Below are 564,782 nucleotides of genomic sequence, written 5' to 3' on the forward strand. Positions count from 1 at the left end.
TATGGCCAGGGGAGCAAGAAAGGGAATTAGCATTTAGCATTTAGTGCGTCAGACCCTGCTGGACACAAAACATGATTTGGTTGAAGATTGTGAATTTCAAATGAACATGGTAGATTCAGCCGAGCTCTGTGAAGTCTATGATAAAATTTGTGTAGAAGCCATTTTCTTCCTATTGGAAGACTTTCATCCAGAATACAGAGAATTCCAAACATTCCAACTGCCCAAGGCCATAGAGCACGCCGAGAGGGGGCCCTCAGTCCAGAGACTTCAGTTAGGGATGATGATGGGGGCTGTGGGAAGAACAGGGAACAGGAGTGCCCCTCTCTGCCTCTCAGCTTCTCTCAGCAGCACAAGGTTGATCCTTGGGAGCCCAGAGCCTCCAAAGTGGCCCAACCGGAACGGGAGGAAACACACCCTGAAGCCCTGGTGTGGGTGAGTCTCCCCTCCCCACCCCATGGGAGGGCTGGCCAGACCGTGGGAACTTGCCAGTGTCTGCAGGAGGCTCCCCGGAGAGGCCCTGGCCTGACGAGGGTCTAGCCCTTTGAGCCCCACCTCGTGAACCCGGAATCCCCTCTGGCCGAGTCAGCAGAGGAGGGATCCCAGGACTGTCGAGGGAGAGGAGATGGGGAGGAGGAAGAGGTGTTTAGTTGCCAGGGGTCTCCCCAGGACTCAGACCCAGCTCCCCAGGGACAGAAGCCCGGAGATGAGGGCTCTGCCACGGTGGGAGCTGATCTGCGAGGGCAGCCCCCGCAGGGGGGGGTGGAGCAGACCCCGGGGCACCGAGATCCCACGCAGGAGGCCAGTCCAGCAGAGGAGGAGGGGCCGCTCGTCCCAGGGAAGTGAGCAGGGCAGGAAAACGGGGGCGGCCGGGTTCATCGCCCCGTGTGCGCTCCCTTAACCCTCACATACTCGTCTGCTGTGCGATCTCTTCCTGCATCACCAGGCCGGCCAGATTCTTCTCCTGCCCAGTCCAAAGCTCCATCCTCAGCCGGCGGGAGCCACAGAGACCCGAGGCCACTTCCCCTCCCCGTAAACAAATTACTTGTGGAGCTTCTAGCACGTGGCTGGTGCCAGGGCTGGAGAAAACGGCTTACAGTCTGGTGGAGAGGTTTGGGCAGGGGAGGAGGGCAGGAACGGCAGTTCAAAAAGACAAAGCCAGAGTTACAAGGCAGTGACACAGTAGTAGCGACATGTGGGAATACACAAAATAAGTAAGGGAGGGAGGCCATAAAGGCTGCAGCTTCTTTTGAGACCTCAGGTTTTGTGGGTTTTCACAGGAGACACCTGACACCAAATATTCCAGGGCCCCGAAAGTGGTGGAAGAGGGGCTGGCATTGACCTGGGGAGAGGAGGGGGTGCGGTGGACTGTGAAGAGGCTGAGGGAAGGTCTGCGCCCTGGAAAACCGCGGGAAAGGAGAACGCGAGAGGAGGACCGACGGGGCTGGTGTTGGAAGCACGTAGCGCGAGGAAGGCGCACAGACCAGAGGTCAGGGCGGGAGGGAGACGCCCCGCCGACACCGGGCGCCCTCCGGAAAATCGGTCAGGGACAGCGGGCGCGGCGGAGGGGGTGGGGAGCGGTCCCAACACGTGCGCTACGTGCTGCGCGAGCCGCCGCCCCCTCCTCGGCCTGCCCCTCATCCCGCAGCCCAGTTCTGGGGCAGGGCTCGGGGTCCGGGGCGGGGGCTTGGGAAAGGAGGGAGTCACTCTTCCAGTTGGGACCCCAGAGCGGGGTCTTCCCAGGGCGGCGACTGAAAGAGACGCGCGGAGCGCCTCATCACCAGGCGGGCCGATCTAGGGGCGCAGGCCCAGGGTGGGATCTGGCAGGCCATGGCGTGAGGGCTGGGGGCTGAGTGGGCCGGATGAGGACGGAGACCCCCGGGAGTGTCCAGAGAATCTGCGGCGGCACAAACGGGGGTGGTTTGGCTGACGGAGGCCCGGGTGGGGCGGAGTGTTGTCCGACAGTAAGGAGGGGGTTCCTGGAGACGTGGCACTCGGAGCGGGCTTGGTTCCGCCCCGGCCACCTGGGCTCCAGACCCGCACTCTCCCGGGAGCCCGGCCGGCCCCGCCCAGACCTAGCTCCTAGCCGTCCGGGTCCCGGGTCGCCCAGGTCCGGCCTCTGGGGCGTCCAGCCGGCCCCGGACAAGACAATGCGGCCCAGGCCCCGCCCCCGGGTGGGGGCTGATGCGCCCCGCGCCGCAGCCAATCACCGCCTGTGGCTAGGCTCTTTAAAAAAAGAAGAGCCGGCCGCGGTGTGGCTGTCAGCTGGCAAGGGATCCCTCCGCGCATGTAAACACACATCATAAAGGGCAAGGGAAGCGTCTCCTGCCGGGTGGGGGGAGCGGCGCCAGCCGGGGACCCCTCTCGGTCCCTAGGTCCCCCTCCCTCCCCTGGCAACCGCCCCCTCCCTCAACGTCACAGCGGGTCCTTGGGGAGCCAAACCGCTGCTGCCGGATTTGGAAGCAACGAAATCTCACCGCCGAGGGTCACTGCCGGAAATGGAGGAAGCGAGACTGGGAGGGTTCGGGAGTCGGGAGCGCCAAGGAGACCTAGTACACAGCTGAGAACTGGAGAAGATTCTCTTAGGCTTGTTCTTCCAGTGCGCCTCCGTTCAGTGGTAGTCATAATTCAGATATGCTTAGAATTTTTCTCAAAGTTACACCTACCTGCCTTAAAGAATGAGAATATGTCTTGACGCTCTCTCAGGAAAAAGCACATGACAGGAAATCAACCCCAGCAAGACCCCCCAAAAGCACGCACCCCCATGGCCAAAAGCAAGAGATGCTTTTCCTCCCCAACATTACGAAAAAATTTCAAATAGCAAAGTTAAAATAATTTTGCATTAAATTCCTCTATACCCACCACCTAACCTCTATCAGTATTAACATTATAATTTGCCACAGCTCCTATTTATCTTACACTGATGTCTTTTTCTCTAATAGGAAGTTAGCTGCCCTTAAGCTTGTTTCCTTGCAGGGGTGAGCAGAAGGCGGCTTACCTAGGTCCCAAAACCCTACAGAGCTAAGAAAAGGACGGCCTTCCCCAAGGAGCTTTCCGAATCCTACTGGAGGCAAGTACCTCTGGGAAGAGTTTACTAAAGAGGAGGCTTTGCCCCTCACCCCTTTTAAATCGAAGAGTCCTTAAGGATAATCTGAAGGTGAATCTGAATGCAAGGCTAGGACTATGTAGAGGGCCCTTTTTCTGGATAAAAGAGGTCTTTTTAGTGTTGAGGTCCTATGCTTTGAGTTTCCTCTCTCCCCTTCTCTGGGGCAGGTCATTAGGCTTCCCTCTCATTCACCAAAAAAGTAAGAAGAGTTTATATCTCTTAAATAAACTTAACTTCTCTGTGCCTCCTTTGCCTCTCTGCAAAATAGGGATAACAGTAGTTTATACCCAACAGGATGGTTGGGAAGATTCAGTGAGCTAATATACTAATATATGCAAAACAGTTTCAACAATGCCTTACACCCAGTAAGCATTAGATACATAATAACTATCATTCATATACTGATAACTCCCAGATGTTCATCTCCAGTTCTGACCCCTCCCCTTCAGATTTATACTACTCAGCCTGTTGGACATTTCCAACTGCATCAAAGACCCCTCAAACTCAGCCAAGTCCAGAAGTGCACACATTATCTCCTTCCACAGACTGACTTCTTGTTTATGTGAACAAGGTGAATGTTCCTGTAACACCAACGGGCCAGCAGTCCCTCAGGTGTATATATATATACCCTAGACACCGGAATCAACCTGGACTTCTCACTGTCCCTCCCTCGTTTATCACTGTGTCCTTATTTTCACCTCCTACATTTGCATCACTCCCTCCTAATGAATAGCGCCACTGCCTTATTTAGGCTCGGCCATTTCTCATTTGGATTATTTCAAGTCTTGCACCTCTCACATAGAGCCTCGCTGTCTTCCTGCTCCTGGCCCACTGTTTTCCCTGCAACACCCCCGCCTTCCAATACTTAGACTCCCCTCACTTATCAGTCATATGAATTTGGGCAAATCGCTTAATCAACACGTGCCTTGCGGTCCTTATTTGTGAAATGGAAATTAAAGTACCTGCCTTTTTGGGATCGTTGTGTAAATGATTTATCATACGAAGCACTTAGAACAGTGCCTAACATAATCAAAGGCTCAAAAGTGTTAGCTTATTATCACAACTATTGTTTTCTTATCTCCATGCTGTCCTTATGTTAAAGCTGTTCCCTCTACTGAGAAATCCTTCTCAATACTTTCTGCTCCTCCCTGGGTTCGTCTAAGTGTATACTATCATGGCACCTACCACGGTGCACTGACAATTCTGAAATAGCCCATTCATGTGTCTGATCCTCTCCACCAGACTGTAACCTCTTGAGGGAAGGGACTCGGGCACCAAGTAAATGGTCAATAAAGGTTGGCTCCACTGGACGGTGAGGATAAACTCCATCGCCGGGCGGAAGGCCCGGCCCCGCCCCGTTCGGGGGCGGAGCGTGGAGCGCGGCGGGGGGCGGGGTGGGGGTGGGACTCTTTTTCCTCGCCGTGGCGGCGGAGGCGCACGGCGTGGGGTGGCGGCAAGACGTCGTCGGAGGAAAGCTGAAAAAGCCGGAGGTGCCGTCGTTGCTGCCGTTGCCAGTACGAGGCGGACTCGCTGTCCTCGCGTGCGCAGAGGTCTTGGAGCCCGCGGAGTCCGCCGCGTTGTCGCCTGCGCCGGACCCGCGGTGATGGAGCCGGCCGCCGCGCTGCCCCCGGCACCTCGCCCGGCGCTGCCCCTGGGCGGCCCGGGCCCGCTGGGCGAGTTCCTGCCGCCCCCTGAGTGTCCGGTCTTCGAGCCCAGCTGGGAGGAGTTCGTGGACCCCTTCGCCTTCATCCACAAGATCCGGCCCATAGCCGAGCAGACTGGGATCTGTAAGGTGCGGCCGCCGCCGGTGAGTCACGGCGCACCGCGGACCCTGCCCGCGGCTGGAGCCAGCGAGGACGCGCGGCCCGGAGGCCCGAGGCCCGGGGGTCGGGGAGCAGGTGGCCCCGGAGGCCGCGTCAAGTTGGAGCTGCCCCGAGGGTCGGCGTTGAGCTGGGGGGCCCCCGGGGGGCTTCTCCGCGGTGGGGAGCGGAGCGGGGGGCGACGAGCGCTTCGGCAGTGCCTCCCGGAGGCCGGGTCGCCGCGCGGCTCCGGCGGGCTCGGTTCGGTTCCGGACGGAGTGGTGGCCGGACACCGGGCGGCCGCGGGCGTGTTTCCTGTGGAGCCCGGCGGCGGCGCGGGCGGGCAGGGCAGGCGCCGGGCTCGGCGAGGCTCCGCGGGCCAGTCCCCGCCGCCCCCGGGGTGTGGGGGCGTGTGACGGGGTGGGGGTGGGGGGCTTGCGAGTTGTCGTGTGAGGAGGAAAGTTTTCAATATGGCGGCGGGAGCCCCTGGTCCTTTGTGTGGTGGCGGCGCCGGCCCGGAGCGGCCCTCACCTGGGCGCCCCACCCTCCAGACCGGGGCGGCCCCCGGCCCTCGGCCCCCGGCTCCCCGGGCCTCCTGGCGCGCCCCTGGCCGGGGCGGAGGAAGCGGCGCCCGGCGCTGCCGGGGGGCGGGCAGGAGCGCGGGCCCGGCCCCGGCGCGGCGGCGTTGCGGGGGCCGTAAGTGTCCGGGGGCCCTTTGCGGGCGGCGGAGGGCCCCGCGCGCTCACGCTGCCTAGGCCTTGATGGCGGCCTGGCTGTTGGTGCGGTGGGGTGGCGGCCAGGCCGCGGGGTGGGGGGGGATGTCAGCGGGGAGACCTTGGGGGTCCAACGCCCCTTCCGCGGCCCCCCAGCCCGGGAGCCGGGGTGCAGCCCCGCTCGGGCCCCCCGTGTCCCGTGTGAAGCGCGCGGGCCCGGGGCCTGTGGGAGGGGTGCGGTGCTTCCGACATGGTGCCCAACGGCCCCAACGTTCGCGGTGGGGACCCGGCCAGCCCCCGCCCTGCCCCCACCGCCCCCACCGGCCCGAGCGCGCTGCGCTCCGCCACCCGTTTGGCCCACCTTCCGGGTGGTCGGAGTCCGAGTTGGCCCACGCGACGGCTGGCCGGGCCGGGACCGTTGGGAAAGATGTTTAACTGTCTCTCCTACTGGAGAAGAATACACTCCCCTCCCCTCTCCCCTCCCCCCAGCCCCCTCCCCCCACCACCCCAAAGGGGAGGACCGTCCCCCTCCGGTCCCTTTCTTAAGCTAAGCTTGTTCTTTGTAATGACGTTTTGAGTTGCAGGATTCTGTAATCACTCTGGGAACGCTGTTCTGAGGAGATCACTCAATACGTCTTCTCACCCAACTCCCTTTTCCTCCCTACCAAAATTAAAACACGACACCATACTTCAGTTTTTCTTGGACAAGTTTGAAAATGGAGATGAAATATGTGCCTCAGAAAATAACTAGGTGGCTACTACGGGGGAAATGTTTGAAAACAGGTCCATTTCCCTCCAGAAGTGGACAGGGTTCATTGTGGTTGCTTAGGGAAGTGCGTTGCTTTTAGAGTACAGAGAGGCCTGCAGAAGTTAAAACCCAGGGCTGTTTAGTACCAAGGTTTTAATTCTTGAAGAATAGGCCTTGTTTCAAACAGTTAGCAACTTAGCTTTATGTCGTATGTTGGGAAGGGTGAATATAAATATTGCACATTTTCATTAATGGGATTTTATTCAGAAATTAGGCAACTTGGGTAAGTTCTGGGTAACTAAAATGCGGAGTCAGGTTCCTGGGAGTGAGTTGTCCTCCATGTTGGTATTGTGGTATCCTAAGGCTGGGGTAAGTCCTTTATCTTACTTTATTATGTGCTTTATATAGGGCTCTTTTCCGAAAAAGACAGTGTTGCTCTGGTGAGGTTTGGCTACCCACTTCCTCCTCTTGGCTAGGATATTGATGGCAAGCTTTGCACAACGTGTGAGCGAGCGTGTTGCGTTTTCCCATTGAGTGTCAGACAGACATGATGGCCACCATTTTGTACAGAGAGTAGTACATCCTACAGGCCGAGGAAGGGTGTGAAAGAGGCACAAATAACCCACAAACATAACCAGTGCTCTCTTCTGGAGACTTCCTTTGTGTGGAGGGGGCTTGCTTCCTCCTTTGTTTAAGAAACTCGAATGCCAATTGGAAAGAGTGTCGGAGTATTTGTTGTAGATATGACCACAAAAAGGGAAATCTTTCCAGAAGTTGGAGCTCTTGAAGGAAGGGTCTTAGTTAGAACAAAGGCTTAAGAGATGTAAACAGTCTTTGTTTTAGAAACTGTTTTATTTTAGAAAGCTAACTGTGAACAAGTGGTTCATATAATTGAAGTACAGCGACAAAAAACCCAAGAGGTGTGTGTTTTCCATGGTTAACTATGTGATATTGTGTTTCTAAATGATTTTTGTTCACTAAGTTTTTGGAATACAAGTGGCTGTATTAAAATAGGAATTGGGTCTGTTGGTACTTGTTAAGAGGTAAGGGGAAGAATTATAAAGCATTTCTATTTCCTTTTGTTGTTACCTTTGTATCTGTACAATGGTACGTATATAGCTTCAATTTATAGCTGCTTTCTCAGTGAGGGCCCTAAACTGCTTTGCTTCTGAAAACTTGGGGGTATACAGAAATTCGTGAAAATACAGTAAGATGAATGTGATAGAATGTGATAAATCAGGGAGACTGTTTAAGTTTACTATTAATCAGTGCAGTTTTTAATTTCCTCCTTGATGTATGTACTTAGATGCCTTTTTAAGGACAAATTTTATTTTCCATGTCACTTTGTGGTATTTGAAGATGATTAATTTTAGGGGTGTAACATGAGGCAGAAAAAACAGTTGGCTGCTCAGTAAATACTTTTTTGACTCTCCCAAGTTTGATTGGAATATACTTGATGGCTTTAATAACTTTGTTGAATTCAAACATGTAACATTTGGCCATAGATAGGCAGATTCCACAGATCTCTTCTTTGGAAGTATCTAAAAGCCAGGGGATTTAAATCAAACCCCAGATGACACAGTAGACACATTTTTTCAGCTTTAACTTTCCATTGGTCATTCGTTTGTGATCCCTTTGACCTTATAGCCAAAATGTAAAACTTTTCAAGTGTTTTAATACAGTCAGCATCTTTGAGTGAGCCCATTGGTTCCACCCTTTTGAGTTGTGAGGAAATCAAATACACATTTCTTTGTATGGTGGAGGAGGAACTCATTTACTCTCATTTCAGCCCATCATCCACCCTAATTTTAGGTTTAATTGACTTTGGCCTAATCTCTCTGTTGTTTTCGCAGTTTCTTTTGGTGTCATGAAATTGTTCTCTAGTTGGTTTTTTGGCCACCTTAAACCTTTAACATTCGGAGAAAGGGCTTGTTAATAGACCTTGAATGAAGGAAGAACTTAACTACTCTTTAAAAATAATAGGAGTTATAATTCATATACCATCAAATTCAGCAATTTAACATGTGCACTTCTTTAGTATTTTCTCAGAGCTGTATAGCCACTACCACAGTCAGTGTTAGGACATTTTTGTCATCCCCCAAAGCCTGTACCCACTTGTAACTACTTTTTAAGACAAATTTATAACTATTTTGCTCGGAAGAAAACTTTCTCCTTTACTAGTTATGAGGATGGATTAATTCCTACAGTTCTAGTTCTAAAGGGTCTGTCTGAAACAAAACCCATGTACATTTGTTATGGTCTTTGGGTGTTTAGCTAAGTTTGACTTTACCAATGGAAAATTGATCATAGTAGGAGCCACAAACATCCTTCTAGTTGTAGCTCTTAGTGAACTAATCAACAAAGTTAATAGACCTTTAGAACAGAATGTGAGTGATGGGCACTACAAATACATGAGGCGGCTAAGGAGTCACTCCTCTACTCCACTGAAAAAATTTCCCTTCCCGTGATTATAGGATTTGTTTTTAAACATGCAGTCTAAACTTCCTAAAAGAACAAAGTTAATACAGAATTGTCTTTGAAAAATAAGTGTCTTGTGTTAAAGGTGGGATTTGAATTCTTTCATTATTTAGAGACACTGATACGAAAAATAAAAAACTATTAGACCTCAATATCATTCTTCATGATGTGTTGGCTTGGGTTTAGAGTATTTCTGGTTGATAGATTAGTAATAAATTTGTTTCATTTAGGAGACAGTGACAAAATCCAGGATGTTTAGGAAGACAAATTTGCCAGTGAGGGAATTTTCTTTCAGAAAGGGAAATTGTAACTATTTGATGAAAAAAATGGAATCTAGCTTATGTGCTGTATAAATGGGATCTTTCTGTAACCTTGTAACGTCTCATTGTTGTCTTAATTAGACCACACTGGAGTGGCTGTGGAAGAGGATGAAGGGAGCTCCTGCCCCCAGAGTGAAAGTGCTAATTAGGGTTCTGGCCTAGGTTCCCAGGGGTCCAGCCTGCTTGTATACCTCATTGCAAAAAAATCAGGAACCTAGATCTGGCATATTCTCAGCTTGGTTTGTATTGAGCTGGTGGTACTTTTTTCCTTTCTAAAAGGATTAGATAATTTCTGGAGATTGTTTATATACTTGTTTTAAGTGCAGAAAACCATTGCCAACTTCAAAAATAAGTTTTAATTAGATGGAATAAACTTAGGAACTGAAGGGCTGGTTATACTTTCTGAAATTTCTGTTAAGTTTGGGCCACTTAAAGAAGTGTACCGCTAAGTCCCCTTTGGGGTGAGTGATACTTTGCAGGAGGTTTCACTGGATGGGTCAGTTTTACTGGCATATGCTCATTACTTTTAGATTACTTAAAGTTTGAGAAACTAATGACTGGGTTTTAAAGTCTGAGCTGAGAGAAACAGAAGTGTATGCAGCCTAACAAGACTTTCTTAAGCATTTATTAACTGCTGTGTCCTAGCATGGGATTGAAGAGAAAAATGAGATGTTACCTTTGTATACCTCCAGAAATTCTTCCAAAATGCTCCCTTTTCTGTTATTAACTGTTAGGTGACTTCTGTCGTGAATTTGCTTCTTACAACCCCAACTTTAAGAACCAGACTAATGAGGAAAAGCTGCCTCTAGGGCAGTGAGATGTTTGTTTCATAACTACCATGTAAGTCTTTATTTTAAAAAAACATTAAAATCTTTTAATTGCAGACCATTCCTCTTAAAGCATCATTGGACTATACCTTTAGACATGGTCTAGAGTCATCCCATCCATTTGGCAATTAAAAAAAAAATCACTTAAACCTTCCTTTCTGGGATGTAAAAGACTGTTACTTTGCTTTTTCAGAGACATCACTTTCAGAGGTGAGAAATATTTTTTTTATTATGAAAATACTCAAGCATACACAAAAGCATAGAGAAGAATATTAGTCCCATTAGCTATTTTCGTGGATGTGAGAACAGAAAGAGTAGCAGCATTGGGGTGACAGCAAACTGGTGACCTCAGTTGTAAAGAAAAACTTGGCTTAGCTTTTGTCTTATTCAGGGAATGAGTGAGATTTGGGCAGTTAGGAATGAAGTTTTTCTAGCCTTTGGTGAGTGATGGTTACTTTGCCCAATTAGGGTGGGGATTGTATCCAATTTTAGCTCATGGCTTTGTTGCTTTGTTACACGGTTGTTGGCACCTGGGCAGAAACTTGACCATCTTCAGGCCAACTCTTGGCATACACAGGTGGTGATGGTGGGAGTGGGTGGTGGATGGAGCAGTCTCTACCCACTTTGTTCCATTCTTTGCTGTTTGTCCATTTTCCAGGCTGCCAGACTTCACCGCAACAGAACAGAGCTGGGAGTTGGGAGTAACCAAGAAATAGAATGGGGTCTCTTTCTGGAAAAGGAGTTTCAAGGAAAGGAGGATCAAAAGGGTCTAATGAGTGGTTGGTTGAGTCTGCAGGCCCACTTCTCTGGGATGAAAAGTGGTAGTTGGCCCTTCCACCTTGCTGGCACAGTTTTTGTTTGAGCAGCGTTGCTTGTCGACATTTATGTGGTATCAGATGTTCAAAATGAGCAGTTTAGAAGTCAGATCGTTGAACAGTATTTTCATTACAGCAACACATTAAAATCTAAGGACTCCCCTAAATAACTTCATTTCTCAGATGGAAGACTAAACACCACCAGGTAGACAATCATACAATGAATGGCTTTTTAGAACTTGTTGATTCTGTTTTACCTGGCAATCTGTTATTTTATGACAGATATAAAATTTGAGGAATATTTTACTGAGGTAGAAATAGGCTTTGTTAAGGGGGAGTTTATGTGGATTTTTATTAGTTTTAAAAAGTCAATTCCTCTTGTATGTAAAGGAAGGAGTCCGGTGTTTCTAAATTTTTTAAAAAAGTGGGTGGAGTCTTGAGCCTGATTCTATCATGACCTTGTACAAAGTCATTTTTCTCCAGTATATGCCTTCTCATCTGCTGTAAGGGGATCTGACCCTGACCTAGGGCAGCTGTCCAGATTAATTGATGGATTGCAAGGAGCTTAAATACCAAAGCTTTATTTGCTCACTGCTAAGGAGAGTTTGGGGACAGATTTAGTGAGAAATGGGTTAGTACCAAATACATATCCCTCATTTTCCCTTAAAATGAAGAGATTTTTTTTAAAAGTGAAATTTGCAAAGCCAAAAGCCTGGAATATACTGAATGTCATTCTTCCATTGGTTTAGATGAAGTTTTTCTGTACCTGGATATTTAGAAAAATTAATGGGATTAAAATTTTTGCAAGTAGAGCTGTTGTAAATTATTTCAGAAAACTTGCAAGTGCATGTATGTTAATGTGTCCTATGTAGTGTCCTGTGGGACAGGAATTTGTATTTGGTGAGCTTTATGTTAAGGAGTTTTAAAAATTATTTTAATTTCCCCTAGTATGGGATGGCTTTGGAGGGCATTGTATTTTCTTTAACAATTTAAATAATCCAATTCTTGTCTGATAAGAGGGTTGGTAGATTGAGTCTTTAATATTCCACAATTATCTTACTTGTAAAGTGGAGAGAAAAGTAAGAGGTAGCAGGGAAAATGTTTACTTTGATCCTCTGGACAGAGCCAGGTTATATTTTATTCTTTACTAACAATTAGGCAAAAAAAAAAAACAAACCAAAGCTAATTAGAACTCATAATCACACAAACCTGGATTCCCCAAATCTTTGTTCAAGTGTGTCGTCTGTTGATGGACCTCACAGCATTACATCTTAGGTAGACCCATATATATACTGTTTTTCCACCAATGTGGCTTTTTAGTTTTTGTCTTTAATCAAGCAGTTTACTCAAAACTGCTTTCTAGATGTATTAGAGATCTCCAGTGGTGTATATAACAAGTTAAAAAGAAATTTTTTTTTTTTTTTTAGTATTTTGGTTGTAAGCATGCAGCTAGGCTGATTTCTCTTACCATCTGTGCTCCTTGTGTGACCCTAGGAAGGTTTTTATGCACTCCTGCATTGATTCGTGCCATCTCATTGACTTGACCAAAATTGTAACGTTCAGACAGCTGAAGTTTAAAACTTAGTGTGTTGTGAGCACTTGGCTAGAGTTTTTATTAAGCATATGTTCCTATGACATACATTCTCCAGACTATAGATACTGAAATGGTACCATTTTACTCTAATTTCAAAACTCCAGAAACAAAGAACAAATCCCTATCAAACCACAGTTACATGGTCTTTAAGGCAAGATCCTCCCAATTTTTTGTGTGGTTGTACCAGCTCATCATTTGGTGATATTTAAACCAGATGGTCACGTCTCATCCTTGCCAAGCTTTAACTTGGAAGGAAGAGGTGGGGAGAGCAGGATTTCTCAGGATTTGTATTCTGGTAACTTTTTATTTTGGGACAGTGGGTGAGGGGGTAGAGATGAGAGGTCTAGGTCTATAAAGAGAATTTTTGGAGTATAACCTCCATTTGTAAAATTTCAGGTATACCAAGCTTTGTCTTCTCTTAGAGAGGCACTTATCCAATATTATGAAGCATTTTGGGCCAACTGAGAGCCCCCAGATTTTCTAGTGGGAGGTGGGAGGTTGGCCTCGTATTTGTGTAGGGTAGAGGTTTGGGTTTTTAAAAATTGTGCTTGATGGCAGTCCATTCTTCTGGGTTCCTCTCTATAACTACTTTTTTTCATTGATGATCTTGTGGCTTTTCCCATCTTCCATTTGTAAAATATATCTTTGACTTATGTAATAGATAATTGCTCATCAAGATTTTTTGAGGAGAACAGTTTACAATTTAATTTAGGTTCCAAAATAATTTGTTTTTGGAGGTTGGTATTAGCCACCTAGGAAATGAAAATTTGAAGAAAATAGAGATTTCAGGGAAGAATACCAGAGAAGGAATCAAAACATTTGGCTTCTGGTGGGTGTTTCATTACTTATGTGGTATCCTTGAGCTGCTAGCCTAAGAGAGCCATGACTATTTTCAGAGTTTTCTTCCTAAACCTGCCTGTAAAATGGGAATAATAATGGCCCTGCTGTAAGTAGTGAGGCTTAAAAGGTAGGCAAACTTGCTCAGGGTCACCTGACTGTTCAGTGGTGGAGCCAGAATTTAAATCGAGACAATACAGAATAAGTGCTTTATGTTGCCTTACGTATCCATAGCAATGATACTGTCGTGATTACAAGAGATGGTTGATGGGAGATCACTAATCTTGTTATTCTTTTTGCTGATATACTTTCTGTCCTTGGCAGGCTACCCTTTATTTCTGATACATGCAGCAAAAAACACTTGTTACTTAGTCCTTGCTGCTAAGGTGGGACACTTTTATAGATAAGGAAACTGTTTAGTGAGGTTGAGGGACTTGTCTAAACTATTAAAGGACATTTTGGGGAATTTCAAACTGTAGCTTTTTACTTACAAGTTCAGTGCTGTTCTTATTATACACAGGGCTCCCTTCATAGATACCAGAAATTAGCTGGTTCTTCTCTTCTCCCTTTACAGGCTTTTTGGGAAGGAGAGTGGGGCTTTTGCTTGCTACCTTCTGACCTTCCAAACATAACTTCAGGGAAATCAATAAAAGCAATAAGCTGCACATACATGATATTGAGGTACCATTTCATTTTGTCGATGATATTTGTCTATACAATTATATACCTTCTTTTACTTTATTAATATTTATGAGCTTAGCCATTTCATGTGCTGTTGGTTCATTTGTATGGAAACTCCTGGGTCATCCATTTCAGTGACCACTCAGGTTCAACTAGAAGAGTATTTTATTTAGGCCCAGAGACTCCCTCACTGTACCCCTGCCTCCCATCAGAGTCATTCTGGGTTCCACCCAGAAGAACTAAGCTAGAATCTCATGTGGGGCCCAAGTGCTTCCATTTTAAGAAGGTCATCTGGTTGGTCATTCTTAAGCTCAGTCAGGTTTAAAAACTTGGTCTAGGTAATTTCCTAACGAGGTTTAGGCAGCTGTTAATTTAAGGAATTCTCTTGCCAGTTGACTTGGTAATATAAATTCTCAACTTTACTGCAGGAAACTAGAGAATACTTTTTTTGTCAGCTCCAGTGAATGAAGAAATGAATTGGGGCCTTGGGGTTGGTTGTGGGTTCATTCATTGCATTGATATGTCAGCTTCAGGCATTGTGTTAAGGTTCTAGGGTCTTAGAAATTAAGCAGCTTTGACTTAAAGGACCTGATAGTCCGCTGGTGAGAAAGATCTGCAACCAGATTACATAGTGTGATGTGTGCAACTAATGGGAATTGTATATAGACTGGTTGAAGATATTGGAGGTGGGTGGAGTATGGGGAGGGGGCCACCTGGGATGTCTGAGAAGGCTTGGGGTTGGAGCAGGGTGGGGGAGAAAACGTGTAGAATGAGAATGTGGATCATGATAGACCCCAGAAACACCGACATTTAAGAAAGGAAGATAATCGAGTTGTAGGCCGCAGGAAGTGTGCTGGGAAACCAAGGCGATAAAAACAGGTTTGTTAAGAATCAGTATTTCAGCCTTATATGACTTCTCTGTGATGATTTTCTAAAGTCTCAACTCTAGACAAAGCTGCAAAATCCTCTTTTTAAAACCTGGAAAAGTAGATAACAAAGAAAGGAGTTTTTATAGTGCATGTCCCATTGATAACCCAATGATATCTCATTGATATCTCATTCATATCTCATTCAAATGAGGACCAGTTTTATCAGGCTTCAGCTTCTTCATATTTTAGGTTTAAGTGGGCTATTTTTTAAATCAAACTGATTATTAAGTATGGTGATAAACATGAAAGAAATAAGGCAGTTGGTAGTGTTGTCTCTACAACAGAACCGCACAGCATGGTCTGAAATATATCACAGGATAAATTTATTTTAAGATTTTTAGAGACAAGACCTGTTTGTCTACTGTCCTTTCTTTTTCAAACAGGAGATCTAGCCTTGAAGCATGATCAAAATTACACTATATTGAATAGACTGGCAGGTTGCCCGTGTGTAAATATTAAAGGATCTGCCAGTGGAATAAATGTAGCAGTTTCCTAGCAGTTCCAGCTTGGGTTCAGGCATAGTCGTTTACTTCAAATATGGGTATCAGGGATCATACATATTCTAAGTTTATTTCCACTTTTATTTGATGGTAGACCTATAGTTAATGTATCTTAATTGCAGTGGGGATGTTACGTACTTGAATCTAGTGAAATGTATGGCTTACTATTTACTTTTTTTTTTTTTAAGTGTAATTGCAAATATGTCTCTAGATGGAACATCGAGAAAAACAAAGATTTTGCAGTCTTTTCTTATCTTTTCTAATGTTCAGGCTCTCTTTTTAATGTCACTGTGGTCCTTTCCTGATCTTGATTTTGAATCTTTGGGAGTGACCAGTTTGTAAAGTATTAAAGTGACCAGTTTGTAAAGTATTAAAGGTAGAGCCTGTGTTTACAGATATAATGAGGCCTTACGTTAGGGTGTGGGATGTTTAACTTTCCCTGCCCTTGATGTCTGGTAAGTTTGGGTGTTGCTGAGGGAAGGTTAAGGGGACAGAGTCCGATCTCTTTCCTAAACCTCTTCTCTGACAAACTGTTTTTGGAACCTTTCTGAAGTATGCAATATTTTCTTAACCATGGCAGCCTCAGTTTTCTGCCAGAAATTATCTTACTGGGATCCCTGGGTATGAAAGAAAAGAATAAAAACTACTTGTTAAATAATTTCCTTGGGGGTCACCACAGCAGTATAGCTACTTGATTGTAACAACATGACTTGGTGTAGGCATATTGAAGTAATATTTGCACCAGGTATTATTGCTGTAAGGGAGAAGGATTTGGAATTTGTTCTTGCCCCATTCAGTAACTTCTGTGCCATAAGGTGTCTGTGAATGACTCGAAAGAAATAATGTTTTCCTGTTAATGTTTCATGACTGACCGATCATGATGTCAGCCAGTTTTAGTGAAAGATGATTTGGTTTAAGGATTTAGCTTTCCTAGAAGCCTTCTTAGTGAATTTTAAAAGGATTCTTTCATTTTAGGCCTTATACTTGGCAAAAATCTGTATGAATCACTCCAGTAGGTAACTTTGGTAGACCCCTATTAGGGACATTTTGGAAGAGCTAGAAGGTCTCCATGTGATCTAGTTATTGCCTTATTCTTACTATGTTTATAAACAAGGTGGTACTTCGCTTGTTCCTGTAAAGTAGACTGAAAGGAAACTTATATATTTGAGGATTGGGAAGCAGTATCAATGAGGGGACCATTTAATATTTTTGTATGGTTTTGACAGTAGTATAAGTCATTTGGGTATGAAAGAAAAAAATCAAAACTACTTGTTAAATAGTTTCCTTTGGGAGACACCACAGCAGTATAGCTACTTGATCATAACAAGGCTTTGTGTAGGCACATTGAAGTTACAATGCTCTGCCTTCCTGAAATTAAAACATTCTTTTAAACTAGAAGTTCTGTAAAACTGAAAACTGACGGCTTTTGCAAGACCGGACCCATGGGAGTTATAATTTTAACAAAAGTTTTATCCCTTAGTACTTAGTATTTTAATGTGACTGTTGAAAGTCCATGTATGCTTGCAAATGACTGTTCTTGGTATTTTCAGGATCTTTTTTGGCACTAGGACTTTAGGGAAGACTGTTGACAGAAGTATACCTTTTCTAAAAGTGTTGGCATTACATAGATAGGTCAAGAAATCATTGATAGTGAATGGAGAAAACACTCAAAGAGGCTGCTTTTAAAATCTAGGTGGGACAGAGATCTTTGGAGGGATGAATCGATGGGGAGCTCTGCAGGGAACCCAGCAGGGCGGTTGCTTCCAGGGTCGGCAAGGACTCTTGGAGGCTCTCAAGGTCCTTCAGCAGGTCCACGGGAAGAAACCTCCTCTCAATTCAATATCTGTCACCAGATTTTTTCATATGCTTTCACCAGAACAAGGTACTGCAACTGATTGCCTGCAGAAGATATGAAAATCCAGCTTATTTCTGTTAAGCCAGATATTAAAGAGATTTACAGAAAACAATACCACTCTAATCACTATTTTTGCTTATTATTAAATAAATTTATTTTTGAAAGTATCTTTTAATTCATAGTGCTATAAAAACGAGTAGATACAAACCCTTATGAACTGAATTCCTTTGAGGTCCTCCATTTTCAGAGACCTTAAAGGGGTCCTAAGGCCAAACATTTTAGAGTTGCAGTGGTGAAAAGGAAGCCCGACTTCTGCAGAGGCGTGACTTGGGAGGAATGAGTCCAGGATCTGTACGGTTATCTGCGTGCTTGTCCTTTGAAGAGACCATGACAAAACTGGTAGTGGGTTTGGTAAAACTTAAGTTATTCACCTATCTGTCACTCTCACAAAGTGAAGATTTAAAAGTGTTTTCTAAAGAGCAAACATTAAGTTTTCTTAATATTTGTCAATTGCAACTGAAATGTTGAAATGGGCCTTTTTGGTCTCATTTTGTCATTTAAGTTTTTAAAAAATTACAATAAACAGATATGGTTGTATTTTGCTTCTTGAAGAGTTCTCTTCATTGGGGTCAGAAGAGTTTGGAACATAAAATATAAAAATTAAAATTATTTTTTAAATTGACTTTATTTATTTATTTTTTACCTGTTTTAGATTTGCAGAGAAATTGAGAAGATAAAGAGTTTCCACATGCTCCTTCACCTAAGGTCTTACATTAGTGTGATACATATTTTATAATTAATTAACCATTATAGTTACTAAAGCTCATACTTGATTCAGTCTTTGTTAGTTTTACCTAATGTCGGTCGTCTGTTCAGGATCTCATCCAGGTTATCACATTATATTTACTTGTTACGGCACTTTAGGCCCTTAGCTATGGCAGTTTCTCAGACTTACCTTTCTTTGATGACCTTGATAGTTTTGAGGAGTACTGATGGGGTATTTTGTAGGCTGTCCCACTATTGGAATTTATTTAATGTTTTTGTCACAGTAATAAGACTGGATATATAGGCAGCTGATTTTTTTTTTTTTAATGGGGCTTTCTATTCCTTCAGTCTTTCCTGTTGTCTACAGAAGGATTTGAACATTAAAGCTGTGGGAGTTTTTGTGTCCCCTTCACTAAAATAAACCCTGTGCTGCAATATAAACCTGGCTTGATACAGTTGCACATCTTTCTGAGTAAGGAACCTGATGCGCTTTTACTTAACTATTGTTCTTCTTGTTTACAGTGGTTTTACCAAACGATTGCTCACTGTGTCATGTCACGGAGTTTTCTTCATTGGCAAATTTTGAGCAGTCAGAGCCTTTGTCTTTATACTTTTGATTTTTAGCTTTATAGAGATGTTTAAAATTAACTTTCCTAATTTTACTTGTTCAGTAACATTTATTGAACATCCATAGCACTGTTCTATGAAGGTAGTTTTAATTTAAATTCCTCCTTTTTTATACATTTATGTAACTGTCTAATAGAGCCAGAATAAGCCATTGTCTTTAACAGAGAGTCTCAGGCTACTGTGATCACTGTGATCAAGTTGAGTTCTTTATTCCTGTAAGTGCAGTATATAGAAAATGACTATTGAATGAGGCTGAGACAGGCTTCTAGAACTTAATGGATATTTAGTTTATAATGAATAACACTGGAAAGTCAAGGAAATAACCTGAATGTCTAATAAAAAAATTTTTTTAAATCAGTACAGTGAAATACATTAAGATATAGTTGTAAGTAAAAGTCTAGTTAGTAAAAGTCAACATACTTTTTTGATTTAAAACTATGAAGACGAGTAGTTTAGAAAAATCCTGGAAGGGTGTGTACCAAAATGTAGCAAGTTTTCTCTGCGATTACCGCTAATTTTCCTTCTTTATATGTATTTTCTGTTATTTCAGTAATAAGCATTTTTTTTTATTAGGAAAAAATTTTAACCTATTGCTTAGCTTTTGTCCCAAAGAGAATATGCAATCAGGAAGTTTTAGATAGTGGATATATAGGAAATGGCTCGGTTAATATAAAATACTGGCATCGTGGAACCGTAGCAGTGTTGTTTTTTACAGCCCAGAAGTTGAATTCCTTTGCTACCCTAGCAGCCCCAGTCTCAACAGATCCATTGTTAACTGCTTCCACCCTTGAATTATATGCCTAATTCTTTAAGCATGGAAATCTGCCAGTATAGTCTGCTTTAAAGAGCAAGGTTGCATATATCACAAAGTTGGGGGAAACTACAGTATAAAATAGATTAGTGGGGCCTGAATATTACATACTAACTTATGAATTCCATTTTATACAATTTTATAATGAAGATTAGAAAATTGAAATCATTGTGTTTAACAAAAGCAAAAAAACAACAGAAAAACCACCCCAAAACCGAAAATCAGGGTTGCAGTAGGCTTCTGGGAAACTAAAGCTTTGCAATATGACCATTTCCTAATAACTGATATATTTGGACCATTTACTTTGTAAATGCCAGGCAACTGCCCAAAGGCTTAATCTGTATTTTACTTAAGTCTCATAGTTTCCCCTTTTTTACATGTACCTAAAAGGCACTGGGAGATTTTGAACCTAGGCAGTGTGACTCCAGAGCCTATCCTTTTTAACATCTGTTTTACTCTACATTTACTGTATAAATGATGTCAGTATGCTTGAAAAATAACATTGGAGAAATAAGAGTGAGGAAAGGAGGCTGGAACGAGTCCTTCAAGATAAAAGTTTAGCCGCCAGATGCTCCTTGAAAGTCAAGGTTGTAGTGACTTTTTGCTAAAGGGAATTCAGAACTTAGTGTAATATAATACTTGTTATTTTTGCTTTATAACAAAACTTTTGTATTTGTAGTTTTAATTCTTAATCATAGTCCTGAAGGTAGCTGTTGTTTGTACTTTTCAAATAGAAAAGTTGACGATCCGTTGTGTTAGAAAGAACCAGAATGTAGATCGGGTCTTCTGATGTAAGTGCATTGCTTTTTCTGCCCTGTATGTGTAGCCTCTGACGTTCTGAGGAGCAGATGGTATCTTTATCCATTATCATGCCTTGGTTAAGTACAAGGAGAAGAGATTGAACAAAAGTAGGTTTGGATAGTGAGATAAGAACTTGAAGGTGCAACAATTTTTTATGCAAGCTAGACATATTTCCATGTGTTTCCTTTTTTTTTTTTTTTTTACCAGAAAAATGGATTCATTTAGGTATGCAATTCGGGACATGCAAGCAGTTCCACATGTTTTTTTAAAGATGACAGGCCCCTTTGAGACTTGGTGAAAGCTGTGGACCTTCCCAGAAAAATATACATACATTCAAATTCTTTATGCAAATTAAGAGCCTCTGATTTAAGGTATAAAAGTATGATTCCATAATCTAAAGAGAAAATCCTCAAAATAAAATGTTTTTCACTACTGGCTAACTAAGGATGGGAGACTGAACAAATGGGTGGCTATTAAAGTTGCTTAGTGCCAAAGCTTACCCTGAGGGAGGTAAGAAAGAGGGGGCAGAAGGAGCAGCATTATCTAACTCATTTTATTTCTGCTTGAAATACATTAATTAAATGAAGTCCTTTGTATTACAAAGCTTTCCTGATGTACACCCATCAGTCAGTGCCCATTGGACTCCATTGAGGGGCTAGTAACTCTGCCTCACTTATAATTTATAAGTGGGGATTTTAAATGATTTATGATGTTCCCAGTTCCACCTCTTGCATTTGCACAAGTGTCTTAAGGACAACATACTGACCATAAAACCATTAAGTTGATGAGAAAGTAGTCTTCTAATTGTATTTCATAGATGTGTTACTCAAATCTCTATTAAGGTTTGATAAATCTTGTCATGTTCCTCTGAAAGATTTTTTTCTACCTTGCCTTAAAATATACTGTTAAGACAAATTCTTTGGATCTTTAAAAAAGTTTTTTTTAGTTTTTTATTAAGGTATTATTGATATACACTCTTATGAAGGTTTCACATGAAAAAAAAAGTGTGGTTACTACATTTACCCATATTATCAAGTCCCCACCCATACCCCAATACAGTCACTGCCCATCAGTGTAGTAAGTTGCCACAGATTCACTATTTACCTTCTCTGTGCTACACTGTTTTCCCCGTGTGGATCTTTAAAATTTTGCACTACAGTTTTGTGTTAATGCTGATAACCTAAGAACTATAAGAAACCTGGATTTAAAAAACTGAGTTTAACTGTGCTGGCATTAGGTTAAAGTCCTGTGAGTACGCATTCATTCTTTGATGACCAGGTTTCAGGAACATATGCGTTTAGAAAAATACTTTTGTCCTTAGTTTATGCTATTCTTTGTGGACTAACCAGAATGTTGTTTGACACTGATTTTTTAAAACTTGGAGTCACAGAACCAACTTCTGTGGGATCCTCTGTATACTTTATTTTGCTTTGCTTATTATCAGATCTCAGTGATGATGATGTCTCTATTATAAAAAAATTTAAAACAGTCAAGTATGTTAAGTATGGGGATGCTAATGTGGATGATTAACAGAATTTTCATGGAGTTTTAAAAAAAATCAGACTAAAAGTTATGCTCACATTGATCAATTTTATCAAACATTTCTCTCCATTCAGTGTATAAATTGTTGCTAAATTAGTGCTGAAACTAAGGATGTTTACTTGGTATTTCTCAGGCCTCTGAGGATTTTGAAGCTTCAGCTTCCTATTTAATTGCTTTCCCAAGGAACATATTTTTTAGTGCTCAGAAAAATAATGGAGCCTTTAAATAACACAGTTTTACTTTTATTTTGAAAGTTAAAAATCATTTTAAAGTTTTAAAAGTAAATTTAAAAAGTGAATCTCAGCGGGGAATTTATATGGGACTGCTCCATCTATGAACTCTTAAAATACCTAGTGTTACGGAAATACTGTTTTTATATTAGAAATAAGTGATTTTTGTGCCATTTTATTGGTAGAGGCTGAGTTTGATTAGATTACATCAATCCATTTTAGATCATTAAGTGTCAAACCGAAAATTATCGCACTGTTTCTGAGTGGAGGTTTTCGTAGTTTTATTTGGCTATTTAATTTGAAGATTATTTTCATGTTTCAAAATTTTTGCTTCTTAGAGGCTTTATAATGGCCTCTTCCTTTTAATGGTTTTTTTCCCCATGTAAAAGGCATGACCAGTGAGACTAGACTTTGCCAAGGATATCTTAGTTCTAATATAACAGTGAGTGTTGCAAATAATATATAATTCCTTTTTTGGACTAGAGCTTTGCAGCCAACAGTGGAAGTCTCAGAATGGAATGACACCCCGTTTTCTTCCTCTCATTCTTTGTAACCAGAAAAGGAGAACAAGTTTGTGGTGATCTATGTTTAATGAAGGAACAATCTTTTGAATCGGTTTCTTTAGTTTTAAACATATCATATGCACTGTGAACTTCCTTAGTGATAGATATGTACCATTTTTGGTGCTTCATTTTTAGGGTTCATTTCTTTGAAAAGGCTTCAGGTTAAAATGAGTATCAATTACATAACACAGGCAGGCATACATAATACAAAGATACAGCTTACCTTAATTTATAAAACCTTAAAATACAGACTTGATAAAATAAATCTCTGTATATCTTTGTTTTGGGGATTAGAAGATATTTGATTAATCAAGAATATCATACATTACCTGTAAGTCTTAGTTTATAAAATTTTCAGGTCTCTTGGGCAGTATTTTATAAATCTCATAAATTATTTACCTGCATATTCTGACATATTATCTTTTATGTGTTTTTGGTCTAACCTTCAACCCAGGCCGTTTCATTTTAGAAAGCTTAACAGCTTTTAGCTTTTATAAAGTATTGGGAGAGCAAAACTGAGCAATATAAAGTCTACTAGCCTGTCACAGAATATTAACAAGGAGTGTGATTTACTTCTACCTTGTGTTATCTGCAATTAAACACTTGCTTTATCCTTACTTATCGAGCAAAACAAAAATAAGTCAATTTCATCTTTTTGATCCAGGATAGAGTAGGTAGTGTATTTTTCTTATTTTAGTTTCAATTATATAACACAGTGAGTAGTTCAACAGTTATACCTGTATTATTAAATCCTCACCCCCACTAGTGTAGTTACTATCTGTCAATATAGGAAGATGTCACACACAGAATCATTGGCTACGTTCTCCATGCTGTATTACTGTGCCTGTGGCCAACCTACATTATGATTGAGAATTTTTGTGCCCCTTTATTCCCCTCACCCTCTTCACCCACACACCCCAACTCCTCCCCAGTGATGACCACCAGTCCCTTCTTAGTGTCTACTGCTGTTTTGTTCATTCTGTTTTTGCTTTGTTTTTATATTCCACAAAAAAGTGAAATCATCCGGTATCTGTCTTTCTCCTTATTTCACTGAGCATAATACCCTGTAGATCCATCCATGTTGTTGTAAATGGCAGGATTTCTTTTCTTTTTATGGCTGAATAATATATATCCCATTGTGTATATGTACTACATCTTCTTTATCCATTCATGTGTTGATGGACACTTAGGTTGCTTCTGTACATTGGCTATTGTAAATAATGCAGCAGTAAACACATGGGTACATTTCTCTTTTTGGATCAGCAATTTTGTTTTCTTCAGATAAATTCCTAGGAGTGGAATTGCTAGATTGAATGGCATTTATATTTTTAGTTTTTTAAGAATCCGCATACTGCTTTTCACAGTGGCTGCACCAATTGACATTCCCACCAACAGTGTAGGAAATTTTTCTCCACATCCTCACCAACACTTGGTATTTCTTATCTTTTGGATAGTGGCTATTCGAGCTGGTGTGAATTGTTATCTCACTGTGGTTTTGAGTTGGATTTCCCTAATGATTAGCGATGTGGAGCATCTTTTCATGTGCCTGTTGGCCATCTGTATTTCTTTGGAGAAATGTCTGTTCAAGTCCTCTGCCCATATTTTAATTGGGTTATTTGGTTTTTTTGGTGTTGAGGTGTATGAACTCTTTACATATTTTGGATGTTAACTCTTTATCAGATAAATCATTTATGAATATATTCTCCATACTGTAGGTTGCTTTTTTGTTCTGATGGTGTCCTTTGCTGTACAGAAGCTTTTCAGTTAGATGTAGTCCCACCTGTTCATTTTTTATTTTGTTTCCCTTGCAGTAGGTAATATTTCTAAGTTTATTAACAAAGTATAGCATAGTGTGTCTTTAATTGACATTTAAACATTAACCATAGTCTTCAGTGAAGAGGCAGGCTGACAGCATTAAACACCTGGAGGCCTTGTCTGTAATTGCCTTTTTAAAAAGCCAGTGCTGCAATTTTTTTATTCTTTCTTTTTTTCTTCCTTTTGGTAAGGTAGTAAATAGCTTTGTACCAATTTATAATTTCCTTTTTTTTGTTTTTTTTTAAGCGTGCTGACATTTAATCTACTTAAGATAATTTTTTATCAGGCATTGCTAGTGGGTATTTTTTAATGTAAATCTTTCTATCACTTAAAAAACCTTGTTTTGCTTTTGTTTTTTGTTTTACTTTTAAACTAAAACCCATGATAAATTCTACCAATAAAGATTTGAAATAAAAATAACCTCTTTCCCCTTCCTGTTTTGATGGTTTTTTAAATTTCCATATGCATAAACACTGTTGAAATGATTTTATGTTTTAATTTTTTACTCATCCAGTCTTGGCTATCTTTCCATATTTAGAACATCTACACTTTTTTTTTTTTTCCATTACAGCTGCAGAGTATTTTATTGTTATTTACAGATGTACCAACATTTATTTAGCTTACTCTCTACTGACAGATAATAAGGTTTTAAGTTAAAACTATTTTGCGGCAAATGTCCTTATGCCTGTATCTTGTGTTGCAAGTGGTAATAAGTATTTGTAAAGCAAATTCCTACCGGAGGAATTGCTGGGTCAGTGGGCTTTAAAAACGTGCTTTCTGATTGCCTTCATCAGGGCAATGGTGTACTCATCATCAGGGCACACATTTCCTCACATACTGCTAACACTGGTGGTATGTATATTTTACTTAAAAAATTTTTATTGAAGTATAGTTGATATACAACATTGGTTTCAGGTACACAACAGTGATTTGATAATTCTGCACATTATGAAATGCTCACCATGATAAATGTAGTTACCATCTGTTACCATGCAAAGATAGTACAGTATTATTGACTATATTCCCTAGTTGTACTTTTCATCCCTGTGAGTAATTTATTTTCTAACTGAAAGTTTGTACCTCCCAATCCCCTTCACCAACTACCGCGCTCCTCCCCATCACCTTCAGCAACCACCTGCTTGTTTTCTATATTTATGTGTGTTTCTGTTTCATTTGTTCACTTTTTAGTTCTTTTAGATTTTACGTATAAGTGAATTATGGTATTTGCCTTTGTTTTATTTCACTTAGCATAACATCCTCTAGGTCCATCCATGTTGTCACAAATGGCAAGATTTCTTTTTTTATGGCTGAGTAATATTCCATTGTGTATATGTACCACATCTTCTTTATTCATTCATCTATTGATGGTCACTTTAGTTGCTTCCATATCTTGGCTATTGTAAGTAATGTGGCAGTAAGCACAGGAGTGCATGTATTTTGTCAAATCAGGGATTTTGTTTTCTTTGGGTAAATTCCTAGAAAAGTGGAATTACTGGGTCATATGATATTTTTCTTTAGTTTTTTCAGGAAACTTCATAGTGCTTCCCACAGTGACTGCATCAATTGACATTACCACCAACAGTGTAGGAGGGTTCCCATTTCTCCACATCCTTACTTAAAACTTGTTATTTCTTGTCTTTTGAATAGTGGCCACTCTGATTGGTGTGAGGAGGTATCTCATTGTGGTTTTGACTTGCATTTCCCTGATGATTAGTGATGTAGAGCATCTTTTCATGTGCCTAACAGTGTAATTTCTGTATTTTTACTATTTCTTTATTGTAGACGTAGAAATTGTTTCCCTTTTTCTTCTTTGTAGGAAACCGTACCTACTTTCCTTCTTGTTCTATTGTTTCCTCATGGTAGCAGCTCTTCCAAGAACTTAAATTAGTAGATATATTGAGGATAATTCTGAAGTTTGGTTTGGATTTCAGTTTTCTTCTTTCCCCTCTGCAGAAGAATTTATCCTCAATTTTATAATAAAAGTTAATGTAGCTAAAAGGTTACATATGTATAAAAAACAATTTGTAGATAATCTGACATTATTATGGTTATTTCCTAAAAAGAGAGATACTTCTGTGGAATAGAGGAGTCAAAGTCTCTCTCACCCGAGTCAGTGATTTACAGCCGAGGCTGAGGCTCAGTGACATTACTTGGTTGGAAGGGTGTGAGGAGCGGTGTGCAGGATGTGTTAGTTATGTGGGGAAGGTGGTCAGACAATCTCTGCTTGTTCTGATGAAAGAAGGTTGAGAAACTACTACCCTCTGTTCTCTTGTGACTGGTTAGGATAACAGGTGTTTCACTGAACTGGGGTTTTGATTTTAAAACAATTTTTAAAATGTCAGAATTATGAATTCTAATAAAAGCCTTTGCTTCTCCCCTAGGATTGGCAGCCACCATTTGCATGTGATGTTGACAAACTTCATTTTACCCCACGTATCCAGAGGCTGAATGAATTGGAGGTAATGTCTTAATCACTATTCCAGTTGTCTGTATTCCAGAGGGGCCTTCTTTGAAAAGATTGTGTCACAAATCTAGTAGTTTTAGTGAAGCTTAAATATGGCAGTAGTTGATAATCATGGTAAAACAAATGGTAATAATGCTTTTGCAACAAACCAAATTTTATTTAAAAAAACTGATTTTTGTTAGTCATTGTTGACCTATTAATTTAAATAAATTATGCTGCTCCCTATGCTACTGAAATCCCAAAGGGCAGGATGAATAATACTTGAGTATTGATAACTTTAGAGGTAGGTTGTTTATATTAATATTCTGCTAATCTAATTTTTGTATGAAACCATACTTTTTTTTATATCATTAATATACAATTACTTGAACAACATTATGGTTACTAGACTCCCCCCATTATCAAGTCCCCCCCACATACCCCATTACAGTCACTGTCCATCAGCGTACATACTTTGTTTTTTTATATTAAGACAAACATTCTTAATTTAAATGGAACATGTTATATACTGGAATTTTGTGCACGTTGGTGGTGGTATCTGGTATGTATTTTCAACCTGAGCTTAGAAGACAGTACTAGGGATCTCCATTTTGGTCTTGTGCAAGAGAAATCTCCTAAGACTATCTGGCTTATGTTTGACAAGAGGGGAAAAAAAGATGACAAAAATTTATAATGACTTATGGATGACATTGATCTATTAAAGAAATAACTTTTAAGAAAAGATTTCCCTGGTTTTCTGTTAAGTTATCAGAATTTAGTAATACTAACTGATATAGAATCATTATTGAAATCTAGTTTTAGATTTGTGTTTGAGCAGATCTGATCTGTACTTACTAGAACAGTCCTTTAAAATACTCAAATTGTAAAAAGACCAAGGGAGAGCAAATGCTTGCTTGTCATAAAATTTGCACCAGTAACAAAATTGTGCTATAGTGTTATTTAAATGGGGTATTTGCTGTGTGCCTGTGTACATTGTGGGAGCACTTACTGGGTGCTGACTCCTTGCCTGGGACATGGGAGGGTCTGAATTAAATTTCTGTTGAGTTCATGTATAATTATTCAACCAGCTTTATTTTGTATACTTCTGGCAGTTTTTCTGTTGAATTCAGAGCGGGAATTGTACTTAAGTATTCTAAGAATGAAAATACCACATGCACAGGTAAGAGGCAGGATCTTTAAAATAAGCTAGGTAAGATTAAAACTCAATTTTTTTGTCATTTAGGCTCAAACTCGTGTAAAATTGAATTTCTTGGACCAGATTGCAAAATACTGGGAGTTACAGGGAAGTACTCTGAAAATTCCACATGTGGAGAGGAAGATCTTGGATTTGTTTCAGCTTAATAAGGTAAAAGACTGATGACCATCTCTCTCATTTAATAATCTTTCTGACAGCAAAAGTTTGACCTTCTCTGCCTTAAAAAGAGCAAAGATCTTGTTTGAAAAATGTGAAATGAAATTCTCTGTTTAGTTTAGTGATTGATTGGACCCTGCTTGTCAGGTCTGAAAGCCTTATCTTGTGAAATATTTTGCTGTAACATGTTTTTTTGTAAAGAGCTTAAAGGGGCTGAGTCATAACTCAGTACCTCACCTTCAGGCTCGCTCACTTAGTCTAAAGCCTGCATTCTTTCCACCAAACATGCTGTCATCCCTCCTACTCCTTGGCTTGTGGAGATTGTAAGGGTCACTGAGTTCAACCAAGTACTAGGACCCTTTCTCTATTAGAGATTAAATTGTTAATCTAGTTCTTCCCAGAAAGTCTTAGCTGCTTTGGGGAACTGAGAAGTAGCTTTTAGAGGGTACAAAGTGTTTAGGAACTATGCTGTCAAAAGGGATATTTTAATTTTCTAGTTAAAATTAATAGCTTGCATATGTATTTTCTTTTGAGTTGGAAATTGTATTTTTAAAAGGTCACCATAGGCAAGAACACTTTGTTCTTGGAGTCATACCTAGGTATGAGGGAACTAGAAGTGATTTCGTATAGGTATTTCTAATTTATTTTGCTGTTTTATTTAACAGTTAGTTGCAGAAGAAGGTGGATTTGCAGTTGTTTGCAAAGATAGAAAATGGACCAAAATTGCCACTAAGATGGGGTTTGCTCCTGGTAAAGCTGTGGGCTCCCATATCAGAGGGCATTATGAGCGTATCCTCAACCCCTACAACTTATTCCTGTCTGGAGACAGTTTGCGAGTGAGTATTGGGGCAAGCCTTAACCTGTTTTATTTCACTGCTTATTGGTACATTGTCTTAGGGGAAATGAAAAGGACCTGATTATTTGTGGAAGACATTGTTCAGAAGGTTTTCTTTTGTGATTTTTTTTTTCTCCTGTGTTTTTGAGAGCACCCACACTTGAAAGTTTGTTTTGGTGATGAATATGACTGTAGAGAAAAGACCCCTTTGCTGTCAAAAGCTGAACTCTGTATTAACTTCACTACAGATGCTTCTTCCTTACAACAAGGAGTTATTAACTACCTGTTCTGGCTTATGCTTTTGGATTCACTTGCTGCTTACAATGTGTTCCTGGTTGTCACATGGAAGTACATGTGAAGTAACTTGCCTACCTGTCCTCTTTTTGCCAGCTGAGAGCTCCAAGATTTTTAGATGGAATGTTGATACTGATAGTTGTAAAGGGCAGGGGACTTAATGCTGGATCACTAATGGATTCCTCTTCGAATAGTTCCTATGTGCCCTGTTTGTTTCCTTACAATGATGATTTTTGTCAAAATATCCAGATAAAACCTTTTGTGTTAATTAAAGTAAAACAATAATATAAAAAACTTCCCACTATTTCAAAGCCTTGGTAGATAGAAGAACATCATTATCCATTTCCACCCTTTGAATTATTCTAAGATTAGAACAGTGAATCTTGAAACTTTAAGAATTGTTATTGTGCTATAGAGAAGTAGGGAGATAACATGGTTTCAGAGGGTAAACTACTAATCAGAACTGTCTTGATATTATAGACATACCATCTCTAATGCTTAAATCCTATGGATTTTCATAACATTGTGTTTTTTTTTTTTTATAATAATTATTTTTTATTGAAGGGTAGTTGACACACAGTATTACATTACATGAGTTTCAAGTGTACAACACAGTGGTAGAACATTTATATACATAATTCTAGGTTCCAGCTATCACCCTACCAGGCTGTTACAATATCTTGACTATATTCCTTATGCTATACATTACATCCCGGTTACTAATTTATTTTACCATTGGAAGTCTGTCCTTTTTTTTTTTTTTTTTTGTGAGGGCATCTCTCATATTCATCGATCAAATGGTTGTCAACGACAACAAAATTCTGTATAGGGGAGTCAATGCTCAATGCACAATCATTATTCCACCCCAAGCCTAATTTTTGTCAGTCTCCAATCTTCTGAGGCATAACAAACAAGTTTTTACATGTAGAACAAATTCTTACATAATGAACAAGTTACATAGTGAACAGTACAAGGGCAGTCATCACAGAAACCTTCGGTTTTGCTCATGCATTAACATTGTGTTTTTATTTCCTTCTCTCCCTTGATTCCAGGTGAGCTTTCTTTCCAGCCTAGAAAAACTGTGATGAGTATAATATGCAGAAAGTTGTTAGTTTTTTTCTTTTCTTTTTTAGTGTACATTGTGTGGATGTTTAGTGAACCCATGGATGAAATTGTTTAGAACATTGTATGCAGCACCTTTATACTTCTGTCTCATAGCCAGATCTAGATACAGTTGCCTACAATAGGTTTTCTCCTTTTTAACCTTCCTATGACAGTGTTGAGGTTTCAGTGAGTATGGGGAAAGATGGAGCCAACCTACCTGGGCATGGCTGGAACATTTTAGTTACATCTTATCTATACTATATACTTAGAAACAGAGCCTACCTACCTGTATTAGGAGTTGCAGCATTTTAGTTAACATCTTATCTATACTATATGCTTAGTACAGTTTCCTAGTTGAAAAAAACACAAGCACTTGCCCAGAGTTTGAAAGGATAGGTGTTTAAGCTAGCCTCCATAAACATCCCATCTCCAACACAGATAAATAATCCGTGGAGGGGCCTACTAGGTGTCAAGTATCTTCTAGGCACTGACTGATACATACTCATTGTCAAAAGTTTAAAAACAATGGAAAGTTGATGAAACTAAAATTACTCCTAATCCTCTTGCCTGTTTTTTCTTTCAAGGCTATTTTTATGTATGTGCACAGATTGGAAGAGTATTCTTCATAATATTGTATTCTGCTTTTTTCCTATTTAACATACCACGAGGGTTTGCCATATCATTGAATATTTTTGAAGGTACAGGTTTTAATTCTGGCATCCCATTTTTTATTTTATAGCCAAGACCTTTATTTGATTTCTCTTATCATTGATTGTTTAGGTTGGGTCCAATTTTTTTTTATAACTATAATACTGTGGTAGACATTCTTTGTACATATATTTTTATGCTTATTTCTGATTTTTGAAAATAATTCTTAGAGGAAAGGAGAATTGGAATAATACATTAAAAAAAAAAAAGAATGGAAAACAATGGGATGCCACTACATAACTGTTAGAATGGCTGCAACCCAGAACACTGAAACACAAATACTGGGGAGGATGTGGAGCAACAGGAACTTTCTTTCATTGCTGGTGGGTGTGCAAAATGGTACAGCCACTTTGGAAGACAGTTTGGGGGTTTCTTAGAAAACTAAACATACTCTCATGCAACTCAGCAATCATATTTTGGTATTTATGCAAAGGGAGTAAAAAAACTTTTATTGACACATAATCTGCACATGGCTGTTTATGTTTATAGCAGCTTCATTACTCATAATTGCCAAAGCTTGAAAGCAACCATAATGTCCTTCAGTAGGTGAATGGATAAGGTTTGGTATATCCAGACCATGCAATGTAAGCAGTGAACAGAAATGAGCCATCAAGCCATGGAAGAGGAGAACCTTAAACGCACATTTCTAAGTGAAACAGGTCAACACGAAAAAGCTACATAATATATGGTTTCAACCTGTACGTTACTCTGGAAAAGGCAAAACTATGGAGACAGATCAGTGAGGGCAGGAGGGATGGATGAATAGGCAGCTCACAGAAGACTTTTCAGGGCAGTGATGGTACCCTACATGTCAAATCCAGAGAAAGGTGAAATCGTCCAGAGTGCTAGAATGTATAACACCAAGAGTGAACCCTAGTGTGAACTTTGGATGATAATGACATGTCAGGGGTACCAAATATACCACTCCGGGGATGTGATGGTGTCAGGGGGCTGTGCCTATGTGGGGTCAGGGAGCATATGGGAAACCTGTACCTTCCTCTCAACTATGCTGCGAACCTAAAACTGACTATTAAGAGGAATAAAAAGTGATTAACAATGAAAGAATTGTTTCAAGCGGGTGAACTAAAGCTAAAGCCTACAACATGTTCAGGAACTTGAGAAAACTTGAGCAGTGATGTATTACTATAATGGAACAGAGGCCTGGATCTCGCATCCCTATGTTTTCTAAATATCTTCATGGACTCCTCTGTCCCTGTAGCATGGTGTCATTATGGTGTGATGCTGTTAATCACCTCTGAATCCCAGTTTCTCAAATAAAGGGTAAAATTGAAGAGTCTGCATATGATAGCATTATGAAACAAACATAACAGGTTGTGTTTGAGTTGCAGTTTAGGACAAAATAGTAAAACTCTGTATATCTTCTAAAAAGCTGAGCTTGATTTTCTTAGTTCTCTAAAGTTCTTATAGAGCATAGAGCAAGCAGACCATAGATTAAGAAACCATTAGACTATGAGAAATGGGGAGCACATACATATAATAGCTGAATTTCTGACCATTCACTTAATAAAATTTCTGTGATTCAGCTCATTTGTAGCTCCTCAGTCACATACTTTTAGGTCTCAAGTAGAAAGTTTATGTAATACATAAAAGGTTGATAATGGACCGGTTTTATTCCCATCTGCATGCTTACATTAAACATTCTCCGAAGCTCGATAGAGGGCTTAGCAATGGAGGGCGGTATTCGGTACTCCATACCAATTTAGTTAGCATTTCCAGATCAGATCAATGTATAGGTTTCATGAGAATGAGCAGACTGTTTAATGTTTATAAATTTGTACCAGTGGTAGATTAAGTACTTGTTTAGTCTCTCTCTGCACTGGTATTTTTGTGTAGTACGTCATATTTCTTAAATGTTAGAAGTAGGTTTTGTTAGATGGTTGCTGTATGTTTTCTTTTGTCCTTCCCCCATTCTCTGAATTCTTTCTACAAATACTATGAGGAAGGAGCCAGTCTTGTTAATGACGCTGTGTGGTTGTAACGGTACCCATGTAGCCAAGGGTTCTAGAAGGCTATTACTTCAGTGTATCTTACTTCAGGTGAATACATCATTAACCCTAAGTGGTTACATTTTGGAACCTGCTTTTAAAAATGCTTCTTGAGATGTTTGTGGATCCTCTTACAAAGGAGTAATACTTACCTGGAATTTATATTAGATTCAGTTTTTTGTTTTCACTGTGTTTCTTTGTGTTGGCATTAAATAACCTCTTCCAGCAAGCTTAGAATCAAACTAAAAAGAAAAATCAAACCAAGAATTAACTCCTGTTTGGTAAGAACCAAAGTTACAGCTCTGGGCTACCTGTAATCTTGTGAATAGACTTTGTTAGGAGTATGTTGAGGTAAATGGTGGCCTAATAAGGAAGAATACTTTTTCAGATGACCTGTTTTCTCAGATCAGATGGTGTCTTTTGACCACTTTGCCAGTTATGTTTAAAACATACAAACAGTAAAATTTAGAAGACCTGTTGGATTCCATATTTTATTCTAAACACTTAAGAAAAAATAAGATTCTCAGTATGGAAAGTTATTTTGGGAACTTTTAAGAGGCCTTTCTAACAATTTGAGCCTTCAGTTAATGGACAATTGCAAGTGGGGATACTTGCAGCTGGCTTACTTGGAGTACCTTGAGCCTGCTGTGGCCTGTTGTAGCCTGATGACAGCAATACTTACATGAATCAAAGCAACCTCATTCACCTGCTAAAAAATTTTTAAATCTGTTATGTCCATATGTGTGTGTATAATTGGTAACAGCTTGTCTTTTTGTTCATTTAGACTTTAAGATGGCAGACCTCTTACGTATCTACAAAAATAATTATAAAACATACCTTGCAAAAATCCAGTGAAATTCTCAAAAGAGTCAAAAAGAAGGAAATTCATCAGTACAATTCTTTTTTATTTCTAGTGTCTACAGAAGCCAAACTTGACCACAGACACAAAGGACAAGGAATACAAACCCCATGATATTCCCCAGAGGCAGTCTGTGCAGCCCTTGGAAACGTGCCCCCCAGCCCGTCGAGCAAAACGCATGAGAGCAGAGGTGAGAGCCTCATGAGGTGGCCCAGATAGAATTCTTGAGCCCCAGCATTAATATCTGTCTGACGCTGGGTTTCTCTCATGTATGTTCTTCAGAGTTTGACCTTTGTTAACCTCACAGAGGGATGCTGTGTATATTCCAGCTTTTATACTTGTGGGATTTGTTCTGTCAGAGGAGTAAGGAATTGAACTCTTTCTAGGTTTATGCTGTCTGGACAGACAGCTGCTAAATAGTTAGGTCAGAGACTTAGGAAGACTAGGCTGCCACTCTGATGGTATTTTTGCCTCTGACCCTTAGGCAGTGTTAATTGGGGACTGAGGCTAGGAGATTTGAAGCTGGGGAGATCTTTGCAGAAAAGAACTATTTTTTAACAGAAATTAAGAGTGTAGTGAAAGCTCTTTCTCTCAGACTTCCTGAAAAAGAGTATAGAATCTATGGCAAACGTTTATGCTAAGACAGAAAATAATTAGGTAGCATGGTTGTGGGAATGTTGAATATAGATGATGAAATGAAAGAAAGTGAAATACATGGGAAGATGAGGAGGAATGAAAGACTTGGGAGAAAGACAGTTTGCTTTAAGATTTTCCTGCTCTGAGAGGTTTCCCCTGGGGAAGGGAATAGACTGTTTGCTCAGTTACCTTGTTTCCCACACAGAGGTGTGAAGGTTTGGGGTTCTTGCCTCACTTGATGGGCATGTTGAGTGTTAGGAATCTGTGATTAATACATTAGGAACAGTTGAGAGCTGAGAACCCTCATTGGATCAATCAGGTTTCTAAGTCAGTCTCTGGTTATTTAGTAATTATTGGTGAGGATTTAAAAAAATCAACCATTTTCTGAGGAAATGGGTTAAATAAGTATCGTTTTTCACTTAGATGTTGGAGATGAAAAAAATTAGTGATTCTGTTTTTCTGTATTAAGACTACCTTAGGATTTTTGAAGCCCATAAGCATGCTTAGAGTTCATTATTCTAAAAATCAATTCTTGTTTGAAGACATCTTGATCTTTAGATCTTTAAGACATGCCCTGGTGCTATGGATGCCTAGGTTCACTTGATAACATATAATAGTGATGATATTGCTTAGGAAGAAATTCTGTTAGCATTGGACATCCTGAGTATTAATGAATGAACACAGGCAGAGTGATCAAGTACAGTTACATAAGTGCTTCAGTGTTACATGCTGACCATAAAAAAGTGTTTTGTTTATCAGTAAGAATTAGCACTTCAAAAAACAATAGAAACTGAGACTGGCTATATACCCTCAATGATAAGGGAATTCATAATAATTTAGTGATGTTAGAAGAGTTTGTTATAACAGTTTATTTAAAAAATTAATAGAAAATTATTATTGTGGAAGTTGAGTTTTCCATAAATACTGGCAGACTTTGGAAGAAGCCAGCATATTATGCGCTGATAAAATTACGACATTTATGTAACCATTTAGGTTTGGCTTAGTGATGACCGAATAAAGCTAAGGTGAGGAGATAAGAATTGAGAAGCTTCTAGGAGAAAAACAAGCCACATTCCCAATTTGGGTAGTCACATTTCTCATAATTTGTTTTTGATCTTCAACTTCGCCCTATCTTTTGACCTGTCAAAGTGGAGAATATTGTTTTAACTTTTCTGAGATTCTTCATCCATTCCTTAAATAATTTAAGGGTAAGTCTCTCCTTTAAGGGGAGAGAAAAGTATGTTTTGAATGTCTTATTAACAGAGACAATTTATAAGATTATAATCACCTTGAGATTCCAGTTGGAAATTAGATTTTTGTTTTTAAAGGAGTTATTCATGTATATTTTTTTAAGGCCATGAATATTAAAATAGAACCAGAAGATACAACAGAAGCTAGAACTCATAACCTGAGACGTCGAATGGGTTGTCCAACTCCAAAATGTGAAAATGGTAAGAAAGTTTATGCCTGAATAGGAAAGAAGAGGAAGTAAACATAGTTACTCATTTACTAATTAAGCAAAAACATTGGAGCAACTATTACATACTAGTCATTGGGTTGGGCTTTGAGAAATAAAATCTTAATATGTTAATGTCCTTGTTTTCATCGTTAAGTGACCAGTAGGGGTGATAAACAGATGAATATATACATATGAGAAATGTGATGAGTTTCAACTGTGAGTCACTAGTTGCTACTTTGAAATTTGGTTGAAAGCATTCATTGAAAAGAAGTGATTTGTGAAAAGCATAGGTGCCTTTGAATTTCAGATGGGTCTATTTCAGATGTGTTCTAAATCTGAATTTTAGTTGATAAGCAGCAATGCTTGATGTTAGACTTTGAGAGGGAGGTTTGGAGCTCTTAAGAAATCCTATTAGGATATAGGCACATACAAATGAAGAAGTTATTAAAATTGGTCCTCTTAGTGACTGTTAAGTTAGTGAAAAGGTAACACAATGAAGTGGAAAGTGTATGCATTTAAAAAAAATACAGATTTGAATCTGTGTCTTGGCTCAATTATTGACTAAGTTGTATGACCTTAGAGCTATTTCTTGACTTCTTTTAATTGAGTTTTCTTATCTTTGAAATGAATTTGTTGCAAAGGGTTAAATAACTTACAAAAAGCATTTATCACAATGCCTACTACAGGATAGTTTGTTAATTTATAGCCAGTATTTCAGCTAAAATTCTCAGTCTTTAGAAGCAGGAAGCTGGAGAGGTCAGTAATCTTAGATCATGGAGGGATAAGCTATGATGTGGAGTAGGTACCTTTGGCCAATTGTCAGTCTTTCACAGCCAAGTTCAGAAGGAACTTGCTTTCATCAGTGTATGTTTTTATGTGATGTCTTGGTCTTAAGAAGACTCTATCTTCAGCTCCTTTTCTAAAAGCATACAGCTTGAGCAACCTCTCTGAAAGCACCCATTTAAATGGTGTTAGAGCTTGCATTTTATTATAAAGTAAGCAGCACTGAGTCCTTGAACATAGTGACACTGGGTGCTTTTGCTGCTAAAGTGAAAAGAAATTTGTTTATGCCCATTGTGTGCTCTGGGAGGGAGGTGATAAGGGAGGAAGCTGAGAAAAAGATAGTACAGAAAGAGCTAATTTATACTGCCTCTTACAGAGAAAGAAATGAAAAACATCAAGCAAGAACCCATTGAGAAGAAAGAGTATATTGTAGAAAATGAGAAGGAGAAACCCAAGAGTCGATCTAAAAAAACCACCGATGCTGTGAGTTGACATCTTCTAAGCACTTTTACACACACACCCCTAGTTTATACTTCTTTGTCTTGCTTCGGACTGATAGATTAGGGTCTGACAATGTCAAGAAGACTTTTTCAAGCCCCGTTACAGTATCTGTTTGTAAATGAGGAAATATGAGTGCATCATGAGCATACTAGTGACATCTGGGGGCGCTGGCAGCCATTTTTCTGGAGCATATTCAGTTTATCACTGAATAATGGTGAGCTAGACCCTATATAGAATTGTTCATAAATCACTAGCCCACCTCTGCATGAACTGAAAGCTAGATCAGAAATCACGCTGATGTTTTCCAACTTTCCAGTAAGGAAGGAACAGGAAGGAAGAGTGAGGAGGGAAGGAAGGAGAGGGTGGAAAGGAAAGGAGTTGTGAGTGAGGGAGAAGTAGGTGAGGACCTGGCTGGACCATGTGGAGCTGGAGGACAGGGGGCTCCTTACTCAGTTGGAGGCTTACAAGTAATGCTTGAGGGCACTAGAGAGGGTCTGCTTGCTTCTCCTCTGTCCCCTTCTGAGCTTGACAGCAGTACCTGTTATCTTGGAATTTGAAATTATTAAATGTTCTCTTCATAGAAAATAAATATCCCCATTGCCAAAATGCAGTCAGAAAACTGGCAGAACCCAGGTTTTTATTTGCTACAAAAAAAAACTGAACAAGTGAGATTCTCTGTCTAGTTGAATTCTTAGCTTCCTGTTATTGGGTAATACAGTAGATTGCTAGGGCCATAACCTAGTACTACAGACTGAATGGCTTCAACAACAAAAATTTAAGTTCTGGCAGTTAGAAGTCTGAGATCACAGTGTCCTTGGAGTTGGTTTTTTTCCTGAGGCCTCTCTGCTTGGTTTGTAGGTAGCCAGATTCTCTTTGTGTTTTTGTATATGGCTTTCCTCTGTACATGTCTGTGTCCTAACCTCCTCCTCTTAGAAGAACACCGGTCTTACTGGATTTGGGCTCACCTATATGACCTCATTTTACTTTAATTACCTCTTTAAAGACCTGTCTCCAAAACCACTCACATTATTAGGTACAGGGAGTTAGGACTTTAGGAAATAAAACTGGGGGGACACAATTCAGCCCATAACAAGTAGTAACGATGTATTTTTATCACTACGTATTTGGCAAACTTTGATTAAGATATAAAGTGGTAGTTCAATGTGGTTAATTAAACAGTTTTCTTTCCTTTTAGACATTGCAAAATTGAATTTTTCCTTTAAAAGTTCTGTTTTTGGTTAGGCTGATAATTTATTACTTAATGTTATTTTTCTAGAAGACCATCTTTCTCTAAACAATGAAAGCTGTATATATATTTTTATGTGTCAACTAACTTTATTATGGTAATGATTTTGCAACATGTAGATGTATCACGTCATCATTTTGCACATCTTCCAACATACACAGTGTTGTCAGTTACATCTCAAGGAAGCTAGGAGAGAAAAGTTGTATGGTATCTTTTTTTTGAGTTCTTTAAATAATCCAAATTGGTATAATTAACACAACTACCATGCTATATATATAGATATACATAAATATGCTCATACACACACACACACACACACACACACACACACACACACAGCCATATTGAAAAATAAATACATATGCTTATTTATTGTATGATTGGTGACTAATTGTTATAAGCCAGGCATTAAATTAGATACTGACTGAAGGAATGATTCAACACACAGGCAAAATGTGATTCTGACCTGAGCTACTCATTTTTTTTTTTCTTGGAAGTTTTTAAAGTAAACCAATAATTATGATATTAGGTAATTAGTGTATAATAATCCAATACAAAAGAAGAATCTACATACGTAAAAGCAGGGTTATACAGAAAAACAAATGATTTGTTCATATAACAATATAATAAAATTATCCTTTATAACTTATTTTTGTCAGATGGTTGAACTAAGGCTGTCTTTACACTTAATGTGTTCTTTCGTTGAAAGCTGTATATTTAAGTAACTAACTTTAATTAAAACACAAACTTGAGAAAGCTTGGAGATTACATTAGAGCTGGGAATGGATAAGGTATGAAATATGTCATAGAAGGTGGAAATTTTTATTTAAAAATATCTCTTGTGGAGGGTGAGACATTTTCATTTGAAGCAGAGATTAGATTATGCTTCAGGTCCATTCATTCTTAGAATTTCATAAAATCAGAAAGTTGCTCATGTCCCTTTGCTCTGTGCCCATTCTCACACAGGTGGACCTGTATGTCTGCCTCTTATGTGGCAGCGGTAACGATGAAGACCGGCTTCTCTTGTGTGATGGGTGTGATGACAGTTACCATACTTTTTGCTTGATCCCACCTCTCCATGATGTTCCCAAGGGAGACTGGCGATGTCCTAAGTGTTTGGCTCAGGTAACTAACAGCTGAGGGTAGCATTAGAAAATTTCCTTCAGGATATTTTTTTTTTGCCTTTGGGTTTTAGACTTGGCAATTGATTATAATGAGTCATGTGAAAAAAAATGAGCTGGACCTGAAAAGGAAAGGAGGGGGTCTTGGAAGTCCGAGTCACACAGCTGTGCAGGGAGCTGACAGGCAGGGAAAATGTCAGTAACTCTACTTTCAAACAAATTCACTTAAAAGATCATTGTGTGCTCTTTGCAGAAATTCTTACACACTGAACAACTTAAAAGACTAGAGGTATGATGTCACAATCCATAGATAATCAAATAGTATTTTGATGTATATTCATCCAGAATTTTTTCTATTTTAAACAAATGAAATTATGCTAAGTAATTTTAGTAATTTGGTTTTTTTGTATATATCTAAATGAAATATAAGTGAATATATGTATTTATGAATAAAATTGCTTTCTTTCTTTCTTTTCTTCTTATCTTTCTTTCTTTCTTTCTTTCTTTTTTGGCAGGAGTGTAGTAAGCCACAAGAAGCATTTGGCTTTGAACAAGCAGCCAGGGACTATACCCTCCGTACTTTTGGGGAAATGGCAGATGCATTCAAATCTGATTACTTCAACATGCCAGTCCATGTATGTACATACTACTTTGATTTAGGATTTTAATAACTATTGGAGAAAAGTAGCTGAAGACAAATTTGAATTGGTGCTTATCTTTGATAGTTATTAGGCACAGTGAAACCTTTAATTTACTTAGTGGTATTAAAATCCTACAGTACTTAAAATACATTCTAATTTTTCATTTGATTATCTAAAATAGGCTTTCTACACAAGTTGCACAGCAACCGTTAACAGAATACCAGTAAAGGAAATCACCAATAATCTTTTCAACTCAACAAATGTAATTTAAAGAAAACTTGACAAAATTTATTGAATGACTCCTATCTGCCAGTCAGTGTGTCATGCACTGGGGACACATTTTTATATATTAGCATAAGTTAATGCTGTAAACTTAAAGATGAGTCCATTGTAAATTATCCTTTATTCACTTAGAAGCATAAGTGTGTTTCATTCAGCATTTAAGATCCCATCAGATGAGCACACCAAAATTAAATGGTTTTCTGCCATAATTCTGGATACTCAGGCTGTGATTTTTTCTCACTACTAACAAAGTGCTACAGCAAACACTTTATGCATGTAGGTCTGTTTAGTTGGATTATTTTTGGGGTGTGATTACTGAGGGCAGATGAATGTATTTATCCTTTTTTCCCACCCTAATTGCTCTATCGTTTATGGGAGCGCAGCAGTGTATGAGTGGACATGTTTTTCGCTTACATCACGAACACTAGCTGTTAAGTTACTTAAAAGGTTTGCTTATTTATTGGGCTTATAAATTCAAATCACACTCCATTGGAATTTTAAGTTCTCTGACCCCTCGTGCATGTGTGTTTCCCTGTATGTCTGCTTAGCCAGTCACGGTGACTTGTAGTTGACTCTTCTGTCTGTGGCTGGCTTTTTTTTTTACTTAAAAAATGAGGGCTTTGAGGGATAGGCATTTAAGTTCCCTGCCTCTGGACTCTAATCAGATTAACACCAGCTCCTAGACACTCGGTCCAGTGTCTCTTTCCACTGGTGTGTGGTGCTGTGAAGGACTTGCTCTGTGAAGGTGTTGACACTGCGCCTGCCTTTTTCTTCGTGGTGGATTGCATTGCTCTCAGCCAAGTCTAGTGAAAAGAAGGAAGGAATGGACTCAGGTGATGTGTTTGAATGCATTTCAAAGGGGAAAAGCATCCTTAAAACACAGCCAGCTATTGTTACTATACAAGCATTAACATTAACCAAGTGTGTATTGTATTTCTCAAAACAGAAAAAAGTTCTTAAATGTGGGCATTCCGCTTTCTTGACTCCCTTTTACAATAGTGCCAGGTTGGTGATAGAGGAACATGAATTCTTAATCAATTCTTACTCTTCAGGTACAAAATTCCTTTTAGAAAACAATGTTCATGTTTGAACTGTCTGGGGTCAATTATAGGACATTATGGGTACAGTTTTTCTTCAGAGTGCTATCCTGTGATTTCTGCCACTTAGCTTATTAGTCAGATACCCGTGGGCAGTTTGTGAGTATCTGAAAAAATTTTTTCTCTTTCTCCTTGTTTTATGTCCAGATGGTTCCCACAGAACTGGTTGAGAAAGAGTTTTGGCGGCTGGTAAGCACGATTGAAGAGGATGTGACAGTGGAATATGGAGCTGATATCGCCTCAAAGGAGTTTGGCAGTGGCTTCCCTGTTCGAGATGGGAAAGTCAGACTTTCCCCTGAGGAAGAGGTAGGCTCCAGCTTGAGTCACTTACATCTTGAGGGTGAGATAGTTCCACGTATCCTTGACCTAACAGACAATAATGGATTAATAGCAGCTTTAATGCAAGAAATATGTGTAGCTTGGAACTTTGAACTTAATTAAAACTGGTTGGTTGACTTGGAGTAATTTGTATGATTACTTTCAGCAAATCCTTAATTACCAGATTTTTAATGATTTCAAGAAAAGTTGAAAGAACTCACAGAAGAATTCTAGTCCCAACTCTATCACTACATTGTGGTGAAAAGGGAAAATTACTTATCTTCCTTTTTATTCCCTCAGATTCTATTAACTTTGATTTCTCCTTCTGAAGAAAAACTAGGGATTAGGACCATACCTATTTATCTTTAAACTTTAATGTTTATGAGTCTATTATAGTTTTCCACACTAGGAACTCCTAGGAAGTTTTCTATTCTTATCCTAGTAGGAAGTTAAGAGTTTTTTTTTTAGTAAACTTCTTTGAAATCTTATATCACAGAAAAGTACATAATCATATGTCTACAGCTTAATAAATAAAAAAAAACTAAGGACACCCATGTAACAAGCACCAGAGTAAGAAATAGGACACACCTATATGTAAGAGAATGAAACTGGATTACTGTCTAACTCCATACATAAAAGTAAACTTGAAATGGATCAAAGACCCGAATGAATGTAAGTCATGAATGAAACCTCTTAGAAAAAAACATAGGCAAAACTCTCTTGAATATAAACATGAGCAACTTTTTCATGAACATACTTCCTCAGGCAAGGGAAACAAAAGCAAAAATGAACAGATGGGACTACATCAAACTAAAAAGCTTCTGTACAGCAAAGGACACCATCAGTAGGAAAAAAAGGCATCCTACAGTATGGGAGAATATATTCATAAATGACATACCCAATAAGGGGTTAGCATCCAGAATATATAAAGAGCTCACATGCCTCAACACTCCAAAAGCAAATAATCCGATTAAAAAATGGGAGGAGGATATGAACAGACATTTCTCCAAAAAAGAAATTCAGATGGTGAACAGGCACATGAAAAGAAGCTCCACAGCATCACTAATCACCAGGGAAATGCAAATTAAAACCACAGTGAGATATCACCTCACACCGGATAGGATGGCCAACATCCAAAAGACAAATAACAAATGCTGGCGAGGATGTGGAGAAAGGGATTCCCTCCTACACTGTTGTTGGGCATGTAAATTAGTTCAACCATTGTGAAAGCAATATGGAGGTTCCTCAAAAAAACTAAAAAAAGAAATACCATTTGACTCGGGAATTACACTCCTAGGAATTTACCCTAAGAAAACAAGATCCCAGATTTGAAAAGACATATGCACCCTATGTTTATCACAGCACTATTTATAATAGCCAAGACATGGAAGCAACCTAAGTGTCCATCAGTAGATGAATGGATAAAGAAGATGTGGCACCTGTACACAATGGAATATTATTCAGCCATAGGAAGAAAACAAATCCTACCATTTGCAACAACATGGATGGAGCTAGAAGGTATTATGCTCAGTGAAATAAGCCAGGCGGAGAAAGACCAAGTACCAAACGATTTCACTCATTTGTGAATTATAACAACAAAGCAAAAACTAAAGGTATAAAACAGCAGCAGACTCACAGAACCCAAGAATGGACTAGTGGTTACCAAAGGGAAAGGGGTTGGGGAGGGTGGGTGGGAAGGGAGGGATAAAAGGGTTAAGGGGTATTATGATTAGCACACATAATATGGGGGGCACAGGGAAGGCAGTATAGCACAGAGAAGACAAGTAGTGACTCTATAGCGTCTTACTATGCTGATGGACAGTGACTGTAATGGGCTATGTGGTGGGGACTTAATAGGGGGGAATGTAGTAACCACAATGTTGCTCATATGAAACCTGAGTATAAGATTCTAAATCAATGATACCTTTAAAAAAAACTCAAAAAAGAAATAGGACATTACCAGTAACCAGTACTCATTTTGTTCACATTCTTTCACTACCTTCCCCGTCTCAGGACAACTACTACCCATACTCTTGTACCCTATGAAGATAACCATTATCCTGACTTGTAACACCATAGATGAGTCTGTCTGTTTCTGAAGCTGATATAACAGACTCAGACTGTGTATGCTCTATAGCCCTCCACCCCACCCTGCACACAAAAGGGGGAAGATACAAAGGTACATGCTGTATGAGTCCATTTATATAAGACTCAAAACTGGGCAAAAGTATCTATTGGCACCAAAGAAGTCAACATACTGGCCTCTCTTCCCTCTTTCTCCCTCCCCAAACTTTATATTTTGAAAGGGAAATTATTTTAAGTCTTCTGGGAAACATTTAGAGTTCTAAAATGTCAGCATAATATAGCTGAACCTTTATACTTGATCTCCTTATTTTTAGGAATATCTTGATAGTGGCTGGAATTTGAACAATATGCCAGTGATGGAACAGTCTGTCCTTGCTCACATTACTGCGGACATATGTGGCATGAAACTTCCTTGGTTGTATGTGGGAATGTGCTTTTCTTCATTCTGTTGGCATATTGAAGATCACTGGAGCTATTCAATTAACTACCTGCACTGGTAAGAAATCCCAGATAACTGTGAATAGTATGCAGGCTGAGCTGGAAGGCTTTCCCTTCATTTCAGATATGTCTCAACTCTTAACTGTGGCACATCTCTTAACTGTCTGAAGAATAATGTGCTATTTTTTTTTCCTTAAGACTCTTCACTACTTTTGGAACAGACATCCTAACAAGACAGTGGGTCTTAAGGAAGTCTGTGACTTCTGAAATCACATATACACAATTTTTCAAGTAAAGCGTGTTCCTGGGGATAGGGTGGGCAGCTTTTATCCAATTGCTGAAGAAGTCTTCCCTTATGGAAAGATTAACAAGCCCTGGGCATTGCTTTTATACTGGGAAATCCCACTCAGCAGAGTGGTGGCCCAGATGTTCCTAGAGGAGCAGAGTTAGGTACCATGGTGTCCCCAGTCCCTTGGCACTGCCAGCTTTGGAGTTGTGCTGAAATCCAGCATCATTACACACAGACTGGGCGTCAGCTTTTTGTGGGGGTGGGGGAGGGCAGATACTTAGATTTTTTAACATTTTTAACTCTTCAACTAAAGCCATTTCTCTTTCACATCTGTTCCCCCCACTCTCTTGCTTTTCTAATTACAAAAATATTTGAAGATCCTGTAACTCTCTTAAATCACTACACAAGGAATTTGTGGAGGTACCGCAAGTAAGGAGGGAGTTGGCATATACATGTAGAGCATCAGTTCTGCTTCCCAGGCAGTTGTTCCCAACTAAGATGAAGACGATAGTTAGCATACCTCATAGGGATGTTGCATATTAATTGGTTGACAGTTTAAAGTGCTTTTAAGAGTAAGAAACAGCTACTAATGGCCTTAGAAGTGCTAATGGCTTCAACAGTGTTTGATTTAATTTTGTCTTTGAGAATGGACGGGACAAGGAAGATGGAGAGTTGTCATCCCTCATCATTTGCTATAGGAAATTATGGAAACCACATGACCTGTAGCCAACATACTTTATGTTCTTAGAAATTCTAGATGTCTACGTTTTCTAAAGGACCAGTGGGAGGGAGGAGAGGTACCTCAGAAGGAAAGTCTCATGTTTATACTTGATGGGGGGAATGTATCACGTGTGTTCAGATCACATTTCTAACTATACTTCTTCAGTTTGCATATTCCTTTTGTAGCCTAGTCTTACAAAGCAGGGTCTGAGAAATGTGAACTGGGTAACCATTCTGTTTGTGTTGGTGTGGCACATTATGGGGAGGGGGATGTTTTGTTTTGTTTGATTTGTTTTTCTGATTGAAGAAACTACTGAAATGTCATGTTTATGTATTTTTGCAGTGGATTTATTTTTACAATCTGTTTCCAGGGGTGAACCCAAAACCTGGTACGGAGTCCCTGGGTATGCCGCTGAGCAGCTAGAAAATGTCATGAAGAAGCTGGCGCCAGAGCTCTTTGTGTCCCAGCCAGATCTTCTCCATCAGCTGGTCACCATCATGAACCCCAATACTCTGATGGCTCATGAAGTGCCCGTATGTTGGGGATCTTGCCACTCTTGCCACCCAGCTTAATTCACCACTTTTTACCTGTTACTCAGTTTTTTATAAAGTTGATTTGGCTATGTTTTCCATAGCATAACTTGATTGTAGAAACAGCTGTTTGGTGTAATTTGTTAACTGTATTGCATTAAACCAGTGGGACTGGATCCTCAGACACCATAAAGCTAATTTGCTGCAGCTCATAACTAGATTGCTAAGCAACCTGATTTTCAAATAATAAGGGCAATGCTTGCTTGCTTTTTCAGTGTCCATCAGTTGTTTTTAGTGTATATACAGTTTAAGCAACCATCACCACTAATGCTTTCTAAACTATAATTTTATTTATAACTTTAGTTCTTCAATGCAACATAACAGAAGCCCTAAAAAAGAAGTATGTTATTTGTCAGTATAAATTACTTTACTGTGAAAATGGCTAGGTGTAATTAGATTGACATTTTAGTGTCAGAGTCTTTCATACCGTGTCCCCACTTTAAAAAATAATTTACTGAATCTAGATGGTCTAAATTTTGAATGATAAACTAAAATGACAGTCTTGGTAGATCTTAATTACATTACACACCCAACCCCCTAGTTATTAAGCTTATTTTAAGGGAAAATTTTTTCAAGATCTTGAGCTTGGATTTCAGGTTTCCCACTCTAGCCTGAAAAGTGGTATTTGCTCTGACATTGCTGTGCAAAATGACACTTATTTGTGTACTGGCTTTCCTTTGGAGAATACTCAGAAGATTTTTTAAAAATTAAAGTGTCATTAATACACAGACTTATGGGGATTTCACATAAACAGCACAGTGGTTTCAGCATTCACCCATATTATCAAGTCCTCACCCCTCTGTTGCGTTCACTGTCTGTCAGCCTAGTAGGATGTTACAGTCATTAATTTTCTCTCAGAAAGTAACTGGGGAGGCCAGATCAAGATGTACCAAGTGGAAGAGTCCGTCTGGTTAGCTAAACCCAGCGTAAATGATAGGTTTACGGTGTTAGAATAAATTCTTGATCTTACTCTGACCTACAGGTTATGCTTTTGGATTCATAGGTTAGTTAAGTGGAGCAGATGGAAAGGACTTTCTGTTGAGGATATCATACATTTAAGTTATTCATGGAGCATAAATTCGAAAATAATGACCAATAACTACCTGAATACCACTATCTCCATATTGTTGGTATTTTCCACAGTGATTTTTTACTTTCCCCTCGTATTGATTGATCCTTCCAGTTTGTTAGGAGTAGCTTGTCCTAAACGAGACCCTCTGGCCTTTAATGACTGAGTAAATTTATAATTTAATTAACAAATTGAGTAAACCATGTGGGGCTAGTTTCTGGAACTACACAGGTAGGTGAACTCATGCATTCAGGGGCTCACATTTATCTGTCTTTAAGGGATAGTTGTTTGTACAGATAATAGAAGGGCGATGTGGTTTGACAGTAGTGTTAAGTAGGAAGCTGACCCATTAACTCTGGAGAGTCAGGAAGGTCTAATGACATTTGAAGCAGGCTTTGGAGCTCTGATAAGGAATGTGTTTGGCAAAAAGTTATGGGAAGGGGGTAGTCCCACTAGAAAAGATTGTGCTCATGTGGTAGGTAGTGGTCTTCACACTTGGCCTGTATCAGAACTCTAAAGGGCGTGTTACAGTACACATGGCTGAGCCTCACCCCCAGATTTCTTGTTCTGTTGGTCTGGTTGGTGCTTGACTTTGGATTTCCAAGAAGTTCCCAGTTGGAGTTGATGCTTATGGTGTGGGTACTATATTTTGGAGAACCACCAATGGAAAGATGTATATTGAAAAGACATCTATTAGTATTATTATATAACAGTAAATTCAGTATGAGGATTTGTACACCTAAAGCAGTTAAAGGTGTTTTTTTGGGTGAGAATGGTGGGAAAGGGGAGTTGTTGATGGGAGCTTAAGTGAGGCCCAAATCAAGAAGAGCTCTCTATGGGATGGGATCCTTGAAATAGAGTGGAATTTCTTTAGTTGGTGGTAGGAGATCCTATTTTGATGTAATAATATTGGGTATTCTTAATTGTAGCTTTATCTAGAAAGATATGTCCTGATCCTGGATGTAGCCACATTTTTGTGGTGCACGCAGTCCATGTTTTGTGCTCTGGTTCTAATCCACTCTGGTAGTCTGGGGCGCCCCTCCACCTTGTGGCGGGAATGAACATCTCTAGGTGGCATCTGCTACAGTTGGTGGTTTTGTTGTTTTGTTTTGTTTTTATTTTCCTGGCTCACTTAATTGGGGGAAAGCTACCCTTTTTGGAGAATAATCTGATAGTCGGTGTCCAGATTTTCCAGATTTTCTTTTGTGAAAATGTCACTAAAAACCCCCAAATTCTGTCTCCTTAGGTTTACCGAACTAATCAGTGTGCTGGGGAGTTTGTGATCACATTCCCAAGAGCCTACCACAGTGGTTTCAATCAAGGCTTTAATTTTGCTGAGGCTGTTAACTTCTGCACTGTTGATTGGGTATGTAATTATGACTTGCCCTTTTCAAATGTATTTTTTTTCCTGAAGAAATGGATATATAATGCTTTAAAACTGTAATGTGTATGGTTGCTTAAACCTATTGCTGCTGAAATGGCTGGTTGCAAATTGTTTACCATCTACAGGAAGGGAAGACACTTGGACCACATCGTGAATCACACCTTTACTAACCAACCACACCCCTTGGTTCAGCTGCCATTTTTTTCTATTGTAGCAAGACTTGATGAAGAAACGAGTCTGTTGATTTAAATCTTGGCTGAAGCTTAGTTTCTCATTGCAAACTTAAACAGTTCCAGTCTTAAGAGTATACTTTAGAATAACACTAGTTGAAATTATCCACAACACAAAAATAATGACATGTTTTGTTTCAGTTAGTTATGAAGTGGATTTTTTATATTAGTATTAATACTTTCCATTTACCTAAAAAGCCTAATGCAGGTGTGTGAGAGATGTTAAATCTGACGAATGATGACCTTGTTTCAGTGCTTTTCTGAGTAATAGCGGCACCTGTATCCATAATTATTTTCTGTTAAGAGGTTTTGGAGCATTACTCTTCTCTGGTGTAGGTTAACCATACCAGTTCACTACAGTTTTTCAGCAAATGGATACATTTATATTTCCAGTTAGATCTACATTGTGGTGGATATTGATACATTCTTAATACACTGGGCTTTTCAAATAACTTTTTAATTATGGTATTTAATATACCAGCTCTTTGAGATACAATGATTAGAAAAAAGGCCCAAGACCTCTTAGAGTCTGGCTTTAGTGTTGGTATGTGCTATGACCCAGAACATGATAATTGTTAAAATCATAGTAAAGGTTAGAAGTCTTTAGAAATAGGACGAGAATGAATGTCACGTGCTGTCCTCTGTCTTTGCCCCAGCTGCCACTAGGCCGACAGTGTGTGGAGCATTACCGCCTGCTTCACCGCTACTGTGTATTTTCCCATGATGAGATGATTTGCAAGATGGCTTCCAAGGCTGATGTACTGGATGTTGTAGTGGCTTCAACTGTTCAGAAAGACATGGCCATTATGATTGAGGATGAGAAGGTGTTACGAGAAACTGTCCGCAAACTGGTAAGGTTTCTGGAATACCATTGCATTTCATTCGGTATTACTACTTTGTAAAGTTCTTAGGTATTTTAATACCATTTTTTAAATGTTTTTTTTTTAGTCTGATTTCCTTTAAGACCATTGTAGTAGATGTATGTTAATATCTGATTGTGGCCTTTAATTTAAAAAAATGTTTTTATTAAGGCATTACTGATAATACACCCTTATGAAGGTTTCACATGAAAAAACAATGTGGTTACTACGTTTATCCATATTATCAAGTCCCCACCCATACCCCAGTGCAGTCACTGTCCATCAGTGTAGTAAGATGTGTGGCCTTTAATTTTCATTTCTCTAATGGCTTAATGATACACTGAACATCTTAGCATGTGTGTACCTGGTGGTAACTGTATATATTACCTCTTTGGTGAAGTGTTCATTCAGATGTTTTGCTCCACCCTCTTTTTTGTTGGATTGTTATAAGAATTCTTGTTATTCTACATACTAGTCCTTTATCTAAGTGTTGTGCAAGTATATTCTTCCAGTTGGTGGCTTTTCATTCTCTTAGCAGTATCTTTTCAAATAGCAGTTTTTCATTTTGATGAAATCCAGTTTATCAGTTTTTTCTTTCATGTATCTTTTTGTATGTGTCCTTCTTAAGAAATGTTTGCCTAATCCAAAGTTGCAAAGATTTTCTCCTACGTAGTAAATTCTCTTCTATAATTTCTAGTTTTAGGTTTTACAAGTGAGTCTTTAATCCATCTCAGTAATTTTTGTTTACGGTGCAAGTTGTGGGTTGAAATTACTATTTTTGCATATGAATAGCTAATTGTTGTAGCACCATTTCTTGAAAAGAGTTAGCTTTTTTCCAATACTTGCTCTGGCGCCTTTTTTGAAAATCAATTCACTATAATGTATATATGTACGGGTCTACTGGGCTATGTTCTCTTCTGTTAAACAATGCATTTATCTTCTGGCTAATAATACTAGATAGTCTTGACTACTATAACTTTCTAGTAAGTCTTTAAATGAGGTAGTGTGAGTCTCTCAAATTTATTCTTTTTAAAAACTTTTTTGCCTATATTCCTTTGCCTTTCCATATAAATTTTAGAGTTAGCTTATTGATTTCTCTTAAAAACTATTGAGATTTTGATTGGAACTATTTTAAATCTATGGATAGTTTAGAGGAGAACTGATAGTGTAACACTATTGAGTCTTCCAATCAATGGACAGTAGTATATGCCCTATTTATTTAGTTCTTTCTGATTTCTCTCATTCAGCATTTTGAAGATTGTAGCATATAGCTCTTACACATATTTCCTTGGGTTTGTAATTATGTACTTTGTATTTTTTTGGTACAATTATAAATGATATTTTTTAAAATTTCAGTTTTCAATTATTTATTGCTAGTATTTACAAACGCACCTTTGTATATTGACTCTATATCCTGTAACCATGCTAAACTCAATAGTTCTGTTAGCTTTTTTGTAGTTCCTTTTGGGACAATCATATCCATAAATAGAGTCACGTTGATTTTTTTTTTTTTTTATGTGCCTCTTTAGACAAGAGTCCTAGAATGTTGGTTCCCTGGAGCCTGTTATGGGTCAGCATCAACAGTTTACTCACCTTCCCCTGATACTTAATACTTGGGGAAAGCAATGCCCATAGGGTTTAAGAGCCTTACCAATGTCTTACATCAGTAATGGTAGGTCATTTTTGGAACTTTCAGAACTTACAATTTATTCCCAGTTGTGGAAAATTACAGATAAAAATTAAGTGAACATTATGATTCATTCTCAACTAAAATCCAGAGTTGCTCCTTAATCTCATTTTAAACAAAAATTTCAACCATCTCCATGGCAAAGTCCTTTTCTTTTTTAGAATAATAAAAACATGGGCTACTTTCCTTTATTTGGGGAGTATCTACTGATCTCACTGAAGAATGACTCTAGAGCTGAATGTTTAACACGGAGTTTTGGTGGGGGGTTTCCTTGCATGTAGTTACATTGCTCTGACCACAGATATCCTGCCTTGCTTTTTTTTGAGGGGCAAAGTCCTTTTTAATGTTCAATTCCAGATTAAAACAAAATTCATTCATTAGTGTTTTTCTCACTCTATTCTGTCTTTGTCCATATAATTATCAGGAAGTGAAATGGCCAAAAGGTTAAAACACAGAATAAAATGTAAAGCAAAGGTTCATAATCTAACTTAATCAGGCTCTGGCATTCTTAAGGTTAGACTTGGAATCCATTTCCAGATAAGGAGAAGGGGGTAAAAGTTTGATCTTTCAAGACAAAAGGTATACCCTGGAAGGGCTCTCTAAATGTCAGCTGTTACAAACTACAGTTGAAATTTACTGGTTCAAGACCTCCTTTTTCTTGACATAGTGAGGAAGCATTTTATTTTGACTTTAGTCTCTATTGCACACATTGTCTTTTTCAGAGAACAGTGTCCCTTCAGATAACTTCTCAGGTAAAAGGCTACTAGACCACTCAGCATCTTCCCATCCTCAACAATTCCTACATGATAGTCTTTTCCACTTGCCCCATCTTCTTTCCTTGTATTTATTTTTGTTCTTTTTGTGGATTATCCAGAAGTAGTAGTCTGAAGCCCTATTTATTTAGTATCAGTTTTGATACTCAGATCACAGTGGCCAAATATAGAAACTGCCTTGTTCAAAAAGGGGTTCAACCCATGCATTTTAAATTATGCAGTCCTTTTATAGTAAGGCTTTCTTTTTTTTTTTTTAATTTTTATTTAACTCAACTACCTGTGTGTGTGTGTTTGGAGGCTGGTGGATTGTGTCATCCTTTGGAGGCCTCTAACATACACTTTCTTTTAGGGGGTAAATGATTCAGAAAGAATGGATTTTGAGCTGCTGCCAGATGATGAGCGTCAGTGTATAAAATGCAAAACCACATGCTTCATGTCTGCCATCTCCTGTTCTTGTAAACCTGGCCTGCTTGTTTGCCTGCATCATGTAAAAGAATTGTGCTCCTGTTCCCCTTATAAATATAAACTGCGGTGAGTAGAAAGGATGATGTTTTTCTGTGGAAAACACCAAATTCTTACTAAAAAGCTCTGTGACATCACTGTCTCAGGGCTGAAATACTGAGTATAAAATGTCTGATTTTCTCCAAACCCACACACCTCAAAGCTGAGCCTGCTGTTCTGTCCCCAGGTACAGATATACTCTGGATGACCTCTACCCCATGATGAACTCATTGAAGCTTCGAGCAGAATCTTACAACGAATGGGCCTTGAATGTGAACGAAGCATTGGAGGCAAAGATTAACAAGAAGAAAAGTATGTGTTGTAGAAAGTGTGATTTGGTGATTGGCAAATTGGGAGTGGTGATAATATAGCCATTATCAAGAAATGGGTTACTTGAAACAAGCTGACTTACCTTGACAAGTTCCTCTGTCCATCCAGGTTCACTGAGCATTAATGGAGAAGGTTTTAAAGCCGAGAGTGGATAAGGCAGATGCTCTTACTTCAAGTGAAGTCTTGATATATGAATTGTGTGCAAGTCATGTATTTAACAAAGACCATGTTGTTAGGAAACAGTAACTTTTCACCTCTTTTTCTCAGAAACAGAAGTATTTTTTTACATTTTATGTGGAACCTTAGAAACCTTTTTTTTAAAAAAACAAGAAACTGTATCTCATAACAATGCCAATATGTTACTAAATTAGGAGTGTTTGAATTGCTGGTCCTACATACTCCTTAGTTCTAATCAAACTCTCAGTGTCTTACTATTACCTTTTAAAGTCACTGCTGCTCTTTCCATCTCTTTGAATGTGCTTTGTTGCTTCCCTACCTATAGCCCAGCAGATAAACTGGCTTCTTTGTCTAGGGAAAGGGTTCGGTACCACTGTCTCCCAGCCCACTAGTTTCCTGCCAACTGCAGAACAAAACGCAGGAGGAAGTGGTTCAAACCACACTGAGAATCTGCATTTGCTTTGTTTTGAAAAATCAGTTGTTTTTTCATGCTTTAAACATTTACATTTTAGGTCTAAACATTTCCATATTGAAGAGCAGCTCTAGGCACTTGTTTAAAACATTCTGTCCTTAGCCAAAAAAAAAAAAAATCCAATTAAACATTGCAAGTATTTACATATACGACCTGATAAAAGCAAATGTCTGTATTTCGTGCCACTAGTACTACACATAATGATCATGGCAAAGATGGCCTTTTCTTTATTCCTAGGCCTTGTCAGCTTCAAAGCTTTAATTGAAGAATCTGAAATGAAGAAATTCCCAGACAATGATCTTTTGCGTCACCTTCGCTTAGTCACACAGGATGCCGAGAAGTGTGCCTCTGTTGCACAGCAGTTGCTTAATGGCAAAAGGCAAACTAGGTATGTACTGCTCGAGTTTGGACTCTGGTGGCTAAACTTGGAAACCTACTGTGACTGGTTTTCCTTCTGTCCTCAACTTTGTGGCATTGGAATCTTGGAATCTGGGAATGGTGACTATGTATGTTCTCATAGGGCTTTCTTGGCCTTTGTCTTTATAGATATCGATCTGGTGGAGGAAAAACCCAAAATCAGTTGACAGTGAATGAGCTCCGACAGTTTGTGACACAACTGTATGCTCTTCCATGTGTCCTCAGTCAGACACCCCTGCTAAAGGTAACTATAGGGGGTGTGTGGGGGCGAGTACTTGGTAATCCTATATTTTATAAATAAATGTAGCTGATGGTATTAAGTTGGGTTTTTTTTGGAGGGGGTTGTTAATTTGTATATTTGTTTGCAAATGTTTTTTAGTAACCCACTGAGTAATGTGTGTGTATGAAGAGATTATGACAAACCTAAAAGGAAGGATAAACTTAGAAAAGTTTACCTTGGAAGTGACCACCATCTACTCCTCGCAGCAGTCACTTGTTTTAGTTGTCAGTTGGCTTTTGTATTCTCATTTATGTGTATTATTGCTAAAATTAAGCTAGATGGAAGCAGGTCACATTGGCATGCATTGAAGATTCTAAGTATGAAGGAAGCAGTTACTGAAATCACTGTGTTTTAGGATCTCTTGAATCGTGTAGAAGATTTCCAGCAGCACAGCCAGGAGTTGCTCTCTGAGGAAATGCCCGGTGCTGCTGAGCTACAGGACCTGCTAGATGTCAGCTTTGAATTTGATGTGGAACTTCCACAGCTTGCTGAGATGCGTGTCCGTCTGGAGCAGGCCCGTTGGCTCGAAGAGGTGCAGCAAGCGTGCCTAGACCCCAGCTCCCTCACATTAGATGATATGAGACGCCTCATAGACCTGGGAGTGGGGCTGGCGCCCTACGCGGCAGTGGAGAAAGCTATGGCCCGGCTTCAGGAACTGCTCACAGTGTCGGAGCACTGGGATGACAAAGCCAAGAGTCTTCTTAGGGCCAGGTAAGAAAGCAGGGTCTCCTCTCAATGCTGGGGAAAGCTGGGGAGTGCGCCTGTCCCAGCGCTGAGGGCCGAGGGGCTGGCATGTGAGGAGAGTCCCCAGGCGGCACCTGTGCCTGGGGCTGCTTTGGAACTTGGGCAAAAGAATGTTAATTTTTTTCTCATTCAACTGATTATGAAATGAGTGATTCAAAAGGACATGCCTTTTTAAAGTCAGCTTAATGAAATTTCCCTGGACCTTGATGATACCATCTTTGAGAGAAGAAACATTTTTTACAAATAAATGGAACTGTTAAAACCCACAGTTAATAAAAAAGATCCCAAGGAGTCTTAGAGAAATGTCTGAAAGTTAATATGCACTGATCTGTAAAGTGAAGATAGTGCCAGTAGTTTTCAGCAGGAACAGGAGCTACATTTGTGCTGTTGCTCAGTAATTCAGAACACCTTACCTATGTCGGAGAGGTTTGATTGGACTTGGGCTTAACCATCTGAGGGGGAGGATCAGCCCGTCTTTGATATTGCTTTCTATCTTGCCAGGTCTGTATTGGCCTGATTGGCAACATAAACTACAAAAAGTGTCTAGATTATAGGCGATCTTCTGTAATCCTAAAATAGTGGTTGTGGAAACAGCATACACAATTTTAGTATTGTGCTTTGGACATGGAGATATTCTAGAGAATTTAAATTTTCTTAGTGACTCTTAAGAGTCTTGATAGTGTATCTAATTTAACACAGTGAATTATCCTAAGTTACCTTTTGCAAATAGAAGTTGTACTTATACCAGTGTAAAATCAGGAATAAGAACTTAAATGCTTCACTGAGTCATTTGCTGTATCTTAGATGCTCTTAAAGTCATACAGCCGTTTGAAACTAGTCAATTTGATATCTATAAGTTTTTGCCAGTTGGAAAAATTTATTTTTGGCACTAAATTTCCTTTGAAATGATTTTCCTAGTTCCTCTGGTAAACCATGAGAAAAATAAGCCATCACATAAAATGCTAAGTAGCTTTTATGTTTTATATTGTAGACCTCGGCATTCATTGAATAGCCTTGCTACGGCTGTTAAGGAGATTGAGGAGATCCCGGCATATCTGCCCAATGGTGCAGTTCTCAAAGACTCAGTGCAGAGAGCCAGAGACTGGCTTCAGGACGTAGAGGCCCTACAGGTTGGTTTAAAAAAATGTCCAGAGTGTATAAGTGCATCCATAAAGAGCAATAATTATCTCACTGCATGGATTTAGCATTTTAGGTTGGCTAGATTGCTAATTTTATTTCAGTCTTATTTAGATGTACTCACCCACCTGTTGTCCTGATCAGTTGACTCAAATGTTTAAAGCTTGGATAATTCAACTGTCTTTTTCTGGGAGCTTGGGAACCTCCCATACAAACTTGAGTACTTGGTTGGGAATCAAAGAAAAAGTTAAAAATGAAGTTGTGAGAGAAATATATTTCCTAGTCTTTGTGTGGTTGTCTCTTCTTGGCTTGTTAACAGCTGCAGTTCAGATCGGGAGAATCTAGTTGTATGGCCAAACTAGGTCCCAAGGCCCAGAACTTTCACTACACAGTAACTTAAACAAAAATGCCTCATAATCCCCACAAAAGAAAGGAAACTTACCATCTTCCAAAGTAACAAGCATCAAGTATTTGTGACCCTTTGCTAGATGTTATACTTACATGCTAGAAGTTAAAAAGAGAATTAAGTTCAGGTAGCATTATTAAGGTATAGACGCAGTGTACTCTCTGGCTCACCTAGTTTTTAGCTGGGTAACTTCATTTGAAAAGTAGTTGGTGAGGGTGTCTTCCTTTATCTTCCTAATCATCATAACCATCATATATCATTATGAACCTATTAAGGAAAAGGATCTTTGAATTATTTGATGGACTAGGTTTTGAAATTTTTAATTTATATTCTTGAGTCTCAAGGTCTGTTTTGTTGTAGCCATCAGATTCTAGGAATAAGATATTATCTGGTTTTCTGAATATTTGTGTAATTTTAAGTGGTGTTAATTTGACCAATTTCTAATAAATGCCAAACAGAACAATTTTAGCCAGATGTTTGCCACACAACATCCGGGCATCTATTCTAGTTAATAGGGAAGAGAAGATAATATTACTTGATAAATAATACATATTAAGGTATGACCCCAGCTGGCCAAAGATGCAGCCAGGGACAGTGTTGATTGTGTATGTAAATGTCCTTAACGGGAGTTTTAGATGAGGTTCTTGTCAGTGACTGTTAGAGCTGTTTTGGTCATGGTCCTCCCTTTCATTTGTGATTGGTAGCAGCTGGAAAGGTGAAGCCGTTGCAGTAAGGAGAAGTGAGCAGGTGAGATCAGGGAGGACGTGTGTCTGGATAGGTTCACTCCCTTCACATTTTCTAATATGTATAGTGCTGAGTACCATGTTTGTAGCAGTGCCTATAAGGGCAAAAAAAAAGTTTGTTCTGTTCCTGAAATAGCCTGGCCTTTACCTGCATCATAATATTTAAAGACTAACAGATGTGACTAACAATAAGGAACCACTTCCTATTTAGTTGGCTATTTATTTTTAAATGTTATCCATTATTATACTTTATACATAGGAAGTACTCCATATTTCTAAGTTGAGTGCCATAGGAATAGTATATAATTTGTGAGTTACCTTTTTAAAAGTGTCCACGGAACATGGACATTTATGCCCTTACAGTTTCAATTCTATAAGCATAAATAACAAAAGCAGTGAAACATTGATCTACCCAGTCTATATTCACTTTCTCCCAACTTCCCCCAAAATATCCTTTATGGTTGTTTATCCAGTCTGGGACCACACATTGCATCTAACTGATAAAGCTCTTTAAGATCCTTTTAATCTTCTCGAGTTCGCCTGTCCTACCCTACTCTTTTCATGTCACAGAAAGTTCACAGAATAGTTATCTGTGGTATGTTCTATCTTCTGTATTTCCTATAAATTGGAAGGTAGTTTCAAAGCTTGAATGGATTCAAGTTAAACATTTTTGACTTATATCAAAATACCAGGTGATGTGTGCTTTATATATCACATCAGGAGACACATCTGGATGATGTACCTTGAGATGCTAAGACTTACCATTGTGTTAGAGCAATACCAGTGCTCCCCCACCAACCAACCACTTAATACTTTTATTCTTTGTCCAGTTTGAGTATCTCTCACTCAGAAAGTGGTCCCAGAAGCAGCAGCTCTTGGAAACTTGTTAGAAATTCAAATTCACGGGCCCTTCCCTGGTGTCCTGAATCACAGTATTTGGGGATGGGTCGCAGGAAGGTGTTTAATAAGCAAGCTTTCCAAGTGATTTGCAGTGAATACCAAATTTTTAGAACCAGTGGGCTTTCTCAGCTCATTTTAGTTTCCTGAATAATTTATATGAGTTACTTTAATTCATCATTGCTTAGTGGATTGGAGTAAAATACTGTTTTGTTGCTTTTATTGATGGAAGTCAGTGTAAAAGTCCTTTTGAGTTATCACAATTACATTTCTGTTGAGTTTTTTTCAAACTATCCACAGGGACCAAGGTGACAAGCAACTTTAGAAGGGCACAGAGCAAAGGAGCACAGTGTGTGTCGTGTTCTCAGCTGTGTCCTTGGGACCCTAGCACAAACTAGGTTCTTTCAGTGTTCGTTAAGTGAAAGAGCATGTCAGCCCCACTTCCACCACCATTGGGCAGCTGGCAGGTTTTACGTATTTCCATTTGTGAATTTAATGTGTCTAAATATGGAGTAGGCCCAATCTGAATTACGCTTTTCCCACTTTACAAAGAAGTATTCTTTTTTCTAAATTGCTATAATTTTTCTTGATTTATTAGGTTGGAGGACGTGTGCCAGTGTTAGACACACTTGTAGAACTTGTAACACGAGGTCGATCGATCCCAGTACATCTGAATTCCTTACCAAGACTGGAATCACTAGTAGCTGAAGTTCAGGCTTGGAAAGAATGTGCTGATAATACATTCTTGATGAAGAATTCCCCATATTCTCTCTTAGAGGTAAGTTTGCAACTGGTCTGTGTACAAGACCTTAGATCTCCTAGGTTCGTAAAAACATGCCATCCCTCACACAGAAAGGTGGCCTCACCAGTTGATTTTTTTTTTTTTTTCCCAGAAAAGCCAGGGAGATACTCCTAAACTTCTTTAGTGAAATAACCTTTAAATGTTTTCTGAATACATTTGGATACATTCAGTGCCCAAGGAAGAACATTGTTTTCATTGAAGTTTCTCAGTCTGTTGAAATTGGGCTTTATAACCTTGGCCATTCACCAACACTTGTGTTTAATAAGCCTGATAAATGATCTTATTCGCCTCCCATAAAGTGCCTTAGTTGTGTTTTTTCCATTTTTTATAAGCTGATAACAATTATACATTATGACTAGAATCAGTATATTACTGCATTTTTACTTATTTGAATCTGGAATCAAGTCAGTCTTGTGAGATTTCCTACTTTTCTCTTTCTCCCTCCTTTCCTTCCTTCCTTTCTACAGGAGGGTCCTCTGGCTTCAGGGCAGCATGTTACAAAGAAAAGTTAGATACTAAGAAAATAACATCCTTCCCACTCTTGGGACTTTTAAATTGGGACTTTCTAATGCTTTACCTGAAATCTGTTTAACCAGTGGTTGTTCTTTGTCCCACATTAGGTGCTGTGTCCTCGATGCGATGTTGGCCTTTTGGGATTGAAGAGGAAGCAGAGAAAGTTAAAGGAGCCCTTGCCAAGTGGAAAAAAGAAAAGCACCAAGTTAGAGAGTCTGAGTGACCTGGAAAGAGCTTTAACTGAAAGTAAAGAGACTGCCTCAGCTGTACGTAGTAGGGTTTTTTCTTTTCCTTTCTCTGTTGCTTGGGCAAGACAATTTTTACCACTTCGTTTATATTGGGAAAGGAAATAAAAGACTGACGTTAAAAGTACTCAGTTTTACCAAAAGACTTTCTGGAAACTCAAAATGTAAATGTTTTGAGTGAAACGTGAATAGACTGCAAAAGATTTAGGAAAAACTCCCAGTCTGAGTCTTGCAAACCCAAAAGTAGTCTTGTCAGTAGTGCATGGGTTGAACCAGGAATGCTGACTAAGGATATTAAAGATATAATGGGTGAGACTGCAATACCAAATTAATAATTTACAGTAAGAAATACACTCAAAAGTGACTAGATACTTGAGTCTGACCAGCATTTAGAAAACACTGCTGATTCAAAGATGATAACATCTTCAAGAAGTTGAGGGCAACATCTACGTAATGTTAAGTGAGCACATTATCAGGACAAAGGGAGATAGCTGTGTGATTTGAATGCTTTCTTTTAAAATCTAAATTTAATTAATATAAATTTCTTTATTCTATAATTGACACATACATTATATTACTTTCAGGTGTGTAACATAATGATTTGATATATGTATGTATATATTGGAAATTATCACCACAATAAGTCTAGTTAACATCTGTCAGCATATAGAGTTACAAACTTTCTTATGATGACAGCTTTTAAGATCTACTCTTAGCAACTTTTAAATACACAGCACAATATTATTGACTATAGTCATCATGGTGTACCTTACATGCCCCAGGACCTCTCTGTATAACTGGAAGTTTATACCTTTTGACCACCTTCACCCATGCCCATTCCCCACTCCTTGCCTCTGGCAGCCACCCATCTGTTTCCTGTATTTGTGGGTTATTTTTAATTTTTGTTTTGTTTATATATTCCACATGTAAGTGAGATCATACAGTTTTTTTGTTTTTGTTTTTATTTTGGTGTCATTAATCTACAATTACATGAACATTATGGTTACTAGACTCCCCCCATCACCAAGTCCCCCCCACATACCCCCTTATAGTCACTGTCCATCAGCGTAGTAAGATGCTGTAGAATCACTACTTGTCTTCTCTGTGTTGCACAGCCCTCCCTGTGCCCCCCCGCCCCCACTTTGAGATCATACAGTGTTTACTTGTCTTTCTCTGAGTTATTTTACTTAGTATAATGCTCTCAAAGTCCATCCATGTTGTCACAAATGTCATGATTTCCTTCTTTCTTATAGCTGAATAATACTCTTATCACACTCACACACACATGCGTGTGTGCGTTTTCTTTATCCATTCATCCATCGATCAGTGGACACTTAGGTACTTTCATATCTTGGCTGTTGTAAATAATGCTGCAACAAACATGGTACAGGTATTGTTTTAGTTAGTGTTTTTGTTTTCTTTGGACAAATACCCACAAATGGAATTTCTTGATCTTCGGGGTAGTTCTATTTTTAGTTTTTTGAAGAACCCTCACACTTTTCCACAATGGCTGCACCAGTTTACATTCCTGCCAGCATTGCATGCGGGGCCCCCTTTTCTCCACATCTTCACCAACACGTTATTTCTTGTCTTTTGTTTAGTGGCCATTCTAACTGGTGAGAGATGGTATCTCATTGTGGTTTTGGTTTGCATTTCCCTATGGTTAGTGACGTTGAGCATCTTTTTGTGTACCTGTTGGCCATCTGTATGTTTTTGGAAAAATATCTCTTCGGAGCCTCTGCCCATTTTTTAATTGGATTTTTGTTGTTGTTGTTGTTTGCTATTGAGTCATAGTTCTCTATTTTTGATATTACAGATACATGATTTGCCAGTATTTTCTCCTATTCAGTAGGTTGCCTTTTTTGTTGTTGATGGTTTCCTTTCCTGTGCAGAAGCTGGTTAGTTGTGTATTGTCCCATTTGGATGCTTTTCAGTGGCACAAAGCATTGCCCATTCTAGAATAGGAATATACATGCTGCTAGGATTGGACCAACTATTTATCCTTGGGTCAGGGCACCTTTTCCCAGTCCATTCTGTAGCTGTCTGACCTTTCCTGTAACTGACATGAGATTACCTTAATTTATGTATTTTGACAACAGATCTAGGACTTATTTGTATATTCAGCCAGGTTCTAATTACAGTTCTCCTGCTTGAGTATCATTTTGGTGTTTTTAAGGGACAGCTCTCCACTGTTACATGTGTGGTTTGTTTTATAAGGACATCATATTGAGCTTTGCATTCTGTCTCTTTCAGAGTCCAGTCTATGCCCACCTAGTCAATGGACCCCTGGCTTAAGAATTCTATACATTACCTGTGATCTCTTCTAGAACTCTGAAAGATTAGTCATTTGCTCCTCATTTCTGAACTATAGGAAGGCACCTTGTTACCACATAACCCATATGTACTCCCTGTATGATGTTTTCATTTACAGAAATAAGTGGATTTTTTTTAATACACAGAGGTTACCCATTTTACTCCTAGAAGTTTTTCTTTCTTCCCTAATCCCTCATTAAAGTATTTTCTTCTCTAATGTGAAAAGGCCAAAAGAAAGAGATCATGGAGAGTTCATTTGGGCCTTAAAACTCACACATGTGGTGAATCATAATGGATCTGATGGTGGGTGGATGTGATAGTTGGGGATGGTTTTAACTGTGACGAATTAACATTTTAAGGAGTTGGGAATAGAATTGGAGAAAGCAATATTTCCTGCCCCTTATGGCTTTTGCTCTAGACTGGAAAGCTGAGTTTTAAAATTCTGTGCTTTTCCCCTATTTATCTAGAAGTACTAGAGGAGGACTTTGGCCCAGCTTTTTGTTGGGGAAACTGGACACTAAGCTTGAGGTGGCAGTGGCTAACTCTGACATAGCTGGTGATTTGAATTTGTCACCTTTTCCTCCATGTGCATAATGAACGAATCTGTGATGCCTGGACTTGGTTGTATGTTGGATGCCTTGTATGTAGTGGGTGCTTAGTTTGTTCATGAACAAGTTCCACTTATGGACATCTTGTAAATACCATTCAGAAATATGTTCAGTATCACTTCAGCTTTTTACTATGAAGTTGATTGTGTTTATGTGTGTTTTCAAGTCATTCATACAGGTTTAACTGAGCTCAGCGCTTTCCTGGGACCTGGCTCTCATTTTAATAGGTCTTATTTTACAGTGTGTGTGTGTGAGGAAAGTCTCGTCAAGATTCCATTTAATCTTCCCCATGAGGGATCCAGTTTCGTTACCTACAGCTGCTGTGTCCAGCAGACAGGAAGAGACATAGGCCACTGCTGAGTAGCGGCTGCTCCAGAAGGTTATTCCATTAAAGTACCTTCTAGAAGAACACAAAAGCTAACAGAATAAAATTGAATGCAGAACCTCAGAAATCAGTACACACAGAAAGTGAAAAGCCCATATATTTCAAGAGAAGTAAATATTCTAGGAGATAAATTTGCAAGGAGAGTAATTGCACACATTGTTCTCCGTGCCCAGCAGTGTGGTCTGTCCTGCTTCTCCCATTTCGTCATCGTCATTGCAGCCTGGGGAGGTGGGCCCTGTTAGCAACTCCATTCTATATGTGCAGACACTTATCCATAGGAGAACATGTTGCCCAAGGTCGCTCACATAGCTTTAGTGGGGCAGAGCCAGGATTTGAAAGCAGGCAGTCTAGTCTGGAGCCCACCAGGATCCCAGCGATTCAGGAGAAAGGCGAGTGTTCCATGGCACTCCCTGACTGTCTGTCTGCTCCTTTGCAGATGGCTGCGCTCGGCGAAGCTCGTCTAAGGGAGATGGAAGCCTTGCAGTCCCTCAGACTGGCCAATGAGGGGAAACTGCTGTCATCTGGCCAGGATGTGGAGCTGAAGGTTTGCGTGTGTCAGAGGGCCCCGGCCGCCCCTATGATCCAGTGTGAGCTCTGCAGGGATGCCTTCCACACTGGCTGCGTGGCTGCACCCAGTATTGCGCAAGGTCCCCGGATCTGGCTTTGTCCCCATTGTCGGAGGTCAGAGAAACCTCCGCTAGAGAAAATTCTTCCCCTGCTGGCCTCCCTGCAGCGTATCCGAGTTCGCCTCCCCGAGGGAGATGCACTTCGGTATATGATTGAAAGAACCGTGAACTGGCAACACAGAGCCCAGCGGCTGCTTTCGTCAGGGAACCTGGAACCTGCACAAGACCGAGGGGGCTCAGGACTGTTCCGCAGCAGGTGGCAGGCCTCAGCAGGGCAGGTGGCAGAGACAGACAAGGTGAGTCTGCACCTCCCCGGCTGGTTATGGGCATCTGCTTGGCTCTGCGCTCTTCCCTGAGCATGCAGCTCTGGCCCTGCTGGTGGTCGCCATGCTGTTAGCACACTGCATGTGGCTTCCCACCTGAGGGTCATGTGGACCTGCTAGTTTCTCCTGAGAGTCAGGAGTTGTCTCCCCGGCACTGTTTCTCTAGTGCAGATTTCACCTTTTCATGTGAACACATAAGTTTTTCCATTATGTGTATGGATCCAGATACATGTCTTTTTTTTTAATAAAGGTATTACTGGTATATACTCTTATGAAGGTTTCACATGAAAAAATAATGTGGTTACTACATTTACCCATATTATCAAGTCCCCACCCATACCCCAATACAGTCACTGTCCATCAGGGTAGTAAGATGCCACAGATTCACTATGTGCCTTCTCTGTGCTACACTGTTTTCCCCGTGACCCCTCACACCATGTGTACTAAACATAATACCCCTCCATCCCCTTCTCCATCCCTCCCGACCTGCCCTCCCACACCCCTCCCCTTTGGTAACCACTAGTCCCTTCTTGGAGTCTGTGAGTCTGCTGCTATTTTGTTCCTTCAGTTTTGCTTCGTTGTTATACTCCACAAATGAGGGAAATCATTTGGTACTTGTCTTTCTCCGCCTGGCTTATTTCACTGAGCATAATATCCTCCAGCTCCATCCATGTTGTTGCAAATGGTAGGATTTGTTTTCTTCTTATGGCTGAGTAGTATTCCATTGTGTATATGTACCACATCTTCTTTATCGATTCATCTACTGATGGACACTTAGGTTGCTTCCATATCTTGGCTATGGTAAATAGTGCTGCGATAAACATAGTGGTGCATATGTCTTTTTGAGTCTGAGAAGTTGTATTCTTTGTGTAAATTTCCAAAGAGTAGGATTCCCTGGTCAAATGGTATTTCTATTTTCAGTTTTTTTGAGGAACCTCTGTATTGCTTTCCACAGTGGTTGAACTAGCTTACATTCCCACCAGCAGATATATGTGTATGTGTGTCTGTGTATGTATGTATGTATGTATTTAACACACTTTTTCCCCTGCTTCCTCTCATGTAACTTAGTAGAAAGGAAAAGTGCCTCCTGCCTTCTGTCTCCTAATGCCTTTGAGGAAGAGTAGGTTTTGAAATGTCTGAGAACTATGTTGCTTCAGATGAAGGCAGTGGGTTTCGTACCATCTGTGATCTTTGTGCCAGAAGCCAGATTGTTCTGACCACTGCTGGGATGGGTGGAGTTTTCTGTTCCCTTCCATAGAGGAAGGGTGTGAAGACGTCAGAGAAGTACAGTGGGAACACAGTGGCCACACTTCTTACTGGCAGACCTGGTCTCATTGCACTTCACTTGATTGCGCTTTGCAGATACTGTGTTTTATAAATGGAAGGCGTTTGGCAGCCCTGTGTTCAGCAAGTCTGTTGGCACCATCACTTTGCGTCTCTCTTGCATTTTGGTCGTTCTACAGTATTTCAGGCTTTCTCATTGTTCTTACATATGGTGTCTGTGACTAATGATTACGACTTGCTGAAAACTCAGATGGTGGTTAGCACTTTTAAGCAATAAAATATTTTTTAAGTTAAGGTATGTATTTTTTTTTTTAGACAGCATACTGTTGTACACTAATGAGCTACAGTATAGTGTAAACCTAACTTTCATTTGCACTGGGAAACCAAGAACTGACGCGCTTTGTTGCGGTGGTCGAACTGAACCTGCGTTATCTTTGAGGCCTGCCTGGATAAGGTCAGCCCGATGACTCCCAGTCTAGCACAGATTTCTCTAGCAGAGGTAACAACTCCCTTGTGTGATATGAACATGGACATTTGAATTATATGAGTTAAATGTTCAGTAGATCAGAGCTAAGGACAAAAATTGTTAATGTGTTATATTTGTTTCCTTGTTTTTGAATTTATCTGCAAGCTTCTGAAATATAGCACCTGTCACTTAGCAGACATGCCTAGTTACATTTTTGTTGCACAGGTGAACTGTGGCTGTTGGGGCTCTCACTTCTGCAGTAAAGAGGCAGGACACAGCTGTTACTTACATGCTCACTTGTGCTCAGAGGAGCACTTCTCCCAGCTCCTTTAGGAAACCCTGGGGAAGCCGTAGGGAGATGATACGAGTGAGAGCCGGTTGTTGCCCGGTCGGTGTGTTCAGAGGGGTACATGTCTGTGCTCATTTTGTTTTAATCTTCATAAGGAGAGTCACATAGATGCTAAAAGGTTGTATGATGGTTGTGTGGAGAAAATGACTTGTTCCCAGCTGGTGCTCTTCACCTCTTTGAAGTCAGTCCAGGTAAACTTAAAGCCAGGGAGACTGCAGGCGTGGTGGGTATGTGCTGGTTTGGTCAGACCTAAGATGCCAGGAGACTTCTTTCAGTTTGGGAAAATGAAGTTTTTCTCTTTCCTGGTTGTCTGCCTGGTAACCCAAGCTACTCTCATTGGACTGGTAGAAGTAGTTTTAATACTGAAAAGGCCTTACTATCAAATATTCTGCTTCCATTAGGCATCTCAGCCTCCTGGCACACCACCCTTCTCCCTGCCTGATGATTGGGACAGCAGAACCTCGTATTTATACTCTCCCTTCTCTACTGGACGGAGTTGTATCCCCCTCCATGGTTTGTATTTTATTATTATTTTGAAGGCTGGGAAGTGACAATACATAGATGATCAGGTATTATAAAAAAGGACTTTATCCTCAATTGTAGGATATGGGTTACTGTGTATTTACAAGGTAGGAGAAGGGTCATATTTGAAGCTTTATAAATGCAAAGGAAACCAAGAAAGGGTTTATATCCATTGGTTTCAGTGATGGAAAGGTTAATCCCACGCCCAGTGGTGATTAAATACCAGTCATTTCGATCAGATGCTAAGCTGTGGCTCCCTTGTTACTTGGTTACTAGGAGCCTTGTGGATCTTAGAGATGCTCTACACCTGAAACCTGCTGCTTTTTTCCTATACTGACCTACAAATGACTGCCCCGTGAGTCTAAAGCTGCATCCAAAGTTGTGATCCTTAGTCACCATCACAGTGTGTCTAGTAATGGAGTCAGAGCTGCCTGATCCACTTGGGTTGCACATGCCCTGGGCTAGTCTGTGCTTTCTATTAAAGCTGTCAGGGCAGAGGTACTGTGTCATCTGCATTAGCAGTAAGTGAGGAGGGGATTCAGTGCAGAATCAATACTCTCCAGTAATGAGAAGACTTAGGTCTAGTTTGGGTTCTGCTCCATCGTGGCTTTCAGCACATTGAGTGACTCTACCTTCAGCAGGCTCCCAGTTACAAAGGAGCGGTGGCAAGGGTCTGAGGGGTGGTCCTTCATGTGCTTGTCTCCCAGACCTGCGTGTCATTGTTGTGATTGGTCTGCTCTTTAACAGGTGTTAGTTGGGAAGTGAGTGAGCTGTTGATGGAAGCCCAGTTGCTCCAGGTATCCCTTCCTGAAATTCAGGAACTTTACCAGACTTTACTTGCAAAGCCAAGCCCTGCTCAGCAAGCTGACCGAAGCTCACCAGTTCGGCCCAGCAATGAGGTGAGCCTGTAGCTGCTGGGGGCCAGAGTGTGGGGCGGGGACTGTGTTCCAGTGTCACTCCATCTAAAGAGCTCAGTGAATGAAAAGGATGCCGATTGTCTACTTTATAGCCCTATTCTTCTGCTGCTGGTGAGCAGATAGGAGCTCACAGCCTGGAGTTTGGTTTTATTTCTTAAGTCACAGTGTAAAATTTTTCCCCTTTATTTTTAGCAAAGTGCTTCTCATCATTTCCATGTGGTGATAGCTAGAAGCAGGGTTATTTTCCTTCTGTAAGGGAATTACATAGGTGAAGATATAACTGGGAAGGCCTTTGGGGATAAAGCCTTCAAAAGTCAGAGATGTTCTTAATGTTAACGTTTAACAAATGCCGTAATTCCTCTAAACCTAACAAAACAGCTGGTGTGAGCACTGGGTGATCAGGCTGAGGATGCCCATACCAAGGCAGATGCCATTAAGCGTCCTGTGTCCTGTTCCTGAGAGTGTGATTGGAGACGCTGCCACTTCCTCCTGTTGGTGAACTAGCTGGCCTGTCCATGTACGGCCCCTGACATGTGGTCAGCATAGGGAAGACTCACTGAAGACACCATACTGTGTACCAATCAGTATCCAATATTCCCACCTGTGGGGTGGGCTTCTGTATGCCCACCTCGCTCCTGGAAGGGGTGGGGCTGTATGTCCTTGAGGAAGGAATTAGCATGTCCCCTCGATAGAAACTACACGTCAGTCAGTCATGTGCTCATGGGTTTGGCGAGAAGAAGGATGTAGGCACCTTCTGTCTCCTGGTGCTCGCTGGCTGGTTGGAAAAACAAAGACGTCTTTAATGTTTCCCTTCTTCAGTATTCCATGGAGAGCACCAGCAGTTGTTAGCTGAACAGGTCATCCTGTGTAGGATGGGAAGGGAGGTGGTGGTGGCTAGGAGGCGGTATTTTCTGGTGTTGATTGGGGATCATCTGGTTTCTTGTACAGCTGACACTTCACTAGTTTTAGTAATAGGCAAACTGTAGGCTAAACTTGAGTTTGCCTGTCTTCCACCCAGAATGATTGTTGCCGTGGCAAGCGAGATGGAATCAACAGCCTTGAGAGAAAACCGAAGAGACGCCTGGAAAGAGAAGGCCTCTCCAGTGAGCGGTGGGATCGAGTCAAAAAAATGCGGACCCCTGGAAAGAAGAAAATTAGACTGAGCCGCCCCAAGGACACGGACAGTTTCAAGTCAGAGAGAGCGCGTAGCTGTGAATTAGTCCGTTCTGCCGGAACTCATTCCCTGCCCTCAGACACGTCCTATTCCGAACAGGAGGACTCTGAGGATGAAGATGCCATCTGCCCAGCTGTGAGCTGTCTGCAGCCAGAAGGAGATGAGGTCAGTGAGGTTTGGGCCATAGAGGACATGCTTTCCCTTAACTCAGAAACCCTGTAAGCTAGACCTCATCTCGCTGGGTCTTTCTCTTCTGCTTACCTGCTTTGAGCTGATCTGAATGGATTGCTCAGCCTCCCCCCACTGATCTCTCTGCTCTTACATCGTCCTGGGGCTTCTTCCTTTTCTTGAAGAAACTCTCATTCTCCCCTTTTTCCTTATCCTGCTCCTGCAGCTGTCAGCGACCCGGCGCCAAGAAGGTGGGAGGGTGCCGATGTAATGCCCTTTTGCTTACTTACCACAGGGCGACGTGTCTTAGCCCCAAAGCAGTCACGACTTGAAGAATGGCTTTGACTCGGTTGCTTTGGCGTTTGGCTTAGCTGTTGTGCCAGAGGCCCCGGCTGTGGCACGGGGCCATTAGTGGCAAATGGCCTGAATATCTTGAGGCTGGCCTGCTCAGTTTTGAATCACGTTTTTTCCTCTGAAAACCCCGTCTCCCTACTCTTTGTAACCAGGTGGACTGGGTCCAGTGTGATGGCAGCTGCAATCGGTGGTTCCATCAGGTCTGTGTTGGTGTTTCTCCAGAGATGGCAGAGAAAGAAGACTACGTCTGTGTGCGCTGTTCTGTGAAGGACGCACCAAGCCGAAAATAAACACACACAGACCTCTCCCCCAACTTAATGTAATTCAGGACTCCAACCAAGAAGATTTCTTCAATTTCTCAGCAAAGCTACAGGACTGGTATTCAAACCAGCCTGTAAACGGTGCTATTTCTATTCCTTATGGGATCATTTTTCCAGAACTCTTTGAAAAAAAGAAAAAAACAACTAAAAAAATTTTGACACTTTTTTGTATTTTTTTCCTTAAGAGCTGTTTGTGGTCATTGAGGTTCGAAATGCTGACTGTTTTTTGCAGGGGTTCCCACCGGTTTGGAAGGCATTGGAGCCTGCACCTTTTCATGTACAGCATTAAAATCTCACTTCTGTCTGGGATTTACCGGCTTCAGAGTCCAACTCAATTTCAGTGTCCAGAAGGACACCAGAAATTCCAGTAAATCCTCATTTGAGGAATTTCTCCTGTTTACTCTGTTACCATGTTGGGGTACTTAAGTTTTTCACTTTTGGGGTTTTTGTTTGTTTCTTTATCCACTTTTTTTTTTTTTTCTGGTAGACTAGGTTTATTTATCTAAGCAATAACTTCTGTGTTGGTTTCAGTGGCTGGAATTAAAACAAAACAAAACAAACTTCCAAACTGTGTTGATGCTTTAGCGTTTGGCTGATGTACAGAAAGCAGATGTCTAGTTTCTGGGGTCACTGAGGAATAGTGGTGTGGAAGAGAGACTGCTCTGTAAGCAATTACCACAGCTGTGTCTTGGCTTTCTCCCTGCCCCTTCCTTCCTCTCCTATTTTTTTGGTAGCTTGTATCAAATGTTGCAGTTTATATTGTGGAATAAATCCTTGGTCCTAATATGACACTACATGCTGGTTATTTAGAGCCATTAGAATACAGCTTCTCTGGCCCCTCTAACCAGGGGCTTTGAAGAGCCAGAGAGGGCGGCGTGCTTTTGCCTCCGCCTAGTCAGGCTGTACAGTAGCAGGGGTGGCCATATGCCTTCAGGCCCCCCTAATAAAGAACCTCACCCAATTTCAAGGGGACGAACCTGTCCTTAAAGCCATGCTGTTTTTCTTAATAAGCTTTCTCAGAATGTTGACAAATCATTCCAATTCTCAAGTTAGTCCTTCTTGTGGAAATGATGACTTTATTATGTTTGAACTGACAGGGAAGCTAGGTTCAGGGTTCAGGTGTCAGAAGGAAATCTAAGGCAGGTTCATCCTTTCAGAGGGCTAGGAAGGTATGGGCTGAGGGGAAACTTGGGAACGCCCAGGCTCTGCCTGTCTGATTTCTTCACTGTCCTTAGTGGCTGTGAGAGCCTAGAGCCTTTTCTAAAACCTCCTTTTCCTTTTAAAGGAAGGACTCTGTTCTGCAGTGGAGAAGGCATTCTGGTTAACAGAGCCATCTCTTGTGTGCTCTTCCCTATTCTGTTGCTAGTATTTGTTTCCCCCAAGTTCTATATCCATAAACCTAAAGATGGGTAGAACTAGTAGGTCTTTAATAAAATAAAACAACAGCAGCAACGTCAGTTTGTGATGTAGCAGAGATTTAAATGTACTGTCCCCCCTTATGCAATTCAAATAATTAAATCTCTTTAAGAATGACTCCTACTTGTCTGCAGTTCTCCCACAGTTCATTGTGATGTTTCTCCTTGCCCTATGGGGGTTTTGGGGCCAACAGAGAAGAAGAATCTCCAGAATATATAAAAGTGCTTTGGCCTTTTTAAGTATCTAAATTCATAGAACCCCCCAACATTTGGGACAGTATACCAGCTGCCCCAGTTTCATGGAGGAGACAGCCTAAAAGGGGGCACTGCTGCTGGAGTGTAGCCTTGGCCTTGGCCTTTGCAGAGCATTCACCCATGTGTTGTGCCCTTTCACTGCTGCCACTAGCGTTCCTTCACCTGTAGATGGTACCTAATAATCTCTGACACCAGCATCTTCGATGAGGTAGATCCTCTGCCTCTCTGAATAGGGGAAAGGCAGGTGTGTGTGTGTTTAAACCCCACTCTCTCTAGGTGAGACCCACCAGTTTTTACAATATGATGATACTGAGGTTTAAGAGGGTCAGTTGCCCAAATTACCCTGCTGGTAAATGCCAGTTGTCCTATTGTGTTTCTCCTGCCTGGTACTCCGATGCTACCGGTGAGCAGAGGTGCCCTTACCCTCCTGCTGATGCTTTCTGACTACGGGGCACCGCTGTTACCTGAGAAGCACGTTCACTGTGTGTCCTGCATCCTGGAGAAACTTTTGAACTTGGGGAAAGAAGATAACATACATAATAGAAGCCGACACTTTCCCACCTCAGTAGTCCTGCAGCTACAGAGAGTGAGAAGGAAAAGGCCGGGTTGGACTGGAGTCTGAGCCAGGGGGGCCGGTGGCTACAGAGCAGATCCAGTGACGCCAGCCCAGAGGGCAGATGCAGGTCCCACCTCACCTCAGTGATGATGGTGGTGGGTCTTTGTTTTTCCTGCCAAATTAAGGATTTCTGATTTATATTAAAAGGCTGGATTGTATGGAGCCTGGAGCAAGACCGTATAATTGAACTAGTTGTAAAGGAGGTTGACTTCTTCACAACTTCATGTCAACATCCTGGGAGATGGGACTCATGTTCATATCTCAAGATTAATCCTGAAGCCATCTCTGGTAGTGGAGGTTGGTTAAAAAAAAAAGTTTCTATGCTTCATTCTACCATGAGGAGCTTTAAGAAGTGAGATGTAAAGATCTCGAGATTTCCCATCTTATATTTTGGCAGAAGAGTCTGAGATGCATTTAATTTGCTATTCCCCATAAAAAGCAATAAGACCCCTTGGGCATTTGAGCAGGACAAGGTGCCTACTGGAAGGGGGAACTTGGGTTCTCTCTCTACTTTTTGTTGCTCTCTGAAGGCCCTTTTGTAATGGGTTTCTGCCTCCCCCCCCCCCCCCCCCACTTAACAGTTGTGTGGGTCTTTGACCTTCCATTAGGACCTGCTTCTGGCTTTGGTCAGGCAGTGATTGGTATTAGAGCCCAGGGCTGTTTTTCTGGGCTCAGTCCTGCCCAGGTTTCCTGCCATATAACATGGACTGGAATGGATTTTAGATGTTATGTACCTATAAACAGGACATACAGAATTGGATCAAGCATTGTCCACTGCCATTCAGTAAGAGACTGCTATTCTCTGCTAGCCATCAGCCTGTAGTAAAATTAGTAAAATTGCCTTTCCATGCAGAAAACACAATCCCCTTCAGATGAAACTTAACCTGTTGGGAGGAAGAACCAGGGAAAACAGTGACGGTGCAGTGCCTTCCTGAACCTCCAGCTGAGCCCCCGAGTGGTGGCCTCACACCTTTTGCCCCCTTGGTCCCTTAAATGGGCTCCTTTTGGCCTCAACTTTCTCTGAGAGGTTGCATGTGCAGTTGGTAATAGAAATGTCATTGGAAACCTGCCTAAACAAAACATTGTGTAAAGTAGGAACTTGTATGAAGTAATACTGTTGTAAATCCACCTTTGGAGAAGAATCTATTATAAAGTGTATATTTCACTCTTTCCAAATCTATGTAAACAGATTTTTATGTTCCAAGAAACCTTACATGGGACTACATCTTTACATTTTTATCAGTATAAATGGAACATTTAAAGCCAGCCAGTCACAGAACAGGTCATCCAGCTCCTTAATCTGGTTTTGGTTGAAGGGGAGGCTATTGTGAGTTTGGGTGTATCTTTCATTTGCAGGATAACCTGCTGTGTGGCCATAGAGGAATGGAATTACGAGGTCATTGATCTGTTCCAGGTGAGTGAAGGCCACGGGACTATTCTTAGTTTCCCCTGTGGATGGGAAAATCAAAGTTACCTTACTGAGAAAACAAAAATTATGTGCTTTATTAAAATAAATGCCGAAAGACACCCTTTCCCTACAAGAAAGTCTAGTTACTGGCAAGCTAACCCAGTGAGACCCTGGAGAGGACTGCTGTTCGGGCACTGACTCCCATGCCTGCTCTTTGCTGACCGTGGTTCTAGTAAGAACATATACAAAGAAAGCCCCTTTTACATCTGATTGGGACAGATAATTTAACCATTAGTCAAAAAGTCAAGGGGCAAAGAGGATGTATTTAACCCAAATCATACATATATTAAATGGATGAAAATTATAACTTGGAGTCAAGGACCTTCATCCAGAATATTCATAGTGCATTATCTAAGATTTTCAGCTTGGGCTTGCTTTAAAATAGATAAAGAGAGACATTGTGAAAGAATTTGACTTTAAAATTAGATTTTATTCATTTGCTCTTGTGTCATGCATACCTAACTTCATAGCAAATATAAGCAACTTAGTGGTTTTTAAAAATATTCTTCATGCATGCTTCGTTGGTTCATGTAATAATTGTAACAGTTCAGTATACAGTTGGCAGCAAGTACGACTCAACAGGTGAGAGCAGAAGAGGTCAGACCACAAGTGTGCTGCAGTCTGAGACCAGTACGTGTTACAGAACGGGTGTAGACTTTGTTATTTAAGTCAGTTAAGTGCCTGCTGTGTTTGAAGTCTCTTTAAGACTCTAAGCTCTGTAACCTCTGGAGCTGCGCAGTGTGATAGCACACTAGGAACTCTGTTCTAACAGTGCTCAGGGACTCCCTGTCATTGTTCTTAAGATGACCCTTCAAGGTGTAGGTAGCAAGTGTACCTATTTCAAGGTGTGAAAACTGAAGAGATGGCTGGTCCTAGAAGGATGTGGACTTGGGAATCAGATGAGACTGATCTAGGCTTACCCTTGTTCTGAGGAAGAGCCAATTGGTTTGCTTTGCTGGTTCCTTATTAGAGCTCCACGGGTCTCGAAGAACTGAGCAGATTGGCCCTGGGGCTGGGGAGCCTGCTTCATTCCTCTGTCTCTGTTTCCACCATCCTCTTGTTCCCAGACAGCAGAGGAATAGACTGGGCAAGTGTGACCTAGGGTCACAATCACCAGCAGGTCATCAGTGCTTCTGTAGCCCTGACTGAGGGGCTTTTATTTTCTGGAGTTGCTTTGAAACGGCCACCCCCATGTGGGCAAATGCCTCAGTGAGTTTTCCCTTTGGGCACCGAGAACGCATGGTTAGTGTATTTCATGGCAGGGCTGGCCTTGCCAGATAACTCTGTGTCCTCAGGCAGTTTTACAAGAGGAGGCAAACTATGGTGGGCCCAGGCCTCAATCTCGTTAAGCTTTGGAAGATTACCTAGTGGAGGTCATGGTGGGTGTGCGTGCCCAGCTTGTTTTATGCTCTTGAGTTCTACCCCACTGCATTCCCCCAAGCAGAAACATTCTCCAGGGAGCAAGAGCGAACAGCTTGGAGTGGGGCTGCTTACTGACCCAGGGGAAGGGGGGTCCAGAAAGCAAAGCAGAGTTGAAGTAGTTAAGGCAGTGGCGCCTGGAAACAAGCAATTGGTTGGTCTCCCTTCTCACTGGTCCATGTCCCCTGAGCCCAGTGCTAAAGGAAACTTGCAGGCACGCCAGACTTGGCCACCAGAGGGCACCATCTGCTTTCTGTAAGAGCCATGGGTCTTGCTGCCACGTTGATGTAGGTTTGTCCTGCTTAGATTGGCCAGAAGGGAAATGAGTAAGTTCAGGCAGTCTTGGATACTATTGGGAGTTAAAGGCTGCAGCCCTTTCTTGCATACCAACTTTCCCAACTCTGGCCTTTGTATAGATTTATTAATAAACCCAAGGACAAATGGGAAGGGTAGAGATTAGGGGTGAAGGCAGGGGTTAAAGTTTAGGGGACCATCACAGAAAGGCTGGTCAGGACAGGTGTGCTGACTGGAAACCTCACTGTCCCCAGAGCCACCACCATCAGAGAAGGAACCAGCACATACCCAGGGCTTTCTAACAGTCTGTAATGGCAGGGCCCTCAGGGCAGCAGCCACAGGAACTGATCATTATCTTTGCTAGATAGTTCTAGACTCAACACAGGAAGCAGTCAAAGGGCATGTGGGCCTGGAATATGAATAGAAGTTGTATAACGCTTGAAGCCAGTTGCTTACCCATACCTCAATCCCATGTCCTGTTAAGGCATGCTTTTTCCACTGTATCATGACATCTGCCATATCATTGAGGTCTTTTTTTAAAAATGCATTTGTAGCACTACCTCAGATGTTATTCTTAGGGCTTTACATGTATTCCTTAATTCTCCTAACATTTATGAGGTTTGTGCGTGTGTGGCTGGAATTTTGATGCAAAATTGTGCCCTTCATAATTTTAGGATTTAAAGTGAGCATGTCAGTGTTTCTCTTGAATTACATCTTGACAGATCCTTTGAGGGAGGGACATCAGTGCTCCTAAAGGGAAGGCTATGGCTTTTCTGCCCAGGAAAATAGTGGTCTCTTCCAAGCCTGAACGAACGGAATCATAGTTGACTTTATTGCTTCTACTATTCATCCCCTAATATGTTGAGGCCATGGGGTGGGTGGGATGGGATGTTGGAGGAAGGAGTGGATGTTTTTCAGGTCTCAGAACAAGCCAGCAGGAACTTCTAATAAGCAACTCAAGAGGGCAGCAGAGGACCTGACCTGGGCTGCTCTCCCGGGCTCCCCGAGCAGGGACTGGGGGGCCTGGAGGGGAAGCAGTGGTGGTCTTAGACATCCAGCATCACCATTCCTTTGCCTCTCTATAGCCAGTCCGCTGGCGCCAGACATCTGCAGTGGGAAACACTCTACAGATTTTAGTTTAACTTGCTGCTTAGGAGGAGATTGAGTTGTAGACTGAAGATTGAGGACCAGGCTTTATATAGGCCATTCTGCCTGAGGCAGAGCAGATTCCTAAGCTGCTAGCAACCCCAACTGCGTGCTTGGCATATTGAGTGCCCCAGTATTCTCAGCCCACACTCGGTTTTACAGATGCAGGGATGTACTGAGCATGGACATTGTACCCAAGGAGCTTGAAGTTGAGAAGGGATCTGTATAAGCAAAGTTTGTTGCTCCAGGGGATGTGCACAACTGTGATGGAGGCAGAAAGGAACAAAGCTTCAGAAAGGTGATAATCTGAGTTGACACTTGACCTATGTCACTGCCAAACTGGCCATATGGCCATGTTGAGGATGAAGGCCTGACATGTTTAACACAAAACTGGTTTTTAAGATGCCCAGGGTCACTCATCTCCCTTCCCCCCTTCCTGAAAGTTTTGTTTGATGGCAGCTCCTTAAAGCACCACTGGGGTGGCTCAGACGGTGACTGCGAAGTGTTGCAGTGAAGGTGTCCTTTGGGTAGGGGCAGGGCGTATCTCAGAGTGGGCCCCCTGGAATCAAACTCTGCTCGTGTCAGTGGAGAAGAACCAGAGAGATGGTGCTGGTTGTCTGTGCCCAGCACCTTCAAGGACCCTCTCTGGCCACAGCAAGATTTTTGTCTAGGGCAAGCTGAGCAAGATGGTATTTCAGTCAGGAACTGGCATGTATGAGAAAAGTATGTGCCAGGCACTCTTCTGAATGCTTTGCATATATTAACTCATTTCGTCTTCACAACATCCCACTGAGGTTGGCACGATCGCACTCATTTTACAGATGAGAAACTGGAATTCAGAGAGGTTAAGAGTGAAAGCTATCCTACTGGTACATCGAGGAGCCAGGATTCAAACCTTGACAGTCTGCTTCCAAAGTCTGGACCCATAGAAACAAAGATGCAAGGCATCTGAGTACCCTTGAGCCTAACCTTTAGGAAATGGGGCTCCCCAAAGCAATAAGCCACTCCTAAAAATGCCCTAACAAAGCTTATGATGCCCTTAAAGGCTATAGATTTTCTCCTTCCCCTCACCAGTAGGGCGAAGCTTATAGAAGTCTTATTTTTAGAGAACTGAGTGAACATTCTTTTTGTCTTAAACTGGTTTGGGTAATTCTAGTTGAAAATTCATTTCATCTGTCTCATTAAGGTCCCAGTATTGCTTCCTCAGGGCATGGGCACACAGTCCTGTGTGCTAGGACCTGCCCTCAGGGACTTCCTCGGGGTGGGCAGCAGTTCACCCTTGGTGCTCAGCTCTCACCCACACCCCTGCAAATGCCATACCTCCCATTAGCAAAGTCACTCTGCTGGGACTGGGGCCAGGCACATTCACTGTTCCTGCAACAAGGGCAAGTCAGGCCAAGAAAACCAAGACCTTTTAGTGATGGAAATTGCATAAGCATAGGTGTGGAAAATCTCAAGGTGACTGGACCCATAGGGAAAAGGGAAACCACAGCTTCAGGCAGCCTGGCCCAAGGTGAGCTGCTCTTGTGGGAGCAGAATCCTGGGCAGAAGCTCCCAGTCAAATGCTCCATGACCCAGATAGGAGACCCAGCAAGCCTGCATCGTGTGCAGGGCTTTGCTGCACACAGCAAGCTTCTGTCCATGCAGGAGGCCATACATGATGCCATTCCCCACAGGGTAGGGGTGAGAGCAGGATCTGGCTCAGGGTATTCAGTCCTTTTTGCGCCTCTCCCTGGCAAGGCAATAGGCTGAGCAGGAGGAGGCTGGCAGCTATCTCAGGCTTCTAGACCCACTGGGTTTCCTTGGGAAGGTCACTCAACCTCTCTGGGTCATGAGAATCACTGTTAAACTTGTGGGCCTCCCAGAGCCAGAAACAATGCTTACTGTAATCCCCAGCTCTCAGAGAACTTCATAGTCAGGCATGTGCTGGGTGCTGAGTTACCTGAGATGATTTTTACCACGTCCCCATGAAGTGAACTAAGTTGCCTGAATACCCAGGGCTTATGAGAGATGAGCTGAGATTTGAGCCCAGGCATTAGGCTCCAGAACTGAATTGGTCACAAACACTATGATTTGGCCTCCTTGGAGAAGCAGCAGGGGAGAGGCCTTACAGGACCTCTAACCAAGTCCCAATGTGAATGGTTTTTCGAAAACAAAAATTGATCAAATTCCTCTTGTGCTTAGACTTTATCAGTGGTTTCCATTGCCTTCTGAAGATGGTCCACACAGTCTGAGTCTGGTCTGCAGAACACATCAGGATTTTGTGCTTGCCTCTTTGACTCTTCATTACTCCCCAGACCCACCTACCTGGAGTTCCTGTTGAGCTGTTCTCATTTTCCTAAGCATAATAATAGTAGCTACCTCTTGCTAAGGCCCTGCTCAGTGTTTACAGACATTACATTATTAATCACACAACCCTTCAGGGTAGGTGGTGAAGTCTCCATTCAGCAGATAAGGAATTGAGGCTTTAGAGGGGTTAAGAAACACCCGAGGTCATCCAGCTTTCTGACTCAAGCCCTGAAGACCTTTGGCGAGGGCACTGTCCGCTTTAACCTGCTACTGTTGCCAGCCTGGGGTGCCTTTCTCTTCATTGGCCACCTGGAGAGCTAGTCCTTCCTCTGGAGGCTTCATCAGGGAAGCCTGCCATTATTTCCTGCCCTCCTACTAGGTTGAATTACTGGCTCTCAGGTCCCTATAGCACCTTACACTCTTCTCTTGTGCATGTGTCCCACTCCCTGTATTGTGACTGCTTGTTGCCAGATCTGTTGTCCCTAACTAGGCTGTGAACTTGAGGTAAGTGTTTATCCATGTCGCCAGCCCCTGGCAGGGTGCCTGGCAGACAGTATCCTTGGTGGTGATAGATTTTGTTGACTGGATAGGTGACAGGTACTTGAATGAGTCTGAAGTTTAAGATATTTTGCTCCAGATTTGCACTAAGGCCCAGAGAAGGGTAGCCAATGGTCCTGGAACACCCAAATGAGGAGTATCAGCCCTAAAGATTCTTCCCTGGACGTTCTCTGTTCTGGCCTCTGGTGCTCACCCCCAACAGCTAGGGCACATCCCAAGGGCAGTTCAGTGATAGGACCTCAATTCATGGGAAACTTTGATGGACACAGGGATACTAAAGGGCCAGGGATACGTATTCAGAAAGTGTTTCAACTGATTTGCTTTTCATCCCCTCAGTGAGGGGTAACTTAAAAACCCATAGTCGCCCTCTGGAAAGAAAAGACATCCCATCCTTGTATGATTACTAGTCCTGAGCCACTTGTCCTTCACATACCAGAAAGCAAACATCTTCCTACATAGAGCATCTGCTGATTTGGGGATTCACTGAAAGAGAGTAAAGGGAAGGGGCTGGGGAAGGGGTCAGTTTTGACATTGGACAGAATAGTTCAGAAGAGCCCTCTCTTCTATTAGAGGAGTGAAACTAGCTCAGAATAACTTACCTGGGACATAAAACTGTGTGTGACTGGTGCTTTGTTGAGGAAGGAGGAGTAGTGTGTTTGGTGGTTAAAATTATTATTCCCTTTGAATCAGAGAAGGAAAAAATATCCTTTTCACTTTCAGACAAATCAGAGGATAGAAGAAGGCAAAAACATGAAGTTCCCATGATATTCACAAGTTCCTGGGATCTGATAAAATTCTAAGATTGTTATTTGCAACTTAGTGAATTTCTTCTGTACTCCAGATGTGGTCCTCAAAACTTTAAAATGCCTTCCCTTTAACAGTGTAAAATTATAGACCAATCCTCCTCCACCCTCCCCATTCTGTTGTATTTAAGAGTTTTATTTATCTCAGTTTTATTTACTGTTTTCACTGTTTTGCTCATTGCATGGTAAATAAATAATTATGACCCACTTTATCAACGTCCTGGACGAGTTGGCCTTCATTGGCTGTTTGGAGACCATGGTTTTTTATTTTTATAAAACCTGTTATGTAAATTACATGGTATTTAACTTTATCCATGTTTCATCTTTTGCCCCATCTAATGATTTATGTTTTCTGTATTTAAAAGCATCTTATGTGATATCTAAAAGTTAAGTGGACTTTATCATGAACTATAATAATTTAAGTAAAATTTAAAAGTACATTTAAATTAAACTTGGTATGTCTACAAAGTCAGATTAGAAGGAAACAGGAATTACATGTAAGTTTTAAAACCGTTTGCTCAGTTACATTCAGTAAAGCAGGTGTGCTTCAGAGGAGAGTTTAATCATTGTTTGCTTAATTATCAGGAAAAACACAAAATGCTCCAGAAGAGTTATATGGACGTGTGTAGGGGAGGGAGGGGGTGTGTGGAGAGAAGGCAGGAAACGGGAGCTGTCCAGGGCCTGTGGTGCTGAGACGGGCTCTCCTGTCTGGCTCCTTTTTTATTTGCTCTACTGACAACAGCAGAGCTTTGAAAAAGCTTTTTGAGGACAAAGACCTCACCAAAACAGAAGCGGCTGGGAGAACAATCCAGCTGTTAGTGCAAGTGCTAGTAGACCTATGAGACAAGATGGCCAAAAATGGGGTTATTTAAGCAGAAAATTGGGGGCTGGTGGGGGAGGATTCAGGGACGTTGGCCCCCCCTGGGAGAGCTGAGGAGTGAGATGCTGCAGTTCCCAGCTCTGTCCTCTGTTCCACTGAGGAAACCCCGGAGAGTGAAACCACCAGAGAGCACTGTTCAGTAGAAGTAGGTGAAGCTGTGTAATCGGGGGTTATAGACGCCTTCCCCCTGAAAACTCTGAGAATCAGGTAGGCACCCTCCCCCACCTTCATGAGTTCAAAATGACATTGTGTGGAGGCACAATTGCCTCTAGATAAGCAGGCAGTGCAGGGATGGTCTAACTACGGAGGGCTCATCCTTTGAGAAAGACAAACAGTGGAAAAGCAAAGTGTCTAATAATCGGCTGGGTATGGAGGGGGCGTGGGTGCCTTTTCCATCCTTCCCTTTTCCCTCTTCCCTCGCCAAAGGTCTGGCGGGGAATAAGCACGAGGGATGCTGAGCTCCTGATTAGGTTTATAACCCAGACACTACTGGTCCTGATGAATTAAAAGAACATTAAGGCTGTAGCCAGGGACACCACATTTTTCATTTAACCAAATTGCTTGCAGCACTGACTCTCTAAATAGTCTGGGAAAGCAGGCTGGCTTCCTCTGCCACCAGGTTCCCAGGAAGGCTTGGGAGAAGTTGGGGCAGCAGATGGACACGGCTTTGACTGGCGTGGTGGGCAGAGGGTAGGGCTGGTTAGCTCTCCTGGGTTCCGTGCTTCCTGCAGATTCGCTGTCAGCATGGGCAGCAGCAAGGAGCCAACCGAGCCCACCCGACCACACGTCGGGCTGAGTGTCCTCTCTGCGCAGGCAGCACGATGACCCTCACTCTAGTCTCATCCCTCAGACTCAGACTGGACTCCCCGCCTCTCCCTCTGCGCCCTGCTGTGGCTGCTGTGCAGGTGGGTGGGAGTGATCTCCACGCCTCAGGCACAACTTCCACCTCCTTGTAGGGCTCCTCGGAGGTCCCATCACCTCTGCCCAGTTGCTTTGAGGCCAGCTGCCTGGGGATGATCCCCGTGTTCTTCCTGGTGTTATTTGTAAAGTGACCTTCACTGCCTCCTCTCTGAAATCCCACTTTCTCTTTGGATTTCCTCATTTTTCATTCATTCCGTATCTCGCTCTTTCTCTCTGTAAATATGAATTGACAGATGTCAGGCTGGCTCCTGATGGGATCCTCTCCCAGCATCCATGGGGGAGAGGCGGGGTGCTGCAATCCTGTTATAAAAGTTGACTCCAAAAGAATCGAAGTAGATACTCAAGTTGTGTGTAAGGAATTCCTGATCCCGGTCCCTTCCCCCTACGTCCCCTGCAGCTCCCAGATGAGGAGGGGCTGTCGAAACCCTCCTTTCCTCCCCAGGCCCTTCTTCAATGCCACCACTTACTGTCCATCGCTCCTTGGCCGAAGTTCGCTCGTTGCCAACTGCCTGTAATACCCATTATAGGGATGCCTTAAGCATTAAGAAACTAGCCTGTGGGAGACATCCTGTCATTTAACAAATGGCGGATCCCCCTTCTCTTCTCCACCTCCTCGCAGATCCTCCTCCGCCTCCCCGTCCTGGCTCGCCCGTCACGCACCCTGTCCTCCTCGGCCCCAGGCGCCCCTGGCTTCTCCCAAGCCGCCTCCTCTTCCTCACCGACCCTTGGTTAGGCTCAGAAGCGCTCCAGGTGACAATTACAGGCAGAGGTGGCCTCACTCGGCGGGGAAGGAGAGGTGCACGGAGGCCCCAAGTGGCTGTGGGGGCCCCGAGGCCGGTAACGCCGCCGGAGCTGCGGCGGGCGCGGGGCGGGGCGGCAGCCGTGACCTTGCGCCGGGGGCGGGGCGCGGAGAGCCCCGAGGGGCCGCGCAGAGGGGCGCCCGCGGTGGGCCCGCCCCGCCCCGCCGCCCGGGGCCTCCTGGTCCGGGGCCCGCCCCCGGCCGCGCGGTCTCCTCCCCGCACTGCAGCGCCCCGCCCGCCGCCTCGGCGCAGACCGCTCGGCTCCGCAAGTCCTGCGGCAGAGGCACCTCGGGGCGGAGTTGGGGCCGGGCCAGCGCGGGCGCTCGGGCCCCGGGGGACGGCCGCCCCGAGAAACCGTCGCCGGCGTCGCGTCCCTGCGCCTGCCGCCCCCGCTCGGGGACCCGGGGTCTGCCGCCTGGTCGCTCCCGGGTAAGTCCGTACCCCGCGCGCGGCGAGCACCGGCGCCCCCTCCAAAGTTTCTCCGCCCGGGGCGGCCCTTCTGCCGCTGAGCCGAGGGGCCGGGTCGGGGAAGTTACGGGCCGCCGGCGCCGGGCGCCCGCACCGTCCTTCGGGGGAGTTTGGACGCGTCGAGGTGCAGGGCTCGTTGTGCGGAACCGGACCGCGGACCGAGCAGCCGGCTGCTCTGCGGGCTTGGGGCGCGAGGAGGGGGCGGCTTTTCTGCCCAGGGATGAGCCGCGGAGCGGAGCGCGGCCGACGCCCCCCAGTCCTGCGGTGTCCGACGCCCCCAGGCGCGCGTCTCGCCCCCCCCGCTGCCCCCCTTAGCGGACCCCAACGGAGGTTCTTGTACCCCCGCCTCCAGCTTCGGGGACCCGAACCCCGCCGTCTCGGGAGGGGAGGGGAGAGCCTGCCCATTCCCGGTGGCGGAAACCGTGGGTGCGGGAGAGGTGGGAGACAGGCTGCAGGGGCCGCCTGGAAGGGGGGCCGAGAGGAACTGGGACAGGGACGCGAGAGGGGTGGAGGCGCCCCCCACCCCCGCTCTCTCCAAATCTCGTGACTCAGCACGACCTAGGCCGCCGCCCCCGCCTCAGCCCTGCTCCCCAGGGCCGGGCCCCCAGACCCAGAAGTGCAGGCAGCCCCACCCGACTCTCTGGACCCCTTCCTTTACCTTTCCCATCTGGGGTCCCCTCCCCTGCCTCTCCTCCCTTCCCCGCCTCTCAGGGCACCAGCTTTTTGTTTTCTAACTAAAAAGATAGATGCGTGATGCTTCTTCCATCCCATAAACCCAGCTCCCTCTCTTTTCCCCCTTTTCACTCCCGCATTCCACAGGTGCCTCCAGGACACCCCCAGCCCCTGGTGTGGGGGGGGCCTGAAGCCCCATCTCTGCAAGTGCGGCATCCTCGCCGCTAGGCTGTTAAGGTAGAGAAAGAAGTCTGCTCTCCGCCGCGTCCCCCCTGGCAGCAGAGCAGGGGAGTGCAGGGACAGGAGGCCGGGGTCCAGGAGGCCACTGCCCTGGGAGGGAGGCGGGCAGGGCAGGCCGGGCGTGGGGACGAGGACATCCTCAGGATCTGTGGGTGCCCAGAGAGGCAGGAAAGTGGGCGGGGTCTGACCTGGAGAGCGGGAAGGCGCCCCTCCCCTGTCCTCCCGCTCTCCCTGCCGGGCATCTCCCCCGTGTAGTAGGTGGGCTGTCCTCATGCAGCTCTTGGTAACCTGGGCACTTCATCGGAGATGCAAACATAAGAAGCAGGGCAGCCCTTAATTCCTCCAAGTCACCTTGCCGTGCTTAGGTCCAAGTCCAGCCGTTGGGCTGCTAGAAACATCTCTGTGACCATCAGGGGGGCCAAAAGGAGAGCCACAGCCCATGCCCCTGAGGCCCAGCCAAAGGTGAGTCAGTGTCAGGGGTCCACACCAGGCACGCTGCAGCCTGACCCAGGGAGTCCAGCCCAGCCTCTGCCTCCCCAGGCCCCTGGGGAATGGCCAGTGCCCCAGAACCTCATTCTTGGGCTGCCCTCCTCCATGCAGCCTGCCTCTGCCCTGCCTGGCTCTCAAACAGATCCCTGGCCTCATTCTCTAGGATGCCCATGGGGGCCCTGGCTTTTTCTGGGCACCTCTTGGGCTTGATCCTGGCCCCTTCCTCCCTGTCTTGCCCAAGGAGGAGCTGGGAGCTTTTGGAAAGCTGTGGCAGAGGAGGCAGAGATAAGTGTTTCTGCTTTTAGCCCCATGTAGACCAGGCCCTCCATCCCCAGGAGGAAGATCAGACCAGTCAGCTGTGTTCAGCAGTCCAGTTTTTTCCAGGCAAACTTTATATTTTTTTCGAGGGGAGTAGATCATGCAAAACCAATTCTCACTTTTTCAGCTTTGGGGCCTGATCCCCACAAAACAGGACCAAGGGAAAAGAAAGGTGCTGGTGTTTATAAACATCACCCTTTCCGTACAGAAAAGCTTACACCTGGCTTCATCTCATGATGGTATTGGTTTTATCCCTGGGCGAAGCATGCCCCTCCCTGGCTGAGGACCCAGTGGGGCAGGAAGACTTGCCTGGTTCCGGGCCTGGGCCTCCTGACCTCACACTGTGGCCACAGCGTCCTTCCACCCTCCCACAGTGCCAGGCAGGTGCACCAGGGCTGCCTCTGGCCCTGCAGAGGCCTGGGGTGGGTGGGTTTTGGAGGTGGCTGGAGAAAGCACTTCCTGCCCTCCCCAGGGCAATATCCCCCAGCCCCCGGCAAGCCTGACCTCGTGTGGCCTTTCTGCCCCTACCTGGACTTGTCCCTCAGATGGGTCTTCTCTCTTTCCCGCCAAGCCTGTGCAGTCCTCTCTGGAGAGTCACTGGGGGCAGCAGGTGGGCTGGGAGCCAGGACAGTGAGGACGGAGGAGGAGGAGGTTGGGGCTTGGTGGGCTGGAAGAATGGCCTGTCGTCGCTTCCCTGGACAGAAGTGTCCTCGCGGACTGTTGAAGACTGTGGCTGAGTAGAAATGCTACTTCACTTGGCTTTGGGATTTGGAATTTGGGATTTGGACTTTCCTGAGGCGGGGTTTCCTTTGTTTTTGAGCCAGACAACACGGAAGTTCCAGGGTGATGGAGATACTCCTTAAGACCTGGAACGGCAAGCCAGAGGGAATAATACCAGGTGTTTACTCAGTACAGGGTAGTGGTTGTAACAGGAAGCAACAGAGCATAGTGGCTGGGAGCCCCACAGGCCTGGGTTCAAATCTCAGAGACACTAATTACAAAAGTGTATGACTTAACTCATTCATGCAACAAGAACTTGTCAGTGAACACCTACTATGTGCCAGCCACTGTTCTACTTACTGTGGGTACAGCAGTGAACACAACAGACAAAACTCCCTACCCTGGTGGCTCTTGCATTCCAGGGAGCCTAGGCAAGCTTAGCCACTCTGTGCAACTATTAGCTTTTGAGAGCCTACTGTGTGCCAGGAGCTATGCTAGGCAGTGGAGATTCAGTTGGGAGCAAAACAGACCTGGTTCCTGCCTTCATGGCATTTGCGGTCTCATAATAACACAGAATTAAACAGGTAGTCACCTAAATAATTCATCACAACTGTGACAAATGTTAGGCAGACATACAGGATGCTTGGAGAGCATATAATGGGGTGATCCAAGCAGGTCCAGAGAATTTCATCTGTAAAATAGAGGTAATCATACTTACCCCACAGGGTACTAAGCACTGGATGAATGATAACTGTTTGTACGGCCCAATGGTCCCATATGTCTAAATTCCCTTGGTGGATAATCATTACACAGGTAACAAGATGATTATTTATCCTCCACTTGGTCAGAGAAGCCAGGACAGAGAAGCTGAGATTTGTCTTGGATTCTCATGGGGACAGAAAGCCTGTGATGGATAACATGGTTTCCCTGGAGAAATGTCAGGTCATCACTGCTGTCTCTAAGAGGAATAGTGACTCTGGCCAGATGGCCTGGGGTCCTGCTCATTCTGCTGCTACGCTCTGATTTGGGGCAGGTTAATCAGACTCTGTTTCTCAATCTTGCCATCTGTAGAATGGACGGTATAAAATTCTTGTCTTGGTGAGGATTGTTATTTAAATGAATTAATTCCTGCAAAGAGTTTAGAACAGCACCTTGCACATGGTGAGAGCCATGTGAGTGTTTTCTATCATTATCGTGTTGCCTGCCCCCCTGCTCCCCAGCAGACCCTTTCTTGGGTTCCCCAGGTGGGGGGAGTACTTTCCATCTCTGTTATTCTTAAAAACTCAGGGAAGGGAGCCGCTCCAACTTCCCTGATGGCCATTCCAGTATTCAATCCCTCTGACTTTGAGGAAGTTCTTTTATGTCTAACGGGCCATATCTTGCCAGAGCTGGATTTCCGGGAAGGATTTCTCCCAGCAGTCCTTCGTTTTTATCCTGGAACAGAGCGATGAGTGAACATGGCTCCAGGCTGAGAGGGACTTGACTGGCCCCTGGGAGTCTGGACCACACGGAGCCCTCACAGCCAGCCTCTCCCCTAGAGAGGTCTGAGCTTCAGCCAGGGGTCCAAAATCAACCCTCAGGAAGGACGCCTCAACACTTGCTATGCAAGAGATGTTGTAAAAGCTTCTCCCTGGATAATTTCCAGGCTAGGACAGAATTCCCCACTCGTCTAGTCAGGAGACCATCTGACTGCATGCCAGGGATGGGGAGGTTGGATTCCCGAGGCACTTTCCAGACTTGGCCACTTAGAAGAGCAGGATGTGGTTGCTGGGTCTGCTATAACGGCCGGAGCCTCGGAGGGTTTGGGGCTACCAGCAGCCTCCGGTTGGTGACCAGAGGCAAGGAAAGAAGAGAAGTTATCTGCTGTTATATAGTCAGGAGAGGTACTTCTCTGGCTACTTTGGGGCTCAGGGTTTCAGCTTCTGCTGTAGACAACACTCACCATCGGGTGTGAGAACAGCATGGCCAGAACGGGCCGTGCAAGGCGAGGAGAATGCAGAGCCAGGGCCACCAGTACCGCTGCCCACCGAGCCTGCTCCTTGGCAACCGCTTCCTCCGCCCTTAGCTTCCCTGTGCCATGACACAGCCTTTGCATCTCTCCTGACTGCAGTCCCAGGACCACCAGGAGGGCCCAGAGCGGCCATCACATCCCATTTCACAAGGGAGAGGCAAAGGCCCAGAGAAGTAATGTGCCTTGTTCGAAATCTCACACCGCCAAGGGAAAAGAGTAAGGTTTCACCCCCAGCCTGTAGGCACTTTGGGGGTGCATTCCAGGCCACTGGAGCTGATTAGTCAGGACTTTACCTGTGCATCTAGCCGTCCTTCCCCAGCTCCTTCTCACCTACTCTCCTTACAGTGTGGATGGAGCCAGCCAACAAGGCCAGGGACCTCAGGGAGAGGTCACTGACTGATGCTTTGAATACAAGCAGAGACTGCTGATGAAATCAGGAAGCAGACTTCTACAAAATTAGGCAGTGATCCCTTGGAGAAATTGAGTCAGCTCTGTCTCTCTGGTGGTGAGTTTCTTTGGGACTTGCCACAGGGCTTTGGCGTTCAGGAGCAGCTGCCCTGGAGAGGGTAGGGAGGAGTGTGGCGGGCGGATCAGAGCAAGTGGACCTGGAGAACCGGCCTCCGGCCTCCCAGCCTTGTATGAAGGGGATGCTGACGTCATCGGTGCCTGAAGCCTCTGCGGGTCCCCAGCTTGGTAATTAAAGGCTTCCCCTGAAGCCCAGCAGCAGGACGGAGGTCTGCACATACGTGTGCATGTGCTTTAGGGGCAGGATAGAGAGGGTCTCCTTGAAAAGCCCGGGGGAAATGGGATCTAGTTGGTGTCTGACTGCCTCGCTTCTCCGGAGTCCGGGCTTGAGAAGTCACGATCCCCATGGGAGGCACAGCCCAGCTCCCCACCTCGTATGCAGGGGCAGCTGGGGTGCAGGCCGGAGTCCCAGCACCATCTGGGCCGAACCGCCTGGCCTGGCTTCCCCCTCTCCTTCCTTGCCTTCCACCTCCCACTCGGGTGGACTGAGTGCCTGTCCTGTAAAAAGCACCAGGGATGGAAAGGGAGCTCAAAAGAACCCCTCTCCTGTCATCCGGGGGGCTCCTGAAAGGCATGGGGGTCTCCTCCTCCCCTGGGTTATGGCCAAGGCAGAGCCCCGCAGCCAGGAGCCCTTGTGACCCAGCTCCTGGGCCCCCCAGTCCCAGGACAGCTGCCTGCTGAGACCAGAGTTCCCGCCGTCTGTGGGGCTCTCTCCACTGCCTCGCTGGCCTCTGCAGGGATACTGGGAAGTCCGAGGGTCTCATGTCTGGGCGGTCTGGGGCTGCAGTAGGACAGTGGCTGTGCAGGGGGTCAGGGAGGCTCCCCCGAGGCATCTGGGGGGACCAGGGCATCCTCAGCCGTGGAGAACCCCGGCAGGGCTCCCCATAATTCGGTCGATGTGGTGGCTCTGGAATGTAGCGATTAGAGAATATTGCGATCAGAGGCGGAGCTCACCCATTGCTGCTCCATCTTCATATGGCGCGTGAGTGGTTGTGAGTGTGAGTGTGTGCGAGGGAGATGGCGAACCGAAAAGAGTGGAGGCCGGAGGGACTGGGGCTGGGCGGGCGGCAGCTTAACCCTCTCTGTGCCCAAGTCGACTGAGGGAACGACCTGGAGGGGAGGGGCTGGCTGGAGGCCCAGTGACCCATGGCAGAGGCAAGAGGTGACGGAGGCAAAGGCACGGATGCCCACCCTGGCTCTTCTGCACGCTTCCTTAGTTCAGGGGAGGACCCGAGGCGGGTCGCCTGGCAGAGGCTGGTGGGTAATGAGGCCAGAGGAGAGGCTGCAGGGCTCTTTGCCCGGCTTCCTGCTCAGCTGTGGAGAAATGGGGAGTCGCAACCCACTGCAGTGTTGAGTGCATCTGTGTGTGCATGTGTGCATGTGGGCACATGTGTGTGCATGTGTGTGTGTGCGTGTGAGAGAGGAGAGAATACTAGTACCTTCACCTCTCACCCCCTTTTTTTCCTTTTCTCTCCCCTCTTCTTACTCCCCTTCTGCACTCCCACTCCTCGATTCAGTTTCTTCTGAAGTCAAATGAAGCAGGCTGTGCAATTAGTATAGCAGACACAAATGTGAGTGGCCTGGGGCCCCGGGGACGGCACCTCTTTGTCCCCTCCCGGAGCAGGAATGACTTGTCTGAGGTCAGCCAGTGCTCTGGGCTCCGAGGACCCTCCCCAGAGAGCCCCTCCCCTCCTAGGCTGGGGGAGAGAAGTATCCTTTCCTCACCACTGATTCTGGTCTGGGCTAATTGTCCTGATGTGTTGAGCATGTCCGTCCTGCTTTGAAAAGTGAGTGGGGAAGCAGGTTCATGCTATTTACAGGAAGGAATCCCTTTCTGATGTGGAGCCTTACCTTTTATGCTACACGGCAGCTTCACGTTCCCTGACTCTTTCCCGGAGGGGAGAGCTTGACCAGCAGCAAAGGCGTCCCAGAGAGGGCACTTGGGCTAAGGGCGGCAGAGGTCTCGGAGGAGCCCCTTGTCTCTCACCTGTATTGTCCTTTCTCTCTGTCTAATGTGGGGCTGCTTGACTCCAAATTTTCATTGTCAACCATAGATCCCTTATTGTGCCAGCTCCCCTGGCCCAGAGTCACAGGCCCAGTGATAGGGGTCTGAGGTTAGAGGCCAGACCCTTGTTTCTACCTGGAGGGAGGGATGGAGACCTGCAAGCAGGAAGGGAAGAGGAATCGTCCATTCCCTGAGGAGTGTATGGTGGATGAACAAGACCCTAGTGGTCAAGTGCTCTGGGATCCTGAGGGGAAGCAGACCCAGGCCCTGAAATCCAGCCTCACTGCTGGGAACCAAGGACACTTGCTGGTAAATCCCAGGAAATGCAGGCGGCGTGTGTCTGGGATCTGTGTTAGCAGGAAACATGGAGTTAATTGAGAGGAGGGCAGTTGGATTCTCCCGAGGAGGAAAAGGCATCGCTTTAATAAGGCTGCCCTGGTTCCAGATCAATCCTGGCATTGTAGGAGGTGAAGGGGGGGGCACAGCCGAGAAACCGGATTAGCTCTTTGATGCTGGGAACTGCGCCGGCTGCTGCAGGAGGCAAGGAAGACGCGCGGGCTGGGCCTGCAATGGGCAGCCCGGCTCCGGAGGCAAGGCCCCCACCCCTGGCATGTCTCCTGCTGGGGGAGCAGCATCAGGGGCCTTCTCAGGGGTACGACACAGTAACAGAAGGCAGGTCCTCACCACGGCACAGGGAGGGTCTAGATGGTGAGCCCCAAAGGCCGGGGGAGGGGAGGTGATGGGGAAGGCGGACAGGAGATGCCCGGCATCTCCGATGTCCGTGCCCCACAGTTGCTGTTTCTACAGGGCCAGTCCCAGCAATGTGTGGCTGGGAGTCGAACACCCTAGGTTTAAACCGAGACTGCCGCTTCCAGCCTGTGTGACCCTGGGCAGCTCACACCATCTGAGCCTCAGAGTTCTGGTCTGAAAATGGAGGTAGTAACACACAAGGGGTGTGGCCCGTATGAGGATCACGTGAGGTGTCCTAGGACAGCAGTTCTCAAAGTGTGACACCTAGGAGTCCCCAGTAGTTTTTCAGGGGGAGTCATAAGGTCATAAGTATTTTCAGAACAATGCTAAGATTATTTTGCATTTTACCATGTTGGCAGTGACAGTCTGAAGCAATGGTGGGTTGAACTATTAGTACCTTAGCCTGGATGGGGACAGGGCATCAGACCACTCTGGTCACTGTGTCCTTCCCTGCCACATGCCTGCTGAGTAAATAAATACACAAATACATACGTGCCAGTTTCACTTAAAAATTTTGAGGAAGTAGCAAAATTGTAAATTTTGTTAAATCCTAAGTATTAAGTGCACATCTTTTTAATATTCTCTGTGATGAAATGAGAAGTACACATAAAAGACTTCTAGTTTTAAAGCATGTGATACTTTACCCCATTTGCCGATGAAAAAAGTGTCAAAAGACAAAGTGAATGTCCCCAATCACATACTAGTGGGTGGCAGGGTGCACATGCAGGTCAGGTTTGTCAGCCTCCAACGCCACACTCCGTGCCTCGCCTGGGACTGTGACAAGTGCCACCCTGGGGTGGTACTCGCAGGGCTCTATCTAGAACTGGTCATGTGGTGGCGTTTGGGCACCGGTCCTGTCCACACTGCTCTGGAGTGCAGAGAACACCCAGACCTGGCCCTTTCAGCGAGGAAATCTAAGAAATGGGGGGCCAGCAGTGCTTCCCTTTGTCCACCTTTTCTAGGGAACCTGAAACCCCTTATGGAGCAGGCTCTCCGAGGGCCACCTGCTGGGAGGTGAAGTCAGTCCCTAAAGCTCGTAATCATCCCTAGCAGTGCGGGAAGTCTCGGTGTCCAGCCACATTCCTCCTGCTGTCCCAAGCACCCATTTGCTCCTGGGATACACCCTTCCCTGCCTCCTGCCCTGGGAGTCTGGAGTTGAGACAGTCTGGTGGCCACAGAGGAAATGGAGGGCTGGAGGCCGAGTTATTTAGGGGCCATGTCTGGCTGGACAGCTGTCTGCTGTGGCTAAGAGTTCGCAGCCTGCCCACCGACTGCTCATCCCACAGGAAGACTAGGCAGGCTTCACATCTCTCCTGACCCTGAGGGCAGGTGCGCACTCCCTCCTGACGGGACCAAGTGCACAAGAGGGCGGGCGCTCGGGAGGACATCAGAGAGCCACCTGCCACCAGGTCAGGCGTCTTCACACACGTCGGCCCCACAGGGAGCGCATGTCTCCTGGCTCCTCGGTGGCCACATGGCTGGGTAATTGATGGCCCTGGCACATGGCTCCTGCCCTGGCTCTGCCATCCTGAACTGCCCATTGTGGACTAAGAATGGGGAGAGACCAAGATATAGTAAAGATGAGTGCCCCTTGCGTGAGAGGGCTCACCTGGGTAGCCTGTCCTTTCCTTGGAAGGAGGGTTGGCCTTGAGGCCCTGGGCACCGTGGGGGTCACCTGGGTGCAGCAGGAGCTGGGTCTCTGGCCCTCCGCTCTCCCTGCACCCACCCCTAATGTGTTTTCTCTCCTCTCCTTCTCTCCACACCCAGGAGATGTATTGAAGACAGACCATAGGCTTGGCAGCTAATGGGTAGGAGGCAACTAGTGAGTCTGAGAGTGCACAGAGGCAGGGTGGGCAGCATGCCCAGGGCAGGTCGGTGCCCCCGGGACTGGCAGTTCTGAGGCACCAGGCTTTGGCCCTTAATAAACCAGACAGATTCCCAAAACAGGCTCTCTTGGGGTCCATCCCATTGCCCTACTTTCAGAGAGTATTTCCTTCTTGTTTGGGGTTTGTGACACGTCAGGGCACTTGGCTCCGAGTAGAGAAGATTCACAGCTTCACATAGACACGCAGATGCCGCCCTCGCCCCCTGCACAGCTCCTGGGGGCTTGCCTGTGGGCAGTGCCTGGAAACCGAGAATGAAGTTGGACCTGAGGCCTGAACTCCACGTTGGAGGAGACTGTTCCTCTGGGCACATGTGGTCTCCTTCCCCCGTCCACGTGCCACGTGCCAGCTTGGCTCAGCCCTGCTCTGAGCAGGGTGCTCGGCTGGGGTCTGGCCGGGCCATGGGCTGCCTGCAGACCCTGGACCTGTGGTTCCTCCGAAAACCATCACTGCCTTCCCAGGCTCCATGGCAGGGGCCGTCCGCCGTTAGCCGCTCATGTAGGCTAAGCCTGCTCGGCTGCAGCTGGTAGCATGGCACGTTCAGGAGGTGGCGCTGATCAGGGCTGGGGTGCTCAGCAGGCGGCCGGGTGGGAAGGTGAATGCAACAGTGTGTCTGGGGCCTGGGCGCGGCGCAGCAATGCTGCCACAGCGGCGGAGGTGCTGGGGCAGAGGAGGAGGAGTGGGCAGAAAAGCTTGCAGGGAGGCACACAGCCTCGTTAAATCCTTTCACCAACATGAGGGCTCGCCTGAAGCAGGCTTCAGATACACCCCGAGCAGCCAGATTCCTTTCTGTGCCCAAGATCTTGAGAGAAGAAGGCATGACATTGCCCGTTCCCTCTCCTCAGTGCTGGAGGCAGGAGGAATAGCTGGGCCCCTGGCCTTGGCGCCCCTCCCGTGTGCCATCCTGGCCGGCCCCGCGTGCCCAGCGCCAGCCCTCCACAGCCCCCCGTTGTCCACCGTTGGTTCAGAGCACTCACAAGGCGGCACTCTGTGCTGGGTTCAATGGCGAGGAAGACAGAGGAGACACAGTCCCTGCCCCACGACCCTTACAGTCTAAGGGAAGCAAGACATTCAGCAAAAGAGCCGTGCAATTGATTATTTAATTACAACTATGATAATTGGTGTGAAATAAAAAGTACTCAATGCCCTGAGAGCTTATAATGGGGGCGCTAGTGGGGTGGAAGGTTGGGCACGCAGGCACCATGATTCCTGGGCTGTGTGGGGACCACAGGCGCTCCTGGGCCTTCTCGTGGGATGTCAGGCCACTCCCGGGCACCACCAGGGCTGGGTGTGTAGGGGCACCGATGCAGCCCACACCTGGCAGGGCGGGGCTGCGGGACAAGCAGAACCTGGGTTGTAAAAGGGAGTGGCTGCCTCTGCCTCTAATTCCCCTGCTGACCTTGAGCTGTCGCTTTCCCTCTTTGTATCTGCCCCTTTCTCTGGGAAATGGAAGGTTTGACTAGGAAGTCCCTGCAGTCCCTTCTCAGAGTCCCAGAAAAGCTTTAGAGATTTTCAAAGGCCGCACTACAGTTCTTCCCCTGGAGGCCAAGAAAGGGATCCTGGAGCGGAGCTGGGGAGGCTCCTTGGCGCTCCCTCCAAAGACCAGGGTGGAGACGGGAACAAGCCCAGCACAGGCCCTTCCGTGCCACAGATGGAGGTGTGGGCCCGGCAGGTGTGTCTCGTGTCTGCAGAGTGGCTGGACTCAGGGATGGTGACATTAGAAGAGAAGGCTGCTGTCATTGTCCTGAGGGCAGGACTAGGGCAAGAGTAGGAAACTGAAATAGGGTTTAGGTTAGATATTAGGCAGCACTTTCGTGATTATTGCACCGAGGTATCTGGCGGGTGATCAAGATGGTGAAAAGAGAGTGTCAGATAGATGTTCCAGAAAAGTCGAGAGAGAGCTTTTCAGAGGGTGTGTCTGTGGAGGCAGGGCGGGTGGGTGACCTTACACGGGGTCTCCCTCAGACAAGTCCATGGATCTCCTCCCCTGTTGCCACTGACGTCAGCGCTGCCTGGGTGTCTGTGAGAAGATGTCAGGTCCTCTTGGAAAGGAGTATTTGAGCATAAACTATCCCCAATTCACATCTCTTGGTGACACATGTGACTAACTGTGCAGTTGTCACACTCAGTCAAATCGAGCCCAATTACACCTTTGCTCTCTTGTCCTGCTGTGATATAAATATGGCTTCTAAGAAGTGTATCAGTTGCTGGCAATGTGATTTCTGGGGAGCATAGGTTTGGGGGCTAAGGGAGGCCAGAGTGTTTCGTGTTTCAGACCCAGAAACAAGGGCTGGAGGTGTGCTCCTGAGCGCATGGGATTGAGCAGCCCCTGAGGCCTTCTCAGGGCACCCTGAGGCACTCTTGTCTCTAGAAATGGGGGTTGGACCAGAGGTCCTCCCAAGGGCCCTTCGTGTCCTTGAACTTCTGTGTTGTTACAAGGTCACAGGCTCTCCATGTATATGTGGGTGGGAGGGGTATCGCATGCATGCATGTGTCGCCTGCAGATCAGGAAAGGTCCATGAGACCTCGCTCCCCACTTCCACTGAGGAAAATGATCCACATCTTTAAAAATGGCTCATAGTGTCAGAAAGGCGATAGGATTAACTTATAGCATGAAGGATTTCAGATAGATTCAAAGAGGAATTTCTGAACAGTAAATGTGGTTAGACATTGTGGTAGAAAACCAAACAGGTGGTGAGACCTGCAGAGAGAAGGACGGTCTGGGGCAGGGCAGCTTTTGGGAAAGGACAGACTGATTTGTATGAGTGCAGGTGTAGATGTGCTGGAGAGAGCTGATTGTGTGCACAGTTGTCTTCAGGGAGCGTGTCACAGTGTGGGGGGAGGAGGGGAGGAGCTGGAGGAAGATGGGGGTGGGGAGGAAGGGGAAGGGGACTAATGCTGGGCACAAGAGGATTTAGCAGGTGAAAGCCCATCCCGGACTGGTGCTATATCGTCCCTGGGGTAAGGGATGGTGTGTGTGTGTGTGTGTGTGTGTGTGTGTGTGTGTGTGTGTGTGTGTGCGCTCAGCATCCGGGGATTTCAGTTCTGAGAGTCAAACCTGCAGCAGGACAACAGGACATACAGTGTCCCCCAGCAAATGGGCTGCCCGCTCACACTCAGGAGGCTGTGCGTCTCCTGCCAAAACAGCTCCGCTGTATGTGGCCTGTCCACACGCACTGTACGTTAGCCCTGCCAGCAAGCGACAGTCTTCCAGCCTCAATATCAAGGTGGAAGTAAAGAGCCAGGGACCTTGTGAAGAATACGACTTCTAGATTCTTTCAACAGGGACTCCAGTCTGGGGCTCAGGATAGACTCGGTTCCTTCTTTTCAACACAATTCTGATGTCATTCCAAATGTTTCCAGAGGTCCTTCAGGGTTCATACTAGAAAGTGCATGAAACTCCTCTAAGAAAGCAACAGAGGAGGAATGGACAATACATTTAGTTTTTTACTCCCTCCCCCGCCCACACACACACGTGACTCCGAGAACCCACAGAGGGTCACAGTCATATTCTGAACTTTGGAGGTGTGATCTTGAAAGATCCTAATGCCCAACCTCCAGCCACTTAGCAGGACCTTTCAGAATCACCCCCATCCTCTGAGATTCTCCTGTTACCCACAGAGCTTCCAGGTTTCTCTTGGTCTTCCCTTCTACTGACTTCCTTCTCAGAAAGTTCTCCCTTGGAAACTTTGGGGCTAACAGTATCAGCCAGTATTGTTGTCTCACTGTTAGCTTCTCTGAAAGGACCTGTGCCTCGGCACCTTAGAATCAGGTTCAAGGTGATGAAATTGAGGGTTTGAGATGGTACACTGTCCCCTTCTGCACGCTCTTGGACATCTTCCTGTTTATCCCCTGGGAACGAGTCTCTAGTTTCTGCCTCCTTCATGCAAGGTCTGCTATGCTATCCTGCACAGCATCCTGACGGTGCTGGAAGCCCCAGCAGTATTTAGAAATGCAAACAATGGGTGTTTGGGAGTAGGGGGTTCAGCACCATGGACAGAGCCTTGCACTGCTCTACCCTCTCGCCTACAAGTTCATAAGCTGAGTCTCAGCTTGCCAATTTTAGAGGTAGAGGCAGGGATGGGGAGAAGCTGGCGGTGTAGGAAATTGTTTCTGCCCTTTACTGACTGTGTAGACCTTGGCCACGCCACTTCCTCCTGCTTGGTCCCATTTTTTACTCTATAAAATGAATGGGATGAACTCCAAGCTCAACTATGCTCTGTTCCTGAGCGTCTATGATTGTCTTTCCCAGGTCTTTAGAAGTAGTTTTGACATGTATGGCCTGGGTTAGGGGAGGGCCAGTTTCGCTTGGAGGTGATTGGAATACATGACCTCAGGTCCTGGAATCTGGCTGTGGTCTCCCAACTGACTTGCATCTCTCTCCAGCTTATGGAAATGTTGAGAGCAGAGGCTGGTTCTCTGTAATATTTATTACTCTAAATGCCTTCTTGTTCACTCCACTCTTATGTAAAACCTAGCAGGGTTGGTGGGAGGGGCAGGTTTTGGTGGTAGAGTGTGGTCGTATGAAACTTACTGGGGGTAGAGTATTGGAATGAGGCAGAAACTGAGTAGGCACCCCTGGAGAGGAGGGGGCTACCACGGGATTGGCGTGTTGGCAGGTCAGCAGGGCTGTCAGAGCAGAGCCCCTCCCTCACTTGCTGGAGGGCAAGGCTGCAGTGGGAATGCCTGCAGCGGCGGGGGAGGTAGGAGGCATGGCTGGGTAGAATGGCATGGGGCCAGGTGTAGGGGGAGGCTGGGCAGAAGCTCTCCAAAGCGCTGAGGGCTCTTGGTGGGGAGCCTGTGAGGTGGCAGAGAAGGTAACGGGCAGACCGAGGCTGTGGCCCTGTGTGCCTGCACAGCGCTGCCTTTTCAGCCTCTTGATTCATGTGAGCGGGGGCATCCCCCTGCTCCCAAGCCCTGGGAAGTCCTGCAGGGTTGAGAAGGCTCTCCTGTGTGTCCTCTGGTACGTTCTCTTCTCATTGTCACTCCGTCTACATCTCTTCCTTCACTGTCATATATCTCATTAAAATGACAATCCAAGCCCTCCTTGTCTCCCTATCCAGGGTGCTTAGCTTGGGGGCAGAAGGTGTGAGTGTCACCTCCTGGATCCCAGAAGCAGCAGCCCTGGCTACGTACTGGATGGGGTCACTGGGAACCCTCCAAAATCTGCCTAACTCAAAAGGGAAATCCCAGGCACTGTTTGGATTGCCTCCCCCTTTGGGTGATTGTCTCCCCAGAAGCTCTCCTCAGAGGTGCCAAGTTGCCTACCTGCTGTCCTGTGCCACTCGGTCCTCCCCCAGGTCTGCTCACCTCATCTCCCTTTCCCCAGCCCTGAGAACAGTCCAGAATGTCTTAGTCTGATGCCCTAGGCACAGGTTGAAGCTACCCCTTGGGTGAACACGGCACTCCTTCCAATAAAGAGGCCTCTGCATGTTGAACAGGCAGTGATGCCTACCCAGAGAAGGCTGGGAAATAATGGTGGGTTTGAGGGTATGGTGGAGGCTGCTGGGGAACATATTTTAGGCACCGCCTCACTGTGCCATTTATAATGCCAGGTGGTTCTCTGCCTACCTCAGCAGTGGGCAGCATCAGTTCCTGGGAATGGAGCGGGGACAGGGAGAGGTGGGGGCAGGCAGACTCCTGCTTGGCAGAGAAAACTGCTGGGTGCACGTGTGGGTTCAGTATTATTAGGGGGGGAGGGAGAACTGGTTAGGCTAAGCCTCTAGCACCAGCAGTACCCGTTGCTCAGGTGCCATCCTGAAAACCATTGCCCAAACAGGGAGGTGGTTCTGGGGCACAAGACGCCTGGGCGAGCAAGCTGGGTCCCACAGTCTTACTGCAGTAAGCCCAAAGCCTTGGTCTTAAAGAGAATTGAGTCTACATCTCATCTCATTCTAGGCCCAAGCAGCACCAGGTGCATGGGGACTAATTTTAAGTCACTCTTAGGAGGACAGTTCTAATAGAGCAACAACTTGGTCTGTTTGGCTGTAGACCTAGTGTCTACACTTGGAAGATGCTCGCTAAATATTTATCAGGTGAATGTCGAAGGGTTTGAATTGCCCAGATACCCAATGGCCTTCCTCAGGAGAACGAGCCCCTGTTCGTGGGTGTATTTCAGTGGAGGCCAGGTGACCACTTAGGTGTCGCATTGTCAGAGGGGCTCCTGTGGCGCCCGTGGCTTGGTCCGAATGGCTTTCCCTATTTGACTCTAAGAATCCATGATTCTGTGACCTCCTCTGGAGAAAGGAGACCTTCAGAATGGGGCTGGAGCTGGGCTGGCAGTGGGCGTCTTTCCCAGGGACACATAGCCCAGTACCTCTTGCCCAGCCACCTCTGCTACATCAACCTGCTGCCAGATATGCTTGTCAGACTTGATAAAGAGCATGTCTGTTTCTCGCTTCCTGGAAATCCTTATTGTGAGGTCCCTGTGTCCCAGTCGCAGCTTGGCCTGTGACTTGCCGGCCATCTGTTCAGTGGAGTGATATCCCTCCGACCATTGCATACACATCTCAGAGGGGGACGCACAGCGGGCCCTGGGTGGGCGTGGGGATGGGGAGATTGTCGGTCGCCTTCATGGGGGAGTGGAGGTCGAGTGGGTGTGGGTCCCTGCTCCAGCCGCTCCCATGTTTCTTCCTGCCTCTGGCCGCAATGGGGATGAATTATAGATGGTGGCTAATGGATCATTGCTCCTGTATGAAATATTCAGCAGGGACCGTGCCAGGTTTGTGTAATCAGATGTTTCATGCTGCCCTCCCAGTACATGTGGGATCCCTGGCTTTCCCTGACTCTCAGAGCCGCAGGGGTGGGGTGAGGGGGGCACATCCCCAGAGAGGAGTCGGTTTTGTGCAAGGGTGCCCCTGGGGCAGTTTCTCAGGGTGTACCTCACAGGGAAGAGGGCAGGGGCTCGTAGTTCTTAGTTCTGGAGGCTGGACTTGCATGCCTTGTGGGGTGACTGCTCTGCGCAGCAACCAGAATGTCGGTGAATTACCAGGAGGCATTGCTAGGGGTGAATAAAGGTGCCACACGCAGCCCAGGGCATCTGAGAAGAGTGAGTGGGATGCTGATGGTGAACAGAGGACCAGGGATCCTTCGTCTCCCACAGTGCTCCCTGCCCCCCCCCCCCCCCCCGTACTGAAACAGCCCTGCAGAATAGCCTCCCTGTCCAGATGAGGGAGGGTGCTCACAGGGGTTACCCGATTTGCCCAAGGTCCCACAGCTAGTGGCCTATAGAGCTGGGCTCCTCCCACAGTGCCACACCTCTTCTCCCCACCCCTCCCTGACCTGTGCCCTCTTCCCCTTCCCCACCGACCCTGTGGGAATGATGTCACTGGGATCCCAGGATAGAATTACAGCCACAAGCAGCCTGTGCTGAGAAGGCTGGCTGGTCCCCAGTGGGGGATGGGATGATGGGAGAGAGAGAGTGTGTGTGTGTGTGTGTGTGTAGGGAGTGTCTGCTGGTTTGTCCTTGTGCATGTGGAGGGGCATGCTCTACACATGTGCTTAGGGCTCTGCACTAGTCTCCTATCTTCCTAGGGAGCAGCAGCTCACCTGCCCTGCTCTCCCAGATCAGCTCAGCGGGTAGGACTGTTCAGCCCCGAGCACATCAGAGCCAGGAATTCAGACAGGAGCCTGGCTGCGGATTTGCACCGGGGCCTGGCTGGCAGGAGGTGGGGTTGGGAGTGCCTTTCCCGGCTGAGCCCCAGCCGACGCTGTAGGTGTGGGGTTGGCCCTCTTGGACGGCTCCTGCGGGCAGTGGACCTTCCGTGGCGTTCCAGACCACGACTAGAACCTGCCTATCCTGACTCCCAGTTGGTCTTCCCATCACCACCAGAGGTTGGGTGAGGAGGCCATTGAGGGCCCTACTTTAGGCATAAACAGCCTAAGTCGGCCACTCTCATCAGTTTTGAAAGACCCAGGGACAGCGAGGGGGCCAGTGCCTTGGACCATCCGTTTCCAAGTCTCACAAGTTCCTTCCAGCATCGGGAAGTCCTTCCTGCTGTCTGGTCCCATGCCCTCCTGCTGCAACCAAGTACATCCTCCTGCCCCTTGGCTGGGCAGCTCTGTCCCTCAAGGTCTCATGTAATGTGGGTGTGGGAGATGGATGAGTAATGCTTGCCCAACAGAGTGGAAAATGCAGTTCAGGATTTGGGGCTTAGAGCCAGACCGTCTGTCGCTATCGCTCATCTCCAACTTGACACATTTCTCCGCTCGATACCTGGGTGCTGCCCGGGAGACCAAGTCAGAATATCTTGCAGGACTGCCCCCTGCCTCATGCAGACCCTTGACCGCCCTCCCACTGGGCTAGGCCAGAGTGTCAGGACGGGGTCATCCTTGCTAAGGGACAAGTGGAGGTCTTAGTGGACTTTCACCACATCCTCTCATGTCACCCTTCTGATGGTAGCGGTAGAGGACAAGGGCTGAGCTACCTACGGTGGATTGATTGCTTTAGCCCATTTTACAGATGGGAAAACTGAGACCCAGAGAGTAAAGTGACAAGCCGAAGTCCGCGCTGCAGGTGGGAGGGTGAAAGCATGTTGGTGTTCTGCTCTGAAACCCAGTCCCTGGGTGTGGGGAGTGATGAGACACACAGTCAGGCTCTTGCCCACTATTGGCGTCTCTGTCCCCTCAGCCTCTGCTGCAGGAGGGGCCCTGACCGACCAGGCCCCACTGCCCCCTGGGACACTGTCCCCATTCCCCTGATGTGCCCTCAGGGTCCTGGCGGCTAAGACTGTTGTTTGCTTATCTGAGCTTCGGTTCAGTGCTGGGTGCAGAGGACGTGGCAAATGGGAAGGCGGAGGGGGAGACAAGACAAGCTCTTCTGTCTCAGCTTTCCAAAGGGAAAAAGTAATGGTGTAGAAAAGAATCTATTCTTTAAGAAAGCAAACAAGGCTGTGTCCCCCAGAGCAGCCCTCTTCCTTGCTGGAGCCACACATGCTTCTGGTGTCCCCCTCCTTGAGGCTGTTTCTTCACAGCATCCGGGCTAGGGGAGACCCCCTCTCACAGAACTCCCTTCTCTACCCGCCTGCCAGTCATTATCAAGCTCAGTGGAAGGTCTGCAACACACCCAGCCCAGGAACGGGTTTCAGGGGAGTTGTCCTGGGCCTCTTGGGGAACCTGTGAGTGGGGGACCCTGCCCCAGACCCTGCCTTTTCTTTCTCAGGCCAGTGGACCCCACCTTCAAGAAGGAGAGAGGGTTGTGACCTCACTGTTTTCCTTGAGACCCTGTCTGTCTAAGGCAGGGGTGACCAGGAGACAGGCTGGGCAGGAAGGCTGACAGTGCCAGCAGCCCCTTGGCTTGAGCCTGTCTTGGGGGATGTGCCTGGCGCTGCCCCAGGGGCTCACTGGCACTCATCCCCAGGAGTGAGGGGGGAAGACGACTATGCACCTGCGCCCCCCATGCCGGGGACCCTTTGAGACTCTTTCCCGATGATCTCATTTCCTCACCTTGCTTGCAGGGAACATGCCTTCTAGCAAAGTGAGCCTGTTTCCCTAGTGAACGGAGCTGGGGACACATGCATTCATTGGCCCCCTGAGCTGCGGCAGGCAATGGGACAGTTGCCCTGAAATATGCTTCAGTATGGATTGAAATAAAATACTCGGTGTATTTTGCAACAGAGCATTAAAAATGAATAATGCAGGCATCTCCCCCAGACACCAGATTCCTGGTGCATGTCCCCCAGACTTACCTGTCTCCTCATCTAAGCACCCGTTCTTGTGGGTGAGGTGGGTGGTGGGGTGAAATATAACGTGGTCAGGGAGCAGTGGATGGCTGATGAAGGGCTGACCCGAGAGTGCCAGAGGTACTGGGAGATCTGAATCTGTACTTCCAGGCTGCTCCTGACTTTAGAAATATGGGAGGAAGGATGTGCATGTTGAAGCCCCTGGGCGACTGGACCTGAATAACCAACCCGCTGGTTCTCTGCAGTGCCCGTGGGGTTGCTGGTGTGTGAGCAGTGGTGCTGTTAGGGTGGGCGCCCGGGATGGAGGGTGGGTGGGCCTGGTGCAGCTCTGATTTCCCTCAGCATGCCCCCCTTCTATTCCTCATAACCTGTAAGCACACTGGACCCAGAGAATGAGTAATGCCAGCCAGGTGAGTGGGGAATGGCTCTATTTTTCTCTTACTTTACTCCTTAGAAGGTGAAAATACTATTTGCTCGGGCGGTTCTTCCTCAGCACGTCGGTTTGCCAGGGGAGGGCCGAATTCCCAGAGCCCGATTCTGCCGAGGGCCCCGTCCCCTTCCCTGGCACGGCAGGACCCCCAGGAGCCCGCTTCCGAGGGGCAGTCCCCAGGTCTGATGCTTCCCCGTGCCAGCTTCCCGCCTTGTCTTCAGTTTGGTTGGTGACCTGGCACGGCCAGGCTCCTGGTCCCTCCGCCGCCCCACCCACAGCCCACCGCTGCACTAATATTCCTAGAATACCTTTTGAGCATGTCATCCCCACCCCTGTTCGAATGCCGCTTCCCACGGGGACAGGTTGGACGGAATGCCAGGAGCCGACAAGTGGGTCGGAGGCAGATTGGCCAGGATGGGGGATTTGCCAGAGCGTCATGGCTGGGGGACAGAGGGTTGGTCGTGCAACATGTCAAGAAACATGTTAAGTTCAGGAGAGGCCAGAGGAAGGAATTCACCACCAACCGAGACCCAGGACTTCAGGGGTAAGGGGCAAGGTGGAGTGGGGACACCCAGAGACAGAGTCCTGTAGACAAGGTCCTGCTCTTTGTTAAAACTTTTGACTGAAGTGTAAGAGGAACACAGAAACATTAACAAATCCTGAGTGTACAATGGGGTGAATGAATAGTCATAAATGGAACACACCTGTGTAACTTGCAGCCAGACCAAGGGATAGAACATCACCAGCTCCGCAGAAGGAGGACATGATACCAAGATAATGGAAATGCCTCAGTTTCCCCAACCAACACACACGTGCACTACAGAATAATTTTTGAGCTGGACTAATACAGTTCAAAGTGCACTCGTGTGTGACTGTCTTTCACCTTGTTGCCTGCAGTCCTAGTTTATTCTTGTTGCCGTGCCCTATTCCATTATGACAATATACCTCAATTTATTCATCCATTCGACGGTTAATGTTCATGACATTTAGGCAGTTTCCAGTCTGGGGCCATTGCACATCGAGCCGTTGTGAACTTTCTTCTGTATGCCTTTTGGTGAGCACATTTCTTCCGCTTACCAAAGGTCGTGGGGTATATGGACGTTTTGTTTTGTCGCTGGGGGCTGTGCACTTCCCAGAATGCTCTTGCCGCTTTATGCTCCCACCAGCCGTGATGGCAGATCCCTGCTGCTCCATATTCTTGTCGACACTTGGTATTTTCTGTCTTTATTTTAGCCATTCTGGTGGGTGTTTACGGTATCTGTCTCTGATTTCAACGTGCGTTTCCCGATGACAGAAAGTTATTCCATTACTTCTTGGCCTTTTGGGTACCCTTTTTGGAGTTACCATTCAAGTCTTCTGCTCATTTTTCTGTTGGGTTTTCTGTCTCTTTCTTCTTGATTTGTGGGCAGCATGCCTCCCTCTCTTGAAGGCCTAGATTCTAGTCCTTCACTTGTGCTTTTCTTCCAAAAGCATAAAAGCTGGGGTAGTTTTGGAAACCAGGATCTGGCTGGTTAATATTCCCTGGTTCCCATCGTCACCCACGTGTTTGATCACGTTTGTGGCCTGTCGCCCGCAGGCTGATGCACACTTAGCCCCATGTTAGCTCTGTGCCTTTCTTGCTGTCTCCTCTGCACCCTCAGAAACGCCGGCGGGGTCAGACTGGGCCATGCCCTGACCTTAAACCTGCCGTGCTTCCCGCCTCTGTGCCTTTGCTCAGGCGGGCTCTTCACCTGGAAGGCTTCCAGGAGCCTTCGGGTCTTCAGTCTCCATGCTCCCCTCCCCCTCCCAGGTTCAGAGAGAAGCCCACCTCTTCCTTGAAGCCTTGCCCAGCTCCAAGAGCTCACGTGGTCCCTTGCTCCTTGGCTCTTCTTGTCTGTTGCCTCCTTTGGCAACCGATGGCGTCTGTCTGTGTCGCCTCTTCTACTGCTGTCTCATCGGTTAGGTCTGGGTGTCCTGTCCAGCCTCCCTGAGCTGGTGCCTCTGCTTCCCCAGCGCCTGGCGCACGTGGGTGCTTCTCTGAGCCAGGATGGGGAGAGGCCCAGGAGCTGACCCAGGGCAGCCTCGCCACGCGCCCTTTGCCCTCTCTGCTGTAACACGTCGGGTCGTTCAGTCCACGCCTTCCCAGCCCCCGCCAGGTGCCCGCCCTGTGCCAGGTGGGGTTCGGCAATGAGTTGTGCCTCTTCCCCGTGAGTTCAGTCTCATGCGCAGACAGGCCAGGGACCCAGGTTGCCAGAGGTGGTGTTAGGGCGAGTGCGGCTGGGGCAGCTCTGGGTGGAGTGGTCTGGGAGACCTGACTGAGAAGCCTGAGGAACCCCAGCAGGCTGCGGCCCCGCCTCCTCAACAGGAGCTATACCCAGAAGCCATGGTGGCTGGTGGGAGGTGGCTGATGAGGCCACTGCCTCAGGTCTGAGCCCGACCAAGGCCCAGCACACTCACCTCTGCTGTGCACTGCCCCTCCCACCTGATGGGGGAGGCCAGGCCAGGAAACGGGGACCCTTTGCTCCTGGCCGCTCAGCTTGCTTATTAGTGCTGTCGTTCTGGGGGCCCGGAAGGGACAGGGGATAGCTCAGTGCCCCACATGGCCCACTGCTGGAGACCATCATCAGCGCAGCCTTCTGCGGCCCTGCCGAGCCTGCCTCCCCTTACCGAGGGCAGCCCCTGCCGCCCTGCCTGGAGGGCAGCGCCCCGGCCTCCGCTCTCAGGGCCCAAGGCCCCGCCTGTTGTCTGCAGGCTGAAGGGCTTTCAGTGGGGCCTTTAAAGACCTCACTTAACATTTCCTGAGCGCTCCTGTCTGCCGCCCTGCCTGGAGAAGTTAAGGACCCTGCTCTGGGGATTCCTCCTGTTAAATAAGACGAGACACCAGTCGGGAGGCGGAAGAGCTCCGCTGCCAGCTCGCACTTCTCACTCCCTGGGCTCCTTCCCAGGGACTCTGCCCTCTGACGCTCCCTGTCACCCCTGGGGCCACCAGGCCTGAGCGAGGGTCCCCACGGTGGCCTGGGAGATAGGCCAGTGGGTGGAGTGGGCCTCGAGGGGGCTCGGAGGGTTAGGGGCAGCAAGGGAAGGTGGGCTTCCGATGCCTGGCCGGGCCTGGGGTTGCGGGGGGTGCTTGTGACCGGAGTTGGGGGGCCAGAAGCCCTGTGTGGAAGAATCCAGCACCTCCCCAGGCACTGGCTAGACGGTGTGCGCCCTGCTGGTGCCCCCGGCGTTTGAGTGGGCGGCTTGCACAGAGCCCACGCCGGAGGCATGGCAGTGGGCTTCAGGCATCAGGAGCAGCGTGGAAACGGCTGTCTTGCCAAGCGCTCTCGTCTTCCTCCTCACGTCACGGGAGGGCCCGGCGGGATTTGCCCAGGCCCACAACGGGCAGCGCAGCCTCCAGAAATCCGTGTGCAAGCTTGGGGTGCGGGGACCACCCCTCCTCCCCGTCCATGCACCTCTTGGCTGGTTTATTTCCAGGAATCGGCTTGGTGGACACTAAGTGTGTTTGCTCGGAATGTTTTTATGTGGAGAAAGGCAGGGAGGGGTGAGGAAGCAGCCGAGACTCTGTGGGAATCATGCAAATTCTGTGCTTGAATAGGGCTTTGGGTGACCCCCCCCTTTCTCCTCCCGGGCGCCCTCCCCTCCCCACCTTCTTGCTCCATCAGTTATAACATCAGTGATGCATTTCATCACCAGCTGGGTCCAAATATGAGAGGAAGACTCATTCTCGAAGATTCCGTAGGTGAGTCCTACTTGCTTTATCCCCTCGAGGCGGAAGCCGGTTCTGGTTTCCTACTTCAGCAATGATTACATAATGGCCCGTGGTGGTCAGAATCTCCTGAACTTCCATGTTTGATTTTAGGAAGCTCTATATTAAGCCAAAATGTATGGAACCCCAACAAAGCACTGGGCTGGGTTCTGGGGTACAGAGATGAATAGCCACAGCCCCTGCTTTCAGAGAGCACATATCCTGGGGGCCCACAGGCTGACGCCCAGAACATTATTACATCCATAGTGAGGTGAGGTTCAGAAGGATGGGGATCCTGGTCATGCTAAAGAGGGCCGGTGGACGTGGAGAGGGGTGACCTCTAATAGGTGCTCGGAAGGAGGAGTAGAGGCCACTTACTAACAGAGGGCATCCCGGGGAGGGAACATTGATAACAATAGAAGGGCGGGACTGCACCGAGGGCTGTCGGGGTGCACCCTGTGGGGGTGGCTGGGGGAGCCGAGGCCCACGTGTGGAAGGCCTTGAATGCCAGGCTTCCCTTGAAGGATGTTCAGCAGGGGTGTCATGTGGGCAGATGTGCATTTTATAAAGTTCTCTCTGCACATATATGATTCCTGGTTTGAAGGGGAGCGACGCACGAGGCAGGGAGAGCGGTGAGGGGGAGACAAGGGTGGAATGTAGGTGAGAAGCGATGAGGGCCTGGGCCCCTGGGAGACAGTCTGAGTGGGAGAGCTAATTAGGAAGAACAATGCACCGAAGCTGACAACCAATCAGGTGGGGAAGGCGGCCGAGGAGGATCCCTGAGCCTCTGAGCCCAGCGACGGATGACTGGGTGGTGCAGGAGCTGAGAAGGGACATGGAGGAGGGGGGGCCGGGGTTAATTTGATGGATGAAGATGGGTTTAGTTTGGGGTATACTAAGGCGTGCCTAGGACCCCTGCGTGGAGACTACCGACAGACACCATGTGCAGTCTAGTGCTCAGGAGAGGCCCTGGGCCGGAGGAGGGGACCCCGGGGTCTGCACCACTGGGGGAGTTGTTGGGTGGACAGAGGAGGCAGCGGGACCTCCTCACCCATGGCACAGGCGGGTGGTGTGGGGCGGGGGGGCAAGGGGCACTATCAGCAGAGCAGGAGATGGGTGCTACCCCGAAGCGAGGGCCGGGGGCTGTGGGGGTGCTGCCATCAGACGCCAGGAGGTCCAGCGAGGCAGGGCCGGGAGTGTCCCTGAGAACTGGCACTTCAGAGGCCACTGGGGGCTGCCGCCAGAGCCACACTGGGTCAGACCGCACTGCTGAGGGCTCGGCGGTGGGAGGACGGGAGGCCGAGCTGCCCAGGTAGCAGCAGCTTGTCTGTGTCGGCAAGAGGAGGTGTGGGGAGCTGGCGGTTGTGTGTGTGTTTTCATTTATAAATTAAATAAAGAAATACACTCGAGCTTATCTGCAGATGGAAGAGGAAAGGCAAGTGGAAGGAAAGAGAGATGCGGGGCCCTTCCCACCTCCCCTAGGAAGTGGGGCATGAGGGGTGCAGGGGACGCTGGGCTCGCACAGGCGTGAGGACAGCCCCTTCCCCTGGGGGGTGGGCGTGTGGGCCGAGAGGAAGGCCTGGGGGAGGCGGCGGAACTGAGATCCCAGAGGTGGTAAGGAAGGGGGCCCCGAGGCCTTGGGTCCTGGAGGAGGCAGGAGGTCGGGGGGAGCCTCAGAATGAAGAGAAGAGAACAGAGAAGAGGTGGACACACTGGGAGAAACAGTCTCCATCTCCAAATCTGGATCCGTGGATCATAGAATCAGTCTTACAGGCTGCCATGTTTAAAAAACTCTTTTGTCTATATATTTGAAAACAACACAGATAATGTGTGCACCCACTCTCCTTTATAAGTGAATAGGTATGGATGGGAGACCTCACGGACAAAGCTCAGATCCTCTCTGGGATCACCTCCGGTCTTGCTCCCTGCCCACTTCTTTGAAGGCAGCCGGCATAGTTTTGCTGTGCATCCTTTGTAAACCAGACAGTTTTGGGTTCCACATGTCGTATTATTACCCGGTACAACAAACTACCTGATAGTACCTGGTAAGACACCTGGTAGCAAGCTGCCCCAAATCAGTGGCTTAAAAGAACAACGGTCGTCTGCTTTGCTAAGACATCTGTAATGTATCACAAGCAGGGCTCAGCAGGGACGGTTCACAAGGGGTCAGCGTGGCTGGGACCCGGGGGGTCCACTTCAAGGTGGCTGGATCAGATGGCTAGCAAGTTGGTGCTCACTGTCAGCTGGGAGCTCAGTGAGGCTGTGGGCTGGGGATCTCTGTTCCTCTCCATCTGAATCCCTCTGTGGGTTGCTGAGCTGCCTCATGGCCTAGTGGCTGGGTTCTGAAAATAAATGTCCAGAGAGAACAAGGTGGACATGCATTGCATTTTGCTTGCCTGGTCTTGGTCACATACATCACTTCTGCCGTAGTTTTGCAGTCAAAGCAGTCACAAAATCCACCCAGTTTCAAGGGGAGGGGACGTAGACTTCTCTCCATGTCAAGGTCACATTGTAAGAAGAACATGTTGGATGGGGAAGAACAGTCTGCCATACGTATGTTTTAAAGTTTTACCTAAACAGAATCAGATAGTCTGTGTTCTTCCTTCTCTTGCTTTTCTCACTCAGCAACATGTTGTGAAATGTAGACCTGAGCTTAGCTTTTCATACGTGTCATGGCTGATGGTCAGGTTCAGGCAGTGGAGGGGGGCTGTTAGCAATACTGTGAGTTTGGTTCCAGCAGAGGCTTCTGGTATGATGGCGAAATGCTACCTGGTGAAAAGCTTCTGTTTTACTGAGAGCTGTTATATCCAAAAAGCCGAGCCTCGTTGTCTGCTGTGAGATGCAAGATTCTTGCCACTTGTTTAAGCATTAGTCTCAGCAAAAACAAGAAGGCAGAGAGAAGTGTCATCAGCCCATATGAATTGAGTGAGGGTCTGTGTGCCAGGAGTTTAAAGGCAGGAAAGAAATATAAGGCAGGGGTTTTGCCTTGCGGAGCCAGTAATCCACTGGAGGAGACCAACTCCCAGTCTGTAAGCTGGGATGGACCCTGGTTCTGCCACTTCCTCGTGGGGTGGCGGGGCAAGTTATTGAGTTGCTCTCTCTGTAAAGCAGCAGGTGGACGTGTGCCCAAACTGGCTGTGCGGACACGGTGAGAGTGTGCAGAGCACTTAGCACAGAGCAGTGCGTCTAACATGGCAGAAGTGCAAAAGCGGTGGGCAGTGATGCTGGGCAGGCGAGGGCCGGGGGACGGGTGGCTGGAACCTCAGTGGAGGAGCTTTCATTTCATCGCGTTGTTTCAGGTTTACTGGGCTGGCCGGCTGGACTGAGGAGAGGGTGGGGGAAGTTGGAGGGAGACCGGCCGGGAGGCCGCGAGAGAAGTCCATTTGGGCATCCGCGAACGAGTGTGTGTCCCCTGGAAGATGTGAAGTTGCTCCTGTTCAGTGTTCAGGACCTCTAGCAGCGGCCATCGGTACACGTGTGGGCCTGAAAGTGCCAATCTCAGCCGTACCCATGCCTCCTCCGCCCTCAGCCGTGACTGCAGCCCCTCGGCACTGCCTTTGTTGAGTCCCCCCTCAACCGTGTGCGCTGGTCCAGGATTCTCATAGTTCTCTATGCTTTGCACTCATGGTCATGGCATTCATGTTCCTGATTTAGTGTGTGTCTCCTCCACCAGTCTAAGCTCAATGAGAGCAGGGCCTACCAGCGTGTCCCTAGGGCCTGTGAGGGTGTCTGGTAGGTGCTCATTAAATGTTTGTTGAAGGAGTGACTGTACACCAAAAATATGGTAAGAGACTCATGCTGACTCATGGGCCCAACATGCACAGATATTCACCACATCTTACTTTTCTTTAATATATATCTTATGGTTTTACATACAAAGTCCTTCATTTCATAGATACTGAGCTGCTGCTAGGTGCCAAGCACTGTTCTGGGGGGGAACAGGAAAGTCATGGTCCTCTCTGCACAGCCTACGTTCTTGTGGGACACAGACAGATAGTAAACCAGGTACGAGCAGTGTCGCCTCAGATGGTACCAGGGCCCTGAAGAGCCCCAAACAGGGCAATCACACGAGGAGACCTTTGAGCCGAGTCTGGTGCTACAGACTGAGTGCTGTGTCCCCTCCAGATTCTTATGTTGAAACCTAAGCCCTAGTATGATGGTGTCAGGAGGTGGGGCTCTGGGAGGTGATTAGGTCATGAGTGAGGGCGGAGCCCTTATGAGTTGGGTTAGTGCCCTTGTACCAGAGACCTAGAGAGCTGCCTCCCGCTGCCACCAGGACCAGCCAAAGCTGCCCTGAGCCAGGAAGTGGGCTCTCACCAGACACTAAATCTGCTGGGGCTCTGGTCTTGGACCTCCAGCCTCCAGAGGTGTGGGAAAGGCATTACTGCTGTCTGTGAGCCCCCCGGTCCACGGTGTTCTGTTGCAGCAGCCCGAGCAGACTAACACAGTGTGGCTGGTGAAAGGAGCAGTGGGGGACTGGGCGGGGCCCGCCAGGTGGAGGGTGGTGTGGGGGGAGAGCTGCGAGGGATGCCAGGGTGCCCGGAGCAGTGCGAGAGGGGCAGCAGCAAGGAGCTGAGGTCAGTGTGTGCATGTGGGGGGGGGGGGCGGGGGCAGGGCCAGATCATGCATGGCATTCGAGGCCAGATTAAGGGGTTGAGATTTCACACTGAGCTCTCGGAGAGTTTTAAGCTGAGGAGAGATCATTTGGTTTACTGTTTAGAAAGAACCCCCTGGTTGATAATAGATCGTGCTCCCATCAGCTATATAGATATGGATGAGTGACTGACCATGCAAAATCATGGCATGCACAAGCTGTCATTTATTGAACTTATGTTCTTATATTAGAGAAATCACATTACACAGACTTTCACATCCTTCCACACAGATGTGTTCACATGTCCCAATACATCGTACTGACCCTAGGCATGTGCATAATTAAATATACCTGTGCCCTCACACAGGAGACTCACAGACCGACCTGCCCACACAGGACTTCACACGATACCCAGAAACACCACGTCCATATAAATGTATGCACACACATTCAAGCCTACCCACAGCTGCCCGTCATCCAAGCAATCTCATCCAGGCTTCTAATGGCAAATGAGATCAGAACTCTATGAGGAATTGTCCTCTCTGTTGAGCATTGAATGTGCTAAATAAATCTCCCTGACTTGAATAAATCTTGTACAGATGTAGAAAATGCATTAAAGGCTGAACAACTAGAGGTGGCTGGAGACGGTGGTGGGAGCAGAGTAGTAAATCTCCTGCAAGGGGCGTGCCAGTGGCTGGGGCTCTCCACTTGCCCACGAGCAGGGCGGAGCTGGAAGTGTGGGTGAGTCGGCCTCCTGGAGGTCACCCCAAGGTAAGGTGGCTTCCTTCCCTGCATAATGCGTTCTGTCTTTTTGAACTGTCTGGACCTCCCCCATGGATATGGACAAGTGTAGGTCTTCATGACATAGAAACATCCAGATAATTTGACCCATTTGGGGAGGAAAAGTACTAGTTGAGTCAAAACTCACTCCAAACTCTTTTTGGAGGATGTAGATAAAATATCAATGTATTTTTTATTTGTTTGGGCCTAATTTAGACACAGATTCTTTCCTGGAATGTAACTGAGTTTCCATTCCATGATTTTATATATTGTTTGGGTCATTAACATGTTTCACCACTGAGGCTGGCCTGCCATACAGTCATGTGTGATTATTCTGCTGTTTATGCTATTAGACTTCTCATTTTTATTTCAAACCAAGACTTAGTCATTACCTATAGTTCAGACATTTCCCCCTTTCCAGTTACTCACCAAAATGTTCAGTAAATCCAGGCCCACCAGCTGTATACTTGGTGGAATCTCATTCATCATTTCCTAGTGTTTCCCACTCCCTAGATTTTCTTTTAACTCTGTCCAGGTCTCTGGGTGAGGAGTGAAAAATGCCTTCACTCAACTTCCATCCTAGCGAACACACGGAGAGTACGAGACAACTGCACCTGCTCTCCTCCCTCTTGGTTTGGCTGTGTTGGCTCTCTCTCTATATATATAAATATTTTTTATTGCCATTATTTTATTTTCATAAGACATGTGGTTAGAAATCACCCTAGTTGACAAAATAATGAGATAATGTATTTGAAAGCATTCAACAAAACATTTTCCCATAGTGTTCACATTTGTATTAGATATTCATATTAATTTCAATATTAGTGAATTTTTTATTGAAGTATCATTGATTTACAATCCTGTATTTGTTTCAAATACACAACACAGTGGTTCAACAGTTACCCAAGCCTCACCCCCACCAGTGCAGCCACCATCCGTCAACCCACAAAGATGCCGCAGAATCACTGACTCCATTCTCCAAGCCGCACTACTGTCCCCGTGACCAGCCTATTTTGAGAGTTTTTGTGCCCCTTTACATCCCTCAGCCTCCCGATCCACCCACCCCAGCACCTCCCACATGGTAACAACTAGTCTTGGCTCTGTATTTTTAAGACTGTTTTCTGCAGTTCCTCTATGATATTTCTAGATGTGAATTTCCTTTTATTTTTTTTCTGCCTGGGATTTGCCGAGATTCTTGAATCTGTAGAGTTATATCTCTTATCAGCTCTGAATTTCAGTCCTGGAAATATTTTTCAATCTTTATCTCATCAAATATCACCTTTGCCCATTTGTCTCCTTTTTTCTTACTATAATTCCAATTAAATATATGTTTTCTTCCCACTGTGTCCTCTAGTCATTTACACTTTCTTCTGCATGTGCCAAGTTTTTGCCTCTGTGCTCTGGATCATTTCTTTTGATCTGTCTTCCACTTCATTAATTTCCTCTCTAGCTGTGTTAAACCTGCAGTTAAATCTGTCCATCAGATTCTTATTTTCAGTGATTGTATTTATTAGCTATAAGCTTTATATTTCTTTCTGTCAAAAATACTATATGGCACTTTCTATAATTGGGTCCCTGATGAAATGTTTAAGGTTGGCTTTTTATTTGCTTGAACATAGAAAACATAGTTGTTTTATGATCAGCATCAGCTCATTCTAATACCTGGAGTCCTTTTCTATTATCTGTTTCTCCTGCCAATTCTCACTCAATGTGTCTTGTTCCCTTGTGTGCCTGATGTTCTTCAATTATGTGCTAAGCACTGTGCTTGACCAATTGTCGTCCATCTTCCCCCAGAGAGGATTTTGTTTGCTTCTGCAGGGTGCCTGGGGGCACTCCCAGTGCAGGGCACCTTAATTAAAGTTCATGGCTTATGTTTTCATAACCAGAGAATGAAAAGTCAGACCAGACCAGAAATCTAACTGGTCCCATTCTGAAATGCATGAAGCCCTGGTTTAAAACAATAGGTAGTTTATCAATGTCCCCACCTTAGTGGGTCCTGGGCATTGATTTTATTTCCCCAACCCAGGGAGGCTGCCGAAGCTACAGAGGTGCTGCAGCTCCATCTCCCAGCGTCTCCTGATGGACAGATGCCCTCAGGACAGAAGTGGCTTTGCTTCTGGACATAGGTCCCCAGGCTCTCCTTGTCGTTAGATTTTGGCCCAGTGTTTCCTCATTATCTTTCCTCATTAGGGCTTTGATGCTTTGAAGATGATTTTTGTGTTTCATCAAGCTTTCCTTAGTTGTCCGCAGAGGGAGGGTTGATCTGAACGACGTAATTCCCTTTATTAAAAGTGGGGGGCTCTCGGTCTGTTTTGGCCCGTGTGCACATGGCCACCCACAGCCCGAGGCCATGACCAGGACTGGCGCCCCCGACCCCGGCGAGCAGCGGCAACGCTTCTCCCAGCAGCAGCTCTAAGCCCACAGGTCTGCCTCTGGTCCTCATTCTTCCCAAAACCTCCTTCAGTTTTTTCTCAAGAATCAGAGAGGGTGGTCGTACCTTCGTTTCCTGGAAGAAGGGGTCCCCCTTGTCCGTTGCACGCACACACACTGGTTGAGGACTAGTAACGGGCATTGGGGCACCGTGGGGGATGAGTAAGATGTCTTTGGGTTTTGCTGATCTGACGGCTTCATTCAACCAGCTGACGTCCCATGGAAACGATGGGTTGCTAAACTCGACTGACTGGTTATTCAACTAGACCCTCCCCGAGACCAGCACTGCCCGTGTGAACAGACGCAGGTTCAGGTGGCCCGCAAGCCACTGGGAGGTCTCGCAGGGCAGATGTTTAGGATCCAGGAGGGAAGGAGGGGAAGAAACTCGTTTAACCTCAGCCTCCCATCCACAGGCATGGAATACACTGCTCCTTTGCTTCAGCGATATACCTGTGGCCGTGTGCCGTTTGTTCAGAGCCTGTATTGATCAAAACAGATGACAGAGCAGGGACAGCGGATGAATTTTAACTCAGAACAGTGACCCAGGCTGGCCAGGGCAACTTCCTTTCACTCTGTTCCCTTTACAGCTTCCTTCATGCATTAGGTGCCAGAGGCTTAAGTCACCCATCACGTGCCACCCAAGCTGTTCAAAACCAGACTTGGCCATTATGAACGGCCGTGCCCACATCATGGTCCCTTTTCCAGGAGTGCAGTAATGAAGCCTGGCGGGAACTTCATTCATCTTGATTTAGTGCCCAGTGTAGTTGCAGCCCCCTCCCCCTTCCCCTTCATTTTTCTACACATTTCATGACGCAGGGGAGAAAGTCAGCTCCTGCGATGGCTAGCTGGGGTGCGGGATTCTGTGGTTCCTGAGCTACTTGGAGCCTCAGGGGCCAAACCCCAGTTTTCAGCTAGTGGCTTGCTGGGGGCCAAAGGCAACCTGGCCATGTTGAGGTTCAAAAGATAAGTGCCCGATTCTCCCACTTTTCTGTTACCTGCGACCCTGTTCTCTCAGTCTCACGCCTGAGCCTCAGAAGTGTGTCCTCACCTCAGCACCTTCCCCATCTGCTGCCAGAGCTTTGGTGACGTGGGGTCACTCAGGGGACCTTACATACTGCAGGGGGGCTGAATTCTTACATTCTAGCATCACCCTAAACACTGAAGCCCCTCACTCACGGCATGAGTGGTGTTCTCTGGGTCTGTCCCCCTCTTGGGGTGCCTTGGGCCCTTACTCCTGGCCCTGCTGGATGCATCAGTGAGTAAGTGTGTGCCCACGGATGCTTGGATAGAGCGAGACCGTCCTGCAGTGGGTCTGAACCAGCAAGCTTTGTATTCATGAGCCCTTCTCCTTTCCCATCAACCAGGAGAAGCTGTCAGCAGGCAGATGGCAGCGCCTCCGTTGTGCCCTGATCTGAAAGAGCTGGGGTTCACGGGTGAGTGGGCTGAGGGAGAGGGGTCACAGTCATGTCTTTCCACTCAATCATGGTTTAAAATCTATTAAAGATAAGAATTAACCATTAGTATTTCTAAATGGTGTCTTAGTGCACTTACAGAGATCCAAAGACTTCGGGTAGTCACGTGACTCACCACATCTAATCCTGTATCCGTAGCTGATATTCTTTACAGCTTGTGTGGAATCAACGCGCTCCGAACTTATTAATGGAGCTCCAGACTTTCAGAAACATCAGCAGCTTCCGAAATTCCTGAAACCTGGACAAAAAAATGAGATTCGGCCAGACAGCTGGTCCCCACCCGTCCCCCATGTTCACATCCTTTCTACCTGATTTAACGAGCCTCTTCTTGGCTTCTGAGTCAAGAGATACCTGTGGCTTCAAAATGAAGGACATCCGCTTGCCTGGGTGCCTTCCGGGAATGCCTCGGCTCCCCTCTTTGAGGAGGCACCTTCTGTGGTGGCAGGTGGGACTCAGACAGACCCCAACCCAGACCCTGGCTCTGCTCTTGGCAGCCACGTCCCTTCACCTCTTTTCCTCTGGAAAACGGGGAGAGCAACGCCCACCTCCCAGAAATTCTCCGAGGGGTAAATCGGATGATGCACATGAAACACCTACTCCTGGCACGTGTAAGCGTGTGATGAATGGGGGTTGTCTTTATGATCTCCCCAAATAGAGGGCTCCTCTCTATTTATTCCAGAGTTTTTAAACCTTGTAAACCGTATTATAATCCCTCCTCTCACCATCACCAGCAGCCTTCAATCACAACAGACTAAATGCAGCATCAAGTTACAGTCCAGTTTCTATTTTTGCACTTGTTTGTATAAAATGTTCTATAGACTTTATAAATCACTCTCACGTGTACTACTCTATTTACTACCCACATTACACTGGAGAGTTTTAGGCCACACATAAAAAAATATTTAAAGCAGATATAGCCACAGTTTATGTGTGTGTGTCTGAGTACACAAATAGGTGTGTGTGAGTGTAAGGAGATGTGTGAGTGGGTGTTTATTCACGTGCATCTGTGACTCTGAGGGGCCGTCGGGGGAGCCCTGTGATGCTTTCTGTACCTTTACACCTGAGCGCCCTCCAGGGCTCTGGCATCTCTTCTGTTTGCCCCAGGATGTCACCGCGACCCATTTGTATGTTGTCAAGTTACTGTATGGGCTTTGATGGTGCTGGGAGGAAGAATTGCCTGAAAATATCGGAGAAGCCTGCTGTGGGCTCCGTTAATGACTCCCATGGAGCTTATTTAGAATGGCCAACACAAGCTACGATATCAGTACCTCTTTCTGGCAATACCCACTCAGACAGACAGACAGACAGACAGACAGACACACACACCACACACACACCACACACAACACACACACACACACACTGTGCTGGTTCACACACACACACACACACACACACACACACCACACTGTGCTGGTTCACACACCACACACACACACACACACACACACACACACCACACACTGTGCTGGTTCACACACACACACACACACACACACACACCACACACTGTGCTGGTTCACACACACACACACACACACACACACACCACACACACACCACACACACTGTGCTGGTTCACACACACACACACACACACCACACACTGCTGGTTCACACACACACACACACACACACACACCACACACACACACACACACACACACCACACACTGTGCTGGTTCACACACACACACACACACACACACACCACACACACCACACACACACACACTGTGCTGGTTCTCACACACACACACACCACACCACACACACACACACACACACACCACACCACACACACACACACACACACCACACACACACCACACACACACACACACACACAGAACACTGTGCTGGTTCTCACACACACACACACACACACCACACCACACACACACACACACACCACACCACACACACACACACACACACACACACCACACCACACACACACACACACACACACACCACACCACACACACACACACACACACACACCACACCACACACACACACACACACACACCACACATACACACACCACACACACCACACACACACACACACACACACACACACACTGTGCTGGTTCCTGGCCTGCCCTCAGTTCCACCCCACACTTCCTCCGCTCTGATGGCAGGGAACTACGTTTCCCAAGCTCCTTTGCCATCTGGAATCCGGGCAGGGTCAGCCAAATGTTGAACTGGCCAGACTGGAGGCCGGAGGTGGCATTTCTGCGCTGCCTCGGGAAGTCCTTGTGGTGCAGTCGGGGCTCCCCTGCGGCCCCGGTTCCTGACAGATGGCCCCGGATTCTGGGTCCTGTTCATGCCGCCGCCTGCTTTCCCTCTGCCAGCTCTAGGAGCCGTGTGGCTTCCTGCTATGGCTTTTCTTGGGGTCGAGTCTTTCCCCCTGTTTGGCTTCTGCCCTTCAAACTCTCCTTTCTCTTTATATTATGTGTAAAATATAAAGAAGAAGCAGAATCCTACGGGATCCTAAGCCCAGGATTGCTCTGCGGGGCACCAGTCTGTCCCAATTTCTTGGATGGGAGGTTTCTCTGGGTGAAGAGAATTTTACCATTTCAACAAGCAAATTGGATCTAGATTCTGTTGAAACAGCAGTCAACCTGTCAGATCACTGGGGAAATTTAACTTAAATTAGTTGTTTGGCATCATGAGGACCAGGAACCAGGTAAATCTTCTTTTTCTTTTTTTCTATTGAGAGCTGCTGATAAAACCAACTTATTTAAGCTAGCTCTTTAAATAAATTAATTTGGGCCCCATTTATCTACTTCTTAAATTAGGAATTGTGAGCACAGAAGTTTATCAAGTAAGCACAGCAAATAATAAAAATATAATTTTGGACTGATTATTAATAATGTGGAAAGATAGACAAAGAACAAGGGATGTAGCCATAGGAGTAAGAGACGGATGGGGAGAGCAAAGGGGAACAGGGGGAAAAACGTGCTCAGAGGCCCTAATGCACAGAAAAGGGTGGAAGCGTAGAGAAGGCCATGTAATTCATGGAGTGATGCCCCCTGTCCTGTCCTGTGGCCTTTCAGGACATCACAGCTAAAGACTTCTTAAGGAATGGGTCTATCTGAAGACCGATGATGTGGGTCCTCAAACAAACTTGTGTCTTGGTAGCCTTAGTGTAGTGTAGAAACATACATCATCACAAGTCCATCTGCCTGTCTCCCTTCAGTCAGGGATCTTGTCATATGTCCTCAGCCCAGGATGCTTGTATTTTTTTGATGAATGTCCCAGAAAGGGAATCACAGAGCTGAGAAGCAGTGTAAGAAGTTACCTGGTTCAGCCTCTCTCCAGACAAGGCTTAACCTGACTACCTTCTGAACGACCTCCGGACTCCATGCCGTGTGTGCAGGTTGTTAGCAAAGACCCTCCTTTTTCCTTTTCCTGCCGCCTCCTCTTTCCCTTCACCATGCTCCCCGCAGGGACAAGCGTGTTGCTGTCCTAGAAGGCTGTGCAGTTTCTTAGAACAGGAGACTATGTGGAAGATAAGGACAGAAGATACCTAAATAACTTTAAATTATTTTAAATTGAAAAAGGCTCTCCTATTTCATAGAATGGCATACTATGTTCAGCAACAAAAAGTGAATGAATGGATATTTCCTGAAACAACATGGATAAATATAAAAATAAATATGCTGAGCCAAAGAAGCCAGCCCAGGAGAGTGGGTACTGTACGATTCCATTTGCATGAACTTTCAGGCAGGTGAACCTAATTGCTCGTGGGGAAAACACCGGGGCTGGGGATGGTGAGGGCTTGAAATCAAAGAGGTACCAGGCATCTTTGGGAATGTTCTGCATTGTCACTAAGGTGGTGGTGAAATGGGTATATATGTAATAAAATTCATCAAACTATGTACTTAAAAGGGGCATATTTTTTGTATGTATGTGGTGACACCTCAGTAAAGTTGATTAGGAAACATAACAATAGGAGCAGTGAAGGAAACTGGGGCTTGTTGCTGCAGTGTGCACTCAGGAAACCCAAGGTGGGTATAATTGAGTCGCTTTCATCCTGGTGAGGTGAACCAGGATGAGGGGCTTCATAAGCTTCTCTTGGACTATGTCAGAAACAGGAGCCTGAGCTCTCTTTCCTCCTCCCAGATGGAAAGGTCTTCTGTACAGCCCCTCCTCAACAGTCATGCCCTCTGTTTGGGGAAGCCCAGGTTCCAGTGATGGGCTAGCCTGCCTCACCACCTGCATGCACAAAGGTGAAACAATTACTTGAAGATAGTGACAAGAAGAGCACAGGGCACGGTAGTGACACCCCCCAAATTCTGCCTCCTTGCACAACTCAGGGAGTATCACTCTTGTGGTACCCTGGAGTCTGTAACTTGGCTGGCTCTGCATCCAGGAGAGGAATTTTTGGATCCTAGGAACACTGGAGAATTAGTGCAATGTAGGGAAAAAGGGATCCATTTGCCTACGAGTCCAGTTCATAGAGCCACCCAGGTGCCAAAGACAGCTGGTCAACACGGTGCTCAGGCATGGGGACTGCGTTCCATGCTGCCCAGTGGGTCTTCTGGTCCTGCATCCACAGCTGCTCCCTTAGCCAGCCTGGAAGTGCCTTTTCCAGTTCACTGGAGGCATGGAGAGGGGGGTTAGGTGTATGATTGAATTTTCACTCCCACCCCCTGCAGAAGCAGGCTGTCATTGTTTCTTGGGTTTCTGCTGCTGCTGTGTGTTGATAGGTCACCCAGCGCCCAACCTGAGAATGTTTCTTCAACCCCATCGCCACCCTATAACCCTGTAGGTCCAATGCCATTGCTGGGTTAGCTACATCTATTCTGTAAAGAGTGATTAAATGTTCTTACATGCCAGGCATGGTGGTAGGCCATGGGGATAGGAAGAGGACTGAAAGTTAGTCCTGCCACTCAAGATCTCCCAGTCTGGTTGGGGAAAGCATGCAGATAAATGGGTAAATGGGAAGCATGGAGAGGTCAGCTGTAATGGGGTCAGAGGAGATGCACCAACCCCAACAGAGGTGCTCTGGGGGAGGCAGGCCTGGACTGAATCCTGAACAGTTAAATCCAACTTAGCTGAATCTGAGGGAAGCAGAAGGAAGAGTGTTCCAGGCAAAAGAAACAGCAGGTGCAAAGGCCCAGAAGTGAGAGAAAGAACCTACATTTGGAGATATACTGGTAGTTGAGTAAGGCTGCACTGTAGAGTGTGCACGTGTTGGGCTACATGGTGCTGAATGCGAGAGACGGAGGAGGAGGAGACCAGTGGGTTACGGTGAAACCTGAACTTAATTTGGTCTCTGATTTAGCCTCTAGATCCAGCCATCAGTTTACAAGAAATATGGTAAATAGAGGAAGATGCTAAGTGACACCAGGAGGAAGAAACCAGACAATCCAGAATGCAGGCCATTGAGCAGGGCAAGTGGTGTAGTTTGTCCATCAAATCAATGAAATAAAAAAGAGGAGAGGGGTCTACTAAAGAATGAAGGAGAATTACTGGATAGAACAACCAAATGCAATGTGTGGACTCAAACCAACTTTAAAAAGGAAACTATATTATAAAGCTGTAGTAATCAAAACAGTATGGTACTAGCATAAAAACAGACATGTAGATCAATGGAACAGAACAGAGAACTTAGAAATAAACCCACACATATATGGTCATTAGTTTATGACAAAGGAGACATGAATATGCAATAGGGAAATAACAGTCTCTTCAATAAATGGTGTTGGACAAACTGGACCATTATCTTTTACACCATAGTATATTATATATATATATATATGTATGTGTATATATATACATATATATGTGTGTGTGTATATATGTATGTATATGTGTATATATGATATGTATATATATATCCATACACCAAAGTCAACTCCAAATGGATCAGTCTTGAACATAAGACCTGAAATCATAAAATTTCCAGAAGGAAACACAGGGGGTAAAAAAAAAAGGAGGCATTTCTGAGACAGGAAGTTTGAATAAGGATTGGGTGTTACACACTATTAAAGAGTGTTACTGTGTCAGGTGTAATAATGCAGTGGCAGTTATAAAGAGATATATATTTTTGAAACGCCTTTTAATTAGAGACCTATCCTGAAATATTTTTGGGAAAAAATAACATGATGTCTGGATTCACTTTAAAATGCTCCAGGAGCTGCAGTTGTAGCTGCACTCATCCCACCGGTTTCTGGACTTGCCATGGGAATGAAGAAGGAGATATCTAAGCTGGCCTGTGCATACAGTAAAACAACAAATTTGACTGGATCTATACTGTCGGAACTCAACCAAGAATTAGGAGAAGTGCAAGTTGCAGCGCTTCAAAATCGTGCGACTATAGACTATCTACTGTTAAAAGAACACATGGGATGTGAACAGTTCCCAGGAATGTGTTGTTTTAATTTGTCTGATTTTTCTCAAACTATTCAAATTTGGTTAGACAATATCCATCATATCATTGAAGTTTTCACAAATACCTAGGATACCTAACTGGTTTTCCTGGTTTCACTGGATATGGCTGGTAATTGTAGGTCTGCTTTTGTTATGTAGCTGTATTCCTATTATGTTAATGTATGTGTGCAATTTAATTAGTAGTTTAAAACCTATACATGCTTATGTTACTCTACAAGAAGATATGTCAAAGAAATAATCAATCTTCCCATGTTTTCTTCCGTCTGCTACTTCTATTAGCTTTTCTTCTTCCTTCCTAATTACAACCCTTTAGAAGAATTAGTGCCTCATATAGAAAATTACCAAGTATCACAATTCTTCCAAGTGGTAAAGATACCTCAAGACAAATGCTGGGCATAGAAGCCACGGGGCATAAATATGCAAAGAAGTAAAAAGCTAACCTTTTCAAACAATAAGGCTTCTCTCTCACTTACCAACTCTACATTTCCCTGTATGGCCCCGGAAGATGACTGGTTAGCCAGAGACGGGTAAGATTCCTCAAGGGAGGAACAACCTAAGGCAGGCACAGTCGCAGGGGGGCCATCAGGTGAGAAATTGGGGATCAACAGAGGTGAGGCTTAGAACCTCACCCCCCCTGTTTTGAGAGAAATCTTCTGCATCTGTGGATGTTTTGTTGCCCTTGTCTAGCTTGGATTAATACTTAGTCTACAGGCACACACCTGATCATCTACATTTGCCCTCTTACAGCACTAAATTATGTTTTCTACCTTTATCTTGCATCTACCTACCACTTCAGCATTTTATTAAAAAATAATAATAATAGTAATAGTAAGGGAGAAATGTGGAACTCACATATAAATCAAGTATAAAAATCAAACGAATAATCATATCTGACTTGATTGTTTATAGTTCATGATGCGTGATCAAAACCGAAAGTTTCTGTGATATGACTGCCCTTGCACTGTTCACCATGTAAGAACTTATTCACTATGTAAGAACTTGTTCTCCATGTAAGAACTTGTTCGTTATGCTTCAGAAGATTGGAGACTGTTGAGAACGAGGCTTGGGGTCGATTAATGATTGTGCATTGAGTCCCCTATACAGAATTTTATTGTTGTTAACAACCATTTGATATTTGATCAATAAATATGAGAGATGCCCTCTCAAAAAAAAAAAAAGAAGGTATTGAAAGAAATTATGGAGGTCAGTATAGCCACTAGATTAACATATAATAGAAGTTTATTTGGATTTAGGCCTGACCTAGTTAATAAAGTTTTGAAGGTTTTTATACCTTCACTCCTAAAGAGCGCAGTAATTGAAAAATATATGACCACATGAAATAATTTTTTTCTTTGGTTTTTAGTATGTTATGATTTGCTACAGAATAAATGTTTTCATATGTTCAAAAAAAAAAATGCTCCAGGAAAAAAGAAAGTGTGAGGGATACGAGGTAAAGCAAGATTGTAAAACATTCATAGGTGTTGAAGTTGGGGACAAGCACATGAAGCATACGGTACTCTTCTCTCTACTTTTTTTTTTTTTTTACATTTAAAAAAATTTTGGTACCATTAATGTACAATTACATGAGCAACTTTATGGTTACTAGACTCCCCCATCACCAAGTCCCCACCACAAACCCCATTACAGTCACTGTCCATCAGTGTAGTAAGATGCTATAGAATCACTACTTGTCTTCTCTGTGTTGTACTGCCTTCCCCCTGGCCCCCCCTACATTATGTGTGCTAATCATAATGTCCCCCTTTCCCCCCTTGTCCCTCCCTTCCCACCCATCCTCCCCAGTCCCTTTCCGTTTGGTAACTGTTAGTCCATTCTTGGGTTCTGTGATTCTGCTGCTGTTTTGTTCCTTCAGTTTTTCTTTATTCTTATACTCCACAGATGAGTGAAATCATTTGGCACTTGTCTTTCTCTGCCTGGTTTATTTCACTGAGCATAATACCCTCTAGCTCCATCCATGTTGTTGCAAATGGTAGGATCTGTTTTTTTCTTATGGCTGAATAATATTCCATTGTGTATATGTACCACCTCTTCTTTATCCATTCATCTACTGATGGACACTTAGGTTGCTTCCATTTCTTGGCTATTGTAAATAGTGCTGCGATAAACATAGGGGTGCATCTGTCTTTTTCAAACTGGGATGCTGTATTCTTAGGGTAAATTCCTAGGAGTGGAATTCCTGGGTCAAATGGTATTTCTGTTTTGAGTTTTTTGAAGAACCTCCATACTGCTTTCCACAATGGTTGAACTAATTTACATTCCCACCAGCAGGGTAGGAGGGTTCCCCTTTCTACACAGCCTCGCCAACATCTGTTGTTGTTTGTCTTTTGGATGGTGGCAATCCTTACTGGTGTGAGGTGATATCTCATTGTGGTTTTAGTTTGCATTTTCCTGATGATTAGCAATGTGGAGCATCTTTTCATGTGCCTGTTGGGCATCTGAATTTCTTCTTTGGAGAAGAGTCTGTTCAGATCCTCTGCCCATTTTTCTTCTCTCTACTTTCTTGTAAGTTTGAAAATGTCCATAATAAAAAGTCCTTTAAAAAAGGTGCCTCCAGGTCTTTGAAATGGAATGGACAGAAGCACAGGGTGCCATGGACAGACACTGGGGGTTCGGGATGGGGAGCCCGTTTGGAGGTGGAGATGAGGAGTTTGCTCGGGGCGTGTTGCAGGTGGGACTCGAGGCTGATGCCTCGCAAACAGCTGGCAAGGCAAGGCCAGGGCCTGGGGGCAAGGCTGGCAGCTGGCGGGGGGACCCAAGGGCCGTGACTCCTGTTGGAACAGCATCCCAGGTGCTTGCTTTTTGCTGAGGGTAACGGCCCCATACCCCCTCAGCTGTCTCTTAGAGACAATGAAGTGACTGTCCCTGTAGCAGAACGGTGGCTCGAGCCCTGTTTCTTGATGCCCATGAATGGGTCCTCCACAGAGTCGGGCTGGTACCATGGGCCTGCCTCTTACCCCCATACCCATCGTCTCAGGCCAATAAAGGAAGACTTTCTAGGAAGATACCAAGAGGGTAGAGCAGGAGCCTAGCTCTGTAGAAGGAAGGAAAAAACATTTACTGCACTCTGAGTACGTGCAGTCACCTCCCATGTATAGAATGATTTAATTTTCATAATAACCTGTGAAGTATTACTAATTCCATGACAGGATAAAGCAAAAATAATGACCAGTGAAGCCTAGAGGGTTAAGTAACTTGTGCAAGTGCTTCCACAGTTAACCCTGGGCAGCGGGAAGTGTACCCGGGCACTCGGTGCCCTGCCCTGCTCCTGCTTCTCTCCTCCCAGCCCGTCATATCCCTATAGTCGTCACGTACAACTGGCTGACTCCGTGCCAGGCGCACATGGTAACCGTTTGATACACATTATGTATTCCTCAGCAGTATTATTAGGTGGATGTTATTAATCCTCTTTCATAGATGACAATCTGAGGCTCAGAGCGGTTCCCTGACTTGCCCAAGGCTACTTAGATAGTAAATGGCTAAGCTCAGACCAAAGCCTGTTTGTAGTCACTGTACCCGGTGTCTCCAATGAGTCTGGCACATGTGCAGAGAAGGTGGGGCACCCAGGGTCTCTCCAGCCCAGCAGCTCCACCCCACCCCCACTGGTTAACGGCGCCGCGCTGCCCAGCTGTCCTGTCTCTGCCCAGGTGAGAAAGCGGCACGTGGCCCTGCTAGAACCCCCGCTCTCCCTGCCTGTGGGGAAGCCTTCGGCCCCACCCACTGTTAACGGTTGGCACGCTCCCTTGTAGAGGCCGCCGGGAACACCGCCGCTGCTTGGAGGGTTGACCTCCTGGCCCAGTTCCACACGGGGGATCAGGAAATGGGATCCCTGCATCCCCAGGAGCAGTGAGGCTGCAGAGGCAGGGGGAAAGCTCTGGAACCTGAAGGTCCGGGCCTGGCCCCCGTCCTGCCCGCAGCCTCGCATACACCAAGCCTCTTGCCGCTTGCCGGTCTTCGCTCATGAAGTGCGCCCCGGCCGTCCTCACTGCACCATGCGTCTGGGTGATTCCTATTCTCCCCCTAAACCCGCACAGAAGCCCCCGGCTCCTCTCTGTCTCCACCGCACAGAGAAGTGTACTTACTGTTGTATCGCGGTGACACGTGTGTCTGCTCATCGGAGTGTGAGCCTCTTGAGGTCGGGGACTGCATCTTGGACATTTTCTCGTACGTCCAGTGACTAGTACAGCCTTGGTACCTAAGAGACTGTCAAGGTGTTTGACAAATGAATTAATGAATATGCACATGAATGAATGAAGTAAATATATTACCTTGTGACTGACCCTGAGCAAGTTTGAGCCCCTCAGTTACCCCATCTGCACAATAAGAGGACTGAGTCCAGTGCCTTCTGGAGGCCCTCGGTGCTTGGGACGGGCCGGCTCCCGCAGAGGCTCAACACCTGCCCCCTCTCAACACCTGCCCCCTCGGGGCAAAGACTGGAGCTGGCAGCCTGGTGATGGATGCAGGACTGGCATGAGAAATTGAGGCCATGGGCTGAGCTCCCCCTGCCAGGCGGCTCAAGGGCTGCCGAGTGACTGAGCACCCTGCGAGGGGATGTTATTGATGGCCTGACACTGTTTGGGGGAATTAGCCTGTCCTCACAGGTAATTATGAGGCACAGGATTATGTAAAGGGACAGGGCTGGATGGGAGAGAAAAGAAATGCTTTGTACCCAGCAGTGACGCTGAGTGAGCAGGAGAGGAAGGCCAGACCATCCGTCTCTCCCGGATGGCTTCTCCTGCCGAGCAATCCCTCCGTGAGGGTGGTGGAGCCGGCAGGTGGTCCCCTGTGCTTGCCTCTTTGGCAGGGAAGCAGGCAGCCAGGCCGACACTGCCCTCTGCCTTGGCGTTTGGAGCTGAGGGTCCCCAGAGACGTGCCATCCCTAAAGGCCATCTCTTCCTTGGCCGTTTCCGACAAGGAGGGCTTTGCATGCATCAACCTTAGTACCTAGCAGAGTGCCTGGCAGAGCAGACGCTCAGCATTTATTGAATGAATGAATGAGTCAGTGAATGTCTGAACTGTATAGTCTATGAGGGCATGGATTTTTGTTCTGCTGGTTGCCCTATTCCCATAGCACCTGGAAAGTGGAATTAAGCAGGTGCTCAGTAAGTACTTGCTGAATGATGAACTGACTTGAGGAATGTGGATGCACAAGTATTAGACTGTGGCAAGAAAAACAAAACACCAGGGAGTCCCTGTGTCCAGAGAAAAGGAAGTCTGGGCCTGGGGGCGGGGGCGGGGCTGGGTTTAGTACGTCGGGAGCACGTGGGCCAGCACCCACGCTATCCTTGGTCATGAGCTTGGAACCATCTCTCCTGTCCTCTGAGGTCTTGCTCCTCAAAATGTGGTCCGTGGACCACCCATGTCATAGTCGCCCAGGATGCCTGAACTGAATCTTTGGATCAGAATCTTTGGGGCTGGGCCTGGGAGTCTGCACTTTATGGAAGCTTCCAGGATTTGTAAAGCATGTTAAAATCTAGGAGCCATTTGGTTAAGGCTGCTGGGGTGGAGACTTCCTGCCCTTCTTACCTGCCATCCTGGGGTAGCAGAGGTAAAACAAACAGTAGCCTTCACTCACCAAAGACATATACGCATTGTGCAGGCAGTCCTCCCGGGAGCCCTACGAGGGGCAGAGGTACGGCGATCACTGTCCCTAGTACAGATGAGGAAACCGGAGCTCCGAGGAGTTCGTGAACTTTCCCTGGGACACACGCTAGAAGGCAGTGGAGTTGGGACCGGAGTCTGGGCCTGTACACATCTTACTGCCTCAGAGGATCCCCTTTGCTTTTCTGGTGAGATGTTGCCCCTGGTGGCTAACCCCGACCCCGCTTACCGCCCTCGGAGCCCAGCCCCTGTCCGGACCTCGGGGAGAAGCCACAGCCTCCTATTGCCCCCGCTTGTACTTCAGTGGGAACCCACCATGTGGAGAGGGCGGCATCTGGCAGGTAGAGGGTTGGTTTGCTTTCAGTTAAGGCCTACATGCCACTCGGGGCCTGAGGCACCTCCTGTCCGGGGCCCAGGGATCTGGTGGCAGCCGGCAGTGTCCCGCAGGCATCAGCCCCAGCCCTGCTAGCACTGAGCTCCCTGCCCTAGCTCCTTCCTGACTTACGTGTCAGTGGCTGTCACCTGCTCGGCAGATGGCAGACTGGCAGCATCTCTCCCTGGGCTGTACCCAGATTGGCTCAGCTGTGTCCTGGCTGCCCCTGAGCTACAGCCATCTGTGCCCGAGAGAGACCCAACATCAGAGAGGGGCAGACGGGGCCTGCACAGCCCCTCCAGGTTGCGGGGAGGGAGCTTAGAAACCTGAGAGGCCCGCATGCAGCTTTACCCACCCCAGCAGAGGGGGCTTTCAAAGTCCTCTCCGAGCTGAAAGGCCTCCCACCCAGCCGGACACCGCAAGCCGGACATGTGTCTTCAGCTAAGCCACCTCCTTCTGCTGCTTTGACAGCAGAGTCCCCCATCCCCATCCTCCCCCTCACCCCTGTGTCTCTCTGTGGCTGCTGGAGTCTGAGGGAAGCCCAGAGGGGGGAACCCTGTTCCATGAGGCCCCTTATCTGGGTTATTTCTTAGCTGATTGAACTCATTACCTTTTTACTTGGAGAAGCAGAGCTGGTTTGAAAAGTTCCCTTAAAATGAAACCCGAGACAGAGGAACACAGAGGTGGAGTGCGTGCAAAATCAGTGTGCTGTGCGGTGGGCAGGGGAGGGGCGCCTTCTGACCCTTCTCCTGAAAGAGGCAGGTGGTTCAAGTTCACGGCCCTCTTGAGAACCCTGCCACAGATTTGCTATTTGATACTCCAGAGGGGGGCATTGTTGTCCCACTCCCCCGACCCCCAAAGAAAAGCTCATTCAGAGAGAGAGAGAGAGAGAGAGAGAGACTGATTCTCCCTGAATTGGAACACATCTCTGCCTCTGTGATGGAGCCTCAGGCCAGAGTCCCTGGGGACCAGGAACCTGAGAAGTGTTCCAGTTCAACAAACATTTAAGTTTAATCGGCCTGTGTCCCAGGCCTTGGGGAGGGAAGATCAGCCACCTCATGCTGCTGTCTGGACATTGCAGCTCCATCAGGAGTGGAGGGCAGGGGGCTGCCCAGGGGTGGGGCTGAGAAGTAGATGCCATACTCTGAGTCGGAAGGCCTGGCACGTCCCCAGGCAGCCTGGCTGCCCCTTTCTGGAAGTGTTTGGTCACACATTTCCCTGGCAAATGAGGACTTTTAGGAAAAAAACTAACAACAAAAAAAGCCTGCCACTGCATTGCAGTGCCTCTGAGGCTGGTGCAGGCAGCTCAGCTGCTGCCTAAGGCTCACAGCCGCCCGTGGTCTCACCCAGCCTGCACCGAGGCCCAGGCCTCCTCGCCCCCTCTGGCGGCTGCTGCCACAGCCCTGGAAGCCAGGCGCAGGGGATGTGGGTTGCCAGCTATCCTGCCTCCCAGTTCCTGAGTGGGTGTCGAGAGAGGCAAAGGTGGAGGTTTCAGAGCTGGGGGAGGAGAGGAGCAGGGACACGGTGGCCGGCCTGGGAGGCTGGTGGCCCCTGGCCTCTGCTGCTCTGCCACTCTTGGCACACGCTCTGGTTGCCTCCACCTTCGGGAGCACGTTAGCTGAGACCCACATGTTCCCCTTCATGAGGCCGTCCAGTGTGAGATGTCCTCATCAGTGTCTCCAAAAGAGGGGCCAGGCAGCCTCCGCCATCCACCCACTCCCAGTCTACCAGCCACAGACTTACAGGACCAGCCCCCTGGGGGATCGCCCAGTCCATTCCTGTTATTAACAAGGAATCTGTGGCCCAGAGAGGTGAAGTGACCTGCCCAAGGCCATTCAGTGAGCAGGGAGCAGAGCTAGTCCTATGGTGACCACCCTGCGGGGTGCAGGCGGCGGCCCAGAGGTGCCCAGGGAACCGAGTGAGAAGGCCCCCAGGAGGGGTGACCTCCTGCTAACTGGTTGATGAATTCAGGGATTCGCTGCTCCAGGCGCCAAGGACAAGCGCGGCGCTGACACCGATGGCGGGTGCAGGATCAGCACCCTCCTCCCTGGTCTCGGGGCTGCGCCCCACGGGAACCCTCTGTCCTCACCCTCCACAAGCCTCCCCTGACTGCCGGCTCCTGCCCATCTCCCAGAGCTTGTCAAGGACAGTAATGGTGATCCCAGGGCTCTGGTCTGTGCTGGGGACACTGGGTTTCTGGACTTGGATGCTGACATCAGAGCAAAGGGAGGTTGAGCAGGGAGCATCTCACACTCACCACTTCCGGAAGCCCAGACACCCAAAGCCAGTGCCCAGCACTCCTGTGAGAGACGACGGGAAATATGGGGAGCTGCCACATGTCTCGCAATGGCTCCCTCCCTGACTTCTCCCTGGGGCCATGTGGTGACCACCCCATCTTCCCTTGTGAGCTGCCACCCTAAGCCAGGAGCACCTCAGTCCAGGGTCCTGACCCCCCTCCCAGGGCAGTAGCTCAGTCAGCCTGGGAGGGGAGGGAATCAGGAGAGGGGAAGGGGCCCTCTGAGTCCTGGGCATCTCCTCTGAGGCCCGCCTTTGAGACTCCTCTTGGGGGTTGCCCGAGGACCAGGGTGAGTGCGCCTCTTGCACGGGTGTGTCTGGACCAGCTCTGCTACGGGCTGGGCCTCAGGAAAGGCTCCTGTGCCGCTGAGCACGAAGAGACCGGCCCTGCCTCGGTCTGAGCCCTGGACTTCGGACTGCTTGGTTCACGTTCAGGGTGCGTTGTACCTCTCTAGACTTCCATTTCCAGGAGGACACAGGCAGACTGGGTCTTGTCCAGAAGAACTTGGCCAGGATCATGGAGACAATGGAAAACACTAGAACAAGAGTTGAAAACCCTCAGACAAAGACAGCCCAGGAGGCGGTGGAGGCTGTTTTCAGAGAGCTGGAGAGCTGTCCTGTCTTCAGCACAGCTGGACCTTCTCCAGCCTGGAAGATCTTAGTTCAAGATAAGGAAGTCTGCTCTTACTCTTAAAGATACTGAACAGCAGGAAGGGCTGGGCCCCAAGTAGTGAGTGTTCTCCTCCTGGCATGTGCCTGCAGGGGCTGGTCCCTCAGGGATGCAAGTCAGGGGGGATGCAAGTCAGGGAATTCCTGTGTGGCACAGGAGGTTGGGTGGCAGGCAGCCAGGCAGAAAAGCAAAGGCAACTTACATTTGTGGCTAGGACACTGTGTCTGACATGTAACATGCTGTATAGCTATCAAAGCGTCACACCATCCTTGCTAAAAAAAAGGATTATTTCCTGCTTTTATAGATGGCAGATGAGCTTCAGGTAGGTCAAAGACACTTACCAAGATTGCCCATTTAGAAAGTAGCCATCAGGACCTGAACCCAGGCCTGCTGGCCTCCGGATCCCTTGGCTGTGAGTGTCAGGCTCTCAGAGCGTGGGGAAGCATGCGGGGTCCCAGTGCCTGGACAGAGGATTGCACTGCTCCTGCTCTGGGTCTAGAATAAAGGGCAGCAAAATCAAGGAGACAGGGGAACCGAAGCCCTTAGGAGTTGAAGATCTGCAGGTCCAGACAGGTTTCTATTTGCCTTGGGGTCATACGGCAATGATCAGCTCAGCCTCCAGGTCGTCCCTGATCAAGCTGCGCTCCACGACTGACTGTCTGTGTGTGTGCACACCTGCATGTGTGTGGGTGTGCATGCATGTGTGAATATGGGGTGTGTGGTCATGTACATTCGTGCTCCAAAGTCTGCCTCTCCCATCAGTGCCTCACAGTCTCTCCTCCCGGCATTGCTGATGGCAGCTGGCTGGGAGCTGCAGGGCCACCTGCTGGGGAACACCTGCTCCCCTGCCTTTTGGGGGGTGCAGCAGGAGGGCTTCCCAGCCTCTCTCCTGCCAAGCTCCCTTCTAGGCTCCATAGCCCCAGTAAGACTGGGCACTACCCCTAGGCTTGTACAGCCAGCCAAGCTCCCAGGTGCACATGGCGGGGGGGTGCAGGCCGTGGGCAGAGCCCCCTTCACCCTTGGGTTTGGAGGCCCTCTGTACAATCCCATACTAGCCTGCCCCTTCCCCCTCACTTGCACCTGCTCCTCCCGCCCTGCTAACCCCTTCTCACAAGGCATAGCCTCCTCCCTGCCCACAAGCCACACTCTCTGGTCCTGATTCCTGGCCCTGGACCTCACAGCTGCTCTGACCAGGAAGTCACTGCCCCATCCTCTCCCCTGTCTGGTCCCATACTTCCTGCCCCCTGGAGGCCCCTGTGCCCTCGAGACCTACATCACTGTGCAGCCCTGGACCAGTGGGAGGAAATCAGACCCTGAATCTTCTGGCCCTTGCACTTCTGGGGTCTCTCCCACCCCCTGCTGCTGAGCACAGACTCAGTTCTCTTGGAGACACAGCCCTCCGAAGCAAGAACACGTAAACAGGCCTGATCCTGGGAACACGCTGACCTTCTCTGGGCCCCTGTGTCCTGTTCTGGCCCCACAGGGGCTGACTGAAGAATGTAAAGACACAGCGCCGTGCACAGCAGGCAGCGCTGTGCCCTTGTGCCTGAACCAGGGGCAGTGCTGGCTCATCGCTGGGACTCCTGGGCACTCCATCAGCTGTCGGTTTAGCAGTGGATTAAGGAAACAGAAGGGAATGGATGACCCTGTGACAGAAAAAGACAAGGTGACGCTGTGAAAACGGGGTGTGTGTGTGCATCTAGCAGGGCCTGTGGCCCTGGTTGAATCTTTCCTGCCTTCCCCAAGGCTTGTCCCAGTCCTCTTCTTTTTTTTTAAATTTATTTAAATTTATTTATTATTTTATTTGAACTTTATTTTATTATTTCCAAAAAATTTTTATTAAGGTATTATTGATATACACTCTTATGAAGGTTTCACATGAAAAAACAATGCGGTTACTACATTTACCCCTATTATCAAGTCCCCACCCACACCCCAATGCAGTCACTGTCCATCAGTGCAGCAGGACGCCACAGATCCACTGTTGCCTTCTCTGTGCTACACTGTTCTCCCCGTGACCCCCCACACCACGTGTGCTAAACATAATGCCCCTCAGTCCCCGTCTCCCTCCCGCCCCACCCGCCCTCCCCCACCCCTCCCCTTTGGTACCCGCTGGTCCCTTCTTGGAGGCTGTGAGTCGGCTGCTGTTTTGCTCCTTCAGTTTTGCTTCGTTGTCACACTCCACAGATGAGGGAAATCACTTGGCACTTGCCCAGCCTCTTCTTACAGGAAACAACCGCACCCTCAGCTTCAGGCCCAGCTCTTAGCAGATGACTCAGAAACGTGTCTCGGGCCCAGACCTCTCCTCTGAGACCCGTTCGTTCACCCCCAGCACATTCAGCAGCTCCCCTTTGATGCCTCAAAGGTACCTCGACACCCAGCCCACTCCCTTCCCCAGCTGCCCACACCCGCTCTGACTCCACGGGTTCCTGTCCCAGTGAGTGACACCCTCATCCGCCCAGCATCAGGCTGGGGGCTTAGGAGCTACTATCAGCGCCTCCCCCTCTGTACCCCTTCCTGCCTAATGCAGCACCGGTGCCAGCACTGTCTTCTCTCTTGGAAGCCCTGCTCCTCTCCGGCTCCAGCACCCTGGCCCAGCCGTCATCATCTTTCACCTGGAGTGTGCAGTTGTCCACTTTGCCTGGAAGGCACTTCCCTCCCCTGTGCCTGGTGAATTTCTGCCTAGCCTTCAAGCTCTAGTTCAAATGCCTCTTCCTCCAGGAAGCCACCCTTGATCTCCTGTCAAGTCCCTCTATCACAGCCCATAGCAGCCTCCCACAGGTCTTTCATGGGAGGAGACTGAGACTCAAGGCCAAGGGCTCTGGAGGCCAGCAGGCCTGCGTTCAGGTCTTGAGTGTATGTAGCGTGTATCTGAGGTGGGGGTGTTTGCGGTCGTGTGATCAGTGTCATCTCCCTGATTAGACTTTACACCCCACGAGCACAAGGCCTCTTCTGCTTTTGCTCAGTGTTGACTCCCCAGTGCTGAGAACAGTGTTTGACACGTGAAGTAGGCAACTAACAGAAGGTTCTTGAGTGGATGAATGAATCGGCAGAGGGCTCCGGCGTGAGGTTTTGGAATAGGCAGAAGCTGGAGGAAGGTGTTTGGTTTCCTTGAAGGCACAGGGGCAGCACAGGGAGGGGGCAGCTATCATAGGCCCAGCAGGAACCTGGGCCGGCGGGGAGTGTAGGCAGCCGAGTGGCCTTCTTGGGAAAATGTGCCTTCTAGGGTCACGTGACTGAAAATATTGGTCCTCAGAGCAATTAGTTAAGTTAATTAGCTCATCCATTTGAGCAACGGCTAAAGCAACAGGGCCGGAAGACTTGTTTTAGGAAAGACACTCAATTATTTGCACCAATGTCACCCTAATTTCCCCAGTAAGCTTGTCTGTGGCTGGGCAAGGGAAGAGACTTGAACGCTCAATTAATTTCCCCCATTTGGGGCTGGAGTGGCAGGGAGAGAGCAGCCCTGGGGCGAGAGCAGGCTGAAAGTAGGCTGTCAGGGACACCAGAAGCCTGTGGCCACCTGAAGACACGGTTATTACCTCACGGACGCTCTGATAAGGGGTGTTCAGGGCGCTGAGCCGTCACCCCAGGTCACACAGCAAGTTAGTTCCAGGGACAGACCCAGAACCCAGGTTCCTGGCCTTCCAGACCAGGGCCTCCTCCTCAGGAAGAGAAGAGAAGCTGGGTAAGTCCCTGTGCACAGGCGGCCCGGGACACGTGGTGGCAGGCCGCACGTGGCTCACCTAGGGCAGCAGCCAGTCCCGGGGAGCCCTGCCCCCACCTGTGGCTCCAGCATCCGGGCTCCTTTTCCCCTTCCGGAAACTGAAGCTAGTGTTTGTCTGAAGTGGGCTTGGAGATTCCCTGCGCCCCGTTCCCAATGTCTGGGGACAGATCTTGCACTGGCTCTGGTCCCTTTCTGCCCCTGTATGAGGTTAACAGTCATGCCTGATGACGTGCCTACCCTGTGCCCGGACCTGCGTGAGCTGCAAACTGCTAGGACGCAACATGTCCTCTGAGCACACAGTCAGAAGGGGCCGTGGGGGCTCCGCGAAGCAACCTCACTGCGGCACAGGCGGTCAGGGGGGAGCTGTGAGGGAAGAGGTGGCGTTTAGGGGCTCTGAGGAAGAATGGAAAGTGTTCCAGGTAATGGTGCGAATCAAGGTGGGGAAGTGGGCATGTGAGGGTGCACATGGCTGGAAGGTCCGGGAGAGTCAGGGATGCAGGGCACAGCGTGGGAGGTGGAGTGAGCAGGTGGCGCCAGTTTGGGAACAGCCCTGATGGCCAGAGAGCAGCACGTGGGCCAGTGCCGCTGGAAAAGGGCGACACCCAAGGTTTTCAGTTGGAGTAATGCTTTGGGATGTCAAGCCACCTATGCAGAGAGACAGGGAAAACTGTGCCGCTGGGGAGGGGCGCGTCTTCCATGGGTTGTTGAGTTGGGGGACCTACTTGCAAGGCTAGGTTAGGAGGAGATCCCAGACTCTAAGGGTGTCGGGAGGTGGCGGGAGAATGGTGGGATTATATGCCTGGAAGGTTGGCTCAAGCTCTAGGCACTTTTCCTTCAGAAAAGAAAACGAACTCATTGACTTTAAGCAATCCATCCAAGCCACACCATTAACATAAGGCAGAGCCGAGATTCCAGGTCTGACTGGGAAGCCTCTGCCTTTCCATGGAAGCAGTGGTTCCCAGCCTTGGCTACATGGAGGTGACTGGCCCTGGGCCCCTCCCAGGCTAACTGCATCAGCCTCTGCGGGAGGGGGTGGCTGCCCGTCTTTCTTCTAAGCAGCTCAGGTGATGCTGACTGACAGAGAAGTCGAGGGCTCCTGCTGCAGCGAGCTGCCTCCTGCTTTGGCCCCAAGGCTCCAGCCACCCTGTCACAGGGGGACTGACTCCTGTAACCGTGCACTTAATCCATTGTTGTCAAGGACACAGAAAGCAGGGAAGACAAATTGATGCATCAGTGATCTGGGTCAGGTCTTCTGCAGAATGGCAGGTGCCAGCAGCTGAGAAGTGACATGACAAGCTCAGGGGCGTGCGTGCTGCGTCCTGGGAGAACTGTGAAGAGGGAGCCTGAACCCCCTCACATTCCCCACTATGGCTATGGCGCCAGGAATTCCTCTTTGGCTATAATAACAGCCCGTGCAACATGGCTGCTTTGCCCAGCATGCCAGACCTCTGACAACCCCTATGAGCTAAGATGTCACTTGCTCCAGGCAAAGGGGCAGGGGATGCTCTCTCCCAGGTGCCCCCCATGCCCTGGCATCACTGCCACCAAGACTGCTGAGGGAACAGTTCTCCCAGCAATAGTTCCAGGGAATGGTTGGCGGTGATGGACAGTTCAGATGCTATAGTCAATGTGTTGTGAGGCCTATTTAAAAATATACCTCAGCTTTCCAATTCTGTAAAATGAGTAGAATACTACCTGAATAGAAACTTAGACCTGGAAGCTTTAGGAAAAAGAAAAGAGATTGTTTAGGAGCATTTCATCGCTTTTTAGATTTCAGGTGATAAGGACTATTGTAGCTAGGAATGTGCTGGATAGAAAGAGTCCCCAGCATTAGAGCCGTCCAGTCCGGGATCAAATCCAGTCACTGCCACTTAAGGTGATTTATGAGTCAGTGACTTCCAAAGGTGTGTCTTCTATCCAAAGCTCCTGCCTGAGCCCCAGGCCCACGTTTCTAAGTGCCTCCTGGGCATCTTCCCCTGAATGGGGCACGGGTTCCCCAGCAGCTCACAGCTCACCACCCGCTCTCTTAATGAGTGACCCCACCATCCTTCCGGTCACACCAGCTGGAGCCCAGAGCCACCTGAGACTCCTCTGCCCCCCACGCCCGCCCATCCGGGCACTAGCGTGGGGAGTCTTCCTCCACCGCTTCCTCTTCATTCCCACTGCTCCTCTAGTCCAGGCCCAGGTCACCCCCCAGGTCATCTGGGGCGGTGGCCGCCCCTTCCCGGCCTAGCTAGCTCCCTCACTGCCTGCTGACAGGCACCCCCTGCCTGTGTGGGTCAAAGCAGGCGCCTTGACCTGGCCTCTGAGGCCCTGTGCCCCCAGCCAGGCCACGGCTGCTCCTCCCTGCTCCGCCTCCATCCCTGCTCCATCATTACCTGCTTGTGGTCCTGCATCCCCACACAGACCTCCAAATCTTGTGGGCAGGGGTTATGCCCCTGAGCTCTTTGTATCCCAGGGCCTAGCAGAGTGGGTGGCACATAATATATACTCAGTAAATGCTTGTCAAATGGGTGCTTGATAAGAGGACCCCTACTGGTTCTCTTTTCTCCCCCCAAAGACCCAGCCACACCCGGCGTATGCACACATGGGGGCCCTTTATAGATGCTCTTGACCAGTAGATGGCGACAGAAATGTCACCGTGGGCAAACACACGGCCCTTACCGGTGGTTTATCTTAGGCAGGCTGGAAACCCCATCTCACAGGTGGGCAGGCTTACCTGGAAGCAAGAGGCTTACACAGGTAAACAGAGTTCCTCCGAAGGCAGTTTACACACCCACAATTAGGGAGTTGATTACTTTGGCTACTTGAATTCTCTGGGAAGATCCTCTAAGTCCAGACCCAGCTCCCTTTTCCTCATCAGGGGCCCTCTGCTAAATTTCTTACATGGCCTAAGACTAGATGTCTGGCCTGAAACTAGAGAGAACTTGGATGGGCTCCCCATGTCCAGGACAAGCCCGCCCGGGGGAGATGGAGATGATCTGTTCTTTTGTACAAGGAAGACGGGAACTGAGTCTGGAGCAGCCGAGTAGAGGCGGGCGTCAGCCCTCTGATGGCACCAGGAGGTGGGTGAGCTTCAGAGCCCCACAGGCCAGGATGTGAATCCTGGCCCTGGCCCTTCCCAGCTACGGGAACTGGGGCAAATCGTTTGTATTTCATGAGCCTCAGTTTTCTCGGCTGTGAAATGGGGACAAACTGATTTCATAAAGTAGTTGCAAAGATCAATTATCCACAACCCTTGGAGAGTGGCCTCAGGAGCAGAATATCGGAGTTCGAATCCCGCATCTTCCACAAGTTATTTTACCTCTCTCTACCTCGGTTCTCCTGTCTGTAAAATGGGAATTTTCCTAGGGTTGTTGTAAGTATTAAGTAGATGAATTCATATTATATTAAACACTTAAAATAGTGCCTGGCACATACTAAGCACTCAGCATTTGTTTCCCATCATCACCGTCTCATCATTATCATCATCTCAGTACCCGAACCTTGTTAGCTCCAAGCGCCCACCTGCTCCTACAGGAAACCCAGCCCCCCTCAAACCCGCTTCCATCCCGCACGTGCTCTGGGAGTCTCCTGAGGCCGACCGGCGGGCATGTCCTCACGGGTCTGGGCTGCCACCTGCTGCCGGGCCCCCCCATATCTCGGTCCCCTGTGCCAGCCTCCGACCCACACTGCTCGGGGTGGCCTCTCCTGCCTGCCTGCTCGTTTACCCGCCCACCCCGGCTTCCCGTCCCCCTCAGCCTCAGCAGCGCAGCAGTCTGTTCCACAGCACCGATGAGAGCAGTGCCCACCTCGGCGAGATGCTCGTGTGAGGGGCAGGGTCTCACAGCAGCAACGGGGCTGGGGCCGGAAGTGTGCAAGCAGGAGCCCTCCGGGGGTTCACGCACAGTCCTTCTCCTTCCCAGGTCACTGGGTCGGACAGGGTCACGTGCCGCTCCTCTACCCCACTTGGAGGCCCTGCCCCCTGACCCTCAAGCCCTGTGGTGGGGTCTGGCTCATTTTGTCTGTATCCTTTCTTTGTGATGATTTCTGTATCATGAACCTCTATTTGAAGACTGCCAGATATGTCTGTATGTCTGGAGCCCAGTTGTAGCACAGGTCAAGTTTTTGTTGGGTTGCCGCTCTTTAACCCTCAGGTAAGTCCGTAGATGCAAGTAAACACTCCAGAAGAAGGGTGTCAGCACACTCCTCGGGTTCAATGTGTGCATGTGAGTCTCAGCTGCAACCCACCCAGGGTAACTTGACCCCCACAATATATTTAAACTGCCTACTACACAGTAGGCATGAAATGAACACTAGCATTTTAATCAGTTTCCTCATCTGCACAATAGAGATAATATAAAATCAATAGCTAATATTTACTGAGCTCTTAGTACATCCCAGACATCGTTCTAAGCCCTCTGTGTGTGTGAACACACGCAACATTCACAATGACTGTATGAGGCAGACACCATTTTTGCCCCCATCTAACAGATGAGGCCCAGAGAAGCTAAGTGGCAAAGCCAGGATTCACACCCAACAGTCTGGCTTTGGAGTCTGTTTTTAGCCCCACAGTTTCCTCCCTGTCACCCAGGGCTGCTGCGAGGCTCCATTGATTTAAGGTGTTACGGCCACAGACAGGCTCTAGGGGCTGCTGCTCTGCTCAGTGAAGCTGAGGGGCAGGCAGGGAAGAGAGGCAGAGGGGAAGGGAGGAGGGAAGGGAGGGCGAGGGAGGGGGTGGTGGGGGAGGTTCTCTCTTAGCATTAGTGACGGGACTGGTGGTCGCTGCAGGATTTAGAGGCTCTTTGCAGAAATCCAGCTGCTGCATTCTGGGTGGGAAGAACTGAGAGTCGCTGTGCGCCCTGAGCGGTCCGGAGTGGGGAGGGAACTGCTGCAGCTTCCCGGGCGCCCTCTTTGCCTCCCCCTCCCCTCTCTCTCCTTTCACTCAGCAGGGGCTGGGGTGGGGCAGGGGTTTCCAGCAAGTCTGCTTTTAGCCACTCCTCCAGGGTACCTGCTGTAGGGGGCTCACCGAGGGGCTGGGGTGGGGGACGGGGACGTTCACGAAGCGAGGACATCTGAACAGCAGCAGGAGGCCGGCCCAGGTTGGCTGTGAAGCCCTCCTCAGGGCACCTCTTCCTAACAGACCCTTCATCCAAGGGCCCTGGAAACATCCGGGCTGCAGGAGCCTGACCCTGCGGGGGTGGGTCAGAGCCCAGAGCTCCGGGGCAGCTCCAGAATTTCTGTGTGGGAGGGGCTCAAGCCATTTCATTGGAAGAGAGGTGAGGGCACTTTTTCAGTCTGTGAAGTTATCTGGAGGTGACTCTCAGGGAGATGCTGATGTAGATTAGGAAGGAGGCTACCTTGTGCCTCTCCCACCCCGTGCTGGCCCTGCCAAGGCCTGCTACCTCGGCTCTGAGCTGAGCTTGGGTTTCCTGGCACCTGAGGCCCACCCAGGGGCAGAGCAGAGAATCCCGAGTTGGGCTGGGGACCTGAGAGGCAAGCCCTGGGTGGCCGCAGGGGCTGCCCACTGTATCCCGAAGCCTGTGGGGGAAGGAGGCAGGGTTTCAGGAGCCACTAAGAGAGGTGGGGTGGAGGAGGAGAAAGAACTGGAGGGTAACGGGGGAGAAGAGAGATTTAGTGCCCTGGGGAGAAGGCTGAGAGTAGAGGAATCTGTCCATTCCTTTAATCTTTCAACCTTCAAACCTTATTTTTTACCAGTGTAGCTCAGCCAGGGATGGTGCCGTGCTGTCTCTGTACATTCATCATCCCTTTCATCTTTACAATAACCCTATTTTATAATTAAAATCCCCATGTTGCAAGTGACAAAGCTGAGGCTTGGAGAGGTTATGTAATTCACCCAAGGTCACACAGCGGACAAGTAGCAGTGCCAGAATTTAAGGACATCGAGCCCCAGAACCACTAAGATTTGAGTGCCTACTCTGTGTCAGTGGGCTGGATGCGCAGGGTTCTTTCCCCCCTGGAGCTTACAGTCTAGTGGGAGGAGAGATATGAACAAGACAGGATAGGGGACAGTGCTACAAAGGAGAAGCACAGGGCCGTAAGAGAGAGGCATCAGGGAACTGAGACTGGCAGGATGAAGAGGAGTTGGCATGGTGACATGGGGTGAAGAGGACTGTGTCCTTCACTAAGAGGACAGCATGTGCAAAGGCCCTGTGGCAGGAAAGAGCACAGCCCTTTCAGGAACTGCAAGGTGATCAGTGCAGCTGGAGCATAGAGGGAGAGGGAATGGGCAGTGCCAGGCAAAGCTAGGGAGTGGGCAGGGGCCACATCTAAAGATACTGGCACAGGAGGCTGATAAGGATAACACAGGGTAGGAGGGACAGCTGGGGTGTGAGGAGTCCCTGGGCAAGGAGGGCACAACTATAGCAACGCATCCAGCCCAGGTAGACCTGGGGAGGGTCAGCATCTGGGGGTCACAAGACCCAGTTCCATGCCTTGTCCCTTCCTGCCCTTGCTGCCTCTGGGATTGTCTAAAAGGAGCAAGTGAAATCAAGGCTGTGCCACTGTTACCACCTTTGTGTGTGTGTGTGTGTGTACTGGGGGTGGGGGGCTCTGGGGCCTGAGGGGCTCTGAACAAGCTGCAGCTCCTCTCAGGGGAACCCAATGCTCCCACCTCCCTGTGCTTGTGCAAATGTCAGCTGACCCTTCTCCCCCATCAAAATCCCAGTCCAGGAGCTGAGTGGGCACATGGAGGAAGCTTATACAGTAAACACGGGTCTCTTCATAAGGAGCGGACACAGTCCTCCATACATGCTTTATTTTCTGTAATCAGACCCTATTTTACCGGAGACAGCTTTGACTAGGGCTCAGCTATCTTTTGATCCATTTTACCAGAAGGAGCTATGGGGGTCATTTCATCCATCCTCCTGCATCCAAGCAGTACCACACTCCAGTCATTGAGGCATAAGCTTTCCCCATCAAGCAGCCATCAGGATGGTGTTCCAGACTCGCACCAGGAAATCCTGAAGTCTCGCAGGAATCCAGCTGCTGAACTCCCCTCCCTCCTCCTGGCAAATGAAGCTTTTGGTGGATTTCAAAAGAGAAGCATTTCTTCCCCCACGGAGAAAAAGAAGGAGCGCAGCCAGGTGACGGTCACCCCTTCGGTGTGGGAGACCAGTAGCCCTGTGGTATGGGGGTGTGCAGGCGTGGGGAGAGACCCCTGGTGCCCTCCTGCTGAGCATCTGACCTTATGCCCTTGACTCTCAGGTCCTCTTGGCTATCTAAAGAATGAGGAGGGGTCAGCAGAGCTGATTAGAGAGTCTTGGGGGTTAGCGCTGTCCCCAGCGGCCACCCCTCACACACACCCTCCCCAACACCCAGGTGCAGTCAGTCCCCACTGGGTATACGGTGGCACACACTCCCTCCCAATGCTTCCAGCCCGGAAATCCCTGAGTCAGCTATTTCTGCAGCCCAGGGGCTGTGACTAGCGAGCTGCTGTTCTAAAGAGAGGCTCCAGCCCAGCCGGGAGCAGCGGGAGCCCAGCACTGCAGTGGCCTGGCTGTGAGCGATGTCGCCGCCGCGGTGGGGCTGGGAATGCAGGGAGGAGGGAAGAGAGGAGGGGACCTGCTGCAGGTGCTGGGAATTCCCAGGGTGCCTTAGACCTGTCCGGGTGAGAAGCCCTAGAAAGTCCCGAGTGAGGCCCTCCCCAACATGCATATAAGGGATTTTTTTTGAGGCGGAGGGGATTTCACTTCCTGGGTTGAACTCCGAACTTGATTCATGATTCTGGGTATGCAGAACAGGAGCAAAGAGCCAGAAGCTGAGGGTGAAGGGGAGGAAGAGGGGATAAGGGCAGGGATGGGGGGTGCTAGGAAGGGCAGGGGAACAGGTGGTGGCCTGATACCAGCAGAAATTTCCCCCAGGCTGAGCTGGGGTGCTGAGGTCCAGGTGGGTGAGTGTTGGAAATTGAGGATTCAATTCCCAGGAGCCCGCTGGGGCTCACAGTCCTGCCTGCCCCTCCTGCCCCGGGAATCTGGGAAATGCTTGGCCTTCCCTGCGCTCAGGCAGAGACAGCTGAGGTCTTGTCCTCCCCAAGACAGAGACGCAGACCTGTGGCGGGCGGGCAGGAGCTGGGTCCCTGTGGCAGAGCCCTTTGGGTGGGCTGCTATCTGGGAACCAGGCCCGGGGTCCGGAGCCAGCACACACTTCCCCCTCGGCCCCTGGCCCTCCACCCCGCGCTCTCGCGCCCCCAGCAGGGCGTGGGCGACCCGCCCCCAAGTCCGGGCTGCACCTTCGCGCCCTGACCCCCGGCCGCGGGCTGTCGGCGCCCTGGGCCCAACACCGCCCGACTCCCCTTCCTCTCCGGAAGCTGCCTTTTGTCTCCATCACTCGGCTTCTCCCTCCCTCTTTTTTCTTTCTCGACTCAGGAAAACCTTCATCCGTGTCCCCTGAAGCACATCGGCTCCCTCCTACTCGCTGGCCGGTTCCCGACCGCGGGGAGTCCGCCTGCCCCCGCCAGTCCCGCCCCGGGAGGCTCAGGAGGCTCGGGGTGGCGGGGGCGCGCGGGGACTGCCGCAGGGTGCGCGGGGCAACATGGACCCCCTCCGCACTGCCGGGGAGCCCCGCGGGGCTCCAGGAGGCGGGGCCGGCCGGCCCACCCCAAACTTCTCCGGGGGCGCGCGGGTTGAGCCCCGGTCCCCGCCCGCGTCTCTCTAGCGCACGCCCCCGCCCCCGTCGCCCCTCCCGCCCGCCCGCCGGCCGTGCGGACCCGCCGGGGGACGCGGGGCGGCCTCCCGGGGCAGGGCGGCCTGCGGGGGCGCTGCGTCGCGGCTTGCGGGGATCGCCCTCGGAGGGGCCGGCGCTCGGGGTGCAGGCGTATGTGAGGAGCATCCCGATTGGCGGGCGGGGACAGCGCGATCGGGTCGCTACTACCGCAGAGAGCGCGCGGGAGCCAGCGGCCCGAGCCGGCGGCGGGCGGGAGGAGAGCCGCAGCGGCCCGCGCGGCCGCGAAGTGGGCAGAGGGGCCCTCGGCCCGGAGACCCCGCCGCCCCGGCCCTCCGTCCTGCACACGAGCTCCGGCCGACCTGCGCCCGGAGCGCCCCCGGGTAAGAGGAGCCCGGGCGGGGGCACCTGCGAGGGCAGCCCTTACTCCCGAGCGAAGCCGCGCCGGGAGCAGCGGGGCCGCCGAGGGACGCGCGGGCGGATGCGGGGTCGCCAGACTGGGACACTCCGACTTTCTGGGCGCGGCGCTCACGGCCGGAAAACTAAGTGCCGGACGGAGCCCGTGGTGGGGGACCGGGCCCGGGGAACCCGCTTGTGTCGGAATTACCGCATTTGTCCAGGAGGAGGTGCCCTGAATTATCCGGGAGCCCATCGCCCTCGGCCGGTCCCTCCTCTCGGGGAACCCGGGACGTGCGCGGGGAGCAGGCGGGAGAGGCCGCGGTGCTTCTGCGCTGGCCCCGGGGCCCCCGGGAAGCTGGAGCGCCAGCCGCCGAGGACCGTGGGCAGGGGTGCGGAGGAGGGCGGAGGCCGTGGGTGCGCAGCGGGAAGTGGGTGCGGGGCGCGTGGGGCCCCGCCCGACCCGCCGCAGTGAGGATGAGCCGAAGGGCCGTCGCGCGGAGCTCGGGAGCCCCCTGGCGCGGAGCGGGCAGCGTCGGAGCGGTGCGCGGAGCTCGCTTCCTTTCCGCCGCGCCCCGTGCCCTGCAGCCGCCGTCCGGGGCTGGGATGGGCGCCGGCATCTTCTGCCCCTTCCTCTCCTCGAAACTTTTTCATACTCCAACAAGAGCCCCGTCTTGGTGCACTGGAGGGAGCAGGGTCCCAGGGATCCTGGCAGGCGGGAGATCAGGGTGGGGGGTGGGGAAGGGGCAGCAGAGCGGTAGGGGAGCATGCTATGTGACCTTGGACAAGATGCTGTACATCTCTGAACCTCAGGAAGATGGTGGTGCCCCGGTCTGGAATGGGGATGAACAAGCCCAAGGCCTCCTGCTTAGGAATTCCCTGCCTTTGACGAGCAGCCTTTCTGCTGGGAGCTCAACCCCCACTTCCTGGGGAGGAAGGTGGCACTTTGGAGCTGCGTACCCAGCTTTCCAGGGGGAGTCAGGAAGTTTCTGTTCTGACCCGGCCTATGACCTTGGACATTTCACTTGCCCATGTGAGCCTCAGCGTCTTCATCTGGGGAATGAGGGTTTGGAATTTAAGGTGTCTGTAGTCTCCTCAGTCGTAACACCTGCTGGCCCCAGCATGCAGGCGAGACCAGCTAAGGGGCTGGCTGGGCACAAGCTCAGCAGCAGCGTTCCTGCTGCGACCAAGCCCCTGGGGACGCTGTAGCTTCCCACTCCCCCAAAAGGCAGCAGGGCCGTGAGCCCCTCAGCTGGCCCACCCGTCATCCATTCCCACCTGCAGAAGCTCCAGCCAGGTAGGGAGAAGGTCCGGCGTTGCCACACTGCACATCCTCCTTACAGGGGGCAGAGCCTTCCCTGGGGCAAGATTCCCAGTGACAGACGGCAGTCCCAGGGGCTAAAGGGGGGTGTCAGGGAACCTCGCAAAGACATGCTGTCTGGTTCCTGGCTCTAGGCAGGGCTGGCTGGCTCCACGCTTGACAAGGATGATCTGGAGAAATCATGTTCAGAAAGATCTCCGCTATGGAAGCCCTGGGCACACATGGGCGACCTCACGGCCTTGCCACAGGGAAGTCTAATCTAGCTCCTTCTTGGGGTGAACTCTGGTCATGTCTGTGGTCGAGATGAAACAGTGGCTTCTCACTGGGCCTCAGAGTGTTGTAGGAAGGGTCCCAGTTTAAGATGAGGCCTGAGTTTAATTCCGGGCTCTGCCTCCAATTCATGTGACCTTGTGTGACCTTGGGCAAGCCCCTTTCGGGCTTTCCTCACCTGTACATTGAGAGAGTTGAACTAGAAACCTCCGAGGGCCTTTCTAACCCTGTAATTCTGTGGCTCAAGTTCTGGGCTGGTGTCTGAGTGTCAGGAAGGGTGATGGGAGCAGACGGTCTCTAGAAATTGCCCCCACACTGCCGTACACACTTCTGTCTTCAGAGTGGAGACGGCTTGAGGCAAAATGCTCAGTATGAATGGGGCCGCTTCCCAGGCCCTGCAGAGCCCTGGAGCAGATGCCCTGGAGACCCTGGCCCCTTGGTTACTGGCTGCGTGACCCTGAGCAAGCCATCTTGCCTCCTCGTGCTTCTGTTACTCGGTTGTCAAAATGAAAGGATAATAGTAGTGACGTTTGAGGGCTGCTGAAGGGTTAAATGAGAAACAGGGGTACTTAGTCCAGTGCTGAGCCTTCCGGCCCTCCGGCCCTCCGTGAGTGCTAGCTACTGTTCATAGTGCGAACAAAGGCCTGCAGCGAGCAGAGAGTGCTCTGTGGCCTTGCGCTCTGACCGCTCCTAGGTTTCTGGAGCTTCCCTGCAGAGTGGGGCCTCCCTGTGATCTCGCCGCCGCTTTCTCTGCCTGGGTCCCCTTCCTGCGCTCAGGACTCTTGAGTCATTCTGCAGCAGAGACGTCAGGGGCATAAACTGCTTGCCTTCCCATAATCTCACATCAGTTCTCCTCCACTCTCTGCACCTGCTGCCCCACCTCGGGTCCCTCTGTGGGTATGACAAGTGGGCCTTCTACTCTGCTCCCTGAACCTTCCAGGAGTGGGCCACCTGAGGCCAAGAGGGGTGAGGCGGGATCCCTTGGGGAGCGTCTGCACCCAGGGCTGGGGTGGGAGGGGCAGAAGGGCATTGCCTCGGGGGCTCCGGGGACCCCAGGATGGCCCAGATGAGGTGCACTGGGCTGGGCACAGACGGGCAGGGCCAGGGCTTGGGGTAGCCCAGATGCACTGTGTGACGTCAGGCAAGTCGCACACCCCCCCCACCCCGACCAGGCCTCACTTTCCTCCTGTACAAGGTGAAAGGTTGGTTTTGGTGATTCAGAGTCCTGCGAAGCCTCTTGATTCAGGGCCCTGTTGGCTTCGCTGAGTCTGGGTGGGGTGAGGGGGAAGGCTTTGGAGTCACTGGTGGGCTGTGTGGGCAGTGGCGCTCACTGGCCCTCGGTCGCAGTCCTGTCAAGACCAGATAGCCAACAGTGGAGCCTCCGTGTGTGAGCAGACCCAGGCTCTCCTCTTGGCTATCTTCTCAACAGACTGTGTGAATGTGGGCAAGTTATTTAACCTCTCTGAGCTTCAGTTATCTCATCTGTGAAATGGGAATAAGATTACCTACCTCTTAGGGTTCTATGAAGATTACATGCACAAAACGTACACACAATGCCTGGAATGGAGCATTCTTAATGTGGGTTGGGTGCTGCTCATATAATGGGCTTTCTGGGAAGGGTGGGGACGGCCCACAGTCCCGCGGTTGTCACCACGCACAGGCTTCTGAGAAAGTGCCCCAGCTTCCTGCGTCCTCTCTCTGCAGTGCACTGGCTGTGGGCTTCAGGAGCCCGCCTGCACTGGTCCTCGTCACAGGGCCCGTGGTGGGGAGAGCTCACCCGCAGGGGCTGCTCGTGGAGCCTGAGAGTCAGGGAGAGGCGTGGAGGCTGACAGAGGGCTCCAGGTGGTGAGGTGACACAGCCAGAGGCTACTTAGGAGGACAGGGCTGTAAAATGAGGTTTTGGAGAAAGGGCATCATTGTCCACAGGTGGGAGGGGAGGGGAACCACGGCATGGGGTGCTGAAAGGGGCCTTAAGATTCATGTTATCCAGTCTCTGATTTTGATTATGGGGAAACCAAGGCTCAGAGAGGGGGAGCACCTTGCCCAGTATCACACAGCATGTTATCACCAGAGATAGGCTGTGGCCCCTCAGTCCAGAGCTTTTCCCACTCTCCCCATTAAGCACCAAGCAGGTATTTTCCATCTCTTCTAAAATCAGAGCTTGAGGTAAAATGTCTTGATTGCTGCAGGAAGGACATGAGTCACTGATAGGAAGGGACGTCCTGACCTAGATACCGAGATCGAGTCTTACATTCCCATTTTGCAGACGAGAATACTGAGGCCCAAGAAAATGGAAGGACTAGCATAAGGTTGCCCAGTGCCAGAGGTGAATTCCCAGGCCAGAGCTCTTCCAGTTAGAGCAGCTACTGCAGCCTGCTTCTCGTGGGCCAGACAGGCTCCGTGGCACCAGGACAGCCAGAAGGTGAAAACACAAGCCCCAGGGCTTGGGAAGGGCTAGAGGACAGAAAGACAGAAATACTACTTCCAAGACCATGATTTTGCCTCTTGGCTTCCTTTCTTGCCGTGTCTCTGTTGGCCCCTGCCAGGAGCTGTCCGGCTGTCAGGCTGCCTTGCCCTCTGGGAGGAAGGAGACAATAGCCAGCCCCGTCAGCCTCAGTTCCACTGGCAACGCTGAGCGAAAGAAAGTCAATATTTACCCAGTGGCAAAGGACAGAAAATAAGTCTGACTTGGGATGAGGGTTGGGGGGAGTGATTCTGCAAAGGAAGGTTGCCGCGTGTATGGCCTCTGGTGTGAGCAGCTGATTTCTAAAGGAGCCTTTGGATTTACTGCATTAAATAACCCTTTGTATCTCGGTCAGCATCCAGCCCCATTCGCCTGCACCATCCCGCCCGCAGCCTTGATCCCTAATAAATTCCCCTTATTGTTTGGCCCTGATGCCTCCCCGGCTTCCAGCTCCCTGGAGAAATGGGACTTTTGAAGCTTTTGCAGAAAGACCTTGGAGCAGATGGCCCATTGAGCGGAGCTCAGGCACAGCCGCGCAGAAGCGGCGAGAAAGCCTCGCCTCCTTATCTGGGCCCCTGAGCCCAGGCAAAGATGTGGAGAAAGTCCTTGGCAGGTCAAGAGAGTCTGTGAATGATTTTCTCCCCTATCTTTGTTTTGTTATCTTTCCATTTTTCTTCTCTGCATCCTGCTCCCTTGTTCTCTGGGTCCTGACGTGGGGGAGGGCCTGAGGGGAGGAGGTCCCGAAGCCCACAGCCTTTCCTCAACTGAAATGAAATTCTTGAACCCGTGGCAGCTGCCGGCTGCCTTAATGGCTTTTGTGATTGTCACATGGCTCGTGGAATCGCGTCTTAGCAGTTTAACAAAGGGTACATTTGGAAGCAGAAGCGTTTCTAGAATGAGGTAATGAGGCCGCGCTGCGGCAGGAAGGGCTCCCGTGAGGTGCAAGGAAGGACTTCCTACAGTGGGAGTCACTGTGTGTTGGTGAGCCCCCGAGGTGGGAAACTGGGAGTGGATGCCTGGAGCTCGCTTGCCCTCTGGGGAACGAGCTAGCTTTGTCACCTGCCCCTGCAGAGGTCACAGTGACATTCCTAGAGGTCAGGCTGCCACCCAAGACTCAACTGGGCCGTATGGCTCCCAAACTGATCAGCAGGGCCGGCAGTCCCCAGAGACCAGATAGCCAGAGTGACCTCCACCGTGGGCTTGGGGCAGCGGGGCTGAGTGGCTGAGGGAGGGCTGGAGGGCAAGAGGGGAAGGAAAGCCCTGGGCCTGGCGCCCGCCCAGCCAGCGCTGCGGCCACGAGAGGTGCTGCCGCATTCTGAGCTGCTCCAGCAGGAGCGTCTCGGAGCTGGTGCTGGCAGCGGGGCTGGGCAAGGCTGCCAGCTCCTCGTCTGCATTCAGCCCGCTCCCTGCTGCTCGGCCAGGGCTCGGACTTGAGGGCGGCCGGCTGCTCAGGAACAGATTGCAGCCTGTCCCAAAGGCCCCCCAGCACATGGCCCCTGGGCAAGAGCCCAGCCCAACCACCCTGCCGTGGACTTCCTGCATCTTGACCAGACTCCCTGAGCCTGCCTTGGGACCCCGGCCCACCTTTTGGTGGGATTGGTATATGTAGGGCCTAGCACCTCGGAGGGGCTTGGCAGTGTCACGCAGTGGTTGAGGGCTCAGATGCCTAGGCCAGGTGGCCAAGTTCAAATCCCAACTCCTGTGGGACTTAGGCTACCTTGGTGTCCTCATCTTTAAAATGAAAATAAATTAGTTTGTCTGCCACAGGGTTGACATGAGGATTGAATGTATTAATGTGTATGTAAAGCTCTAAGACTAGTAAGTACCTGGCTCATGTTGCTATAAAGATTTAGCTGTTGCTATGGCTTTCTTAAAACTGAGAGGGACATTTTGTAGATAAAGAAACAGCACTGGAGCTGGGAGTGGAGTGAGGCAGGGTGTGACTGATTGGAAAGATCTGGAATGTCAGTGATTTCCCTGTTAAGCTACCGCACACGGCTCCAGGCAGGCTGCTTCCTTCCATCTCCGGATCTCAGTTTGTCCCCATCTGAAAATGTGGAGGAAGATGCCCATCTCCCACACCTCTTCCAAGATGTCCTGGGGATCAAATGACTTGGATGACAGTCTGAAAACGCAAGGAGGCCCAGCAGATGCGCACACGGTCTCCTCCTGTCTTAGCTCTGGGACTCCCAAGGCTTCCTGGCTGTGGCTCTGGTCTGCTGAGCTTTCTACAAATGGCACCCAACCCAGTGGGCCGCTCTCCCAGCGAGGCCACTAGGACTGGCTCTGGGCTGGATGAAAGGCAAGGCAGTTTGGGACGCTCTGTGGTGGCAGGGAGGCAGGAATGTTTCTGGACGTGATCCAGTTGCACAGCAGAGAGCAGGAAGGTAGGAGAGCCTCTCCTTCCAGCTGGGACGCTGGCCGGAAGCCGCAGATAGACTGAGGTGGCCATTCCTTGGGGTGGCACAGTGGGGGCGCCTTTCCTCCTGCCTCCTGGGCCAGGCTCTCTGTGGTGCAGTTGTGGCAGGGCGTGCTGCCCAGAAGCAGGGCGTTCGCTCACTGCCACACGCAGTACCTTGCCTGCAGTTAAGTCAAGGACCCCGGAGGGCAGTGCTTGTTTCCCCTCCTCCACCTGCTCCTTCCGGGGTGGGAGGCGCGCTGACCTCACCTGCTGATAGTATGGGGTTGATGATTCCAAGAGTCTCCGAAGTCCCCCCCGAGGACCGCAGTGGCAACCAGGCTGTAATCCCCCAGCCAGCAACAGCGATGCCTGCTGCCCCACCGCCCTCCCGGCTGGCCCTCCAGGGAGAGTGGCTGGGATACACAGGGGAGGCCACTTTATTTCAGAGTCACTCAAGGCCCTGGAAGTGTCCCCTCTGGTGCCCTCCTTACAGCCTCTTCCCAGCATCATTTACCAAGGGATCCATAGGTGAGTTTTTTGCCAAGATTACCTCCAAAGTCAGCCGTGAGCTCATGCCCTGAGTCCCCCGTACGTCCTCTGCTTCATTCTGAGGCTTCCTGAGGAAGGCACTGGGCCCAGGCTCCAAGTGTAGGGTCCTGTGACCTTGGCCTTGACCTCAAATTCTCCTGAATATCCTCCCTCTCAGGAAGTTGGAAAGACTTCGATAAGACAGCAAAGGGCCTCTCCCTCCCAAGTGGCCTCACCGGGGGTGAGGATAGAGGGTCCCAGAAGAAATCTGGGAGTCCAGACGGGATTAGGTCCTAGGAGAAGCTTTACGAAAGAGCCAGGGACTTGGAGTTCGTTAACATAAAGTCCACAATCAGATCCAGCAGCCTACCAGCCATATCTGGGCAATTGCGGGATCTCTCAGAACCTCCTCACCCTCCTGTCTAAATTGTGATTGATACTCCTTACTTTACGGGGATATGTAGGTTTTTTACTTTTAAAAAATGCTTTATTTATACATAATTCCAATGCCGCACAATTCCCTTATTTAAGGCACACAGTTCGGCGGTTTTCAGTATAGTCACGGAGCTGTGCAGCCGTTACCATGATCCAAATTCAGAACATTTTTTTTCACCCCATAAGGAAAAACCATACATGTTAGAGTCCCTCCCTATTCATCCTTTCCCTAAGCTCCACCCACCGAGTAATCTACGGTCTCCATAAATTTGTCTCCTCAGGATATTTCATATACAATATGCAATATGTATTCTTTTGCAGCTGGCTTCTTTCACTTACATAATGTTTTCAAGGTTGTAGCGTGGGGCAGCCCTTCATTTCTTTTTATTGCCGAATAACACTCCATTACGGGGGTGCACCACAGGTTTATTTATTCATCCATTGGTTGATGGACATCTGGGCTGGATTTGGGTGATCGTGAATAATGCTGCTCTGAGCATTCGTGTAAGGGTTTTTGAGAGGACATACATTCTCAGTTCTCTTGGGTATGTACCTAGGAGTAGAATTATTGGGTCAAATGGTGTACTTCTTTTTAAAGCTAGCTTTTATTAGACCCGTGTTTTACATGGATTAGCTCCTTTAATTATAGCAATATGAGGTAGGTACTACTGTTATTCCCATTTTGCAAAATGTGGAAACTGAGGCTGAGAGACATCAAATAACTTGTCCAAGGTTACTCACCCAGCAGAGCCAGGACTTGAGCCCTGACAGTCTGGTCTGTAGCTCTTACACCACCTTGCTTCCATATGTGATGTTTGAATGAGCCAAGGTATGAGGTGTGCCCTCCCCTGCCTGGCCCACAGCAGGTGCTCTCAGGTGTTTGTTGCATCCTGGGAAAGATGACCAGACAACCTGCATTTCTCTGTCTGGCCTGCCATGTGGCCTTGTATCCCCTTTGGGCCTCCCAGCTCCCCCCAGTATTTAAAGCTTCCAGTGTGGCACTTAAGAGGCTGAGGACCTGCAGCTCAGGGCTGGGGTGTGGAAAGCGCAGTGTTTCTGGACCCTAGCTCTGACCTTCTTCCTGACCAGGAAAGTAATTTTCCTTCTCTGGGCCGCCCTTTCCCATTGTTCAGCAAGAGCTGGAATAATTGACCCTAAGTTCCTTCCAGCTCCTGCCTCCTCTGAGTTCTGCGGTGTTTTCCCAGCAGCCTGAGCCACCAGGAGCTAAGCCTGGGGGGACGCCCAGGGCCAGATCACCCCGCTCAGCACTGCTTCTCCCCTCTTGGTGTTAACAGGCCAGGCTGGGGCTCAGTGGGGTGGGGTGGGGTTGGGGGAACACGCACCAGGGTCCTCCCTTCACCTGGGAGCGCTCCCACGGGCTGGGGACCCTCTCCTGTGACCCAAGCAGGGGACGAGCCATCTCACCTTGCACCCTGCTCTTTGTTGGCTTCCCTTCTCTTGAACCCCAGAGTCACTGCAGCTCCCACACCGATCAGCTACCCAGCTGGCTTCCGGTGCTTGGCCCCACCTGCTGGTTCGGGATCACCCACGGCCAAGTGCTGAGCACGCAGTAGGGATGTTTAGTTGACAGAATCTGGTTCAGCATTTGAGCCAGCATTTTCTGTACTTCTCGCCGTCCTTTTTCAGTGAGAACATTCACCGCGCTCTCCAGACCCAATCTGGCGACTTCCAGCCAGGTGGCCACAGCCCTGTGCCTCTTCATCCAGAGCGTCCGTGCCCTGTGACCTTTCCCTGGGCTCTCCCTTTATGCCCTGCTGCCCGGAGCCTGCCAGTCAGAGCTCCTGCCGCATGCCAGCTACCGTGCTGCTAAGCACGTCACATGAGGAAGGTTCATTTAGCCCCGTGTGGTAGGGATCAGTGGCGTCTCCAGGTCATGGAAGAGGAAAGACGTTCAGCACAGGGAAGTGCCTCCTCCCTGGTCCCCAAGCTGGTGGGTAGGACGGGAGGGTTTGAGTGGAGGCTGTCTGGCCCCAAAGCCTGCACACTAGACTGGTAAGAAAGGTGGAGTAAAGGCCTTTGGAGGGCTGTGTGGGCCCAGGGAGACCCTGCGGAAAGTCTCTGAGCATGCAGGCTCTGAATTCCTCCAGGGCAGGGGCAGGTCACGAGTCCTGCCGCTTCTTACCCTCGCACCAAGCCCCACGATGCCTGCGAACACCCTCCTCTGGGCCTCGCTCTTCTCACAGATGGAACAGGGTGTGTTCCAGCGACACATGCTCCAGGCTGGCCCTGCAAGATCGGCGGTGGCTGTGCAGCCTTCCCCCCAGGGTGGTGGATTCGGGCTCCCCGGGTTCACTGTTCCTGCCTCTGGTATGACAACCTGGAGTGTCAGTCCCCATCTCCCCCCACCCAGTGCCTCTGTGTCTCACTATTTTTGAACTCCGTGGGCTTAATGAGCTGCCTGCCATGACACGTCTTCCACATTCACCTTTTTCTCTAATAAACCTCAGAGAGCTAAGCTGGGCTCTCTTTTTACTTGATAGCCCCCCCAATGTACCCCCATTTGGAGGCCAGAGCTGCGCTGCCCCCCATCTGGTCCAGACTCAGATCATTGAGACCGGTCCTGCAGTGTGCCCCCAAAGCGCCTGGTGGTGCCCACCCTGTGGATTCCAGGCCTTTGGGAACTGGCCATTCTCTCTCTGGGCCACCCTTTTTCTAATTTCCCCCATCCTACCCTGACTGCTGCCAAAAATCCAGAAACAGCAAAATTAAAACCACCAAATCAATAAATAGTATTTAGTAACAGTTTATTGTGCATGTAAGAACAGGTCGCAAACTGGGAGCTTCCAAATCCCAAGGCTGACAGGCAACTCGGGCATGGTGCTGTGGGGTGGCCGATGACGTCTAGAGTGGGGCGCCGCCTACCCTTTACATGATTGCTTATCACAATGGAGGCTGTGGGGGATTGCTTAGAAGTAATTATCTTGCTTTTTGAGGAAGGTGACTTATTTCTGTTGTGATTATCAAAGGTGTTTACCTTAACTTAAGAAAGAACTTAAGTTTTGCTTATGTTCATAAAATAATCTAGATGTAGTTTTGTTTATGTGGCTTGATGGTTTTGTCTGCTCAGGGAATTCTCAAGTCCTGTCTCTATCTGGCATTAATTTCAATGCTTCTTTCTGCAAACCATCCCTGCAAGAGTCATGATACTGGGAGGGAACCGCTGGGTTTTCTGTGTAATTGGGTGGCGGCTTCTTGAGGACACGCTGCCTGGGGACCTGGCAGGACCTGGGTGACAGCAAGGGGTGAGGTAGAGATGGCAGAGATTTAGGGATGCACAGGATTTGGGTAGGGACCTTGCAGTTCACCTAGGCCAACACCGAGTCCCCGCCTTGAGTTCTGTCTCTGACTTCCTTCCAGTGGTGTCTGGCCTCAAGTACCCCTGACAGCAGGCACACATGCTCTCCCGACCACTGTCAGGGATTTTGAAAGTGCTGAGTGTGCAAAAATCAGCCCTCATTTTGAGCCTGAATCTGTTCTGCACTGTGACGACCGATTCATCTTCAGCTTGCAGCTCTCGCTGCTGTGGAGTTGGATGGGGAAGCAGGGGAGCTCTGCACAGTGTCTGGGGCAGGGCAGGGGCACCACGGAGCTGCAGGAACAAGGTGGCACCCTGCGCTCTGGGGGGATTGCTCTGGGCAGTGGGGCCACTGGAAGAGCCATGATGGCTGCTAGGAAAAGCTGAGGTTGGATGCCTGAAACCCGCCCCGCTTCCAGTGTGTGAGGAGCATTAGGAATACTGAAACAGACCAGCTCTGTGTACAGGAGGCTGGACGCTGCCTCCTAGTCACCAGCTCCCGGGACTCAGGGCTGTGGGGGTTGCTCAGGATGGAGGGAACACCAGGGGCTCCAGTTACGGTTACTGCTTCAACCAGGGCCATCCTGCAGGCTGACCCTCATGCTCCCATCAGGCCTGCTTGGAAGAACACCGTGTCAGGAGCCAGGCTCTGCCCCCTGGCTCTGTGACCTCAAAGACTCGCTTCCTTGGCCTGGCCCTCAGTTTCCCCACAGTGGCAATACTTGTGGGCGTGCGGGATTCACCCCGGCCCCCGTTCTGCAGGCCTGTATCATCAGCTGCATGAAGGGGAGGCTCCTCTGCCCTCTGCCTATTGCTGCCTCCTCCAGCCCAGGGCGGGGAGGCTGGAGCCCTGCGCATTTTGCTCCCGGCCAGGGCAGGCCCATCTCAAATGTGCTCGGCAGTGGGGGGTGTGGAGCCACGCTCGGGCTCCTGGAAGAGGAAACCCAGAGGCCTGGCATCCTGGCCTGGGGAGGCCCTCCTGCCCTAGGTCAGGTTCCGAGGAGCATGTCCAAGAGGTGGGGTCTCTCGAGCCAGGGCACTGTCCTGCCGTATCACTCACCCTCCCAAGTCAGCGGTCATCCCTGCATCTTCCAGGGCCATGGCTGTGAGCTGTCCCATTTTATTTATAGTTGTCAGACACCCTGGCCATCCCCACCGGATCTGTCTCTTGCCTGGAACTGGCCAGTGCCTGCCAAGTCCACCTCTAGGCTGACTCCCCTAACGCCTCAGCTCAGTGCTCCTCTTCCAGGAAGCCTGCCTGGGGTGGTGCTCCCGGGCTCTCTGTGCCTTTGCCCGGTGGTGTCTCAGCAGGAGCATTTGCCCTTCACTGGAGAAAGCAGGTCGGCAACCTGGTTCGCTGTGTCCGGGGCGGCCCGTACCGGCTCCCACTGCGGTCTCCTTGGGGTCTCCTCGGGCTAAGCTCTTGCACCAAGAGAGGAATGCGTGGGTGAGGGCCTGGTCAGCTCACTGCTGTCTCCTCTGCACTTTCTTTCCTCTTTTTGATTGAGATACGACTTAAGTTCAACAAACGGCTTAGCTTATGGGCATACGTTCCCGTACAGACACTGAGCAAACTCCCGGAAGGCCTCCTGTCCCCCCCATGCTGCTCCTGTGCTGGCACCGCCCGCCGCCCCTTCGTTTTCTCCTCTCCCCGGCCACCCCTCGCCCTTCCTGCATGGCCCCATTGTCTGTGAGTCTTCTAAGTGTTGATGCTCCCTGAAGCCCATGTTTGGGTCCCTTCCTCGCCGTCATGCTTTCCCCGGGGAGCTGTGTGTCCTCCCAGGCCCCTTGCCACGCGTGCTGGTGATGCCCAGAGCCACAGCCCAGCAGACCCCGCCTCCTGAGCTACAAGAGCAGACGCCCGGCTGCCCCGCCACTTGGATCACCGCGTACATCGGGGCGGCCTTGCCTCCTGGCCTCCCCGCCCTGTCACCTGCAGAATGGAGGGTGGCTGAGGAGGAGGGGCCAGACTCTGCCGGCTTCTGGGGGGAGGATGGGGCCCACCCCCTGCCCAGAAGGGCCTGAGCACGCGACCAGATAAACCGGAGCCCCGGCAGCTCCAGCCTGAGCGGCGGGCAGCGTGGGTGCTGGGGAGAGCGGACTGGAGTGGGGGAGGCCAGGCAGTGTCTGGACACGGGCGGGGAAGAGCCAGGACAGTGCAGTGACTCTGAGATGGGACGTGGGCCACAGCTGGGCCTCAGAACGGTGGCTGGGCAGGCGTCGAAGGTGTGGGTAGGTGGGAGGCAGTTCGTTGGAAGAGGACTGGCCGCCGTGGAGAGGCCTGTGATCCTCCAGGGCGGCGGGGAAGAGTGCTGAGCCGAGCCGGGCCACGCTACGGCGGCTGGGGGAGGCCCGCCCCACGCCCCGCTGGGCCCCCGTGTGCCCTTGTGGCCCGTTCCAGGCCCCCTCGGGAGCAGGATATGGGCACAGTACCATGCCTTACGTACACTGGCCCTGAGCCTCGCGGCCCTGGGAGGCCGGCGCTGGTCTCATTCTCTTTCTGCAGTCGAGCAGCAAGGCCCGGAGAGGCTCGGCAGCCTGCCCGAGCTCACGGGGCTGTCGGCGGCAGAGCCTGGGCCCCGCGCGCCTCTGCCGGTGCCCCGCCGGCTCCTTTTCCTCGGCTGCGCTGCTGCCTAAGTTTGGGTCCACAGAGGATTCCAAGTTGGGACTTTCCGATTTGGAATTTTCCCGCATCTCTTCCTCGTCCAGCCTGTTGGCATTTTGAGGACATGGTTTGCCCCTTGGGGCCCCTATTTCCATGCCTGTTCTGGCCCCCAGGACAGGCAGGAGAATGCTGGTTTCTTTGGAGAATATAATTGTGCCCTGGGACTTGCACGACCCACTTTCGTCTCTGGAGACCACGGGCTGTCAGGTGCTGGCAGTGATGGGCACTGCTGATTAAAGAGGGAACGGCACATCTTTTTCTCTAGGGCCTGCACGGCATCTGGGAGGAAGCAGACACTCATGGAAATGGGGGGAACAGGCCGCCTCCTCCTCAGCCGACCCCCGCCCTCCCCAGGTGCTGGCTCCCATCTACCACTGGGACATGCTGCCCTGTCCAGACTTCTGAGCGCTCCCAGTGCCTGGCGTGGCCCCGGGTGAAACAGTTTGCCATCGGAGGGCACAGCTCTTTCCATCTTATGTGGAAAAGGAATTGCACACAGAGCAAGCAGCCTCTTTTTACCCAGCCTAGCCTCAGTTTCTTCATTTGCAAAATGGGACTAATAGTACCTACCTCACAGGGCCTGGCATTACAGGAAATCTAGTGTTGGCGTTTGGTAGGACTCTGTGAAGCCCCCTCCCCTCCCCACACTCTGGGCTGGCGTCTTCAGGATGCCCCCAGTTAGATCTGCCGGGCTGGGGCTGCTGGTTGGGAAGGAGGGACCCTGGCTGAGCTCCAGGGAGTCACAGCGCAGTTCACAGGGCGGCCTCGGCCCGGAGCCCCTCCGCGTCGGCGGCCTCCTGTCAGTGCAGACTCCACCGCCGTGAAGGCCTGCGTTTGCCCAGCTCCGCTGTGAGCTGAGGATGGGCTGAGTTTTACACATTTGTATTCCCAGCACTTAGCCGGGGGCCTGGCACAGGACTTGGGGGAGTAAATGAAAGTGAGAATTGGATGAAAGAGTGGATTTTTAAACCACTGAATGTGGCAGAGGTTTTCAAGGTTGCATAAGGTGGGAGCGTCTCCCCACCCCTCCTTCATTAGGGAATAGTCTTCCCATCCCTTCTCAGCCCAGCCGGATCTGAGCCACGTAGACCCCCTTTCCCAGGGGAAGTGCCCGCCCATAGGCCGCCCATTCATCTCCCTCTTGTTGAGCAGGCTGAGACAGCAGGCCTGCCCACCCCAGACCGATGGCCGCCCAGGCCCTAGACTGGGAGGGTGTTGCCTGGACAGGCGTGCCTCCAGCTTTGGGCCCTCCCCTCCCCTCCCCTCCCCTCCCCTCCCCTCCCCTCTGAGGCAGGAGCTTGACGGATGGTGGCTGCCAGAGGGGAGGGCGCCGCAACTGGGGAGCCCCCGCCTCCTCGGTGACTGGCTGCCAAGCCCAGCAGCCAGGCTGCTCCTGGGGACTTGCCTGGTGGGGCCTGGCAGGAGACGCAGAGGCAGAGAGGCACCTTGCAGCCCTTATGGCCCTGCAGCAGCTGAGCCAATCGCAGTCACTGGTTTCCGCAGCAGTGATGTGTCTGTGAGAGGGTCACAGGGCCATGAGGAGACCCTGCGCCCGCCCAGCATGTGCCCTCCACCACTCCCCTCACCTCCGGGACAGCCGGGCTGGCACTGTACCTTCCAACAACCCTGGCTTGGCTGGTGCGTCAGCCATCATGCTGGGCACATGCGGCCTGACCTGGGTGTGGGGTCAGTGTGGGAGCAGCCCGCCCCGCTGTCAGGCCGCCTGAGGAAAGGAAACACATGTGTATTTAGGGTCCACTCTGCCCTGGAACGTGTGGCTTATTTAACGGCCACAACACCCCGAGCGACAGGCACCTCGCCCCACTGGTGACTGAGGAAGTGGTATCTCCCGGTGCCTAGCTGGTAAGTGTCAGATTCGAACCCAGACTGTGTTCCGAGTCCACGCCCTGGTTGCTGCCCCACCACCCTGCGTGTGCTCCTGCTCGGGGGTTCAAGTCTCCAGGCGTCTCAGAAGGTCATGTCTAAAACCTGGGGGATGTAAAGACGCTTTGCAAAGGGAGGAAAGACACAAATCAGTGGGATGGCTGCTCCGCCACATGTGAACGCACTGTTCCTTCCAACACAGTCAGGAAAGAAAGGAGAGACGCCAGGCCTCCTGATGCCTCCTTCAGGCGCCGGACCGCATGTCACCTTTGAAAGCACAGGGTCGCCTCACCTGAGGGACAGCGAGAGACGACAGTGATGCCCCAGGGGAGCTGGACCCTCCCAACTCAGGGCCTGTGGCTCTGTGAGGTGATCCACGCTGAGTCCCCCCCCTCACATCCAAGTCCGGGGACCTTAGATGTCACCCCTGCCTCCTGGACACATTCACACATGGTCACTCACAAGCACGAGTGCGCACACGTGCAGAGCCTGTATGGGGTGCCCGGTCAAGGTCCTTCAGTGGCCGTGCCCGTCTCACTGGGCCCCCCTTCCCAGGGCCGCCGGCTGCGAACCCCGCTGCAGCTGCTCTGCGCCATCACCCAGCGAATGGAGCCTCCCCGTGCCGGCAGCCTGCCGCTGGCTGCCCTTCTCCTCCTATCCAGGTTGTGAGCGTTGTCGCGGGGCCGCAGAGGCAGTCAGCCTGGGCTGGGCTCCTGGCTCTGAGGGGGCCTCTCTGCGGCGGTGGATGGGGGCCTGCGGCAGGCTGCAGGCTCCCGGGGGGACAGCAGGGGGGCGCCCTAAGCCAGGTCCCAGGGAGGAGGTGGGAACTGGGAGGAGGCTTTTCCTTAGAGAGATCAAGGGCACCTGTCAGCCGTCCAGCTCCCTGCCCCTGCCTGCTTCTCCCCTCCCCAGCCCGCCAGCAACGCACAGGCCATGCTCTCACCCACACCTGCACACTCACACCTGCACACTCACATGCCCGCACACTCATACTCACATGCACACACACTCTCACACACATGCAACTCACCTGCACATTCACACTCAGCTGCACACGCGCACACCTGCATGCTCACACACACTCAGGCATACCCCCCCTGCACACTCACGCCTGCAGTCACTCACACCGCACACTTACACCCCCACATGCACACACCCTCACATGTGCGACTCATCTGCACACGCGCACAGCACTCACATACTGGCACACCCAAACACATGCACACTCACACCTGCACACTCACATGCCCGCACACTCATACTCACATGCACACACACTCTCACACACATGCAACTCACCTGCACATTCACACTCAGCTGCACATGCGCACGCACTCACATACTGGCACACCCAAACACATGCACACTCACACCTGCACACGCACCTGCACAGTCACACACACCCCCCGGCACACGCACACACATTTTCTCTCTCTCTCACACATTAAAAGGCATTTGCTTTCAGCCCAAACCTCTAACCTCTGGTCCCTTGTGGTGTGGTTCTTAGCAGAGCTCGTGTGTTCAAAGCTTGTAACGTTTAGTCAGGAAGAAGATGCATCAATTTTTAATGGTTTTTAGCTCAAAATGAAGATGTGCATCTGGCATGAAGGATAACAGCAGACTGTGTTGGGAGGTACAGTGCGTCTCACATGTGGCAGAGCAGCGATCCTACCGATTTGTGTCGGATGATCACCGCCAGGCCACCAGGCTTCCTCCCAGGAAACGCTTCTGCCGACGCCGCTGAAAGCCCGCTCTGGAGCCTGAGCAGGGGAGACGCTCCCCGCTCACAGCACTCGCCAACTCGGGTCCCCCAAGGCCCCACGACACGCCGGGGGGCAGGCCCCTGGGCCCAGCTGGTGCTCCCACCACACTGCCCTAACCTGCTTCAGGCAGCCTGGGGCCTGCCGGCCCCCCGGGGCTTCCTGTTTCTCCCCTCAGTCACCCAGCCAGGGTCCCCCACCGCTCCCAGCCTGCTCTTGAGCGTCCTGACACCCAGCCATGCGGGATGCTTCCCCACCCAGATGCCTGTGCGTGTGGAAGACATTTAGGGTGCTGGGCAGTGGGGGGCTTTGGGCGGAGGCTCAGGACTCAGTCCTGGGAGGCAGTGGGGTTGCAGAGAATCAGGGGTGGTGGTGGTGGAGGGAACCCCCGGGCTGGCGGCAGCTGGAGCCCATGCAGGCTGCTCTGGGTGGGCGCGGTGACTCAGCAGTGTCGCCCTCCGCTGAGCGTGCTGCGCGGGGCTCCCTCTCCCTCCAGGAAGGCTGGGCCCCGTGCCTCTCCCCACCAGGCGGGGGGCTCCTCTTCCCACCGTGGGGGGGGGGACTGCTCTGTCTTGGTTCAAGTTTGCTCCTGGCTGGGGTGGCAGGGGGTGCCCAGGGGTCCAGCCTGACTAGGGGTCCCTGTTCCCTCACCACGGACTCCCTTGCACATTGTAAGTTATCCAGGCTGGAAATGGGGCCATGGGGCTTGCTGGGGGCTAGGGGGGCAACCTGAGCAAGGAGTGGAGGACTTGACAGCTCGTGCATCTCTGCCACCATTTGGCCATGGGATTTGTGTGATGTGAGATAACTCGTGTCCCTTTGGGGCTTCAGTTTCTTTACTTTTCAGACAAAGGCTTTGGACTGTGGTGTCTGTGAGGTTCCCTCAGTTCTCACAATCCAGAGATTTATTTGTCTGTGATTTAAGGATATCCGTGCCTGCTGTCTAGGTTCAGAGAGAACTGCTCTGTGCAGATGTGAGGGGCCAACACAGGCACCTTCGCCTTTGATCATCACATGCCAGCAGAGCAGGAATGGTTAACCCTCACTTACGGATGTGGGATGTGCGAGCAGAAGCTCAGGGACGCCAAGGTCATACACAGCCATTGATTGGTGGAGTGACTCCCTCCCTGGCCATCACGTTCCGAGCTCCAGGGCCTTGGCCTCCGCCCTGGGCCTCTCCGCAGGCGGCCGGGGACTTGCAGTTCTCAGCCTAGATGCAAGAGAAGGGACATGAGCGCCATTGCAGCAAGAGGGATTGAAGTTAGACACAGGGAAGGACTTTCCAACTCTCAGGAGCTCCGGAGTGGGTGGCTTCCCCAGAGCTGGTTAAGAACAGGCTCTGCTTCTGTATACGAGCAGCAGCGGTGCCCTTGCTCTGAGGTGCAGGTGCAGGTGGAAGGCTGCACGGCCTTGAGCCCACGGAGGCACATCAGGCCTTGGCGCACAAGGAACTCACAGAAATGGGTAACTTGTTTTCAAAATGAAGTAGAATATTAATTCATTAAAACCTTATCCTGTGCCTCCCAGACCAAATGTCGGACCGGAGTACTGGTACAAAAAACAAAGATATAAATGTATCCTTAAGTATGGATCATTTTTAGCCTGCCAGCTTCAGTTAGAGGCATCTTGCTGGTTAACCTATTTTTGTCTCATTATTTTGGCTCTGCAAATGCCACCCTGGGAAAGATGGAATGAGTCGTGTCAGTCAGCTCTCCATTATCCGCGGTGATGGAGGCGGGGCCTGAGCGCAAAGTCCACAGGAGCCCCTGGGCCTCAGATCATATCTGGTTGGTTTGGGGTGACATTTGATGGGGAGTGTGTGGAGAGTGTGTGTGCACATGTGCTTTTGGTGGGGGGTGGGATGGGAACTGCTGGTCTTTGATGTGGGGTCAGGATCCCATTTTGGGGGGAGTCTCATCTGGGGGGATACGAGGGGGCCCAGAAGCCAGCTGGAGGGCCAAGTGGGCCTTCAGAGCTCCTGACCCACTTGAGGGCAGAGGAGAAGCAGGTGAGGGCCCAGGGTGGTCTCTGCGGCGTGTCTCCCAGCACTGGGCAGGCTGGGGGAGCCCTGGGGAGCTGCACAACACCCTTGTCTGTTCTCTCTGTTGCAAGGCTGGGAATCCAGCTCCTGGTTTGGTTCCCTGCAGCGGGAGGGGACAGCCAGAAACAGCCGCGTGATTCCAAATCCAAACGATACAGAAGGGTGCACAGTGAGATATTTGCCAGCCCCTCCTTTCTAACTCCCTCCCCAGAAACAGTAACTACTGTCACCAACTCCTTAGGCATCCTTCCAGAGCCAGTCCATGAATATATAAGCATATATATACACATACATACACACATAAATACTTACATACATGTACATGCACACACACACCTATACATATACACACATAACACATATATGCACATATACATGCATATGCATATATGCACACGTATACATATATAAACACATACACATATACAGGTATATACATATTCACATATATATGCACTCACACATATCTGCACAGATATAAACACATATTCACATCTTTCCCCTTCCCCGCAGATGTTATGCTTACTCCTGTGCACACCGAATTTTTGGTTGGCACTCTCTCCAGATCATTCCATACCTACATCCAAAGAGCCGAGCTCTGGACATTGTTGCTCAGCTTTCCTTGATGTTCCCACATGCACTGACCAGGAGCAGAGCAAGGCCTTAAAATCAGGGCACCCTAGAACCTCTGGGGACGGGCGTGCGCACAGGACCGTGTCACGCCGCCTCCCACCTGTGGTCTAAGTCCCTTCCATCCTCTCAGCGGCTGTGGGCGATGGACGCTCCCTTTGTTCTAGACGCAAGCACTGCAGCCGGGCCCTGAGCACCTCTGGGTGCTTGCAGTCAAGGGAAGACAGAACCCACAGAGAGATGCATCTGCCTGTTGTGGGGGCTGAGGAAGGGGCGGCCGCTCCGTCCTGGGCACCCACACCTACTTAACCCGCACAGCCCTCTTAATACCCTCCCCACAGCCCTGCTTTGTTTTGGTCCTGCGTGACAGAAAAACAGGGAAGACAAGAAAAAGGGTAAGTCAGCCAGGTCACTGGCTCCCTGACATCCCACCCACATCCCACCCGCCCCAGGCTGAACGGCCGCTGCCCCTGGCAGAGGGGGCCAGAGGCAGCTCACCAGTGCTTGAGAGACGCCCATGGGAGCCTCGGGGGGCAGCGCCTCGCAGACCACGCCCGGCACCTTGCGGGCCCAGCCACCCAAACCCCCGTCACCCGAGGTATCCAGGCTTGATGAAAGGCCGCTTCCCTGCTTCTCACAGGTTGGCTGCAGGCTTGGGAGGGAGGTGAGCCGGGGGTGCGGCGAGGGCGTGTGCAGGTGGGCCCGCCAGTGGCGGCTGCACCCCAGGGTGGGGCTGACTTCCCTGGAGGAGACAGGCAGAGCCCGGGGCTGTGGGGCAGGGATGGTCACAGCCGCCAAGCGGCCATCCTGGACAGACAGACAGATGGACGGGGGGTTGGGGGGTAGGCAACACTTGGGTGGGTTCTCCTTCCCCTTGGCTACCCGGCCGGCCCCTGGCACTCTCAGCCGCCCCCCTGAGCTGCCCCAGAGGCCCTGGGAGCGTGGGCAGAGCAGCAGGCGCGGACGCAGGCAGATTGAGGCTGGAGCCTTTATGCGGGCGCGGAGAGCAGGTCACCTGGCCGCGGGGAGCTGCCTGATCCCGGGGTGGGCTGGCGTGGGCCCCCCGCCCCCGGCGGCCTGCAGGAGGCGCTCTGAGCCTGCGATGCATGCGGCTTCCTCGGCCGCCTCGGGCGGAAGCGAGGGCGGGGCGGCACCCAGGCCCGCACAGCCTCCGGCAGTTCATGTTCCCAACGGCCTTTACTTCCCCTCCTCTGGCAAGTCTTTCCGGATTACGTGGAACCCCGTTTTCCAAAGCGTGCCCAGTGACCGTCGCACGAGGGAACTCGGGTGCTTGCTCAACGCAGGTTCCTGGGCTGCGCTCCCAACAACCGAAACAGGTTCCGAGGCCCTGCGTCCTAACCAGCTCCCCGGAGCTCCCCAGGGATGAGACCCTTCCCCTGCTCCCTGGTGGCCACCTAGGCCCCTGCCCCTTCCCACCGTGACCCCCAGCCCTGCAGGCCAGGAGCGGGCACCCCCGTGCAGCCCGCAGCCTGCCATGCGCAGCCCCCCCAGGGCCTGCCGGCCGGCTCTGCCTAATCGCGCTATTTCATGCTTCCCATGACAGGAGTTCACGCCGTCCTGGGGGCCCCTGGCGCCCCAGTTCGTTAGTCATTCTCAGCCCTTCCAGCCGGCTGCCTTCCCCAGGACTGCCGCCGGAGCTGTGAGCAAGGCCCGGCAGCTGTGAACCCCTGGGGACGGGGCTTTTCCCTCTTGCTGTCCCCACTCGGACCCAGAAACCCTGCTTCCAGGAGAGGGGCGGTCCGCCGGCCGAGGCGCCAGCTGCGCTGCGGGGACGGGGCAGTGCCCTGGGCTCCAGAGCCTGGGGTTCTGCGCCCGGCCTGCCGCCCGCCGTGCGTGTGGGGAGGCGGGGCCGCGCACGGTCGCGTCCCCGCCCTCCTCCTTCCCTGCGGGAGTCTTGAGCTCGGGGGCCGGGTCTCCAGGATCTTTGTGTCCTCAGCTTCTGGTAGAGTGAGCAGGGATGCCAACACCCACCCTTCAGGCGTATCCGAAGGGAAAACGTTGTTTTATAAACGCATGCATGCTGCCGAAACGGTTGCTGACATCACGCGTGTCGCTGCGCAGAGCCTAAGAGGCAGACGTGTAGTTAGAAGAGGCCTCCGACCCATGCGTTCCTCACCATGTATTTATCAAGCACCCACTTTGTGCCCAGGCCCCCTGCATTCACGGGACTCTGACTAGTGAGGGGAGACCAGTAACCTCGATAAAATATAGAGGGTGTCAATCGGTGGTAAGTGCTTGGAGAAAAATAAACGGCGGGGGAAGAGATGCCAGTGGGTGGTAGGGGGGCTGCGATTTAGAAATACAGTCATCAAGCCGAAGATGTGAGCCATGTGGAATCCGTGGGGAAGAGCAACTCAGGCGAGGGAACAGCAGGTGCTGAGGCTCTGGGCTAAGAAGGAGCCGGGTGTATGAGGAGATCTGCAGGGAGGCCAGCAGGGTGGCTGGGGTGAAAGGGGGGGACCTCAGGAGAGGGGGAGGGCCTGGGCCAGGCAGGCAGGGCCTAGAGGCTGGGTAAGGACTCTGCTTCGAGGGGTGTGAGGAGCCACTGGGGGGTTTTTGTTTTAATAATAGGATGTCGGGCTGAAAATCAACTGGGAGGGACAAGAGAGAAATAGGAGCCTGGCTGGGAACCTCCCATTTTCCTTGTCTGGACAGGAAGCCTCCATGAAGGGCAGGCCCCAGAGGGGCCCCGAGGCAGTTTTGAGGAGCTCAGAGACCTGGAGCCCCACAGAGGGGACCTTGGGTCAGCAATAAGAGGAAGTGGCCTGCTTTCTCTCTTTTCATATATGTATATTTTTTACTTTCTTTTTAAAAAATTTTATCAAGTGTACATCACAGTGGTTCAACAGCCTCCCCCCCTTGGTAACCACTAGTCACTTCTCAGTGTCTATGAGTCTAATGCTGTTTTGTTCCTTCTGATTTTATATTCCCCAAAAAGTGAAATCATATAGTATTTGTCTTTCTCCACCTGGTTTATTTCACTGAGCATAATACCCTCTAGATCCATCCATGTTATTGCAAATGGAAGGATTTATTTCCTTTTCATGGCTGAATAATATTCCATTGTGTATATGTACTGCATCTTCTTTATCCATTCATCTACTGACAGACACTCAGGTTGCTTCCATATCTTGGCTGTTGCAAACAGGGTGGTGATAAACACAGGGGTGCACATATCTTTTCTAATCAGGGTTTTTTTTTCCTTTGGGTAAATTCCTAGGAGTGGAATTACTGGGTGAAATAGTATTCCTATTTTTAGTTTTTTGAGTAACTTCCATACTGCTTTCCACAGTCTCTTTTTATATTTTTTAACTCCTTCAACTCTAGAAAAGATACATCTAGGTGACAAAGGGTTCTTGAGTCCCATCAGAGGAAGTGTGCTGGAGGGAAATGGAAATGCAACTCCCAGTGCAGCCTGGGAAAGTAAGGAACACTGCTCAGTGCTCCTGGCAGGTTCTGCACCATCTCTTCTAATCCCAGCCACACGTAGGGCAGCAGGAGTCGGACCCCATTGGACAGGTGAGAAGTCTAATGCTCAGAGAGGCGGAGGAGACCACCCAACGTGACAGGGCTCCTAAGGGAGCAAGACTGCCTCTCCATAGCCCGAGGCTGCACGAGGATTGGGAGGGTGGGCAGTGCTCAGCAGGGGACAGCGCCCCTCTTCCCTGGGCTGGCTTTGGAGTCTCATCAAACACATGCTCACGTGCACGCATGCACACGCTCAGCAGGCCTCGGTGCCTGTGTCTATCCTTGGGTGGGAGCCCCCAGACCCGGCCTGGTGGCCACTGCAGCAGTGGTGCTGAGACTCAGAATGCCTCGTGGAAATAGCCCTGGTCTTGGAGTCAGACGCTGATGCACTGGTGACCCTGGAAGGATGGGCTTCTGTGTCATCTGTGAAATGATGTAATGTGATCTGAGAATCTGTGTCCTGCTCATGCATTTTTTCACTCATGTACTGTGTGTCTATTGAACGCCTGTCATATGCCAGATAGTATGATTCGTGCGAGGGCAGGGTGGGTGAAGTTTTCCTCTATGGGACCAGATGGTAAATATTTTAGGCTTTGCAGGCCATCCAGTCTCTGTCGCAGCTATTCGACTCAGCTGTTGTTGCACAAAGGCAGCCCAAGAGAATATGCAGGCGGTTGAGTGTGGGGCGTCTGCTTAGTCACAAGCTGTTAGTGCTGTGGGGTTGAGGACAGAGCATGGCGAGAGCATCGGCCGGGTTCTTGACCTGGGACCTGGGGTGGGAGATGTGGTGGGTCCAGGAAGCCTTCCTTGAGGTGGTGTTTGAGTTTAGCCAAGAAAGCTATGCAGGCATCGACTCAGTGAATGTGTGGCGGGGGCAGAGCACACCCTGACATGTGTGTGTGTGTGTGTGTCAGGGAGGGCATACCATTCTCTATCAGAAGGGAGAAAAGAAAGCAAGGGTCGTGTCAGAGACTCAGGGGAGGGAAAGATGAAGTGGTGCTGGGCACAGAGCACAGGGGCCTGGCGGGCCACGGCCGGGGCTGCCCCCTGAACCCCTGCATGGCCTTTAACAGCAGTGGCACCATCAGGTTTGCAGTTTAGAAGGTTGCTTAGGTGCGTGTGCAGAACTGCCTGGCGGCCAGCGAGGGTGAATGCAGGGGTGGGCGGATACGCCAGGGGCCCCTGGGCCTCTGTGCTGGGACTCAGGGGCCAGGGGCTGTGACAGTCGTCGGAGGGGGGGGTCCTGCTGAGACCAGGCTGTGGAGGAGACCCCCGGGCAGGGCTCCTTGAGGGGAGGCTCAAGGGCAAACCTTGAGGCAACTGCAGCCTTCATCAGAATTGTGATGACTGTCCAGGAGTGACCTTCAAGGGGAGGAGGGAGCGGTCAGGGTGAAGGCGGCTGAGGGAGGTCAAGGGCCACCGCTGTGAGAGGCCCAGTGGGTTCAGTGACCTCGTGGACACCCCGGACCTTATAAGGAGCCATCTCAGTGGGGTGAAGGGGCTGACTCTGCAGTGGAGGGAGGAGGGAGGGCACGGAGGCCGGGTGGGGGGTACGGCCCCGGGGAGGGGGGACTGAGCGGGAGGGGAGGGGAAGGGGAGAGGGGCGGGGGGTCTTCACGGCTTGGCCCACGGTGTTTGAAAATGGGAACAGTTCAGCAGAGCGAAGGGGAAAGGTGGGCATGAGAAAGAGCCCAGGGGCCGGGGAGGCTTCCTGACGAGGTTGGGGGGGTCCCTCCAGGCAGGGGGACTGGCCTCAGCAGGAGGAAGGCCCTGGGCCGGGCAGAGGGCAGGAGGAGAGACTGGGTCCTGTGCACGCAGGTCTGTGGTTTGGCCTGGCAGGGGCGCCTTTTCAGAGATAGCCTAGTAATAGGCTAGCGGGTGGGACAGGCGCGGGGAAGCCAGGGGTCTGGGGAAATGGGAGGTTCAGGGCATCCACTGGGAAGGGAGCAGGGTGAGGTGCTGGGGGCGTATGTGAGGGGTCCTGTGCAGCGTTAGGGGGCCGGATGACGGCGGCTCTATCGGGTTTCCAGCTGCCCTTCCGGGTGCCCAGCCGTGTGCAGCGGTCTCGGGGTGGCCCTGGAGAGGACAAAGCTGGTAGTGGGTGTCCTAGTCAGCTCGGGCTGCTCTGACAAAACCCCATAAACCGGCAGCCTGTCAGTGACAGAAGCGTGCCCCTCACGGTTCTGAAGGCTGCGATCAGGTGCCAGCGCGGTCAGGTTCTCGGGGGACCCTCTTCCCGCCCGCAGGTGGCGCTGCTCCTCGGGTCCTCCCCTGCTCAGGCCTTCTTATGGGGCACTAACCCATCAGGAGGGCTCCCCTCTCAAGACTCTGTTGCCCCCCAAGGCCCCCCGGGCCCAACACCACCACACGGAGCACTAGACCTCAACATACGAATTTGGGGGGACACACACTCAGGCCGTATCAGGGGTGGGGCTCCTCCAGGGGTGGTTTTCGGCCAGTGAGTGTCACGAAAAGACCCAGGTGCAAGGGGATGTAAGGAATCCAGGGAAAAGTTACCGGGCTGGTGAGCCTCGGGGGGACATGAAGCCGAGAAGGGCCGGTGGTGCCCCCGGGCGGCCAAGATTTCTGCAGGCAGAGCTTTCCAGGCTGAGCGAAAGTGGGTGCAGAGGTGAGGTCGGACTCTGTTTGGTGAGTTGGTGAGCCGACCAAGCCGGGAATGGAGCAGCTGGGAGCAGAAGTGACAGGAATGCATCTGGGGAGCTAGTGGGGGGCCAGGCCAAGCGGGGATTTTATTCTATGTGTGAGAAGCCTTTGGAGAAATTTAAATAAATCGGTCTGGCTGCATTGCAGAGATTAGCCTGAGCGGAGGAGGGCGGAAGCTTCCGGATAGGTGGCTCCTGTGGGGCTCCAGGTGGAGGTGGGGGGTGGCTGAGTCAGTGGGTACAGGTGAGGAGTCTGCAGATGCCCTGGATGTGGAGGGTGAGGGCGGGACAGGGGCTGAGGATGACCCTTTCGGTTCCAGCCTCCGGTGCCACTTGCTGGAAGTGTAACTGGGCAGGTGAGCCCCAACCTACCCATCCATCTCCGGATCAGCCCCACGGCCCCGCACCTGCCCTTTATCATGAGCCACCTTCTCAGGCACCTCCATTATCCCCTTGCAGCTTGGTCCTCGTGTTTTCCTGATGATGCATTTAAAAGGGCGCTCCAGGCCCCGGGCCCTGGGAACCACTGATCCGAGGCCACTCTTTACTGCAGCCCCATGCCCGTAGCCGTCACCCCCAGCAGCCGCGTATCATGCCCCTGCTAATCCTCCAGGAACGCTGTCTTATGTGACGTAAGAAGCTGGGTTGACAGGACACTCATCACGGGCTGTTTTCAACTCCTTTCCCACTTCCCTCTGAAATCATGCTCTATTCCACCCTTTTTTACTCACTATAGCAGAATTGAAATTTTCAAAACATGAATTCGTACACATTACCTGCATGCTTAAAATCTTCCAACAGCTTCCTATTACTCTTTGGGTAAAGACAAAACTCCTTGCAGTGACCTGCAGAATCATGTGTGCAGTCCAGCCTGGCCCTTCCTGCCAGCTTCCCCTTGATCCATGTTCCCCCAACTCCCTCCTCTCTGGGCTTCTTCCAGGCTCTGTGCTCACCGCGCTGCTTCCTGCCACTGGGCCTTTGCACATGCTGTTGTGTCTGCTGAAGCTGTTTTCTCCTCCCCTCTCTGCCTGAGTACTTCCTACTCACCCTTCAGGCCTCAGTTCAGTCACCAGTTCCTCAGGAAAGCCTTTTGCTCTCCCAGGTTAGGGCAAATATGCCCCAATATAAACTCATACCACAAAGTATCTCTCCTTTGTGGCATTTCTCACAATTCTGATTTTACATTCATTTACATGCAATTACTTAATATTCACTTTATGGCAGGTTCTGCCGGGGAAGCATGCTGTGAGTTGGGTGCATGTTTGTTGAAGGGAGGGAGGGAGGACGGAGTCTCTCTCACATCTGTCCTCTCCACCCCTCCCTACATTCCTTCCCCGGTCTGGGTCCCTCCCTCCCTAGCTGGTTTGGTAGACTGGCCCCTGCCAGCGCTGCCCAGCCTCACCTCCTCCGCTCCCTGTGGAACCAGCCCCCCAAAGCCCCACCTGGAACACTGAGGCCACTCCTCTGCCCAGAAACCTTCAGCGGTTTGTGCTGGGTTCAGAAATAAGTCCAGTCCCTTTTTCTTGGACTCGCAGACGTCCTAAGAAGCAGCCTTCCCATTTTATACCTTGGTCTGAAGGGCCCCTGAACCTCTGGAATGTGAAGCTCCTTCATTCTTGGTTGGTTTATTTTATCCCATGATTTATTTTTTTATTTTTGTTTAAAATATTGAAGTATAATTGACGAATAATATTGTGTTAGTTTCAGGTGTCCACTGTAGGGATTTCGTCCTTTTTTCCCATGATTTATCTCGCTTGTCCCATGGCTCTTGGACTGTCAGCTCTTTGAGGTGGGGGTGTACATCCAGTGTGGCTCTTGGGTCCCCCTGTGGTGCCCAGGCCACTTCCAGGCACCCTATCAGGGGCTCAGTAAACACTTCTCAGATTCAGACCCAACCCATAGTTGCTGAACGTCATCTATGTGCCAGACATAATCAAATTTATTCTTTAAGTTTTCACAGCAGTTTTGAAAAGTAGGTGTTATTTTCTGCAATTTTTGTATGAGGAAATTGAGTTTCAGAAGAGGTTTGTTTCAAGTCTTCTGGCAAGTGCCGGACATTCCTGGGGTTCACAGTCAACCCCTCCTCCAGCCCGTGCTGCCTCCCGCCCACCACAGCAAGTACGAACGCGAATGTGCAGCCACGCAGAGCCCAGCGTCAGGGGCTGCGGGCCTCCCTGGAGCCCAGCGGGGGAAAGGGCTACAGATCGAGATTTAGGTGCCATCTTCCTAGAGGAAAGACTGAAACAAGCCCTGAATGGTGCCTCTGGGAGGGCTGGAGGGGGGATGACGGGAGCAGGGGTGTATGGGGACGGGCCGAGAATCCAGGCAAAGAATGTCGTAGGTCAAGAGGAGAGAGGCTCAGGGGCTCCACCTCAGTAAGGTAAAGCCTCGCCGCCACCCTCGGGTCCTGTGGTTGGATTTAAATGAGAACATGAAGGGATTGGGTTTATAGGCTTCGGAGTTAAGCCAGATGGTTCAAACATCAGTTTCAGAATTTACTAGCTAAGTGACCTTAGGAAAACTGCCTAGCTGCTCTGAACCTGTTTCTGCACCTGTTAAATGGGAGTAATAATAATCAAACATGAGGCTGTTGTTTGGATTGAATGAGATCATACATGGAAAGTCCCTAGCACAATGCCTGACGCATATATGTACTAACTTAATGTTCTTTACCACACTTGTTGATATTATGGTAAATATCTTTGAATTATAAAGAGATTATTCTTAATAATGTTTAACTTTTTAAAGAGCTTCTCCCGTCATCCGGGCAGAGCTTTCTGCACTTGGGCCTCAGGGGTGTTCATCCTGCGCCCTCCCCCTCTCATCCTCAGCCGTCCTTTCTGCCACCATGAGGAACATCTTCAAGAGGAACCAGGAGCCCATTGTGGCTCCTGCGGCCACCACCGCCACGATGGCAGCTGGGCTTGCAGACAACTCCACCGAGAGTGGGGGCACCGGGCAGGGCGGCAGGGACATGTTCACCAGTATGAAGGACAAGTTCTTCAATGAGCTCAACAGTCTCCCCCGTGAGTGTCCCGGTGGCTGGAGGGAGGGGCAAGGCTGCAGGCAGGAAGGGCCCTCGGGCAGGGCGCCTGAGGGAGGTGGGGGACACCTCTGCCATGTAACTGGCTGGGTTCTTTCTTAATGCCCAGATTCCAGCCTGGATTATTTGGCAGCCCCTTCAGGAGTGGTGAGGGAGTGTGGTCCTGCACTAATGAAGGGAACAAAAATCATTATTCAAGTTTTCCAGGCACATTTTGGAACTACTTTATTTTGGAAGATAGAAAATAAAAGCCCCTATTTCTGAATTCCTGGAAAAGGCTGTATAGGAGACACCAGAGGTACAGATTACAGGGAGCAGCCACACTGGGGGGCGGGGGCGGGGGCGGGGAAAGCGGCACTTCAGAACCACGGAGAGCGCCCAGGCCCCACCTTGCCCAAATGGTTGACTTACACAAAGGCCAGCCTTCTAGGTCCTTAAGGAGCTTGGCCTTTTGACTCTGAGTCAGCCCTCTCAAGACTAGGCACAAGAGATGGGGCCAAGGGGCTTCCTACACCTGGGTCTGCTAAGGACCATCCTACCCTCTCCAGTATGAGCTGGTTCTTCACAGATGAAACTATGTCAAAACTCTGTAGAGCCAAACTTCAGTTCCTCCTTGTATACATCCGCTTACTAGCACTCAGTTACAGCTTTACCCACAGAGCAGTAGGCTAAGGGAAGAGCAAAGTGTTGATGCAAAGGTGTGCAAAGCATGCAACATGCATGCAAATCACTCAGGGCCCTGCGGTTTAAAAATGGAGTGTGGACATTGGAGGTTCACAGTCTCCACCCATTTTGGCCCATGTTAGGGGCTGGGGGCTGCATGACGGAGCACTGCTGACCCCCAGGGTCTTCTCTCTGTGCGCAGTACCCTCCTGGGCGCTGATTGCCATTGCTGTGGTCGTCGGCCTCCTGCTCCTCACCTGCTGCTTCTGCATCTGCAAGAAGTGCTTCTGCAAGAAGAAGAAGAACAAGAAGGAGAAAGGCAAAGGCATGAAGAACACCATGAACATGAAGGACATGAAAGGTGGCCAGGTGGGCGAGGGGCCGGCGCCGGGGAGGGGCCCGCCTGGGCCTTCCTGAGCTGCCAGTGAAACAAAGGCTTCTGGGTGCTGCAGCTGAACTGGCTCCCTCCTTAAAAATCTGCACGGCCCTCCTGTTGGCCATACCTCTAGTATAATGTTGCCCACCCATCAGCTAGTGGGAAGGGGGCACTTGTTCTTGTGTCAGCATGGATTCATCCTTGAAAAGACAGAGGAGAACAGTGCACTGACCCCAAAAGAGGCAACTGGGACCATGTTGGAATGAGAGACCCCCGCCCAGCAGGAAGACATCACTGGACTGGCCCTGCCAGGGAACTAAAGGACAATATCTCTCTGGAGGCGTCTAGCTGGCGGTGGGGTGGGCGCTGAGATGGAATAATGGTCCTAAGGCACCAAGACAAGGACATGTGGGGTCCATTTCATGTCACATAATGATTTGGTTTATTTATCCCTCTCTTTTGGGGTTGGTCAGTCTGGAAAGGTCCCTTGATATACCCAAGTCTCTCTTTTTGAGTTTACAGAGGGCCGTGGGTGTCTCACTTCCCCCCAGGTTTGCTCTGGGGGTGACTGGGAGAAATCTTCTGCTCAAGGAGTCAATATAGAGGATGGAAGGAAGGGCCTGATCTCAAGAAGTCAGCCAGGGATCAGAATGGCCTCTGAGTGCTTGTGTGTGCATGTGAGCACATGCATGTATGTGCGTGCATGTGTATGTGGGCCCCAAGGGAGCCTGCAGTGTGTGGGGTGGGGGATGCTCAAGAGTGACCTGGGTGTAGCCCAGCCTGGTCTCACCAAGTGGTTGTGACTTCAGGGTCTGAGCTCAGGATTTTCTCTTACATGACTTTTTTCCTTCCCTTCCCGCCTCTGCGGACTCACCCTGCCTCTGAATGGACTGCACTCCTGGTATGTCTAGTGGTCGGTGGCAGGCCTGGGCTAAGCTGAGGGAGATACTGGGAAGGGGGCTACCAAGGGAAGCACCCCTACCCCAGCTACCTCAGGAAGCTGCAGAGAGTTGGCGCAGTTCCCAGCCTCACGGCACTGTGCCTTGCAGGGAGAGAGGCACACAAGACCAGAGCCTGGGGCTCCAAGGGGCTGCCTGGGGGCTCCGAGGGGCTGCCTGGGGGCTCCGAGGGGCTGCCTGGGGCTCTGAGGGGCTGCCTGGGGGCTCCGAGGGGCTGTGGGAAGGCAAGTCCCCAGGACAGCACCGCATCCCCTCCTGTTGCCCCACACTCAGCTCTGAGGCAGGGTCTGCACAGAGGGGCCGGCTTCCTGTCGTCCCTGCACCAAGCCAGGCTGCTGTGCTCTCTCCCTTTGACTCGTGTCCCCTCCCGCAGCCCCTGCAGGATGACGAGGATGCAGAGACGGGCCTGACCGAGGGAGAAGGTGAAGGAGAGGAGGAGAAGGAGCCGGAGAACCTGGGCAAACTGCAGTTTTCCCTAGACTATGATTTCCAGGCCAACCAGGTGCAGGGCTGGGGTGGGAGGGCGAAGCGGGGAACAGGGCCGAGGGCGGGGGGTGGGGTGGGGGGAGCTGGAAACAGCCCCCCCGAGGTTGTGGGCACCGCTCCTTTCTGGGGAGCGGGCGGGCTGGAAGCGGCAGGACACCGCGGGCCCCTGGACCTCCACTGGGCCTTGGCCACCAGCCTGCTCTGAGGAGGGCTTCCGGGTCCGGGTGGGCCCTGCTACCAGCCTTGGGCAAACTAATAGCCCCCTCAGCTCTCCCTTCCCCCTGTCATTCCAAACTCCTGGGGCTGGAGATGGAGACGATTCCTCTGGGACTCCAGCCCCCCGCCTCGGGCAGGCATCCACGGGCCCGGGGTAGGTGCTGCGCCCCGGCCGACCTGTTGGAGCAGCCCCGGGACTCAGCGCCTGCCTTGCTCTCCCCACAGCTGACGGTCGGTGTTCTTCAGGCAGCCGAACTGCCGGCCCTGGACATGGGAGGCACCTCGGACCCTTATGTCAAAGTCTTCCTTCTTCCAGACAAGAAGAAGAAATACGAGACCAAAGTTCACCGGAAGACACTGAACCCTGCCTTCAACGAGACCTTCACCTTCAAGGTGATGAGGCTGGAAGGACGCCAGCTCCCTCTCCGATCCCATTTCCACCTGGGTTCAGCAGACCTTTCCTGGGTCCTTCAGCTGTGGCTAAGGTCCTGGAACCAGCTCCGTCTGGAGCAACGGTAGGCTGGGCTGTGGACCGACATGCAAGGTCACTGCTCGGCCTCCTGCAGGACCGGGACCCCCCACTCCCACCTTGCACTCTGCTCCCCCAGAGCCCCAGGTCTTCTCTCCGTCTCTACAGACTCACCAAGGGTCCTGTGGGCCAGAGGACCAGAGCCTGCGCCCAGGGACCTGCCTGTGGCAGCCCCTGGATGTGCACGGGCTCTCCTGGCTCCTCTCTGATCCCGCCTGTGCCCTGCAGGTGCCGTACCAGGAGCTGGGGGGCAAAACCCTGGTGATGGCCATCTACGACTTCGACCGCTTCTCCAAGCACGACATCATCGGGGAGGTGAAGGTGCCCATGAACACCGTGGACCTCGGCCAGCCCCTCGAGGAGTGGAGAGACCTGCAAGGCGGGGAAAAGGAGGAGGTGAGGGCGCAGCCGGCCAGGCCGGTGGGGCGGGTGTGGCTGCTCGCCTGGGCTGCCGTCTCCTGGCATGACAGGGAGAGGCCGGCTTCAGAGACGCCCAGGCTGGGCTCTGAGCACCACACCGCCCAGCAGTGAGCCCCAGGCGTGTCGCTTAATCTCTTTAGACCTGGTTCTCTTCTTAGTGTCTGTGTGCAGATGAGGACTGACTGTCTATGTAGAACACCTGGCATCTGGTAGGTGCTCAAGGAAACACTATTAATATGCTGTCACTTTGGCCCAGTAAGTCATGACTGTGCCTCGGTTTACCCACAAGGGAAACCCATGTTTGTTCTAAAGGATTCTCAGCTTGGGTGCTTGCACCCCCAGCATCCACTCACTCACCAAAGGGTTATTGAGCACCTACTATGTACCAGACATTTCATTTCAGCCACCTCCCCTTCCAAGCACCAGTCATTTGTCTCGGCCAAGCCCATACCATGTGCTCAGCACAGTACCAGGTGGTGGTGGAGGGCAGAGGAGAGTTGCTTAAGACAGCCTTCCTGCCCTGGGCTCACGTTGTGTGGGAGGGGAGGCCAGCCCACCCATCTGAGCCAGGACAGGGCCAGGTGGTCAGCACTGGCCCGAGGGGCCTGACTCGGAGAAGCGTGGCTCTGCAGGGTGGTGTTGGCTGAGGCCTTAGGAACTGGGAGCTGAGGGTCCTCATCCTGCCACCAGTGCCGAATTGTGGGACTTTGAGAAAATCATCCCCCTTTCTGAGCCTTAGTCCCTCTCATTGTTCGCAAACGGTCCTTGCCCTGGAGAGATGAAAGACTTGTAATGACAATAACATAAGAAAACATAAGAAAAGGGATGCAAGGTGCTTTGAAAGCCACAAATCACTCTGCCAGTGGCAAGGCTGACAGGCTCTCAGTGGTGGGAGGCTTCTGATGCTCGGTGCCCGCGGACATGAGCCCCTAGGTGCACGCCCTCCCTCCCCGCCGGCACCTGGGGTAGGGGCCTGTCCAGATCCACTCTGGGCTCCACACACCTGCAAGGCGAGGGCCTCTGGGACACCAACCTGTCCCTCTCCGCGGCTTTGAACTGCAGCAGGAGGCGCCAAGGGCAGACCTGAAGAGCACTCTCAGCCATCACAGACAGGGGGACCGGGGGCCGGGGGAGCCGGGACACCACTGCTGTGCTTGTCGTGGCAGGATGCGGGTCAGCCATGCCAGAGGCAATGGGCTGGCGGAGGTGACCCTGGGTCTCACTTTTCCCCCTGGGTAGCCAGAGAAGCTGGGCGACATCTGCACCTCCCTGCGCTACGTGCCCACGGCCGGGAAGCTCACCGTTTGCATCCTGGAGGCCAAGAACCTGAAGAAGATGGACGTGGGCGGCCTTTCAGGTACCTGCAGAGCGTCTGGCTGCCATTGGGTGGCACCAGCGAGCCGGTCAGGGCCCAGAGCCCTAGGGGTGCTGCACACCTTAGAGGAGCGCTCTCCCGCCCCGGGACCCACAGGCCCTCCGAGCAGGTGTGGCTCCTGAGGGCAGACCGTCTGGCTCCACGGCCCCTCCCCCTCTCCACGGGTGCCCTGTGCTCTCCGTGCTGCCCTCCCTGTGCTCTCCTGGGCATTTGGGCCATGGAGGAAAAGATCAGAGAAATTTTGTTCCCCAGGTGTGTGAGTGACAGGATTTTACTTCTCCCGGGGAACTGTAGGAAGTGGACAGAGCTCAGCCCAAAACGTGCCTCTCCGTCACAGTCTGGGACACCTCTGCAGGAGGGCCCTGCTGGCTTTACCCTGGAAAGGGCCTGGGGGAGCACAGGGTCTGTGGGGTGGCGGAACGCGCCGCCTCTGCTGTCCCTTCCCGAGAATCAGCCCTGTGCATGGGCTCCGACCAGCAGGCCGTGCTGCCAGCCCTGCACTCACACACCTGCTGTGTGACCTTGAGCAGATCGTTTCCCTTCCTGGGCCCTAGTTTCTCCTAGGCAACGTCAGGCGGACTGGATTGGATCGGGGATGGCAGGCATCACCAGGCGGCCCTGCACTCTTTCCTTAGTCTCAGGACTGTCCTCAGCGTAACGCTGCAGGCAGCCACGACCAGTAGCCCAGCCATGGTCCTGGAGGCGAGCCTCCTGGCTCCAGAACTGGACGCTCACCCCGCTGTCCTCAGGGCTTGCTGAGGGCCTGGCCTTGGCCAGGGGGGGCTCGCTGGGGCTGGGGGCTGAGGGGCCTCTCTGGGGCTGGGCTGTTCCCCGCGCAGACCCCTACGTGAAGATCCACCTGATGCAGAACGGCAAGCGCCTCAAGAAGAAGAAGACGACGGTGAAGAAGAAGACCCTCAACCCGTACTTCAACGAGTCCTTCAGCTTCGAGATCCCCTTCGAGCAGATTCAGGTGCCCGGGGTCCGGGCCGCGGGGCGGACACGGTGGGCTCGAGGAGAGAGACTCCCAGAGGCCGAGACGCGCCCTGGGCTGGGGGTGCTGTCCTGGGCCTCTTTCCAGGGGCTCTGCCAGAGCTTCCCCTTTTCTGAGGAGAAGAACACGAACTGTTCAACATAATTTTATGGTCATCCCTAAAGTTTAGGACTTTGAGGTGCATGCTTGTGTGGGGGGCTGGGGAGGATGGGGCTGCCGGGGAGCTGGGGTGGCCTCCTCATCCCGCTCCAGCCGCCTCCTGCCTCAGCCCCCTTCCCCACTTCTGCTGCCCTGACCACCCTTGGATGCCCTTCCTTTCTCCTCTCTTCCCTCACCCTCCCCTTAGTTACCCAGCTCCCTCCCCGCCCCCAGCCCCCCCAGGGAGTCCGTAGGGCTGGGGGTGGGGTCCATTTTGACGCTTCTGGGCAGGAGTGGGATCTGAGCAGGCAAGCCCAGACCGTCTGGGCTGGGGGTCAGGGGCTCACCAGGTGGTGGGCTCTCCGGGAGCCTGGTCTCTCCCTCCTGGTAGGCAGCTGCTGCCTCCTCGCCTTCCCTCCCAGGAGGGCTGGGGGGCAAGGGGGCGAGGGTCCCCGCAGAGATGGTGCTGTCCTCGGTGGAGAGTCCTTCCCGGGAGCAAACGGCAGCTCGGTGATCACGTTAGACCAAGAGAAGTCCTCACTGGGGAGACCTTTAGACAGACACAGAGTGGACTGGCGGAGGCGTTTCCAGTTTGACGTGCCTGAGACCAGCGTCCCAGTCTCCTCCCTACCCCGTCCCAGCCAAACCTGCTTTGTCTGAGTTCTGTGTTTTCAATGAGCGGCCCCACCGTCTGGCCAGCTGCCCAAGTCAGAAAGCTGGGCATCATCTCAGACCCCTGCCTTCTGTCCTTTCTCATTCATCCAACGAAGCATTTTCTAAGGGCCAGGCACTGGCAGGGTGCAGGAGACACAGACGTGTAGAAGACAGCCTTGCTGTTAAGGGACTCACAGTCAGGAGAGGGGACAGGAAACTGGCCACTGAAGCACAGGCAGATGAGGACTTCGGTGTGTGAGCGCAGGGGAGTGGGAGCACCTCAGGTGAGGTTCCCGAGCAAGCCGGTCCCGAAGGGTGAGCCTGGGGTCAGGAGGGAGAAAGGCACTGATCGCCCCCGTAGCCAGTCCAACTGGCCACCGAGTCCTCTTTATATATATATATGTGCACGTGAACACTTCTTATGAGAAAATAAATTCCAACTAATTACAAAATTTAAAGTTGACAATGACCACATACAACCCCAAACTTTAAAAGCACAAATAGTATTTTTATTAGTTTTCTGTGTGACTCAGCCTTAGAAAAATTTTTTCCTATAGTCTTTTTCTTTTTTTATTATTAAAGTATCATTGATAAACAATCTTATGCAGATTTCACACGGACAGCATTGTGGTCACTACATTCAAGTCCCACCCCCCCCACCGCCTGGCAGTCACTGTCCATCCACGTAGTAGGATGCTATAGAGTCACTACTTGTCTTCTCCGTGCTGTACGGTCTTCCCCATGACCCCCCTACATTCTGTGTGCCAATCATAATGCCCCTCAGTCCCCTCTCCCTCCCTCCCTCCCCGCCCACCTCCCCACCCCTTTTCCCTTTGGTAACTGCTAGTCCCTTCTTGGGTGCTGTGATTCTGCTGCTGTTGTGCTCCTTCAGTTTTGCTTTGTTCTCATGCTCCACAGATGAGTGAAATCATTTGGTACTTGTCTTCCTCCTCCTGGCTTATTTCACGAGCATAAGACCCTCCAGCTCCATCCACGTTGCTGCAAATGGCACCAAGTGCTCCTGATTCTCTCCCGGAGCACCTCTCCAGTCCACCCCCTGCTTCCGTTCCCACTGCAGAGCCTTGGTTCAGGTGTTCAATAGGCACCCCCAGATCCCTGCAGCCCCCCAGCCGGTCTCCCTGCCGCCAACCCCATCCATCCCTCCAGCGAGCCTTCAACCTCAGCACCAGGGTTCTCTAAGATACCCACACTGCTCCTCTCCACAGCCTTCAGGGGCCCCCTACGCTTGCCTGCAGGATAAAGTGCATGCTCAGAGCTGGCCCACCCTGCCCACCTCACTCCCTGCCTCGTTGCTTCTCACCCTCTACAACTCTGAACTTGGCTGTTTCCCAGACGCCAAGTGCATTCTGTTGTCTCAACGCCTCTTCCAGGCTAATCTTCCTTCCCGGGATCCTCTTCCCTCTCTTGTCCGTCTGGAGAAACCTTCAGCCTTCACTTCCCAGTTCATATGTTCGTATATCACCTCCTCTGTGAAGCCCTTCCTGATTGACCTGAGCAGGACGGCCATCTCTCCTGAGTTCCCATAGTCCCTTGCGCTTACCTCGTTAGTATAACCTTTACCACTTTGCGTTGTCAGTTTTCAAGTTGGTGTCTGCTGCTTTCGGTTGAGGTGAAATGCATCCCTGCACGTTTCCTCACCTCCTTCCATTTCCATCTGCCCCACACAGGGTAGCACAGGGCACGCTCGGTAAACGTGCACCGGTAGAGACGAGGATGGCTTCCAAAAGGCGTGGCTGCTGCCTCCATGGAAGTTCAGTTTTAGCTGGAGCCAGAGATAGAAGCAAGGAGCCCGGGAGGCCCTTCCTTCCCAGTCATTGGGAGTAGAGGCTGATGGAGGGGAGAAGTCCGGTCACGGGGTCCCCGTCTTCACCTGCCATTGCCCTGTCTCCTTGGCTTCCCTGCAGAAAGTCCAGGTGGTGGTCACTGTGCTGGACTATGACAAGCTGGGCAAGAACGAAGCCATCGGCAAGATCTTTGTGGGCAGCAACGCCACGGGCACAGAGCTGCGGCACTGGTCTGACATGCTGGCCAACCCCCGGAGGCCCATCGCCCAGTGGCACTCGCTCAAGCCCGAGGAGGAGGTGGACGCGCTTCTGGGCAAGAACAAGTAGGCAGGGCGGCCGGGCTGCCCGCCCCGGACACTGGCGAGATCCAGAGCTATCAATACCTCAGTTACGCAACCTTAGAGGTTTTCTTTCTCATTGGTTTGTGGTTGTGTCCTCGTTTTTCTGTCCTTTTTCTCTTTGTAAAGACCAGCCTCCCTCGAATAGCTGTGTGAGGAGAGTCCCCTCAGAGGCGAGAGAAGACTGGCTCTTGTCAGTGTCCCACGAGCTGTCCCCGCTGCATGCCCTGTCACCTGCCCTTCATGCATTCAGAGCTTCATGTACACCTCACCCTGAGAAAGTCGCAGCATTTCCTGTTTGTTGCGTGTTCTGGACCAACAGTATGACAAGCCAGCCCTGCTTCCCAACGGGAAGGCCACACAGCGGCCCGTGGGTGCACGCGTGTGCGTGTGCGTGTGCGTGTGCAAGCATCTCTCTGCATTCCTGGAATGAGCCACAGACAGGGGAGCTGTGCGGGGAGAGAAGGCGCCCCAAGGACCCCGAAATGCAGAGGGGTCCGAGGCTACGTGGCAGACCTCCCGGCAGCCTGCGGAGAGGGCTCGGTGTCCCGGTCACACGCCAGTGGCTCCCAGACTCTTGTGCATGACTATTTGGGAGGCAAGAGGTGGAGGCTGGGTTTGTCCAGAACCAGGATCAAACGCCCCGGTGCAGTCACCGGCGTCCGCCTGCCGGCGTGGTCTCTGGGACACCGTGGGCCTGAGCTCCGGGCCGGATCGGTCAGGCCGCCAGGCGCCGTCGGCCACGGGCCCTCACTCTGTGGGCAGTTACTATCAAACTGCGGAGAAGCAGAAGATGCCGAACCCAGGAGGGCAGGAACGGAGTTCTGGGTCTGGGCCCCTCCCGGAGGGACACGCAGACGCCGCCCCCTGCCCGACGCGGCGGGCTGTTCTCAGTCGAGCTTCGCTGTGTCCCCTCCCGGGCCGAGTGGGGCAGAGCTGACTGAAGACGCGCTATCTGCACAGAGCCAGAGAACTTGAAAAGGAAGGTTTAAATGTTCCTAGTTCCCCTGAGGTCCAGGCAAAAAGGCGGGGACGGTGGGCAGAGACCTGTCAGATGAGACGGACGGGAGCACTGACACCCCTCAGCTCCCACTCCTCTGCCCACCTTGCCAGAGGCACGTGAGTAGCTGGTGTGGCCCAGGGTGGCCTGTGGGAGGTCCCATCCTCCATCCCTTAGGGAGGCTTTTCTCTGTGATGCCAAGGAGTGGGGCATCCATTTCAAATGGGCGGTAGATGACACCTGCTGGGGCTCCTACCCCACACTGTCTCGTCCCCTTACCTGTTCTTTTGTCCCCAGCATTGATAAAAAGCCATATATATGTCAGTCAAGTTTGCACTGAGTCCCCTTCCAAACCTTTAGCCTGGGCACGAGCGTCAGCCCCCACGTGGCCAGAGGCCAGGACCACCTCCTTCAGCCCCTGCCTCCTATCCTCGCCTCCCTGCCTTCAGCCTCTCCTTCCACCCGTGAAGCCCTCAGGCCCTTGTCATCTCTAGGGTGGGGATCCCTCTCCCACCAGAATGTCAGCACTTTCTGTCCTGCCCCACCTGGGCCACCTGAGCTTCCTGTAGGCACCAGAGGCAGATGGAACTGTGGGACACAATCAGGCTTGGAGGAGCCGGCAGGAAGATGCAGTGTCTCTTATTTTACTGGAAGAAAGGAGAAGGGTTTTTTGTTTTTGCTTTGCTGGGTGTTTCGGTTGGAGTAGGGGGTGAGGGAACAGCTCCATCACAGCCTGGGAGGCAGGGCTTAGAAGCCCTTCTCCTTCTTGCTGGGGCCCTTGGTACATGGGCAGTTAGTTCTTCCCGGCCCCGGCGTGAGTGTGTGTGTGCGCGCTGACGATGAGCAGGAAGGGCTGGCGAGCACCGTGAGCTCTGGCCCTCGGACCAGAGATGTGGTCACGGCAGAGCTGCAGACGATCGGGTGCCTTCAGAATCCGCGTGCCTGCAGCTCGGATCTCCCGGCCCAGGCACTCCCCATCCCCAGCTGTGGGGTTTTGGTGCTTCCTCAGGGTCTCTCTCCCTGCGCCCATTCTCCCCACCCTACCCCACACACGATTCCTAGAGCCTTCCTGTCCACCTCATCCCCTCTACCTAGATTCTTGTGCCCTTTCCCAGTTCACCTTCTACCCCTGGGATTCTTCTCTGCCATGAACTCCAGTCAGTCCTTCCAGAGCCCAAGATTTGCCATTCTCCTGACAGAAAGGAAAGGACTACGTAGGCACCTCTGATGGTCTGGCGTCAATGTGCCTGGAGGCAGCGTCTGGGTCTGTTTCTCTGGGCCCACGGCTAGTGAGCAGCCTTGCGGGATGGGCGCAGGTTGCTGAGTGTTGGAAGCAGCACAGAGCCAGGGAGGGACCCGAGTGTGGGAGCCACTCCCGCCCCAGGTACTGGCTGGTCCCTGGATAGGCACTTGGCCCAGACGAGCCATCCTAGCAGAAGGCATCGTTCTGGGTCCGCAGACTCGGCAGGGAGCATACGTAATGCTTGTAAATATTCTACACCTGAGGGTTGATGGTACCCAAACCGCAGAGCGTCATTCTGGACCCTCACTGCCATGCAGGTTTATGCCTGGGGATGTTAAGGTGCTGGGCGTAGGCCCTAAGTAGGATAGAATTAGGGTCTGGCTAGTGAGGGGTTCGGGAGGCTTTGGGGGCTGTGAGTTCTCAGTCCCAAAGTCTATTCCAGAGAAAGAACAGTATGGAGGAGATGTTTTCTACAAAGGGATTGAGACCATGAAACCCAAACCCACTCCCACCCAAAGAGTGGGGATGAGGCCAGAAAGCTGTTTTCTCCTTTCTGCTTGAATAATCATTCCAGAAGGGGAACTAGTATTGCCAGAGCTGTAGGCAGGTATTTGGACTTGGGCAGTGGAAGCTGAGGCCTGAGGGAAAGAATGTGGGCAGCCCGGGGTGAGAGCAGGTGCTTGGGGTGAAAGAGAAGTGGCTTTCCAGGGTCCCTCGGCGGGACAAGCGGACGGCAGGGATCAGAACCCAGTCTCAGATCCTGATCGTTCTTCCCAGGAAACCACACGGCTGCGTTTCTGCAGATTCAGTTCGGGAGGATTTGCTGGCCCAGGGCTTCCGCGAGAGGAGACGGGCTGCTGCGGTCCTGTGGCTAAAACCAGCCCCCCGTAAACCTGCCTCCGTGCAGCGGGGGGTGGTGGGTGAGCAGAGAGTTTGGGAGGCCGCCCCGGGTCAGGGAGGGAGTCCATGTCCCTCTAGGGTCCTAGGTTCATTCTTGGTCTCCCCCGACTCTTGCACTCAGGCTGTCCCCCGGCGTCCCTCCCCGCCGAGGCAGGAAGAGACTGAGCCAGGAGCTGCCCCCTGACCCTCCACTCTGCCCCTCCTCCCCTCCCGTTGGCACCTCAGGCTGGCGGGGGGCCCTTTCTCAGAGCCCTGGGTGGTGGCAGACAGGCAGAGTCCCCAGGCCTGATCTCGGGGGCCCGGAGCCCCATCACGTGGCTGCCAGATTTGGCAAATAATACAGGACGCCCAGTTAGATTTGAATTTCTAGTAAGCAACAAATAATTTCAAATAAGTGTGTCCTAGGCAATATTTGGGACATGCTATCCTAAAAGTGATTTGCTGTTTATTTGAAATTCAAACTGGCCTGGCCATCTGCATTCTGTCTGGTGACTCTATCCTGTGACCACTTCCTCCTCCCCCGTCGGTCCCAGGGGGCCAAGGACCCGTCACCAAGGATTTTACTTACCCTGTTTTTCGAGCTGCAATATTGGGAAGGGGACACTGTGACTTGAAGAAACATGAATATACTTTATTTTTTAAGCAACAAAATAAGAACCTTCTGAAGCCATTTGAGCCTCATCCAACTCCTCCATGTGCGTTTGTTTAGTTATATATAAAAGGTAGTTATCTGTACATATATGAACTGAATCTTGTTAAATCAAGATGCATGTCTCTAACTTTCTGTAAATAGCCGCATGGCAATGCCGAGAGTCCCCTGACCGCCCCCCAACCCCAAGCCCATTTTACACAACTTGTTGAGGCTGCTCCTTCAGATTTATGTGTGTAAATCTTTACCCCCAGCCCCACCCGACCTGCCCCATTGGGAATCCCCCCCATTGGCTGAAGGAGTCAGTTTCCCGCTCTGGTACCAGCCCTGCCTTGGGGGACACTGGAGGACCACTGGTGCCCCAAAGGCCCCTCCCTGCTGCCCGCCGCACATCTGCCTGCAGAGCCGACCTGTGGTGCACCGTGCGCTGTCTAACTTGGTGTCCCGGTAGCTTCTGTGTCCTGTGTATGTGTGTGGTGTGTCCCTGTCCTCCCGCTGTTTGAATTAACTGAAAAGCCATAAAGGGGGCCTCCTGCTGGGGACTGCCCGTGGTTCCTCCCAGGAGCCCCCTGCGTCCCCCTGACCGGCTCCCCACAGAACACCTGTGAAGGGCTCCCCTGCCGTCGCACCTCCTGCTCTTCCAGCCCCGCGCCATGAGGCTGGGCGGCATGCAGGGCTTCTGGTGGGGCCTCAGGAGACAGCCCCGGGGGCGCTGCCCGATCTGGCTCCCTCCCCCTGGGGTGACAGTCCAGCCCCATCTCCCCCCGCGTGGACAGGGCATTGGTGGGGGCTTCAGAGTTGTGGGAACATTTTCTGGACACCCTGTGGAGGCACCCAGGATTTCCAGGAGCAGCCAGCTAACAGCCCAGTCTGGGGGCAGGCTCCCACCCCACCTGGGGTGACTGAACCAGTCCTGTTCACTCAATGCTGTGCGGTCAGGGTCCGAGGACGGTGGCGTGGGAGGGACTCCTGGGTGCAGAGTGGAGAGTGCGGTGGGTCGGCTCTTCCCACAGGCCTCAACCTGCAGCCGGGCAGAGACCCCCCACAGGCGGTGCCAGGGGTCCCCTGAGTGGTGGGCATGTCTGGTTATGAGGATTGGATCAGGAGAGAGACTCAGAAGACCCAGAGGTCCCCAGAGCAGCCCCGGCCAGACAGGGGGTGAGGGCAGAGGGGTGGAGGCTCCCCAGGTCCCAGGGCGGCTTGTTGAACCGAGTAGGCTGCGGCCCCGGCCCCACTGACCTCGGCAGCCAACGAGGGCCAGCAACTCCTGCGCGGCCGTGGTGAGAGACCTGAGACGTAGGCAGGGTGTGGCAGACGAGGCCACAGGGACTCATGGGCACACAGGGGTCCCAGGATCTGTGCTGGGGACACGAGGAGGTGGGGACAGCAGAGGGGACCATGTTCAAGCAGGCTGGGTCAGGTGCTCAGAGGAGTGGGGAAAGAGGTCCTGCCTCCCTGCAGCTCCCTCTGGGGTCCTCCGCCCCACCCCCTCCCCAGGCAGCAGTGCAGGCAGGGGATGAAGGCGAGTCCCACCTGGCGAGGTGGCAGAGTGGGGGGCAGGGCGGGCAGTTTCTCCACCCCGCCTTCCTCCATGGCCAGGACCCCAGGAGGACCCTTTTTAAAGAAGCCTGACTGTTCTGTCCTGATTCTCCCCCCTCTACGGACTTCACTTGCTGCTTTCCGAAACCCCTGGGATCTGAAACTTTCAAGCCAGGGCGGGGCAGCCCCTAAGCTGCCCCAGGTGGCCCCTGGAATGCATCGGGCCCACCAGGAAGCCTGTCTGTCCTCCCAGGAAGGACATGTGAGCAGCCCCGGCCTCCCCCACTCTCTCTGCTTGGTGACGCTCCCCACACCCCCCTATGTGGACTCTGTTGTTCTTGTCTGATCTCTTGTCAAATTGTTATTTTGTAATGAGCTGCGTCTCCTTATTAAAGAAATGAGCTCAAAGAGACCTGGGGGTGGGGGGTGTCTCTGGTTGTTTCTGCTGGACCTGGGGGAGGGGCAGGCAGAAGCCATCCCATGAGGGTCAGCAGGGTGGGTGAGGATGGGGAGGGGGCTCCCAGGCTCCGGCCGGCATCTCCCTTAAGGGAAACAGCAGAAGGGGCCCAGCGCCCATTCTCTTCTTGGGGATGGGGAAGACCAGACTGGCAGTCTATGGTGGGTGCGGGTGGTGGCCCTGTGGAACGTCCTCTGGGAGGCTCGGGGTGGACCAGACCCTTGCGTCCCTTCCAGGAGGGCTGGACTTGGGGAAGAGGCGGTCTGAGCACAATGACAGGGAGGCTGGCCCTGGGGAATGAGTGCCTGAAAGGTGAGAATTTCTACAGTCCTCCACTGCCCCATTGCAAAGAAGGTCAAATATCTTTGACTTCTGAGGCAAAGGACAGGACTTCAGGATTTTTCAGGAAAGAGAAAGTGGGCAGCAACGCCCCTGCTGACGGAGGAAAGAGGCAGAGCTGAGCAAGAGCCCTCGTGTGGGGGGCTTGGCATGGCAACTCCAGGCACAGAGACCGTGGTAGCGACTCAAATCATGTTCCCTTGAGGAGTAAATGCCAGGGATTTTTATTAGCAAATTCTGAAAGTATTAGGAAACATACAAGTTGTTTAAAAAAATTACCATTAGAAAATACGTTTTATGATTAGTATTTTGAGTGCACTGTAGCAGTTCCTAGGAAATATCTACCCCAGTGTCTGGTTTTTATCCAGAATGTGGACACAGCCGTCCTGAGGTCAGTCGTGGGCCTTCGCCCAGCTCAATAGTTCTGCTCAGCTCATTTTTAAAAACAGGACGAATGCCCTGATGGAGTCTCTCATGTTCAGAGGTTTTACACAGGTTCACACCCCCGAGACCTGGAGAGGGTGGAACTCCTTCCTTGCTTCCCACTCCAAGCCGTGGGCCTGTCCCCGGGCCTTGAGGTCAGGCAAGGCGCCGCTGCGCTGTGCGCTCAGCGCAGGCTGAGACTCTAGCTCCGTCTACAGGCAGCGCTCCTCTGGAGGGGGTGGGAGGTGGGCCTTGGCTCAGGCGTGCGCTTGCCTGTCAGGTCCCAACGGAACAGGAGGGGCGGTGAGGGCCAGGCAGACCCCCCCCCAGGCAGGGCAGGCTGGTGGCCGGGGAGAGGGGAGGGGCCGGAGCCTGCTCAGTGCGAGGGCTGCCGATTGAGCGGCAGAGGGTGTCCTGGCTGAGAGCGTGAGCTCTGCTGGGGGCTCTTCCCCTTTGCACAGGGCTGGACCACACGGCCGCCAGCGGGTACCTGGCCTCTGCAGACCTCAGCAGGTCCAGGAGGGGAGACAGAACAAGACAGTTGCTGTCTAGAAGCCCCTTGCATCCATCAGGCACACTTTTTTACCTCTGCTCTGGGCCCCACGACAGGTCTGAACTCTTCAACCATGACATCATGTGTGTTTGTTCTGCTGCTGGGGCTACAAGCAGCAGGGTGACAGCAGGGGAAAAGAATCTCCCCTCCCTGCCCTCCCTGTGCTCCTGCCAAGTCAGTGACCAGGGATTTCCACTTGGCGGAGAACACAGGGCTGAGCAGGGCCAGGGGCGGGGCTTGCTGGGTGGGGAAACTAGACCAGAACTTGGCTGGGCGAGGTCACACCTGGCCACCCACCTGCAAAACCCCCTCCCTGTCCCCGGCCCCTGTCAGTTTGGTTTAACCTCTGCCAGCCCGCAGGCCTGCTGCCTTTGTGGTCTGGGGCTGCAGGGTGAGTTTGGCCCTCCTGAATCGGACAATGGCCTCGGAAGGCCCGCTGTGTATGAGCAGAGGGCCAAGGGTGAGTGCCCGGAGACCTTGAGGAGCCTGAGGTGAGCCCCACCACTAGGCCTCTGCCGCCCACACACTACAGGGCATTCGTGCTTGCCTGGATGTGGGCGACACCCCGTCACTGAGCTCTGCTCTCCGTCTTCAGAGAGAGAACCATACTCCTTAACCACACTGAACCTGGAAACCTTGATTTCTTATAGTTCTTTTGAATCTCCAATCCAGGCTTTCCTCGGCCTGACTCCAGAGACCTTGCTCTCAGTGATGGTGACTTACTTGTGGCTGTCCTTGGGGCTGGGAGAGGCCCCCAACGGTATGACATAAAATTGGAATAGGCTGCCCCTGATGTGAGATTCTGTAAATGCCATTTCCTGAAATGCAGACACAGTCACAAAGTTAAAACACTGTTTTATTTACTTGTTTATAAATACGGTTGTGTTTACAAGCATCATATAGATGTGAATATTATTACTCCCAAACTTTCAAGCACAGTATACTTAATAATACTATATAACAGCAACCAGTAAACCAAAATCATTCATCTCAGGGTTGAAAGGCCACTCAAAACTGCATAAAAATACATTCAGTTCACAAAGCGAATCTGGCTCCCCTCCCTAAGCACCCCCACCCCACCCCAGGTGTATGTACAGTGGATTGAAGTTAATCCATACAACTCAGCTAAAAACCAGTGCTTTACCGGTGGTGGAAGTGAGGTCGAGAGTGAAGGGTGGGGTGGACAAAAGATCAAATGCTGCCCCACAAACGGCAGAGGTGGGCAGACACCAGTGGTTCTTACAAGCTCTCCTCACCCATCCGATCAAGGTCAAAGCAGAAGAACGGAGGGAGGAAAACTATAAGGCCAAAGCCTGAGCCTGAGCCACCTGAGTGAGAAGAGGCGGCACTCTCCCCAAGAGGGCCGATGCCAGAGTAGGATCAGTTCCTCCCCTCGGGGGAGACGCTGGCACTGGGGTGCCGGCCGGGTGGCAGGCCCAACCTTCCAAGGGCTCAAAGGATGCTGGCGAGAGGCGGAGCATTAGGACTGCCGCCCCCCCCAGCCTACCCCCTGGGGCTCTGAGCCTGGGCACCTCGTGTCCTCCCTCCAACCTGTCATCAGCTGGACTCTTGACCAGATGCCCCGCTGGGCTGCGTCCCGGGCTTCAGTAGTGTGGGAGAGAAGAGGCAAGTCGGAGAGGCTGGGTGAGAGTGCGGGCCGCGCCTGTCCCGTGGGCAGGGTCTGCACTCACCCTCGGGTCTGGCTTTGTGAGACAGGCTTGACGAGGCTCCCGCAGTCAGTCCGCCTCTCCTGCATCTTCTCCTGCAAGGCAGCAATGGCCTGAGCTGCTCCCCAGATGCGCTGACACGCTGGTCGGGTTTTTTGGAGAAGACACACTCTCGTCTCTAGCTGGGAACAGTCAAACCTCTCAGGACACAGACTGAATAAACTAGCCACGGCCCCCACGGTCCCCCTGGCCAGGCTCCAGAGAAGCCGTGCAGGCCCACCATTCAGACCTCGCCTCCGAGGGGCCCTGAGCACAGCCAGGGAGCTGTGGAGCGGAGGACACGGTGTGACAGTCGCTGCTACGTGGAACTTCTCCAGGATGTCTGCTGACTGATGGAAAACCTCCTCTCCAAAGCGCCACCAGCTCCAGGTGAGAAAAGCAAGGAATAAAGAACATGGAGGGAGATGAGAGAGAGAGGACGGGCGAGCGGTGTGGGAGGACGTGAGAACGTCCTGGTGCTACCTTAAGGGGCCACCCAATAAGAAGTTTATTGGAATTATTAGGGAAAAATTTGGAGGAGAAATAACAGAAAATACCACTCTGGCAGATTCACAGTCCAAAATGATAAGCAGGTGGACTGGGGCGAACGGCCCGAGGGATGTACTCTGGGGGACTGGAAGGGGAGAGGGAAAAGCAGAAGATAATGAATTAATAAAAAAATTACACTTGAGTAAAGTTCACTAATCAAGAATATGCCAGACCTCATTCTGTAAGCTTCATGCTAATAACCGTGCGCGCATATGCACACAGGCTAGAAGCAAGAGTGACCCCCAAACTGCTCACCCTTTTTAGGTACCATCAGCACATCCACCAGGATACTGGGTTGCAAGCCAAGCCTTGGTTCAGTTGTGACCACAGCTCTCAAAGTAGTGGAGGCGTCTTCTTGTACCACGCAGTTGGTGGCTGGCTGGTCAAGAGCCTCTGTTTTTTCTCAGCCCCCAGAGACCACCTCATTCCCTAGTAGCTGTGACAATGACAGTTCCTGGGCTGCAATGAAGTTGATCTATTTTCCAAACTAATCAGAACACAAGCGATCGATAGCTGTCCTTGATATGGTCTACTGCTCTTGAGCAGTGTCAATACCCATTAGGGAAACTGATGAAAATCGCTGCCTGGCTGGAGGCTGAGGGATGCAGGCACAGCAGATGGCACTCGTTTTCCTGAGGAAGCTCTGCTTCTGCCGTCTTCTGCCAGTGCCTGCAGCCTCATGCTGCTCTACGTTCAAAGCCCTGACCAGCTGCCTTCTTCCCCAGCCCAGCACACAGGTGCCTCCACTTGCAGGGTCTCTGCCTTACGTTCACTCACGCCTGGTCCTGCACGACTGACTCCTTGAGAGCCGAGTGCTGACCTACGCCAGCTGCTGTGAGGCCTGAGGGTCTGCGAGCTGTTCCTGCACGGCAGTCTCCCCTGCAGACCTGCTTAAAGGAAGGACCATCTTGAACAGCACCAGAACCTCCCACTCCTGAGAGTCCAGAATCTGAAAGAGGGGCTCAATGAAACTAAAAGGGAACATTTTTATCATGGAAGATCTCTTTCTGCTATGAGACAGAGTTCAAGACTACGAGCCAACCGGTGCTAAGCAGAAATGCAGGGTCTGCCGTTTGGATGTTAAGAAGCCATGCAGACCACACTTGAGAAAGCCAAGGGAAGGCAGTGGAGGAAATCTATGAAGCAGCAGCTCTATTTCCTATTAAAACAATTTGTCCAAAGGCTGCCTGCAACAAATTGCTTTCTACCCATTTCCCCATGAGCTCCAATTTCCACCTCTGCAGGTTTTAATATTCTTACCAAGCCATTAGGAGGAAAAGCAATTCCAACACCATTCAATTACCCTCAGTATTAAATTCACTTTCCAACAAGGATGAGAAGCCAACCTTGACATGTTGATGTTAAATAGTCTGCATCCAGAAGAAAACAAGAGCTTTTGAGGTTAGAAAGAACTAAAATTCTGAGTTAAAGAAATGTTCTATTTTCCTAGGAATAAATAAACCAAAGCATTTTAAGCCTTGAAGGGATCTTAAGGATTATCGAGACGAGCTTCATTTCAGTCAGGGAAGGTGACTTCCCCAAGGTCACATGGCTAATAAGAAGAGTTGGCCTAGAACCCAGATGCTCTGACTCCCAGGGTCTTATCCTTTTATGCTGCAGTATTCTGCCTTCAAAGCTGCTTTGCAATGGGGTCAGAGAACTCATCCTTTAGGGGTCAAAACCTGCCTTCAAAGTCAGTATGGGGACCAAGATCTGTAGTTACAGTCGGGCCTGCATTTGGTCAGGCAGACTGGAATTGGTAACTGCCCTGCTGGCATAAACAATGGCCCCGAGGATGCCTCAGTGGGAAGGCGCCTAGGGCCCATGTAGGGTAACCTCATCATTAGGCTCCAATGGAGCCAGTGGCTCACGCAGTGGGGTGGGACTAGTAGTTCCCCTTCCTTTAGGGCTTCCCCTTTGAGGGGCAAAGCTGCCTGGAAGCTGAGTAACTGGCAACACTTTAAATAGTAGTACTCTTATCTCCATGCTTCTGCTCACCTCATGCCCACCTCAGAGCGACTGCCAGCAGGGTCAGGACCTTCTCCTGAGCCAGTGGCCTGGACCACAACACTGGCCCTTCTCTGAGAGGAGAGTGTCTGTGTGGCCGAGAGTCTGTCCACACCAGGGCCAGAAATACAGAGATGTGACCCAAGTGCACAGCTTTCAGAGCTTCTTCTCTCATCTGTGGCTTAGTTAAAAGCCCCTGGTAGAGAAACAGTAGCTCACACATATTTGTGTGGGATTTACGGGCTAAAAAGTGGAGTTTCAGCCTCCTTCCTTCCTCAGTAGCCCTGTCAGATAAGCACTTTCTGTTTAGGGAAGGGGAGATGGGTGAAAGGATCCAAATAGGGGATCTGAAGCCTCCCTCTCCAGTGGCTTCAGAGAGCTATAAATGCATCTTGGTCTCAAACATGGAGTGGGAGATGGGACAGAAGTCAGGGAAAGCCCAGAACACATTGTGCAGCTGGATAGAAAAAGATAGGGGGATTCCGGAAATATCAGACGAGCCTGCCCGGGGAGGATTTGGTGCACCAAACAGGCCCAAGGCATGTCTGCTGTTTAGTTTCTTTGGGGTCAACACCCTGAGCTGCACTAGTGACCAGGCCTGGGGCTTGGGGTCAGTATGCCCGTGAGCAGACTGGGAAAGGCCAAGCAGCCCCTGAAAGACAAACAGGCCCGGCAGCCAACTTCAGCTGGAGACTCTCTGAGACAGCCCAGTCACCCCACCAAAGCTGTGGCTTGGTTTTGAAAAATATAAAATTAAAGAGAATAGGATATAAAGCTGTCCTGAGAGCTTTCTAATCCCTATTCTGATATTTCATGGAAAGATGCTAAAGTGATCAGGCTGAGCCCCACATTCCTGGCCAGACCTGAGCCTTGTGTGCAGCCTGAGCTACATGGGGTGCTCCTGGATATCAAAACCAGCAGGTGAGGACTGGAGGCCGTGGCCACTGCGGGCCCACAGCGCGGGGAGTCCTGCCAGTGCCGGCACTCAGAGCACACTGCTGGCCTCCAGGCCTACAACCACCACCTCATGCGGCTGCCAGGCAATGCAGCTGTGAAGAAAGGGTATTTTATGCTCTGAAAGAGACCCAAATTCAGAGTCTACCTGTCTAAGAAAATTGATTGCACAAGAGAATGCCTGAAATTACCTAGGATGGTTTACACATTTATGAGTTCCTGGCCATAGAATCTAGTATTCCTGAGACTCAACAGCTTGTAAGACTTTCATCACAAGGAAAGCTTTGTCAAGAAAAGGCATCTTTAATATAGAAGGGCTGTGTGCAGCAGCAGCTGTACACCACCAACCCACGAGTTCTGAGAACCTGTCCCACACCTGCGAAAGGCACAGACAGATCTGAGGGGCCTCTCTGTAACCCTTTTACCTGGTCTGTCTAATGGAAGAGGGTCAAGATCTTTTCCTAATAATCCAGTTTCCTTTTCCTGAGAAAGGGGTAGCATCCACCTGCCTTTCCCAACATCCAGGACGTGTCGGGAGAATGGGCCGGTCGGCACCTGGTGATTTCCTCTCGCCCTAGGATGAAGGACATGCTCGTGGTGGTACGACAGGCCTCACTCTACCTTAGCACTCTCTGAGAAATGGGCTTACACGTACCCACGATGATACAGAATCCTTATCAGAAGTAGCTTCTCTTGGAAAATGGTAGGAAATGGAAGAGAAAATTTTGTATACTCTAAAAGTGGGGTTTTGCCAGAATAGGAGACATATTTCCTATTCTGGAATTGGGATTTTTGAATTATAGCTTCTGGTTTAAAGATCATGGGGTATTTCAGAGAGCCATGGAGAATTACATTATCATTTCCTGGAAGGAAAGAAAAAAATGGACAGGGGTAGTATATGTCAGATAATGGATCACTCTAAGCACTGAGTATCACCAGCAACCCTAAAATGAGAATTTAAATGACCTGCACACTCAAAATAAGCCAACCAACGGATAAAAATGCCTATAAAAGGCAAATACTTTAAGCATCAATGCTGGGTCATCACAGAAACAAACGGTTTAATTTAGGTCTGATATGAAAATATCTGGTATTTTGAAAGGCTGTTTTTGCCCAGAGGAGGATGGCCAAGAGTGACAGGATGAGGGACTAAAGGACCAGGTGCCATCAGCTGGGCGACTAGGGGCGATCGCCGACAGCCTGTGCCTGAAGGGTGTCACATGGGAGGGGGCAGCGGGCAATGGGGGGACCCACAGACCCCAGCTCACAGGAGCAGACTTCCTGGTCATTAGAGCCACTCATTCGGAATAATGAAGGCACAGCCACCAGAGGCTCCCTGACCGCGGGCAGGAGCTGTGGCAGCAGAGAGGGGCAGGGGGTGAGAACCCTGTGACAGAATAACGGAAAGCTGGAGCCAGTGACTCTGGGTCTGCCACTAGGGTCCTGTGACTCTCATCGATGGGTTCAAAGTGTCTTGTCCCTTTAACCTCTATTAAGAAGTTATTTCTCCTGTTGGCTTCTAAGAAAACAAATGTCTGTCCCCTCAATCTAGCTACCAGAAACAATCAAATTCACCACCATTCCACAGCACGACGGGCTGTCATTTTCTTCTATCTTCTTTGTCACAAGGCTGCAGGTGTCCTCAGATACTCTATTTACAGCACATGCGTCTTTCAGCCCGCATCCGACCCCTAGGCGGCCTCCTATCCATCCGCCTCCCCCCCCCTCCCCCGCTGCACTGCAGGGGCTCCTCCCCAGGAGCAGGGGCCAGGGAAAGAGGAAACAAGGTCATGGGGAGGTGAGGCGGGACGGGGCGCTGGGAGCCCAGGCGAGGAGGAGAACAAGCAGATGAGAATAGGGGGTGACACCCCGGTGACGGTCTGCACCCCCGGGAGAATGCTGGTGCTGTCCCTGGAGAAGTGAGTCTGTGACAGCCCGACAGCTGGGCTCAGGTGCCCTCTTCTACCTTTCACACCACAGGGTAAGTGGGTGGGGGGGAGGGAGAAAGGAAAATAAAAGAATAGAAAAGAAAGGAACAAATGAAGCCAGGGTCACCTGAGCCCTGGGGAGACAGCTGGGCATGAGGGAGGTGGAGGGGTGAAGGCTCGCCAGGGACATCGGCAACCCCAGTGAAGAGTCGGAGGAGTCAGTTCCCGAGGGGAAGATGCAGAGACCCTCAGCGCAGTTACTGTCACCGTGGAATCGAACGGAAATACAGCTCCGCAGGCTGTCTGCTGCCTATGCCAACATCCTGCTGTTTCTCTTGGCATCCCAGGCAGGATCCTGGAGTGGCTACTGGAAGACTCACCTCTACCAGAGGGCAGTGGGTCCGTGTACAGGGCTGTGGGACACTGGTGTGGGCAGAGTTCGTACATGTTCAGACCGAATCCAATGTGGACAACTAGCTGAGCAGCAGGAAGGTGGGTCCACAGCCCAGTTCCGTGTTCTCCCCAAGGCCTTCTCCAGACGGCCCGACTGGCAGGAGTGATCACAATCGTGCTTCGATTAAACCAGTCCTAAGACCCGGGGGTGGGGGCGCAGGAAGGGCAGGGCACTGGGAGTGCAGAGAACATGTACAGCGCAGAGGACGTGACTGGAGGAGGGTCAGAGAGGCGTGTCCTTCCGCCAAAACAGTCACTGCTTTTGGCTGGACGGCAATGACTGGAAAAGAGGGCTCGGGGCAGCAAATGCTGCCTTCCCCCCCAAGTCTGGAGCCTAGTCTATTTGGACAGTTTGCTGATGACTCTGATGAGGGCACCATTTTCATCCTTCAGCCTCTGGTTGTCGGACTTCAGTTCTGTTAACACCTGCGGGGTGACAGAGGGAAAGGCGTGTGAGCGCCCGGCATGACCACCAGCTCCACCCGCCCCGCCCAGGCCGGGCCAGCCCAGGGAGCTGCGCCCACGGAGGCAGCGTCTGTAGTGAACTGACAGCACCCCTTCTCCGGGGATGAAACTTCCTCAAGTCTTCCTGTTTTTGAGTTGGTAATATTGATCTTGAGGGAGACCATAATTCCTCCGTCTTTTGAACTAGCATATTTAGCCATTTTATCCTATTTCTTGGTGTGCAGGCTTCATGTTCTATACTGTGTCTTTTTATCTACTGAATCAGTAACTATTTTCAGTTGTTCCTGCCCTTGAAGGTGCCTCTAGTCTAGGAAAATTGGGCAGAGTGCCAAAGCGAGCAGGTGACAATACAGGGAAGAAATTTCGGATGGAGTATTGGGGGGTCAACTAAAGAGCTGAAGGAAGACACTGCTTCACACTCAGGAGAACAGGAACGAGGGGAGGGCAGAACTCGGCTTCCCTGTCACACCCACAGGGGATCCAAGGGTCCCCCGGTCCTTCTGTGATAGGGTCTGCCGACACCTGCTGGCCATACTGCCCTGGGTCCACTTCCACCCACTACGCCCAGGGAGCTGGCAGAGCCGGTTGGCAGAGCTGCGAGATACAGTGAGCACCACACACGTATTTCATCATCCCCCAAAGTTACCAAGGGATTCCAGGAGGTCATACCAGCAGTTTTAGGGGATGGTGTTATAATTCCAGGAAATGGGTGCTTTGTGGGGTGCGGCAGTAGAGATTTCAATTCTATCAGTTCAGCCATTGTTCAGGCTACTAGAACAACTGATAGCCATGTTCTGTCAGTTAGAACATTACACATAGTGCTGTTCGACTTGACAAATAAAGGAGAGACAGCAGCCCCGAGCCCCAGCTTGGATATCCAAATCTTCAGGTGATCAGGCATTTGACAGGTACGGGGTGCATCTGAAAGGTACAGTTTACATGTGGGCCACTGACAGCAAGAGAACTCAGGCTAGAGGGTCAGTGCGCCTTCACTTGAAGGCTACAGAAATCTACACCCGCATCTGTTCAGTGCAGATTCCTTTGATCCAGCAGTCATTCCAACCCAAAGGACCCCTGCAGCAGGTGAGGTCCCCAGTAAAGGGTGGCCTGGGCTCAGGTGTCACGAGGCCTGCTTAGTTCTAGTTCTGGCTCTGCTGTTAACTACTTAGGGGATCTAACTATACCTCAAGGAACAGAATTTTTGTTGCCTCAATCTCTTATGGAAGATGTAGGTTAAAGTACACAAGTATGTACGTATAGGCATGCATATATGCATCACAGAGGCATAAAGAATTTATATTAAGGGAGCAAAAGGAAAACGTTATCGAACATCCGTGTTGTGGAATGCACTGTGCTCATCAGCACCTCGAGTCTGTGACACACGCGCTATCCTTATGTCTACAAATGAAGAAATTAAGAATTTCGTAACTAGCCCAAGCCACCCAGCTATTCAGGGGCAAAGCTGACACTGAACCATCTGTGCCTGTCTGCAAAGGCCATCCTTTCATCACAGAGGCTGTGGGAGTGGGAAACACCAGAAGTCCAGAACTGGAAACCCCGTCGAGGTCATTGCCGTTAGTGGCCTGTATTACTTCAGGCAAACCGCTTGACTTCTCTGGGTTTCTATTTTTGTACCTAAAGAAGAACAATCATCCTTGCTCTAGTCCCTCATAACACAGGGACTCTGTGAGGCCCCCAGGAGGTAACCGATGCGCAAGCGTGCTGAGCAAAGTGTGCTGGGCCACACACACTAAGCATTCCGCTACCCCTGTGAGTTCTCCCACGCACGTGGGAGGGCAGGCACGCAGTCTACAGATTTACTTAGAGGACTTCAATCCAGAAAATATCAAAATAAAGTTTCAGTCCTTTGACCCCGCCTCTCCCGCCTCCAGTCAAGGCCGTTCTGGCTTCTCTCTCCTGGGCCTCTATCCCTGCAGCCTTGACTTCCAGAACTGAAAGCACAGAAATCCATTCCAGGGTTTTTAGCAGAAGTCAGCCCACGATGGCCTCACAGCATTTTGCTTTCCCACCTGCTCTCCAGTGCTCCATCCTGGGTCCCACAGCCTAGTATCAGTGAGACTCTCTGCAAGTCCTGTTTCCTTAACAGGATTCCATAGGCCGGGATGAAGCCCTACGTGGCACTGGATTGCATTTCACTGCCAGCAGCTCATCAACTCAGAACTGAGCTGTACTCCACCCCCCACTCCTGTCTTAAAAAAGTACAAACAACTTGATGAGCCTTGGTGATTTATTTCCACATTAAGAATGCAATTCTTTGAAAATAAAAATTGGACAAGGAAATTTCCCAGCTGCAACATGCTACAACTGACACCCTAAGGGGGAGCCGAGAAGTCCAAGAAGTGGAATGCAGAGTCAAAGGGGGAAAGCCTTAAGGACTTGACTCTGGAGAGAGAGGAGGAAATGAGCAGGGCTATCTGATACCATGATTCAATAAGAACATATGTGACAGCACTACGTGAGTATGAGGTTTACAAAGCTTTATCATTGCAAATGTCTGGATGTCGGCTCTCTTCATTTCCAAATCGCCAGTTTACCACAGTTTGATATTAAGGTATCCTGGAGAAATAAAATTACATGTTTTCTCAAATATTGCTTCGCATAGACTTTGATGAGGAATGTATTAAAGGGGAGGACACAGGGTCCTGAAGCTGCAGAGACCCAGGCCGAGATTAGCTGTAGGGTGATAGGGACTCAGAATGAGTCTTGCCTAAGCTGCCTTGCTTCCAAGGACTTAGGAAGTGGGAAGGGGGTGGCCTGCTCTACACCCGGACATAAGATGATTTCTCCAGGGGATTACTAAAACAAAACAAACCCCCAAATACAAAAAAGGCAGGGCAAATTCTCTTGACCCCACTGTCAATCTGGCTTCGTTATCTCACCTTTCCTTCTGATAGCGGTCGGCAAGCCTTTTCTGTAAAAGGCCAAATAGTAAACATCTTAGGGTTTGCACGCCATGGGGTGTCTGCTGCAGCCGGTCTCCGCTCTGCCGCTGCAGCACCACAGCACCCATGGACAGGATGGCACGGAAACAAGAAAGCACGGCTAAGTTCCAGTAAGACTTCATTTTGGACATGCAACTGATTCCATATAATCTTCATGTATCAGGAAATATTATTTTTTTATATTTTTTCCACTGGTTCGTATGATTCACAGGCCATACTGATGGGGGACAGTTTGCTGACCCATTACAGGGGGTCGTGCCAGGCGACGGTTTCCTTATAGTGGCAAAACCCCTGGGGAGGTAAATGGCTCTTTGGAAGCTACACTACAGCAGGGAAGTCAGAGGTGGACAGCGTGAGCTGCTGCCCCTCATCCCTCAGCTGCAGTGCCAGGGCGCCCTGCTGTTGAACAAATCCTTCCTTCATTTTAGGCCACATACGTGACACGTGGCTACAACTCGGCCAACTCAACAGAGAGCCCACCGCAGCGGTTCAGGGCCTGGGCTCTGCAGCCTGACACGGTCGCTGTGACTTCTGGCTCTACCACTTACTCTCTGAGTGACCTTGAGCAAGTTACTTAATCTGCACCTCAAGTCTTTTTCGTATGTCAAATGATGTTCTGGGGAATAGATGAGAACAAGCATATAAAGCACTCAGCAGAGACCCTAAATAAATGACAACTGTTGACACGGTTATTAACCTCTGCAAGCGTGAGACCTACTCTGCCCTACCTGCCTGCTGTCTTGCACAAAGAGGGACACCTTTTGGCAGTCCCTAGTTCATCCCAAGTCAACTTCTCTAGGAATCCTGACGAGGCTTATTGTACAGTGTGGAGTTTGGACCTAACACGGCGTTCAATGAGAAGGGTGGCTAGGCTTCTTGTGGCCAGGCCGTGGGGCGGCAGCACTTCCCTGTCAGTCTCCTGTCTGTGGGTGGCGGCATCTACGGCATGTTAGCCCGGCCTTGATGGTAATTGGGGAGCTGCAGATCGAGTGGGTGTCAGCTGCCAGCTACTGACCCTGAAGGCACAGCAAATAGGCAGAGAAAAGAACAGGCTTTGGTTAGGACTAATTAGATTGCTGCTGGAAATTAAAAACTAATTTCAGAGAGTGAAATTGCTCAGCAGTGGCGACCACATCACACCATCTTGGGATGTGAACACAAGTTATCCATGAGCTTGTCTTTCAGACCCACATCCAGGGAAGGCTCGTTTGTCAAACACACTGAGTTCTCCATTGACAATAAATCCCTGCTCTCTGCTTCACTGCCTATCATCTTTGCAAAGCTGCCCTAGGGGGGAGGGCGTGGCTGTGTGAGGGTCTCGGTTACACAGGCTGCATTCTGTCTCACAGCCCACACACTGGGGGTTGTGGAGATGGGAGACACCACCCTAGGGCCCAGATATTTGTGACAGGCGTGAGAGCAATGCCTCCCGAGGAGGGAGAAGAAAGCAGACAATGAGGACAGGAGGCTAACACTGCCACTCAAATGTGGGATGGAGAACGTGCTGTGGGGGGAGCTGGTGGAATGTTGTCGCAGAATGGGGAGTTCATTCTGCCTGGTTTCCAAAGGGCTGTGGTTCTCAACCCTGGTTTCACAAAAGAATCAACAGGGGAGTTTTGAAAAAATATTGATGCCTGGGCCTCAACTCAGATTGCAGGTTTCTGGGGGTGGGCCCAGGAGCTATGTGCTTAAAGCTCCCAGGTGTTTCAAGGTGTAATTGGGTGGGGAGCCCCTGTCCTTGGTCACTCTGGGCCAACCCCAACTGCTCCAGGAACCAGGGTGCACTTGGGTTGCTATTGGCCAGGAAGTCCTGACTCAGTTTGGCAAGCACCCCACGGAGCAAACGTGTGTCTGAGTGTACCCCTATGTGTAGCCAAGTGGGCAGATCCACGTTCAGTCTCTAGGGAAAGAGAAGGTAAAGTGGTGGTCTTACCAAACAGACTGCCAGCCCCAACAAGGTCTCCCCCACCACCCCCCTTGACCCCGGCTGCTAGGTCGCGCCCTGCGGTCTCAGTCCTGGCTCCTTTCATCTCCAGATGACCAGCCTGTGCAGGACCCTGCGGAGGAGGCCCTGATGGAGGGGATAGGCACAGAGCTCCCGGGACCCACAAGACGAGTGGACCTGCCTGGAGTGGTGGAGAAGGGAAGTGCAGTGGAGAAGAGGGGCAAGAACTAGAGCTCCTGGGTTTCCGAGGACTCGATGGACTCCGAGAGTCTGGCCACAACTCGAGTCAGGGCCCTGTTTTCAGCCTGCAGTTGCTCGTTCATCTGCTTCAAGGTTTGAATCTGTTTTAGCTGGTGGAGGTTCTGTAGAGAGTGAAACGTGGAGGGGACAGACAGACAAGACAGAGAGACACAAGACAGACCAGAGGAGATAAAAGTAGGACAAAGAAATCACATGACTTTTTGTTTTTGTTTTTAGTTTGCATGCAAGAAAGGAAATGAGAAAGGCAGGAGTAATGGTGGGGGTGGGGAGGAGGGCAGGGCATGGCTAATGGAGAAATCCCAGCAGAGGGGAGCTGTGGTTCTTGGCTGCGGTCTGACTATGCTGAAGGTCAGCCATGAGGCTCTCAGGAAGCACACTGGGCGGCTCTTGGTAACGACAGCCCACCGTGGGGCTCGGGGCCTTCTGCACTGAGTGACCGCCTGGGCTGCGGCCTTGGGGACCTTCACGGTCGCCATCACCGTGCTGGAGTTGAGGGTTCAGCGTGCTGCTAAAGCTGGCTGCTGTCCCCCTCTCTCCCCTCTCCTCCTCCTCCCCACAGACTTGGCCCCCTATTCCCACTTCTTTTCCTTCTGGGTCCTCTTCTTACCTCAATAATTTTTTTATTTTTAAAAATAAAACAAGGAAAATAAAAAAGAGGCCTGTTGTTTTAAGTACTTTCTGTACATGGCATGGACTGTTTAGAAGGCTGAAGTGACACATACCAAAATAAGAAACTGGCAGCTGCCTGGACGGCCCTCTAGTCTTTGTGGGAACCTCATGAGCCCCAAGAGCGCTCCTCTGCAGTCCACACGCTTGTTCCTGGCCCCAAGAACTGCTGACCCGCCCTGACCTACCACATGATGATCTGCATGCAGAACTCACGGCCCGCCGGCTCGCTCTGCCCTGGCTCACGAAGGCGGGTCACTCAAGGTGCCCACTTACAGACTCACACTCTGGGAAGTATGGCTGAACATAAAAGTTGGAGGAAAATGTCCAACAATACTGGAATCGATTGGACTGACATACTAGTCCAGACCTTACTATCTGTTAGTGTTGCAAATGGAACAGAATAACAGAATGCTGGACATTCTTCCCCAAACCTCATATTCCTTAAAGGCCCTAAACATTCCAATAGATGGCACTGTGTCTCAGGTCTAATTACCGCTACTTGTCCCTCCTCAGTGGTCATCTGCACTGACCCTGACACTGAACCCATCAGCTCTTTGGGAAGAGGCAAATATTTATTATGTGAATGTGCTTCACAGATGAAGACAGACAATCCCGTGGGTTAGAATGACTAGAGAAAGGTCTACAGGTACCAGAGAAAAGTCTCTCCTACCCATACAGGTGAGAAAGATGGAAATGGAAGATTGGTGGGGTTACAGGCCTTCGGGAGTGAAGAAGCAAGAAAACGAAAGGTAGCATGAGGGCGGGGGACAGCGAAAAGGAAAAACGAGCAGAGACAAACTGCTGAAGATCTTTCCCTAAAGAAGGAGAGTGACCACCTTAGAAAAACAGCACAGCAGCTGAACATGTCCACGTAGCCAGCAAAGGGTAGGGGCCAGGCAATCCCCCTTACCCACTGCGAGCATGCTGGTGGCAGAGAGGACCCGGATCACAGGAGATGGTGGTGCGGCACAGGGACGAGCTAGGGAGACGGGCAGGCGGCAAACACAAGAGCTGACAGGAGGGCCCGGCTCTCCCCCTCCTCTGGTACTGACATTGGACCAAGGCTTTCAACACAGTGACTGTCATTATGTGAAGTGGACCTTGCCTCCTAAGGGAGCCTCCTAGGGAACAATACTGAAGTCATGAACTGTGCAAGTGCCTCGGTCTAACATGTGAGTACAAGCAGACGGAGGCGGAAGAATGTGGAAGTTACCAGCATGAGGGAGAGGCAGGAGACAACCAGGTGGGCTGTTCACAGGCAGCAGTACCGAAAACAGGCATGACGAGGAGACGGAGAGGGGAAGGCTTAGGGGCAGGAGCTGATAGCGGTATTTCCAGAGTGAGTAAAATAAAAATTCCAAGACCAATCTAAAGGAGGATTGCTCCTGGGCCTCTCTTATTCAAGGACCTGGGAAAGGAAGAGGAGGAGGTCTGAACAGGAGGCTGATGCTGAATGGAGGATGCAGTAGAAAAGTAGCCAGGCCTCATGTGGGCACGTCCCAGGACCAAGTGCAGACCTACGCTGACATGCACACCTGTCAGAGGCTGGCCTACAGTCCTACTCCAATCCAGGATCCAGGTGGAGTTTCTCCAGGGAGGAATTCATAAATACCTTTCCAAGTAAAGGCCAGAATGGCACAACTCACGTCACAACCGTGGAGCCCCACAAACATCTGAGGGAGCCCATCTCATGGGTTCCCGTCTTACGTGGCTTTTATGCTTCCTTTGCCAGAGTCAGAAAAATAGGTACCAGAGTCACTTTCTGTCCTTGAGCACCTACTATACTTCAGGATTCACAGGAGGTCAACCCTCAACCTGCTCCCTACAGATTGCTCCAGGGTTGAGCATCTGTATAAAATGATATACAAGCAGCACAGGGTCCAACTGGTCCTTAGCATTACTGGGTCCCCACTGGACAGGACAGTTACCTGTAGTGTTGGCTGGCTACCTGGAAAGGATACACAGATTTTGGCCACTGAGCACAGAGATGCTGGTCCCTGTAAAATATAGTCTGGAGTCATGAAGGGCATGACAGCTAATCAAGCACTTTCTTAGACTCCTTTAGGGCCAGGCACACCAACTTTATGATGTTTATATGGACATATCTGAAGGTTTTGCCTCTAAAGAAGGTACAGACACAAACATAAAACTGGTGTTGATGGGGGACACTCCCCCTTAGTCCTCCAGGGGAAGGTGGTTGATTTGTAAACCTGGTATTAGGCTTTGGTTTGAGCAAAGGCTGTTTAGGGGCTTTAGAACTTATAGGTACTTCTTCTCCACTTGGCTCTGTTGTTGGTAATGGAGGACAGTGGCGTGGGTGTCAGTTTCACCTCAGCATACCTACTGGTTTGGGTCCTAAACAGTCATGACTTAGGGCTGAGGGAGCAAACGCCTTTATGCATTATAACCTCTGTTGAGGAAAGAAAAGAACTCATGACCTAGTTTAGGAAGCCACAGCTCAGGATTAGAAGACAGACAGAAACATGTAAGCATGTCTCAAGCAACTAGTACCACTGAAGGGGCTCCCATATTTGCTGATTAAGAATTGGAATAGAAATACAGAAGGATCTCAATGGCTCTGCTTTTGAACGTTCTGGGTCTTTGTGTGGGGGCCTGAGTGGATGTCACAGACAGTTCTGTGACTAGTGGGTATGGGTCGGCTTTGGGTTTCTGGGTACTCATTAGAAGGCACCAGCTTTGGCCTCATTTATATGCTGCTGATCAGTACTTAGGCGATTTCTTAATGAGCATAACCAACAGCTGCCTAACAGCAGAGAATAGGTGGCATAACTCAAGGGGCTTCAACCATGGAGGTGCCCCCAGTGCAAGCCAGAGCTAGGGGTGCAGTTCAGCCCCACTGACATCCTGCTCCAAAGGGGAAAGAACGCATCTGTATGGTAGGTGAGGTGGGTTTGGAAAACCACAGGATGGAGAAGCTAGAGGCATTAGGTCATACTGTTTTTACCATCTCGGGAGAATCAACCTTTTATTATTTCTACTTGCTGTTTAAATCAACTTGAAAGATCACTGTTTGAGATACAAGTAGGTCCTGACTGAAATTCTTTGAGAATGTGAGCAGTTCAGCCTCGGGGTGGTGAACACAGAGTGCACAGGCAGGACTTGTGAGTCCTAAAAAATCTTCTCAGTAAATCTTTTTAGGCCACTGGAACAATGAATGTCTCTCCCAAAGTGCTCCTGTCACCTGTTAGGGCTGCTTGCTCACAGAGGGACATCTGAGGACCTGCCTCACTGCACCCCAGGGCTTCTGGTTCCCAGAGGAACACTTTGTATCTATATCCATTAAAGTAAGATCCTGAAGAAAGAAAAAAGGCTGGGCAAGTGCTAAGCAACTGTGGGCATGTGGCATCATGTACCGCAGGGCTCAGATGCCCTAGGACCACACCCAGGTGGCTATCCTGAGCGGCTCTATATCCCCTTTCCACAGCAAGGAGCAGATTCCTTTGGGTAGGATGCCAGTTCCTGACTCTCAAACCTGCCCAGGATGGCAACTGGTCATTAAATTGGCTAACGGAGGTGATGGTCACTGCAGGTCATGGTGAGGGGAGAGGAAAACAGCGAGCCATGAGCGTAACTGGTGGCACGAGCTTATTCTAGGTAGAGGTGCTAAATACCACTATTTCAGGAGAAATGGACTGGGGCAGGAACTCAATATGTGAATCAGTCTTCTGCTGCAGAACGACTCAAACTGTGTTCTTTCTAGCAAAGGACTGAGATGGGGACGAACGAGGGAGGCAGCATCTGGCTGTGCTCAGAATTCCTAGACACCTAACCTGAGGCCTAGAGAGGCTGCTTGGCATTCTCGTCTAGCCCCTTGAGAGTGAAGCCATTGCTTGGGAAACCTTGAGAGAACAACTGGGTTTGTCTCCAGCCTGCTAGAGGCCCCCCCTGAAACCGAAGGCATTATCTGCTCCCAGAAAGGCTCTGAGGGGCCTCCAGGGCACGTCGTGTGGACTCAGCCTGTGCAGTGGCTGAGGACACGTGCTTGCCTCCCCTTCACCCATCATCTCTTCTTGAGGGAGTTGAGTGTGTGGTGAAATTTGGAGGGGCAGGCCTAGGCTCATCCGCCCAGTCCTGGCGGTCGTTCGGGGAACAGGCACACAAAGGGCGGAAGGAAATCTCTCCATACCTTCATCTCTTCCTCCATCTCCGACATCTTCCGCTCCAAGGCTCGCCTCTCCTGTTTAGAAACAATGAGACCACTGAACATCTACCAGGTTTAGAAAGCAGTCGAAATGCTGCCTTCCCAGCTGCCACGAGATCAGCATCTCCACGACTCAGGGAAACCTTATGCAGGAGATGCCAGCACTATGTGATGCTGCCACTGGTGGGATGGAACTACGTCACCGACAACAGTCACATCATCCAAATCTTTCGGACAATTAGAAGATAATGGGGAAGCAACTGGTTAATATGCAAACAGAACAAGACCAAGGCACTCTGAGCAATTCGGGGGATTGAAGATTTCCTAGAATTTTAAATGACTGCAAGTGATCAGGACCCTTGCTCTCTAATAACAAGAAGGCATCGTAACCTTCAGCAATGCCCCCCACCCCAATTCCTAGGGACTGCTTTTCTCATGCTGGGGAGCAGATGGTCAGAAGGCAAACAGCATTGTCTGTGGGGAAACAGCCCTGCCCCAATCCCATTTCTCTCTCCCAGAAACTGACTGCTGATTCAGCCTGAACCCAGTGAAGATTCCTTGGTTAGACGAGATAGCAAGGAGGTTCTGTTAGAGGCCAAGGGAATAAAATATAAAACTTAGCTGCTTTCCAAATTAAACAGGAGAGATGGGAAAATATTATACTCCTAGGGTCAAATCAAAGGTAGGGGACAGCAATAAATATGAGTTTTCCTAATCCAAGAATATTCAGAATGCAGTAGGAAGGAGGTCAGCAATTAAACCAGAAATCCTCCCCCCAGTCAGAGTGAATGAATGACTCTGCTGGCTCCTAAATCAATGGCAGAGGGTCCTGCTCAAAGCTTTCTTTCTGTTCAAGGTGAAGGGAAGGGTAAAGAAGCCTTGGTCGTGTGTGTGTGTGTGTGTGTGTGTGTGTGTGTGTGTGTGTGTGTGTGTGTGTGTGTGTGTGTGTGTGTGTGTGTGTGTGTGTGTGTGTGTGTGTGTGTGTGTGTGTGTGTGTGTGTGTGTGTGTGTGTGTGTGTGTGTGTGTGTGTGTGTGTGTGTGTGTGCGCGCGCACGCGCGTGCACGCAGTTCTGTTCTGAGGCAGAACCAATGTACGAAATGATCTTCCAAGGACCTTCCCACCCTAAGCCTGGAATATGTGAACAGCACTGACCCTCTGAGGAAGCCAAAGGGACTGGCGATCAAACTGCCGTCCAGAGTCGGCCAAAAAGAATTTATTATCAAGCTGGGAATGGAACGTGGCAGAACGCCCTCCTTCTTAAGACGAACTTTTTCTGTTGGCATGAACAACAAAGTTATAGAAACTCAGGAAGAGATGAAACAGAGGAGAAAGAGACACACACATACCCGTTTCTCCATCTCCAGCACAGACGACCGGTCAGAGGTCTTCTCCTGTTTCTGCTAGAGCAAACGGAAGGGAGATGGCGTTACTTCAGATGTCCCAGGGCCAGAAGAAGGCTGGTCTAGTTGAGCTTCACCATCAGACACCCAGAAATAGACACCACCATAGCAGGGGCCCCTAAAAAACAGATTCTGGTAGATCTCTAAGCCTAACATTATTGCCTCTGAAGTTTGCAGGATTCCCACTGGGGAGGGGAAGGCAGTAGTAACACTCTGACATCTACAACAGTCAGAAACACAAAGACATCACCACAACACACACACACACAGGAACACCTGCTAGAGGTCTTCAGTGTCAACTACCTTCCCATTACCTCACCACTCCCACCCTCTTCTTTCATGTGAGTAACTCACAACCCAGAGGAAAGGACAGTGGCTTTTCTTCTTTAAGAGGCTGGGACTGTGAGCTGGAGTGTCTGAGCCCTATGCACTCGCCTGAGCTCTCCCGTGCACTCGGTTCTGCTTGGGGAACCGAGGCCATCTCTCTTTGAGATCAGTGGCCTCACAGTTCCACTCTATCTGTTTTATATACTGGGCTTCCAGGTAACGTAAGTTTTTGTTTGAGTAAAAGATTAGAACTTTACTTCAGGTCATCTTTTGATTTTCAATATAAATTTTGCAGAGGGGCTAAAACGATTTAGCTCCCACAGCTAATAAGTAGAGTGACTTCAGGTAATGACTCTTACACAGGGTAAGGAAATGAATCCTTAAGTTCCCTCTGGCCTCAGCACCAGAGAATTAGACAGAATTTCTTACATTCCATATAATTTAATAAGTACAAGGTGATTATTTTTATTTTGCCTATTACCATGCACAGGCCATTTAATAAATGCAGACATTATGCTGGTCTTCTCACAGAGGTTTCTTTTTAAAGAAAATTAAGGAAAAGTTAAAACTAACAGTATAACTTGGATTTCTGGCTTTTGTCCTGGGCTTTCACTTCTGTTCTGAAGATCATGGCTGTCTGCCTTTACGCTGAATTTACTACAAGGCAGAAGTTAAAGAAAAAAGGCAGAAATAGATCCTGTAGCATGTTTATGTCCTCACAAGTCTCTCTTCCCTAAGCCTGAGAAGCACAGAAGCTGTGATGATTTCACTGTTTTCACTTAGTTCACTTATACAAAGTAAACTTAACTTAGTTCACTTCTACAAAGAATTGGTTTGTTTTTTTAATCTTTACCCCCATAGAGTTCGGGTGAACCTTTTATGTAAAAACATTACGTGTGTCCATGTGGTAACTGTCTCCCTACAAATGTGTGAGGCTAACGGGCCCTCCTCCAACCATTGTCCTGCCAAATGACTCCATTTTTGGTAAATAGCAGAGACTTAGTTTGTAGCATCACTACTTCTGAATTTCAACAACTTGTAGTTGGCAAAACTAAGTATATTCGACACCCCAGCAGAGTAGTTGGTTAGCAAGTGGATGCTTTCCCCAGCGACTGGAAAGGCTGATTTTATTTTCAATGTCCTCTGTGCAAGCTGATGTCAGCAGCCTGTCAGACTGCTTGCTGCTCTGAAGCACTGGCGTGTGGAAAAGCCAGGAACCCGTAAAGGGCAGGAAATGTGCTGTCCGAGCCTCTGCTGGGGAAAGAGTGGCAAGCAGGTGGGTCCCCTTGTGGCTCCTCACATGACTCTGCCCTGATTCTCTGTAAAACAGCCCATAATACCTGATGAGAACCAGCACGTGATCTGTATTTGTTAACCACGGCCAATTTGTGACACTGGTCAGAATAAAAATTGGCTGCAGACACCTTCTGAGGGTCTACCGTGAAAGGCACATTTTGCCTGGCTCAGAAATGGTGGGGTCAAAGAGCCTGTAAGGTCCACAGCCTTGTGGCAGGTTATACGTTAAGTGTGCATATATTTTTTGTTTTCATATTGAGACTTATATTCCTTGTTCCACTAAATCGCTTTAAGCCCAGTTGTCACCTGCGCTGCAGTAGGTCTTAGAAACTCCCAGCACTAGAGCCACACCCAGCTACTATATCCAGGCAAAGTGGGGTGCCTCTTCCAGACTGGCAGGCAGCTCACAGGATGGGTCACCCATTTTGTGTCCTTCTCCAGAAAATGTGGGTGTCCTGGCTGTCCTGCTGGGATCCCTGCAGTTCTGGGGTCCTGTCTTGCAAGTGTTGGCACCCCCTTGCTCATCCCATTCCAGAAGGGTTGTGACAAGATGTTCAGAGGATACTCCACCCCTCTCCCGGCCAAACCCCACGCAGCAGCCCTAGCATTTCAGTCTTTCCTTTGGGTGATATCATACAGCCAGAACAACCAGCCATCTCTGGTTTTCATTTATGCTTTCCTCGTAAAAGGTCATTTTTACCTTAGTTTAGCTTTCAAAATTCTTAGTCCCCAGGCATTCCAGGAGGGCAATAACTCAACAGGTTTCCTGTTCACTCAGCAATAACCTCAGACAGCACTGGCTTCAGCTTGCAGCTGGCAGGGTTTGTTTCACTGGGAAAGAGGCTATTACCTCAAAGCATTGCCTAATTAAATCAGGCCTGGCGGTAAAAGGAAATGACTTATCTGGTCTTTCTGCCACTAATGTTCCTAATTCCTAGGCCTAAAGACAGTGGTCTTGGGGAGGTAACATACGCCACAGGACAGAATCTCTGACCTGGGACTCGATCCTGTGTTGTAATGAAACCCTGCCCTTGATTGTTACATGACCTAAGCAAACCGCTTCTTTCGCTAGGCCTGCTTTGTTGCCTCTCTGCACTAGGTTTAATAGTGTCTTGCTCAGCCCTCTCTAGGTGATGTGTAGATAAACTGAACTGAAATATGATAACTAACACAGGAGACTTTATCTAGGACTAACCCTGTTAACATGGGTTGATACTTTTCTCCTGAGAAAAAAGCAGATAATCCATGATATTAATCAGCAGCATTCAGGCCAGCAGGAATTGTTCACTGAACTATCAACTTTCCACTTTAAGTGCTGATTGAACCCTAAATTCAAATTAGCATCTGTGAGGCTTCCAGCTCCCCGCCGCGGAGGAGGGCCAGGCGTGACTCTGCCTTACCTCCCACCGCGAGGTCAGCGCGGCTCAGCCGCTTCACCAGCTTCTTGCTCTTGCCCCTTACCTGGGCCGCCTTCTCAAGCTTGGACTTTACATCTGCCAGCTCCAGCTGGGCCTCCTGAAGTCTCGTTTTCAGCTTTTGGTTTTCGGTCAGGGCACTCTCATAGAGCTGGGGTGAGGAGGAAAGGGAACCAGGTCAGCTAATCGGCCGGGCTCCAGGATTAGGACCCACACGGTCGCATCACATGAGGCGGCCCAGGGCTCTCTGCCCCAAACCACCATTGGGGGCAGATGGGGAAGCCGGGAGGAAGTCTAGGAAACAATACACTCCGCCATCTGGTCTTGTGCTTCTTAACATCAGTGCAGTCCCAGGGGCTGAACACAGAGAATACTGCTCCAATTTCAAAACTGTTCATCTCGGGGGTTCGGGGGCAGGTGGTGAGCAGGGGATAGTCAATCCATTTTCTCCTACAGGGCATTTGCATTGCTTAAAAATGTCGTTTGCATACAAAAGAGAATATTTTCTTAGAGCCAGCCCAGTGTATTATCAAGTTCTGCTTAACAAAATAAACATTTTCTTAACAAAAACGTTTTTTCCTTGGCATCTCAAGCACTTGAAAGAGAAGGTGTTCAAGGCCCCTGGAGCTGGGTGCTCTGCTGCAAGAGGCCAAGGAAATGAGCTGCGCAACGACTGAAACCCCTGCCCCCCAGATCATCACTGCAGCCTCCTTTCAGCGAGGAGTATTCGGTCAGTATCCACAGGACCTTGTTCAACTATCTGGTATCCGGGCCTCTGACGCAGGGTCCGTCAGATAGTTTTCCGGGGCTCCCACAAACAGCATTACTTTTATATCCCCTTTCTATAATTCTTCATTCTTTTCCTACACCTCTAAACGTCTGACTCAAGGCACTAAAAACAATATATGGGTCTTATTTAGCTGGCAGAGAGGTAGAGCAAACCAAGAAAACTGGGAGGAACTGTTACTATTTATCATTTACGCACCCTTCATTCTGCTTCATCGGAAATACACTCACTTTCTTCACACTGGGGAAAAGGTTGAGAAGCTTATGTGTTATAATCCAAGAACAGGAAATTGAAAAAAGACCCTACTTTTTTATAATCCTTGTTGCTGTCCTCTTCCACACGGCTGGTCAGGGTGGCCAGGCGGGCCTCCCGGGCCTCCCGGCGGGCTCTTGCTGAAGCCCGGTCACCATAAGAATCACTGGTTGTAGGGTTACTACCTCCCGATTCCAACCTGCAGGAGACACATAAGAACAAAGAGGTAGGGGGAAGGCAATTCAAGCATGTAAGCGTGGTTTTCTAGGAAGCACTTGAGAGTTCTGGCCAGGCGACGCACAGCATTCCTTCCTTGAATCCCTCTCCGCTGGCATTCCCGGACCTCACGGCTGAGCCGCGCCAGCTTGGAGAAGGAGGCTGCTGTATGCCACGAACGGAGCTTACTTGAAAAACTGGTGGTTTGGACCCATGAGCTGACTTAAATCTTAGAGCTTTTCAAATTACTTCAGGGCTAAACAGCTTCCTTCTAGAGTGTGCTTTTAAAAGCAGAAGTTTCTTAGATCCCAGTGGCTCATGGAAAATATTCCAATGGCCTCTCAATGAATCAGAAACACATGGACTTGGTGTTCTGAGCTGGAGGTGAGTGAGGGACGGATGGCAGCCAGACCATGGTACTTATGCTTGCCAGGCGCACTGCAGGGCCATGGGCACCTGACGTTTCAGGGACACCACAACAGTGCCGAACAGCTGGTTTTCTACCCCGCTGTCCATGTTTCACATCCAGACTGTTACGCCTGTGACTAGGAGTTCTGCATCTTCTAGCAAGCAGGCTCTCAGTTGATGGTGGTTTTATTTCCAATACTGGTTAAGTTACCTCCGTGGAAGGGTCTCTCAGCTGATCACCTGTTGGAGTGTACAACTTCAGTCACCCTGATCCTTAACACTGGTTTCTACTGTTCTCGGACTCTGCTCTTTGCAAACTAAAATGTGGCGTGTAAAATCGCTGCGTACAAACCAGCCCTGTGGACCCTACGTGCCTGAACTGGGGGGGCTTGAAGAGCCACAGCTGTGAGACTTCCACCTGACATCTGTCCTGTGCAGCTCCTGCTGAAGCTGGGGGCAGGGGGCCGGGATAAGCGTTAGGAGGGGTAGAAGGGTGAGAGGGATGACACGGGGGGGCGGTGGCGGCAAAGCGCCCGCTGACGCTGACGGCCCCGTTTTTCTTACAGAGACGCCAAGTCCTATAACATTCTTCACAACAGTTTTTATCTTCTTACACTCTAAAAAAAATTTTGTACATAGAGATCTCTATATGGACTTCCCTGATTACCAAAGCAATACTGGCATGTAGAAAAATTTTAGTACCAAAGTGCTCCAAAATAGAAAATAAGTCATCCCATAATCCTGCCCAAGAAATAACCATTATTAACAATTTACAATTTAGTTCATATCCTTGCAGGATGTTAAACACATAAATATGCTAAAAAATGTATTTCTATAAATACAATCAGATAATACATTCTGCTTTCTAACTCTTCCTGCTCCCCTCTACACCTGTCACTATGACTGTAGGCATCTCATCATGTAAGGAAAAGCAGATTTGCCTCTTTTTTTTAAATGACAGTATAGTCTTCCATTGTATGGCTGTATGATAATTTATCTTCTATTGATACGTACTTACATTGTTTTGAATATTTTAGTTACTATAAATAATGCTACAATGAGAAGTCAGGTATAAATCTTAGTGCATTTGTCCAATTATTTTCAAAGGACAAGATCTTAGGAGTGGCACTGTTCAGTTAGGGGCATATGTATTTTAAATGTTGATATACATAGATGGCCCTCCAGAGAGGTTTAATCCTTTCCATTCCAACAGGAGAAATATCTCGTTAATTTTAATATTTTTAAATCGTTAAGGAGGTTCAATATCTTCGGTTAATTATCTTTGTTTCTGAATTGCTCATTCATAGCCTTTGTTCATCTTTTTCTTGTTATATTGTGGGAGTGTCCTATACAGTCAGGCTTTCAAAACTAACATAGGTTGCAAATATTTTTTCCCACTTTAATTTTATCTCTGTTTATGGTCTCTTTTCGTAGCAGAGATTTAAAACTTTATTTCATTAAATTTGATAATTTTTACCTTTAAGATATCATGCTTGGGAAGGTCTTTTCCATAAAAAGATTATAGAATATTCTCTTCCACTACTTTTGCAGTAATCTGGGGGTGGTTTTGCTTTTTTGTTTTGTGTTGTTTTCGGGTATGGCTCGAGGAGAAGGATCTATTTGCCAGCTGTCCCAAATAGAGGGCCAGCTGTCCCAATGATCAGTTATTAAATAATTCTTTCCCCACTGAGTTGAAAAGTCATCTTATTAAATATATGACTTTTGGGGGCTATCTATTGTGTTCCATCAATATCTTTGTTTATTCTTGAACTAGTAACTCATTGCTTTAATCATTACAGTCTTATAGCATATTTTGAAACTTGTAGTAAAAGTTTCTTTTCATAAATGGCCATTATAATGTAACAGAGTTCACAAAAAATTAACTATAGCAAAATACCACTTGCCACCAGTTTTATAAAACTAATTTTCTGCTAGGTTACATGTAAATTATTTATCCTCTGCTGGTGCTGGGTGAGAGGGTATGTAGAGGGAGACCACATGTTAACTTGTACATGTTAAAATATATGGATAAGGTACAACCAGGTCAATTATCAAACAAATTATGAGCCTCATCTGCCCAACGCTATTCCGTGACTACATCTTCCCTCAATCTCTTCTTAATTTCTCCATCAGAGGAAGAGTGAGAAAAGGAGAGATTCAAACTTCTGGCTCCACAGTCTCTATTATTTTTAGTTTTATTTCTCAGGAAGATCAGTTTTGTACCTTAGATCCTAGGTGAAAAATTACAGAGGATCATTCCCCAAACTGATATGCTTCCTTGATTTTTTAGCAATTGTGAAACGTCTTTATTTTACTCAATGAATTATTACCGAACACCATCTAGGTACAAGGAGTTGTGCTGGACCCACTATTAAATGACAGTATTTAAACTCACTCTCAATTTAGGCATCTATTGTCCAGTGAAGTCTTCCCCGGACCACCAGCCTGGGTTACCTGCCTCTTCTCTCTGCCCACAGCTCCTGCACCCTTGTACCACGACAGTCCCCACGACGGTATCTTACTCATGTTGTTTCCCTAGCACAGTGCCTTGTACACTGGTGCCCTAAGCAAATTAATGTGGTAAAAGTATATAAAATGAACTGGAAGGAGAATCTGGAGGCAGGAAGGGTGAGTTGAAAAGCTGTGGTGTCACTTTTCACGGGAGATAATAAAAGTCTGAATTGTGGTGGTTGTGGAAGTGAGAGGGAAGGACAGGATGCGAGAAGTACTACTATACTACATAAAGTTAGGTTTGACTAGACATGCATTGACTCACAAGTATTAAGCATGCATAAAAACAGAGAAAGTTCTTACCTAGAAAGTCTTTCATGCTAGAGAAAGGAAGAGACAAAACAAAACAAAACCAGCATTAGCAAGAGACTAATAATTATTATTTCCACTTAAAAATGTACTTTCCAATCAGATATCTCAACTTCACAGTTGGAGATAGGGTACAACTTAAGAAAAGCAACTCAACGACTGCACACAAGGTTACTTAGGTCTAGTTCACACTTCTCTGCATTCCATGATTCACTAGATTTCAGACGTCTTTTTAAACTGGAAGTCAGCAAAATGTAAAATGATCAAAAACTGCCCCCTCCACCGTGCAACTAACCATCCCTGGGTTCTAGGAGTGACTGCCTCTTTGCGATGTTTAGCCTCTCTGGATCTCAATATCCATTCTATGAATTTCCTTCAGTTCACAAACGCTCAACCCTACCCTGAGTGAATACTGCAATTTACAAATATTAGAACTCAGGACAGCGCCAGATCTCTAGGGAAAGCAGAAGAGTGAGGGTAGGGGGGAGAGGGGAAGTCCCATCCTGGTCCCTTGGATGTTGTTAAACATTTTTAAAGAATAAGAAAGAACTCTGAGGTCTCAGAAGAAAGGAGTTTTATGGATGCAAACTGCAAGCTTGGTTACCTATGGTCCTTGTAAACCAACAACAAAAAATAATTATATACGTGTTTTACATTTGTTTTTTTAATCATAGATGCCTTACCCTCTTCACTTTTTTTAAAAAGACCTCAGGCAAGTAAAAACTCCAGTTGATTGAATATATTTACTTATTTCCTCTTTTGAACAACAAAATCCTCAGACAGACAAAAGCAGGAAAAAGAGAAACAAGGGCCTAATGCCCTGCACACTGAACGCTGAATCCTTGAAATACCAGGAGTCACTCAATGACACTGCTTTGCTGAAGCACTGAACTGTCCCTGGGAGCCAGCGGTTTGTCAGCAAGCACAGTGGGACAGCCCAGTACACGACACCCTAAAGCTGTCCACAGGAAGTATGGTGTGACAGCACAGCTGACTGAAGAGGGACTGAGCAGGTGATGTTGGTAAAAGGTGGCTCTTCTCCATGGAATTCTCTCTAAATCAGGGTTTATATTCATCAGAATTCTCATGTGCTTTTTCAAAATGCATTCATACATTCTAAGCTCAATCCTGGAGATCCTCCTTCAAAGGGCCTAGCGTAGGGCCTTCTCACTGTGAGAAGTGCCCCAGGAGGTTCTGTTGTATAGCCCCACTAAGCACCACTGCATCAAACAAGGCCTTTTAATGTGAGTGTTACAGGGGGTGGTTAGCCAGACACGAGCAGAGCGGGGGTTGGGGACTTTGGCCGGTGTTTACATTCAGTTAGATGCTTGTATGTATTCTAAACACTCCGTGTAAACTGTTCTCAGGGGATGTGGGGAGGGAGGGTATAGACGCCAGACCTGCCAGAACTGACTGCTTCCAACATGGAGGAGCAGTGGCCCTGACTTCATCACAAAGTCCTTATCTGCTCATCAGCAAACTAAAAACCACACCCCTTGGCACCAGGGCAGTTCTGAGAGTGACCCTCAAAAGACAAAAAGAGGGTGTTTCCCAGAAATCCCCTCCCACTCCAAGAAAACCCCACTGAACCTGATGAGTGTTCCACCTCTGCTTCAACTCCAGCTATCAGACCACTGAGCCTGAGCCCCACGAGCTGCTCACCTCTGGGGCATCTCTGCACTCCCTCCTGGAGTGTGTACTTTGCCTTCGTAAACTGCTCTTTGCTTGTACTTGCACGACCGGCTTGGGAATTCCTTCCCCATCAGTCAAGAACCCTCCCACGAGTTGAGGCCTTACCTAGCAGGTAAGGGGACCTCCCCAGACTGGATTGCCCACACCATGAGGACACGCCCCATTTGAGATGGGGGAGTCAGTAGGAAAAGTATATGGTGCATCTTTAATGTTCTCACACACTTAGAGTTGAGTATTCTAAAATTTGTGAATCTGGAATTTAGGAATTTGCCTGTCTCACTTTTTTAACTGATCTTCAGTGAGAGTCATATGCATATCCCACACTATCAATTACTACTTTATCAATATTAAGGGTTTTTTGCCTCTTGAAGGAGCTCTTATTCAAAAAGCCCTAAATTTTAATCACCTCTCAATAATTACTTAATACATAAAAACACTTCAAGTGTATTCAAGTAAAACTGAAATGTTAGAATGTTGGTGATATCCATTCACCAGCCTTGTGATAAGATCTAGTCTTTATGGCATCTGAGCGAATTAAAATTCACAACCCAGGAAAACTAAATTATGACATGCCAAAGAGTCTGGGAAGGGATGTGATGGCTGGACTGAGCTCTAACTTTGGCTCTGACATCTTCCAGCTATGGGACCTTACCACGGGCAAGAATTAAACGAAAATTACAAGGAGGTGCTCTCTTAAAATGTCAGGTTCCTCTCCTGCCCTATTCCTTTTCTCCTCCTTTCACTTTTTTTTTTTGTTGTAAAAATACTAAATTGGCTGTTGATTCCCATTAAAGTAGCAAGGTTATCTAGGACTCTGGATACAGGGAATCAAGCTCAGATGCAACCGAATGAAACAGTAATTTAGGAGACCATTTACTTTCTCTCGCTGCTTCTTTTCAAACTATGATCCATGTGGGAGAACCATACTTTATAGTCTCTCCAAAGATGGGCATTCTACAACCTCCCTCAGGTATGGAAAACGACTCTTATAATCAAACTGGCCTGCCTTGTGCCTTCTTTTTCATCCTTCTATTGAAATAAAAGCCCACTTCCGCCTGGTGTACACAGGATGAGACTGGATTAACTTAACTGACAAATCATGTCTGTTCATTGACTTTGTTATTCCTAACATATCAGACCTCACTTGAAAATGTTTGTTTCCTCTTTGTAAATATCTAATGTTGGGTAAGATTTTAGCTATATCGTCAGCTTTAAATTCTGCTGTGTAAGCCCTGGCAGTTGTCTCTATAGTGAAGAAAGAGCTTTTTTTTTTTTCACTACGACAGAGAAATTAGGATTTTACCAGGTATTAGTCGGGTAAGACTGATAATACATGCATGTGAGCTCAATTCCCTGCATCCAAAGCCCTTTGATATATATATATATATATATATATATATATATATCAAAGCATGCAAACCATTTCTGTTGATTATTCCCATACAAATGACATGCAATTAATCTTTTCATTTCAAATGGTCTGGAAGTACTATAAAGCTATTTATGCCCTGCCATCACAACCAAGGAAGTTCTATTATGTGACGGTACAGTGTGGCCATGTGCAGTATGGCCTCCAGGGAGGAGGCTGATATAAAATACAAACATTTAAGAACTTAAAAACACAAAAAAATAGGTTAGCACCACCAAGCAGCAATCAGAAAAAATCCACAGATTCCTGGATATGAAAAGGCAGGTTCCACACGGTTTTCAAGGGGCCTAAATTAATTTTTCCACAGATGACAGCATGTGGGGGAAGGTGCTCAAACTTGGGATTGCCACACCAGTTCCTGCCCCTACAGGCACACTGCAGATGTTTCCTAAAGACAGCCACCTAAGCTGATGAATGACACTCTTATTTCTGCTTGCCAGGAGTAACTAAAAGCAAATCTCACAGTTTGTTGTTTAGCATTTTTTAAAAGCATGTTAATTTGTTTCAATTTTTTATAAAAATGTATAAGTGATGAGTGATCCAGTAGACAAGACAGTAGACAATGCACCTAGACCCAGATACCAGAGAAAATAGGACTTGCAAGTCAATCCTTTATTTTTCCTCACTGCTTCTAACATTCCCCCAGCTTTTACCTGACAGTTGGAGCTCTCTGCGAGCCTTGGCATTTTATTGTTGCCTTCAAGGGCTGGGCTAGCTCTGTCCTGGGAAGGTCAACCCAACCAATTAGAGGACAGCATATAAACCTCATAAAACAAGATTCAGATGCAGGAGAGGCAACAAAGTGACTATAATGTAAACAATATTATTTCAAAGAAAAGAAGACACCTGGGATTTCTAAAGGAGATGGTGTTCTCACTGTAACAGAAATTAGTCTTAAGAAGAGTATTTTTATAGGCTAGTATAGGATTTAGGGCTCAATTACCCAGCTTCTGATAAAACAGCTTCTGATAAAACAGCTTAGGTTGCTACGTCATACTTTCTGATTTTCACTGGGGGAATACCTCTAGAAAGCAGCCTTTTGTTTGGTGTCTTGACATCCTAGATAATCTAGGGTTTGATGAAAAAACGCTGGTTAGATTTGGGGAGAGAAAAGTTTGGGCTTCTTGGGTAAAAGGAGCTGAGTTGCTGAATTGGTGGAGACTTAACTTCAATTTTTCCTCTTCATCCTGCTGTCACTCAAACTGAGCACAGTTCACTGTTACCCTGACACTGCTTCTCATTCTAATGAGCTAACTGCCATGCCTTCAGGGAGATACTGCGTGAATCTGGAGAGTGGGAAAGGCAGAGTGGGAGTCCGCCTAAGTGGTCTCAGGGGAACAGTAAGCCAGGAAGGGACGTTTTAAGAGAAGCAGTACACAGGCTGGGGAAACGGACACCGAAGGTTCTCCCAGAGAAGCTTCTAAGAGGTCAGCCTAGTGGGCAGCAAATAAGGGGAAGTCCTAGAACACAGGCTTAGGGACCCCAGCCAAATCTGTGATCTTTTGCAAGCTAGGAATGTGGGTTCCTTTTACTTGCGTTCCGGGAATGTCCCCATCTTTCTCTGCAAGCTCTCTCTTGAGAGAGCTCAGTCACTCTTACTCTGCTCTTTAAGTAGCGTTTGAATAGCTTATATGGACATGATGACATCATATATTTTAGAAAAGGCCTGAGTCTTCTATCCAATTTGCAGGTTAACATACAAATGTATTACATCGTATGCTCTAGTCAGGAATTCTTAGAAGGAACTTCTATAAGTGTTTCAAGACTGTTGCTTTAACTTCTACTGAAGACAAATGAATGATGGGCATTAAGATGAGCCTCTCTGGTGTGTCTGAAGTAGATAAGACTGCTAAAAAAGGAATTACTTTCACAGCTTTTTATGGCCCAACTGGGGGCCATAGATATTGTGAATAGCACCCTGAAGCAGAAGAGACTAAAAGCTGCTCAGAAACCAATATGAATACAGAAAACAGAAATAAAAAGAATGATTAGCTAGATAGACCATAGTTTTTAAAATGCTCCAAAACCAGGAAGCAGGCTCTTTCATACCTCTTGAAATTCTCCCATAATAACCTCATTGGTTGGGACCTGTTTCTAATAAAAGAACAGAGTGAAGATGACCATTAATTCAGACGGCAATCCTGGAAAGGGACAGGAGCCAGGCTGGATTTAATTGGTGAAATGTGCAGGTCTCTCAAAACACCAGAGACTGGCTTAGAAAAATCTCCACAAAAGCTTTTAACTTGAAAGTTATTGGGAGTTCAGAAAGGCACATAATTAAAACCAAACTCCTCTGACCAAGTTTAAAATAAAATTGTGGCTCTGAAAAGCTGGGCCCAAGGGAAAGGAATGAGACCAAATCACATGTCTATTGCCAAGACCGAAACGGGTTTGACTTATGTTCCTTTGGCGTTAGGACCTGACCCCACAAGTGATGGGAAAAAAAGTATCTTATTTACATTTACCCCGAAGAGGGACTAAGGAGAAAGAACATTTTCTATCACGTTCTTGTGCACTAGCAGAGCTAGGGGCAACAATCTGAGCTATTTTGGGATGGCCTGCAGAGAACCAGCCTTTCCCTTTGGTTCACAGATGAATGACCGATGATGAACAAGCCAATCCTGTGAGTTTGACTGCAGTAGGACCTTTCAGATTCCTAGGGCTACTGCAAACCTACTTGTTGTCTGACTTAATTGAAAAGGAATATAATTTTATAACCTTTTGAGTTTAAGACTTATTCCTTCTTATACATGTCTAAGAAAGACAAAGGTTTTCTAGCCTTCTACCTTCAGGGAAGTCTACCTTCATAACTCAACCAGATGGGGTTCTTGGGAAACTTAAGTCTACAAGTCTCTAGCTTTGAAATGGATCTTTTTGAGTTTGTAGGAATCCTACACAATTTGGAAATACATGTGGGGGGTGAAATAAAAACTTTAAAGATTTATGAAAAGTAAAGGACAGTGAGGATGAGGCCTATGTCAGGTGTTTTTTGTTTTTTTTTAACCACATCTACAAAATTCATTTTTCCTTAATATCATGAAATTTTCAGTTGTATCAGTTTTATATTCCTGCCGTAACAAATTACCATAAAACTTAGTGGCTCAAAATGTCCACTTAGTATCTCACAGTTTTGTAGGCCAGAGTTCCAGCATGGCGGTGCTGGGTTCCCTGCTCACTTCTCACCAGGCAGAAATCAAGGTGTCTGCTGGCTAGGCTCTTAGCTAGAGGCTCTGGGGAAGAATCTGCTTTTAAGCTCATTCAGGTAGCTGGCAGCATCATTTTCTTGTGGCTGTAGGCCCTAGGTCCCGTTTCCTTACTAGCTGCCAGCTGGCGGTGGCTCACTGTTGCTAGAGGTGCCCTCATTTCTTCTCACAAGGCCCCTTCCGTCTTGTGACAGCAAAGGTGCACTGAGCCCTTTCCACACTTCAAATTTCTCTGATTTCCACTTCTGCCATCAGTGAGGAAGTTCCCTGCTTTTAAGGGTTTCTGTGATTAGATCAGGTATACCTGGAAAAAGTCTCCCTATCTTAAGGCCAGTTGTGCCATATAACATAATCCTGGGAGAACAATCTCATCACGTTTTTGGGCTTGGATATCAGGCCAGGATGTCTCTGGGGAGCCATTTTAGAAATTCCAATTACCGCAAGTATTCCCCTCTAACAAAAAACATGGTCTATTCTCAGCAGAAACTTTACAGGCCAGAAGGGAAGGGCATGAAATATTTAATGTATTGAAAGGGGAGCTTCAACAAAGAATCCTCTACCCAGAAAGATTATCATTCAAATTTGAAGGAGAGACTAAACATTTCCCAGATAAATGAAGGCTGAAGGAAATAAAAACCACTAAACTGGCATGACGGGATATGTTAAGGGACTTCTGAAGATGGAAATGTTCCTGAGCCTACATAGTTTTCAGAAGTAAAAATAAACCCACAGTATGGGTAGTGGACCGATTACTTACCAAGCAAGTACGAAGTTTAAGCAACAAAGGTAGTTAACTACACACAAATCAGTCAAGGGACACACAGGAAGTGCAGATGATGACATCTAATCCATAAAGGGAGAAGGAGGAAGGAGGAAAAAAGAAGTACCTTTAGACTGTGTTTGAAATACAGTGATCATCAACTTAATATAGACTGTTACATAGACAGGAAGCTGTCATTTAACCTTATAGCAAACATAAACCTAAAGTCTAAAATAGATACACAAATAATTCAAAAAGAGAAATCCAATCACAGCACTAAAGAAACCCATCACATAATAAGAGAAGAGTATAAGAGAGGTAGAAAGGAACAGAGTGGAACTACAAAAACCAGAAAACAATAAAATGGCAATAAGTACATACCTATCAATAATCACCTTAAATGTAAATGGACTGAATGCACCAATCAAAAGACACAGAGTGGCACAATGCATAAAGAAACAAGACCCATCTATATGCTGCCTACAAGAGACTCATTTCAGACCCAAAGACATACACAGACTGAAAGTAAAGGGATGGAAAAAAGATATCTCATGCAAATAATAGGGAGAGAAAAGCAAGAGTAGCAGTACTTTTATCATATAAAATAGACTTCAAACAAAGAAAGTAATGAGACAAAGAAGGACGTTACATAATGATAAAGGGGTCAGACCAACATTAAGATATAACCATTATAAATATCTATTACGTACCCACCATAGGAGCACCAACATATGTAAAACAAACAAAACAAACACTAACAGAATTAAAGGGGTAAATAGACTGCAAGTAATTCATTTTAGGAGACTTTAATGCACCACTCACATCAACAGATCAACCAGACAGAAAATAAATAAGGAAACAGAGGCACTGAACAACACATTAGATCAGATAGACTTAACAGATATCTACAGAACACTCCAGCCAAAAGCAGAATACACATTTTTTCTCAAGGGTACATAGAACGTTCTCCAGAATAGATTATATGCTAGGCCATAAAAAGTGCCTCAATAAATTAAAAAGATAGAGATTGTATCAAGCAACTTCTCAGACTACAATGGTATGAAACTAGAAATAAATTACATAAAGAAAACAGAGGCCTACACACACAGAGACTAAACAACATGCTTCTAAATCAATGGATCAATGAACAAATCAAAGCAGAAACAAGCCAATACATGGAAACAAATGAAAATGAAAATACAACAGTCTAAAATTTGTAGGACACCACAAAAGCAGTTCTAAGAGGGAAGTACATAGAATACAGGCTTACCTCAAGAAACAAGAACAATCCCAAACAAACAATATAAGCTCATCATTAAAGAAACTAGAAAATGAAGAGCAACCAAAACCCAGAGTTAGCAGAAAGATGGACATAATAAAGAACAAAGCAAAAATAAATATAATAGAGAATAAAACAACAGAAAAAAAATCAATAAAACTAAGGGCTGGTTCTTTGAGAAAATAAACAAAATAGATAACCCCCTAGTCAGACTTACCAAGAAAAAGAGAAAGTACCATATGAAATCAGAACAGAAAAAGGAATATTCACAATGGATACCATGGAAATACAAAGAGCTGTTAGAGAATTCTATGAAAAATTGTATGCCAATAGATTGGACAACCTAGAAGAAACAGACAAATTCCTGGAAAAATACAACCTTCCAAAACTGACCCAGGAAGAAACAGAAAATCTGAAGAGACCAATTCCAGCAATGAAATTGAATTGGTAATCAAAAAACTCCCAACAAATAAAAATCCAGGAAGAGATGGATTCACAGCTGAATTCTACCAAACATTTAAAGAAGAGCTAATACCCATCCTTCTTAAAGTATTCCAAAAGGTAGAAGGGGAGGGAATAGTTGTTACTCATTCTATGAAGCCAGCATCAGTCTAATACCAAAAATCAGACAAAGATACTACAAAAAAAGAAAGTTTTAGACCAGTATCTCTGAAAAACACAGATGCAAAAATCCCCAACAAAATATTAGCAAACTGAACTAAAAAATATCAAAAGGATCATCCATCACAACCAAGTGGGACTCACTCCAGGGATGCAAAGATAGTATAATATTCAGAAATCAATAAATATCATTAACCACATTAACAAAAAAGGATAAAAACCACATAATCATCTCAATAGATGCTGAAAAAGCATTTGATGAACTTCAACATTTATTCATGATAAAAACTCTCAACGAAATGGGTTTAAGGGCATGTACCTCAACATAATAAAGGCCGTATACAACAAACCCACAGCTAACATTATATTCAATAGCAAAAAGCTGAAAGCTTTTCCTTTAAGGAACAAGACAAGGATGTCCACTCTCACCACTTTTATTCAACATATTACTGGAGGTCCTAGTAATGGCACTCAGACAAGATAAAGAGGTAAGAGGCATTCAAATTGGTAAAGAAGAAGTTTAACTGTCAATATTTGTAGATGATGTGATATTATATATAGAAAACTCTAAAGGCTCCACCCAAAAACTATTAGAACTAATAACTGGGTTCAGCAAAGTTGCAGGATACAAAATTAATACACAAAAATCTGTTGCATTCCTATACACTATCGGTGAGCTAGCAGAATGAGAAATCAGGAAAACAATTCCATTTACAATTGCATCAAAAGAATAAAACACCTAGGAATAAACCTAACCAACGAGGTGAAAGACCTGTATGTTGAAACCTACAACTCATGAGAGAAATTAAAAAAGACACAAAGAAATGGAAATCTATCCTGTGCTCATGGATAGGAAGAATTAATATTGTCAAAATGGCCATACTGCCTAATGCAATTTACAGATTCAATGCAATCTCTATCAAACTACCAATAGCATTTTTCAATGAAATAAAGCAACTAATTCAAAAATTCATATGGAACCACAAAAGACCCTGAATAGCCAAAGCAATCCTGAGAAAGAACAAAGCTGGGGGCATTACACTCCCTGACTGCAAGTTATATTACAAAGGTCCAGTAATCAAAACAGTATGGCATAAGAACAGAACTATAGATCAATGGAACGGAATAGAAAGCCCAGATATAAACCCGCACATATATGGTCAATTAATGTACAACAGAGTAGCCATGAATATACAATGGAGAAAAGACAGCCTCTTCAACAACTGGTGTTGGGAAAACTGGACCGTTACATGTAAGAGAATGAAACTGGATTACTGTATAACTCCACATACAAAAGTAAATTTGAAGTGGATCAAAGACCTAAATGTAAGCCATGAAACCATGAAAGTCTTAGAAGAACATAAGTATGAGTAATTTTTTCCTGGACACATCTCCCTGGGCATGGGAAACAAAATCAAAATGAACAAGTGGGACTACATCAAACTAAAAAGCTTCTGTACAGCAAAGGACACCATCAGCAGACAAAGAGGCAACCCACAGTATGGGAGAATATATATTTTAAGTGATTTATCTAATAAGGGGTTAACATCCAAAATACATAAAGAATTCATATACCTCAACACCAAAAAAACAAAAAGCCCAATTAAAAAATGAGTAGAGGACCTAAACAGGTATTTTTCCAGAGATGAAATACTGATGGCCTACAGGCACATGAAGAGATGCTCCACATTGCTAATCATCAGGGAAATGGAAATCAAAACCACAGTGAGATATCACCTCACACCAGTTAGAACAGCCACTATCTGGAAGACAAGAAATAACAAGTGTTGGCAAGGACATGGAGAAATGGGAACCCCCCTACACTGTTGGTGGGAATGTAAATTGGTGCAGCCACTGTGGAAAGCAGTATGGAGGTTCCTCAAAAAACTAAAAATAGAAATACCATATGACCCAGTAATTCCACTTTGGGGAATTCACCCAAGGAAAACAAAATCCCTGATTTACATGCATCCTGATTTATTGTCAGATTATTCACAATGGCCAAGACATGGAAGCAAACAAAGTGTTCAATGGATGAAGAAGAGGTGGTACATATCCATAATGGAGTATTATTCAGCCATAAAAAAAGAAATCCTGCCATTTTCAACAACACGGATGGATCTAGAGGGTATTATGCTCACTGAAATAAGCCAGGTGGAGAAAGACAAATGCCATGTGATTTCTCTTATTTGTGGACTATAAAAACAAAGCAAAACAGAAGGAATAAAATTGCAGTAGATATACTCATAGACATTGAGAAGTGACTGATGGTTACCATAGGGGAGGAGTTGGGGTGGGTGGGTGCGGAGAGTGAAGGGGATAAAGGGGCACAAAAATTCTCAATCATAATATAAGTTGGCCACAGAGATGGTAATTCAGAATGGAGAATATAGCCAATGGTTCTGTAACATCTTCCTATGTTGACAGATAGTAACTGCACTAGTGGGGGTGATGATTTAGTAATATGGGTAACAAACCACTGTGCTGTATATTTGAAACCAATATAAGATTGTATAGCAATGACACTTCAATAAAAAAAAAACATGGTCTAGTTTTTCTAAAACATCCTCAAAATAAGAAATATCCACAGTATGAGTATATGGCCAATCAGGGGCAGTTGGATGATTACACACATTCAGAATTGGAATAATGTTGAAAGTACTGACTTATGTTGGGAAAAACTGTGCATCCACGTGAGTAGGCCTATGTGTGTGGGAGCATACTGCCAAGCAAAATTTAGTTTTAAAGTATTAAATTACATATAACTTCATCATATTATACTCATTGATTTGTCTTTAGTATTTAGTTAATACATAAGGAACAAAAACCAATAGGAAAGTCAAGAAATATAGTACTCAGTTTATATTTCTGAAAAATCTCATTGCTAGATTGAGACTACCCTAGAATTTAGTATTGTATGTAATGTCACCTGACATATTCTAGTACTTCTTCTCAATATATTTTAAAAGATAAACAATTGTTTATTAAATTTTAGAAGTAGACTCATCTATTGTAATATCCATAGACCATGTTACCTAAAATACAGCTCTTATTTTCTATGCAGGGCTGTACCTGTTCTTTGTGGATATTCCCAGCTTCTAAGCAATTTCTAGATTTTTTGGGAAGTCACAAAACATACTTATTGTAGAAGGAAATAAATGACTATACTAAGGCCTCCCTAAGATATCTAAGGCAAGCCATTTTATATTTAAAGATAATTTATGAACTCTTACGATCCATCAATACATATTCAGACTCAGGCATATGCTCTGTCCAGCCTTTCACATGCCGCACTCCGTCTATGAGGAGAAGACCAAGAAGAACAAGTAGCTCTAAACATGTGGTTCTAACACATGGGTCACATTTTTTTTACATTTAACATATATTTTTACTTTCCCCAAAGCTCAGAGTTTCTTCCTAAATTATTCTGTGAACTTTCCCTCCTTTAAAATAGGTTTTACTGTCACCATCTTTCTTTTCAAAATGGATTTAATAGTTAGGGATGTCAGCGACGATCCAGGAGCTGCTGAATGGAGACACGGCCGCTTCGCCGGGCTGATGACACAGCTTACCGGCTAAGCTGGAGCCTGGCTGCTGGCTCCAGCACCTACTTGTTATGTGATCTTAGATAATTATTTCTCTCTGCCTCAATGTCCTCAATTGGTAAAATGGGGGAAACAGTACTGGCCATATAAGATTATAAAAAACACTAAATGAGATGACAAATCTAAGTGCTCAGTACAGCACCTGGCATATAGTAAACGTTCTATAGATACTAGCTATTGATATTACTACAGATTTCTCTGTTTTTCAATCTCTCTCCTCTCCCTCTTTAGCCCTTTGGCTCTGCCAGTACTTGCTGGCTCAAGAGGAATAAGCTCAAACAAATTCCTTGGCACTCAAGTAAAGAAAGGGTTTTGATTATTTGTAGATTTTAATTACCCAGGTTAATTCCTACTTATCTTTCCTAACCTACAGACATTGAGGGTTGTTATTTTACTGCCTCGATAGTTATACTCTCTGCCAAATAACCAACCAAATGAAGTTGATTTTGGAAACCAATACAATGATGTGACAACTCCTATATGAAAATGTTGCTTTCAGATGAACCATGAAGATGTGAAAGTCCACACACACTTTTAGTACCTTGATCTAATCTCTCCCTGGTAGAATTCCCTGCATCGTGTAACCAAAGAAGGCTGCTGAGTTTGGGACTGTGATGAGAATTAAGACCCCAGTTGTGGATGACCACCACCCACTGCATAATAAACAGCTTAAGAACAAAACCAAAAGGGGCTGAGAAAGAATAAAAGGCAGGTGAAAGCCAATTCCAGTCATTGCCCTTTAGTCTTCTACTATAATTGTCAGCTCACCCAAGCATTATGAGATTGAGAAAAAGAAAGAAAAAAGTATTCTGAATAATCTCAGAATTTTTTCAGATTTGAAAAACCATCCCTGGTTGCACAGCTGGCTATATAAATAAAACTAGAACCCTAAGCTCTTAACTCGTCTGGCCCTAAACTGACCTCCTACATTTCTGGATTCTTTGACAACTGAAGCTTGTTGCTGTAACATAAAATTGCCTAAAATACCTCCAAGCAGACAAGCAAGAGACATTCTGTCCCCCCTTTACAAGGGGCCAGCGGCAATGGGACAGGAAGGCCACTGGAAGCGGCAGTACCCCTCCTACTCGCTGTTATTTCCCCAAGGTTTTATTCTCAGCTTTTTCTTCACGCTACTCCCTAGACAACCTCAGCACTACCATGGCTTAGTCATAAATATCAGTGTTTTCAGCCCATAATTTTCTCCTTAAGTTCGGACCCACTACTTTCTAGATATCACTACCTGAATGTCCCAAAGTACCTCTAACTCAACATATCTAGAAGCGAAACCACTTCCCCACTCAACACCCTTTCTGCCTCCTGTGCCAACTACGTTTCATCATGTCACTTTCTACCTAGTCATCTAAACCAGAGACCTTGGAGTCAATCTTGACTCTGCCCTCTCCCAGGCTCACCCCTGTCCCCATTCTATCAATCCCCAAGTCTTGTCAATTCTACCTTCTAAACAGTGGATGTTTCTCTGTTCAGGTCTTTATGATTTCTCACCTAGAACTGCAGTCAAGGCCAACTGACCTTATATTCCCAAGACACTCCCTCTATAGTCCAGCCTCAGCAGCAACCAGAGATATTTCTCCAATAAGCAATTCTGATTGCAGCAACTTCACCTCAACTTTTCAATCCCTCATCTAAGGGATAACTCCCCAAATCCTTAGAATGACATACTAAGCCCCACATGACCTGGCTCCTAATATGTCTCCAGCTTCATTTCCTGTTTTACTCCTAAATCAGTCTTTATTCCAGCCACACTGATCTGTAGCTCTCAAAATACTACACTTTCTCACTCATTTTTCCCACCTTTGTAATGCACTGTTTCCTTTTTTAATTTAAGTATAGTTGATATACAATATTATATTGGTTTCAAGTATACAAAATAGTGATTTGACAGTTATCTACATTACTAAATGCTCACTCCACTAGTGTAGTTACTATCTGTCAAAATGGAAAGATGTTACAAACTATTGACTATATTCTCTACACTGTACTTTCACTCCCATAACTAATTTATATTATGATTGAGATTTTGTGCCTCTTTATCCCCTTCACCTACTATTTCACCCACTTCCCACCCCTTCCCCCATGGTAATCACTAGTCATTTCATAGTGTCTATAAGTCTATTTCTGTTTAGTAAGTTTTCTTTTGTTTTAGATTCCACATATAAGTGAAATCATATGGTATTTGTCTTTCTCCACCTGGCTTATTTCACTTAACATAATACCCTCTACATCCACCCATGTTGTTGCAAATGCAAGATTTCTTTCTTCTTTATTACTGAATAATATTCCATTTCATGTACCTATCATCTTCTTTATCCATTCATCTATTGATGGACATTTTGGTTGCTTCCATATCTTCGCTATGGTAAATAATGTGGCAATAAACATAGGGGTGCATATATCTTTTTGGATCAGTGATTCTGTTTTCCTCGAGTAGAATTACTGGGTCATATGGTATTTCTATTTTTAATTTTTTGAGGGACCTCTGTACTGCTTTCCATAGAGGCCAGGCCAATGTACATTCCTACCAACTGCACTGTCCCCTTTTTTGCCCACCCAGCTTCTACTGTCTTTTAAACATCAGGCTAATGCATGTCCCACTTGACTGATCTCCCAAAACATAAAAGACCCTATACCTATGTATCTTTTCTAGAAAATTCACCCCCCCTTTGTTGTAACTCTTGATTTTCTTTTTTTTACCTCCTCAATTAGACTGTCAATTCTTTGAGGGTAGAGGCTATGTCTTTCATTTCTGAATTCCAGTGTCTACTAACTTAGCAAGTGCTCATGGAATGTAAACTGTGGGAGGATTTAAAGTCGGGTAGGTGGCTTTGACAAACCTTTATCACAGAATCAGAAAATCAGAGGGCCATGGGCAAGGAAGGGTTTGCATCTTTGCGGACTTGTATCACGTGGGAACTCCAAGAAAGAACTGATGCCTCTGGGACTCCCAGAGCCTCTGTCTAGCGAACCACGACTTCAAGTGCTAACCAGTGAGCTTCACGCAGGACATGCGCTAATGAGTCCACCGTCCATCTCGGATTCGTGCAATGGCTCCAAACTGGGAAGGTGCTTTCATTCCTGTGGGTTCTACTCTCAGAAGATTCCCTGGGCTAAAGAATTACTGCTTATTAACTCTTCCTGAGGGCATTAAAAAAAAAACCTGATATATAAATGGTTTTAATTAGAGAGAAAAAAATGGTTAACAGATTGCACCCTTAATTAGCGTCATTCACCTAGACAAATGTTCCTCATTCCGTGACAATGGGCTATACAGTGCAGTAAAAAATGAATTCCAGGTTGGTAGCTCCCCGATGCAGTATGAGAGGTGCAAAGGCTGAGATAACACGGTGAAGAACTGCTTGGTGCTTGCCCCAGGAGCGCGGGAAGGGCACACAGAGTGGTTATCAACGGCCTGGAAGGCTAAGGGGCACAACGCTGCCTGTCAACCTAAGTTGCCACGAGAGGCGCTCTCATGAAAACAGCTATCCTTTATCACCAACTGTTCATCACATGTTCTGATTTGTTTGTAGAGCTGGTTACAAAACAAAACACATCAGTTATTTGTTCCCTTTATTTACATTAATGGCTGGGGTGAAAAACATTGAAATCCTTTTATTTTCTGTGGAGACGTTAGCCCTGAAGGAGTAGCAATCTAGATTAAATGGAAAAATGCTGCTGATCTTAGTTAAAGATGCAGGTCAAATTCTATTATCATAAGTACCAATCAAGTCAATGAAATCTGTCTCATTAAAAGATTCCCAGGGATTCAGTGATGACCCACTCACTTCAAGACTATTCAATATAATAAATATCAACTAAGCACTAAAATTTGGACATTCTTTAGTATTTTGCAATCTTTGGGCCTGTACTGAAAAACATTTTGTTAAATTAGCAAATAATAATTCAAGAATATTGTCCAATGATTACCTGGTTCTTGCTTTTAGGATTATTTAAAAGTGCTAAACCATTTAAACTGACTAGTTTTTAAGTTACTATAATTTGTAAACTCAAGACCCAGTAACATGTACACTGATGAAAAAGCAAGAGCTAGAGATGTCTAATATGCTCATAGTTGAGTATTATCTTTTTTTTTTATGTTGGAAATAATGTCCAAAGAAAGCTTTTCTACCAGTTGTTTGAACCTGGCACCTCATGTAGTTGCAGTAGACTAGACTATGAGAACAGAGGCTAAGTCTTCAAATTCTCATAAATACCTGGTGCGGTTCCCATTAGAAATGAAAGTGAATCTGGAAGTTGTTTTGCTTTCTCTAAGAAATCAGAGATGGGCTGTTATTCAGGGAGCGCCCTAATTTTTAGAGACAAAGATGTTGAACTAGTGTGAACCTAATGGGAAAGACAAAAAACTGTTTACAAAATTATTTCACTATTAAGGGTCAACAGAGACCAAAACAGCAATATTAGGGGCTTACCACTTATAATAGCCATTTTAGTGGGGGGATCAGGATGGACTTGGGATATTTTCCTATGGAGAAGAGGAGTGTATTTGTAAAAAGACATGATTAATGGTATAATTTTGCATTCAGAAAATAAAAAATATTTATTATTTTTTGAAATACAAGCTAGAGAAAGTAAACAAAAATCTTGGCTGGTGAAGACACACACTATCTTCTGCATATAAGTGATTTTTCATTAGGGGGTATATTAATTGCACAATCGCTAGGCAAGCATTAGATTTTTACATTATTAAAAAGGGTTCTAGGTTTACCAAGTACAGGAACACTGAATTACATAATATTAAAAGTAACAGATGTTGTTGGGAGTTTAAAAATAAAGGTATGATAAGATAGTTTGTTTTCTAGTCATTGACAAATCACCCTTTTTCTCAAGTTAAAAATAGTAACTGTTTGAGTTGCTGTTTACAGTTTACCCATACTGTTTCTTGAACATTTGACTAAGAGCAAGGTGTCCAAAATATTCTCCCCAAGTGAATAGCCATTATTTAAGAATTCCATTTGAGGACATTTCCTTATATGGAAGCATTTAATATTTAACTCCTTTAGCTATACTAAGAAAAAATCATAAGCTTTTATACTCCAGCCTCAAAATTTCATTTTTCTGTTTTGAAGAATGTTGTCTCCAGAGGCTACACCCTCTTTAACTCTGTGCAGCCGCAGGTAGAAAATCCTATGCGTACAAGCCACAGAGGTTTGGATGCAGAGAGTGAGAGCTGTTCTGCCCCCCACGCTGAGGTGCACACAGACACTCCTGGGCACCCTTACTGCAGAAGGCCCAAGCTCTTCCACCCTAAGAGAAATCTGAAGGCCCTGTAGCCCACAGGATCTCTGGCTTTCTGTGGTCTGTGGTTTTATATGCTCTGGCTGGGATGTGAGAATTAAGGTGGGAAATTTAGTACCTCCTGTCAATTTCTTCCTCTGGTCTGTAGACACAGCCATCCACCTTCCTATATTTTTCAGTTTCCCGTGTTCCCATGATATTTGAATATGGGTTCCCACAGCTGCCCAAGTTTTCTTAACTGTCATCTTTGACCCCAGCATGTCCTTGACCTTCAAATACATTTGAGATGTACTCCAGTGTTGATGATGAAGGCGGGTTTTGGAATCAGAGACCTGACTCTGCTGCTTAGTAGCTGAGGGATGTGGGAAAGCCACTCCTCTTCTTTGCATCTCAGTTTCCTCACATGTAAAATGGGGATTGCAGAACCTGCCTTGCAGGGTGATGGAGGATCAAGTGAGGTAATGAAGGTGAAGAGCCTGGTACATGTTAGGTACTCTGGATATAATGCTTGTTTTTACTGATATTAGACTGTTTGGAACACTGTCCCAACCTCCATACTCCAGCGATGCCTATATTACAGAAATGTTAATCCCTGTACCTCTTTAAGCAGCGACCAGTTACAACCAGGCCTCAGAAAGCATATAAGCACACCACCACCACCACACTAGTTGTTAAAGGCACCTAAAACCAGTTTCTAAAAGAGCTCCCTCCTTAGGACATGAGAGGAAACTTGGCTATAGGAGAATCTTAGTAGATAAATCTCAGTTTTATAACCTTTTCTAGTGTCAACAGCATGTAAATTAGTCTTGCATTTTGTGCCTCTTTAGGCACCACTACAGAACAGTCTCAAGCCCCGTGGACACTGGAAGTTGGTTAGAATAAGCTGATGCTCCTGTGGGAATCCACACCACTGACCACCAGAACTGGGAAGCAGCCTCTCATTAAAGCCATCCGCGTTTGGGTTTCCTGTAATCCGAATTCTCAAGTTCTCTCCCACTGTGACCTCTGTCTAAGAGGTCAGAGACGGGGAGGGGGTGGGGTGGAGCAGGGGTGGGAAGAGTGGATGGCAGCTGTTAGGACTGAAACAAGCAAACAGTACTCACTCTGGGGGGGAAATGCCTTCAGGCAGAATGGGAACGGTGGGATCTCACCAGACAGATCTTGCTGACTGCTCACCAGGTGTCCCATGTGCCCTGAGAACTGTGGGTACGGCGGCGAGCAAATGCTAACAGGGGGTCCTTTCCACCAGAAGGTATGACTGCATTTGATAAGAGGGAAGGGAATAGAGGGAAACAGCAACTGAAGTGAAAGCACTCCACTCCATGGACCTCCATTGGTTGGCAGTCACCAAAAAATACCCAGCAGCCGCTGCTAGGGGCGGCCTTCCGCGGCTCCTCAGGTAAGGAAGGCACTGGCCTGAGCTGAAGAAATGCCCCCAGAACTCAGTGACTGCGGACATACACTGCCCTTTCACAAAAGGCCCTCTTCGCCCTCTCACAAAAACAACTTGCAAATGACACAGCTTTACAACAAAACCCTTTTGGTACTCCGGTAACTGAACATCCCTGGCTCATGTCCTAGACCAACATGCCACATACCAAATTCCACCCCATGGTACTTTACACTATGAGAACGCCACCGAAAATGAAAGTGACATAAAAGAAATTTGATGGTCTATTCAGGTGTCTTGCAGATTCTGTCCGCACAGCTCCCCAGGTAAGGAAGCTGTGACTGCCCCTCTCCTTCTCTGTACACCCGGTGTAGCACAGTCTTGTTCCCTAACAAGGAGCTGCCCGTCTACTACCTAATATGCCCACTGGGGCTTCTCATCACTTGCTATTGGTAGCAGTTCCTGCTTCTGTCTGCTTCCTACAGGGGAAGACACCAAATTAAGTGCAAATGCCCAGATGCAAATCACTTCATCAGAAACACTGACAAAAGAAAATGGAGGAAAGTCTCCAATGGGTTTGCCTGGGTCATCACCAACACTTCCTACAGCCGGCTGCCAAAAGCCAGTTATTTCTTTGACTTTTTAAGCACGAAATTTCCTGATGGTAACTGAGGAATAAAACTCCAAGTGTCCACAACTCCCTGGCCATTTAGTGTTTTCTCTCTATCACTCACAGGCACACAGAACAGGCAAAGGGCGTACTCTCATACACTCGCCTCCACAAGCGTATATGTGGAACTTGTACATAATTGAAGTTTAATGTATATAGTTTCTTGGCCATTTGGAAGCTTTTTCTCTTGAAACATAGTATTGATCCATAAAACACAGGAAAGAGCAACCAGATATAGCTACAGAAATTAAGAAAAGCCCCAAAAGATATAGTGACAAGGAACTCTAAAATCTTACTGTCGAGCAGTTTACAACTGACAGATAAAAGCTAAGACAGAAACTGTAGTCTGACATTTAAGTCTGCTTTTACTTCAGACTACATTAAGTATTATGAACCATAACCTCTTGCAGAGCAGCTAACAGGGTCTTACAAATTTTCTATTTTTCCTTTACTGATTCCCATATGCTCTGAAATGCCTTTGCTCTAAACCTAACTCCCCAAGTTTTATACATATAAATCTCCACCATTGACACAACTACGAACATACATAAATAAAAAATGCTGCTTACTCGGAATGTCTTGGCAGTCGGGGAGGGAGATGCTGGGGGAGAATCAGACTGAGATTTCCTATTCCGAGTGAATTCTTTACTTCGGGTATACAAAGAGGACATGGTTCCTCAAGATGCAGACAGACACTCAACCACTGGATTCTTCACGCAAAGCTGGAAAACTGCCCTTGTAGGTTACCCTCACAGCAATCTCCTTTGGAGTGGATGCAAGACGACTTTGGATAGAGCTAAACAAAGGATAAAAGCCACCCTGTAAATTACAGTCTTGAGCTCTGAACCAGTCCACAGTTAGACAGAGTCTGAGAGGCGTGTTCCATCAATACTTTCAACTCAGCTTTGATCACAGGTGCTCAGGACTGTCAGCTTTCGGTGGAGGGTACTGTGCTGAGCCACACCTTTTATGCCTAGTTTCAGTCCTTGATTCTCCCAAAAGGACACTTCTTACTGAGACTTGTTCCTCAAAACCTGAGTCTAGGCTCCCGATGACACCAGATTAAATCCCAGAGGAAAGACGACCTTGGATTCTGACGGAGATGAGACTGGGAACAACTACCGTCACTTCATCCAGAGGAAGAAAGACAAATCCTCTGGCGGTCATGCTGTCTTCCCTTAGCTTGACTCCACTGGGCTGGAAGGGGTTTGGAACTGCCGTAATAAATGCAGGTTAAACAACTCAGAAAAACAAAAAACAAAAAACACAAGTAAGGAACCAAGAGTCTATGAGAAGGAAGCAGTCTGAGGAAGCCAAGTTTCCCCGAGTCCTCCCAGACAAAGCTGCTGTTACATATAAACACGCACAGTCACACACACATCTTTTCCCCTCCCCTCTTCTATTTTCTGACATTCCAAATCCCTGTTCGCCCAGCGAGGAATGCTGGAGAGGGGCCAGGGGCAAAGATTCACTTTCAACTGAGAATTTGGGTTGCCACTTGGAGGAGGAAAAGAAAGCCTGCCAGCTTCTAGGAATAAAGGGAGGCTCTTGGGGGACATGCTCAGGGGCAAAACCCACAAACTGCTGGTGTCACTTCCTCAGCTAGAGCAGGCAGCAGCCTCAAAGGCTGGCTTCTCCGAGAACTCTAAATATGAGAATGGCGGCTTTTCAACTTCTGGATTTCTTAAGTAACAAAGCCCAGACGTACACATCAGTCAAAGCACCTTCAGGCCCTCTGTGTTCAATTTTAATGACATGCCTGCTGCACCGCGAGGAAGTCCAACAAACTGAAACTGGCCCACGGCAAAGGAAGCGCTCTGAACATTAGAGATCTTAATGGCTGGATCTCTTAAGTATACAGCTTACCAGAGTTTTCTAAAATGCCATAATCAGAGAAGATCAAGATAGGTGAGGGGAAAGAAGGGTCAGAAATGCAAAGAGGAAAAAGAGATAGCGGGGAAATATAAGACTACATGACTGAGCTACTCACAGGGAAAATGAAGAGTTAAACAAAAAAGAATTTATTTGCTTGATGTTGAAGGATTTTGGATTTGGCCTTGAAACATCTCAAATTTAATCTTTTGCACTCTGTTTTCACCATTAACCTATCCAACATTTTTAGGCCAAATGCTTTCTAAAACAGTGGGTTTTATCCCCAAAGTAACAACTCACTTCTCTCCAGACTCTTGGAAACTCTATCTTGCCCTCTATTTTCCCCACATAAAATTTATGTACTTTTTCCTTAAAATCTTCCAGCATGCCACCCGTTACCCTCTAATTGTTTTGATTATCTTCTTTATTCTTATGACCAATTATGTGAGTAAATCAAGGGAAGTGACCAACTGCTTGGGGGTTGGTGTGAGGAATACAGGTTGAAAAGTTTATAAAGAGGTCCTGATTCGCTCCCAATCTAAAAAATGTCTTAAGATGGATCAATTCTACCACAACTGTGTCTAAAAGGCCAGTTATCTAGGGAATTCAGATCTGTGTGTTTTACATTTTATATCCTGCTTCTACAGTTAATCCCATCTGACATAAGAATGAGTTTTTCTCTATTTACTTCACTTAGAAAAGAGTACTGATGTGAACCTAAATAGTAATATCCCCTTAGCAAGCATGCCTGGCTAGGAAAGGATTAGTGGAGGGATATTTTTTCAGTATCTAGAATGAAAGTCATCAGGTTACACTAGTCCTTAAGGAGACAGCAAGATCAATTCTGATCAGCCAGTGTCCTGACCTGTTTCTGGAAGGTTTGTACAGAGATTTCATTCCTCACTGTCGCCTGAAGAGGGAATGTAAAGCTGTTACTCCTCTTTGTCTCTTTTCATGTCTACCTTATGTCTACTGCTAGGCAGTACTAACAATAGCAAACTTTCATATTTTATGAAGTGTTTTAACATATATTATCTCACTTGATCCTCTGAACCATGCTCAAAAGTCCATTACTATTACTTTACAGATGAGGAAACTAAAGTTCTGAAAGGCTAAATGACTTGGCAAAGACACACAACAGTAACGGGGAGCAAAACACAGCTGCCTAAGGAATAAGCTTTGCTTGATTGAGACAAACTTTTAAACGATCTGAAAAGATCAACCAATTCAAATCTCTCAAGATTCTGGGTATCTGAAACATACCCGTAATGTCCAGAAACATAGAAACAGAGATAAATCTCCAGAAAGTTAAATCTAAGCACTTCCTTTTGTTCACTTGTTCTTTCATATATTTAATTTTTTCTTATCCAACAAGCACTTATTGTTTACTTTCTTATACAAAAGACATTAACTCCCCTGTGAACATGGAAGTACCCTTCACATCCTGGTGAAAATAAAAACGGGATGGAGATATTCTTGGTCACAGCCTTGGCCTCTCAGTTAGGCAGATACAATCTAGTTTCCAGACAGTGCACCACATTTCCAGGACCATTCCCAATTTTAATGAAACGTCAGTCTACATTTTTGTCCACACTGGCCCATCATAAATTATAACATTCTGATCTAGGGAATACACATCACAACTCAGAGGGCTGCTTAAATAGATGGGTTTTCTGCTCAAAGACAACCAGCATGGAGGAATATCAGAACATAAGAATGAATCACCCTGCTCTTTTCTTCCCCAAGAGGATTCAGTCTATTCTTCCTCAAATTCAGGTGCCATAACCAAGGAGCCTGGCAAAGGAACACCTCAGAAACAGACTTCCATAGGATGAGCTACGCATACATCCACTTGTTAGAAAATAATTTATTACAGACAGGCAGAAGAGAATGTGCAATTCATCTGTCTTATTTCTCCAAGGTAAGATAGAGAAAGAAAGTTTGTAAACTTTAATAGATTGTTATAATTGAATTAAGAGTCTCAGGTAGTCAGCTCAACAGTCTCCAACAAATATAAAATCTATCAAATAAAGGGGCTCCATGTGTTTAATTTGTCTTTGAGCTGTTACACATTAACTGTGTGAGCAAGCCAATTAAATCCCCCATCATGTGAATCTTGATCATCAACTTTAATTTGCAAAGTGGTCTTCTAGTGGAATCTTCTTAGGAGAAGAAATTAATGAGCCAGTTGAATAATTTCTAGCTATTCTTCTTATATTTTAAGACAAAATTAAATGCTATGGTATAAGAGTGATGATATTGAGTAAAATGCCCTCCAGTGATGATTCCCAACATACCACCATGCTACACCTGTGGTTTGGGAAGTGTGTGGGATTTGAGGTCAGATCAAGGGTTGAAATGCAGACCCCTGCTTAAAGTGTCTGAAATGATCAAGTTCCTCAACCTCACTGAATCTTATTTGGCTCAGTTCAAAGATGGCGATAATAATGCCTACCTTGCAGTTATTACATGGCTTAGGACTAATATATATATTCGCACAGTGCCTAGCATATTGTCATACGCAGTACAGGGTAGTTACACAAAAAGTGCTTGATCATATGCATGTGCATTTAGAATATATAAATATAAGGATCTAAATGAAAATCTGAAGCAAAGAAGTCAGATGTACTCATTTTCCTTGTGGTTATGTAAAAGGTTACTGAAAGAGATGATAGAATCTCCTTTTTAAATGATTTAGGAAAAAACCTATTTTCCTTCCTTCCTCTTTCCCAGACTTTCTTGGAAGGCAGTGTCTTGGTATAAGGGAAGGGTAGAATAATGAGGCGGAAACCTGGTCTATTGAGAGGATCAGTTTTATACAGCGAGATTGAGCAACCACACAGACATATTGAGGATAATGGGAGCTACTTTTCTTCCTGTTGGAGAAGGCAGGTACAAATAAGAAAAAAGAGAAAGCTAGAACTTCTATAGTGATGGTATGCAGGCATTGAAGGGCAGTGTGAACTGATGATTTTCAAAATATAGTTGGCCCTTGAGCAACATGAGTTTGAACATATGAGTCCATTTACAGCAGATTCTTCTGAATAAATATACTGGAACGTTTTTGAAATCTGAAAAAACCATTTTCTTTTCTTTAGCTTACTTTATTTTAAAAATACTGTATATGATATGTATCACATACAAAATATGGTTAATCGACTATGTTACTGGTAAGGCTTTCAGTCAACAGCAGGTTATTAGTAAATTTGGGGGGAGTCAAAAGTTACACACAGATTTTCAACTGGGCAGGGGAGTCAGTGCTAAATCCCTGTGTTGTTCAAGGGTCAAGTGTATACATACATAAATGACTAAAGATGTGTGTGTGCAAGTGTGGATGCACACATGTGTAAGTAAACGCCTCAAAATACATTTTTCCTAGCTCCGTCCACTGAAAGGCCTGGAAAAGCAACAGCCCAGTAGCACTGTACACAACCAGTGTCCAGATCATGGTTCCTAAATGCCTGAAGAAATGGCTAATTCCTTAACTGTGGCAGGGAAAGAAAGTAAGACTGGGTTTCTTGTTTCAGAGAGGAAGGAAGCACTTAAACAATGATGGGAACGTGACAAAAGGACGAGAGACCTTCTTAAAAGCCAAACCTGGGACAATCTGAGCGTCAAAATAAATAATGGTAGTAACAAGCTATAATCCATCAAACAAAATAGGAATCCATGAGTACACACGAATATAAAAACTGAATGAGAAAAGAAATAAGGAGTGAAAGTGCTTCCTTGCAGTAGAATGCCTAATGAATGTAGAGGGTGTGATGAAATTAGAAAAATCACCATTTGGCAAACATCACTTCAAAATCAATCCAAGAAAGGAACATTCATGGATGCCAAACTTAGTAGGTAAAAGTAGGATGAAGAACTGGATTTTACATAATCTCAAAGTATCACCTCATAAAATATTTGTGGACCACAAAGGAGGAGAAAGGAACTTTGCTGTGAAGAAAGCTGGCAGACACCATCGTAGTCAAGTGACGAGGAGTCACTGCTACCAGGAGTGGACAAACTGTTAAGGTACAAGGAGAAGAGCAAAGTACCACTTCTGGGACACTGTGGTAAAAAAATGCATAAACTGGATTTACTTGTGAGGAAACATTGGACCCAAACTGAGGAACATGCATGGCAGACCTGTCAGCCTAACGTCATGGCCATGAAAGCCAAGGAAAGGTCAACCAGGAGGACATGAGAATCGGGTGTGATGCACGCTCCTGAAGTGGGTCCTTCTGCTTGCTATAAAGGACATTACTGGGACAAGCAGTGAAATCTGAATGGTCTCTGGTGAAGGGCACACAGGGTTTCTTGGTATTGTTCTTGAACTATTTCTGTAAATTTGAAATTGCTTCAAAATAAAAAGCTTTAACAAACACCAGTTCTTTCATCTTACGAGGGTGGGGAAGTGGGGGCAAAAGATGTAACTTCTTAACTCCAGAGACTTTTGAAAGACAGTCTCTCATCACAGACACAATTAAGATTCCATTTGGGTCTGTGGATGGCAGCAGGCAGTCAGTTGGGCGGAGGGCACAGTGACGATGGACCAAGACTCAGCAGTGGCCAGGAACCCATTTTGCAGTTCACAACCAGATTAACAAAAAGCGAGACAGAACAGCAAATGTCAGAGCACATTCCAGACAGCAAATTAAGGGTCTGCCTTCAGGAAACTGCTGTTTCACTCGCATACAACACCCCTCTCTGTATACTGGGTCACAGCATAAAGTGGATTTCTTACTATGGGTCATGGTCAAAGAAGTGCAAAAGCCAGGGAGAGTGAGTACGAGTCCGCCACTGGGGAGAAGAGCAAGTGCTGCGTCCCCTCTGGTGGGTGGCTATCCGTGAGACGGGCGACAGTCACCTCCACCCCGAGCCCTCGCACTGGCACAGGATGTGCGCTTCGAACTAAATCTGACCCACTATCATACACTTGATGAGTAAAGTCTGAAACACTACAGAAGGTCACTACTTACTAAACAAAATTTGGGATTTGGTGGACAAACACCAGAGAGAATGATTTTTTGTCATGGTTGGTACAATTCCTAGGATCATCTCCACTGCAGATCATAGTGATTACAAAGTATTAAAAAACTTCATCTGGTAAAGATTTTGAGTAGGCCAAGGTTTGACAGAAACTAGGAAGGAAAGAATCTGAAGGCACAAGTGAAACAATAGACGCATTAGAAAGAGTATCATTTGCTCTTTGGTTCATAGCCAAACAACTTTTTAAAATTCCTGAGGGTAGTTTTTAAAATTCCTGAGGTATATTAACACAAATATGAATGTGTGTGCATAGAAAGGGAGTGGATATACCTGGAAAATTGTATATCAAATATGAACAATTACTAAAAATAATCCTCATAATTTTATCACCTAGAGAGGCTTTATCATCCTACAAACCACGCAAAATCTCATCTCTTGAAATTTGTTACTTTTAAAATTAAAATTACCTTGAGATAGTTCACAATCTCACACAGTCCTATCTACACCTTTCAAGTTCTTTTGTTATAAAAAAGAAAATAGGACAACAGAATAAAATTCTGGAGTGTTTCTGGCTAAGGGGATCAGAAAAGACCCTCTTCATTACCTCTTGTGAATGTCAGAATGGAACCTAAGTGTGAGATGTTTAAGTCAATAAACAAATGTTGTCTGACTTTACCTAGAAACTTCAGGCCTAGACTTTTCTTAAAGGGTCCCAAACCTGAAACTCGGTCATCCAGAACTGCAACAGCTAAGATATTTCGGCGTACCTTTACCGCCGCCCGTTCCATCGGCCAGAGCATAAGCGTGGGAAGGCTCCCTTTGGAAGGTGAGCACGGCTTCCAAACCACAACGATTCTAAGGCCCAGAGGAGATTGTCAACAGTTTGGCAGACATTACCTAGTCTTTTAAAAATTCTGCTGCTTTCTCCAAGTCAATTTTTTTTGTAGCTTAGTTTATAAACTCCCAAGTGGCAACAATATACAGTATTTTAGTTCAGATGTAGGCAAGTGGGTAGGTAATAAGTCAAGTATTAACAATTAAGAACTATAAACACTTCAAGATCCCTCTTCTTTCTTTTAGAACTAAGAGTATGGAATACAGCAATCATTTTCAGGCCAAAGAAAATATTTTTATTTTCAACCAACTGACACTTTTCTTCCATCAATCTATCTAACACTATTAAGTGCTTAATCTATGCAAGATACTAATTAGGATATATAAAACTCTTCAAAACATGATTACTGTCTTCAAAGGGATTATAGGAAGTCTCAAGATTTACATAACTGCAAAGTGAGGCCTCTATACAAGCCTGACTCTTTCATATGGTCTTAAATAGGTGGTTTTTAATCTCACACTAAACGAACAGCAGCTTTATAAGGAGACTGTCAGTAGCAGTGAAGTCAGAAGAGTCAGAGTTCTCAAGAGCTTCATTGACTTTTCTGTGTAGTTATACTGTTCTTTTTAAATACTAGGCACCTACAGCTGCCACACACATTATTTGCAGAGGAAGGCAGGTACATGAGAAGTTCTGAAGAAAACAGGAAGAAATTCCATGCAGCCTCTATAGAAAATAGTATGGTGGTTCCTCAAAAAATTAAAACTAGAAACACCATACAACCCAGTAATTCCACTTCTGAGTATTTACCCAAAGAAAACACAATGATTAACTGGAAATGATATATGCCCCCTATGTTTATTTCAGCATTAGTTATGATAGCCAAGATATGGGAAGCACCTTAAGTGTCCATCTATAGCTGAATGGATAAAGATGTGGTATACATATATGCAATGGGATATTACTCAGCCATAAAAAAGAATGAACTCTTGCCCCTTACAACAATATGATGGACCTAGAGAGTATTATGCCAAGCTGAAATAAGTCAGACAGAGACAGACAAATACCATGATTTCACTTACACATGGAACCTAAAAAAATAAAACAAATGAACAAACAAAATAAATAAATGCAGACTCATAAATACAGAGAACAAACTGGTGGTTGCTATAGTGGAGGGGAATGGTGGGGATGGGAGAAATAGGAGAAGGAGATCAGGAAGCATAAATTTCCAATCATAAAATAAATAAGTCACAGGGAGGAAAAGTACAGCAGAGGGAATAGAGTCAATAATATTGCAATGTCCTTGTATGGTGACAGATGGTAACTATACTTACAGTGGTGAGCAATTTGTAATGTATATAATTGTTGAATCACTACATTGTATACTTGAAATCAATGTAATACTGTGTATCAACTATACTTCAATAAAAACATTTTTAAAAGGATCAAAAGGAAAATAGGAAGTTCCTTGTCAACTATCCCTTTTCTCTTTCCATTTTCCTATCATAATCTTCATTTTTAATTTATGCTATGTGAAAATCTTCTCTCTTCTTTGGGAATAAGGAGATCAATAATGATAACTCACATGTAATGAAGACCTTTGCACAGATGCTCCTGAGTAAGGTAGACTATATTAGGGATTTTACCAAAAATGAATCCATTACCCTCAACTTCTCCTTTGAAATGGATCATTCCAGAGTGAAGAGTGGGCCTTCATTCCACATGTAAGGAAATGTGGAACAGAGAGAAGCCATGCAATCCTTTCCACTTAATAAAGGGCTTTTGACATGAAAAAGCAATAAAAGCTAAAAATCAGGTCAACAAAGCACATCCACTAAAAGGCTTGTGTATACTCTGGTGGGCTGCTTGGGCAGGGCAAGGAGATAGTGTCATTTTGAGGTACAAGGCAGAACGGAGAGGCAAAGTAAGACAGGGCCTACGAGTCGCCTAGCGTGGAGCTCACTGATTTTTATTAGTCTACAAAATGTTCCCAATCTTGTCCTCAGGCCCTTGATGTCCCAGCATTATGAAAGTTTAAGTCTCAGAAACTCACTGAAGGGTAAGGGATTATAGAGGTCCTTCAGGGAAATCATTCTGCAAACCTGTCCCAGAATTGGTTTATGGGTTTAGTGTTCTGCAATTAAATTCAAATTGAACAACAACCAAAAAAGGCAAACAGAAGTGGAAGCTACTGCCTTTTTAGCGAACAGCTCACTTTCTTTGCAGAAACAGCAGAAGGGGCAATGTGGAATCTGAGCAGAGGTTTTCAAGTGGGGGTAGGAGTGGGGGCAATACTTTCTATAGAAGCATTTGGAAGCATGTGGGGACACTGGGTCTCACAATGATAGGACAGCTAATCAGCATCTGGTAGGACAGGCAGGGGCCGCCGAATGTCCTGCCATGCTCCGGACAGACTCGCATAATGAATTAATTTCTCTGCCAAAACACTTGTAGCACCCTGATGGGAAAAAATGCTTCAGCTGATAAGAAGCACTAACGGGGCAAATTAAATTTTTTTATTAGCTTAAAAGTAGTTAATAGGGCTCTCTAAATAGGTTATATAGCTGTTTAAACACAGGATAAGTAGCTTAAAGGAGTATGATTCATCTGGGACTTTTGTTAAAACTATAAATATTCAGTAAGTTAAGAGTTGTTTTAAAGAGTTGTTTATCTCAATAAAATTGTTTTAAAAAGTCAAGGACAAAGATGCTGAATACCACATTTTTATAATGCCATATAATACTTATATTTAAGAATAGCTTTTAAAATAATCTGTTTAGCAGCTGAAAATATCTGTGATATTTAAGTTGTGCTTATAATCTGTTTATCAGGCAAAACATACTACCATCTGGTGGCAACATGCCTAAGGCTTGGTGTTTGGTAACAGTGATCTTAAAGATGAAACCTAGGACTTAAAGTTATAAAATCGGAGAACCATAATGGGCTATGAGGAGTAGAAGCCTACAAAACTGAATTATAAACACAAAGGTTCAGAAATCCTACTTTCAGTTCTGTCATCAATTTGATACATTAAAAAAAATAAATTGGTAATTTTCTTTAAAGCCTATAAATATGGCTGAATGCTCCATCAGGTAGTAAGTAAAGGAACAATTATTTCCTAATATTAGTAATTGGAGAATTTTAAGGAAAGAGGCCTTTACTAAGGAAAGAAAGAACTATACCTATGTGTGGCTCATGTAGAACTTGAAATTTTTCCACTAGTCTTTATAATTGTGAATTTACAATTGTTCCAGAAATAATGTCTGCTCCATTCATCTGGGTTTACTGAGAATACTCCCTCTTTAGCATTAAAAATGTAGTTAGAAACTCAACCCCTAATTTTCTTACAACAGTGCAGATCCTGAAATACGGAAGAGCCTCCTGGTCTGCAATGAGCTTGTGTGCACCCTTTTTGTTTTGCAGATACTCTTGACGCATACAGGGTAAAGGTTTGTCCATACGCTTATTTGTCGTCTACGGGCCATCTGTATATGCTTCTGTCCACGTCCTCAGGCAAAAATGCTTTGAAATAGCTGAAGATGAAAGGTGCCATTGCATGACCAGGTTTTAGTTTTCAAATCCTCTCACTTCTCTTATGCTCAAATCATTTTCTTCTGTGATAACTGACCTCCAAATATCCAACTTTTCCTTTTTCACTGCCTTTCTTACTTCCACTGGACATACGTGTTCCTCTTTACTAGAGTTCTGCCAGAGGAAGGTGAAGCTTTGGTTCTGGCTAAAAAATACAGCTATAACTTTGAAGATGACATAAAAGTTTCTCCCTGTGCCTAAGATACGAAGATACCACCACCACCACCAAAGCCAATTGGAGAAAACAGGTTGAAAGATAAAATACTTCATAAGGAGAAGATTATTTTTTGTTCAGATTATTTTTGCCTACAGCAGATGAAGAACAGTCTGCACACTACATAATAAGAAATGCACCTCATGAGGGTTAGAACCTCACCCCCCCTGTTCTGAGAGAAATCTTCCACATACGTGGATGTTTTATTGCCTGTGTCTAGCGTGGATTAACACATAGGCTACAGGCACACACCTGATCATCTACATTTGCTCTCTTACAACACTAAACTATGTTTTCTACCTTTATCTTGTATCTACCTACCACTTCAGCATTTTATTAAAAATAATAATAATAAAGAGAGAAATGTGGTATCCACATATAAATCAAGTATAAAAATCAAATGAATATTCATATTTGAACTGACTGTTTATAGTTCATAATGCATGAGCAAAACCGAAAGCTTCTGTGATGACTGCCCCTGTAATGTTCACCATGTAACTTATTCACTATGTAAGAATTTGTACTCCATGTAAGAACTTGTTCATTAAGCTTCAAAAGATTGGAGACTGACGAAAATTAGGCTTGGGGTGGATTAATGATTGTGCATTGAGCATTGACCCCCCTGTACAGAATTTTATTGTCAACAACCATTTGATCAATAAATATGAGAGATGCCCTCACAAAAAATATATATATATACACGCACTTCCAATTGTAAAACAAATAAGTAACCGGGATTTAATATATAGCATAAGGAATATAGTCAAAATATTGTAACAACTTGGTATGGTGATAGCTGGTACCTAGAATTATCATGCATATAAATGTTGAATCACTGTGTTGTACACCTGAAATTAATGTAATACTGTGTGTCAACTACCCTTTAATAAAAAAAAATAAAATAAAAATAAAAATAAAAAATAAGAAAAGAAATGCACCTCAAACTCCCACATCATAATGTAACTCAGAAACACAGCTCCTTCAGCCAGCCTAGGGGAAGGGGCAAACAGCCCCCAGGGTACATAAGGCAACGGTCCTGTCAACCCTGTCATTCCCACATCGCAATGCCAATGCAATTCCACACAGACGCAGTTATGCTGAGGCAAGCACTGCTGCAGAGTGTAAGTGCTACGTAGGCATTTTCCGAAGAAACACAATGTGTGAGGTTCACGAGGCATGGCAATTTTGTGGCAAACAGGGCCAATGTGGGGGTCAAATTGGTTAGATTCTTGCAGTCTGTTGCTCAGGATGCAATATGAGGAAGAGCTAAGCTCCGTGATGACTGACTGACTTGACTGGCATACACAAAACGACATACTGTTTTCTTTGAGCACAAAGGGAATATAACAACTAATACTTGAGTGTCCCAGGCATTGTTCTAAGCTGTATGCATGACCACTTAATGTAATTTTACTATCCTGGGCTACTTAATTTGGGTGGTGCGAACAATGTGTTATTGGAGTTAAGGTCACAGATTCAATCTCTGTATGTTAAGTTAATACATATTTAAATAACTAAACAAGAAATAAAATGCCTTTTCCATGCCAGACTGTTGGTGACCTATCTTATAAATACTTGCTATTGGTCCTAATACAGTCTGAGTGACAATATCTGAGAGCCCGTCATTAAAACTGGAATCTAAGAGCAAAGGGCATTTGTTGTTAAGCACACAGAAAGGTGCTCACAAAGTCTGATGTTCCAGTCACGAAACTTGTACCAGCGAGGCATAAGTAAACGTTCTAGTGCTCTTTGTGAAACATACTCAGATGTTTGCCTTTCCCGCTTCCTTTCGTTGTTCCTAAACACACTGGAAGCAAGACAATTCAGTGTGGATTCTGGTTTCCTTTTTAGTCTCTGAAACAGTTTGTAGAAGACAAGTTCCTTACCCTTGTTCCTTGAGGTTTGATAAAATTTCTCCCCAAATCAGCCTAGGCCTGGTGCCTGCCACAGGTTGGGATGGTGTTGGTTAAAGTATGACTATATTTTCTTTAATGGTCATTAAATTTTCTGTTTTCCTATTTTTTTCTTGAGTTACTTTGATATTTTATATTTTCCCAGAAGAGTGTCTGCTTAAACTAAGTTTTCATGCTTATTGGTGTAAAGTGGTTCACAATAATGTCTTACAATTTTAGGATTTCATCTTTACCTGTAATTTCCCCCTTCCCTTCCTAATACTATACTGTTCATACATACTATTGGTATTTCCTTGATCAGCTTGTTAAAGGTTTACTGTATTTTATAAGTCTTTTCAAAGCATCAGCTTCTGGTGTTACCAATCATCCCTATTGCTATTTTGTTTTCTGTTCATTAACTTCTGCTTTTATCTTTATTTCATCCTTCTACTTTACGTGGGCTTATTCTGTTCTCTTCCTGGCTTCTTGAGTTTGAAAACTTAGCTCATTCGCTTTCATTCTTATTTTCAACCTTAATTATGCATTTAAGGTAACAGCTTTCTCGTTAGCTACTCCTACAAGAGCTAATGTGAAGTAACTTCACTGTTGTTCCATTCTAAATATTTTGTAACTCTCATTATAATCATCTCCTTAACCCATGCAGTATTTAGAAGGGAATTTTTAGTTTCCAAAATATTCTTTCCTTGTCTATCTTTTTATTGTCATTACAAAAAACTATAACCCCTCCATGATCTCAATTTTATACCACCACGTCCGACCTTTCCAGCTCACTCTCTCTTAGTAGTGACCCCAAATTACCCTTCAGCTCGATGGAATCTCCACTGTCTCTTAGGCCCTTGATGCCTTTCACTCCCCTACTTACCTAGCTTAAATTCCAAGAGCCACTATTATCATTACTCTTTCCCTTCTCTTCTTTCATAGTACTTGGCAAAACTACCACCTTTTTAAAACTGAGTTTTCTGCCTACACACCTGCATCTGTGCCACTGAAAGTGGCTGGAAAAAAAGTGGCTGGTCATGCTTATTGCTCTCCACTTAAATTCATGACTTTCAACCTCAGTGGACTCTTAATACTGCCAGGTATTTATAGATAATTCTCTAGTCCATTCACTTTTGTGGATGAATATTTCACCCCTTTTTCTTCCCCTCAAATGCCCAATCCTTCCTCATGTTCTTTCTTAGCTGATGATCTTGCTACTTCACTAAGAAAACCGAGGCAATCAGAAAGAGCTCACAGACGCCCACATTTACTCACTGTTTACCATCTTCTCACCTGCTGCCATCAATGAACTTAGGATGCCTCCGTCTGAAGTCAGTCTTCCAACTTGCGTGCTGACCCCACTCCTTCTCACCTACTCAAGGGCCTCACTCCGGCAATACTCTGTTCTTCCTCCTCCATCTTTTTTTTTCCTCTTCGAGATCATTCCCATCAGCCAACATGCAGGTATTTTTCTCATCTTAAAAAACACCTTTTGTTTGACCCTATCTCCCTTGTAAGCTGTTTCCATGTCTTTGGCCCCATTTACTAAAAAACTTGTTTAAAAATAACAAAAAAAGACTTTCCTTCTACAATGTTTCTAATTCCTCTCCCTGCATGGTATCTTAAAATCACTCCAGTCTTTCTGTTCCACCGAAATACTCTTATTAAGGTCATCGATGACTTCCACTTTGACAAAATCAATGGCCAGTTCTTAGTCTTCATCTTATTTGATTTATCAGCAACATTTAACAAAGTTGACAACTATTTCCTTCTTGATACATTTTTTTTCAGTCACACTGGAAAGGACACCATATACTCTTTGGTTTCCTACTGTCCACTAGCTGGCACCTCCTCTTCTCCCCAACCTCAGTGTTGAAGGGGCCCAGGCTTCAGTCCTTGGTCCTCTTTTCTTTCTGCATTGTCTTTCCATTATCTCATACACTCTCATGGCTTTAATAACACCTAAGTGCTCCGCAGATGCAACAGATCTAACCGCCGAAGTTTCCACTTGAACATCGAAGAGATATTCCAAATACCCAACATATCCAAAACAGAATTCCCAATGTTCCTCCCCTACCTGCTTCATCTGCAGACTTTGCCGTGTCATTAATGGCAACTGCATCTTCCCAATTACTCGGGTCAAGGACCCTGGAGTCACCCAAGACCCTTCTTTCCCTCACACCCCACATATCCAGAATGTTACCAACTCTCAACACCTTTACTGATACCTTGTGATCTAAGCCCCCATAATTTCTTGCCAGGGTTATAGCAATAGATTCCGGGCTTCCACGCATCTCAAGTCCAATCTCAACACAGCAGCTGGAGTGATTCTTTTAAAACTGAAGTGACGTCACATCACTCCTCTACTCAAAGCCACGCAGTGGGCCCTCACTTTGTACTCAGAGCAGACGGCAGAGGCCTAGAGCGCTGCACCACGCGGTCTGATTCTCTTTCCTGCTACTCTCGCTCATAATTTCTTATATGGGCCAGCACCTTCCCACCCTGCGGCCTGTGCTCTAGCTGTTCCTCTGCCTAGAATATTCTCCCTCCAGGCGTCTGTGGCTAACTCCCTCAGCTTCTTCAAATCTCAGTCTGTCAACAAGATTTACTCAGACACCCTATTTGATGCTATAACCTGTCTTCTCTCCACCTTATCCAAGTCCTATTTTTTCAAACTGCACCTATCAGTATCTAACATACGTGTTTACGGCTTTACTGTCTGCTTCCTCCCCTTACTCTGTACTGGAATGTAAGCTTCACAAGGCCAGGATCTTTGTTTTGTTGACCAATGTAGTCCAAGTGCCTAGAACAATGTATGGCAAATATCAGGCACTCACTAAATATCTGATGAATGAATCAGTGAATGTTGGTTTTTTAATTTAGTGTGGTCCTCATGATATTCACATTCTATGTGCGCATTCTATTTATTGGATCAAGCTAGTTAATTATATCGTTCAAATTCTTTATGTCTTTAAGTATTTTTGTCTGACATACTTTCTGAGAGATGTGTGCTGAAATCTGCAACTTGGACTGTGGATATACTATCTCTTTGTTATTCTGTCAGTTTTTATTTTATAAATTTTGAGACTGTATTTTCAGTGTCTACAGTCCATCACTTATATCTTCTTTGTGGACTGTTCCTTTTTTTAAAGTAAGAAATAGTTTCCTACTAGTTGATGCTTTTTGCTTTTGATCAAAATTGTCTTTTGATTGATACTAATGCCATTATCAGCTTTTCTTTTTCTTTTTTTTGGTAATTATTCATATATTTTTCCCTATACTTTTTCACCTTTCCATACCATACCATTTTGAAGACAGCACATAGTAGAATAATCCAATATGAGTGTCTCTCTGGCTTTGTCTTTTAATTTATATTCATTATGAGGACTTAGTTTGTGATTTCCTACTTACTGTGTCTTCCTTTTTCATCTCTTCATCTTCTTTCTTACACTCTACTGGATGGAGCAAATGAGTTTTTTTAATTACCTATTTTTCCTCTACCGATTCAGTTGTACTTTCTATTTTTATATTCCTATTACTTTATTGGTTATTCCTACATTTAACACACTTAAATACACTTTTTCCTTAAAAGTTCTATAACATTAGGATCTTCTCTACTCAAAACAACCACCATAGCACATTTTTTCACCTTTAATATCAATTGTTAGAATTTTAGATCCAGCTTTTTAAACAGAGGAGAAAAAATGCTAGCTTTCTCACCATATTTTAACACTTCTTTTTCTTGTATTCCACTTCTTTCTGCAATTATTTTTCTTTTAGTTCTTTTATCAGAAAGGGTTTGTGGGTTGAGAAGTTAGCCCTTGCATATTTGAAAATGCCTTCATTTTGCTCTCCTTGTGTATATAAATCACTTTATAAAATTGTAAGTTTGTAATTGTTTTCCCACAGCAATATGAAGGTATGATTCTGTTTCCTAGTATCTACTGTTGTCAGAGCCCTGCCAATCTGACTACCACTCATTTGTGGATTACCTATAGCTTGTCTCAGCATTAAAAATTTTCTCTATATCATTAATATCCTATAATTTCACTACAGAAATTATTATTATTTATGGTTTACTTATCCTGGTTTACACATGGTGAGGTTTTCTACTCTGAGGACGCCTGCCTTCATTTCTGGAAAATTCTTGGCTGCAATTATTATTGCTATTGCCTCTTTTTTGTTCTTCCTCTTTTCTCCTGTGCAACATCTAGCAGATGTGTGTTACAGCTCCTCAGCTTATCTTTTAGGTCTTACTTCTCTCTCATTTTTTCTTATTCTATTTCTCGACATTCTGAAAGATTTTCTCCAGTCTATTTTCCAATTAACTAATTGTCTCTTAAGCTATAAAAAGTATGCTGCACAGTCTACCTGATTTTTTTGCTCCAATAGTGTAAGTGTTTTTTTTCATTTCAATACATTTTTTCACTTCCAAGACTTCTAGGTGGTTTTTTATTACACCTTTGTGTTCCTATTTACTTATCTGTTACCCTTGCTTTGTGGAATCTAACTTCTTTTGTACATTGAGACTTTTAACTTACTTTTAAGCCCTCTTTAGATTGTCCTATCTTTTTTCTCAGGTATAAATTCTCTCTTTTGCCTTAGTACTTTTCATGGATTTTATGGATTTTGTGTAATGTTATGAGGACTCAATTTCTATGAGTTTTAAAATATGAGTACTTATCTCTATGGGGGTAGTTTCAATTTGCCTCAACTTAGACCTGAGGAGATGCTGGTTTTGAACCGAATCTTAAGTTGACAGTTCTGGGTTCTCTTCCCTCCTAGGTAGTCCAGGTTTGGATTGTTAGCCCAAAAGTAGTTTGGGTCTGAGTTTTATCTTGAGTGTGTCCCTGTGCTTACTTCCTTATTTCTGGTCAGAAGAAAGAAGCTTATTTCTATGACACCACTGAGATGAACTGAACTAACCCAGCCCCAAGTTGCAGATAGCAGAGTGTTCCTGGTTTCTGGATTCACGCTTTGAGGAGACAGGATCCTTGCAAAAAACCCTGATCCCAGCAGCTTTTATCCATTTATAACTCTACTCCCCCAGTGGCTTTTCTCCCCATACTGGCCCAAAGACTCTTTCTTTCTTGTTTTTAAATATGACTATGTATTTTTAAAAATAATTTTATATTTTATATATTTTATTTTTTTACTGAAGTATCATTGATGTACAATCTTATATTGATTTCAAGTGTACAATGCAGTGGTTCAACAATTACACATATTATTTAATCCTCACTCCCCACCCAGTACAATTATTACCTGTCAACACAGGAAGATGTTACAGAACCACTGGCTATATTCTCCATGCTGCACTACCATCCCTGTGAGCAACTTACATTATGACTGAGCATTTTTGTGCCCTTTAATCCCCCTTACCCTCCCCGCCCACTCACTCCAACCCTTCCCCCATGGTAACCACCAGTCACTTCTCAGTGTCTATGAGTCTACTGCTGTTCTGTTCATTCTGTTTTGCTTTGTTTTTACATTCCACAAATAAGAGAAATCATATGGTATTTGTCTTTCTTTGCCTGGCTTATATCACTGAGAATAATACCCTCTAGATCCATCCATGTTGTTGCAAATGGCAGGATTTCTTTTCTTTTTATGGATGAATAATATTCCATTGTGTATATGTACCACATCTTCTTTATCCAGTCATCTATTGATGGACACATAGGTTATTTCCCTATCTTGGCTATTGCAAACAGTGAGCAATAAACATAGGGGTGCATGTATCTTTTTTGAATCAGGGATTTTGTTTTCTTTGGGTAAATTCCTATAAGTGGAATTACTGGATCAAATGGTATTTTTAATTTTAGTTTTTTGAGGAATCTCCATTCTGCTTTCCACAGTGGCTCCATCATTTACATTCCCACCAACAGCGCAGGAGGGTTCCCTTTCCTGCACATCCTTGCCAATACTTGTTATTTCTTGTCTTTTGGATAGTGACCATTCTAACGGGTGTGAGGTGATAGCGCATTGTGGTTTTGATTTGCATTTCCATGATGATTAGCATCTTTTCATGTGCCTGTTGGCCATTTGTATTTCTTCTTTGGAGAAACATCTGTTCAGATCCTCCACCCATTTTCTAATCAAGTTGTTTTTTGGGTGTTGAGGTGTATGAGTTCTCTATGTATTTTGGATATTAACCCCTTATCAGATAAGTCACTTATGAATATACTGTCCCATACTGTAGGATGCATTTTTGTTCTGCTGATGGTATCCTTTGCTGTACAGAAACTTTTTAGTTTGATGTAATCCCACTTGTCCATTTTTTATATTGTTTCCCTTGCCTGAGGAGATGTATCCAGGAAAAAACTGCTCATAGTCATGTCATTGGCTATGTTTTCTTCTGAGAGTGTTGTGGTTTCATGATTTACATTCAGGTCTTTGATCCATTTCGAGTTTACTTTTGTGTATGGAGTTAGACAATAATTTAGTTTCTTTCTCTTACTGAAAGCTGTTCAGTTTTCCCAACACCAGTTATTGAAGAGGCTGTCTTTCTCCATTGTATATTCATGACTCCTTTATCATATATTCATTGACCATATGTGCATGGGTTTATATCTGGGCTCTCTATTCTGTTCCATTGATCTATGGATCTGGTCTTGTGCCTGTACCAAGCTGTTTTGATTACTGTCACTTTGTAGTAGACTTGAAGTCAGGGAGTGTAATGCCTCCAGTTTTGCTCTTGTTTCTCAGGATTGCTTTGACTATTCAGGGTCTTTTTGTGGTTCCATTAGAACTATTTGTTCTTGTTCATTGAAAAATGCTGTTGTTTTGAGAGGGCTTGCATTGAATTTGTAAATTACTTTATGCTGGATGGCATTTTGACAATATTAATTCTTCCTATCCATGAACATGGATAGATTTCCATTTTTTGGTGTCTCGTTTAATTTCTCTCATGAGTGTCCTGTAGTTTTCAGAGTATGTGTCCTTGACTTCCTTCATTACATTTATTTCTAGATATTTTATTTCTTTTGATGCAATTGTAAATGGAATTGTTTTCCTGATTTCTCTTTCTGCTAGTTCATCATTAGTGTATAGGAATGCAACAGACTTTTGTGCATTAATTTTGTATCCTGCAACTTTGCTGAACACAGTTATTCTAATACTTTTTTGGTGGAGTCTTTAGGGTTTTCTATATATAATATCATGTCATCTGCAAATATTGACAGCTTAACTTCTTCCTTACCAATGTGGATGCCTTTTATCTCTTTGTGTTGTCTGACTGCCATGACTGGGAGCTCCAGTACAATGTTGAATTAAAGTGGTGAGAATGGACATCCTTGTTTTGTGCCTGATCTTAGAGGAAAGGCTTCCAGCTTTTTGCTACTGAATATGATGTTAGCTGTGGGTTTGTTGTATATGGCCTTTATTATGTTGAGGTATGTACCCTTATACCCATTTTGTTGAGTTTTTTATCATGAATGGTTGTTGAATTTTGTCAAATGCTTTTTCAGCTTCTATTGGGATGATCATGTGTTTTTGTTAATGTGGTACATGACACCAATTGATTTATGAAATATTATATCATCCTTGTATCCCTGCAATAAGTCCCACTTGGTTGCAATGGATGATTCTTTTGATGTATTTTTTTGCTCAGTTTGCTAATTTTTGTTGAGGATTTTTACATCTATGTTCATTATAGTCATTAGTCTAAAATTTTCTTTTTTTTAATTATCTGGTTTTTGGTATTAGAGTGATGCTGGACTCATAGAATGAGTTTTCAAGTATTTCCTCCTATTCTTTTAGAATAACTTAAGAAGGATGAGTACTAGCTCTTCTTAGATATTTGGTAGAATTCACCTGTGAAGTTATCTAGTACTGGACTTTTGTTTGTTAGGAGTTGATTACCAATACAATTTCATTGCTGGTAATTGATCTATTCAGGCTTTCTGTCTCTTCCTGGGTCAGTCTTGGAAGTTTGTATTTTTCTAGGAATTTATCCATTTCTTCTAGGTTGTCCAATATATTTACATACAATTTTTCATAGTATTCTTTAATAATTCTTTGTATTTCTGTGTTACCTATTGTGACTATTCCTTTTTTGTATCTGATTTTTAGTCATGCATTCTCTTTTATCTAAATAAGTCTGGCTAGGGGTTTATCTCTTTTATTTACTTTCTCAAAGAATCAGCACTTGGTTTTGTTGATTTTTTCTGTTGTTTTATTCTTCTCTCTATTTATTTCTGTTCTGATCTTTATTATATTCCTCCTTCTACTAACTTTGGGATCCATTTATTCTTCATTTTCTAGTTTCTTTAGTTGTGAGTTTAGACTGTTTATTTGGGACTGTTCTTGTTTCTGGAGGTGTACCTGTATCGCTATGTACTTCACTCTGAGAACTGCTTTTGCAGTGTCCCACAAATTTTGGACTGTGGTATTTTTGTTTTCATTTGTCTCCATGTATTGCTTGATTCCTGCTTTAATTTGTTTGTTGATCCATTGATTATTTAGAAGCATGTTGTTTAGCCTCCATGTGTTTGTGGGCTTTTTTGTTTTGTGTAATTTATTTCTAGGTTCATATTATTGTGGTCTGAGAAGTTGCTTGATACAATCATCTTTAATTTACTGAGGCTCTTTTTGTGTCCCAGTATGTGATCTGTTCTGGAGAATGTTCCATGTACACCTGAGAAAAACATGTATCTTGCTGCCTTTGGGTGGAATGTTCTGTAGATATCTATTAAGTCCATCTGATCTAATGTGTTGTTCAGTGACTCTGTTTCCTTATTTATTTTCTGTCTGGTTGATCTGTCTTTTGATGTGAGTGGTGTGTTAAGTCTCCTAATATGAATGAGTTGCAGTCTATTTCTCCCTTTAATTCTGTTAGTATTTATTTTATTTGCTCTTATGGTAGGTACATAATATATATTTATAATGGTTATATCCAACTGATCCCTTTATCATTATGTAATGCTTTCTGTCTCTTGTTACTTCCCTTGTTTTGAAATCTATTTTGTCTGGTATAAGTACTGCTATTCCTGCTTTTTTCTCCCTATTACTTGCAGGAAAAATATTTTTCCATCCCTTCACTTTTAGTCTGTGTATGTCTTTCAGTTTGAAACAAGTCTTTTGTTAGTAACATATAAATGAGTCTTGCTTCTTTATCTCTTCTGCCACTCTATGTCTTTTGATTGGTGCATTCAGTCCATTTACATTTAAGGTAATTATTGATAGGCACATACTTACTGCCATTTTAGTAATTGTTTTCTGGTTGTTTTTGTAGTTCCACTTTGTTCCTTTTTCCCTCTCTTACACTCTTGTTATTTGATGGTTTTCTTTAGTGATATGATTAGATTTCTCTTTAAATTTTTTGTGTATCTATTTTAGGCTTTAGTTTGTGGTTACTGTAAGGTTAAATGATAGCTTCCTAACAACATAACAGTTTATATTAAGTTGATGATTGCTCTATTTCAAATATAATCTAAAAGTACTTCTTTTTTCTTCTTCCTTCTCCACACCTCATGTATGAGATGTTTTAATCTGCATTTTTTTGTGATTCCTGGACTGATTTTGTGTATAGTTGGTTTGACTACTTTTGTTTTGATTTAATTTCATACTTGCTTGCTAAGTAATTGGTCTACTACCTTTACTGTGGGTTTATTTTTACTTCTGAAAACTATTTAGGCTTAAGAACATTTCCATCTATAGAAGTCCCTTTAACACATCCTGTAATGCCAGTTTGGTGGTTATAAATTCCTTCAGCCTTTGCTTATCTGGGAATTGTTTAATCTCTCCCTCAAATTTACATGATAATATTGCTGGATAGATATTTCTTGCTTGAAGGTCCTCCTGTTTCAATACATTAAATATTTCATGCCACTCCCTTCTGGCCTGTAAAGTTTCTGCTGTGAAGTCTGCTAATAGCCTGATACTTATAAGTACCTCATTATACAAACAGTATTTTGTTCAGAGTTGCCATACCTTTCTTAACATTTTTCTGTGGCTAGAGATTCTTTATTTTTGCTGTTCCTCAGCTTCATTGTTTTCCTGTTCCTTTATTTCCATCTCATTGACTGTGTCCTCTACTTGCAGCAATCTATTATTCATTCCCTCCACTGTGTATTTCATTTCAATTATTGTATTTGTCCACTCTGAGTGGCTCTTTTTCAACTCTTCTATCTCTTTGCTGAAGTTCTATCTGAGACCATCAATAATTTTCCACATCAGTGAGCATGTTTATGACTTACTTTGAAATCTTTATTAAGAAGACTGGTGGTCTCCATTTCACTTAGCCCTCTTTCTGGTGTCTTATCCTGTAGTTTTTCTTTGAACACATTCCTCTGCCTCCTCATTTTGTCAGGATTTCTATGTTTCTTCCTTTGTATTAGATGGATCTGCTATGCTTCCTGGTCTAGAGAGTAATGGCTTTATGAAGAAGGCATCTTGTGGTGCCCAGAAGCCCAGGACTCTTTCCTCTCCAGTGCCTGGTTCTCCTTTACAGTCGCTGTTGGTGGGCCATGGGCGGGGCTGCCTTTCTGTCTGTCTGCAGTGGTCTATCTCAGTCGGCCACAGAGAGCAGTTTGCCTCAGCCAGCCCTTTGTGAGCAGAGCACCAGCACTTCTGCCGGGATTGTTGCTGGTGGGGCCCTGCAGCGATGGCAGCCCTGCTGGGCTAATGGGGTGGGTGGGTGGGCATGTGGCTCTAGGGCAGGCTTCCAATGGTGTGGCAGTGAGGGGTGTGTGGTGCCAGGTTGGTCACCCGCAAGATGGAAGGAGTGCTCAGAGCTGGCTCATGCAGGCACCGCCCCACATGGGCTGACAAAAGGCCGAGAGAGCTGGGAAAGCCTCCCTCTGCCTGCCAGGCAGCAATGTCTGACGCTGCTGGGCCAAGCAGGCAGGCGAGTGCTCAGGGAATCGCCTTGAGGCTGAACTGCAGAGAGGGAGTGCCCAGCCTGTTGGGCCAAGGGTGGGCTGGGGAAGTGTCATCTACCTGTCCTTTCTCTGCAGAAAGAGCTCCATCCAACACCTGCCTCTCTGGCACCCCTTCTGCTGCTGGCAAATCTTTCAAACTACTGCCTGTTTGGGGTCTCAGAAGGACTGCTGGACACTTCCTGTCCTCCACAAGAGGCTGGAGTGTCAGCCTCCCAGAGTGCTCCAAGTCTCCCTGGTGACCGGCCCCACTAATCGCCAAAACCCAACGCAGTGTGGACTCATGTTCCCAGAGGGGGTCTCAAGGGCCAGGTGTGCAGAGCTCCTGAGTACCTACCCTCTCTCTGCTACTTTCCTCTTCATCCCGCCTGTAGGCCAGGAAGGGGGAAGGCCTGGGGTCCCGACTGGTCATGGCTCTGCCACTTCGCTTTTCTCTGAGTGGGCTTCTCTTCTTCACCAGGTGTAGGTGGTCTGTTCTGCAGTCTTCAGCCAGTTTCAGGGTCAGCTGTATTTGCTGTAGTTGCTTCCTTGGTCTGTGTGTGGGAGATTTCTGCTTTGCCTTCCTTCGCCTCCATCTTTTCCTTCTCTGTTTTTTTTTTAATTTTCAAAGAATATTTATCATTTCTTAATTTTATAATAGGAAGGATAGGATTTAGGGTCTTCACTCTGTCATTCTGATCTGGAAGTCCTATAGTGGCTTTACTTTTTTTTTTTTTATTAAGGTATCTGACATACACTCTTATGAAGGTTTCACAAGACAAACACTGTGGCTACTACATTCACCCATATCATTGAGTCTCCTCCATGCCCCATTGCAGTTACTGTCCATCAGTGTAGCAAGATGCCACAGAGTCACTACTTGTCTTCTCTGTGCTACACTGTCTTCCCTGTGACCTCCCCTACACCATGTGTACTAATCATAATACCTCTGAAACCCCTTCTTCATCCCTCCCCACCGGCCCTCCCCCACCCATCCCCTATGGTAACCACTAGTTCCTTCTTAGAGTCTGTGGGTCTCCTGCTGTTTTGTTCCTTCAGTTTTGCTTTGTTGTTAATATAGAGTGGCTTTACTTTTGCAATAATAGCAGTTTAATTCTCCTAACATCACCAGTCTGTAAACATTAGCAAACACATCCAAAGTTCAAATTCAAAATCAACTATAGTGGAGGAATATTCCCATTATTCAGAAGTTGTCTGGATTGAAATAAAAAGCATACCAGAGAATCAGCAATGGAGGAGAGATGTCTTTAAAAAGGTAAGAAACTTGGGACAGTAGCAGACTTTATCATAAACCTTGAGTACAAACTCTACCACCGTTTCCCATAAATGGAATCACGCTGAGCAAAAGAGGGTGCTTCCCGTGGCACTAGGAAGACTGTGGCCAGCAGGGTCCTGCGATAAGCACCAAGCTGCATTCCTGCACCTGGAGGACAGCCGTCAGCACGGTGGAAAGAACGCTGGGCTGGGACTGCAGAAATGTGGTTCATTTTTTGCCACTAAGTCATTGTACAGCTTAGGTTAGGCCATGCCCCCTTTTTGGGCCCTAGATTTTCTTATCCGTAAAAAAATAAAGTTGGGTTGAATAGCTTCTAAACTACTTTCCAGAAAAAATTTTCTGTGACCTCAACAGTTTGGTACTTTATAAGTACACCATTCTTCAGTTTGCTGAGTAAATACCTTGCCAGGTAAAGGAAGAAAACCATGCATTCCTGAAATCAGTCTTCAAAAATTTTAAGTCACAAGCACTACAGGCATGGTTTTGTTTGATGGCCACTCTGAAAAGAACAGCCTAGTGGTGCTGGTAGCTGGCTGGAGTCTCTCTGTGGGTGTAGACACAATCAAGGTTTTAAATAGAAAAAAGCAAACCAGCTCAGACCAAAACAAAGTCCTACACATGAGACCCAGACACAACAAAGGAAAAGATGTCTTTTCTACAAATACATCTGCTGCTGACAGTTGAGAAGACAACAAAAATAAACCTCAAACCGACCAGATCAAAGTGCAGACAGGGACACAACTAAGCAGCATGCAGCAAAGTTAAGGGATGTGAGCGACCTGACTGACTCTGTACACTGCTAAGTCTGTATGACTGGAAATTTTGTGTGCACAGGGATGTAGAGACAGAATGAGGAAGGAAACAGTAAATTTAGAGTTCTTCTCCAAAAGAAGGAAAAGAAGGGTAGATTAAGAGTTTAAAAATTAGGTTAAAGTGGCAAGAAAAACTCAAGAACAAATCTCAGAGCTTCTTAGAGACTTGACTATGAGTCACAATGTGAATTTACATGAACTGTTAATTTTACCACATTGCACCAAAAACCAAGCTGATTCTAACTTTATAGCTGTGAAGAAGGACAGAGAGATAGCATATAGATAGCCACAATCCCAAGCAGTCTTAAGGTAACATTTTTAAAAAACCCTTAATGGAAAGACATCCTGCCATGCACACTGCTATATGTGAGGCACGGTGCACTACATCTACACTGCTGTACGTGTGCACTTAGACTACGGCAGCGGTGGATGCCCAGCAGATTCCCATCCACTTCTGACACTGCCACCGCAGCAGAAATAGGCGACCAGTTAGGAGAGAGGATAAGGTCTCCGACACAATCCCCACCTGGTTCGTTTAACAGCTGATGAGCCATCTTCACTTTCATGTAAGCCTTCACTTTTTGTAACTTAGTGTTGTCAAAGCATTTAAGAAAAAAAAAATTTACACAAGTAGCAGGAGCTCATTAAAGAAAATTCGGAAAAATTTAAAAAGTAGAAAGAAGTCAGCCATACTTAGTCTGACCCTAGAAACATGAAGACTGTTAACCCTTTGGTGACCTCCCCCTGGTGTTGTAACCTGGACCTGGGTTTCCTCTATCCCTTCATAGCTGTACTCATATTCCATGTATAATTGTGTTTCTAGTTCAATTCAGTAATATTTTATCATAAGCACTTTTCCAAGTTATTACACTGTCTTTGTAACTAATTTTTAAATGGCTGCCTCATACTCAAATCTATTCCAAGGAAAAACACCCCTAAAGGGCAAGTAGTCAGGGAGTGGCAAAATAAAATATGATTCATAATATTCAGTCGCCTGGGTGAGTCATAGTTTATGTAACTATTGCCAGAATACTGGACGTTTTGGTTGTTTCCAATTTTTCCACTATTATAAATAGCTAAATGGATTCAGTCTGTTTTGTTCAACAGGGCCTAATACACAACCTTCCACATAATAGGCACTCAAGTATTTATTAAATGAATACATGTTATAGAGCAACATATATATAATAGACCCTGTAATGAAAATCTCTATACATAAAGCTTTCCCCCCCTTTTTCTTATTTAGGACTATTTCCCAGAGATAGACTTCCACAAATGGAAATTCTGGATCAATTTGGGGCTTTTGATAGTTTGGCAATTTGCTTTCCAAGAAGGAAGTATTAATGTGCATTCCCAACAGTAAAGTATGAGAAGACCTGTCTCACTATACTCTCACCTAAATTAGGCATTATCTTTTCAAAATTTTTATAGATATTTTGGTTGGTGGAAAAATCCTACTTCATTACAATTCTAATTTATAGTTGTGAATACTAGTGAGGTTACACACTTCCCCTTATATTTGTTAATTTGTCTGTTCTGAAATAGTTTTCTAATAATCATTATTATCTAAATCAAATTTATTCTTTGAAGCTCAGTTGTTGGTTGCAGTAAAAAAAAAAAAAAATTTTTTTTTTTTAGGAAGTTAATCCTGGAAGAACATTTCTTTAAGGAACTGACCTAAGTACATAGCTGGGAATAGCTTATTCACAGAGCAATCTGTTACACTGCATTCTGCTATTAATGTTGAAGTTGGAAACTAGAACTCTAAGTTCCTGATTTTTTCCTGATATTTATCTGTTACATAGTTTTGTTTTATTTGTGATATTTTTCTGGGGTGATAATGTAAATGAGGAAGGGGAGAGCTGAGAGGAAAAGGCTCCCATATTCCTCTAACATTTTTCTTTCAGGAAGCCACTGTAGATTAACCCAAATCTCTGAGGGCTGTTTTCTATAAACTGCACTCAATAAAAACTTCTTTACTAAGACAGTCTTGGGGTGGCTTAGCAGAACTTTATCGATCTTGAATTGGGCTTTGTCTCTGAAGGCATTCTGTAAAGAAGTAAGCTAAACACAAAAAAGGCAGGAACATGGTCAGAGAAAACCAAGTTGGTCTGAACAACGTTACCAGTAACGAGAACATGATGATGCCTGGCAATCACATCCTACTAACTAATCCAGTAACTCACTCCTTTTCTAATTGTTAGTATAACACGGAAAATGCCCCTCTGAGGTAGGGGTATATCTGCTTTTCATTCCTCAAAGTACCCGCGCAAGCAGGCAAGAATGCCGATGTACCGGCCGCTCTCTGCAAGGAGGGAGAGCAGCAGGGCGGAGTAAGGACAGCTAGGGACGAGACAGGTCGGGGCAAAGCGAGCCAGCAGACGGCCGCCACCATCTGCGAGGCGGTGATGATTAGATCGGTTTGAACTCGAACCTTTGCGATTTTTTTTTTCTAACAGCAGACTATCTTGGAGTTTTGCCCACAAAGCAAATGGCTACTAACCAGATGCCATTAACCCATGAAAACCATCACATGCAGACTGTCACAAAGGGAAGACGCTGCCGTTCAGCGCCCCGCTCCGCTCCATCAGACTATTCCCACCAGTCAGCCACGTCTCCTCACTGCCAAATCCGACAGACTGGATGCGATAGCAGAGGACTGCGGTAGCTACAGTCTGTCTTTCCAGCGTTACCTTTCTCTTGTGGTAGCAGAACCCCCTTTTCCGCGGGAAACCATTCCACAGGCTGGCCCTCCCCGCCTCACAAGTGCTGCCGCTTTGTCCTGATCGTGCTCACCACCACCACCGTCACCACCACCACCGTCGCCGTGGTGGCAAACACTCAGCGAGCATGTCTATGTGCAGACACTGTTTTGTCAGCCCTATCCGTATACTGTCTCATTTAAAGAACGATAGGCACTGCTTTTTTTCTGTGCTAGAGTTGAGGAAAACGAGGCACACACGGAGTATGTAAACTGCCCAAGGTCACACATGAACAGGAGAGCAGGGATCTGAACTCACCCTGGTTCCAGAGCTCAGACTCTTTGCCACTAGGCCTCACCACCCCTCTAATTCAGTGTCGCCTCATCTCTGGCTACAGAAATTGGTTCAGGGCATTTCCCTGGCCTAAGCAAGGTCAACCAGATATACGGACACTGGGACAAAGAAGGTGTTTCTCCGTCTGTGGTCTACACAAAGAAGGCAGAGCTCCGACAGCAAAGCCCAGCCTCCTGGTTTTGGCTATGCCTGACGCCAGGCCAGCATCAATATGCAGATTTCCCAATTATATAAATCTTTTTGCTTGAGCTATATGAAATTGAAGTCCCTGAAACCTCTCACTCCCTTGTTTGATGAAACAATACTCTTTCCTGCCTGTTTTCCTTTTCCTCTGACCATTTATTTCCTCACTTCTCTCTGTCGTGGGTACCTTTCTCCCCCTGCCCATCTCTTAGACATACACCCTGGCCTCTGTTCTAAACTGTCTACTCGTCTTTTTGCACAGCACAGGATGCTGTGCACCCCACAAACACTCTGACAGGTCTCCCCGGGGAACATGGCCCTGCTCCAAAATCACTGCGACGTTTGAATCACGGTTACTCACGTGAGTGCATCAGAGCCCCCCCAACACTGGGGATGGAGAAGTGCTGGGGGACAGCTACTCTCCCAGTCATCCTCGAAAATATTATTTTCAGAGCTTAAAACTATCACGAGCAGGCTAAGGCCCTCCAAATCTTTATGTTCAGCCCGGGAACTTCCCCACACTTCAGGCCCATGGGTCTAAGTGCCTGCAGGATATTTACTTTCAGATGTCTCATAGGTACCTCAAACTCTGCACGTCCAAAAGCAAGATCCTCATCTTCATCCCCCAACACATTCTTCCTCCTGAATTCCCAGTCTCATAAATGGTATAGTATCCAAGCCTAGGTATTTTGCTAGACCCTGCAGGTAAAAACATGAACAAGAAACCGATCTTGCCTTAATAATCTAATTTACTTGGCAAATACAGCATAGTAGTGATGATCACTGTGTATTAAAGATTTATTCAAGATACCTAGAAGAATCTAGACTGGTCTGAGCAGGGTTCAAAAGAAAGCTTCTTGGAGGAGGTGGGGCCTAACCTAAACATGAATGTTTGTTAAGAAACGAAGTGGGGAGAGGAAGAAGCAGTAAAGAGGAGGTAGAGCATTCTAGGGAATGGGAAAAGCATGTGTGAAAACTCGAAAGATAGGGGGAAAAAGGCTGGAGAAGTACCTCATACTGGTGGCTTTCACTTATTAAACTTAATAAAGCTAAAAATACTACTTTAAGTGAAATACATTATTACTGCTTACATTAAGCCTACAAGATAGGGATAATGATCTCAGTTTTACAGTTAAAGAACTTTCAGAATTCAGAGAGGGTAAGTTACTTTTCCAAGACCACACAGCTAGTAAAAGATGGAACTAGCCTTGCATCTAAGTCTTTTGGCCCCAAAGCCAACACTGTTTCTGCCAATCCATGCATCTTCTCAACCACCCTAGACTCCTCTCTATGGTCACCCTCCACATGTAGCAAAATGTCAAATCCTGCTGAGTTTTCATATTTCATAAATTTCTCCCATTTGATCCATACCTACAATTAGAAACCTAGTTTATTATCTTTCATAAAAAGTGTGTATGTGTGTGTGTGTGTGTCACAAAAGGTCAGATCAGAACGACTTCATTTTCCCAGCATGAGATCCTCCAGCTTACCTGTGTATGTTCTCCTATAAAAATGGAAGAACACTCCTGCTCTTGTGTGGGGTCAGCCCTGGAGTAACCCAGGTGTAGTCATGGGCTCTTTTGCTTCTTTAATTGTGCTCTTTTCTTGAGAGGTCTCACTGAGCCCTGTCTCTAAGTGTCATCCCTAAGGCAATGACTCCCAAATATATTTATCTCCATCTCTAATGTCTCCCATGAACACCAGATTCCTATGCTTAACTGCCTACTTGACATCTCAACCAGTATGTATAATAGGAAGCCATCCTGCCTCATTAAAATGTGAGTACTATGAGGGGCAGGAACATTATCTACGCTTTACATTTCTGCACCCCTAATGCATAATGCTGACGCAGAGTGGGTGATCAGTACATACTCAATCAGTGATTGAACAAATGCATGCTGCTTTATGAGCACAAGTATTCCTGAACGGGACTGCATTGTCCTAGAGGGCCTTCGGTACTCTGCAGGTCAAATGTGCATTTCTGAAGGAGAGGATGGCGCTAAGCTCCCTCACTGTGCCCTAGGTAATCCTGTTTCTTAATGATGACCTATCTGGGATATTAGCAATCCCTAAATAACACTCCAGGAACAGTGTTGTCAAACTCGCTTGTTAAGAATCACCTGGGAGACTTCCATAACACAGACTCCCAGGCTTTCCACCCTCTACCACCACATGCCCGCCTAATTCACAATCTCAAGGGGAAAGGCCTAAACATTTATATTACAAACAAATAACCCCAGGGATTCTTACTGACAAGTTTGAAGGCAGGCTAGTATAGAAGCTTTACCTATTAGGTAATTATCATTAAAAATGGCTCAGCTTGCTGGATATCAGTATCCAAATTTGCCCTTAGCTCTAAGTCAAACATTCCAAAAAGTATCAATAAATTGCCCAAATACTATTTCACTCATTTTATTCCAGAGCACTAGAGGTTACCAGTGACCGCAGGCTTCTCAGAAGAACACATGCTGTACATCAGGTAGATATTTATCCTACAGAAAGGATTAGTTTTATTTATTTGGCACAGAATTAACTGTGCCAACCCCCCGTCAACTCCCATCCTGATATGAGTCTTTACTGTGATGTATTACTGTCAGCTTTCATCACTTTTTTCTTTAAGTTGTTGAAGAGTCAGAATTTTAGCTTCTGTTTCCAAAAATCCACTCCTTTTAACTATCATTTCAAGTAAGCCCAGGGTCAAAGCTTTGAAGATTTCTGTCCCTCCCTCGGTAAATGCCGCCCCCCAACAAGTTCCTCCTGCATACACTCTGCAGGCTGAAAGTTAACAAGGCAAAAAGACTAATAAATTCCATAATTTACTACTGACTAAGGAATTCACATGACAACCAACAATTAAAGTGAATGACAGCAATCTTCTGACAGGCACCATTCCAAGAATCTGTGAACCTTACAGTCAAACTTATTTATGGTGATAGTCTATAAACAGTGGAATTTCTCAAGTGTCAAGTGATTATATACCCCTAAACTGTGATTTCATCTAACCTCAAAGACGGGTCTTTAGGAGGTAAGAAGGGACAGCAGCAGACGAGAGAAGCACACAGGCGCACATTCGGAGAAGCGACCATTTCAGACTTTCTCTCCAAAAGGTAATGAACTGAAACAGAACAGAGAAACTGCATTTAAAGTGACATGGAAGAATCTCTCCCTCCTTTATTTCTTCACCAGGAAGCTTTACAGCTTGTTTCCAGCAGCATGACCCAAACTCGTCAATGCTTTTCCAAGGAAGAACAAACGACATGCATCCCTCCAAACAGATGACTTCCCTTGCCCCACAAAATGTCAATAATACTAAAGAATCAGAGGAATTGGAAAAATGCTGAATTAGCAGAGAAGTGCTTGGATGGGAGAAAACTGACATTTGGAGTCATGCTGACATCAGCAAACACTTCTGAGTCAGTATCCTAGAATACAGGCTGGCAAACTATGGCCTGGCCCTGGCCTAATCTGGCCAGCAGCCTTCTTTTATAAAGTTTTATTGGAATGTAGCCACTCCCATTTATTGACATACTATCTATGGTTACTTTCCCACTGTAACAGCAGAGCTGAGTAGTTGCAAAGACTATATGGCCTGCAAAATAGAGAATATTTACAATCAGGTCCTTTACATAAAAAGTTTGCTGAGCTATGTCCTAGCAGATCATGACTAGGTCAGATGAAGACGAGGCTGGCCCTGCTGCTATTGTTCTTGCCCAAAACATACTACTGGAGAAGAGTCGCAAGCATCTGCCCTCCTGGTGGCCTTCAGAAAGGCAGAGTACAGCCAGCAAGTAGCTAAACGAGACACTTGGGAGAAATGAGCAACTTGCCATTCAGTCAACACAGACAGGCCATGACTCACTGATTTGGTATACCACTTGTGAAAGTCCCCTAACACGGGAGAAAAACACCATCTTAAAGTATAACACATTAACATGTTGTTTTTCTCTTAAAATGTTTCTACCACCCCCAAAAATTTTCACAAACATAACCAGAGCTATAAGCTCCAGGACTTTATTAAATATTTTAGTTTGAGCCATTAAGTTGTCTATAAGTTTTTTTAAATTGAGGTATAATTCACAACATTACATTAGTTTCAGGTGTACAACATAATGATTCAATATTCGTATGTGAAATAATCACCATGGTAAGTCTAGTTAACATCCATCAACATAGGTAGTTACAAGGTTTTTTCTTCTTATGATGAGAACTTTCAAGATTTACTCTTTTAGCAACTTTCACATATGCAATACAGCATTATGAACTATGGTTGTTATGCTATGCCTTATACCACGAACTATGCCAGTGGGTTTTTTGAATGTCCCTCCCTCCCAGGAGTCAGCAACATTGCCATAGTTTAAGGTGTAAGAGCTCAGATTAAAAGCAAACAAAAAATTTTAAAGCATTAAAAAAGTCAAGTATTTTTAAAAGCAAATACTCTATTAAGACACACCTATGTGAACATTCATGTACCTGTAAGGATATTTGGATATAAAACTATGTTTTTTTATTAAAGAAATTCATGTCACTAAATGACTGATATCTGATTCTTGAACTTGCTACATTGAAAACTCAGATGGTAGGGAGAAAATTAAGACAGTAAGGTTATAACCATTCATCTTCAGATTTTTATCCCAACTAGCCTACCTTTTAGGTGCTACCAAAATAACACTTTTAAAAGGCATCATCTGTTAGTTCCTCTAGCTCAACATTCTTGCTGGGGCAAATCTCTAAACACTCCACTGCTGAAAAAGAGCTGCAAATTCTACACTAAGCTTTGCACCTCAATCATGGGGCTATAACTCTGACATTAGCTAAGCCTAAGCCATGGTTAGAAATGTCCAGCCATGCTATCAACAGGAAAAATGAACATTTTCATAACTAAAGTAACCCTCAGACTCCAACTGAAAGGGGAAACAATTATTCCTGGAGGCACTCTATGATCAAAGCCGTCACAGGACTGACTACTTGGATGAAAGGGCTGAACCCAAGCACTTTGAAGACAACCTTAGGACATTGCCATCGTGGTGATGATAAGGCCCTAGGAATGCTCAGGGAGAAAATGATCCTTTTCCTAAGAATGTCATTAATTGGTCTTGAATATGTTCAAAAAAGAAGAAAAAAAACTCAGGAAAGATACCAGCAGGAAATTCACCAGGAATGTCAAACAATAATTTCTTCTGAATGGTATGACTTTAGACAAAATTTTCCTATTCTTTATAGTGGAAAGAACCTCCTTTTATAACAAATATTCTCTAACACCCCCACCCCCACCTTTACTATATATACATCCTGAAATGAAACTCATAAATATGAAACTTAGTCATAAAAAATGAATAATAAATATAAAAAGAAGAAACAAAAGGGAAATAACTTATAATGAATATGCATTTCAATGTATAAATTCTTGGGCCAACCATACTAGAAAACCTAGTGAGGTAGTCAGAGGCTTGGCCCCAACACAGGATCATCATGAAGGCAGAAGTCAAATGCAGACCTACAGAATGTCTGTGTAATAACATCATTATACAAGTGCAACTGCCATCCAGGATGAGTAAAACTAAGTACAGTTTTTCCACAATTTATATGATGGTTGGATTTTTAGAACTACTGTCTGCCAAAAAATGTGCTTTTATACACAAAATCAAGTTTGGTTTTGGGCATGGATAAGAGGTTTTCATCTATGGTTGTCCGGGGAGACAGGCAAAGATCAAGGAAGTTGCAGGACAACTGTTTGTTACATGGGACATATAAGGGTACCTACCATCTGCAGCCTCTGCTCACTAAGTACATGTCAAACATCGCCCATCACCGTGACCCTTAAAAGTACCCCTATGAATTTTTACAACCTCTAGAAATGTTCCTGCTGCTTTTGACCACCGCTGCTTTATACTTTTCTATACTTCATGTATTTTCTATGATGAAATGTATTACCTTTATAATCATAAAAAAAAATTCTAGTAGAGTTTCAAGCTCATCGGTGTCCTTCCAAAAGAGACAAAATGCCACAGGTCACTAACACAAACTAATACTTTGAAGGCAATCAGAGGCAGAAAGAGGAAACTGGAAGAAAAGGTCAAGAGGTCAACTGTACTGTCCTTAATAGTTGATAAACTTTCCACATCCTGGGACAAAATGTTTGAGCAAAACCCAAACACACACCTTGAAGGTCAATTATTCTATTTTAAAACAGATTTCTGACTAAAGTAGAATTCACTAACATAATGGGACAGTGGGTCCAAAAAGTATAGGGTCTCAAAGGAATACATGTGAGCTTTGATTACTGAGATGTCCTTGGCAACAGCATGACCTAAAATTGATTAAGAGTCCTTAAAAGGAAGATGCCAAAAGAAACTGCTCTTAGGATGGTTTACACAGCTTGGGCCAGAGCAAGGCACAAGTATAGCCCAAATATAGAAACCCACAGCATCTGCAGTATTTTAAGAAACTACAGTTTCAGAGCAAGAGCAAATGTACAGTGTAAGGAAAGATTCTTGCAGGCTAATGTGGAGTCAGCCCCGGGAGATGATTCTTCAGTGCCCACTGGATAGAGAAGGCAGCTTCCCACACACAGAGCTGCTTGGCTGCCATTTCTGTGTCTCGGTCTCCTTCCTTGGGACTGAGCATTGCCGTCAGTTGTACGAATCCAGGACAGCTTGCTTTTCTACATGTGGAATGCCTGCCAGCTCCTGGAGGCTGCTTACAACCGGACTGTTTATAACAGCCATTAGTTATTAAATCTATCCTTATTTTTCATAACTCTATGAACATTATTACATTATTAAATTTCTCAGACTTAAAACCCTCTCATTCTGGCAACATGCTAACCACCCTTTTTTCCCTCTTTGGCTGAAGAAAAAGAGGCTGAGGAAGGAAAATCTTTATTTTCTTATCGTTTCACTCTATTAAAAGAGAGAGGTTTGCTTTAAAAAAAATTGTGATTGTTATATGCTATATTGTGAAAAATATTAATATTACTTTACTACATAAATAACCAACTCTATCTGATAGTTCACCTACCGTATCTTTAAACTTTGGCAAACTGTTGTTTTCTCTCAACAGCGCAGTCTTGTCTGGGACATACCTTACCTTATTAGGCAATCAAGCCCTGGAGAGAAGGGAAAGCAAACAGTCCTAGGATTTTACCAAAAAGGAGAATGGCAAAGATATTGCCCTGTGGTGGAGAGTGGACAGAAAATCACTGGATGCTTCCACCAGATAAAGGGGCTTTATAGGATTGAGTAACAAGATTTAAAAATACTGCTTAAAAGGGGGGAGAGGATCCAGCAAACAGCCAGAAACAAAGTTGTGAAAAATCAGAGCAAATAAAGGGCTATTATTTACCCAAAGAAAGTGGTGTGGCGGGGGTAGGCGGTGTGGGGGGAAGTACAGGCAGAGGGGGGAGTAAGTCAGAGCTGTTGGAAACACTGGCAGAGACACATACATGGGAGGGGCAATTTAGGTGTGAAAATGAGAACCTGCTTGATTGACAGGTATGTGCAGGACTTGATTAGATCAGGTGCTCGGAGTTCCAAGCAACATTTGAAACATTTAGCTCTTGTTCTTCCCCTTTCTACTCATTTCTTGTCCCCTACTTCAGCAACCCCTTTTAAAATTTATGTCCTAAAACTCACCAGGTACATTTTCAGATCACAGACACATGTTGGAGTTATAGAGGAGCCTGGGCTACTTCTCTGCCTCTCCAAATAGTCCATCCTTAGGGATAAATTAGTAAATAACTTCAAAATCACATAACTCTAAGGTCAACAAATGAAAAGAATTCCAAAAGTCTTACTCTCATCCAGATTTAGGAACCTAAAGATTTGGAAATAATTTGAATGCATCTCAACTATCTCTAACTACTTAAGCGTATTAACTCATTTTCATCTTATGACTCTAAGAGGTAGATACCGTTATTATCCCCACTTATAGATGAGGAAACTGAAGTACAGAGAAGGTAAGAAACTCACCCAAAGTAGTTCAGTGGTAGGGCTGGGGTTTGCCCAGGGCATCTGGCTCCTGGGTCTGTACTCGTGACTACTACACTATATTGCTTGTAACAGTGCATCACACGAGAATATCTAACAGGTGCAGAGATTCAACTGAAGGAAATGCAATAGCCAGGGACACAGCTGTGTGATCTCATTAGCAAGGGACAACCTCTCTGGGCCTCAGGTGTTATCTTTAAAATAAAAAGTTTAACTAGATGGTCTTTAAAGTCTGTTTTAGTTTTAAAACCCAAAGTCTGTAACTGCCATTCTAGCCATCACAGAGCTAAATCAGGTTAGTGCACAACAGCACTTAGAAATAAATTTTTCAAAGGAAGCCTCTTTTTAAGTGAAATGAAAATGCTAGTTTCTCAAAGATGTAATAAAGCTGAGGAAAATTAGGCAAAGCAAAGGGGGCCAAAGGCTAAGTCAACTTAGAAGATAATTTCAGATATGGCTAATCAACAGAATTCCTCTAGTGTAACAAGAACAGTCTTCTGACATTCCTGGACTGCAAAGGCCCCTGAGATAAGACTTGCAGAGAGATGGCAATTTCTGTTTCAAAGGATGTTGGAGGATGCTGTGGGGTATCTACTCTCCTACACTATGGCATGGCTCTGTTATAAACAGGCCAAGATGACTTCATGGGAAATATCAATTTCAGGGGTAGTACAAGTCAAGAAAAATGTAAAACCAACAATAACAAAACTACCTATTGTTCTGTGTGTGTTTTGTTTGATTTTGTTTTGTAGAAAGAAGGAAACTGCGTTCACATTCTCAGAGCCAAGTGCCAGAATTCACTGGTTTCCTTTGCTGGTTTTTCCCCTCTCACTTTGAACTTTGGTGTGTCCCAAGGCTCTGTCTTTGGGCCTCTTCTCTGTCCACATTCCTTGTCTTGGAGATATCATCCAATGTCATGGTTTAAATACAGTCTACACACTGGCTGATATGCAAGTTTGTATGTCCCATATGGACCTCTTACTGAACTCCGGGCTCTGACCTCTAGCTCTTCTCTTGACACTGCCATGTGGATATCACTCAGACATACTATACTTCTAGAACCCAAACTAAACGCCTGCTCCTCCCCCACCAAATGTATTTCTCCCATAGCCTTCTCTACCTCAGTTAATGAAAAACTGTCCTTTCAGCTGCCATAGCTAAAAGCTTTGGTGTAAACCTTGGTCCCCTCCTCCTGGCTTTTTTCATCCTACATCCAAACGAACATCAAATCTTACTGGTCCCAACTTCAAACTATACCCTGGATGTGAAAACTTCTTGGTATCTTTGCTACCCACTATCACCCTGCTCCAAACCACCACCAGTTCTGCCCTGGATTACTGTAATAGCCTCCTAACTGATGTCTCTGCTCCCACCCATACCCCTTTAGAGTATATTCTCAAAATAGCAGGCAAAGTAACTGTCTTGCCAATGGGTTTCAGCCCTGGGAATATTCACTATGGATTCAATGTGACCAAAGGAATGACAGTAGAACGTCATTGATAGTAGGAGTGAGCTTTTAAGTTGTCCTTCAAGAAGACGTCCCTTCATTCAAGGAGGTGAGATGCTACTGGCAAGTCAATTTGAACATGTAACCTGCTAAGTCAAAATCCAAAGGGATGAACAGGGAATGGAACAGTAGGTAAGCCCCAATCTCAGGTCTGCTTTACCACAGTCACATAAAAAAGGTTCAGGGGTGCCCACCTGACAGAGCTTTCATGTCCCTGAATACTTCTTAACTTCTCTGGGCCTCAGTTTTCTTAACTAAAAAATGAGACTCCTAAACCAAGTTATATCTAAATTCCCCAAAGTTGGGAGGCAAGTAAGTACCCTGTGTTCAACTAGGCTCTTCAACAATTCCTTTAAAACAATAGCAAGTATGTCCTCGCTTGGCCTCTCAGGGCACCATTCTGGTTGCTCACTGACAGCTTTTCTGTTGATCACTCGTGCCCTCTAGTGATAAACTCAATCATACAACAGAATTGGCTTGGGAAACGGTCGGTTCCAGAGGAGTAAATAGGGGGAAACAAGAATGCAGTAGATAAAACTCAGTGTTAGTCAAAAGGAAGGCAGGCCAAAGATGCAGGAATAAAATGATGGAAAGAACCCAAATGCCCATCATCTCCTGCAGGGTGCCCCGACTGTGCCTTCCAGAACATGCCATGCGTTCAATCCCAGTGAAGGAAACAACATGTTCCTGAATGCAAAGGTTTTGTCAGGTATGATTGGAATGACTTTCTTCCTCACATTAAGATTTAGATTCAGTTTCTTTTTCACTCTGCAAAATAAGGAGTACATTAAGGCTTCTGGGGACTACCTGTTACATACCTAATGTGGATAACAGGACAGATTTGTTTTCAAACCATCTGTCAAGGAGGTGCTAAGACATCAAATTATATATTCATTGCCAGTCTCACTGGTTCATGGATTTACCAATGGGAATGGTTTTGACTAAAATCATGTGCTATGTTGGGCTTAAGCAAAGTCCCTGGCCTTCTCAGCATCATTCCTTTTGGTGTCACCATCACAGAAATGCATGTCTGCCTTTCCTCTATCACATAATTGATGACAAACATCAAGGCCATTCCTGGCCACAAATCTTATCTGTATATAAATGCTGGTTACTTTTTCTAGTGTAGATACACAAAAAGAAGAAATGGATTTCAATGATGTCAACAGAGCTTGCGTTAAACAAAAGAAATGTCTTCTTAACCATGCTCTTGTTACTGATACATAGGTAAGAGGTTAAAAAATCTTCTTTTGAAATCTATAAGAAAAAAAAGGTATACATACTTAGAATCACTTTAATTCTAACCCTGACTGGTGACACAGGATACAGATAACCATTGAAATTTCCTTTCTACCCTTAAAATAAGATATTATTATTGTGTGATTCCACATATATGAAGTTCAAGAACAGGCAATACTAGTCGATGGTGATAGAAATTAGAAGAGCAGTTGCCTCTCAGGACAGGAAAGGGGGTATGAGGAATTTCAAGGTGATGGAGAAGTTCCGTATCTTGATTTGAGCAGTGTTTATATTGCTGCACACATTGTCAAAGCTCACCAAACATTAATATCCATGCAGTTACGTGATTATAAATTATATCTCAAAAAACAGACTGTCTTGGGAAGAGTTAACTTGAAAAATAATAGATTCCACCTCTCTTAAGGACACTAAGGCAGAGGAAGCTGTCATGACCTCAGCAGCAGGTATAGTTTTACTGAACCAAAAATCAAGAAAAGAAAGAACTGCCTTGGCCTCTCAGGAGTATGCATGCAGATTAGCTAACAGTGCCATTTTAACAGAATGCCCCTGTGGCGGGCTCAACTCCACTGCCAAGCCGAGTCAACTCTGCTGCCTGATGCAAGGACATGGAGGTGAGGGAGAAAAAGTGGTCATAAGATGTTACTGATCATCTTGAAGTAGAACTGCAGCAACTTCACTAGGCCATGACCAGGTGTGTTGCTCTATGGGTCCATAAGGATAATGGCATCATGCCTGCTAGTGTTAGAAGAGAGCACATGGGAGAAAACAGGTAAGAGTTTCATTGAAATAAACTGGAATAATGAACCAAGACAATGTAAAGCTTTCCCAAAAAGGATGCTTCACCCATGTTGACTTGCCACCACTTTCCTTTTGCCTTATTGGTGACGCTGGAGATGGGCACTGGGAAGACCCTCGTGCCAATTCTGCTTACCTGCACACGCTCAGAGTTACCAGTTTAGAGGTACCAGGCTGTTTGTTCTTTTCTTAAGGTTCACTCTGGAGCCTGCTTGACAATGGTAAACACTAGCAGATGCCTCAAGCAACTGGATAAGCGAAGTATTTATCAATCTGATAAATGACTTTAATGTCAAACCTCAACAGCTGCTGCTTTTACTCACCAATCAGAAAACCTTTTTTTTCTGCACTGCATCTGCATCAAATTCATCTTAGTTTCCTTGCTTGGCGCCGGAAGCTAGGCTTTTCCCGTGTCAAGTAGTTTGGAAAGGTAAGGACAAAGCTTTTCACTGACAAAGTCATGCCACAACAGCAAAGCCCTCCTTGTAATTCCCCTTGTGGATTTAAATGAGCTCTGTAACGTGCCAGTGGTTATAGTCCATTTCAGTGCTCGGTGGTCTATTACTCAGGGTCTCACTTTAGGTATCATGTAATTCCCCAGAGCAACTGTCCTACGTTCACTCTTTCTGTCTCCAAAAGCCTTTCTAAGCCCTTTGAAGAACAGAAAAGACACCATTACTTGTGATGTGTGCACGCATACACACACACGTGCGTGTGCACACACACACCTTCACCGCCCGAGGGAAGCCCTGGGGGCAGTTATACCTGACACAGCTCATCTTTGTGAAGCAGCCCCAACTTCACCGTGGGTGTGCAGTTGCATCTACGTCATCACCAGTCACGTGGGCACTGCTTTTTGGGAGGCCACTATTGACTGCTTTGGATCTTGACTAAAATGTAGGTGGGTCAATGACATAATAGTACTACTTCCTCTGCTAAAAACAAGTTAGTTGTAGATTTTCAGTATGGGTTAGTAAATATATTCTGAGAACATACTTTCAACTAACTGTAAGGTACAAAAAGGCCATCTTTTTACATAATTTCTAATAGAAATGCACATGTAGTCTCAATTCATTTAGTCAAAACCAAATCCCTTCCTTCCCCCAAAAAAAGTACTAACAAGAAAAATCAATAACTTCCTACCACAGGTGAATGGCTTACAGGAACCTGGAGTATCAGGAAGGCTGAGCCCAAGCTGTTCAGTGCAGCGAAAAGTCAGAGGCCAGACCTGACTTATGTAAGAGCCAAGGGTTTACTTATTTCAAAGTCAAATATAAATGACTTCAGGATTGCGTGTGATGTTTACATCCTTCACATTTATGTTCCTCTCAAGTAGTATAGATTCCACAGAAGAAGCAGTATCACTCTTCACTTTTCTTCCAAAGATTTTAAAGTATTTTATACAATCCAATAACAAACTCATGCAGGAGAAAAAGAAGACAGACATATCCTGTAACTCTGTTAGAGATTGGCAGTAGGCGTAGGAAAATGCAGGAAAACTTGTTTAAGAGCACGGGCACTGTTACACCACATAAAGACATAGTACCACCAACTAACCCCTGCACCGTCCTCACAGGAATGTCTACCTCCAAACTCCCCTCCAGCCCAAATCTGCACAGAGCCTGCTCTTTCTTCTATTAAAACTGGTGCATACGAGCAAGGATGAGTCAAAAGGGACGTGCCTCATTGGCCTGCCACTTACCCATGTCTCTTTTGCCTCTTCAGAGCCATCAGTTTCCTCTTCCTGAAGAGGAAGAAGGAAAAAAACCAAGAGGATCATGGTCACAGACATCCTTGAAAGCAATGGGGTCAGCTCCTGTCAATCATGCGTCTTGGCTTCTCAGACACAGGCAACGAGGACTGACTGCCATGTGGTGCTCTATCACCGCTCCCTTTAACAGCCACCACAGGCAGACAGCTTAGGAACATCACTGATATAAAAAATGCCAAATGAACCACAGTTGGAAAAGGGGCACCTTTAAGAAAGACAGACTTTTAATTTCACCTCTGTCAATAGTTATCAGTCTATTTGGCCCTATAACAATGAAATACTTTCACAGAATAGTTTCTACTAGATGACTATGATTGTCTCATTTCTTGTCTCACTGAATGGCTTATCCAGTTTTCAAATGAGTCATTGGTAACCGCGGATCTCTTAGTTATTGATTGTAACACCTTTGGCTATATAACAAAGTTGAGTGACAAGGGTATGGGGCAAGAGGGTGAACTAAAGTACTGAATGTGTGCTGGCAATTAGTAAGTATTGGTGTACCTGTCTTTATTTTAAAGCCAAAGTTAATCTGTTTCATTTTTTCCTTTTGTCCTCCAAAAGGGTAAAATTGAGCCAGATGAACTCGTGTTACTTACAGATTTTAAGTTCCTTGAAATTCTTGTAGGGCTGCTAAAATCTTAGAATCTGCTTATCTGGAGTATTAAGATATTGTTGATTAAATGGCTTTCAGGGGATACTGGGAAGACTGCTGAAATGTGACAAGTTCACTCACTTGTTATATTTGTTTACATGGTCGTTGCACATTTTCAGTTCTTCTTCATTCTTTACCAGTGATTACTGAAAGCCTACTACATGCTGGCACTGTGCCAGGCACTGGGCATCCAGCAGGAATAAACCAAATGATTCCCACACGAATTCAGTCTTTCTTCTCCTCTTTCCCTCAGTAATATTTCTTGACCATCTGCAAGATTCACGGCACCACATGGGACTCTCTTTTGAATTCAGCACTGAGGATGGCAGCCAAGGGTAATGCAATATGCCCAGCACAGAGCAAACCCACTTACATCCTTTGTCCAGAAATTGATGCCTGTGCCTCTTCGTCGCTCCTTGGGCCGCCTCCTCTCACGGACGGACAGTCTACTGGAGGACTGATCACCCAAGTCTGCCTCTTCACTCCCTGGCCACAGAGAAAACAAAGTACGGAGCTTAAGAATCTTGGGCATGTGCACTGGGGAGGGGCTGTTTATTTTCTGAAGCTCCACATACCATTTTTGTCCATTTCCTTTGTGACTGCAGTGTTTGTGGCAGTCTCTGAACTCTCAGAATCAGGGACTGAAGATCTGATTGTCCGCAGGAGATGGGAACTGGTGAAGAGAGAGGGTCTTGATGCAGAAGGAGACACTGTTGTTGTGGGTTTGTCTGGCTGAGCTGGACACCTCAGGCGACGATAGACAGGCTGGAAATTATCCAACAGGATGAGATGTTAGAGGTCAAATTCAACTAGAGGAAAAGAACAGCAGGCTCATCAAAAATAGCCTTTTTCTTTTGCTTTCATTAACATACAATTACAGGAAAAACATTATGGTTACTAGACTCCCCCTATTATCAAGTCCCCCCACCACATACCTCATTACAGTCACTGTCCATCAGCGTAGTAAGATGCTATAGAGTCACTCCTTGTGTTCTCTGTGTTATACTGCCTTCCCCGTGTAGCCACCCCCTACATTATACGTTCAAAAATAGCCTTTTTCTATATCAAGAGGATTATCAGGAGTAGATGCTCAATAAACAGTTTTGAGCTAAACTAAAATTAGTTAATTAGTCAGAAAGGATAGCTTCTGGACTCCTATTCTGGTAATACCATCATATCAAATGCAGCCCCAAAAAATTATTCCTAAGTTGATCAAATGGCACTAGGTAGAACTAACCTTATTAATAAAAAACTTTTGATTTTAGAATGAAAATAGGAACGACGATGACCTTTTAAAGATGTAGTGCTGAAAGGCAAGGTTTACGTAGGAAAATAGAAAGCTTAGGAATATGAAGAAACAGAATATAGAGTTGTCTGAAAATGACACTAAATTTGAGCATTTTACCAATTTCTGAATACTCTACCAACTTGTTATAACCAGGCTTACTGAAACTTAAAAAAAAAAATCCCATTTTCCCCTTTTAATTTTTTTTTTCTTAAGAGTTAGCACAGATAGATCCTGACAATAAGCCTTAACTTGGTTTACTGAAAATGCAGAAATAAGAGAAATTCTTACTACAGGTAGAGATGGTATACTTTTTTCTTTATAAGTTGTAAAGATAGAGGCAATAAAATACAGTAAGCTTTGGAGTCAGACAGATCATGGTTCAAATTCTAGCTTCAGGACTTACTAACTGTGAGACCTTGAATAGGTTACTTAACTCCTCTGAGCCTCAGCATGTTCATATGTAAAATAGGGATAAAAGCTTCCTCAGAGAGGGCTGTGAGGATTAAGTGAAATAATGTATGTTAGGTGCTTAGAACAGTACCTAGTAATAAGCATTCAGTAAACAGGAGCTTTTAAACAGAAACTCAGTTTATGTGACCTAGCCATTCAGAGTTAGAGAAGGACAGAGATTCCTTTTTCCTATAGCTATGGTAACCATAAAATTTATCATCCCAACTGGGACACTCTGAGAATAAAAAGGAGAGTTATTGATAATCACATAGAGATAAAAGGTATAACTGGATCCATCTGAGGTAAGCTAGGAGTTATGTTCACCCTAAATATAACCCTATACCTTTGCCTACCAACTCCACTTGAGAAATGGAACGTAAGTCAAAATTCCCATCCCAACAGTGACATCTTGTGGCATGAGATTAAGGAGTGCTTTGTAAATAAGGTTTGCAAGAGTTTAGAGAAGACATCCTAATGGTCAAGAGAGGAAGCTCTGGAGCCAGATTGCCTATGTTTAAGTCCTTACTTACGCACTTCTTAGCTGTGTGAAATGCTGGGCAAGTTACTTAACCTCACTGTGACTCAATTTCCTCATATTTAAAACAGGAATAATAATATCTACCTCAGGTGGTTGTTTTGAGGATTAAATAAATACAGATGAAATAGTTAAAAGAATGCCTGGTATAAAACAGTCAATAAATGTGCTTATATTTCTATTTGTGTTTTATTATACTATGAACTTTCTTTTCAGAATAGAAAGACACATTCTTTAGTTAAAGAATAAACTTAGTTAACTAAACTTGTTGTAGTAATCATTTCACAGTATTTACATGTATCAAATCACAGTGTACACCTAAAGCTAATACAATGTTATATGTCAATCATATCTCAATAAAACTGGGAAAAAAATAAGCATTAGTTAACTCCCAGAAGAAAAAAATGATCACTTAAGGACCGATATCATCTGAATCCTTTTAGTCAAACAGGTTTGCCAACTAAAGACAGAGGTAAACAGTGTTTTCTACGAGCTGCCCACTGCGAAGCAGTACTGCATTTGAATTATCAGTGAGGAAGAGGTTCCCCACATTGATTTCCTTGCTTTTAGCACCAACATGACAGCAAAAGTGAGCTCACCTCCTCATCCAGACTCCCGCCCCAGGGCTGCCGGCCCTCCCCAGCTTCCTTTGCCAGGACTGCCGGGGGTTCATGCTTCTCGACGCCGCCCTCGAGCCCTTCTGTGTCTGCGGGCTGTTGGCTAGGCTGCTCCTGAGCTTGCCGCTCTGCCCTGGACCGGCTGAAAGTCCTTTCTGCCTCTTGAAGGTCCGTTAGGGTTACACCCTGGGAAAATATCACAAGGTCAGGGAAGTTTCACTCTAACTCTGGAATAACTCTTGATGAATGAGCGGGGAAACTTCCTTAAAGATCTAATAGTATCAACTTCTGGCCAGAGAAGACACTGAATTTGGGTTTTTGGCCACTGAATAATGCTGTTATGAACATCTGCACACAAGGTTTTGTGGATCTACGTTGTCATTTCTCTTGAGTATATACCTAAGAGTAGAATTGCTGGGTTATATGCTAACTCTATGTTTAACATTTTGAGGCACTGTAAAACTCTTCTTTAGGGTTTCTTAAGATATGATCCCTTAAGCAAAAGTGGAATGATGAGGCTTGGGGAAGGAAAGGAGATAAACCTGCTTTGGGCCTGAAGGAATATAAGCGAGAGTGGGTAGATGCAGCTATAAATTCATTTGATTCTATGTAATGTAAGATTTAACACAGTGAAAGCCTTTATTTTACTACAGTGGCTGGAATAAGGCACTCACTTATTTTTCAACTGTGCTTCCAATGGAAAGGTATATAAACAAAAGGACATTAAAAAGGGAGGTCACACTCACCTGAGTAGACCTTCGAGTCTGCCGAGCTTGTCTGGAGCGTGCTTTCCGCAAAGACTCTGCTTCCTCATCGCGTACAGGAGTCAGATAGGACCTGCAGAGAAAGTGCAGTATCAGAAGTAAGGCGTTTGCTGCAAGTATCTGAAGAGTGACAAGGTGCTTCCACACACGGACGTGGTTCTGCTCTCTAAGAATGAAGTCAGGCACTATCAAAATGACAGAAATGTTATCACTAAAAATTATAATCCAAGACATTACTTGTAAATGTATTACTGTTCATGCAGGATCATGTCACATGCAACTGAACACTTTATTTCCTCTTTTCCAATTCTTACAATTTTCATTTCTCTTCTTGCCTTAATTCTCTGGCTAGAACCCCCAGGACATGCTGAAAAAGAGCGATGACAGTAGGTTTCTGTGCTTTGTTCCTGTCTTCAGCAAGAAAGCTTTCAGCATTTTGTCACTGTGGTGTCTACTGTAAGATTTCTGTAAATACTTGTAAAATGAAAGCAATTCCTTGCCATTCCTATAGGAAGCAGGCTGTGTTTTGTTTTTTAATTATTAGTATGTGTTGAACTTTGTCACATGCTTTTCTTCCACATATACTGAGATTATAACTTTCCTTTTTTTTCTGTTAATGTGGTAAATCTCAGTGAATAATTTTTGAATGATAAAACTACACCAAATTTTGGGTATCAGCACAACCTGGTCATGACATATCCTTCTTATATAGATTCACTTAAAAAAAAATTGAACTGTTGTTGATGTACAATCTCGTATTTGTTTCAAATGTACAACACAGTGGTTCAATAGTTACCCCTATAATTAAATCCACACTGCCTCCAGTGCGGTTACTATCAACGTACAAAGATGTTATAGAATCAGTGGCTATATTCTCCATGCAATACTACCGTCCCCGTAATCAACTTATATTGACTGCGAATTATTGTGCTCCTTAATCCCCCTCAACCTCCCTTGCACCCACCCCAATGCCTTCTCCTTGGTAACCACTAGTCACTTAGTGTCTATGAGTCTACTGCTGTTTTACTATGTTTTGCTTTGTTTTAATATTCCACAAATAAGTGAAATCATATGGTATTTGTCTTTCTCTGCCTGGCTTATTTCAATGAGCATAATACCCTCTAGATCCATCCATGTTGTTGCAAATGGCAGGATTTCTTTTCTTTTTATGGATGAATAATATTCCATTGTGTATATGTACCACATCTTCTTTATCCATTCATCTACTGATGATGGACACCTGCGTTGTTTCCATATCTTGGATATTGCAAACAGTGTGGTGATAAACATAGGGATGCATATATCTTGTAGAATCAGGGATTTTGTTTTCTTTGGGTAAATTCCTAGAAGTGGAATTACTGGATAGAATGATATTTCTAATTTTAGCTTTTTGAGGAATCTCCATACTGCTTTCCACAGTGGCTCCACCAATTTACATTCCCACAAACAATGCAGGAGGGTTCTCTTTTCTCCACATCATTGCCTACAGTTTTTATTTCTTGTCTTTTGGATAGTGACCATTCTAACTGGTGTGAGGTGATATCTTATTGTGGTTTTGATTTGCATTTCCCTAGCGATTAGCAATGTGGAGCATCTTTTCATGTGCCTATTGGCCATTTGTATTTCTTCTTTGGAGAAGCATCTATTCAGGTCCTCCACCCATTTTTTAATCAGGTTATTTGCTTTTTGAGGTGTTAAGGCATATGAGCTCTTTGTATATTTTGGAAGTTAGCCCCTTATCAGATGAGTCATTTATGAATGTACTCTCCCATACTGTACCATGCCTTTTTGTTCTGCTGATGGTGTCCTTCGCTGTACAGAAACTTTTTAGTTTGATGTAATCCCACTTGTTCTTTTTGGGAAAAAACTGCTCATAATAATGTCAAGAGATTTTTGTCTATGTTTTCTTCTGAGAGCTTTGTCACTTCATGATTTACATTCAGGTCTTTGATCCATTTTGAGTATACTTTTGTGTATGGAGTTAGACAATAATTTAGTTTCATTCTCTTACTGAAAGCTGTCCAGTTTTCCCAACACCAGTTATTGAAGAGGCTGTCTTTCCCCATTGTATATTCATGACTCCTTTATCATATATGCATAGGTTTATATCTGGGCTCTCTATTCTGTTCCATTGATCTATGGGTCTGGTTTTGTGCCCATTCCAAACTGTTTTGATTACTGTCACTTTGTAGTAGACTTGAAGTCAGGGAGTGTAATCCCCTAGCTTTGTTCTTTCTCAGAATTTCTTTTACTATTTGGGCTTTTCTGGTTCCATATGAATTTTAGAACTATTTGTTCTAGCTCATTAAAAAAATGCTGTTGGCATTTTGATAAGGATTGCACTGAATCTGTAAATTGCTCTGGGCAGGATGGCCATTTTAACAATATTAATTCTTCTATCCATGAGCATGGCATACATTTCCATTTATTGATGTCTTCTTTAATTTCTCTGATGAGTGTCTTATAGTTTTCAGAGTATAGGTTTTGACCTCCTTGGTTAGGTTTATTCCTAGGTATTTTTTTTTAATGCAATTATAAATGTAGTTATTCTCCTGATTTCTTTTCCTACTAGTTCATTGTTAGTATATAGGAACACAACAGATTTCTGTGTATTAATTTTGTATCCTGCAACTTTCCTGAATCCAGTTATTAGTTCTAATAGCTTTTTTGGTGGAGTCTTTAGGGTTTTCTAGGTATATTATCATGTCATCTTCAAATAGTGACAGCTTAACTTCTTTCTTACCAATTTGGATGCCTTTAACTCTTTGTGGTATCTGAATGCCATGGCTAAGACCTCCAATACTATTTGAATAAAAGTGGTGAGAATGGTCATCCTTGTCTTGTTCCTGATCTTAGAGGAAAAACTTTCAGCTTTCTGCTATTAAGTATGATTTTGGCTGTGGGTTTGTCACATATGGCCTTTATTACTTTGAGGTACATACCCTTTATACCCATTTTGTTGATAGCTTTTAGCATGAATGGATGCTGAATTTTGTCAAATGCTCTTTCGGCACCTATTGAGATGATCATGTAGTTTTTATCCTTTTTGTTAATGGAGTATATGATATTGATTTATTGATGAATATTGTACCATCCTTGCATCCCTGGAATAAATCCCACTTGGTCATTATGGATGATCTTTTTGATGTATTTTTAAATTCAGTTTGCTAATATTTTGCATCTATGTTTATCAGGAATATTGATCTTTAATTATCTTTTTTTTGTGCTGTCTTTGCCTCATTTTGGTATTAGAGTGATGCTGGCCTCAGAATGAGTTTGGAAGTATTCCCTCCTCTTCTACCTTTTGGAATACTTTAAGGATGGGTATGAGCACTTCTTTAAATGTTCGGTAGAAATCAGCTGTGATTTCTACTGTGAAAAACAGTAGGAATGTTTTTCTAAAGTCTACATGGAATGTTCTCCAGAACATATCACATACTAAGCCACAAAAAGAGCCTCAGTGAATTAAAAAAGATTGAAATTGTATCAAGCAGCTTCTCAGACAACAATGGTATGAAACTAGAAATAAATAAATTACACAAAACAAAAAAGCCTACAAGCACCCATAGGCTAAACAACATGCTTCCAGCTGGACCTGGAGTTTTGTTTTCCGAGAGTTTTTTGATTACCAGTTCACTTTCATTGCTGGTAATTGGTCTGTTCAGAGTTTTTTCTGTTTCTTCTCAGGTCACTCTTAGAAGGTTGTACTTTTCTAGAAAGTTGCCCATTTCTTCTAGGTTGTCCAATTTATTGGCATATAATTTTTCATAGTATTCTCTAACAATTCTTTGTATTTCTGTGGCATCCACTGATTATTCCTTCTTCATTTCTGATTTTGTGTACTCTCTTTTTTTCTTGGTAAATCTATTTTGTTTAATTTCTCAAAGAACCAGCACCTGCTTTTATTGACTTTTTTCCATTGTTTCATTCTCCTCTATTTTATTTATTTCTGCTCTGATCTTTATTATGTCCCTCCTTCTATTAACTTTGGGATTCATTTGTTCTTCATTTTCTAGTTTCTTGAATTGTGAGTTTAGACTGTTTATTTGGAATTGTTCTTGTTTCTTGAGGCAGGCCTGTATTGGTATGTACTTCCAACTTAGAACTGCCTTCACAATGTCCCACAGATTTTGGGCTGTTGAATTTTTGTTTTCATTTGTCTCCATGTATTGCTTGATTTCTGTTTATTTTGTTCATTGGTCCACTGATTATTTAGAAGCACGTTGTTTAGCCTATGGGTGCTTGTAGCCTTTTTTGTTTTGTGTAATTTATTTCTAGTTTCATACCATTGTGGTCTGAGAAGCTGCTTGATACAATTTCAATCTTCTTTAATTTACTGAGGCTCTTTTTGTGGCTTAGTATGTGATATGTTCTGGAGAACATTCCATGTAGACTTTAGAAAAACATTCCTACTGTTTTTGGGCAGAATGTTCTGTAGATACCTGTTAAGTCCATGTAATATATTGTTCAGTGCCTCTGTTTCCTTATTTATTTTCTGTCTGGTTGATCTATTGATGTGTGTGGTATGTTAAAAGTCTCCTAAAATGAATGTGCTGCAATCTATTTCCCCCTTTGTTAGTATTTGTTTTACATATTTAGGTGCTCCTATATTGGGTGCATAGATATTTATAATGGTTATACCCTCTTGTGGGACTGACCCCTTTATCACTATGTAATGTCCTTGACTCTTGTTAACAACTTCCTTTGTTTTGAAATCTATTTTGTCTGATATAAATACCATTACTTCTGCTTTTTTCTCCCTATTATTTGCATGAAATATCTTTTCCATCCCTTCACTTTTAGTCTGAGTATGTCACTGGGTCTGAAATGTTTGTAGGCAGCATACAGATGGGTCTTTGTTTCTTTATCCATTCTGCCACTCTATGTTTTTCAATAATTACATTTAAGGTAATTATTGATAAATACTTATTGCTACTTTATTGTTTTTTGGTTGTTTTTTATAGCTCCTCTCTGTTCCTTTCTTCCTCTCTTATACTCTTCTCTTATTATTTGATGGGTTTCTTTAGCGTTGTGATTAGATTTCTCTTTAAAAATTTTTTTGTGTATCTAGGCTTTAGTTTTGTCATTACCAAAGGTTCCTTCCTATGTAACAGTCTATATTAAGTTGCTGATTACTCTACTTCAAACACAATTTAAAGGTGCTTTTTTTTTCCTTCTTCCTCCTCCACACTTTATTAGATGTTATCATCTGCACTTTCTGTGTATCCCTTGACTGAGTTTGTGTATAGTTGATTTTCTTTTAATTTCATACTTGCTTGGTGAGTAATTGGTCTACTGCCTTTACTATGGATTTATTTTCACCGGTGAAAGCTATTTAGCCTTAGGAATATTTCCATCTACAGCAGTCCCTTTAGTATATCCCTTAAGGCTGGCTTACTGCTGATGAATCCCTTCAACTTTTGTTTACCTGGAAATTGTTTAGTCTTTGCTTCAAATTTCAGTGATCATCTTGCCAGGTACAGGATTATTGGTTGGAGGTCCTTTTGTTTCTGTACATTAAATATTTCATGCCACTCCCTTCCGATATGTAAAGTTTCTTCTGAGAAGTCTGCTGATAGCCTGATGGGGTTTTCTAAGTAATCTTTTTTCTTTGGCTGCTTTCAATACTTTCTCCTTATCCTTGATTTTTGCCATTTTAATTATATGTCTTGGTGTTGTCTTCCTGGGGTCCCTTTTGTTAGGGGTTCTCTGAGTTTCCATGACCTGAATGTCTATATCCTTCCCTATATTGGGGAAGTTTTCAACAATTGTTTCCTCAGAGACTTTCTATCCTTTGTCTCTTCTCCTTCTGGTATCCCTATTACATGAATATTGTTTCATTTGGATTGGCACACAGCTTTCTTATCATTCTTTCATTCCTAGAGATCCTTTTATTTCTCTGTTCCTCAGATTCATTGTGTTCCTGATCCCTAATTTCCATCTTATTGACTCTCTCCTCTACTTGCAGTAATCTACCCTTAAATCCCTACATTGTATGTATCATTTCAGTTACTGTATTCTTCAGCTCTGAGTGGCTCTTTCTCAGCTCTTCTGTCTCCTTGTTGAAGTCCTCCCTGACATCTTGAATATTTTTCTGTAAATCATTAGCATGTTTATGACTTTTACTTTGAAATCTTCATCAGAAAGATTGGTGATCTCTGTTTCATTTAGCCCTCTTTCTGATGTCTTGTACTGTAGTTTTGTTAGGAATATATTCATTTGCCTCTTCATTTTTTCAGAGTTTCAGAGTTTTGTCCTTTGTATTAAATGGATCTGTTATGCTTCCTGGCCTATAAAGGAATAGCTTTATGAAGGAGGCATCCTATGGTTCCCAGAAGTTTAAGACTCTTTCCTCTCCAGTGTCTGGTTCTACTTTGTAGGAGCCCCAGTTGCCACTGGTGTGCAGTGGGCAGGGCCACCTTTCTGTCTACTGGTAGTGGTCTGAGTCTCCAGCATGGGCAGATTGCCTCAGCTGTCTTTGTAATCTGAGCAGAGGCCTCTGCTGGGATCGCTGTTCGTGGGGCTGACTTCTGCCTGCCCTGCAGCAATGGTGGGGTTGCAGGGTTAATGGGGTGGTCAGGCCAGTTGTGAGGCTCTGAGGCAGGGCAGGATGAGCAGCACTGGGCTTGGACACCTCTGGGAAGGAAGGAGCTCTCTGGGTTGGCTCCTGCAGACTCCTCCCCAGTTGGGCTGAAATGGGGCCAGAAAAGCTGGAAAAGTCTCCCTCTGCCTGCAGAGGCAGAAAAGTCTGATGCTGCTGTTGGGCTGAGTGGGTTAGCTCACTGGTGGTACGCACAAGGAGGTGGCTCAGGGCTGTGATGCCATTGAGGGGGCTGGACTGTCTGGAGCTCCCAAGAGTTCTCGACCTACTGTACCAAGGGAGGGCTGGGGAGGTATTGTCCACTTTCCCTTTCTCCCGAGCAGAGAGTTCTGTCCAACTTGGCCCTCTGGTAGCCCTCCCACTGCTGTCAAGTCTTTCAAGCTGCTGCCTCTGCTTTAGGTCTCAGTTGGACTGGTGGTTTATGCCTGTCCTCCACAAGTGGCTGGACTCTCAGTCTCCCTGAGTGTTCCAGCTGTCCAGCCCCGCTAATCACCAGAACCCAATGCAATGTGGGCGTGCGCTCCTGGAGCAGATCTCCAGGGCCAGATGTGCAGCGTCTGGGCTCCTACCCCCTCCCCACTCCGTTCCTCTTTCTCCTGCCTGTAGGCTGGGGTTGGGGGAGGGCTTGGGTCCTACTTCGTCACTGCTCTGCCACTTTACCCTTCTCCATGAGGTCTTCTCTTCTTCCCCAGGTGTAGGGGGTCTGTTCTGCAGTCTTCAGGTCGTTTTCACATTTAGTCGTATTTGCTGTATTTTCCTGTTATGTTTTTGTGAGGAGGTTTCATCTTGCCTTCCTACTCTGTCATCTTTTTCTTCACCCCTCTATACCTACTTTTACATAGATTAATTACTGTTGAGCTTAGGATTTCTCCATGCATGTTAATGAGAGAAAATGGCCTGTAATTTTCCCTTCTTATAATAACCTGGCCAAGTCTAGGAATTAAGGTTATAAGTTTGGAAGTGTTTTCCCCTTGTCTATTTCCTGTAAGATTTTATATAAGATTGGGGTTATTTCCTCCTTAAATAAGTGTACCAATGAAGCCATCTGGGTTTAGAGGGTCCTTTATGGGAAAGTTTTAAATAAGGATTTCAATTATTTTAACAGATTTAGGCCTATTCAGACTTTCTGTTTTGTTATTGTTTTTAGAAGAACTTCATAGTTCCACACTTAGTGGTACAAAATTGTTCACAATATCCTTATAGTATATTTTAATTGTTATTTTAATAACAGCAATGGTTCTCAAATTTTGTGGTATCAGGACTCTTTTACATTTTTAAAAATTACTGAGCACCCCCAAGAGCTTTTGTTTATGTGGGATATTTCCATTAACATTTACCTTACTAAAATTAAAATGGAGAAATTTAAAAAGTATGCATTTATTTAATTTAAAAATAACAGCCCTGTTACATGTTCATATCAATAACTTACCTTTTTTGAAAAACAGCTATATTTTCCAAATCAAATTTAATAAGTGGGATTGTTTTACATTTTTATGAATTTCTTTAATGTTGGCTTCACAGAAAACAGCTAGATTTCCATAAATCCTCTGCATTCAATGTTGCAATATATCGTTTTAGTTAAATTATGTAAATAATACACAGTCCCTTAGAGTATGAGTTGGAAAAGCAAGGAGTATTACAATAGTCTTTTCAGATAATTATGCATATTCTGCTTTGATACTATTCCAAAACAGAAGTGGTAGTTTCTTAAGGATTAGTTGCAATGTGGAATTTGAAATCATGCTAATAGACTTTTCATATTCTGTGATATTGAAATCCATTGGTCTATCTTGCACTTTGAATAGATCTTCTTGCCCACTGCTTGATTTTAGATCACCATGCATTGGTCATTTAGAAAACATTGTTGCAGATCTTACAAATGTTGACACATTTCATTATATAATACTAATTTTATAAATCAGATTCTTTAACATAAGGGGCAAGCTCCTTGACATTGGTTTTGGCTATGATTTCTTGGATTTGACAACAAAAGAAAAGGGAACAAAAGCAAAAATAAATATGTGGGACAATGTCAAGCGGGAAGGCTGCACAGCAAAGGAAACCATCAACAAAATGAAAAGGCAACCTACAGACTGGAGAAAATACTGGGAAATCATGTATGTAACAAGGGGTTAACATCCAAAATAGATAGAGAACTCATACAACTCAATAGAAAAAAAATCCAATTAAAAATAAGCAGAGGGACTGAACATTTTTCCAAAAAGACATACAAATGGCCAACAGGTACATGAAAAGGTGCTTAGCATCAGTAACCCTCAGGGAAATGCAAATCAAAACCACAAAGATATATCACTTCACACCTGTTAGCATGGCTATTACCAAAAAGAGAAGAAATAACAAGCATTGATGAGGATGTGGAGAAAAGGGAACCCTTGTGCAATGTTGGTGGAAAAAAATTTGTGTAGCCACTTTATCTCACTTATATGTAGAGTCTAAAAAAAAATCAAACCTATAGGTATAGATAAGAGATTTGTGGTTGACAGAGCTGGGGGTTGGATAGTTAGCAAAGCAGGTGAAGGTGGTTAAAAGGTAAAAACTTTCAGCTATAAGATGAGTAAGTCCTGGGGATGTAATGCACAGCATGGTGACTACGGTTAACAATATGTATTGTATATTCGAAAGGTGCTAAGAGAGTAAACCTTAGAAGTTCTTATCATAAGGACATAAAATTTGTAACTATGTATAATGATGGATGTTACAAAGCTTACTGTAGTGATCATTTTGTAATATATTTATTAAATCATGTACATCTCAAACTAAAACAATGTTCTATATGTTAATTGTAGTGCAATAAAAAATAATAAAAATGAAGCATAATCCCCCACTGACATTCTTTAATATCATCTTTGATCTTAGAAAAGTCTTTATATATTAGGAAGCAGTCAATAATATTTCAGGGGCAGATAAAAGCTTTCCAAAATTCTGATTTCTGCTTGAAATTAAAAACTTTATAACTGGCAACAAATACGTGAAATAACAGGCTCACTGTGTTCATTTTTAAGAAAATGTCTGCCAGATACTCAAGTCTGAATAACCATAGTTTGACCAGTCATTCTTTCAAGTAAAAATGGTGTTTCATGAAAAGAGTGGCTAATTCCTATCTTCTCCTCTTCTGGGACTCCAATTATACTTATGTTAAGCCTTATTAGCTGTTTTCAATTTATTTATTATGTTTCTTATTTTCCATCCTTTTATCTGTCTGGGTTTCATTCTACATATATTCTACTGTCCAATCTAGTTAGCTCACTAATCCTCTCTTCAGCTGGCCTACTATAAACAAACCAGTCAAATTTCTTAATTCCATTATTTTATTTTTGAGTTCTAGAATTTCCATTTGATCCTTTTATATATATTGCAGTTCTGTGGAAATTCTCCATCTTCTATTTTCTTGAACATATTAACCATAATTATTTTAAAGTCCATGTCTGGTAATATTAATATGTGGATCTTTTTTTTTTTCCTCTTAGTCTTTTGGCAAATCAGTTCTTATTTCTTGGAGTGTGTGGTAATTTTTTAACCAATGCCAGGCATTTTTAATGAAAACATGTAGTAATAACTTACAGCTCTGGAAGATGTCATCCTCCAAAGAGGATATTCTTTTCCTTTGGCAGATAAGCTAAAGAAGTGGTTCTCAAACTTTCACTTGCATCAGAACCACTTGGAGGGCTTGTGAAACTAGGCTCTAGCTCCATAAGTCCTGATTCAGAGGGTCTGGAGTGGGGTCTGAGAATTTGCATTTCTAATTAGTTAATTAATTCTCAGGTGATGCTTCTAATCTGGAGACTATACTTTGAGAACGACAGGACCAAGACAAATCACTTTAATCCACATTAAGATTGAGCGGACTGAAGCTAGGTTTCAGTCTTTGCAAAAGCTGGTCTATTTATGGTAAGCCCTTACTTGTAGAATGTAGCCTCTCCGTGGTCCCAGATCAAACTCTGGGGTGTCTACTGGGGTTCCTATTCCTGAATTCCAAGTTTTGTTCTCTCAGTTCCATGAGACTACTGAAAATATTGCCCAGTTTCTTAGCCACTGCTTTACTAATCAGCAAATACCTCAAGGGGAAAAGCATAGCCACCAAGATCTTGATCCAAGTCCTCACCTCCTTAATAACTTTCCAATACCTTTAAAGATATGTATTTTTTTTTACTTACCTAGTTTTGCTAGCTATTCTCAGTGGGAGAGTTTGTCTAATACAAGAAATGTCATAGCTTGAAGCAGAAGTACTCAACCAGGCACATTTTAATAGTCATATTTTTTTCCCTCAATGTGGATTAGTACATTGGAATTCTGATATATGTATCAAGCTATTGTAAGTTTGAGTTCTGCCTTAATATATTACTCTCCTCTGGGTGAACTGAAAAAAATTAAGTCCCAAAACTTGAAATGATATGAACTAGACCTTCAAATTGGTGACCACACTGAGGACTAACCCCCCATGAAATCCTGTCTGGGTACCAACCAGTTTACTCATATATCATTTCTTCCTGAAAAACATATTGAGCATTACTACTATACTTAATTCTTGACTGTTAGCTCTTCTTTGCCTACGAGATAGAATCCATAGTGAAAGAAAGAGCTTCAAAGAGACTTCTCCCACTGCCTACACTGGAGAGTTTTACTGAATGAGAAATAGAGCTAGTTAAAACAGATTTAGCAGGTAAAATCAAGAAGTTTTACCTGACTTGGAGTCTAAAATATTTGAAATAATACATGATTTCCATGTAAAAAATTAGAAACAGACAAAAAGTGAAAATAAAAATAAACTGAAATTCCACCATGTGAAGATAACCCTATTTTTATTCTATTACATGTATGTCTAGATTTTCATCTATGTATGTATCCTATATAACTATATAGTATTGGTTTATTTTTTTAAGTGAATATCATGTATACTATTTTGTAATGTGTGTCAACACATTTTTTTGTTTTTGTTTTTTTAATATTTAAGTTGTAAGAAAAATCGATGAATACAAAACCCAGAAAACATAGTACATGAATTTGTAAATATTTTTGAGGAAGGATAGAACATTTCCACTCATTTTTCTTTATCTAGATGTGGATCCCAAGGTTTACAGAAGTGAGGCACCCCCCCCTTATGGTTGCCATGAGCACATACTGTTTTCAGTAGAGCCTAGGTCCTTATACTTTCTAAAGTTCAGACCAGGGAATGAGCAAACTATGGTCCTTGATCCAAACCTGGCCTGCCACATTTCTGTAAAGTCTTATCCAACTATAGCAGCAGAGTTTAATATTTGTGATGGAGATCAAGTGGCCTGCAAAGCCTAAAGTGTTCACTGTCTGACCCTTTAAAGAAAAAAACTGGCGACTTCTACACCAGACCAAACCCACATTCCACACACCTGGCTCTTTCTGAGAAGCATTTGAGTCATCCATGAATCTGACTGCTACATGCTTCTTCACTGCTAGGAAAACAAGACAGGTCTGGGCTCACAAAATAGTACAAGAGAAAGTATAATGGAAGCCATGGCTTTACATATGTTCTTGGCCTTCTGGCATCTGGATAAAACTAGGCTTATATCCCTAATTCAGTGGCATAGGAAGGAATACCAAAGTCCTTTGATTACTATATCTGTCTATATGTTTAAAGAGGACAGAAAATATTTTTCTTTGTATTTGCTGTGACTTTGAGGTTATATAATCGCTGGAATTCAAATAATTATAGTAAATTAAGCGTGACTACACAAAATAATTTGTTCTCTGTGCCCCTTTATATACTATAGATGGAATAATTTTGTATTAAGAAGTTGGGCAAAATGCCTAGCAATTCACCAGTGCACATGAAGGAAGTCACAATAAATAATAATAAAAGACCGAAATTATCTCCTGACAAGTATGGTGTAGTGATAAACTAACCTGGCATGGGAGAATTAGATCCCCTGGGTTTGTCCCCTGGCTCCTCAACTTCCTGGCTAGGTGATCTCAGATAAAATACTTAAGCACTCTAAACCCAAGTTTCTTATACAATGAAGATATTAACAGCTGCAATATATATTAGTAGATATTAATAGGGTTGTTGTGAAGACTACATGAAAGCCCATATAAAGCACTTACAACACTACTTGGCACACAGTTAGTGCTCAGTACAGGTGGCTGCACTCACCACGTCCCCACCACTCCTCCTTCTCCACTATTTCCACACCACATTAAAAACTCAGTGCCAGTAATTTGGAAAAAAAGAAAGGTTGAGTGCACTTTTATATCCAACCCATCTAGTCTAATAAAAGAGTTTCCCTTAATTATTTTTACTGGAAAAGGAAAATTAATTTGGAAGAGGTCTTAATTCCCTTGAAAATATTCTCCATGAAGGTTCAAAGGGCTATGTAAGTAAAATACAATTACTTTAAGTAAGAGCATGCAAGAGAAATAACCATGATTTCCAAGAACAAAGCTGTTTTACTTAAAATGATGAGAAAATTAAATTTTCATCCGAACCACCTATAGGAAATTTGTTTTTGAAAAAGCTTTAAGGGGCCCTACAATCTAAAATCTGTGAAGAGAGAAGAGCATGGGATGCAAATTCTGTGGTTCAGTAGAAAGAACATGGACCTGGGTTTTAGTTTCAGTTCTGCTATTAACTGCTTATCTGACCTTAAGAGAATCACTTAATCTCTTGAAATCCTAGCCTCTTCACTTATAAAATAAAGGGATAAGTCTGTAATTTTTATAAAGTCCCATCTTGCTTTACACCATATGAATCCACATTTATGCTGATTGTAAACAAATGGTCTCTAAGCCTTGTCACGAAAATATCTATTCACTGATTCCAGTCAGATCCTGAATTTCTTGTGTTCTACAGTCCAACAGAACTTTGTTGATGATGGAGAAGCTGTAGCCCTGCATAATCCAATATAGTAGCTAACTTAAATGGGCACATATTGAGCACTTAAATGTGCTAGTGTGATGGAGGAGCTAGATTTTTTATTTAGTTTTTAATTGATTTAAATATAAACAGTCTCTCATGGCTACTGACTACCACACTGAACAGCACAGCTCCAGAAGTCCTGAGAATACAATTAAGAGACATATTAAGTCCTCTCCTTAAACCTGAAAAACAGTTTCAGCTCATATAACATAAACCTAACAGAATGCATTTTGTTAGCCAGGTAATAAAATCAATATTTTGTAATATTGATTTTATTTTCTTCTCAAAGAAAAAGTTCTCATTTTTCTTCCATGCTTCTCAGAGGCATTATTATTGGCACTTTAAGTTGTACGAGGAAGTGCTGGGGCTCCTGCCTTTAAGATATTTATAGATACAGCAAATAGGAACAAGCGCACGGTCGCAGCACACTTCAGAGCTACTTTTTGCTTAACTGCAGCATTTACGCTCTGCTATCCCCATACACCTTACCCTGTATACCACCCTACTTTCCCTCTGCACCCTTTGACAAAGAGAGCTCCAAGAAAACAGACCGTTACCTCCTTGCAAAGGCCTGCATAGCAGAATGAAGGTCAGAAGATGTGTGGAGACGAACACCAAGAAAGGTAAGTGGCTGCTGGGAAAGACTGCAGTCGCAGCACTGGTCTCCCCTGGAAACTAGAAAAGGCTTGCACTCCCACTGCTATCCAGCCAGCCAGAGGCAAAGCTTGTAATTTGCTAAGAAGCTGATACTAAAAAGGAGGAGGAGAAGGAAGGGGAGGAGAAAAGGGGAGGAAGGCAAAATCTCGGGGCTAAGCAGAGCCGATGCTCCTAATAGTTCCCAAAATACCTTTCCATTAGATGCATATTTTATACACTGTACCAACCCAATCAATACTACCTCCCATTTCACAGAGAGGGGAGGGGGAGGAATTCTCCTTCATGTGAAAGAAGGCAGAGCAGGAGAGATGCGGCATTCTCATTCTGGATATTATTTCATCTGCCCTTGGGTTACCCGAGCTGCTGCATCTGACCAAGTGAGCTGTAAACGCTGCCCCGCTAGAGGCTCAGACCCAGCCAACTGGCAAATGGCAACAGAGAGATAAATAAAAAAGAAACACATGACAGGCAAATGCAGGGACAAATTTCAGATGTGGCATAAATGGGTTAAAGCTAAATAGAGGGAGGCTGTAAGTACTGCTCAATTTGATAAGCTAACTTCAGTTCAGGAAGACTTCTACATCTAATATGTGTCACATATTAGGATATGGTCTGATTTCATAGTTTAGAGACAACTGTATTCAAATGCTCATGTGTGATATCATCCTCTCTAATTCAACACTGAGATCAGAGCTGAAGCCTAAGCAAGGAACCAAAGTTACAAGTGCACTAAATGGAGTAATTTTTTTTTAATGGGGAGGAATTTCCTTTAGCTAAACTAAGCATCTCCAGAATCCTCTGGACGAGTAGTTCTCAAAAGGGGACAATTTTGCTCCCCAGGGGGCAATGACAAAGGATTATCTGGCCCAAAATGTTAATAGTGATGAGTTTGCGGGGTTTACAAACTTTTTCTGTAAAGGGCCAGATAACAAATCTTTTATCTTTGCAGAACTACTCAACAAGTCTGTGGTAGTGCCAAAGCAGCCGTAAGTGATGCGCAGAATGGTGAGTCCAGGTGCCATGCTACAGCAGCGCCACTGGGCACCTGCCACAGAGACCGTCCGGCCCACAAAGCCACCACTGTTTACTGCCGGGCCTTTTAAAGAAAAAGTTTGCTGATTCTCCTATTTACAATAGCCAAGATATGGAAGCAACCTAAGTTTCCATCAGTAGATGAATGGATAAAGAAGATGTGGTACATACACACAATGGAATATCATTCAGCCGTAAGAAGAAAACAAATTCTACCATTTGCAGCAACATGGATGGAGCTAGAGGGTATTATGCTCAGTGAAATAAGCCAGGCAGAATAAAGCAAGTACCAAATGACTTCACTCATTTGTGGAGTACAACAACAAAGCAAAACTCAAGGAATAAAACAGCAGCAGACTCACAGACTCCAAGAAGGAACTAGTGGTTACCAAAGGGGAGGGGTTGGGAGGGTGGGTGGGGAGGGAGGGAGGGAAAGGGGATTGAGGGGCATTATGCACATAATGCAGGGGGGTCATGGGGAAGGCAGTATGACACAGAGAAGACAAGTAGTGACTATAGCATCTTACTACACTGATGGACAGTGACTGCAATGGGGTGTGTGTGTGAGACTTGATAATATGGGTGAATGCTGTAACCACAATGTTGCTCATGTGAAACCTTTATAAGATTGTATATCAATGATATGTTAATAAAAAAAATTTCATAACTAAATACTCTGTAAATGTTTTACCATGTTGCTTTTTAAGAAACAGTTTTGTTTATATCATGTTTAAGATAGAAAAGAATGTGAACTTTCTGTAGAATAAAATCAATTCATCATTTGTTTAAAAAAAAGATTTTTCTTTCCTGATTCTCTGTCTAGACTCTGAACTTACACAGAGCCAAACTGCCACTCAGAGAGCTCCTTCTGCTTTTTAGACTAGGTGAGTCTGGTGTTCCAGTGACCAACCTTGGGTAAGTACTGGACCTTCCTGAATTCTTGTACTTCTGAGCATTTGTTCCATTAAAAACACTCTGGCTTTAAGTGCCAAAGCCACCTCCACAAGAACCTTTTACTTCTTTAGGTCATGCTACAGTCCACTGGGGAGAGCAGGTGCTGCAGGTGCCAAAAATGGCAGATTCAAGCACCAAAACGGCCGGTGAGTGCCGCTTCATTTCATACCCACAGGCTGCAGCACCTGTCCCAGGTATTCAGGCATCTACCACTGACTACACAACAAACCAGACAGCTCAGCACCACCACTGAATTTTTTTAAACAAGAAAATCCAAGAAAGTCAACACACAAAATATTCATGGAAATAATCCAAATCTCAAACAATAGCAGGAATAGTTAAATTATGGAACATCCACATGACAGGATACTGTATAAACAGTAGAAGACAAACTAAAAACTAGTGCAGTATGTAACTTGCAAAATATTAGTATCTCAAATATGTAAACAACTTACACCAATTAAAAAAGGACTAAAAACCCAATAGAAAAAAAAATCAGCAAAATGTAATTGGGGAAGTTACAAAATAGGAAACTTGAAAAGCCTATAAACGTAAGAGAAAATGTTCAGCTCCACTAGTAATCATAACATACAAATAAAAACAAGGAGAAACTACTTCACCTTCCTGAGATTTGCAAAAACAAAAAACACTGACATTATCAAGCATGACATTAGTTGCAGAGAACTAGAAACTCTCACACACTGCTCACGGCAGGCAGGAATGTGGCATTCTCAATGAAAGACACACTCACTCTTTAGATCCAGAAATTCCATTTGGAAATAAATACCCTTGAGAAACTTACACATTTGCATACAGAAACATGAACAAGAATGTACACAGCAACATAATTAAATTAGCAAAAGAAAGAAAAAAGAAATCATCTAAATGTCTGTTAGTAGAAAAAACACAAAACCAAACTTGTATAGTCACACAATGGACTAAAATAAGCTTTGAAAATGAACAAACAGAATGCTAAGTGAAATCAGCAAGTTTCCAAATGATGTGACAGAATAATACAATTCATATAAAGAATAATAACACGTGAAAGTGTTATATAAAGTAATAACAACTAATAAAAATTTGAGGATGAAACACCAAATTCAGGCAGGCAGTAACCACCTCCAAAGAGGGGGTTACAACCGAGGAGACATACACAGGGGCTTAAGCTATGTTTTCATATTTAATTAAAAAAAAATAGAGGCCAATACAGCAGGAAACCAGGGTTTGATCAAGCTGGAAAAACGATGTCTTAGGTGTTTCCAATATTTTTAAAGAATATTTTCAAAAGAAAAAACTATATACAGTGTGATCTCAAAATAAAAATAGCATACAAAAACACAGAGAAGACAAGTAGTGATTTTATAGCATCTTACTACACTGATGGACAGTGACTGTGAAGGGGTATATGGGGGGGATTTGGTGAAGGGAGGAGCCTAGTAACCATAATGTCCTTCATGTAATTGTAGATTAATGATACCAAAAAAAAAAATAGCATACAAAGATGTTAGCAAGGGTACTGCTGAGTGGTGAAATCATGGATAACTCTTATTTTCTACTTAAAATATGCATATTGTGGAAAGTTCTGTAAACTTTAAGATTCCATGCTGCGAAGATGGTTGCTAACACAGGGTTGTTAGACATGGTAAGGCGTACAGATGCCTCTGCAGTCCACGTGGAGGGAGGCACTGCCCTGCGGCGGGTGGTGACGCAGAGGGCACACGCACTCTGTAGGAGATGCTAAATACCAGAATGTGGGAAAACAAAACATGAAAATGCCCTGTAGGATGCCCACTCTCTCCACTGTTATTTAACATAGTACTGGAGGTCCTAGCCACGGCAATCAGACAAAATAAAGAAATACAAGGAATCCAGATTGGTAAAGAAGAAGTTAAACTGTCACTATTTGCAGATGACATGATACTGTACATAAAAAACCCTAAAGACTCCACCCCAAAACTACTAGAACTGATATCGGAATACAGCAAAGTTGCAGGATACAAAATCAACACACAGAAATCTGTGGCTTTCCTATATACTAACAATGAACCAACAGAAAGAGAAATCAGGAAAACAACTCCATTCACAATTGCATCAAAAAAAAATAAAATACCTAGGAATAAACCTAACCAAAGAAGTGAAAGACTTATACTCTGAAAACTATAAGTCACTCTTAAGAGAAATTAAAGGGGACACTAACAGATGGAAACTCATCCCATGCTTGTGGCTAGGAAGAATTAATATCGTCAAAATGGCCATCCTGCCCAAAGCAATATACAGATTTGATGCAATCCCTATGAAACTATCAGCAACATTCTTCAATGAACTGGAACAAATAATTCAAAAATTCATATGGAAACACCAAAGACCCCGAATAGCCAAAGCAATCCTGAGAAAGAAGAATAAAGTAGGGGGGATCTCACTCCCCAACTTCAAGCTCTACTATAAAGCCATAGTAATCAAGACAATTTGGTACTGGCACAAGAGCAGAGCCACAGACCAATGGAACAGACTAGAGAATCCAGACATTAACCCAGACATATATGGTCAATTAATATTTGATAAAGGAGCCATGGACATACAATGGCGAAATGACAGTCTCTTCAACAGGTGGTGCTGGCAAAACTGGACAGCTACATGTAGGAGAATGAAACTGGACCATTGTCTAACCCCATATACAAAAGTAAACTCAAAATGGATCAAAGACCTGAATGTAAGTCATGAAACCATTAAACTCTTGGAAGAAAACATAGGCAAAAACCTCTTAGACATAAACATGAGTGACCTCTTCTTGAACATATCTCCCCGGGCAAGGAAAACAACAGCAAAAATGAGTAAGTGGGACTATATTAAGCTGAAAAGCTTCTGTACAGCAAAAGACACCATCAATAGAACAAGAAGGATCCCTACAGTATGGGAGAATATATTTGAAAATGACACATCCGATAAAGGCTTGACGTCCAGAATATATAAGGAGCTCTCACGCCTCAACAAACAAAAAACAAATAACCCAATTAAAAAATGGGCAGAGGAACTGAACAGACAGTTCTCCAAAAAAGAAATACAGATGGCCAACAGACACATGAAAAGATGCTCCACATCGCTAATTATCAGAGAAATGCAAATTAAAACTACAATGAGGTATCACCTCACACCAGTAAGGATGGCTGCCATCCAAAAGACAAACAACAACAAATGTTGGCGAGGCTGTGGAGAAAGGGGAACCCTCCTACACTGCTGGTGGGAATGTAAGTTAGTTCAACCATTGTGGAAAGCAGTATGGAGGTACATCAAAATGCTCAAAACAGACTTACCATTTGACCCAGGAATTGCACTCCTAGGAATTTACCCTAAGAATGCAGCAATCAAGTATGAGAAAGATCAGTGCACCCCTATGTTTATCGCAGCACTATTTACAATAGCCAAGAATTGGAAGCAACCTAAATGTCCATCGATAGATGAATGGATAAAGAAGATGTGGTACATATACACAATGGAATACTACTCAGCCATAAGAAAAGGGCAAATCCAATCATTTGCAGCAACATGGATGGAGCTGGAGGGTATTATGCTCAGTGAAACAAGCCAAGCGGAGAAAGAGAAATATCAAATGATTTCACTTATCTGTGGAATATAAGAACAAAGGAAAAACTGAAGGAACAAAACAGCACCAGAATCACAGAACTCAAGAATGGACTAACAGGTACCAAAGGGAAAGGGACTGGGGAGGATGGGTGGGTAGGGAGGGATAAGGGTGGGGGAGAAGTAGGGGGGTATTAAGATTAACATGCATGGGGTGGGGTAGGAGAAAAGGAAGGGCTGTACAACACAGAGAAGGCAAGTAGTGATTCTACAACATTTTGCTCTGCTGATGGACAGTGACTGTAAAGGGGTTTATAGGGGAGACCTGGTATAGGGGAGAGCCTAGTAAACATAATATTCGTCATGGAAGTGTAGATTAGTGATACCAAAAACAAAACAAAACAAAACAAAACAAAAAGGGCAGTTCCTGTGTGGTAACCTCCAATTAGTTCTACACAAGGGTACAAAGGGCATATAAAAGTGTAGGCAAAGGGTCTGTTTGCGTTTATACAGAAGATCAAAGCCTAATTGGGCTACCCCGAAAATGAACTAAGATATGATATGAAAGAGAACTTCCAACATCAGCACTCTCGGGAAGACTCATGACAGAAGATGATCATCAAAAAACCCCAACAAAGATCCATGCACTGCTACAGCTGTAGATGCACTCATCCCACCAGCTCCTGGACTTGCCATGGGAATGAAGGAGATATCTAAGCTGGCCTGTGCATACAGTAAAACAACAAATTTGACTGGATCTATACTGTTGGAACTCAACCAAGAATTAGGAGAAGTGCAAATTGTAGCGCTCCAAAATCTTACAACTACAGACTATTTACTGTTAAAAGAACATATGGCATGTGAACAGTCCCCAGGAATGGGTTGTTTTAATTTGTCTGATTTCTCTCAGACTGTTCAAGTTCAGTTGGACAATATCCACCATATCATAGATAGTTTTCACAAATGCCTAAGGTGCCTAACTGGTTTTCTTGGTTTCACTGGAGATGGCTGGTAATTACAGGTATGCTTTGGTTATGTAACTATACTCCTATTATGTTAATGTGTGTGCGCAATTTAAGTAGTAGCTTAAAACCTATACATGCTGAAGTTACTCTACAAGAAGATACGTCAAAGAAATAATCAATCTTCCCATGTTTTCTGCCGCCTGCTACTTCTATAGCTTTTCTTCTTCCTTCCTAATTACAACCCTTAAATAGAATTCGTGCCTCATATCAAATTTACCGAGTATCATAATTCTTCCAAGTGGTAAAGTTACCTCAAGACAAATGCTGGGCATAGAAGCTACAGGGCATAAATATGCAAAGAAATAAAAAGCTAACCATTTCAAACAATAAGGCTTCTCTCTCACTTACCAACTTTACATTTCCCTGTATGGCCCTGGAAGATGACTGGTTAGCCAGAGACGGGTAAGATTCCTCAAGGGAGGAACAACCTAAGACAGGCACAGTCGCAGGGGGGTCATCAGGTGAGAAATTGGGGATCAACAGAGGTGAGGCTTAGAACCTCACCCCCCCGTTCTGAGAGAAATCTTCTGCATACGTGGATGTTTTATTGCCCTTGTCTAGCTCGGATTAACACATAGTCTACAGGCACACACCTGATCATCTACATTTGCTCTCTTACAACACTAAACTATGTTTTCTACCTTTATCTTGTATCTACCTACCACTTCAGCATTTTATTAAAAATAATAATAATAGAGAAATGTGGTATCCACATATAAATCAAGCATAAAAACCAAATGAGTATTCATATTTGAACTGACTGTTTAGAGTTCATAATGCATGAGCAAAACCGAAAGTTTCTGTGATGACTGCCCTTGTACTGTTCACTATGTAACTTATTCATTATGTAAGAATTTGTTCTCCATGTAAGAACTTGTTTGTTATGCCTCAGAAGATTGGAGACTGACGAAAATTAGGCTTGGGGTGGATTAATGATTGTGCATTGAGCATTGACTCCCCTATACAGAATTTTATTGTCGTTAACAACCATTTGATCAATAAATATGAGAGATGCCCTCACAAAAAAAACAAAAACAAAAAACAAACAAACAAAAAAAAAAGGACAGACTTCCAATGGTAAAATAAATAAGTAACCGGGATGTAATGTATAGCATAAGGAATATAGTCAAGATATTGTAACAGCTTGGTAGGGTGATAGCTGGAACCTAGAATTATGTATATAAATGTTTTATCACTGTGTTGTACACTTGAAACTAATGTAATGTAATACTGTGTGTCAACTACCCTTCAATAAAAAATAATTATCTACAAAAAAAAAAAGAAAATGCCCTGTAGTCAGCCTCTGGACAGAGAGGGAGTGAGTCTCAAAGTCGGGGGAGGCAGCAAAAGGGGTTCTAGGCCGCGACCGCAGGGAGTCAGGAGCAGACCGGGGGTGGCAGCAGGCGGGCCCGGCGCACTGCCATCAGGGGACTCACAGGCTCCCCTGCTCTCCCAGCTCCAGAAGCCACTAGCACCACCTCCCTCAGGGAGAAAAGGGCACCTGGGAAGTAGCAAGAGCTCCCAAACCTGGGTTTTTAACCTTTACTGGACACTGATTTACTGCTAACCGTCAGATGAAAACCGCCATGTCTTCCCAGAAAAAAAGCACATATGCTAAAACAATTTTGCTGACAATTTCAGGGATTCCGGACTTTCTGAAACTCAGGTTAAGAGGGGAAGAGTGCTTAAAAACCTCCTTAAAGGACGTAAGTCAGATTTACCTTCACCTATAAAGTAGGACTAACACCTTCCCTGTCAAATTCACTACATGTCAGATGACTCAAATTCCTTTAATAGACACGCTGGCACTTTTTAGAAGTCACGTTTCCTGAGGAATAACTTACACAGCCCTGAAAAGCACACACAGGTCTGTGAGTTCCGACAGATGGGCGCCCTCCTGTGGCATCACCACTATCAGGACGCAGAGCACCCCTGTCACACCTCTAATTCTCAAGCTCCCCAACCCTAGCCTAATGGGACTGCTTTTTAATTACAGGAAAAACTTTAAAAACTCACTATGGAAGGAAGGCCTGATCTCCAGCAGGACCTTGTGGGGAAGCGGTACATATAAAGTAGTGATAATTAAAATTTAAGATAAAAATGCCATAAGGAGGAAGTGCTCTGGACAGGAGACCTGATCCTGTCTAAGGAGGTCAGGAATAGAACACCACAGTGGAGGCGACTGGAACAAAATTTAAAGAGAAAGGGAAGAAGCTTTCCAGAAAACAGGGGTGGGCTTGGGGTGGGGGACACAGACCCAACATTGCTCAGGTTGCCGTGCTTGGCTGTGAGCGGCAGAGTGAGCGGCCCAGACCTGCCTGGTGGGAAGATCACTAATGCAGCGCAGCCCGGGGTGGGCTGTGGGTCGGGGAGGGGACAGAAAGGCCAAGGGTCTCGTTAATGGAGGGCAGTGCAGACGGCGAGGAGAGGACGGGACTGAAGATTCCGGAGACCGACAGACAGGGCTCGGTGACGGGTAAGTCACTTTTTGGTGAGAAGAGGTTTCCAGTTTGATTTCCAAGTTTTTCAACTGGGTAACACTTTGCTAGACGTTAGCAAAGACTTTTAAAAATACATGAAAATATACAGATTTTTCTCTCTCTAGCCTTTTTGGGTCTTAGGGAGGGAGTGGTTTGGTTTATTTTTTATAAAATAAAGAAGACTTGGAAACTCTTAAAGAAATACTTTAGATAGATGAAGAAATAAGGGGGGGCCGGAAAATAATGGCCAGAAATGGCTATTGTGGGAGGCAACCAGAAGTCAAGCGTTGTTCTAAGAACTCTCTTTACATGCAGTATTGTGAGGTTCAGCAGAGAAATACACCCTGGGCTGGAAATACAGACATGAGTGATACGAAAAACACAGACCAGAGTGGGTGAGATCAGCTAGAAAGAGTCTGGAAAAGAGAAAAGAAGGAAGCCTGAGGAGCAATATATAAAGTGTTTGCAGACAGAAAAGGGCTAAAAAGGACACAAAGGAGGAGCAACCAGGAAGGCCGGAAGCGAGCCAGGAGGGAAGGGCAGAGCAGAGATTCAGGAAGGGAGCAGCAGACAGTACGAAGTGCTGCTGGACATTCAGGGTAAAAGATGAAGTGAGCAAGGGATCTGACAAGCAGGGGCGCGATTTCACCGGAGAGGCTAGTGGTGCAGACTTTCTATTTTAACAGAGTGAAGAGTGAACAGGAGGCGAGGAAGTGGATGAAGTGAAATTAGAGGACTTTTTGAGAGCAATAGTGAAGGAAGAGTGAGCGAGGGTAATCCTAGAGGGCAGTGCAGTGCCCAAGATGGGCAAGACAAGCACCCATCAGGGCAAATAACCATCTTTTTGGATGTGTGTTTCTGTCACAGCGATAGTGAAGCCTGCAGTTCTGTTCTCATTATTCATGAATTTCATGTGCCAAGTATGCTTTCCCTTTAACACTATAAGCTTCATTGTAAAGGAATTCAGTTCTTGGGGAGCCCTTGAGCTATCACTACATTATAGTTCATCTACACGCTGATGAGCAGTGAGCCATTCTCAGCACGCACGCGCTGGAACTGGGGTCACTTTTCACCGCCCTTCTCCAGCTTAGAAGCCAAAGACTTCTTGAGAAGAAGCATTGAAGAGCTGGGTCAGTTCTACCCAGGATTAACTAAGGGACTCTAAAGAGGAAGAAAAGCAAATCGTATGAAGAAGAACCAGAAATAATGAATCATTTAGGTAACTGCTGTCAGCCAATTCTGATTTTTTAATACTTCTTAAAATAGAAATATGCATGTCTATGGCTCTAGAATTCTCCCAAAGCCAAAAACTTCCTATACCCAGCATCCTCACTAAACAATGAACAACCAGTTGACCTATAAGACAGCTTCTCATGTATTTTTCAAAAACCCTTATTTCTTATTTAGATTTCAGAGGATAGAAAGTTTTCAATTTGCTTCGTTTTCAGAAGTGATATCTCCAAAGACAAATACTCATTTCCAAGAAGTTCTATCTTTCCTTCAAATAAAAAAAGAGATGTGAACTACTGTGCTCATATTGCTAGCTTATGGCATAAAATACAAGACTGAAATGAACTGGGCCCTTAGACACATCTGCTCAGTGGTACAGAAGAGCAACCGTGGACTTTGAAGTCCAAAGTCTGGTTTGAATTCTGACTTTGCCATTCAGTAGCACTGTGACTGTGGGTAAGTTCTATAATATATCTGTGCATTAATTTTTCTTACATTTGTAAAGAAAACAATATTACTTATCTCACAAAGTTACGAGGATTAAATGCATCTAGGCGGGTAATGGCCTATAAAGAGCTTCCAAAAATATTAATTCTCTTACCCCATTTAAACTTCTTATATGTGTGAAAGCCACTCAAACTCTCTCTCCACTGGTCTCATGAAGCCCTTTCTAACCACTCCATCCTAAAGAATTCACCTTCTCTACCTTCTTCTCTCAACTCCTTAATTCCTACCTGGACACAATTTTGCACTCAAGGACATACTGTTCCTTAACGTAAACTCATGGCTTACAAACGTGTGTATTTGCTGTCCTCTATCTTGAAGGCACAACCTAGGGACTTTCTTTTGTACCCACAGTTCTTGGCACAACACTGAACACATACACAGTCAGTCGCTGAACACTTAGATTCCTGATCTGAGAATCCAGTATCACCTACACATCTCCTAACTCCATTGATTTGAAGTAAGAAACTGAGACTAAAGAAGTTAAATGGCTTACTTGAAAAGGCATAAACTGTGTGCTTAGCTAAGAGTAAACTAGGTCTCTTGCCTTGCAACCCAGGGAGGCTGCTGCTCTCATGTGAAGAAGCACTGGAGTGGAAGACCACAAAGGGCTTCCATATATCACAAAACACCCGCACTCTTTTTATTAAAACACTTAAAATGGAACGAGGTAGATACACTTACCTGCAAACTGACAAACACAAAACAGGATCTTAGGAGGGGGCGTACCAGATGAATCAACTGACGATCCTCTGCTGCCATCTTCTGGACATAGGGGGTTACTACATAGAGGCTTATTTTTCACTGGAGAAAGTTTTATTCAACAAACATTTACCCAAGACTTACTATGTATTAGGCTCTGTGATGTGAAGAAAAAAAAGCAGCCTTAAGAAGCTCACAATGTAATGATTAACAATTTAATTAGCTAAACCAGTCCTAAGAACAGTGCTACAAAAGAACACTGAGGAGAGAATATTGGTTTAAACCCGGGGCTGGGAGAGCAGGGTAGCAGTGGTGGCATTTCTCTGCAGGGGTCTGTATAGTATGAGCAGCATTGTGTCCCGCAGGGAAGGTGGCAGAAGGCCATTCCAGGAAGAAGGGTCAGCATGGGAAAAGAGAGGCACGAAAGTAAACCAGGTCTAAGTTTTCCACCTTGGTACATAAAGTGATGCAATTACCAAAGACAAAACACAGGCAGAAGAATACACAGAAAGGGATACGAGGAAAGAATCATGTAGTTCTGGATAAGCTGGGTTCAGAGAGTATAATGAGCAGTCTCTCCATGGGGCTGAGTGACTACCCATGAGCAGTATTTTCAATAATGCCTGACTCAGCATGACTTTGAATTTTGTCTAGAAACTGGACCTCTGACCATACGAGATCAAGTAGGAAATTTCTCAACTTACAGGTATGGGAAAACATTTACTTCCACTAAGATTCAATCTGACAGTACAGTTTGTAATAAGTAAACAGATTTTCTCCAGACCTTAATGAACTAGTCTCTTCATTTTATCATTTCCTGTTCAATGGCCAACTCATGGAGAAATCTACCCCTTCATCTGCGTAAGCCAGCTTCTCTCTGTAATTACCCTAAATAGCTGACAATTTTTTTCTTTATTTACTTGAAATATATTATGTGATAGTAAAAAAAGAGATATAAAGAATCCACAACCACTTGCATACTATCATCCAACCTAAGAATAACATTACCAATTCCAGTTCCCTCTTAAAAAGAGGTATATTTCTACTTCTTGAAATTCTTAATTGTCCTCTGCTACCCTAACCTCTTGGGTGGGATCTGTAAGTCAGTGTATGTTTAAATTCATTAGGAATATAAAGAAACAGCAGAGAAGTTTCAAACTGGCTATTCTGAACACCGTATCTTACCACTCACCCTCTTCCCTGGCCCCCCAACCACACCACCACCACCAAAACAAAGTATGCAACCAAGCTAGCTTCCCAAAGGACCCCCATGCTGGGAAGGGGTCTGAGAGTAGAAACGCAAAGATACCAAAGCTGTCAAGTAAAGAAATTTTACCTGCTGCTTCTGCTATTCCATGACGAGTGCCTGCTGGTATCTCAGCTCAGCACACCAGAATTAGCCCACAAACACAAGGGTGCTTGAAAACTACCGCGGAGGCTTGTGTCAATTCCCCAGAACACAAATATCAACTTCCTGTGCCTCAGATTTCCATGCAACCATGAACGGCAAGGAATGCTACTTCCAGATCAAATCATTCCCGATGAGGGCAGGTCAAGCTACCTCAGACATACCTTGCCACACACCTGTACAGCAGCTTTCCCAGATGTCCAATTTTCAACAAACAGGTGGCCACTCCTCTGGCTGTCCTTCCCTAGTAAATACTAAGAGTTCATTTTATGAGATTGTTACAAGCAACTCTCTTTTTCTGACAGGAGAAAATCAACCGGTAGGAGAGCAGGGGATTTTGAGGGAGGGCACAGATTTCGGTCCCTCCCACATGTCACCAATACTCACAGCTCTGAAAAAAGAACCACTTTATCAGGAGATTAACTGTAAAAACATGGCTGATAAGGGCTCTGAGGAGCAGGTGTTAGGTGACTGCTCGCTTCACCCTGAAGTGGTTGGGGAATTGGGACCAAAACACCAGGGGCCCTGCTACATCAGGGAATGGATTCCTGACCTTTCTTTGGAATGCCTGTGTCCTGGGGGGAGCGGGAGCGACCTTTTAAGCCCCCACTCCTGCACTATTAAGTGGTATGCTGAGGAATTGTGTGACAAATGCCATTGTCTCTGGAAAATGAAGAGAGTTCATGTCTCAACTGCCATGTTTAGCAACAGGAATACAGGAAAAAGAACACAGACTTTTTAATTCAAGGCCCTTAAATGTTACTATAGTCATTCTTAGCAACATCACCCAGGTCTTCTTTTCCAGAACTGTTTAGAGCTAAAAGGTATTAGTGTTATTATTTTTAAACAGCTTTATGGAGATACACTTTACATACCCACTCAAGCGTACCATCAAATGGTTTTTCATGTATCCAGTTACGCAATTATCACCATAATTAATTTCAAAACATTTTCATCACCCCCCCCTCAAAAAAGAAAACCCATATGTATTAGCAGTCACTTTCCACTTCATGTTTTTAAATACAGACCAGCACCATGATGTATTAGGTCTGAAACACGGTCAGCTGCAAGGGGCACTGATGCTTTCCTGACCACTGAGAAAGAAAGCAGCGCCAATCTTTCGCTTTTTTATCAACTTTCTATCACTTACTAGTTATTGAAAGGATCTTTTAGACTTACTTAGACTTTTTTGTACTGCAATGCACATTACTCAGCGGAAGTAATATGAATACCAAAAGACCAAATTCACATCCATCAGGAATGACAACTAGCAATGATATTTCATTGCTTCAGAGATAATAAAATGTGAAAAATGTTTCCCCTAGAATCAACAATATCCAATATTGCATAGGGATGGTGTGGACTTGGTTACAAACAACAGAAACTGACCTCACGAATTTAGGCAGGAAAGGAGTCATCCAAACAGAATCTAGATAAGCTAACAAGCTAGTATGGTGACTGATCACTTAAGCAGCCTAGAGACATCCAGAATGGCAATATAGCAGAAAAAGTACCTACTGCTAAATACTTTTCACTCTCTTCCTGTTCAATATTCAGTCAGGAAGAAAGAGAACTATTTACCTCAGTAGATAAAAACTTAGGTTCAGTGTTGCTGCAGTCTTCAGATAGGGAAAGAAAATATTCAGAACAAAAATTGATGCTGGAGGAGGTTGTGTATCTCTTTGTAGAACTGCTTTTGAACTGACAACTGCCTGTCTTTAGCAGAGACAGAAAGATAAGTCAAATGACTTTTAAAAATCATGACTCAGAGTTTAATTACTTGGTTTAAATTTCTAACATTCCAAAGATGATGCCAAATGAATTTGCTGACAGCTCCACATTAGCAGGAGCAACTACCTAGCTTATAAAGACCCCGGGGGACTCAAGGCCAGCGTGGCGTCAGCGTGGCGTCTGTGACTCAGCCAGCACTGGCCACATCCTGCCCAAGCAAGGGGAGCTGCACGGGGGCTCCTTGGGAAAGACAACTTTAGCTTCTCGTGGGGAAAACTATTTTAGCCATTTCTATAAAGAAAAGAAAGATGTATCACTCAATAAAAAAGATGTAAAATTTAGGGTTCAGGTTGGGAGAGAGAAAAGCTAAAGGAGAAACAGAACAAGAGGATCAAAGGCAAACACTATCAGACTCTAATATTAGCCAAGGGAATTGTTTACATCTTGTTGCTAAGGAAAACTTGGAGCTTTGGAAAATGAACCCCACCACTGTACTACTGTGACAGCTGCCGCTTGGCCCTGATGTCCCTGCAGAGCTATCTGCCAACTGCTCGCCACTTGCCGTTTCTGTCCTGCTGCCTGCCAGTCAGGTCGGGCCCTTTACAATCAGATGACCCCGTTGGTGTCCGCAAGTCCTCGACGGCAGCCCCAAGACTGACGGCAGCGGCAAGAGTGTCATGAAGGTAGAGACCGCTGCGCTCTGGGCTGAGATTAAGATGGATTGGCCCCTGAATCAATAGTTTTATTCTTAAATCTAAAAGGAGGAAGGAGTCATGAGTTCAGTGAGAAGGAAAAGAAGATTCAGTGATGGTCTCACTGTGCCTCTGCTTCAAGTGTGACACGAGGCAAATCATTCCGTGCTCTGAGGGCCTTCGCATTTCCATTTATAAAACAGGAAGCACAACTCCTACTCCTTTCCATCATGTAAAGGGAATCCATTTGAAACAGTCGAGGTTTTTAGGAAAAAAAAGAACTTTGTAAATTCAAGATCATGCCCTTCTTAAAAATAATAAGCTGTTTCAGAAGTCTAGCGCTGAGCTTATATAGCAAAATCATAAATTATCTAGAAATCCTGTAAACCTTGAATCTCCTAATGTATTTACTCCTCAATAATTATGGCCACCTTCAGACTTACATTGCAAGAAAGACTGTTGTCCCTAGAGTTAATTATTTTTGCAAGCTGTCCTGTTCCCCTGCTCCCAATTACAATAGTAATACTTTGTCACTTTGGAAATTTGGAAAGTACAGAAAAAATAAAAAATAAAAGAAAATTACCCATAATCCCCAGAAAAATCTAGTGTTAATATTTCTATGTTTATTATTATTTGTTATCTAGTTCTGTCCACTTAACAATGTATCTGTGGTTAACAAACTGGGTAAAGAACTGTTACTACCGGGTGTAAAACTGAGACTGATCATTGGCCCTTGGAATACACACAGCCACCTATCCCCTCTGAGAACAAAACATTCTCAGAAAAGGTAAACCAGCTATGCAGGTATAATGCTAAGACCTACTCCCCAATCCAATTGCTCTAATTACACTGCAAATGGAGATTATTTCGGAGAGATGACTTTTCCCTAGTCAGGTCTTGCTGTGGTCAGTTTTAAAGCCCCATTTATACCAATACTCACTAATTGTTTCAAACAGGACCTGTGAACACAGGCTCTAGGCCTCCTTCCCGCTCTCCCAGCAGGAGTCAACATGCTTCCACAGTGAGCTGATTACAGAGAAAGCAGCAGCTTCAAGGAGGATTAGCACCCGGCATGCTCGTTCAGAAAGAAAATTTAGCTGTTTTCAAAACATATGATTTTTTTTCTTTCAGCTTATGTTTGTCTAAAGGGAGAAACTAAATAAATGGCCTTAATTCTGTAAAGGCTTAAATGATATGTTTTATTTGATCGAGTCATTCCCCAGCTGAAAATACTTCAGTGGTATTCCATAGCTTTGAAAACAGAAATTCAAGTTTCTTAGTGTAGCACAGACAAAAATCTACGTGATTTGGTTCCTGCCTACCTCTCTAGCTCCACAATTTCCAAAGTATACCCAGTAGAATACCAGTCTTGGGTTTCAATGGAAAAAACAAAAAACAAAAAACAAAACTATTTGATGGACAAAGAAATTTGGAAAATGCTGCAAACTCTAACCATCCCCACACCTCACTATGCACACCCAACCGCTGGCAAGGAAGGACCCTGAGAAGGCTTCTGAGTAATCCTTCCTGCTTAACTTTGTTCAATCCACTGTCTCACAAATTCATTTGGCCACAGAAGGCTTTTTTTCCATCTAAATCTATTTCACACAAGACACTTTCAGAAATGTTACACTGGCCTTACCTTCTCCCAGCTTCAGGCATAATGAACTTGTTTCTTGAATTTCTAATGTTCCCTCTGAAATACCATCCTCCTAAGTGCTACTTGTAGTTTACTTCTAGTTGACTTTCAAAGGTCAACTTCATCATCTCCTCTCAGTCTAGATTCCGCTCCTCTGTGCCACAATAACAATTATACAAACCTTTATCAGAGCACTTAACAACTGTACTGTAATATCTGATTTGTTTGTTTGCCTTCCCACAACAGATAAATTTAAGCTCCTCAAGGTCAAGAAAGATGTTTTTCTTTGACCCTGTTTCCTTAATAACTCTGTGCCTGGCACAGGGCAGTCTCTCAATAAATGGTTTTTAGATGTTTTATACATGTGGGTTCCATCTTAAGCAGGGCTTTATACTGATACAATACTATATTTATAAAATCTTGTATCTTAAGGGCCACTCCTGGTTCCTGTACCTGTTTATATTGATGTGTCTATCATTAGTACCACTGGTCACTTTTAATTATTGTTCAATAGCCTAAATAATAGTTTGAGGTTTCTGTTCTGCATTCAAAAATTCCATTACATGCTGGTCTGCATCTATGAGTATTTTAGAACCCACATCTGTTAACTTCCCTTGTGGCGATTAATTTCTTCCAGTGTTTATGATGTTCTATGTGAGTTTGTCTCTGTAGGGAACTGTTTTATAGAAATCCCATACACTCTAGGTTGTAAATGTGTTTCTTCAAGGTGATTTTGAATTTGTTTGTGCCATGGCCCCAGGGTTTCAAGAATACAGACCTAGTTTCTATGTTAATCCTTGGCTTGGGATATCCAAAGTATATGGGTGGCGAAAATTTCCCACAAAAGATTTTTCTATCCCTCCCAGACTCTTGGATAAGCCCCCTCCCTGGACTCTCTTTGGGCCATGGGCAAAAGACCCTTCTCATGAATGGGCAGCCCTTAAGAAGTCCAGCTTTATACAGGTTCTTGGTTACAGCTCCGAACACGGTCAGGTCCAAAAGCCACGCTTCCTACACCCACACGAGGCATTAAAACATGAGCCTTCAGACTCATAGTTTCAGTCACTTACAGGTCTTATACCAACCCTGGGCCACTGAAAGCATTCTGGCTTTGGGGGTCACCTGGGAGTTCCCTTTCATTTTTCTGAACTATATTTTGCTATGTTTATCAAGGGAAAGGGGTCCTTGTAAATCCATCTTCCATGTTGCCAGAACCATTCTCCTAAATACATTTTGAGCCCATTCACTCTTCCCCATTGCTTCTATGGCTACCTCAGTGCAGGCCACTGCTCGCTCTCATGCACTCCCTTCTGCAGTGGTCTCTGTACTGATCAGCTCACATCCAGTCCTGTCCATTCTCCCCCTGTCCAATATATATGGGATAATGCTACCAGAGTTGAAAAGCCAGAATGTTTTAAAATGTGGGTCAGATCATGTTATTTTTTGCTTAAAATCATCTACTGGCATATATCTCAGCAGTTCAACTCCCAGGTATATACCCAAGAGAACTGAAAACATATGTACACAGAAAACTTGTACATACATGTGTAGAGTTACATTATTCGTAGTAGCCAAAAGGTAGCAACAACCCAAATGTCCACCAACTTTTGAATGGCAAACAAAAAGCAGGCTATCTACCAAATGGGATAGTACTTGGCCAATAAAAAGGAATCAAGTACTGACACAGGCTACAACACAAATGAACCTTAAAAACATAATGCTAAATGAAAGAAGCCAGACACAGAAGACGACATATTGATTTCATTTATATGAAATGTCCGGAATAAGCAACTCTAAAGAAACAGAGAGTAGATCAGTGATTGCTTAGGTCTAGGGGCAACGGGGTGATAGGCAGCCAGTGAGGGACGTGGAGGAGTGGCCAACACCTGAAGGGCACTGGACTTATTTTTAAGGTGATAAAAATGTTCTAAAATCGACTGTGGTGATGGTTGCACATATCTGTGAATATACTAAAAACCACTGGATTATGCACTTTAAAGGGGTAAATTATATGGTATGTGGATTTTATCTCTATAAAGCTATTCAAAACAGCTCTTCCAGTGGCTCATCATGGTTCTTAGCATGTAAATCCAAAATCTTAATCTGCATCGTAGAGCTCCTAGCTACTGCTCTCGAGCCTCATCTCAGACTGTGCTTGCCCTGACTCGTCACTTCAGTCACAGTGTGTTTTCAGTGTCTCTGAATGGCCTTCCCACCATTTAGACCATCACGGGACACTCCCACGATGCCAGCAGCACTTTTCCACCTCAGTGTCTTTTCAAAAGCCACGTTTTCTGCCTGGAATGCTCATCCCCTTCTCTTCACCTAGCTAATATTTGTCCACAGATCTCAATTTGCACATCATGCTTAGGATGACCTTCTCTGATCCCTCAGGAGAAGGGAAGTCTTATGTAGGCAGATTTTCCACAATAAATACATCGTCATAACAACAAATATGACCCCTTCATACTACATGTCACAAGGATAATTATTTAATGCTTGTTCTTTTTCACTAGCATGCGTTCCCCCAGGGCTGAGATCACATTTATCTGGCTCGCTGCGGTATCTGGGTCTGTCATAGTATCTGGCAATGGCTAAGGATTAATATTTTGAAAAGAATGAATGCTAGTACAGATCAGGTGACTTGATCTTGAGTCACGGCTCTTTAATATCTTCCTATTTATTTATCTTGTGCCATCTACCTTATTATCTAATAAATATTATTTACTATGTAATAAATATCTAATAGCTCCCTACTTATTATCTTGTGCCGCCCTGAAAATGTATGTATCTTAATATATCACATTTGTAATTCATTAATATCTTAACTTTTTTATTTTTATATTTGCTGCTACCTGAAGAAATGTGTCTAGTTATAATATGTGGCACACAGCAGGTACTCAATAAGCATTTGTGGACTGAATAAAACTTGTGAAACAAAATCAAAATCTGTAGCAGGTGCTATCTTATTGGCTATAGGTTATAAAATTTCCAGAAGACAGTAACCATCTCTCTAGGCTTCTCTCCATAACCGTACATGTAACTAAGTATTTAATAATGCAATTTGATAAAGAAACTGATTTACCCAACCTTTCAGGGATTATGATCTTAATGATGAATTGAACTCATTTTACTTGTCTCAGCTCAGAAAGATTTTTTAAAGGGAGTTTTTTCAGCTGTAAGTAACAAAAGAATACTTTTGCATTTAGTTACTAGATGAAACTAACAGTATCTAAATTACATCTGAGCCATTATTACATTAAAACCAAAACATTAAATATTCAAGATTAACTTATTGAAATTTCCTTAGCAGGAAGCCAATTAAAAGATGACAACTGTGGACTCTGGAACCTGTATTCTTCAATTTTTATGTAGAGAAAAGAAAAAAAAGAAAGGAAGGAAAGGAATGGAAGAAAAAAAAATATTATTTTTCAACTCACTTAACATCTCCCTTCCATTTCTTCTCAAAATGTGTTTTAGAGCTGTCTTTACAATAAACAAACACCTAAGAAGTTTAACTCATTGTATCTTCATGCATTCTATTTTTTTATACTTCTTCAAGTGGGAGAAAATGGCCCATTCTCCTTGGTCACATCTTCCAAGGTCTCTTAATCCTGAGAATCAGGAAGTTCTTCTTAGTTTCTGCCTTAAAGCTCTCCTATTCTATTCACAACTGCTCTCTCATGATTTTTCTCTAAAGAAATTGCAGAACAGCCAGGCACTATCCTTCTACCGTATCATCATATATTATTCATCTCCTTTTCTGGTATTCTTCTCAAATTAATTAAAACTTTATAGAGTAGCTATTTCTCTGAGCCTTTTATCACTCTACTGCTTTCCTTTGCTGCCAGAGAAGCTGTCACAGACTATTCAGAATAAAACAAAACGTCCTTCTCTGGGCTTCAGGTTCTCCATCACAAAGTGGGGAGGTAAAGCCTATCGCTCTTAGAAGACAAACAGAAGAGGATGAGCCTATATCCATAATAGACCAAAAATTTCCTAGAGGCAAAATACAAAACCCAAACTGCAATATAAAGATCTGTTTTCATAAATGTGTCTGAGATCGGGGGAAAGACTTTACACCTACTCCTTTACCTCCTACCTCAAAGCAGAACCCTGCAAGGAAATTAGTACATGACATACCTCCTCCTCTCCCGGGCTTCCACAGGGGAGTCCGTTCCAGGGGGTGAGAGCGGAGGAGCAGCTGTAACCCCACCGGCAGTGTGAGGTGGAGGGCGATTAGTGATCACACAGAGCGGGGTGCTAGAAGAGACACTGTCTGCTGCTTTCTCTGCGGCTGAGTCAGCCTGGGATTTGTAAGGAGTCCTGGAATCAGAAAAGACACATGCAGAAAGAGAAGGTCAGGCGTGCCACACCACCGGGCCCTGCACAGACAGCGGGCTGGAGAGGCTTAGCAAGGGAATCTTCTCGCTCAGATTTTGTTTGTTGGGTTTTTTAAACTCTGAGCCCTTGAATCTTAGTATGATTACACATTCAGTCTGATATTCTCTGCCAGAGGATTTATGTTTTATGAATTTCTTTTTGCCCAAGATTAAAAATTTTTTTTAACTAGCTATGGCACAAGGCAAAATAGTGACATCTGCAAGAGTGCTTTAAATGACTCCCGAGAACCATCTGTCTCCACATGCACCCAGAGGCCGGGCCTCTCCACACATGCAAATGACACTGGAGTCACTTACGGAAGCTCCACCTGCCCCTTAGATCCTGGCAGTGGGAGTCTTTCTGGTCGCCCTCGGCCTAGTCTGGATGACCATCTTCTTGGCTTAGGCAGAGGTGTGTGGCGAATGCTCTGAGACCTCAGCGTGCTAAGCCCTCCCTCACCTGGCTCGGCAACTGTCCCCCTTCCACTTAACCAAATGCCTAAGTGTCTAGATTCATAACTGCACACATGGAAAACTGAAACTAAAACTACTAAGATTCTATATGTAACCTTAACTAGAGTCTTTCCAACAGCAAGCTGTATAATTAAACGCATTTACATGAAAACAACATCTTTGTTTCTTAACAAAGAGTTGAGAGCAACCATTGGCTCTCTATCCAAAAAGCTATCATTTGTGATGTCACAGCTTGTTGCTGGGGTAACAGAGATCCAAAATTGATATTCATAGAGATGGGAAAAGCAGTGAAAATAATGAATGCTAAAAATCGTGTTTTTTTCCCACCTACTCACAATTAACAGGAATGCTTGTAACTAAGCTCACTTTCAAATAATCACATTATTAGAATTAGCTCAAGAGAAATAATCAAAACATAAAAATCTAAATATGGTGCCTAGATGCAAATATAAAAATAAAACAATTTTGGACTGTTACCAAAAAAACCCAAGCCACTTTTCCAGAAGCAATTAATGGCCCAGAAAAAAGGTGAAATTTTATATTGCTTTTTTTTAATTAAAAAAAATGAAGGCAAATAATTCCTCAGATGTACAAGATGCATGAGTCTATAGGAAGTACTAACAAAATTAGCCAGAAACAAAGCTATAAAAAAATTACATTTATCAAAACCTTACCTGAAATTCTTTTTAGATTAATAACATGTTTTGGTCTCTCTGCAATTCTTACACTGTAGAAATGCCAAAGATTTTATTTTATTAAATTGCAGAATATGACTTTCACTATTATTTTAAAATGTGGTATATAATTTTACAAGTAGATTGTTAGAAGTAGAATAGGAAAAACTACAGAGCAGGGATCAGAGACTTTGAAACCACTTGGGGCTAAATTTAAGCCAAGTTAGCCATCTTCATCTGTAAAATGGGGACAATGATACCTTACAACGCAGGGATCTTGTGATGATTGAATAAAATAAGGTATGTAGAACACTTAGGATAGTGCCCAGGATAAAATAAAAAGTCAGTGGAAACAAAACAGTGAAACAGACAATAGCTCTGAAATGGACAAATTTATGTTCAAATCCTGCCTCAGTTTCTTACTAGCTGTGTGACCTTAGCAGGTGATTAAGTTTTTGGTCTCAATTTCCTCATCTACAAAATGAGAATAATATTTCATACACTAGAGGGCTCTTTATAAGACTATACATAATATATGTGTGCCTGAGATAGCCAGTTGCCTAACATACTCATTTTCCTCTTCTTCCTTAAGTAACAAGACCTATACAGTACTGAAGGCAGCAAAGTTCCTAGTTAAAAATCCACGGGCTGCTAGAGGTTGCCAGGGAGACATTAGCAGAAAATTAGCACTTTGGGAAAATTCTTGCTTGGCTCAGAGTCATTCCCTCTTTGCACACTTCTCCCTTCCCTCCTCCTTCCTGCCTAGAATGCAGCCATAATGGCTACAGTGCTGGCAACTACTTTGGACCATTAGGCGACTCACAGAAATGGAAGCCATAATCTCAGATTTGTAAAGCAGGAAGATGGCAGGAACCGGGATCTTTTAATGACTTTGGAGCTGTATGCCAGCCCTGCCTAACTGAGAAAAAAGTTAATAAACTTTTAACATATTTAAGCCCCTATTATTTGGATTTACTGTTATATGTGAGTAAACTAAACCCCAATATAATTTTTGTATAGTACCTAACCCATGGGGTTCAACAAATGGTAGCTATTATCATTTCTCCCCAGTCCCAGCTCTTAACAGTTAATCAAGTAACGTCTCCACAGTTTATTCATCTATGGGGATAATATATTTACTATGCCTGTGCAAATGGATTTTTATGAGGACCTGATAAATTTAGTTACACAATATTATTATTATATATAGTTTTATATATATGTGTGTGTGTGTGTATATACATATAGTTACACAGGATTAGTAATAATCCATCATATGCCTGTCCTTCCTCATAAGCAACTGGACCTAATATATTTCTACATAATTATACAGTATTATTATAAATAATTCATTATAAGCCTATTCCTCCTGGCCAAATAAATAACTGCCACTTATTTTAGGGAAATTAGTCTAATAAACTGACAAATACCAATCAAGCATCACCATCAGTGGCATTCTGGCAGCAACACCAATTTCATTAACATCTTTCATTTCTTTGTCAGCTGTGACAGCGAGACCCTTTGCCACACCCAAAAGCAAAGGGTCTCCGATCACACATAAAGGATTAAAAGCCACAGTGAAAATCACAGCTGAAGTCCTGCTGCACTTGTGCAATGACACTCTGCCCACGCTACCGCTCAGATGAACTAGAAACCAAGAAGATACTTCCCTGGAACGAAGTTTAGACAAACGCAAATCTCTTTCTTCCTACTGTGTTTCCGGCAAAACACTTTCATTGGCTGGGAATTTTCAGAGGGACATAAAAGGCTTTTGGAACAAGAGTTGACATTCCTTCTGTTTTGGATTTGTATGCCATCTTCCAAAAACCCTAAACATAAGAGATTCCTACTCATAACTACTGGAAAATTAATATAAGTGAAATATGGGGACATTCTTAATATATGGCTTACCATAATAGTATGTGCCTTAAACTGCAATCACAACTGGTGAGGGTACTGAGATATGAAAGCAGTCATATTAAGTCGATGCCCACCCACCAAACACAAAGATATATACCCCACGATTATTCAGTAAGCAACTGCCGACTCATTAATACAAGTCAAAGCAAAAGCAATCTCATTAAATTATGGACATTCTCACAGGAATTCAAATGTGCTTCCACAATGACTAAGTCCCTTTGGTTCGAATCTCATATGCGTACCCAGAGGCATTAGCTTTGGTGGTGGTAACTCAGATGGCTCCAAAAAGCCTTACCTGCCACGGTGTAGGGACGCAGTAGTGTCTGCACTGACTGGTGCAGGGCAAGAAGAGGCAGGCTGCCACTTGCCGCCCCGAGAGGTAGATGAACCAATCGTAATGGGTGAGGTAGCAGGAGATGAATTGCGATTGGCTGAAATGTAGGGACTTGTGGGGTCACTACTTCTACCAAATGAAGCACTGCAAAACAGCACACAGTCACATTCTTCAGGACATGCTGCTCACTCACCACTTCCCAGTACCACCTTCCCACCCAGACTGGGCACTTAAAAGGAATGTAGACCAAAGAGAGGGTACAACAACTGGGAAGTGGAGTGTCAACCCCAGCTAGAGCTGCGTCACTGGCAGCTAGCAGGCATCTGTCAATCATCCAACAGAGCGAAGGAATGTGAAGGCAGAGAGATGGTGTGCAAAAAGAGAAAGCAGGAGGGTGAAATATATGACCAGAGTGGAGGCTGAGAAAGGGAAATAATAGGAAACAGTAATTTTATTAAAAAAGTAATTCCCAATAAATCCCAAGGCAAAAAGTCATGCAACCCCAAATGCCTACCTGATACAGAATGAGCACTGCAAAAGCTAAAGACCAGAATCTGCAGAGGCTTTGGAGTAGAGATTTAAAATTAAACAGAGGAAGTGTGAAGTTCTGTGGGAAACAATGTGTTTGAGGACTGTGATTCTTTCGTCTAAAGCAAAAATGCCTTTAGGGGGATTTTAAGTTCTAAGTCTAGAAAATAACATTGTGTGGGCAACAGAAGACAAGTCATCTTTGTTTCAATTGAAGATAGGTACGAACCACCTCAGCTGAAGCCAAAAATTATTTGAGTTAGAATTGTTTTTAAGAAACTTCTTAACTATGACAATCATGAGACATTTGAGCGAGTGACCAAAAAAGCTATGAAGCCTACTTTGAAAAAGATTAATTTTACTGGGCCATATGAAAGGAATTTCTACCTAAATGCAAGAGATGAACTAGAAAATGGAAAGTATGCTGAGCTTTGGCACAGCTCAAGAATGACAAACGTTTACTCACACTTTGGTTTTAAATAGTGATGGCAAATAATTCTTTCTTTTTGGAAAGATCATAAAGTAAGATTCTGTAAAATCAAAAAGTACTTTAGGGTTATGAAGAAGAGCTTTGGAAATGCAAAGTATGAAGCAAGTTGTAGATCTCTTCTCAAAAAGTGCTCACATAATTAAACATTCTTTGTATCCTAAATAGAGGCAGTCTCTTTCTCCTTTGTTCACCACAATTAGGCTTAACTACCTCTTTCAAACCAATGCTACTCACTTGACCCATTTGCTAATGATTTAGATCACAAAAATCAACAACCCTACCACAAAATAACAACATGCCTGGAAATTAAATGGCAGCTTTCTCTTTCTCAGATCTAGAACATGACTTTCTTAGAAAAATTTTCTTGGTCTTGGGTACAACTAAAAGGAGAAATAATGTGTCTAGTTAGAAAACGGCCTTAGCCTTGAAGACAAATAGATGACAGCCTTATTAAGCCAAAAACACTGAGTTTGTATTAGAAAGCTTCAGTGAGATCACTGAATTGTACTTGTATTCTTTGGAAACTGAGCTCTTACAGGATGTATCTCTAGAACTGAAGAACGTTAAAAGGCAACAGTGGTTGCTCATTTTACAGCTTACTAGTTCTCATGTTCCAAAATTAACTGGTTGACAAGATTCTTCCAATCAAGGGGAAATAAGTTTTGAGCTCAAATACACAGTCAATGGCCAAAGCCTGTTTCTAGGGAAGACAACCAACTAAAAGAAACCTAATGTTGAAGCCTATGGCATGAAGAGACAATTGCAGGGGTTAAGTAAGTGGCAGTGAAGAAAGAATTCAAAGTAAGCAATGAGAATCAGATTCTCCCACATCAGCAGCAAAGTTCAAATTTAAATACGAATTAAATGTATCATATGGCTTAATGGTTCTGGCAAAGGGGCTTTGCTTGCTGGCTGGTACATGGCAAAGAAAACAACTGCAGAGAAAGGAATATAGATGAGAAAAGCAGAAGGAAACCCATGTACCTTCTGTGCACCAAACTTGCGAGTTTCACATCTTGATGGATCTGAGGGCCATTAAAGTCATAAAAAAAAAAACAACTCAAGTCCCTAAATTAACAGGCTTCAATATGACACTTCTTTAATGCAATATAAAACTATCCCCATTTCCCACCCTCCTCACCACCTACAGGGTTCCTCCCTTCCTCCCCACAAAAGTATAACTCGAGATGAGAATTACTCTAGTTTTAGAAAATAGAGATGTAGCAACTGGACAGGGGTGATTTAAATTCAGTCCTGCTCAGAGATTACTAGAAGTCACTTCTGGTTGAAGATTTTAATAGGACTGAGAGGATGGAGTATAAATTCAGTCTGTCTGTGGTGAGAATTTGGAATTAGCTTACTTTAATTCAGTTAATAAGTAAATTTTAATTTAAAATTAGTCAAGATGTTAGTTTCAAGAAATCTAAAAGTAATTCATTTTTTGGATTCATTTTTGTGGTGCTAATTGGATGTAAGATGGCATGCAATTATTACCCAATACTCATGGCCAGAGTGAAGCTAAATCATATCCCACCCTTCTGAACCTGGTACCTTTTCAAGTAGGTTGATACATAGGTGGAAGGAGCAATCGTCTGTGGGGCTTCATTTCCCTTGGCTTCATCCCTCCACAGCTGGCGGGTATAGGAACCACTCCTCACTAGATTAACAGCCGATTCTCTGCATGGGCATGACAGAAAAACAAAACAAAACACTGACTCCTACCACCAGTTTTGTCCATGATACAATGCAAACTACGAGAAAAGAGCCAGATAGGCAAATTGTAATATGGCTAAAGAAATAGATACATTTTTCAAGTGGCTCTTTGTTTTACATACCTGTTTTCTATATAGACGAAGGATCAGTTAAGTACTACTATCTCCTTTCTTTTACCAACTACAAAGCCAACTAATTTCAAAGGGTACTAAATCCTTATGCCAAAGATCTCTAAGCCTTTTTACCCAAGACACGTCTCTTGCCTACAAGGTCATTACTGTGTGGTGGTGAGAGGAGAGAGCTGAGTCTGTCTTGTTTATTGGCATATCTCCATTCATGAGTACAGTGTCAGGCATGTAGGAGATGCTCAATAAAATTTTGCTAAATTGACTCAATATAGATTCCACAAGGTTAATTTAGCTTGTGAATTGTCAGAGTTGAACCATGATCAGTTAACAATAAAGGGGAATTTGAGACTTCTTAAAAAAAAAAGTCTACAACCCTTTTGTAAAAAGAAGTCAGTTTTGTCCCTCATTTAAAAAACTTTGCAAATCAGTCCCCAGTAGGAGGTTATTCATAAGTGAGGAGAGAAAAGGATAGTGGGGAAGATGAGGGCATCTGTTTCTACAGAAGAGGAAAGAGAATGAGGATTTGCTGGAAACCTCCTTAGCATTATAAATGAAAAGGCATCTAGGAGGGGGCTACAGTACGATTTCTAATCCACTCTTGTTAACGTGGAGTCTTTGTTGCAAATGCTACTGGTCTCATGTTTCACAGCTTATCCAGAACAGTCCTTCTCAAAGTTTAATGTGCATCTGAATCACCCAGGAAATTTCATTAAAATGTAGACTCAAAATCAGCATATCTGAGGTGGGGCCTTAGATTCTGCATTTCTTACATGCTTCTAGGTAATACCAATGCTTCTGGTTGAAGGACTGAACCTTGAGAAGCAATGCTGTAGATCAGGTTTTGCTCTGAAATGGAATGTTATTCAAAATCCCCAAATTCATTTTAACTGATGAGGAAGACTTGAAACGTAATCTACTTACAAAATTAAAAGTTGATCAAGTCAATTAAACACAGTATTTTTAGTGGGATAGGCCCTTGCACTAGGCACTACGGATACTTGAGAAACTAGACAGACACACACCCTACCTGACAGAGCCTGTAAAGGACTAAACCGAACCCACACTCAGAAGGCTCAGAGACAACTTCCTAAAGGCAAGAGCCGCTGAGCTGGGGTGAGAGCCTGAATGGCGAAGAACCGTCAGAGCAAGGGAGTAAGGGCTGGGAGGTGCGTTCTGAGCAGGAGGAGGAAACAGTTCGTGATGTGCTAAGGACACCTGCAGGAAGACGGCAGCAGAGTCCCGGCCAAGTGATCACTGCCTGCCCAGGAGAGTTACCGAGGACCACCTCCGGGCCAGTGGGAGGATTACCTGTTCTCCTTTTCTTCAATATCACTTGTGCTGTTGAGTCTCCGGGGTCCTAGTGAACTAAAATAGCTTTTGTTTTCTCTCTCCTGCAAAATCAAAACAAGTAAAGCACAGGGGAGGTGCAATACTGATACAGAGTAAAACACCTTGGGTAAAAAAGCAGAACTTCATATACCTGTATCTTATTTCTATATGCAGTACCAACTCCATGAGTGGTATTACAAAAGGTTAGTTTTCAAAAGTTAATTCCTAACTTGTCTTCATTAAAAACCAATATACAGGGAAATAATTCTCATGGGAAAATACAGGATAATCAAATAAGGAAAAGAGCAGTGCAAATCACACAAAGCAGCCACCCTGCCAAGAGAGAGGCAGCCTCGGAAAAGCCTGGAACAGAAGCTCCACACTGAAGTTCTGATGAAACTAACCTTATTTCTTTCCCACTATATTCTCCTTGAAATGCAGCTGCGTGCACAGCAAATATGTCTCAGGGTTAATCTGACCAATATGCCTCAGCCCCCTGAGTAGTCTCTAGAAATGTAATATTGAGCAACGGGATTATAATTGCAAGGAAGGAAGACCCAACCCCAGTCAAGAGCATCAAGGGAGCCCTATAAAATGTGGAACCGCAGTGAAAAAATAAAAAGGTACTCATCTTAGATGAATATGCAGATGAGCTGTTCATGAAATCAGCCTGATATACAACTACCAATGAAAAATTAAGACATGAAAAAAATTTTTTTCTAAGTACTAATTTGCCTGAACTTCATTAGGATTGAAAGCCCAGATAAGGCACTTTGCTTCTAGACATCAAGAATAAACTACTGGTATTGGTTCAGGGGACCCTTATAAGCCATATCGAAATTTTCAAGCCTCTGACTCCTGGTTTCTGCCTTAGGCTAAGGAGGGTAAGGGAGAACGAACATAACGTATGCCAAAAGGAAAGCAAATAGTTACTCGATTAAACTATCGATGCGCCTGTTTCCCTTTAAAGACCTTGTACTTCCAGAATCAAATTAGGCACTAGAAAATATTTTCCTCTATTCCAAGGTTGAATTTTCATGGAAGGAAACTTGCAATTCCCCCATACTGTGCCCACGTGCACCTTATCTTTGTTGTCTAGCAGAGCAGAAATCCGCGGGCTTGACGAGGACCGGGAGACGGAAGAACCTCGGCCCCCCAGTGCCTCCCTGGGACCGGCCACCTCACTCAGCACGTTCTGGCTGCCGGTTTTTCTGAGTCCCAGTCTCCATGAAGAAGGAGATTCATCTTTGGGCTCTTCTGACTTGTTGAAAAGGCTGGAGAACTATGAGGGAAGAAGCAGATAAAAGGACAATGACAGTCCTGATTATTCTTTGCAGCCTATTTGCCTTTTCAGCATTTCACTACATTCGGTGAGGCAAAATCAGGCACTCCCGGGGCAGGGCAGGGTCATGGGACCAGCATCATGATGAATTTTTCCTGCCTATGACAAAAAATACCAAGATACAAACAATATAATAAGAACAGGAGGGACTCCCATCTTAAGGCTAAGATTCCATTTAAAAAACCAGGGAGTTAGGAGGTAAGATTCCGAACATCCTTTATGGTAATCAGCCAATAACTGACCCTGTCTTAAGGCAGGACAAGCAGTTCTAAATGGTATGTCCCCACAGCTTGAGAATCACCACTAACTTGGAGAAGAACAGGATCAAGAAATGCCTGCGTTAAGTTTATTTGGAGGACTGACAATGGATGGTGACAGAGTGTCTCACCAGCGACACACATCAGGAGACCGTATGTCAAGCCTACACCCCCCCAGCCCTTTGACCATTCTTGAAAGCCTTAAGAGACAGATTCCTAAACCCTTAAGCTCACCTCTCCTCTGAGGCTGCCCGCACTCCCCTTTCTTTAATGTGTACTTTGCCTTAAACAAAGACTTCTCACTGTTCAACTCACTGCATTTTGTCTTGGCTCTCTCCCAGTGGTAAGTGTCTTTGTTACTTTGCTATTTCATTCAATTTTCTAAACTTAAGCACAAGTCTCTCTCTCTGTCCTACTTCAGACAAGTAGGGAAGGGCTACTGAGATCTCTGATTTGGGCTTGCAAGTTCCCGTTGCCTGGGTGACCCAGACAGGACTGTAGCTATATGATCGTGCTCTTTAGTAGCCTGCCTGAAAAATCTCCTTTCTTTGCCTTTGGGAAGGTCTCAGAACATCATCTCACTCCAGGTAGTGCTCTGCAGCTCCCCCAATCCTGGGGTGGTAGGGGCTTAGTCCCCACACCATGCAGATTCAAGGGGACACTAGATGCCAGGTGGCCCTGGCTTCAGGAGTTGGCAAGGGATCTGCCCTGTGCCGAGCAGGAGTTCAGTGAGCCTCCCTTTCCTCCTCCTGCTCTTCCTTGCGCTCTGCTGCCTGCGCAGAGGCTGCCACTCGCTGCTACGATTGCTTTAATGAATTCCTTCCTTGCCTGCACTCCTCTGACCTGTTCAAGAATTCTTTCTCCACCAGTCAAGAACCCTTCCCCATCCAGGCTGAGGTCTCACCTGGTATGCAGGGAGAGTCCTCCCCAGACGCAGCTGCCCAACACCACCACAAGGAGAACAAATAAATGTCTGGCTTTCTGCCAATGTGCCCTTCCTTAGCTGCAGACACCAATAACCTTGCAAGGCTCCCTTTCTCCCTGAGCCAGAAAGAGCCTCATTCTTAACACAGTGCTCCCACCCAACAGAGCTGCTCTCAGAAATTAAACACTATTTGCTCTCCTGCTCTCCCTAGGCAAAGAGTACAGACCTAGAACCCCAGCAGATCCAAGAAACACATGTTCTCTTGACTCACTACGTAACTGAAAATAGGACTTTTCACTTCTTTAGGTCTCAACACACTCATCTGTAAAATGGTGATAATGAGCTTAATTCTTCCTTAAAACATGTAGCGACTGGAAAACACAAGATGAGCCAATGTATAAAGATGTTTTAAGGTACTGAGGTAAGCTGACACAACTTAATACTAGCAAAAATACTAAAGGCCACTCCACTCAAATTTCAACTGCTTATTTCAAGAAGATAGCTTATTTGATCTAGGGCAGCAGTTCTAAGTATTTCAGATTTTACCAAGCAGCAAAATTCTAAAAGAAAAAAATGGTATAAGTCATAGAGTTGCAATCTTTTTAATTTTCCCAAGAGAGAACATCTTTCAGAAACTGATTACCATTTCTATCACCATCACTTCATTAAAAAAAGAAAGCTATGTTAATATCAGAAAAGAAGGCTTTATGAAAAGCTTACGTTGTCTTTCATTATCTTGTTTGCTGTAAACCACAGAAAACATCATACTAGCTCCAGCCCAAAGACAGATGGGGTACAACTGGTCTTTAGAACAGTAGCCAACAGCCTCTTCCTGGGATCGGAGGGCCCTCTGCCAGAAGGTTTTGGTCTTTCTCCAGATACCAGCCCACCTTTACTGCCTGGTGCAGTGAAAATGCAACAGAAACATCACATTACTCTTCTCCATCTCACACTTAGATTATGGACATCTCAATGTACATAACTGTGTGCTCTTTGCAGCCCTAGAAGCTCAATCATGTCAGCTCTCTACAAGTCACCCTGACTCTTGAGAGGAAAATTGCCTTCCCTGCATTGTGTTAGCAAAGCAGAATATGTGTGTGTGTATTTTCTATAATTTAGTACCCTTCTTTTAAAAAAGCAGAAAGTCTAGTTAGTCACACCAGAAGCAGTGGGAATATGGGAGGTACCACTAAATGGCTAGATGAAAAGTGAGGCCTGCATTTTATAGGAAACCTAATGATTCACCATGATGCACCTACAAATAAGTAGCCAGGCCATTGTTTCCTCATTTCCACAATGATACCATAACCTTGTCTTTTCAATTCATGAGGTACTAAGATCAGTAAGTTAATATCTATAAAACCACACAGCTTTTTCAACAGCTTCATTCCAAAGAACTCAGATCAATTCTTAATCTCAAAACTAATTTTATATGTTGTAGAGCAGGTCATCATTCACCTGTCTCACTGACTGGAAGCCTACAGCCTCTCAGCGGCCCCGGCAGAGCTGAGGAGGAAGCGCCCCTGGTGTTTCACTCTCTTCCTTCCTCTGATCTCTACTTGTCACAAACTATAAACTTTACTCATAAAAACAAAGACAAGAGAGCAGTCGTAAAACAGCCAAAGCGGGGCCCAGGTATCTTCCTAGCCCACAATGAGTTTTATATACGCTTACCCTAACTTCAGACATGAAGAAAATAGGAAAGTGATAGCTGTTTCTTCGGTCTCAGACTAATATTCTCTGTTATCTAAATACACTGTAGCCAAATTTGTTCGGTGATGGTTTTAGTTTTTATGGACAATGTTATAGATACAGTGTCTGTGTTCCTTCCCCCCCAAATTCACATTGAAGGCCTAACCCCCAGTGCGACTGTACTTAGAGATAAGGCAGCTGTCTGTGAGCCAGGGACAGTCCTCAACAGGCAATGAATCGGCTGACTCCTTGACCTTGGACTTTCAAACCTTCAGAATTGTGAGAAATAAATTTCTATTGTTTAAAGCCACCCAGTCTGTCATATTAGCAGCCTGATCAGGCTAAGACAGGCAAGAATGGATCTTAATTGTTTTGCAAGAACGTACCTTTGAGGCCTTTCTATTGTACGTTATGTAAGCAGGGAAAACAATATCCAAACCCCCAAGAACTCACCCTCCTAGCTGAGGAGGCACAGAAGGCGCTCTGTGTGGGTGGTGGCATCTGTTCCGTGGCACTGCTCTTGCTTTCAGAGCCAGAATGGTTGACAATGGCTTCTGGCCTTTTACCTATTATTTAGGACAAGAGAAGCAACAAATGCAAGTATGAAAATCTTACCTGTGGGCATGCACTTTTCTGCTAACAAAGGCCTACCCATTATCAAAAAGACTATTAGAGCCATGTTAATGCCTGGATTCAAACTAAGATGAAATCCCTAGCAACTGTTGCCATAAGAAAATTAACTCAGTGGTATTCCTGCCTTGATAGGCTCCAACTCAAATTCCCAGATACATAACTGAAAACTTTCCCCATGGTTATATATGATATATAAAACTCATCAGCAAGTACATGTTAAGAATCAACTATTTTGGGGGACTGGGCAGGAAAAAGCAGGAAAAGCATAAGGTAGACCTTGCTTTCTAGGTAATTATGATCAAGAAAAGAGATAAGATGCCTAATGAAACAGTAACAATACTTGGTAGTATAAGTGATATCACAGAGGTTCAAACAAATAGCTACAGGAGTCAGAGGAGAGAAAAACTTGTATCTCTGATGATAAGGCTGCATAAAGGAAGATGATTTGAGACATGAGTAAAATTTCAATAGGCAGAAATGAGTAGGAAAGCTGGCTGGAACCATCTGGCCTCTGCCTACATCAGGCTACTGAATCCGCTCTAAGATGACCCGTGACGTCCTCACTGTGTCACCCCTGCCCGCTCCCTCTCACTCCTGCCCTGCCTTCGCTGACGCAGAAATGCACATCCTGGTGTTCCTCAACTGGCCTCCTCCTGCATCTCCCTCACTGATTCCGCCTCACTTCCTCAACACAGTGAGCCCCGAGATTCCTTTTTGTACATCTCTTCTCTACCATCTCTTCCTTGGGAAATCTCACCCTTTTCCGTAGCTTTAGCTTTCTCTCTTTAGGCAGATAATTTCCACATTTCACTGCCCTGCTACTCTGAGAAGTCCCAGATCGAAGTCAGGATCTCACACCTGCTACCTGCCAGCCAGCTATGAAACCTAATTCCTCTAACCTTTTGCAGGGTCAACTTACTGTTCTAAAAAGTTGTGATGATAATACATCCTTCTGAGTGTGGTTGTAAGGATTAAATAAAAATGTATATGTGCGTTGCAAAATAAAAAGCATTACAGAAGTGTAAAGTGTTATTATAATCCCCCAAACTAAATATAATCTTTCCTACTAGTGAACACCATTGACTGCATTTATTTCTCTCATGTGACATGTGTTTTATTCATGCACCTGCCTTCCATCCCCCTATATCCCCTGGATATAACCAATAAAAAACATTTAATGAGTGTGAATACCTGTCATGTGCCAGGCATTGTGCTGTGACCTGGGAGCAAATGACAGACCTAGAGTTCCAGCCAACATGACAAGAGCTACAACAGAGATAAGGAAGCAGAGCTAGAGGGAGATACAAAAGAGGGGAGCAATCATCAAGGGGAGGGAGAACAGTGAAGTGGCCCATTCCTTTTCAGCTTCTTGTACAGAAAAACCTAAATAAAGACTTCTTCAACCTGACAGATCCTATAGCTTCTAACAGAAATCATTCAATAAGCATTTGCTGGCCAGGAAGGAATTACAAGGCACAAGTAAATGTTCAGGGGCAGGAAAGCTCAGGACATATTTGGGGGAAGCAAGCAATCCAGCCTGGCTGGCATATGTCCTTACCTATGTATGGCATGGGAAGGTCATCTGGAGCTAGTTTATGAAAGGTCTTGAAGGCCAGGCTATAGGGTTTGGGATTTACTCTACAGGCAAAGATAGAGTGGGGAAGGTGGTCACAGAAGGTTTCTGGATGGGGGTGTGGCATAATCGAAGACTGCTGTGCATGGGCTCCAGGGAACAAGAGACCTGAGGCATGGGTACATATTATGAAGCAATTACAGTAGCTCAGACAGCTCCCTCACATTCTTCTAATACCTTGATAGCTAACAGAGTGATTTAGTATATAGAGCAAGCCCAGTCAGTCAATTCCAGACAACACTTGAAGCCTAAGATATGTAGGCAGTCAACAAAGATGGATCTTTATAAATTCTGATAGGTACTACACTAGTATTTCCAGAGCAAGCTGTGCCTGCTCAACAGGAATCCAAGTCTCAGTGACAGACTCAGTGGGCACCTGTCTCCTCTACAGACCAATGGTCCCTGACTTCCCATGGTGGCATTCAGTGAGCTCACACTGACACCGCTAACACCTGTCGGTGAATGGGGGATATAATGTGCTATATGATTTATCATTAACTCCCAATTATCCATGTGAACTATTCTGTTGCAGTTGAACCTCTGTTCAGTAAAACTCAGTATCTGTTTTCTCAGTGTCTGCCTGACTATGCATTAAAACCTTTGGGTTATTTTATAGCTTGTTTATCTGACCATGTTCACACCTTATTCTCACTGTTGGGGTTCCTGTCTTGCCATGTAATAAACTTAAGAAGCTCCATATGATGTATACATGTCCATAAGAGTCATAAAGGTAAATTTGATTTTATTCCTTCTTCAGTCTGACTCAGGAATTGAAGGAGCTTCAATAATGAGAAGGAAAAATAAAAAGATTTTGGTATTCTGTTTTGGGTATCAGATAAATCTGAGAACTAAATGCAAATTTTCACCAGTTGGTTGAAGGTACTTGACCAAAAGTGCCTCTGCAAGATCTCGCCTCCTCTGCCTCTCAGCAGACTGCACTTCTGGACTGTGCATCCCTACCAACCTGAGCTCTGAGCAGTTGGCTCCCTTACGCAGGAATTCTTCGTGCACCTTATCACATGGTTAACAAGAACTGGTAAACATATTCCAACATAGCTCACAGCTTTTAGAATAAAGTTCTCAGTAGCAATTTGATCTTATCGTTGAAAACTAAACTCGAAGCTCTTTTGGAGCCCTCTGAGGCTGTCCTGCCCTCTGACCAGCAGTGATCTCCGCGTGCTATGAGGATGGAGAGTCTTTGCTATGAACATCTGTGCATTACCTGCCTCCTTCTCAGTTTCTGACTCTGAGGCCTCATCTTCGCCATCCTCCTCCTCTGAGCTGGAGCTGCTGGATTCTTTGTTTTCTTCCCCCATTTCTTGGGACTTGGGTGTCTCCTCCTCATAGAGTATCTTCTCTTTGCTTAATTAAAGATGAATTTGAGTGTAATTCAGAAATGACAAATCATTTAAGTTCACTGACAATCAGGTGTAAGGAGAATGAGTCCATAAACCTCTGTGCAGAAGCAATAACAGAAATATATTCAAATCCTTCTTTACATGCTGTGTTCTTCTGAATCCTTGGGTTTTTTGCAGACTAAGGTTTATTATTTGACTTTAGAGTCTGACTTAGGCAGATCTAGCCTGTTTAAAACATGGAGAAAAGGAGGGCTATGATCTTGTTGATGGAGCAAGTAAAAAAAAACAAACATTTTTAAAATCATTTAACAAATGTTTACTGAATGTTTATTACATGCCAGGAATTATGTTAGCCACTGGTATGGTGGTAAACAAACATGATCCCTGAGTGTACAGAACTTATAGTTAGGGAAACAGTTGGGACTAAGAATCCCTAAGCTAGGAGAAAGGAAACACTCAATAAATTTAAACACTTCATCCATCCTCAGTATCTCTCCCCTTCACGTCAATGCCACCTGCTTGCCCCTCAAACATTTCTACATGTTTAAAGATCATGTGGCCAGCTACATGCAAGAGAATGAAACTGGATTATTGTCTAACCCCATACACAAAAGTAAACTCAAAGTGGATCAAAGACCTGAATGTAAGTCATGAAACCATAAAATTCTTAGAAGACAACACAGGCAAAAATCACTTGAATATAAACATGAGCAACTTTTTCCTGAATGCATCTCCTTGGGCAAGGGAAACAAAATAAAAAATGAACAAATGGAACTACATCAAGCTAAAAAGCTTCTGTACAACAAAGGACACCATCAGCAGAACAAAAAGGCATCCTACGGTATGGGAGAATATATTTGTAAATGACATAGCTGAGAAGGGGTTAACATCCAAAATATATAAAGAACTCACATGCTTCAACACCCAAAAAGCAAATAACCCTATTAAAAAATGGGTGGAGGATATGAACAGACACTTCTCCAAAGAAGAAATTCAGATGGCCAACAGGTACATGAAAAGATGCTCCACATCACTAATTATCAGGGAAATGCAAATTAAAACCACAATGAGATATTACCTCATTGATGGCCAACATAGAAAAGACTAAGAACAACAAATGCTGGCGAGGATGCGGAGAAAGGGGAACCCTCCTACACTGCTGGTGGGGATGTGAGCTAGTTCACCCATTGTGGAAAGCAATATGGAGGTTGCTCAAAAAACTAAAAATGGAAATACCATTTGACCTGGGAATTCCACTCCTAGGAATTTACCCAAAGAAAACAACTTCTTAGATTCAAAGAGACATATGCACCCCTATGTTTATCGCAGCACTATTTACAATAGCCAAGAAATGGAAGCAACGTACGTGTCCATCAGTAGATGAATGGATAAAGAAGACGTGGTACAGATACACAACAGACTACTATTCAGCCATAAGAAGGAAACAAATCCTACCATTTGCAACAACATGGATGGAGCTAGAGGGTATTATGCTCAGTGAAATAAGCCAGGTGGAGAAAGACAAGTACCAAATGATTTCCCTCATTTGTGGTGTATAACAACAAAGCAAAAATGAAGGAACAAAATAGCAGCAGACTCCCAGACTCCAAGAAGGGACTAGTACCAAATGGGAGGGGTGGGGGAGGATGGGTGGGGAAGGAGGGAGAAGGGGATTGTGGGGTATCATGATTGGTGCACATTGCGTGTGTGGGGTCACGGGGAAGACAGTGTAGCTCAGAGAAGACAAATGGGGACTCTGTGGCATCTTACTATACTGATGGACAGTGACTGCAATGGGATATGGGGGGGGGGACTCAAGAATAAGGGTGAATGTAATAATCACATTGTTTTTCTTGTGAAACCCTTCATAAGAGTGTATATCAATGATATCTTATTAAAAATAAATAAATAAACATCACGTGGCTAAAATCAAACAGTTTCTTTACTGTATACAGTCTCAAACTAAGTATGTCACACACACATATGCACCTACACACAGCAGAGGTCATCACATTTCTCAAGTCACAAATATCTTACTTCTTAAAGAATCCACTCTGCAACTTGCTGTTCAGGTCTGACTCAATGAGCTTATTCCGTGTCTCTTTTTCACTTCGAAGCTGAAAATTGAAAAAAGAGAGAATAGGGAAGAAGGGGACTATTGGTAAAAATCAGCAATGGGAAGAACTCAAATTGGTTCTGTCATCCTAAAGAAGGTAGGACCAACACCAAAAGGGGAGGGAGGGACTGAGAAAAAGAGGAACACATTAGCTGGGTCTCCTTGGAATATAATCAAAAATCCTCATCCAAGGTGGAAGAGAAAAAGCATGGTGTTTAAGCTTCAGTGAAACTGCTGCTATGAAATATCCAAACTCAATCTTCCAAAAAAAGCCTAGCCTCTGAAGGATAAAAAGCCAGAAGGAACTCTGAAAGAATTATTTATGATCCATATACTGAATTAGGTTGGCAAAAGTTCTAAAGAAAAAACAGATACCAAGTGGGAAATAAGTCCTTAAAAAAACTGCTATTTAGATACATGCTGTAGACAAAATGTATTTATATCCCTGGACCTGTTACTGTAGGAAGTAAAGATAAGCACATTCCCAGTAGTGTGGAAATGTTATTTAGAGAAGATATTATTTATGTTCAAAGACCAAACCACACTGGGTAAAGGATAAACAAGAACTCTGTATTACTATTTTTGCAACTTCTATGTGAGTCTAAAAATTATTTCAGAGAAAAAGTTTAAAAAAACAAAACAAAACAAAACCCTAACTATACAAAGTATACATCTCATATAAGGAAGGCCATTGCTGCTAAATACCACCACCAATAAGTCCTAGCTTTTAGCAATTGTAATTGCTCATTCAAGAAAACAAAATGAACTTTTAAGTTGTGCTTGAGCTTTATATGTGCACTTTCCCACTGAGCCTTGAAGTAATGAAGATCTTCACTTCACCAGTCCAGACATGCTGCTGCACATATGTGAGGTCAGGTATGGCGGATCTATCCCATCACGGAACCACATAGTTCTTCCATTAAGAACTGTTCTAGGTTTCTCACAATTGTCCTACACTTAAGTTCAAAAGCCCTGAGCCACAGTCCAAAGGAAAACATTAAAAAATAGTGATTTTTTCCTGCCCAACCCTGCTTAAACAGGAAAATTCTCAAGCCACTAATGTGACTGATCTATACTTTCCTCATCCAAATTACTCATCCCCTTACAGGTAGGAAATGTGGATTATTCACTGTTTATCCGTATATTGCCTGAGTTTTTCTTTTCTATCCAGCACTAAGCAACATAATGGGACACGCAATGAAACAATAAGGCATTTAGAATGAGAAGGAGGGCAAGGAGGTTTGAATTTTGGATATTTGATGAATCTGGAATAAGTATTCTGACCAAGTACTGTCCAATGCCAAATGACAGTTCTAGCTTTGTGGGTTTGTTTGCTTTCTAAGAGATATATTCCTCTATGAAATTGACTTATTTTAAATAAAGATGTCCTTTTAGTCAGTAAGGGGAAAAAAAAGTTACACGTGTCTCTACCTTGGTACTCCCTGTGTGGAAAAACTCCGATGTGAACATATCACATCCATTTTCTGGAACTCAAGGGTAATTGTTAGTTTGCTGTTTCTAATTTTCAGCTGCCTGGAAGCTATCTTATAATAGGTAAAGTTTAACAGGAGTTTCTGGGATTATTTTCTTCTATCAGACTGTGGATAGTCCCTGAAGGGAACAATGACCATCTCTGGAATGCAGATATGTCCACTTACATTCTCAGCAGACATAACTAATACAAGTGACTGAGATAACTGGTGTGGAGCACAAACTGTTACAAAGCTTTAAAAGCATCAACCAAGGGCTCACCACATTCTGCTTCTTCTGGAGCATCTCCAAGTGCTCCACGAGACCCTCATCAGCCACATCAAATGGTGTCTGGCCCTGGAGAGAAAAGGGTAGCATGACCAACAGAAAACAGAAGTGGTGCCCACGTGACTTTATCAGCGAACTAGTCAATATTCACTTTATGCCTCTGCTCCAGTGACAGCGGCTTCCCTGCTTAAGCTACTCTGCATTTGATAATGTCTTCATCTAGAGGAGACACAACAAGAAAGAGCAAATCCCTTAAATATAGTTTTGTGTTTTGTAAATCATTATTGAGGAAATCACCACCTCATTTCCAATGAGTATTGCCTCTTGGCAAATAATCAATTGAACTCTCTACTTGTAGCTGTTCAAAAATGGTCTTAATTGCTATGATAAATTCAGTAAGAGGCTCTTAAAAGCCTTAGGAGGAGGTCCGGGGCACAAGTGCACTACGGTTAAGTCACATCATTTCCCTTTAAGTGACAGAAAGATTCTCTCTTTTAGGAAACATCAGCACAGTTAAGGACCGTAACCCATAATCTGAGAAGGAAACCTGGGTTCAGGAGAGATGCGAGGCTGATAAGAACAAATTAAAAAGCCATGTCTCTGCATTCCTAGAAAATTAGTTGAGACTTAATTCCTAGAAAATTAGCTTAGACAGTAGCCTAAACTTCCCCAGTGTTCATTTTTGCCAAGGGAAAACACCCTTCCATTTGTTCATTTTAGGGTCTTCGACAGAAAGAGAAGGCTAGGTCAGTGTAGTTTTATGTTACAATAGCAAAAAATCTGTGTTGGTAATGGGGCGGGGAGAGACGAGAGGGTACGGAGAGCGGAGCCATGGTTACCACTGATGCATATTTCCCTGCCCAGGAAGCCTGACCATTTAACAGAGTCTTTAAGCCTTGTTCTAGACAGCCAGCCACCAACCTCATCACCTTTTACAGGGTCAGGCTTACTAACCAGTTTGTTCCTGACATCCATGTCACAGAGTGCTTCCGCCAGGATGGAGCAAGCCTCCTTCACTCCCCAGTGTGCAGCCGCATGGAGGGGAGTCCAGCCATCATGATCCTGCACATTGAGTTCATAGCCAGCCTGAATCAGCAGCCTAAGAAAAAAAACCCAAACAAGACATTTACATCCTCTACATTACAGTTTTCTGCCAGACAAACTATTCCCTAATTGTTATATTAGATTTTGGCAAGAGCACCAGGGTCCTGTGATCACTTCTACCCTCTACAGCACAACTCAGGTTCATGGTTAGCTCACTGAGAGCCGGTCATAGATCACACTCATCAACCCTCTCTGAAAAATCCTAAGGCTTCCTAGGCACATCCATGTTATATCCTACAAGAGATGTGCCTGAGATTAACCAAAGCCTAATTCAATCAGCTGAGCCTTTTTGGCTCTACATCCAGGTGGTTTCCATTTCCTAGTGCAGAGAGGAAGCATATTAAATTAGAACTTAACTCTCTTCAGGGTGCTTTCCTTACTAGCTTTCCAGTTGGTCTTTTTCAGAACATCAGCTTTACTTAGACTCTAATACCTGCAATTCTGCAGAAGTATCTGCAGGGCCTGCCTGCCAACTATAAAGCAATAAGTGAACTGCGTGCATGGAGAGGGGAGGACGTGGCTCCTGAGGCCCAAAGCACGCTGGGCTGACGGAGGCCACCTGTATTCATGAGCCTCCGACACCTTCCAAGAAGTGAGCAGTGTGTGAATGTCACTCTCAGGCAGAAGTGGTGTACCAACACACTGCCACACCTACGGAGACCCCTGATTAGGTGGAATATGAAACAATGAAAGGGTCTGGCAACAACTGCACATACAGAGCCATTAGTGACCCGCTGACTGAGAAAGCCTATCAACATTAAGCACTAAGAGCTACATAAAGCATGTATGGATGTTAGGAAAAATGCAAGAGATAGAGCAGGAGAATCCACACCCCTTGCAGAAGTTTGCTGGACGCTGCACACTCAAGACCTGCACCAGTAAGCTAATGAGTCTGAAGAAAGTATCTGTCTCCAAAGAGGACCAAGATGATCACAAGCTGGTCTTACATTACATTACATGTCACAGGAGGAGGAGGTTGCAGGGATATTAATGATAAATCAGAGCTGGAAGAGAATACAAAAGCTCACTTTGTAGACCAGCCTACCTCAACTCTATTTCACATGCACGTCAGTAACAATCTAGAAGGATGGTAGGAAGGAGGGAGACCATCTATGATGAATACCAGCAAAGCAACAGAAAAGTCTGCTTGATCAGAGAAGAAAACAAACGAAAAACACACCGTAGTTGAAAATCTGATCACCCCCTCCTTCCAAAACCCAACTCATCTTCTCCCAGTCTTCCAAACTCCGGGTTAATGTAAATGGACGATACCTGAGGACCTCAGAGTAGCCCTTGGCAGCAGCCACGTGGAGGGCGGTGGCCCCTGAGCGAGCCTGCCTTATATCCTCTATTTTCCCACTGTTGAGCCACTGTCGGGCATCCTGCAGCATCTGCTCTTCTTCTTCTTTTCTTGACTGCTCTAGATCAACTCCTACAGAAACCAGATACCAGATAGACAGCATTACTAAATATGTCCATTTAAATATCAAGATATTTTCTTTAGTTTCCAAACACATCATAAATAGAACCGCAAATAACAATTTAGTCATCCAGTTGGGTATTCATCAAATTTACTCTTCATTTAGAAGAGCAACAGCATTTATACACATAATAGTAGTATTATCAGGGTTAAAGCATCAGGTTAAATATTGTGTGATGGCAGATTCATGAAGGGAATACTGCTTTCAATTTTAAGAACAGAGAGACCACAATGGATATTATTTTTACACTATATGTTCAAAGCTATATATCTCAAAGTCCTTTTACGTGTTATATCATTTCAGTTTCTCAACAATCCTTTGAGGTAAATATAATGGATATTATTATCCCCATTTAACAGATGAGGAAATAAACAGAAAGATTAGCTGCCTTGCTCAAGGTCATGAAACACATTAGAGCTGTCCCTAGAGCTCTGACATCCTAGGTCCCTGTCTGCCTGTTGCTCTTTTCTACTCACTACACCAAAAGATTGGTATCAAAATTCTTGGTTTCAGGTATGATATACTTTAAAAAATAAACTACCTCTAAAGTTCATTTCCATATGTAGGTAAATATAAGGCCCTGAAGCTATATACTCTAGAGCAGATGGGAAGTGATATGCAGTTAAAATTTCCAAGGGAATGTAGATTTTGTTTCCCTTTAAAACATTATGGAGGAACTGCAAGGGTTCCTCCCTTCAGCTAACAACTTTCCAACATCTGAGTGAGTGAAAGGGGTGGAGCTGGGCATTCTCCATTATAATAGTAATGAAATGTCCCAAACACAAACATACCCATCCAAAGAGGTTTATGTTCATTAGCAGGTTTATCCATGCTTGGTCTGCACCCTTCCAGCACACTTCTTAAATGAGAACCTGTGAACTACCCTAGGATTATCTGATTTGGGGAGATGGATGGAGTGAAAGGGTAACCAGTTTATTTCATTTCTTTCTTCTTTCTTTCTCCAGCTTTACTGAAATATACTTGACATATAACATTATGTTAAAGGTGTACAACGTGTTGATTTGATACATTTATATATTGCAAAATGATTACCACAATAGAGTTAGGAACTTTCAAGTTCATACGATATTGTTAACTATAGTCACCATGCTGTACATTAGATCCCCAGACCTTATTCATCTCGTAACTGGAAATTTGTACCCTTTGACTGACATCTCCCCATCTCCCCACCACCCCAGCCCCTGGAATCCATCATTCTAGTCTGTTTCTGTTAGTTAGGCTTTTTTGGATTCTACAGATCAGGGATATCATACAGTGCTTGTCTTTCTCTGTCTGACTTATTTCACTTTTCACAATGTCCTCAAGGCCCATCCATTGTCATATATAGCAGGATTTCCTTCTTTCTCATGTTTGAATAACATTCCATCATAAATATCACATCTTCTGTATCCATTCATCCATAGACTGACACTTAGGCTGTTTCTGTATTTTAGCTATTGTAAATAATGCAGCACTGAATAAGGGAGGGCAGACATCTCTTTGAGTTCCTGATTTCATTTCTTTTGAATCCCAGAAGTGGGATTGCTAGGTCATATGTTAGTTCTATTTTTAATTTTTTGAGGAACCTCCATATACTTTTCCATAGTGGCTGTACCAATTTATATTCCTACCAATTGTGCACAAGAGTGTCCTTTTCTCCATGGCCTCACCAACACTCATTATTTCTTGTCTTTGTGATGCTAAACATTTTAACAGGTGTGAGGTGGTATCTCACTGTAGTTTTGATCTGCATTTCCCTGATGATTAGTGATGTTGAGCATCTTCTCCTACACCTGTTGGTCATTTGTATGTCTTCTTTGGAAAAATATCTACTCAGTTCCTCTGCCCACTTTTTAATTGGTTTATTTGGGTTTTTGCTATTGAGTTTCTTGTATATTTTGGATATTGACCCCCTTATCAAATATATGATTTACACATATATTCTACCATCCTTAAGTTGCCTGTTCATTTTGTTGACTATTTGTTTTCCTGTGTGAAAGCCTTTTAATTTAATGTAGTCCTGCTTATTTATTTTTGCTTTTGTTGTTTGTGCTTCTGGTGTCATCTCCAAAGATATTATTGTCAATATCAATGAAGTCTTCCCCTATGTTTTCTTCTAAGAGTTTTAGTTTCAGGTCTTATGCATAAGTCTTGACTCCATTTTGAGTTAACTTTTGTTGAGTGGTAACATAGGGGTCCAATTTCATTCCTCTGCATGTGATTGCCCAGTTTTCCCAAAATCATTTATTGAAGAAACTATCCCTTCCCCATTGAGTCTTCTTCACTCTCTTGTTCAGTATTAGTTGACTGTATATGTAAGGGTTTACTTCTGGGGTCTCAGTTCTGTTCCTTTGGTCTACATTCCTATTTTTATGCCAAGTACATACTGTTTTGATTACTACAGCTTTGCAGTATAGTTTGTAATAAGGATGTATCATGCCTCCACGTTTGTTTATTCTCAGGATTGCTTCAGCTATTTGTGATCTTCATGGTTCCATACAAATTTAGGGTTTTTTTCTTACTTCTGTTAAAAATGCCATTGGAATTTTGATAAAGATTGCATTGAATCTATAAATGGCTTTGGGTAGTATGGATATTTTAACAATATTTATTCTTCCAATCCATCGACACAGAATATTGTTACATGTTTTTGTGTCTTCTTCAATCTCTTTCATCAAAGTCTTAGCTTTCAGTGTAGGTCTTTTACCTCCTTGGTTAAATTTATTATTAATATTTTATTGTTTTTGATGCTACTGTGAATGGGATTGTTTCATTTCTTTTTCAGATAGTTTGTTAAGTGTATAGAAATGCAATTGATTTCTCTGTGTTGACTCTGTATCCTGCAACTTTACCAAATTCATAGATTAGTTCTATCAGTTTTTTGGTGAAGTCTTAGGATTTTCTATACATGAGAGCATATCATCTGCAAACAAAGAACATTTTACTTCTTCCTTTCCAATCTGCTAAGGATTTTTGTTTGTTTTCTTCCTGACTGCTATGGTTAGGACTTCCAGTACTATGTTGAACAGGAATGATGAGAGTGGGCACCCTTTTCTTGTTCCTCACCTCCAACAAAAAACTTTCAACTTTTCACCATTGAGTATGATGCTAATTGTGGGCTTGTGATATATGGCCTTTATAATGTTGAGGTACAGTCCCTCTATATCCAATTTACTGAGAATGTTTATCATGAAACGATACTGTATTTTGTCAGGTACTTTTTTTGCATCTACTGAGATGATCATATGATTTTTATCTTTCATCCTATTAATCTAGTTTAACACATTTATTGATCTGTGTATGTTGAGCCATCCTTGCATCTCAGGGATAAATCCCACTTGATCATGGTGTATGATCCTTTTATTATGCTGTTGAATTCAGTTTGCTAATATTTTGTTGAGAATTTTTGCATCTGTATTCACTAGGGATATTGGTTTATAGTTTTTTTCTTCTTTTAGTGCCCTTATCTGGCCTTGGTATCAGGGTAATGTTGGTCTTGTAAAATGAATTTGGGAGTGCTCCCCCTCTTCAATTTTTTTAAAGATTTGAGGATTACTGCTAATTCATCTTTAAATGTTTAATGGAACTCATCAGGGAAAGCATCTAGTTCTGGGTTTTTCTTGTTTGATTACTGATTCAATCTCCTTACTTGTTATTGGTCTGTTCACACTTTCTCTTTCTTCCTGATTCAGTCTTAGTAGGTTGTATATTTCTAGGGATTTATCCATTTCTTCTTGGCTATCCAATTTGTTGACATATTGTTATTGCTAAGTCTCTCATGATCCTTTGTATTTCTGTGGTATTAGCTATGATATCTTCTTTTCTGATTTTGAGTCTTCTCTTTTTCTCTTAGTCTACCTAAAGGTTTGTCAGTTTTGTTTAACTTTTCAAAAAACAGCCCTTAGATTCATTGATTTTTTTCCATTCTCTTGGTGGGGAGGGGTATCTCTATTTAGTTTATTTCTGCTCTGATCTTTCTTACTTCTGCTTACTTTGGGCTTAATTTGTTCTTTTTCTAGTTCCTTAAGGTATAAAGTTAGGCTATTTATTTGAGATCTTTCTTTTTTTTCCTAATGTAGGTGTGTATTACTATAAACTTCTTAGAACTGCTTTTGTTACACCTCATAAATTCTGATATGCTGTGTTTCCATTTTCATGTGTCTCAAGATTTTTATTTTATTTTGATTTTGGTTTCTTCTTTGACCCATTGGTTGTTCAGTAGCATGATGTTAATCTCCACAGATTTGTGAATTTTCCAGTTTTTCTATTATTGAAGGAATGTTCTATATATGTCTGTTAGGTCCATTTGGTCTAAAGTATAGCTCAAGTCCAATGTTTCCTTGTTGATTTTTTGTCTGGATGATCTATCCATTGGTGAAAGTCGGGTATTTAAGCCCCCTACTACTATTGTATTATTGTTTATTTTTACCTTCAGATCTGTCAGTATTTGCTTAATATATTTAGGTGCTCCAGTGTTGGGTGCATATGTTATTTTGACTGTTTTATCTTCTTGATAAATTAAAAGGGGTAACAGACCAGAATTCCACAAAGAATTAACATTGATGCAAAGTTAAATGTATATATTAATACATCTCTGCATAAAGTATACTCCTTAATTGAAGAGTCAGAAATCAAAATAGAAAAATTGGTTTCTCAAATATAAAATATTTTTAAATATCCAATTTGTTAAAAAAAAATTTCTGTAAAATATAAATACCAATCTTAGGAGATAAGGCAGAGTGGGACTGGGTGGTGACCTAAGCATAATGTTCTTTAATGCAATAAGGCACAAAACTATATGTAGGAAGGTGGTAAGAACAAGCATTTACTGCCCTAGAACATCACTATTTTAAAGTGGGCATCAGCATACTTTCTATAAAGGGCCAGATATTAAGTAGCTTCAAATTTGTGGGCCATTTGATCTATAACAACTACTCAATACTGCTGGTGTAGTGCAGACACAGCTTTGGATAACATGTAAACAAACAGACATGGCAAGAATTTGCCTATTCTAAAGGATCATATCAAGAAAGGCTACTGGAGCAAAAACCTTTCGAATGAGTTGCAGATTGTGGGTAAGGTAGTTAAACAGACTAAATATCACTGCAAACTATGTCCAAAAATATTGTGATGGTTCTAGTTTTGTGAAACTTCCTAAGATCTGTCCTCCCGCTCTCTTAACTAGTGTTATTCACAACATTTTTTCTTTCTTTTTAAATTTTTATTATTATTATTTTTGGTAACATTAATATACAATTACATGAGCAACACTGTGATTACTAGATGCACCCCATTATCAAGTCCCCATCACATACCCCATTACAGTCACTGTCCATCAGCATAGTAAGATGCTATAGAGTCACTACTTGTCTTCTCTGTGCTATACTGCCTTCCCTGTGCCCCCCCGCCCCCACTATATTATGTGTGCTAATCATAATGCCCCTTTTTCCCCTTATCCCTCCCTTCCCACCCATCCTCCCCAGTCCCTTTCCGTTTGGTAACTGTTAGTTCATTCTTGGGTTCTGTGATTCTGCTGCTGTTTTGTTCCTTCAGTTTTTTCTTTATTCTTATACTCCACAGATGAGTGAAATCATTTGACACTTGTTTTTCTCCACCTGCCTTATTTCACTGAGCATAATACCCTTTAGGTCCATCCATGTTGTTGCAAATGGTAGAATTTGTTTTATTCTTATGGCTGAATAATATTCCATTGTGTATATGTACCACATCGTCTTTATCCCTTCATCTACTGATGGACACTTAGGTTGCTTCCATTTCTTGGCTATTGTAAATAGTGCTGTGATAAATGTAGGGGTGCATATGTCTTTTTGAATCTGTGACCTTATTTTTTAGGGTAAATTCCTAGGAGTGGAATTCCTGGGTCAAATGGTATTTCTATTTTTAGTTTTTTGAGGAACCTCCATACTGCTTTCCACAGTGATTTACATTCCCACCAGCAGTGTAGGAGGGTTCCCCTTTCTCCACATCCTCACCAACATTTGTTGTTGTTTGTCTTTTGGATGGTGGCCATCCTAACTGGTGTGAGGTGATATCTCATTGTGGTTTTAATTTGCATTTCCCTGATGATTAGTGATGTGGAGCATCTTTTCATATGCCTGTTGGCCATCTGAATTTCTTCTTTGAAGAAGTGTCTGTTAGATCCTCTGCCCATTTTTTAATTGGATTATTTGCTTTTTGTTTGTTGAGGTGTGCAAGCTCTTTGTATATTTTGGATGTCAACCCCTTATCAGATATGTCATTTATGAATATATTCTCCCATACTGTAGAATGCCTTTTTGTTCTACTGGTGTCCTTTGCTGTACAGAAGCTTTTTAGTTTCATATAGTCCCACTTGTTCATTTTTGCTTTTGTTTCCCTTGCCCATGGATATATGTTCATGAAGAAGTTGTTCATGTTTATATTCAAGAGAGTTTTGCCTATGTTTTTTTCTTAGAATGTTATGGTTTCATGACTTACATTCAGGTCTTTGATCCATTTTTAGTTTACTTTTGTGTATGGAGTTAGACAATAACCCAGTTTCATTCCCTTACATGTAGCTGTCCAGTTTTGCCAACACCAGCTGTTGAAGAGGCTGTCATTTCCCCATTGTATATACATGGCTCCTTTATCGTATATTAATTGACCATATATGCTTGGGTTAATATCTGGACTCTATTCTGTTCCACTGGTCTATGGGTCTGTTCTTGTGCCAGTACGAAATTGTCTTGATTATTGTGGCTTTGTAGTAGAGCTTGAAGTTGAGAAGCGAGAACCTCCCTGCTTTATTCTTCCTTCTCAGGATTGCTTTGGCTATTCGGGGTCATTTGTGGTTCCATATGAATTTTAGAACTATTTGTTCCAGTTCATTGAAGAATGCTGTCAGTATTTTGATAGGGATTGCATTGAATCTGTAGATTGCTTCAGGCAGGATGGCCATTTTGACAATATTAATTCTTCCTACCCAAGAGCATGGGATGAATTTCCATTTATTAGTGTCCTCTTTAATTTCTCTTGAGAGTGTCTTGTAGTTTTCAGGGTATAGGTCTTTCACTTCCTTGGTTAGGTTTATTCCTAGGTATTTTATTCTTTTTGATGCAGTTGTGAATGGAATTGTTTTCCTGATTTCTCTTTCTGCTAGTTCATCGTTAGTGTATAGGAAAGCAACAGATTTCTGTGTATTAATTTTGTACCCTGCAACTTTGCTGAATTCAGATATTAGTTCTAGTAGTTTTGGAGTGGAGTCTTTAAGGTGTTTTATGTACAATATCACGTCATCTGCAAATAGTGACAGTTTGACTTCTTCCTTACCAATCTGGATGCCTTTTATTTCTTTGTTGTCTGATTGCCATGGCTAGGACCTCCAGTACTATGTTGAATAAAAGTGGGGAGAGTGGGCATTCCTGTCTTGTTCCCGATCTCAGAGGAAAAGCTTTCAGCTTCTCGCTGTTAAGTATGATGTTGGCTGTGGGTTTGTCATATATGGCCTTTATTATGTTGAGGTACTTGCCCTCTATATCCATTTTGTTGAGAGTTTTTACCATGAATAGATGTTGAATTTTGTGGAATGATTTTTCAGCATCTATGGAGATGATCATGTGGTTTTTGTCCTTCTTTTGTTGATGTGGTGGATGATGTTGATGGATTTTCAAATGTTGTACCATCCTTGCATCCCTGGGATGAATCCCACTTGATCATGGTGTATGATCCTCTTGATGTATTTTTTAATTTGGTTTGCTAATATTTTGTGGAGTATTTTGCATCTATGTTCATTAGGGATATTGGTCTGTGATTTTCTTTTTTTGTGGGGTCTTTGCCTGGTTTTAGTATTAGAGTGATGCTGGCTTCATAGAATGAGTTTGGAAGTATTTCCACCTCTTCAATTTTTTGTAAAACTTTAAGGAGAATGGGTATTATGTCTTCTCTAAATATCTGATAATCACAACATTTTTAAATTAAAAGAACCCAGGGACCTCTAACAGGAAAATCCTGACCTATTCTTTAAAGTGGATTCTTCTGAAGCTATAAGTATTTTTAGAGTTTATTCTTCTAAGGTTAACTTCTTTACCTTAACAAACTACCAGAATAATTTTCATCATTAGTATGGTTAAAAATCATTTCAGACATAATAAATAACTTTACTAGCACCACTTTCAGCTCTCATCAAGAGAAGATGCAGTCATGAACAGAATTTGGTCAACACAATACTCAAATTTACATAGTTTCTCATCCTTTCATTGTACTTGCAACATGTACCAACATACCATGTACACAAGTACAAAATTTTTATGCTTCTCATCAGTCTAATTTGTAACACCAAGGAATAATCAAGTCGCTCCCAACTACACAATTGGCACGTAACCTCAGAATGGCAAACACAAGGAATGACTGGCCATCCTTTTGACACCCGGCCTATTGTGTATTATTAAGAAGACACATGAGGTCAGCAATTGATGACTCATGCTGTGCAGACAGAGCTAATCCTCGGCTATCATATGATAATGAAAAGCTCTACACAGCAAATGGATTTTTTTCTTTAAGTGACAATGTTTGAGAGTCTCCTGGCCCCATCTAATCCCTTAGATTACCTTGCTTCTTCACCTGCTCCAGCAAAAGATCCTTCATGGCCGGCTCTTCTGCAAGGTCAGAGGGGACTTCACCTTCACTATTCACAATGCCCACACTGGCTCCATGGTTAATGAAATACCTGTTCAGACAAGATCCAGGATCAGTGTTATCTCTGTCAGTCTAATATCAATTTATACTCATGCATCTGGAGTTGAGTGCAGAGCAAGGCCTCTGGGGTTTTAAATATGGTCCCCAGATAAGGTGTTCCATTATTAATTTCTACCTTGATTAGCCTTCAATAATTCACACTGAAAGCTTCACTATTTCCTGACAAGCAATGCCAACAAATGGGATTCATTTCTCACTCATATTCCTAACTCCCACCTTCTCTCTCCCAGTGGATAGCAGGAGACTTTCTAAATACCAGAAGGAAGACATGCAGCCCTAACCCACTATCCCTGTGTTGGTCCAAACACAGGTTCCCAAAAGGACACACTACACTTAAAATACTGAGAATTAGAGTCCTCAGGGGATATGTAAAGAAGTATTTCTCACAAAAACTTTCCCAACACACAGTATAGTATATGAAGTAGTGTTAGGGTGTGAAAATAGAAAAATAAAGGATGAATTAGAATTTGCATGAATCTACCTAAATCTACCTTCACAAAACTCTCCCTTCAACCAGCCATCTAAATGAAATCTTCTATACTCTAAGAGGAAACTAAATTGCTGAAGAAATACTTAAGTTCTAAATAGGTTCTATATTGAAATATAACTTGATCCTGAATAAGAAAGGTCTAATGATTTTTAAAGGCTTATAAAGATTTTTAAAGTACTTTCACATGAAATTATATAATGAGTCTTAGACAATGTTATAAAGTAGGCGATGTGGGTAGTATTACCCCTACTTAAAGAATTTGGGGGTCATATATGTTGAGTAGTTTTCTTAAAGTTACAGAGGGGCAAATGGCAAAGGTTATGGCCCTAGTCTTTTGACTTCAAGACTAGTTCTTTTTTTTTTACCTTAAAAATAATTTTTGCCTGTTTCTGTGTTAATTTTATTAATTTTTAACTGAGGCACATATAATAAAATGCATAAACCTTAGTGTACAGCTAAATGAATTTTGATATGTATATATACTCATGTAATCATCACCAGATCAAGATATTAAACATTCTCACTAATTTATTTTCCCCCTTTACCTATTTTACCCATCCCTCCACCCCCGGGGTTCTATGGCAACCACCAATCTGTTCTCTGTGTTTATGAGTCTATTTCTGTTTGTTTGTTTTGCTTTTTAGATTCCATATATAAGTGAAGTCATATGGTATTTGTCTTTGTCTGATTTCACTTGGTAATATCCTCTAGGTTCATCCACATTGCCACAAAAGCCAAGATTTCATTCTTTCTTATAGCTGAGTAATATTCCATTGTGTATATATACCACATCTTCTTATCTATTGCTGTAGTTCATCTTTGTACTAGATCAAGTTATTTTGGGGCCAGTGAGCATTCCAATAATGCTGGGAGCACTATCAAATACTCAGAAGTATTTACAGGGGAAAGAAAAACTATTTAAAGTAGACTTCAACCATTCAACAATTCAGGAAACAATTATTAGCCTCCTCCTGTGTTTAAGATACCACATTTTAGAGATTGAAGATTTTAAAAAGATAATCAATATATGGCCACTGTATTTAAAGAGCTGGCAGAGGAGAATCAACAAAGATTAGATAAAGACCATGTTTTTGCTTTCTCAGTGCTCACTACCTAGTATAACAGAGCCTCAATAAATGTTTTTAATTTATAAATAAATTCCACATATATAAATATATAAAATACAAAGGTACCCACAACTCATGTATTTTTCAACTGGCCCTTTCCTTCCCTCACAGTCTCAGAGGAAGACAAGACTTTTCACTTCCACAAGGCTAACTCCTGTATCTGTATTCTTAATTCTATTGGGTATCAGTTATCTATCAATAACCTCTTCATTTACACATATTCAATAGCACCTCTCCTTCAGGCCAAAGGAACATTCAACTATACCTCTCACACCCTGAAAACCAAAATGCAAATGATACACATAGTAAGTACTCAATAAATGCTGTTTGGCTTGAACTGTACCCTGTGACCTATTCCAACTGAACCACTTCTGTTCCCGAACACATCCCCCTCTTACTCAGCTCTTTGACACGACCCAAATCACTTCCTCCAACTGGATGGAACACCCTCCCCTTCACCTTTCCCACTTAGAAACTTTTCATATCTTTCAAGGTCCATGTAAAATGCTTTTGTCTTCATGAAGCATTTGCCTGTTCTCACCAACTGAATTTTCTCTGTCCTTCCTTTAACTCCACCCGCTCCCCCAACCCCTTCCCAGTACTAACTCTGGACCTTTGTCATGTACACTGTATCTTGATGAAAACACCTGACCAGGCTGAAAGCTACTGAGGACAACTGTGTCCTCACCATTATTACTGGCATGGCATCTGACACTTTTTTTCCTCTTGGCACTCCCTAAATGTTGCTGGAAGTAAATGGAACATCTGAACCACTCTGTTTTGACATCTCCTCTAACCCTGTTGGATCAGACACGATGTCACCTGGTCACACAGGCCCACGCTCTTCCTTTTTCTGACATGTTCTTAGGTCCGTGAACAAGAAGACTCATTTATGGAAAGTAATGTGGCTCGCCACAAGTCAGAAGAAAATTACTCATCACTGATATAGTCTTTTTTGGTACTATTCTAAGGGAGAAAGAAAATGAGATACGTTAAAAAAAAAACCCTCAATAAATTCGCATCCAAATAAACTAGGAAGCCAAACTAAATGCTATACCCTTGGGTCAATCTGCTGCTTCTAAATTAATGACTTATTGGTAATTAAAATGTAAAACATCCAACTAACTAGCAATAAGCCTGAACTATAATTACAAGGAGGGTGAGAGGAGAAGCCTCTAAATCTCTTTTAAAAAACTATGTCATACTGAGTTCAAATATGAGACAAAAAAGGTCATCATGGAATATTAAATCGCAGGCACTTAGATTCTTCCTAGAAAGCCAGTTTACCGTTTGTTCATTTCCACTCGGCTGAAATTTAGAATTCCTAATGATTCTAGGAATAAGGGTGTAAAGTTTAAGACGTTTAACATACAAACAGAAAAATGATAAAATGAAGTGCTCATCTTATCTAAAACAGTTTATAAGTTCTGAGGTAAAGTGACCAAAATGAATAATATGAGCAATGAGACTTTCCCATTGTATAGAAAATAATGCCACATACCACAAATAAGTCAATAGTGACAACAAAATCAAAACCTAGTAATGATATGCATAATGAAAGATAAGTTAGAGGAGGCTGTCCTTACCACCCCCACCCCCATGCAATAGATTCTGGTTGAGAACATCTCTCTCCTGGTCAGACTTTCACATATTTAATTAGTAATAATTTTTATGAGGAAACAGTTAACTCTTAACGATTCATGTCACTCAAGGTGATATTTATTTGGGCAAGAGACTGTTAAATTTTCAACTATTCCCAAAAGAACTCTTTTCATCCATAGAGATGAATTAAAGAAACCACTGTAGAAAAAGCATTTACAATCATTCTCCGTACTTAGCTTCATAAAAGAAGGAAAAAAAGAGATTCCGTGAACAATGCCAACCAAATGATCCTGATTCTAAGTATGAGCTCTGCTTGTTACCTTCCAATGGAAAACAAGTGGAATCCTTCAATATAATATTAGGAAGCTCAAAAATCACAACCAAGCAACCTGAAAATATAGTCCAATATCAATAATGAAGTGCTAACATGCTCTATAAATGTTTCTTGGTTACATTTTTTAAGTAAAAATCACAATCTATGATGAAGCCACCTTAACTTAGGCATCAGAATGCTGGCATTAGTGGGTAAGGCCTTCTCTATGAGACTTGGAAAAGAGGGCAGCCAGGGGATGAAGAGGTGACTGACTTTTACTAACTTAGAACAGAGTGAAGAATCAAGACTGAAGAAAACTGCACTGTTAATTGCTGCTGGCTTTGGGGCCAATCCAGTCATCCACTTTCTAGAACAAACAGCCCAGTCAGACACCAGTGCTGTTTCCCTGGTTCTGACCGTCCCTTTGTTTAACTTCTTCCACCGAGCATCCCAGGCTCAACAGCAAACCACTGATGCAGGCTCTGTGCCAAGAAACCTGGGCAAATCAGATTCCATGGGAAGCCATGCCCAGGTCTCTACAATGCTGTCAACATAATTCTCCCAGCTGTCGCCGAATAAGAAAAATGTAATGGAGCTCTAATCATATTAAAAATGAGTCTTAAAACAAGTAATATGATTTTCAAAGGACCACAGAATATAATTATTTTATTTAGGGAATTTACTTTATCAAGCTAAATTTATTCTCATGTAGAATACACTCATTTAAAGATGCTTCAACCACCAAAGTCTCTTTCTTGTTTAAAAATAACCTCCCTGCCTGTTTGTGTTTATACAGAGGATCAAAGCCTAATTTGGCTACCCCGAAAATCAACTAAGATAGGATATGAAAAAGAACTTCCAACATCAGCACTCTCTGGAAGACTCATGACAGAAGATGATCATCAAAAAACCCCAACAAAGATCCACGCACTGCTACAGCTGTAGATGCACTCATCCCACCAGTTCCTGGACTTGCCATGGGAATGAAGAAGGAGATATCTAAGCTGGCCTGTGCATACAGTAAAACAACAAATTTGACTGGATCTATACTGTTGGAACTCAACCAAGAATTAGGAGAAGTGCAAATTGTAGCGCTCCAAAATCTTACAATACAGACTATTTACTGTTAAAAGAACATATGGGATGTGAACAGTCCCCAGGAATGGGTTGTTTTAATTTATCTGATTTCTCTCAGACTGTTCAAGTTCAGTTGGACAATATCCACCATATCATAGATAAGTTTTCACAAATGCCTAAGGTGCCTAACTGGTTTTCTTGGTTTCACTGGAGATGGATGGTAATTACAGGTATGCTTTGGTTGTGTAACTATACTCCTATTATGTTAATGTGAGTGCGCAATTTAATTAGTAGTTTAAAACCTATACATGCTGAAGTTACTCTACAAGAAGATATGTCAAAGAAATAATCAATCTTCCCAGGTTTTCTTCCGCCTGCTACTTCTATAGCTTTTCTTCTTCCTTCCTAATTACAACCCTTAAATAGAATTCGTGCCTCATATCAAATTTACCGAGTATCATAATTCTTCCAAGTGGTAAAGACAGCTCAAGACAAATGCTGGGCATAGAAGCCACAGGGCATTAATATGCAAAGAAGTAAAAAGCTAACCTTTTCAAACAATAAGGCTTCTCTCTCACTTACCAACTTTACATTTCCCTGTATGGCTCTGGAAGATGACTGGTTAGCCAGAGACGGGTAAGATTCCTCAAGGGAGGAACAACCTAAGACAGGCACAGTCGCAGGGGGGCCATCAGGTGAGAAATTGGGGATCAACAGAGGTGAGGCTTAGAACCTCACCCCCCCTGTTCTGAGAGAAATCTTCTGCATACGTGGATGTTTTATTGCCCTTGTCTAGCTTGGATTAACACATAGTCTACAGGCACACACCTGATCATCTACATTTGTTCTCTTACAACACTAAACTATGTTTTCTACCTTTATCTTGTATCTACCTACCACTTCAGCATTTTATTAAAAATAATAATAATAAAGAGAGAAATGTGGTATCTACATATAAATCAAGTATAAAAATCAAATGAGTATTCATATTTGAACTGACTGTTTATAGTTCATAATGCATGAGCAAAACCGAAAGTTTCTGTGATGACTGCCCTTGTACTGTTCACCATGTAACTTATTCACTGTGTAAGAATTTGTTCTCCATCTAAGAACTTTTTTGTTATGCTTCAGAAGATTGGAGACTGACGAAAATTAGGCTTGGGGTGGATTAATGATTGTGCATTGAGCATTGACTCCCCTATACAGAATTTTATTGTTGTTAACAACCATTTGATCAATAAATATGTGAGATGCCTCTCAAAAAAAAAAAAAAAAGTAGACACTTCCAATTGTAAAATAAATAAGTAACCGGGATGTAATGTATAGCATAAGGAATATAGTCAAAATATTGTAACAACTTTGTATGGTGATAGCTGGTACCTAGAATTATCCTGTATATAAATGTTGAATCACTGTGTTGTACACCTGAAACTAATGTAATTCTGTGTGTCAACTACCCTTCAATAAAAAATAATTATCTACAAAAAAAATAAATAAATAACCTCCCTGATCATTCCTTCATTCAAAAGACATTTACTGAATTCCCCTTATATACCAGACATTACATGGTCAGGATTCTCCTTCCCAAGGGATGGGCCACTAGTTGTCATGGAAATTAGTAGCTACTTGTGTGTCTTAATAAACATACCCATTCAACTAATGTGGAAAACACAGCCCAATCCCTACCTTTCCTTTGTCCATATGTTTAGGCTTATTCTTTTGCTATTAACTATATGATATTGTAGTCAATATACCAGACATTCACCACTTTCGTTTGTATTAAGCACTGATTTTTTTTTAAACAATATAACAAGTTTACAAAGAAGGTCAGAAAAAATCTCGAGGCCTTTCTACACATGTGGTTAGCTATAGCTGCTCAAAATTGAAGTCAGTACAACAGACAGAAGCTGCCTCTGCATATCCCAACATACATGAACCACTTGAAAACGGGAGCAAATGAAACGTGGATTTAGCAGCTATGTAAGACATAGTGTCAATTATTTCTGAAAAACAACTCAAATTCCTGCTTTTATAATTTGTAATAGAGATTATAACTATTTATGAAATTCAAATTCTTAAGAGCAGAAAAGAAATGAAGGCTATTCCTACAAATAATCCAAACTCACACAGAGACTCACTCTGCTATGTTGAGATAGCCACAGGAAGCTGCTGCATGAAGGGGTGTCCAGCCCTCGTTGTCCTGTTGGTTTACATTGGCTCTGTTCTCCACGAGAAACTTCACCATGTCCAAATTTTCATCAATACAAGCCTGAAAAGAGAAGTCCATTCATTCACTCAACAAGTACTTATTGAGTTCTACCATGTGCCAGACACAGCTCTGGGCACTGACAACACAGCAGTTCTGAAGATTTACTAATTTCTATTTCTTGCATACTGATAAGTATCCAGAGTATGACTTCTAAACTTTGTGATCTCATGCAAGCCCCTGAATTGTCTCCATGCCTCAATATCTCAGCTCTGAAATAGGCATAATGATACTTAATCTTATTTACTGTACTACTAGGATTAACTATGAAGGCATTTCTAAATACAGGCATACCTCAGAAATATTGTGGGTTTGGTTCCAGACCTCAATAAAGATCTCAATAAAGCAAATATCGCAATAGACTCAAATGAATATTTCTGGTTTCCCAGCACATACAAAGTTATGTTTGTACTATACTGTAGTCTATTAAGTGTGCAATAGCATGGTGTCTAAAAGACAATGCACATACCTTAATTAAAAAACACTTTACAGCCAAAAAATGCTAACCATCACCTGAGCTTTCAGTAAATCACAATCTTTAGGCTGGTAGAAGGCCTTGCCTTATGCTGATGGCGGCTGACAGATCTGGGTGGTGGTTGCTGAAGGCTGGGGTGGATGTGGCAGTTTCTTAATATAAGACAATGAAGTTTGTTGTATCAGTCAACTCTTCTCTCACAAACGATTTCTCAATAGCATATGATGCTACTTGATGCATTTTACCCACAGTAGAACTTCTTTCAAAATTCAGTCCTCTCCAGCCATGCCACAGGCTTATCAACTAAGTCTGTGTTATAGTCTACATTCTTTGTTGTCATTTCAACAATCTTCACAGCATCTTCACCTAGAGTAGGTTCTATTCCAAGAAACCACTTTTTTCACTCATCCATAAGAAGCAACTCCTCATCCACTCAAGTTTTATCATGACATTGCAGCAATTCAATCACATCTTCAGGCTCCACTTCAAATTCTAGTTCTCTTCCTCTTTCCACCACATTTGCAGTCACTGCCTCCCCTGAAGTCTTGAACCTCAAAGTCACCCATGGGGGATGGAGTCAACTTCTTCCAAACTCCTATTCATGTTGATACTTTGACCTCTTTTCATGAATCACAAATGTTAATGGCATATAGAATGGGGAATCCTTTCCAGAAGGTTTTCAGTTTACTTTGACCAGATCCATCAGAGGAATCACCATCTTTGGCAGCTATAGCCTTTATGTAACGTATTTCTTAAATAAGATGACTTGAAAGTAAAAATGACTCTGACCCATGGGCTGCAGAATGGATACCGTGTCAGCAGGCATGAATACAATGTGAATCTTCACTGTTCGCCTCCATCAGAGCCCTTGGATGACAAGGCACATTGTCAATGAGCAGTAATACTTTGAAAGGAATCTTCTTTTCTAAGGAGTATCTCAACAGAGGGCTTAAAATATTCAGTAAACCATGTTGTAAAGAGATGCATTGTCATCCAGGCTTTGTTGTTCCATTTATAGAGCACAGGCAGGGTAGACACGCATAATTCTTAAGGCCCTTAGGATTTTCAGAATGTAAATGAGCTCTGGCTTCAACCTAATATGACCAGGTGCATTTGCCCTTAACGAGAGAGTCAGCCTGTCCTTTGAAGCTCTGAAGCCAGCACTGACTTCTCCTCCCTAGCTATGGAAGTCCCAGATAGGATCTTTCCCCTCTAGAAGGCTGTTTCATCTACATTAAAAATCTGTTGTTTAGTGTATCCACCTGCATTAATGATCTCAGCTGGATCTTCTGAGTAACTTGCTGCAGCTTCTCCATCAGCACCTGCTGCTTCACCTGCACTTTCATGTTATGGAGACACTTCTTTCCTTAAACCTCATGAAACAACCTCTGCTGTTTTCCAACTTTTCTTCTGCAGCTTCCTCACCTCTCTCAGCCTTCACAGAATTGCAGAGTTAAGGCTTTGCTCTGAATTAGGTTTGGCTTAAGGGAATGTTGTGGCTGGTTTGATTTTCCATTGAGGCCACTCAAACTTTTTCACTATCAGCAATAAGGCTGTTTCACTTGCTTATCATTTGTGTGTTCACTGGAGTAGCAATTTTAACTTCCTTCAAGAATTTTTCCTTTACATTCACAAATTGGCCAAGTGTTTGGGGCAAGAGGCCTAGAATCTTGCCTACCTTGGCTTTTGGCATGCCTTCCTCACTAAGAGGAATCATTTCCAGCTTTTGATTGAAAGTGAGAGACGTGCTTCCTTTCACTTGACCACTGAGAGGCCATGGCTGGGTTATTAATGGGCCTAATTTCAATAGCGTTGTGCCTTAGGCAACAGGGAGGCCCAAAGAGAGAGATGGGGGAGCTGTTGGTTGGTGGAGCAGTCAGAATACACATAACACTTATTAAGTCTGCCATCTTATGTGGGCATAGTTCTTGGCACCCCAAAACAATTACAGTAGTAACATCAAAGATCACTGACCACAGACCACCATAACAAATATAATTTTAAAAGTTTGAAATATTGTGAGAACTACCAAAATGTGACACAAAGTGAGCAAATACTATTGGGAAAATGGTGACAACAGACTTGCTCGACAGGGTTGCCACAAAACTTCAAATCGTAAAAGATGCAGTATCTGTAAAGTGCAATTAAAGTGAAGTGCAATGAAACAACACATCCCTGTACTACATATAAATGAGTGAACTGTTTCACCACTACATTATGAAAAAGAAGGCATATTAGAAACCACTAATTTGCTTGAGAATTTTAAGAGAAAATAGTCACATACAAGCAAATGCAATTTTCTCAGTGGGAAGTTGTAGTTTCAGATTTTAGGTTTGCTAAACAATCTGTGTTTTGATGATCACTTCAAACCGAAGAAATGTTATTTTCTTTTCATGTACTTTCTGAATGGCTTCAAGCAATATTATGGTGAAGCACGTTTGTAGTTATGGACAGTTTGGGATCCTTAGCTGCCCATCCCACAGCAACAATTAGGAAGGAGAAAGCAGAGAAGCTTTTTGAATAGAGACTTTAGGCTACCATAAGCCTGAAAGGAACATCACTGACACATCTGCAAAAACCAGAAGGCTGTTTTAACATATTTACAGAATAAAAAGGAGGAAGAGTCCACATTGATAAAGGTAATCATTATCAAAGCTTGGATGTTTCCAAAACAGCTAGGATAAATGCAGGACCTAGAAACAAATGAGACTCCTTTTTTTAAAAAACTTGATTTTTAATCCCCTTCTATTAAACCAAAATATAAGGTTACTTCAGCTGAGAAACAATTATCCAGATCAAAATGATTTTATAACAATATTAAGACATTATCTGCCTTTTTGCACTGTGCTGACATTCTCACTAATGATGCAAAAGGCATGGTGGGGAAAACCTACGGTGCCTCAGCAGGAATCAAGGCAGTGGTATCAAGGAGGTTACTCCCCGTGTTCTTCCCTATCACACACTCACAACTGTTTAAAAAGCCAGTTTCACTTAAGAATGACCTTGATGAAGCAGTAAAAATTATTAACTTTGTTAAATCTCAATCCCTAGCTCTAAATCTTTTTAATCTTCAGTGTGACACAATGGGGAGTACGCGTGGAGCCCTTCTGTCACACACTGAGGCACGACAGTCACCCCTGGGGAAAACACACTTGTGCATGTTTGAGTTATGAAATGAATTACTGCCTTTTTTCATGGACTGCTATTTTTACTCAAAAGAACAACTGACAAATTATGATTAGTAAGATGTGAAAATGAATAAGATGAACTTCTCGCCTCAAAGAAAATAACTAGCATTTGTTGCCAATGATAAAATGTGATCACCTAAGTGAACTCAGAACTTTGGGAAACATATCCACTACTATGAGCTTGATAGCTTCTTACCATATATTTTTCTGATGAAACTGGTACAACTATCAACGAATGTGATTTGGTTGATACTGTATAATGAAATGTATTAACATTTGGAACATCTGCATAACTCAGTGAACCCATAGTTTCCAAATAATCAAATGCATAGTATTAGAAAATTATGCAATGGTAAAAGATTCATTCAAAGTACAGGTCAGCCCATTGCATTTTAATGCCACAAAGTAAGAAAAGTCCATTGGCAGGGTTTTAGACTGCACATTACAACGAATGTTTACGGAGCTACTCCTTGGTAGAAAGAGAAATTAAGAAAACAATTCCAATTATAACTGCATCAAAAAGAACAAAATACTTAGGAATAAATTTAATAAAGGAGGTGAAAGACCCATGCTCTGAAAACTCTAAGACACTGATGAAAGAAACTGAAGATGACACAAATAAATGGAAAGATATTCTGTGCTCGTGGATTGGAAGAATTAATATTGTTAAAATGTATTAACAACATTGTTAATATTGTTAAAGTATTCCAGTACCACACACTGGAACATTACCCAGCCATTAAAAAGGAAATCTTTCCATTTACAACAACATGGATGGATCTAGATGGTATAATGTTAAGTGAAATAAGTCAGACAGAAATGTATGATTTCACTTGTATGTGGCATCTAAAACAATAAAACAAATGAACAACAAAAGAAACAAAAATAGACTCATAAATACATAGAACAAATGGTGGTTGCCAGAGGAAGGGCAGTGAGAGAATGGGTGGAATAGGTGAGAAAGATAAAGAGGTATAAACTTCCAGTTATAAAATTAACAAGTCACAGGGATGAAAAGCACAGCATAGTGGATACAGTCAGTAATATTGTAATAACTTTGTATGATGACAGATGGTAACCACTTATTGTGGTGAGCATTTTATAATGTATACAATTATAGAATGACTATGTTATACACCTGAAACTATTGTAATATGGCATGTCAACTATATTTCAAAAAAATTTTAATGAAAAACAAAGAAAGAAAGTACTTCTTGTTGGAGTTTTAGTATAGTATTCAAGACGAATATCCACAATAGTCAAACAGGCTATTAAAATACTCCTCCCTTTCCAAATGTATATCTGTGTGAGGCCAGATTTTCTTTATATCCTTTAATCAAAACAATGCATCACAACATATTGAATGAAAACAATAGAAGAGATTTTTTAAAATGTAAAACAATACTACTCTTCTCATAATTTTAAGTATATAGATATTTTCAATTTATATTAGCATATAATAGGTTATTGCTATTTTAAATGAATTGATAAACACGTATTTTTTAAATTTCTCAGTAATATATAATAACCAATACGAACAAAAGCTCTTTGGGATCCTGAATAAATTTTTACAATGTCAAGGAATCCTGAGATCACAGAGTTTGAGAAATGCTGTCTTCAATCAAACATAGCAAAGGATATTTTATAATGATAATGAGCAACTGTTTGAACAGCACAAGAATACTGTGGGTGGCATTCAACTTAGAACTCCAGAGGACCTTTGTAACTACAGGACGTAAGCAGTACATATCTTTTGAAGAGAATTTATGGGAACTCCTTGCAAAGATAAACTTTGTGTGAATCCTTCCTAAAGAGATTGCTGAAAAATAGGCTGATTGGATTTAGATGAAAATTTAATTAGGTAACCCTGGTTACAAAAAGCATCTTTGTTCATTTTCCCCAAACCATTTGATACTCTTTTCACAATTACAAATATTAGCTAAACACATCAGCCTAGATTTGATTTGATGCAATATAATATTTTCCTCCAAACTGACCTTCTGAGGCCAGATGACTTTTATAGCCACAATTCATAATGGTTTCTTTTCAACAAGCAGCTCTCAAAAGTACATTTCTTCTATAATGGTGGTTCCTTCTTAGGTTTATCAACTTCTACAAGCATCCCCTATTTACTCTTTACTTCTTGAGCATGTAAAATATTGATTAATTATGCTTATCACTAAGTTTCTCATATATTGCATGTCTGTCACTACAAACTGTTTTAGACTTAAAAGTGAAAGGATAGAAGAAGGTACTTTTCAAGAAGGTACTGAAGTCCAAAGAGAAGAGAGCGTCTTAGAGGTTAAGTATGCTCTTTGTCCATGTAATAATAAACTCCTATATCAGGAAGGTCAAATGTGCCATCTTAACCTGTGTTAAGCAGCTGGGTCAACTGATTCTTGCTTGGTTGCAAAATTTCTTTGGCTCTGAAAGAAGAGCAGTCTAAAAACTTAGCTCCAATGGCCATGCCACAACCAGGCTTTTGGAAGCCAATGTTTTCAGGATCATTCTTTGCCCTTTGAAGATGACTGCAGCCAAATTCCAGAACGCCCAAAATAATACCAGCTAGACCAGGTAGGAGATAGCAGGAAACACCTTTCCTCATTCCTTCCTTCTTCCTTCTGTCCCTTCCTTTTCTTAGTCACCTTTCCCCCATCACTTCAGTTCTCTTCCTTTTCAGTTTCATGGTATTTTTCCCTATGAATCTCAAGGATGTTTATAAGAATGACATCATGAAGATGTTTGAGAGAATAACAACAAAATGCTGTCCTAATCTGCCATGTACTTTGGCAGATCATCAATCTCCAAAGAATCACCTCAGAGAAAATAAAATAGGCCAACTGTTAAATTATTCCCCATGCCCTCCACAAAGGGAAGGACAGTATATCATTAAAAGCATCAGCCCTGGAGTCAGACAAAGGTTTGCACATTGACTCTGCCGATGCAGAAAATCTTGTGTGGCGCACAGCCTGAGTAGCAGAGTTCTCACCTACAGCCTGGGAATCCACCTACCTCCAAATGCTCCATGAGATTAGAGCAGATGAACCCATGGCATAGTGCCTGGCATTGTTTTTAAGCCAATAGTTTAACAAGTAGCAACTTCCCCAGGAAAAAGCAGAAACTGTACTTACTCCTCACCCATCACTGCCCTCTCCCACCTCTAGTACCTTATAGGAGGAAGGTGGTTTGGCTAAAAATGTCTTTGAATTAGCAAGATTTTAGAGCTTGTTAGTTGAGGCTGACTTCAGAAAATTCCCCCTCTACTGTCCTCTGAGTTCCTAAGTTCAGGAGCTACATGAGTAGAATGGTATGTCCCGCAGCTGAGCTGAAAGAGAACTGCCCTTGGGGACAGTGAGCATGGGTCACAGACACTCACTCTCATAAAGTAACTCAGGGTGACCATTCTCTGCTCTTTTTCCTTTTTCCTCTCTTTCTATTTTTTTTTTTCTTGCCTACAGAAGATGCACTGTGACTCAAGCCATAGAGGAGAGACACACAGTCCCTGAAAACCTTCTCAAGTGCATGACAACTAAATTTAGATGCCCTTCTGCCCCCTCCGTCTGTGGCTGTGATGCTGACTCACGACTGCCGCTCGGCAGATGGGCAGGTCATCCCACCTGCGAAGCCCTGTTCAGGGCCATACCTCGACTCAGGGGCGACACTGGACCTTCCAGAGAGATGGGTCTGTCTTTTCCGGAACAGGCGAAGAAGCCTACACAAGTTTCTGATGTTACTCATGACATCAAGAGGAAAATCCTTCTTTGCATTAACCCAACTCCTTCTGTGGTGGTTTATGTCCATTTACTTTTATTCTGCATTACTGAAAACACAGAATTTAACTAAATTAACAACTTGTTCTAAGCTCCTCGGGAAGGTATTATTTAATTATTAACCCAGAGGGCTATTAGGAAAATTGCCAAGGCAGTAATTTAAAGCTTCCTAAAATCAGCATGTCACATTTTCCTGGCAATGAATGACAAGCTATCTCTGAGGAAATATACTTGATTTTTACCAATAAAATGGGGAAACAGCACTATAATCTCTACTGTACCTAATATCGCTCTCTCTATATCAAAGGCAAAAGTGGCTGATGGCTGATCAGTGCCAGAGTTAAATCTGGGAACGAGTGCAGAGACAGCCTTACAAAACAACGCTTCCTCCATTCCCAAAATAGCCTGCAACTGTCGCCACCACCAAGTGTTTCTGGCTCCAAGAGCTGACCTTCCTGTTGTGTCTCACAATACTGCTACAACTACTGCTTTGGCCTTAGAACAGCAGGGCAGATGACACCCTAGAAGCTGGGGTCTGTGCAGCATACTATGCCTTGTTTGGATTTTTCAGCCCACATTTACCTTGATTTCAACACATCATGCTGACAAAATAGTTAGGAGATAAAGATGATTGTAATATATTCCCCTGTCTGCCACTGTTTTGCCCTTCATCCTCCACAAATTCATACAATTCAACAATAATTTATAATCACAGGTTTAGATACTCCCCAAAATTACATTTCAACTCTATGCTGAAAAGCTTAAAACTCTTGGAGATAACAGCAAAGCATATAATTTCTTCCACACAAATATTTGCCAGCCAAACACCAAATCTCTGAGTCACTCACATGATTTTCTTCAGTTATTATTAGCAAAGGTAGAATATAAATTCTACAAGGGCAGGAACCTCTGGCTGTTTGTTCACTGATGTATCCCAAATACCTAGAATAGCACTCAGCCAATAGTAGGCCCTCAAGAAATATTTGTTGATGAAAGAACGAATGCCCAAATGCATACAAAGTCACATTTTCGGTACCTACAGCTGATTCTCAGTTATCTAGAATCACCTCAAGATGTCTCTCCAGGCTGCCCAAACCGATGCCACCACAGTTACACGGCACATCCAGGCATGGACGAGGGCTGGGCCCGGATGCCGCACACTGCTGCCTCCACGCATCTCCTCTTGTCATGTATCTCCTTTCCACTGGTGCAGGGTGTTGAATGGTGGCACCCAAGGAGACACGTCCATGTCCTGATTCCTGAAACCTGTGAATGTTACCCTACTAGGAAAAGGAACCTTTGCAGATATAATTTAGGATGTTAGGATGAGGAGATGATCATTCTGGATTACTGAAGTGGGCCCTAAAGCCGATGAGGAGTGTCCTTATTGGAGACGGGCAGGTGGAGATTTGAAACAGACAGAAGAGGAGGAAGCAATGTGACTCTCCAGAGAGGCAGAGACTGGAGTGATGCGGCCACAAGTCCGGGAATGCTGACAGTCACCAGAAGCTGGAAGAGGCGAAGAATGAAGTGTCCCCTAGAGCCTGCGGAGGGAGTGTGGCCCTACTGACACCTTGATTTCAGACCTCTAGCCTCCTGAGATAGTAATTTCTGTTGTTCTAAGTCACCAAGTATGTGGTGATTTATAACAGAAGCCACAGAAACTCATATAATTGGCACAGACTAGGAAGCCTGAACTTAAAATGTCTGCCCCATCCTCACTCCTCAGTATAATGAAAATCACAGCAGCAATTCATTCCTTCTTTGCCAGATGAAAACTGGTCAAAAGTTTAATTATGCCACTTTTTAAAAGACAACTACATTTAATACAAAGGCTTTTTATCAATTTTTAGCCCAAACAGCAAATGCCCTGCAGGACCTGATCAAGGTTCTCACATTAGGAACTTTGATGGAAGTTTTCTGGCTGAGACGGAAACTGAAACTGGGATGGCAATATTGACTGATGCCCAGTTTCTAAGCTCAAAGTCCCTTTGCTACAGTGAAGGAGTCTTTTTTACAAATTACAAGAATTTATACAAGTAAATTACAGGTGATAAAAAAGTCAGTAAATGTGGAAATCTCGACTATGAGCAGATCATCACTATGAGAAGCCTTCAACATATTAATGGTTAAGATTGACTGATCCAATATTAAGTGATGGTTCTCCAAAGAAGAAATTCAGATGGCCAACAGGCATATGAAAAGATGCTCCTCATCACTAATCAGCAGGGAAATGCAAATTAAAACCACAATGAGATATCACCTCACACCAGTAAGGATGGCCAGCATTGAAAAGACTAAGAACAACAAATGTTGGCGAGGATGCAGAGAAAGGGGAACCCTCCTACACTGCTGGGGGGAATGTAAGCTACTTCAACCATTATGGAAAGCAATAATGGTTCCTCAAAAAACTAAAAATAGAAATACCATTTGACCCTGGAATCCCACTTCTCAGAATATACCCAAAGAATACAACTTCTCAGATTCAAAAAGCCATATGCACCCCTGTGTTCATCGCAGCACTTTTTACAATAGCCAAGCTATGGAAGCAACTAAGTGTCTATCAGTAGATGAATGGATAAAGAAGATGTGGTACATATACACAATGGAATATTATTCAGCCATAAGAAAGAAACAAATCATACCATTTGCAACAACATGGATGGAGCTGGAGGACATTATGCTCAGTGAAATAAGCCAGGCGGAGAAAGACAAATGCCAAATGATTTCCCTCATTTATGGAGTGTAACAATGAAGCAAAACTGAAGGAATAAAATGGCAGCAGACTTAGAGACTCCAAGAATGAACTAGTGGTTACCAAAGGGGAGGAGTGTGGGAGGGCGGGTGGGGAGGGAGGGAGAAGGGGACTGAGGGGTATCATGTTTAGTACACATGGTGTGGGGGTCACAGGGAGAACAGTGTATCACAGAGTAGGGACATAGTGGATCTCTGGCAACTTGCTGCACTGATGGACAGTGACTGTATTGGGGTGGGGTGGGAACTTGATAATATGGGTGAATGTAGTAACCACATTGTTTTTTCATGTGAAACCTTCATAAGGGTGTATATCAATCATACCTTAATAAAAAATTAAAAAAAAAAAAAGACTGACTGATCCAGGTCTTGAGTCAAGCCTTCCAAGTACCTGTCTCTCTACTCCAGTCATGATATAGTGTAACTACTATGGAGGTGAGAACCATGTTAGCATTCTACTCCAACATGACAGATGATTCCAGCACCTGCCAACCCTGTGTGAAAGGCTCACAACCCCACTGGCACAGACAGCTTGGCTCTCAGATGAGAACTATATCTGGTTATGTACTCAGTGGTCAGGCAGGCTCTGGACCCAGATCTGTAGCCTTATAGCAGACAGCCAAGAGAGACGGAAGAAGTAAAGAATTTTCCATGGAGTGTCTCACTAAGATTTTGTTTTCAGTAAGCTGGCAGATTTCCCCCAAGACTATAAACATTTACAATCTGGGACCAGAGAACACTTTTCCTTCCATTAAGTGCAAGTATCATATTGCATAAGGGTTGACAATATTTAGATTTCTCCTCTAAACTCCCCAAGCCCTTATCCTTCAAATAATGTTTCCCTCAACTTCCTCCATTTCTCTTGCTGTTCTCCATTTAAATGAAGAAAAGCCCATTAAACTGTCTTATACTTATCACGCTGGCAACTTTTATAATCTACACAGCTATACACATCTGATCTAATTCTTGTCATCAAGGCAGGTTTTTAAAAAGTCAAGAAGAATAAAGAAGATGAAGAAAGGGCCCAGAAGATGGAAGCTGCATTTTCTCAAACCCCATCACTATTCTTCAAACAAAAGTTTTATAGTTCCAATACCCAAATCTCTACTTTGCTACTTTTTGATAATCCTAATTTTGAGGAACAATAAATGAGGCCTAATAATTGTGGTTAAAAATCCCAAGCATGAGTTTCTCTTGAGTCAAGAGTGGACAGAGCTGAATCACTCTGACATGTACAGAAATAAGAAAGCCCTTGCTGAAGTTACCTTCCTACCAATTCTGCATGCACAGAAGAGCTGAGGCACACTGAGCAAGGGACTGGTTCCCCTTAACAGACGTGATCAAAAGAGGTTGGAGAAGCACATTATAACAAAGCTGTAAACAAGGAAAGAATGTGGTAGCTGGAACAATAAACTAGGACTTTTCATTTTACAGATGGAGAAACTAGGCTCAGAAAAAATTAAATGGCTTATTTAAGGTCATACATGCAGTGGCACTACCACCTAAATGTTTTCTACCTACCAATTTAGAGGCATCCAAAATAGAGCTCATGGGCCAGGCTCAGTATGCCACTTGGCTCATGGAACATTTTTAATACCTGACACTATCTGCCTAAAAATAACTTTGCTTTAGCATATATAGGGTGAATTGATATCAGCCTAGCTCTCCAATAATTTCATACGAGGAATAAGGCCAATTGGGTTTTCGAGTTGGTCACCCCTGACTAGACTAAATGCAAAACACAAAGACCCAATTAAAGTGCGTTGGTTACCATTCTGTTTATTAACATGAGTCTGGATTAGAAACTTCTCTCATATCTTGGCTGCCTGTCTTAACCACAGCCCCCCAAAGGTCTACTCTGCTGCCAACTTGACACATAGAGTAAATCACTGTCCCATGGAGAGGGACTTTTCTATTTAACTCAGATCACTCTGTGCCCATAAACAAGCATTTCACAAGCCGCAAAAGTACGGCCTGAAAGCTTCAGTATCGGCCATGTTCCACAGCTGTCGAGTAAGCCTTGTGGAAAGAAGGAAGGGAATTCTGGGTAAAGAGTAAAAGCCACAAAGAAATTACAGGAAGACTGAATTCCCAGCAAGTACAAATCAGTACAACAAATTTTATCTCTAAAAGGAGATATCAAACAAGAAGTTATTTTCATCATGAGTTTTACATAGGCGAAGCTAGTTAGTGTATCAGTCCATCACTTATTGGCATGTCTCCCCACATGCGGGGTCCTCTATGGTAAAAGATGCTAGAGAAAGCAGTCACATACACTACCCAGTCTAGTGTTCTGGTTAAGAGTGCAGACTATGGAAAAACACTTCCTGGGGTCAAATCCCGGGTCTACTAATTAGTAGTTTGTGTCCTTGAAACAAGTTATCTCCGTATGCTTCAGTTTCCTCACCTCATGCCAATCATTACATGTACTTCATGGGATTATAAATGAGCTAACATATGTAAAATCACTTAGTCCCCTGCATATAGGTAAATGTCATGTGAGGCTGCTGCTCCGATTATTATTGCGTCACCCTTGTTTAGTCTATAAGAGTTCATAGGAACACTCCTTTTCATACAAGAAAGGGCAAAAATTATATACTTAAAATAAATGTAAAAATAGGATAAGCTATGTAAGTTGCAGGATATGCCAACATATACAATTATAGTAATAACAGAACATAGGTTCTATTAATAACAGAAGGAAGTAAATTAAAGGTAGGATTAGAGGAAAGGGACGACAAGGAGGCTGAAGTGGAACTGACTCCTACAGCTGGCGAAGTTATAAGTTTGTTCAGGGGCTGCAGACTGGGTTTTACTGTAACACACTTACTGGCTGCAGAGGCATCCATCAAGTGCATCCTTAACATAGGCAGAAAATCTGAGAAGACAGATTCAGGTTCCAGGTCTGACACTGACTCACATTACCAAAAACAGGTTACAAATTTATCTTAGTAACCTGTTCCTTGACTATAAAGTGCTTTTCCATTTATTATGTAACATTTACTGAGGCCTATGCTATACCACACATAGTCTTTACGGGGAGATGCAGGAATCAGAAGTAAATAAAACTTTACCATTTAGTGGTGGAAAGAGACATGCAAATGACACATGCAACAGGAATCATACTCTAATATAAAATAAGGGATAAGTACAGTGTTGCAATACAGAGTAAGAAATCACTAACTTTGTCTGGGGGTGACAGGGAGCACCTCCCGGAATGGACAGCATTCACTTGAGCTGTAAAGGAGAAGGATGTAGTCGAAAAGCAGGGATGAAGAGAATCAGAAGCAAAGGGAACAGCATATGCAAAGCATATACAGGAGAGGAAAAAAAAAGACTGTTTTTTGGAATGGTGAGAGGTTTGGCATATTCACAGGAAGTCAGAGGGAGGTGAGGGCATATGTGAAAATCTGACTAGGGCTCATTTGCCATACTGAAGAAACTGAACTGTACCCTACAGTCTAATGGGAAATGGAAGGAAGGGAGGCGAGTGGAGTAGATTGGCAGCGATGAAGGTCATGGTATCCCCCGATGGAGAGTTTAACCTTTATCCCGAGGGCACCAGGGAGGTGCTAAAGTTTTCAAACCAGGAAGTGATACTGTCAGAACTGTATCTTAGAACAATAGCTGCCCTGGGAATATGAAGACTGAACTGCTGGCAGGAACACCTAACGACAGATGCCACTGAGGAAACTACAGTCAAAGCTGGAGGATGAGGTCTTGAAGGAAGGTGTTGGCAGTGGAAACATCAAGGAGGGAATGGAGTGGAGAAGCACTGTGAGCTGGAGGAGGCAGGGAGGCTGATTAGAACGCCACCGGTGAAAAAGGATAACACGGGGTTTTTAAGAGCTTAGGGTCCTGGGTAGACTATGACACCACTTAGCCCAAACAGGGAATATAAGGAAGTCTTAGGAGTCTTGTTTCTGATTCCCATCTGGTGCTAATTTCTCTTAAAGCCTAAGTGACTTACATCCAGGAACTTCATCTGAGCAGCAAGCTAGCATGTACTGCTTTCTGCCCTTTCCATGTTAAATAATCCTACAGTGAGTCCAGGGAAATGGATGGCACCCAGCCCAACCCCACAGCTGTTCCCGGCCCCGCAGCAAAGCCCTGGTTGGGTCAGTGTCATGAACACTGTGGCATGGCCCTGGCACAGCACGACTGCACAGCAGCCACAGGATAGGGGACCTGAGGTTACGGTGCAAGGTCTCAGCTACGGCTGAAATCTCTGTTAAGTCACATGTTAGTGAGAGCAAGGGTTAACTCTACAACTCAAGAGGACACCTCCAACTTTTTCTCTAAAATTGAAATATCTGGGATAAAAAAAATGTTGGTGAATTAAAAGCATTTTGTTTGGCCCATGAGGCATTTTAAAAATAAAGATCCTTCACATTAAAAAGTTCCACATTTGAAACTTAAGAAACATTGGAATATCTGGCAATGCTAGTTGGGGCCAGATTCCCACTCAGTAACAACTCATTGGAGTGAGTAGCCTTCTCCAGGCAGAGTGTGAGTACCCTGAGGCCCCATGCCCACCATTCTCGATGTTGTTACACGCAGCTTGCTTTACAAAGTTACATTACTTGCCCAGCCCTTCTAGGTGTTTTCCCCAAATATTTTACTAAGGAAATGTTCAAACGTACAGAAAAGCTGAAAGGTCTTCACAGTGAATACCTATTACCCACATGACCAGAAGTCCGCAGTACACTGTGCGATTCTTGCTTTATCATGCACCCAGCCCTTTAGCCATTCATCCGACTTCAGACATTCATAGCAATTTCCCCCAAATACTTTTTCACACATATCATTAACTAGAGTTCAATACTTCTTCAGAGTATTATTTTTCTTTTCAAGTAAAATTTGTATACAGTAAAAAGCATAATTCTTAAGTATACATTCACTGACTTTTGACAAACGTATATGCATGTGTTCCCATCACTGCAGGCATCTGAGCTTCATCCCCGAGGCATCTGACCCCTAGAGCAGAGAAGTGTTTTTCTGCATTGCTCTGACCTCTGCACTGTCAGTGGCTAAGGAAATGCTGGCCATGAGCAGAAATCCTTTCTTAAGGTAGCATCTTGTTTCTGCTAGGCCTTAATGGGCCAAATCTGGGTGTAGTTAATTTTGCTGATAATATAAATTCATTACTGGGGAGGAAAAAGAAGATACTAGTGGTTGACTTCAGAAATCTAAGTAGCTTGCTTCTTCCTGAAAGCATCAAGCTGAGTAATATAAGAAACATGGCCTATAGTTCTATCCTCAGATTGCTGTCCTAGTGGTAGGGAAGTGTAATGAATGACACAAAGCGATAAATCACACAAACAACCCTGAGAGCACACAAGGAAGGGTCAGACTGATGCTCCCTGACTAACTTGGGAGCAGTGCCGAGGTAACCAGGACAGCTTCTGTTATTTACTTGTTAAGAGAAGGCATTCTTAAACCCAGGAAAAGGTCAGGAATAGTAAAAAGGTAGAAACCTCATGTTTCAAAGGCAGAATAATGAATGGACAAGTGAAAACCTAAAAAAAGCTTCAAAATTTATTGTTGACAAAGACTAGCTTGACAATAAATGGAATTCTGTTATGGAAATGAAAATGAGAAATGCCTTTGATGGCAAGTGCTTATTTATCTGCAATCGAATCCAAGCCTCCTGGAGCACTTTGCTGGCGGTGTGCTCAGAGTGAGTTGAGCACTGCCAAGACAGAATTTCAGACACTGCCACAGAGCTTCTGAAGGTTACGGAAAGAGTGTGTGTTACCTTGCTCTTTCTGTCTGTCCCAACTGTCGCATAGAGTGGCCTTGAGCCCAAGCTCTGAGCAACTGCGTATTGAGGACAGAGGCAGAGGGCAAATTTCAGAATAGAATGAGGGATATTGCAAGATACTGTACAGGCAAGAGTCTAACTCTAACATCACAGCCCATCCCAATCTTCCCACAACCAAGCAGAAAACACCACATTTAACCTTCCTTTTATTCCAGGGTTAATGTGAGGACATATAGGATAACAAATATGAAAACAGATTTTAAAAAGATAAGTGGCACAAAAGTCCAAGTACTGTTATTCACACATGCTCTTTATGTTATATTATGAAGCAAAATATACTATGAGGCACTAACAAATTGATTTAGAGCAAGAGTCAGTAAACTTTATGTGTAAAGAGTTAGATACTTGAGTATCGTAAGCTTTGTAGGTCATTCTCAGCTCAACTCCACCAGTGCAGTGTGAGAGCAGCCACACACAAGAGTGAACCAATGGGTGTGACTGTGCTCCAATAGAATTTTATGGGCACTGAAATTTGAATATCATGTAAGTTTCACATGTCACAAAATACTATTCTTCTTTGGCTTTTTTCAACTAATTAAAAATGCAGAAACCATTTTTAGTTTGTAGGCTATACAAAAGCAGACGGGGGCTGGATTTGGCCTGTGGGCTATAGTTTGCTAATACCCAGTTTAGAGCACTGGCTAGAAAGTCTGAGTTCAAATGCTAGCTGTGAAGATTAATGGACGTAAGATACTAGATAACTTTTCTCTGCCCTGGTTACCTCATGTTTAAAATGGGAATAACAATACCATTTTTCTCACAGTGTCATTATGAGGATTACGTGCCTTCGTATACTTAGAGCAGCTGGAACAGTAACTGGTATGATGTAACTGCTCACACATGTTGCTAACAAGCTATCACACACCCTTCCCATAACAGCTCTCCAATGTGCCACACTTCTATCTGCCTGCACCCACTTTCACATGCCACTTCCTCAGCCTGGAGTGTACAACTGCTTAGAGCTTTTATGTGGTCTTAAAGACTTAGGTGAAACGTCACCTCTGTGAAGCCTGCCTTGACTGTCCTTCCCACTCTAGCACAGTCAGTCACCACCACCTGGTTTCCTAATGCCTACTGTAGTGTACTGCATTTTACTGTAGTTATCTCTGACTGTCAACTTCCCATTCAGACTATGAACTCCTTCTGTACAGAGATTATTACTCACTAATTATATCCCCAGGGCCTAAAATAGCACTCTAAGCAGAGAGATCATTAAATATATGTTTACTTAATTATAATAACAATATAGAACTTAACCTAATACATTAAGTATAACTAGGACAAAAATCTGGTTATACGACAAACATGTGACTGTAACTAAATATGAAAATAATTTCTAATATCCTATTTATAGTTCAACCAATCACATTAATATTTATCCCCAGGTACATTCAGTGAGCATCTAGAGTTTGTCCTGCTGCTGGTGGCTGGTATCCACACAGTGGATAATCACACACAGTGTGATCCACATTGTGTGAATCCACACAGTGAGAATCCACACAGTGATACTCACAATACTAGCTTTTAGTAGTAAAAGTCTATCTCCCACCCCAATTTATACAAAATAATCTGTGTTCGGTAGTGGGGGGAAGAGGGGACTAAGCAATGGAATCTGAAATCTCCACCAACATACCACTGTACATGGCAAAAGGCAAGAAGTTAACAGAATGGGGGCCCTTTTCTGATCCTGCTCTGAAACTCGAGGAAATGGTCAATGATCAAAAGCCTCCGCCAAGGCCATTGAGAGAGGTATGTTCTCTCAGCTAGTTAGGGTCCTAACTGAAACAGAGTCACCTGGGCAACCCAACACACCACCCTTGTCACTAAGCCTGGCAGGGCTGTTCTGCCCCTCTGTTCAGGCGTCTGCCAGGCAAGCTGTGATACTGTGCCCAGTTGATGCTGTGCCAGACACAGCACTCCATTGGACAGAGGTCCTCGTGTCTGCTAACACGGGGCTAACCAGTACGCCAATCATACTGTGTCTTAAAAAACCAAAGCTGTTTTGAAAAATAGCTTAGAGGGGGAAGGGACTTCAAAGTAACTAAATAGTGAACATTTCCTCAAAGGCAATTTAACGTCATCAAAACTAGTCAAATGTTGCAACTATGAAGAGAGTCCGTCCAATGAAGATATATATCACAAGCTACCAGGTGACACTAACATGACCTAACTTCAAGTAAGAACTTTTTATTCTTGAAGTCAACATCATATTTGCAAAATCTCAGCTTGCTGCTGTAGACATAGCATCATCACTGGTTAGTCTTTAGGTTTTTCATTTTTGCTTTTTTGGGTGTGTGTGTGCATGCTCATGCGTGCAGGTGTGTTATGCACTGGTGGAGGATTATCAGTTTCTCCAGAAGTCTTCCTCTTGTAGGCCATGAGATCATCCACTAGGAGAAAATGCCAAATTTGAGGAACAGAAAACTCAACATACAGAAGGTATTTCTATTAGGACTACTCTGAATTTGTCACTGTCATTGTCATTACTATTATTACCACCATCATTATCATTATTTTCTTTAGCGCCTGGCAATGACTTCATGTATAATATTTAAACATTACTGACTTTGGATCCTCTGACTGCTAACTCGTAACACAGTAATTCTAGACACAGCACATCAACACTTTGTTTATTCCAATGATATATTACTGCAATAAAGTTGATCAATAGGATTGAGTTTTATTGTATTTTAGATTCATTTCAATGAAATAAAATGTAAGTAAATTATAAAACCATTCTTTCTTCCAAAATATTCAAATTTTAAATATATCCCCAAGATCTTCTCAAAAGTCCTCTAGGAAAGGAAGAGGTTGGTGAATAACGATAATAATGGTGATAACATTTGAATGGATATCACTATTTTCATTTTGAAAAGGTTAAGTAACGTGCCCAAGGTCACATGGCTAAAAACTAAGAAGCCAGCATTCAAACCCAATCAGTCTGGCTTCAGAGTCTATACTATGTACCACTTAATCAACTCTCAATTTAGCACCTTGAGGGACACTAGAGACTTTAACAAGTCCCATGTTAATGATCTTCAAAGAGCTTTCCACTCCACAAAATGCAGAGATTTGTGGAATGGAGAGCAAGGTAATAGGAGGTGATATCATCTGTTAAGAAAAAAGGAGGAAGCAGGGTGGTCAGAAGGGTGAGGAGAGCAGAGAAGCATGAAATGACCTTTTCAGGGAAAGGAGTAATGAGTTGATCAAAGAAATACAATAGCATTTCTAGACAATGGTAAGAATCTATTTGAATTTGGTGAGCATGAATGTAAAGTAGTGAAAATTTGCACTATTTTGTAATTTTCAGCTTTTTAGAGAAATCAGAGAGTTGGGTTCATCAAAGGTTAGGACTTTGCTAGATTAGTTCAAAAATTTCAGAGGGGTAAAGTAATGTAGAGTTCAGAGGAAGTATTATTGAAGTGAACACAGAATCTAAGCAAGGTAAGAAGGTAAGTTGATAAGTCAGGAAGAAAGGAGACGGGGTAAAGAACTGGAAGTCCCAATAAGAATCCGGTTATAATGGAAGTGACTGAACTAGCAATTACATGTTATGGTAAAAAAGCCAGATGCTTAGAAGAGAAATAGCTCTAGGTGAAACCTAAGGCATAGGTGTGACTGTGGAAGTTGGTGACAGAGCAAGGTGGAGGGTTAAATCACCCAAAATGAGGAAGTCAAGAAACGAAGAGGCCAGAGTGTTGGATGGCCTGGTAGTAATGAGATAGAGAGGAAGTTTGAGTGTCTTTGACAAACGAGGGGGTAAGAATGCAGCACAGCCAAATGCCATCTGAGTCAAAGGAGCAGAGGTATTTTATTTTTATTAGAAGGTATGGAAAGTAATGCCCAAGAAGTGATTACAGGGAAGAACACGGAGACTAACCCCACTTCCTGCCACCGAGTTATGTGAGCTATATGAGGATAAAACGGCTTCAGGGAACGTAGGTCTAGGACAGCAGCAGAACGACTGCCCTGGATCTCCAACTCCCAGCCCAGGCTCTGTCCACTATCAGGGCGTACCGCAGCCTTCTCCCTCAAAATGATTTTTAAAAATAATCCAGTAACTCAAGAGGATATTTTAATTCTAAGAGTAAAAAAAAAAAAAATAGTGAATATCCTTCTAAAATGTTGTCTAGAACACATATACTTTTTTCACATGTTCATATATATATATATATATATATATATATATATAGTTTAAGATTTTTAAAAGCATAAATGGGTCCATAGTATATGTTTTATCTGTGCATTTTTCTTTCTAGTCACAATATTTTTATAGACCTTCCATGTTAGTGCAGGAAAGTATTAGTACCCTTTGTTTATAACTGCAAAAGATTTTTATACTATGAAAATAACTTAACTCTTCTCGTATTAATATAAATTCAGTTTTTTTCTAAGTTTTTATTACTATTAACAATGACTTAGAGAATGTATCTGTACAAACATCTTTCTGAACATGTGCCAGTTAAGGAAAGAAATAAAAGTTGGGAGTCAAATAATTTGCAAACACTTTAATAAATTCTGCCAAACTGCCTTCTGAAAAGGCTTTACCCGTTTGCAAGACCATGTTTAAGAGTGCCCAGTTCCTCAAGTCCATGCCAATATTCACACTTGACAGAAACAATTTTTAAGTTTCTATTAAAGTACTGAACAAAAATAATCAGTGTTTCAATTCGTGTTCTACTAAATAATGCAACTGGACAGTTTCCTCATATGCTTTTCTAAAAATAGCTTTATTGAGATATAAATCACATACCAGACAATTCAACCATATGATTTAATGGTATATTTGCTTTTCAGTGTCTTGTTTTTTAGTATAGTCACAGATCAGTGAATCCCTCACCAGTTTTGGAAAATCGTTACCTCAAAAATAACCCCATACTCTGTAGCTGTCACTCCTCCTCTCTCCTTCCTCTCCTTCCTCCCAGGCCAAAGAGTTTAAGAGTCTATTCCATCTCCAGAGACTTCCCTATTCTGAATTTTATCATATGAATGGAATCACAAAATATGTGGACGTTTGTGACTGAGTTCTTTCACTGAGCATATTTTTTCAAGGTTCATCCAAGTTGTAGCATGTATCAGTACTTCATTTCTTTGTATGGCCAAATAATATTCCATTGTATGGATACACTATATTTTGGTTATCTATTTATAAGTTGGTGAACATTTGAGTTGTTTCCACCTTTTGGCTATTACACAATGCTACTGTAAACATTCATGTTCAAGTTTTTATGTGAACATATGTTTTACCTTGGGTATATAGAATTGCTGGATCATATGGTAACTCTCTGTTTAACTGTGTGAGGGACTGCCAAACTGTTTTTCAAAGGGACTACACCATCTTACATTCCCTTCATCAATGTATGAGAGTTCCAATTTCCCCACACCTTTACCATCACTTGCTATTATCTGACTTGTTTATTTTAGCCATCCTTCTGGTATACAGTGTGTCTCATTGTGGTTTTGACAGCACTTCTCTGATGACTAATAAAGTCAAGCATCTTTTCATGTACTTACTGGCCATTTGTATATCTTTCTTGGAGACATGCCTATTTAAAATCCTTTGTCCACTTTTTAATTGGGATATTTGTCTTTTTGAGTTATAAGAGTTCTTTATATATTCTAGATACAAGTCCCTTATCAGATATAAGATTTACAAATATTCTCTTGTACTCCATAATGTCTTTTCTTTTGCTTGATACCTTTCAAGCATAAAAGCTTCTAATTTTGATGAGTTCAAATTACCTATTTTTCTTTTTTGGTTTCTCATGCTTGTGGTGTCATATCTAAGAATCTCATGCCAAATCTGAGGTCATGGAAAGTTTTACACCTAGGTTTTCTTCTAAGAGTTTTATAGCTTTGGTTTTGCCTAAACTGGATAGTTACAGCCAAAATTGCTTATATGAAGAACTCATTATTCTGGACAATAATCCTTTGATCATAAACGTTTTTCCTAGTCTGTCATATGCTTTCAACTTTTTTATGATGTCTTTTGTCATACAGAAGTTTTGAATTTCATTTTGCTCAGGAAGCTGTCTCCCTCCCACCCCTCCCTTGATTCCTAATTATAAAAATATTCACCTGTATTTTCTTCTAAAAATTAGTAAGTTTTAAAATACAAACACACACACATACTGCTTTTTGATTCCTTGGAACTTATTTCTGTAGATAGTGATGTTGTGGGGTCTAAATTTTTTGCCACAAGTAGAGAATCAACTGTCCCAACAGTTATTAATCAGTTCATTTTGTCCCATTAATTTGAAATGTCATTTTGTCAAAATTAAATTCCCATTCGTACTTAGGTCTGTTTTTGAAGTCTCTATTTCTTTCATTAACCTATTATCTACTCCATTATCAATTCTACCAGATTTTAATTAGTTTACTATACTGTTTTGACTTCTGGAAAGTCAAGACCCACCTCATTGGACTTTGGGGCATTTTCTTGGCTATTTCTGAAGATTCTTTTTTTTAAATTAAAGTATAGTTGATATATAATATTATATTTGGTTTCAAGTATACAGCACAGTGATTTAACAGTTATATATATTATTAAATCCTCACCACAACCAGTATAGATGTTACATGGAAAGATGCTACAGAATTATTGATGATACCCTCTAAGGTGTACTTTCATCCCCATGACTAATTTATATTATGATTGAGATTTTGTGCCTCTTTATCCCCTTTGCCTATTTCACCCACCTACCCACCCCAACCCCTCCCCAATGGTAACCACCAGTCACTCCTATGAGTCTACTACTGTTTTGTTCATTTGTTTTGTTTTGTTTTGTTTTTAGATTTCACATGTAGTAGGTGAAATCATATGCTATTTGTTTTTCTCCACCGAGCTTATTTCACTTAGTGTACTACCCTGCAGGTCCATTCATATTGTTGCAAATGGCAGGATTTCTTTCTTTTTTGTGGCTGAATAATATTCCATTCTGAATATGCACCACTTTTTGTCTATCTACTTCTCTACTGATGGACAGACACTTTGGTTGCTTCCATATCTTAGCTATTATAAATAATGTGACAATAAGCACAGGGGTGCATATAGCTTTTTGAATCAGAGATATTGTTTTCTTTGGGTAAATTCCTAGAAGTGTAGTTTTTGGGTTGTATGGTATTTCTATTCTTAGTAGGGTGTAGTAGGGTTCCATTTTCTCCACACCCTCACCAACACTTGCTATTTCTTTAAAGACTGATTGATTCAGATGAACTTCAAAACTAGCTTGCCAAGCTTCCATGAAAATTTGATTAGGGTTATACTGATTTTATAATGAAAAACAGTAATAGCAAACATTATGGAGCCTATATGTGCCAGAAACTGTTTTAAGGCCTAATATATATTAATTCAATTCTAACAACTCTATGAGGTAGTTACTATTAGCAATTGGTATTATTAAGAAACTGAGATAATACAATACTGAATATTTCTATTAGTGTCTTCATTTATTTAGGCTTTCTTTTATGTTCTTCACTGTATTTTCTTTTATAGGTTCTACAAATTTCTTTTTGGGTTTATTCCTAAGTATTTTATGATTTTGTGTTGCTTCTGTGAACAGGATCTTCCTTCTCATTACATTCTTAAATATATATCTATTATATTCCAAATATTGGTTTGAAAAGCTATTTTATACTGATTCAAATGAATTTTGTATATAAAAATTTTTTTCTGAAAAGTTACCTAACTCCTCTGTGCTTTTTTCTTCTTAAAAAAATAAAAGATAATGATTGCTAACATTAAAAAAATTTTTTTCTGAAATTTCATTCATCTTGAGTGATTTTCCGTTTGCACAAGGGCTAATTTGGGACACAGTTAGTCTCGCATACAGTACAACTAGTGCACACGTTTTTACAGTATGTCACTGGGCCTTGACATGTGACATTGCACTGCTCCCTTTCCCAAATTTGCTGCTTGAGGGTTACTCTGTGGCACCAGGTTAAACTTCTAGTGCACCTAGAAAGCAATCTTCTTACCCAGTTGGATCTGACCTAGAAGATCACAATGGTCAAATCTGAAGGGATAGTTGGAAAGGTTTCAAGATATTTAGTTTGTTTTTAAATAGTGTGATCACTTTTAGAAGGAAATCACCAAAGAATCCTTTTCTACCTATAAGGGAATCAGAAAAAATTATTGGGTTACTGAAATACTAAAATTAATCCATGTTTAAGGAGGAGCCAAACAGGTGGCACTTTTAAGCTCTTTTTTGAGTTACAGCTATCTAGTTATCAACCTCAAATACTAATTCAAATAAGCCTTAAATAGCAGTACACCAACACAGACTTTACTCCCAAGGCTTTAAGAGTGCCAGAATCTTTAAATGATGATCCCTTTGTCTTTTTGAGACCAAGTTTCACCTTTCTTGCTTCACAAAATTTAAAAAAACTCAATGAGACATCTTACATAACTTGTACTCACCCATCTCATTTGCCAGAACACCAGCTAATCTTACCTATTAATATGCCACACTGACAGAGTTCTCCAACTTAAGGCTGACTGGTAAAAATCAAGGGCTTAAAGTAATTTAACATCTCTGTTTTCAAAGGCTATGATGAAGGCCAAGAGCAGTTATTTTTCCAGGTTAGCCTAGAGACTACTGAAAAGACCAAAGTAGCAGAAGGCTTTCTGACACAAAGCCAACAACTGTTTACAAATGCGGACATCATTACCTATACTTTCTTAGCCAATAGACTGAATCTGGATTGGCACTAGTGTCTTCTTAAACATTCTTCTCCCCTAACTGATTCCTATTTCACTTTTTCATTCTTTTTTGTGAAAGAATAGGCTGTCATGAAACTATATAATTCCATTCTTTTAATTGCAGTTTGGCAAAGTCCTTATTCAAACATATGCCTAAATATGTTCTCATGAAAATGGTTCTCGAAGAGACCAGTATATTATAAAAAGCAAATAGCAGTGAGATAAATATATCCTTCAAAAAAACCTTTGTCAACGTGTTAGATAACAACAGCATTTAAGCTGATTCTCAATTATTCAGTGCCTTAAATTTGCCAAAAAGCAAAAGAAGTCAACAAATCATACTTAAATACACAGGAACCCATTATAAACATTGAGATTTACATGCACATTTCTAAAGTTAGCCATTCTTGAAGTTGCAAATCTTACAGCTACAGTGTTCTCTCTATTGCTAAAAATCCCTGTCCCCTGTTACTATAGATCCTACCCCTCTTGCAATAGTTCTTTTTTTAAAAATTATTTTATTTTTATTTATTTATTTTATTTGCTATGGTTAATATACAATCACTTGAACAACACTATGGTCACTAGACTCCCCACATCATCAAGTCCCCCCTCCACATACCCCATTACAGTCACTGTCCATTAGTGTAGTAAGATGCTATAGAGTCACTACTTGTCTTCTCTGTACATACTGCCTTTCCCGGGTCCCCCATGCAATAATTATTTTTAATAAAGTCTCTCTTAATGGAGGAGAGAAAAAAGCTCTTAGAATAATCATAATCATTTAAACCATATTACTAACCAGAGGAAAACATGGCAATTATTATTTCTGAATGAAGATATTATAAAATAATATAAAAATTATATGACTGAAATAGAAAAAAGTTAAAAGAATTTAAGTTTCTTTCCAAATGTTCAGTCAGAATTTTGACATTAAAAAAAAAACACATCTAGTGCAATATATAAAACCTCTCCCATTGAGAGGAACAGGGAAAAAGAGCTGCCACTGCACAAAGAAGAAACTTGGTGGGGGCAGTGTGTGGGAGGCAGTGGAAAAAATGTATAGGGTCTAGACTAGTTAATACACAAACTGAATAGTCCAAACATGAATAGTTGAGACTTAGATGCCTCCCACTAAGGAAGGTTTGCTGTAACAGACCTGTCCAATCTCCCCCTGATTTTCATACGCTTTATTATAAAGTCAGTCATGCACAAACTGCATATATCAAGCAATATGCTACTTGGGCCTTGATATTTTGCAGCTAATCACTGAGAAATCCATGCAACAATTGTCAATAGCCATTTACTAATAGCTTCACACTGTTGGCATTGAGAATAGTAAGTAATCAACTTAAGAATCCTTATCAGTTTCAACCGGAGAAGTCAATGATATAAAAAATCCGACAATAGCAAGTGTGGAAGAGAACATGGAGCAACGGCAAATTTCACACACAGTTGTACACGATGTAAACTGTTGCAGCCAGTAATCTGGAACAGCACTATCCAGTGAGGATGCACAAACTTTAGAAAAACTCTAACACATTTGCACATGGAACCATGTACAAGAATGCTTGCATTAGCATGGATTTTTTAATTGTGTTTTTATAACATCCCTATTCAGATGTACTTCACATACCATAAAATTCATCCTTTTAAAGCATATGGTTCAGTAGTGTTGTGCAATCATCACTGTCATCTAATCAATATGTAGACTTTTGCACCTGGTTTTTTTCACTTAGCATAATGTTTTCATGGTTCATTCACACTGTAGCATATATTAGTACTTCATTTGTTTGTGTGGCCAAATAATACTCCATAGTATGGATACACCATATTTTGTTTATCTATTCAGCATTTGGTAGACATTTGAGTTGTTTCCACTTTTTGACTATTGTGAATAATGTTGCTATAAACATTCATGTACAAGTTTTTATGTGGACATATGTTTTCAAATATCTTGGATATATGCCTAAGAGCAGAACTGCCGGGTCATATGGTAACTCTATGATTAACATTTTGAGGAACTACCAGACTGTTTTCCAAAGTGACTATACCATTCTACAATTCCATCACCAACATAGGAGGCTCCAATTTCTCCATATCCTCACCAATATTTGTTATTGTCCACCTTTTTTATTAAAACTACCTAAGTGGGTATGAAGTAATACCTCTTTGTGCTTTTGATCTGCACTTCAACATTATGTTTTAATAGCAAAGCAAAAAACAAACATCATCATCCTGAAAACAACTTACATGTCTATCAACAGATGATAAATAAATTTCAGTATAACAGATGAAGTGAAGAGGAGCAAGTTAGTATCATGTGTGTCAATGTCAAGACGAATGAACTAGTGCTGTGTGTATCAACATATCAATCTTACAAATATACTAAATTGTAAAAAGCATATAGCAAAAGAGTATGCAGAACATGATGTCATTCATATAACTTTAAAAATATGTAAAACAACATAAATTATGTAGGGATGCATTCTTACAAGGTAAAAGTATAAAGACATGCCCAAACTATATTGCTAATAGTCTATTTCTTAAGCTAGTCAATGGCCACATGGATATTTGTTATATTATTTTGTGAAACATTTGAAAGAATTTATTAAAAATAATAAGTCAGTGAGAGAAAAGGTCTAGCCATTACATCTGTCCCTCCTGTGTGCTTTCCATTGCCAGCAAGAACACAACCTAAGCTACAGGCTGGGAGACAACTGAACACAAATGGTATCTCATAAGACTTCTCAGTTTAATAAGAAAGAATTCTAAAACACAACAGGGCTTCCTCCTATTCAAAAGTCAAACTTTAACGGAATTGGTTAGTCCACACAGTTTTAAAAAATGAACAATAGGAAAAATACTAAAAATTGATTGAAAAATTTTACTCATTCTGATGAAAAGAATATAATGACAATTTCATTTTGTTCTGTAACTATCTCTACATAAGAAAATCAGTCTAAAAAATTCAGTGGAGCCTTAAGATTTAATTGTTATTGTATCACTACTAAATAACAGTATTATAAAGTACTTTTGGATTTTAGATACACATTTCACAATCAACCTTTTTAAATTTTCAAAGAAATTCATTTCCCCCAATATAACATGCTTTGTATTTCCAGACTTTTATGACTGGAAACAATTACTTTTAAAAAAAAGTCACATTACCTAAATTAATAGAACAAAACAAGTTTAAAACAACCTGGAAATTTTAAAAATAATTCCTACTGTATCATGATTATGCTGGTGTTTTCAAAAAATTCCTGGGATCTGACACAAGATAATGAGAAAATAACTTGCCTATATGTCCCTGAGCTCTGTATGAGGCTCCTTTATACGGATTATTTTCAATTCCACAGTTGTTGGCTTACAGATTCCCCACATCCTTTATTTCTCCTCCTAACTTGATGTTGCCCTAATAATTCTGGCCTTTAAACTACTTATAGTCCATGAAAGGGTGAGGAGAAAGAAGAAAGGTAAAATTCTAATAATTTTAGTAATGCTACATATTAACAGATCTCATAAAGGAAGGGTTTGGAATTATTAGATTTCCTTTTCTTAAGCTATTCCCAGAAACCATGGAAAATGTAATACCAACTTTCCTACTTAGGAAAGGCCTTCAAGCTCCCAAAAGCACAGAGTAGGAGACACTGGTAGCTGGATGCAGTTCCCTACCAGCCTAGGAAAAACACTGAAGGAGACTCACACATCATAACTGAAAGTCAAGACAGGCAGCAGCCTGGCTGGAGAGCACTGCTCCACGAATCTTGCCTAGACTACAGGAGAAGGTTGAGGGATGTGAAACACGCGCACACTCACCGACACAACCACAATAACGTTCATCAAAACCACTCCAATACTCATTAACATAAAGGGGCAAAGACATGGGACAATCTCAATCAGGTCAAACCAAAAGGTGTGTTTTTCCTCCTTTTCTGTAAGAGTAAGATAGGTGATCAGTAGGGACTTCTGTCCCACTAAAGCTCAGAGGAAAGACAGTTATTGTTCTTACATCAAGTAATTGCAAATATCTTCAGGGCCCTTTGAACTTTTAATAACCTGAAAAGCATGTATATATGTAGACATATATGTGCATGGAAAACTGGTGAAATCTGAATAAAGGAGATGCTACTAAGAAACAATTTATGTAAGCATCAATAAAAGATACCATCTATGAATAAGACAAAGAACATGGAGAGTCATCAGTAAACCAGTAATTGCTTTATGAATTCTAGTGCTGCCAGGGCAACCAGTTACCCTAAGAAACCACGTGAAACCCTGAAAAAGTGACAGTGACTCTCAAAGATTACATCATAAAGATACTTGAGACCTTAGATCTTCAAGTGTTAGAAACAGCATGACTCAGATATGAAGAATTTAAAAGAAATATGAATAATTGTTTCTTTAGAGAACTAAGTTCTTAAGAAGGATGTGCTCAAATTCAGAAAAATAATCTATCAGAACAGACAGGAAACATCTTGGAATAAATCAGGAACCAAAGCCGACTACAGCAAAGCAGAGAGGCCTTATTGACACTGAAGAGAGGGCCAGGGAGGACAGGGCCAAGGAACAGGAAGGGTTTGAGAGTATAAAGCTTCAGGGCTCTACTCTGCTGTCAGGGAAGGAAGTGGGTACAAACCCTCTCTAAAGGGGTAGAAACAAGTAAATAATACAAAATTCAAAATATATTCATAGAAATAGTTGAAACACACCTTCTTTACTCACAGGTTATACAAAAACCTTTTGATAAATCTCTCTCCTGGGGCAACAGAAGTCTTAAGCTGGAAACACTAGGTAAATAATGAAACTACTATGCCTCTGGAGTCTTCCACCTGCCACAGCATGACTCACTGGAAAAGCCTAGACAGACAGCTGTGAAGCTCGAAGGTACTACGTGTCTCCAACTCTGGAATGTTTGGTAATAAAGCAGAATTTACAATAATTAAATTTGTGCACTTGGATGGTGACTTGGAGTCCTAGGCTAAATTTCTAATGTTTTAAACATTAACATTTTTCTATTTTAGCAATAACAAAGAAGATCTGAGAAAGTCATAATCCAGTCAATAAATCATGCTGGCAAGCCATGGGCCAAACAGAACTTATTAACATTGCCTCAAGGTGGGACTAACCAGATGCAAAATAGGAATTTCCTGGAGGCATTACCAGAAACTCACTAAGAACAGGAATTAGACATGGGACTCCTCACACCTTGTTCAACAACTAATAATCTTGAAAATTTAACAGCCACTCAAGATTTCCAATTATGATAGAGTTCTTTAAGTCCATGACTACTGGATCTGGGACAGGAGAAAGTATTTCATCAACTTGTTCTTATGATTTAGAACCCACAGGAAAGTAAAGGGACAATTCCCTCTGGCAAAGTGTTCAGAGAAACTAAATGCTCCTCTCAGACCAGCTTAACTTTTCTCAAATGATTTGGCTGCTTTCCCAAGTATCCCATAAAAAAAAAATTATGATTTCTCAGATTAAAGGGATAAGATTTTATTCCTATCTTCATGTAAATTTACAATCTTTTCCAACTAGTTGAGAAGGCCCTATTGTTCACAATCTTTTACAAAATTCAGTTTAGAAAACTGGAGTCTAAGTTTATCTAATCTTTAGCTAATTGGGCTTTATATCCTTACAGACCTGAGCCCTTATGTTGACCAAGTATTCAGGGGATAGTTGTATATTGGTCTTCTCTCTTCTAAAAGACAGAGATAAATACAACAGGGTAGGAAAAAGCCTCAAACTCTAAACCTCATCAGAGATGAAATCAAGTATATTAAGATTTTGGTTATTTTGGTTTTTTATTTTAGACACAATACCATCCAAGTTCTCTACAGCATATGATATTCCTTGTTACCCAGAAAGTGACTGATACATAGTAATTCCTCAATAAACACATATTTATTTAAGTAAACAGATGGACTGATGAACAAGTGAACAAACTCCCCTGCCTTAGTTTCCATGGTAACTAACAAGTTCTTCAGTTTTCCCCTCTATTCACTCTTCCTCTTCCTAAATATGTAAATTCTATGGGGGTCAGACCTTGGTTTGTTTTTCCTGACAGTGAGAGAGTTCATCTCCTTTCAGAACTTTACTGAACATGGATTCATTTGTCCAAGGAGTGTGCTGGGCACTGAGGAGAAAAAGTTGGTTGAGACACGTGTCCTGTCAGCACGGACCCATCGTCTAGCATGAGAAAATTTAAATACAAATTTGTATAAGATAATATCATATGTAGTTGCTAAACTTTGCAGTAAGAACAAAATGAAATGAGAACAAGAAACAAGGATGAATAAATTCTGACAGGGTAGACCTTCACAGAGGAAGTGATGATATGTGAGTTGAGCCGTGAAAGATTAGGAGGATTTTGCCAGGTACAGAAGGGCAGATGGGGCCATCTAGGCAAAGGTAACATGAGCAAAGCTCATGAGGAGTGCTTAGGAAATGGCAAGTAATAAATGGGCAAGTATGTGAATGTGGTTGAGGAGTGGTAGGGAAAGAAACTGGTGAGATAGGTTAAAAGAATTTTAGATGCCATGTAAGGGGTTTGCCTTTTTACTCTGCATGTCAAGGGTTCTAAAATGCAAAACTGCATCACAGTAACTTGGGATGAGTGGTAAAAATACAGATTCCTGGGCTCTACCCCAGAGCTACTTAATTGGAATTTTCAGAGGTAGGGCCTAGTCATCTGAATGTTTTTGTTCTTAGTCATCTGTATTTTAATGACTATTCGATCTTATATAAGATTTGGCAACCAGTGATACATTGTTTTTTAAGAAACAGTTACATTATTAGATTGGTATTTTTAAAGTACTACTAAAAATGGACTATAAATGTGTGAACTCAGGAAAAGCAAAACCCATACCAGGCTATGGCAACACTCCCCTCCTTTATTCAAGAAGCATTTAAAAAATACATGCACATATGGAACATTCACGCCTCCAAAACTGATCACGTATTAGGACACAAAACAAGTCTCAACAAATTTAAGAAGACTGAATTTGTAAAAAGCATCTTTTCAAACCACAATGGTATGAAACTAGAATCAATTATAAAAACTAGAAAAATCATAAACATGAAAGCTGAACAACATGCTTTTAAATAATCAATAGATCAGGGAGGAAATCAAACAATACATGGAGACAAATGAAAACAAACACAACAGTTCAAAATATGTGGGATGCAGTAAAAGCAGTTCTAAGAGGGAAATTTAGAGCAATACAGGCTTACTACCTCAAGAAACAAGAATTATCTCAAACAAACAATCTAACCTTACAACTAAAGGGACTAGGAAAAGAAGAACAAACAAAGCCCACAGTTAGTAGGGGGGACATAATAAAGATCAGAGAAGAAATAAATAAAATAAAGACTGAAAACAATAGAAAAAAAAAACAATGAAACCAAGAGCTGGTTCTTTGAAAAGATAAACAAAATAGACAAACCCTTAATGAGACTTATCAAGAAAAAGAGGACACAATTAAAATCAGAAACAAAAAAGGAGAAATTATAACCAACACCACACCACAGAAATTCAAATACTTATAAAAGAATTCTATGAAAAATTATATGCTCATATTTGGACAACCTAGAAGAAATAGATAAATTCCTAGAAATACAATCTTCCAAGACTGACCCAGGAAGAAACAGAAAATCTGAACAAACCAACTGCTAATAAAGAAACTGAACTGGTAATCAAAAAACTCCCAACAAACAGAAGTGCAGGACCAGATGGTTTCATGGGTGAATTCTACTAAACATTAAAAGAAAAGCTAATACCTATCCTTTTTAAAGTATTCCAAAAAACAGAAGAGGAGGAAATACTTCCAAACTCATTCTACAAGGCCAGTATTACTTGAACAGCAAAACCAGACAAAGACACTACAAAAAAAAGAAAATTTTAGATCAATAACCCTGATGAACATAGATGCAAAAATCTTCAACAAAATATTAGCAAATCAAATAAAAAAATATATCAAAAAGATCACTCATCATGACCAAGCAGGATTTATTCCAGGAATGCAAGGCTGGCAAAATATCCAGAAATCAATCAATGTGATATACCACATTAACAAAAGGAAGGACAAAAACCGTCATCTGTGATCATCTCAATAGATGCTGAAAAAGCATTTGGCAAAGTTTAACATCCATTCATGGTCAAAATTCTTAAAAAGTGGGTATAGAGGGAACATACCTCAACATAATAAAAGCCATATATGACAAACACATAGATCCCACCTTACCAATGGTGAAAAGCTGAAAGCTTTTCCTTTAATATCAGAAATCAGACAAGGATATCCACTCTCACCACTTTTATTCAACATAGCACTAAAAGTCCTAGCCACAACAATCAGACAAGAAGGAAATAAAAAGCATCCAGATTGTTAAGAAGTAAAATTGTCACTATTTGCAGATGACATGGTGCTATAAATGGAAAACCCTATAGACTCCACCAAAAAACTACTGGAACTAATAAAATGAATTCTGTAAAGTAAAAATCAACATACAGAAATCTGTTGTACTTCTATATACTAATAATGACTAGCATAAACAGAAATCAAGAAACAATCCAATTAAAAATGGGCAGAAGATCTGAATAAACATTTTTCCAAACAAGAAATACAGATGGCCAAAGGCACATGAAAAGAGACTCAACGTCACCAATCATTACAGAAGTGCTAGTGAAGACCACAGTGAGATATCACCTCACATCAGTCAGAATGGCTACTATCCGAAAGACAAGAAATAACAATTGTTGGTGAGGATGTGGAGAGAAGGAACCCTCCTGCACTGTTAGTGGGGATATAAATTGGTCCAGCCACTGTAGAAAAAAGAAGGTTCCCCAAAAAACTAAAAATAGCAATACCATATAACTCAGCAATTCCAATTCTGGGAATTTACCCCTCCCCCTGCCAAAAAAAAATCACTACTTCAAAATGATACACACATCCCTATGTTTATTGCAGTATTACTTATAATAGCCAAACTATGGAAGCAATCCAAGTGCCCATCAATAGATGAATGGATAAAGAAGATGTGGTACATATACACAATGGAATATTACACAGCTATAATGAAGAAGGAAATCTTGCCATTTGAGACAATGTGGATGGACCTAGTGGGGATCATGCTAAGTGAAATAAGTCAGAGAAAGACAAATACCATATGATTTCACTTATATGTGGAACCTAAAGAACAAAACAGACAAAAAAGAAAAAGATCCATAAATTCTGATAACAGATTGTACCATAAAGTAGGGGGGTAAGGGATGGGTGAAATAGATGAAGGGGATAAAGAGGTACAAACTTCAAATTATATAATAAATTAATCATAGGAATTGAAGTGCAACATAGAGAATACAACAAATAATACTGTAGTATCTTGGTATGGTAACAGGGGTAACTATAACCAGGTGAGCACTCAGTAGTGTATGTAATTATCAAGTCACTATGTTGTATATCTAAAACCAATATAATACTGTATATTAACTATATTCCAACAAATAAAAATGTTAAAGAAATACATGCCCACTAGTTCACATGAGAGATGACAGCTTGAACTAGGGAATAGCAATGTGAATGGAGACAAGAAGGCAGAGTCAGGAGACATTAAAAGGAGAGAACTGACAAGTCTTGATTCCACTAGACCATGGGGAAAAGGAGGAAGGAAGCAAATCCCCGTTTTCTTCACTGATTGCCAAATTTGGAAGAGCATCAGAATAAAGGCCCTGGGTCTTACCCAGAGACCTACTGCATCAGGCTCTTTGGAGAGTAGGACTAGAAGTCTTCATTTTTAACATGTGCCCTCTGATAATTCTCATGCAGTCAACTGGGCATCAATGGTGGGACTGACAAATGGGAACCAATGTCTTAGATGACTTGGTGGCTAAAGATAATTTTCACTAAAAAGAGAAAAAGGAGGAGGAGCAACAGGTTTGTAACTGGGATAAGAAACAGTTTTATTCTAGAAATACTGAGACTGAGATAAACCTGTAAGACATCTAAATCAAGATGTGAAGTAGAGAGCTGGAAATATATATCTGGAGTCCAGAAAAAAGATAAAAGACAGAGAGGTCAGTGCTGGACAGATCTGGGCATCATTAATACTTAAGATACAGATGAGGCCATAGGAGTGGGTAAGTTTACAACTGGAGAAATGATAGAAAGGTGGGCTGAGGATGGAAGTCTGGGAAAAGAGTGGGCAGTAAAGGAGAAATAGTGAATAAAGTACAGGAGAGTGATTCTGGAGGGAAAAGGAGAATCTGGGGGAAAAAGCAAAACTTCAGAAGCCACGGGTTAAGAGTTTTAACTAATATAAGGGACTAAGTGGACAAAAATATTATAAAATGGTCCAAAAGGAAAAGAACTAAGGAGGACAATAAGGTGCAGCTTTTCGGAAATCAGTGGTGACCTTTGAGAAAGCACTTTGAGTCGACAGCAGGAATCAAAGCGGAATATTAGGGATACACCGCTCCTTAAAGAGAATTCGAGGAGAGGAAAGAAAGATGGGTCAGCAGTTCGAAAGACAGAGGTAAGATTGAGAGAAAGCACTTTTGGTGACCTTTTTATTTATTTTTTATTTTTTTATTGAGGGACAATTGATACATTACATTAATTTCAGGTTTACAACATAACGATTCAATATTCATATTGCAAAATGATCACCACAAGAAATCCAGTTAACCATTTTTAAGAATGCAGGCAACTTGAGGGATTTTAAAGACAAGAAGAAAGAAGAAGAGAAGAGACTGAACACACAAATGTAGAGAATAACTGATCTAGTAACACCTTAGAAGAGGCAGGGAAGGATGGCATTAGCCTCTGAAGCAAGGGAGGGAAGAACAACAGAAATGGTTTGAAGGTGGAGAGGAGAGTACAGAGTGTCTCTCTCTTTTCTTTTCTTTTTTTTTTTGAGTAGATGATGATTAGGCCAGCTTTTACAAAGAAAGAAAAGGGAAAACATGTTTGAAGCACAAAAATGAGACAGAGACGTTAGGCATGATTAAACCATTGCGGGGTGGTAATGAAGGCCCAGAGGAGGGATTTCATTTTATTCAACGGAACATATATAAACATTCTCTGCCACGAGGCACTGTTCTGAGCACTTAACATATATTAACTCAGTTATTCCTCATAACAACTCCATGAGTTTGTAAATTATTGTTCTCATTTTACCTATGTTGAAACTGAGACACAAAGAGATTAAGTGACTTGCCCAAGCAAGTAAGTGGCAGGACCTAGATTCAAATCCAGCTGGTCTGGCTTCAGAGCTGTGCTAACCATTCTAGTGCACCGTCTCTTTATTAGAAAGATCAATATGTTTGAAATGAGGTCAATAAGAAATATTACAAAATTTTATCTAACTGCTGAGAAGCTTAGGAGAGCAGGACTGGGAAGAGGCTTGGTTAAGTGCCATGAACTCCACAACTAAGGGAAGCTGAGGGCACATATGAAAGGACAATTGTAAGGACCAGAGGCCTGGGAGTCCAGCTGACTGACTTCATTGTCCATCTCAGACTCTAAACGCCTCTCTAAATGCCAGTTGTTCAGTGCGCATCGGTGCTCGGTGTCTCACCGTCTCACCTAATTCAGCAAGTGGAAAAACTAAGTGCCACTCTTGCCCCACATCGGCTTCCTTTCCTGCTTTCCCCTTTCCTAGTCACAGTAGAGTGTGGAACGGAAGAGGACTGTCTTTCTCACCATTTTCCCACAGCACCTAGATCAATATCTGGCAGAGAATGGATGCTTCATAAAACTTGCTGAATTTCAGTACTATTCTCAAATTCTTAAAATTGCCTTTGACCTTTCCTTCTCCTGCTTTTTATCTGCTAAGTCTCAATACCCTGCCTATCACCTAAATGCCTATTCACATCTTAGTGTTCTCTTATACTCTTTTTACTATTGCCATAGAGGGTATTATAATAAACTACTGTGCATCCCTCCTCAAATCAACCTACCTAATACAACTTATCAAATTAATCATTTAAAATGCTAACATTTTCACATTACTCCTATGCTCCAAAAAATTCAATGTTTGTTCAATAAGCAGTTATGAGGTGGCCAACCTGCCAGAAACAGTACCTTTCCTATAGAAAGTAACCTCTATTTCCTTAGAACACTTACACTGATTCTCCAGTCTGTTCCTTAAACACCCAGTTGTTTTTTTTTTCATGTAACTGTATCTTATAACACCAAATGGTGTGCAAGGTTCTTGAGGGAAGAGAATGTTCCTTTTACTTTTTTTATCCTACTGAGACCTTAAGCTCTGTGCAGTGGACAGGAGTATCTACTGCTCTCCTACCATTCACAAAAATAAAAGATGCCAAGTTGAAGGAAATGGTCCTTGATGTACTCTGGTTTGGTCCATTATTCTATTACATTGTTTAATATTTACATTATATTGAAAAAAATTTAATGACCTTTCCATATTCCTTTACTGCAAATAACTTATAAGGTAATTTTTATGTCAAATACATGATGATGAATAATTTTATTTAATTTACATATAATTTCTAAAAGATGCAATTCTTATCTTTATGTACAAGACAGCATTTACATACCAACCCCCAAACTATGCTAAGAAAACTGTGTTTTATTCTTACCACAAAGCATAAATTTCTACCGATCCATTAAATTTATAGTGTTGGTTTGTTTCTAGATTATTTCAAAGCTGTAATACTTAAAACACAGCAAATTGTCTGAACTTTGAAGAAACTTCCTGCATCAGAGACACTTATTCCTAACAGCACTCCTCACACTGACACCCTGCCTGAAGGTCAAGGCTCTAAATTCTGCAATATTTTTAGCATCCATCCAAAATCCCAGTTTATGCTCTCCTTGTTCACTTAATCTTTAAAAGACATTAGAACATGATATTCAATTCCTAATTCCCTGAGTCCTAACCAACCAAAGTTTAATAATTAAAAAAAACTTAAAAGAATGAATTACTAAGAAAATTATTCTTTGAAGCAAAAAGTTTTAAGATTTGGAATATGAACCCTAATTCCAATTCTGATTATTTTCATTAAATTATTGGCTGGAAAAACTCACTGTTCTTCCCTTGCCACCACCCCCTTCCTCTGATTAGTTCATTCATTGAACAAACATTTATTCCCAATGCCTAAAAGTTAATAGATAGTATGGTAGAAGCAGTTAACATAATAGTGGGTAAGTTAGGCATGATCTGCCCTCCCAGAGCTTGAAGTATGATTAGGGAAAGACAGCCAATTAAATGAGAAACTATAAGACTGTATGACAAGTGCTATAACAGGTAAGCTGTAAGACAGCAATGCGGCAAAGCAAAAGAGAAGCACCTAGCATGGGAAAACAGCATGGCTAATATGGGGAGGCTCCTTAGAAGCAATGATGTTGAACCTGAGACCTGAAAGATGGATAGGCAAAGAAGAGAGACAATGAGGATTGGAGAAGTAGAGAAAGGAAATGTACTAAAACTTGGAGACAAGTAAAAAAGGTATGACTGGGCAAATGAAATATATTTGAAGTACAGAATTCAAAGTTAGAAGGGCAAGAAGTGAGAATGGAGAACAGGCAGTGGCAACGATTGAAGGATTTTAAGGCAAGTATGACATGGTTGGGTCTTCTTGGCTGAAGTAGAGGAAAGGGCTGCAGAATGAAAAAGCAGAAGCAGGGAAGCCATTCAGCCAACTATTCCTATAAGCCAGGTGAGAGATAATGACTTAGACTAAAGTAATGATGAAGAGAACAAATGAAAGTAGACAAATTTGAGACATTTAGGAGGTAGAATCCACAGGATATGAGGACTGTAGGCTCAGGAGATGACCATGTCTATTTTGTTCCTTACTATATTCTCAGTGCTTATAAGTATCTAGCATATAGTAAGTGCTGGATAAACACTGCTGAACAAACAAATCCAAAGAAAGGAGCCACAGATGTTACCCAAGTTTCAGGTAACAACTGGGTAGAGGGAGGTACCATTTACTAAGAAAGTAAACATGGGAAGAGAAACAGTTCATATAAACTATGTTAGGTTTCAGGTATCTTGAGTCATCCAAGGGCAGATAATGAGAATGCAGATGGATATCTATCAGTTATAAAGCTCTGGAGGAAACAACAGATCTTCCTGGAAATGTAAAATAATGGCAGCCTCACTGCCTCAATTCAAACTATAGTTGATAACTAGCACTTTTAAAGCATAGTATGTGTGACATCACTCCAATAATCCTTTTAAACTTCCCAGGATTATTAACTAATGGTTTTAACCTCAAAGGTATAAAAAGATTAATACTCATTCCTTATCTTTAAACAGTTAGCAAATTAATCTTTTATTCTTGATCAAGGTGGTGATAACTCAAGCCCTTACTTCATAAAAATCCATTAATTTGTACATTTATGTTCAATGTACACTTTCCTGTATGTGTATTCAATTTTGCAATACAGAAAGCTTTTAAAAACCTTAACAGACTAGAAACAAGGAAATTATTTACATTAATCATGAGTTATCACGATTACTGAAAACAATGTAAACATCAAATTTAATGGAGAAATACTAGACATTCTTATTAAAGAAAAAATGGACAAAGATGCTTTCTATCACTGTTACTATTCAACACTGGCTTGAGGTTCTGGGCAAAGACAAAAATCAGAAAAGAAAGGTTTATACCTCAGAGTATTTGCAACAAATAGTGTTGAGACAACTGGATGTTTATGTGCAAAAGAATGAAGTTGGACCCCCTATATCACACCATATAAAAAAATTAAACCAAATGTAAAAGCTAAAACTATAAAACTCATAAAATAAAAAAAGAACATGTAAATCTTTGTGACCTAGGATTAGGCAATGGTTTCTTAGATATGACACGAAAAGCACAACCAACAAAAGAAAAGACAGATAAATTGGACTTCATCAAAATTTAAAACTTTTGGGCTTCAAAGATTTAAATCTTGGAGGGAAAAGACCAAAAAAAAAAAATCATCACAGTTAACAGATGCTGATATCTAACTGGAAAATTCATAACTTGATAAAACTGATAATAAACAAAGTTCAGTAAGGAAATCAAATAAATAATACTGTTTTTAAAAAACAGCTTTTCTAATACAAGTGTAAACTGGTTAGAAAATATGAGGAAATGCCACTCAGAATATCAATAAAAACAACAGAACTCTTCTTCTGACCAACATATCATGGTTATGTAAGATGTTAACACTAAAGGAGGCTGAGTGAAAAGTATAAAGAACTCTCTGAACTATCTTTGCAGCTTTTTTGCAAATCTAAAATCACTCCAAAATAAAAAATTTACTTTAAAAAAAGAATGTGAAAACAAAATTAAAAAGATAAGAACATATAAAAACAAGCCACAGACTAAGAGAAAATATTTACAATACATATCTGACCAAGGATTTATATGTATAAAAATATTGACAATATCTATAGATCAATAATAAAAAGACAAAAAAATATTTTTAAGTGCACAAGACTTGAATCAGACTGAGAGTGAGCATCACACAGCCCAAATGACCAATAAATATATGAGAAAGTATTTAACATCATTAGTTATTGGGGAAACGCAAATTAAAACCATAACAACAAGATACAAACACTAGAATGGCTACTGTTTAAGAAATTAACAATAACAAAAGACAGACAATATAAAAAATTAACAAGGATGTAGAGCAAATGGAATAGTACAACCACATTAGAAAACTATGACCCAGCAACTTCATTCCTGGGTATTTAGTCAAGAAAAATGAAAACATGTATCTACAAAAGGACTTGTAGAACAATATTCATAGCAGCTTTATTCATAATATCAAAAAAATAAAAAAGAAATAACTCAAGTGTTCATCAGCAAGAGAACAAACTGTGGAATATTTATACAATAGAGTATTATTCGGCCATAAAAAGGAATGAACTATGGATACCCCAAAATAAACATCTAAGAATGTTCTGTTAAAAAACAAAACAAACATAAAAGAGTACACACTACATTTTAACAACAGCTAAAACGAATACAGAATGATAGAAATCCTAACCATGACTGCCTGGGAGAAGGGGTGTTCAAGTGGAACTTTCAAGGGTGATGAAAATATATTTCTTGACTTGGGTAATGGTTACACAGTTGTATTGCCAAAATCTATCAAACCATAGATTAAAGCCTGTGCATTTTACTATATGTGAAATACACCTCAATTTTTAAAAAGGAGAAAGTAAAGAAAGTTCATCTGAAATTTTAGATAAGATGGCCAGGGAGAGCTTCGTGCAAAGGTAACATTTGTGTAAAGAACTGTAGGAAAAAAAAAAAAAAAAAAAAGGCAAGCTATGGGATCGCTCATGGAAAAGCTTCTAGGTAGAAAGAACAACAGATTTAGGCCCTTCAGTGGGAACACAACTGAAATTTTTGAGAAACAGGGAGGTCAATGTAGCTGCAGTAGAATGAACAGAAGAAAAATCAGATAGATTACACCAGAATCAGATCATAAAGTGTCTGATGGGCCACAGTAAGGCCTCATTAAATATTTCGGTCCTCATCTTAGGACTAATGGAAAATAACCTAAACACCTATTAAGAATCAGGTACTCCACTAAGACAGCTTATGGAGGTAGCAAAGTCAGGATTAGAACCCAGGTATATCTGATTCCAAAGCTCACAATCTTAACTATTTTACTATACTAACTCAGCGTAATAATAGTCAATATTTACAGAGTGCTTACTAGTAATATGTTTGAGCTAAAGGGCTGTCACATCTTCCCAATCACATGTTGTACTACATATGGTTACAAGTGTGACACAGAGGTCTTTTGAATGATATTTTGTATTGCTATTAAAAAATGCTTTGCGACCAAAATTTAAAATAAGTAAAATTATATTTAATTGGTATGGCTCCCTCTACAAACTTCCTAAATGTAGTAATTATAATTTGATAGATAAAAACCACCAGAGAGCCTGCTGTAGTAACTCCATAAAATAGCCCTTTCCACTGATCTTCCTATTCAATAATTTTAATCTGTACGTTTATTTTACTCTACACTGTTTAACATCAGCAAAGTTCTGTTGTGCATGCACATGGAAAATACATTGTTTTTCTATTGAATTTGCTCTAATTTTTCTACAGTATTTCTGCCTAGAAATACATTATTTGTCATGACTATCACGATCATTAACATCATCACTACTGGTACATCTGGTATTATTAGGCGTTCCTAAAGAAAACATAATTCACTTTATTAATTTCTTGATTATTACTTCTTAGTCTATTTGTTAATAGATTTTAATGCTAACAATTAGCCAAAGTCTGTTTAATAATTTTTTCTCATCATATGTTAAGAAAACACAATTAATTTTTATACCAAACTCCCAAGTCTCCAATTTACCAAGTGTGCTATACAATCATGTCATTTTCCATGTACACCATGACATGAAAGAGGTGCCTTGGGCACTAGCTCACAATGAGTAGACACAGAATTCTGGCAATGTAAAAATCAAAGGAGCACTAGAATGCAAAAAGAAATCTCTTCCCACAAAATGGTATGCATCTAAGAGGGCTTTTAAAAGTAAACAGAAGGTCTATCAGAAAAGCGTAACCTATGTAGAAAACTAGAAGCTTCTGCATCTGACAAACCTGGGCTCAAATACCAGTACAACCAGTGAGACCTAGATTAGGGCAAGTCACCTCCTCTGATTCTACTTCCCATTATTAAACGGAGTAATACCATCTACTTGGCAGAGCTGTTGGTGTAAAGATAACAGAAAAAGCAAAATGTGTGCTGCCACATTTGGTACACAGTGGGCACTCAGTAAATGGCACTTAATGACGCTGCGTGAGTTCTACTATGTTAAAATATTTGTAAAAATTAATATGGCCTGGGAAAGAACAAAGAAAAATAAATATTCTGTGTTAGGATGCTATTTGTACAAGTGAATTGTTTTTTCTTTTATATAATCATGCCTTAATGCCATCATGTTGCTTAGTAGTAAATGTAGAGATGAACAAATCTATTGTGAAAACAATACTTAAAAGAACTCTTAGATTCTCTTAGAATGTGAATACCCTATAATGTTTCTATTAAAGTTTTTGAAAGAGAAATACAACCATAAGGCGCTATTCTTCTTCAAAAGTTCTTCAAAAGAATTGAGAGTATTTTGCTTTTTCTCATAGTTATCTTGCAAACAACCACATTTTCAGACAGAAAAGAGTATCAGTAGAACCATCAAGCATAAATTTAATCATGTTTTATAATTAAAGGTTTTCATTATATTACATTTCTGTTCCATGATTATAGCATCTTTCAACTTCTTTCTAGGCCTCAGATTTCTATTTTTAAAATGACAGTGGTAGATCAGATGTCCTCGCAGGTTCTTTTTGCTATAATGTCCCATAACTTGATAATCCTGTAACAGAACCATGCATACGGCTAGTCCTACAACTGTACTTTCAAGTGGCCTTTTAACTGTCTTTATCCTAGTGGCGGTCCCCAGAGCCGAAACCTTTACTTACTCTTATCACTGTACCAGAGCCCAGAGGGAGCTGGATAGCTTGGAAACCACAGGAGAGACAGCAAAATGATTAATGATTTGGAAATTGATCTTAAATTAAATTAAAGGGATGGTCATGTTTATTAGATTAGAGAAAACTAAGTACTAGATTAGAGAAGAGTAAGAACAAAGACTTGATTATCTAAAAATACACAAAGGCAAACTGTAGGTAATGATCAATACCTTTTCTCTACTTTTACTATGAACAGAATAATAGGAAATGGATTCAACACCAGGAGCTATATGAACGAGATTATATCTTTAAAACTATGAGTTTCCAATAACTCCAGAATCCCTGAGAGCAGGGACTATGCCATCTTTGTATCCCAGCATCTACTATAGGATGTAGCACCTAGGAAATGCTCAGTAAACACTTGGCCAAAAAATTAATAAAGGATCATTCAAATTTTTAAGGATCTACACCACAGAAGGACTTTATGGACAGAACAGGAAATTCCTCATCTGTTGATACTTTTTTTAGCCTTACTAACAATTATTTAGGTACTGACTAGAAACAAAGACAGACATCATTATATTTCAAAGTTATTTCTCTTTAAAGAACTTTGAGCCTTATGACTCATGAAATGGCTACAGCACAGAAAGACCTAAAGCAAGGCAAACAGTCTCCACTCTAACCTGAAAACTTATGCCAATCATAAATATGTTGCCTATTTTAAATACCAACTAAGCATTTAGAATTCCATCAGTGAAATACCCCTGAGACTAGCCCAGTAGGGCAGTTGGCGAGACACTGAACGGATGGGCCTCCTCAGTCGGGTCCCTATGATGTAGGAGCTCTCCAACAGGTAAATGATTCTCGACAGATGCAACGCAGCACAGTCATCCTTCAAAATCATTTTCCATTATCCCTAGTGATTTATAATGAGATGAGTCATTCTTTTGACCTCATTTTTTCATGCTATTTACTGTCAAATGGGAACAATCTAAACACAGGGAGGAAAATCAATATAAGAGGCATGATTATACAGCAGTAACGCTGTGTCCGAAGACCCAAACACAATCTGCCTTGGCATTTTTAAGTCACACCATTTAGCTAGGCTAACTGACAAAAAAATAAATACATAAGTAAAAATAACTAACTAAAAAAAGGAACCTGGCAATAATGTTGCAGAGAAGAAGAAGGAAAGTAAGCCTGCTTCCCAGGAAATGTCCCATATAAGTACAGTTCATACAACCATGCACACTACTGTGAAATTCATGTTCAATTAGAAGGGCTGGTCTCTCCTCAGCTCCAGGAGCACAACACCAGCTGGCCAACCCAGTCTCTATATGAGTGCTCCAAACATCACGTCCATTTTCTAAGACAGGCACATTGTTTCCCAAAGTCAACTGCCCAAAACCGATACACTTAGAATGGACACTCTTCTCTTCAGATCTTCTCCCGCTTAAGGCAGATGCCTGTAAAGGAAGTTTCTTTCCACTCCTTGTACTCAGCCAGTTTACTCTGACTCTATTTTTTAGTTTTCTTTGCAGCCTTTCCTTCAAAGTTTTCTTTTATTTTTTAATTTTTTTAAAGTGGTAAGAACCGTATTTAAAAACCAATAGAAATGTTTCTAAGTTAGAAACAGACAAACCCATTACCACAGTTAGAGGCTTCAATGGCCCTCATTCAGAAATGGGACAGATCCAGCAGGCAGAAAGTCAGCAGCACTTAGTTGAACTGCTCGGCGTCACCTACCAGCTGGATCTGACTGACACCTACAGAACACTTCATCCAATGGCAGCAGAATATACATTCTTCTCAAGCTCATATGGAACATTCACCAAGATAGACCACATTCTGGGCCACATAACTGACCTTAATAAATGTAAAAGAATATAAATCACACAAACAATGCTCTCAGGGGATTCTGGGAAAAAGATGGCTATATAACAAGGCAAGTCAGAAACCTCCTCCCCAAATTACATAGAACACGAAAATACAGCAAACACAGCTAACCTGGAAAACAACCTGAAGACTGCAGATCTGACTGTCCACATCTGGGGAAGAGGAAAGCACCTCACAGAAAAGGGTAAAGTGGCAAAGCTGTGATCCAGCGGGACCCAAACCCTCCCCCGATCCCATCCCACAGGTGGGAGGAAGCGGAACAGAGCGGGGAGGGAGCAGGAGCCCAGGACCTCGGAATACCTGGCCCTGGACATCTGCTCCCAGAACATGAGCCCACATTACATGGTGCTCTGGTGATTAGTGGGGCTTGACAACAAAGACAGGTGGAACACTAGATGAGGCTCAGATCCCAGCCACTCGTGGAGAACAAGTATGCTCTACCAGCCCCCTGAGACAAAAGCAAAGCCGGAAGTCTGAAAGACTTCCCAGCAGTGAGAGGGGTGCCAGAGGGCCAAGGGTTACACAGAGCTCTCTGCTCAGGAGAAAGGGCAGGTGGACAGTACCTCCTCAGCCTGCCCTCAGCCCAACAGGTTAGGAACTCTCCAAAGCCCCAGATGCTCCATCCCCTTTGCTGGCAATGCAGCCCCTAGGCTTCTCCCTGCGGTGCGTGGCCTCCTGGCCAGCAGTAAAATCAAACTTTGCTCCTAGGTAGGCAGAGGGAGACCCTCCCAGCTTTCTCAGCTGTTTCAGACCAGCCAGGGAAGTACGTGGAAGCTAGCCCCGGGAGCTCCTTCCTCATGGCAGGCACTGGGTCCTGCTCGCCTGTGGCCCCCGCCATTGCTGCAGGTTGGGTGAAGGGCAGCTGTACCCATAGCAACTCCAGCTGCACAGCACCGAGTATTCTCCCTGCACGCATGATGAGTTGACAGCCCACACAGCCCACCTGAAATCAGATTACTATAAGCCAGACAGAAAAGTGCCCCACTGACTGCACGCCAATAGCTGGGGCTCCCACACAGGAAACTGAGCTTCTGGGCACTAGAGGAAAAGTCCTCTATAAAGCTATTATTTCACAGGAAACACACACAAAAAAATGAAGAGGCAAGAAAAAAAACAACTGTATTTAATACTTTTAAAGAAAGAGTGTTTTCAAGACTCAAGGTAAACATTAAGACCCATGAAAACACAATTCTTGGCACATGCACGCCATGAATAGAGTGATCTCGAATGCAGCGGTGGCCTAGCTACAGAGGTATGGAGCTCCCAGTCCCACTGGCAGAACCACCTTTGAGGTCCTCGTCCCACTCCCTTCCCCGGGGAGCTTCTGGTTTCTGCATCTGTTGGATCTGCTTCTGTAGCTGGTCCTTACCCAGCTTCACCTTGGCTTCAAGAACTTTCCTGAGGGGTCCCATGCTTTCATAGATGGCTGTAAACCCAGCATCCGCTTCTGCTTTCATTTCCTTCATGTCCTCGTTCATCTGTAGTTCCAGCTTGGTGATTCGCCTGTGCACCTTCTCCTCTTCTTGTTTTGCTCTCTGCAACTCCATAGTCTTCTTTTGACTCTCTTCTATTTTGTCACATCTGGCTGCAGCTGAGTTTCTTTTCCATGTCCCTTTCACTGGCTCCACTGTTTCCTTTAACAATCAAGGAAAGCTGATCAATTTTCTGTAAAAATTCTTTTTCTATCCATTCTTGTTCCTGTTTCAACCAATTCCATGGAGATAAAATCTCATTACCGAGTTTCTCAACTGTACCTTAAAATTTAGTATCCGAAAGCTGAAGCTGGTGGTTACTATCTCTGTGAGACATCTTCCGTTTGGTGCTTTGCTATGATATTGACAAGTCCAGTCTGTTCAAAAGCTGAGAAACCCGTCCCTCTGCATCTTTGACTTTTGTTTCCGAGATAAGTTTGGCAGCTTGCTGTTCTTTGTTCAGCTGCTGGAGGCCCTCGTAGGTCATCCTGTGCTCTGCAGTCTGGCTGTGCTGGCATCGCACCTTGTCACTCTTCCCCAAAGATCTCCCAAACCGAAGAGCTGACACATCTCCAGAGGCTTTAAGGCAGAATTAGTTCCATAGCTAATGTTGTCCCGGGCACAGATCTGCTCCTGGAGTACCTCGATATCGCGACTAAGTTGCTTCACTATGGTAGTTTGTTTTTGATGTGCTCCTCCAAGAAGAGCCTAGCCAAGCGGTCGCCTCCCCCTTTGTTTTGCATTTTCTGCAAACTGTTGACAGTGTCATCTTTTATCCGGAAGGCTTGCTCCACCAGGGCGGCAGCGGTTGTCCCCTGGCAGAGGATCCTATCTTCCAGCTGCTCCACTAGGCCTACTGATGAGTAGGGTGCCATAGTCAGGGACTGGCTGTGCTGGGCATGGTTCTAACTTGCCTTAGATGCATATTTTCCATATATTATACCTTTCCTCAGAGACAAGAGAAGGAAATACAGTGCTCTTTTGGGCCATTTTCTTTTTAATAATTCACATTTGTGCAAGATGCCCAAAGTTTTCTTTTACAATGAAGGTCATGGACTGGTGGTGATGCTGGAGGCTAAGAAACCATATTACTAAACTGGAACTTTTAACAATACTTCAAAATAAGGGGAACTTCAGCTGAGAGTTAATGGAACAGCTTAAAAGGAGATAAAATTTACTCCCTTGTCATCATCACTAACAAATATTTACATATGAAAGGTACTTGCTGAGCACCATGTCAAGCCTTGTAAGTCAATACACTATTCCTATATTAAGCATTTTATTCACAGTGTTCACAATTTACATTTTTTACCTGATCACTGATATCCCAATTAGAAGGTTTTGACACAAGGAAATGTGATGATAATTAGAAGCATTAATTAAAAGAATTCACACCTAGTCAAGACTGGCTTCAAACTTCAAAATTCTGTTAGGCCACCGGTGGCCACTAAACCACAAAGCGAGGGATAACAAGATATTATGTGCCTCTTTGATAAGAGTGTACACCACCACCTATCATGTCCTCTTGCCAAAAAATTCAAATCTGAATCAGATCAAACCTCCCGATCTAATTACCAGTTTATAGAAAATACAGGAGACAAAGGAGCATGTTAACACTACAAGGCACGTAGTCAGCAAAATCCAAACTGTGGCAACGCTACAGGACAAACACTCCAGTTTTTCAACACATAAGATGCAGAGAAAACAAATAAGGAGGAAACTACAGATTCAGAGTCTTAAGATACAGAGCCTGATTTGAATAAGCCATCTGTAAAAAAAAAAAAAAAAATCCATGAACCATGCAGGAAATTTAAACATTACTGAATATTGTATGATTTTAACGTGTGAGTGCTCAATATTTAGGTGTGATAATGAAATTATGATTGTTTATATTTAAATTACCATCTTTTAGAAATACATATTGAAATATTTACAATATAATTATGTGATTATCTAGGATTGGTTGTAAAATAATCCAGTATATTGAGGATGGGGAGAGAAGAACCTATAAGAAGACTTACTGTGAGTTGGTAACTTCAGAGAATTCATTATACTTTTCTACTTTTATATTTTGAAGTATTCCATAATAAAAATGCTTTTTAAAAAATAAAAAGTGAGTCACTAAACCAAAAATTCTTATGAAAAAGTCAAGTTTATGCCAAATACATTATGGATATTCTGAACTTGGCATTATAAAATATTTTCCCAAACTGCATTTGAATATGATGCCAAAAGATTCTCACAGCATTTTGATGTTTAAGTATTCTAAGCACAAAATCTTTTCTAAATTCTTCCATAAACCCATCCCACATAACTACAATGCAGTATAATATTACATTAAAAGCAACAGAGATCAATTTTCCATATTGAGAACTAACACTTCAGTTGCCAATTAAATTGACTCATGAAACAAATAGGATCTCTGCATGCCTGATAAAACCTCAAGTCCCCCCAGTTTACTCAAACTGGTTACAGTCTAAAATGCAAGACTCAAGAAACAAATTTCAACTTACACAATTAAAAGCAAGAGAAAAAAACCAGCACATTCAAAACAAAACAAAACAAAAAAAAGTCAACAAACTTAACAAGCTTCAGTTGCAATCCAAATGAGGTCTCAATGCCTCGCTCTATATGAAATGCTGGGTCAAGACTTTTAACATGGGTTTACTATTACTATGTTGAACCATAAAGATTTACTAAAGATCTCAAACCTCCATCTTTTACCATCTTTAGGCAAAAAGGTGTAAATATGATCATTTTCATCCATAAGAATAGATTAAAATAGTCAAAATATCAATGAATATAATACTCTCCCTCTGGCTACCAAAAGCCAAAATGCTAGAATAGGAAATCACTGTCAAGCCAATGTCTTACTATAATAATAACAGGAACTAGATATTCTGGAGAACGTTCCCAAAATTCTATTTAGTAGTTTCTAAAATGTATCAATTGCTAAGTAACAAGAACACAGAACCAAGCAGAGTAAACATTCAATAAATCAATGTAAAAGATTAGATGGCAGAAGAAACTGCTTATTGGTACAACCTCCCTCTCACCACACTGCCCTACGGCTGCCTTCCAGCGACAGTGCTAATGAGAAGGAAATGGGCCGAACCAGAGCTGGGAAGTAAAATAATCTAAACTAACTAATCAGCCCTTCAGTAATAGGAACGTAACCTTCCAACCTCTACTGTCAGGTTTAATATACCAAAGCATTCTTAATTCTTAAATAATGAAACCACTTGAACTAACCAGAAGCCAGTTTTTTAGGATTTTTCTCATATATATTTAGGCCCTAATTTAATTGACAGTTACAATCATAATGACAGTAAATCTATTTTTTTGTCTTTCAAAAGTCAACATAAAGACTAACAACTTCAGTTACTCTTAATAGGAAAAAACTTCACATAATCACCATCAAAGTCCTCAAAAACAGTGCTCCTAAAACTGATTACAAAGGTAACAAATGACCAAATCCAACAGTTTTTTTCAGGCCTTCTCCTCAATTTCCTTTTTCTTGTTTGATCATCCATTCCTTGAAACTCTTCAATATCTCTGCTTTCTTGGTTCTCCTCTCTATTAGTTTCCTATTGCTGTTCTCACAAACTACCACAAACTAGTGGCCTAAAACAACATATATTTATGATCTTACAGATCTGGAGGTCAGAACTCAACTCAGTCTCACCGGGCGAAAACCAAGATTCCGGCAGGGAACCAAGCCCCCTGGGAGGCTCTGAAGGGCGACAGACACCCCTGCCGTGCCTGTCCGGCTCCCGGGGGCTGCCTGAGCTCCTGGGCTCACGGCGCCTTCCTCCCTCCCTCTGATCTCTTCCTTCTGTCGTCTCATCTCCTAATACTGACTCTGCTCTCATGCCTCCCTCTTATACAGACCCTTATGTCTACATATTGGGCTCACCTGGATAACCCAGGGTAGCCTTTCCATTTCAAGATTCTAAACACAATCACAACAGCAAAGTCCGGTTTGCCACACGAGGTAACATCCACAGGTTCTGGGGAGTAGACGTGGACATCTTGGAGGGGGCAGGACACAGCTTACCACGTACTCCCTTTGCTCTAACGGAACTTCTACTGCCTCTGCATACCACCTACTTATGTTTCTGCTCTTCTCTTGTATTTTCTCCCCCACTTTCCACATTCATTGCCTCAACTCTCACCTTTATGCTAATATCCCAGTTCCTTATTTTAAATATGAGAAAACTGGGGCCTAGACAGGGAGGTCATGACTAGCTGTGAATCACATAGACGTCTGTCTACAGTCATTTCTACTTGGAGGTCTTCAGAGAACCTCAGTCTGATATTACACTGAATCCTTTCTCTATCTGAATAACAGAATTCTTTCATACTCAGGCTACAACTGTATTACACTTTTTTCCCCTCATCTCCATTCTCTCAGATGGCTCTTTCATCTCTGTCCTTCCATTCATTCTGAAATCCAACTGCAACTTCATATTCCTGAAATACTGCTTTGGTCGGACTAACTCTCCTGTTCAAAATTCCTACTAAGGACTCCATCAAGCCCTCTTGGCCTGACGTTTGATATTCAAAGCCCTCTAGGATGTCATCCCCACTCCTGCCCTTAACCCTCCAAACACATCCATTAAGACTCGCCTGTGTCCTCTTGCCTAGATACCGCACTCATTCCTATTTCTCTGCCTACATTTCTCTGTCATCCCAGACTGCCTGCCTTCCTTTGTCCCTTCACATAGAACATCTTTGCCTGTGTGGCACAGAAAATAACTGGTTTTTTATGTATCTATCTGCAAACCAGATTATAAGTGCCCAAGGGCAGACAGTGCACCTACCAATGAACATATATACTTTAGCACACACAACTACCATCAGGTATTCACTATTAGTTGTAAACTAACAATCTAATAAAACTTCTAAAAGGGAAAATGGAGTATAACAACAAAACAAAACTGAAGGAACAAAAACAGCAGCAGACTCACAGACTCTGAGGGACTAGCAGTTACCAAAGTGAAGGGGTTAGAGAGGGTGGGTCGGGAGGGAGGGAGATGGGGATTAAGGGCATTATAATTAGCACTCTCAATGTGGGTAGGTCACGGGGAAGGCAGTACAGCACGGAGAAGACAAGTAGTGACTCTGTAGCATCTTACTACGCTGATAGACAGTGAGGCAATGGGGTGAGGGGGGACTTGGTAATATGGGTGAATGTTGAAACTACAATGTTGTTCATGTGATACCTTTATAAGACTGTATATCAATGATACCTTAATTTTTAAAAAGTTATACATGCTTTACCACATGGCTCAGATAGCCCACTCTTAGGAATTTAACTAAGTGAAATGAAAATTATGTTCAAAAACGTGCATGTAAATGTTTATAGTGATCTTATTCATTATTTCCAAAACCTGGAAATAATCCAAATGTCTTTCAACTGGTAAATGGATAAATAAACTGTGGTACACCCATATGGTGGAATACCACTCAGCAATACAGACCAATGAATGGCTGACACATATAACAACACGGATAAATCCAAGACATTACAGCAAGTGAAAGCAGCCAAGTTCAAAAAGCTGCATTCTGTATGACTGATCTCTAAGGCACTGTGGTTATAGGAACAGAAAATTGACAAATGGTGGCCATGGGTTGCAGGTGGGAGAAGGAGTTGGCTATAAGGAGCAAAGAAATCTTGGGGGTAACAATAAGGTCCTATATCTTCATTGTGGTGGTGATTACACGTATGCATTTGTCACAACTCAGACAACTCTTCATTTTAAAAAGGTGAATTTCACTTACATAAAGTATACTTTAATTTCAAAATACTTAAAAATAAAAATAAGTAATGATTCACTTTTAATTTACCAAGACCTGTCCAACCCTGTACATTTAGCAGAAATATGCCTAAACTATACACATTGACAGCTTGTCTATTTTAAAATACTCACAGAAAAGATTCTAAAAGCCCAAATGATAATCTATAGCCACTTTATAGAACTTTTAAGAATGGGGAACAAATATTTGGCTAAGGAACAAATAAAAGTCACTTGCATCTGTACTCCCTCCCACCAAAAAAAAAAAAACACAATAAAAATAAGCCTAATCTCCAAATCCGGCTTTGAGGTCCATTATGGCATGGAAACTGGGGACTAATACTCATAAGGCAAGGGGCCAGATGCCCAACATAGTCTGATGCATCATATTAACTAATCTGAAGAGGTAAACTACTAAAATGACTTAGGACAACAGTTCTAGATCATTCTACATCTACTTAGGATGACTGTTCTATAGTAACGAAGAAACCAACGGGATTTTCTTAATCCCACACCGATTTGTGTCCTGACAGAATTTATCAGTAAGGCAAAAGTCACTTCACAGATGGAACTAAGGATTAAGTAATAAACTTGGAATAAAAGAGAAAAGTTTGTAATACAAGTTTTATTTTACCATACAAGTTGGCACACTATGTATGGTACAAAAGACATACTATTTTGCATTGAACACATTATCATCTTAGTCTTCTGACTCACTCTTAATATAAATTGTTCTGCCTTTCCTCCTTCACTCGTCTGTCCCTAGCTCCACCCTCATCTAGAGAAACAAATCATTTTAATCTCCTTGGGGACCAGGGTCATATTGGGGCAGCTCTAGAATGACAGAGGCTATGAGGAGTGAATGCTAGTCTGGAGTGACCCTGAAGGTCCAAATTTGGCCTTTGAGATCATTACAAAACTAACCTGAATTTCCGGGTCAAGTATAGAATCATCCTAGTCTCCAGGTGTGTGTGTTCCTCCAAATGAAGACTGACAGACTGATCTAGAGACAAGATCTACGTGGACTGACGTTAGTAGCCCCCACCACACCACCACAGATATAAATGCCAACAGAATATATTCTAAAGGAATGAGCAGGCATTCATTTTAACAAATTCCAGAAAAACCTCCTTCCCAAAAGCAGGACTTGCCACTTACAGCAGCCCAGTAATACTGCAGATAGTTTTAAGAGCCTGTATCTAGACCTACAGCACCGAAGATCATAGTGCTAAGGATGCCAAGATAGGTGCTAATAATCAACTTTGATGGGTAACAAGTTTTAAGAAGTACCAGCCCATGCAGAATTCTTAACCCATACTTCGTGGCCTATACTGTTTACACACAAATGAAATGGGAATTCCTCTCTGAGCAAACAAGTGCTTTCTAGGGTTATAGGGTCAGATTAATGCAGTTTTCACCAAAGACTCTGGGATACTAGGGCAAACACAATTTATGCACCCAGTTTAGTCTGCATCAGCTTCCAAGGCTTTCATAAGCGTAGGTCTAACCACTCAGTACCTCTTACCCCAGCCTATTTCAAGTATTATTGAGGCGCCTGGAGGTTGTTATCTTGGGCTTAAGCGCCTCATGGACAAATAAAGGCTGCCAAGAAAGAAAGGGCTCTAAGTCAAAAGTAGTATCAAGGCACCACAACTTGAAGTTCCAATCACCTACTGTGACCTTGAGGGAGGAGGAGAAAAATGGTCCGCTAATATCATCTGGGGGTTTCTTCCAACATGCCAAGATCATAAGCCATAGTTGGCCAAGAAACCAAGGCCAAACAAAAGAAAGAAAGGAAAAGATTATCCTGATAATTCGTCTCACGCTTATATAACAGACATTCATTTTAAATGATTCAGCTAATTGTGCCGCTCTCCATTTCACAGAAGGACAAGCAGTCATACAGTAGGTGGTCCGGCTACTGGTGGCTCCAGTCTCACATTTTGAAAATAATCCTTTATGTACCTTAAAGAGTTCTTCAGACCATGGGAGACTATATTGTAACTGCAGAGACTGACTTGTAAGAGTTTCTGAGTCAATAAAGGTCCCTTGTCTTGATTGAGACAAAGAGATGGTTTCTCAACGGAATGTGTTTTTGACCTCAGCTCTTTGAGTACTTTAATCTTTAGCTGGATTTGTCTAGTATTGAGGATACCTGTTCTAGTCACCTTATTGCCAGCCCTGCAAGGAGGGAGGAATGCCTATACTGCATTTACAAGTGTTTAAAAATACATTCCATGGCTGTCATCTCTTTCCTCTCTTATTTCAAGAGATAACTGAATGTGTAGAGCACATTAACTGAGAGAAGTTGCACTTCCCAGTCGGGGTGGCAGTTCAGAGAGAGGGAAAGGCACCAAGGAAGTCAGTCTCAGGAGAAAGGACCAGAGAACTGGCTGTCTGGTGTGGGGAGAAGGTCTACCAAGAGTGACCTTAGTAGGCACTTTTCTCAGGATGTTATTAAAATGTGCATGGTAAAGACCAGACTCAGCTAGCAGAGTAGCAGTACCCCTTAAAAGAAAAAGGGGTACTGAGTTACACTAAGAAAAGTGTGTTTCGATGGAATAGTGAAGGAACACATGGATTATAAAGCTGGATTCTATTTCTCTATCTTCTATGAACCCACGAGATGGTTTCTTTCAAATCCCAGGATCTCAATCTCCAACATCTCAAATACATTTGAAAATGAAAATTCACCTTCTCAGAAAGTTCAGAAATTTAAAATAATAAACGTGGCCCTCTGGGCATCTTATGTTCAGCTCCTAATTAGGTGGCATATAAAGCTTTGTAATTTACATCTGAAAATTTCATGCCTAAGGGCAACTTCTTTTCTAATCTTGTGCAAGTAACAATTTTAAGCTTCAGATTCCTCATCTATAAAATGGGAATATCAAAACTACCTGCCACTCCTACTTGAAAGGATCACTGCTGAGATTCACATGAAGTAAGGTATATAGAATAATCTTGAAACAGCAAAGGCGTATACAAATGTTGATTGCTACCTTTGGTGTGGCACTGCTATGAGCAGGGGAAAGAAAACGGATTCAAACAGGGTGAAAAGGAGAGAAGGTTCTTCCTCCTGCAAGGGAAGGGTTGCCAATCATGATGAGGAGTAATTTTAAGCTATTGGCTAATACATTCAGGGAAGTGGAATGACACAAAATTAAATTATTATTTAGAAGTGGGTTCTCATGCCAACACATTCACTTTGCAAGGACAGAAGAAGAAAAAGAAAGAAGAGTAAGAGTGGGTGTCCAGCTCTCAGCTCACCAAAATAACTGATGGAATTCCATTTGGGAAGGGAGGGTGGACACTTACGACAGAATGTTGTTGCATAAGATGAGAGAAGTAAAGGTGTTATTACCAAACACAGAACTGTTAAATTATGCACAATCCGTATAATATAGCTATACATAAGGCATGTGATTTCTATAGAGGGCTTTAAAAGAAAAAAAAGAAGCAGGCGATTCTATAGGTATCTAACAAACCTAAGCGATTCAGTCCGTTGGTTCTCCATAGACGTCCTTAGCGAGAGAATGCTGCTAATACGCCACCCGTAACGAGTTAAGAGTTGTTCTAGGGCCTGTACCCTATAGGAGACACGAACTGTTTATGAATCATTGCGAATCGGCAAAGCAGGCGGTGTGGTTTCAGATCTGCTGGCTTTACCCCAATACAGATGTACTCTGTAAGTGGTCTAAAGACGCTCTTTGACAGGGCCACACAGACGGAACCCTGAATTTTCCGAAAGGGCATCAGACAAATGACATTGACAGTGCACGGATGAGTGACACGGTGCACAGGCACACGAACCGAGCAGAAGTGCGGATGACAAAGGGATACCCCAGGACCAAATCACCAGTAACTATGACAACCCAAGTGGGAGGAGGGAAATACAAACACTGACCGGGCGGCGGGGTGACACTATCGCCTTAGGTGGAGACCCCGGGGAAGGAAGAGGGCTTGGCTGGCGGAGGAAGCTGACCGAGGGCGAATCCGACCAGCCCAGCGGGACCAGCGCCCGCGCTGGAGGGCTTGGCAGTGACACCGACCCTCCAGGGGAGGCTCGCAAGGGTCGCGGGCACCTCTGGAGGAGGCCAGACGCCCGCAGGACGCGGAGACAGTTACCTGGTGCAGGGCTGTCAAGCCGTCCACGTTGACCGTGTTGATATCGGCACCTCTCGCCAGGAGCTTTTTCACCTCGTCTGTGTCCCCGCTGGAGCAAGCGGCCAGGAAGACGGCACCGTCCTCGAAGCGGACCCTGGGGCTCCCGCAACGGGTCTGCGGCTGCCGCCCCGTGCGGCGCTCCGCCGACTCCTGCTCGGTCAGCGAGCCCCGCCAGCGCCGAAGCTGCTCAGCCCGCCGCATTCGCGCCGACTCCGCCCGCTTCCCGCCCAGGTGCTCCAGCTCCGCCATTGCTCCGGCCTCGGCAGCCGCTGCTGAAACCCGCCACCGGACTGCTGTTGCCGCTCGGGTTGCCGCAGCCGCCTCCCTCAGAGCGCTCCGCCGGGAGCAGAAGGCGGAGACCCCCGCGCCGCCATCTTTACTCCTCCCGCCGTGAGCGCCGCACGCACGCTCCCTCGGCTTCAACACGCAGGCGCTGCCTGGCCCCGGGTCATCGCGGGACTTGTAGTAAGACACTGGCCCTAAGCATGCGCCCGGACCCTCAGAGAACTACAGCTCCCTGGATGCATCCGGAAAGAGGCGAGGCCCCGCTGCTCCCTACTTGGGCGCGGGACCCGGAGGGGTCACCTTTGCCCTAAAGCTGGAACTGTTTGTTGGACCGGCGTCAGGCTCTTTGGGCATCTTGGGAATCGTAGTCTACTCTTGTTTTGACTACCAACTAATATTGGCTCCCTTAATGTTCACATCAGCCCTTCGAAGTGGAAAAGGGCAATAATTACCTCTATTTTCTATTGGGGAAAACTAGACATAAACTACCTGAAAAACTGAAATCCACGTCCTGGTTCCAAATCTAGAGTATTATTAACATTAACATATATTAATGTAAATGTGTGTGGGCAAGAGGAGCATGGATATCCATACAGTTCTACATATTATACATAAACCCTTTCAACATGACACTTATATTCCAGACCCGAAAAGGTCCTGCAAAGGATGTATCCAGGTATAGTGAAGAGCATAACCTTTGAATTCAAATTGAAACATCTCTAGACTAGTTACTTGACTTCTCCCATCCTGTTTCCTTATTTGTAAAATGGGAATAATAATACCTCGCAGGGTAGTCCTGTGGATCGAGTGAGAAAAAATGCAAGGATACCTAGCAGTATCCCTGTGTACATCAGCTCACAATAAACAGTAATTTCCCTTCTTTCTCCCTCCTCCTCCTCTACCCTTTCATGGATATTAAATTCTTAGGACACAGAATTTTTTGTCTTTCATGATTTTTATCCCCAAAGTTACAAAAAGATGCTACAGAGCATACTAAGCTCCTATGTACATTTTTTCATATTCACAGTGAACTTAGTGATAACATCTGTAAGATTGATTTAATAACTATACCCCCGAGGGCCTTAGTCTTGACAAAGTATTATTAAATGTGTTGTCCATAATGAAAGAGAGCATATACAATTATTAAGTTCTTTAAACTTTTCTGTATGTTTGAAATTTTTCATTGAAAAAAATGACTAGGGCATTGTAAAGGGAAACTTTATGATATTCTTTCATGTGAACATCTCCTTGTGCCTCAATTTCCCCTGACATGAACTGAGAATCAAATGAAAAGTGACATATAAATGCAAACCATTATATTTAATACTGTGTCTATCCACAATAAGCTTTAATTAGGTATTCTTACTTTATGAATATGAATTAAGTCTAGCTGCAGCATCTTCTTAAACTGTGAATAAAATACTGTGAATAAAAACAATCAAGGTATAATAATGTGTACTTTAATGGCCTTGTTCTTGTTGCCACCTACATTAATTTATAGTCACCGCTGAACTTGTAATACCTCATCATCTATTGCAATTACAAATTCTGTGTGAGATTTACTTTGTAACTTAATCAACATGGAGGCTCCTATTCTAACTCTGCGTCTTGCTGGTAACTAACACTGCCCACAGGACTCTCAAATAGATATCTCCTAACAGCATAAAAGAGATGCTGAGTCAGATGGGAAAGAATACCCAGCTAGTAGCCTAACCCTTTTCAAGAAACCATCATTAGCTAAACTCTACCAATCTGACAAGGAAGCCAAAAAGTAAGAGAGGAGCAAGGTTTCGGCAAAAAATGAAAACTATTGAAATCTCAAGAGCACATCTCAGAGCAGTTCACATGCAGCATTTTATTATTATGTTCCTAGGACATGACAGCTGCTCAAAAGAAATATGTGTAATTTAATTGTGTGTTTTACTGGCAGACTGGTTTTCTAGAATTGATTTTTAAATGGGTAAAATTTTCAGTGATCGATGTTACATTTATTTTGGCTGTATTTTTTTCACATTTAGAACCAGGAAAGAAGAAATACCTGGTTCCAGTTGTATAAATAAGCTAAAACTGGCAAAGTTCAAGTTAAATCCTTACTTTCCCAAGAGGTGTGAACTTAAATTTCAACAAGAATAATTCAGTCTCAAAACTAGAAGTACTTCCTTACTCTATTTCATTTGCTTTTTTTTTTTTTTTTTCCTGAGGTAGTAAGGGTGTAATAATCTCTTTGGAGACTGTAAAGAAAAATGTAGGTTGTTAAGTTCCTTGGGTAATTTAAGTGCATACCTAACTGGAGGGAGAGGAATGTATCTTTCCAGCTATTTGATTACAGAAAGCAGTAATAATTACTATAAGCTAATTTAACTGGCTCAGCACACAAAAAAAGTTATGCCAGAAAAAATAAAACAAAATTAATCCACATATAATGGCTTGAAAAGCTTTTCAAAATTAAAATCATGCACTTTTTTTCTTAAATATCTTCCTCTAACTAGGGCTCTTTGAGAATAATCTAATACAATCAGCTCATCAAGCAAACATGATAGTTTATATTTCCTACATAAATACTCTATTCTAAAGGAAATATATTTTATACACAGGTGACTAAATCCTGAGAAATAATCCTGTGTATAAATAAAATACAATTTTTGTGCTTTTAAATGAATGTAATGAGCCAGCTATGATGCATATGTATTCTTGAATAAGTAAAGGAGCTTTCATTAATTTCCCAATATTCACTTAAAAATAAATCACAATATTACAATACTCCGTTTTTAAAACCAGTGACAGTTTATGAATATTTTTCAGCCTAGCCTCTGTTCCCACCGTTTAACATACCACCCTCTGGTGGACAAATGGAAACTGTACATACAGCCCACGGAGGTTTTTTTTTTTCTTTTGTCCAGTCCTTTTCAGTTTGGTTGCTACGACTATAGGTATTTGTTTTATCATACCATCTCTCCTTAACATCAGACTTAGTACAGTTCCTGCTTTTTCTAAAATGTCTAAGAGACATTTTTAAGACTTGTTTCTCAGAGAATCACCCAAAGAAGTAATCAATTTCAGTTCTAAAGACAGAACTGTAATTGGGATACACATTTACAGTTGGGGTAGAAAGATAAGAGAAGACAATGAAGGGATTAAAACAGAAAATCTCGGTGGTAAAATAAGCCCCTAGCTCCAGAATTATAATAGAAAACACTTCACTACCGTGAGTAAATGCTAACAATAAATGCAAAACTGCAACAACTAACTGAAAATTAGATTGAGAGTAACAGGATTCTTTGTTTGTAACTCATAAGCTACTTCTCTGGTTTATTCCTATAACCAATGTGAGGATCTCCAATCACGGACAGAGCCCCAGTGAATGCGTGGCTCTGCGGAGGAGACGTACCATTCAGTGGGCATGGGGAACCAGGTGCTCCTTAACACCAATGTGGATTAAATGCAGAAATCACTGCGGTGGTCAAAATTTCGTTGGTTTGCAAGTTTAGGAAGACTAGTCACTACTCCTTTGCCATTACTGTTCCAAACTACACAACGAACTGAGAGAAGCGAGATGAGGTTTTGGTGTTTGGTTTTATTTTCAGTCGCAGTATTCCCAAAGGCTAGTCACGTTCCAGCCATGTCCTTTGGATTCAAGTCAGGTCGGAGCCAACCATGACTTCTCACAGAGGATTGACCTTTGGCAAAGGAAACTTGGAAAAGTCAAGGCTGGCTTCGCTATAAACCGGTAGTATCTTGGTCAGGTAGTTACACTTAGAGTTGGAAGGATTTAAAGTCACCTATTACGATTTTTCACCCAATGCAAGGATCCCGTTAGCACTATCCCTAACTTCCACTTGAACATTTCCAGTGATGAAGGAATTCTCTACCTCCTAAGTTTACCTGCTCTGTTCTTCAGCGTTCTAATTCCTAACCTGCTTAATTGCGCTAAATTAACTTTCACTCATTGATCTTAGATGTCTGCTGAAGCAGTAGTCTTCCACGTGAAAAACATTTAAAATAAATGAAGATAAGTATCACGTATCCACGTCTCCAGATCAAAGGTTCCCAGGTCCTTTCACTCTTTCTCCTGTGAGGGTTTCCAGCATCGGGCCTGTTCCCCAAAACAGCCAAACTTGTAACCTCCAAGGCCACCTCAAGTCACGCAGCCGGCGCCGCGCAGGCGGGCCCCCAGGTCTGAACCACCAGGTGGGGGGGGGGGCGTGGCCGCGCCCAGCGCGCGCTCCTATTTGAAAGCGGCATGAGCGGAAGCCGCCCTCGGAGCGCGGGCCAATAGGAGGCTGTGTACCCTCCGGGCGCGGCTGCGGGCCAATCGCAATCCTCGAGGGTCGGGAGGCGGGGCGACGCTAACCGTCCAGGCTCGCGCAGACCCGGGAAGCGGCGGGTCCGCGCGCCGAGGTCTGTCGGCGCAGGTAAGAAAGCAGCTTTGGCGGTTCCCCAGCGGAGAGAACGTGCCGGGGCGGAGGTCACCGTGGTCCAGGGGAGGAGGGGTCCTGCTTCTGCCCAATATTGAAGTTTCCTCTCTCCGGGAAGGAGAGTCTCAGCAAAGCGGCTTGGGCCGAGGCTCCGACAGCATCTTGGTTCTGTGGGCGGGCAGAGCCCCCGGGCCGCCCTCCTGCCCCGGCGAGAGAAGCAGCCGCCCTGCACAGGCTGTGCTATTACCTTCATTGCCTGGTCCCAAGCCCTCGTTTCCTTTATTAATTGTGCAGAGTTACTACAGGGCTGCATGCTGTTAGGCATTGTTGATTAAAAAAAAAAAAAACACTTAAAAAGACTCGGGACTTGCCCTCAAGGAATTCGCCTTAATGAGAAGCTGTCAGAAATGAATTACAGCTCGCGGTTCAGGTTAGTGTTGAAGTACTGAGGCTGATGTTTGAAAGCAGTGAAAAATCTGGGATGCGTTACTAGAAAAGCAAAGAAGTTGTAAGTTAATGTGCTCATATCTGTAGGTGTGAAAGAGGATGAGACACGTATGGCGACAGGAATAGACAGTGTGGCTGAAGCATGTATTTGTGGGGAGTAGTTGCTGGATATGAGGCTGTAAACATGGGTTGTGAGCTAGATTCTAAAGAACCTTTATACCAGAAGGTAGCAGTGATGATGGCTTTGAGCCAAGAAGTGCCATATATCAGTTGGTGTCAGTATAGTTAGACTGGGTCTGGTTTCCTCTAGTTCCCACCCTTACGCTAATCCCTTTGCCTCTCCCCGGTGTTCTCATTTTCTGTAAAGGCCCCCTTTATTATTCGTGGATTCTTTTTTTGTTGTCATCGGTGCTCAGTTTTTGCTTACTGAGAAAAAGTAGTAAGGATCACTGTATACAAGGTGAGGTTAATTATCCGGTGAAGTAATTCACTTCCAAGAGTTGATGGTCTTAAAGGTGTGACTAAAGAAATTTAGAAATAGTTTAAAGAATGTATGAAAGAATAGCCAAGATATGGAAGCAACCTAAATGTCCATCAGTAGATGAATGGATAAAGAAGATGTGGTACATATACACAATGGAATATTACTCAGCCATAAGAAAACAACAGATCCTACCATTTGCAACAACATGGATGGAGCTAGAGGGTATTATGCTCAGTGAAATAAGGCAGGTGGAGAAGGACAAGTACCAAATGATTTCACTCATATGTGGAGTATAAGAACAAAGGAAAACTGAAGGAACAAAACAGCAGCAGAATCACAGAACTCAAGAATGGACTAATAGTTACCAAAGGGAAAGGGACTGGGGAGGATGGGAGGGAGGGGAGGGAGAAGGGCAGGGGAAAAAGAAAGAGGGCATTACGATTAGCATGTATAGTGCGTGGGGGGCACGGGGAGGGCTGTGCAACACAGAGAAGACAAGTAGTGATTTTACAGCATCTTACTACGCAGATGAACAGTGACTGTGAAGGGGTATGTGGGGGGGACTTGGTGAAGGGGGGAGCCTAGTAAACATAATGTTCTTCATGTAATTGTAGATTAATGATACAAAAATAAAAAATAAAAAAAGAATATATGGGTGAAAGACTGTTATAGGTAATTAATTCTGTTTAGTATATTAATTCACCTATAGTATTATTAATTCTACTTAAATATTTGTGAAGGAGTGTGTTAATTGTGGAGGAGTGTCATGCCTGGAGATTAGAAAAAGGAGAACCAGAGGACCATTTTGTCTTTCTGAGACAATTTAGGAGAGTGTCTTACCCAACCAATACGTGTCTCCTTTAAACATATCCCTGTAGTTAAAATAGGTGCCTCAATCCAAGTTTATGATTATCATAAATTACAACCATCCAGTTAATTACAATCTATGCCCACCAGGTGATCTTCTGATTATAGTTAGTTCCCTAAGAAATAACTAAGGGAAAGAATGTGTGGAATTAAAAATTTTACTGTAGTTTTATAAATTAATAAACTGGCTTAATCACTGTTTAAGTCTCTGTGAATGAACTTGTCATTAAATAGTTCATCTAAACCCTATTAAATCTAGGTTTACTGCCAGATTGGGTTTTCAGACTACAAAACTGAGAACCAGATCCTGAAATATGGTGACCTTGCCAAAACTACTTGTTCTTGTAAGACCTTGCTTGAAAAGGTAACCTTTCTTCATAACATTCCCACTTGATCTCTCACCTTGCAGTTGGAAACATTTAGTAAACCAGGCATTCATCTAAGCAAAAAAGAAAGAAAATAGGGGATTTGCCCTCAAAGAGCTTTGTATCTAATGGACAGAACAATAAATTATTAATAATATATATTAGTACCATGGATCTTTGACATTTAGTAGGCTCTAATTTTAGATCTCTTTGAATCTTCAGGTTTACTGCAACATTTACTTTCCCTCATGAACTATCATAAAATATAATTCAGAAGTGTATGTGATTGGAATCCTTAATGATGCTATAAATGCAAGATTTTAAGTCATTTATATAGTTGTTAAAATAATCCTACCACTTTAAAGTTTCTCTCTCAAAAAGCAGTTACAGTTATTAATAATTTTTGTACTGATGGGAGTACTCTAATAATTTCACACTGCTTTTTTTATATCTACATTAAAGTATATGTGATCTTATTCTCAAATCTAAATTAGGGAAATTCAGTGTCTTGCATGTATCCTAATTTTCTGATTAAGAACCCTCCTTTTCTTAAATTTTTCACTTGCTACACATTTCTGTCTCTGTAGCATTGGTTGATTAGCTTATTACTCAAGGTAATTTTTAAAATCTTAGTAAAGATACTAAGATACAAAGATTTAGATACTTTGTATCTTAGTAAAGATGCAAAGATAAAAAGCTTAGTAAGATACAGCTGACAAACAATATGCTGCATATAATAAAGTATACAATTTGATAGTTTGTGACTTAAATATACACTTGTGAGACCATTACTGCAATCAAGGAAATGAACACATCCATCACCTGGAAAACTCCCTCATGCCCCTTAGTCCTCCCTTCCTCCCACCCTTCCCACATCACGCCATCCCCAGGCAACTGCTATTTTATGTTATTGTAGATTCATTTATCTTTTTAGTTTGTATTGAAGTATGTAATATATTAAAGTGTACAAAGTTTTTAAACATTTAGAATATATTGGGGGCAAGGAAAAATTTAATACACCAAAGATTAAACGTAAAGGGAAATTGTTTTAAAATTGTTACATTGATGGTATATGTTCATCAAAAGACATGGAAGATAAGCCACAAACTAGAAGATGATAGTTACAATTCATATACCGAAAGGTTGCTATCCTTTGAGTAGTAGCTAGGCGGAGAGCTCAAGCTGAGAAGGGTGTTGAGTGTGTATGTGTGGGGCATTTTGTTTTAGATGAGAGAGATTCTGAGTACATTTGAATGTTGATGGGAAGAAGGAAAGATTGGAAATACTAGAGAAAGATGGTATGATTGATGGAGTGGAACACCTGAAGAATTGGGAAGATGTGGAATCCAAAATACATGAAGACTTAAGATACTTGATTTAGCATTAGCTTGTAAATGTCTCGGAGTGATGACTGACTATCATTTTCATTGCTCTCCCCACGAAGCAAATATAGACTTCCTTCCACAACTAGTATTTGTCAATCCTTTTCCATGCCAGGCATGCTGAGGATACAGTGGGGAGCAAAATTAGACCCAGCCTCTGCCTCGTGAGTTATAATTCATCAGTGGAAACAGACATGCATTTAAAACATGCGGTGTTTTTGTTTGCAAACTTTCTGTATCTTTTATACTTTATTTTTAAAATTTGCTTGAATAGATAGCAAAGAAATGGACAAAACTCAAGACTCCCTGCTGAGTATAGGGATTAATAAGAGGAATCTATTTGTCCTTCACTAAATTGAAGCTGTGTGCTGAAAACTCCAGTCACCATTGCTATTTTATCGTTGCCGCTTTTCTCCCTAGTGAATCCCAGCCAGCGTTCAGTGGGGCATTTGAACTGTGTGTGGCTCCTTTTACCTGGAGATCATGCAGAGAGCTTCACGTCTGAAGAGAGAGCTGAACCTTTTAGCCACAGAGCCACCCCCAGGCATCACATGCTGGCAAGATAAGGACCAAATGGATGATCTGCGAGCCCGTAGGTATCACATTATTCTGGTGATGAGAGTCAGGACCCTATTGAAGATTGTCTAAAATTTGAACATTTGCATATTTTCAAAGTAGGGAACATTTGCAAGGTCAAAGTGCCCCGCCCTCATTCTACCCTAATTTGTTTACATTTATAAAAGATTTGCTCGACATTTCTTCTTTGGCCTTTATTATACCTTCTGATTTGTAGCCAAGATTTGGGCAGCTCTGAAGCAGTGTTTAGACCAAAGGTCACTGTCTCAAATATCTATAAAGCCAGACAGGAAAGATAAATGATATTAGAATACTGCCATCCTAACAAAACAAATCTGCAGTTTGTGTTTGATCTGTGGCCAGCATTTTCCAGCTTCTGTTCTGACCTTCTGTATGTCTTTGATTTGACACCAACTTTTTGGTACTTTGGTGCATTGCATAAGGGCTTGTTAAAGCCCTGAGAGGGAATTAGTGTCCTAGACCCAGCTTCTCTGTTAGGACCATTGACTTCATTAGGTCCATATGGTGTGGTAATTCATAGCATCTGATTGCCTCTTCACTTTTTTCTTTTTCTTGTTTTCTTTTAAAAGAAATATTAGGTGGAGCCAACACACCTTACGAGAAAGGTGTTTTTCAGCTGGAAGTTATTATTCCTGAAAGGTTAGTATGAATTAGATTCTAAATTTGCAGGGTAAAACACAGCTCTTGGAAGACAGCAATGTAGTAGAGTGCTTAATGTAGGCATTAAAGGATGTGGATTTTAATCCTAGTCTTTACCATGATTTACTGTGACCTTGGGCAAGTTATTTTCTCTCGAGTTCAGTTTCCTTCTCTAAAAAAATTGGCTAGATAACATTTGAGGCCCCTTCTTTTTTTCATCATGATAAAATACACACAACATGAAATTGACCATTAAGCCATCTTCAAGTGTGTGGTTCAGTAGCATTAAATATATTCACATTGTTGTGCAACCATCAGCATCATCCATCTCCAGAACTTTTCATCTTCCCAAACCAAAACTCCATACCTGTTACACAATAACTCCCCCTTCCCTCCTTCCCCTGGGGCCTGGCAACCACCATTCTACTTTCTGTCTCTTTGTTAAATACTCTTAATTCAGGTCTCCTTTAAATCTCTCATTAGGTGAGTTGTAGTTTTGTCAGAATGGAGAAGGGAGAAAATGAAGCTCTGAACATTGATCTGTAGACATCTATTCACCAGATCAGATCATAGCCAAACTTATTAAAGTCCTGAGAGACATTGGTAAAGTCATGGCCGACATAGTAAGTACTGCATTTCCTCCGCAACACAGGCCCTGTTTTCTCTATAACCTCTGACCTGCCATTTGTGAGAGGGCAGCTGGAGCAGCTTAATAATCATGTGGTATTTTGAAAATAGACCAGGAATTTTCCAAGGTTTGTGTCACCAGAGACATAGTAACCAAATGCAATGTATAAATCTTAATTGGATCCTGATTTTCAAAACCTAGCTGTAAAAACATTTGGAGGAACAACTGAGGCTATCTGAGTAGATGATACTGTAGGGAATAATTTTTAAATTTTTTCATAGGTATACTGATAGTATTGCAGTTATACAGGAGAAGGGCCTTATTCTTAGGAGATACATGCTAACATGTTTAGAGGGTGAAGTGGCCTGATCCAGGTGGTGGGTATATGAGTGTTTTTACTACTGTTATTTCAACTCTTCTATTGTTTATAAATTTTCATAATAAAATTTTGGGGAAAAAAAAGGTTTGCCTCTCAAAGGCTGTCTTCCTGGTTAGTTACTAGAAAGCTGTTTATAATGTATTTAGAAGCAATATCTTAATAAAAATTCTCTTTTGTCTTATGCTTTCAAAGGTACCCATTTGAACCTCCTCAGATCCGATTTCTGACTCCAATCTATCATCCAAACATTGACTCTGCTGGAAGGATTTGCCTAGATGTTCTCAAATTGCCACCAAAAGTGAGTGGTGGGTAAAGGGTTGACGAGAGCTTTCTGTGGTCCTCGTCTATAAAACTGGAATTAGAGTATCACATTCTTAGTGATACAAAGCCGCTGCCTGCCTGTCTGTGTGTAGGGTGCCTGGAGACCATCCCTCAACATCGCCACTGTGCTGACTTCTGTTCAGCTGCTCATGTCAGAACCTAACCCTGATGACCCACTCATGGCCGACATAGTAAGTACTGCATTTCCTCCGCAACACAGGCCCTGTTTTCTCTATAACCTCTGACTTGCCATTTGTGAGAGGGCAGCTTTAGCAGCCGGACCTTACCACTGCAGATGGTGTTTCTCTCCACTCACTCTTCTTTCGTTTTGTCTCAGTCCTTCGAATTTAAATATAATAAGCCAGTCTTCCTCAAGAATGCCAGGCAGTGGACAGAGAAGCACGCAAGAGAGAAACAGAAGGTATGATGTTTATACAGCTCTGATTTTGCTATTGATGTTAGTCCTTTCTGTATGTATGTATTTGTATATGCATGAAGATATGCACATGTGTGTATGTATTAGATTTGCCAAATTTATACTGTACTCAGAAATGTCTAGTTGATTTTTTTATTCCATTGCAACCTTCTAAATTCAATAGCATAGCCTAGTAGTTCAACCAGTAGATTTTTCCTAATGCTTGTCATCAGTTGACAACACTAGAGGGCAGACAGCATCTGGTTAATTTTGTTTATATTCTCGGAGGTCTCAGATTCTTTTTTTCTGAGTTTTCTAACACTGAGACGGGACTATATTTTGTAGGGATTAATTGCAGGAATTGGAAAGGGGTAAGGGCTGTGGGAAGGAGAGGAAAATTAAAATTCTTGTGGGACCATTCGTGGAAGAGAGAATGAAAAACTTCCCAAGTTGATAATGTTTCTTCATTTAATACAAGTTGCAGGAACACAGATTGGCACATTGTGGTTCTTAGTGAGTTATATCCTTCAGACTGAGTTAAGTAGCAGTTACTTGCAAAAAGGAAATAAATTAAAACATACAAAATATTGAGGAAGAGGCTTTTGGAGGGAATATCACATACAAGAGGCAACAAAGTACTTGGCAATGATATCACAGCGCTTCACTATTCTCTCTACTGGCGTTGGTGTGAACCATGTTTTTTACCCTGCCTGCTCTTTTTCAGGCTGATGAGGACGAGATGCCTGATAATCAGCCAGAGGCTGGTGACTTACAAGCATACAATACGACACAGAAAAGGAAAGCCGGGCAACTGGGAGGCACAGAAAAGAAATTATGCCCTGACGGTTAGGGGTTTGCCCTGGTCCATCTTAGTTATTTATCCTTTGCCAGGATGGTCTAATTTACCTACCTTTCTTGAATGTTTTTCTTTGTATTTCAAGACATTATCATTTTTGTATCCTATATAATAGACCTTGTATATTTTCTGCCCTACATTGATTCCTTGAGTATAGTTTATTTAGCATGTACATGCATATTTTGAAAGCTTTGAAATCTGAAAAATAAATAATCATTTAATGTTGAGTATGTGTTTATCTTAAATGTGTGGGAGAAAATTAGCCAGAGAGCTATACAGTAGGAATGTCAAAATAATTGGAATTACTGTCCTTTATTTTACCAACTTAGTAACATCACTAGAGATACTGAATGTTTGACACAGATTTAAAATAGCTGTTAGGAACAGTTCAGTTACCACTAAGCTTTTAGGGATTTTAGGTTTTTAGAAGTCTTAACATAATGTGGGGAAAAGGTTAATATACCCATTTGTTAATTTTTTTGTAAGCTTTCACTTTTTGTGAGTTGTATAGCTTATTAGAATTACTACGTAGAACCCCCATTTGTCCAACGAATTGGACATTGAACACCTACTATGTGCCAAGTATTGTGCTAGTATTTTAGAATATAAGGGTGAGAATATCAGACATGGGATTAACCAAATAATTGCACAGATTTAAAATAGGGATTTTTACAATCCTTTCTGTGCCTGGCCTCACTTCATGATAACTACTGCTACGCACAACCAGGTGCCAGACTTGAATCTGCTACTCGTGATTTGATAATACACTTGGACTTGTCTTTATTATTCTATTTAGATGACAGAGAACAGATTCGAGCAGAAGTAGCAGAAAAGAACAGCCGTTATCCTGTGTCCATGCCTCCAGGCTTGACCTTCTGCAGCAAGAATAATCTTTTGAAGATGTAAAAGCCAGATTTTACTATCTTCCTTAAAACCCTCCAATTGACTTCCTTTAGCAATTAGGGGGAAAAAATGTGTTTTCTCTCCCCAGCTTACAAGACCCTGATCTCACCCCTGGCCCTTGTTTGCTTTGTCAGTCATCCTTACCACAGACCCTCCACCCCTTATACACCACACTCCAACCACACTGGCCTATTCTCAGTCTCTTGAACATACCGAGCTCAGAGTCTTCACATATTCTGTCAGTTCTGCCTTCTACGTGGCCCATGATTGTCTGTCTCAGTTCAAATGCGGGTACCCCAGAAAATCCTCACCTGCCCATCTAACGGAGCACCTTAAGCCCCAGGCCCTCTGGCCCATAGTCCATTGCCCTGATTGATGTTATCCATAGCACTTGCACCTGCCCAAAAATGTGTCCACTGTGTGTATATTGTGTTGGGCATAGTGGCTACAAGGGACTTTCCTCTAATCACAAGAAATACCAGAGCTGAAAGTTATTAGACATCATCCAACCATCTTTCTGACTTAACAAGTATAGAGGACTAGGGCTAGAGAATAGAAGGGGGAGAAAATGAAAATGAAAAAAGCCCAGTCTCCACTCTCAGCCCAAGGAAGGATGGGAAAAGGTTAAAAGCAGGGTCAAGCTGAGCCCGGTCCAGCCCTGGCAATGCTGCTTGCCAGCTGTTCGCCCTTAGTGCGCTGCTCAGTGTCTCTGCTTCGGCTTTCTCCCGTAAAGCAGGAGTAACGATGGCCTCTGATTCCTGAGGTGGTTGTGAGATTGACCGAGATGGTGCATTGAAGTACCCAGTACAGGGCCTGGCACGGTGCTGACACTCTTTGAGTGCTTAGCAGGGGACTGGACCGTGGAGACCGCAGTCCAGCCCCAGGTGGGCCCCAAAGAGCCTCTCTGCCTACCGCTTACTCTGTTCTGTTCCCAGGACAAGCAAGTGAGCGGAGTTTCTCAACTCCAAACTGCTAATTAAAGAGGAGAGATGACATCCATGACTGATCATATAAACACTGCAGATTCCAAGCGCCCTCTCCCCACTGCTCCCCAAAAGCTATCTAAATAAGAACAGGTTTTGCCACCCACCTTGTGGGCAGTCCCTAAGCTAAGGCTGGGGACTAGCTATTTATCCTTCAGCTGCTTCGGGAATTCAACACATACAAATAAAGCTCCTTTCCAGCCAAGTGTGTATTTTTCCATCAGCGTGTGGCCCCCCTGCCCACACTGTCTTGTTTAGGTTGGGGCAGCCTGAGGGAGGGGATGACGGGGAGGGACTGCGGGGCTGTGGTTTCCGAACCTGTTCCCCAGGCTGGCCGCGGCGCAGCTTGGAATCCGGCACAGAGCTGCCAGTGAAGCTGCAGAGGCTGCGGAGAGGCTGGGTGGAGGGGCACAGATGCGCCATGCCCCGAAACGGCACATTCCACTTTCTCCTTGCTGCTTGGCAAGTTGCCCCTGTCTCCTGCGTGGCCCCCAAGGAGCACCCACCCCTCTCCAACTCGTAGTTCCTAAGAGGGACGACGATTTTCTCACCTCACCTCCCTCCCCTGCTCCAGTTTCTCCCTGCAATGTGCACACTCCCTGCTTGCCTTCCCCTGACCCTCCATCCCGCTGGACCACACCGCCTTCCCTCCATTGCCCGCATCCTTTACCCGGGCCCTTGCCCCCCTGCTTCAAACAAAGGCTGCTGAGGGATCTTTCCCCAGGCCTTCCATCGGAGGAAACTTCCCTGGTGGGGGGCGGGGGGGTGAGGCTTTCGTCTCTAGGTTCCATATGGGGGAGTTCTGTTTCAGGAATGGCCTGAACAGGGTCGGGGGTGGAGTGTCCCTTCTGGGCGAAGAGCCAGCTTTCCCTCTCCTGAGGCTGACCACTGATCTCTGAATATGACAAGGTCCCCTCATACTGTCGCCCCTGGGCTCCCCTGCGGGCCCCCAGGCTCTGGCCTCTGAGGAGCAGCCCCTCTGGGGGCTCTTCCTTCCCCTTTCCAGGTATCTTGAGGCTGAGCAGGCAGACCATTGACAGTCCCCAGACAGTCCCCTCGTTTCTGGGATTGAGTAATAATAATAGCAGCTGACATTTCTCAAGTACTTAGTATGTGCCAGGCACCAAGCTAAGCATTTTACATGAAAAATCTTTTCATCTTTTCAGTAACCTTCAGAGTTTAGGTATTGTTACACCCATTTTACTGATAATGAAGCAGACTCAGCAAGGTTAAGTAAAACCTTAGAACAACTGGATTCAACCCCAGGCCTGACTCCAGCGTCATATTTAACAACTGTAGGGCACTGTTCCGAAACGTGTATGTCTGTCTCCAGAGAAGCTGTAGGATACTGGGCAGCTCCTCCCACTGTTCGCTCCTTTACAAAATGAGGAGGGGCTTTAGATGCTCTCTGTGGTGTCTCCCAAGGCTAACTCTGAGCAGGTCTGTGATTCTGAAAGTCTCGGAGATCCAAGGGCAGAGCCTGCAGACCTCAGGTTCAGTAAGGAAGGAAGGAAGGCTGGACTCAGTTGTCTTCTCAGCCTCCCTTTCCGTTCATTCTCTCCCTTGCTCCAGCATTCTCTTGCCCTTGGCCTCCCACCCGGGACCACTAACCCCACCTTACCTATCCACGCGATCCTCCTCGCCTGTCTAAGGTCCCATCAACAACTGCCCTCTTTGCCCTAATGGCTGATGAGGGGTCAGTGGGTTCACTCCTGGGCCAGGGGTGCGGGGGTAGCAGAGGGGGTTGTTCCAGAAGCCTCCTCAGCAAGTGACAGAACTCCAACAATCTCTCTTGAGCCAACAAAAGTCATTGTTTCACAAACTGAGAAGTCCAAGCATACTTGCAGCCATGTCATTAGGAGGACTCGAGCTATGAGCCCAGCCTTGGACCAGTCACTGAAGCTGGGAAGGGAGGGAGCTGAGAGGCCTGGGTCACATCCCACCTCTGGAACCTGGAGCGGAGTCAACCGCCCTGCACCGCACGCACTGGAGAGCAGTGGGGAGAGCTGCCTGCAGGAAAGCCAGACTGATGTTACTGCCGGAAGGGAAGCGGTCCCTGGGCTGACTAAAAGCAACAGGTGCCCGACACAAAGGGCCTCATCTGAAGGAATAAGGAAGGATGGTGGTGGAATTTCAACCACTGTACTACTGCAGTAGCATTATAGAGAAGAAACACAGGGAACTAACGGCTCTGCACACCTCACCCTAGACCTATCTGCCCACTCTGCTTTCTTAGAAAGGCCCTGCCCAAAGGGCATGACTTAGACCTGGGGAACTACGTCAGCCTGGCAGTCCTCAGGGACGTAAATGGTTTAGTTCAGACAGGAAGCCATCTGCTGCTCTGTGTTATTCGCATCTCCTGGCCAGATGGCCCCTTTAGGTTGGGAAACAGAATCTCTCTGGACCTATTTTGATATGTTAATTTCTTATTTTTTTTTCCCAACAGAACTTAATCGAGCACCTTCTTTGTGCCACGCCCTGTGAAAAGGATTGAGGAGACAACAGTGAATGAGACCAACGTGGTCCCCCGTCTTGTGGAACTTTCCTGCCCTGCCACTGTCCATTCTGAGAGCAGGAACCCACAGCCCTTGCTCAAGGGGCATCCCTCATCAACTGTATTTTGTCCAGTAGACCCACACAAACACACCCATTCATACACTGCTATTTAGTGGACCAGGACAGGTACCTGGCCTATGAGTCAAGCGGTCAACCCATCAGCTGACCACTGACTCGTGAGTTGGCCTAGGGGGGAAAAGAAGCTTGGCTAGTCAGATTCTCCCGCAATCTTTCAGGGCATTACCCTGAGGAATACCACGAGAAAACGAGGCAGTTAGCCCAGGAATGAAGTGGAAAGGATGCACAGAGGCCTTGAGGAAGAACAGGGATCACAAGGAGGCACAAGAAGCTAGGAATAAACAGACTGTGAGTCAAAAGGGGCAAGACATCTTTTCTATAGATCTTAGATCTAGATCTCTAGACACCTGAAGAAAACATACAAAGCACTTAGATTATTCTTTTTCAGCCACTCCGCATTAGAGGCTCACACATCGATGGCACAATCCTAGCCTAATAGCCCACCAGGCCCGGATCCAGCTGCTAGGGGTCTGCACGTCCGGGGCTGCGGAGCGCTGAGCGCACTGGCGACGCAGGCGGCCCGATGCCGCGTAAACGTGCGGATAGACTGGGAATCTTCGCCCGCCGCCGGGATCGGGAACGGGAGGGCGGCGCCCGGGTGCGGCTGTCCGCAGGGGCCGGTAGGGGCGGCCGGGGCGTGGAGGGGCGCCGCGCACAGCAGCGAGCAGCGGCCGCAGCCGGAGCAAGCTCGCCACGTGCGATTCGCGTTCGCGCTTCAGCGGGGCCGGCGCGGTGCGCAGCGCCCCAGGCAGCTCCCCGCCCGGCGCCGGCGCGCGGCCCGTAGGCTGGGGGACCAAACCCCACAACTCCTTCCACCCAGCACCCCCACGTCTGGGAGTTTATCTTACAGATGTGCTCACGTGCGTTTAAGGACACATATCCCGCGCTACCTGTAGCGTCTGTAAGAGCAAGAGATGAAGCCACCCAAGTGTCCATAAAAGGGGGAGCAAGTCTATGACACATCTTATAATGAGACATAAGCTCCTGTTAAAAAATACGGCAAAAGCATTCTGTGTCAGTGGAAAGATCTCTGAGCTATTTTGGGTAGGTGAAAAAAATAGAACTGTGGTAGGCTACCTTTTAGGTAGAAAGGAAAAATAAGAACATACGTGCATTTTGTTTGTACATGCAGGAAGAAACTCCGGAAGGGTCTGTGTATAAGAAACTAAGACTAGTGGCGACCAGTGAGGGTTCGGGAAGGGGGCAAATAAAGGCAGAGGAGACGCTCTTCAAAAGAGGTATGTTGTTTGAACCATGTGAATATATTACTCAAAGGTTTAATTTATTAAAAGTTTTTAAATAAAAGGGGATGGGGAGGAGCAATTGACTGTGGTAAGGAAGCAGATACATCTCAGAACGGGCCGCCTGTGGTGGGCTCCAAGCTGACTAAGCAGACTCCCGTCAGTGAGATGCAAGCTGGCCCACGTCCAGGGTGGCCCTGGGCCCCAGACACCCTAGGGCGCAGCCCCACTGCTCTTTCTGGTCTTAGATTTGCTGAGACCCTACTGTTGCACATATGCTCTCTTAACACCCCCTCACTTCACTTGGCCCCCGTGTCTCTTTGTCTCAACCCAGCCTAGCAAGGATGGCTGGACAGCCATCCCTGCCTTTGGGCCAGAAGGGTGGATGAGTTGGAATTCTGTCTTCAGTAAGAGCGGAGGACGGTGCTCCTCAAGACACCACGTCTCTCTCAGAAGGGAGTCAGTTACTTACCAGGCCAGGAAGGCCCTGATACGATTCTGGGGCTACATCTCACCCCCATGATGGCAGGTGCTTGTTGAACCTAGCCTCTCCCTTCCTTGAGATGGGGTACACTGGTGGTCTCGGGGGACATCCCACCCCAAAGCAAGGCTTGGGGGAGATTTCCAAGGCAGAGAGTGGACCGGGGAAGTCACCCAAGGAGACGAAAGCAGATTCTCTGGTATTCACAGTATCAGGAGCCCCCAGGAATAGGCTTGGGTCTGAGTAACAGGAAGCCCAACGTGTCCCCTGCTTCCTTTAGGTCATTCTCTAAAGCATACAAAGAGCGCTGCCACACGGGTGAGAGGCACCGCCTCTGATGCCTCTGAACTGCCACACCGGGCCACCTTGGCTGTGTCCCAGATGCCCCAGAGCTCACAGGACGGGTTAAGGAGGAGCCCTGACACTGATCACCCCTCTCTACAGCAGCCCCAGCCCCGGCCGCACCCCACAGCTCCATCAGAGGCAGCCGCAAGGAGTGGAGGGACACACCATACTTCACTGGTGCTTTATTATACAAAAGAATCCAAATATTTACATCTCAACAATTCTTACACTTTGCACAGCTGGAGAGGGAATGGGACTGGAACCCAGAAGTGATACAGGGGGTGGTGGATAGGTGAACTTGCTACACCAGAGCAGAGGTCACTGGAGGACAGGGTGCAGAGAGGACCAAGGGTCTGGGTACCTCCCATCGCCTTCACTCACCCGGGCCTACTGCTTGCTGCCACTTCGCCCTCCTTCTCCTCCCTCAATCCGTAAACCTTTTATTCTTCCTGGAAAAGGAAAGTGGGAAGGAAGGGGGAAAGCTAGAGGTGGGGGGAGAAAGGCAAAGAGAAGGTGCAGCCAGAGGCTCTGTTAGCCTCGGCACTGAATTGAGGCGCTTTCCTTTTGGTGCTTTAAAAACCGAAGTCTGCTGTATGGGATTCTCCACGGTCGGTCTGAGAGGAGATCGTGGTCGGCACCGTTTGCCCAGGTTCAGTGCACGGAGGTCAGGAGGGCACGTCCCAGGTCAGCAGTTTCTCCTGCTTCCCCCACCATGGCCCTTTGGACGATTCTGCCCCGCAGACACCATCTAGGAAGGTGTTGTCAGCCAAGCAGAATGCATTTACCTGCCCTGAATTATTTAGGTTTTGATTTTGTGTTTCATTAAAAACATACAAAATCTTCATGACATACTGATCCTAAGGGAGATACCCGTAGGAGTAACATCCTGACTTGCTAGAAAGTCAAAAACAAACGGCTCCACCACCTTATTTTGGGTAAATGTGCATCTTCTAGGCTTTTTAAATAATGAAAATAGTTCACGACAGATACCTCCACACTCCCCCCATTCCTCTCCTCTGACTGGAGGGCCAGTCTTGGCAGATGTCTGGATCTTCAGGAGTAAACGATAAGATAACAGCAGTGCCCCCCTCGAGCTTGCAGCCAAGACACACAGGCCCTCTTTCCTGGAAGAGGCTGCGGGGGGCAGTTCCTGTGACTCTGAACCTCTAACACGTTCCACTCCACACTGGATCAGGGCCCACGATGACTACATGGGGAGCAGGGTGGCTGCGAGGAAGGGCTGAGTGGCTTCCCCGAAGTCAAGGCTCTCCAAACTCACAGCAACTCCTTTCAGAGAACTCCTTTCCTTGTAAGAGTCACCAGTTCTCAGTCCCCATAAGAGCAAACCCCTTCCATTAAAGGCTCTTGACCAGCCCTGGGGAACAGGGAGACCCGGGGTTCTCAAATAACCGATGGATCATTTCATCAGTGCCTACTCGGAGGTTGCTAGAACCCCAAGGTTCTTCGGGATTACAAGGTCAGCACATTGAGTTCCAGAGACCATAAGCCCGGGCACCTTGGCTGGTCAAACAAGATAGAGAAATGTGCCAAGTGCCACTCATGGGCTCTGCCTCATGCCTTTGCCCCAGCCTAGGCAGCCCTGTGGACTCTCTTCAGAATTTCCACTATGCATTGAGGGCAGCAGGGAGATAGAAGAGAAGCTGCAGGCTAAGAACTAGAGCCTGGCTGAGGACCGTGGCAGGGGTCGGGAGCAGGACGGCTCTGTTCCGTCTCGGATCCCAGACTCCGGTCCTGATGTGACTGACACTGCAGTGTTTGGAAACGATTCGTATCCTTTCCTGAGCCTCGGATTCTCTTTTCATGTCAGCAGAATGCCCCAGCTGCCTCCTCCTCCTCCTGAGATGAAAAGTGCGTGTACTGGGGATGGGAGAGACACCCTGGAAACGTTCAGAGGCGCTTGGCAAACCGTGCTGTGGGAAGGTCATGACGGGGGTGGCAGGAGGGTCACTGCCTCCTGGGGGCACTCTGAGAGCTCAGATTCCTACAATGCCTCCTGCAATACAATACACACAGGACGAGAAGGCGGGGCCTGGGATGTGAGAGGAGGGCAGGTTTGTGGCGGGAGGTGGCAAGGGGCATGTGATGGAGAACCACAGAGCCACAGGAGGTGGCTCAGAGCCAGAGGGAAACCCGACAGCTGGATGTACCCGTGTGTGCCCTGCCACAACCCAGGAACCCTCCCTCTTAGCAGGAGCAGGAGTTTCCCTGGTGGTTGGGCTTGGGGAGGAAGTGAGAGCACCTGTGGGTCCTTTCTCCCTGCCCCAGGGAGGGGGCCACGGCTGGACCCACTCGGGCTGCCCTTCCCCCTCCTTCCCAGGGTAGGATGAGAGGGCTGGGAAGGGCGAGCGTGCAGAATCCCTTCTGGTTGATGGACTCAACCTTAGCCCCGGTGGAGCTCCTAGAATCAGGGCACGCAAGGATTGGTGGCATCTTGTCATGTCACTGTGTAGTACTAGGTACAGAGATAAGGCCCCTGGGAGACAGCAGTGCTAAATTCTGAGATGTTAATAGGTATTCCACGAGAACCAAACAAGCAGACAAAGACCTGTTGTCAGAGAATTTGGGAGAACGGGGTTAAACAGAGTTCAACAGACTACTGCTGCGGGAACTCTCATAGCCTTTACTACACTAATTTGCACTGTGATTCTTCAAGAAAGGGACATTACATGTAATATCTTCCAAAATGTGCTGCAACAGGGAATCTTTTTGCATGGCGTATCTCAAGATTATGAGACACAGAACACATTTTGTATGCAGTCCACGGGGAATGGGGGACATACCAAAATGGCTCTGTCATCCCCATCCAGGCCTTTCTCTGTGGTCCCCCTGCCCACGTTCCTGGTCCTGGACCTGCTCAGCCCCCTGCCCCAGTCACTGACTTGTCTTCCCTGACTTCCCTTCCCCAGCAGACAGATTTCCAGATTCCTGACCCACAGCTTCCACCATGACAGGGAAGAGGCCCAGAGGAAGTTCAAGGGGAGGCTAGGCCGAGAAGCACACACTGCTGGGGTCACGGGGAAGGAAACCAAGGGAGCCAGGGACTGGCCATCCCTCTGTGGGTCACACTGTTGAGTTCGGTTGCGTTTATTTTACAAGCAGCTATCATCCACGCAGGAGGAGAGAGGAAGGGACGGGCAGAGAAGAATGGGGAGGCGCATTTACAAGTGTGAGGCAAAGGCCGAGCCAGAGGGCTGCAAGCCCCTGTCCAGCGACAAGGTCCCGCCTGATGACGTGGCCCCCTCTGCCCTCAGCAGCAGTTCTCCATTCACGGAGGGTTGTGGGTTCCCAAAGTGGGTTCCTTCCTGCTCTACAAAATGACTGCCCTCCAGCCTGGGGCCCCCTGGCTGCTGACAGGAGATGAGGGTCACTGAGGGGAAGCCATAGGGCTCCAGCCCAGGGGGCCGCCCAGCCTCAGAAGCTTCCAGAATGAGATCCACATCAGAGAAGGCCACCAGGGCCTGGGTGGAATCACAGGAGCTCTTCTCCAGCTCGCCAGCAGCAGCACAGGCCAGTGGCCCCGGAGCCCCTGTGCAGGGCCAGAGCCGCCGCAGGTCATCCCGGAAGTGGGGGTTGAAGAGCAGGTAGAGCAGAGGGTTGAGACAGGCAGGCAGGGGCAGCACCACGAGCAGAACAGACTTGACAGCCTCAGGGGTGACAGGGAAGAGGCCCAACATGGAGGCGAAGCTGAGGAAGGCGACGGGACAGTAGAGGAGCCCGTCGGCGAAGATGAGCCAGGCCACATGCCTCACCATGGCACAGTCCCACACAGCCTCAAAGTCGCCCCTCGGCAGGTCACAGTAGAGTTTGATGTAGGCACCAGCCACTACCAGGAAGCAGAGGGAGTTCATCATCACCAGGGCCACTGCAAAGCCCAGGGCTGCTGGCCGGCCCTCGGGTGGGGCATAGGGCAGGCAGAGTGGGGAGGCCCCGTATTCTCCCACTGAGGTGAGGGGCAGGGCCGCCGCCAGCCCTGCCAGCGTCAGGCAGCCCAGGGCCCCTGCTCGAACGCTGCCCAGGGAGGGGGCCTTCCTGTAGGCCTGGACGCAGGAGACGGAGACACTGCACTGCACCGCAGCCAGGGTGAGCAGCAGCACGGAGGCCTCGGACCCCAGGACAGCCAGGAAGCCCGTGGCCTGGCAGCCCAGCCCCACCTCCCAGCGGGCTCCGTACTCCGCGAACTGGCCGTAGGTCAAGGCATCCACCGAGGCTAGGAGGCCACAGGAAACGCCAGTCAAGGTGTTGGCCCCTGCAATTGCACCCACCACGAACTTGACAGGGGACAGGGGGCCAGGCCCACCGGCAAACACGCTCAGCAGCACCAGCCCGTTACAGAGCACAGAGAGCAGCACGATGGCCCACACAGCCAGGCGGATGCCCCAGCTCTCAAAGAGGTGCTCACAGGGCTTGAAGGGGCCTGTGGAAGAGAGGGGCGGGCATTACCCAGGGGCCAGAGGCTGCTCAACTCAGGGTCCTGGGGATAGGGCTAGAGGCCGACCACGTCTCTGCCCTCAGAGAACTCCCAGTCTGAGGGAGGAGGACCTGGTCTCTGAGAACTACCAGTTGGGGCTGGGGGAGAAACCATGGGACCATACACAGCCCTTCTCCCAAAGAGCTGCAAATGGAGTGAACGCTAACCCGGCGCACACAGGAAAGAGAAATGCATAATAGACACAATGTGCAGATGAGTACAGTGCAAACTCAGGCATGTTGAGCAAAGCAGTCCTCCTACAGGAGCGGCATTTGGAAGAAAGGAAGGGACAGGCTGGCATAAAGGAGTGGGCAGGGCATCAGAACTGGGGCGATGGCTGGGGGAGGAGGCACAGAGGTCTGAGGGGCTCTGCCTTGCCAGTCAGTGCCCAGTGGTCCACTAAGGACCCCATTGTGGACAAGCCCTGACCAGCTACTGTACCAGCCGGGCACTGCCTTGCCCTGTGATGAGGAGGAAGACCACATTTAATATTCACAGAGTCAATCAGTGTTTTGGAGGCAAAACATAATAAGTAAATAAAAATAGAGATGACTTCTGCAGTTTTCCAACCTGGTTCTCACTAGATGGGTGAGATTCTGCTGTTTCCCATTTCTCTCTCCAGGTTCTGTCTTTAAATCACCTTGTAACTTTGGACATTATTTCTTCATTTCTTTTGGCTTCAGATTCCTGTTCTGTAATGTATTGCTCAGTAGCTTAGGAATTTGAGAAGCTTTTGTGGGAGCATTTTTTCTGATTACCAAATAATAGATGGTAATCATAGAAAATTTGGAAAGCAGAACATAAAATTAAAATTGCATATAATCGCACTGCTTAGAAATAATCATTTTGGTATGTTTCCGTCCAATTGTTTTTTTTTAATACATACATACATACATATAGATTTTTAAACTAAACTGGGATTTCACTGCACATATTTTTACAGTATATTTTTAAGTTAAAATTTTACTATGCGTGTGTATCTTCCCATATCCTTACCCTCCTCAAAACATGTTTTCAGCCACTGTGTGTGTAGCAAGTACTCCACTACGATGTAACCATAATTTATTTGACCATTTGTATAAGCTATTTTAAAAGCAAGTTCAAGTTGGACTTTGCCTTTTGGGACTCACTCTTTCACCTCATCACTGCTGATTATCAGTGTTCAGAGGTGACATTTCTGTGGCCGTGTGAAGCATGTGGGTTTCCAGAGCAGAAAAAAGAACCGAACGTTCCACCTGCTTCCTCCAGCCTGCATAGCGCTGACCCGGGCTGGCACTAGAGGGCGCACTGTAGTCGTTAACCCCTCCCTGCAGGTGTGGGGCCCCGTCAGGAAGCCCTTTCGGCCTTGGAGAAGGCAAGCGGAGAAGGCCAGGGGGCCGGAGCTTTGCAAAGAGAGATGGAAAACTGGGAAACGGAGGTGGGGGGAAATAGAGAAGCACACTGTTCATTGCCTTCTGTTCATTCTGAGCAGTTCCTGTCCTGCCTTCTGGGGGTGGCCTGTTAGCATTTTATACCCAAGAGAAGGGACTTCACTCTAAACATGTTGCTTGAATTGCAGCATGGAGAAAAGAGAATTTTCTTTCTTTCTTAATAGCAAGATGGACTTAGGTTATACTCTCAAGGAGGCTTCCTCAGCGGTAGGATTGGGACTCAGCATTCTAGGGCAATTACTGTAAATAGGTACCCAGGGGTACTGTGGCGTTTGTCTACCCCAGAAAGTTTCAAGAAAGAGATTTTATTCCTCCCGGGATGGAGCAGAGAGGGAAGGAGAAGGCGACCTTTCAGAGCTCCATCTGGCTGTAGCACTCTGGCTTTTGGACTAAAGCTGTGCTCAGAAGTAGCCCCACACCCCACACTGCACACGGGGTCAGGACAGTCTTTCCTGCTTCTCTCTTCATGGATGTACGAGCCCCCACTAGCGGATTTATAAAGGTGCTTTGACTCCCCTCTCCGCACCTCCACCACCTTCCCCACTGCCCCTCTCCACAAGCAGCTACCCGAGGGAAGAACACCAGCTCCTTCCCCAGGAATTCCCAGAAGAGGCTATCCTTCCCCAGAAGACTGGGCATAAGGCAAAGAAAGTGTCTGAAGCATGGCTGGAAACATGTCAGGCTGAACTGGCATCTCATCTAAATAGTTGCGTACAACCTCCCCAGTCCCACCCCACTCCCACCCGAGGCACCGTCCTACCTGGAGTAGGGCTACACTGGACACTAGGCTGTGGCTTCGCATCCTCCATCCCTAGCTGGAGCTCGTCCAGGTCCAGGTCATCTGAGAGGGGGGACAGGAAAGTAGCTTGGGGCCCTGGTCTTGGTGGCAGCCACGCTTCACCTCTCTCCCAGTGGCCACCCCTGTAAGAAGTCCCCCCTGACTCAGGCAGCCGCCCTGCATGTCTGTTTCTACCCTTAAGTGTGAACACTTGGTCGGCTCTCTATTGTCCACATGTGGATTATCTGCATTGCTGATTCTTCGTGGCAAACGTTTCACCTGAGACTCGTTCCTCCTGGGAGAGCGCGTTCCTGCATGCTCTCCCTGGCAGCTTTAGTCACGGGAGCCGTTAGGACCTGGTGTGGAGCAAGCAATCACAGGGCTTCCCACACTGGCCAGCCCTCCACTGTGATTTTCTGTCCACTTGTGAATGTCATGCATTAAGAAGGACATGTTCTTAAGACAGAGTAATGAGCTGTGTTCACAGGAGGTGAACTGGGGGGTGGTGAGTGAGCTGAAGCCATTTGTGCCAGAAACAGTCAAAGCAACTGAGGGCATTTATCTGGGAAAGGTAAGAGTAAGTGGGGATAAATGTCTGTCCTCAAAGAGCCAGAGGCCTGTTAGGCCTAAAGGAATTACACTCCTTCATGCTGGTCCCAGGGGGCAGAATTGGTATCAGCAGATGGGGTGTAGAAGGAGGCAAATTGTTATTTAAATGGAGAAGTTTGGGTTCTTACTGACACAAGTTCCCTCAATTTGAGCTTCCCAGTGAAGAGATGGGTTGGAGGAACACGTGTGCTGAACACAGTGCCTGCATTTGCTGGAGGGACTCGGGGATGAGTAAGACCTGACTCTGCCCTCCCAGTGCCCATGGAGCAAATGAGGGTCTAGCCATCTCAACACAGTGAGCTGAATCAACTAGTAGGTTTACTTAACAAAAAGGGCTAAGATGCCTTGAGCTCCCACTTGGTGCATCCCTACCTTCATGGCCTTATTAACCTTCACGACTGTTCCTGAGGCAGGTGTCCCTTGATGTCATTTGACAGTTGAGGAAACTGAGTCTCACGAAGCGAAGCTGCCTGTTGCACGTCTCCCAGTCAGCACCAGGGAGGATGTCAGACCCAGCTGTGCCCACAGAGCCTGGATGTTTAGCTCCTACGCTTTCCCAGGTGGGGACTTTTGGGGGGTTAGGGGAATGGTGGGGGGAGCTTTGCCCATGCATGAGCTGGGTATATCCTCACCGCAGATACTGAGGCACAAAGTCCCTAATCAGAGAAAGGGCACTTCTGTGCTGCATTAGAAGGAGGACTGCATCATCTTTAACAGCCTAAGTCTAGGCTCTGTGATTCTGCAGTCTGAGAAAATAGGATTAGAAAGATAAATCCACTGTTAAAGAAGTCCTCTAACTTGTTTGAATCAAATGGAATTTTTATTTTCTTATTCACTATGGCAATGTTTCTTAAACTATGACCTGCAAACTCCACAGGTGGGGTATGGATGTCTGAGGGCACCATAAATCCCGTAAGAATTCTGAAAGGATAATCTAAAACATAACTTATAAAAACAAAACTCTCCTTTGCAGCAACAATTCATCATCGAAATACTTTTTTTCAAGAATAAGACTTCAGTTTCTCAAGGCAGACTGGGAAAGGTGTCTGAGGTTCCAAGTGATGTGTGAGAATTGCTTCTCTTAAAATGGGCACCTGTACAGGTTTCAGGTTTGGTGCCCTGTGGGCGCTTCCTCCATCGTACAAGTAATGGGTACGTGACTCTGCCGCACCTGTCTGCATTTCAGGCTCACACGGTTTGTTTCCTGTGCGGATCCTTCCTCCCCACTTAAAGGGTAAACGCCTTCAGTTGGGAGCTTTCCTATGAGGCAGGAAGGCTCTGCAGCGCTCCCCCTGGCCCTGACTCCACCAGGGTGGGCAGGAGGCCAAGGTGTGCCCACAGAGTCCTGGCATTTCCTTCCTTCTCTACCTTTCATTCCCTGCCCACCCCTGCTCTCCAGAATGGAGCACAGCAATTCTTTGAAATCCAAATGCATGAATGAAACACAAGGGGTGTAACCTGTGGACTCTGTCTGAGGCTGGGAAAGTCGCAGCCAAGGTGTTAAGTAACCACTCTTCAAACGAGGCGGAAATCGAATCTGGCTGCTGCGGCAGCTCCTGGCACTCCTCCTCGGGGCTCATTAGCTCCCACAGGAAGTGGGGGGCCCTGCCCTAGCTCCCGTTACCCACGGCAGGCAGCCCACAATCCCAGCGCCCTGTGGTTCTCCAAGACCTAAGCCTGGTGGAAAGTTTCACCTTGAGGAAGGAAAGTTTCCATCCCCCCTCCCAGCCCCTGAGGGAGTGGGCAGCAGACATCCGGAATGTCCTCCGGGGACAGCCGTCTGCAGGCCCTGAGCCAGCCTCCCTGCTGGGCTCCTCCACCCTCCCCAGGTAGGGTGTTTGGTAAGCCGGGAGGGAGGCTCCCAGACCCCCACTGCCTGCCCAGCACCGGCCCCCAGAGGCTGGGCCCCGGACTACACCCTGCCTGTGCACGGACGGCAGAAGGCGCCAGTTCTCACTAGCAAAGCGGTGGTGGGACGGAGCTCCCCATCTGTGGGCCCTCGCGGTCCTCCACAACAGCCTATAGCACGTGTAATAAAGAGCTCATTTTACAGACAGGGAAACGCAGGCTCAGTAAGGTTAAATAGCTGCTCAAGGTAACCCGGCTGGGGAACGGCGTAGTTGGGTTTAGAACCCCAGGTCTGTCTACACCACCATGAGACAGTTTGCTTACATGTTTAGATTTGATTTTTCTGTTTAGTTTCTCCATGTGGAGAAGGAGTTGGATATTGAAACAAAATTTAAAAATCAGAGGCCCTTTTCTCTCCCTCCTAATTCTGTGTGTTCTGTGTCATGGGCGGCGGTCGGGGTGGAAGCCCTCTCTCTGTCCTTTATGAGATACCAGTTAGTAGACAATCCCTCAGGACACCTTTGGCTGCCTGCCTCCAACCTGATTTCCTTTCATCCCAACTTTTCCAGAAGCAGAGGCCATGCTGGCCCCACACAGCCCGTGTTGTGATGCGCCCAGAGGGCTTTGGCCTCCCTGGGAGACTCATGGGTGGGGGGGCCTGGAGGGACAGGATGGCTCAGACGACAGTTGTTGCTACAGCCCCTCTTCTCGAGGACATATTGTGAGGGGACATTTTTCCGAGAAGCAGAGTTCATTTAATTGATTTAATTCACTCCTACTGGGCTCAGGTTGATTGGACAATGGACGACTTCCCCAAGAATGCCCTAAGGCTGCAGGGCCCACGCGGTGACGAGGCAGCCACAGAGAAGCATGGGAGCCAGGAGGCAGGGTCCCACGGGAGACCAGCATGGGGGCCCCTTGAGAACGGCCAGGGCGGACACCCAGACATTACTGCTGCCGTTGTCCCCACCATTATCTGCTCTCCGAGCAACCCTTGGGTGTGGCCTCAGAGAGGCAGAGCGCAGAGTAGCTTCCCCCCAGGTCTCCAGCAACCCCTCCCTGGAGCCCCTGCCAGCTCTCCTCTCCTCCTTCCTGGCCGCAGCCCCCCACCCCCACCCCACCCCCAGCCCAGGGCCCTGCCACTCACAGTGGTTCTCCGCTTGCCCAGCCAGCAGGCCCAGGGGCCTCTTTGGAGCCTCCTCCTCCTCAAGGTGGAAGTCCTCAGCCTCCCACTGCCCAGAGGCCTTGAAGAAGCCGGCACAGATGCCATAGGCACAGCACTGGTAGGCATAGGGCACCTCCAGGATCCTGCGGGAGGGCGGGCAGGAGATGCGCCGCTTAGGAATGGGCAGGGCCCCGTCCTCAGCACCTGCTTCCCACCCAAAGGGCCCTGACTGCTGCACAGGCAGCCTCCTGGGCTTTCTCTGTGAGGGTCTGGTGGCCTGGCTCCCGCCTCTGAAGGACTCTGAGCATATTCCAGTCTCTTCTACGGTCATCTTGAGAACTGGGACGGACAGATAAACCTTCTGCCCACTGTCCACGAGTTCCTCAGCAGGCTCAGAGTGGGGAGCAGCCCACTCAAGGTCACACAGCACTCAGGTGCTCTTCTCCCCTCCTGGGCAGAGCTCTTCTTATATATTTATATTCTCCTAGCAACTCGACCCTGGCACTCAGCAAGACCACACCCTGTCCTGACCCCACCCCTGGGCACATCAGAGCTGCATTTGGTGCCCTCCGAGGGTGACGGCAGTGCCTCCAGGCATCTCACTAGTTTGCAGCAGCCAAGGCGTGGGCCATACAGGCTGCCCTGCTGTAGCCTGCAGGAGGCCTGGGTGTCATCAGCACCAGGGACTGGCTGGGCAGGCAGCTTGTTTTCCACGCCTCGGTGCCCTGGGCTCTGCTCTGATTCCAGGGGCCCCGATGCTGCCCCAGTGAGGGTAGGCAGCCTGGTGTACAGAGCAGGGCAAGGAGCGAGGGGACCCACAGGGCCTTCACGTCCTCTCCCTTCTGTCTGCCTTGGCGTCTCCTTGGGCTGGCACCTGGGACAGAGGGAAACGCTACAAAGGACGTGCAGAGGAAGGGGGGGCACGAGCCCTCCCACTTCAGCTCAGCCAAACTCTAAGCGGTGGTGCCCCCAGCTTCTTCTTGGGGCGAGCTGAGGCGGCTTCTCCCCTGGGTCAAACCTATCTAGGTGTGGGGGAAAGCCAGGCCCTCACCTCAGTCTGGGGAAACTGTCCGTGGAGAAGGCCTGGGATAGAGCCAGGTTCCCTCTGAGCTTCAGGTGCACCAGGCCCCCGAGGCCAGCCAGGGGCAGGGTGGTGAGCTGGTTGTCTGTCAGGTCCCTAGGACAGTGGATGGTCAGGGTTATTGGCGGTCAGTGGGACAGCTGGGGGGCAGGGCTGTGCTCAGGGTGTGGCCCGCGCGCCTGGGGTGGAAGCAAGAGGGGAGGAGCAAAGGACAGAGATCAGCATGGGAAAAAGAGAGCATTAAATGCTGGGGGAGGCGGATGGTCAAGGGTCGCTAGAGGCACCATCCATCCTCATTCATTCAATCATCCATTCATCAAATACGGGGTGCCAGCTACCCATCAGGAACTGTTCTAAGGTAATGCCAAGCCACCCCAATTCTCAGGTAAGAGCCTCTCAGCCACAGCTCCTGTGCCCAGAACTGAGTCCCACCCAGGGGTCCCTGTCCACCCACCAGGGCACGTGCCTCTTGTTGCTTGCCCCCATCCCCCTGCTTTTCCGATGATACAGAGGCCAGAGTCAGGGGCTTGGCCTGGCTACAGGAAGGGATTCGGTCCTCCGTTCTGTTTGCAGGCTGGCTTTGTAGCCAGAGGGGAGGCCATGCATGCACGGTCTTCCGCTGGAGGCACACTGCAGGAAGCCAGGTCTCCAAACCAAACACCCCAGCGACAGCCTGTGCGCCGTGGAAACAGCCTGGTCTGGGAGCCAGGAAGCCCGGCACTGCCACCAGCTCCCTGTGTAACCAGGAGGAGTCACCCATCTGCCTGAGTTTCCAGGTCCTCATCTTGTGAAGGGATAAAAATATCCACCCTACCTATCTGGCAGGAGAGGGGTAAACAGGCAAGGGAAGACGGAGGTGAGAGTTTTGCCAAGATTACTGCCCAGGGCCCAGAGAGGCCCTGCGCCCCCTCCTCTCCTCCGGCCTGGGAGGCCTCACCTTTGAAGTAAGGGTTGGGGCTCGATGCTTCCTGAGTCCAGGGCTGGTGATAGCCTTTAAGGGGTCTTGGGGCTAATCAGAAAGGGCCCTGTCTGGGTGGACGTGCCTTTGGTCAGGCAGCCAACTGCCCCCTTGGGCGGGACTGTTGTGCAGTGAGCAACCTACACCACGGTGTGTGGCAGCCATCAGAGGCCCCTTCCAGCTCTGACATAAGGAGCTCGTGGACAGCACTATATGCTCCTATTTGCATCCCTCGTAGTGTCAAGGACCCGTGGTCCCTTGCCGCCCCGCAGAACAACAGCCCCCTACGGTAACTCTCACGCAGGGGATGGCAGAGGTCTCCGAGACCCGGGCTCTTCCATCCGCCACCCCCGCCCATGTGGTGAAGGCATTCCAGTCCCACACATCCCCTTTGTGGGTGCACAGAGAAGTTGTAGGGGTGGCAGGGGCAGCGGGGCACAGGGTGGGCTGAGGCTGCCAAAATGTTCCAGAACATTAGCAGACAATGTTCCAGAACTTGCAGGAGGCAGGCTTTCTGTTTATCGGGCCCCACAGTCTGTCAAACGGACTGTCAGAATGATTGATTAGGCTGGAGTCCCCTCCCTGGGATATGCGGTCAAACATGTTTGCGTGTCCCCACTCTGGGGTAGGCCCTCCTGCCTCCCACAGGCCAGCCCACAGTCCTGACGGGTCTTGGCATCCAGGACGAGAGAGCAGTGTGGCACTTACAGCTTGACCAGGGAGCGCAGGGTCGCGAAGGCCTCGGGGTGGATGGAGTGGATGGCATTCCAGCTCAGGTCCCTGTGGGCAGAGCGTGGGACAGGAGGGACGGTGACCCGCGGAGGACTCGGTGTTCTCAGCCCGGGTCCTCCTTCGCCTACCCCCGTCTGGGCTGACCCAGGAGCAGTGCCCTCGGGCTTTTGCAAAAGGTACCTGCTGCCTGGCCCCCGAGCTGGTTGTTGCCCAAGAGAAAGGGATGTGGCAGCTTGGCCTCAGAGCCTCGTGGCCCCAGGTGCCAGCTGGAGAAGTGGCATGAGAAGCCATCTAGATGGGGAGGCACCTCTTCTGTGTGTGTGCTGGGGGTGGGGCCTTGGAGCAGGGGTCTATGTGCATGTCACCAACATGCGTGCCGGGCGTGTGAGCATGCCTGGGAGGGGGCAGGTCCCGAGTGCCGTGGGGTACTCACAGGGCCCGCAGGGAGGTCAGCTGGCTGAAGGTGTCAGCTCCGATTTCCCAGATGCGGTTGTCCTGGAGGCCGCTGGGGCAGCAAGAGAGGCCGAATGAGCCAAGAGGCGCAGACCCCAGCTTCGCTCCCCGCTCCCCACACACTGGGCGGAGGAAAGAGGAGCCCCCCACTTCTCCTGGCATGAGAAGAAAGGGTCCAGCCTGCGGAAGTCACCAGAATTAAAGGGAACACAAGGGGATCTGGTTGCCTTGGGTAAGTGGGTCAGGAGACAAAGCCACAAAACTATCCCTGTGACCCAGAAGGGAGTCAGTCTCCAGGGCTCCCACCGGGCCTGGCTTCCAGCCCAGCGACCTTGCCCCGTGGGTGCTCCAGACCCTCGTCCAGTAGCAGAGCACTGCCCAGCCTGTGACGGTCCAAGGAACCGGCCCAAGCCAGGAAGCAGAGCGCAGCAGACCGGTTGTTAGAACAGGAGACGGACCCTGGGCCTCAGCAAGGTTGAAGACCCTCTTTCCTTTGGCATCTCGACAAACAGAACAGACCCCCACCCCCCACCCTGCCCTGGCCCCACAAGGTGTTGCCTTGCCCAGGATCAGGCCCCGGAGGCTCAGGGGGCCCTGCTGAATTGGGTAAACAGAGTCTAGAGAGCTTTTTAAGTGTTTTTTTCTTCCTTGTCAGGCCTGGATTCCAGGTTTCCTCTGTGTGAGTGTGGAGCCTGCACATAGACACGTGTGTGTGTGTTTATGGGACGTGGAAAATGAGAGAGTGTGCTCTGAAATGCAGGGGACTTCCAGTCCTCTGATGCCTCTCTTGCCCAGCCCGGCAGCCCCGGCGCAGCCCTGGACCTCTGCTGGCCCTCGTCACCACCACTCCCGTGGTGCCCTTGACCCCCAAGAAGACACTGAGACTCCTTGGGGTGCCAGCTCCTGAGTCCATTTTTGTGAGTCCCAGGGGCCTCTGGCAGGCCTCTGCCAAGCTCCCAGCCCTAACCTCTGGGTTCAGCGAGCTCGCAGGAATGCACTGAGAGCTGCCCTCAGACCTGCTGGAGTTAGTGCGCATGCCCTCGCCCTGCTCCTGCCCCAGACTCACATTTCCTCCAGCTTCTGACATCTGTGCAGGCTGGGCAGCTCCTCGATTTGATTGTGAGACAATTCTCTGGGGAAGAGAGAAAGACCAGGGCCAGGGTGACGCCGGGGGCCAGGAGAAGCAGCTCCAGCTAGAGCCCTGCCTTCCTGCTCAGCAGCGAGGACTAGGAGGACCCAGCAGGGACGTGGCTATTGACACACCTCACACCCAGGCCCCGTCTCTTCAGTTAGACTTCTGTGCGTTTTTTCCTGCCAAGGCCCACCCCTCACTGCAGGCCCCGGAGAGGGTGGGCCTGGCATTTTCCCAGTAGGGTGACCTCATGCACATGAAGGCCTGAGGGATGCCGGCAGGGTCCTGGGGGAAGGACACCTGACAGGACACGGAGACAAGGGGAGGAGCAGAGAGTGGGATTCAGGGCACCGAGACAGCCCGTAGAGAACAGACAGGCTTTTCTGAGCAAGCTGGTCACTGCCAGCCCACATCACAATGCCTACAGTCGCCACATGTGGGGTTGACAAGGAGGATAGGAGCTGGGCCCTTGGGATCACCTGGCTCAGCCCCTCCATTTCGCAGATGAGGAAAGTGAGGCTCAGAGAGGGCAGGACACACTGCCAGTCAGCAGCAAAGGTGGGTCTGAAGCCCCTGTCCCCAGCCATGCAGCCCAGCACTGCTCCAGCCCCATGTGCCCATCCCCCCACCTTGAGCTTGGTGCTTGTCTGTGGTGAGGAGCCTCAGGCCCCCCTGGAGTTGGGGGGGGGCAACCTCTTGGCTTCACAGTCCACTTACACACCTCCCTGCTTCCACAAGGGGCTGATTTTATCATGTAAACTAGAGTAATGATGCCACTCATTGCACACCCAGTATATGCTTTACAGATAGTTTTTCAACCCCCACACAAATTCATCCACAGTTTGTAGATGAGGAAATTGAGGCTCTGAGACATTTTAAATAGTGAGTACAAATTCATATAGCCCATCAGTGGCAGAGCTGGGCTGAAAACCCAGGTCTGACTCCAGAGACTCTTGTCTTGTGCCCTGAACAAGAGGCCTACCCAGGCAGGTCCTCAGGAGCAGCCCAAGTTGTCCCACTGTCCGGGAAGAGAGGGGACCAAGTGGGACAGAAACAGGAGGGGCGTTTGCCAGTCCCTGGGAGTGAGGGCACACGGCCAAGGCCGGAGAAGCTTGTGAGCCACTCACAGGACTCGGAGCCTGGGCAGCTGTTGGCACATCCCTGGTGGGAGCAGCCGGATGCCTGCGCGGGTCAGGGTCCTGCAGGGAGAACAGAGACAGAGCTGGCACCAGGCCCAGGGCCCTGCCATCCCCAGCCACCCGTCTCCAGTTCTGGGTCTGCTACTGACATGGGAGCACAGAGCTGACAGAAGAGAAGTGGGAGGTACAGGGGAGGGGTGGGCCTGTGGGCAGAAGGAGGAATAGCCCTGGCACCGGAGCACCAAGCTCCCCTGGGACTGGAGGAGGCCAGGGTGGGGCGTGGACAAAGGGACGCAGCCAGGGGCTCCGCCTTGCAGACAGTCCCTGCGGGCCCAGCTCTTCCCCACCCATTGTCTCATAATGGTGTCCAGCAGCACGGGTCTGGGGGACAGGCCCTAGAATCTTCCCCAGTCTCCTTAGAGAGGAGGTATAACCATGGGCAGGGAGTGGAACGGAAGAAAGACAAAAGCCTAGTGGAGCTGCGGGAGGGGTGGGGCAGAAGGTCAGGACCAGGCCTGGGAGAGCAGGTGTGGCTTCGGGACAGGGTATCCCAGGAAAGACACAAGGCCAAGGTCATTTGGGGGGACCTATTACTTCCATCATAGAAAATTTAGGGGAAGCAATGTAGGGGAAGACAATAGAGGCACAGAGGGGAGTCCCCGCTCCAGCCGGGCAGAACTGCGCTGCCAGCCAAGGGCCGGACAGTTGGCTGCCTAATGCTCACTCTGGGTGTTGGCTGATTGTTCTATTGATTCTCCTAAAATGTCCTGAGGGCCTACTATGCTCTGACACCCTCTTCCCCACCTCTGTGGGATATAATAATAGAAAATATGAGGAAGTCTGTGGGAACCAAGCTTCAGAAAGGCACGTGAGGTGGGTTTCCACAGCCCATCTTCCCTACCATGGGTCCCCAGTGCGCCCCTGACTCGGGAACAGGAACCCTGAAGTCACGCCTGAAAAATCCAAGCATAGCAAAAAGGGAAAGACCAGCCCCCACAGCCCTACCCCACCTGCCCCCTGGCCTTGCCCGCAGCAGGGCCACACCAGGAGGCGGCCCAGGGCTCTGGAGCCAAGCCAAGTGACCCCTGGGCCAGGCTGGGGCAGCCCAAGGAGGCCGGTGGGCACAGGTAAGGGCCCCCAGAGAGCCCAGAGCCTTTGGTGTGGCGGTGGGGGGACGACAGTGTGACTGCGGAGCAGAGGAGGGCGCAGGGGAGATGGAGGACGGGAGGGCCACTCACAGGATCTCCAGGCTGGTGGTGCCTTTGAGGTCAGGGAGCTCCTGGATGTCCGTGGCGCCATTCAGGGAACTGGAAAGAGAGGCAACTAACTCTGCAGGCGGCCATCGGAGCATCTCAACACCTGGCCTCCAGCCCCAGTGGCCTCCCCCTCAGACACTGCACCCCTCAAGTGGCCCCAGGACTCAGGCCCTGGTGGAGGCCAAGTTTGCCTGGCAGGGTCCAAGCAGTTTCTTCAGTTGGCGCAGCCCACCCAGACAGAGCCAGCCACCTGGGCGTTCAGGCCCTGTGTGCAAAACAATCTGGCAAGGAGCTTATGAATCACCTCTGCTTAAAGGGCAACAGTTTGGGTGCTTCTGGAAAAGTCCTTGGCGGTTGGGCCTTGCTTATTGGGGCCTGGGATAAGCTCTCCCCTATCTGTCACCTGCTAGGGCTTGATCAGAACCTCCCCACTCTCTTAAACTGCCGTGGACTGCTGGCTTCCGCCTCCCCACCTGGCCCCGTCTCCGGGAGGACACGGCCCCACCCAGCCCTGCGCACACAGGGGCAGAACGGGGCCTCTCGGGCTCCCAGGAGGCAGCGTGGGCTCTAGAAAGGAACCCGAGATCTGGGGCCGGCGGATCTGGGTTCATGCCCGAGCAGGCCCTGAGAGCCTCAGGCTCCGCCTGGTAAGCGTATAGCTAACACCTGCCCCACAGGGTCAGGGTGCAGACTAACAGGAAGGTGAAGGGCTTCCGACATGCTGGCTATGTTGCTGCGATGCCAGATGCGGAGAACAATTTGTGGAGGCTTTTTTGAAGCAGTGGGCCTTGAACTGGGAATTAAAAGTCTCGGAGAGAGGAAAGGAAGGAGTGCCCTCTGGCCATACAAAGGGCTGAAGGGTCCAGTTCCAAGGCCGCCGGAGAGCCAGAACCTCGGCCTAGGAATTTATGGAACAGCCACCCCAAGCAGGACTCTGAAGAGGCCAGCTGCAGCTCCTTGGCCGCAGAGAAGACCCTGTCCACCGTCTGGGATCTGGAAGAAGCCACAGGGAGGTGGAGGGAGCCGCTGAGTCCCCACAGATCTGGAACAGGCCCGAGCTGGTGGAGGCCTGTGGCCCCGAAGCCCATGCCTTCTGACGCCTTGCAGGCGGGGTGTGCAGACGGGAGGCAGGAGGCTGTGGGCAGCGGCACGGGAAGGGAGCGGCCAGGCCAGGGAGCCACCAGGGGCCAACTCACAGCGTGTGCAGCTTGGGCAGGGACTGAAACGCTGACCTTCCCACAGACTGGATCGGGTTATCATAGAAGTGTCTGGAAGAAAAAGACCCAAACACTAAACCCAGTTATTCGGTCCTTTCAGTGGGGGCCGAGGCAGGTCTCAGGTCTCTCCTTTCTCCTACTGTGGGGACCTCCACGGGCCTGCCCCCTGCCCCTTCCTCCTCCTCCAGACACTGCTGGGCACCGAGGGGCTGGGAGGTCAGTACTCACATGGTCTGCAGCAGAGGGTTGCCCATGAAAGCCTTCTCCGGGATGGCCTTGATGTTGTTGTTATGGAAGCCCCTGGAAGGCAACCCAGGGGGCAGTGAGGCTTGGGGAGGGAGGCACACAGAGTTGCATGGCACTTTCTGATAGCTGGCAAGGCCACAGACCAAAGACACACCAGCCTGGAGATGCCAGGTCCAAAGCCTGGGCACGATTTTCTTCTCTGTTCAGTAGCCCACCCACCCTTTCCCTAATTTACAAAAGGAGTGAGGGGTGGAGCCTCAGGAGGCCTGTGAGAGCCGCTCAGGAGCACGAAGAGGCCGAGCAGGTCCCAAGCGGGGCGTCCTCCCCTTAGTCACTTCTGGTGGGAACCCTGAAGGGCGCTCAGGCGGAGACCCTGGGTGTGTGGGAGGAGGAGGGGGAAGACGTGGAAACAACAGAGCTTCCAGGGGTCCAGGAGAAGGGCGATGCTCCCCGAATGGAGGCTGGCTTGGCCCCGAGGATGCCCAAGTGCCAGAGCAGTGCAGGGGTGAGGTGCAGAGCCAGACGGTGAGGGACGTAGGCGGCCCTGTGCGCACATGAGGAATGAGCTACCCGGCTGAGGCTCTGGGCTCTGGACGCCTGGAGTTTGGTTAGTTGGGGAGAACATATCAAAATAAATGTTGGACTGAAAAGTGCATAATCCATGCTGAGCAGGCCGCTTCTAGGTACTTTCTTCATCCCTGAAGATTTCTGGTTTCTCTTGGTGTCTTCTAGCCCCTGTGACCTCTCTCTTCTTCTCTCTAGCCCCTTGTCACTCCCACCTTAAGGCCGTCACAGGTCCACAGGCAGGGCCACCCACCCAGGCCGGTTTGTCCATTCACTCATGCCTTTGTTAGTTAGCTCCGCTATGCTTTGAACGCCTCCTTCGTGTCCAGTGCTGAGCTAAGCTCTGAAGGATTTAGAAATTTATAAAAGGCCCTGTCCTCAAGCAGCTCCCCCTCAATCATTGTAGAGAGACAGACAGACAGACAGACCCATACATGTATCTTCTTGCTTCTGCTAACTTAGGCCTCTGCTCGCTCCCCCAGGGCCGTGTGATTCCCTGTCTCCATGATTTTGCACATCCGGTTCCCTCCACGCCCTTCCCATGGATCGATCTCATCCTTCTCTCAGGCCCCAGCTCGAAGGAAAAGTCAGACCTGGGCCCTCACCGGCAGGCCAGTCGTTTCCCATTCAGACCCTCCCCTCCAGCTGGTCCTGCTCGGCTTTGAGCATCTGGGCCTCACACCTCCGGACTTCTGGACGGTGGAGCGGGCGGCACAGGGTTACACTGCAGGACTGAGGTGGTAGTGGAGTAAATACGGGGTGCTACATGAAAGTCTGGGGCCCTGCAAACTCCAGGGCCGCTTACTCTGGTCCCATTCTCCTGTTCAGTGTGCGCCCTGTGCTTCCCAGGGCCTCCCCCCCAGACCATGGGGCTCTCCCTCCTGGAGGCCCCACTTTGCCCGTTCGACTCCCGCTCTGGGTGCCTACTGACACCCCTCCTCTGTCTGAAATGCATCTCCTCCTCCCACCTCACTGCCACCTGAACCCCATCCATCCTTTAAGGCTGATGTCAGGTTGTATTAGTCCACAGAGTTCTTTCTATGTGACGCTAGGCTTCCATGATCGTTTCAGCTAATACTGTGCACTTTAGGGCCAGAATTATATACAGACCCTAAGCTGCTCTGTCCTGTTTCCTGTTTAACTATGTTTCTCTGTGTCCTTGGAGGACCTGAAGGGTCCTTGGGGATGGGCCGTGGCTATCGTACTCGTTGTATGTGTTTAAGCAAGCACAGTGCCTGGCACGGTGGGTGCTTGGTGAATGCTAAAATAGAATAATGATAAGTGGTGCCTGTGGGGACGTGGGCCAGCTTCTCATCTTCCCCATGGGGACAAGGTGCTGAGGAGTGACCCCATGCACCAGCCCCCTGCTCCTCTCCCCATTCGTCTCCAGACACACCCCAACCAGGCCAGGGACAGTGCCAGGCCCAGCCTAACAGGAGGCGGCCTAGGCCATGCGTCGCCCCCAGCTGGAAGGGCCCAGGGCCATTTCTGCTGCTGACACACGACTTGGAAAGGCTTGAAGCCAAGCTGATGAGGCCTGTGACCACTTAGACCCGCAGTGGGGACAGGGGAGGGCGTGCAGCTAGTTTTTACCAGGACCACAGGAGGTGAGGATGTGAAGGAGGCCCAGGCTGGCTCAGGCCCTGCCCGTGGTGGAAGAGGACACCCACGGAAACCAAGAGAGGCGCTTACAGTTCCTGCAGCCTGCCCAGGGTCCGGATGGCGACAGGGAACTCCTGCAGCTCGTTATAATTCAGGTCTCTGGAATGGAAGGCAGAGCAGTCATTAGAGGGGCGGCTCACCAGGGCACGTCAGGGTCCCTGAGAAATGGAAACTTGGCCCTGGGGTTGGCCACAGAGATGGGTTTTCCAATCTGTCGGCTCCAACTGCCAATGCCTGGAAACATACTTTTGGAATGTTCATACCCCATCCCTACTCCACAAAGCCTGGGGCTTGGAGCTTTCCTGACAGCAGCAGAATTTCAAAGGGACACTTTAGGGCTGTGGACACCTGGAACTGACTCCTTCAGAAAGGCCTCCACTGGCTGAGGAACATATCTCAAGCTTTGGAGACAACAGTGGCTGGGGAGGCGGCACACAGGAGAACGGGGCAATCTTGAACACCTTGTCACCAGCACTGAGGATTCTGGAAGTTTCCCTCAGGTGTCTACCTAGGCTCTCTGTGGTCTCTGCTGTCACCTCCTATGACAATCAGTGCTTCTCTTTGGGTGGTGGCATGACAGCTCATCTTTATTTTCTGTTACCCTTTCCTGCATTTTCCATTTGTTTTTTTTACAATGAATGTACATCATGTGTATAATTGGAAAACAATGGTGGTAATTTAAAAAAATGGTAGCAACCCAAGTTGGCAAGAAGGTGGGCAAATAAGCATTCTAATAAACCCTTAGTGGGAATTTAATTGTGTACAACCTTTTAGGCATTTTGTAATTTGACAATATCGTTTTAAATTAAAAGACTCATACTTGTCACTCCAAGTTCAGCAATCTGTCCTACAGAAAAGTCTAAGAGATATTTGTACAGGGAAGCTCACCAGAGCTTGTTTAGGCAACCAGGGAAAGTACAAATCCACAGCTATTATGGCTTTGCCCCTCCCACCTGCTTAAGGGGTCCTCCGCATCCGTGGCCTCGTGGCGATGACAGCAGGGTAAAGGAGCAGAGGAGAAATGGAAGAGGCCAAGAACAAATTTGGTTTTCATTAGAAAAGATTTATAACTTCCCGTGACACACAGAAAGGGGCCCCAAAGGCAGGGGAGTCCCATCAAGAGGGGTGGGGGGTCCTGGTGTTCTGAGGAAGACAGTACAAAGTGACTGGGACAGAGAGCGCAGGAGCCACATAGGACTCCCAGGGGTCTGCTCTGTGTCCTGCACTGGGATTCCCGCCCTGCCACTGCTGCAAGAGACTTCAGAAGAGAAAACAACTTTCAAGATTTTAAAATTGGCTTTTGTTTGGAGCCCTAGCCTGTGACTTAGCCCCATGTGGACGTGTGCCTGACTTCAGGGTGGGGGTGTCTTGGTGCCTGTAGATTCCTGTGGGTGGAGTCCGCAGTCCCCAACCTTGGCAATAGGCAGTGGGGAGGCCTTAGTTACAGTGTCCCTTTCAGCCCCCCACTTGACCACAGCCCATCTTCCCTGCCTTTCAAAGCCATCCCTACCCTGACAACTTTCATGAGATGACTGTCCAATGGGGAGTCCTTTTAATTACAGAGTCACTTGGCAGGTTGTGTGGGTAATGCCATGTTAACACAGAGATAATGACAGGCTTCTCTAGGTGACAGGGTCACTGCACTTAATAGTCCACAGGTAGAGCCAGGAACCCAGCCCAAGGGCCAGAAGAGCAGTGACAACCCCTCCTGGCAGCAGTGAGCCAGATAATTGCACCCCCCCACACACAAACACATGCTAATTACCCCATTATACTCAGACTCCCTAGTGATCTTGGGTAATGACAGCATAACCCCCCCCCAACTTTGCTCTGCTCTGCTCTTTAGTGAATTGACACCTCTCCCTCCAACACATCAAACCTTGATGTGCTCAGAGAGGCTCCCACAGGTTGTGTGAGGGGAAGAATGTGGGCAGGATGAGGACAGAATGTGTGCAGGGCACTTCCTTTGAAACCAGAGGTACTAGAGTTGGAAGCTGGGAATTTTCAAATTCCTGGAGTTCTACCAGGACATGGAAGACGCCTAAGAAATCAGGTTGGGAGAGCTGAGGATGGAGGCAGTAGCGATGAGGAGATGGGCTTCTTTTGGTCTGAGATTGCATGAAGGATTCACTCTCACATCTCAGTGTCTCCAAATCAAGTGCTCCCCTTTTATCTTGGCTCAGCCCATTCAGGAATTCTCTACTGTCACCCAAGGGGAGTTCGATTTCATAAAACATAAGAGCATCTTCACTCAAAACCCTTAATGCTGCATTAGTATCTTCAATGCAAAAAAATTGCACTGGTCTGGCCTCCGCACTTTCGCTGACAGTCCCATCTGCCTGGAAGGCTGCAGACAGTTTGCATGGCGCACTCCCTGCCTTCCTTTAGGTCCCTCCCCAAAGAACACCGCATCAGAGGTCCTTTCTGACCACTCTGTTTAGCCACAGCCTGCCATTCCCCATTCCCTTACCCTGTGTGGTAATGTAAAGTGGCCATAAATCCAATCATTTTGCAATATAGAAGTATATTGAATCAATAGGTTACATACCTTAAATTTACATGGTAGATCAATTATATCTCAACTAAGCTGGAGAAAAAAGTGGCCTCAATTCCTCTGCAGCTTCTGCTATCAAAGAGACGGCCTCTACCTCCCCACTCCTGAGACGGGGCTGGCCTTGTGATACAGACCAAAGAATGAGGCAGAGGTGACATGGTGTGACTTGGTTCTTAGTTGTAAGAGGCCCCATAGCCTCTGCCTTCTCTTGACATGCTCGTGTGAGGAAGTCCAGGCTAGCTTCCTGAACAATGAGAGCCGTGTGGCGAGGGCCAAGCAGCAGCCGACGTGAAGGCCCAGCCGCCTGAGTGAGGCATCCGAGACCCTCTAGCTGTACTTGAGCCTCCGGCTGACTTCTTCATGAGCCCAGTGGAAGGCTCCAACAGAAATGCTCCCCAGAGGAGCCCAGCCAACCCACAGATTCATCAGAAATCACAAACTGTTGCTTTAAACCACTTAGTTCTGGTATGATTGGTTATGTAGTAATAGACGAGATACCCTGCTTTCTTTTCTCTCAAAGAACATATTGACATCTGACATGTATTTGTTTACTTTCTTCCCACCCAACTAGAATGAGAGTTCCTTGAAAACAAGAACTTTGTCTGTTTCATATTCTAAACACCAAAAGGGTACTGGCACAGAGCAGTAAGCTCTACAAATACTTGTTGAATGAATAAATGCAAAGGTCTAAGTAAATTGGCTAATGAAAAACATTATTTAACTCTTAAGAGAATCTATGGTATTTGAGAGAATATCCAAGATTTTGAGCTGATGTCACAAAAAGGTACAAGATAGTCCAGAGTGGTGCTTTTAGGCTTGGCCAAGCCACATGAGACCATGGGTCAGGTCCCATGTGGCTTGGCTATCGCTGAACTTATACAGTTCACTGGACTCATGTCCCAGGCAGCCAGACTGAGTGCTTCCAGCCCTCTTTGACAGTTTCTGGACAGGAATTTTGCCAGGAATGGCATAACAGATAGCGGGAAAAGATACATGGTAAAAGGCATGTGAGCTAAAAGGCCATTTTTGTAGAGAAGCGTGGGAGGAAAAAAATTGTACAAATGTCAAAACGAATTCTGCAAACTACATGCCAGTGAGGTGGCCTGAATTTTCCCATCTGGATGTCTGCATGTATTCAGTGACCTGGGTAATTGCAAAGCCTGGCTTCATTTGGTGCAGTGTGGATGTAATCTGGCTCTAACTGTCCAGGGAATGTGTCTTTGCAACTCTTTCTGCTCCTAATGAATTCAACTCAGTGCATTGGGCATTTGTTGCCTGCCCCAAATACCACAGACTTCTGCTGGTTAAAGTGGGATGTAGAGAGATGGGCAAGAAACATTTCTGTCTAGACAAATGCACAAGTCAGCTACAGAAGTGGCCTCAGCTGATGTGGTATGTTCTGGAGAACATGCAAAGTGCCAGGGCCTCCAGGGACTGTGCAGATCCCACATAACTGGGAAGGTCAGGAGGGCTTCTTGGAGACATGGTATGTGAACCAGGCCTTGACAGCAGGGCAGGATACCTATAGGTAGAGAAGAAAAAGATGGATGGATCAGAGAGCATGGTTGAGAGGAGATGCATGCCATAGAGTTTGGAGAAGAAGTGATATAGCTTGGCTGAACAAAGGACAACATTTGCAGGTGAGACTAGGGCTGTGTCTCCCCCAGACTGTTATATACTCTCCTAACTGGAGTTCCTGTCTCCAGGTCACCAACAGGATAATCTTGATTGAGGACTGATTATGAGCCGGGCACTAAGTACTCTGCCTGAATGACCTCTGAATCCTCACAACAGCCTTAAGAGGTAGATATCTCTATTACACCCAATTTACAGTTGAGGAAAGTGGAGACAGAGATGATAAATGACCTTGCTGATCACACAGAGTCATTGAAAAGCTGTGGCAGAGACCACTACCTGTCCACCAAAATCCACCCTCTCCACTCTTTATAGCTGCCAATACTGTAGCCAACAGCCATGTGTGGCTTTTTAAGTTTAAATTAATTACAAGTGAATAAAATTAAAAGGTCAGCTTTCAGTTTCACTAGCCATACTTCAAGTGATCAATAACATGTGGCTAGTGACTGCCATACTGGAAGCACAGATTTAGAACATTTCCAAAATCACAGAAAGTTCCTCTGGACAGTACAGTCCTGTAGCAACATGAGGAACAGCCACAAATGTAGCTGGAGTGTATTTCCCAGCATCCCTTCAGTATGCATGGCCATTGACTAGATTCTGTCCCATGGAAGGTGGGCAGGAGTGGTACGTGCTACATTTACTCCAGGATTTATAAAATAGCAAGCCTGTCTCCTCCATGACCTCTCTACCCTTCCACCAGCTAGATGCCAAAGACAATGTGGCCCTGGGGATAGCAGGATCCCAAGAAGCCAGGTCCCTGAATCACCACATGGAGGAGGGCCACCTGCCAAAAAGAAACACCCTCTTTGGGATGTTACATGATCCAGAAATAAACCTCTATTGTGTTTGAGACATTATACAAGTTTTGGCCTATGTGCTATAGCAATTTAGCCTACCTTAACTAATTCAGCATCATAGCCAGGATTTGAACTCTAGCAGTTGGGGTCTGTGCTCAGTTTCTTAGCTACTATGAATCTACCAGAAAGATTTTTTTTTTAATGTAAAGCCAACTCTGTCACTTTCCTATTGAACAATCTGAAAAGGCTCCCTCTTTATTTATAGAACAAAGTTCAAAGTCCTTAATGGGCTCCGATGGCCTGAGTAATCTTTCAGCTCTTGTCTGCATTTTCACACTCTTCCGAATTTACTTGTGCCATTCATGCGCTAGGCCCGGAATGCCCTTTCCCCACATTCTCAGCTGTTGAAATCCTAGTCATCCTTTGAAGTCTGACTCAACTATACCTTTCTTCCTGAGTCCAACCCCATCCCTGCAGTCAAAATTAATCACTCACTCCCTCAGCACTTTTCTGGTGTTTCCTCCAGACACATGCATGGTGTTAGGTGGTAATAATGATAATCATAATGATAAATGTGATGGTAATAATGATAATAGTAACAATAGCAATTACTATGTAACTGTCATGCTTCTAGGTGATTCACATATACTAATTCATCTCATTTCCACACCAACCCTTTGAGGTAGGTCCTGTTATTTACCTCCACTTTGCAGACGAGGAACTGAGGCCCCGAGAGAGGCAATGGCTTGACCGTGGGAAGGAGGAGCTGGGGCTGAAGCCCAGGCAGTCCGAGTGCGGACTGGGTTTATCTGTGAGCACGCTGTCTCCACAATGAGACAGGAGTCTTGCTGCAGCGAGGAGGCTCCCTCTTGGGTCTCCTGAAGCCCAGGCGCAGGACCACACATGTGAATGTTCTCTGTCAAAGGTGACGGAGTCCACTGTGCAGGGCCTGGAAGTGGCTTTGGCCTTTGTGGCTGGCCTCGCCAAGACAGCGTCTTAGCCCCTTGGGATTAGAAGGTGGCATGCAGGCTCTGGGCTACTACAGGGAAGGCCTCCCCTGGCACAAGCTCTTTTGGTCTGATTCCTCCACTGCACAGTGGTTTATGATGCCTTAAACTGCCACTGGAAAACTCACCCGTGGCTTTATAGTCTATTATCTTTAATGGCCCAGAATCTGCCAGAAGCCCAGGGAGAGTTAACTGTTGCATCTGCTGCTCCTGGGAGCAGGCAGCAGGCAGCAGGCAGCGAAGGGCTGAGGTTAAAGAGAAACCATTCCCAGCTCCAGCCAGCATTCAGTCTGGAAGCTGCAGCTGTCTGAGGCTAATCCTCCCCTTCATCTACTCAGCCGTTTCCACAAATCCAATCAAAACCCATGGCAGATGCATGCAAACCAGCACCAGCAGCTGAGAAGGAGACCCAAACCCCAAGGGGTTCAAGGACCCACGTCCCCAGTTTTCTCCTTTCCACCCAGCTGTGCAGAAATGAGCAACTCCTGAGGTCTCAGGGGCTCCTCACTGTGGGTTTGGAGCACAGCACTGGTAGGATTTTACAGTCATCTTGTCCAGCCCTTCTTTGTATTGCTAAGGAAACAGGCTCAGTGAGAGGAGGTCCATCACTGCGTCCCAGAGCCTGGACTCAGAGTCAGGTCGGTTGGCTCCTAGTTTAACACCCTTTGCGTGTCCTGCCCAGAGGTGCGTCCCGGCGAGGCTCCAAATAGCAGGGCGAAGGGAAACGTTTTAGGGAGATTGGGGAAGAGGATAAACAGAGGGGGAGGATCAGGCTCCCCCCAAGGGGAAGAAAGTCCCTTAGGAGCCTCTTTGGGTGCTTATAAGCATGTCAAAGCCAAGTGATTATGATTTGGCAGTTAGATGTCTTTCTCTGTGTTACCCATTTTCAAGTAGAAAGAGCTCTTTGCCCTCTGTGTGCATCAGGGTCACCGTGCATCAGTCACATAACTGTGCTCAATTTGTTTCCTCATCTGTACATTGGGAATGCCCATCTCTCTCTTTCTATTATCCTCTCTGTTGTGGAGCAACAGTTGGTGTGGAAATGAGATGAATTAGTATATGTGAATCACCTAGAAGCATGACAGTTACATAGTAATTACTATTGTTATTATTATCATTATTACCATCACATTTATCATTATGATTATCATTATTACCACCTAACACCATGCATGTGTCTGGAGAAAACACCAGAAAAGTGCTGAGAGAATGAGTGATTAATTTTGACTGCAGGGATGGGGTTGGACTCAGGAAGAAAGGTCTTATCTTCTTTCTTTATCTATATTAAAGATAAAGATAAAGAGAGGCTGCTCTGTTCACCCAGTCCAGAGCCTGCACAGAGTAGATGTTCAAATGCCAATTCCCTTCTCCTCTTCCTTATACTGGACATTAGACACCAGACCAGATACTTCTGCTCACAGTAGACACACAGGTTGGCCTCTCTACTTTTCACAGCAATGGAAAAGGATTAATATCATTAATTGGGCCCACTTACTTTTATTCTCAAGGCTAACAGTTGTGTTTACTACCAGATCATAGATAAGGGCACCCGGTGGAACGTGGGTGAGCCCAGCTCCTGGTATGAAACAAAAAACACAAACATTTCTGATAGATTATAAACTCTGAGCCACTTTTTTCTCCCAAAGGCCTGCAACAAAGGCGAGCAAGCGCAGTGAAGACACGCCCTACTCGCTCTTTCCATACTGCAGACTGAGCGTCTGTCTTGAATCTGACTCCACATGCTTGGGGCAGATGACGGGTGCGCCAGCAACAAACAAAAACTTTATGACTAATACCATTGTTTTACCTTCTAAACAACCTACATCAAAGGCCACCCATTAATAAAAGCAGCAATTAGTAATATTGTCATCAGTTTCTATTGAGAGACCCAGACACACCCTTCTTTTACCCTCCCACCACCTAACACTCTCTGCCTTGCCAGGAAGAAAATTCAGAGAATACCTGAAGCGATAGCAGCACTGCTTTTAATGAAAGCTGCTGACCTCTGATGCTGAGATTATTGTTGCCCTGCCCTACCAGGCCACCTGGAGTCAGAGAAGCCTAACACGGGAAGGCAGGTGAAAGGCAACAATCCAGCCTGTCCCCGCAGCAGAAATCCCCTGAGATTCTGATTGGATGGGGATCCAGGCTCTGCCTGGATGACCTAAATGGCAGGGCGCTCCCTGACTGTGCTGGGTGTCCAGTACCACTGCGTTGGACTGGATTGAAGTCGTCCTCATCCTGAGCTGGAACACCACCTTTACTTCCCCCCTTGGCCCTCATCCTGTCAGGGAAGACCAGGAAATACGTGTCATCTGTCTTCCAAAGGCAATCATCATGCTCCATCTAAGGCTTCTCGCAAGTTCTTTGAGTCAAGGTTTATAGACATTTCATGTTCTTACCACCCTTCCCAGAAAAGCCCTTGCCACTCTTAAGACATGATACTCACAAGAGGACCCAGTCCTGTAGATGTGGGCAGATCCTTGCGGGCAGCACCTCCCTCACCTGGATGCCATAGGCACATTAATGCGGGGGACCTGAAGGCTTTGAGGTGCCCTTGGTCAGAGCAGCATGTGGCCTGAGGATCTGTCCTAGTGACTTCAACTCTCTGGTCTAAAGCTGGGGCCCTGAGTTCTGAACCACAGGGCTTACAGGAAGGGGGTCTTGCCCAAAAGCAAGGATAAGAGACCATCCCAGTGGGCTCAGCCCATGTCCAGGGCATTTCTCCAAGCTGGAGAGTATGGGAAATCTGTGCTAACTCCTGGGCCAGGAGAGGACTGACTAGTGGATATGTAAGTCTGGGGCTCAGGGGAGAGGTCTGGGCTGTAGGCTTTGCACACTGCTAAGTCTGGATGGTCAGGGCTGGGAGGCACTTTAGACATTAACTAGCCCACTGCTCTCATAGTATAGGCGGAGAAACAGAAGCTCAGAGAGCCACAGATGTTTACCATAGCCATTCATTTGTTCAGTAAATCTTTATGGAGAACCTTCCCTGTGCCAAGCACTGTGTCAGGTGCCATAAACAGGACAGTGAACAAAACTCATGGAGAGGTGGGAGACAGATAACAATTAATTAAAATTTAAATAATATAAATAATAGAAGGTGTCAGTTTGTGGTAAGTGCTATGGAGAAAATTGAGTACACAAAGGAGATGGAGAGTGCCAGGAAGTGGCTGCAAATGCTGATCATGGAGGATCTAGTGAAAAGTAATATTTAAGCAAAGTCTTGGAGGAAGTGAATAATTGAGGAGAAGAACACTGCAGACAAAGGAAGCAGCCAGTGCAAAGGTCCTGAGGCAGGAGCATACCTGGTATATTCAAGGAGGCCATTGTGCTTGGAGTAGCCTGGGGAAGGAGTGAGGCCAGAGAGCTAGTACGGGTCACATCATCTGAGGCCTTGCAGGCCAGGGGAAAACTTTGGCTTCTTTCCAGAGTATGATGGGGAGCCCCTAAAGGGTTCTGAAGAGAAGGGTAACTCAATCTGATTTGTATTTTGAGAGTCCCTCTAGCTGTTGCATTGAGAATAGATTGTAGAGTGACAAAGGGGGAGAGCAGAGTGACCAGGCAAGAGATCACTGCAGTGACCCAGGTGAGAGAACGCACTGGCTTGGAACAGCAGGGCTGCAGTGGAGGGGGTGAGAAGAGGTCCGATTCTTAATATATTTTGGAGATGGAACCAGAGAAAGAAAGTTGGTTTGGGTGGCTCTAAGATCTGGGCCTGAGCAGCCCCAAGATTAAAGCTGCCATCGTGGGGCCAGGGAAGACTTTGCGGGGGATGGGACTGTGGGGAGGTTTGGGGGTTCAGTCCGAAGGTCTGTCAGCATCCACGTGGGTGTACCAACAAGGCCTTCGGACACTGCAGTCCGGAATCAGGAGACGCACTGGGCCTCGGGGCACACCAAGTTAAGGAGTCAGGGCGACGAGGACAGAGACACTGGTAATGCATTAGGAAGAACTCAGGACCCTTAGTCTAGAAGCCGTTAGTCTCTGTCATTGCAGGGGCTACATTTTTCTTGTTCATAAATGTTACCCCAGGGCCTGTGACGGTGGCCTGGCACATACTAGGAACTCAGTAAACACTGATGAAACAAGTGGCTCTACAGAAACAGCAGAGAAGAGAGTGGTCGTCGCTGATGCTTAGCAGCGCCCCCGTCCCACGATCCTGAGGGCCAGACCTGAAGTCTCAGCTTCCTCTCCATGGCATCTACCAGGGAGCCTGTTGCCAAGGGGTCCCCACAGGGCCCCCAGGCACCCAGCTCTCCCCACCCCCCTCCATTAACCTCCCCCTCTTCCCTCCAGTCCAGACCAGCTGGCTGGGGAGCCCGAGACGAGACAGCAGCAGGTGTGCAGGGAGCTCAGAGCAGAAGCTTCGGCTCCGTTGCCAGCAGGGGAGGAAGGGGCAGCAGTGACAAGAACAATGACCTTGGCCCCCTCACCCCCACACCCCCACCGCCGGGCTGCAGGAAAGGGGATTTGTGCTGGGAACACTATTAATAACGCGTCATGGTATTAGAACACAAGACAAACTCATTGGGCAGCTCAATTTTCTGCCCATTACAAGTCATTAGTGGTTCTGCAGGCAAAGCCAGAAAAAAAAAGGTTTTATATGGAACAATAAATTCCTCTATAAGCCACAAAATCGCACAGATTTGCAGCTAATAAGCCCGCAAATGTAAGATGATTAAGAAGTGGCCAGGAAAGCCAGTTCGTCCTGGGTCTGTCTCGAGAGGCAGCGCGGTCTGACGGGCTGACGCTGGGCCAAAGGCAGAGGGACCCGCGTTCATACCTTGGCTCTTGATTGACTGGATGACCTCGGGCAAGTCAGCCCCTGCCTGCCTCGGTTTCCTCACCTGTAGCCCAGTGATACACAATCCCTGCCTCATCTTCCTGAACAAGTGCTCGGGGGAGGGGATGAATGAGATACGAGATGTGACAGCCTTTTATGGAAAAAAAATTTTTTTGATTCTTTTAACTGTAGGGAATTATCAGCAGGATGACCAGCATTTGCCTTAAGATTAGAAGGCACTTCGCCCCACCCGTTAGCCTGCCCCCAGAGGGCTCTGCCATGGAGCTGCCGGTGCATAGCTGTGGCGGGTTGAATTGCAGCCCCCCAAGGACATGTCCAAGTCCTAACCCCCAGAACCTGTGAGTGTGACCTTTTTTGGAAAAGGAGCCTTTGAAGATGTAATTAAGTTAAGGATCTTGTAGAGGAAATCATCCGGGATCCAGCAACAAGTGTCCTTATAAGGAGATACGGAGAAGCCATGTGAAGACAGGGGCAGGGGTTGGAGTGGTGCACCTGTACGCCAAGGACTGCCAAGGCTTGCCGGCAGCTTCCAGAAGGTACGGACCAGAGAGGGGCCAGGAACGGACTCCGCCTCAAGCCTGCCAGAAGGAACCCGCCCTGCCAACACTGTGATTTTGGACTTCTGGCTCCAGAACTATGGGAGAATAAATTTCTGGTGTTTTTTAAAGCCACAAAGTTTGTGGTGATTCATCATGGCAGCCATAGAAAACTCACGCAGTAGCCATGCCCTGATCACCTGGGCATTCTGGTCCACCTTACAGAGATGAGTCACTCCCTGGATCACTATGAAGTGACACCTCTGGGCAGCACCCTGGCTAGCACCTTAAGACACACTGTTGTCAAGAGGAAGAGGAGGCAGAGGAGAAAGAGAAGGAGAAGGCTCCTTGTTGTCCAATCAGCAGTAAATGGGAGGGCAGGGAGGAGAAAGCCAATGAAAGTTAGACACCTACAGTGTTCCAGGCACTGCAAATATCACTGTATGAGTTGTAAACTGTCACCCCCACTTTCTATTTGTGGAAACCGAGGCTCTTGAGAGGTCAGATGACTGGCACATGTCACACACTGGCGGCAGAGCCCGGATCTGAATCCAGGGCTGCTGACTCAAGCCTGGTGCTTATTCTACTCCAGGAGACCCCCAAGCCCAGAAGACCCTGCAGTCACAACCTGCCTGGTTTTCTGTCCCTGGCCAAAGGCTGACTACCTGGCCCAAGACTGAGAGGTGGCTGGATACTTTTGGGACCCAATCAGAGCTGGTTTAGAGCAGAATCTGTTGGCTTTCATGGTTTAAGGACACAGAGACAGAGAAACACTTTGCAGCCACAACTGCTGTTGATGTAAAAACGTTCTGCAGAAGCTGATACTAGGGCATCTGGCACAGGCCCTGCCCACTCTGAGTTCTGGCTAAGATGCAGACATCAAACTCCCACATCTAGGGAGTTGGCGTGGGCCCCTCAGGTTGTAATTGCATTTGCTTGGCCTTTTTTTTTCTTCTTTTTTTGGCACTGATGTTATTGGTAAGTATAGCTGGGGATTCGAGGATCATTAGTTAACAGCACTGAACAGCATCCTGTGGCCTCCAAGTGCAAATTTCCTAAAGGCACAGGAGACTGGTTTCCGGTCCCTAAGATCTCCTGGGAGAACCTTCCCAGCATTGTTTGTGGTCATGCTCCAACCTAGATACCTGGGAAGTCCTGTAATTGATCTGACCTCACAGGAGCTAATGCTAAATGGAGTAATGTATTAGAAGGGAAGAGGTTTGGCCTCTAGTAGTTTATCATCACTTAGAAACTATAGAAGCGTGGGCAACTTACCCCAAATCTTGGACAGGTCTGATCTGGAAAGTGTAGGAAACAGTACTTCATAGGCTGGGGGCTGACCCACCTCTGATCCTGAATTTCCTGGCAGTGGTGGGGCATCCTCACTGAGGGAGCAGAAAGGAGGTGGGGATGCAGGACAGAGATGGTCCTGTCTGCCTCCAGCTGGGGTTTCTTGACAAGGTCCGGAATGGTGGTGAGGACATCAGGAGAAATCTGAGCACCGTCCCCAGAGCCTCTGCCTGTGAGGTCAGGCTTCCTCACAGCTCAGCAAGGCTTGTGCCTGGGGCCTGTGGATCTGCATGCTTTGTTCTGCTCAGCAGGAGACAGGGCACAGCAGCGCCCAGCCCCTGGACCCTGCTCAGATCACAGTCATTTGCCTGACTCTTTGGAGTAAAAGAGAGCACGGTGCAGGTTTATCTAGCCTACTCCTTATCCTTTGAGGTGGCCTACTGTGAAGATGAGGGAAGCAGGGCTCACGAAGGTGGGGCTACTGGCTCTGGCTGAGCAGCTTGCAGAGATAGACCCAGGGAGGGGACCCAAGCAGCCTGGTCTGCCGAGCAGAGGGCGTCACAGAGACCATGTCGCCACGGGGGCCTCTGCCAGGGGTCTCTCCACTGTACTGGGTGTGGGGCGGAAGCATCCATGTGGGGTGAGGAGTGTGAGGGGCCTGAGCCCACAGCGTGTGCACTGATTGTATGCAGAGCCCGCTGTGTGTGGTGTGGGTGGCTGTGCAACCACACGTGTGCGTGCCTGCCGCTGGCCCCTCTTCCACAGGTGGAATGGCTGGGTGCCACCCTCCCTCCTAAGAGGAGCCTGTAGGTGAGCCAAACCACAGCTCGGGCCAGGGGGTTTGATCTTCCGTCTGCTGCCGGAGATGAGAGATGTCTAAGTGGCAGAGATTTACAGAGCCTGAGGGAGAAATACTCCTCCAGAGGGAAGCTCACATGAAAAGCCCCAGAGTAATAACTGAGGCTGCAAAGCGTGCCAATTACGCAACAATTAAAAGGTTTGAGTATCTTTCTTTCCGTTTTTATTCTCCCAGCCCGTCCCCCTCCTCCCCAAATCTGGCTGCCTCTGCAGGCTCCCCAGCAAGTGCTCTGGGGGACAGAGGATAAAGAACACACTTTCCCCCTTTTTAATTGGAGATCAAAAGTTGGAAGAACTTATCCCTCAAGGGTGGGGAAGAAAGGGGTGCTGTTGAGATTGAGGCCCTCAGAGAAGGGGCTGGGGGAGGAGAAGGGAGGGCAGGGCAAGTTCCTGACATGGTTTGCCAGGCTACGCAAGAACTTTACACACGTCATCTCATTTAACCTACATGCCAACTCTGTACGCCCAGCGTTATTAGTGGTATTATATTGCAGATTAGAAAACTAAGACTCACAGAGGCAAATGGCCTGACCAAGGTCACCCAGCTGGCAGAGCTTGGCAACTCGTCTGATGCCAAGGGCTATAGGCTTTGCCACCAGAGTTCAGCCTCCACAGTGTACAGTGGGGGAACTTTTTCTAGTATCTTAGCCTCAGCTTTCCCATCTGTAAGGTGAGTGAGGCCGCGGGCTTTGCGTGACAGAGCCAAGCGCTCTGTAGATGAAAGGTACAGTGGGTGCTTAGAGGCGGGATCGTTCTGTGATTAAGCCAGCGCCAGCTGAGCCAGATGCCCTGCACAGCCATCCAGTGATAATGGAGAAAGAATTAGGCAGCGTGCCCCAAAGGTGAAGAAATAGTTGCTAGTTGGCTTTTTAGAGGTGCCAACCCACACCCAGTATCTATGCCCCCTCCCCACCCAGTTTCCCAGCGGTACTAGCAGCCCCCACCCCCCCCGGGCAGATCACACTGGACTCTCCCTCCTGTTCTGCCAGTGCCCAGCAGCCCCAAACACCTCCCTGCAAGCTCTTGTATCTCCGGAGGGAGGACGGCTGCGGGCACGTGGGCTTTAAGAGGGTCATGACCATCTCTTATGTCCAGATTCCCCACACAGCTAGCTCACGGAGGCTTGCAGGATTCACATGTGACCCAAGTGACTGAGGATGGCAGGGCACCAAGCTAGGGACGTTCACGTATGTTTTCTCAGTTAACACACCCTAGACATGCTCTGTCCCTAAGTAAGGGAGTCACGCTGGGTGGGCCACTTCCCTCAACATCAACTTGCTAGTACATTAATTGAGCGGGCTGGACTGTCCAGTGCTAACTGTCCAGCCATCTACGGCAGCTGGACCGGGAAGCACAGAGCCCACATCACACACAGTGGTCGGGAAAGGCTTCCACGGTCCTGCTCCTGGCTGGGGCACATGCCCTGCACCCCTCTTCTGGGCACCCAGGCATCCGAAGGGTGAGGACACAGGATGTGAGCCCTGCTCTGCCATTTCTCCTGCTTCAGGCTGTGCCCAGGAAGCGCCCCCCTCCTGCCCACTGGGAAGAGCTGTGGGGCACTGGCATCCCCACTCCTTCCCCCCCACAGGCACAGAAGGCAAAGGCCTCCTGGCAGATTTGCCAGGTGGTTTTCCCCAACACGCTCAGGGCCCAGCTGGTCTCTCCAGGTTTTCTCCTCTGCTGCTTCAGATTCTCCGAAACCCCTTACTTCAGGAGTGACGCTCCAGTGTGCTGTGTTCTGGTGGGCGGAGGGAGGTATGGAGAAGGGGGTGGAGTGGGGGGCAGTGGGGCACAGGGGCAGCAGGAACCCATGGCCCTGGCTCCCTGCGCCCTTGCTCAGCCTCAGCAGCTCCCATTTGGTGGGCTGGGGGCCCTTCTCACTCCAGTGGGTGGCCTGTGCCAGGTGGCCCATGCCAGGTGGCCCCAGCAGCCAGCTCCCTCATGCTCAGGGCTGCCAAGGGACCCCAGTTGGCATGGCCAGCACCCTTAGAGAGCCAGTCAGTTGTTTGCTCAAGTGGGGCCCTCTCAGCTCACTCTGCGGGAGCTGGCAGGACTCCAGAGGAAATGATGGGAGGGCTTGGGTGCATTCTGACCTTAACTGAATTCCAGGGTGATGATGTGTGAATAATATGGCTTTTTAAGAGTCAACAGCTTGGGTGCTTTTTATAGCCAGGCTGGAGCCCTGAATGGGCCATCTCCCTATTAATCATTTAGCTGTTAGATCAATTGTCAGACAGTACCAGCATCACCCCACAGTATTACTCTCCCTCTGTCAGCAGCCACCCCTAAACAGATGTCAAAACTGCCATCAAGTCAGCCCCAGCCCCACCCCCAAGCCTTCCAGTCCCCAGGCTCTACCCTAATTCTAGCTTCTCCTTGCACTTCCCATTTCTACCAACTTTCCCTTTATTTCCCACTGGTCTCTGCTACAGGGATTCTAGGTTCCCCATTGGGGGCCAGCCTGAACTCCCAGAAGGCACATTCCACCCACCTGAAGGAGGACAGGAGCCATGTGGGGTGACACCCCACAGAGAGTGCCAGGAGGGGCACGTGGGTGAGCAGGTGGGGAACAGATCCTCCGCTCCCCGTCCTGGGGTCTCTGCCCAGTCACCCACCCCGCCTGCCCCCAGGGGCTCGGCTTTCAGCACCCGGCAGGCAGCACCCCTCCATGCACTCACAGGGTCTCCAGATTGTGCAGCCCCTCGAAGCTGTGAGGCCCCAGATGCTGGATGCGGTTGTTATGAAGATGCCTGTGTGAGAAGGAGACACGTGTTAGAAGGGGTGCCCACAGCATCAGCTAGGGGCAGGGGGCAGGGAGCGGATGGTGGCTTAAGCACAGACAAAGTGACCCGCGTGGCCCAGCCCTTTGTCTCCAGGGATACAATGATCAGCCAAGACGGGCTTCTAAAGTCACAGTCCGCAGGCTGCACTGACCACAGGCTGTACCGTTTGTTCTGACTTCCTATGGCAGGAAGAAGTCAGAGGGGTGCCCCGGGCCAGGTTAAAGCAGGCTCCCTAAGCTCCTGGGGAAAGGCCTGATGCCAGGGGCTCAAGTCTGAGGTCCTGCTCCGGCCTGACTCAGTGGCCAGACTCATTTATGGGAGCCAATGGCAAACCACTGCAGACAACATATAATTAAAGGCTAAGCTTTCTGTTATAGCTGGAGAGAGCTGTAGACAAGCTCAGAGACGGGAGGCTGGAGAAGCCAGAGAGGAAGGCTTTATGGAGGTGGTGATCCAGAGCAGGGCCTCTGAGGGCAGGTGATGGGGACAGGCAGAGGGAGGGGTGTTCCAGGCAGAGCTAACAGCAGGACAAAGGTGGGGCAGTGGGCCTGAGCATGTGTGTCTGCAGGATGCTGAAGGGCTTGGCCAGAGCACATACGGGTCGGTGAGAGGTAGAAGATCAGTTTGGGAGAGACTCCCAAGGTAAATAGCTAATTGAAAATAAGTGACAGAATGTCCTTCCAACTCCTAATGAAATAAGCAAAAACGGCAGAAACAAGACCCCACCCCAAATGCTACAAGGAGCAGAAGGGCAAGGACAGAGATACAACCTAATGTGAATAAACTGCAACAACTGGAGGCCAAAGAAAGATTCTAGAGGCCCTAACCCACCCCCTTTCTCAATGAACTGAACTGGCAAGAAAACAAAATTCTGAAAATTCTCCCTAAGACCCCCAAATCTGAAGGGAAGCAACCATGCAGATATTCTTTCTTCCCCTCCCCACTTCTGGCTTCCAGAGGGAACAGTGAAAGGGGAAAGTAAAATAAAATTCCTCAAACCAGGCTACTCACTGAATTGCGGAAATGACTTGAAGCCCCAGGGAATTCTTGGGTGGAGGGAGTGAACTCGTACATTTAACACAGTCTGAATCTGCAGAGGGAGCAGAGCCCAGGTAGTCAAACAAAGACTGGGTGCTACCTCAGAGCTTATCCCCTACCTTCACCTCCCCACTAGGGTGCAGATAAGTGGGTGGAACCTGATTTACTCACAGGACAAGCCCACCAGCTATAGCCTGGAGGGAGAACGCGGGGTGGCGGGGTGGCGGGGGAAGGGACAAAGATAATGCAGAACAAATAGAGCTACCCAAGCATGAGCCCAAAACAGAAACCACATGGCATTTATGCAAACACCCAACAGAGAAACAGGGAGGAGACAAGAGGATGCAAAAGACAGGTAAGTTTACAAGCTTAGAAGAATGTGTTAACTAATGTATGAGGAACAGGACGAAATTGATCACAATTGCCTTTTGCTACTAAACAATCCAATGAAACGCTGTTTCAAAGTAAAAAAATATTTAATGAAAGAAAAAATGACCCTAACGAAACAAATTGAGGACCAAAGCTCCTTCTCAAGAAAAAACTAGTCAACAAATTCGAAACAAGGAATAGAATAAATGCTGCTGAAAACTGAACTGGTGTCAGAGATAACACTTGAGAGAATTGTGGCGAATACGGCTGAATGAGACAAAAAGGTTAAAACAGAAACTAATAAATGTAGAAGACATACAGCTGACTCCACACAAGGTTAATGGATGTCTCTGCAGGAGAGAATCCAAGAATGAGACAGAAGATGTATTCAAAGACATCATAGAAAAGAAAATTCTCTGAAATGAAGGAAGGAGGGAATCTGCAGCTCAAAAGCATACATTGTTCCAGGAAAATGTTCTACCTTGTGACATATTCTAGTCAAGCTATTAAAGCTCAAGGATTAAGCAACATCTTTAGGCAGGAAAAGGAAATCACTTACAAGAGGAAGAAATCGGGCTGGCCTCCAATATGTTGTTCAAATATAAAGGCAACAGGCCTGCCCCATCCAAGGCAGGCGGACAGGGATGGGAGACTGAGCCTTCTGTTCTAGGTGTCTTCCCCATCCCCGCTCACCTGCTCCACCAGATTCCAGTAAGGAGACAGACCCATCCCATATGCAGCTTCTGCTTTGATAGGGAGAACACGGCCCCTGTGTTCTGGGAATAAATTGTCTCCTCTTACCAAGGGGTTTAAATTTTTCCCATTTCTTCCCCGCCTATATCCCAACTGTCACTGAACTGTGATTTCATCCTTGCCTCATGTTAAATTCTCATCTCCATTTTCTACCTCCTTTTGCACCCCCCAGCATGCTGGTCTACACCATCTCAGCTTTTTAAACATCCAGCTCCAAGCCTCCAAATCCATCCTACAAACCCCTCATTGAGACTGGGGATCCTGGGCACCAATAGCAGCCCAGCCCCGGGCAGGTGTTGAGGTGTATAGTCCAGATGAAGAGACGAGATGTACGGAAATGACACCACCGTGTCCCAGTAAGTCAGCCCTGGGGTCCCATCAGTGCCTTTGCCATAAGAGGAAGGCATTGCGTCCCCGGCAGGAAAGCACAGGGTTGAGGAGAAGCCCCTTCTCTGACAACCTGCTTGTCTGCTCACACCTCCAACTAGACCCCTGTCTGTCTACCACTTTAACCAAACTTCCTTCTTGCTTCCTGTCACACCCAGTCCTCCTTACTTGCCTCCTGGGCCTTCCTATTGCTCATCGGTATTCCCTGGACAGCTTTCCCCAGCCTCCTCTCTCCCTTCTCTGGTCACCTGCTCCTGGAAGCTTCTCTTCTGCAGGCGAAGGACAAAGGGGTGAAGTTTCTGGCCCCGCATCAGGTGAAGGAACCAGCTCTCCTCCTTCAGCTTTGCTCCTGGGCCAGTAGGTTTTCATTCCTTAGTCTCTTGCCCTCCTTATGCCCAGTGGGCCCCCCCACATCTGCAGCAGGCCTGACTTCCCAATTCCATGGTTTCCAGCCAGACTTTGGGGTCACTTTTGAGTCCCTTCTTGGTCTTCTAACCCCTGAACACCTCTAAGAAAGATCGATTCTTCCTTCAAAACTTTCCTCAGAGTCATGATTTCCCTCCCATCTCTTCTGCCACCTCCCTAAACTAGATCTCTGATGCTATGCAAGAGCCTCCTAACTGACCTCCCTGCCTCCAGCCTCCCCTGTTCCCGGTCATCCTTCCAATTAGCCTTCCTAAAATACCCCCTTTCCATCATTGCTCAAAGACCTTCAAGCTCCCCGCCGCCATTGGCAGACAAAAGCCGGGCTCCTGCCCTGACACTGTGAGCCCCCAAGCTCACCTTCCCAGGTTCTCCTCCCACACTCTGCAAGAGGACCCCCTGCCCCTGCCAGACCGGCAGCTGAACATCCCTGGCTTCCCCCTGGCGCCGCCTGGAATGCTCTCATTCTCTTCACTTGCCCGAATCTTCATCATCTTTCCAGGCCCGGGACCCACACCACCTTCCCCACAAAGCCCTCCCTATCACCCTCCTGCAGCAGTGTCGCCACCCCAGAATCCCTGTGCTACGTGAATCTGTACCTGTCACCAGGCTACCTTGGCATAAGTTAAGTTACACTATTAGCTGTCTTTTCCCATATTTATTCTGCCATTTCAAGAGACAGCCCCTTTGGGGGAGCAGCTTTATCTCCTAGTTCTTTGTATCTTCAGTGCCACATAGGGGCTCTATGAATACTTACCGCTGATTGTTTGTTGGGGATCCATCATGAGGCCCCCATTTTTCCACCAGCTTTGTCTCTCAGAGACCTGACCCCATATGCTCAGGATGTCGCAGGGGTATCACCTGACCCAGAACCAACCACCTCGCTCTGTCTGCCCTCTATAAACAGCTGTACTGCCTTGCAGAAGGAAGGATGGTGTGGCCATCCTGGTAGAAGGATGGGGTCCGTAAGGTCATTCACCTTGGCCCTCTGGTCTCCCAAGACAAACAATTAGACAAACAAATTGGTGCCTGCTTTTTCATCTCTCAAGTGCAACTAAGCATCACATGTTCCCGGGTTTGGAAAATCGCACCAGATTTCCAAGAGCAGGGCCAGCAATGTCGCCAGTTAGCAGAGTCACGGACACACATGTTCCACAGCAATTAGTGTGTAACCCACAGCAATTACATACGACCTCCAAGCCCTTGGTAATTACCCTATGAACTTACCAATCATTCATAGCAATTAACTGGGCACTAATTTGCACTCTAAAGCTCCCCCTGGGAGAGCAGAGTAACCCCAGTCCCCAATTCCTGCCAGGAGAGCTATCTCCCAGGTAATTATCCTGACGGGGCTTTGCTGTCTAATTACAAGTGATGGCTGTTCTTGGCTTCTCCAGGCCTGGGAAAGGAGATGAATGTATCCTATCCCTGTACCAAAGCATAAGACTGCATCATCTGGTTGCAAAACATACTAGAAATCATGTAAGAAACTCTTGATGTATATTCCAATCGCCACGGTATGCTTATCGCATTTGCACACTGAGAAAATAATAGCCAAACTCCTGTTTTCTCATTATGGTGCTCTGGCCTCTCAGAGCACTTCTATGGCTCTGACGTCATTTAGCCCTCCTGAGAACACCCTGGGGCCAACCAGGCATGATCACCCTCATTTAACAAAGGGGAAACTGAGGCCAGAAGTTCGGGAACACAAAGAGAAGAGCCAAGCTATGCAGCCCAGCTTGGGATAATTGCCCAGCGCCCAGCAGGACTCAGCAAGGCCGGGGGCAGAGCAGCACTCACAGCACCACGAGGCTGCTGAGGTTCTGGAAGGCATAGTCAGGGACGCTGCGGATGCGGTTGAGGGCCAGGGTCATGGCCTGCAGGGCAGGGAGGTTGTTGAGGGCCCTGACCGGGATCTCGGCGAGTACATTGTCGTCCAACCACAGGTGGCGCAGGGAGGACAGCCCCTCAAAGCTCCTCTCCGGGACCAGGGAGATGACATTGGCATCTAGGCGCCTGGTGGAAGAGAGGACGGAAAGCATCAATCCAGGGCACGGTTTGGGACTGGGCTGGGCCAGCAAGGCCCCAAGCAGGGACTTCAGGGTACCCTGGGACTAACACTTCAACTCAGCCACCACGTGCCCTGTGTCCCACCTCTCCAAGTTCCCATATTTCACCTCCATTCCAACCCCTAATTCCTGATTCTTTAGGCCATATGTTCCTATTTATAATACCAACTCTTCCCTTTAGACCCAAGGCACAACCCCCAACCCTTTGTGGATAACCAGTGTTTCCCTCATACCCCAGGCTTCCAAATCTACGCCACAGCTGCCCCTCTGCTGTGGGAATCGCACTAGCTTCCCCAAGCCTGTCCACCCCACGGCCATGTAAGACATGTTTCCACCACTGACAGAAGGATATCTCCTCCCTCTGGACCCCACCAAAGAAAATGCCTCCCCAAAGATGCAGGCACCTCCCTATCACCCACCCTGAGCACCCCCTGCTCCGTGTCTCCTCAAGGGCCCAGTTTGATGGGTGGCATGTGGACCCAGAGTAGCACTGCTGACTTTAGCAAATAGAAATACACGTTTCCCACTTATATCCAAATTTCAGATAAATACCACATAATTTTTAATGTAATATGTCCCATGGAATATTTAGGACAATGTTCAGTTAAATGTGAATTTCAGATAAACAAGGAACAGCTTTTTAGAATAAGTAGGTCCTATGTTACACTTGCATTTCATAAGGCAACGTCTATATGTGCTCTCAGCGAGCACGGAAGGAGCGTGGGCTTAGCCACCAGACAGACCTAGTCACGCGATGCCCTCACTGAGCCTTTTGGCGTGGTTTTCTCCGCTGCGGTTTGACTGCCCACCCAACCCAGAGACTGTTTTGAGGTTAAATGTGGACAATGCACAGCTCAGGGCAGGCCACCCAAGTTCCCTTTCCTTCTAGCAAGAAGGCTGTCCAGAGGGGCCCTGGGGTCCCGAAGGGGGACGACTGCAGATCCTTCTGGTAGTTTCAGCTGCGAGGACAAAACACCCCCTTGGAAGCAGATTCCCCAAGGAGCCAGAGAGGAAGGGAGGTGGCAGCAGAGGAGGAAATGGGGCAGTACTGGCCTCTGCTGTCCCCCTGCCCCTCCCTCATGGGGCATCCCCTCCCTCCCCCAGGAACCTCTGAGCCTGGGGAGCCCCAAGGCCAACGGACTGGCTGTGAAGAGGTCCCTTCTGCTCTTTCCTGCCCACCCCGGGCAGGATGCATGCCCTCTGAAGAAGTTCCCCCACCCCCCGGAGTCAGGGCTCAGGCTGCCCTGGGGTCCAAGGTCCTCTGCGGGCTGGGCCTGGGCTCCACTGCCATCTGGGTGGGGAGCTGCTCTGAGCCATCTGCAGGGTCACCACTGGGACTCACAGACCCTTCTGAGCAGCTTCCCGTTGCAGCTGGGAGAGCCAGTGCAGGCGGACGCTGGTTTGGCAGCAAGAAGAGAGCAATTACACCAATTAAGCTCTGGAATAAAATCAACAATCCCCAACAGCCCTTCTCATTCTCCCACATGGGCCTGGACTCCTCGAGCGAGTTCTGAGTATAATTCCTACCTGTGGTGATAGGGCAGATTAGCAGGGACCTCACAGGCCAGTTCAGGCTTGCTGGGCCTGGGGAAATAGCTTATGCTCTTTAAGGCCAAACTGCTTCCCGCACTCCCGCAGCCCAGGGCTGAGGCTGAGGCAGACAGGGAGGCGGGATGAGCGGGAGTAAGGATTGGGGCCCCTTCCATGTCCCAAAGGGCAGGTGGTCTGAGAGTCGCCTGGCCATAAGACATCCCAGGTGGCCAGGGAGATGGGGGCCTAGTCCCACTTGACTAAAGTGAGATGGGGACCTGACAGGGAGCAAGAAGCAGCAGAAAAGATGCAGGTTAGACAACAAGAAGTGTTCACTGACAGGGACCCAGAAGAACAATAGTGTAAACTTAGAATCCTATTGTGTCAGAGCTTGAAGAAGCCTGTCAGCCTCACTCATTTTATATAAGGAACCTGAAGCCCAGAGGGTATGGAACACATTTCTGTTTGGAAACCAGGGTGCCTTACAAAGCATTACATGCATCTAATGGACCCTTTCTGGAATTTCCTCCTCTAACCCACCCTGTATCCTACAAGATCTTAGTCAAATACCAGAGGGACAGATTCAGGGTTCCTAGTGGACCACCAGCTAACCCATGGATGTCACCAGGTATTCATTTAAAAGGGATTATGCTGTATATTTAAACCAATATGATACTGTATATTAACTATAATTTTTTAAAAAAAGGGATCATGCATGTGAAGCCTGGACACAAGCTGCCTTGAATCTGAAAGCCAGCCTATCCCAGGGGAGGACCAGGAAGACAGCAGGGAGAAGAGGGCAGGTGCCCACCTGTTCTGTTCCCCTCAGGTCAGGTGTGACTTGAGTCCTCTTTCAGTTCTGAGCCCCGTGAGGTGAGAGGACACGGCGATTACGGGACAGGGTCCTTAGGAGCAGAGAGAGGCTGAAACCAGAACCCAGGGGGAGAGGTGGGTCTGGAGTAGGCTCCATGGAGCGGTGCGCCCCCAGGCAGAACACTGCTTCTCGCCCAAAGCAGAGGGAGGTGGTGCTTCCAGGGCGTCTCCCATGACGTGGTCCCTCATCTTAAGAAAGCATCTCCAGCCAGTCCTGGGATCTGGTGTGCCCCTTTCCCTCCCTCATTAGCCCAACAGGTTTTTGCAAAGTGGAAAAGGAGAGCCAAGTGCCCCTTCAGATGCTGGAAGCTGCAAGGGGGCACCCTGGCCAGCTCTGTCCAGCGATCGGGTCACCGAGTTGGCTGGCGCCCCTCTTTCCCGCCTCCCACCCCAGCCTGCCTGCCTCCCTGTCTCCTCGAAGCTGCTCTTCACTCAGGCCCCCCCGAGCAAGACCGGCCACATCGTCTGCAGGGCCCAGCACAAAATGCAAACAGAAAGCTCTCATTCAAAAGTGATTGAACGTTTCAAGATGGCAACCTCAGAGCGCTAAGCCTCGTGAGCCCGAGGGCCTGAGCAGCGGCTCCGGTGACACCAGGGGAGCTGTCCTGCTCCCAGCAGTGGCCAGGCCACCTCCTGTTCTCACTCCCTGACTGTGAGTGTGAGGGCAAGAAGGAGGTTGAGGGGTGACACACTGGGGGACACGGACTGTTCCCTCGGCACCCGGGGGTCGCCTGGCTGCCCTGGGCCAAACCCAAGGCTGGCTTTTCACCTCAAAAACCCTCGTCCCCATGCCCAGAACACAGAGGCACAGAGCTGACTGTCAGTAGGACAGGGGGGAGGAAGGGAGGAGAGGAAAGGGGCAGTTCAGGCTCTGGTGGGGCAGAGCCCGCAGGGCGGAAGGGAGAGGACATTGAAGGGGAGAAAGAACGAAAAGCAGCCACTATGGAAACGGTGATTCCGTGGGGAAAGTATTCCACGCGGGAGCCGCTGATTGCCTGCCGAGAGGCTGCCAGGGAAGGCGAGAGCTCCAGCAGGCTGCGGCCGGCACCTGCGCCCCCGGGGCCCCCACAGGTAGTGGGGCTCGAGCACCACTGCTGGCGCCAGCCGCCAGCCTCCACACGGAGGCCCATGGGCCCCGAAGGGGCGCTCCCTGTGCACAGAGCGCCCTGGCCCTGCCTACGGGAGGGTTCGTCCAACTGGGGGCCAGGGGGCCTCAACCACCTGGGGCCCAGGACCCAGAGGCCTTTGCGCTCTCTCAGGATCCCCCCGTGGGGACCGCAGCCCGCCACCTCTGCGGTTCCCCAAGGGCTTCCGTAAAGCTCTGTGACCCCAAATCCCTCCCCACTCCCTGAAATGCCCCTCGACACACTAGTTTCAGTTCAGTCACTGAACTTCATCCCTTCAGGCTTCAACTCTATCCAATTGGATTAATTCAACACAAATGGATTGAAAACCTCAATCCAGTGGTTTTAGGATTAAATCCGCTAAACAGTCATTGAGTACCTACTATTAGGCCAGCCTTGTGCTCAGTTCTGGGGTTCAGATATGAATAACACATTGTCCCTCTCCAGAGAAGCGCTTAGATGATTTACTTTATTACTTAATAAAACAGTATAAAAGCACCGGCGAACATTTATCGAGAGCTACCTAACTGCCTGCTGTGCCAAGCATTTTACATGCACTTCCATATCTCATCTGCACCTGGCCTGAGTAGGAATCTTATTCCCACCTTGCATGCAGAAAAGGAGGCTCATAGGGGGGACGCCCTTCGTCTGACTCTGAAACCTGTGGCTTTAAACCCACAGCTATACATCCTTCAGTCAAGTGTATGGGAAATACTCTCGGAGCTGGGACCCTCTCTTTCCCTGGGGAAAATCCAGGAAGCCCTCACAGAAGAGGTAGCATTTGAACCAGCTCCCCAGGGAGGAGTAGGAGTTTTCTGAAGGGACAATATTACAGAAAGGGACACAAAGCAAAAAGAACAGCATGAGCAAAATCCCAGAGGCAGGGAGGGTGTTTGGTGAATAATCAATGCGTGGACGTGAATGAGAAGGGACCAGAGGCAAGACAGTCAAATCTGGGAAAGGACAGATGATGGTGGATGACATGTTAAACTGGCGCTTTAGAAAGATCTCCAAGGCTCTGTTGCTGAGGCTGGGTTGGGAGGGATGGGAGGAGGCAGCAAGCAGTCAGGGAGACAGTTGGGAGGCTGTTTCAAAGCGCTGAAGTCAACGCTGTCTCCTCAGGAGAAAGTAGGGGTCAGGGCCCAGGACGGCAGGCAGGGTGTAGACAGAGGGCGTGGGAGGCACCGAGGACAAAAGTTTTCCGAGGCTGTCAGGCCAGGTGCCCAGTGTGCCCTACAACAGAAGGGCTCAGGGTTAGCCGTGTAAGTCCAGAGCCTTGCCAATGCTCCTGAGGTGCTGGGGGATGCGGGCTGCCCCGTCACCCTAGCCCCTAGCTCACGGGGGCTGTGGGAGGCGTGTGGTAGGGAAGCCACTCTTTCCCTCTGCCAACTTAGTCCTGCCCTAAGATGGGGAAGGGCGGGGAAGGGATGAGGGGAAAGCTAGATAACCCTTTGAGATGAAGGGCCCCACCCCTCAACCCAGGTTTATCGATGAGGCTTCGTCTCAACAGGGCCTGAGGGTCAGTGCTTGTCCTGAAAGGCCCTTCCCTTCTGCAAAAAGAAATCTCAGCTAAGGAGCGCAGTCCCACCGAGGCCTCAGGGGCTGACAGCTTGGGGTTGTAACCAGACAAGGGGTTGTTGGTACCAGGTCTGCATTAGAGGTAGCAATCAAGCCTTGAACCCCGGTAGTTGGACTCCAGACCCAGTTCTAGGAGGTTCTCTTTCAAGCGCCTTCTCTGTGCACGGTACTGATGAGGATCTCCAGACCCTCATTCCTCCACCTGGGGGCTGCATGTCTCTGGTCTCCCCTAAGACAGCGCCGTCCAGGAGAATGTCTACACTGACAGACATGTGCCATTACCTGCTTTGTCCGATATACTAGCCGCTGGCACATGTGGCTACTGAACAGCTGAACTGTGGCTGGTGTGACAGAAGAGATGAATCTTTAAATTTATTTACATTTAACTGACACATGTGTCAGGTGGCTATCTTACTGGACAACACAGCTCAAAAAAATCAGTGAGGCTCCATGCAAGGCCTTCGGGTGGTGGGAACAAATGCAATTTGGATCCTGCCATGGAGGAGCTCACAGTCCAGCAGTGAAGGTGAACAGACAATGAGTTGTGATGCAGTGTGTGTGTGTGTGACAGAGAGAGCCTGCACCTGTGTGTGGTGCACACCAAGAGTTGAGTTGAGGGAACAAGTAGAAGGGTGTGAGTCATTGGTCCAGGGAAGTGAAGGTAGGACGGGCTTCCTAGAAGAGGTGCATCTGTGCTGGGCCCCGAGGAGTAACTGAGTTCTAGCAAGTGGACAAGGGGACCGAGTGATGCTGGTAGAGAGGAGCGCCTGCTGGGGTGTGACCTAAACACAGCAGTGAGCTACTTACGTGTGCCGGGAGGCGGGGCTTGGGTGGGATGGGAAGGGAGTTGGGAAGAGAACACGCTGGCCTTTGGGGGCCTTATGAATCTGAAATTTAACGTGTAGGTGCCGGGGAGTCTGAAGTTGAGAAGACAGCTCTGGTGGGGGTGGGTGGCTGGCAAAGGTCCGTGTCTGCGGATACACAGAGCCCTTGACTTCAGACAGGTCCGTTCCCCTCTCTGCGCCATGTCTGCCCCGCAAAGGGAGGGTTGGCGCTAAGGGTCTCCACGGCTCTGTCCTTCTAGGAGTCTCTGCCATCTTTGCACAAGTCATTCTGTGTTGTGTCCCTGTGTCCCAAGATAGGGGTTTGTCAAGCAGGCTGACTTACAAGCATTGTGGCATCATCAGAGGCTTCCAGCAGCCAAGCACCTCCATGACCCACAAGCATTTCAAGGTGACTAAAATTCTACCATTTGAACAATATTCCCTTTTTAGAGTATAGAAGTTGCCTGTTAATGTGTTTAAAATCTGGCAAGTATTATTAGGTAGCCTTTTAATGGAGAGGAGCTTTTTGAGAGAAACTTCTAGAAATGGAGCACAGACTTGTAGTGCAGGGAGTTTGGGGCCAGAGAGACAGTGGGAAAGGATGACCAGTCCAGCGAGAAGGGCTAAGGCCAACTTTGGACCTTTGAACCACTTCACCAAGCTCGCACTTGGACGGCTTTCCTCCCCTTTAGACTGGAAGACCCCCGAGGGCACGGACTGTGTCCTCTCTTTTCCTGGAACCTGCCGGCCATGGGCATTCAATCTGCGATTTCTTTACTGATGGAATCATGGGTGTTTCCAGTACAGCTCAGAGAACTGCCTGCTGAGAAGAGACCAGTCATAGAAGTGAGAGATGAGAGGGACCCACTCCACCTAGGAGGGAAGGGGCGCCCGTCCGAGGCCACAGGTGCAGAGCTGGCACAGCCGAAGTGGATCAGGGGCTGTGAGTCCAGTGTTCACTTCTCCCCCAGCCTTATCCACGCGAGAAGAAAATGTTCATCAACCTTTCACTTCATAGAAAGTGCCATAGAGATGGCCTCCCAGAGACCCTGCAGAGGAGGTAGGCTGCGCCCCTCCCCACATTAGGCCATGAAAAGCACGGTCCCCAAGACACATTCTTCAGCACAGTCCCACATTTGGGCCCCGACCCTTGGGGCTCAGCCACGCCTCTACACATCCGGAGCCCAGCGCCCGGCCCTCACGGGGTGTGCACATGCTCTGAGCGTCCAGAAACTGACTCGTGGGAGATGGAGCCTGCACACTCCTTGGGGGGTGGGCCCCTCAGCGACAGAGGCAGGGAGCAGAGGAAGCTGACGGAGCCACAAGAAGCTTGGGGGACTCAAGCTTCCCTGAAAGTGGGTGGAGCCTTCAGGGAACCTCTGTGTTCCCAAGCATGACGGAGGGGGAGAGGGAAGCCTGGAACTAGAGCAGCTTTTCTCTCCGGCTCCCCTGACAGGAGAAGGCCTGGGTTTGCTGGAGGACAGTGATCGCATCAGTTCTGATTTATGACACCTAATAAGATCCTTCCCTGCTCACTGTCAGTCCTTCAATAGATCAAAGATGGGATATTAAAACAAAGACAATTCCAACTGGTTCTCCAGGCTGTGCTAATGCCCAGATTACCCTCTCCCTGCATCTGTCAGAACTGATGGATGTGCAAGAAGAGGCAGAGAAAGTGCTTCCTTTGTATACATCAAAGGAGGGTACCCGAGCGTTCCTCCAGGCCTCGCCTTGTTTTAATCGGCAGCAATACCTAAAAATAATTACCCGCCCTCCAGGAGGGAAGCAGAGAGAAGACTCTGTGTGTAGGCTTTACGAGCTTCCCCTGAAGACACAGACCTACAGATCTGGGCAGAAGGCCAGCTTTGTGGGTGACAATCCCGGAATCTTGGGGTGGGGACTACAAAAAGCCATCTCATCCATCCCCTAGCCTCTAGCCATTGGATTCCAGACATGGGGCTGGTTTCTTGGGACCTTCCTGGGCTGTCTGAGATGTGTTTGAGAGCTGGGTCCTGTGGTTGCTTGGGGCCCGGATGCCCTTGGCAAAGGGCAGCTGTGGTTGGTGAAGGAAGAGGCAGAAGGGGATTTTCCCAACTTGCCTCTCTCCACAGAGGGGGCAGTGCTGTCAAAGGTTTAGGGAATATAAGCAACATCCCATTGTTTTAAAGTTAGTACCAGGGGAAAACAAGCCACATATTAACACTTCTAAAAGTATCGGGAGAGGAGGGGGGAGAAGAAGGGAAAAATTCTACGTCAGTTTTGGCTTCCCTAACATAGAATCACAGTCCTTCCCACCACCTATTTTCTTCTCCTTCATTTCCAGGTGTTCCCAGGCTCCCTGTGTACCAGTGTGAAAATTAGGGAGGTTACTGTGTGGTATCAACCCTCTCCTCCCTAACCCCCCACCTCCCATCCATCCATCTATCCATCCGCCTGTCCATCTGTCCTTCCGTCCATCCATCCATCCATCCGTCCATCCATTCTTCTGTTCATCCATCCTTCCGTCCATCCGTCCATCCGTCCATCCATCCATCTGTCCATCCATCCTCCTGTCTATCTGTCCATCTTTCCATTCACACAGACCAGAGACTCCTGCACCTCACCATGCTGTGACCCCGTCTTTCTCTTGCTCAGAGTCATCCCTGGCATCTGGTCAACTCCAAACCCTTTAGTTTGAGCTTTGAGATTCCTTCCCTGGAACGACTCTCACACCAGCCTCATTTCTCGGAAGGGTCCCCATTCTCTGTTTCTGGAAAATGTGCCTCACCCCCTACCTCCTTGTCTTAGATTCCATGGCTTATTCATCTCAGCACCTTTGTAAAGATTGATACCATTTGAAATCTGCTTCTCCCTCCACTCTTAAAAGCTCTACTTAAAACTCCTCCCCATCAGGAGCGTCCTGACCTAACCCCACATGGCACCCGTCCCTCCTATACTCATCAATGCTCACAGACTGATCCCTAAGTGCCCATTCTACCCCTCCCCTGTGCTGAAGCCCTCGACACCGGGCGACGAGCCACAGCTTAGGAGGAAAACGGAGGAAATAAGGAAAACACACTCAGATTGTTTCGTTAAAATGGAGGAAAACCTAACCACCTTCTCACTAGAATGCCTATGAAGCTACAGAAAAAAATAAAAACTTAAACCTTGACTAAAAGCAACCTTTAACCAGAAACAGGCATCTCTGCTAACCCTGAGGTCAGTGGAACTAAGGAAAAGAGCTGATAATGAATGGTTTTCCTCTGTTTTGCCTTGTGGAACAGCATCCCTGCCCACTCAGAGGATAGAAAGGCACGTCCTCCCTCCCCGTCTATCTTGAATCAGAATCTGGAAAACTGGACAGCCAAGTCCCTGAACTGTGCAAGCGACAGTTTGAAGCAGCCGACGTGCCACCCACCACCACCACCCAGCCCCCTTCTAATAATGTTCACTCTGAGCCTTCAGCTCCCTGAAGCACCATGGCAGGAAGGGGGACGGGGCCGGAAGTGGCACCTTCATCCCGGGAGTTCCTGCAGGCCCGCGCCGCCCGTGCAGAGAGGGGGCAGCATTAGCGGTCAAGCACCGTGAGCAAAAGCAGGAGTCCCCTTCCACGGCGCCAAGGAGCATCCCCTGAGGGGGTTTTAGAAGCTATGTGCCTGGACCTACCTCTGGAATTTCAGAGTCAATTGGTTCAGGATGGGGCCTTCAGATAATACCACTTAAAGTTTCCTGATTCTAATGTTCAGCCAGGATAGTGAGCCACTGGTACAGACGTCCATACCGTCCTCGCTGAGAGAATCAGAGAACCAGCTCCCCCCTGGGTGAGGGGTAAGATTCTACAGGACCCCAGAGCTACGGCAGGTCAGCACCTGCTCAGATGCTGAGAACAGGCCTGGGAACGGGACACACCGACCTGCTTTCCACCTGTGTATCTGAGAAGCTGAGTGAACCAGCACCGGAGGGGAGAGAGCAAAACCATGGGAAAGCCACATCCCCTCCCTGGCAAACAGTATCCCTGTTCAAGGATAAGGAGAGAAAGCAAGGACCCGAAGAGGTATTTCTGGACCTCATAGCATTCTTCACAATAGCCACAAGGTGGAAGCAATCCAAGTGTCCGTCACAGATGAACGGATAAACAAAATGTGGTATATACATAAAATGGAATATTATCTGGCTATAAAATGTATGGAAAGTCTGACACATGCCACCACATGAATGAACCTTGAAAACATTATGCTATGTGAAATAAACCAGACACAAAAAAGACAAATACTGTATGACTCCACATACATGAGGTCCCTAAAGTAGTAAATTCATGGATAGAAAATAGCATGGTGGTTGCCAGGGAACAGAGGAAATGTGGAATTATTCTTTAATGGGTACAGAGTTTCAGTTTTGCAAGATGAAAAGAGGTCTGCGGATGAACAGTTCCACAATGATGTGGATGTACTGAAGTATGGTGCACTTAGTATGGTGAAGATGGCAAATTCTATGTGATGTATATTTTATCACATTTTTAAAACTTAATTTTCTAAACCGAGAAAAAATTAAAAAGCAACATTTATTTTTTAAATTCTGAAGGAACAAGAATGTGATAATAGCATCCTGAAACCCAGAAAAAGACTTAATCTCTGAAAACATTTTTTTATGGAAATGAGAAGAAAAAAAAGTGGAGCTCATTTGACATCCTCAATATAAGAAATTATGACCTATATGAAATAGGAACAAAAATCTGTAAGAAGAGAAAAAAACTGAGCTAGAAGGATACCAGGATAAGATGGGAAAAAATAAAGACAAACAAAGGAAATAAATTTCAAAGACAAACTGAAATGCAAATGGAATTAGGTAGCACATAGGAATGTTTCAAGGAAAATAAAGTCGAAAAGGCAAAATTCAAATTAACATTGTAGATAATGGCTAGAACCTGTTCTCCAGAAAATAGAATCAGCAATGGAGAAAACATAAGACTCAATCCTTGAAGTCAGAATCACAGGACAAGAGAAAGTTATGAAAATGAAGCGATACACAGGAGAACTGAATCTGAGTTCAAGAATCATAGGAATCCCAGAGGAGTAAACCCAGGATGGATGGGCAGGACCACCACAGAGCTACAACTGAAAAACCATTTTTGAAGCTAAAAAATATATTTAAAAAATTATTTATTGTATTCTGGCAAATTGAATAAAAAGAGATTCACACCTACCCACAATCTGACAAAATGTTTAATTGTACAGATAAAGGAAAAAAATGTGTATTCATAAAGAAGAAATATGCTATTCTCTAAGGAACAAAATGAAAACACCCACATCAGAATTTTCTGGCACAACTACATGCCAAGGGAAAAATAGAGCTATATCTACAGGATTCTGAGAAAAGTAGGTTATGATCTGTGAATTTCATATCCAGTTAGTTTGACAGTTATTTGTGATGTCCCCAAGAAATATATATAAGTGTGAAAATATACTACCCATGTGTTCTTAGGGGAAAAAAATACTCAAAGATATAATCTAAGCAATCAAGAGGTCATTCAAATGAAGAGGGCAAGAATGGGGAATGAATTTGGGCTTCCATTTCTAGGCAGGATGGAGGAGTGGCCACTGGGTCACCTCTTCTGTCTCAAGTAACGGAACAACAGGCTTCGGACACTGGACAGCAGGCAGCAGTCGATCCTGAGAGGAGGGAAACGAGCGGCAAGACCAAAAGATCACCCAGCTTGCTGCCAAGAGAGTTTACAGGCTTCAAAGAGAAGGAACCCGAACAGGGCTCGTGCACGCTCCAGGTTTTAGAAACAGAGTTCAGAGTCTGAGGAAGCCAAGGTGGTGCAGATCTGAGGGATAAAGCACCAGGAGGGAGAGAGGAAGGGAGAGAAAGAGGAGACGGAGAGGAGACCGAGAGGAGAACTAGGAGGAGCAGGACAGGAGGGAGGCAGAACAACGGAAGTACCAATGAAGTACAAAAAGGAAAGTGTAAAACATGATAGAAGTAAGAAAAAACACATCATTTCCATTTTTCCAGAATATAACTCATTTCCTCAAAATCATTTAATGTGCTAGCACAGAGTGAAAAGATTTTGATGAAATGGATAATTTTCAACAGAACATAAATGCCCCAAACTAACAAATACAACAGTGGAATAGACTAAACACTAAAGAAGAAATTTAAAACACCATCATAGAATTCACTTCTCAAAGAAAGGTCTGGGACCAATTTATCAGTAGGTTCTTCCAAACTTTCAAATGAAAATTAATTCTCATGGTTTATAAACTGTTGCAGGAATATAAATTGCAGGAATGATATACTCAGATCACTCTTGAACTCAGTTTAGCCTAATAATGAAAGCTATTAATGGGAACACACTAAATAAGCTATAGCCCATTCTCATTTATGATTATTTCATTAGGATATAAATATTCTAAGTATAATACTGGCAAGAATAGTGCAAAAAGAATAAACTGCCACCATTAAGAGGGTAATCCCACGAATGCTATAGTGATTAAAATAATGGATTTTATTATAGTATAATGGCTTCAGTATATATAACCTCAATATATACTGAAAAGCCACTCAGTAACATCCAACAATCCTAATTTTAAAAGATTTAAGACATTGAAATAGAGGAATACTTTCTCAAAGTCACGAAGACTACCTATGTTAAAGGATATCAAATATTAGCAATTTTCCTCTTAAAATCCAGGACAAGATAAATATATTCATTGTCATAATTGCTAATATTCATTCTTCTGAAAGTTTTCACCAATGCATAAGAGAGAAAACAGAGATTAGAGGTATACTTATTATTTGCAAATAATATCAGATACCTCAAAAATCCAAGAGAACCAATAGTAGAATCCTTAAGATTAGTAAAATAATTCAATAAAGTGGCCAGATACAAGATGGGTGTGTACAAATCAATATTTTCCTAAACTCCAACAACAAACATAATTGATAATGGTGAAAACATCCCCTTTACAATAGCAATAACCATGAAAAAAAGCTCACAAAAAAATAAAAAGAAAGAAAAAGAAATACTATAGAATAATTCTAACAAGAAACATATAGGTCCTTAAAGAAAAAACCAAAAAACTCCAAAAGATTACTGAGATGTATAAAAGATGTTTTGAATTAAGAGAAATAAACCCTGCATGAGAATAAATTTTATAAATATCTCCACAATTCAATTTATAAATTTAATATAATTCCAATTAAGATCCCAAAGGGATTTTTGGCAGGGGTTGGGTGTGCCTTCAAAACATAAAACTAAAGTTCATGTCATAAAACAAAAGATGAGAAAAATATAACACAAAAATGAACTGCAAGTACCCCTATCAAATATTAAAATAAAAAATCATTTAAAAACAGTAAGATTGCAGAATACAAGATCAATATACAAAAAATCACTTGTATTTCTACACACTTGTAATGAACAACCCAAAAATGAAATTAAGAAAACAATCCCATTTATAATAGCATCAACAAAAGGAATAAATGTAACAAAAAATATGCAATCTACGCTCTGAAGCTATAAAACATTGTTGAAAGAATACCTAAATAAATGGAAAAACATCTCATATTCATGGATTGGAAGACTTAATACTGCTAACATGGCAATACTAACCAAATTGATGTACAGATCCAACACAACTCCTATCAAACTCCCAGTGTCCTTTGTTTGCAGAAGTTGACAAGCTGACCCTTAAAATTCATATGGAAATATGGGAGCCAGAAAGGCCAAAACAAATCTTGAAAAGGAATGAAGTTGGAGGACTCACTTCCTGATTTCAAAACTTACTCCAGAGCTACAGTAATCAAGACTATATAGCACTCCCATAGAATAGACATACAGATCAACTGGATAGAACTGAGAGCCTGGGAATAAATTCATACATTTATGGGCAGTTGATTATCAACAGGTGTACTAAGATAATTCAATGGGGGAACAAGTAGTCTTTCCGAAGAAGAGTCTTTGGGGTAATAAAAATGTGCTGAAACAACTGGCTGTCTACCTGCAAAATGACAAAGTGGAACTCTACCTCATACCATATACAAAAACTAACTCAAAACAGATCAAAGACCTAAAGCTTTATAAAACTCTCAGAATAAAACATAGTCATAAATCTTCCTGACCTTGAATTAGGCAATAGCTTCTTAAATATAACACCAAAAATATAAGAAACAGAATTAAAAAATAGATAAATTGGATTTAATCAAAATCAAAATTGTTCCTCAAAGGATGCTACCAAGGAAATAGAACAGGAGAAAATATTTGCAAATCATATACCTGAGTAGAACTCATAGCTAGAATATATAAAGAACTGTTATAATTCAACAATAAAAAAAGACAAACCAATTTAAAAATGGGCAAAGGATCTGAATAGGCATTTCTCTATGCAAGATAACCAGTTGTCAATAAACACATGAAAAGATAGCCAATATCACTAGTCATTAGAGAAATGTAAGTCAAAATCACCATGAGATACCACTTCATACCTACTAGGATGGCTATAATCAAAAAGAGAGAACAAGTATTGACAAGGATGTAGATAACTTGGAACCCTCATACAATGCTGGAGGGAATGTTAGGTGGTGCAGCCACTTTGGAAAATAGTTTGGCAATTTTTCAGAGAGCTGCACATAGTGTTACCATATGACCCAGAAATTCCCCTCCAGTTCTGTATCCAGATGATTGAAAACATATGTCTAAATAAATGTTCATAGCAGCATTAGTCACAAAAACCCCAAAGTGGAAACAACCCAAAGTCCATCAACTGATGGATAGGTAAACAAAATGTGGTAAGTCCATGCAGTAGAATATTATTCAGTCATTAAAAGGAATGAAGTACTGAAGCATGCATGAATACATATATGGATGAATCTTGAAAACATTATGCTAAGTGAAATCCATGCATAAAAAGCTTCACATTGTATGGTTACATTTACATGAAATGTCCAGAAAAGGCAAATCCAGAGAGATAGAAAGTGGATTAGTGCTACTCAGGGGCTGTAGGATGGAGAGATGGGGAATGACTAGTAATAATAAAGGTTTTCTTTTGGAAGTGATGGAAATGTTCTGGAATTAGATAGTGGTGATAGTTGCAGAAGTTTGTAAATATGCTAAAAACCACTGACTTACCCACTTTAAAAGGGTGAATTTTATGCTGTATGAATGATATCTCAATTTGTAAAAATACTTCAAGCTATAGTGATTACATCAGTGCTGTAGTAGCACAATCTTAAAGGAACAATAAGCCAGACCCCAATATAATTTGTGAAGATGTATCATAAAGGAAGCCTGTGTGCGTGTAAGAGTACGTGTTTGTGGAGAAACACACAAAAATGTTAACAAGCATTGTGTCTGGGTGGTAGAATTGTGGGTGATTTTTATTTTCTTCTTTTCATTTTTTGTATTTGCTAAATTTTCTACAATGAGTCAGAACAAAAATAAACATGTTTTTTAAAAGCAAAGTGCGTCAGTGTATAATTAAGTCCCAACCTCTGGAGTGCTGGGCTGAGGGAGGCCAAGGAGTATAGTCTCCACAGAGCCCGTGTGCGGCGGGGCGCCAGGGAGGGAGGTTTGGGAGCAGGCAGAGGAAGGGGGCTCTCCGCTTCATGTCACCTTCCCTGCGGCCCGCCTTCCCGGGATCTCCTGCCCAGTCACCTGGTCCTGGCAGCTGACTCTCACGCCTGGGGCCCCCACTCCTGACCCTGGGCCCATGCTGTGGCCCCAGCCCTATCCCAGTGTGGTCTCCTAGCTGGCCTTCCTGCCCCCCTTCAGCCAGGTCCACTCGGACACTGTGTTCTCTCAGATATGTAGTTTTGTCTACATGAAAACCCTGGCCTCCACTGCCCAGGAGGCAGCCCTTAGCGGTCACCGAAGGCCCAGCCCACTTTGCAGGCCTGTCTGCTCCATGCAGGCTTCTCTCTAAGGCAGGCTGGCAGCGAAGGAAGCCCGGCCTGCACCAAACAAAGCTGCCAGCCTCCAAGCCCAGCATCCCACCCCCGTGGCCCCAGCCTGCTGCCTCCACACTGGGTCAGGCCCCTGCCTTCCTCAGTAAAGCCACCCTTTTCTCTCCACCAGCCCACCTTTTATGCTACCTTCAAAACCAGCACAAGGGCTGGCTCTTCCATGGGGCTTTGCTGATCCTCCCAGCCAGGAGTCCCACACATCAGGAAGCCTCCCTCTCATCTCCAAAGCTGGGTGGTCAGGCTCCGCAGACTACCAGCACTGCGACTTGGTGTGTCCTGATGGCCACAATTAGAATCAGATGGTGCGGGTTCGCTACAGCCCAAAATGCTTTGTGAAGGATAGCTAGAGCCTTGTGCATTTACTTAGAGGCATTTTATGTTCAACGACAGTTTTCTGCCCTGGCACTCTGATGTTAGAGGGAGTCAAGGGCTATGTTCTTCATGTCTTGAAACCCTGTGACACGATGAACCCAGAAAAACTCTCAGGAAATTCCCATCTCATGAAAGACCTGAGCTAAGTTTGCAACACGTGGAGATTATCATAGCCATGGAGGATGAATTTGGGTTTGAAATTCCTGACCTAGCTGTGGAAAAGTTAATGCATCCACAGGAAATTGTAGATTACATAAGAAAGATGCAGAGGAATAAAACATTACCCCCCTTTTCTGCACTGAGAGAAGACTTAGGAGAGCATCTGGAATGACAGAACTTGTTTTGATTCCATTGTTGACCTGGACAGAATAATTCTGTCGGACTTCTATTTAAACTAAGTGTTTTACCCTTTGAAAATAAATCTATAAAATAAAAAATAAAAAAGAGAGAGAGAGAGAAAGAAAGAAAAGAAATTAGGTTGTCAAACATCTCACCTATGCAGAATAATGGAAGGAGTTAAACAGAGAGGGATTCAAAATCTCAGCTCTGACGCTCAGTGCCACAGAGTACCTGGTACAGTGTATTTTTTTAAATTGAAGTATTGCTGATATACAATATTATATTGGTTTCAGGTGTACAACACACTGATTCAACAATTACATACATTACTATATGATCACTACACTAAGTGTAGTTAACTTCTGTCACTATACAAGGATACTACAATATTTATTGACTTTATTCTCTATACTGTACTTTCATCCCCATTGACTTATTTTACAATTGGAAGTTTGTCATGAAAAAGTCACCTATTTCATGACAACTATCAGTCTGTTCTCTGTGTTTATGAGCCTATTTCTGTTCTGTTTGTTCATTTTTGTTCATTTGTTTTTTAGATTCCACATATAAGCTAAATCACATTGTCTTTGTCTTTCTCTGACTTATTTCACTTAGCAAAATACACTCTAGGTCCATCCATGTTGTCACAAATGGCAAGATTTCCTTCTTTTCTGTTGCTGAGTAATATTCCATTGTGTATATGTACCATACTTTCTTTATCCATCATCTACTGATGGACACTTAGACTGCTTCTGTATCTTGGTGGGGCCCAGCAAGTGTTTGCTCCCCTACTTCCCATGTGCTCAGGACTCCTCATGTATACCCTCCACATTCTATCATGTGCTATTTGTGAATATCTCCTGGTCCTCCTATTTGATTATAAACTCACTGAAGCCTGGAGTGTCCACCTGGCACAGTGAAGATGAACTGCTCAACATAGATCTACACAAGAAACGGGAAATGGGGTGAATGATCCATACTCACTCACTGCTTCTCAGCCTAGGATGCTTTTCCTCTTCCTGCCAAGCCTTGCCTCTCTACTGCCTGTACCAATGCAACACTCACGTCCTCCAGGAAGTCCTCCTACAGTGATTGCATCTGACTTTGCACCTGCTGGGTACATGAACACTAAGTCCCAGAACCAGCTATCCTCAGTCTTCATAACCAGGATAGTTAGATGGGAGGCCCCAGACAGTCCCAGACATCTCACTGCAGGGGTGACTGACCACCTGGAAGGACGGTTCTGGAGGTCAGGAGTTGGGAACATCCTTCTCTCCTGGTAATCTAGTTTCTCTGCAAAGCCAGGAAGGAGATGAAGGACCACTGTTCTAGCCCCTACACTCTAACTCACTCTGCTCCCCATGGCCAGGCTTTCCTGAAGCTGCCCAGATTATCCTGCCACAGGTCCCTCACTAGTGGAAAACGATGCCACTGTAGACAATTCTGGAGGTCAGTCTAATAGGACCGACACTTCAGGGTATGCCTGGCCTAGAGCCAAGTCCCTCTCTACATTATCTCATGAATATTTACAACACTCACTTTATTATGCCTAGTTTACAGATCACAAAATCAAGGCTCAGAGTGTTTGGGCACTTGGTGTGTGATTCTTTATTCACAAACTGGCAGAGCTGCCTCCAAAGAAAAGCAGCAGCTGTTTTCAGAAGAAGATTTTAAAATCACACACCACACTTAGAGCCAAAAGGAGACATTCTCTGGGCTGCCACAGCTGGAGTCCCACACTGAGTGGGACCCAGGAATGCTGGTCCCTGTGTCAGGGCCCTCCCAGGTGTTGATGTTGGGGGCCCCAATCAAGGGGTGGGCTGAGGGTGCCCATGCTTGTGCCTGGCACAGTGCTAGGCACCCAGCCAGTGTTCCCTAAGGCATACTTTCCCCCTGTCTGCTGACTTTCCAGACTCGAAGCAGCTTGGGTACAGTCAGATTCAGGACACTTGTCAGGTCATACTAGGGAGAGAGAACCAAGAAAAGTATCCATCTGCCCTGTCAAAGAACTTCCCAGACTTGCAAAAGGTCATCACTTAGTAGCCCAGCCCCCACCAATTCTGAAACCAGATCTCTGGACAACATCTAAAGGGTACTTACTGTCTGCGCCCACACCCCGTCGCTCCTACCAATCTGAATTCTGATCAGGTTCTCTTCCAGGCTTCTGGCAGGCTCTCGGCAGCAACAAAGACTGGTGCCTGGATCTTTCCTGCTCTGCTCTGGCTAGAGCTTGCCATCCTGGTCATGAAGACTGAGGATAGCTGCTTCTGGGACTTTGTGTTCATGTGCCTGGCAGGCTCGGAGCCAGAGGCAATCAGTGTAGGAGGACTTCCTGGAGGAGGTGAGTGTTGCATTGGTACAGGCAGTAGAGAGGCAAGGCTTGGCAGGAAGGAAGAGGAAAAGCATCTAGGCTGAGAAACAGCTTAAGCCAAGGCTTGGATGTAGAAGAGGACAGGTTTGGGGAGCTAGGAGGAAGTCGGGGGTAAGTGACCTCACAGGAGTGAGTGCAGAGCAGGGACACCAACTGAAGCAGGCAGAGCTGGAAGGCAGATTTGCCCTAGTGAGGCCGGAGTCTGTGGGTGGTCTCTGAGCACAGGAGCAAGATTGCTTCAGTGGCGCTGTACCATGACTCTGGGGGGCCTTGGGCCCCACCCCTCACCGCACCCACTCTGCTGCTCTGCCCCAGCAGGCAGAGCTAAGAATCCAGGGCCTGCTTGGCTGGCTGCAGCCTCCCTTCCACCTGCACACGCATACCCTCGCTCTCCGGTCCTCCTTCCCGCCCCCATTTCCACCCTCTCCGGCCAGGTGGACCCTCCCCCACACTCCAGATGTTCGAAGAGGTTTCACTGTAAGGCCTTCAGGGCCCAGGTTAGCAGACGTGCAGCTGAGAGGCAGCTTCACGGGGGCCCGGGGAGCTGGCTGGGGCTGCGGCCCAGGCAGCTGCGTTGGCCCCAAAGGCCTGGTAACTCCCCGAGGGGGCCCAGTGGCCCCATTCCTGTGGGCCACAGCGGACAGAGCAGGAAGGAAGGGGGAGTGGGCTGCGGGGGGGCGTCCCGCGGGCCAGAGCCGCCTGCGTCCCCGCTGGGTGGATATGAGGCTGCTCCTTCACTCCTGCCCCCCCCAACCTGGAACTGCGGAAATTATGAGCGCCCCCAGGTGGGCCTCGAGAGCGTCCCCCCAGGCACACCTCCTAGTTGCAGTGAGATCTCCTTTCCCCACAAGGGCTGAGCGGCTGGAGGGTCAGAGATCGTCCCTAAGTAGCAGGTAATTCCACATAATGTTATTCTTGGCTTTGGAAGGCACTGCATGGCTTCTTAAAAACAAGTTTATTTGCTGTTTCTGCTTTATTTAGGCTGATACCTATGCTAACGTGCAGACCCTGACAACACTCCCAGGAGGAGGCCCACAGCCCCACCCACACCTTCACTCTGTGGACGCACAGGGCAGGGAGCCCCCACGCGCAGCCGGAAGCCCAGCGTTGTCCGTTGTCCGTATTAGGCCCTGAGCCAAGCGATTCTCTTTGGAGGCCCCTTGGGCTGCTCTCCTGCCCTTCCCCCTTCAGGGCTCTGTCTGCTATCCCACCTGCCCTAGGAGTGACAGAGAAGGGCAGGAAGAATCCTTGCCCCCGGGGCTTCCCTCCTTCTTTGGTTATTCTCAGGAAGCATCCCGAGGAAGGTGGGAGGCAGGAAGCGGTGGTAGACAGCATGGACCAAAGAACCAGACATACCTGAGTTCAAATCCAGCTCTAGTTCTTACAAATCGTATGTTATTAGACAAATTACTTAACCTCTCTGACCCTCATTTGTAATGAATGTTTCCTCATTCATTAATCTATACATTTATAAGCAAAGACCACTCCGTGTCTGTGTGCCAGGCACTGTACTAGGTGTGGGGAATCCTGAATTAAAAAAAAAATAGATACACACAGTCTCCACCCTCATGAGACTCAAGAGTATAGAAGGAGACATAGACAATGAAATGAAAGGGTAACAGTAGAATTGCAGGCTGCTGTGTAAGTGCTCCACAGGGGCACCCAAATGAGTGTGGGGACCAGAAAAGGCCTGCATGATGAGACACTTAAGCTAAGACCTAAGGGGTGAGTAGGAGTTAGAAGGAGAAATAGGGATGAGTATTCCAGGAGAGGGAACAGCAAAGGACAGAAACATGGGCTGTAGGCCTAAGAGAGCTGCAAGCTGTTCAGCCTGTCTATAGTACAGGGAGGCAAGGGAAAGAAATGAGAGAAGGCCAGGGGCCAGAGGTACTTCTTGTAGCTTAGCCGAGGAGTCTGGGCTTTGTCTTCAGGGCAACTGGGAGCCACGGAAGGATCTTAAGTTGGGGAGTGACTTGATCAGCTTTGTGTTTCTAAGATCCATCCGACTGCAATGTGGGAAAAAGGTGCAGGTAAGTTCAAAATGGAGCAGGACCATTAGGACACTGTTGTAGCAGCTCAGACGAGGCCCGATGGTGGGCCGAGGGTGGCGGGCATAGGGTAGCAGAGGGGAGAGGGCCTCTTCCAGAGCAGTCAGGGTTTCCAGCCCTGGGGGCTTACCTGACTAGAGATGTGGGTGGTGGGAGAGAGGGCCAAGGGCCAAGGTCCTGGATGAGGGAAATCAGTGGTGGTGCATGTCTAGGGGCAGAGAACGCTGGGGAAGGGATATGCATGGGGGGAAGCCAGTGAACATTTGGGGAAATGTGGAGTTTGAGGCACCGTGGGGTTATGCAAATGGAGATTCTAACAGGCAGCTTATTGTGCCAGTCTAGGCTGGAGTGGTGACTCAGGAGCCAGCAGCACGGAGGTGGTCCCTGAGTCCCCAGGCAGATGAGAAACTGCCCAGAGACTCATAGAGATAGAGCAGAGGGACAAGGAAAGAGCCCCCAAAGAATTCTGCCATCTGCAGGCGGGCAGGGCGAGAGGGGTCTGCAGAGAACGCTGGGCAGCGGCCGGAGAGGGAGGAGAGGGCAGTGAGTGAACAGCCGCCGCAGGAGGACAGCGGCCAGCACACCGCTGCAGGGGCACGTAGCTAAGGCTGGAAGGAGCCGGCTGGACTGAGTGAGGGTCCAACCAGCTTGGTAAGAACCATCCTCACGGACCAGGAGGGCCAGGGAGGTCGGACCGGAGGTAATGAAACATAGCCTCCAGATGGGACTGGCCGTCCCGACCGAGTACCAGCCCCTGGATGACTTCTGGTGTGTGTGCAGCATGCCGCATGGAAAATGCTCAGAGGACCCCCACCCCCTTTCTCTTCCTGCCCTCTCCTGCCCTCTCCTCTTCCCCCAGTCCTGCCCCGAACTCCGGTGTCTTGGCTCTGAGAAGAGGCATGGAGCCACGGTGACCCCTACTGACGGTCCCCTGTGGCCCCAGTTCCAGAAAGGGGACACAACCCCCACTTACAGGGCGACCGAGGCAAGGCCCCCTGAAAAAGCCCCCGAGAAGGAGTGAACCTCTAGGACACACGGAGGGGGAGAGCGGGAATGGCCAGCCCTACCCTTTCCTCAGGAAGGAGATTGCTTTGTGCGGGGACAGTGGGGACGCCCCCCCATGGGCTACCAGGGTCCCCTAAGGCTCGGCATCCTTTCCACCGCTGCCACCCCAGAGCAGCTCCCCCGACCCAAACACCATCGTCCTCCCTCCTCCCGGCCCCCTCCCCCAGGCAGACACCTGCGAGGGGCTCCTCAGACCAGGCCCCACTGGAGTTTTATTCAAGGATGGGTTCTGGAAGGAATTGGCTCACCAAAAGCAGGTGTTCGGGCCAGTGCGGGGAAGGTAGCCACTTTGGTGAGAGCCGCCCAGAAGGGGTCATATTCCAGAAGAACTGATCTTACAGCCATCTGGCCGAAGTGGCCACAGAGGCTCATAAATAGTCACCCCCTTTCTGAGTGAAAACTCCCCTGCAGGCCGCAGTCAGCCCCTGATCCCAGGCTATCGCTGGGAGGGGCGCTTCCCCCGCGGCTGCTGCCCTCCTCACCTGTAGAAGAGGCAGTGGACTGGGTCACCCCCACCGCGCTTGCCAGCTGGGTGTTCTAAGGCCCTGTGGTCTCGGGTGGGCAGCCTCCACCCACACGGCCTCTGCTGGTGGCCAGCACGGAAGCCCGTGTGCTCGCCACCATTTCTGGTTGGTGTGCGGATTTCCACACTCCAGCAAGCGGCCGGCAGCCACCTGGGCTCCAAAGGCCCATAAATGGGTGGAGAGTTACTCACAGACTCTAAAAAGAGCACACACCTTGCAGGCCGCGGGCCCATCTCCTCTCAGGACCGCTGCAGGGCTGGGCGAGGGGAGGCAGGGGGTCAGGCAGCCAGCAGCAGGGGTGCGGCCCCTGAAGGCTGGCCGCAGGCACAGGGTGACCCCCCTCCCTGGCTGCAGTGGGAACCTTCCTGGGGTGCCTGTGCTGCTGGCCCCTGAGCCACACAGGGAGTAGCCAGTGTCAGAGCAGCGGTTCCCAATCACTGGGGATGATGTTTTTCCAAATCTCCAGTTCCGGGCCCAGCCCTCCAGACTCCCATTCAGGAGGCCTGAGAAAAGACCCAGGAGTCTGCCCCTTTGTGAGCTTCCTCAGTGTCCTGAGGCCATCAGCCTTGGGAACAGACCCCTGGGTTCCCTCTCAGCAGCTGCCCTTCCGCATTGCCCAAGGTCACGGGTACAGCACACGTGGGCTTGGAATTCAGATGAGCCATCTACCAATTCTGCAGTCAGCTCCTTAAACCTTCATTTCCTCATCTATGAATTGAGAATCGTGGTGCCTCCCTCAGAGCTTTGTTGCAGGGAGCGCAGGTAAAGTCTGCAAAGCCTTAGCCTAGAGCCTCGTACCACCGTGAGTACTCAACAACCGTGAGCCTCCCCAAGTAGGATTCTTATTACACCCACGCTGGGCTTCACCTGTATTCATCTTTGTAGTCAACTCCCTTTTAGCTCTTACACACTCATTTTACATGGGGTTCGCTTGCTCTGGCTTTTCTGTCTCAGAAACTGAGGTCCGCAGCGTATGAACGGGAGGGCAGAGGTGAGGATGGGGTCTGGGTGTGTGTGACGTGCTCACATCAAACCACGAGCCGCTGAAAGGCAGGGCCCCTGTTTCATTAGTGATCTCAGGAACTTCTCTGCCGGGCATTTCAGGCACTCAGCAAAGCTTGAGCAAGCAAACCGAGGAAGGGATGGATGGGCACCAGGGGCTGGGTCCCCTCTTCCCTCTGACACATCCAGAACCCAGGCCAGGGCTCTCTGCACTGCCATCAGCCACTCAGGAAGGGGCATTATGACAGGAGACATGTCTTCTGTCTTCACCCCACTTCTTGGCTCTGCCTGGGGCCCATGTGCACCCAAACCAGGCCTGAGTTATGCTCCCACCCTCACCCTGGAGGCTCCTGCCTCTCTCAGATCTCTCAGGCCCTGGTCTGCAGGTGCCCCACGGGGTTCAGAGGGCAGGAGAGCTGAAGAGACCCCACAGTCTGGGCTGAGGCCCCTGCAGGGCCGAGGCACCACACTGCTGCTGCCTGGGTGGCCCAGCTCTATCCCAGACCAGCATTTACAGCTGAAAAAACCTCCCCAGGAGCCCAGGCCCAGCCCATCATGGACATTCTCCCAGTAACTCCAATGAAATTACCCACGTTCAGACCTTCATCAGATGCAGGGGGCTGCCCACATGCTCGCCCACCTAGGAGCAGCCTCTGCCCCAAACGGATATAGTAATCAACTCCCAGAGCCTTGGGGAGGTCCAAATGCAGTAGCATATAATCATGGAGCCTGAAATAGCTGTGCCAGGGAGTCCGGCTGCCACCTCGCGCATCCCTAGGGACCCCTCGGCAGGGCGCCACAGCATGACTGGGCCTCAGGGCCCTCCTAGCCGGCAGGCAAGCTCAGCGGCATCGACAATATTCACTCGATCACCTGGAGAGCTCGGGGCGGCATGGGGGCCTCTCCAGGGCAGACTGGGCATCTTCAGGCTGCGGTCTTGGACCCAAACTGCCCAGACTCAGGGCCTGGCCTCCTCCTGCCGGCTCTGGGCCTTGTTCGCCAGATGCCCTCTGGCTCCTGGGCTACTGCTCTAAGCCTCTGATTTTCCTGTGGACTCAACGCTCAGCCTTTCACATATTCTCCCACGGGATCAGACTTGCTTTCTGCCCTCTGCTGTGCATCTTACCCCTTGTAGTGGGTCAGATGGTGGCTCCCCAAAAAGGTAAGCCTGAGTGCTGACAGCCAGAACCTCAGAGGAACACTTCTTGGGGAAAAGGTCCCTGCAGATGTAAGTAAGGCCCTCGAGGCAGGAGTCCCTGGGTCCCCTGGGTGGGCCCTAAATCCGAGGGCAGGTGTCTTTCAAGAGACCACAGAGGCACAAAGAGAAGAGGAGGGGACAGAAGGCAAGGCTGGAGCAACGCAACCCCACAAAACACCAGCTGCCAAAAGGACCTGGAAGAGGCGAGGGAGGGGCCGTGCAGGCCTGATGCCTTGGTTTGGACTTTATGGCTTCCAGAACTGTGAGAGAATAAATGTCTGTTGTTTTAAGTTGCCTGGTCTGTGGCAATTCGCTATGACAGTCCTAGGTCACTAACAGCTCCCTTCCTCCCTGACCGGTTCTTGGACCTCAGTGTACATCAGAATCCCCCTGGGGGGCTCATTAAAACACAGATTGCAGGTCCCACCCCTGTCAGTCAGGGTCAGGCCTGAGAATTTGCATTTCTGATGCTGCTGGCTGGGGGCCCCACTTTGAGAACCACTGTCCTACAGGGTCTGTTCATGCCTGTCAGCCCATTCTCTGCCCCGGAGGCCCCTTCCTCATCCCCTGGTGATGCCCTCCTCCTTCCCTCAGTGCTCAGGAGAGATGGGAGGATGCCCCTTAGAGGAATTCCCGCTCCCACCTGGACTGGCCCCTTGTCCTGGGGTCCCCGAGGCCTGCTGGAGATGTGCTCCAGGGAGGCTGGGTGGAGAGGTCATTTGCAGGGGGCTCTTCTACCTTCCCCACAGGAAGCCCCTCCTTGGATCCGCGCGGCTCCATCTCTAGGCCCCCGGGGAATGTTGGGCAGGGCGCCTCCCCTCTCAAGCCTGTCTGTATAACTGGGCTGCAAATGCGGGGGCCGCTCCTCAAGGCAAAGCTCCAAGAGCTGCTTCTGATGAAAAGCTCCTAGAAATGTCTTGATGCTCCTCACGAGCAGCCTGTCGTCAGGCACACCCAGCCCGGTGCCCTCTCTCACATGGGCTTTGGGGGTTTGGATCAAGGCCGAGGGGCTTAAGGGGGGTCAAAGTGTGACCCCAAAGTGTCAGCAGTCGAGCTCCCCAGGCAACCAGCACCGCCCTCTCGTGATGGACTGAATGTGTCGCCCCCACTGAATTCATATGCTGAAGCCCCCACCCCAGTGCAGTGGGATTAGGGGGCGAGGCCTCGGGGAGGAGGAAGAGTCCCCTGTAAGAGTCGGGAGAGCCCCTGCTTCCCATCTGCGCCCCCGTGTGAGCATGACGAGAAGTTTGCAGGCTGCAGCTCGGGAGAGAGTGCTCGTCAGGACTCAACCATTGGCACCCTGATCTTGGACGTCCAGCCCTCTGAGCAGTTAGGAATGAATGCCTGCTGTTGATCAGCCCCCCAGGCTCTGGCTCTTTGTTGGAGCCGCCCAAACTGGACTCCACTCTCCTCCAGAGCTCCCAGGGGAAGGACAGAAACAGGCTCATCCCGCGTCCAGGGGCAGCCCCAGCAGAGCGCGCAGCCACGGCCGGCCTAAGGGCAGGTGCTCTGGAAAGAGCAGGCCCGGAGCTCACCGACAGCCCACTCCCAGGCCTCGCCAGGGGCTCATTCAGCTGCTCAGCACTGCCCTCGAGATGCAGGCCAACCCCACCGGCCTGTGCCCAGACGCTGGGCCAGGCTGCCTGTGTCTTGGTTGTAGCTCTGCTACGTCGTCACTGAAAGTTTCATCAAGTCACTGTTGCCCCTCTGTGCCTCAGTTTGCTCTCCATTAAATGGGGTGTGAGACTCTGAGTAGTAAGCAGCCCATAGGACTGTTGTGAGGATTAAGTGAGATACTAAGGGCAAGTTCCCCACACATGGAGAGTGACCTCGAAGTGCCGGCCATCATTGGTCTGCTGTGGTCTGTAGTGGGGGGAATGACTGTCCCCTGGAGGAGGGTCAGAGGCCGGAGTGAGGGTAACCCACCCAGAGGCCCCTTGCCTTCAGCCTCCTCCAGGAACGCCCGTGGTCCTCATTGGCGTAGACCCCCTGGCACTGACCAGAACGGTTTAGCCTTTTTCTCCTGGAGGAGCTCAGCTCTTTCCTCCTCATCCCACCTCACAGAGTCCCCGGAGACTGGAAGGCTTCCAGGAGCACACTGCCCGTGGCACACAGAGAAACCAGGACCCAGAGAGGGCAAGCACACAGCAGCCAACACAGCCCAGGAGCACAGCCAGCAGCCCGCTGGGAGGCTTTCACCTCAAGGGCATGATGTCCTTCCTCGCGGGCTCCTGTGCGCCAATTTTCTCAACTGACCTCCCCTTCTAGAGACGGGGACCTTAGGCTCAGAGCAGATGGTGACTTGCCCGTGGCCTCATGGCTCGTCAGTGACAGAGCCAGGACTTGCGTCCAGGTCTCTGGATCCTAAAGCACTGTGGCTTAGAGGAGGTACCAAGGGATAGAGGTCAGAGCAGGGTGCTCTGGAATCAGCCAGAGCAGAAAGCCAGCTGCATTACTTCCTGGCTGTGTGATCTTAGGCAACCTGCCTAACTTCTCTGGGCTTCAATTGCCTTATCTATAAATGGGAATGATAGAAGCTACCTTACAGAGATTTCAGGGTGAAATGAGATATATGAATTTGCTTAGCATTTGAAATACGATAACTGGGAGCCTTAGGGCTTTCCCACATCTCCCGGGACCCAGCTGCCTCCCCACGCACACAGGCGCGCCCACGCACGCTCTCTCCACTCGCCTCCCCACGTCTTCCCCTCAGCAGCAGGCAGCCGGTGGGTCTTAGACCAGCAGGCTTGGGCTGCGAGGGCTGGGGGGTTCCCCCTGGGGTCTCAGTTTGAGCCTTGCATTGCTCTTGATCAACTTCCCCAGCTCAGTGCAGCGTTGGCAGGTTTCATGTGGCTGTCCTTTGCAATTATGCATTTCTTTCTGAAGGGTGTCCACGATTGGGCTGTTTTTCTTTCTGTTTTCTGCCCTTTATTCCTGCCACTGTGCTTTTTGGATTCTTCCCTGGGAAGCAGCCAGCCTGGGCTCCCCAGGCCCCACCCCTGTCCAGTCGCCAGGTCTTTTGGAGCTGCTGTTCTGCTTTTCCATGTCCTCCCCCCTTGCCCTGCCTCGCCCCCACCCAGTTCTATTTTCCCCCAGGCTCTGTTGGCTTCCCGTGGTTTCTCTTGGCTGTGGCTCAAACCTGGTGTGACACGTCTGGCACTGCCACCCTCTCGCTCCCACACCGGTTGGGGAGCGAGCAAGTGCATCCAGGCAGAGGGCGTTATGGAGCTGGGTGCCGCCCACCCAGGGGCCAGTCCAAAGAGCCTATGTCCAGCTGGGTGCCTGGGGCTCCATGCCCTACCCCTAGCCCACTCCTGACTCGCCCACACCTACTTCCTACTGCCCCAGGATCTCGTTCTAGCTCACAGAACGTGGACTACAGGAAGGAAACTTCACTGAGGTTCCAGGCATGTCCACAAGAGCTTGTGTAGGGACCCTCCTTTCGGAGGTGAGGAACAGCCTTCTCTAGGGACCTGAATCCCTAGGTGGGCCTGGCCTATTCTGGGGAGGATATACCGCCCCCAGGAGGGGGTGGGCCAGGATTCCCTGCCCCCTGCCCCCATACACTGCCTCCTTGATCCATTTGACTTCCAAGAGGAAGGAGGAAATTTCTATTTGTTGGGACTTGTGGGGAAGAAAGGAGGGCCACGCAAGGATGGCCATAAAAGTGGCTTCCCTTGCAGCCATGCTGGGCAGGGCAGAGCCTCTGAAGCCCAACGACACTGCCTGCCCTTGGAAGTCCCTGAACTTGTATGAACTTCTATTCCCTCATCTGACAGCAGTGGCGGCAGTTGCTAAAGATGGGTTTTTGTGAGGATGAAATATGTGTAAACATCTCGTGTACAGGAGGTGCTCAAAAAAATTGTCCTTTGCTCCCACCTTCTGCTTTTAAGCTAGAGATCTGGGCCAGTCTTACTGTCGTTATAAGATGGGGGACCTGAATTGGGTAGCACAGTACCTCACCCTGAGGCCCTCAGGATGTGACACCCCCCCAAATAGAACCTCCAAGCTGGGTTACACTCTCCTGTCCTTGCCAGCACACGGGCACTGACAGCCTGCAGGCAGAGTGACCCACTTTCCAGTTTGTCCAAGATGCTCGGTCGCCCTGCCTGTAGGCACCTCAAACTCAACACGTCCGAGAGGGACCTCAGGGTCTCCCCTGCCCCGGTGCCCCTCCCAGAGCGCTCATCCCTGGGTTCTTCTTGGGCTCTTACCATGACCAGCCTCTCCGTCCGCCCAGATGTCAAAGCCAGAGAACTGGCCATGAATTTGACTCTCCTCTCCCTCAACTCCTACGTCCAGTAAATGCCATCGATACTAAGGATAGAGGTAGTTGTAGCAATGAACGGCACTATTCTGTCTTTTACATATACTAATTCATTTCATTCTGTCCTATTCAGGTACAGAGATACCGCCTCCATTCTATCAGTGGAACGGAAGCACTATGGTTCAGTAATTTGCCCTAAGTCTTCCAAGCCGGAAGTGAAGGAGCTGACGTCTGAGCCCAGGCCGTCTGACTCCAGAGTCCTGATGACACAGCGTCTTGCCATTTCTTAGGTCTATCGGCTTCTTTTGCCACTTGCCTTTCCCTCAGCCACCGTTATGCTCCCTTGTGTTACTGCCTCCTCCTGGCTGTCCTCCATAACTGCTGCCAAAGCAATTTTTCAATGATGCTAACTCGATCACATTGCTTTCCTGCTAAAAATTCTCCAATGGGTCCCTTGTGTCTTAAGCATAAAGTCCAAAACCTTAGCAAGACCCATGCCTACTCGTTAGGCATTATCTCTTACTAATTCCAGATCCCTCTCCCTACTTTCCTTCCCACCAGTCCCCCGACATACGTGCACAGTTCAGCCAATTCTCTAGAATTCGCTTGGTTCTTTCTTACCTCTGTACCTTTGCATGTGCTGGTCCCTCTGCCTGGAAGGTCCTTCTCTGCCTGTTCACCTGACTGACACTTACCTACCTTCAAGATGCAACTCAGGCTTTGCCTCCTGAGCAAAGCCTTAGAAACATGTGTAAAGTGAATGGCTCACTAACTAGAGAAACAAGCAATATCACAATAGCATCACCACGCATCACAGCTGGGAGGAGTCATTTTCTAAACCTCCTCGCATTTACCATATACTTGATCTTCATGAAAACCCTGTGAGTAGGCAGGAGAGATCATCGCCCCCAACTTGACGATGGAGAGCCTGAGGCACAGAGAGGGCGGGGACCAGCGTCAGGATCAGAGCCAGGACCGGAAGCCTGGTTTTCTGCCCTGCAGACCAGGGCTCTCCTCACAGGACTGCGAGAGGCCAAAGCTGGTCATCTGCCTCATAACTGTGGGAGGGGAACGGGCCCTGCCCCCTGCCCTGAGGCACCCAGGCAACAGGGACTAATAGCGCTGCAGATAGAAGCTAAGAATCCAGTTCTCCCGGCTACAGGGACTGTCCATTGCTCAGGAAGCGCTGGTGCAACTGCCTTATAGCCCAGAAGCATCGGGTGCCGCCCGTAAGACAAGCCTGTCAGAATCCCTGAGCAGGCAAAAGACGGGATTTGCAATTTTTTACAATGCACTAAATTTCACCTTAAAATAAGTATGAAGTCCAACCAAAATCGAATTTTCCCCTGTGAAGGCTTCTACTGTTTCAGATGGAAGGCCAAATTCTGCCCAAGCCCTTCCATTTCGGGCTGCCCTGCTTTGCTGGTGCCCTAAACAAATGTTTAACTGCTCCTTGGGCATGGGGAGCAAGCACAGGATTTGCTGGCTTTTGATCTTTGGCCTTTGGCCTCCCGGGCACCCTGGGCTGCCTGGTCCCATTCGGTAGTGATGCTGGGGACAGGGAGAGGAGGTGGCTGGGGCCGGAGTCCAAGCATTTGTTTGGATGGAAGGCAGGAAGGTAAGAGAAAAGAGGAGGCAGGGGGCAGGTCTGCTACCTGGCCAATTGGGCAGCTGGGGGCCATTAGGGTGCAGACACAGAGGCAGGACAGGGGATGTTGAGGCAGGGTAGGAGAGGAAAGCCCTGACCATGGGTGGGTGTTGCCCCCCTAGCTAGCCAGCGCCCACATAGCTGGGCCACTGTTTACAGTGAGATGGGGCTGGAATATGGGTCCTGGTGAGTGAAGCCACCTTTCCCATGGCCTTCCTCCTTCTACCCGAGGAGAATCAGGACAGGTTAGAGTTGTCTGCCTTCTATATCCACAGGCTGGGCGGGGACCACGGCGGAACCCACAAGCTGAGGAAGCCAGAGGCCTTTGTCCTGACACACTGCCTGTTAAGTCGACTTCAGTTTCCCCCATGGCAAAATGCTACACCCAGTCCTGTCTCCCAGGTTTGATTTTTCCCCAAATATCCATTTACTTTCCCATCAGATATAAATGTACCTGAAAGTTCAGTTGGTTCAGAAAGCGCATATTAGGTCCCTACTACATTTCAGGCCCCGTGATGTACACTTTGTAAATGAAACCCGGAACCTGGCCCAGAATCACAGTTGGCTGGTAACACCACCCCACAGCACCTGTTTCTGATTCTGCCCTTGGACTGTGTTGCTGCCATGGTGCCCCTACTGGGCGAGACAGGAACTGCAGGGCTCCCTGGAGGGAGCTGTCAGGGGAGTCTGGGAACAAGGAGGGGAAATGGCTGTCTGAACCTACCCCCCATACATACACACACATAAAACCCTGAGGGCTGGAGCAGGACGGGTGGAGAAGACAGCACCTTCCTGACGCTTCTCTGGGGCGGCAGTCTGCACCCCCACCCCAGGTTCCATGGCAGAGTGCCAGATGCCCCAGGATGACTGCCTCGGTGGCCGCACCTGGGGAGGTCCTATTCCCACATCCCCCCCGGGCGGGGGCAGGGTTGGAGCATTCCTTCCCTGAGCATATGCTCGCGTGTGCACACCCACATACCGACAACAAAAACACCCAGAGAAACCAAAGCCAGGAGCAGCGCCTTGTCTGGAACACGGAATGAGACAGGGGAGCCCCACAGAGAGGGGACACGGAGGTGGGGGGCCTGGGGCTGCCACTCAGGCTGTGACTCAGCCCTCCTGGGACTCACAGAGACTGCAGGCTCGGCAGTTCCCGCAGCGCCTCGGCAGGGATCCGTCCCAGCTGGTTGTTCTGCAGCATCCTGGAAGGGGAGGGAAGGGATTGAAGGACCCGCATGGCACGCCGAGCTGGGGGTCCTCCCGGAGCCCCCTGCCCTGTGCCAGACCCCTCCCTCTTGCACCAGCTCCGGAGCCCCAGAAAGAGCCCTGGTCCAGGCCCCTGCCTGGCTCGTGGGGACTGAGAGGCTGCCGCAGTACTGTGGGTTGTGCACAGGGCCGGGCGGGGGTCTCAGAAGGGCTTCTGGGATGACGCAAGGCAGACAAGGGCCTTGGAGAGGACGCATGAAGGGCACAGTGAGGGCCAAAGTCAGACCACGTGCGAGTCTATGGCAGGATGGTCAGGAAGGATGCGAGGAGACGCGGGCTTACCCCCCCCAGGCCTTTCCCCTGGGATGCAGCTGAGAGGTGAAGGTTTCTTTGGAAGAGGAGGATGGGGATGAGGGCAAGCCCCCTCTAGGGTGGCAGGGCCCCAGGCAAATACATTTTTGTGGGGTCCTTGTCTATAGAAACAATTTGAGGCACCCCAGGTCAGCATGTCAGCACTGTTCTGAAGGCCCAGTATCACACAATCCCACAAAAGAGGTGTGTGATCAGCTCAGGAGGCTGCTTTCCCGGAACCGGTCCAGCCATAGGACCCCAGGATGACCCCACAGGTAGGAGTCGGGGCACCTGGAAAACTCCACCTGCAGGATAGGGGGTCAGAGAGCACACTGAAGGGGGAGAAATGGGAGTCTGGGGCACCCCCAGGTGGCACTGCTGGCCCCCGTCTTCCCTAGGCATCAGCGCAGGCCCTGGGACATTCTGAGCAAGGCACAGGGAGTGCCCCAAGACACACGGTCCCGAGCAGGGATCCTGCTTGCCTGGTTCTGGGGGGAACTGAGTGAAGAGGTGGGAGGGAAGCCCCTGGGCGCCAGCTGCCAGTTGGATGTTCTTCACCTGAAGGCCTCTCGACCCGGGACCCAGAAGTGAGCAGGAGACCCCGTGGGGTACGGGCTTGTGGGTGCGGCAGGATTCAGAGGGCAGCTGGGGAAGCAGCAAGGAAGGAAGCTGCCTGTTCCCCAGGCAGAGCCAGCAGGCCGCCCCCCAGGCTGCCCAATCAGCGCCTCGTCCTGCCTCCCTGGGCCACACACAGCCCCAGAGAGGAAGGGTGTCACTTAGAGGCCAGGCTTCTCGGGAACTGGGAGGGAATGAAGATCCAGTGAGTCCTACTATGTGCCGGGTATGTCATCCGCCCTCCCTCTAGGGTGGATTGTCAACTCATCTTTTAGAGAGGGAAGCTCAGAGAAGAAACACATCTTACTCAAGATCATTCGGGAAATACCACCTGCTTCAGGAAAAGTGGCTTCTTCCCTAAGCTTTAAGTTTAATAGTAACAGCTAATGTGCCTGGTCTTAGAACTTTACATGTATTAACTCAAAACTTTTTCCAGAAGGTTTGGGTCCAGAGTCCCAACATGTACCCATCACACCACACGGCTTCTGTCAAACAGCAGGAGACAGTGAAGACCAGAAAATGCTGTCCTGAGTGTTACTGATGCTCCCATGTGACTGTCCGGTCAGTCACACGTGTTGTCTCTCCTCAACTCCTTTTTAAAATCCCAAATGTGGATTGAGCCACAGCAGTACAAGAACCAAAGAATTCCAGGCCCACCGTGGGCATGGGATGGGGACTGAGAGGGGCCCTCGCAGACGGAAAGCCAGGGAACGGGGAGGAGAGACGGGCTTTGCGGTGCCCCCCGCCCTGCCCCAGGGTGGGCAGGCACAGCCTGGAGGAAGGGCTACAGTCTGCAGGGAGGGCAGTGCCCAGGGCCACGTCCCCCCACACACTGTGCTCCTGAAGGGCACGTGGCCTCCTCCAAGCCAGGCTCCACAGAGCGCCGAGGGACCCTTCCAATTGCAGAGTTTGGCTACCTACGTGGAATTTAAACCTGCACTTCTCAGGCTTCCTTAAAGTGTGGCAGTCATGCTGCAGGCCCTGAAGTCAGACAGCCCTGGATTTGTGTCTGCGCGCTGCCCCATCCAGCTGTGCGAGCGTGAGCATGCACTCAGACTCCGCGGGCCTTAGTGTCCTTATCTGGAAACTGGGGGTAATGAAACGACCTTGTACACTGAGGGTAAGGATTAAATCACAAAAACCCTGTCAAGCATGGCACTGTCTCACCTAAAGGAAAAGCTAGATAACATATTAACTGATATGATTATTACTAATATCTGGTCTCAGTTTTACCACATCCAGGCTAACCTGAGTCAGTCATTTCCCCTGCCTGGGGCTCAGTTTCCTCATCACCAGAAGATGCATAAAGCCTCCCTCGGCTGTGACATTTCCTTCTAGGCCCTGCCTGGTACCTCCATCCTTCCCACCATCCTGGCCTCTTTCATCTAAAGAGCAGGAACTTCACTTGGGGAGCTCAGCGGGCCTTGATTCCCACCCAGAGGCCCCAGGATGCTTGGAGCAAGGACACAAGAGAACAATGTTGGGCAAGCCGGGGGGACACAGGCTGCTCACGCCACCTCACAGGGCCCCAGCCCTCTAGGGGCCCCGGAAACTGCAGGCAGTCACCCTACAGACAGGGCCCCGCCCCGTGAGCCCCACCCTCATCAGATCTCCCACCCTTTCCTCTATTGAATCCCAGATCTAGAAAGATCTGCAGGTCTCCAAATTGCGCTTCCCTCCCAACCCAGACCCTGCGGCAGCTCTGAAGGGCACTTAGTGTCCCCTCTGGTGTCAGCGGACTCAGTGCCTCTGGCCACATCCCACACCAGACTGGTCATCAGGAAGCCCTGTCTTCATGCAATCAACCCCACTAGGTGAGGTCAGCACGGTGACTGGCCTTGGACTCAGCCCTGTTTCCCCGGCTGCTCCTGGCCTCGTTTCTCAGCCATCACCCCTTTACTGAAACACAGCTGGGCATAAAAGCTGGGAGGGTCTTTAGGAGGAAAGGGCCCCTTTGTTTTCAAATGAGGAGACAGAGACTCAGAGGACCCGGCTGGCCCCAAATGACAAAGCAAACTAATGGCAAATCAGGACTGGGGTCCAAGGCCTGCCTCCCGCACCAGTATTTTTGCAACCACGTTTCCCTGCTTCTCTCACTGGCCCTGGTTCTGCCCAGTGAGGCACAGTCTACATTCCTGAGTGGTTCTGAACCCTGGCTGCACATTAGAATCACCTGGAAGAGTTTTTGAATCCCAGTGTCCAGGCCACACTGCAGCTCGCTTAGATCTCTGGGGCAAAGTCTGTGAGGGAGGAATATTGCACCCTTTGTCAAGCTCAGCTGCCCCTATCACACAGCCGTAGGCCCTCAGCACCCTCCCCTCTTCACTGGGAAGCACTCAGTGGGGGCATCTCTGATATCCAAGAGGCACTTGGGGGCCGTAACCATGGGTGTGCCAGCCAGAAGGTTCCAGAGAGGTGACCCACCAGTGGTTTCCAAAGGTCCTTAGGTTCTGTGGGGATGCCTCAGGGTCACTGGATGCGTGAGGTGGGGAGGGTAGGAAGATAGAGCCTGGGGTCCGCCACCTTCCTCATCTACTTTAATCGGGGAATCCTCCTTCATCTGCTATCTGTACCAAAGGACTTCTACACAAGGTGTTTTTAAGTTTCTGAAGCTAAACAGGTTGGGAAATTTATTTCAGTGTCTCCATTTTAAAGGTGAGAAAACTGAGGCCCAGAGAGAGCAAATCTGAATGTCCTCCTTGACGTGGGATCTGGTGAGGCCTCGGAGTCTGGGCTCAGGACTCCCTGCTGCGCAGGAGACCCACCTCCTGGCAGCCAGTCCTCGATGGGAGGCGGCAGCCGGCTCCCCCGCAGGAGGGGCGGGTGTCCCTGGGCTCCGGGAGCCTGGGAAGCCTTGCCCCACGAGCCAGGCTGAGATGCTCAGAGCTGAGCACCCCAAACACCGCCTCTCCTCCGGTCAGCTCAGTTCATTTCACTAACACCGAGGAGCCCAGCTCTGGGCCGGGCAGGGCCGCTGTCCCGCGGGTGTCTGGGGAGCACATGCAGGGAATGTCGGCCTGAGGCCATTCAGTATGTGTGAAGAGGGCAACGCTAGCGGCCACGGCCACGGAGGCCACCGCGGGGAGATTTCCACAGGCACGGGGCCCGAGGGATCCTCAGCCTCTCCCACTCCTCTGTGGCCCCAAGCCAGAGCTTCCGGCAGGGTGGGCCCAGCTTGGGGAGCAGCTAGCTGCCCTTCCTAAACCTTAGCCTTTACCAAGATGTCTTGGGCTGGGGGATCACAAACGACGGGCTGCCGAGGGTTCTGGGCTTAACCCGGGAGCGGGGCATCTGGGAAAAATCTCTCACCTGCCCTCCTGGGGACACGGGAGGAGCCAAGTCCTTGAACTGCCAGCCCCTGCCGCCTACACATGGGTCTGGGCAGAGGTAACTGAGGCCCTACAGGGGTCTTTCTAGATGGGCCAGACCAACGTGACATAGGTGCAGGGGCCCTGGCTGGAAGGCGAGGCCCAAGCAGGTCTCTGGAAGGGCAGCTGTGGGGAAGGAGGGGCCAGGTGCGTGCGTGTGCGTGCACACACACACACACACACACACACACACACACACTCTGACCCACAGACCCTGCCTTTTCCCCCTCCTCTGTGTGAGGCAGGAGCCATTTCAGGCATTCCAGCTCTCTCCCCTCAGGCTGTGGGTCAGGATGCAGGAGCGGCACAGCCGCCCCCTCCCCCTGAAAGGTCACCAGGCCTGCCCCACACACCTGGAGCACAAGAGCCTGGCTTCCCTTGGACAGCTGCAGCGGGGGACACGGACAAGGGCGTGGATCTCAGCACCTCAGCCTTCACAGCTCTACAGGACGGACATTCCTACCTACAGTCTCAAAAACAGGCTTGAGGGCAGAAGTTCCTTCAGGGGCTGATTCCCCCCACCTGAGTCAGGGCCTGTGGGGTTGAAGACTTGGAAAACCAGCAGAGGAAGGAGAGAGTCCCAGGAACAAGACCTCCAGGTCAGGCATGGAGCTGGGACGGAAATGGCAGAGGAAGGGGTCCTGCCAGTCATTTAGGAGAGGATCACAGAGGGGAACCCCTGCTTGCCCTTTGCTTCTGGAAAGGGAAGGAGGGAGGCAGCGTGTCCTGCAGGGACAGCCAGGCCTCAGAGAAAGGAAAGTGAGGTTCACGTAGGAGTGCAGACATAGAGGAGACTGGGAGCAGCTACGGTGACAGTTTTCAGGTGCAAAGAGAGTATTAAGCTGGTGAAGGGCTTCACTGCTCTATTTCTCTTGCAGATCTGAAAAACGAGCAACGGCAGGACCCCAGTGCAAGAGAACTGACAGCAGACACCAGAAGGAACTTCTTGCCCAGATGCAGGTGGAGTCCCCTGCTTTGAAACACTGGAGTAAGAAAATAAGTTCCCTAAAACCACCCAGTTCATCTCTAAAGTAGAGAAGCTCTGCTGACCCAAAGGCTCTGGGGGGCTGGGTGGTCCTCCGGGAAGGGGCAGAGGCAGGGCCAGAGGCAGACTGGGCAGCGGACGGTCTGGCTGTCCATGGCTCCAACCAGCAGCCTCTCCCAGCCGCCCAACTCACAAGCCAAGGGCACTGTTTGGAAAAAGGGGGAGGGAGGCCTGCGGTTTCTCCAGGGCTTTGATTTATTGCCTAATGCAGGCAAAGAAGAAAGAGGAGGCTCATCTCTAAGCTGGAGTCTTAGAAACGGGACATGAGTCTCACATCTTCTGAAGGCCCAGCAAACAGAGCCTGCTCTCTAATCCGGGCTGCAGGTCTGAGCCTGCCACTGGGCAGACATGTCACCAAGCAGGCTGCCTGCCCCGTGCGTCTGTTCAGGATGCCTCCCCACCCCCAGCGCAGCAATGTTGATGGGGAGCCAGAGAGAGGAAGAAGCCGGAAGGAGGACTGAGAGGTGGGGTACAGAGCAGCAGAGGGCAAGGTCTGAGACAGAGCAGAAGGAGGAAGGAAAGACAGGAGGCTGAGGCTGGGGCAGAGACAGGAGGACCCAGGGGCAGAGCAGGGAGCAAGGGAGGGTGAGAGACAGAGGCAGACACTCAGAGGCAGATCAAGAGATGTGGAGGATGAGGTGCCAGAGACCAACAGGGTGGGAGGAGAGAGAATGCTTAGACATGGTGCACAGACGGTTGACCAGCGGGAAGCCTGAAGCTCACTGATGCGCAGGGCAGGGCTACAGCTAGGCCACAAACAGCTTTGAGCAAATTAGAGAGAGAGACTCTTTTCTAGGTAATGGTAGCCCCAAGCCAGGCACAAGACCGGATCGCAGCCTCTCTTACCCCCTCAGCCAGATTTGCTTGTGCAGTAAACAACCTGCTCTACTGTACAAAGAAGACACACAGGTCATGTCAGGGCTGAGGGAGTGGCAGAGCCGGGAATGGCTCACCACTTTGGGGAAGCTCCAAATGCTCATTCTATTGCTCCAGGATCGGCCTCTAAGATCGTCATTTTCCCAAGCAGTCCCTGTGGTGATGTGCCCTCCCAGGAATCTCTGCTACCCACCTTCAGACTCTGCGCATCCACGTAAGAACGTGAGGCGCTTGGGGCAAGACAGTCTTGGTTGGGCAAAGTGTGGGCCACAGACTGCGACGGAAGGAGACGGTTTTCCATTTCCCCGTCTCTGAAATGGACCATCAGTTCCATGGCAAGAGGAAAGTTAGGTGAAATAATGTAAGATTCTCTTCCGATTCTCACTTCCCTTTTGCTGCAAAGGGAAGATGAAAGGAGCTGGGATGAAGGAGCCCGAAAACTGAAGGGGGAGAGACGTTTACAGTGAGGGTGGGAACTCAGGGCCGCAGCCACAGAGACCGAGGCTGGGTCTCGAGAGGAAGAATGGCCAGAGAAAACCGATCCGGAGTCCTCTCCAGAAATAGTCGTACCCTCTCCTGGCCTGAGAGGCCTCAGGGAGCGGGCCCAGGTCGGTAACGGGGCCCAGCCTCACCAAGACCTACACTGGGCGTCTTACTCACATCACAAGTACATATATATATATTCATATATTTTATACATAATGTATTTTATATATTTCATATATAAATATAGTATATATTTCACTTCCCTATAAGGTTGCCATAAATACCAGGTGCAGCTGTATGCTTATTTCCAGGTGGTAAAGTGTGTTATAGACAAGGTGAGAGCAAAGAAATGGAAATGACAATTAAAATGAAAATAAAGATAAAGAAATAAGCAGGTTGGTGACAAATCAAGACTCAGGAATTTGCCCACAGGTCTCCAGGGCGTACTGCTATATAAAGTGGGGTGTGCTGATATTATACTTACAGGATTTTCAGGCTGTAGAGACCAGAGAATGCTTGTCCTGGGATGTGTGAGAGATGGTTCCCAGAGAGTCGCCTGCCAATCAGAGAAAAGGGTCAGGGATAGTGGCAGGGGACCCAAGAAGGGGTGGCCTCCCTCAGGCCGAGTCTTGGGTATGGGAGGGGAGTCTGGTGGTGATAACTACCATTACTGAGATCTACGATGTGTTCAATACTTCACCCCATCATCTCATTTAATTATCACAGCAATCCCGTCCGGTGCCTAATATCATCCCCAAATTTCAGAGGAGGAAACCATGGTTCAGAGAGGTCAAGTCACTTTCCCCCAAGGTCACAAAGTCAGTGGCAGAGCATATGTTCCACCCAGAGCGGACTGACTTCTGGGCTCGCATGTGCTCCCCAGTGCCACCTTTCCTGCGCTGCCCTGGATCACCCAGTCTGTCCTCAGTTCTGAACTGCAGCATACCCTGTCCCCAGTGGACGGTTATATGCAGATGGGGTGGAACCGGGTCTCCCCACGCCCTAAGCTACACAGCAACCCCACTAATCCAGCTGGGTTAGGAAATGGGGCCCTGGAGTTGATCCAGCACTCTGGTCTAATTAAGCATTTCCATGTTTGTTAGGGGGTGATCACCAATTCTAAGAAGAGCAAACGCGATGAGATGTACTTAGTGCTAAACCCTGACTGGGCAGAGCTTAACTAGCTGATTCAGAAGGAACTTGGGATTGCTAAAGTCCCCGGTGACTTGGCGACTGTGCATCAGTTCCCACCGAGAGGCCTGCCACTGTGGAGGCTGTGCTGACATACCTCGCAAGCTATTTTTAAAAAATACATCTCCAAAAATAATCTTGTTTTTTGACATTTGTCGTTTTTTAAAAAGTGTGGAAAGTTATCATGATATTTGAGGCCTCCAGATGGGTTCTATAGTGGGGCCTTTAAACTGTGGCCACGCCCCCGCAGGGCCTCAGGGCCTCAGTCGCGTCCCGGCGGGCACCTACCCCCAGCTCTCTACTTCTGCTCCTGCTCTTCATCCCCACCCAAGACTTGTCCCTCTACCTTGGAAGGCCTCGCCACTGCGTCTCTCTGTCACTTCTTCTGAAAACTGGCTTAACATTCCTCCCCCAGGAAAGACCCTGCCCCCCAGGCAGCCCACCTGCCCTGCGCGCCCCTGGTGCCCACAGCCCGCTGTCACACCCATGCACCCCCTTGCTGTGCATAGCTCTGCAGCCTGCCCTGGAGCTCCTGAGGGCAGTGGGCACGTCTTTTATTTTGTTTTCCCCAGAGCACCTTGAGCTCGCCTTTCACAAGGAGAGGGCCGGGTAGGTACTTGGTCTGGAAAACCCAGCCATGGCCCTGGGGGTCAATGGGATCATAACACCGGCAGGGGCAGGCTGACTGCATTCTCAGGGGGCACTGTCTAGGATGGACATGGGGAGATCTGCTGGGGAGCAGTGGGGCCAGAGAGGGGGTGGGATGGTGACAGTTTTCAGGGTAGGAGCCCACAGTTTGCAGTTTAAGCAATCCTTAGTAAAGCCACAAGGATCTATGGTGAAGTGAAAACAGGACTGGGCAGGCTGGGAGGCACTGGAATAGAGTTAGGACGGAAGTTAGGGTTGCAAGCAGAGAGACCAGCTTCCAGGGCAGATAGGCTGGGCCCTCTCACTGGGGAGGCGATTTATCCATGAGCACCCCTGCAGCAGAGCCCGCCTTAAGGGTTCCAGGCTGGGAGTGGCGGCCATTGGAAGGGATAAAGCAGGGAGGATTTGTGGGGGCAGCGGCTCTGTGCTTGGCCCTGATAGAGTAATGGGGTGTGCCTGAGCAGACAGAGAGATGATGGGCATGCCAGGTCAGAGGGAAAATCTCCTGCTCCAGTGCAGGCAAAAAACCAGGATGGTGGGCAGGACTGGCCTCACTGGGGCAAAGCTGGCCAGGTAGATTGGGCCAGGTGAGGGAGGGTCCCAGAAAGGGAGCCTTTGGGCCCCAGGAGCCAGAGAATGTTCTTGAGCTGGTGAGAGGCACCCTGAGAATGGCCAGGGTGTATTAGAAAGGAGGTGGGGAGCTGTCAGCTAGGTACCACCCCCAATGTGAGGACACATCTAGGACAGTAGCAGTAAATGAGAGGAGAATTCAGAGGGAGAGATAACCCAGAGGACGACCAGCAGGACTTAGCTGGACACAGGGGATGTGAGCAGGACAGGGATGCTCCCAGGACCAGGTGCGACAGCTGACAGAGGCGAAGCTGCAAAGAGCTGGCTTCAGGGAGGAACGAGAGCTAGACTTCAGAGTTCCTAGGCCACGTGGCCCCACACTGCCACCCTGGGGTTCACACCTGGCCAGGTATCAGCTGAACACCCTGCTGTCACGGACAGCTTCCCAAGGGCCTTTCCTTTGAGCTCCAGCCCTCCTCCCGGGGAGCCCTGGGTCCTACAATTAGAGGACCTGAGCTTCACCCCCAAGCCCCGCGAAGCATCTACTCACAGCTCCTCCAGGAAGCGCAGGTGGTGGAAGAGGCCCGGCTGAAGCTCCGTGAGGTTGTTCATGCTCAGGTCTCTGCGCGGAGAGAAGATGGAAGGGGGCTATGAGCTGCCAGACACCGCAGGGAGCCCCAGCAGTCGCCGTAGCCCCCCAAACACAGCGGGCCGTCCCGACTCCTAAGCCAGCCTGGCAACAGCAACCGCATTCTGTAAGGATGAGCACTGGGCTGGGAGTCGGACCCTCCAGGTCCATATGCTCCATCTCTCCACAGTCTCCCCAGAAATGGCTGTGATTAGGACTATGAAGAAAGTTCGCCTGCCTGTAAACAGAGCTAGAGAACAATGCACAGAGTTTCGGAGCAGGATGGCACGGGTCAGTTCCTATAAATAATAACCTCTTGCCCTTTATTTTCACCAATGGGGAAACTGAGGCTCTGAGATCCCTGCCATTCAGATGTAGGAGCGGGCTCGCACCATATGCATGCACTGGTGCCATTATCCATGGCACGGCCATGGGGAGCCATCTTCTCATCCAGCCCCAGGGCCGGTGGGGTGTCGCTGCTCGACGGGGTCTCTGCCAGTCCCTTCCCTATGTGTACTCTCTGCTTTCACCTTCCACAGCAGAGGACGTGAGCTCCGAGTACGTCTCAGAAGATGCCTAGATCCTGGGGGTGGGATGAGGTCCTGATCCTGCATGGGTTCACCCCTTAGGTCTCCAACCTGCCGACCTCTCCGAGAGACCACGTGGGCGGTTTCAGGGTCACTGTCTTCTAAGATGCCCTGCACACAAAATAGTCATGACAACGAGAGCTGACATTTACCAGAGGCCCACTCTGGGCCAGGCACTGGCTAACCTTTATCCAAATAATCCCATTTAATTCTCACAGCAAGCTCAAGGTAGATTCCATTTTATCTCCATTTCATATCCAAGAAAACAAAGAGGAAAGAGCATTGAGTTTTGGAGTCAAAAGGCCCTGAGGTCAGCTCTCTCCTCCATTACCTATCAGACCCTGGGCTCTTAGCTACTATGACTCGGTTTCCTCATCCATAAAAAGGGGATGAATAACTCAGACTGTGCACATGCCTCACATATTTGGGTTTCATCCTATTTCAGACCCCTAACAGCTGCTCCTTGCCTCTGCCAGCCCCCGCCCCTGAGGGGCGCAGAGGGGAGCCCAGAGCAGACCACCCCGTTGCTGGGCACGCCCACCACAGGCCTTCCTGCAGCCATCGCCCTGCCCTAGGAAGGCACCTTCGCCACCAGACCTGTGTCTCCATCGTCCCCCAGGAAATATGTGTGCTGTGTGAGTGTGCTCAGAAAGGCAGGCTGGAGATGGCAGGGGAAACATGCTTGGAGCCCAGTTCCAATCTATAAAAAGACTGTTTAGTCTCCAGTGTTTTATCTTTGATAAAGCTTGGACTCCGGACGCCATGGCCCCTAAGGAGGAAGACATTCTGTGCAGGGTAGAGCCAAGGAGCTGGCATGCCCAACTCGGGGCTGGCACTTGTCCACAGCTCCCTCCTGGCTCCATGCGTGAACAGAAGGGCCACCCTGGGTCTGCCTGTCTGGAAAGGAGGCCGCCAAAGGTGTAGCTGGTACACTGATAGTCACAGTTTAAGGAACGGAACCATGGAAGGTCGTCAATGAATTTTCAGCCAGAGTTTGGTTCTCAGGATGTTTTCAGGCTCCACTAGCCTCACGCTCTGGCAGAAATGTGCAGATGCAAACATTCTCTGGCCAGGGGCAGGGGAAAGCACGGTGAGGCCCAGAGAAGCCCGGGCCACGGGACCTCCCCCTCGAGTTCTGGGCCTGGCTCATCCTCAGCCAGGCCGGGAGGCGTGAGCTGCTGCAAAAATGATTACCTCTGAATATTTACCCTGTGCATTTCTGGACGTGTCTCCGCAGGAGCGCGAGCGGGAGTTCAAGGAGCACGCGGGGCATGTGACTCAGGGCTCATCACTCAGCTGTCCCTCCGGGGGCCGCACCTCGGAGGCTCTGATGTGGCTCCATGCCCCCCCAACCCCGACTAGCGGCCTCCTTGTTCTCCCTGGGGAGGAGGGGGCCATACCCCCAACCCGCCCCCACATCCTGCCCGAGAACAACGGCCCAGCTGCAGTGCTCAGTTGCAGGGGTGGGGGGGTGGCAAAGAGGGTTGGTTTCAAATGGTGGGGGCATGGGGAGCCCCATTCAGGCCCGGCCCTCTCACAAAAGGAAAGGGGTGAGGCTGGTGCCAAGGGATGGGGAAGGAAGAGGAATGTGTAGGGCGGGAAGAGGGGGTGCGGTGGAGATTTCAAAGCTGAGCTCCTCTGCGCTGATGCCCCAGGCCCTAGGATAGCCTAGGGGTCCTGGCAAGAGGCTCTGGGCCCTGCTGTGGGGGACGCTGGGCCTGGGCATCTCGGGGCAAACGTGGAGAAGCTCTGCCCTTCACAGGGGAGGTCCTGTAGCGCCGGCAGTTCTGATGACTTTCCTGAAAGGTCAGCTGCCCTTGTGTAACCCTGAGAGCCTAGCTCAGGCATCGGGGCCCTGCCTGGGACTAGGGGAAATGAGGCCGCACTGATCCTTGGCATGCTTGGGGCTTGCCTGGGGCTGCATCTGCTTATCTGTATGAACTTGTAAGTATTTACGGGAGGAAGGTCCGGGGCACGTGTTAGGATAATGAGCTCTTGATGGGCTTGTCTTGTGGGGTGCCGGCATGTGTGTGTTATGTGTGAGGGCACACGTGTGGATCTGTGTAAGTGCATGTTAGAGTGTTGTACTGTTAAAAGTCAATAAACTTTCTCCAAGCATCCACATGCTATAAAGTCAGAAACTCTTTGGGAGAAACAAATAGCCTCGTCCAAGTCTCACCTCTTCGTTACCTCTGTGACCTGGGGCAAGCCTGGTGCCTCTTCTTGGCCTCAGGTCTCCTCTCTGGCCTATCCTGTGGCTCCAGGAAGGAGCCCAGGTCACTCAGTGATGCTGTCTTTGGGTCCAACTTGTGGCCAAAGCGGATACCTGATGCCTGAACTCTGCTCCTACTCCACCACAACCAGCCCACGACCATGGCACACACACACACGTGTGCGTGCGTGCTGCCACTCTCCAGGACTGGTTTCATGGGCATGTGACCTGTGCATTTGCACAGAAAGCCACACTCAGAGGCCCCAGCTTAGTTTAATTCTCTGCCATTATGGTTTTGAAATTTTTAATCACTTTTGAACAAGTGGCACACATTTCCGTTTTGCACTGAGCCCTGCAAACTGCTCCTCGCAACTGAGCTGCAAGGGGGTGGATGGGATGGGCTGCGACCCTGTACTGAAGCCTTCTCTGCAGTCCCTGGGGTTCCCAGAGGGGCTATGTGGCCTCTCAGCTGACACAGCCATGGGGGGGGTGGAGCAGACAGGACAGGGTCCGTGGGGTAAAGCTGCCAAGGCGGGGCTGGGAGGGGAGACAAGACAGGGGCAGCCCTGGGCACGGGAAGTGGAAGTTTCTGGCCGCACATTAGGAAAATATTCTCAGAGCTTTGCCCTGTGAGGTAACCAGACCACCCAAGAAAGCCGGGTGAGGCACTGTCACCATGGAGACAAGGAGCAAGGTTCGATAAGGGGTGATGCTGGTGAGGAAGAGCGGCAGGATCCGGCCCGGAGGGGGCGCAGGGAACACGGCACACCGGGTGATCTGGCCCCTGCCCCGGGGCCTGGGGGATTTGCTGGGCCTGCATTCTTCCTACGGGGAGGCAATGTCCTGGGTTCTTCAGGGATGGACCCAGAGGGACTGTCCCCACCTGGCTGGAGAAAAGGTCCAGGAAATGGAGCCCTGTTTTGTACTGTCTCCACCCTGGGCTCAGGTTGCCCATCTCTGCAGCCAGGTAAAGGTCAGTTAGTGACCAGGAGATGAGCCCCTGCCCTGTGTGTGGCTAGGCCCCAAGCTCACTGCGTCTGTGAGGCCCTCCCCAGCACCTCCAGGCAGAGCCGGGGCAGCGTCCTGCGTGTGCCTGCAGGGTTTTGTGCATGCACCCTCAGCGGTGGTTTCTGAGCACCTACCGCGGGCTGGCACCACCCCCGCCTTTATGATTTTCCTGTCCCATGCCAATTAGCTGTGTGATCCTGGTCATATCTCTTGACATCCCTAAGCCTCCATTTTCCCACCAGTAAAATAGGAATAATCATAATGCTTGCCTCACAAGGGCTGTAGTAAGAATTATATGAGTTAATAAATGTGAAACAGTGCTCAATAAACATGTCTTATTATTAATATTATACTCTAACTGAATTATAATGATCAGTGTATAATAACCCCTATGACTATGAACTTTCTCAAGGCAAGGATGTAATCTTAGTCCCGTCTGAATGCTTCAGTCCTGGCAAATAAACATTTAAATGAATGCATTACAGACATAAGTGTCTCGCTGCAGCTGACAGCCCTCACCCTAGGCAAGGCCTTCCTGCTGTCTGACTTGAAGTTCTCCCACTGCTATTTTAAAGGCATAACCTCTGTAAAGAACCTAGTCAGTACTTAGTTCCAAGTACTTCACAATCAGTGGGGTAGCTGCTACAGTGCTCACTCTTCTCTGAACTTGGCAACCTCTAGAGAAAGCAAGATGGGGGTCCTCCTCTGAAGGATCCCCCCGGCACCTGCCTTGGCCTTCTGTCCCCGACTCGGCCCTCATGGGCTGCCATTACAACCTGCGGGAGCGGCCCTTCCCCCACAAGGGCTGGGCAGGGCTGGCCACACGTCTGGCCATGGTGGGGACAGCGTGGGGGCCGTCAGGGAGCAGGACCTCCCAGCAGGGGACCCGTCCCACCCAAAAGGGCCAGTAGGTAGGCTGGCTGCCGTGGGGACCATCTGGTGCTTGGAGAACACTTGCTGAATTCCTCTGTCAACAAATAAGACAGGTGACAGTAGAGAGGAAAGAGTCCAGAATCTGGAATCAGGGGACCTGGTTCAATCAAGCCAGTACCATGGCCCCTTCCAGGCCTGCGGTTCCTTGTGCTTGGCACAGTGCAGGGCGTGTCGGGGGGATGGAGGGAAGAGCAGGGCAGGGTCTGAGCCCTTGAGGAGTTTACAGTGTTGCCAGGGAAGGACTGTTTACTCACAAAGTCACAACAAAAAACCCACACATGTACTTAGCTTTGTGGTTTACAAACTGCTCCTGCAGCCACTCTCCCAATTAAGTTCAAAACCGTGAGTCCAGCAGGGTGAGTACAATAGAGGCTCAAAAAAAAAAGGGGCAGAGCGGTGGCTTCCTGGGGTGTAGCCAAGACCAGAGTAGCTCCAAGCGCTGAGTGCAGAGCAGACGCCCCCAGAGAGCACCCGCGGTACTCAGTGGGGAGGGGTTGGCTGGCACCTCAGCAGGACAGGACTCGTTGCGTGGCCTCTCCCACTCACTGCAGGGCGGTTAGCATCCCTGGCCCTGCTATGAAGTGCTAGCAGCATCTCCCAGTTACTGCGATCATCCCTACATCCCCTGAGTGGAAGTATTTGACCTGCAAAGCAATCCTCCAAATTCCTAGTGGGGAAGCAGGTCCAGAGAGGGAAGGTCACCTAAGGTCCTGTGGCAAGTTAGTGGAGGAGCATGTGCTAGAATTAGCCTCCCCAAACCCAGGCGGCGCTCTTTCCACCCCACTGCGCTGATTTGGGTTTTCCAAGGCAACCACCCCTGTCCAGCTGCCTTCCCTGGCCGGCACCTCCTTATCAGAGATGGCTTGGTACCAGCTGTCTTCCCTGAGCCCCCAACACACCACTTGACACAAAGTTCTCTTGGATTTTTGCAGTTTTCACAATCTGCCAAAGGAGGGAGTGTACTCCAGTTCGGGGCATCTACCTTCACACACATAACAGAACAACACGTTCTCTTAGGCTTTGCCCAAAGTCCTGCGTGAGAACAATGTTATATTTTTAAATAAAAGGGCTATTGCTTGGTTTTATCACGCTTGCCTCCCTTATTTGTAACAAGAATGTCTTCCAGCCTGTGTGGCGTGTCAGGAGGGTGTGTGATGGAGAGGCGTTGGGGACAGTAAGAGAGAAGCTGGGGAGGTGGGTAGGGGGGCCTGGCACTTGGACTTGGGGGTCATTTGAGAGGGGAGAGAAAGTTCCTAGTGATTGCTAAGCAAAGGTGAGGTTTGTGCAGGTCAGACTGAAGCAGGGAGAGACTGGGGCCCAATGTGCAGTCTGGTGACCCAATTAATTCCGAGGGGCCGGGAGGGATAAGGCCAGGGAAGGAGACATTCCTAAAAGTCAGGCAAGAGAAAAGAAGTATTTGTTTGTTTGCTTTTAGCCCTGGGTTAAAAGATCACAGAAGTCAGGGAATGTCACTCACGGGCATCATGAGATTTCATCTATGCCATGTGGGTCTCCTCAAACTCTGATGGCAGAGACAGGAGTTCAAGGAGGGAAGAGACCCAGGGTAGGGCCCCACTCAAAGGTGCTGGATTGGGGGAGTCATGGTTCTGCGCTATAAGACTTCAGACCAAACCTTAGGCTCTAGCATTTTCCTATCGTAAGAGGAAAATCGGATGGCAACACCATGCCAAGGGCATGGGTGCCGGGCAGAGCGAGGGAAGGATGGGACAGGCTTTGGGGTGGGAGACTGAGTTCTGAGGCTGACCTTGACCCTTAGTTACCACAGGGGATGCCTGCGTGAGGCAGGCAGGCCCATCCCCAGATAGGGGGACGTCTCTGGCTTTGCTGACCAAGGTAGCTAAGCTGGGGAGTGGAGGGCCACAGAGCTCCTGCCCCAGGAGATTGGTCACAACCCTCAGAGGGCTTGTATGTATGTTCAGAGTCATGCCCGTGGGAGCTGTCCCTCTGGCCGTGCCCGAAGCCTGGTGAAGGTCTTCAACAATAATACATGGCACAGGGGTTGCATAGCATGTGTGTGCTCCTGCTCCTTGCCAAGCCATGCCACCCACAGGCGGGGAAGTTAAAGGCACCCAGGGCTCTGGCGCCCAGTCAGGGCTACAGGGTGGCTGGAGAGCAGCCCAAGGGCATGAAGAGGCTCTGGAAGCCCTGGCAGACTGGCTCTGGGCCCTACCCTCTGACAGACAGTATAGACCTCCATGGCCTGATATAGTAACCACTACTCACACCCAGCTACTTAAAGTCACCAAAATTAAATCTAAGAATTCAGGTCCTTGACTACACTAGCCACAGGTCAAGGCTCAACAGCCATCATGGCTAGTGGCTACCATGTTGGACATTGCAGATTTAGAACATGTCCATCATCTGAGGCAGTTCTACCAGACGGCAGAGCCACCGCCAGCCTCCGCTGTCAGCCTGACCTGACCTGACTCCTAGCTTTCCACTTACCGGCTGTGTGACTTCAGGCAAACTACTTCCCCTCTCACTGCCTAGTTTTCTCACTGGTCAAGTGCTTAGCCAATGCCCAGCTCATGGAAAGTAACCAAACAATGTGACCTGTGAGTACCACTTCCCAACCTACCACTCACCAAGGCCCACTTCAGGTGCCCCCTCCTACAGAGAGCTTCCAACCTCCTGCTGTTCATTCAAACCGTCCAGCCATGTGTTATTCAACCAACATTTATTGAGCATCTCCTAGACACCAGGTACTACACTAGGAGATGAACCTGCAAAGTTCAATATCGTATGATCCCTGTCCTCAAAGAGCCCAGTCAAGGGCAGACAACTACAAGCCTGAGTGACAAGTGTTGGGACGGAGGCTTGAGTGTCACAGGACCCCCTCGGTCTAACCCGTGAGGCCTTTTGACTCTGACCTCTAAGGGTTCAGTCACAAAGTCAGGCACACGATCCTGTGCCCGACTGCAGCTGTCATCTCTAGCCCCAGACGGCTCATGCAGGTGGCAGGTCTGCCCACACAGGCTGGGAGCTCCTCCATGGCCGCCAGTGACCTGTCCTTGTCACACACACACCACCAGCTTCAGCGTCCACTTTCTGTGCAGCAGTGGAGGGGCGGGTATCCCGCAGGCAGACCTGGCCGGAAGGACTGAAGACAGGCCTGACGCCGGAGGAGGGAAGTAGAAGGAAGCCAGCAAACAAAAGGGGCAGCAGCTGAGCAGCTGAGGACGTGCCCGCTCAACCCTGCCAGGCTCCGGTCTCCTCGTTCTCCAGCCCTGTTCTGACTCTAGCTCCGCCTAGAAGGGCCCCATTCTGTGTGTCGGACGTGCAGGTGGGAATTCTGTCTGCCGTACCCGACATGAAGCACCTGGGGGGAAGGACGGTGGCATCCTGTTAGATCAGCACCCCCCCGGGGGGAAGAGCGCCCCAGCACAGGGGCTGGGTGGAGTGGGCAGCACGAGGGGGCATGGGCAGGGAGGACCGGGCAGCAGGGGGTGGAGGTGAGCCCGCTTTGTGGGGAGACCACAGCCCTGAGCCCTGTTTGCTCAGTTGAAGCTCCTCGTCCGCTGCCTTTATTTCACTGGATAAAGAGGCAGGGTGCGTCGGGGACAGAAGACAGAGAAAGGCCCCTCTGTTTATCCGAGTCCCCCACCCACCCACACCGGCCGGAAGCTTTCCCCTCACGTCAGGACCCTCCTCCCCGTCCCATCCCAGCACCGAGGAGCACCCAGTCCCCACCCACCCACCCACCCTAGCCAGGGGCAGCACCAAGATGCCCAGCCAGATGGCTTTCTAATCGGACCGGGTCCCAGGCTCAGCTTAAATCTAGCAGGAAGGAGCAGAAGCTGGAAGTTCAGAGCACGTAGTAACAGCCCCCTTTGCTGGGACACCCTGCTAAAGCCCTCACACACCCGCTTTGGGGGTGAGGGCCAGCAAAACTAAGGTCCCCCGATGCCAGCCCCAGGGAGGTACAGCCCCACACCTCTGCCTCTCCCGTTTTCCTCCATTTGAACATCTCTTGCAGTTAGAATGCTCTCCCACAGCCCTGGTCCCGTTTTATCTTATCAGGCCAGGGAGAGAAGCATTATTTACTTCCATTTTAGATGAAGAAACAGAGACTCGGAAACACCAAGCTGCTTCACGTCTAGTCGCACAGTTAGTAGGTGGCAGAGGGGAACCCATGCCTGCTGCGTGTTTTGAACCCCAGCTGCGCACACCAACTGGGGCCGAATGGCAGCTAGGCCCCTGCGCTGCCCGCGCTGAAGGGCCGGGAAGTGGGAGGTGGCGGCTTGGGGCCATGGACGGGATCGGGGCCGTCGCGTCCACCTCTGGAGCTGCGAAGACCGTGGAACCTTCCACAGCTCAGCACGCTCCTCCTGCAGACCTGGGCACCCCGCGCCCTCCCACTCAGCACACCTGGCCCGCTCTCCTGCCCTCCGGGCAGCACCGCCCCAGGCCCGGATGCCTGGCCCCGGGCGATTCCGGATCTTTCCCGTCCTGCCATCTCCACCCTTCCAGCTGGCTGGCGCCCCAACAGCCTTCCCTCTTCCCCAGCTCCCTCCCGTTCACTTCATCGGACTTGTAGAAAGACTAGATCTAACATCCTGCCCAGCCAGCGGTCCTTCCTACGTCTAGCCTCACTCCTCAGGCCGCAGGTGGACTGAACAGAGCTCTGCGCCTTCCATTAGGGTGCAGACGTCAGGGGGTTCCAGGGCCAGTAGGCCAGAGGGTGTAGCTGGGCCCTACCACATACCAGCTGTTTGGTGCTGGACAAGGCACTTTCCTGTCTGTGCCTCACTCTCTGCATCTACAGAATGTTATACACCAGTTCCTCTTAAGGCACTCACTGTGAGGGTTAAATGAGGGAACCTTGCCTATAGGGGGCAGTTGCTATGCCCACCAGGTGGCATGAATGCCAGTTAGCATCCCTCCTCTCACCTGCATCCAACCCCCAGAGCCCTTATCAGGAGCAACAGCACCTTAAGTCCACAGCAGAAATGGGAACGGGAGGGCAGGGCCTTCTGGGAGAGCCCTGCCCACAGGAGGCACCAGCTGCTGCTCCCCTCTGATGCCTCCGCGTGAGTGCCCCCTGCCTCAGCCCCCAGCTTCTCGCCCTTAGATCTCTGGCCAGGGTGCCCCAGCCAAAGGCATTCCTGTCTCCCTGGCCTCATCCAAGGAAAGACCTCCCTCCCCTTCCCCAGGCTCCCCTGCCTCCCTGGGTTGTGTGTGCGCAACCAGGACTTCCAGAGGGCCTGGGGCAGGTCATAGCGAGGTTCCCTCAAGAAGGGCAGTGTCTTGGTGGGGAGGGGCTGCCCACTGGGCATGGTGCCCTGGGCTGGGCTGGGCTGGGCACTCGGGGAAAGTGCCTTCAGCCTAAGCTCCCTGTTCCTATGCCCTGTGTGCACAGCCTGCTGAGCACTGCAGAGGGTGTGTGTTCTGTGTGCACAGAAGGGAGGGAGGAGGGGACACTCTCTGCCCTTAGGAAACTGCAGCCTGAGAGAGTCAGACCATAGACACAGCCGGACAGCTGGAGGGCCTCAGGTGCCGAGGGGCAGGAGGAAGCCTGGCCTGCAGTAGCCAAGAGGGGCATATTTAGCCACCAGGGAGTGGCCTGACTGAGAGCTTTGCAAGGAGGAAATCGAGCTAGGGTGTTAGGATGGCCGTGAGGGATGGTGTAGTAGGCTGAATGGTGGCCCCCAGAAAGATGCGCCCATGTCCTAATCCTGGAACCTGGGAATGTGCCCTTACTTGGAAAAAAGGTCTTTGCAGGTATACTAAATGAGGTGAGCATCTTGGATTATTTGGATGGGTCCTAAATCCAATGTCAGGTGCCCTTATAAGAGACACACAGAGAGACACCCAGAGGAGCAGGTGATGTGCAGACGGAGGCAGACATGGAAGGGTGTGGCCACAGCCAGGGAGGGCGGCAGCCACCCGAAATCAGAAGAGGTGTGCAGTGCTCCCTGGTGAGTGCAGCGTGCTGGCATCTTGAGGGGCTTCTGGCCTCCACAGCCATGGCAGAACTATTTTCTATTGTTTTAAGTCACCCACTTTGTGGGACTTTGTCACAGGCCACTGGAAACTATAAGTAGTCAGAAGAGTCTCAATTTATGGCCGGCCCTTGCCACCTGGCCCCATGAGGGCTCCCAGCCCCTCTGTCTCCTCGTCTCCATCACTGGCCACCCGCCCTGAGGCCTCGGACACAGCGGACGATCCCTCCCGCACCACCTGAGAAACTCATTCTCACCCTTGAGACCCCTCTGGGCCTCCCGTGACCCAGCAGGCCCACTCCGAGGTGTACACCCAACAGGAGGCACCCATCCACACTCACCAGCAGCTCCACACGGCTGCCTGCAGCAGCCCCTCCACGACACCCCCGCCGGAGGATGGCCGAACTGTGCTGGGCTCTCCCCGCGAAAACCGCACAGCAAAGGGAACGCGTGGGCATGAGCACAGGCAGCGACACGGATGAGGCTTCAAACCAGTCAGGAAAAGAAGCTGGACACAAAAGTGCCCCATTTACAGAAAGTTCAGAACTCAGGCAGAGCAAACCGATGCTGCTAGAAATCACGATAGTGGTTGCCCCCGTGGGGGTGGGAAGTGACTGGAAAAGGCTCGGTGGGTGGGGGACTTCTAGAAGGCTGTGGGTGGTCTGGCTCTCGGTCTGAGCTTGTTCCAGAACTGTATACAGCTTGTGAAAATTGATCAGGCTGTACACTTACAATAGGTACTCTTTTCTGTGATGTGTATTATCCCTAGATAAAAAGTTCGTGTGAAGAAAGAGACTCATTCTGAAAGTCTTCCATGAGCCTGCAGCTGGCTCAGGGTTCCAGCTCTGACCCTGGCTAAGAGTTCTGTCCAGGTGCTTCAGCTTTTACCTTATCGACCCGAAACTGGATGTCCGTGTCTGCGCATCATTTTCATCTCATTCCGCTGTCTCTGTGGATCCCCAGCACCGTGCACAGCGCAGGTGTTCAACAGACACATGCTGAGATTTGCTGGCATGGCCAAGGGCTTCGGTGTCCTCAGACTCCCTCCCAGAGCCCCTCGGCCATGGGTCCCGATGCCCTGGGTCATCACAGGATTCCACAGTGGGACACGGACCTCCCCGCGGCTGGCCCCCCACCTCCTGAGTAACCCACAACCAGCCTAGGCATATCTCCACCCTAGAACTTACAGAGTGGGAACTTTCAGACCCACCAGCCTGAGATCTCTCTTAACCCAGACCACAGGTCTTACTCATCTTGGACCTTCAGAGCCCAGCCAAGTGCCAGACACACAATTCAAGATCCAACAGCCTCAAGCCACTGAGCCCTCTCTCCATCCAAGCCTACGGGCAGGCACATAACCTTTGTTCATCTTAGCTTGTTTGAAACTGGGTGGAAATTTTCAAAAGAGGTTTTCTTAAAAAAACAATAAAGAATGAATAGGAAATGCAAAAGCTTCTAAGCGGAAGGGTTTATAGAACAGATGTCTCTCTCTAATGAAACCCAAGCCTGGCCTGGAGCTGGCTGCCGGGCATGGCTCCATCCTCACCGCAGCCGTCTGGGCTGGAAGCCACACCACAGGCCTGTGGTGAAGCCAGGTTAATGCCACCGCAGGTCTGAGGACAGCTCTCTCCCAGGGAAGCACATTTGCCCCTGTGCTCTACACCTCCTACCGCTGGCCATTCACTCGTGCTTTCATTCATTCATGCTTTCCTTCACTCGTTCCACCAGTCTTCTTGAGCACCCATGTGCAAGGGGCTGTGCCAGCACGGGGGATACCGGTGGTGGGGGGTGTGGGGCAGCAAGACCCTGGTGGCGAGGCTCTGCTTTCCTGGTGCTCCCAGCCTGGTTTGGTAAACATGAGCTGGAACCCAGGGGGACGAGACCTGGGGCAGAGCAGGCACACAAAGGGGAGACCTCTCCCAGACTTGGAGGACTAGAGGTTTCCCAGGGGAGGAAACATCTCAGGCAGCCCCTTATAACCTCAGTCAAGCTGATGCTTTCCTGGCTTTCTCCAAAGACTGCCCCCCAGAACTGCACACTTCCTACCTGAACCCGTTTCTTAGCCACATCCTCACTGTAAATCCCAACAGTGTCCACTGGGCTCTTTCTTATCACCTTTGATATGGTACATCACCTAATTACAAATTAGGTAGAAGCAATGTGGGGAGTGGCCGGACAGAGACTTAGCTGATGGTGCGATGTACTCCAAGGGTAAGCTTTAGGGCAGTGCGTGGCACACTCTAAAATGCAGGTGCCGACTTGGTAGGTCTGGGTGGGGCTGAGATTTGCACTCCTAACATGTTCTCAGATGATGGGGATACTGTGGGTCTGTGGACCATACTCTGAGTAAAAGGGCTTTGGGAATCCAAGGATGTTACAGATGGAATAAACCTCCTTTAAGCAGCCCCTTATAAATAACTTTTTCAGTCACACTTTTGCTCAGTATCAATCAGACTGACTCATATTGATGTCCAGGGTGGCCTGGCCTAGATGAGGCTCCCTGGCTAAGAGGCCAAGTGGGGGCTGAAATCCTGCCCCTGCTCCTCTCAACACCTCGGCCCCCTCCCCGCACGGTGGGCCACAGAGGCCCTGCCTGGGCTAGCCGCCTCCAGCTGCACGGAGACAGGGAGACTGCAGCAATGAACGGATTCCCGTGGAGGGGCAAGCAGAGCCCCTGAGCCTCCTGCGCAGCCGGTGGGACCTCCAGGAGAGCGGGATACACACTGCATCCCCCGCCTCTGGTCTCCAGGGCTGCCTCTACAAGGCAGGCTCGCATCCTGCACACCACCCGTGCCTACCAGGCCAACAAAGCAGGGGGCAGCTGCTGGCTCCCTCCACTCTGACCAAAACAGGAGGGAAACTGAGATACTACAGCAGGAGGGAGGAAGGACACCAGGAAGAACTTCCCAGGGATCACCTTCCCGAGGGGCCAACACTAAAGCAAGTGGCGGGTGGTGAATGACCTGGTCTGCCTATGTGGCGTTCCAGCCCAGGTTAGGGGCAAGGGGCTGCAGCAAGTCTTCAGGAGGGCCCCACAGGCCATGCTTCCAAGCTTCCAAACCTCCCCTCTTTACTACACTCACTAACCCTGTCCCCCTTACAGGGTCTAGGGCTGCCTGTCAGCAGCGGGCATGCCAGGGTTCCCAGGGGGGAGCCCAGGTATTTCCTGACCCCAAGCCCTACCCCCAGCAGGTCCCCCAGGCTCCCCCAGCATGGAGCCTTTGCACCCCCATGCCAATCTGGACAGTGAGGCTAATGCTTTCTGGCAGGTAGAGGCAGGTCAGGCAGAGGAGGCGGCGGCACCCTGGGCTTCTGCATTCAGAGCAGGGTAGCCAGCAATGAGTCCAGGGATGGCGTGGCGTCAGCTGGCGAGGGGGCAAGCGTTCCTCTTTCCGCTGGCTGCACATAGTTAATGGGGGGCCTTGTTCTGGCTGGGCACACAGCCCTGTAGGTGCTGGTGATGGCCGGCCATGTCTTGTCCCAGCGCCTGGGATCTCAAGTCTCACTGACTGAAACTGCAAATCTCAGGGGACCCTCACACCACAGTCTCACCATTACCCCACTTATGTTCCTTCTTCCCATCTGTCCCCTTTGCATCTTTATGCACAGTCACTCATCTCTAAAACATCCTGGGAGTGGGAACTACCAACCCAACAGGAAGCAGGCCCAAAGGGATCAGAGGACTTGCCCACAGGCTCTCAGCAAGTTGGTGGTAGACAGAATTCTAGCCCAGGATTTCCCGATTCCATTCACCAAATGGGGCAAACCTAATGCCACAGATGGGCAGGGGCCAGGGGAGTTTGGGACAAAATTGGAAGAGGGATCCCACTGATATCCCCTCATCCTTCCAGAAGGGGCTGAGCCAGCAGGGCTCTGCAGTGGGGTGGGGTGGGGGGCTCACTGTGCATTACTAAATCTTTCTCTCCCCCACTCTACCAGCGACTGCTTGCTACATGGAGAGTTGTTCACATCCACCAGTGCCCGGGCTCAGCTGTGCCTGCCACAGCTACATTCAGCACATGCTTGCCAGTTGCATAAATGAGTAATAATCCGCTGATATCCAGGGAATGGTTACTATGTGGCAGACACTGGTCTAAGCACTTCCCATCTATAACTCATTTAACCCTCACAACAGCCCTCTGAGGTGGGTATTGCTATCAGCCCCATCGCTATCAGGACCTTAAGGCACGAAAAGAGAAAATCCTTCCCCAAGGATTGGTAAGAGGCAGAGCCAGGGTCTGAACCCAAGCTCAGAGCAGGAGCCCTTGACCAGTCTGCTCTCCTACACTGCAGGAAGGAAGCCGGCACGCCCTTGGCCCCATTCAAGCAAAGGCCTTGTCCCCCAGGCTGCTAACTGACTCGTTCAGAGAAGCGCCAGGACTCAGGCTGGGCCCTTGCCTCCCCCTGGCCCGGTGTGCCCACAACCCGGCCTCCTGCAGATGCCACCTCAGGCCCGTGAGTACCCCCAGCCTGCCTCAGGTGCATCTGGGCAGAGGCTGCCTCTTCTGCCCTGTGGCCTCCCTCTGAAGGAGATCCCCTCTTCCCACCCATTCGTGCCCCGGCCCCCATGTCCATCACGACCGTGAGAACAGAAGGAATGTAACTAGAGTGTTAGGAATCACAGGGCACGGATCACAGAGAAGTGGTCTTATTTGGGTTTATGACCATTTGGAGGCAGGTCAAGAGATACATTCATTCTACAACCAGAATATGAGACTCGGAGAGGGGGAGGGCAGGACCCAGTGCAAAATAACTTACTAACTCCTTAAAAACTTACTAAGAATGGGAACACAGAGCGTCAACCCAAGCACGGGTGACTACAAAGGTGGCGTGTCCACAAGCGGGTCCTGGCTGAGGCCTTAGCCCACGTCCGCCAGCTCACAGGGCTGAGGCCGGGAACTGTGTCGGGGGCGCTGAGAAGTGGGCTGGCTCCCGGCTCTGCCGCCCCGGGTCCGCGCCCTGGTTAGACCCAGGCCCGGTCCCAGGCCCTGTCCCAATTCCCCTTCTCTTTTGCTTTTATCCCAGACAATAGTCCCCTTCCTTTCTTGTCTCCTCCCAGCCCCCTAATCAGCTCTGTCCACCACAAAGGCAGGGGATTAGTTTACGGCCCCTTCCTGCCTCAGCCCTCACAATCCCCGGACACTTGATCCACCTCCCCATTCTCAAACACCCCCACCCCTGGGCCGCCCCAGATCTGTAGCTGAGATGGAGGGGGAAAGACTAAATGCCACTCCTGTACTGCTTGTGGCCCTGTGCACAGCGCCCCCTGCAGGTAGAGCCCGGTACTGGACGTGTGTGCGCGCGCGCGCAAGCGCAGGCACGTGGGGGGCGGGCACGCGCGTGGGGTTCTGAGAAGAAGGCAGCAGGAGCCCAGAACCTGCCTTCAGGAAGCTCCCGGTCTGAAGGGGGAGGCACGGCCCGGTCCTGAGAACTCCCCCTCCTTCCACTGTAAAGAGACACGACTCTAGCCCTCCAGGAGCCCTGAATCTGATGAGGCAGAGAACCCTCGTCAGATGGACAGACAGGTGGCACACACACACCGTCCACCGGCAAGATACACAGTACTGCCTGCCACTTTCCCAGGGCGGTGCTAAGCGCTCTCCCAAGCAGAGCCTTGCTGAATGCAACCGGTTCATCAGGGAGAGATGGTGGCCATGCCTTGCAAACGAGTGGCAACCTGGGGCTTGCAATGCCCAGTCCTGTGGCTTTTCCCTTGCACCGCAACTGCCTCTCCAGGGGTTTCTGCGTTAGTCTATCACGTAGGCATGAGCTCTCCTTCCTCAGCGCCCCTGACCGCTGCGCCTTATCAGGACCTGCCTGGCTCTCCTCTCACTCCCTGCAATGTTTCATAGTTATTTGCATGCTCATCTTCCGCTCTGCGCCCCCAGAGCAGAGGAAAAAGCATGCGCTCTGAGCCCCCCAGGCTTCCCTCCAGACTTGGGAGTGCACCCCCCCCTGAAAGAGGGAGTAACAACAGTCCGGGTCTCACAGGGCGGATGCATGAGAAAGCCTTTTCCACAGTGGCCTGGCAGGTAGCAGACATTCCGTCCACGTCTGTTAAATGAATGGTGAGTGATCGAATGAACGTTTGCTCCCCACAATAGCTGGGGGTTCAAGCGGCATTGCCACTGAATTAACAAAGGGAAGGGGCATTACAGCGCGATTTGGGGAAGAGGCATTGTGCGGACCCACGCAGTGGCTGACAGCCCTGGGGCTTCAGCACGCTACACTAGCCATCCCTAGTGAATTTCAGTCTTTTTTTGCAAAGGAACATGACGCAAACTGGGAGAGGCCCTGACACCTGGAGAAAAGAATCTTTAGACGGGGTCAACCTGGGAAGTCTTCCGTCTTAGAGGAGGTGTTAAAAGCCCCTTAGTGACTGCTGCCTCCGGCCTGTCTCCAGGAACCGATGGCTACTCAGGTCAGGGACAACTCAAATGTGCCGTCACCCAGGGAGCTGGAAGAAGCCTCAACATACTTGGTCCCCCATAGGCCACCTAAGAGAGCACCCCTCCCTGCCCTGCAGTGACCCTAGGATTGGATTGGGTGGGTGACAGCGATGGCACGTGCTTTGCACCATGACTCTCCCCTCTTCCCCCTCCCATAGTCCATCCGCCTTGGCTTTGAGCCTGGGGACCACGTCCAACTCCGTGACACGTGCAATGGAAGGCACTCAGCACCCTCCCCCCGCCTGCCAGTCTGGACACTCTCAGGGACACCCCCACCTCCTCCGGCACCTCCAAGGCCAAAGGGGATGGGCCAGCGGTGGGGAGAGAGCGTGAGGGGAACTGTGTTTAGAACCAACCCTCCAGTCTTCCAGCAAAGCCCTGGGTCGGCATATAAGTGAGACACAGGGCTACTTTGTGCCTGCCTCAGTTTCTCCTTCCAAGTGCTTCTCTTCCTTGGCAGCAGGGGAGTAGGCAATAACAACATGTACTGGGTGTTTGCTATGCTGTGCAAAATCACAAACACCCTTCAAAGAGCTTCGTATTTTTACACCCATTTTGAAGCTAGGGAAATGGAGGCTGAGAGAGGTGGGGAAACATGCAGGACCATCCGCAGGTGAGTGCTGGAGTCCAGACTTCAGCCAGGCAGACTGCAGACACAGGCTGCTGCACAAAGGGCTTCCAGGTATGCAGAGAGGGGTCTCCTCACCCCCAGGGGCCCAGATGGTGCCTGGACTGGGCTGGACACCTTTGGTAGGGAGCAGCTTGTGGATTTACCCCAGTCGCTGAACACCTTGAATCCTTTTTTTTTTACTGTGTGCTCTGAGGAGGAAAAGGCAGAATTTTCTGCTCTGGAATATCCTGCCTCGGGGAGTGGGCAGAAAAGGCTGTGGGTGAAGTAGCAGAGCCCCCCTGTGCTGCTCACTCTGTCACCAGGCTCATGCTTCCCGTTCTCCTAGAGGGCCTTCCCCGCCTATCCTTGCCTGAACCCCCTGGTCCTGCAGGACCAGGGACAGGCCTCTCCTCCCCGCCAGGGCCTTCCCGGACCAGCCCAGCAGCCCCTCCTCTGAGCACCCTGACCTCACTGATGGTTCTTGGGACACACTCCCCAGGACCATGGGTGCAGTGAGCCTGCTTCCGGTCCCCCTGACATAACTATCACCATGCCGCCCTGACTGCCCCCCAGAAGACCCAGCAGCTTCCTCTTCAAGCAGCCCCCCTGGAGGGGCTCCCAGACATGGCTGCTGGCAGATAGGAGGGGAATAGGGAAGACCAAGATTCTTTCCAAGAGAGCCAGGAAACTGAAAATTGGCTTTGAGGGGCTGCTGGGAGTGTGACAGTCCCAGAGTTTTGTCTGTTCCCTTGGGGCTCAGGAAGCCTGCAGCCATGCCCCCCGAGAGGCAGGGCAGCACAGCAGTCAGGAAAGTTGGGATTGCAGCCCCAGCAGTCGCTGGCTGGTGGCCTTAAGCAAGCTCCTGAACATCTAAAGCCTCAGTTTCTTCATCTGTAAGATGGGGGTAACACTAGTACCCCTCCACAGGGTTTAGATGAGGTGATGCAGGCAAAACGCTTAAATAAATGCTGGCTGTCGCCATTACTGGTTAAGGCAAAGACACCAGCACAATGGCAAGTTCCTAGATACGTCTGTGTGGGCCTGTCTGGGGTCAGGCTTGCTGGGTCCCAAGAATGGACCTTCCTAACAAGGTCGTGTCACCCTGGAAGAAAGGTCACAGTCCAGGGAATGAAAACTTCAATCAGGAAGACATTCCCACCGTGCGCCAGGGCCGACAGGGGGAGCCGAGAGCCGGGCCTAAGGCGCTTCCCTGGCCCCAGCCTCGGATTCTGCGTCTCACAGCCGACCCCCCAGAGCTGGGAAGAACTTGAGGTACAGGCTTCCTTACCAGTTCTGGGGGAGGAATAAGGGAGTGGGGGCAAGAGAAAGCCTGGAACAGGGCATGAAGGGAAACTCCGCCCTGGAGGTGCCTGGTGGCTGCGCAGCCAGCCCCAGCCCCCACCTGCCTGCTGCCAGCCCGCCCATGGCTTGCTCTGGCATGGCTCCGGGGGGCGCAGTGCCAACCCCTCAGCTCTCGCCCCCACCATGTCCTTTTGCTGCTTCCAAAATAACTCTCTGCTTGCTGCCCAAGTTTGGCCTCTTGGGTGTTTTTCTCCTTCTCAGACCTATTCTCCCATGTCTAGTGAGGAAGAAAGGAGAGACACGAATTGTTGGTAGAAACTGGGGCCCACCCCATTTCTTACCAAAGGACTAGACTGTACAAAAGGGCTCCCACAATTCTGAGAGCCCCTGAGTTGGTGAGTCCACTTCAGTTTGGGCAAAAGAAGTTGTCATTTCCAAGATGGGGGAGGAGAGAAGGGTTGGGAATTTCTCCCACCTGTCTCCATCGCTTCCCAGGTACGGAGTCCCATCAGGGCTCCTCGTCCTGGGCCTGCTACCAGTAGCATGGGCTGCGAGCCTGAGGTCACACAGCCCGCTGGGGATAAGCTCAGAGAGGATCCTCGCGGGCCGCTGACGGCACATCCCGGGGCAGAAATGGAGAGGCATTCCTAAGTACCGGCCCACGCCTGCCTCGCCTCGGGCTGGAGCCCAGAAGACCGACTCCACGGAACTCCACTTCTGGGGAGCAGCGGGAGTACCCGGTTAGCAGTGACCAGGAAGCCTAGGCTTTTCCTCGTTGGTGCGTCTCCCCTCAGGCGCCCCGGGGAAGGGGACCGCATCCTCCTCGCCTCGGGCTGGAGCCCAGAAGACCGACTCCACGGAACTCCACTTCTGGGGAGCAGCGGGAGTACCCGGTTAGCAGTGACCAGGAAGCCTAGGCTTTTCCTCGTTGGTGCGTCTCCCCTCAGGCGCCCGGGGGAAGGGGACCGCATCCTCCTCACCAGGAGCCCAGGAGCAAGAAGCCGGTGGACGGGCTCTATTAATAAGGAAGGAGGAAGGGAGGAAGGCGGGCAGGAAGGGCAATCTGGGGAGACTCTAGAGGCTCACATCTGGCACCTCCACTCCCCACCCAGTCACAGGCCGCGGTTCCTCCCACTCTGGGCCTCAGCGGATCATTTGTAGCTCAAGAGGTTGAGAAAAACAATTATTAATCATCAGCGTTTTAAAGCAGGTATTTGTTTTGCCCTCTTTGTCCCCCTTTCGCTCCTCCCCACCACCCTTCCAAGTTAGGGCCAACGTGCTTCCACTGTCAAGGCGAAGGAATGAAGCTCTGGGGAGGTTAAGTGATGCCCCAAAGATGCACAGCTCCCAACGACGGAGCTGAGGCGGGAGCCCATCGCAGTGGGCTGCAGAGCCACAGCCCGTGACGCCCCGCAGTGCCCCCCTCAGGCACGTCTCCTGCACCCAGAAGGCTCTGCCCGGTGGGCTCAAGTCAGTGCGGGAAGTGGGCTGGGGCGCGTGGTGGGGCCAAGAGGGTTGGAGCCCATGGAATGGGGGAAGGCGGGAGGAGTGGGGGCGGGCTGGGGGCCAACTCTGCTCTGAGCCGGCCTTTCTTCTCCTCGCTAGCTGCCCCACCCGGCCGCACCCGGTGCCCGCTGCTGCCAGAGCCGAGAGATTTCCTTTTTCTTCTGCCTAGGGCCGTTTCCTGCCTTCCCTTTGAACTGGGGTGTCCGCTCCCGCACACACTCACCCTTCTCTGGCGACCCCCCGGCTCTGCCTTCTGTTGGGCCCAGGCTCTGCTTTGGACTGAGGCTGGCACCAGAGGTCCCCGGAGAGCCCCACTCCTGGCATCGCCCCCCCTTTGCCCTCCTCTTGTCTGCCTGCATCTGGGTGCTGCCCGTCCCTCCCCCCACCCCCATCCCTTCCCCACTGCACACCTCCACCAAGCCGTTCTCCCCTGGCCCTCTCCGTCCTGCACCAGGAAATGAGGCTCAGAGCTGCCTTCCCGGGCCTTCCCCACTCCGGTTGTTCATATTTCAATAGGCATGGACATCAAGGTCCAGAGAAGTTTTGGGATTTGCACTGCAGCAGCCCAGGGGCTGAGGATCAGAGCTCACAGATCCCAAGTTTCTGGGGATGGGTTTGGGTGGGGGGCACAGCTCAGCCTCCTAGGACAGGGAGCTGAGCCCTGGCCCAGGAAGTAGTGAGATATGAACCTGACACACTGAACCCCAGGTCCAGGACCCCCGAGGCCGGCTCCCCCCACTGGGGCGGCACATCCCTCTGCTTCTTCATAGAACAGGCCCTGCAAGGCCCACCTAAGCACGTCGGGGAGCAGGCAGGGGCGGCCATCTGTGGGTCCTCCACCATCCATGAAGCTCTAAGGCTGCCCTGGCCAGGAGAAAAGCTAAGCTTCTCCAGTTCCGGGGGCAGCTCCTCCTGTCTCCTTGCTAGTCACTCTCTTCCCTCATAGCCTTCCACACATGCTCACTCATGCTCACATACACACACTTACACATGCTCGCACACACATGCACACACACACGCCACTCTTCCCTCTCATAGCCTTCCCACACACACATGCACACACACCTACTCCCCACCTTTCATGGAACAGTGTTCCTCCTCTTCTCCCAATGCTAGCTCCAGGATTTCCTCTTCCAGGAAGACTTCCACGACTAACACTTCTTGGCCCTGTTCACCCTAATAACACCACTGGCTAATACTGATTAAGCTCTTCCCACGGGCCAGACACTATGCCAAACCCTACACAAACACCCCCTCAGTGAATCCACACACCAGCCTATGAAGTAGGGACCAGCACCAGATGAGGAAACTAAGTCACAGAGGGCGAGTCAGCCGGCCCGGGCACACACAGTTGGTGAACTAACTCTCACACAGATGCTGCTCTGTCGTGGCCAAGGTCCATGCTCTTAACCCCTCTGCCACCCCCAGCCCCAGCCCCCGGCTTCCATCCCCAGGCAGTGATGAGAGGGGATGGGTGACCGGAATCTATACCTACACACATATCATCTGACCTTTCAGGCAAGTTGGATGCTTATCATCTGTAGTCTTAAAGGGAGGCAATAAACAGTCTGCCTGGGGCTGTGTGGAGGGCCGGCCCCTCCCTTGGTCCCCTGGCAGTGGGTGACAGAGCACTCAGGGGACACTGTGCGGGTATGAGCCCCGGCCCTTCATAACTAGCCGCCCAGGACAGAGGTTCCCCCGCCACAGGCGTCCTGATACCACGCGGCTCTCGGATATCCTCCTCGGGGCTAATGCAGGTATTCTGGCAACAAGCGTTTGCTGTCTGTACACTGTGCGGGTGTGCGATGGAAGAGAGCAAGGGGGGTCATGCCCTCACATCACCGTCAGACTGTACCGCGTGCCCCGCTTGGCCCTACCCAGGGAGAGGGTCCAATCCCGGTGAGCCTCACCGAGCCTCCCTGAGATCACAGTTTGGGAGAAGAGTTAAAAATGAGAGAAGCTGAAAGACTGCGGGATGGCAAGTCTCTCCTCCCAACCTTGATGAGAGAGGGCTGGCCTCAAGCCCAGAGTGGGCACCACTTTGGGACTTGAGCATCAAAGCAAAGGAGAGCAGCTGGGTATAAAGAAGACTTCCTGACCTTCCCGAGAGCCAAGAAGGAGGGAGTCCAGGCGTGTGCTCCATGGAGTGTATCAGCGAGAAAAAGGGGTGCTTATCCCTCTGGGACGGGGAAGCAGGTGAAGTGGTCTTCACTGGCGTGGGCTCAAGAACACAGGTACCTTCCGGAACCCCTAGTTTCTTGGTGCCTCCTATGGTCCAATCTGTGGCTCCTTCTAAGGATCTTCCTGCACATCCAAGTGTTTTAATCTCACCTTTTACCTCCACCCTGTGCCAGGAAGACTTAAATGTCCACTCCCCATCCACCCTGTCCCAGTGTTCACCAACTAGTTGAACCCCAAACCTACAGAACAGCCAAGCATTGACCAAGACCAGCACTTCGCAGATGACTCTCTAGAACACACCTCTGCTGCTCCCGCCACAGACCATTCCCTTGAGTCTGGCACTCACCCGGGGCTCAATTTCCCTCCTGTGTGAAGGGTCCCAGGAGCTTACTTCCAGCACCCCTGAAACCCAAGGAGGCATGAAAATAACAGCCCCTAGTTATATGTCACTCCCTGTGTGTCAGGCACTGTGCTGGGTACTTTATACAGACATACTATCTCACTGAGTCCTGCAGCCACCCACTTCTCTCCACGTACAAATGACAAACCTGAGGCTTAGCATGACCCTCAGCAGATGGCAGAGCTAAGAAGGAACGGGGGTTTGGGTGGCCCAGACAGAGGGGCGCTGCTGACCCTACCATCAGGAGCGAAGCTGCACCGTCCTCAGCCAGAGCTGGGCTTCCTGGGGCGGGGTGGGACCGGGCACCTCCTGACATGGCTGAGGAGGAAAGGTGCCCTTCTCAAGAGGACCCTCATGTGCTCTCCACCTTCTCTGGGTTTATGACAAGGTTGCTCTCCCAAGGAGCAGAAGAGAAGCCTCCCTAAGCCACCCTCAGCAGAGACCCCTACTCCCACCAGATGGGACCCTCCACTGCCCAAGGCAGGGGCGTGGTCCTCCCCCACCTCCCTCTACACTGCCGGAGCCCACGGCTAAACTTCCCACATTGCTTCCAGCCCCCTGCTCAGTCCCTCCCCCTCTCCCACTCTCAGAAACACACTCTGAGCCTTGGAAGAGAGGGGTTTTCTCAGTCCCCATGGCAACACAAGACAGCTCAGGACATCCCACCCCAATGCAGACTTCACTGCTCTGGGGACATTGTGCCGGCGTGGTGGGAAATCTCCCATCAGCATGGAAGGTGGGATTCCTGGATTCCAAGGTGGCACTGGACCTCCCTCTCTGAGTCCTGCCAGAGAGGTGGGCGGTCTGGGAAGACAGGTGCTGGGAAAGGAGGCTGCACCAGTCAAGCTCCGGCAGGCCTGTCCCCCCTGCGCCCCCAACCTGGGAAAGGGACCTTTCTTTGGCTTCCCCAGAGAAAGGCTCTACAGAAACCATTTCCAAGCTCTTAGCCACAGAACCCTGTCTTCACATAGAAGACAGTCATATATCCCCAATATATAAAACGGCTAAAAGGGGAGCTGCCCTGGGTGTAGCAGGCATGAGGGCCAGAGCCAGCCCTCCTCTCCCAGCGGCGGGAGCACCCTCACAGCCCCCCAGGGCTAGGCTCCCGGCATTCACCCCCTGGACTATGAAGGACTCAGTTTGTCCTTCTGGAATATGGACATCATTTTCTCCCTCTCACTCCCTCTCCTGGCCCCCAGACTTTGCTTCACAGAGTGGAAAGGGACATCGCAACTAAGGACAGAAAGACTAGGACGGGAGCGCCAGGGAGGACGCAGCTCGGGACCACCATGGGCGCCAGCGTACCACCGGCATCAAGCACCCTCCTCTGTTTAGTTCGACAAACACTTGCCAGACTCCTGTGAAAATTAGCACACTCCCTCTTCCTCAGAGCTTCCAGGTCCTGAGACACAAAGCGATAGAGCTCGGGGATCCTGTCCCTGGCACCGATGGCCCCAGCCTCTCCCCCCTGCTCTCCTCTGAGAAAAGGCGATGGAGCCTGGGCAGGGCCGAGCCCGGGAGGTTTCCATGCCCCCGGAGCAGGGGCAGGGGAGGGGGGCGGTGGCCTGAGATGTGCTTCCCACCTCCTCCAGCCCAGGGAGTGTGCAGGCATCACCCCCGGTCCCCAGCCTCTTAGGGGAAGCTTCTCTGAGCTGTCCTTGGGACAGCTGCCCCCAAAAGGGTCCCTGTCACGTTCCATCTCACCCCGACTCAGCTCCAAAAATGGTTCTCTGGCTTTCCGCCTCAGTGCCTACCCACAAATTAGTGTCTCCAACACTGCCCCTTGGGACATGACTCCAGGGAGGGCCCTGGAGGTGCCAGGAGGCCTCAGAGAAAGGAGACGGTGCTGGCAGGGCCCCTTTGGAACAGACAAGAGACCCCTCTCCCAGCTTCTGGGGGCCCCCACCAAGGCCACCCAGCCTCAGCATGACAGCTTTAGTCTCCTCACCGCGGCAGAGGGACGGGCCACCTCTCCACCCCAGCACGGGCAGCCCCGGGCACTGCTCTGCTGGAGAGGAAAACAGCAAGAAGAGGAGGGCAGCCCAGCCAGGTCCCTCCAGCTCAGGGTCAGAGACCCGCCCCTCCCAGCCTGGGCTTCCTGTGGGGCAATCACCAGGCGGGGGCCAGCTGGGAACCCAGGTAAAAACAGCCCAGCCTCACGGCGGCTCTGACCTTCGGTCTCAGGCTTTGCTCCCCGCTGGCCCCTACAGGCAGTCGGCTTGGACCGGGAAGAGCCCTCCCAGGATGCCCATGCCTGGGGCAGGTGCCTCGACTGAGGCCGGGGCAGGGGCCGAGGGGCGGCTGGGCAGGGGCAGGGAGGAGGGACTAGCGGGCCGGTACTCACAGGAAAGCCGTCAGGGGGTCCAGGTCCCCCGGCACAGCCGAGAGCCCCAGCTCGGAGCAGTCGGTGGACAGCATGATGCCGTCCTCCTGGCAGTGGCAGGGGGCCGGGCAGGCGGCAGGCCCCGCTCCGGGCTGGGGGGCGCCGCCGGCACACGGGGAGGCGCACAGCGCGGCGCAGAGCCACAGCGCGCGGAGCCCCGGCGGGCTGCGCATCTCGGCGGCCGGTTGCGCGGCACCTGGCGGCCGGGCGGCCGGGCGCACCCGCGCAGCGGCGGCCGCTGCTCGCCTCCGGGTCCCGCGGCCTGGCCGGCCGGCTGCGCCGTCGGTGGGGACCAATCCGCAGGCTCCGCTCGGTGGCGGCGGCGGCAGGAGCGCGGGGCCCGTGCAGTCAGAGAGGGGCAGGCATTGCGGAGTGATCCTCTCACTCAGTTGCACAGGCTGGGCTTGGCAAGGGAGGGAGGCACCGGCGGAGGAGGAGTCAAGGCGAACTCTTCGCTGCCGCTCGCTGCCCTTCCCTCCTTCCTTCCGAGCTGGCACGAATTCCATCCAGGAAAGAAAAAAAAAGTGGGGGTCGGGGGGAACCCAAAGAGAGTGCGTACAGCCAGCATGTCAGGGACCTGCATTTGTTCGGAAACGATGTCCCACGGACTAGGCTTCTGCGCTGGGGACCTGCTTGCCTACAGGGACAGCTACGGGATCATAGCGGACTCGGGGGAGGCCCTCTGGAAACAACCTTAAGAATTCCCATAGCCCCCCAACCCCTCTACTACATTTTCCACAGGAGGAAACTGCGGTCCAAGAGGGAGGCTATTTGTTCAGGGTCTCTACCCACTGATGGCGGCCAGCCCCAGAACTGGGTCGGTTCTGTCACCCTGTCTCCTGGGGGTCTCAAGAGGTTGTCCTGAAAGGGGTCGGGCTGTAAAACATTTGGCTACAAGCTGGGATGGGAGTGGGCAGTGGGGAGGGGTCTTCTCACAAGGCAGCCATGCCCTGTCACCAAAGAAGCGGGTGCACATTTCCACCCACCGAGTGTACTTTGCACGCAGCCTCCGTCACGTCTAAGGATCGCCCCGGACCCTTGCTCCCAGGCTTTGCAGCTGGGCTCAGGACGCCACCCAGCGAGCTGGTAGTCAGAGCCGGGCTGAAAGTCGGCAGACTGGCGCCACCTGGAGGCCAGCGCTGCAACTGCAGCTAGGTCTCCCTAAGGCTGGAATCCACCCCCAGCGCCTCTCCCCTGGGCAGATGGTGGTGACGCTGGGGTCAAGTCACTATTCTCTTTTAGACCAGACGAGGCTGGCTGTGTTTTCTTCGTGTAGGGTTTGCTTTCTCTGGTCTCTCCCATGCTGAGCCAAGTCCCAAGTACAGGCGTACCAGGCTGTCTCCCATTCTTGCCCTTTCTTCCCATGGTCCTCTAGAGTATCAGCAGAAGCCTGGAGACCTGAGAGGCAGCCAGTATTCCTTCAGTCCCATACCTCCATGCCCCAGGACCCTCTCATCGACCCCCCTTCCTGCTCTATGCTACAGCCATAACATTACAGGGCCAGAAATGCTGCACAGAAGCCAGCAGACACTGACCCTAAGCCTCCAGTGGGGGCCATGACCCAGAGAGCAGATGCGTCTCAAGGCTGGAGCCAGCTCCCATTACCAGGGGACCCACAAGCCAGCCGCCCCAGCCTTCCCGGATGGACCCGCACTTCCAAATCACCCATTGCTTTGGCTCCATTGCCCTGCCTGTTTGCACCTCCTGCAGCTCCACTGTTTGCACCCCAATACACTACAGCCAAAAGTCTGAAGAAACTGGGAGACTGGAGGATGGGAGGTAGGGGGCTGCTCCAGGGGAAAGCCACAGCCTGCAGGTCAGCCAGCTCAGCCAGACCCCAGCCCTGCTCACGTTTGCCCACCAGGCCCTGAGGCTGGGCCCCAAGTCCCACAAGTCTTGAAGGCCATTTCTTTCTCCCTGGAGGGTGGACAGAGCACACTCAGCCTCAAGCTTGACCACGTTTTTTGTCCCCCTACTTGTCCCTTAACAGTGCAGAGCCCAGCGTGCAGGCTGCCCTCCCAGAGAAGGCAGGCCCGAGCCGGCTTGCTGGGGCTGACGGCCCCCACCCAGCTGGCCCAGCCCCTGCTGCTCCTGCACAGCACAGTGACTAGGGCTGACTCAGGGCAGCCTGTCCACGGGCGCACTGTTCAGACAGCTGTAGAGGTAGACGTACTGCTCCTAGGGGAGACACAGGGTAAGGACCCTTACCCTACCTGCCCAGACTTGAGGGAGAAAAGCTCTGGCATCTCCCATGCCCCAGGTTCCCTCTGAGAGCATCGTGGTCCCCAGGGCCACCTGATGGCTGCCCAGATAGTGCCCCCTAGAGGCCTGGCGCAGGCACTGAAACTTCCCCATTTCCATGCCTCTTTCCATGGCTGAACCCCTTGGTCACCTCTCACCAGCATGGGGTCATGAGGCCATAGGCCTGTGACTGCTGCAAGGCCACGTTAAATACGTCCGCAGTGCACTCAGCCTCTGCCTGCTGCAACAGCTGATCCATAGCCAGGACGGTGCCCAGCTGGGCCACACCCTTGCTGCAATTGGCCTAGACTTGGTGGGGGTATCTGGGGGGAGGGTGTGGAAGGCCTGGGGTATCCAGGTATGTGGCGAAACCCAAGCTGGGCCTGGCAGAGGCAGCAAGGGGATTCTGGCACCCACCCCCTCAGGCCTTTGTCCAACAGCACCTGCAGAGGCCAAGCAGTGTGCCTGGCTTCTCTGTGTCCTGGGAGCAGCCCTGGGCCTCAACAGCCAGAAAGGGCAGCAGGGTGGCGGCAGGCAGCTCATGTCCCAGCTCCCAGCATGGAAACTGTAGTCGCTGCATCTGCCCCTCCTGCCCACTGTCCCCCTGGGGGCAGAGACCCTGGCATTGGTGCTTGGGGGAGGGGGAGGACCGAGGGGTGCCAGCACAGCCCGCCATCCCACACCCTGTGGCCTCAACACCTACATGTGTAACTCTGAGGAGGCACAGGACCAGCCTGCTGCGCTGCTCTCAGACACCCAGTGCACTGTCACCATGTCCATGGCCACGGGCTGCGTCTCGGTCAGCCAGAATGCCTGTGGCCGAGACCACACCAGAGATGCTCAGGCAGCATCCCATGGTCCTTGCCCTCACCTGGGCACAGGCTGCACCATGAATTCCCCCCACCCACCCCCACTCCTGGGGCTCCCCTCCCTCTGTCCCCAGTGCCCTTCACCTTCTCCCGGGTGTCCGGCGGGCACAGGGAGACCAGAACACAGACCCTGGGCTGCCATCCCACACCAGCTCCCAGGGCTCCTTCGGCCCCATGGGGCCAGCCAGCACTACGTGGTTGTGGCCAGAAGGCCAGGCCTACAGAGCAAAGCTTGCTGGCTCTTGGGGACCAAGGGTGACCCCCACCCATCTCGGCTCTGGGGCCCCCAGAAATGCCAGCCTGGGCCCAGGAAGCACACGTGGTCAGAGAAGGCACCGTCTCATAGGGAGGGCCAGGCCTCCATAGCCTCATTAGCAGGGCTCTCCTCCACCAGAGGAAACGGCACTTGGGAATGGCAGTCTGAGTCAAGATGGTGAGAGGGAGGCCGCAGGAGGCCCCCGCCGGGCAGATGCCCAGCCCACGAGCCCTCACAGGAGACCGCGCTGTCCTGCTCACAGCTGGGAGGGGGCGCCGGACAGCCAGCCTCCTCCCTGATGGCCTGGAGCGGGAGATGGGAGAGATGGGCACCCTGAGGCTGGACCCGGCCCACAGAGGTGCTGGCTGGGCAGGGGAAGGCCCCTCGGCCATCACCCACCCCTGGCGGGATGCATACCTCATACTCCTGCAAGACGCCAGTGTTGGCATGGGCTGCCCGCACAGCGCACGCCTGTGCAAGTTCGTCACAGAGGTGGGCTGGGACCTGAGGGAGGGGCCAAGGGGAGCCGAGGCCCTCACGGCTCCCCAGCTCCATGTTTCCAGTGTTCTCAGCCCTGGCCACGGACAGGAGGCGGGAGCCTGTTGCTGGGGGAAGGGGCACACAGGGAACCTGTGCCCCCCACTCAACAAGGGCTACGACTCAGAGGTGCCAGTGGGCCCTTCCAGAACCCTGTTCAGGCGGCAGCTGTGCAGGAAGATGCATCGGCTCTGGCAGGGGGAGGTGGAGCTCAGGGAGTATGGCCCAGAAAGAAGATTCTCCAGGCGAAGATTGTCCATCTTCCCAGCAGGAGAGATGGGCAGGGGACACCTGCGAGTCCCCATGCCCCACAGTGTCAAAGCCAGCGGGCGCCCGCCTCCCCTCCCCTTGGCAGCTGGGGAACAAGGCCTGGATAAGATGGGGACCTGTTTAAACCCTCCCTCAGGGTCCTCCGTGTGTCCCCAGGGGCTCCCGGCCACACGCTCCCTCCCAGCCCCTCCGGGTGCTGGCTGCCCACCCTGGCCTGGGGAGTCCTTGCCGAGGCGGGATGGTGAGAAGCCGGTGTAGCCGCAGCACATACACGGCACTGAACACGCCCGCCATCTCCCCCTCCTCCAGCTGCTGCAGGAGCCTCAACAGGGCCACAGAGGTGCCCGCACGGCCCACGCCTGCACTGTGGGGGCAACCTCTGGGGAGCTGAATGGGAGAAGGGGCTGCCTGTGCCTCCACGCAAGGCCAGGCAGGGGCCCTCCCAGCACCCACCCACCTGCCCTCGTCTGCAGTGCACCAGGATGGGTCCAGCGCCCTGGGCGGCTCACGGCTGCTCCCATGCTGGGTCCCCAAGGGTGAGCAGGGAGCTGGGGGCCTCAGGGATGCTACGGTCAGGCCAGGTGGTGAACTGCAGCGGCATCACTCTCGCCGTTGCTGCTGGGCAGTCTGCGGAAGGAGCGGGCGTAGGGGACAGAGGGCCCTGCTGCCCTTCCTGACTCCAGGACCCCTCTGCTCAGCCTTCAACCTCCCCGCCAGACCAAGTGAGGGGGATGCCTCCCCCGCCAGCAGGGTGACCGGGCCTCCCCTTTCAGTCTGGCTGCTCCCCTTGGCCCTCCAGCCGCCTGGGTAGCTGCTGGTTATAGCCCAGGGCCCAGGGAGGGGGTGATGTGGTCCCTGGCTTTCCTGCCCCAGAAGGCCACAGCCCAAGAAGGCAGATGAGGCACAAGGGTTTGGGGTGAAGCAGGGAGCCCAAGTGGGGTACAGAGCAGGGCAGAAACCTTCACTTCTTGCCCCACTCTGCATTCGACTCACTGTGCAAACTTGAGATAAACCTCTAACCCTCTCTGTGCCTCCCCACCTCTTCCCTAACCACCAGCTTCCCTGGGCGGCGGCCGAGTGCTTGTGACCCGCAGAAGGAAGGAGGCCAGGGGCCCAGGAGGTGAGGCGGCCTTCTCTGAGGGCCTCAGCTCAAATGGCCACCCCACCCCACCCTGTCCTGGGCACGCACGTGCTGCAGCTGGAATTCGCGCTGGGTCCACTCATCTTTGGCCTGCTCGGCCAGGAGGTGGACAGTGATGTGACCACGGGTGACGGGGCTGGGGTCGGCTGGCCACTAATGCTCACACAGCACGTAGGGCCAAGGGCTAGAGTGGAGGGGGCAGCTGGGGGCCTGGCCTCATCACTGCCACCCCTGCTGTAACCCTCTCCACACATCTTCCTGGTCTAGTTACCCTGGAATCCTGCTGTCCGTACTGACCCAGCTCCAGGGCCACCTTGTCCAGAAGCCTCACTCCTCTGGCTTGACTCTAGCACCCTCACCCCGACCTCTTATGTGACCCCTGGGACCTCAGAGGAATTGCCAGGATCCTATTCACAACTGATGGTCTGGTTTAGGGCCGCGTGACCTGTCTCTGCTCCAGACACAGGACAAACCCAGCAGGCGTTCCCGCCCCCGGGCCACGCGCTGAGCAGGCCCAGAGGAGATGCCCGCCAGGGTTGCTGGAAGACGGACGCAGAGTGCCCTGCTTCTGATGCCCACCTTTGGGCAGTCCTTACCCCCACCTTTCTCCTAAACTCCTTGCTGTTTCTCTGCCTAGAGCAGGAGCAAGTGGAGATGATGAGAAATGGCAGAGGCCAGTGGAAACTGAGTCAAGCTGGGAGCTTGAATACCTGGCCCCTTTCCCTGTCCCCCATTCCGGGTGGCCCGGGGACCCCCTACCAAGCCCCAGGCCCGACTGGCCTCACTGCTGCCTGACCCAGCCTCCCAGACCTAAGAGACCAGGGGAACATTCCGGCCGGAGAACATGTGCCACCTGGTGGCCGTTCTGGGGAACTGCAAGGTGTGCTCACCCGTTCGCCATGCCCACTGTCAGCATGACGGTTATGTGGACCTGCTGCTCCCACACCGGCCGCCAGAAGTCCTCCAGGGTTTTCTTGAGAGCCCCTGGGTAGCAGTGAATTCCTGTGGGTGGGCACACCCCTGTAGGGGTGGAGCACAAGAACATGTTAATTGGTGGAGTTTGGGTCCCCAGGGCCCCACAGGCAGGTGGCAGTAAACGCCCCATGTGTGATCTCCGGGAGTGAGGACGCTGTGCAGGCCTATGCCTGCGTGAACACATGAACGCATGTGCTCAAGCCAGGAGGCGTGGCTTCGGAGACACCACCACCACCACCACCCCAGCCGCACCTGGAAGGGGCAAGAAAAATCTACATGAAAATAGTAAGATGCTGACATGCCAGAAATAGTCTCCCTGCCCACCCACATCATCAGCCCCTTTGCTAAAAACGAACTCTGCCTTTTCGGTGTCCAAAAATCCTCCATGCTTCCCCATTGCCTGCTAAATAAAAACCCAAAGCCCTTAGCTTAGCAATCAAGCTCCAGTCTACATTTCCAGTCTCATCTCCCACCACCCAACAAGCCCGCCCACACACGCGTGCAGTCCTGCCCGGCTGGTCCCTGGCTGTTCTTCCCAGACAGATGTCCTTCCCCTCCTTCATCACTTAGCAAAATTCTACTCATCTTTCAAGAGATCAAATGTCCCCTCCTCCAGGAAGCCTTTCTTGATTCCTTAGGTACATTAAATTTCTCCTTCCTCCATGTGCTCTGAGGACCATACTCATTTGCTCATTATAGCACTTGTCACTGTGTGGTAGATGTGACACACACATACAAACAACATGTGCTCCTTTGAAGGCAGGCCTTGTACAGGCCCACGAATTAGGCCCTCAGTAAGTACCTGCTGGATTAACTAGGTGTTGAGCATGGACAGCTACTACAGGTACAGCACAACGGTGTGACCTGCAAACCAGTCCGTCCCCCTGGCGAACCAGCCGTAGCCCTGCAGGCGGCTCTTACTGGGATGAAACTGGCACTGATGTAGTCAGAAGGGGGCTTTCCCTCCAGATGGTTCAGCCGACCTGAGAGCGGTCATCTGCAGGGACAGAGGCTGTGCACTCAGCGCCAGGCACACACAGCCCCCCTCATCCAGCCCAGGCCCTGGCCCACTGCCCATGCCCACTGGCCTGCTCCCAGCACTCACAGGGTAGTACATGTGGGTAACAGTTCTTGGTGGCATTGGCAGGGTGCTCAGCCTCCAGTCTGGACTGCTCCTTGCCCACCACCTTCAACTCCTGCAGAGATTGGGGGCAGGCACTGGTGGCTGAAGCAGACCCACCCTGCCCCACACCTGGAGAGGGGCTGGGGTAGGGCATGTCCAGTCCACCCTAAATGCCCCATGGTCCTCTCTGCTTGGAGCGGGCAGCAGGCGCCTTACCCCAAACTCCTGAAAGCAAGCCTGGTGAGCATGTGCAGTCTTGGCCTCGAAGCTCTGCTGCAAGTTATGAATGGGGATTGGCCGGTGGGTCCGCCTAGGGGGAGAGGGAGCCAGGACACCCAATGCCCTGGGTGCAGAAGGCCTGCCCGGCGCTCAGGTGGGTGCTGGAGCAGTGCTGGCTGCACAGCCTGATCAGCTGGGATCCGTTGCAAGTACCGACCAGGCTCCACCTCCCTGAGCAAGGTCCTGTGACGCATAGTCCAGGCTGCGCATCACCAATGAAGGAAGAGGACAGGGGACGGAGGGAGGAGCACGGCGCAGACGAGACCTGCACGTGGGGGCACGCCTGAGTCCCTTAGAGCCCTCGCCGGGTTCCGAGGGGGGCTCTGTGCCCAGCTGGCACTCACTCGTGCCTGGTTCAGCATGAAGCCAAGGGAAGGAAGGACAGGAGTGATCAGAGGAAGAATCACAGATCTGACGTCAGGAGAGAATGAAGGAAAAGAGGTTGGGCCTGATGCACACTGAGTGGTTAGTCAGGGATGATGAGGGACTGGAGCGCATGAGGTCGGTGGAGGGCAGGGGACGGAGCAGGAGGAGGCTGGGTGGCCGGGGGGCCAGGAGGGCACCAGGCCTGCAGAAAGGCCCTGTGAGAAGGAGTGACAAAGGGGTGACGTTGGCCGAGGAAGGAGCACTCGCGGGCCGAGGCTGGCAGCCCCCATCTGGGATGTAGTCCCAGGGAAGCAGAGACTTGGCAACGCCCCCACCCCCACGGAAGGCAGGGCCATGCTGCCCACCCCACCGTGGGGAGGGGTGGGATGGGGGCGGGTGCACCCACCGCAGGTTGTAAGCGGTCAGCTCCTGGGAAAATCGATTCCTCTCCACTCTGCAAAGGATGAAGAGGCCTGAGAGAGGCAGCCTGTCAGGGGTGGGAGGGTGGGCCTGGCCTCTTGGGGAAGATGCCGCCCCTCCTCCAGCCCACATGGGCACGTGCAGCTGGGGATCCCCCCAGACCACGACCCCAGCCTCCCCCAGCTCGCCTCTGCCCCTTCACGCATCCCCAGATCCCCAGTACAGCAGGCCCAGCACGGCACAGACAGTGAGGACATAGGCCACCACGAGGCCCACCACTGCTGTGAAGGGCATCGCTGCCCGGGAGACACGGCTCCAGGGCTCTACGGAGGGCAGGGGAAGGAAGGGGTGTAACAGCCGTGTCCCACTGCCCGCCAACCTCTCCTGGATTTGAGACTACCTGGGTGGAGGGCACGGCGACAGCTCTCAGCCCCACAAGTCCCAGACTGAGGCCAGAAAAGGTTCCCATCCTGGGTGGGGGCCGAGAACACCCAGGAAGCTCTCCCTGCCCCCAGCTCCTGGGTGCACCCCAAAGACCCTGCTCCCCCACCTGATGCCCTCAAAGAAAATAAGAGGGTAGAGGCCTGACTTCCTGGACCTTCTGGACTATACTCTCCATACGGTGACCACCAACCACGTGTAGCTACTGAGCATTTAGAATGTGGCTGGTCCAAATGAAGATTTGCCCTAAGTGTAAAATTCACACAGGATTTCGGAGACCTAGTAATAAAAAAATGTAAAATGTCTCATTAATAATACTTACAAATTGACTACCTACTGATATAATAGCAGTCTTGATATTTTGGTTTAAATGAAACGTTTCTAGGATTAATTTCACCTGTTGAGCTACTAAGCAATCTTAAACCACATGTGTGGTTCTCACTTGTGTCTGACGTTTTTCTTGGGCAGTGCTGTTCTAGAACCCCAGTGGCCTGGAGGCAGCAGGGCACAGAGGGCAGCACAGGGCAGCAGGAAACCGTTTCATGGATGCCTCTGCCTCCATGCCCGCCCCCTCCACCCACCCAGGCCAAGTCTGGGGCCAGGGGCACCTTCCTCACTGACTCTGGGTCTCACAGCTCGGCCAGGTAGGCTGTGTTCTCCCTGGAGTCTGAGCTCAATCCTTCCTGCTACCGGTTGGGGATGAGCCTCAGAAGTGGGTGCCAGCACACCTCCATCACCCCAGGGCCCAGTGGAACCCCAGCCAGGTGTCCACCCTACCTGAGAAGCCTGAGAAGCAGGTAACAGTCTCAGGAGGGCTGTACCTGGCAAAGGCCACAGCCCTGAACCTGGGGCAGAGAAACAGGACCTCATGCTGGGGAGGGGCAGGCACAGAGGGCAAAGCCCCTCCCAGGAAACTGAGTCATGAGCAACAGACACTCAGACAGTGAGACTGCCTCTCCTGTTTGGAGGCTATGTGTGGTGCTACCTGAAACTGCGGAACCAGCGCCCCTAGTTTCTCTTCCACCTTCCCTGCCTATTCTGAGAGCAAGAAGCAGCCTAGAAATAGGTACCTGGCCAGCTTTGGCACTGACTTGGCAAGGTGCGACAGATTCCATCCCCCTTCTTTTCTGAAGAAAGAACCATGTGACAGATGGGTATCCCCCTTTTTGCCTTGCTTACTAGGAAGCCCAGTCAAAATGACTCTGTTGATCCTTACAGACCAGCACATTTTCTCTTTGTGAGTCAGTCAGACCCTCTGCTGAAAGAATGTGTCAACAACACGTAAATGAAACTGACAATGGTTCCCCCTTCCCTGCAGCCTTAGCCCTCACCGATACTGGGAACCCGGCTGGAGCGGCCCCTGACACATCTCCTGGGTCTGGCCACAGTCCTCTGTACCCATAGGCTCCGTGCAGGATCTCGGCACAGCCCAGGCCCCGGGCAGAAGGGGCTGGGGAGCATGATGGCCAGGCAGGAGTCATGCCCATGTCCTCTGCAGCAGTGGCCATACCACGTGTGGTTGATAGCTTCCTGGGGAGGCCGAGCGCTGCGGGAGGAACAGGAAGGGGCAGTGCAGGGGCCACAGTGGGGCCGTAGCCACTCCCCCCAGCACAGAGGGGTGGCTCCATGTCTCTAGCGCACTCACACCATCCCTGAGGCCCCATCAGCTCTGTCTTCGAGAGTGTCTTGGGCTCGAGGACCCACACGGGCCTTAGGTCCTTCACCTTCCCGTCCCAGGGTCTGGAGCCCCCTCGCCCACCCCACGCTAGGCGGTAGCTAGCGTCTCCCCATCCCATCTGGGGCCCGGGGCTCACGGGACATGCTGGTGGTGGCGATCACACCATGCCACTGGACCTGCCCATCCTTGCCAAACATGCCCTGTGTGCTCATCACTCCCATGCCCGTCTCGGGCCCCAGCTCAGGGGCTGCTGCAGCTACCTCTGGGGGGTTCCAGGCTGGGGATGGAGAGGGGGAGACCGAGTGCCTAACAACCAGTGTCCAAGGGCAGGGCACATGCCCTCACACCCCCACAGTGCCTGGCAACTAGTAGCTGACAGAAACGACTGAATAGGAACCAGAAGATCCCGGGTCAGGGTGCCAGGCACCCCAAGACTTAAAATATGACATCAGACTAGTGTGGTCTCTGGATCAGGGTCAGAGGAAAGGGCTGGGGCCTGGAACAGGGGGCCTCCTGGCAGTGGGGGGCTGGGGAGTGAGGCCCCTGGGGGCCAACGATGGAGGAAGGCTGGTGCAGGGCCTTGGGGGTGAGGACGGGGCTCACCCTTTGCCGCAGTGGCGCACACCAGGGTGACTGCCCGGCACCACACGGTGAGGCTGAGGCAGTAGGAGGTGGCAGGCACCAGGCTGGGCAACAGGAGAGCACCCCCAGGGGTGTGGGCCTGGAAGACCCGGTGAGCACTCCCTCCCACTGCCAGCTGCTCTGCCACCATCAGACAGGTGCCGATGGCCCCGCAGGCACCATCCAGTTCAGGGCCAGGTGGGTGGCTTTGGGATGGCACTGCACATTCTCCATGATGTGCAGGAATCCAAGGTTCTACATTGTGTGCATGTTGTGCACCCCAAGAATATGGCCTGTAGGTCAGGGGCTCTCCAAATCAGCAGGGACAAGGGGCTGGGGTTTCTGTCCACAGACAGGATCACCGGTACCCCGGAGCATCCACTCCTCTGGCCATCTCTGCCCTTCTGGGGAAGCCTCGGGAGCATAACCCCAGGGCACGGTGGGCAGAGCACCCACCTGGGAGGAGCAGGTGGCTCAGGACCCTCACCTGGGTTGGGGCCTGCCTTTCAGAGTGCCTCCATCCACCCCCAACAGATGCCAATTTACCAACGGGCAGCACCAGGTGCGTGGCCCCTTGGAGTGGCCCCGCCTGGCACAGCACCTACAGGGAGAGGTTGTGCCCCAGTGTGAGGGCCCTCAGGACCAGGCGGGCTTGGCCTAGCTCCAGGGGCTGCTCCCAGGAGAGGCGCCCTGCCCCACAGGGCCGCTGGCCCAGGCCAGGCTGATCACCACACTGCCTGCCTGCATGGACACCAGCATCTCACTGGGCATGCGTGGGGCTATGGGGGGCAAGGAGAGGGGTGAGCCCATGCAGGGCCCTGGGGCGCAGAGGTCAGGAAATGGGATGAAAAGTGAGGGCTGAGGTGCCATTGAGAGGAGAGCCTGGGGGTCTCAGAAGCAGCCCTTCCCACCGCTCCTCCCCTCACCACCTTTCCCACCCTCCCATCCCACTCACCAGTCCAGCTGGAGGCAGTGGTCGGCGGCATGGAGGGGCCCAGCCTGGGAGACGAGCTGCACGTGGTACTGGGTGCCTGGAGTCAGAGCCGAAAGCTGGGGCTGTCCTCTTCGGCTCCCAGAGTGCTGGTGTCCGCCTGGGCACCTGCCTGGGACAGGGTCACCTGCTAGCCATCCCGCCCCCCGGGAGCATGGACCCACTAAGCCCGGGGCTGGGTAGGGCCTTCACTGGTCACATTTACTAGCAGAGGGGTGAGGGGAGCTGCAGGAAAGGGGGGGAGGGCAAAGGGAAGTGTTATGGGCAGAATTCATGCTGAAGCCCCAACCCCCAGGACCTCAGAATGTGGCCGTATTTGCAGAGAAGGTCTTTACACAAGTAGTTAAGGTAAACTGAGGTCATTAGGGGAGCCCTGACCCAACATGCCTGGTGTCCCTATAAGAAGAGATTAGACACACACACACCCAGAGGGACAATCAGGTGGGAACACAGGGGGAACACAGACATGGACAGGCCTCAGGAGAAACCAGCCCTGCCCGCACCTGGATCGTGGACTGCCGGCCTCCAGACTGCGAGACAGTAAAGGTCAGCGGTTTAAAGCTCCAGCCCGCGGCACTTTGCTACAGCCGCCCCAGCAGCCATCGCAGGAGGAAAGCCTGCCAGCAGGTCTCTGGCTCCTTCCTCCCTGTCCATTCTCAGCCCAACCAGGAAACACCCAGGGCCTGACACACCGGTTCAGAGCGGCAGGTGGGCCCGATATTCTCCTTGACAGTGAGCCCCACGACAGCAGGGTTCTCCTCCTGCCCCTGCCGGCAGAGCACATGCTCAAACAGTGCCGGACGCATAAGCCGACCACTTGGTCTCTGCACCCCAGTGCCCCTCCCGTTCGCAGGGCTGGACCGGGCAGTGTGACAGCCGAGGCGAGTGCCTTTGCCAGCCCCAGCCCCTGCACACAAGCAGGTTTTAAAGCCTCTAAGTGGTGAGCAGGGCTCTGAAGGGCAGGCGGGTGTCTGTGGGCCCAGGCAGTGCCGCCCACCCTCAGCTTGAGCCCCAGGACCTGGAGTCACAGCAGCCTGGCCCAGTCACCTCGTCAACACTGCCTTTGTAAAGAGGGAAACTGAGGCTGGTGGGGACCAAGGCTTGCTCTAGGGACTGAGCCACACTTAGAATTTGGGTCTCCTGCCTCCTAGGCCAGAGCCCTTTCCGGCTCCCTCCCAGGCCTGTCTGAGGCCTCAGAGTCCTTGAGAGGAATCAGGGCAGCACAGGGGTGGGAGAGCCCCCACACTGGAGAAGGGGTTTGAGGGGGCCCCGGCGATTCTTCAGCTCCACCAAGGACCCAGCAAGCAGAAACGGCAGGAGGGCTCAGGCCAGCATGAGAGGGGCTTCAGGGAGGAGGACAGAACCTCGCTGCCTGACTCCCAGCAGGCCCTGTGCTTTGGTAACTGTAGGACTCTCCTCAGCCCTCAGTCGCCCCTGCCCCTCCCTGGGGTTGGCGTGTGGCAGGAGTGTGGACACCACATCACACTGTGCAATGTCACTACCAGCTCCCAGTTAGGCCTGAGGAACCCAGGACAAGTTACCTTCCTTCTCTGCGCCTCGGTTCCCTCATATAGGAAGTGGCTATGGCCGTAGCGTCTGTCCCCTAAGCTCGGTGCTATGAGGATTAAATGAGAGAATGCAAGTGGCACGTGTTACAAAGCACTCGGCGCACATGAGCTATTCTGTTGTCGACCTCAGAGCCCAGGTGGGGCCAGAGGCTGGGTCCTAGCCGGGACCCACTGCTCCCTGCCCCCACACCGCTGGCCGTGACAGAGCATGGACCACAGCCACCACCCAAGCGCAAGCCTCCAGGCTCTGCCCACCTCCCAGGATATGGAAGGGCCGGGACCCTGTTGGGGGAATGGGATCTAAGGATGGGGGAACAACCCTGTGCTGGTGTGTGCCCCAGTCAGCCCAGCTGCCTGCCTACAGATGGCAAAGAGGTTAAGGGGGACAGGCAGCCCCCTGGAAGCCCCAAGACAAGGGGGGCCATAAGGAAGGCTGTGGGAGGGCACTCACGCATCCAGCCCATGGCATTGGTACAGCCGCTGTTATTGGTGCATAACTGCACCAGGGACTGGGTGCCTGGGAGCAGCTGGGCCCAGGAGAAGTTCTGAACCTCAGGACCCAGAATCTGCTCACTTTCCAGAGTCAGGGGCCTCAGGCAGAAAAGCTGCAGCTGGAAGCCACCCCTGCCCCCAGGAGGGGGACTCCAGGAAGCCGTCAGGGCAGGAGGCTGGGCAGCAAGGCCCAGGCTCAAGCTGGCAGGAGGAGCAGGGACTGCCAGGTCAAGGAGGAAGCCTATCTGCAATGACCCAAATCTCCTGCCATTACCTGTGCCCTTCTGCTCCATCGCCAGACAAGCCCCAGACACTGCCAGCCTACAGATCCAGCTGCCGCAGGGATCCAAGCCCACTCTTTTTTCCTTCCCAGAAAAACCTCTTGAAAGACATGGTTCTCAGCCTTGGCGCCTGCCCCCAGCCTCCTCCCCAGACACAGCCCTCTGAGGTCACACGGTCCCTGCCTGCTCCTGGGACCCTCAGGACCCCCGTTCCCATTCATTCGCTGCCACTCAGTTCCTGCAAGCTCACGTACTTCCATCTCTCTCTGTGTCTCTGTCTCTGTCTGTCTCCTTCTCTCTCTTCTCTGTGGGCCTTGGTGCATGCTCAGCCTCTGAGAAAGCCCCCCTCTGCCCCTCCTACGCAGACCCATATGCTCCCCAGCTCGCCCTGCTCCTTCAGGGAGCCCTCCTAACTCCCTAAGCAGGGGGCCCGTCTGAGAGTCTAAAAGATTAGACTGAACCACATCGAATTCCCAACAGTCATCAACTTCAGCCTACACGAACAGAGCTTCATAGGGCTCAAAATGCACTGTGCATTTTCCTATCCATGCATTTATATTTATAATATATAGAGAGAAATTGTGTATATAATTACAATTTTTATATACATATGCAGTCTATCTGTCAGTATTCTTTACTAAACTGTCTTGTTCATGATTTTTAGCCTCAGCACCTAGCCCCATACCTAAAAAAACGGGAGGCATTCATTAAATAATCATTGGAAGGACGGATAGGTGGCTGGATGGACAGACGGACGGCTGACCAGATGGAAAGACACAGAAAATGCTTGCAAATAGACTCATGAAAAGCCCCGCCTTGGGCAGACACATGGCCCTCTGAATCAAGAACATGGTGCGCAGAAAGGCAGAGAGTAAAGGAAGCTGGTCCCACCCCCACCGCCCAGGGCTGGCCTCCCAGAGGCTGCGGCCATAACTCACGGGTGCAGCCATGGGCCCGCTGGCTGCTGGAGCTAAGGTTCCCTGCGCAGGCCCATCCTGACACGGCGTAGCAGGAGCCGGGCACTAGACCCCTCAGCCTCAGGCTGGAATTATCTGGGCCCAAGTCGACAAGACTGCCTGGTGACCTCTGGCTACCCTCCTGGTGCCAGCTGACCCTGTTGCCTTCCCATGACCCCGATGCTGGGGCCCAGCCAATGGTCAGTGAGGCTGCCCCTGCCGGTGACCTCCAGTGACTGTGGTGTCAGGGGTCCTGAAGAGAGTGGCAGTTTGGCAAGGGGACCACACAGTGTCTGTGGCCCTGGACGCCCCTTCGCAGCTCTCCCGAGCATGTCCTCTGCCCAGATCTACCCCACAAGCAAGGCCTCAGCGCCGAGGTCAGGGGACACCGTGGCTAGCACACACTCATATGGCCTGTGGCGCTCGGGGTGGTGCTTCCCAGAGATGAAACAGTGTCCTCCTGGTATGGGGCCCCAGGCACCAGCCCACGGAAAGTGCCCTGGGTGGCACCAGCCGGCCCAGGGGTGTCTCCAAGGAGGCCTGGGGATTCCTCAGTGTAGAGCTCTGCCTGCCTCCTGGGTCCCTGGTGGCCTCCAGCCTGTCAGTGCAGGCGCCGCTAGGCAGGACCCCACCCTGTGCCCCACCAGCCAGCCAGGCACTGGCCTGGGCCCAGCCAGAACCCTGAGCCCCAGATCACCGAGTCCAGCAGGCAGGGGCCCTGGGGATGTGGCGCTGAGGGCCCCAGGGCTCAGAGTGGGGTTCTCCTCTGGCCCACTCAGCCTGAGCAGGTAGCCATCCCGGTCACCAGGCCCTGCCTTCCAGCTTGCCCAGAGTTCTGGGGGCAGGGGAGTGAGCTCCAGGTCCAGTGGGGAGGAGTGATCTGGGGAAAAAGGGAGCAAATACGTGCAGAAAGACCTAAACAGCAGATGAGAAAAATTCTACCTTCCCTGTGCCAGCTTCTTTCTATAACACTAGACCACATCTCATCCAGACGCTGGCAGCCACCATTTGCCACATTCTCAGTGAATCCCAGGACCTGGCCATGGATGACAACAGAAATGATAACACATCAAACGGTCGAGTGTTCACGCCAGCACGGCCCACACGCAGCATCTCACATTTACTCCTCGGGCACTGCGAGGAGGACACTACCACCTCCCTCTGAAGACACAGAAACGGAAGCACAGAGAAGGTGAGCACTTTGTCCAGAGACCCCAGCCCGTGAGTGGCAGAAAGGAGGTTCAGAACCCAGGCAGCCCGGTTCCCTCACTCTTCACCACTCAAAACAGTGTTCCTCTGAGCAAAAATGCGACCAGGTAACTGTGGGCTCTACAGGCATCCTGCCCAGGCACCTATCAGCTTGGCCACTCAAGCTCTGTGACCTCAGGTCCTTTCTCTTTCTGAATCTTGGTTCCCTTTACCCAGAAGTGGGGACGATGTGACTACACTGGAATGGTTTGAGGATGAAATGAGATGATACACCAAGTGCTAGCACAGAGGCTGGCCGGTAGAAGGCTTCCACTGATGTTAAATTACAGCACCATCATCTTCTGGTGGGGGGGTACCCACCACCAACCAACAGGAGGGGCACTCCCTCTGAGCTTCAACCCTTCCTGGCAGGATTCCAAGAGACTCCCCACCCTTAGTTGTATTCTGCCTGCTTGGCCAGGAAAGAGCTAAGGATTCTCTGCTGTGTCCCCTTGAACCCCTAAGCACTCACAGGTCCACTCAGAGGCACTGAGCCCCACTGCCTGTTGGGGCCCGGCAGTAACACTCAGGGTCAGCTCACAGGGGGTGCCTGGAGAGAGGTGAGGGAAGGTGTGATTGGAGGCCCCCCCTCGGACCTCTGCAGTCATGTGACTGCCATCTAGGAGGTCTGTGAGCGCTAGGGGGAGCCAGGTGGCCCCATCAGAGCCAGTCCAAGAGGCTCGCAAGGCAGTGGGGCCCAGGACACACAGCACCAGCTGATCTGGAGGCACAGGGGCTGGAGGCAAGATGGAGAAAGCAAAGCCAGGCTTGAGAAAGGGCCCTGGAGCAGAATCCTGGCACCAACCCTGGCAGAAGGGGACCCAGAGCCCAGCCACGTGGAGACATCATTGGCTGTGAGGCTCTGGACTGCCCCGTGACTCCCAGATGGCTGCACCCCACCCATGTGCCTGCCTTGCCTGTCCACTGGTGGGTGCGGCCCTCCACTTGGAGGTTGCCAGCCCTGGTAGTGACCTTTAAAACATACTCACTACCTGGTAGAAGGCCACTGAAGTTGTAGGACAGGGTACCCGGGAGCATGGAGGTATTATATGCCAATGTCTGGGACTGCAGGTGGAAGAGGAGGAGTTGGTCACCATCCTTTCCCTGGGCAGCAGCACCCCATGAGGCCTCCAGGCAGGATGTCTCCAGGACTGTGGAGCTGCAGGTCAGAGAGAGTCAACGGGGCTGTATGGGAGGCAGAGAGAAGCACCAAGTTCAGGGCCAAAGGGCATCACCTCACTGCTTCTAGTTCTCCTAAACAGGTCACTGCCCCAGGCATGACGCTTAGAAGGGTTACCCTGCTTGGCTACCCTGCCCTTGCCAACCCTCCAGGGCAGCCACCTTCTGCTTGGATCCCAGGCAATGCCCACACACAGCTCCCCTCTCCCCAGCCCACAGTGTGCAGGCCACACACCAGTGTGGGCAGTGAGGATGACAGTGGCCTTTTGCCCACAGGGTCACAGGGCAGTCACTTCCAGCAAGTAGTGGCTTCCTGGCACCAGGTGCTGGAACTCGAAGCTGGACGTGTTGGTGCGGGCCTGCAGCTGCCGCCCTTTTGGAGGGCTCAGACGGGCGAGGCAGAGGGCATGGCCAAAGCTGCCCGGTGCTGGGGCCGCCCAGCTCAGAAAGGGGCTAGTAGGCCTCCCCTGGCTGCTGACGTTCACTTTCAGAGGTGGTCCCCTTTCGGAGGGGAAAACGGGGTGTATGCAGAGTCTTCCAACACCCCTTCCACCCTAAAGAAGTAGGGAAGGTAAAAGAGGGCCGGAGCAGAGGCAGGGTCAGCATGGAGCAACTGGCCCTGCACGCCACTCCCACCTCCCAGACCTCCGTCCCCCAGCGCAGGTACCTGCCCCCACTCTGCCAGCTGGGCCACCTTCCACGGAGTGGCACTTTTCTTCCTGTAGAAGGGGAGGGAGGCGGGTGAAGATGGGCAGAGGCCCCTGGGGTCCAGGCCTCTGTGAGCCAGGGGGACAGGGCCAGGACCGGCGAGGAGGCTGTGCCCTTGTCTGACACTCCCCTAGGCAGGGCCAAAGGGGGACCCCAGGAGCTGAGGCAGCCCAGGCAGGCAGGGGCCGACTTCTCGCTGTCCTCGTGCTGGCGGGTGGGAAGGAATGGCCTCTGTTCTGCCTAATGCAGACCAGCTGTGGGGGCCACCCATCCACCTGCCCCCAGTGCCCACCTTATCTTGGCCAAGAAGCCCTGGAGCCGGAGGAGGGCGGTGAACAGGATTGGCGGCCTCATCCTGATGTCTGCAAAGGGAAGCTGGGAGGCAGCAGGGAAGGAGCCAGTCCCACCCACCCCTCCCCTCGCCCTGCTGGCTGGCTGGCTGGCAGGAACGGGAAGCCAAGTTCAGGCAGATGGGAGGCAGCAGGCAGCCAGGAGGGGCTGCCTCTCAGTACCAGACCCTGACACCCACCCACCCCCCGCCCAGCCTTGGCAGGGCGCCATGAAGGGAGAGGGGAGAGGGGCAAGGACTGGCTCCGGGGCCGGGAGGTGGAAGGGGATTGCCACTGCCAGGCTGCAGACCAGCCTGCCTCTCCCTCCGCCTCCATCCCACCGCCAACAGATGGCTTTGCAGGGAGGAAATGTCCTGTGCTCCTGGGGAAGACCAGGAGAAGAGACGGCCTTGCAGGTGGGCACACACGGCAGAGGCAGCTGGCCCTCCGCTCCCTGACCCCAGAAGAGGGGTGTGCTTCTGTCGGCTCTATCAGCACGTGGGAGATACAGAGGGGGTTTGCGCCCCGTGGTAGGGCGTGGCAGAGGGTCCTGGGGACATTGTGGGGATGTGTGTTACTGCATGTGGAGTGCATAGACCAGCTATGAATATGTGTGTCCCCTTCTGTGGACCCATGTGGCACCATGCTCTGGACAGGCACAGGATCACATCCTAAGGCCCTGAGTCACAGCAATCACAGATCTAGAAGAGCCCACATGGCCCCTGGGGCCCATCTGCGCCCATGCTGTCACTACCCAGATAAGGACGCTGATACCAGAGACGGGAAGAGCCCAGCCCAGACCCTACAGCATGTGAGGCAAGGAGCTGGACCTGAACCTGCCACTGGCTGCACTGAGCAGAGAGGACAAGTCCTGCTCCTGACCCCTAAGTCGGATCCTCTCAGCTGCTCAAGAGCCTAGGATTCCTGCTTGCTTAGCCCATGTCCGCTGCCTAGATCAGCGGTGCCTACCGGGTCCCCCTGCCAGCCCCACCTAACTGCAGGCACTGGGGGGTCCTGGGGAGCCTGCCTGAGCCTGTTCCAGAAGACACTGCGCCTGAGGCTTCACTTCAGCCCAGCCTAGAGCCAGTTGTGCGCCCCCACCCCAAGACAGCTGATGGGGCAGGGAGGAGACGGGGGTGGGGATGGGCAGGAGGAGAAAGGGCTCTGGGCCCTGGGAGAGCAGCCGGGGACTCAGGTGCTCTCTCCGGAAGCAGAGAGGGGGAATCTGCAGGAGACAGGCCCGCATAGCAACCCTGAAACCAAGTCAGCCACTGTGGGAGCCCGTCTCTCAGGGGCCAGCCTGGGCGGGGGGCCAGGACTGCGTAGAGATCAGCCAGGGGCTGCCTGCCCCCCCCACCACCCAGCCCCAAACCTCAAGCCACCCACCCGGCCTCCGGGTGGGGGCCTGGAAACTCAGCACTGCCCGCTCATCAGATTTTCCAGGCTCTGTGTGCGTGTGTGTGTGAGAGTGTGTGTGCGCGTGCGTGCATGTGTGCATGTGTGTGTGCGTGTGCATGCGTGTGTGCATGCGTGTGTGTGCGTGTGCATGCGTGTGTGCATGTGCACGCGTGTGTGTGTGTGTGTACACATGCACACAAGTGCTCTTTCAGAAGAGGTGGTGGGGAGCAACTAGGGAAACTGATGTGAAAGGGAGAAGGTCTAGATCTGGCCAGAGATGGGGGGCTCCCTACCTGCATCCCTCCCCACCCCGTCTCACCTGGGGCACCTCACTGTGTGCTTTCTGGCAGAGTCTCAGCAGCAGCAAAGGGGAGAAGTGGGGTGCGAGCATCCTGAACCAGGATCTAAGCAGAAGAGATGCAGCAAGACACGGTTTAGGTAAAGGGGTGTCTCAGAGCCTTCCCGTGAACCCCCATAAAAGAGGCGCCTACTGGGACAGCACAGACCCCACAGCTAGTCCGATGGACAGAACCTGGCCACAGGGGGCACACCTGCCAGCCCCCCAGCGGCTGGGGCAGCCCCGGGATGGGAGAGGGGCTCCGGGGAAGTGAGAAGCAGCCTCCCCAGCCCAGGCTTCTCCATCCAGCAAAAAAAGTACCCCAGGGCTGTGTCTCCTCCCCGGCAACAACTCCCACAGACAAACCCACATCCTCTCCCTGGGGTGCTCCTGAGGTCTCAAAGTACCTTAGTGATTCGGAAGAGAGCCAGCCAGGAGGCCAGGAGGCCAGGAGGCCAGGAGGCCAGGGGCAGGTCCTGGCACCCTGGCTTCCAAATGTGAGCTTCCCAGTGTCTCCCTACAGCGGCCGCGGGCAGCTCTCTCCTGGGCCCTCCCCCCACCCCCCACAGCCAGGCCTCCGTGACCCTCACACTGGGGAAGATAATCACCAGGCAGCGAGCCCCCCGGCAGCCAAGTCTCCCGCTCTCCCTCCCACGCCCTCGCCCTCAGGAAGGTCAGCAGGGAGGGGCAGGCCCAGATCCCCCTGTCCAGGCTGTGGGAGGGCAGCAAGGGGCGCAAACAGCAGGTGGGCGAGGTGTGTGCTTCAACACACTGTGCCCGCAGGAGCCATGGAGGTGCACATACCTGTCTGGATGGATGCGCACATGTGGGCGGCTGTGTGCACACGTGGGCCTCCGGGACATCGTGGAGGGGGAGGGAGACAGAAGGGCCCCGGAGGAGAAAGGGCCAGGTGGCGGCGCAGATCCCACCCCTCCGGCTCCGCCTGGGAGCTGGGGAGGGCCTCTTCTATCCCCAGGTTCTCCTAGCAGGGATCTGAGCCCCGGGAACCTGGCAAAGAACAGGCGCTTTCCTGGCGCTCTGGGCGCGTGGCCCAGGCTCCCCGGGGGCCGGGCCGATCCTTCAGTCGGGGGTGCGGAGTACGGGAAAGTCCCCTTCCCCGGCAGGCACCCAGAAGGTGTCGGGGAAACTGGGTCGGAGGGGGGTGGGGGGGCGTCCGCGCTGGCCCACACGGAGGCGGGGCCCAGGACATGCCCGGGGGGGGGGGGGGGGGGTGGCGCCCTCCTCTCTGAGCCCTCTCCCCGTGTCTCTGTCACCCCCACACAGCCAACGACAAGCTGGGACCTGGAACATCGCCGCGGAAGCCGGCCTGGGCTTGCCCAGGACCTGGGGGAGTGGGAGTGTGGGAGGACCAGGCGTCCCAGGGCTTCTCCACAGAGAGGCGAAGGGTCCAGGGAAGGGCCTGGGCCATGGGGGGTAAGCAGGACCCAGGAGTCCTGTCCCAGCAGCGCCCCCAGTTCCCCAGATCCTCCGCCTCGGAACTTCATAGGGTGGCAGTCTAACTCTGGGGGCCGGCTGCGGCGTGGGCTGCTTCCCAGGGGCTGCCAGGAACAACAACCTCCGGGAGTCCCAGACCACCCACCCCTCCAAGGGGCTTCTGGCCCTGGGGACAGGGAGTTGCAGCTGGCCGCTCTGGAACTGGGGACCAGCTAGAGTGGGGGAGTGTGCCCCAGGCTGCCCTCACCCTGAGGGCCAGCTGGAGCGAACCGCAGTGGGAAGGAAGAGGGGTCTGGCGAGAAACAAGACTCAGAGACCCCCGGGGCCTCCACCCAGACGCGTCCCCGGCCCCTTCTCAGCTGACAGCCCCCTCAGCACTCCGCGGGTGCAGAGCACCTCACAGGCCTCACACCACCGGACTGAGAGGCCTGCTAGCAGCGCCCCAGGGAGGAGGGAACCCGATGTGGAAAGGCTCGGGGCCTTGCCCAGGGTTACACGGCTAACAAGCAGGTCAGAGCCATGGTGCCCAGGTCTTCCTGGCGTCCAACTATTGCTACACTTTCTCTGGAGTTGAGGGTGGGTGGCACTTAAACCCCAGCTCTGGAATGCAATTCAGCCATTGGCGTGATGACGATTTGAGCGCTGTCTGCGCAGTTCCATGCCAGGCACAGGGGAGGCTCTGGAGGGGAAGTCACTCCCAGGGGCCTCCCGGCCTTCCCCCTCCCAGCAGCCTGGACGAGCAGAGTCCACTCTGGAGCAGGCAGAGGAGAGTGTCCCCGGCCCCCAGGCCGGCCTGGGGAGGGGCAGCTGCAGGATGACCCGTGCCTTGTGCCGTCTGAGGTTTGTGGCGGCGCCTTCACCCCCCTGAGCTCTGGTCACACACCTCCACGGACGTCCCGGCATTTGTAAGCAGAAGGGCTGGAGAGGCAGGGTCGGGAGGCAAAGAGGGACTGTTCTCCCAACCCAGACCACCCCGGGGGACTTGAGAGACCCTCGGGTCCTGCTCAGCCGTGACCCACCCCACCCCACCTTCCCCATCTCCTGGCTCACAGCTTCTGCGCTCAGCTTCCAGCTCCTTGAAGCCCTGCGGGACCCAGCCTGGTGAGGGCAGGGGGTGTGCTCCCAGCCAACAGGCTCAGGCCGGGGAACCGGGGGCACCAGCAGACCACTGCCGGGGGAGCTTCGCCTGCTTCCCCCTCCCCACTCCTGTGGTATCCTGGCTTCCTGTTCTTTGATAACCATCTACAGCTTGGCCCAGCGCAGGTGGCCTTCCTCCCAATCCCCTCCTGCCCCCTTTTTGATCCCCAGGCCCTCACTCTCCATTAGTGGAAACCTTGGTGGGCCTGGGGGGGGAGCTGAGGCAGAGGCCAGCCTCAGGTCACTTCCCACAGGCTTACTGGGATTCCCAGGCTCCTACCCTGCCACCCCGTCCCCAGGGTTCAGAGCCAACTCCGAACCCAGCTCTGAGCCTCGTCTCAGGGAAGCCAGCCCCTCCGCAGTGCCCACTGCCAAGGGCAAGGGCCAGGATGGGGAGGCCTCCGGAGCCCCAGAGGGCCATGCTGTGCTTCCTCTCAACACCCCCCCACCAGGCTAGGGGAAGGCCGGCCTTTCCCCCCCACCCCCTCCTGTGTGCCCACCCCCTGTGCCTATTGTACATCATTTCTTTTTTGCTGTCACCATTTGACGGCTGAATCAGAGAAGTGGGAGGAAGAAATTTGAGGGAGAGGATGGGGTTGTGCGCACTGGGGGCAGGGAAGGGAAGGGTGTTGGCAGGGTTACCAGGTAAAAGGAGACGAGCAGGGAGCAGGCATGAACCAGCGGGAAGGCCAGCCGGCAAGAGGCCTGCCAAGGGGCAGGGGCAGGGGTCAGTGGAGGCTTGGACCTGAGGGCCACCTACCAGGCCCCAGGCCCCCAGGCCTCCCAGTGATGAAGAAGACATGGGCATCCCCTGGTGTAAGAGCCAGAGACTGTCCACTATCTGTGAGTCTTCTGCGTAGATGGCAGGGTGCTGGGAGGAGGCCTGGGGTGCTGGGAGCCCAGGGAGTGCCCCCCCAGACTCCTCAAGCTCCCTTTTTCCTAGCTGGCCGGCGCAGCCGAGAGCTGGGGTGTGGCTCAGGGCCTGGGGATGACCCTTCTGCTCTGGCCTGGGTCTTTCCTTTCCACTGTGGAGCGAGGATTGCTGCTTCCT

At 47.1% G+C, this 564,782-nt stretch overlaps 5 protein-coding genes, 1 long non-coding RNA gene and 2 pseudogenes across 17 annotated transcripts; 3 read left to right on the forward strand and 5 right to left on the reverse strand.

Annotated features, from left to right (window-relative positions):
• The first annotated feature begins 4,540 nt into the window (after window positions 1-4,540).
• Window positions 4,541-70,446, forward strand: KDM5B (lysine demethylase 5B). The gene is made up of 27 exons (XM_036909568.2): window positions 4,541-4,910; window positions 26,735-26,812; window positions 28,040-28,162; window positions 28,834-29,004; window positions 34,030-34,164; window positions 35,965-36,061; window positions 37,229-37,335; window positions 39,566-39,724; window positions 40,236-40,355; window positions 41,888-42,046; window positions 44,458-44,639; window positions 45,962-46,124; window positions 48,497-48,616; window positions 49,521-49,715; window positions 52,534-52,715; window positions 52,873-52,997; window positions 53,902-54,052; window positions 54,211-54,325; window positions 54,717-55,072; window positions 56,097-56,235; window positions 58,887-59,066; window positions 59,711-59,869; window positions 63,591-64,076; window positions 66,604-66,715; window positions 67,472-67,623; window positions 68,660-68,980; window positions 69,490-70,446. The coding sequence occupies exons 1-27, from the start codon at window positions 4,707-4,709 to the stop codon at window positions 69,625-69,627; spliced, it is 4,629 nt and encodes a 1,542-aa protein (XP_036765463.2). The 5' UTR covers window positions 4,541-4,706; the 3' UTR covers window positions 69,628-70,446.
• A 12,323-nt stretch (window positions 70,447-82,769) lies between these two features.
• On the forward strand, window positions 82,770-182,206 carry SYT2 (synaptotagmin 2). 3 transcript variants are annotated; one of them, XM_057508122.1, is made up of 9 exons: window positions 82,770-82,950; window positions 172,556-172,750; window positions 173,633-173,799; window positions 175,139-175,267; window positions 175,693-175,860; window positions 176,225-176,392; window positions 177,656-177,773; window positions 178,631-178,764; window positions 181,503-182,206. In XM_057508122.1, exons 2-9 carry the CDS (start codon window positions 172,573-172,575, stop codon window positions 181,707-181,709), a joined length of 1,269 nt encoding a protein of 422 aa, XP_057364105.1. In that variant the 5' UTR covers window positions 82,770-82,950; window positions 172,556-172,572; the 3' UTR covers window positions 181,710-182,206. The 3 variants fall into 3 exon arrangements, with proteins under 3 accessions (XP_057364105.1, XP_057364104.1, XP_036765460.1); XM_057508121.1 differs by lacking the exon at window positions 82,770-82,950 and adding an exon at window positions 143,656-143,844; XM_036909565.2 differs by lacking the exon at window positions 82,770-82,950 and adding an exon at window positions 143,657-143,844 and having other exon boundaries at window positions 175,148-175,267.
• Window positions 182,207-189,661: 7,455 nt separating this feature from the next.
• PPP1R12B (protein phosphatase 1 regulatory subunit 12B) lies at window positions 189,662-413,241 on the reverse strand. 10 transcript variants are annotated; one of them, XM_057508114.1, is made up of 26 exons: window positions 412,439-413,233; window positions 355,836-355,966; window positions 348,941-349,059; window positions 340,147-340,306; window positions 338,725-338,869; window positions 337,765-337,839; window positions 335,934-336,013; window positions 333,761-333,900; window positions 330,726-330,838; window positions 327,138-327,338; window positions 326,036-326,118; window positions 324,438-324,563; window positions 321,830-322,012; window positions 318,228-318,410; window positions 282,926-283,016; window positions 282,162-282,365; window positions 279,865-280,054; window positions 279,663-279,775; window positions 278,569-278,610; window positions 215,803-215,819; window positions 212,419-212,563; window positions 211,372-211,476; window positions 208,234-208,284; window positions 206,871-206,921; window positions 201,975-202,155; window positions 189,662-196,846 (listed from the first exon to the last, which is right to left on the reverse strand). In XM_057508114.1, the coding sequence occupies exons 1-25, from the start codon at window positions 412,724-412,726 to the stop codon at window positions 202,021-202,023; spliced, it is 3,171 nt and encodes a 1,056-aa protein (XP_057364097.1). In that variant the 5' UTR covers window positions 412,727-413,233; the 3' UTR covers window positions 189,662-196,846; window positions 201,975-202,020. The 10 variants fall into 10 exon arrangements, with proteins under 10 accessions (XP_057364097.1, XP_057364096.1, XP_057364101.1 ...); XM_057508113.1 differs by having other exon boundaries at window positions 208,234-208,287; window positions 412,439-413,229; XM_057508118.1 differs by lacking the exon at window positions 321,830-322,012 and having other exon boundaries at window positions 208,234-208,287; window positions 412,439-413,225.
• LOC130684982 (protein FAM81A-like) lies at window positions 398,694-403,527 on the reverse strand (annotated as a pseudogene).
• A 3,857-nt stretch (window positions 413,242-417,098) lies between the features above and the next one.
• Window positions 417,099-424,784, forward strand: UBE2T (ubiquitin conjugating enzyme E2 T). The gene is made up of 7 exons (XM_036909550.2): window positions 417,099-417,174; window positions 421,143-421,314; window positions 421,889-421,958; window positions 423,158-423,263; window positions 423,379-423,477; window positions 423,624-423,707; window positions 424,426-424,784. Exons 2-7 carry the CDS (start codon window positions 421,206-421,208, stop codon window positions 424,549-424,551), a joined length of 594 nt encoding a protein of 197 aa, XP_036765445.1. The 5' UTR covers window positions 417,099-417,174; window positions 421,143-421,205; the 3' UTR covers window positions 424,552-424,784.
• A 9,449-nt stretch (window positions 424,785-434,233) lies between these two features.
• LGR6 (leucine rich repeat containing G protein-coupled receptor 6) lies at window positions 434,234-540,930 on the reverse strand. The gene is made up of 18 exons (XM_036909549.2): window positions 540,397-540,930; window positions 514,824-514,895; window positions 512,349-512,420; window positions 505,048-505,119; window positions 472,944-473,159; window positions 468,069-468,140; window positions 451,934-452,002; window positions 449,660-449,731; window positions 449,411-449,482; window positions 448,197-448,265; window positions 446,947-447,018; window positions 445,754-445,819; window positions 444,668-444,739; window positions 444,211-444,282; window positions 442,515-442,640; window positions 441,446-441,606; window positions 437,824-437,904; window positions 434,234-435,579 (listed from the first exon to the last, which is right to left on the reverse strand). Exons 1-18 carry the CDS (start codon window positions 540,606-540,608, stop codon window positions 434,324-434,326), a joined length of 2,904 nt encoding a protein of 967 aa, XP_036765444.2. The 5' UTR covers window positions 540,609-540,930; the 3' UTR covers window positions 434,234-434,323.
• LOC118924625 (uncharacterized) lies at window positions 535,871-538,046 on the reverse strand. The gene is made up of 3 exons (XR_005029686.2): window positions 537,953-538,046; window positions 536,548-537,775; window positions 535,871-536,335 (listed from the first exon to the last, which is right to left on the reverse strand). It is a non-coding gene; the product is annotated as an uncharacterized LOC118924625 (long non-coding RNA).
• Window positions 540,931-542,111: 1,181 nt separating the features above from the next.
• Window positions 542,112-559,429, reverse strand: LOC118924752 (receptor-type tyrosine-protein phosphatase V-like; annotated as a pseudogene).
• Window positions 559,430-564,782: the final 5,353 nt, after the last annotated feature.

The sequence above is a fragment of the Manis pentadactyla genome, chromosome 9, assembly GCF_030020395.1.
Source record: "Manis pentadactyla isolate mManPen7 chromosome 9, mManPen7.hap1, whole genome shotgun sequence".
Lineage (NCBI taxonomy): Eukaryota > Metazoa > Chordata > Mammalia > Pholidota > Manidae > Manis > Manis pentadactyla.

Bases quoted from the DNA above. Each gene is read 5' to 3' on its own strand.
- KDM5B (XM_036909568.2), top strand. From the start codon at position 4,707: ATGGAGCCGGCCGCCGCGCTGCCCCCGGCACCTCGCCCGGCGCTGCCC. The intron at 46,125-48,496 runs GTATGTTGGGGA...CTGTCTCCTTAG, and splicing joins TGATGGCTCATGAAGTGCCC to GTTTACCGAACTAATCAGTG. The intron at 52,716-52,872 runs GTGAGTAGAAAG...TTCTGTCCCCAG, and splicing joins CCTTATAAATATAAACTGCG to GTACAGATATACTCTGGATG.
- PPP1R12B (XM_057508113.1), bottom strand. From the start codon at position 412,726: ATGGCGGAGCTGGAGCACCTGGGCGGGAAGCGGGCGGAGTCGGCGCGA. The intron at 327,339-330,725 runs GTGAGTTCTTGG...CTTCCCTCATAG, and splicing joins GTGCCTCCTCAGCTAGGAGG to TTCTCCAGCCTTTTCAACAA. The intron at 324,564-326,035 runs GTAATCCTCCCA...ATGCCCATGCAG, and splicing joins ATTGAAGAAAAGGAGAACAG to AGAATCGGCTGTTAATCTAG.
- UBE2T (XM_036909550.2), top strand. From the start codon at position 421,206: ATGCAGAGAGCTTCACGTCTGAAGAGAGAGCTGAACCTTTTAGCCACA. The intron at 423,264-423,378 runs GTGAGTGGTGGG...GTCTGTGTGTAG, and splicing joins TTCTCAAATTGCCACCAAAA to GGTGCCTGGAGACCATCCCT. The intron at 423,478-423,623 runs GTAAGTACTGCA...GTTTTGTCTCAG, and splicing joins ACCCACTCATGGCCGACATA to TCCTTCGAATTTAAATATAA.
- LGR6 (XM_036909549.2), bottom strand. From the start codon at position 540,608: ATGCGCAGCCCGCCGGGGCTCCGCGCGCTGTGGCTCTGCGCCGCGCTG. The intron at 445,820-446,946 runs GTGAGTGGCTCA...TCTCTTCCCCAG, and splicing joins CTGCCCAGGCTCCGAGTCCT to AGAATTGTCTCACAATCAAA. The intron at 442,641-444,210 runs GTAAGTGCCACA...CCACTGTCCTAG, and splicing joins CTGCGCTCCCTGGTCAAGCT to GGACCTGACAGACAACCAGC.
- SYT2 (XM_057508122.1), top strand. From the start codon at position 172,573: ATGAGGAACATCTTCAAGAGGAACCAGGAGCCCATTGTGGCTCCTGCG. The intron at 175,861-176,224 runs GTGATGAGGCTG...TGTGCCCTGCAG, and splicing joins ACGAGACCTTCACCTTCAAG to GTGCCGTACCAGGAGCTGGG. The intron at 177,774-178,630 runs GTACCTGCAGAG...TTCCCCGCGCAG, and splicing joins GGACGTGGGCGGCCTTTCAG to ACCCCTACGTGAAGATCCAC.